We start from the raw sequence: 512,791 nt of genomic DNA, 5'->3' as shown, positions 1-512,791 counted from the left end.
TGGAAGTGTTACAACCTAAGTGATTCATCTTAATCACCCCCACTGTTTTTGGTTCCTGGAGCTTCCTCCTGGAGTTGCATACAGTGCCTGGCCCATAGTGATACATAAACCATTCATTCATTTAATACATTATGGTCCCCAAAGATATTGCACGTGGACGCAATATCCATCACTTGACAGGAGGGCCCAGATTTTGAAGAGAGTTCTGTACATACGATCAGAGCCAAATTAGCAAGAGTGCTCAGCTTCTATTTAGGCACCAACGTAAGAGGACAGATTTTCAAAAGAACCAGTGTATTGGGTGCTGAGCTTTTGAGCCAGTCTGGTGATAAGTGTAACAATGGAAGCTTCTGGAGGCTGAACAGTTTTTCAAGTCTCGACCTCCGTTTATAGAGGACATCCAGGAAAAGCTAGGTGCTGCAGGAAATAGCATTAGTGATTCAGTAGGTGCTATTCTTCTGAGTCAGCACTGAGCCAGTTTCCATCATGTTGTCTGAAGATCACTGTGGTCCATGAGATGCCATCTGTCTGATGACATAACGCAAAAATCCTGAGTAGAGCTTGTTGGAAACTTTCTGACAGAACAGTTATCTGTTGGAAAATTCCGATTCAACTATATCAAAATGTTCCGTGGGAATGTGCCAATGTCAAACTCTTCCAATGGAAGCCAGGCAGGTTTCTTGCCAGTTCTCTGGCAGCCTGCCTGGTGGTCTGCTGCAGAGCCAGGCAGCTCTAGGCTCCCTGCTCTGTGGCAGGGAGCTTGGAAGCATGGGTGTTGGACTTTTGTGCAGCTCGGAGAACCTTATCGATTTTTTTTCAAAAAGTCAAAGTAAAATGGCATTTTGATTTTTCAAAGCAAAATTTTGGAATTCTGTTCTGCAAGAAATATTGAGGTTTTGTTCTGATGTAGAACTATTTTTTTTGTAAATGTCAGTATTTCCCAGGGAATCGTAATTCCAGATGTCAACCAGTCCTGACCACATATGACCCTTAAGGGAGCCTGTGATACTTCATGCAAAAGTGAGTGTATTAGCCCAGCATCCTGGCCAAATTCCAGTTTGAGCAGTTATATGCTGTCTATCTTTTGGTTTGTTTGCTTTTCAGTTTAATAAATTTTTTTCCTGACCACTGTATAAGCAAGGATACACAATACATCATTCTGTCAAATACAGATATAGTACAGTTCAGCTTTGTGGTCAGAGATAACAGTGGTATGTAGATTTTATGATACAAATCCTCTCTTATAAAAATGCTATGATTTCTGTTCTCTAACTGCATTCAAACTCACTAGAGCTAAAGAACAAGGATAGTCAATAGGCAGCCCAGGGGCCAAATCTAGACCACCAGACGCTTTCGAACAGATCCCAAAAATTCTTTTTATTTACTTATTATCATTGGGGTTTTCTTTTTATTATTATTTTGTCTGGAGTCTGGACCTTAACTATACCTAGAACAAGAAATTTGGACCTTGACAAAAATTTATTGACTACCCCTGTTATAGAATGTGATACTAGATAGACATGATGGACACATACAGAGCCAGAGTCGCACCCTCCCCACCCACCCCCTGTGCTACAGATTGCATCCCTCTGTGTCTGGCAGTGCCAGAGAGAGATTTGCCCTAGGAGAGGTCACATGGTGGTACTGCTGCCTCCCTTTCTCAGAGGTTGTCAGAGGGTGTCCACTTTAAAATCCAGCTGGTGCTCTAGAGCAGGGGTTCTCACAACAAAGTTTTTGGTGGCCTCACACTACAGCCACCAAATCTTGCAGGTGGCCATTCTGACAACTTTTCCTCAATACTTAATTAACTTTAGGAAAAACAAATAAATATGCATATGTACATGTCCAAATCATTGTAATTTATTTATGTAGGTTTTTTATTGCGGACTCAATTATAAAAATAACGTACAGTTGTCTCAATTCTTTACTGGACCTAAACAGACTAGAAACACAAATAATGTGCTTTGCATGTTTTGCTTTTTTGACTGATTTTTTTTCCAGACTTGCTAGCTAGTAAGTCTGCTACTGTGAATATTGATAGTTGTATATTTGTTCATGTCACTTTTCACTGCAGACTTACTCTGCGCCGGCAAGCTGGGAAATAAATTAAGCCCTGGATGGGGAGATGGATGGGCAGGGGGTGATGGAGGGCTGGAGGAGGCAGAGAGTTCAAGGCAATGGTGGGCAGAGTGAGCCTGGGGCTGGAGCTTGGGATCCCGCTGCACAGCTGAGGACTGGAGGAGGCAGTGGGGACAGGGCAACGTGGAGGGGTGGGAGCTCAGGGCCAGATCCTGAAGCTCAGCAGCTGGGGGATGCAGCCCACTGCTGCACGGCTAGAGCTTGCCACCCACCACCCCAGGGCTGAAGCCCAAGCCCCACTGTCTGAGGGATAGTGGAGAACTCACACTGGCTGCCTGCTTCTACAGTGTTTGGGGCTTCAGAAAGGGGGAGGGACCAGGCCCTGCTGGTGGCCCCAAGGGAGGGTCCACTGCTTCCTCCCATCCCCATCATCTCCCAGGAGGCTGTGGCCACAAGAAAAGCCCCCGGTGGCCACATTTGAGAAAGCTGCTCCAGAGGAGTCCTGGTGGTGGAGGCTACCCAGGAGATGAGCAGATGGGTGTAGGTCAGTTGACTCTGGGACCCATGCTGGAGTTGATGTTGCCAGACACTTTTGCACTGCCATACTCACATCCTGGAGAACCTTCCAGTACCAGCCTGGATTTTGCCATCAGAACCCAATGAGTGAATCAGGCCCACCTTCTTGGTCAGGGGTCTCAAACAGTTATTTCCTGCGGCCCGCCATAGGCGCTGACTCCATGGGTGCTCCACACCCACCGGGAGCCAAGCTCCCATACTCCGCATGCTCCGGGCTGGCAGGGGAGAGGAGCGGGGACACAACATGTTCAGGGGGTTAGGCACCTAAGAACCTTTGTGGAACTGGGCCAAAGACCATTTGAAGCACCTGCAGCTAAGGGGTGAAAGGAACTGCTTTATTTGTTTGGATTCTTGTTCTGCCCTGAGAGGGGAGTACTTTTGGTATAGCTGGAGAGCTAAACCATGCCATCATCAGAGAGAGACCATGGACCAGCAGAAAGAAACGGAAGCGTAGAAGATGGAAACTGAGGCAGCAACACAGCTAGTGGTGGAAAGGTAAGCTGGACCCTCACACCCACTAGCTTATATGCATTCTCCTGTTGAACTCTTATCAGATGTACAAAAGTCAATACATATTAACTTTGAGGGTACATCTACACTGCAATTAAGCACCTGTGGCTGGCCTGTGTCAGCTGATTTGGGTTGTGGAGTTGTAAAATTGCGGTGCAGATGTTTGGGCTCAGGCTGGAGCCCGAGCTCTGGTACACTCTCCATTGTGGGGGTCTCAGAGGTCGGGCTCCAGCCCCAGCATCTACACCACAATTCTATAGCCCAAGCCCTACAAGCCCAAGTCAGCTGACCTGGGCCAGCCATGGGTGTTTAATTGCTGTGTACTCATACCCTGCCTGTCCAACTGTCTCAGGAGACATCCAAATTCTTTGTATAATCAAAGTTTTAGATAAAAAAATATTGGAGTTAGAGGACAGAAAACAAAATTCAGATAAACAGGGTTTATATGTATACCAGTAGATATAATAAACATAATTGGGGTTGAAAGTATCACAGAAAATTGCAGAGAAAAAAATACTTTTCTTATGCATGAAGATTCACAGAGGGATGTGGCGAGAGGTCCCAATTCAATAATGTTGTTTGAAGTTAAAAATCATCTGGGATGGAGAACAGAGCAAAGATCTTCCAAAAGGTTCATGATGCATCCCGTGTAGATACACAGGCATTAAATTAATCTACATAAAATTCTGCAAAGGGCTGCCACGTATTCTCATTATTGCTCTACTAATTTAATCTAACAATATACATTTCAATGGTAGTGAATCAGTTCTTATACATTATATATAAGGCGTTGTGGGACATTCTGTATCAAAGGTGCTATACAAAATTAAGTCATAATCAGTGTCAACTCTAATGATAAAGTAGCATGCTATCATCCTATTGGTTAAAAGGCCTTTTTTCCCCAATTAAAATTTTTTTTTGTTCTGAAGTTTTCTGACAGCATTCACACCTACAGTAAATTGTGCCTGGAATGACACCTTGCTCATCTGAATCAGACTTGAACTCTAGGAGTAGTTTGCCCATACAGACAAAAAAAATCAAACAAATTCACATGCATGTACAGACAAAAATTATATATAGAAAAATGCTAAGAATTATTGTGTCCACAGTGCAAATGGACAATACATACTGTATATAAAGTTTGTGGTGGTTCCCCCAACAAATAAATGAAGTAATATGATATGCTTCAGTCATTCTAACGTCTTTCAGATCTTATACATATTCAAGGATGTCTCTGGGGCTTTTTTAAAAAAAGCAATAGGAGTAATTATCTAAAGTGGTTCTCATTTCCAATGAAAATATTCCTAGTTTTCAGCACAAGCAACTAACTACACTGGTAAATAAAGACTGTTCCTTATTTAAAATAGGCTTTATTCTGTAGGCTCCCAAACATGTATTTTAAAGAAATATATGTACTCTATACATGGTTGAATTTATGTACATATGATCTGGGAGTCTTAAGTTGGCAGAATATGATAATAGTGCAATATAAAAGCCTCTACATTTCCTGAAAATAAGACTCCCTGTGAAATAGCAGCTCAGGGAAAAGATGTGTGTGTGCGCGTTTGATAGAGATGCCTGTGTATTTCAGAGAATGAAAATCAGAATCAAAATTATTTCAGAATGTTTCTTTGAGTAGCTTGTCATTTCACCAGAACACAAGTACTGTAATAACATAAGCACAACATGGAGTTATAATGATAGCTAAATGACTTGATTATATTTCATAAAATCCTGTGTGATGGCGACATTCATTGTAAAACTAACAGTTTTTCAATTTTTTGTTTTTGTTTTTTGCAACACTTTCCAGCACCAGTAAATCCTGGTGATAGGTATTTTTACACTTCTTCCACTAAGCACCCCCCCACACCAAAAAAAAGAAGAAAAAAAAAAACAATCTACACACTGTGCAAAGTTTAAAACTCACTCCCTTGCTGGGGTTTGGCTTTATTAGCAAATACATTAACACTAGGATAACAAGATTGATCTCATGCCTTTTCCTCAGTTTGAGTGCTCCTAGGGTTTCAGCTGAAGGACTGCCCAGCCCACACTCTGTATCCTCACTCAGTCTAGGTACCCGTGTGTCCCCTATATTCAAGTGAGGTGATGAGTCACCTGCCTGAGTGAGTCAACAGGACCTATTTAACCCTTTCCCAAGAGGACCATCCCTCAAAGAGCAGAGTTTCAGGCAAACAGTGCCAGACTGTCTTTTTTCCCTGAGCATTTAGAGATAATGCAAATACTAATATTTTAGCTGGGGCTAGTTGCACCACCTATTATTAAGATTGCCCAACACATCTCATTGAAAAAGCCTGTTTTCAGTTGATTATAACTTTGCCAAACTTTACTAGTTTGGGCTAAAATTGTCCATGCTAGGTGTCTACCTCAGGCTGAAGTTTTATGGAAAATTTCAGCAAAACTACTTCAGTGGTTTCCAAGAATGAGGGTAGAGGAAAATATACATATTTTTTGCCCATGTTAAAAAATTTTGTTGACCTTTTCTCAGATGCTCCAGCACCCCCATGTTTTGGAACAGAGACTTGAAATTTGGCAAGAGGAGTGGCCTTTGTGTCAGGGATGTGACTTTTACCATCCTATGAAAATCTTCCAAAATTTAGCCCAGTTATAAGCCTTTGAAAAATCAGTTTGCATGTGTTCACTAGACACTTGTTAGAGATTCAGAGCTAAATTCATTGAAGATTCTTTCTGCACTGGGCATGTTTGAGCTCAGGGGTAAGCTGGATTTTCCATGCCACTGCAGCTCTGGGCGCACTGTGTTTGGGTCTGGGGACTGGAACTAAAAACAGGAACTTGTCTCTGCTGTGCTGTCAGTACTGCTGACACCAAGGCAATGCAGAGGGGGAAACTGCTTAATTCAAATGCACAGGGGATAAGAGTCAGACCTTTGAAGGGGTTTGTATTGTGGGAGTAGATTAGGACAAGGAGCATAAAACAGGGCAAACTAAGACTGGGAGTTGGGGGGGACTGAAAGCCAGGGAGACTGGGAAAGGCAGGGCAGGGAGCCAGGGTAGGAAACTGATGTGGGATATTGAGATTGGACATAGATCTGCAGGGAGACTGAGAACCAGTGGGTGAGGGAAACGGGGAGAGAGTTGACAATAAGTCAGGGTGCAAGAGGATCACTGGAACTGGCTGGTCAAGGAACTGAGGCTAAGAGGAGAACCTAAGGATTAAAGACTGGGCCTGATTAGGTCAGGAGAATGGGACTGGGATGGAGACTGGAACTGGGCAGAAGTAGGCAAGTTTGAGAGAACAGGCAGATGGTGCTGTGTCCATTAGAGCACCTCACCCCCCTTTAGAGACTGGAATGAAATCCAAGATTCCTGAGTCTTACTATTTCTCTGCTGTCAGCAAATATCTGTGAAACCCATTGGCAAAGTGTGTGTCTCTTCCCTGTCTAGTGGTGGTCCACAGAGGAGATGACAACCTACTATTGCTACCAGTTACTCTGTTAGCTCAAGTGGCAGAAGTCTGTGCAGTGGATCTAAAATTTCAAACTCTGCTGATGACCCACATGGGTGTCAATAAATTGTCTTATAATGGAATGTCTGGGCTTTTTTCAGTTTGCTTTTCTAAAGCCTAGGAAAATATGCACAAAAAACTATATTCAAAGAACATTTTTAAGGTTGCAAAGTCAAGCAGAGAAAAATTAGGAGATGACAGAATTACCGTTGCCAGTGCAACCTTAATTCTGCCCTCTCGTGTGTATGAATTATGATGGTCTTTAATTACATGACGCCTGCTTCATTCAGAGCACAGGATGGACCTGCTTTGGGGGTGCATCAAGGTTGTGTAGTGAAGGAGACTGTTGTTTTTGGACCCCTTGCTTCATTTGTTGCAGAAGTTGGAAGATGTGTAAAAGTGAGTGAGGCAGGAATTAAGGCAGTTGAATGCTGCCCCGGAGAACTGGTTTCTATCCCTGCCTCTGCTACAAAGTTCCTATGTAATGCTTGGCAAGTCACTTAAACCAAACTATTCCCGGGTGGTCACTAATTGTGCATGCCTCATTTTCTTGGTGCTTGATTCCAGATCTTAGGATCTCATTTGCAGAAATGCTGAACACTCACAATTAAAAATGAAGTCAGTGGAAGCTGGCTTTGAACATATAAAGTGGTATACAATGCTAAATACTCTGAAAAATCAGGTCCTAGGTGTCTCAAATTGCTGGTCTCAACAAAGCTGCATTTTCTGACCAAAAACTGTTCAGTCCAAAAAAATTGACCAGCTCTACACTTTAAGCTTCTGTTTAAGTAGTATCCTGAATCAAGATATAGTACTAGAAGCAAGGCATAGAGAAGAGCACATAGCTAAGAGGTTCTTTTCCATGCTTCGGATCATGTCTAAGTTTGTGTCTTCTCAGACATTATCATTCTCCAGCTACTCTTTGCCCTACTCTTTTCCCAATGAATCGACCTGCAAGGGACTTGTGACGGACTTCCATTCAGTGCCCCGGAATATATCAAAGGCTTAACCTTATTTGTGCGCATGTGTAACCTTCATTCACACTTCTGAGGGAGCTCAGCAAACTTGTACTCTGTACTATGCACTGCAGAGATTTTCAGGATCAAGGCCTTAAGATCATTTAAATTAGGAGACTTTAAAAAAAATAATTTACTAAAATTAATTTTTGCCATTAAAGTAAGCACCAAGCAGATACTTTCAGAATATACAAAGGAAGCAGATCTTGTTTGTTAGATCTTCTAGATTCTTACATAGTAACTCTTCAGAATAGAAACACGCTCTTGAGTTACACATTTTTAGGGCTCAGGCCTACAGTTAGTATCTTGGTAGCAATGAAAAAGTATGCCAAGAGGAAATCATTCTTCTGCCTGGAGTAATGCTGGAAGGCAACAAACACTGAGTCACCCATCTAGAAAGAGCAATGTAATTGTCTCCCACACTCAAATCCTTCTGCACTGGAAGCAGCATACTTTGTGCTGTTTGTGAGATCTTACAGTTCCTTTTGCTCTGCATTGCGAGATTGTCATGATATTGCCTGTCTGGATCAATATCTGTATCATGAAAACTGAAAGGTACTTTTAATTCTGACTCCAATGAAAAATAGAAGCTTATATTTGGTGTCAGATGAGAACTCGAGTTCATCATTTAGAGCTGTTTGGAAATTTTTCGTTGAAATGGTTTCTTGATTCAAAATGTTTTTTACAAAATTAAATATTTTGAAGAGTGTCCATTTCAACATTTGGTTTAGAAAACGAATGAAGCAAAGTGTCTTGACATTTTAAGAACAGAATGTTTTGCTTTTTCATTTCAAATTGACCTTTTGAAAATTAACTGTTTTTAGACTTTTTTAAGTTTTAAAGGTCAAAATCAGAATGTTGTGTTTTGATTTTATCAAAATAAAATGTTTTGATAGACCCAAAATGAATTTTATTGGAATTTCACTTCACAGGAAATTTAAAGAATTTTTGTTTCTGTTCGAATTGGGAACAGAAGGTTGTTTTTTAAAATGGTTTTGAAATTGAGGAATTTCCCACAAAATGGAAAATATGGGTCCCACTTAGCTCTATCCTCATCTTTAAACCCTCACTATGGGTTAATGTCAAGTTTTTTGCGACCTCCAAAACTAACAGTGTGTCTATTCAATTTTTATTCAGTTCATGTGAGGAAACTTGTGTCTACAGAGACACAATTTAGCAACTACTTTTGAAATAAGATTTGCAAGAAGATACAGCTGCAATATCATGTTTTCAAGTCATCAATCTGTAAAATGGAGAGAGAGGAGGTGGGAAAGATCTCAGACTTAGAATCAGTCTTATACTTGAAATCACATCAGACTTGAGAGGAATGGGACTCAAAATAAGGAAGGGAAGAGGGTAAAAATGCTCCTACAGAGCCTTTGCTTAGATCTCCATCTGTTCCAAGAGACAAGTGCTTAAACAGGAAGTATGTAACATAATCCCAAATGTCCCAGTGTAGACATTTTCCAAATTCAAGAGACGGTAATTAGCTATTTCCCTAACAGGATATCTCTTGGCTGGGAAAAAGAGGCAGGACAAAGGTCACTAGAAATATAAACAGTGTATTGTTTTAACCTTTTTAAAGAGGTTTCCTAGATAAACGACTGCGATGCTGAGCAGGAAATAGTTAAGAAGAATACAGGAGGATGGAAAGACAAGCCCTTAGAAGTTTTCTGTTCTGACTTTAATGTAATTTTTACTCAATGTCTACAAGATAATTTATTTATTATATGCAAGTAGCAACTAAAACAACCATCAATGACATTTCAGCTGGAGAGAAGTATGTATTTTTTTCAGGTATGGTTCATTTTAGATACAATTCTAAAGGCTTTCTGTAACTACTCTTGGAGTTCCTGTATAAGGTTTAGTAATATGTAAGATGTCACTTCAAATGAGAAAGTGGAGTGTTGCATAAATATCTAGATGTGTGCTGATAGTGGTAAGTAGCTCATTAGTTCAGTTTACCAGCATACACCAAGAGTTTCATTGGAATCTGGCATATCCTTTTCATTTCAAACTCGTGTGTACAGTTAGGGCCTGATCCAATGCCCGCTAAAGTCAATGGAAAGACTCCCAGTGACTTCAGTGGTCTTTGGATCAGGCCATTAAACAGCTGCTTTGGTGTACTCCAGATGTTTTGCACAGAGAGGAGAGGTGATTGACTGGAGATTTGTTGTCTTCCCATTTGAACAAAACTGATTTCTCACTCATGACGAGAGCTGGTTATAAAATAGTGAATTGGTCAAAATTATTCAGAGTTTCTTTTGGGTCAAAATTTGATTTTGACAGAGATATTTGCAACCAGTTCTTCCCATAATCAAAGACTGAAAGCAACATCAGCTGTCACACGTACGCTAATTTGCTAGAAATATTTATGTATCCTTCATTAGGCTGAGGTAGAAGGAAAAGGGCAGAACAATATTAACTAATAGGCTCCTGAGGCCTAGAACTGAATGGCCAGGGCTGTGCTATTTAAGAAAAGCAGCTGCCTGAGGGAACAGCAGTAGTCTGGTGAGCATGGGGAATTTGAGGATTAATTGGGTAGTCAACACACATTTACCAGCTGCTGCTGTGCCAGTTGGCCTGGGGGTGGAGTTGCAGTTGCCTGCCAGCTGTAGACAAAGGCAGAGGAGTCAGCCAGCTGGCAATGGTAGTGGAGGGGAAGAAAAGGTGTGTCTTGGGCAAAGAAACAGCAGGTGGTTTGTAAAGAAAGTGTTGTAGCAGTTGGGTGATACACCTAGGTGCTTTCTGACTATGCCACTTTAGTGGGACTAAAGGGTTAAGGAATGTGTTAAGGCCACAGTGTGAAGTTCTGTGGGCTATTTTTAATTGATCAGGCCTTGGCTAAAGGAATATATCCAATACTAGTTACAAACAAGAAATAATTCTTGCTTTGATTTAATTGTTGCAGAATTTACTGCACAGAAAAGGCAAAATAATGAATATCCAATACCCATTCAGTATTTGGAGAAAATGCCTTGAACAGCTGATTTAGCTGAGACATCTGGAAGTCCCTGTTCAGGTACTTGACAACAGCATTCATGAAGCTGGCATCCCAAACTGCTTGCATATTTGTAATCTGGCAAAATCTTTACCTGAAAGGGACATAATACTGGATCCTACTCTCATTCAACTTAATGGAAACTTTGCAGTTGATTTCACTGGGAACAGGATTGGGCCAATAAGGGGCCTATGAATGCAATGAGAAACTTCAGAGTAGATTGAAGAATCCTGCTAGGCTATAAAGGGCCTCTTTTATTTGCAATTGCTATTCGGTATAAACTGAATATTTGTGGAAACCTGAAGTCCTCAGACATGAAATTATGTGAATTTTCTTGATCTGCTTATCTGCCCATTGCTAAGAAAATTAATGCATTAGTTACTTTCTTAGGGGACAACTCAAAAACAGTTAAAATAGCAAACCAGGAGTGCTGTTAGGTACCACTCCTACTGCTCCATACTAGAAAAATTCCTTGTTGCTGGCAATGCATGTTATTAATGAACCAGTGTTGAACATGGTCTAACTGCAAGTGTAAACCAAAAACCATGTTCAGCACCATTTTGGTAATCATCTTCTGCAAGTCACTTAGGCCCCAGTTCAGCAAAGCATTTAGTTGCATGCTTAAATTTTTGCACAGCAGGGATGGATTTGGTCACATGAGTAAAATTAAGGCTGGGCTTTTCAAAGAACCCTAAGGGTGTTAGATATCCAGGCCCCCTGGGAATAACAACTCTTCAGGCTCCTTTGCAAATTCCTGCCTAAGTAGTGCTGAGTAAGTTAGCCTCTAATTTTGAGTGGTTCTGGTTTTGATACCAAGGTCTGATTGTCAAAGATGATGAGCACTTGCAGCTACAACTAAACTCAGTGTGTTCAGCACTTCTGAAAATCATGCCATAATTGTTTCAAGTTGGGAATGCAATGCTTGAAGTTGCCAAAATTAGAGGCTACTTTCAAAAATGAGGACCTGCTCTTTCTTGTGCCTCCTTTTCCATCATCTATAAAATATGGCTAACATTTCACAGGAGTATGATTCATTTATATTTCTAAAGACCTTAAAACCTTGGTGCTATAAATGTTAAGGGCACAGTGCTGTGATAACCTAGAAGTGATACCTAATATAAGAAATCCATTAGTAAAAATGAGATTCTGACTCTCATAAGTGTTTGTGTCTGTGTTTTCTCTCTTCCTGTACACCTTTTGTTATTCTTCCAGTCCTTGGGAAGTTCACACAAGTGGAAGTGTGAGTGTATCTTTATGCAGGGTGACTAAAAAGTGAAAAAGTTTCTGTATGTACTATTTTTCCTTGTCTGACACAAACACATTTCAAATTTTAATTTAAGATTAAACCCAATGGTATCTGTTTTCAAGAAAAAAGATAGCAAAGGGGGGAAGAAAACATTACCAGTAAATTGTGTGACTAAATTAATTAGTCACATTAGATTAATTGAACTACTATTTTAAAAATAGTTTTGTTACATTGTTTTTGAGAACTGTGCCAAATGTTATTACTCTTAGGACTGGTTTCATCATAGCTCCAGAATTTGTCTTTAAAGGATAAGCACACAGAAAATTCTAGTGTGTGTATTTCTCCTAAAAGTTTTCATTTTCTAGGGAAATGATAAAATAGAGCGGAAATATTTGTATTTAAACAGGTATATCAGATTCTACACATGTTCAGATCATGAGTGTACATGACAAAGAACAGAGCCAGAATTTTGGGTTGTATTCCTGGTTCTGCCACTGACCTACTCTTTGACGTTGGGCAAAAAACTTCATCCTTGTGTTTCAGTTTCCTCAAATGCATCCGATGAAGTGAGCTGTAGCTCACGAAAGCTTATGCTCTAATAAATTTGTTAGTCTCTAAGGTGCCACAAGTACTCCTTTTCTTTTTGCGAATACAGACTAACACGGCTGCTACTCTGAAACCTCACCTATAAATGGTTATCAGAGTAGCAGCCGTGTTAGTCTGTATTCTCAAAAAGAAAAGGAGTACTTGTGGCACCTTAGAGACTAACAAATTTATTAGAGCATAAGCTTTCGTGAGCTACAGCTCACTTCATCGGATGCATTAGCTGTAGCTCACGAAAGCTTATGCTCTAATAAATTTGTTAGTCTCTAAGGTGCCACAAGTACTCCTTTTCTTTTTGATAAATGGTTATGATATGTTCCTACTGGTACCTCAGAGGGATGTTGCAAATTTCATTCATGTTTGTAAAGCACTTCGAGATCTTTGGGTGGAACGTGCTCTAAAAGTACAAAGTAGCATATTATCAATTTACTTAACCTCTCTCTCTCTTTCCCCCTTAACGTTGCTGGATGCACTTTGAGGAGTGGGGGAATATTTGTGCATACTGGCATACTTCTGTTCCATTGTAAATGAAGCATAACTCCAAAAGTTAAGTTCTCTGTCCTTGCCTAGTGTAGATGAAGGCAGAAATTATCCCCAAGGCTACTTATGTTTTCTTGTGCTTTGTCAAAAATAATTAGGATAGGCTGGCATTTCACTGGATCATCTGTCTTTAGGGATATGCTTCTTCACATACATTAGACTGCACTGTAGCCACATTAAGAGCTTAAGTTCACTGGAATGTAATTTCAGACCTTTTGATGTTAAAATACAGACTTTAGTTAGGTCATCCTGTCCCAAAGAGAAACCCACTGGACCTGTGGCAAAGATGCCATGAACTCCCCAGTTAAACACAAGGCATTAACAAGTAATCGCCCTTCTTGTGGGGGAGAGCATAGAGGAAGCAAAGGCTACAGCCTTTCAAACCTATGCATTCTGGGGGTCAGATGCTGTCCTCTATTACAATCTCTGTTTGCCACCAGGGCAGCATAATGGGGCAGAATGTTGCCCTGGGGAAATCGCCCCCCCCCCCGGAAGAGGGGTAATGTAGGGTTGGCACACGTGCACATACATGTCCCCCTACCTGTGCACCACCTAGCACAGGGATATGCCAGGGAATGGGGGAGGAGACAAGGGTAGTGAGGATATGGCAGGAGTATGAGGGAGAATGGCTGAGTGCTCTGCAAAACAGGCAGCTGGAGGTGTGCTGGTGTGCTAACTAACTCCTGGAGCGGCTCAGAATCCCAGAGGGGCAAAAGTGGCTTAAAGCCACCTTTCTAGCCTCCTCCTGGCCTGTATCTTCTGTGCTGTGCCTCACAGACGAGACCTTCTGAATCCCCAGTTCAAGGAAATTCTAGACCCAAGTTTAGATGGGTCCTCGCCTCCTGGCAGCATGGAATAGTGTTACCACTAGCTGAATCCCCCCACTCCTGAACTTACCTTTTTATGGTTCGCAATTGATGTTTATTCTATAACCAGACTTCACACAGGATCCAAGATGATCACTTTATTGCAGCTTCTTAACATTTCCCATTCTATATCTCATCTGCAGGTTGTTGATTTTATTACACAGAAGCTTCAACTGAGATCAGGCCCCTATTGTGCTAAGCTCTGTATAAACTTTTACTAAGAGATGGTCCCTGCCATAAAAAGCTTGTCATCTATATAGATAAAGGCTGGGAAAGGAAACAAGCACAAGAAGGTAAGGTATGTGATGTTGCACCCCATAATGCTTTATAGAAATGTGCTTTTGAGTGTAAATATGACATAACTGGAATATGTTTTATGCTAGATATGCCATGTAACATATCTCTGCGAAGGTTATGATCTACTGACTATATTCATGCTATTTGTGTGCATGTATCATTCTTATATTTTAAGTTATGAATATTGGCTATGTACTTGTTTGATTTTAAGTAGCCTCAGTGAAGCATTTGGTCAGCTTCTTGAGAAAAGACTATTCTCAGTAAGTGCCCAGTCAAGAAACACTTAAGTTGGCAATGAGCTTTGAGAGATGCCAATCCACATCTGAGCTTTAGTGGGAATGTGGCATCAACCTGTAAAGTTCTGAGTCATGCATGGACATGTAACTTGCCCATGTGGCTCCAAAACTCCACCTTGCAGCTGGATTCTGCATAGGGGCGGAGAAGGGGTTTCACCCACAAGAGAGAGTCTATTTAAGCCCTTGGAAACCTCTCCATTTTGTCTTCAGCTGGCTCAAGAGGTAGCCTCTCCAACCCCCAAGGATATCTGAAAGAAACTGGAACAAAGGACAGTAGCTATAGGGGTGTCAATGATTGCTGGACCCAGACTAGAAGGAGCCTAGTCTGTAAAAGAAGTTTACTGGAACATCTCTGAGGGTGAGATTTCATCTGTAATCACTTTCTTACTGTATTAGGCTTAGCCTTGTGTGTTTTATTTTGCTGGGTAATTCACTTTGTTCTGTCTGTTATTACTTGGAACCACTTAAATCCTACTTCTTGTATTTAATCAAATCACTTTTTACTTATTAATTAACCCACAGTATGTATTAATACGGCGGGGAGGGGAAACAGCCGTGTATACCTCTCTATCAGTGTTATCGAGGGCAAACAAACAATTTATGAGTTTACCCTGTATAAGTTTTATACAGGGTAAAATGGATTTATTTAGGGGTTTGGACCCCATTGGGAGTTGGGTATCTGAGTGCTGGAGGCAGGAAAACTTCTTAAGCAGTTTTCAGTTAAGCCTGCAGCTTGTGGGGGACGTGGTTCAGACCTGGGTGTGTGTTTGTAGCAGGCTAGCGTGTCTGGCACAACCAGGCAGGGCACTGAAGTCCCAAGCTGGCAGGGAAAACAGGCTCAGAGGTAGTCTCAGCACATCAGGTTGAAGTCCCAAAGGGGGTTTCTGTGATCCAATCCGTCACAAGGTGACTGGCCTAGCATCACCCAGGAGGTCAGTGGTAGAACAGAAGAGAATCCAAGTCTCTCGGGGTATGTCTACATAAAGTTTTAGAGCCCCTGGAAGCAAGCTTCTCAGCTCGGGTTGACAGACTCAGGTTAGTAGTGCTCATACTACTGCTCTTAAAATAGCTGTATAGACCATGCTTTGAAGTTGTGTCTCTGGCTGAAGCTTGGTGTCTGAAGCCTAGGGAGGTGGCAGGATTCAGAGCTTGAGCTCCAGCCCTAGTTGCAACTTCAAAGCACTGTCTACACAGCTATTTTTAGTGTGAGCCTTGCTAGCACAAGTGTCTCAAACCAGGCTGGGAGGCTCATTCCTGGGGGCTGCAAAGTGCTGGGTAGATGTAGCCTTAGATTCCAGTCTAGTGCTCTATCCAATGGCCCATGGTGCCAGATTAGAACAGCTTTCGTATTCCTGAAAAAGAACATTCACTAGATTTGATAACCCCAGCAGCCCTCGAGTTGAACTCAGGCTTGCAGTTGTATAATGTCTTAATATCTGTCTGCAACTACATTTCAATAAAATGATTTATCACAGCACATTTGTCTTTGGAAAGTACCCCGGTGTACTATGTGTGATGATTTTTCCAAATAGTTTCACAGGATAAAATACCACTTCTCTCACTGTCCAAGGTCCATACACACACATTCAAATTCCACAAGCTGAACACTGCTATTCTCTGAATGTGGTTGGTATATTTTGAGTGCAAACAATAAACAAACACTTTCAATGAACTTATAAGGTTGTTTGCCAATTGATGCCACCTCCCTCCTGGCTGGAGGTTATGAGAAAATATTTGTTTAAGCTGTAAAACAAATGGCTAGTTTAACCAGTCCTTGGGTACATAGCGTGATAAACGGGAAAAAACTTCGTAGGAGTCCCTTGTTAAAATATTGTCATGACATCACTGATTATGATTCAAAACCTTGGACCCTTATTTTCACTGATGTTACTCTGGAGCAACCTTACTGAGTTCAGTCAGAAGTCACTGAGGGCACAATTTGACCCAGTATATGAGGCACTCTGTATTATGGCAGCTATGCAAAATCCTATCATCATCATTCAGTCTGGTAAAAGGAAGGCAGGAATATATTGTGCATTTTTATGGAAATTTTGTAAGGCTGTGCTATGCTGATAAGTGTGGTATAAATGCTTAGATAGGCAAGTGCCAATTTATTCTGTTTGAGATGTTGCAGTGGGAAGCTATCTTCTTGTAGCTGTGTACATTATGAAATGGTCATTTATGAAACCATACAGGGCTCAGAGGATGTTTCACTGTAAGAGTTAGGCAGTTGCTCCCGGTTGTCAAGTGTCCTCAATGACTGTATTTTACTCCTACCCACACTTCAAATAGATAAATAGTGCAAGCCCAAACATTTCACACTCCTGTCAGCCCTCCTTACACTCTCTTCCCCACTGTATGTATTTAACACCTGTGGTTTTTGGAAACAGTGGGTGGGGGGCAGAATTCAAGTGGTCATTCCAGACTCTTAAACAATATTTCACTCTTTTGCTGTCTCACAGTCTCCCCCTGTGTTAGATGTGTAAATCACAGCATATGCTTTCTAAATTCTGTCGTCTTTGCCATCGAAAGCGCATATCTGCCCTTTCAGTCCTATTACTCATCTCTCTCTCTCTCGCCGTTGAGCCCATCATAAAGTGCTCTATAATCAGTGAGTGATGTGTGCCTGGCAAACCAGACTCTACACTATTTTTTTCACTCCTTGAAGCACTGAGTTTTTGCAATACTTGAAACAAGTATTTACCCGTTTGATAATCTCACCTCTTTTTTAAACAGTTTCACATTGTATTGGGACATGCAACACTTGATTCAGTAACTTCATTAAATCATCAAAAGTTGTATTTTCTATCTATGGCACTTGCACAATCCCAATCACAGTTACAGCCAAGCTTCCCACAATCTTTATTTTTTTTAATTTCACAGCACCCCCATGAGGCAGGGAAGTACTAGGGTTCCATTTTACAGAGGAACAGGCTCAGACAGAGTAAGTGACACACCCAACATCAGACAGGAAGTCTGTGGAAGAACAGGGAACTGAACCAAGGTCTCTCAAGTCTGAGGCTAGTACCATCATGGACCATCCTTCCTCTCTGCTCTTATTTAAAGTACTGCCTGCTAATTCTGTACTTGCATGTAACATGCACACTGCTTAAGTCTGCTCCTGCCCTACTTGGTAGCCAGCATCACCTTCATGCTTTATGTTTAAAGCATGCAAGCTGGACCTTTCTTTAATGGCCAATCACACTGATTGTGCAATACAGCAGATCTTCATTTTCTTTTCTTGTTTTGACAAACAGTGATAGCTACATCACTGCTCTAGCGACCAGAATAAAAACAATGCTGTAGCCAAGAGGGGGGCAAACTGCAGCCCGTGGAACTATCCTGACCAACCACTGAGCTTCTAGCCCGGGAGGCTCGCCCCCGTCCCCTCCCATGCAGTTATGCCGCCCCGTGGGCAGCAGGCTGCGAGCTCCTGCCACTCTGAGTGACATGGTAAGGGGGTGGTGGCAGCATGCACACACATGCAGGGCAGTGGCAGGGGGGTTGGGTAGAAGGGGGGCAGCCAGGAGACGGGGGTTTGGATAGAGCGTGGGAGTCCCGGGGAGGGGGGAGGTCTGTCAGGAGGCAGGGGTGTGGATAGGTCGGGGCAGTCAGGGGACAGGAAGCACAGGGGTTGGATAGGGGGTGGGATCCTGGGGGTCAGTTTGGGGCAGGGGGTCCCAGGAGGGGACAGTCAGGGGACAAGGAGCAGGGGAGGTTGGATGGGTCAGGGGTTCTGAGGGGGACAGTCAGGGGTTGGGAAGTGGGAGGGGGCAAATAGGGGGCAGGGAGCACAACCTTCCCTACCCAGCCCTCCATACAGTTTTGCACCCCGATGTGGCCCGCCGGCCAAAAAGTTTGCCCACCCCTGCTGTAGCCCATCCTGTAAAGGAGTCTTAAAACTGAAGGAGAGAAAAAAGTGACACCCTATCTATAGTATGGGGCTGGAGTGAACAGTATTGCCAACCCCCCAAAATCACCAAGCATTAAAAGACATTCATTTTGGGTTCTTTTTATTTGCCTTTTGGTTTTTGAGTCTTTGGCATACATGCAGGTCATATTTTAAAAATTTTCTTAATCATGAGGGCTAGAAACATGTTGTTTTTAAAATGAAACAGATTCTCACAAAACAACATGACTCTGCAGTTGGAGCTTTAAGGAAAATTCAAAATTGCAAGACTGACGATAAAATCATGAGAGTTGGCAACACTGCATCTGGGTTGTGAGGGCCCTGGATACTCGGGCTTCACCCATATCTGGCTGGCTGCAAGACAATCCTGTTTCCCTGTCTACTCTGCAGCATGCAAAAGCTGGCAGGGAAAGGGTTAAGGGGTGTGGAGTAAGTGCAGTTGGGTTTGATGACCTATCAGGCCAGCTGCTGGGTATAAAAGGAGAAAGCCACAGACAAGCACTCAGGTGCAAAGTGGTGCTCTTGTATGAATAGCATCAGCTCTTCCCTGTTAGATACTTTTAATTCAAGTCTCTGAGCTCTTTTTATGCCCTGAGAAAAGGGAAGGATATTTGGTCTATTGAGGCTTTGGTTATACCTCAGTCAAAGCAGTTATATTGATTTGGTTTGGGTGAAGGCTGTGCAGGTACCTGGGGAGGGAATACCAGGCTACAACAAGTCTGTCTATTTTCTCACGTTACTTCCTAATCAGTCTGCTAGGTGGAAGGGGAATGTAGGTGGAAGGTGCTAGCTTGGCAGAGAGGTACAAGAAAGCTTTATGTTTGCTAGCACCAGTGGAGCTGCCCTGGTTTTAAAAGTGAGAGAATAATTTCATTAAAATTTATCAACATATATAAGGCAACTATGGACAAACTACAGGCTGTGTCTGGCCCATCAGACCTTTTAATCTGGCCCTTCAGCTTCCGCTGCAGCAGGGTCAGGGGCTTGCCCCACTCCAGCTGGGGAGCAGGGTCAGCAGCTTGCCATAGCTCCGTGTGGCTCCCTGAAGCAGCGGCATGTCCCTGCTCCAGCGCCTACATGTAGGGGCAGCTTGGGAGCTCTGCATGCTGCCCCGACCCAAGCGCCAATTCCATAGCTCCCATTGGCCAAGATCCATGGCCAATGGGAGCTGCAGGAGCAACACCCGCAGACAGGGCAGAGCTGAGACCCTGGCCATGCCTCCACATAGGAGCCAGAGCGGGGACATGCAGCTGCTTCCGGGTGCTGCTTGAGGTAAGTGCCAACTGGAGCCTGCTCCCCCGGCAGAGGCCTGTGCCCCTGCCACAGCTGTGATCCCCCTCCCACCCTCCAAACCCCTCAGTCCCAGCCAGAGCACCCTCCTGCACCCTAAACCCCTCATCCAGAGCCTGCGTTCTAGCTGGAGCCCTCACCCCCCCCTTGCACCTCAACCCTCTGCCGCAGCCCAGACCCCCCTCCTGTACCCCAACCCCCAATTTCATGAGCATTCATGGCACGCTATACAATTTCTATACCCAGATGTGGCCCTCGAGCCAAAAAGTTTGCCTATGCCCGATATAAGGCCTCATGATGCTTGAGGAAATGCACTAATTCAGCTTCTAAGAGCAGAACTTGCTGCAATTTGAGCTGCAGTCCCTGGGTGGTACAACACCCACCACCTCCTCCCCACATTCTACAAACGTTGCCTGGCTCCCTCTGTGACAGGTTCAGTCACAGACACCCCTTTGTGACTGCTGCCTGATGTGCCGAGACTACCTCTGAGCCCATTTTCCTTGCCAGCTTGGCACTTCAGAACCCTGCCTTGTTGAGCCAGACATGCTAGCCTGCTGCAAACACAGATCCAGGTCTGAACCACATCCCCCAAAGCTGCAGACTTAACTGAAAAGAGCTTAAGAAGTACTCCTCTCTTCAGCACTCAGTTCCCAATGGGTTCAAACCCTAAATAAATCCTTTTTACTCTGTATAAAGCTTATACAGGGTAAACTCATAAATTGTCCACCCTCTATAACACTGAGAGATATGCACAGCTGTTTGCTCCCCCAGGTATTAATTACTTACTCTGGGTTAATTAATAAGCAAAAGAGATTTTATTAAATATAAAAAGTAGGATTTAAGTGGTTCTAAGTAATAACAGACAGAACAAAGTAAGTTACCAAGCAAAATAAAACAAAACACACTAGTCTAAGCCTAATACATTAAGAAATTGATTACAGATAAAATCTCACCCCCAGAGATGTTCCAATAAGCTTCTTTCACAGACTGGACTCCTTCCTAATTTGGGTCCAGCAATCACTTACATCCCCATAGTTACTGTCCTTTGTTCCAGTTTCTTTCAGGCATCTCTTTGGGTGAAGAGGCCATCTCTTGAGCCAGCTGAAGACCAAATGGTGGGGTTTCCAGGGCCTTTTATATTCTTTCCCCCTTGCAAAATCACAGCAACAAGATGGAGTTTGGTGTTTGGGCAAGTCACATCTCTATCAATAAGAAAAGGAGTACTTGTGGCACCTTAGAGACTAACAAATTTATTAGAGCATAAGCTTTCGTGAGCATCCGATGCATCGGATGCATCCGATGAAGTGAGCTGTAGCTCACGAAAGCTTATGCTCTAATAAATTTGTTAGTCTCTAAGGTGCCACAAGTACTCCTTTTCTTTTTGCGAATACAGACTAACACGGCTGCTACTCTGAAACATCTCTATCAATGATTCAGCTTTTTGCAGGCTGATGCCATTGTTTACATGTTAGTTTGAACATTCCCAGGAAAGCTCAGATGTGGATTGGCTTCTTCCAAAGTCCATTGTCAGTTAAGTTTCAGAGTAGCAGCCGTGTTAGTCTGTATTCGCAAAAAGAAAAGGAGTACCCGTGGCACCTTAGAGACTAACAAATTTATTAGAGCATAAGCTTTCGTGAGCTACAGCTGTGAGCTGTAGCTCACGAAAGCTTATGCTCTAATAAATTTGTTAGTCTCTAAGGTGCCACGGGTACTCCTTTTCTTTTTGTCAGTTAAGTGTTTCTTTATTGGGTACTTACTGAGAATAGTCCTTTCTCAAGAAGCTGACCAAATGCTTCACTGAGGCTACTTAGAATCAAACACATTGAGATACAAGTACATGGCCAATATTCATAACTTCAAATACAAACATGATACACACATACAGACATCACAATCATAACCAGCAACCTACAACCTTTCCATAGACACCCTACTTGACCTCCTTTGTACAAGATCTGGTGCAACCATAGGACCCTGGTTGCAACAATGATCTACACAGTCACAGTTTATGTCAATAATGTCACACCCTCCCCCTGAGGATTCCTTCCCAATTGGTATATATAAATCCTGTCCCATTGGGGCTGAGTGAAGCCTGAGCAGAGGACATTGTGTTGGGTGTATTCCGCCAACGTTCCAATATGTAAACTAACTGGTTTCAGGGGGTTTCATGCCTATCTGGTGTCCCTATTTCTCTGTGTGTTCTGGCAAATAGAGCTTTACTAGTGCAAATACTAGTGAAATGTGGATTGCAAACTCAAATTAAGAATATTTAATTTTACACTGGGAGGCAATATGGTCTGGTATATGATATGAGGCTCTGGGCTGGGACTCAGTAGACGTGGGTTCTGTTCCTGGCTCCACCACTGAATTGCTGTGACCTTGGACAAATTGCTTTACCTCTGTTTCCCCTCCCACCATTTGTCTTTCTTGTCTATTTAAATTGCAACTTCTTCACAACAGGGTCTGTCTCTTACTATGCGTGTATATAGCACTTAGCACAATGGGGACCTGGTCTTGTTTTTGGCCAAAAGGTGATACTGAGATATAAATAATATAAAATATTTATATAAAATATACAGTGCAAAACTTGACCCATTGGTCAGTTACATAAGTCATCAATTCATAAATTCCAAGGCCAGTAGGGACCATTGTGATCATCTGGTCTGCCCTGTCATGTAACACAAGCCACAGAACTTCCTCAGTAGAACTTCAGGATACACAAACACCACCTCCAGGTTAGATAACAAATACAATGGCAATTTTGAGAACCAGTTATTTGCAATTAGCTGCTTGTGACTATCTGCAGACCAAATACTGTTTGCTAACAAACTGTGAATAATTTCAAACTGGAGAATCATGTTTTTAGACAATTTGCAAAGAGAAACAGGCAAAATTTGTCAAATAAATTAGTATTTACAACTGGCTCAGCCAGGTCTTATCTCCTTCACCCACCCCATCTCTTCCTCAGCCTTCTTTTGTCTGGATATTTACAATATGCCAGGTTCCTAATGAGTTAATGTTGTTGCTCTTTATTTATTATGTCTCCTTGCCCTTAATTGGGAACTGTAAGCAATTCACAAACATTGTGTAGTTTTGATGTCACTGCTGCAAGTACTGATACCAGCAGGCGCTGTACTTTAATGCAGAGCTAAAAAAAGCCTAGCTTATTTTGTGCCTCCCTGTAAATAAACGAGTGTATGTGCCCTTTGATAAGAGATAGTGTGAGTGCACTGCACCCTTTGCTCAATTTCTCTGGGAAAAGTGACAGGTTTTCATTCACACGGTCACTCAAAGATGCCTTTTATCTCTGAATTCCCTTTCCCCCCACCCAGAATAATAGAATCCTCCCTCTAGCTGGAACAGCCATAAATCAAGGTGTCACAAATGTTCAAAGACTCATTCAAGCTTCTCTCAATTCATCCATAAGGGGCATAATCTCATCTGGGACATATGTCCTCTATTATGGATCCCGGTGACACTGAATCGCTGAGTGTGTAGAATTGTAAGAAACAGTCACTATGAACCTTGACTCTAGCCTGTGTTGTAGGTTCACTAAGTTCATCAACCTCAGCTTATGTTCCTTAAAGCTCTGCTAAATTTTGGATTGATAAAGCCACCCACTTCCCCTCGCTTACATGTGGTGTGTCAACAAGATCCCATTTATCCTCCTCGCTCTACCCTGAGAGTCCTTAGTATTGAGGGGTTTCTAGTTAGCTCTTCTCTGTTTTCACACTGGACTGGAGGACTGACTGGCACCTGCTCCCCAATCTTTAAAGATCTTTTGGGGGTAAGATGTGTCCTGCATATAGTACAGCAGGGAACAGCCATCCACTAAACTTACCGCCAGCCACTGGTTTTGCTGAGCTGAGATTGAGCGATGCTTCTTATTCATTAGCATGATCGTTACACTAGCAGTAGCTAGAGTGAGGTAGAGTGTGGAGTTTTGGAACTATAAGGAAAACAGAATACATATTTGTGACAGTACCGTTGCTAGGAATGTAAGAACTGCTACTCTAGGATAGATCAATGCTCCTTCTTTCTAACCCAGAATCTAGCCTCTGCAAGAGGCATTTTGTACTTCAGTGGAAGATTTTGGAGGAAAGAAAACAGTGCAAAGATAGCCTTTCTTTCTTGCATGAACAAACAATTCTAAATTAGGTTGCTGCAGTCCTTAAAATATATGATCATGTAGTCTGAGTGCCACTAGGAAGAAAAAGACTATCTGACCCAACATTGTGATGCAGTGTCAATGTTCTCTGTGTCATATAGAAGGGTTATTACAGGGTCCTGGCTACAGGGATACTGAATGCTAAATTGAGGCTTAATTCTCATCTGAGTTATTTGTTTGAATGGCTTGTGGTGAACTGTGGAGCAGCATGCACTGTAGGCTGTACAAATCAGCTATAGACGATCCAGTTTCACAAGACATGGGGTACACATCTGCATATCCAAGGTCAGACTGGAGCCTTAGATGTGTTCTAAGTGTGCTGAGATTGTTGTTTGGTGATAGAGTACTTTAAAACTTGTGTTACACAGATTGCCTGACCCGCTCTTCTCCTATGTAACTAGAGCACCCTCATGGCCAAGGTGGAGCCTCCTTTGTAGGCGACAAGAGCTAAAAAAAGGTGCAGGCAGGAACACAGCAGGGAAACTCCCTTCCACCCCAGGGGCATCTGTTCCAACCTCCTGGAATAAACACACACACATGCCAGAATAGCACAACAAATATAGGAAAGGGAAAAATTTATTTACAGAGGGATCAACAGAGAAAAACAACAGAGGGAGAAGATGTTGGGAGCATTTGAGTGGGAGTTTATAAGGGGAGTTTGTATTGTGGTGCTTGTTTGGGGTTTGTTTTTGCAGTGGGTGGTGGTGTTTTGGTGTGGTTTGTGTTTCCCAGATTAACAGGATTTAGGTGGGAAGGCTATGACAAATACAGAGGCAGCAGTGGGAGTGACTCATGTAGTGGAAGACAAAATGAAGATGCCTGGATGTGGAAGCTGCGGTATGTACATGATCCTGGAAGGGGTACCTGGTAAGAGTTTTTTCTGCATGAAATGCCATCTGATAGAGCTGCTGGAGGAAAAGATCCGAGGTTTGGAGATGCAGGTGGACAGTCTGGTTGAGTTTAGGAAGGGGTTCGACCTGATTATGGAGCAAAGACAGGAGGTATCTGAAGGGAAAAGCTCAGACTTGCAGATGGATGCAGGACTGAGGAATTCTGAGGGGAGACTGGGTGAGGAAAGTGGTCAGTGGAAGCATGGTGACTAAAAGAACCAGGCAGAGGAAAAGATGGGCTAGTGAAGGAGACATAGAGCTCAAGAACAGGCTTGCAGAGTTGGAAAATGAAGAAGAGGCTCAGCAGGTAGTCACTGAAATGGAAGGGCAAGGAAGAAGAGAAGAGCGGCTAGTCCTATAGGAAAAGGGGAAGAGTCAATGGAGGCTACACCAAATATGAGCCTCAGGAGGATACAGGATGGGTGGAAGAGAATTACAATTGAGAATAGGAATGGAAAGAACTTGCAGCCAGAGGGAACAGGGGATAGACTGGAGAATAGCCCCGTCACCAGGAAAAGGCAGGTCTATGTGATCAGGGACTCTTTACTGAGAAGAATAGACAGGCCTGTAACCAGAGCTGATCCAGAGAATAGAAGGGTGTGCCATCTTCCAGGTGCTAAGATACGGGATGTAGACCTGAGGTTGAAAAGTTTCCTGCTCCCTTTAGGATCGAATCCCCTAATTATCCTTATGTGAGAACAAATGATACAGCTAGATTCTCGCTGGAAAGTATTAAGGGAGACTATGCTAGGCTGGGGAAGATGCTTAAGGAAATCGAAACTCAGGTGGGATTCTGCCTGTTCCTAGAGAAGGGCAACAAAAGTGTGACAAGATTATGACTATCAACAGATGGCTTAGGCAGTGGTGCTATAAGGAGGGCTTTGGGATGTATGGCCACTGGGAGGCATTCATGGACAGAGGACAGTTCTCTCGGGATGGACTTCCTCTGAGTAGGGAAGGAAATAGACTTCTAGGATGGAGGCTGGCACAACTGATTAAGAGAGCTTTAAACTAGGAATTTGGGGGAGATGATTGGGAGATGTCCAGGTAATCTCCACGCTAGATTTTTGCATTGAGAGGGAAGAAAATGAAGTAAGAAAGGATACAGCCGTGGGTTGGAGAATGGATATAAGGAGGAAGGGCAGTGTGGATACCAGTCTAATAGGTTATACTGGCTGTAGAATGACCATGCCTAATATGGTACAGAATGTGAGCGAGGCCAAACAGCAAAAATTAAGATGTTTGTAGACCAATGCAAGGAGCCTAGGTAGTGGAGGAACTAGAGCTACTGGTGCAGAAAGTGAAATGAGATATTATAGGGATAACAGAAACATGGTGGAATAGTAGTCATGACTGGACTACGGGTATTGAAGGGTATGTGCTGTTTAGGAAAGACAGAAATAAAGGTAGAGGTGGTGGAGTAGCATTGTATATCAATGATGAGGTAGACTGTAAAGAAATAAGTGCTGGAATGGATAAGAGTCAAAATTTTGGGCAAAAATTACATTGGGGAAGAAAACTAGTAGAGCCTCCTCTAGGATAGTGCTTGGGGTGTGCTATAGACCGCCGGGATCTCATTTGGATTTGGATAGAGCCGTTTTTAATGAAGTAAATACTAATGGAAACTGCGTGATCATGGGAGACTTTAACTTCCCAGAAATAGACCTGAGGACGAGTGCTAGTAATAATAATAGGGCTCAGATTTTTCTAGATGCGATAACTGATGGATTCCTTCATCAAGTAGTTGCTGAACCGACTAGAGGGGATGCCATTTTAGATTTGGTTTTGGTGAGTAGTGACGACCTCATAAAAAGAAATGGTTGTAGGGAATAATCTTGGTTCAAGTGATCATAAACTAATTCAGTTTAAACTGAATGCAAAGATTAACAAAAATAAATCTGCAACTAGGGTTTATGATTTCAAAAGGACTGACTCAAAAATTAAGGAAATTAGTTAGGGAAGAGGAGAGGACTGAAGAAATTATGGATCTAAACGCAGAGGAGGCCTGGGATAACTTTAAATCAAAGCTGCAGAAACTATCGGAAGCCTGCATCCCAAGAAAGGGGAAAAAATTCATAGGCAGGAGTTGTAGACTAAGCTGGATGAGCAAGCCTCTCAGAGAGATGATTAAGAAAAAGCAGAAAGCATACAGGGAGTGGAAGATGGGAGGGATCAGCAAGGAAAGCTACCTTATTGAGATTAGAACATGTAGGGATAAAGTGAGACAGGCTAAAAGTCAAGTAGAGTTGGACCTTGCAAAGGAAATTAAAACCAATAGTAAAAGGTTCTATGCCATATAAATAAGAAGAAAACAAAGAAAGAAGAAGTGGGACCGCTAAACACTGAGGATGGAGTGGAGGTTAAGGATAATCTAGGCATGACCCAATATCTAAACAAATACTTTGCCTCGGCCTTTAATAAGGCTAAGGAGGATCTTAGGGATAATGGTAGCATGACAAATGGGAATGAGGATATGGAGGTAGATATTACCATATCTGAGGTAGAAGCGAAACTCAAAGGGACTAAATCGGGGGGAAATTATTAGTTAAATTGGAAAAGATGGGGATCAATATGAAAATTGAAACGTGGATAAGGAATTGGTTAAAAGGGAGACTACAGCGGGTCCTCCTGAAAGGTGAACTGTCAGGCTGGAGGGAGGTTACAGGTGGAGTTCCTCAGGGATTAGTTTTGCAACCAATCTTATTTAATCTTTTTATTAATGACCTCGGCACAAAAAGTGGGAGTGTGCTAATAAATTTTGTAGATAATACAAAGCTGGGAGGTATTGCCAATTTAGAGAAGGACCGGGATATTATACAGGAGGATCTGGATGACCTTGAAAACTGGAGTAATAGTAATAGGATGAAATTTAATAGTCAGAAGTGTAAGGTTATGCATTTAGGGATTAATAACAAGAAAGTTAATTATAAGCTGGGGACGCATCAATTAGAAGTAACGGAGGAGGAGAAGGACTTTGGAGTATTGGCTGATCATACGATGACTATGAGCCGCCAATGTGATATTGCCGTGAAAAAAGCTATTGCGATCTTGGGGTGCATCAGGCAAGGTATTTCCAGTAGAGATAAGGAGGTTTTAGTACCGTTATACAAGGCACTGGTGAGACCTCACCTGGAACATTGTGTGCAGTTCTGGTCTCCCATGTTTAAGAAGGATGAATTCAAACTGGAACAGGTACAGAGAAGGGCTACTAGAATGATCCGAGGAATGGAAAACCTGTCTTATGAAAGGAGACTCAAGGAGCTTGGCTTGTTTAGCCTAACTAAAAGAAGGCTGAGGGGAGATATGATTGCTCTCTATAAATATATCAGAGGGATAAATACCGGAGAGGGAGAGGAATTATTTAAGCTCAGTACCAGTGTGGACACAAGAACAAATGAACATAAACTGGTCATTGGAAAGTTTAGACTTCAAATTAGATGAAAGTTGCTAACCATCGGAGGAGTGAAGTTTTGGAATAGCCTTCCAAGAGAAGCAGTGGGGGCAAAAGACCTATCTGGCTTTAAGATTAAACTTGATAAGTTTATGGAGGAGGTGGTATGATGGGATAACATGATTTTGGCAATTAATTGATCTTTAAATATTCATGATAAATAAGCCCAATGGCCTGTGATGGGATGTTAGATGCGGTGGGATCTGAGTTACCCAGGAAAGAATTTTCTGTAGTATCTGGCTGGTGAATCTTGCCCATATGCTCAGGTTTCTGCTGATGGCCATATCTGGGGTTGGGAAGGAATTTTCTTCCAGGGCAGATTGGAAGAGGCCCTGGAGGTTTTTCGCCTTCCTCTGTAGCATGGGGCATGGGTCACTTGCTGGAGGATTCTCTGCTCCTTGAAGTCTTTAAACTACGATTTGAGGACTTCAATAGCTCAGACAGGTGAGGTTTTTCGCAGGAGTGGGTGGGTGAGATTCTGTGGCCTGCGTTGTGCAGGAGGTTGGACTAGATCATAATGGTCCCTTCTGACCTTAGTATCTATGAATCTATGAAAAAAAGGTTGCATCCAACACGAGGACCCTGGGCCCAGTGGTACCAGAATATAACAGGATAGACACCGAGCACTGCGTCTAGACTCAGAGTTCAGGAATCCAGACTGAGTTCCAGTCTGGCACTGAGTCTTGGGTGCTCCTGGTTGTCTTTGGTGCCAGTAAACTTTCCCCAACAAACCCCTCTGGTGCTATCTTTTGCTGCTTTGTAAACCCACACCAAGAGACAACCTCCCCACTTAACTAGCTACAACCTCCCACCTTATTCCCAATGCAAGGTCACGAGCCCCAGTACTCATGGCCCCATACAGCTCTGGGCAGCAGTGACACTGGGTCTAGCTCCAGTTTGTCCTTCTCACAGTGTGCCTTCTGGCTGCCATCCTGCAACGCCCCTATTTGGCCACTCTGTCCTTCCCAGGGTTCGGGCTGGCTCTCAGTTGCTATACTGCGTGAGGGCCTGTTTGCTGTAGGCCCTCTTGTCTGGAGCTACAAGTCCATGCACTTTATCACTTTCCCTCTCTCCAGTTCCCCCCCCCCCCAAGACATCAGCCCTTCCTCTACCTGAGAATGAGGTTTTAAATGGGCCGTGCTCTCTAAACCCAAGGGGGTTACACCTGTTTGGATATAAAAAATTTATTAAAGCTAATGTTAAAAAAGGATATATAACACAGGTTAAGAAAGTGTCGCTACATCTGAGTATATAGTGCTTAGATTATCCACAAATACAAAGTTTGTTTTAAAAGTCATAAGATACATAAAGTACATAATCAGCAATAACTCCAAATTTAACAATGCAGTTTAGATATTAGCATCCAATTATTCAGGTACATTACTCATGGAAAGTTATACAGAGAGTTGGTTGTGGAAAGCAAATAGATCAATGAGTGAACATTGTCCCTCAGTAATTGAGAATTTAGGATACGTTGTCCATTAAAATACAATCCCTCAGGGAAGTATTTTAGTTACTTTCTCGACTGATGAGAAGTGCAGCACTCCAGCTCATCCCTCCTGGTACTGCCAATGCGGGTGATGTGTTTATAGATTCATAGATTCATAGATACTAAGGTCAGGAGGGACCATTCTGATCATCTAGTCCGACCTCCTGCACAGCGCAGGCCACAGAATGTCACCCACCCACTCCTATGAAAAATCTCACCCATGTCTGAGCTATTGAAGTCCTTAAATCATGGTTCAAAGACTTCAAGGAGCAGAGAAGCCTCCCTCAAGTCAACCATGCCCCATGCTACAGAGGAAGGCGAAAAACCTCCAGGGCCTCTCCAATCTGCCCTGGAGGAAAATTCCTTCCCGACCCCAAATATGGCAATCAGCTAAACCCTGAGCATATGGGCAAGATTCACCAGCCAGATACCCAGGAAAGAATTTTTTATAGTAACTCAGATCCCATCCATCTAATATCCCATCTCAGGGGATTTGGCCTATTTACCCTGAATATTTAAAGATCAATTACTTACCAAAATCCCATTATCCCATCATACCATCTCCTCCATAAACTTATCAAGTAGAATCTTAAAGCCAGATAGATCTTTTGCCCCCACTGCTTCCCTTGGAAGGCTATGCCAAAACTTCACTCCTCTGATGGTTAAAAACCTTCGTCTGATTTCAAGTCTAAACTTCCTGGTGGCCAGTTTATACCCATTTGTTCTTGTGTCCACATTGGTGCTGAGCTGAAATAATTCCTCTCCCTCTCCTGTATTTATCCCTCTGATATATTTATAGAGAGCAATCATATCTCCCCTCAACCTTCTTTTAGTTAGGCTAAACAAGCCAAGCTCCTTGAGTCTCCTTTCATAAGACAAGTTTTCCATTCCTCGGATCATCCTAATAGCCCTTCTCTGTACCTGCTCCAGTTTGAATTCATCCTTTTTAAACATGGGAGACCAGAACTGCACACAGTATTCCAGGTGAGGTCTCAGCAGTGCCTTGTATAACGGTACTAAAACCTCCTTATCCCTACTGGAAATGCCTCTCCTGATGCATCCCAAAACCGCATTAGCTTTTTTCACAGCCATATCACATTGGCAGCTCATAGTCATCCTATGATCAACCAATACTCCAAGGTCCTTCTCCTCTTCCGTTACTTCTAATTGATGCGTCCCCAACTTATAACTAAAATTCTTGTTATTAATCCCTAAATGCATAACCTTACACTTCTGACTATTAAATTTCATCCTATTACTATTACTCCAGTTTACAAGGTCATCCAGATCCTCCTGTATGATATCCCGAACCTTCTCCGAATTGGCAATACCTCCCAGCTTTGTATCATCTGCAAACTTTATTAGCACACTCCCACTTTTTGTGCCAAGGTCAGTAATAAAAAGATTAAATAAGATTGGTCCCAAAACCGATCCCTGAGGAACTCCACTGGTAACCTCCCTCCAACCTGACAGTTCGCCTTTCAGTAGGACCTGTTGCCGTCTCCCCTTTAACCAATTCCTTATCCACCTTTTGATGTTCATATTGATCCCCATCTTCTCCAATTTAACTAATAATTCCCCATGTGGCACGGTATCAAATGCCTTACTGAAATCTAGGTAAATTAGATCCACTGCATTTCCTTTATCCAAAAAATCTGTTACTTTTTCAAAAAAGGAGATTAGGTTGGTTTGGCACGATCTACCTTTTGTAAAACCATGTTGTATTTTGTCCCATTTACCATTGACTTCAATGTCCTTAACTACTTTCTCCTTCAAAATTTTTTCCAAGATCTTGCATACTACAGATGTCAAACTAACAGGCCTGTAGTTACCCGGATCACTTTTTTTTCCTTTCTTAAAAATAGGAACTATATTAGCAATTCTCCAATCATTCGGTACTACTCCTGAGTTTACAGATTCATTAAAAATTCTTTCTAATGGGCTTGCAATTTCAGGTGCCAATTCCTTTAATATTCTTGGATGAAGATTATCTGGGCCCCCCGATTTAGTCCCATTAAGCTGTTTCAGTTTTGCTTCTACCTCAGATATGGTAATATCTACCTCTATATCCTCCTTCCCATTTGTCATGCTACCATTATCCCCAAGATCCTCTTTAGCCTTATTAAAGACTGAGGCAAAGTATTTGTTTAGATATTGGGCCATGCCTAGATTATCTTTAACCTCCACTCCATCCTCAGTGTTAAGCGGCCCCACTTCTTCTTTCTTAGTTTTCTTCTTATTTATATGGCTATAGAACCTTTTACTATTGGTTTTAATTCCCTTTGCAAGGTCCAACTCTACTCGACTCTTAGCCTGTCTCACTTTATCCCTACATGTTCTGACCTCAAGGTCAAGGTGTTCTAGGTAGATGTATTACAAGGCAATTGTAGCCAAGTAATTCTTCCAATAGGAGAAGACCTAGTACAAGGTTGCTGTACAACTACTAAATCATGCAGGTTTACTGCATAATGTCTTTGGACTAAATCCTGACCCTGGGGCTCTGTGGAGTCTGTCTAGACGGTTTACAACCAGGTGGGACCCTGCACCCAGGGAGTGCTATTTATATCTTAAGCAGGGATGACACTCACAGCAGTGGTCACAGAGCAGTTTCACAGCTGCCTAACCTTTCACTGAAGTCCAAGTCTCTGTCTACCCACAGCCATACACTGAGTGAGGCCCCAGGGAGTAACAGTTGGCAGTTCTGAATGTGGGTAGTAGCTCCCTCAATCGCTTGGTGTGTGGGTGGCAGGTATTGGTCTGGCTGACTGACAACCAATGACACAGTAAGGGAGCAGAGCCTCCCCCACACCATCCACTGAGGCACAGGAGATGGATTATTGCTCTGAAAAATAGCTCTTCGCTAGTAATGATAGAGGCCCATCAGGCAGAGAACAAACCCTCAGAGATCAGTTGAGATAGTGGAGATAACAGGGCCTGCTTCATTTCCCCAAATCTTTCACCAAAATGCTGGTTTTGGGGGGCCTCTGACTTCCCTATGAAAGGGCCCTTTTCTTTCTCCTTTCCTCCTCTCACCCACAGGTCACTCCACAGGTATTACTGCAATGGTCCCTGTGGTACCTAAATGGGGGGCAGAGTTTGTGGATGAAGGGAGCTCCGCTTCCTCTTCAAGACCTTCCTGCGACCTCTTTGTGGTGCCTGAGCAGCTGTTTCACAACACGTGCTGCACCACCCTCAGGATTGGCCAGGGATAGACAAGGGGGTTCAAGGGAGTTCTGTGGACCTCGGTGTTTGATTGTTTAAGTTTACTGAAAAATTACATCAGAAATTATTGTCCAGAAACTTGCAGATAATGAGTGAGGAACATAATCTGGCCAGCTGGAAAGCACATTTTATTTGAAAACTAAAAGAAATAGCACACAGACATATTCTCTCTCTTGAGCATAGAACTGTGCCATTTTTATGTGGTTGGTTAATTAGTCTAACTTTCTAAATCTATAAAATCTAAGTCTATGTTGCTTCACTAAAAAGATAGCAAACTCAGCTTGGCAACCCGGGCCATATATTCACATTCATTATTAGACCCACTATATTTCTTACAATGACTCATACACTTAAATGTTTGTAAAGTAGGATTTCAACAATATCCTGGTTGCTAGGGTACATATCACTGTGTCACCTAAAGTTCCTGTTAAAAAGGATTTTCATTTTAAGTATTTAGGGAACAAAGCTTTAGGTTTGTTTATTTAATAAATGGTCCCACAGTACTTAATTGTGCACCACAGCTTGACATTTTAAATCTTCAAATAAAAATCATTCTGTACAATTCATAATCCGCAATTGATAACTGTGTGACACAAACTTTCCATTTTGGCGAATGGCCCTTCAGTTCTTCAAGGTACGTGTGATACAGGAGTTTCCTGGCTGATTTTCCTCTACTTGTTTTTTTCCCCACTGGCCCACTCATTCAATAGCTGTTGCTGGTCTAAAAATAGCTTTTACATGTATTTCAAGCAGCAGAGTTGCTCGTAGTCTTTCCTAAGGTTTAGACGTAATCTTCAGTTATAACATGCAGACAGTTTAGCATGTGCTCTTCTGTTTTCCTTTGAGAATGGCAACCGTGCTTACTAATGCACTAGATAAGTACACCCTTTTGTGCTGGGCACTGCATTAAGTATTTCTACCCTACTGTATTTATAAATTACATCCAAAAATATGATGATAAAAGAACGTTAAAGTTGCAAAGTCAAGCACACAGATATTAGGGAATGCCAGAATTAAGATTGCCCATGCTATCGTAATTCATCTCCTTTTGCATGTGCATTATGATATGTTTTCAGCAACATGATCGTGTACTATTTTTCTCCACGGGACCCCACCTCAGTCAGTGCACAGGATGGCAGGTGCTCACTGAATGGGTAGCTATTGAATATTTATTTTTTATCCTTATTATTCAGTGTGTGGATCCGCACATTTACCGTATACCCTCTAAATCGTGTACTGAATTCAGAATTATTAATTTCTTCATGGGCTTTTCTAAGGTGTTCTTGTGTATCTTCGTTCTGTGCAAAATAATGAATATATGTTCACAACCTGCCGGGAGGCAAAGAGCTATTATTATCCCAATTTTACATGTGGGAAATGGAGACATGTAGATTATAACCAAAATTGTTAAATGTCAGTAAATTTTGGGTGTCTATCAACAGATGGCTTAGGCAGTGGTGCTATAAGGAGGGCTTTGGGATGTATGGCCACTGGGAGGCATTCATGGACGGAGGACAGTTCTCTCAGGATGGACTTCATCTGAGTAGGGAAGGAAATAGACTTCTAGGATGGAGGCTGGCACAACTGATTAAGAGAGCTTTAAACTAGGAATTTGGGGGAGATAGTTGGGAGATATCTAGATAATCTCCACGCCGGATTTTAGCATTGAGAGGGAAGAAAACGAAGTAAGAAAGGATACAGCCATGGGTAGGAGAATGGATATAAGGAGGAAGGGCAGTGTGGATACCAGTCTAATAGGTTGTACTGGCTGTAGAATGACTGTGCCTAATAGGGTACAAAATGTGAGCGAGGCCAAACAGCAAAAATTAAGATGTTTGTACATCAATGCGAGGAGCCTAGGTAACAAAATGGAGGAACTAGAGCTACTGGTGCAGGAAGTGAAACCAGATATTATAGGGATAACAGAAACATGGTGGAATAGTAGTCATGACTGGACTACAGGTATTGAAGGGTATGTGCTCTTTAGGAAAGACAGAAACAAAGGTAGAGGTGGTGGAGTAGCATTGTATATCATGATGAGGTAGAATGTAAAGAAATATAAGCGATGCAATGGATAAGACAGAGTCCGTCTGGGCAAAAATTACATTGGGGAAGAAAACTAGTAGAGCCTCCCCTAGGATAGTGCTTGGGGTGTGCTATAGACCACTGGGATCTAATTTGGATATGGATAGAGCCCTTTTTAATGTTTTTAATAAATACTAATGGAAACTGCGTGATCATGGGAGACTTTAACTTCCCAGATATAGACCTGAGGACCAGTGCTAGTAATAATAATGGGGCTCAGATTTTCCTAGATGAGATAGCTGATGGATTCCTTCTTCAAGTAGTTGCTGAACCGACTAGAGGGGATGCCATTTTAGATTTGGTTTTGGTGAGTAGTGAGGACCTAATAGAAGAAATGGTTGTAGGGGATAATCTTGGTTCTAGTGATCATGAGCTAATTCAGTTCAAACTGAATGGAAGGATTAACAAAAATAAATCTGAGACTAGGGTTTTTGATTTCAAAAGGGCTGACTTTCAAAAATTAAGGAAATTAGTTAGGGAAGTGGATTGGACTGAAGAATTTATGGATCTAAAGGTAGAGGAGGCCTGGAATTACTTTAAATCAAAGCTGCAGAAGCTATCGGAAGCTTGCATCCCAAGAAAGGGGAAAAAATTCATAGGTAGGAGTTATAGACCAAGGTGGATGAGCAAGCCTCTCAGAGAGGTGATTAAGAAAAAGCAGAAAGCATACAGGGAGTGGAAGATGGGAGGGATCAGCAAGGAAAGCTACCTTATTGAGTTTAGAACATGTAGGGATAAAGTGAGACAGGCTAAAAGTCGAGTAGAGTTGGACCTTGAAAAGGGAATTAAAACCAATAGTAAAAGGTTCTATGCCATATAAATAAGAAGAAAACAAAGAAAGAAGAAGTGGGACCGCTAAACACTGAGGATGGAGTGGAGGTTAAGGATAATCTAGGCATGACCCAATATCTAAACAAATACTTTGCCTCGGCCTTTAATAAGGCTAAGGAGGATCTTAGGGATAATGGTAGCATGACAAATGGGAATGAGGATATGGAGGTAGATATTACCATATCTGAGGTAGAAGCGAAACTCAAAGGGGCTAAATCGGGGGGGCCCAGATAATCTTCATCCAAGAATATTAAAGGAATTGGCACCTGAAATTGCAAGCCCATTAGCAAGAATTTTTAATGAATCTGTAAACTCAGGAGTTGTACCATATGATTGGAGAATTGCTAACATAGTTCTTATTTTTAAGAAAGGGAAAAAAAGTGATCCAGGTAACTACAGGACTGTTGGTTTGACATGTGTAGTATGCAAGATCTTGGAAAAAATTTTGAAGGAGAAAGTAGTTAAGGACATTGAAGTCAATGGTAAATGGGACATAATACATCATGGTTTTACAATAGGTAGATCATGTCAAACAAACCTGATCTCCTTTGAGAAAGTAACAGATTTTTTGGATAAAGGAAATGCAGTGAATCTAATTTACCTAGATTTCAGTAAGGCATTTGATACCGTGCCACATGGGGAATTATTAGTTAAATTGGAAAAGATGGGGATCAATATGAACATTGAAAGGTGGATAAGGAATTGGTTAAAGGGGGGACTACAACGGGTTCTACTGAAAGGTGAATTGTTAGGCTGGAGGGAGGTTACCAGTGGAGTTCCTCAGGGATTAGTTTTGCAACCAATCTTATTTAATCTTTTTATTAATGACCTCGGCACAAAAAGTGGGAGTGTGCTAATAAAGTTTGTAGATAATACAAAGCTGGGAGGTATTGCCAATTTAGAGAAGGACCGGGATATTATACAGGAGGATCTGGATGACCTTGTAAACTGGAGTAATAGTAATAGGGTGAAATTTAATAGTCAGAAGTGTAAGGTTATGCATTTAGGGATTAATAACAAGAAAGTTAATTATAAGCTGGGGACGCATCAATTAGAAGTAACGGAGGAGGAGAAGGACCTTGGAGTATTGGTTGATCATAGGATGACTATGAGCCGCCAATGTGATAGGGCTATGAAAAAAGCTAATGCGGTCTTGGGATGCATCAGGCGAGGTATTTCCAGTAGGGATAAGGAGGTTTTAGTACCGTTATACAAGGCACTGGTGAGACCTCACCTAGAATACTGTGTGCAGTTCTGGTCTCCCATGTTTAAAAAGGATGAATTCAAACTGGAACAGGTACAGAGAAGGGCTAATAGGATGATCCAAGGAATGGAAAACTTGTCTTATGAAAGGAGACTCAAGGAGCTTGGCTTGTTTAGCCTAACTAAAAGAAGGTTGAGGGGAGATATGATTGCTCTCTATAAATATATCAGAGGGATAAATACCGGAGAGGGAGAGGAATTATTTAAGCTCAGTACCGATGTGGACACAAGAACAAGTGGATATAAACTGGCCACCAGGAAGTTTAGACTTGAAATTAGACGAAGGTTTCTAACCATCAGAGGAGTGAAGTTTTGGAATAGCCTTTCAAGAGAAGCAGTGGGGGCAAAAGACCTATCTGGCTTTAAGATTAAATTCGGTAAGTTTATGGAGGAGATGGTATGATGGGATAATGTGATTTTGTTAATTAATTGATCTTTAAATATTCATGGTAAATAGGCCTAATCCCCTATGATGGGATATTAGATGGGTGGGATCTGAGTTACCCAGGAAAGAATTTTCTGTAGTATCTGGCTGGTGAATCTTGCTCATATGCTCAGGGTTTAGCTGATCGCCATATTTGGGGTTGGGAAGGAATTTTCCTCCAGGGCAGATTGGAAGAGGCCCTGGAGATTTTTCTCCTTCCTCTATAGCATGGGGCACGGGTCACTTGCTGGAGGATTCTCTGCTCCTTGAAGTCTTTAAACTACGATTTGAGGACTTCAATAGCTCAGACATAGGTGAGGTTTTTCACAGGAGTGGGTGGGTGAGATTCTGTGGCCTGCGTTGTGCAGGAGGTCAGACTAGATGATCAGAATGGTCCCTTCTGACCTTAGTATCTATGAATCTATGTGTCCAATTTGAGACCACAGGTGAATTATGGTTTTTGGAGTCCTGGGTCAAAGCAAGTGGGGCCCCCTCCCCACCACTTCCGCCTGTAGTCTCCCCCACTCCAGCGCTCCTGACCAGGAAATGAGGTCAGGGCATGGGGGCTTTCTCTGCTCCGCTTGCCCAGCATTCCTGCCGGGAACTGGGGTCGAGGCACGGGGGAGCACTGTCAGGTGTGGGGACTTTCCCTGCTCCATGGCAGGGGCACTGGGTGGGTGGAGTGGGTCAAGATGTGGGGGCATCCATTTTTCTGGGGGCCCCCAATTGGCCATGGCCTCTGGGCATGGGCCCCATTGGCCAAATGGCTAATCTGCCACTGTTTGAGATATCTATGGCCTGATTTTTTAGACTACTGAACATATGTTCAGCAGAGCTTGCATTGAGCTCAGTAGCAGTTGTGAGAGCTCAGCACTTCTGCTAATCAGACCAATTGTGTCAAGTGAAATACACAGAAAACAATAAATTCAGTTGCCACTTGTGAAAATTTTGATTAATGTGATTTGCGTTGCATCACATAAAAACTGTGGCAGAGGCAGGGTTAGAAGCCAGTTGTCCAGAGTGGTAGTCAACTGCTTTAACGATGGGTTTGTCTTCAATGTGGTTAGCTCGAGGTATAACTCAAGTGTTGCCCTTAACCCAAGGCTTGGTCTACACTTAAAACTTATATCAGTATATCTATGTCTGCCAGGGGTGTGAAAAAACACCCCCCCGACATAGCTCTGCCGACAAAACCCCAGTGCAGGCGCAGCTATAGCAACATAAGAGTGCCCTGTTGATCTAGCTAATGTCATGTGGAGAAGTGACGTTCCTACACTGGCAGAAAAGCTACTTCTGTCAGCATATGCTTCAGCTACACTCTGAGACTATGCCAGCATAGCTACACCAACATAGCTATGCCGACATATACTCTGTAATGTAGACATAACTCAACTCCCATCCACACACAAAAATCTCTAGCTCCAGTTAAATGGTGTTGTAAATTCTAGCTAGCTGGATACTGGCCTGTCAGAGGTTATGGCAAGGGAACACCAACTAGTCATGCACTGGAGATGCAGCCACAGCAGGGACACTGGGTGGGTGGAGTGGGTCAAGATGGGGAATCTATGGCCCACGGGCCGGATCTGGCCCACTGCTTCATTTAATCTGGACCGCAACAAGTCTCCACGCCGTGGGCTGGAAGCCCCAAGCCTCGGCAGCTCCAGCTCCCGGAAGCGACTGGCATGTCCCTGCCGCCACTACGAGCAGGGGTGATCAAGGAAGCTCTGTGTGCTGCCCCCAGCGCCAGCTCTGCTGCTCCCATTGGCCAGGAACCACGACCAATGGGAGCCACGGGTGCAGCACTTGGGGGTGCGGATAATGCGCAGTGCCCCCTGGCTCCTCTGCCTAGGGGCTGGACGTGGTGGCTGCTTCTGGGAACAGTGTGGAGTCAGGGCAGACAGGGAGCTGCCTTTAGCCCCGCTGTGCTGCTGACTGGGAGCCACCTGAGGTAAGCACTGCATGGCTGGAGCCCAAACCCCAATCCCCTGCCCCAGCCCAGAGCCCACACCCCCAGCCAGAGCCTTCACCCCCTCCCACACCCCAATCCCCTGCCCCAGCCTGGAGCTCCCTCCTATACCGTGAACCTCTTATTTCTGGCCCTAGCCTGGAGCCTAGGGGAAGCCCTGAGCCTCCACGCTCCCTCCTCCCCCTGCAGGGCTCTTTGTGGTCCACAGCTGTCTTTTTTTATGTGGCCCTGATAGAAAAAAGGTTCCCCACCCCTGAGCTACAGGCTACAGTTTGAGTTAGCCAAACTCATCAACTGCTAAGCCAATCACTCTGCTAATTCATTCACTCCATGTTGCTAATGAAATCACTGTGTAGCTTGAGTGTTGTTTCCCAGGGTGGAGCTAAGGATGTAATTTCCACTTCAGGTAGACATACCCACACTGGCTCTGACCAAGCCAGCCTGCTAAAAATAGCAGTGTAGCCGGAGTGGTGGGAGGGGCCAGCCTCCCGGAATATGATCCCATTGGGGACACTAGGTGAGTATTATCATGGCTAGCCCCTCCCAACACTTGAGACACCATGGCTATGCTCTATTTTTAGCACATTAGTTCAATCAGAGCTATTGCAGGTATCTCTCCTCGACCTGGAACTTACATCTGCAGCTTGAAATGTACCCTATAGCTAGGCTAACTTGAATGGAGTAACTCAGGCTACCCATTGCAGTGAAGAAAGGCCCTATAAGGCTGTCCTTTCTTTTTGTGTAGTCCCCATTCTCATTCACCACACACCTTCCATAAGAACAGCCATACTGGGCCAGACCAAAGGTCCATCTAGCCCAGTATCCTGTCTTCCGACAGTGTCTAATGCCAGGAGCCCCAGAGGAAATGAACAGGTAATCATCAATCCCTGATCCATTCCCTGTAGCTCATTCCCAGTTTCTGGCAAACAGAGGCTAGGGATACTCAGAGCATGGTGTTCTATCCCTGAACATCCTGGCTAATAGCCATTGTTGGACCTATCCTCCATCAATTTATCTAGTTCTTTTTTGAATCATGTTATAACCCTTCTTTGTTGTCTCTTTTCCAAGCTGAAAAGTCCCAGTCTTTTTAATCTCTCCTCATTCTGAAGCTGCTCCATACCCCTGATCATTTCTGTTACCCTTCTCTGTACCTTTTCCAGTTCTAATATATCTTTTTTGAGATGGAGCAACCAGAACTGCACACTGTATTCAAGGTATGGGCATACCATGGATTTATATAGAGGCAATATGATATTTTCTGTCTTATCTATTCCTTTCTTAATGGTTCCTAACATTCTGTTGGTTTTTTTGACTTCCACTACACATTGAGCAGATGTTTTCAGAAAACTATCCGCAATGACTCCAAGATCTCTTTCTTGAGTGATAACAGCTAATATAGACCCCATCATTTTGTATGTATAGTTGAGATTATGTTTTCCAGTATGCATTACTTTGCATTTATAAACAACTGAAAACAGGGTCTTATAGTGTTGGAGAAACCTTAACTTTAGACAATGCTACCTGCGTCATCTATAATAGTTCTGACTATTGTTTTCAAGCTATGGTATTACTCTGTCATTAACTGCTCAGCTTCAGTTTTGACACATATTTGTACCAGCATTTTTAACAAAATGTAGTTTAATAGGTACTTTTAAAGTGCACTTCTGGGAAATCACAGCACCTGGCAGGTAGTGATATTGTAAAACTTGACAATAAAGGCAGAGTTAATTTAATCACCAGAAAAATATAGCATTCTCTTTGTATCCAGCGTTCTAATGCCATTTCATAAGCCTGCAATATTTACACTTTGGACATTCTGAATAAATGAACAGTCAGACTTGAACTCTTCTCAGAATGTAAGAAGTTGAACGTTGCACTATATCATTTGAAAGGTAATTTTCTCCTAGATTTGGAATAATGTCTTGGATTTCAGCCACAGTCTCAGTATAAATGACCTCAATGCAGACAATATGCTGGAACACTAGCAATAAATTTGGGGCTTAGTACTATGAACTCCCATTGACTTTAAATGCAATTTAGTTGGTTGAGTTACAGAATTGGACCCTAATGCTTTTTTCCATTCAATTGTGCAGGAGCTTTTTAGAAGTTTAATTAAACTTGAAATATTAGAGACTAAGTGTGAATGAAAGCTTTAACAAAAGATATAGTAAAAGTTTCTTCCAGTGTAACCTTCTGTTTTCACATGTTCACAAGTTTCTCAAAAACTTATCATTTAAGGTTGAAACTTTCCATGCATTGTCTCAACCCAGAGACGAATGATGACGGAAAGTCTGAGCTAAAACTCTGGCTATTTTTGAGTTATGAGATATGGGAGAAAATAACTTTTGAAGCTGAAACAATGAAGCGATTTTTGGTTTGTTTTATATTTACTCAACAATAACTCAATAAGAGCTGCACAAAACCCCTCCACACTTGGCATGTGGCTGATAACTCTAATATGACCTTGTCTAGACTATGAAAAAAAATTTTTTTCAACTGAGTTAGTTTAATTGAGCTAGTTTAACTCATTTGAAAATGCCATTTACCACCAATATAGACACAGTTGAACACCTTTAGTTTAATTTTAACAGGTGGAGTTCTAGTCTAGACTCCTACTTTAGGAAGAATCTTTTATCTTAATTTGAGGACGGACAAAATTTAAAAACCTCCAAAAGCTATAAGTCATTGCAAAATGAATTCCAAGCATGCTCTCTGTTCACATCTTAAATAGTGCTTGGTAGCCTCATTCTCCTCCATGCACATTCTCTCAGGGCATGTCTACGCTGCAAACATAAGTTGACTTCAGTTAAGTCGACATCCAGCTGCTGCAGTAATTAAGTTGGGAGTGCGTGTCCACTCATTGTGTTGATGGAGGGCATCGTCACTAGCAGCGCTTGCATAAATGCAGAGAGCATTTACTGACATCAGTGTGGGAAGGTACAGGACGTGCACATCTTTAAGAACACGGGTCTGTTCAGAAAGCTGCAAGCAGGGATTTGATTTCTGGAATGCAAAATAACTCTTGGTGATGTTGAAATGCCAATAGTGATCCCAGGAGACCCAGCCTACCCCTTACTCCAAAGGGTCATGAAGCTGTACACCGGTTACCTGAACAGCAGCAAGGGTCGGTTCAACCCTCAGCAAGTGCAGAATGGTGGTTGAATGTGGCCATTTAAAGGGTAATTTGGCCATTTAACGTGTCACTGGTGCAGTTTGCTTACTAGGTTACTCCTCAGTGAAAGCAATATCCCCATGGTTATAGCTGCCTGCTGTGTGCTTCATAATATCTGTGAGGGAAAGGAAGAGAAGTTCTCACAGGGGTGGGGTGTGGAGGTGGATAGGCTTCTGCCAATTTTGAGCAGCCAGATACCAGGGCTCTAAGAAGAGCTCAGCATGGAGTGCTGCGTCTCAAGGAGGCTTTGAAAACCCATTTCAGTAATGACTCACAGTAATGTGCGCTGCTTCTCTGTATTGTGTCTTTCCATAGTGTGAACCTTGCTGTGACTGCTAGGTTTTTGTCTCCAACATATCCCCTCTTTTTCCTGTTTCCCTTCCTTCCCCCCCTTGTTTTAAATTAATAAAGATTATTTCATTCTTAAAACATGGACTTTTATCGTGCAAACATACTGAAACTTAAAGATCACAAATAGAATTTAACCTTGGACACACAGTAGAATAAAATCGGGAGGGGAAAAACACATTCATCTTCTCTTTAAAAGTACAGTGGCCTTGCCTGTCTCATCATTGTATGTGTGGCTTTTATTCTTAGGACCCTTCCCCTCGCCTGCTGGAAGGGGAGTGAGAGGGGAAATACAGCGGTGCAGGAGTGCTGTTGGGCAGGGGCTGCAGAGGGAGTCTAGCCTCAAGATGTTTCTGAAGGTCAACCACATGTCTCGACATGTCTGTTCCTTCAGAATCCCCAGCATCTCCTGCTGCATGCCACGCTCACTCTCCTGGGTTGCTCTCCTGCTCGCAATGTCCATGTCCAGATTTTCAGAGAGAGAAATCCTCCACGCGCTCTGCTCCGTGTCTGCTGTTGCAGAGCCAGTCAAAATCCCATTAAACAGGTCATCACACGTTCTCTTTCACCTTCATCTTATCTGGGAGAGCCTCTCCACTGGTGTGAAGGAAGAGCTGAAGGCCACTCTTTCAGCAGTAAGCCATGGAAAGCACAAAGCAACCACTGTGTGCAGAACCAGGATCTAGTGCAGAGTTGCTGTTTAAAAATCACTCCCCTTATTTCACAGCAGAACATTTTCATTTACACAAGATATTCACTGAACTGCTTTGCTGTCCCAGCCATGGTGAATATGGTCCTGGGGCATGGGCACTGGACCGTCAGGAGCATTGGATGGGCAACTCGCAGCGGGACCAGAGATGGGCAGGGGGCCATGCCACATCCCCTTTGTAACATGGACATTGTCTGGAGACCGGAGACCAGCATTGACCCTCACAAACTGCAAGCCTTGGCAGAGGCTATGCCAAGGAGGTGGTTGCAGCAGCGAGTGGGCACCACAAATTTTCCCTCTCCAGTGCTGCTGGTGCTAGCCATCACACAAGGCTTGCAATTACTAAAGTCAGCGCCAATCCCTGCCACCCAAACTACGGCCATGTTTTGGAAACCATGAGTGAAGGAGCAGAAAAATCACAATGGGCATGGGTGAGAGAGCACAGGCACTATTGTTTGCACCGGCACTATTGTTTTTGGTCCAAGTAATTGAAATGAAAACTACCACCATCTTCCCTAGGTGACGCTAGCTGTTATCACTCTCCTGAGGGTAACAGAGGTGGCAAGGGAACAGATGCTGCAAGCATCCGGGTACAGACTGGGTCCTTATGCTGCTATGCTGTGTACAGGGGAAAGGTTGTTTCCTATGTACCTGGCTGCTGTGCAGAAGATTGAAAACGTTTACCAGTGTGGTCTCCGCGGAGCATTGTGGAACACCTCCTGGAGATCAGTTAAGTCAACATAAGTAACAGGGTGTCTACACTGCCTCTATGTCAACATAACATCCAATTAAGTGCTACGCCTCTCGCAGAGGTGGAGTAATTAAGTTGATGTAGCAGGTGTGTTACGTCGGCCGAAGGGACCTGGTAGCGTAGACACATTCATTATTAGGTCAACGTAAGGCAGCTTATGTCGACCTAACTGTGTAGTGTAGACCAGGCCGCAGCCTGGCCTGGCCAGAAGCTGCTACTGCTCAGACAATCTTTATGAAGGTGAGTGTAAGTGTTTCATTGAAAAACAGCAGCATCTTCAAAAACAGCAATAGGCTTTCTCCTCAGGGAAACTGAATTATAATTTATCTATTAAATAAGGATGGCATTGCCAGTTTCTCCATTCTGCCCTGTCTCTAAATCTAGAAGTACCTGGCCCAATTTTGTCCTTACATGCATAGGAAAATACCAATAAATTTGGGCCCATACGGTGTTATCTTTCCTTGGCTAAGACTGTTGACAAGGCTGCTAATTGTGTCAATGGTTTCTGCAGAGTAGAATTGTGCTCTAGAAAATGGTGAACTGGGAAATCGGATCATCATTTTTTCAGGGTGGAGACCCTATCTTGTTATGGTTTTGTGCTGTAAGAGTTGCTGTCCTTACACTGGTTTCAGAGTGGTAGCTGTGTTAGTCTTACACTGTCACTTTTCTAACAACTGCACCTTGAGTCAAGTGCCATAACAAGAGGAGTTTTTAAGAACACACATACTAAAGGCAAGTGTTATCATATTTAAGGTAGATTAATTAAAAAGCCCCATGATTTTGATAATGTCTCTGTGTCACACTATATTTTAGGCTGCACTGTGACTCTTTTGGCCTTTTCCAGGTACTCTTTATAACAACAATTCAAATTGTAAATTTTCATAAGGGGTAGCAATTAAACCTTCTTTTATGGTGACAACTTCCAGCAAAATAAAAATTCTTTGCTAAACAATGTTTTTGCATTAAGAATGTTGGGAAAACATTTTCTTAAAGACAGATTCAATAAATACCATTCAAAAATTATGTCCAGCTCCTGAAACAGAGAGCCTGTACAAATACAGTGTGGGAAATATTCAGTCTTCCATTGCTTCTTAAACACAGAAGCCCAAAAGTATTTCCTAGTGAAACAGTCCCTAGTATGTTTCATCTAATATTATTCTGTGTAGAAATATCAAATTGATTTCATTTTTCTTTTTTTTTAGCTCTTCACTGCCCTCTCTAGGTAATACTTTATTTGCTGTTTAAAAAAATATACACAAAAACATGTCATTCGTTACATTAACAAAGAAATTTTGTGCTTTACAAATCGTCTGCAAACACTTTCATGTTTAGTATGCATTCTCTGATTTACTAATTATTTACACCTCAGCCTTCCATGACCAGAAATGACTCTTGTACATTAAAAACTCAACTCCAAAAGAGGGTAAACCCAACACGATAAAGGTTTGAGACTTGGAGTGAAATTAATATTTATCTGTAGTAGCACCTCTAGGGTGCTATGTGCATTCCAAATAGAAAAGACAACACAGTCCTTGCCCCGAGAAGTTCACAATCTAATTACAAACTCAGAGAGGATGGGCAGAAAGGATCCAACAAATACAAATCTACATATAATAAAATAGACAGATATATTGATTTTCAAAAGGGTGCCTTAAATTTTGCATGCTCAGTCTGATACACCTTAAACGGGTCTGATTTTCAGAAAGTTTTGAGAACCCACCCTCTGAAAATCAGCTCCCCTTAAGGTATCTCAAGTTGGTCACTCAAACCACTAGACACTTTTAAAAATCTTGGCCTATAAACTATTCCCAAATTATCCCTCAAGCTTGCCATCGTCAATCAGCAAGTTTCCTATAGTCATTATGGCAGAGGGGGTCTTCAAAAACCTGAATGTGGAGAGTGTAAGAGGCTTTCAGAAAAGCTCCAGAAGAGTGAAAAAATATGTATTATTTTTTCAAAAACAAAGTCAGACGACAGCAGTAGCTTAGATACCAGCATCGTGTGGGCTTAGTCACCATCTACAGTTGTATTTAGTGTTCAAATTCAGAGAGAATTTAATCCTTCCAAAGCTTAATAAAAAAATTTTGGGACAAGTTTACAAGACTAGTTACTGTTTGTGGCCACACCTGTATGTACATACTTGTGTTAGCATGAGTAAATGGCCATAAGCATGTTCAAATGGGTGCATATGTGCATAATTAAAGGCCTGGTCAATTTAAGCCCTCAGTATGTAAACATTAGACACACGTACCAATCTATTATAAATCTTTACCGTAAAAGTTGGTTTGTCCATTTAAATGAGTGCAATTTGGGTATACTAATTATGGGAAATAGGTGGTTTATTGCCTACTTATTTATACACTTCAGAGACCAGTTAAACAATAATGTGAGTGCAGAACTGGGCTATGAGCAGCGGGCCTACAACCACCTGTCCCATTACAAATGATAATGCAAGGTCACTGCATCAGATGGTGACCACACAACAATCTGAATTAGTGTCCTCCCCCTTCTCATTTGATTTACTTTAACCCTCTCAAGAAGAATAGATTGAACATGAGAAAAAATAAGCCCTTTAATTTTAAAATAAGAAAGGGCCCTGGCCCAGATCCCCAAGAAGACCTGATTTTGAGAAAGTGCTGAGAAACCCCCTTCTGAAAATCAGCCACTTTTAAGTGGCAATGCTGAGTGTAGTAATGTCTAACTTTTAAGTGGCTAAGCAAACAGTGGAATTCACAAACCCTGGGTTAAGGCTATGCTCCCTATTTGGTGCACGGGGGGACAGATGCCTGAGAACGGGATCCATGAAAGCCAGCTTGCCAGATGGGGAGCTGCCTAAGCTAGGGTGACCAGATGTCCCGATTTTTTAGGGACAGTCCCGATATTTGAGGCTTTGTCTTGTACAGGCACCTATTGCCTCCCACCTCTTATCCTGATTTTTCACACTTGCTATCTGGTCAACCTAGCCTAAGCTAGCCAATAACTTACACCAACGAGAGGAGTAGATGTAAGTTTGGCACCTAAATTCAGGCTGGAAGGAGGCACCTGTCTCTTCTTGCAATCCACAGCTGGGAACCCCTCTCCCAGAATCAGGCACCTAAACCATTTCTTGCAAAAACAGCAGCAGTGCACACCTAACTCCATGCAAGATGGGAAGAGGAGGTGGAGGTCTCCTTTATAATTTTTAGGCCAGTAGTTAAAACACTCACCTCGTGTGTAGGAGACCCTGGTTTAATTCTCCCTTCTGCCTCATGACAGAGAATGTGAACGGAGGTCCTCCACCTCTCAAGTCTCTCTTTCGCTCTCTTTAGCCCAATGCATATTTATTTATTTAACTCTATACAAAGTGAATCAGATTCAACAGAAGAGATTGAGCCCGACATCAGAATATCCCATAGTCCAGCAGCTAGGACACTCACCTGAGCAGTAGGAGATCCCTGTTCAAATCCCTTTTCCTCATCAGGCAGAAGGGGGAGTTGAACTAGGTTGTCCCAGTCCTAGGTGAGGACCCTAACCACTGGGATAAAGGTTATAAGGGAGGCCACCTTTCTCCCAGTCCATTGCATGTGTGGTTAGGCGTGTTCTAAGTATTCCTCGAGATAGGCAACACAGGCAGGGCAATGACTATCTTCTCCACCTGGTTTCAGGATCAGGCTGGTGTTAAAGGGGAAACAGGCATCTGAATGCCTGCCTGAGGCAACTGTGCACATGCCCAGAGGCAGAAACGTAGGCACCTAGGAGACTTTTACAGGGAAAAATTAGATGCCTAATGAATTTAGGCATCTCCAAGGACAGCACCAGCTGAGCAGGGATTTTGTGCATCACAGTGATGCCAAAATCTGGGACTTTGTGGATCTGGGCTTCTCTCACTCAACAGTGACCCAAACAAAGCACAATGTCCTCAGGCACTGAAGTAATACAGAACAGATAGTAACTTGACACATTGGACATCAAGTGTGTTAGAACTGAAGTGGGAAGAATTAAAGAGGGGATTCTCATGGCTTTGTTAGAAACACCGAGGACTGCCAAAGAGAATATTACACAGTATTTACTAATTCACTAAATCTTAGGTTTGCTTTTGCTGTATTTTATAATCTTCTTCTATAAAGTTGCTGTTTGTAAGAGTTGCTGGTAAACAGTTGCCAAGGCATTAGCATTTATTTCTACTTCAGAATCTGCTACTAATTCTTAATGAAAAGATAATATTCACTATTCTTATACTGCAGCCAAGTAATGTCAGGTTGTTTTAGGCAGACAAAGAATGCATATTAAAGGTATTTTTTTAATGCACTTTGAGCAAGAACACAGTAACCTCAAACTGTGGCTTCAAAAGAATACTTTAATAGAGAACATATTAATTAAGTACAAACAATGGCTGGTATAAAAATGTCAAGAGTGAAATAAAAGATCTTTCTCTCAATCCTTAGTACAGTAATAGGCATATCAGGTCAGTTTACACAGGAATGTCAGATCACTGCATATTAAGGTAATTCTATACAGATCCTTTTCCTTGAGGTCACTGCTAAGTAGCATACTTCTCAATGGAGCCTAGTCTAGAATGTACAAACATTGTTCACTTTATGATCAAATTTACCAACTTCCCACACAACCAAGATGTCGTCATGCTTTTAATCACTGATATTTATTAAAAATGGGCCCAAGCTGCAAAGTTTGGATCTGAGACCCAAACTGAATCCAGACCTAAAATCCCCCAAAGTGCAGAGTTGTTTGGACTCTGGATTTATTTCAGGCTCATCACTAAATTATTGAATTAGAAATGCTGAATCTTGTAGAGGAGATGATGCATAATTTTATCCATGATAAAAGAAGTAAAAGACACATCATTTCAAGCTTCCTCTCCTGCTGTGTATCATTTGTGTATTATGAAGGCTAGTATCGTGTTTTGGAGCCTTAGCAAGCTGAGAGCTATGACAGCTAGTTTAGGCCCAGATTCTTATATGCATTAGAATATTTATAACCTGGTGAGAAAAGCTTACAGTAGTTAAATATAATACGACTCAGGGCTTGGCTACACTTGCAGATGTAGAGAGCTGGGAGTTAAACCAGTCTTCAGAGACCGCAGCAGGAAAAACGCTGCCGTGTGTTTACACTGTCAGGTGCAAGCGCAGTGGCATGGCCACATTAGCAGCTCTTGCAATGCCACAAAGGACAGTGCATTGTGGTAGCTATCCCACTGTGCAAGTGGCTGCAATGTGCTTTTCAAAGTGTGGGGGGGTGGAGTGTGACAGGGAGTGTGTTGTGTGTATGTGGGGGAGAGAGTGGGTTTTTGGGGTGCTGAGAGTGTGTCAGCATGCTGTCTTGTAAGTTCAGACAGCAGCAAACCCTCCCCGCCCCCCCCTCCTCTCAGACACACTCACAAGAGTAGCATTCCACAGTAATGGCTTGCTTTGTCACGGAGCAGATAAGCATGGCGGCTGTCAGAAACGGAGCTTTGAAAGGTGATATCTGCATGCCTGCAGCCGAGTTCAAAACAATGACCAGAGTGGCCACTTGACTTCAGGGCATTATGGGATGTTTTCGGAGGCCAATCACAGCGCAGTAATGCAACATGTCATCCACACTGATGCCCGGGCATTTCAGCCGGGGTGCAGCAAGCGTTATGTTTCTCGTGGAAGTAGATTACAAGAAGCGCTCTAGCTGCAGAGTCCAGGCGCTCTAAGTGCCTTGCCAGTGTGGACACTTCAGGAGTTAGGGCGCCCATGGCTGCTTTAATGCGCTCTAACTTGCAAGCCCTTTTTTTGGAGGTGTTTTGGTTAAGGAAAACTATCTTCAGTGTAATTATACAGGGTAGGATTTTAGAGATTTTAAAGAAGGGGCCCATTGGGTGCTTAACTCCCTTAAATTCTTTTGAAATCCCAGCTGAGAAAAAGCATAGCTGTATGTGGTTTTTGATGTGGAATCTGTAGCAGACTTATCTGTTGCTATTTGACTATGTTCTTAACCCACCCATACTAGGGCCTGATTTTTAAACCAGGGTAAATTTGTGCCTGTAGTTAGTTGAAACTGTAATTAAGGTCATGTTTACACTCCCACTTATGTCAGCAAAACATATGTTGCTCAGGGATATGAGTATTCCACCCTGTGAGTGACATCAGATACGCCTGCATAAGTGCTAGTGTGCATAGCACTATGTCCTGGTACAGGCTGCTGCTGCAGCACTGTACGTGTAGACATGCCTTTAGTGTAAGCACAGATGCTTTTATTTAGATGTATACCTCATTGCGCTTGTAAATCAGGTACGTAAACATCTAAATGCTAGTACTCACAGCAGCAATTAGTTATGCCAGCAAAACTGGAGTATGATTTGAGACTGCTTTAAACAATTGGCCCTATACTATGCCCTATATAATTCTCCATCATCTCCCCTCTTCAATTATGCACCTTATTACTTCTTCATGATCCATATTATTGCTTTAGAGAGATTCTGTAATTAAGAATCAATCCAAAATGGAAACAACTTCTTTGAAGACTGACTTCCTAATAAACTTTCAAAATTATTATGTTTGGTTTTGGATTTATTTTTTTTAAGTTTGCTCGATATGTTAGCCTGAGGACGAACAGCTCAGAGCTCACCCAAAGAAACATGCTAATAATGCTTGAGTCTCACCATATCAGTGAAGGACGATTAAATTTTAACTTTAAAAAAATCCATAAAAGCAGCCAGCCTTGCAAAGCACTTACAGAACAGCTCTTGCCATGTTAACTTATTGGATGTGACCTGAATTAAACAGAATCAGCCTCTGTAAGATACCTTTTGTGCTCAGAAAACAATGAGTGGCATTGTCTAACCTTGAACAGCAAAAGTGACAGGATACATATTTCCACAGTTAAAAAAAAAAGTTTTAAACGATGTGCTTGATTCTCATGTACAGTTTAGCCCCTTTACACTGTCATAACCAGCAGTGTGGGAGAGCTCCAAACCTCCCATGGTTCCAGAGAAGCATTGTGCTGGATCTGCCTGGGGGTGGGGCAGAGGGTAGAAATTCCATTCCCTTCTGCACTCTAGTCCCAGGGGCACATTTCCAATTAGGGAACAAGAAAGATAAACCTTCATGGAGACAGCCAATACCTGGATGCAAAATGACTCAACTCTGTGATCAGATCTGAATGAAGTTCCCACTGATAAAATGGGAATTTAATTTCCTTTCATTTGTTTTGTACATTTGATTTTTAGCAAAGAAACTTTGGCATGAATTCACTTCAAGCTCACATGACCAAAGGCAGAGTAAACATTTATCTTTAGTAAAGGCAGCCAATCAACTTGATATCTCGTTAATTTCCAAAAATTAATTAAAAGTAGTATCAGATACTACAACTGCCCTTGAGTCTCCCTGTATGCAGTGTAGTTGTAGCCGTATTGGTCCCAGGATATTAGAGAGATAATGTGGTGAAGTAATATCTTTTATTGGACCAACTTCTGCAATTTCTTTGTATTTTTGTACATCACTTTTTCCAATTTATTTTTTAAAATGTTAATTTCTTCTCTATGGTATGTGAAAGACCCACCTAAACAGCAGAAACTTATTGACTAAAAATGGGAAACTCTACAACCAACATACACGAAGTGCTGTTGAATACATAAAGTAAACAAACTGAAAAATATAGTGAGACACTTTACATGCTAATCTCTTTCAGTGATAGGTTAAAGATATTGAGACAGAAGTGCAGTTTTAAGTTGAATGTTTCTTTTTCATAGAGGTTGTTTAGCAGATGGGCTTATTGTAATTGAAAAAAGGAGAAAAAATATTGATAATGACAAAGCGGGCCCCTTATCCTGCAGACATTAATACATTTGAGTAGCCTTGTGTGCATCTTTCTATTTGAGCTGAGCACTTTCCCCTCTTTTGAAAACTGAGCTGGAGAGAGTGAGAAGGAAGACCATAATTTCTATTTTTCAAATAAACAGTAGGTGGGAACTGACTTGGCAAGGATGACATTTAATTGGAAAGAGGCAACTGCCCAGTCTCTACACAACCATGTGCTCTTTGCTTTCTGGAGTGTGTAAACCCTGGAGCTGCTGAAATTGAAAAATCTTTACACCAAACGCTTGAACTTGGTTTAATTTATGCTGAAGTGTGACACTCCACTGCAGCAGATATGGGGCAATTTCAGAATGACTTCTTCAGAGAACGTTCAAAAGAGGCTTGTGAAGTTCTCTGCAACAGATATGCTTGATCTCAGTAACTGCTACCAGTAGTAGAAACTGTTAGCAACTAGTGTTTGTTCTGCAATTAGCATCTGGTTTTTCAAGCAGGAAGTCAGCTTTAAGAGTGGTGGTTTTTCTGCAGCTAACATAGCTAAGGTTTGATCTTTGCAGGTTTTTAAACAGATATTTTGATGCACTCAATGGATAGTTCTGTAGCTCTGGAGCTAGCTGAAAATATCTCAAAGCAGCTGAAGAATTTAATAAAATATGGTACCTGTTTAGGAAGAACTCTTCTACAAAAGCATGTATGCATCATGCTGTATTCAAATGTCTTGAAAGCCTATAAATTTGTCAAAGGTTGAACCAAATGGATAGAATCAGTACACACCGGTTTTACTTAGCTCAGCCAGGTTCCCAATTTTTGTCTGTATGGCAGACAAAAGGGGAGTTTTTGCCTGTTTACAGATTGTGGGATTTCGGCCCTCTACAGGAAAACTTGATTAAGTTAAAATAAAACCTATCTAGCCCACAAAGAGGAAGGATTGTCGTGTGGTTAAGGCATAGGACTGGACTGATGAGACCATACTTCTGTTCCTGACTCTAGAGAGACTTCTCTTTTGGGTTTGGACAAACCACAATCACCCTCTGTTTCTACTAGAAATGGCTCCTCTTCATGTCTTTGTCTAAATTGCCATACAAATTACAATTGTAAAGAACAGCCTTTATTTATCTGGATTTATTTCTTTACCCCTTGTTTTTTTAAGGAACAAAGGACAGGAAGACATTTTCTTGGTAGACTCAAGCTTCACAGACACTGTGACAATTAAGAGTTGATTAAAATTTGATGCGGAGTGGGAAGCCTAGAATGATGTGTAGAACTTTCACTTTGACAACCTTTTGGTGAAGACGTGTCACAACAAATAAGAAGAACCAGCTTGAGCCTCTAGGAAACAATGTATCATCAGCCATCAAGTGGAAGGCAGGTAATTCTCCACAGATATATTCGTACTTGGATCTGATCATAACTGATGGACAAACATGAGAGAAAGAAATAGAAAAAAATTGGCAGGTTTCAGGAAGCATGAAGGGAAATGCCATGTGCTGTTTTGAGGAACAAATTACTAGTGTATTAAAGCCAAATGACAAATTAGACCTCATTTATAAAGAGCAATGCTGTAGGAGTGAGTTCACTACAGAAATGTCAAGAATGGTGATAGATAGAGATTTCAAATACGAAAAGCAGCATCAAAAAATAGCAGATAAAAAGGTCAAAGTTGGGAAATTCATCAGTATAACCATAGACTCGTATTTACCCCTAAAGAAGCCATCTCAAAAAAAGTATTTGATTTTTCTGTTATGAATTGCTGTCTTCTCTTGTCTGCCTTAGATGGCTTCAAAATAAATTGTTGCTTCTCAATGGGAATTTCCTTTTAAAATAATTGAAAAAGGTTTATACTACCAGATAAACAGCTTATTAAAGCCTCAGTCCAATAAACACTTAAATATGTGTTTAACCTTACTGCCTTGAGTACTCCTACTGATGTCAATAAAATAATTCACAGTAGTAAAATTAATCATGTGCACAAGAATTTGAAGACTTGGGGTCTTACTCTGTAGGATCTTCAAGACAGGGACCACCTCTTACTATATGTATATTCAGCATCTAGCCCAATGGAACCCTTCTACTATTTGTAATGATATTAAATAATTACTGTAATACAAACTATAAATGTGTCCCTATTATATTCAGCTAAAATCATGCTACCCTTCTAATGTGAAGTGAAGTACAGTAAAAGCTTTTTTATCTGGCATGTTGGGAGAATGGAGGGTGCCAGTAAGTGAAAAATTCCAGTTAACTAAGAGGGAGTGAATTTGGGTGTGGAGTGGGGGTTGGGGTACAGGAGGGGATGCGGAGCATGGGCTCTGGGAGAGAGTTTGGGTGCTGAAGGGGGCTCAGGGAAAGGCATTGGGGCATAGAAGGGAATTCAGGGTACTGGATCCAGGCGGTGTTGACCTCGGGCGGCTCCTCGCAAGCAGCGCCCTGTCCTTGCTGCCCCTAGGCGGAGGGATATGGAATCACAGTGAACTATAAAATAATCATCTATAGATCTCAAAACACTTTAATAAAGACGGTGTCTTCTAATCCTGGGGAGATTAAATTACTTTCCCAAAGTCACACAGCAGGACAACGGCAGACCTAGGAATAGAACCCAGGGCTCCCAGTCCCATTCACTGCTCACGAGAGCACCAAAAATGCAACGCTCAGCCCTTGCTGATTGTAGGGAACAGTGAGAGAGAAATGAGCTTGTATGTAAATTCAAAATGTTGAGAAACGCTCAGACACTACAAAGGGGGTGCCATATAGAACATAGGTAGATAGGGTACACTTGACTCTAGACTCGTGCATCAGTTAGCAAACCACTGATTGCATGTATGTCTTCCTGCATGGGGTGAGCCTGAGCAGCAGGAGCAGCACCATGACAATTCACCTGCTCATTTTTTTTTCCTCTAGCCCTTCTACAACTAAAAGTTTACAGTGGCTCTTGTCCTATTTCTGCTCCAGTTCAGCTGGATACGGATGGGGGAGTACCAGGAAACAATGAGACAATACTCGCCAGCATAATAGGCAGTGGTTTTAGCACAAAAAGAGCATAACTGTTGTCCGGTTATCAAGTTTCCAATATGATTACAAGTCCTAATGTTGCAATGGCCTATAAAACCATTAATCGGCCATGAAACAAAAGCCTTATATATTACACTCATATGCTTTGGGACTTTTTGATTTTTTTCTAAGAACCAAAGGATGCTCATTATGTAGTCAGTTTTAAGATTAATTTCTTGTATAAAAAAGGTTTTTAAGTCCTCATCAGGAAAATAACTTGAAATCTTAATATCTTCCATTGACAACCGCATTTGAAGAGCAATTTTGTAGCATAATGATCCCTTATTGCATAATTTGGACAGGCTTTTGTTCTCATTGTAATTTTCCATATGCAGCTCACTTTCCCATCTCCCCTTCCCACGCCGATTGAAAGGAAGAAACCCAGTCTTTGAATATTCCTATTTTGCTGCAGAAGAGCTACAATAGTGTGTTAAACTGAAAGGCACAAATAGGAGAGGTGGACGTGAGCTCACAGCAAGATTTGGATATGGATTTGGACTTTGCCAGAACTCAGGAGGGTTTATAGCTGGTGTTAGAGGTCAACCTCATCTCTTACAGATAGTGCACCTACAACAATTCTGGGGTAACCACAACAAGGCCATCAACTTTTCTTCGGTATCGTGAAGTCTTTGGAAATAGAATAGAATTTGGAAACTCAAGATGCTGAACTCGCTCTCCTGAATTTTTAGCCACTACGTTCTCAATTCTGCTTGTCCCTGCTTGTGTGCAACACTAATCACTGCACCAGCCATGCTGAGTAGGACCCGCCAGGGTGGGGGTAGGAGAAATGAGGAGGGAATGCTTCAGTTGCATGCTTCTAGTATATAGGACAAAGGCATTGAATACTGCTATCACTTTCCATAGGTGGTGGTGATTTTAGTTGATCTCTCATTTCTGTTTTCAGAGTGGAGAGAGTTAAATAGTGGTCCCCCAGGGGTCTGTACTGGGCCCAGCCCTATTCAACATATTCATAAATGATCTGGAAAAAGGGATAAACATTTTCAGATGATACAAAACTACTCAAGATAGTTAAGTCCCAGGCAGACTGCGAAGAGCTACAAAAGAATCTTTCAAAACAGGGTGATTGGGCAACAAAATGGCAGATGAAATTTAATGTTGATCAATGCAAAGTAATGCACATTGGAAAACATAATCCTAACTATACATATACAATGATGGGGTCTAAATTAGCTGTTACCACTCAAGAGAGAGATCTTGGAGTCATTGTGGATAGTTCCCTGAAAACATCCACTCAATGTGCAGTGGCAGACAAAAAAGCCAACAGAGTGTTGGGAAACATTAAGAAAGGGATAGATAATAAGACAGAAAATATCATATTGCCTCTATATAAATCCATGGTACAACCACATCTTGAATACTGCGTGCAGATGTGGTTACCCCATATAAAAATAAGATCTCTTGGAATTGGCAAAGGTTCAGAAAAGTGCAACAAAAATGATGAGGGGTATGGAACGGCTTCCATAGGAGGAGAGATTAATAAGATTGGGACTTTTCAGCTTGGAAAAGAGACTACTAAAAGGGGATATGATAGAGAGCTATAAAATCATGACTGGTGTGGAGAAAGTAAATAAAGAAGTGTTATTTACTCCTTCTCATAACACAAGAACTAGAGGTCACCAAATGAAATCAATAGGCAATAGATTTAAAACAAACAAAAGGAAGTGTTTTTTCACACAACACACAGTCAGCCTGTGGAACTCCTTGCCAGAGTATGTTGTGAAGGTCAAGACTATAACAGGGTTCAAAAAAGTACTAGATAAATTTATGGAGGATAGGTCCATCAGTGGCTATTAGCCAGGCTGGACAGGGATGGTGTCCCTAGCTTCTGTTTGCCAGAAACTGGGAATGGGCAACGGGATGGATCATTTGATGATCACCTGTTCTGTTCATTCCCTTTGGGGCACCTGGTATTGGCCACTGTTGGAAGACAGGATACTGGGCTAGATGGATTTTGGTCTGACCCAGTATGGCCATTCTTATGGTATTATGAGAGTAACAAAAGCAGAGAGAACACTGCCTTTGAGCCCAATGCTGCTGTATCCTGAAGCCACCCAGGCCCATATGCTGCTAGCCTGCGTGCTGCAATGGTGCCTACTGAAGTTATCGCTGAGTGGCGTGGGAAAGCATCTTACTGCGGTGGAAGAAATAAGGCAGCCCTCCCTAGAAACCTTTGGCAGAGTACCTCCATGGAAGTTTCACTGATCTCAGGCAGATTCAAGGGACCTTCTTGTGTACATAAGCAAACAGCTCCACATGGCACCCCCTCCCTAACTCTAGAGAGGAATGAAAAGCAGATAGCTGCTCTACCTCTCTTGGTTGTACCACTGCCTCTTCTAGCACAAGTAAATTAATTTAAAAGTCAAGATTCTGTCGTGCTACTTTGCAGGGGGACAACGTTGTGGGAGACAAATTTATCTACATGTTTACCTGAGGTTCCTTCTCTTGCATTGGGCTCAAGTGGCAGGACTGTGATGGAGTCGAAAAAAAGTCCTGGTTCACTGCGAAGCTAGATCCTGTCATTGCCTGTCCTCTATATCCTCCTCCTTCCTCGTCCACCACTTCCTCCTACTTGGTGTTCACGACAGGGGCTTGTGATTCAAGCTCCTCAGAGGTATCCATGGTGCTGTAGGGGATGGTGGGGTCTCCGCTGAGGATGGCATGAAGCTCTTAGTAAAAGTGGTAGGTCTGCAGCTGGATCAGTTGTTGGCCTTCAGATATGCCTGATGCAGCTCCTTGGCTTTCTCGAGGCACTGCTGCTGGTCCCTGTCATAGCCTTTCTCCTGCATTCCCTGAGCAATCTGCTTGCAGATGTTGATGTTTCTACAGCTGATTCAGAGCTATGCTTGCACCGCCTTTTTTCCCCACAGACCCAGGAGATCCAGTATCTTGTGTCAAACCCCGGGCAGGAGCATGTCTGGAGTGTGTAGCTGGCATGGTCAGCTGGACAGTTGTGCTCACCAAGCCGGACAATCAGAAAAAGGAATTTCAAACATTCGTGGAACATTTGGGTGGGGGGTTGGTTGGGCTTCCAAGTCTCTGTGTCCCCTGGGCGGTGGAGTTCAAAATGGTGACCAGAGCAATCAGAGTAGGTCATGGTGGGACAGCTGCTGGAGGATAGTTAGTTATGTCAATCCTAACACAGTGTCTACATTTGTGCCGCAGTGATTGAAGTACATTGACTATGACACTACACCACTTGGGGGAGGTAGTATTACTATGTCAGCACAATGGGGCACTTACAATGGTGGGAGACGAATTTAAAAAGACACATGCACAGTTAGGTCAACATAGGCTGATGCAAGACAACTTAACTTTGTGGTGTAGACAAGGCCTCAATAAACAAAACAAACAGAGGAAAGGGGTGTAACTAACACAAGTTTTTTGAACAATATGGTGGGCAGCAAATGGCACAGTAATGTCATTATTTTTCTTTTTTGGGGGGTGGGTGGAGGGATACATGATGGGAGGAAGCCTTGCTGGGAATAAAATAGATAAAAAGACAAAGAAGGACAATGGGGGTAAGTGGGATGGGGAAAAGAGAAAATGGAATGGACAGGGGAAATGAGGTTGAGATGAAGATATTGAGGGAGGGGATGGAATGGAGTGTGAGAAAACTGCCAAGCAGTGATGGGGGAAAATACTAAGAGTGAAAACTATTAAACAGAATGTTGTCAGTGTCTAAAGGTGCCTGAGGCAGCTGCTTTTCTCAGCTTCTGGGGGCTGAATTTCTGAGTGGCCTCTCCCAGCAATCTGTTTTTGAGTTCACATCCTAGCACCCACCTAGGCTCTCTTCTGCACAGTTCTGGGTAACCTGGCTGTGTTTAAGCTTCCCTCTCCATGATCTCTGCTCCTATTGGCTGAGGTCCTGCCAGGAACTGTTAATCTGAGTAGCTATTGTGGTGAGACCATTAAATCTTCAAAATCATATATTTTATCAGGCCAAGATTCTCAAAAGCACCTAATAATCTTGGGGTCCCAACTTGACACCTTAGACCTGATTTTCAGAAAGTGCTGTACACTTAGGGCTTGTCTACGCTGCAGTTAAAAACCTGTGGCTGGCCTGTGTCAGCTGACTCAGGCTCACCGGGCTGTTTAATAGCAGTATAGCCATTTGGGGCTTGGGCTGGAGATGGGGTTCTAGGACCCTGTGAGGTGGGAGGTTTCCAGAGTTCAGGCTGCAGCCAGAGCCCATCTATACTGCAATTAAACAGGTCCTTAGCCCAACCCTGGGTCAGCTGACATGAACGAGCCAGAGGTGTGTAATTGCAGTGTAAACATACCCTTAGGGTGAAATCCTGTCTCCACTGATCTCAGTATAAGTCTTCTCATTCTCTCTAGTGGAGAGTGGATTTCCTCCCTGGCCCTTTAAGGTGTCTGAAGTTGAGCTCTTAAAATCATTAATCCCTTCTGAAAATTTAGGCCAAAGTGCTTGTTTTATCTCTTGTCAACTTCTAACTTCTTCAATTTATTTTCTTGAGACAAAGTGGGTGAGGTAACATTGGACCAACTTCTACTAGTGAAAGAGACAAGCTTTTGAGCTTACAGAGAGATTTCTTTCAAGTCTGGGAAAGGTACTCAGTGTGACAGTTAAGTACAAGGTGAAACAGATTGTTTAACATATTGTAATAGACCATTGAAGGGGAAGTGGCCAGTTAACACCTCATAGGACAAAAAAGGAGGGTGAGTAGCTTACAGATTTCTTGTAGAGTTCAGAGTAGCAGCTATGTTAGTCTGTATCCACAAAAAGAAAAGGAGTACTTGTGGCACCTTAGAGACTAACAAATTTATTTAAATTCAGTGTCTTCAGTAACACCATGACTTTTAGGGTCTAGCAATGTTATGAATTTAAGCTTGCAGGCTTGTCTCTTGAAGGGGTTGTGCAGGTTTCCTTTGACAACGAGGACTGAAAGGTCAGATATGGAGTGATTGCTTTGTGAAAAGTATTGAGATGGATGGTGGGTTTTTTGTCTTTGATCACTTTGCTGTGTGAGTTCATGCTACTATATGGCTTGGATGGGCAAGACTGATTTAGAACTGCAAAAGTTTTATTACATTTTTTCAGGTCAGAGCTCCCTCTTGTGTGTATCTTGACTATTGCAGGTTTCAGAGTAGCAGCAGCGTTAGTCTGTATCGGCAAAAAGAAAAGAGTACTTGTGGCACCTTGGAGACTAACAAATTTATTTGACCATAAGCTTTCGTGAGCTAGAGCTCACTTCATTGGATGCATGCACTATTGCAGTAAACTGGAATTGATAATTGTCATTTGGGTTCATGCTATTTGTGTATCTTTAGCTTGTTTTAAAGATTATTTCTGGAACTGGAAGCTTAGTGGACATGTTAGTGAATAATCACTAACTATAGTTACATCTGCAAATGCCTATGTAATTTAGGAGGCTGATCTGAAGTTCATAATACTAAATTTCTGCTGTAAATTCTTACAGGCTGGAAATGTCTTTATTAGTCTCCTAATCCAGTGGTTCTCAAACTGTGGGTCAAGACCCCATTTTATGGGGTCACTAGAGCTGGTGTTAATCTCACTGGAACCCGGGGCTGAAGCGAAACCCCAAGCCCTGCCATCTGGAGCTGAAGCCAAAGCCCAAGGGATTCAGCCCTTTCCCTCCTTGCTTCAGCCCTATGCAGGGGGTGGGAAGAGGCATATAGTAATTTTTATTGTCAGAAGGGGGTCATGAAAACCACTGTGGAACTAATCTAGCAGGTACAATCAGAAGTAAGAGATGTAGAACATTCAGCCCATTTCCCTGTTAATGCAGAATTGTTTCCTGTAATTGGTCCAATATAATTTTAGCTTTTGCAAGCAGTGGATCTTGCAGCATTTCCATTGGTAGAATTCCACACCCTAATAGAACAGACTGTTAAGAAGCCTCCCAAATGTAGCCTGATGTTCCCTTTCTTTTTTCTTTTGTTTGATTTTATTTCTTAGTGCACCATACTAAATTCCTATTCTTCCTTGGTATTTGCAGCTTGAAATAGTTGTAGATCTGTTTCTCTACTAGCCATAATTGCTTAGTCACGCTATACATATATTTTCAGAAAAATTCAGCCTAAGGTACACCACTAGCATGTTGAAAGCTAAGCTCAAATGGTCATAAGCAAAGTTATGAGCAATTGAAAGCCAGGCCTTAAATGAAAAATGTCAGTCAACCTTAACTAGAGGTGGTGCTCCAGTGTTGCCAGTAATAACTCTCGTTCCCTCCAGTCTCTCACTTCTGAACTGCACCTTCACTTCTAAAATGTTTGCCATAATACAGCTACCCAAACAACCTACAATATCGCAGATGTGACTGCATGGGAGCCATATAGAGGAAATACTTCCTCTTTTCTCTTTGCTATCCATTATTGGCCCTAGGCCTTTGAGCATTACTGCTTCCTAGGTTTCTCCTTTCCATTATGTCTTGGGATCCCCTCCAGAATGTTGGCTTGCATTTTTTCCAAATATCTCTTCCATTCTTACCTGTTTTTCTCCTAATTCCTTCTACTCTAGATTTTTCTGTTTTGCTGGGTGTTTGCAGCTCCGCAAGTTAGTATAACTTTATTTGTGCCCAACCCTGGTGACATTTGCTCCTTCCGCGCCTCCCCCCAGCTGCTTACTAATTTCAGCAATGAAATAGCTAATATGACAATGTATTGTCGTTGGCCTTTAGAGTAAGTCCCACTATCCTCCAATGCATCCGATGAAGTGAGCTGTAGCTCATGAAAGCTTATGCTCAAATAAATTTGTTAGTCTCTAAGGTGCCACAAGTACTCCTTTTCTTTTTATCCTCCTAACAGGGCACAAAGGAGCTCACAATTCTCACAGCTATGGGTTCAGGCTGTCTTCAGCCTCAGGAAGACATCACTACATTAGTTAATTGATCTGTTCATGTTGGGCCCACATCTACAAAGGGATTTAGGTACCTAAGTCTCAGTTTAAGATAGGGTGACCAGATATCTGTTTTTTGACCGGAAGAGCTGGTCGAAAAGGGATCCTGGCGCCTCCGGTCAGCAGCGCTGCGCAGTGGGACTGGAAGGCTCCATACTAGCCTCCGTGTCACATGGCTCCCGGGAAGGAGCCAGCATGTCCGGCCCCTAGGCTTAGGGATGGCCAGGGGGGTCCGCATGCTGCCCCACCCCCTGACTGCAAGTGCAGCTCCCATTGGCCGAGTCAGGGCAAGGGACGAAGTAGCGCAACTCGTGAATGCTCAGGCAGGCGGCTGTTGAGGGGTCATAGTGTAGGCCTCTCCCACTGCTGCAGTCCCTCTTCTCCTTCTCACGCTCCTCCTGTGGCTGGGCTCAAGCTGCAGCGCGTGCCCTGTGGCAAACTGCGGTCTGTCACCCCATTGCCGGCACCCAGGAGTTCAAAGTACATATCCCCATCTCCAAGTGCTGGGAATAGGGCTGCTGGAGGGGAGTGGATGAGAATGAGACGAACACAGCGCCCAGCCTGGCCACTTCAGGGAGTCGGGGGCGGGCCCGGCCCAGCAACACTGCCCCAGCACCACTTCCGCCCCAGCAGCACCGTCCGCCTGGCCCAGGACAGTCCTCCTGAGTCCGCCACTGGTCCCAGCAGCCCCAGACTCTGGACACTCCCATCCCCCTCACTGCATCCCTCCCTCGTCCCATCCTGCCCTGCCCCCCACACCTAACCACCCCAGCCCTGTACCCCTTACAGGGCTCTCCCACCCATCCTCTCCACCTCTCGGAGCCACCACCCCCATGTCCCTCCCCCCCCAGAGCCTTGCACCCCATTCACCTCCATACACTGCTGCACACCCATTATGTCCATATGCACTAGTAGCCTTCTGCCTCCCCCTGCATCCCTATCCACCCAACATACCCCTCCTCTTTCCTTTACTGCCTCCTCTCACCCCCACCCTGCTCTCGTCCTTGGCCTCTTTCCCTCTCCATCCTCTCTCCTCCCCCACCATCCCTCCCCATCTTTTCCCCTGCAGTCCGCACTCCTCCCTTCCCAACAGGGTGATTTAGACATCCCCTGGAAGAGTGGAGTCCTCCCGGGCACCATCATAATCAGAGAGAGAAAATGAAAAAGCAATAAAACCAGTCAATAAAACTTAGCCAGTGGCCCATGGCCCAGGCAGAGCAGAGCCCCCTCATTGCCAGGCAGCCAGCCTCCAGCCCTTCACTCTGGGACCCAATCTTCATGCTGGGCGCAGCAGCATTGCAGCCCCCTGGGCGAGGGCCCATGGGCACAGGAAGTCTCCTGCAGCTAGGGTGACCAAGCGACGGGGGGGGGGGGGGGATGGAGCGGGCAGGATCTCGGGGATGAGGCAGGGCACGGGTGTTCGGTTTTCTGGAATTAGAAAGTTGGTAGCCCTAGTTTAAGATTTCACTGCAATCCACAAAACCCCCATTTGGCTACTGCCTAACCTCACTCGGTGCCTAAATTTCCACTTTACAAGTTCTCTACTTGTCTAAGTTTTAGGGTGACCAGACATCCCGATAAAATCGGGACTGTCCCGATTTTTAGTTCTTTGTCCCACGTCCAGACCGATGCAGGGTCAGGACACCATTTGTCCCAATATTGTGGCTTTTTTTTTGTTGTTTTGGCAACTCTGCTCCGGCCGCTCTTTTTTTGTTGTTGTTGTTGCATCCCCCATGTGTCCCAATATTTTGTCCGTTTCATCTGGTCACCCTACTAAGTTTCTGCCCCTGAGCATAGGCAGAGTAAGGGAGGAGTGTCTGTCTCCTTCCTAAATCTCAGCACAATTCATGAACTGGAGGATGATGGGCATTCATGTATCCATGTGGCCCATCAGTGACTGCCAGTAGCAAAAATCAACTGCTGGAGATGGGACACTAGATGGAGAGATCTCTGAGTTACTACAGAGAATTCTTTGCCTGGTATCTACCTGGTGGGTCTTGCCCAAATGCTCAGGGTCTAACTGATCGCCATATTTGGGATTGGGACGGAATTTTCCCCCAGGTCAGATTGGCAAGAGACCCTGGGGGGGGGGGGGTTGCCTTCCTCTGCAGCATGTGGCACTGGTCACTTGAAGGTTTAAACTATTGTAAATGACGAATTCTCTATAACTTGAAGTCTTTAAACCTAGGGGTGCCAATTTTGATTGGATGTACTCCTGGAGATTTCATAATCTTTAATTAAAAATAGATCCTTAATTCCTGGACACTCCAGGCCGATTCTGAAGGGCTGGCTACCCTATTTAAACCATGCTTTGAGGACTTCAGTAACTCAGCCAGAGATTAGGGGTCTATTTCAGGAGTGGGTGGGTGAGGTTCTGTGGCCGGCAATATACAGGAGGTCAGACTGGATGATCACAATGGTCCCTTCTGACCTTAAAGTCTGAGCTTGTCTTGCCCTCAGGGCCCAATCTGGTAGGTGTGCTCAGAGACCCATCTACAGGTTAGGAAGTGACAAGTCATCTTATAACTCTCTCATCCCAGTGATTAGAGCACTCGTAAGGGATTCAGGGAAGCCCAGTTCAACTCACCCCATCTGTCTGATTGGCGGAGGGAGTTTTGGAACAGGGGTTTCCAACCTCTGAGTACCTTAACCACTGAGCTATGGGATATTCTGAAAAGGGAAAGGAGAGGTGTTTCTCTCACTCTCCATTGGACCTGTTCCACTTTGGATAAATACTTAAATAGTCATTGGGCCACAGACAGTCAGAGTACATCTGCACTAGGGTGGGATGCCCCCTGGCAGTGAGTTTCAGAATCCAGGTCAACTGACTTGGGCTTGCATTATGAGGCCAAAAATAACAACATAGATATTCCTGCTCAGGCTAGAGCCCAAGCTCTGAGACCCACCCCTGTTGCTGGGTTTCAGAGCCCAGGCTCCAGCCCAAGTGGGAATGTCTATGCTGCTATATTTTTTAGCCCCACAGCATGAGCCCAAGTCAGTTAACCTAGTCTCTGACAGGTTTCAGAGTAGCAGCCGTGTTAGTCTGTATTCGCAAAAAGAAAAGGAGTACTTGTGGCACCTTAGAGACTAACAAATTTATTAGAGCATAAGCTTTCGTGAGCTACAGCTCACTTCATCGGATGCATTTGGTGGAGACTCACTGCTGTGGAGTTTTTTCAGTGTAGACATACCCAGAGTGACTCTATTGCTCAGTGGTTAGGACACCTAGTTGGGAGATGCAGGATCCACTCGTGCTGATCCAATAACTTTATTTATCCAAAGTAAAACAGCTTCAACAGGAGATACTGAGGAAGCCCAAATTGCAATATCTCCTAGCTCATTGGTTAGAGCACCCTCCTGAGAGACCCCTTGTTCAAATGCTTCTCCCCAACTGGCAAAGAGGGGGGAACTGAACGTGGCTCTAATCGATGAGCTAAAAGTTTATCATTTGGGCATCACCACCTGCTCCAGCTGCTTTGTGTTGAGTGAGGCAGGGACCTAACTCATTCTCCCAAGAAACTGCTTAGGTCCTTAGGCAGCCTGACTCCAGGAGCAGGGTTCCCAGTTGTGGATACAAGCAGATTTAGATGCCTTCCTCCAGCCCAGAGTAAGGCACCACACTGAGTGAAAGTGAGGGACCTATGACATGCTTCCCATCAGCATCTGCTATTGGATAGCTTAGGTGGCTCCCTGCCTAGCATGCTGGCTTTTGTGGATCCTATTCTTAGGTGCCTATACAATGAACGGGGAGAGAGGTGCCTAACTCAGGCTTTGTCAATCCCATTGTTTCAGGGTGGTTTGTGTGGTTCTCTCTTTCTCTTTCTCTCCCCACGCCTACATACCTAGAAGTTAGGTGCTCTAATGCTAACCCTGGAGGCACCCAAGTCCGTTTGAGTGTGTCTGCACGGCAGTTAGACACTCACAGCTGGCCTGTGCTAGCTAATTTGGGCTTGGGCTAAGGGGCTAATTGTAGTGTAGATGTTTAGACTTGGGCTGGGGCCCCACCTCTAGGACCCTGCAAGGTGGAAGGGTCCCAGAGCTCAGGCTGCAGCCCAAGATTGAATGTCTACCCTGAAATTAAACAGCACCTTAGCCCGAGCTCTGAGAGCCCAAATCAGCTGGCATAGGCCAGCCATGGGTTTTTAATTGCAGTGTAGACAGACCCTTTGTAGATCCAGATCTCTGCATGCAAAATGAATCTACACTTCTGCAGAATCTGTATGTCATGCAGACCACATAAATACATTAAATGGGCTGGATCTGTTTTTTGATACTACTATTGGGACATGCTATATCGGAAGCTAATCAGCAGGAATAGACATGTTAAAACAAATTTAAGTGTGTCCACACAATAAGTTTGCACTGACTTAACTAAATCTATTCCTGTACTGATTTAGCTAAATCAGTATAACTCTTGTATGGAAGATCTAATTCTCCTCAAGAAGGCTTTACATCAAAGAGTTGGAAAAGCCATTGAACTGTTATCCCTATTAAGAACACAAAAGAAACATCCAAAAGGAAGATAAGGTGGACCTGCACATTACCTCTTCAGGTACACCCCACCAGCACAATGTTTCTTCCACCATGGATTCTTTGTAGAGAGCTCCTGCCTTCCAACCTCATTGTCTTTCTTAGAAGCATTTTCCCTGGTCCTTCATTCTTGGCATCTTTTTTCAAACCTTCTCTAACTTTGTCACTGACACCTTCCTTCCCAATTAATTCTAACTGCTTGGATCTTGATGTTTTATTTTTGTTGATCTCCATGTTGTTATCTGTCAGTTTTGTGTTCTTGGGGAACCAGGGCGCAGTATCCAGCCTGTCTGACTCAGGAAGGACATCACCCACCCTCCGCTTGAATCAAAACTGATCAGATGAAAGACTTACAAAAAGCAATGAAAAGGCAGTGAGAGACACACCTAAACCCCTCCGGACAAGGGTGACAGGATTAAGGCAACTCCCCTAGCCTCATTTGCATTGAAGATGGGCCAGGGAGGCATCTCCATTAGCGTACAGAATGGAGAACAGCGATTCCAAGGCAAGAAGCTCATTGAACTCTGGGACCAGAAAAGCAGGGAAGCACTGCACGATGGGGGAATCTCTGCTCCAGATATTAACGAACCCACGCTTGCACACACCCAGCTCCGTAGTTATCAGACCAATTCTAGTAATAAATCCTTTATTGGTAACCAAAATTCTGAAGCTGCCTAATTGCATTGTGAGCTCCCTTGAAGGAACACCACCCATAGCCAAGAATAATGAGTTCCTATTGTCTAGCTTGAACAAAACAACTTTGGTATACTCCCTTGAGCCATCAGTTTACCCCTAAACAAATCCAATGTTCTCCCTTGAACCATTGTTGTTTCCCTACAAAAACTCCTAGCCATGCTCAAGTAAGTGTTCTGATGCCTGGATCCCCAATCTGCATCAGTTTTATTGAGACTTCATCTTCTCCTGACTGATCGTGCTTGAGGGCTCTGCCTGTCTCCAGCACTCCAGACCCTCAGCTACCACCACCACCTGGGAACCCTGACCGGTTCAAGCTTCACAAAGTGGAAAGAATCCAACTAACTCTCTCTCTTTCTCTGTTGTTGGTTTTTTTTCTACTCTAGGTATAGCTTTCTAACCCTGACTTGTGTGATCAGTTATAATTTTCTAAACCTGACTTTTGTAATCAAATTTAAGCTAGATTTAATATTGTAACTGTTTTATTTGTTCAGCTTGTCTTGTATGGTTATTACCTGAAAATAAACAACTTTTATGGTTAAGCTGGTTGCTTGTTTCCCTCCCTCCCTCTCGTGTTTTTGGCTTCCCCATTTGCTCTGCAGCAATGCTCCTTTTCCCTAAGCTAAAGATCCCTGTAGCACCCAAAAATCCTGTGCAATTTGCTCATCAAGTGGGTTAGTACCAGAACAATTGTAACATGAAAGTGGGGCTAGGGATGTGCTGAACCTGTGGCACAGGAGGGTGGCAGCTTGGAAGTGCTGCTCAATCCAGCCTGCTGAGTCCAAGGACATATAAGGTTGACAGCAGGGCCATCCCTAACCATTCGCAAAGTACGCAACTGTGTAGGGCACCAGGAAATTTAGAGCACCAAATTTCCTGGTGCCCTAGGAAGCTACGTGCTGCTCCAGCCCCTGCTCTGCCCCCACGCTGCCTCTTCCCCATGACCCCCACCCCTGCTCTGCCACAGCCCTGCCTCCATTCCGAGGACTGCTGCAGGGTTGGACCTGCACTCACCGGCGACAGGAAGTGCAGCAACCTGGCGCACCACTAGTGAGTGATGGGGGGCAGTTCCCCTTCCCCCCAAGCCAGCCCCCCCCCAGGGAGGGGAGGGCTCTGTAGAGCCCAGAATGGCTAGGAACAGCCCTTGGTGGCAGCAAGCTGGGTGGAGCAGCACTTTCAAGCTAAGTCCAGGGACATATAAGGGGTCAGTGTGGGAGTGTTAATTGACCTGGTCCGCTCAGACGGGCTCTGTTAATGAACGTTTGTGTGTGTGTGTGTGTTCATCTGATTCTGGGCCTGGAGGAACCCAGCCCTGGGGAACCTAGGTCCTGACAGATAGCCCCATTGGGAGGGAACTTGCATAAGGGAGTAGTGTTCTGTACGAAAACACAAGTGACACAAGCAGTACATTGACAGAATTACAGAACACTCCCCCCTGCCCGAAGAGTAACCCTAATAAATGACAGGTTTCAGAGTGGTAGCCGTATTAGTCTGTATCAGCAAAAATAACGAGGAGTACTTGTGGCACGTTAGAGACTAACAAATTTATTTGGGCATAAGCTTTCATGGGCTAAAACCCACTTCCCCATTTGCTCTGCAGCAATGCTCCTCTTCCCCAAGCTAAAGATCCCTGTAGCCCAAATAAATTTGTTAGTCTCTAAGGTGCCACAAGTACTCCTCGTTGTTTTTCCTAATAAATGAGCATACCCCAAAGCAATGGGCAAATCTGGTAACAATGTCTTCTACAGAGCACAGTTTGGGTGGTATTGCTATGCAAAATACAGAATTCTTCTTCCCTTCCTCCAACTGTTGGAGGATGGCTACATGATAGCTTTGTTCAAATGCTGCTCAGATCATGAGGCAGGACTACACTGTTACTGATTCAGATACATGTCATATGCCCATATGTGGAAAGTATAAGTCTAGACAAATTTAAGAATACACCATGCCAAACAGATCAGTAATGCTTGGACTGTATCTGTGACAGCTGGATGTACTAGATACCCTTATACTGTACAAGTGATACAGTACATGAAAAGGAAATTTCTTCCCAACTCTTATCTGATCCCATAATAGAAGGGCAGCTTGCTTTGTAACATTTGCCATAGAATGCATCTCTTGTTAAATTACTGATGTAAATGTCTTAAGAAAAATGGCAACTGACAAGATGGTGGTTCAATAATATTGTTTGTTTCCCACTGTGTTGCATCATTTGAATTACTGAAGGGAAATCAATCAATTATGTCAATTTACCTCCTCACAGTCTGCAAAAATGGAAAAATTCCCCACAATTTTCTAATGTTCTTCAATATCTCCTTTTAAGACATAATACATGCCCGAGTTAGTGCAGGAGAGAAAATGGGAGATTAAAGGTTTAAAACAGACACAAGGAGAAGAGAAAATAAATGAGCTCATCTCTACACTTTTCTCCCTCACTTTAAGAACACAAGAGAGTTATACCACACTTGTTTAATAGGTGAGATTATCTGGTGTTTTATATCCATGCCTCCTGTGTTTGTGGATAAAATGAAGTGTCTTGGAGCATGTGTGGTTGTTTTAAGTTGAAAGATCTCAGCAGCTGGAAATATCTTCTGATATCTTCAAAGGGGAAAAAACAGAACTAGGGCTCTGTTTTTATAAATAATTTTCCCACTGTTGATACTCACCTCTTCTTGTCAACTATTGGGAATAGGCCACATCCACCATGATTGAATTGGCCTCATTAGCACTGACCCCACCCCGGTAAGGCAACTTCCATCTTTTCATGTGCTGTATATTTTATACCTGCTTACTGTATTTTCCACTTCATGCATCTGATGAAATGGGTTATATCCACGAAAGCTTATGTCCAAATAAATTTGTTAGTCTCTCAGGGCTTGGCTATGCTTACATTTTATAGCACTGTAACTTGCTGGCTCAGTTAGAAAAATCACCCCTCTGAGCGCAGCAAGTCAGAGCATTTTAAAGCGCTAGTGTAAACAGGCTCCCAGCGCTCGGAGCTAGACCCCTCATGGGGGTGGATTACCAGGAGTGCAGGGAGAGCAACCACACTTGCACTTCAAAGCACTGCTGCGGGAGCGCTTTGAAGTTTCCAGTGTAGCCGTGCCCTAAGGTGCCACAAGGATTCCTCATTGGTTCTACTGATACAGACTAAGGGCTTGGCTACACTTGCAAGTTAGAGCGCATTAAAACAGCCCCGGGCGCCCTAGCTCACTACCCATCCACACTGGCAAGGCACATAGAGCGCTCTGACTCCAAGGCTAGAGCGCTCCTGGTACTCCACCTTGGCGAGAAGATTAAGGCTTGCTGCCTCTTGGCTGAAACACCCGGGCGTCAGTGTGAACGAGGCGTTGCATTACTGCGCTCCAGCTGGCTGCTTATCTGCTTGGAGACAAAGCAACCATTAATGTGGAATGCTGTGTGTGTCTGAGAGAGAGGTGGGGGGAGGGAGGCCTGCTGCTGTCTGAATTTACAAGACAGCATGCTGACATGCTCTCAGCCCCCCCAACCCACTCTCTCTTCCCCCAGATACACACAACACACTTCCGGTCACACTCCACCCCCGGCCCCATTTGAAAAGCACACTGCAGTCACCTGCATGCTGAGAAAACTGCCCACAACGCACCGCTCCCAATGCTGCAAATAGGGCCACGCCAGTGCGCTTGTAGCCGGCGGTGTGGACAGACGGCAGCACTTTCCCTACGGCGCTCTCCGAAGGCTGGTTTAACTCAAAGCGCTCTACATCTGCAAGTGCAGCCGTGGCCTAACAGGCTACCCTGCTGAAACCTGTTCTTAGAAACGACCTCCTGAGGCTCATTGTTGCTTCTACCCCTTTAGTTACCCAGCCAACCTTTCCAGCGTGAGCACTTCCACCGTCAGAAGGGAACTGCGCTGGAGCGGAGAGCCGCGTGTGCGGGGGGGGATGTTTAAATCCACCGCGGCCCCCCCCCCGTCGGCCTGTTCGGGAGCGGGCAGGGGGACGCGCTGCGGCAGGCCGGGCTGAGCCCAGCTCCAACTCCGCCAAGCTCCGCCTGGGCCGAGACGGGCTCCGGGCGCAGACACCCCATTTATCCTCCTTCGCCTAACACCCCGCGGCCCGGTTGCTGCGGCGGCGATTCGCAGCAGGCCGCCCCACGCACCCGGGCGCCGGCGCTGTCCCTAGCGGCTGCTCGGAAGCCGGGCTCGCTCCGCCCACTCCTGCGGGGCCCTCCGGCCTCGGCGGGCCAGGACCTGGCTGGGGAGGCGGGGCGGTTTCCGGGAGGGGGCTGCAATTTCCGGCTGTCTCAGTGCGAAGCTTGTGTCTCTACCACTTCCCCAACAGCGGCCTCTACCGGCTGCCGTAGCCCGCCGCTCCTGTGGCTAGGGCGATGGAGCTTTAGGTAGCTCCGGCGATCGCCTGAAGATAACCGCACTTCCTTCGGACCTAGCGGCCCGCGCGGGGAACGCCGCATTTCTGGGAGTTTCAGGAGGGGGCTCCGCAGTCGTTCCCTGCCGCGGCGCCGGGCCCAGCGGAGAGGCGGACTCAGGCACCTCTCAGGACGCGCATGGTCGGCCGTTGAGCGGTGAGGACCTGAGATTTGAACGGGCCAATCAGAGGCGGCGCCGGGGCTGAGCGCTGTGTTTGAGACGCGTAGGGAGGCGGGGATGGGGCTGTGAAGGGTCGGGGACGGTATGCCCAGGGGGGCGGTGTGAGCAGGTCGGGATGGCGGCGAGGGGGTGAGAGGCCGGAGCAGGAGCAGGAGCAGGAGCAGAGGGGGACGCGAGGCTCGGCGGAGCCGGGATGACGGGGCGCGACCGCGCCGTGGTGCGCCTGGCGGTGCTGCAGCAGCTGCGGGCCGCGTATGGGATCAAGGTGAAGAGTGGGAGCTGCCGAGGGGCGGCGGGGAAGCAGCCTGGAGCGGCGGCCGTAGAGGTAAGGGGGTGCTCCGCTAGGGGCTGTGGCCGGGGGGCAGCCGCCTGCGAGCCTGGGGACACCCTGGGCAGCAGCTGGGGCCCTGAGATGTTGGTGACCAGTCTTGTGCTCCAATTAGGATTATCATCTGGCGGGTATTTCACTCACCTGGCTGGGTGGTTTTTTTTTTTTTTTTAATGGATTTGCTAGTTGCCAGAAAAATAATGAAATTGGTCAGGTTTTCTTTTATGTAGGTCTAAAGATGTGCATCATTATCACAATACGCTGGGATATCTAACGTTAAAAGCTTTTGGGTCCGGCGAAACATGCTGCAGTGTTCCCACTTCTGCAGTTTAAGCAATAACAAATCAAAACTGTTGAATATACAGCAGCTGTCTGCCCACCAACAGGAAAGCACAACACTCGTGTTTGAGAGAGGGTTTGGGTCATGCGAGAGCGAAGAGAGGTGGGAGGCATATTAAATAATGGAAGATCAGGGCAATGGTGCATGTGATCCTATTACATCTCCTGGGGAGGGGAGCTCACATCAGAAACTGCACATTCAGTGACAGCTGGCTAAATGAAACGACTACAAAGACTCAAAATGTGCTGATAAAACAATTCTGTTATTGTGATGTTATCAAGCTTATCTATATATGTTATCTCACTAGCTACTATAAGTGATTGTTGAAGGTGCGCTGGCCTCGGGGTTGGGGTTATGGTAGGCTTGCTTTGTGGGGGAAGGGAAGTGCTGGGTTTTTTGGATTTCAGAAGTGATAACCCTAACCATTCTTGGTGCTGTATAAACAGGGCTGTAGTGGCGAAACAGAGTGATTATGTGCTTCAAGGTATAAACTTTTTTAATGCTTGCATCTGGAGAGGTATAATAAGTGGGTTTTCCCATTCCCTGAACTGGTTACTGCAGCAGTCGGTCAGTTTGATTTGGTAAAGTGATGGGTGTGTAAATGCTGATATTCCCTCCTAGGATCTCTGCATGTTGCAAGGCAGAAAGACCTTGAAAGAGGAACTGCACTCTTAAATTAGTGCTTGCTTCCACAGTATTTAACATTTCCTCTGTGATGCCAAGTGTGCCAAAGGTGCTGTTGTATATTGCCAATTTGGTAAGCACTTTTTGTATTTTAGGTGCTTTATCCTCTCTGATTCTAAATGAAATTTTCTGCCATTTGTCTCATCTAATCCCAGTAAATAGACGCTGTGCAATTACCCATCACTGTGTTTCTTTTACAATTATTTGTTTCTCTGTACTCCAGGATTGAGAAGCTTTTCTTTGCCTAATGACTGTTCAGTTTCTTAATATTAAATACAATAAATGTTCTTGCACTTTGAGTACACTTCAGTATAACCTGAAAGTGAACTTTAAAGTGTTTGGGCTGAATTCTAATGTAGTTTATTGTTATTGACTCTTCAGAAGTACATCCTCAGGATATTCTATTATTCGATACCAAATGCTACTCTCCAGTGTCTAAAATAGAAATAGATTTACTCTAAAAATCTAGATACTCTGAATATATTTTAAAAGAAAGCAATTCCTTTCTTTCAATATGTAGGTCAGCATAAAGATATAATGCAGGTAACACTGTAAGATGTCAGCTTGTGCGGGACTAAGGAAGTCAAAGCACAACATTCAGTGATTACTCAAATGCCTGTTAACTATATTTAAGGCCCTGCCAAATTCATGGCCATGAAAAACACATCACAGATGGTGAAATCTGGTCTCCTCCGTGAAATCTGGTCTTTTGTGTTCTTTTACCCTATACTATACAGATTTTATGGGGGGGGAGACCAGGGTTTCTCAAACTGGGGGATCCTGAGCCAAAAGGAATTTGAGGGGGGGTCTCAAAGTTATTTTAGGGTAGTCGTGGTATTGCCACCCTTACTTTGGCACTGCCTTCAGAGCTGGGAGGCCGGAGAGTGGCGACTGTTGGCCGGGCACCCAGCTCTGAAGGCAGCGCCCCGCCAGCAGTAGTGCAGAAAAGGTGGCAGTACTATACCATGCCATCCTTACTTCTGTGCTGCTGGTGGCAGTGGCTCTGCCTTCAGAGCTGGGCTCTTGGCCAGCAGCTGCTGTTCTCCCACTGCCCAGCTATGAAGACAGCGCCACTGCCAGCAGCAGCACAAAAGTAAGGGTAGTAGTACTGCGACCCCCCTCCCCCATAACTCCTTTTTGGGTCAGGACCCCTACAATTACAGCACTATAAAATTTCAGATTTAAATAGTTGAAATCATGAAATTTACTATTTTTAAAATTCTATGACCATGAAATTGACTAAAATGGACCATGCGTTTGGTAGGGCCCTAACTATATTTAATTAGAAAGCATGCAAGGGACCCAAATCCTGGGTCTTGCTGAGGTGACTTTGTGCTGCTGATGCAGCATGAAGCTGAGTATTTCCCTGACATTTGCTTTGTGCCAGCCTTGCTTGCCTTGCTCCACAAGCACCTTGATGGGAATTGGAACACAATACACACAGCTGATCCCTGGTCAGCATGAGTTGGAATAGCCTCCTTCTGGGCTGGTTTGGCTCGGCTCCCTGGGGAGTGGAGGGAAGTGGTTTCTTGGTGCCAAAAGGATTTCCTCCTCCACCCTGTAGGCTGTACATTCCCACCTATGTCTCAGGCAAAGAGTCCTGGATAAGCCTCTTTACAGCTGCCTCTCTTTTCCCAGAAAAGTGACAGTCAACATACTTGGCCTACTGCCTCCACACCAAAGGCTGGCTTCTTTTCCAAACACTGCTGTCCTTGGAGAGAAACTGACCAGGATTAGGAGTTTAATGTATATTTTTGAAAGTGCAATATATAAAATATATTTATAATCCATAAGACTGGTGCACAAATTGTTTTAGAATTGTTTTCACTTGCCCCATAGATTATGCCAAAACTGCTTTTATTTTAAAGCTACTTTAAATATTTCATGAGTTCTTATAATTAATTTCATTATGGGAACCTAGAGCCTTGCCACTGAGCCACAAGCAGTAGAGACCTATCATTGTTTTGTGAATGCAAATGATAAATGTGTTAGGGTGTTCCATTACAGGATTGAGGTTGATCATCCCTCAATGGCAATGACTATCTTGGGTAAAAATGGCTGCTTTTTAACAGCAATTAAAATATGCGTTGTAAAAAGAACCCAGTCTGTTTGGAAAATGACTTTAGATGCTACATCAGCCCCTTAGTATACCTGCTAACTTTCATGGTTTCATGCGGGACATGGGGAAGCTGACTGTAGATAAAGTGGTATAAAATGGGCAAAATAAGCAAACTTGGAAAATAGGGAGTATTCTAATCTTTGTTATGGTAATTTTCATGTTATCTGAAATGTATTTACTGTTTACTTTTTTTTTTTTTTTTTTTTTTTTTTTTTTTTTTTTTTTTTTTTACAAGTAAGTATCTTTTTAAAGGTGGCAGGGTCCCTTTTACAATTAGTATGACATCAATTCTTATCCAAAAGTTTTGGCTTTCTCTTCAATTCTTGTGTTGTGCTCTATGTATTTGTCTATATTTCTGCAGTATTACCCTGGTAAAATTTTCATAGCTGTTTGAGCAACATTAATTGAGTTTTGCATTTTAGGGCAAAGTCTTTGGAATATTGCTTCATTCATTACCTCAGTCTGTTGTACCAGAGTATGGAAGTATTCCAAGGTAAGTAAAGATTGTGTGTTTTTAAACTGGAACCATACTTACTTTGGGGCTGTCTACATTATTGGATGCTTTAATTTTGAGTGACACATTTTTCTCTTCCTCCAACAAAAAATATTTTTCAAAATAGAGAGGCATTCCACAATTGCTTTTCTGGGACTGGTCAGGCTTCTCAGGGGAAGGGAATTCTTTCTTGGAAAGAGAGGTTGGAAAACAGACAGGAACCCCATAAGGTTGTCACTCACTTGCATTTGCTTTCAGTTTCTTATTGTGATTGGAGAAAGCAAACGTTTTCTAAAATAATATTTTCTGTGACATTATTTGTCACAGGAAAATTGAACAGTGCAAAGATATAAAACATACTGTGACTTTCTTTCCTCAGCTTTCTTGTTGATGCTTGCGAATATTTAGAAGAGCACGTTCACACTGAAGGACTCTTCAGGAAATCTGGATCTTTTGTTCGTTTAAAAACGTTAAAGGTATGTATGTATTTATTAAGAGTGATTGTATTGGACTTGAGCTACATTTCACTTAAGTGTCTATATGTCTAACTTTCTGATTCTCTTTAGAAGCAGGTTTCAGAGTAGCAGCCGTGTTAGTCTGTATTCGCAAAAAGAAAAGGAGTACTTGTGGCACCTTAGAGACTAACAAATTTATTAGAGCATAAGCTTTCGTGAGCTACAGCTCACTTCATCAGATGCATTTGGTGGAAAATACAGAGGAGAGATTTCCAATAATTCTAATAAACAATTCTAATAAATTCTAGTCTCTAAGGTGCCACAAGTACTCCTTTTCTCTTTAGAAGCAATCATGTTTTGTGCTGGGAGTAGTTTTGATAAGCTTTCTGATCACTAGTCACTGGACCATCTTCACCTCCCTCCAGAAGACAAATTTCAGTCCTTTGTGTATAGTTATTGAAACAACCAAAAAACTATTTTTTCAGCTTTCTGGAGTGTGTGAGAAAGGACACGAGAATAACAAAAAAAGTTTGTTTTTAGATATCATGGGAACTTAAACTTGGTAGCTTTCTCCCACAGCAAGGTAGGCTGGGGAGAAACTATAAATCCAGAAATAATAAATAAAAAGTATCTCTGACTATGATTCATCACCAGGTATTATGCTTATATGAAAAAAAATGGAGAATTAAAACTGGGACAATCTGAGATAAAACACAGTATCTTGTCTGCTGTGTGGCTAGGGGATTAGGGCATGTAACTCCTTGTGTATGATAAGTAGGGCCCTACCAAATTCAGGGTCCATTTTGGTCGATTTCATGGCCATAGAAATTTAAAAATCATAAATTTCATGATTTTAGCTATTGAAATCTGAAATTTCAGTGTTGTAATTATAGGAGTCCTGACCCAGAAAGGGTGTGTGTGTGTGTGTGTGGGGAGTGTCTTCTGAATTTATTGTTGGGGGTGTTGCTTTACTGCTACCCTTACTTCTTCACTGTTGCTGACAGTGGCGCTGCCTTCAGAGTTGAGCAGCTGGAGAGTGGCAGCTGCTGGCTGGGAGCCCAGCTCTGAAGGCAGCGCTGCCACCAGTAGCAGTGCAGAAGGATGGCATGGTAGGTATTGCCACCCTTACTTCTGCACTGCACTTGTCGGGATTCTGCCTTTCGAGCTAGGGACCTGTCCAGCAGCCTCCGCTCTCCAGCCACCCAGCTCTAAAGTCAGTGCAGAAGTAAGGGTGGCAATACTGCGACCCCTCTAAAATAACCTTGCCACTCCCCACCCCTGCAACTCCCTTTTGAGTCAGGACCCCCAATTTGAGAAATGCCGGTCTTTCCATGGATGTGAATTTTGGTAGGGCTCTAATGTTAAGACTACAAACTGGTAAAGATAAGACATCTAATAAATCACTTTTGAAGGCCTCAACTTATGCTAGTTATGAACCATTTCAGAATCAACTCGATCAAGGTGAAAACTGCCTACCTGCAGCACTGCCATGTGACGTTGCAGGGCTTCTTAAACAGTTCTTTAGAGAGTTACCAGAGCCGATCCTTCCAATTGATCTGCAGGAAGCTCTTTTCAAGGCTCAGCACCTAGAAAATGAGGAGAAGAACACTGCCACAATACTGCTTTCCTGTCTTGTGACTGACAGAGCAATAGATACTTTGCGATACTTTTTCAACTTTCTCAGAAATGTGTCCCTAAGGTAAGTAGAGAAATATAGGTGTGGTACTTGTAACCAACTCTGAGAATTCCTATAATATGTCTTAAAAACAGAGAAGTGCTGTAATTTTCTCTGCTCAGTATTAGGACTATAAATATTCTTAATGACATTCATTTACCAGTAATAATGTAAGCATTACGTAATCTCCTGACTTTTTGGAGTGTATGTCATAGAGTCTTCATGTACCAGGAACTTGACTCCTATTTCAGTTTTCTGGCTGCCATATTTCCATCTCTTCTTTTCCAAAAGAGCAACTAATATGGGATTACCCCCATCTGGATGATCCTCTTACTCTTGTGAAAACTGATCAGCTGTGGAAACTCTTAAGCTAAATAGCATGTATAAGCCATGTGGTGTAAGTGTCTTGAATATGCCCTTAAATCTTAGTGTGTGTCTTCCACTTCAACTAAACATTTGCATTAGCCTGTCTTCTCTATCCCCACTGCTTATGTTCTGATCAAGAGAGAATGTAAAGACAAAACTGATATTTGCAAGCTCTTATCTTTTCTTTCTTTTTAATAAGATCCAATGAGAACAAAATGGATAGCAGTAATCTGGCAGTGATTTTTGCCCCAAACCTCTTGCACTCAAGTGATAATGAAAAGATGTCAGTTAACACAGAAAAAAAGCTTCGTTTGCAGGCTGCTGTTGTGCAAACACTTATTGATCATGCAGCAGATATTGGTAAGATGACAACTGAATAGCATTTGTTGAAATGACTATGCATTTATTTATATTAAATACAAATATGTTTATATTACCATAGTTTCCATTTTTTTAAAAATTCTATAAACATCTAATTCAGGACGTGTACCGGAATTTATCCTGGAAAAAATACCTGCTATGTTAGGTATTGATGCTCTTGATTCTACTCCTTCACTGAAAGGCTATGAAGAAAGTGAATCTCCTAGTCAGTGTAAGAGAAGGAGAAGACGAAGTGTTGGGGGTGAGTACATGTACTGAAAATTTGACTGACTACAGTTCAATGAGTAAATATGAAAATAGACTCGACTGTGTCTTTAGGACTATGTAGAAAACTAAATCCATGCATCTCAAGAGGACCCCCTTCTACCTAAGCATCACAGACTGCTGTATGAACTGGCTGTGAAGTTTGCTACGCTCAGGTTGAAAATGGTGAAGTTTTCCAACTTTGTGAAACCTGTTATAAATGTCTTAACATTTCATAATTATTGATGTAAAAACTACTAGGTTGTGCAGTCATGCCATAACATTTCTTTTGCATGTCCTCTTCATTCTGACCAAAAAGGTTATTTTCTTTCAGGCTGTGTGTGGCAGGATAATGTTTTAGCCTCTGGAGACCTGGTTTCAAATCCTATTTTGAGTTGCAAATGAAAATGGTTTTGAGGTGTCTTCCCACTCTTTAGTGAGTGAGTTTTTCACATAAAATGACCACACAACCTCTGACACAGTTGGCATTTTTGTTCGAGAGGGCCAGGACTGGAATAACTCTGGTATTGTAAATTGGAACACAAATGATCTGGCAGAGCACTGTTCTGAGAAAAAGCTTATTCATGTTAAACCTGGCTTTATAGCTAGCCTGTGATTTTTAGTTGCTTGCTTTCATGAGCACTAAAGTCACAAAATTACACACACAGGATCTTTCTCTCCAGACTATATATTTTATGAAGCTATCAAACTTGACAGAATATGTTGGCTATGAGATACTTATTGTCTCGTGTTGCTCACGTGAGGCGTTCAGGTAGCTTGCAAAATGAATACATGGTATGGGATCTACAAACCTAAACAATCACATTCATTGTCTAGGTTAGATTTGATTGCTTAGAGAAATTGATAATTTAGTTCATGAAAGCCTATCGAATATTAAAATAGGAATAGGTATGTTTATGTACTCTTGGCAATAAAAAAACTCCTTAAACAGTATCATATGACTTCCCTACTCTAAAAATGCCTACTGAATTCTAAATTGACACATTGCATTTACTGCAGACTGTCTGTATTTTGTTTCCCATTTTAACCAGCACATGTGTAAAGAATTTAACTCTTTCCCAAACTTCGCTGATCACTTTTTAAAAATTAATCTTCTAATCAGCATATTGGCCTCAATCTATTACATTACTTGGAAGATCTGAAACAACGATGAGAATGGACTAGTAGTCCCTTCTATTCAACAAATTAACCTAAATTGATTTAAGCACTCATAAATATTGGACCAATTTTAATCACATTGATTTCTAAGTCAGTTTAGTTAAATCAGTCTGCAAACTATTTGAAGATGCACTGATACCTCTGAAATGCTCCCCAATTAAACCTGTTGATAAAGTCATTTGAATGGAAGGGTCTACTAGTCCTTTTCCATGCATAGTAGGTAGAATTTTATTATTTCCAAAAAATCCTTGATAGATGGCTGTTAATTTATTAGGGTAGGTGAGTGTTAATAATAATCATGGTTACGTGTGTGTTTGTGTATGTATATATATGTTTTTTTATATACACACACACACACACACACTTTATATATTAGTGCTGTCCATTAATCACAGTTAGCTCACACAATTAACGCAAAAAAAAAATCGTGATTAATTGCAGTTTTAATCGCATTGTTAAACAATAGAAAACCAATTTAATACATTTCAATATTTTTGGATTTTTTCTACATTTTCAAATATATTGATTTCAGTTACAGCACAGAATACGAAGTATACACTGCTCACTTTATATTTTTGATTACAAATATTTGCAATGTAAAAATGGTAAAGAAACTATTTTTCAGTTTACCTCAGTCAAGAACTGTTGTGCAATCTTTTTTTGCAAAAGTACAACTTACAAATGTAGATTTTTGTTGTTGTTGTTACGTAATTGCACTCAAAAATAAAACAATGCAAAACTGTAGAGCCTACAAGTCCACTCAATCCTATTTCTTGTTCAGCCAGTTGTTAAGACAACCGAATTTGTTTGCATTTACAGGAGATAATGCTGCCCATATTTTCCTTTTAAAAATGTTTTAAAACATCAAGGAGACTACTGATTTCTTTGTCGTCGATGGTGCCCCTTTCACATAAAATAATACCTCTTTTAAAAAATAGAGCAAGACAAGTCAATATTAAAGCTTGATTGCTTGGTATGTCTTGCATTTCAGATATTGTTAGTGGAGCATTGAATAAACTTAAATCTAACAGAACACCCTCCACTACACCTCAGCGAGACAGAAATGGTAGGTATTTAGTGTTTGTTTGCACTAAATAGAGCCTCATGCAGTATCTTTAGATTTGTGGACTATATTCTAGTAAGGCTGAAACTAAAGTGAATTTAGTTTTATTTCAAAGGGATATGAGTTTCTAAACAAAGTTTCTGGTCAAAATTGAATATAGTTACATTTTCAGTGAGGATACTGCATTTAGTCTTAGAGCTGCTAGCACTGATCAGTTCTAGGATTAGAAATTAATCTGCTTTTATCTAATGAAAACCAAGGCTTGAATACAGTAGGGAGCACGCAGCCATGTTGAGTATTAGAGAATGAATTTATGCTTCAATTCAAATATATTTATCTTGCTTTGCTTTGTCAGCTTATAAACTTGCAAAAGGTAACTGTTTGTTTTCTTGCAATGAAGAATGCAGCTAAAACTCTTCCCACCTATATTTTCTTGTCATATTAATTTTTTTTACTTTCCTATGCAAAATTTATTAAAGCTATTTGAGTGCCATGCCTGTTTTAAAATGCATGCGTTTTGGTTCAGTTTAGAATAACTGCTTCTGGAGAAACTGACTTAAATACTATATTGTTTATACTATATTAAAGCTGACTTAAATACTATATTGTTTGTATCTTCGTAAGCTCTCAACTTTAAGCACTTATTGCAGATACAGCTTTATTAATTGTAGTCTTTCCATCAGTGACTCCATTGATTCTTACTCCAAGCACCAAGCGTAAACTTCCAACTGATTCTTCTCAAGGCTTCTCTAGCAAGAAAAGGCGGTCCCTGAAGCATAATTTTGCTTTCGAATTGCTCTCAAGTAGCTTTTTTACCAGCGCCTCAACACCAGCATCAGGTACAGTGACTTACATTGTAGCTTGAAGGCTTTCAGGTTGTGCTGTTGTTAATGCCTTGAAATCTATATTGCTCTTAGTGGGTAGTTCATAGAAGAGCAATTGTACTCAAATAACAATTTAATTACCTTCGTTCCTTGCGCTTTGCACCCTGTCTGTGGGAGATCTTATCAGGTCACATTGTTTCAGCTACGATCTGTGCTGATAACTCTCTGAAATCTATGTATCCATAACTGACTTGTCTCTATCCATCCAATTCTGCATTTAGGCTTCTCCGTAGCAGCTCCTCTCGAACATCTTGTTAAAGCTTGAAAGGTAAATTTTCAAAAGCAACCAATGAAAGTCGAGGACCTCAAGACTTAGACACTCTGAAAATTTACCTGAAATGGCCAAAATAGAATTCCTTTTCTTTTCTCCCCAGCCTTCTGTGTTTCACTAGTCACAAAATGACCATCTTTCCCATTAGTCACTCCTGCAGTCTGAAGGGTGTTTTTTTTTTTGTTTGTTTTGTTTTCGTTTTTTTTTAATTTTTCTCTCCTTATACCATATATCTAGGTGAGGGATCAGCAACCTTTGGCACGCAGTGTCAGGGAAATCCATTGGCGGGCTGGGATGGTTTGTTTACCTTTTAGCATCCACAGGTTCAGCCGATTGCAGCTCCCACTAGCCGTAGTTTGCCGTTCCAGGTCAATGGGGGCTTCAGGAAGCAGTGGCTAGCACATCCCTTGGCCCGCACCGCTTCCCCCAGCCCCCATTGGCTTGGAACGGCAAACCGCAGCTAGTGGGAGCTCTGATCAGCCAAACCTGCGGATGCTGAAGGTAAACAAACCGTCCTGCCCCGCCAGCAGATTTCCCTGATGAGCCGTGTGCCAAAGGTTGCCAATCCCTGATCTAGGTCATAGTCAAATCTCTCCATATTTTGCCTAGTATATTGCCGTGGTCTCCTAAACACAGTGTTGTCCTTTTACATCATACAAAATTCAGCTGCTAAAGTAATCTTCCTTCTGAATCCTTCCACTGGCTCCCTATTCTCTATTGCTTCAAATTTAACCTTGTCCTCATCTTCAAAGCTCTGCCTAAATTTGCCCCACCCTACTTTCTTTCCTTGTCACGCTTGTATTGACCTCATCTCCTCCATACTGCCTGTGTTGCCGGGCTTGTTGTTCCAGGTTTGTCAGTTTTCTCTCTCAATCACCTCTGCCTTATTCTGTGTCATTGCATGTTACAATTTCTGAGTTTATCTGCAAGACCACTATCCTGGCTATATTTAAGTCTTTAATAAAGATCCATTCTTATTAGCCTGCTTATTGCAAACTGAGTTGAATTACATATATAAACTACCTATTCCTGTTCTTCTTCTAACCTCTTTGTCATTGTGTTGTGATCTTACAGAGCAGGAACAGTCCTCCTTTAATGTTTGGAAAGCACTTGTTGCCCACTAAGTGTTTAAAGAATCTTCACTCAGTGGGCACTAAGTGTTAACATAAATAGTGAAGATTCTTTACTTAATCTATACTTCACAGCAGGTATGATAAGTACTAATGTTTTAGAAAATGCTAGCCTCACAGCTCAGCTTTCTGTGCAGGCTGATGGATAAAACATCATATCCTTTATTGTTATACTTCTACAACACTTAGCCAGAAGAGAGTTTTAAGAACTTATACTTGATCTAGTGTTGTCAAAGATTAAAAATGAAAAGAGACACTGTTGATCTTAAAACAAAAACTTAAATTTAATTTTGATATTGACAACTTTTGATCAATGATCTTCTAACTAATCTGTATGGAAATAACTTAAGATGTGAAACCAGCAGCATATATGTTCTCCCACCTCTTGGTGTCAAAACAAAGGTTGTTTTGGGGTATGGTGAATTCCCCCTCTTCTTTTATGTAAGACTACAAACAAACAGAATTAATTGTTTTTGTCAGTTCTCTCAAGAACACTGCTGAACAAATGAGTTTTTTATGTGTGTGGGTGTTTTTGTTTTTTTTTTTTAAACTTAGTTGCTAATGGTTAAGGTGAAAATAAGACACTTGCTTTAAAAGAAAATAGAAGTGGCATTAGAGGTTTCTATTTTAACAAACTCGTTCTTGTTTAGGTGGTGTATTCTTATCATGTACATGTGACTTTTTTTTGTTCCTGTAGCTCAATTTGAAGCAAGCCCTTGTGTCTCTCTCGAGACATCTCGGAGTTCACTGTCTCCTTCAGTCACCAGTGAAAAGCATCTGTCAAGTACAGGAAATCGAAGAAGTAAAAGAATTGCAAGTAAAAAAATGTACAGGTAGCTTGTCTTTAATTCACAGAAGCTATGAGTGCACACTGTTAAAAGTGAATTGAAAAGCAAAATGAAAAAGGATTGCCCTTTACTGTCTTATGGATAAAGACAATCTCAACATTATTTTATTGATTTATTTAGAAGCTTTTATATTGAAAGGATCGTGTCTTGCCACATATAAAGTGAATTGATGATCTGTCCAGATCTTAGTGGCGAAGTGTCCATACCAAACTGCCATTACATTTGGGTTTTGTTTTGAAATGAACATGGACTAAAGCATGCATGTACGGACACACACATAATTAAATCAAGCAAGTTCCTTTCTCTTGTCATAATTCAAGTTAAACTGGACTAAATATTAGCTTTTTACTTTTTAGCATTTTAAAGAAACTGATTCTTTGGGGATACTGGAAGCGTTTAAAAAAAATTTTTTTTAGTTTAGTTTTGTTTTTTTTAAACTGTCCATTTTCAAGGAATTGTTTATGCCTTAATAGCTTATTTCAGTTCTTGGTGGATCCTGACCCCTTTATAATATCCATCCCTCTGTTTCTGTATTTTCAGTACATCATACTTCAGTCTCATCCATTTCTAAATCATGGATTTCTAAAGCATACAAATGTTAATTCCTTTCTTGGGAATCAAGATTAGGGCTGTCAGTTAACCAGGATTAAAAAAATTAATCATGATTAATTGCACTTATAACAATAGAATACCAACTGAAATTTAATAAATATTTTTGGATGTTTTTCTACATTTTCAATATTGATTTCAACACGGAATACAAAGTGCATAGTACTCACTTAATATTATTTTTGATTACAAACATTTGCACTGTAAAAATTATAAACAAAAGAAATAGTATTTTTCAGTTCACCTCATACAAGTACTGAAGTGCAATCTCTTTATCGTGAAAGTGTAACTTACAAATGCAGTTTTTGTTTTTGTGTTTTTTTTGGTTACATAACTGCACTCAAAAACAAAACAGAGTAAAACAAGTTCCTTCAGTCCTACTTCTTATTCTGTCAATTGCTAAGACAAGCAAGTTTGTTTACGTTGACAGGGAGATACTGCTGCCTGCTTCTTATTTACAATGTCACCTGAAAGTGAGACTAGCCATTCGCATGGCACTTTTGTAGCCAGTGTTGCAAGGGACATGAATCTTTAGCGAATCTGGCACTTACAACAGTGCCATGTGAACGCCTCACTTTCAGGTGACGTTGTAAACAAGAAGTGGGCAGTGTTATCTCCTGCAAATGTAAACAAACTTGTTTGTCTGAGCAATTGGCTGACCAAAAAGTAGGACTGAGTAGACTTGTAGACTTTAAAGTTTTACATTTTTTATTTTTGAATGCATAATTTGTACATAATTCTACATTTTGTAAGTTCAACTTTCATGATAGAGATTGCATTACAATACTTTTGAGGTGAATTAAAAATCCATTTTTTTCCAGTACAAATATTTGTAATAAAAAATATAAAGTGAGCACTGTACACTTTGTATTCTGTGTTGTAATTAGAATTAATATGTTAGAAAATGTCGTAAACATCCAAAAATATTTAAAATAAATGGTATTCTATTGTTTAACAATGCGATTAATTTAATTTTTTTAATTGCTTGACCCTAATCTTTGAGTTTTTTGGTATTATTATTTGCTCTTTGTACCTGTTCAATTTCTTGAACATCGCCTTATTAGTGTCAGAACTTTTTACATAATATTTTAAATAGAACCTCATTGGTCCTTTTTCTAGTATTTGAAATTTATTTTATTTATGCTTATCAAAGTTCTTTCTGTGAAGCACTAGTGCAGAGCACCTTTTGCACTAAAAGTTCAAAATAAAGAGTAGAAGAATATATATTGAATTTATCTTTCCATGCACTTTTTAAAAACAATTATTCAACTTACCAGGGTTGAATCAGGAAAAACTGGTTGCTTCTCTCCAAAGATTAGCCGAAAAGAAATGGTTCGCAGGTCATTACGTCTGAAATTTAGTCTGGGAAAAAGCAGCAAAGATGTGGTAAGTACACTTCTACTATCCTATTCATCTTTCTTGTAGCTTATTCTATGGCAGTGGTTTTCAGCCTATGGTCTGTGAACTAAGCCTAAGATTTCCAAAGGGGTCTGCACCTCCATTTGAAATTTTTTCAAGTTTCAGACCAATTAATGTTTAAGGACAAGTGTAGAGTGTTCTGGATACTGTACAGTATCCAGAACTCTAAAACCAGGTCTGACTTACTAAACATTTTTTAATTTCGTATTTAAGAAGTTCACTTTTAGAGGTTGCTGCAAATTGGAAAAGTATTTTCTGAATTGCAGACATCCAAAATCGAAAAGGCCTAGAAAGTAAATGAAGATCTAAATGACTTCCTCATGTTCAGCTTTTTAAAAAGATTAAGATTAGTTTTTTCTCCCCCCCACCCCCTTCTGCTTAAGAATATTTTAACTGGATGTCCAGTTGGTAAAGGATCTGAAAATATTGGCCGGCGACTTGCAAGTCAACAAGACTTGGAAAACAGAGTTGAACCTGTAAAGACAGATACGCTTTTCAGCACATGTGTCGGTGAACAATTCTCAAAGAAAGGTAAATGTCTTGCAATACTTACAAGCTCTCTTTTTATTAGTTATATTCAGTATTTTTGTGGAGTAAAGATAGATTAAAAACCTAATGATTGCTTTGATATCTTGAGTTATTGAAAGCACTGAAAGTGAAAAGCAGTTAGACAATATTAAAGCTTCTTAGGAAGCAACAGATAATTTATATTGGCCAATTAGAGGCCAGTTTTTGTATGTATAAAAATAATAAATATTTGCATTATATCATGCCTTGCTTCTTTGACGCTTGAACCTAATTGCTCTCTTTTAATATTGTAACCTGTTTATGAAGGACTTTCCTTTCTTTGAAAGAAAATAGTGTAAGTCTCTCAATTTCAGTGAATGGCATGGCTTTAAACTCGTAATGGTTTTTTTTAATAACTTGAGTTATCAGCAAAAGTTTTGTCTGGTTTAGTTAATGTTCTATGAGGACTAAGGCTAAACAAATAATTCTATCAAACTTCTTTCAAGGTTCACAAATAATGAGCAAGTCGGAGGAGAACTTGCTAACTCCAAAACATGATAAAGCAAATTACCGAATGTCTTGGAATGGACCCAATATTACACATTCTCATGGCACCAGCAACAATGAAGCAAGTCTCGTGGAATATCTTGAAGCAGGAGGTTGTTTTTCAGAACCTGTTCTTGTTGTTGGAAAGCCACCTGCCATTCCAGATGACTTAAGAGCCACTACTGGAAATCATAAGCAAGATAATAGTCTACGGGAGTACTCGGTTTGTGTGGATGAGAATAACTTGACAACAGAAACATTATTGAAAATTAAAAAAGCATTTTCTGAATCTGGAAGCAATCTTCAAAATTTAATAGGTGATGCAAAGTCTCCTGTATCAGATTTAACAGAAGAAAAGTTAAGTGAAAATCCCTGTCTCACAGGTGTTAATCAAGAGAAGGACCTTGTTGAAACTTCAGCTGAGAGTCTGGCAGCTGAAAAATCCAAGGATCAGTTTAACCAGTTTGCTAATAAATCTTCTACCACTGACAAATATCAATCAAGTAAAGATGAAATCAAGGTTGTGGAGGAAAACTGCTTCCAAAATCCTATTGAGATTGAACTTCAGACGCAGAAATTGGGCATGGAAGATGCACCAGAACTTAGTATGCCTCAGGTAATGTCCAGGGAGGACAGGTTAACTTTTCAGAACAGTTATTCAAAAGATAATTTAAAGAAAATAGATTCCCTCAGAAGAAAAGAAGGTGAGGAACTGGAACAGTTGGAAAGAGTTGTTGAAGAGTGCGAGCTAAAGTCCCGTAATTCAGAAAAAGATAATGGTGAGTCTACTGCGGCTGGGGAGCTCCTTGTCTCACAGTTGTTGGAGTCTAAAAACAGTCCTGGCAAACAGTACTTGCAGACTGGAGGTTATGATAATACTGTCCCTAAAACTTTACCAGTTTCTGACCATGGAAAGGTTTCTGACCACATACACTGGTTCAACAAACTTTCATTAAACGATCCATGTTCCGCAAGCAAAACTAAACCACCTCTTAAGTTTCAACGTACTCCTGTCCGCCAGTCTGTAAGAAGGATAAACTCCCTCTTAGACTCTAACAGACAATCTGTAAGCTATAAATTGGCAAAACCTGGTGAAGTTTGTTCTCCTCTTGTTAAATCCGTAAGCTATGATACTGCACTATCCTCCTGTACAGAAAAGTTCTCAAAGAATTCCACAGTTTCATTGCTCTATTGTGAAACTACACGCACACAAGTTTCTACATCATCTGAACTAGACTTAGAATCCAAATCTTCAAAATTGATAAATTCGCTAGAGCAGGCTGATGCTTCTGTGAAAACAGTTAGAATCTGCAAACAGAAAGTGACTATTTGTAACCCATCAAAGTCTGTTCTAGAAGATCTAACCAATCATGAAGCACCAAAAGCTGCTGTAAAAATGAACTCAAGTATAAACATTCTGATTGCCACACCAGATAAAAGTACCCTCAGGAAAAGTGCTACAGGAAAAGAAAAGGCTCGATACAGGGGATCTCCAAAGAATCCAATATCAAAAGCAAAACTCCTGCCAACTGCTAAACCTGTAGACTTATAAGTACTAATTTGATGATTTTCTCAAAGAACATTAAGGTAGTTTTAGAACAATTGAGTCAATAAAGTCGATATGTGATTCTTAGTTCTGCTTTTTTTGTAAAATAGGATTTTATTTTATTTTGAACATGTACAAGTAAACTATTCTTTGTATGATATTCGGTATTTTTCTGTTTACTGTGGCTTCTTATGATTACTAGTCAGCTGCTTATTTTAATTTTGACTAGATTTTTAAAAATTAGAAAAATCTAGTTTAAAAACTTATAGAAACCAGTTACAATAGGTTATGAATCGCTATCTCAGACACTGAGTCAGATCTAGTTAGAAATAACAGGTGAGCCTGAGGTATTTCAAAATCTTGCAGCTTCCAGTCGAGAGTAGTAATATTTCTTTAAGAGAAAATTGCTAGATATTTAAAAGCAAAACCAACACATCCAAAAGCAAAATGACTTTGATGCTGATCATCAAAACATGTGAAACATTTTTCCATTTACTGTACTTGTCTTAATTCTTTAACTGTATTAAAACACTACAGTCAAAAAAGAGACTTGTCAGTGTTCGAACTTCAGTATCAATGTAGACTTCGCAGTTGCTCCAATTCCTGTGTGGCCAGGGTATATATTGCTTTTGGTGTAAGTCAGGGTACATATGGCTTTTTTACCACTTGATAGTTGCATTTTTTGTCTATGCAGATCTATTACTATCTAAGCATGCGTGCACACAAATTGGAGAAATGGTTGAGCATATGGAAAACAAATATGCAATTAGATACTGAAGTATTAAACATCTTTGTACAGTACACTTGGCAGGATGGGTGTGTTCTGTTATGTTTACCTGATATTTTCATTTGCAATCAAGCTGTAAAATAAGTTTAATAGCGCAAATGAGGCTATTAATAATAATTTTCTGGAGCAATTTTATGTAGCTAATCATAGGTTGCAAAAGTAGATTAAAGTACACTGTTGCTGAAATAATGGAAGACAAAAGTAAAAAGCCATATTGTTAAAAGTTCATTTGCACAAACAGATGTTTACATCTATCTTAGCATTAAAACTGTTTACATCTATGTCATATTCATTATAAAATTATTTAAGAGTAAAAACTTGAAACTTTTCCATTACTGATTTCTATATGTATAGCTTGTTTGCTGGCAGAACATAAGAGCGTTTTGGTATGTACTTTGTTTTTAGTCTAAGCTTTTTTTGTCCCTTATTTGTGAAGGTTCTTTCTACAACACTGATTCTATATCCTATATTGGAAAAAATGACTAAGGACATTTGAGATGTCAGAGTGTCTGTATCCTTTAAGTCCTATCCAGGGCTCTATGTCCTCTTGACTATATTTAAAAACCCAATTTTTACAACTCCATAATTTTCACCAAACCTCTGACTGCCAAAAGCTGGGCAGATAATAGGCAAGGAAAAGTCCTCCATCCTCCTGATGCTGTGCCCTCTCTAAAAGCCAGGGGGAATAGATATGCTTCTCACTGTTCTAAGCTTCAACAGATTTGGGCTCTTTTAGCCTATGGAGAGGAGTGAGTTCCAAAGCTAAATGGCCTTTACATTGACTCCTGTAGCAGCACCCTCTTCTTCGTGGAAAGATGACTGGAGCACAAGAATGTCTACTCACAGTGCAAGAGAAAGCTGTGGGCCAAGAAGTATATGGTCAAGTACATATGGTTCAGGTCCTTGTTTCTATCCTACAGAGTCTTCAACTTCTTAGGGTATGTCTGCACTCCAACTTGACACGTGCGGTTGGCTGGTGCTAACTGACTCAGGCTTAAGTGGTTGTTTTACTGCAGTGTAGATGTTCAGGTCTACAGCCTGAGCTATAGGCCCCTCCCACCTTACAGGGTCCAACGTGAGCCCAAATGTCTACGCTGCAGTTAAACCACCCCTGAGCCTGAGTCAGCCGGCACTAGCCTGCTTAGTGTTTTTAATGGCAGTGTAGATATACCCTTAGATTTCATTCAAACAGACAGCCATTGAGGGACATCCAGCTTTTTCATCTGCTTCATTTCTGGGTAGATTTTTGAATAGAGATAGTTGCAACATCCTGGTGACATGTAACAAATCTGGTACCTGCACATTCAAAGGGACAGATATTCATATTTGCCACAAATATGGTTGCTTCTCCCAGCCACTTTTGCTTTAGCTGCAGGCCTGGTCTGTATCCTATTCAGCCAGATGCTGCTTACAAGCAATTTATTGCTTTGCTGGGCACCATTAAATTGTGTCTTTGGCACACTGAAGATGATAAAACCCAGTGGTGAAGTGGGAACTTTTTAGGATATTTTTACAAAGTCTATGTGCTTCAGTTTTCTCCTACAGCAGGGGTGGGCAAACTTTTTGGGCCAAGGGCCACATCTGCCTGGAGAAATTGTATGCAGGGCAAGGGGTTGGGGTGCAGGAGGGAGTGCGGTGTGCAGGAATGGGCTCAGGGCAAGGGATTGGGACAGAGGAGGGGTGTGGGGTGCATGAGGGGACTCAGGGAAGGAGGTTGGGGTGTGGAGTGCAGTGGGGCTCAGGGCAGGGAGTTGGGGTGCAGACAGGGGGCTTAGGGAGTTAGGGGATGGCTCTGGGGTGGCAGAGGCATGCACTGGGGCTGCCTGCCCTGGCCCCACACCGTGCTGTTCCAGAAAGTGGTCAGAACCACATCCCTGCACGGCCCCTGAGGGGGGCGGCGCACAGGGCTCCATGGGCTGCCCTTGCCACACCTCCGGGTACCTCCCACGAAGCTCCCATTGGTTGCAGTTCCCTATTCCTGGCCAATGGCAGCTGCGGGGAGCAGGGCCTGGAAGCAAGGGCAAAGCAGGGAGCCCTCTTCTTCCCCCCCATCCCACTCTGGGGCCCCAGGGACATGGTGCTGGCCGCTTCTGAGTGGCGCGGAGCCTGCGGCACCACAGGGGGGCAGTCCCGCGGGACTGATCCGAAGCCCTGAGGGGCTGTAGTTTGCCCACCCCTCTCCTACATGTTACATTGCCACCTAGTGGGGAAAAAGGATTGTTTTCTTTCCGGATGCCATTTCAGATTTTGGTACGGGGGTAACTTTAACTGTGATTCGAGGGGCTACCCAGGCACTGGAAAACTCTACATTTTTGCAGCTAATAACTTAGAAGTTAGCTGACAGGAGCACAGTATCTAATTCCTATATAAAGAAAAATAAATGTATGTATGTATATACATAAACACCAATTAAAGCTCTATTTTAATTTCAGTTAAGAACAATCGGAAATAATACAGAAAGATATTCCTAATCCCAAACCTTGAGGTATCCATTTTAGAGCCTTAACATAGATATCAGAAACACAACTTTGATACTTTGTATGCTATCTTTAGCAGAGAAATAAAATCTGCTTAAAATCTTTTTACTCCTGCAATTGTATTTTTAAATGGCTTATGTTCCAAATTGTGAAAAGAATTAGATAATTTTGTTCCATAAATGTTTAAAGGTAAATAAATTATTGAAAACATAATACTTCAGACATGAGCTAAAACAATGGATAATACTGTGGTCTCATCTTGACAAAATTGTTAATGGCTTCGTTGATTATCTAAATGTTTTTGAAGCTTCACATTCACAGGCTAAAATTTAGAAACACATAAGTGACTTACTAATATCTCCCATTGTGGAGCTTAAGTAGTCCTTTACTCTCTTGAGCACAGAGAAGTACCTCTCATTTGATGCTGTAGAAACTGGATGGCTCACCCCACTATCTACAATAGACAACAAAGACTAGTAACCCCTTGGTAAGTCGTTGAGAATGTTCCAGAATTCAGAAATTGAAGTATGTGCTTACAATGTGCTTCTTGGCAACTTTGACTTCTCCATCCAGATCACTGAAATTGGTGCCTGCTGAATCTGCAATTATTTTCCGTTTCTCATAATCAAGAAAATTTTCACCATTGTTTTAGCTCATACTGGAAGTGTTATGTTTTCAATAATTTATTTACCTTGAAACATTTCTGGAACAAATGAACCATCTAATTCTTCTCTGCACAAGCAGTGCAGAAAGCAAACTCCAGTTGAGGGTGAATCATCCTATCAATCTCAGTAAGAATTCTGTCCAGAACAGTATAGTAGAAATCAGATTATAGATTCTTGAGTGCTCTTGGGACCATCTGTAGATGACAGGCCCAGTGTACTAGAAACAAAAAAACAAGGCCAGTTTGAAGGATATTTTGTTAGGTGGTCTTTTGGTACTGCTGTGCTCAGCAGTTGTGACTTTCTGACCTGGAATAGCAATTTCAAGTTCCTTGGCAATGATTTTAGCTTCACATAACTCCTTCCACTGGCTCTTAGATGTTCTCATTGGTTGAAGAGCAGCAATATTGCTTCCTACTAATTCCATTGCACTTGATAAATTTAGGTTTTCATGTTGCAATTCTTCTGAAGCACTATGCAAAATCTTGAATATTCTTTCCAAAACCAAGAGCCTCAACAGAAAGGAATAGCTCTTTAACCTTGCCATCAAGCCCTTTGCTCTGCTAGCTGATGGTGCTGAAATAGCTTCCAGTGTTTCCACTACAGTGCCCTATTTTGCATGCTGTTTTCGGAGGGAGTCATAACTGTATGACTAGTAAGTTTCATATAATCTCCCTAGCTCAAGTACCCTCCGGTGTAGCTCCTGCTGTGCTTTAACAAACAGTTCATGGTGCTTGTAACTACTGGTAAGCAAGTAGCTAGGAGAATGTGCGGTCTTGAGGGTAGAGTAGCAGAATAGGGATCAGGGATGAGATATATTTCCTGCTCTAATATTAACATGTTCTGACATCTTGTGGCAAGTCACTTTTAAGGGACGCTGGGTAGATTGTAATAGGTGTATTTTTACTTTGTTACTAACTCTTGATTTCAACATTTCTATCATTTAGGCTACTTACTTTTTGCAGTTCACCAAGATTGGAGTAGATCATTTAACTTTTGGATGCATCCTAATAGGGCAAGGCCTCCTGAGTTTATACTGCACCTAGCTGGGGCTCCAGGTGTGTTACCTACTACGAATAATAATAGATTAGAAATACTTTAAACAGGAGTGAAACGGACACTTTCAAGTCCCTTTCACTTCTATTTAAAGGCTACAGACTAGCAGCCGTGTTAGTCTGTATTCGCAAAAAGAAAAGGAGTGATTGACAGATTGACAGAGCCAGAAGAGTACCCAGAAGTCACCTACTACAGGACAGGCCCAACAAAGAAAACAACAGAACGCCACTAGCCATCACCTTCAGCCCCCAACTAAAACCTCTCCAACGCATCATCAAGGATCTACAACCTATCCTGAAGGACGAGCCATCGCTCTCTCAGATCTTGGGAGACAGGCCAGTCCTTGCTTACAGACAGCCCCCCAATCTGAAGCAAATACTCACCAGCAACCACACACCACACAACAGAATCACTAACCCAGGAACCTATCCTTGCAACAAAGCCCGTTGCCAACTCTGTCCACATATCTATTCAGGGGATACCATCATAGGGCCTAATCACATCAGCCACACTATCAGAGGCTCGTTCACCTGCGCATCTACCAATGTGATATATGCCATCATGTGCCAGCAATGCCCCTCTGCCATGTACATTGGCCAAACTGGACAGTCTCTATGTAAAAGAATGAATGGACACAAATCAGACGTCAAGAATTATAACATTCAAAAACCAGTTGGAGAACACTTCAATCTCTCTGGTCACTCGATCACAGACCTAAGAGTGGCTATACTTCAACAAAAAAGTTTCAAAAACAGACTCCAACGAGAGACTGCTGAATTGGAATTAATTTGCAAACTGGATACAATTAACTTAGGCTTGAATAGAGACTGGGAATGGATGAGTCATTACACAAAGTAAAACTATTTCCCCATGGTATTTCTCCCTCCCACCCCACCCCCCACTGTTCCTCTGATATTCTTGTTAACTGCTGGAATTAGCCTACCTGCTTGTCACCATGAAAGGTTTTCCTCCTTCCCCCCCATGCTGTTGGTGATGGCTTATCTTAAGTGATCACTCTCCTTACAGTGTGTATGATAAACCCATTGTTTCATGTTCTCTGTGTGTGTGTATATAAATCTCTCCTCTGTTTTTTCCACCAAATGCATCCGATGAAGTGAGCTGTAGCTCACAAAAGCTTATGCTCTAATAAATTTGTTAGTCTCTAAGGTGCCACAAGTACTCCTTTTCTATTTAAAGGCTAGTTACTTTCCAGAAGGCTCTTAAGCACAATACTACGATTGAATTGTCATTCTCACAAGGGAATATTTAAAACCAAACGCCAAAAAAGCCACTTATTTTAAAGTTAAGAGTTTTTTTTTTCTCATTTGTTATTCAGGGTTTGTATATATGTGATTTTTGTTTTTTAAAAGTACCATTTTCTGTTTGGATGCTGTGCCTCAGTTCCTATTGCTCAAAAATGAGAATAATTATACTTGCCTGCCTGCCATAGGGAATTATAAGGATTAGATTGAGATCTGTGGGGCAGGAACTGGGCCATCTTAATGGTCTGTATGGCATTTAGCACAATGGGGGACTCCTGATTAAGGGTTTTGGGGGCTACTGTAACATTCGTCAGCTGTTAGATGCCCATTGATGGTAGCTGAAGGGGATTTACCTGGGTGTGGGATGCTGGTGGATTACAGGTCAATCTTTGTGTTGGCCAGCAGCACAGCCTTCATCCCCCTGCAAGCTCAGCACCTGGTGGCAGAAGTTGAAGCACAGCACGGACACATACCTGTCCTTGAAGTTGCAACCACTGCTGGCCATGATGGCTCTGGACCAGAAAGGTCTGCCCCAATCTTTTCTCCGGGAGAGGTGGGGGGCTGGCTTCTTTGAGGGCAAATTGACTCCAAGATCCACTTAGCTGCTCCTAGCTCCCTACTCCAAGGATTCTTGCCTCAGGAACTGTTCCCCCCATCTGCTCCTCCCACACTCATAGGTCCTCCCTCAGGGCACAGCTGTATGCCTTCACCTCTCCCTTTCCCTGGAGAATGACTCCCTTTCCCATTCTCCGAGCCTGGGAACCCTGTGTTCTTCCCACTACCACCATTGGAGCCCCTGTGCTCCTGCTCTCATGCTGACTGGACCCCATCCTTGCCTTCCCCACCCGCAGAGGCCCTGATAACTGCCCCTCCCAGGGACCAACCCCCTTCTCTTTGCCCCAGGTGAGTTAAGTCACTCCATATCATCTCAGCAGCTGATTGGTGGAGGCAGGCAGCGTGGGTGAGCTAGCGCAGCAGAGGAAACTGACCGCAGTGGCAGTAGCTGGAGAACCCTAGCTTCAGGAGGAAGGGATCTGCTGCACTGTGCTTCAGGTAAGAGCTCTGCTTGGGGTTGGAGCTTGGGCTACAAGCAGACCTCTGGTACAAAACTCTGCACCCCGTCCTCCCTAAATGGGGCCCTGTCAGGGCAGACATGAGTGGGAGTGAATGAGTTAAGGAACTGGCTGAAACCAATCCAGATCGACAAGGGATTCAAAGAGACAATGCTAGCTCCAATGATTTATTAATTGACACTCAATAGCAGGATCTACATTAGGACATCAAGATCCAGGTGTATAAAACAATTGTTATTCCTACACTCCTTTATGGATGCGAAACCTGGGTGACCCATCAACAGGTCCTCAAGAGTCTAGAGAGGTATCACCAACGATGCCTCTGGAAGATCCTCTGCATCAAATGGAAAGATTGCTGCACTAATGCCAGCATCCTCAGTGAAGCCAAGGTCACCAGCATTGAAGCAATGATCCTCATGCACCAACTCTGTTGGGCTGGATATTGTGTGCAGATGCCAGAATCTTGCCTCCCAAAGCAAATCCTCTACTCTCAGCTCATGCATGGTCAGAGATCCCGTGGTGGTCAAAGGAAATGCTTCAAAGACACCCTGAAAGCGTATCTCAAGAAAACTGATGTGGCTGTCACAAGCGGGAGGAGCAAGCCACCAACCGATCCCAGTGGTGTCACATCCTCCATCTGGCAGTGGCCCATTTTGAAAAGTGCCTTGCCTCAAAACTAAAAAGAGAGAGAAGGAAGGAAAAAGAACTTTCTCCCAGCAGGCAGCTGGCCCGTCAGGAAATCTGTAGTTCCAGGATCAGATTCGTGAGTCATCGCAGGACCCATATGTAAATCTGTGGTAGAGATCATCCTTGGATTGAGGGATGGCCAAATGATGATGATAATAGCAGGGAGCTTGGGGACGGGAGAGAATGTGAACTCAGTATGGTCCAGCCTAGGGAAGAAAGGACTGAACTGTGACCAGGGGATGATAAAAAATAGGCTTCTGGAAGAGGCTGGAAGCTCTGACCTGGGCACAGGGGGAAAGGAGACAAAGCCAGGGATGGAGTCCATTGCAGCTTGGGTAGGATGGGCTATGGCATAACTGCTACCTCTCTTTGCTAACCTAAGGACTTTCAGTTCAGTGTGCTGGTTGACTAATAAATAGTTACCTTGTTTTGGAATGGCTGCTTGTGCCGCTGTAAATATTGGGAGCATTGAAGAGGTACAGTATAAGTCTCTCCTTATAGAATCGTAGAATATCAGGGTTGGAAGGGACCTCGGGAGGTCATCTAGTCCAATCCCCTGCTCAAAGCAGGAGCAATCCCCAACTAAATCATCCCAGCCAGGGCTTTGTCAAGCCTGACCTTAAAAACCTCGAAGGATGGAGATTCCACCATCTCCCTAGGTAACGCATTCCAGTGCTTCATCACCCTCCTAATGAAAAAGTTTTTCCTAATATCCCACTTAAACCTCCCCCAATGCAACTAGAGACCATTACTCCTTGTTCTGTCATCTGCTACCACTGAGAACAGTCTAGATCCATCCTCTTTGGAACCCCCTTTCAGGTAGTTGAAAGCAGCTATCAAATCCTCCCTCATTCTTTTCTTCTGCAGACTATACAATCCCAGTTCCCTCAGCCTCTCCTCATGAGTCATGTGTTCCAGTCCCCTAATCGTTTTTGTTGCCCTCTGCTGAACTCTCTCTAATTTGTCCACATCCTTTCTGTAGTGGGGGGGCCCAAAACTGGACACAATACTCCAGGTGTGGCCTCACCAGTGCCGAATAGAGGGGAATAATCACTTCCCTCAATCTGCTGGCAATTCTCCTACTAATCAGCCCAATATGCCATTGGCCTTCTTGGCAACAAGGGCACACTGTTGACTCGTATCCAGCTTCTCGTCCACTGTAATCCCCAGTTCCTTTTCTGTAGAACTGCTGCTTAGCCAGTTGGTCTCCAGCCTGTAGCGGTGCATGGGATTCTTCCATCCTAAGTGAAGGACTCTGCACTTGTCCTTGTTGAACCTCATCAGATTTCTTTTGGCCCAATCCTCCAATTTGTCTAGGTCACTCTGGACCCTATCCCTATCCTCCAGCATATCTACCTCTCCCCGCAGCTTAGTGTCATCCACGCACTTGCTGAGGATGCAATCCATCCCGTCCTCCAGATCATTAATGAAGATGCTGAACAAAACCGGCCCCAGGACTGACCCTTGGGGCACTCCACTTGATACCGGCTGCCAACTAGACATTGAGCCATTGATCACTACCCGTTGAGCCCGACGATATAGCCAGCTTTCTATCTACCTTATAGTCCATTCATCCAGCCCATACTTCTTTAACTTGCTGGCAAGAGTATTGTGGGAGACCGTATCAAAAGCTTTGCTAAAGTCAAGGAATAACGCATCCACTGCTTTTCCCTTCATCCACAGAGCTAGTTATCTCGTCATAGAAGGCAATTAGATTAGTCAGGCATAACTTGCCCTGGGTGAATCCACGCTGACTGTTCCTGATCACCTTCCTCTCCTCCAAATGCTTCATAATGGATTCCTTGAGGACCTGCTCCATGATTTTTCCAGGGATTAAGGTGAGACTATAACCGGTCTGTAGTTCTTCGGATCCTCCTCCTTCCCCTGTTTTAAAGATGGGCACTACATTAGCCTTTTTCCAGTCTTCCGGGACCTCCCCCGATCGCCATGAGTTTTCAAAGATAATGGCCAATAGCTCTGTAATCACATCTGCCAACTGCTTTAACACTCTCAGATGCAGCACATCCGGCCCCATGGACTTGTGCTCATCCAGCTTTTCTAAATAGTCCCAAACCACTTTTCTTCACAGAAGGCTGGTCACCTCCTCTTTATGCTGTGCTGCCCAGTGCAGGAGTCTGGATTAGCTGCAGGGAGCCACAGAGAGAAATAAGGATCTCTGGCACCAAAGATCCAGTCTGAGTCTTAGAGGCCACAGTCCTGCCCCTATGGAACAGTGTAGGTTCTTGGGGACTGAAACATAAAAGGGGTCACTCCCAAAAGATTGGTGATAAACTGAGGTAAAGACTAGACCCTGTGGATATGTGACTGGAAGCAAAGGCTAGTTACTTAATGCACCAAGAGTATTTTGCAGTAAGTGACTCGCAGTAGTAAAAACAGTGGATACAGCAAGAAAATGGCCTATACCCACCTCCCTAAGAAGGACATTGCTGAGAGTATTGGGAGGTTAAGGCACAGATGATTGCATGGCTGAAGCAGAATAATTGGGCCCAGAGCTGAGGTCCACACCCAGGGAAGAGTCTAAGAGAACCCAAGAACAGCAACTAGTAGCCACAGCAGCCAGGTGTCTGCATGGGCCAGTTCCCCATCTCTGGTGTTGGAGTGGCAAAGGCTAAAGCTAGATGCAGAGAGGCTCTATGTAGAGAAGCAGAGTCTAGAAATTGAGGCCTTGGTTACTAGCAGAGAGTGGGAAAATGAACAAGGATCATGAAAAGCAGCAACGGCTTGAACTGCAAATGGAGAAGCAGAGGAATGAGAGACAACAGAGTACGGTAAGCGGGGAGAAACCATGGGGGTGCCCACCTTGCAGGGGCAATAGATGTTAAATTGTTGGCCCCATTCCAGGAAGGGGGGAGATATAGAAGCCTACCTCACCACCTGTGAGAAGGTTTGTGAGATGAACAAAATTCCCCCATGCTTCCTTAGGGGAAAGGTAGGACCTTCCATACAACACAACCTACCCCCAAAAGAAAATTAAAATAAGTCAATAGAAATATGGCAAAACATCTTGGTACACTATTCAGGCCGTGCTTCCAACTATGGAGGCTGAGTGACCTAAACCTTCACAACCACGCTGCCAGAGTCTTTTGCCTGTGGCAACGTTGTTTCATGCTCTTAGCTAATCTAAGGTAGCCATCAAGGGGTTGTAGCTGGACAGGCAAATAAGGACCTTCAGGGCATGCTCTAGGGGCCATGATAATACCCATCCCTCACCCCAAAGGCCTTTCTTATTTCAATATCCAGAATACTCCACAATATAAGGACACTTCCACATTCACTCTACCAAATAACCACTCTTCCTCAAATTTCCCATTTCACATGGAGTTTTGTAGGATTCTATTAGAATTAATGCACTAATTTCACATTTAATGCCATTACATGCAAAATACTATAGAGCCACATAAATTGGCTGTGAAAAACTCTCAATCACATCATGTACTCCCCTCTCCACTGCAGGACTGAGATCTACTCTTTGTCCAGTTAAGATTTAAGTAATCTTGGGCTTCTGCCATTTCCTTTGGTACTGATCAAGAAATAGATGCATTATACAAGGTAATGTTCTTTTTATTTGCTTTGCATCATGGGTATGTTACCTCTCGCCACAAGTCTTCCTACTCAACTCCCTCTATTGTGATTGTGCTTTGCCATGTAAATCCTGGAATCACTGACCAGCTGGGCCTGTTGAGGTGCAGAATTGTACTTAATGCAATTACGTAATGGTACAAAGTCTCAACTACTCCAACCTTCCACCAGTTGTTGACCTAAATTATGCACTTATGTTACCTTATTGTCTGTGCTAATTAGTGTACACGAGTGTCAACCCCCTTCTTCCCCCATTACCAGTAGTGGAAGTTGTCTGCACCTGCCTGGGAGCAGGGTTGTGGCCAGGAGTGGGGCTGGGAGTCGAGGTCAGGGCTGGGGCTGGGGCTGGAGAGGAACTGAGGGCAGAGCAGGGTGGGAGGGTGCTCCCTCCCCCCATGTGGTGGCTGTCCTGGGCCCTGCCATGCCCCCCCCCCCATGTTCCTCCATGCTCTCCGTAGGGGTTTGTGCCTCACAATTTTGGGAGCAGTGGTATACAGAGTAACTGAGCTATGATTAGCTTTTTACAGCTACCTATTATTTTTGAAGAACCATTTGAAAGTTCATGGAGTAAAACTCCTTCATGTATATGGTGCAATGTAGCCAACAAGCAGACTTATTAAAAAGTTGCCGCTTACATGAAGAGGGCTAATTGTGGCCATTTTACTCTACAACTAAGCATAAAACCTGGTTTTACACTTTCCTTAAACATTAGGGGTTAGATCCACAAAGGGACTTGGGAGTTGCAATGCTGAGTATCACAGTGCCTAACTTTTAGGCACCTAGAAAAAATCACAGGGACAACACTCCGATCCACCAAGCCTGAATTAGGTGCCTAAGTTCCCCATGCAATGAATAGGGAGAGAGAGAGGTGCCTCAGAATGCAATCCACAAAAGCCAGCATGTCAGGAGACTGCCTAACCTGGCCAATGGAAGATGCTGATAGCAAAGCCCCACACCTCTCTCAAAGACAGGTGTGTAAATTCAGGCTGTAGGGATGTGACTGTGTCTGCTCCGCATCTGGGAATGGGAACGGGAACCAGCTGCCTGTAGGCAGGCAGCTTAGGGATCTGAGCTGCTTCGTGAGGGAATGAGTAGGTGCCTGCCTTGATTTGCACAAAGTGGCCAGAGGAGGAGGAAGTGGTGCTAATGCCTCATAACTTTCAGCCCAGTGGTTAAAGCACTTCCCTGAGTGAGGGGGATACCCAATTTCAATACCCCCCTCTCTGCCAGAGCTAGGGAGAAGGTTTGAACAGGGGTCTCTCACCTCTTAGGCAAGGGCATTAACCACCTAGCTGTGGGATATTCTGATGTGGGAAGTTCCCTCAGTCTCCGGTTTAATGGAAGAGTGACTGGTGCTGGGGGACTGGACTTGGGCTCTCCTACTTCCCCAGTAGGTGCCCTAACCACTGGACTGCAGAGTCTCTCTCTCTCTCTCTCTCTCTCTCTCTCTGCCTGAACGACTGTTGCACTGTGGATATTATACTTAAACAGTCATTGAGGCAGAAGGAGTGAGCATGATACTGACTCTGTGTGTAGTCCAGGTGTTAGGACATCTAGCTAGAAGGTAGAAGAACCCTCTTCAAATTCTTTCTCCCCTGCTGGCAGAAAGAAGAATTGCACCTGGGTCTCACATCCCAGGTGAGTGCTTTAATGGCTGGGGTAAAGGTTATAAAGTGTGTGGTTCCCCCTTGATTTTGAATGGGACTTGAGCCAGTAAGTAGCCTATGAGCATGCCTACTGGACTGGACCACACACATGACTTAGTCCATTGAATGCCTATCTTCCCCTTGTTTGTTTGTGAATTACTCTGGGGCTTAAGCAAGACATTCTCCTGTTTTAATGTCTAGTTTATCTCTACTAAATGTATGTTCAGTTTGACTATTGGAAAATATCCCTTGTGCCAAAGCCATAAGTTCACATTCACTGTGGCATATATTGTTACTGTTTCAGAGTAGCAGCCGTGTTAGTCTGTATTCGCAAAAAGAGAGTACTTGTGGCATGTTAGAGACTAACAAATTTATTTGAGCATAAGCTTTTGTGAGCTACAGCTCACTTCATCAGTTTTTCTACTGAATGCTTCCGATGAAGTGAGCTGTAGCTCACGCAAGCTTATGCTCAAATAAATTTGTTAGTCTCTAAGGTGCCCCAAGTACTTCTGTTCTTTATTGTTACTGTGTTAGCGAGACCCATTTCCCACCAGTTACTTTGTCATCATCTGTAATTTCTTTTAACATTCATCCTGGAGTTACTCTGACCCTGACAGTTGTGAGTTTACTTCTTTAATCAAGCAGAATGTGTTAATAACTTGGAAAAGTTCTTCATCATACCCTAGCATAAGTACACTAAGTAGGCAATGACTGATGTTGAAAGTGGTAGAGCAGGATTTTGAAAACATCCTGTTGAAAGTCTCATGGCCCTAATGTAAAGCATAAGAAACTACCCAGCTGAAGCAAATCCCTGGAAGGGATAAGTGCATTGATCAAAGTATATCTTAAAAAACAAAACACCAGAAGTGTGGAGCACAGCTGCTGAAGCTTGTTCTCTTTGGAGATGTTCTTTGCTCTGGGTGAACAATTAGGTGGTCTTATTTACATCAGGTAACATTGGTGTTGTACGTTGTAAAATTGCTTTTTCAATAGTTACTATTCTTCAAACACACAAATAAATGATGAATGTCTTCATTTAACCAAGCCCTTCCTTTGAGTTTTAGCACTCAATCTTGCTATTTTAATGAGACCTGAAGGGCGCTGAGTCGCTTGAAAATTTGTCTATTTCACAAACACAAGTTGATTCAATTAAAAAAATATTACCTCACTTACTTTCTCTTTCTAATATCTTGGGACCAACATGGCTACAACAACACTGCAACCATACTTTAATCAGATGCAATTGTGTCCTCCATGATCGGTGACTCTACAAATTTGCTCAGCCAAGGCTTCTACAGCACTCACATCAACAGTCACTTTGTAGTGTTGTCCTGTACCCAGTTACACCCAGGAAATCAATTCTGAACAACTGAGTCAAAAAACCTAATTGGGAATGTGGGAAAAGTCCAATTTAAATAATTGTTCACGCTTTCTGTAGATAAGTTATCCCATAAACACCTTCCAGGCTACTTTTGCCATCTGCTTTACCATTACAGTTAGATCTGTTTAGAAGGAGTTTTTTAGGGTGTCTCTGACCCCGGCTTCTTCCACCTACATGTCCTGGCTGTTTTCCCTTGAGGCACTCGCTGTTGCTGATTGCCTAACCGATTTGTCAGCAGCATGGTCTTTCCATTTAAAACAACTTGAATAGCGGTTGAACATGGCCTGCCCAATCGTCCAGGAGCTTTATGGGTGTCCCTTTCAGTCTTAGAGAGAGCAAAAAGCTGCCCTTTAACCCCCCCCACCCCGTCTGGTTTGTTCAGATTTTCGCCTACGGGGTTGTGTTATGTTTGCACTATGCAGCCCCTGCGTGCGAAAGCGCAGCCTGGGTGGGGGTGTATGTAGGAACCATATGCACACTTCACCGTGTTGGGTAAAAAAAGAACAGGCGGACTTGGGGCACCTTGGAGGCTAACAAATTTATCCGAGCACAAGCTTTCGTGAGCTGCAGCTCACGAAAGCTTGTGCTCGGATAAATTTGTTAGCCTCCAAGGTGCCCCAAGTCCGCCTGTTCTTTTTTGCGACTACAGCCGAACACGGCTGCTCCTCTGAAACCTGAAGTTGAAGAGTTTCAATAACCGTGAAGGTCTTAAAAGCCCGGAATTGTAGTAATCAGGCTGCTGCCAGTATCTTGCATTGTGACTGGTCATGCTACTCTGAAACGTGGTGGGTCGGTAACTGCGGGAGGTCGAGGGGGCTGGGCGCCCAGGCGGCGCGGCAGCTTCTCGCTGAAAGGGACGCGGCTGACCTGACAACCTTCCCCCCAGCACCTGCCGCAGGGGCGGGGCGGGGCGGGGCAGGGCAAGGCAAGGCGGGGGGCGGGGACTGCGCAGGAATGGCCACAGCACAGGCCGGCGCCTCCTTCTGCTCGGCGCTTCAGTCCGCCGCGGCCACCCCACGTCTGCCCAGCGAGAGCCGCGCCCGCGTGGTGAGTGCCGCGCGCCTCGGCCGGGGCGGCCTCCCCGGGGGCTTGCGGGGGGGAGGGGCAGGTGTTTTCTACCCCGCTGCCGCTCAGCCCTGCGGAGGGGGTTCGCGCCGCATACAGGGAGTCCTTCGCGAGGATGCCGGGGGGCATTTCGGGGCCGGAGAGGAGGGGCACGGGGCTGCGTGACACGGTCACGCACACACACAGGAGGAAGGCAGATTTATCTGTCTAGTAGCCTGAAAGGATCCATTTTTCTTTCAGATGCCCCAGGTTGTTGCTAGTGAGTGCGGGGGGGGGGCTGGGGGTGAAGCTCTCCTGGAGATCAAGTGACAGAGCAGCGATGTGGGGCATTCTGCAGCCACACACAGGGAGCAAGATCTCTCCCTCTCCCTCCCTCCCCAGCTTTTTTAGATGGGATTTTTTTTTTTTTTTTTTTTTTTTTGCCATTACCTCAGGGCTCAAGGTCACTTTACTGTACCATTATTATATTAAGGAAAAATGCCATAAAGGGAGAAACAGATCTTTAAGTCTCTGGCTTGGAAAAGCCGGGCAAGTGAATAATGTAGACTTTCATGAGCATAACCAAAATATGCGAATAAATCCATTTTCCTGCGACAGCAGCTGACCAAAAAGGACAAACGGGTTGTTTAAAACGTAGCCTCATAAAGAGAATGACAAGTGGTCATGACTGGATTCTGTGCCTGTCTCATGCCGGCAGGGCGGCCATTTGGTGAAACGTAGTCTAGTGGAATAAATGAAACCTGTTTGTTCTAGATGGGGAGAAATGAGAGAGAGGGACCGTGTGTGATGGGTTGTCAATCTGCGATGGAGATCAAAATGATTAAAAAAACCCCCAAAAACTAATTTCATTTCTTAGAGCAAGTGGAAGAGTAAAGTTTGAAGAGCACAGCACAAAACAAAGCAATTCCTAGTATTCCCACTGTAGCTTTATGACATACTTTAAAACACTAAATTAAAACAGGGGAGAAGGAAGAACCATGCATTATAACTGTATCTAGCTAATTTTTAACCCTTCAGTTTTCCAAAGTGAATCAGTGGGTCCATTTTGTTTTATCCTGGCAAAAAGGTAATTAATAAATGCTATGAATCAATGCTGTGCAAAAATTAACAGGTTTCAGAGTAGCAGCCGTGTTAGTCTGTATTCACAAAAAGAAAAGGAGTACTTGTGGCACAAGTCTCTAAGGTGCCACAAGTACTCCTTTTCTTTTTGCAAAAATTAACAGTTTACTGACTCCCACAATTTTCTCCCCCAAAATTTCACCTCCCTGTTTGAAAAATTCTTTTAGCTGATAATGGAAGCTTACCCGACAAGTTCTTTGAGATATGCATCCAATATTTTACTTACTTTATCATTTATCATCTATTTAATGTATTTTATTTTCACAGTTAAAAATGGCCACCAGAATGACAACTACGTTGCTTTATAACATCGTATTTTTGCTAGCATTTGGATTGGCGTTGGCTTCCAGTCACAATCCTAGGACCCCAGATAGAGTTTCCGAAGCAGATATTCAAAGACTCCTTCATGGGGTTATGGAACAACTGGGCATTGCCAGACCCCGAGTAGAATATCCAGCACACCAGGCTATGAATCTAGTGGGTCCACAGAGCATTGAAGGTAGTTATTTCCTACGTTGCATTATATTATGTTTCTTTTCATTCTCTTGTAGCCCTTAGGCTGTGGACAATTGTTTTATGTGTATGCAAATGTAGGACTTGCAAAAGTCGTATACTATGCAGTTCTCCAGACTGGGCCTTTATTGTTCCTTCATTTAAATCCCTAAATCTAGCCTCCCTTTTGTAATTACCCTCTCTTTTGAGGCTAACTGTGGTGCTAATCTATAGATTGCATTGACGAGGAGAATGTGGAGGTTTGTGTGCACCTGCTTTGGACACCAAGTAATGTTGTCTTGGTGATACCTCCCCTACAATGGCTGAAAAAGGGAGTTTCTCGCAAGATCCTGTCCCAATGTGATGTGCCTGTCATGCTACATGTAACCACTAAACATGCATAGTTCCCCACAATTTACTGATTCTATTTAACCGGTTGGCTGTATATTTGTTACAGTGTTTTTGTGTGAAGCAAATTCATTCTGTAGGACCGAATTGTGGTGTTCTCTACACGGGCACATATGGCCCAAAACAGCTTAAAACTTTCTGCAGTGACATGGAAGATAAAAACAAGAGACTCCATGCAGGTGGACTTTTCCTGTGTCCCGTGGAGTTCTGTGCAGCTCATCCTAGAAAGGTGGGCTGTGGGCATGGAGGGTGGGTTTCCATACAGTGTGAAGCCAGTGAACCAAAACCCTGTGTAGTGGGGAGCAGCAGCCACACCCACCGTTCTCCTCCATATCCTGAGGTAGTGGCCAAAACCTATTGCATGGGCACCCGGGCTGCTTGGGGCTGAGGATCCTGACCTGCAGCTCCACAGTGTTTGTCGTAAAGAGCAGAACTTGGCCTTTGTTCGTTTTCAAAGGGTTTGGCCTACATTTCTGAGCTGATTCAGGTAAGAAGTTTCATTTGAATCATAATTTTCTTTAATTGTGCAAACTGTTTGGAACAGCCGGCTCAAAGATTTGTTTTATAATAAGCAAGATATTTTAAGGAATTTAAAATACAATAGTATTGTAAAATTTATGAAGATTTGTGCTGTTAACATATTGGTTTTTATATCAGGGTTCATAATTAATGGTCAAATATATATAACATAGAATAGCCCAAATTAATAAAGACACATTAGTATGTGGTTTGATGAGCCAGTGGAAAAATAAAGCTTTTGTTGTGGCAACAAAATGTGCTCTCACTCAAGTTAGGCCAAAAGTAAGTTGCTATATAGCTTGATGCTATTTTTGCCAAAAATGCAGAACATAACTATTTTTTCCATGATGACTCTCCTTGTCACCCCTATTTAAAGGAATCCCCTAGCCAAACAGATGATGTATGGCTGGATGGATAGGGGCTGAGTAGAAGAAATTTAATTGTGCACTTGTAACAGTCCCTTGTAGACCTCTCATTTGTATCTCTGCTAATGAAATTGTGATGGCAACTTGTAGTTTTCCAAACCACTTAAAGAATTTGTAACGGGGAATTGGTACTGTCATTTTTTTTTTACTTCTTTATGATGTCTTCAGAGCGCCTGAAAGGTGTGGAGATGAGCTGTTTGCTGTTTTATTTTGTTGTTTTTGGTTATATGTTTGTGTGTTTTGTTGTTGTTTTTCCCCCTACTTGTATTTTGCTAAAATTTGAGGAAAAACAAATCTCTCCTCTACTTGGATAACCAGAGGACTGGAATATCTTAGCCCTTAATTACAGGGATGATAAAATTTGTATTTTTAACTAGGACATTTTTTTTCCCAGATGTTTGCCACCACCTTTGAATTAAACAGGTATTAACAAAAACAACTAGTTTAAAACTACCTGACTGACTAAAAACCCCTTCTCCCAGTTCTTCAGATTTCACTTCGTTTACTGGTGATGTTAAACTAGTTCTCTAGTCATCCATGGAGACTTCAGGTGGAAATATGGTAGACAAATCTTGAATTTCTAATGTGCGTATGAATTCTTTCAAGATTTTGTTTCTTCTTTATAAATCAGAAAGAGTAAAATAAAAAAAGTTACAAACCCACTGTTTTTCTTTTCCACATCCCATTTAAAATTCCTTATAGGTCAGCGAGGCAGCTTGGTCTTGCAGCACAGTTAGTGAAACTTACTATTTCATATTGACTTTAAAATTCCAAGCTCACAGAATCATAGAAGATTAGGGTTGGAAGAGACCTCAAGAGGTCATCTAGGCCAACCCCCTGCTCAAAGCGGGACCAACCCCAACTAAATCATCCCAGCCAGGGCTTTGCAAGCCGGGTCTTAAAAACCTCTAAGGATGGAGATTCAACCACGTCCCTAGGTTACTCACTCCAGTGCTTCACCACGCTCCTAGTGAAATAGTTTTTCCTAATATCTAACCTAGACCTCCCTCACTGCAACTTGAGACCATTGCTCCTTGCTCTGTCATCTGCCACCACTGAGAACACCCAAGCTCCATCCTCTTTGGAACCCCCCTTCAGGTAGTTGAAGGCTGCTATCAAATCCCCCCCTCACTCTTCTGGAGACTAAGTTCAGTTCCCTCAGCCTCGTAATAAGCTCAGTTCCCTCAGCCTCGCCTCGTAAGTCACGTGCCCCAGCCCCCAATAGTTTTTGTTGCCCTCTGCTGGACTCTCTCCAATTTGTCCACATCCTTTCTGTAGTGGAGGGCCGAAAACTGGACACAATACTCCAGGTGTGGCCTCACCAGTGCCGAATAGAGGGGAATAATCACTTCCCTCAATCTGCTGGCAATTCTCCTACTAATCAGCCCAATATGCCATTGGCCTTCTTGGCAACAAGGGCACACTGTTGACTCGTATCCAGCTTCTCGTCCACTGTAATCCCCAGTTCCTTTTCTGTAGAACTGCCGCTTAGCCAGTGGATCTCCAGCCTGTAGCAGTGCATGGGATTCTTCCATCCTAAGTGCAGGACTCTCCGCTTATCTTTGTTGAACCTCATCGGATTTCTTTTGGCCCAATCCTCCAATTTGTCTAGGTCACTCTGGACCCTATCCCTATCCTCCAGCATATCTACCTCTCCCCGCAGCTTAGTGTCATCCACGCACTTGCTGAGGATGCAATCCATCCCATCATCCAGATCATTAATGAAGATGTTGAACAAAACTGGCCCCAGGACCAACCCCTGGGGCACTCCGCTTGATACTGGCTGCCAACTAGACTTTGAGCCGTTGATCACTAGCCATTAAGCCCGACGATCTGGCCAGCTTTCTATCCACCTTATAGTCCATTCATGCAATCCATACTCTTTTAACTTGCTGGCAAGAATACTGTCGGAGACCGTATCAAAAGCTTTGCTAAAATCAAGGTATATCACATCCACTACTTTCCCCATATCCACAGTGCCAGTTATCTCATCATAGAAAGCAATCAGATTGGTCAGGCATGACTTGCCCTTGGTGAATCCATGTTGACTGTTCCTGATCACCTTCCTCTCCTCCAAATGCTTCAAAATGGATTCCTTGAGGACCTGTTCCATAATTTTTCCAGGGACTGAGGTGAGGCTGACAGGTCTGTAGTTCCCCGGATTATCCTTCTTCCCTTTTTAAAAGATGGGCACTATATTTGCCTTTTTCCAGTTGTCTGGGACTTCCCCCAATCGCCAGGAGTTTTCATAGATAATGGCCAATGGCTCTGCAATCACATCAGCCAACTCCCTCAGCACCCTTGGATGCATTAGATTCGGCTCCATGGACTTGTGCATGTCCAGCTTTTCTAAATAGTCCTTAACCTGTTCTTTCACCACTGAGGGCTGCTCACCTCCTCCCCATACTGTTCTGCCCAGTGCAGCAGTCAGGGAGCTGACCTTGTCTGTGAAGAGTGAGGCAAAAAAAGCATTGTGTACTTCAGCTTTATCCACATCATCTGTCACTTCCCCCATTCAGTAATGGTCCCACACTTTCCCTGTCCTCCTCCTTGTTCCTAACATACCTGTAGAAACCATTCTTGTTACCTTTCACATTCCTTGCTAGCTGCAACTCCAGTTGTGCTTTGGCTTTCCTGATTACATCCCTGCATGCTCAAGCAATACCTTTATACTCCTCTCTGGTCATCTGTCCAAGTTTCCACTTCTTGTAAGCTTCTTTTTTGTGTTTAAGCTCACCGAAGATTTCTCTGTTAAGCCAAGCTGGTCGCCTGCCATATTTGGTATTCTTTCTGCACATTGGGATGGTTTGGTCTGCACCCTCAATAAGGCTTCTTTAAAATACAGCCAGCTCTCCTGACTCCTTTCCCCCTCATATTAGCCTCCCAGGGGATCCTGCCCATCAGTTCCCGGAGGGAATCAAAGTCTGCCTTTCTGAAGTCCAGGGTCCATGTTCTGCTGTTCTCCTTTCTTCCCTGTGTCAGGATCCTGAACTCAACCATCTCATGCCCAGGTTGCCATTTCATTTTTAATTTTTGTTAAAATGGGTAAAATAGACATTACTGCTTTGTTTGTTGTTTTTGCAAAAACAACAAATCCTTTTAAGATGAACAATATCATTCAAATTTAAAATATATGTTTAAAACCAGATATTCCTGTCAAATATTTCTTCTGGTAAAATGTGTTAGATAATTATCAAGCCTGTACTTTTGTTGTTTTGTTTTGTTCAGATATGTGGCTAATACCAGGTAAAAAAGCCTGCATCAGAGAAATTTGTGGCAAATCAAAGTTCCATCCACAAAATTAACGTGGCTATATTGCACATACATAGGATTTTCTGGTTTTGCTTTTAAAAAATGCAAAACTTCAAAAACATGGCATGAGGCTTATTTTCGTAAATGCAAATAATAAAGTACAGGATGTGCAATCTAACCAAGTTAACATTGCCATGGATTGTGTTCCTGGTAGTGATTATAATTGTGCAGTTTTTATGTTGCATTAATGTAGTTTTCAGCAGTTTGAACATCAATTATGGATTCAGTAACTACAAATATTATAAATTGATATATTCTTATACCTATGCTTTCTATTTGGGGAATAACAGCATTATGGGTTTTTTTTATTGGTGTCATTAGTTTTTAGGAAACAGTTTTTAGTTTTAGTATAGTGATTAGGTATGTTCAAAATATTGTGCTTTGTAGGAGATCCCAATGTATAATTGTAATGTGATGGTGAAAACATACTATATTGCTGATGCGATATACTTAGTTCTTTCTAGTGGTGAAATGGTCACATTAATCCTAGAATGCTACCTGCCAGCCATACTGGGGGTAGCATCAGCTTTCGAAAAATATATATGCTATCCATGTGAAAAGTTGCACCTTTGACCATTTCTCTTGCAGTCTGCCAGCTAATCCATCAGTGTCAATTTATTTCTGACATTCCAAACTTCTGAGTAACTTCAGATAGTCAGCCAGTTGACATTTTGCAGACAAAGCAAAATAGTATTCCAAGCAGGAAGCCTGTCTCATAGTGTGAAATGAGGCCATAAAGCACTCAAACTACAACTCCCATGACCACCATGGCACCTTAGGCAGATGTGGTTTAATGTCAAATCGACTCAAAACAAAACATTTTGACATATCTGAATTGAAATTTTCCAGATCTTTTAATTCCACAATTTTTTTTGATATTTTGACTGTTTGTCCCATTTTGGGATGAAAACAAATGTTGAAATACCAGAACTTCCTTCAGGACAGAAATTCCAATCTTCTCTCAATTCTATATAGGATCTTAGTTGGTTTTCAAACTGTTAAGGCATCCTTAATTTAAAAAAAAAATTGCTATGACTTGCCTGGTCAATCAATGGCTTTTGACTGAGCTGTGTGGGAAATTACGGTACGTAGGTGAATTTTTAGAATACATAGTGCAATAGCCGAAAGAGCTCACCTATGAGTTGCCAGTTACCATTGCTGCACAGTCATAACCAACAGCAATCTAAATAATAAAAAAAAACCCACCTGTAGATAAATGGGGGAGAGGCACCTGACTAGAAAGAGGAAAAGTTTAATATTAAAGGGACAAGACTTGTAACAAAACAAAACAAATGAACAAAAAAGCCAACTGTCCAACTAAAAAAAGTAAGTAGAAATGTTTTTTTTATATTGTTTAAGTGTGGTGAAGGAGGAGCTGAGACGCGTCCTGGGAAAGGAAATTCCTACTCTTGGGGATCATCACAGCAAAGTAGCAATCTGTTACTTGCTAACCTTTTGCACCAATGTAGCTACACTGGTTTAATAAAGCAATTTAATTGGCCACTTTAGAGGCAGGATTGTAGTGGCTGTTTTATAGTAAACTAGTGTCAGCAAACTGCTGAGTGTTTATTTTGATAATCTTTTAAATCCATATAAGGGCTTTGATAACCCTTTTAACATAACAAAAATGTTACTGTTAAGAAAGGCTGTGAAGCTCATAAAGCAAGATGATAAAAGGAAAAAATACTGGAAGATTATGCAGTCCCCTGCAACAGAGCCCTCCTTTTAGTCCCTGCTTTTTCTACTATTTCTTAGCCAGCAGCTTGATGGTTGTGCTTAAGGAACTGAGGAAGTCAGCATAGACTTAGGCTATGGCTACACTACAGAGCCTACAGCAGGACAGGTTTCAGAGTAGCAGCCGTGTTAGTCTGTATTCGCAAAAAGAAAAGGAGTACTTGTGGCACCTTAGAGACTAACAAATTTATTAGAGCATAAGCTTTCGTGAGTTACAGCTCACTTCATCGGATGCATTTGGTGGAAAAAACAGAGGAGAGATTTATATATACACACACACAGAGAACATGAAACAATGGGTTTATCATACACACAGTAAGGAGAGTGATCACTTAAGATAAGCCATCACCAGCAGCAGGGGGGGGAAAAAGGAGGAAAACCTTTCATGGTGACAAGCAAGGTAGGCTAATTCCAGCAGTTAACAAGAATATCAGAGGAACAGTGGGGGGTGGGGTGGGAGGGAGAAATACCATGGGGAAATAGTTTTACTTTGTGTAATGACTCATCCATTCCCAGTCTCTATTCAAGCCTAAGTTAATTGTATCCAGTTTGCAAATTAATTCCAATTCAGCAGTCTCTCGTTGGAGTCTGTTTTTGAAGCTTTTTTGTTGAAGTATAGCCACTCTTAGGTCTGTGATCGAGTGACCAGAGAGATTGAAGTGTTCTCCAACTGGTTTTTGAATGTTATAATTCTTGACGTCTGATTTGTGTCCATTCATTCTTTTACGTAGAGACTGTCCAGTTTGGCCAATGTACATGGCAGAGGGGCATTGCTGGCACATGATGGCATATATCACATTGGTAGATGCGCAGGTGAACGAGCCTCTGATAGTGTGGCTGATGTGATTAGGCCCTATGATGGTATCCCCTGAATAGATATGTGGACAGAGTTGGCAACGGGCTTTGTTGCAAGGATAGGTTCCTGGGTTAGTGGTTCTCTTGTGTGGTGTGTGGTTGCTGGTGAGTATTTGCTTCAGATTGGGGGGCTGTCTGTAAGCAAGGACTGGTCTGTCTCCCAAGATCTGTGCGAGTGATGGGTCGTCCTTCAGGATAGGTTGTAGATCCTTGATGATGACTGGACTTTACAAAAACTAGACAAGCCATTTACAAAACACACTTTGCTTCTCTACAAAAGAAAAAGGACACTAAGCTATCTAAACTACTATATATGCCACAAGGGGCTACAACAATGGTTCCCGTAACCCACCCAGCAATATTGTTAATCTATCCAACTATACTCTTAGCCCAGCAGAAGAATCTGTCCTATCTCGGGGCCTCTCCTTTTGCCCCTCCACCCCCACGAACATGATACAGTTCTGTGGTGACCTAGAATCCTATTTTCGACGTCTCAGACTCAAGGAATATTTCCAACACACCTCTGACCAACATATTAACCCACAGAGACCTTCCTGCCAACACTACAAAAAGAAGGATTCTGGGTGGACTCCTCCTGAAGGTCGAAACAGCAGCCTGGATTTCTACATAGGTGCTTCCGCCGACGTGCACGAGCTGAAATTGTGGAAAAACAGCATCGCTTACCCCATAACCTCAGCCATGCAGAACACAGTGCCATCCACAGCCTCAGAAACAACTCTGACATCATAATCAAAAAGGCTGACAAAGGAGGTGCTGTCGTCATCATGAATAGGTCGGAGTATGAACAAGAGGCTACTAGGCAGCTCTCCAACACCACTTTCTACAAGCCATTACCCTCTGATCCCACTGAGAGTTACCAAAAGAAACTACAGCATTTGCTCAAGAAACTCCCTGAAAAAGCACAAGAACAAATCCGCACAGACACGCCCCTGGAGCCCCGACCTGGGGTATTCTATCTGCTACCCAAGATCCATAAACCTGGAAATCCTGGACGCCCCATCATCTCAGGCATTGGCACCCTGACAGCAGGATTGTCTGGCTATGTAGACTCCCTCCTCAGGCCCTTCGTTACCAGCACTCCCAGCTATCTTCGAGACACCACTGACTTCCTGAGGAAACTACAGTCCATTGGTGATCTTCCTAAAAACACCATCCTAGCCACTATGGATGTAGAAGCCCTCTACACCAACATTCCACACAAAGATGGACTACAAGCCGTCAGGAACAGTATCCCCGATACTGTCACGGCTAACCTGGTGGCTGAACTTTGTGACTTTGTCCTGACCCATAACTATTTCACATTTGGTGACAATGTATACCTTCAAATCAGCGGCACTGCGATGGGTACCCGCATGGCCCCACAGTATGCCAACATTTTTATGGCTGACTTAGAACAGCGCTTCCTCAGCTCTCGTCCCCTAATGCCCCTACTCTACTTGCGCTACATTGATGACATCTTCATCATCTGGACCCATGGAAAAGAAGCTCTTGAGGAATTCCACCATGATTTCAACCATTTCCATCCCACCATCAACCACAGCCTGGACCAGTCCACACAAGAGATCCACTTCCTGGACACTACGGTGCTAATATGCGATGGTCACATAAACACCACCCTATATCGGAAACCTACTGACCGCTATTCCTACCTACATGCCTCTAGCTTTCATCCAGATCATACCACTCGATCCATTGTCTACAGCCAAGCGCTACGATATAACCGCATTTGCTCCAACCCCTCAGACAGAGACAAACACCTACAAGATCTCTATCATGCATTCCTGCAACTACAATACCCACCTGCTGAAGTGAAGAAACAGATTGACAGAGCCAGAAGAGTACCCAGAAGTCACCTACTACAGGACAGGCCCAACAAAGAAAACAACAGAATGCCACTAGCCATCACCTTCAGCCCCCAACTAAAACCTCTCCAACGCATCATCAAGGATCTACAACCTATCCTGAAGGACGACCCATCACTCTCACAGATCTTGGGAGACAGACCAGTCCTTGCTTACAGACAGCCCCCCAATCTGAAGCAAATACTCACCAGCAACCACACACCACACAACAGAACCACTAACCCAGGAACCTATCCTTGCAACAAAGCCCGTTGCCAACTCTGTCCACATATCTATTCAGGGGACACCATCATAGGGCCTAATCACATCAGCCACACTATCAGAGGCTCGTTCACCTGCGCATCTACCAATGTGATATATGCCATCATGTGCCAGCAATGCCCCTCTGCCATGTACATTGGCCAAACTGGACAGTCTCTACGTAAAAGAATGAATGAACACAAATCAGACGCCAAGAATTATAACATTCAAAAACCAGTTGGAGAACACTTCAATCTCTCTGGTCAAGAGTGGCTATCCTTCAACAAAAAAGCTTCAAAAACAGACTCCAACGAGAGACTGCTGAATTGGAATTAATTTGCAAACTGGATACAATTAACTTAGGCTTGAATAGAGACTGGGAATGGATGAGTCATTACACAAAGTAAAACTATTTCCCCATGGTATTTCTCCCTCCCACCCCACCCCCACTGTTCCTCTGATATTCTTGTTAACTGCTGGAATTAGCCTACCTTGCTTGTCACCATGAAAGGTTTTCCTCCTTTTCCCCCCCCTGCTGTGGGTGATGGCTTGTCTTAAGTGATCACTCTCCTTACTGTGTGTATGATAAACCCATTGTTTCATGTTCTCTGTGTGTGTGTATATAAATCTCTCCTCTGTTTTTTCCACCAAATGCATCTGATGAAGTGAGCTGTAGCTCACGAAAGCTTATGCTCTAATAAATTTGTTAGTCTCTAAGGTGCCACCAGTACTCCTTTTCTTTTTACAGCAGGACAGCTAGTGCAGATGCTCTAAGCTGACAGGAGAGAGCTCTCCCATTGACATTACTCCAGCCTGCCTGCCGACACCACCGGCTCTTAGGTCCATTCCGGTTCTTAGGTCAGTGTAACTTACGTCGCTTGGAGGTGGGGATGGGGGCTTATTCACATCCCTGAGCAGTGTAAGTTATACCAACTTCAGCAGTAGATGTACGTAGCCTCGATGTGGAAGAAAAGGGGGACAAGTGCATTAGAATCTCCCTGAAAAAACTTGTCACTTTGGTGGAGGGAATAATTTTTTTAAGTATTTTTTAAGTTAAAAGATTCAGAGCTAGTTTGACAATAGACAACTGCAGTTACTGTAAAAGCTCATGTAAAAGCCCACATATACCAAAAGCAACTCTTTTAAAATAGACATATGAGAACATATGTATCAGCATGTCAAGTCTTTCCTTACTATCTAGAAAATGTGGTTTGGTACATATTAGCATAATAGAATATATATTCCCAGAATTGCAAAGTAAATCCCTTTCTTGATTTAAATCATTCCATATATTTTTATATTTTAATCTTATTTGTTTTGCTCTGTGAATCTCTAAAGGCCTTATGTTATCTCCACTAAAAAAAAAAAAAAACCTAATTAATCAGTTAAAATAAGTTCAGCTAAGAGTGCAGAAAATGTTGGGCAGGGAGTTCAGTAGAGCAGGAAAATTATCATGGACTAGTAGCTGAAACCCTGTGCTGTTACACAAGGGTGACAAGTGGTCCAAGTAATCCACCATCTGTGCAGTCTCTCTCATACAACCAATGAAATTGGTGCATGCAAATTAGGCATAGATAAAGGGTGGTGCTTGGTTGCGTTATCTCTGGTTTCACAGTAGTTTAGGACTCTTGGCATGGCATAGTTATATGCCTTACTATAGCTGTACACTGCACTGGTGAAATATTCATAAAATCAAAATGGCTGAGCACTTATAAATTGGATGGCAATGTAGTACATTTATGATGAGCAGACTCTTTTAGATGAACTCTTTATTATGATAGGAACTATTTACAGAATAGGATAACAAACTGTCTACTCCTCTCTGTGTTTGCAGCCTATGACTGCCCTGACCTGGGCTTCTTTGTTTCTGGTTCCAACAGGGAGCGTGTCACAGGAAACCCTAAAGACTGCATGAAAAGTGTGCAAGAAGTGTGGCATCTCAACACTTCCCAGAGAACTTATTTAATAGCACATCCTCTCTTTTTTAGATTGAACTAAAACAGTTTTAATTTAAATTAACAAACTATAACAAATACAATAACTAATTTAACAAACCTTCAGGTTGCTTTAACACAACCATAACATATATTGATCAGACTCTTAGGTTGCTGAAATGCCCTTTCTGATCTGCTGTAGTACAAACCCTCTTTAGGGAAGTCCTTGTCTGTAGCAAACAGTTCAGACTCATTGTCAATAACAGGGTCAGTTTGTGAATTGTTTTCAACTTGTACGTCTTTTCTTACTTCATTATCTTGGCCAAGTTGTCAGGTGTCTTGAGCAGATGTTTACAATTCCTTTATAAGATTTTGCTTTCATCTGTGATCATAGAGTTTGAGCAGGTGACTCCTCTTTGATCACTGTAGCTTTGGGTGGCCAGTGCCCATCTTGACAAATTTCAGAGTAGCAGCCGTGTTTAGTCTGTATTCGCAAAAAGAAAAGGAGTACCCGTGGCACCTTAGAGACTAACAAATTTATTAGAGAATAAGCTTTCGTGAGCTACAGCTCACTTCATCGGATGCATCCGATGAAGTGAGCTGTAGCTCACGAAAGCTTATGCTCTAATAAATTTGTTAGTCTCTAAGGTGCCACGGGTACTCTTTTCATCTTGACAAAGTCTCACTCAGTCTTTGTTTTTTAACTGTGAAAGAGGTCTTTCTCCTTTATTGTAATATTTGTCTGTTTTTACTGTCCCAGTCTTTTCGTCACTATCACAGACTCCTTAGTTATCCTTTGTTTTTGTCCCATATCGGGTATTTGAGTATTTATACATATGTTGCAGATTAGTGCAGCAGGTGACTTTTCACAGTTCAGCAGGTGTAGCTATATAGTTGAGTAGTGCTAAATATGGATCTTCACTTGCATTCATAGCTTTTTTTTTTTTTTAAGCAAGTTCTTTTCTATATATACTCCACATTCAGCTAATCCATTGGTTTGAGGAATCTGGGACTAGATGTCTCATAATGAAAGTTGTTCATTTTAGCTAAGTCCAGGAAATCCCTATTCTTGGACTGTGGAACATTGTCACTTATTACTGTTCTTGGAATTCCATGACATGCAAATACAGATTTAATGTGCCTGACCACTGTTGCTGCTGTGGCATCTTCAAGTATGACTACTTCTGGGAAATTGATAAACTAGTCCATTATAAGCAGGTGATTATATCTTCCCAGGTGGAACGTCATTTCTGACTTTGTCCCATGGAGTTGCAAGTTGTTAATGTGGTATCATTGGTTCTTTCTGCTGGGAATCTCTGTACTTCTGATATGTTCTCCCCCAGCTCAACATTTCTTTAATGTCATTATTCATCTATGGCTAGAATATAACTTTTCTAGTTCTCCTTTTTTGCTTTGGCCATTCCCATGTTCTCTTCGTGCATTCATTCCAATATTTTCCTGCTCATCACTGTGGGAACCATGATCTGTCCCCACAAAAGCACTCCTGAGATCTCTGAAAGCTCATTTTTATAGTGGGAATGGGCAGATGGGAAGTGTTGATTCCCTCCCCCCACCCCCCATTTAGGTATAGCTTGTATCACTGCTTGCAGCATTTCATCTTTAGCTGTTTCTGTCTCCAGTTCGTCCCTTATGTTTGGAGACACAGCACATAACCCTTTTATCATGTTCATTTGTAAGTTTACTGCTTGTTCAAGTTCATCAAGCTGTGCATTATGAGATGGAACGTATGGTTTTGAGACTGTATATGCCATTATTAAGTGACTTCCAGGTTGGAACTCCAAGGTCACATTATACATTTGTTTTGTGTACCCTGGATTGTATTTCTCCAAGTCTTTCGTGTGTGTGTGTGAGAGAGAGAGAGAGAGAGAGAGAGAGAGAGAGAGAGATAGTAGATGGTGATCAGTTTCTGCTTTGAAGCTACAATAGAGAGAGTCTTGAAATCTTGTATATTCACATATGAGACCTAATATATATATATTTTTTTCCAATTTGTGTGTACTTCATCTTTACAGCTTTTCATATCCTAAATGCATACAAAACTGGCAACCAGTCAGTTCCATGACACGGAAATAGGACTGCTCCCAGCCCTCCCTTTGAGGCATCTGTAGAAAGTTTGATGTCTTTCAATGGGTTAACATATTGCATCACTGGAGCTGATGTCATAATGTGCTTTGAATTAATGAACTCTCTTTCATGATCTAGCATTCATGCCCATTCAGCGATGATGTGGAGGAGATGTCTTAGGTGAATTGTGCAAGCTGCATACTTAGGTATGAACTTGCTGACATAATTCAACATGCCATGCCTTTTTATCTTCAGGTCTCAATATGTTCAGTATTCCCTGAATCTTTGATTTATCAGGCAAGATTCCTTTTAGGTCAGTCCCTCTCCCAAGTATTTTTTCTCCTTATTTAAAATTGATATTTGGCCTTATTCAGTTTAAGATTATTAGCCCTCCCAATTTCCATTACTTCCTCAGTCATTTCTGGTGCTCAATGGCAGTGTTGCCCCCAAATTATTATGTCATCAGTGTACACTTTCACTCCTGATAGACCCTCTAGCATCTGGCTTATTGTACAGTGAAATACTTCTGGAGCCAAAAGTATTACTGCTTCCTAAGAATGTCTTTCATAGTTGCCAAATGGTGTATTTAAAGTGCAGCTCTTGGAACTCCTGTGTTTAAGGGGATCTGCCAGAATCCTGCAGATGCATCTAATTTGCTGAACATTTTGGCTCGGGCTATCTCAGACAATAGTTAATTTCTTGTGGGCGACTGAAAGTGTTATCTTTTTATGGTTTTTTTGGCTCCTTAGGGTCCATTCTCAGCTGTAGACCCCCCTCCTTTTCATTCTATGATTACTTAGAAGTGAACCCCAATCTGTTGGTTCTTCTATTCACCGAATGATACCTTTTGCTCTCTTGTTTTGCAGCTCGTCTTCTAGACTCTTTCTTAAGACTTGTGGAACTTTTCATGTAGCACATCCCACAGGTTCTAAATTGTCTCTTATCTGTATTTTATTTGTTATGGGGAGGCACCATTTCCTGAGAATCCATTTTCATATAATCCTATTAATACTTTCATACCTAGTTCTGTGTGGTCATTCTGTCTATCTGTAACATATGTTCTCTGAGACCAAGGAACTCATACCCGTGTAGGCCAAAGACTGGTTGCTTGCCTCTGTGTACCACCACAAACTCTCTTGTTTTATCATTTCCCCTTCGTATCAATGGGCACTGCCCCAACTCTGGAATTGTTCATCCTTTATAGTCTTTCACATACTCTTTCAATGTACCCACTTTTATGTACTTTTTACGTATCCCCTTTTCAGTTTCTCTTATTACATTTACTTGTGCCCCAGTGTCTATTTTGTATGTTATGTAAGTGCCATTTGTGCACATTTTAATTAGCCGATCCTTTGAGTTTTCAGCCTCCTCCATTCCTGAGCTTAGGAACAGTTCTTCCTTTTCACTTCAGGAATTCTTTTCTGTACTTAATACAGACACCCTTCTGCTTTTTCTGTACACGGTAGCATAATAGTTGGTTTTATTAAAGTTTCTATATATTTGCCTGAATGTTGGTTGCCACATTGCTGGCATTTTTTCCTGCTTTTCTACATTTCTATCTCTGGCCAATTTAATTTCTGTGTATTTCTCCCCTGCTGGTTTAGCCATAGTACTCTGTCGTATGCAGGGCCAGCTTTAGGGGCGGGTGGGCTGGGCAGCAGCCCATGGCGGCCTACTCAAGAGGGTGCTTGGCGCAGAGTTTGGTGCTGAGAGCCCGCTGGGCTTACGGAGGCAGCCAGGCGAGCACGAGCATCTGGAGAGGGCAGAGGGGCCCAAACTGCAGGGGGGCAGTTGGACAACCAGCCAAGTGACTCCACTGGAGCAGGGTTTCCCCTCCTCCACCTTGCTCCAATGCTGTGTGCAGCCGCGGCTGCTTCTGTCCCCATCTTCTCCGGAGTCACTCCTGGCTAAGCCGCTTGGGACTTAGAGCATCTGTCTGCTGTCCAGAGTGGGCGGAGGGGGGGAAGGATGGGCAGATGTTAGGGTGTGTCCCTCCCCCACCCATATACCTGGTCTCCACTGCCCTAGGGTGGTGGGGAAATGGGGAACCTGTCTGTGCTGCTGCCTTTCTGGGTCCAGAGTGGGAGCTGCTGTGGCTGCTGAAGTCTCCTGATCCTGAGTGATTTCTGAAAGAGACAGCATACTGACGCGCGCGCACACACACACACACACACTTCCCCAACAAGCACTGTCTCTCATACGCTCCCCAACACACACTCTATCTCTCACATACACACGCTCTTTCCAGAGGTGGATTAAGGTTTCCTGGGGCCCTGGGCCAGAGCAAGTGAGGGGCCCCTCCACATACCATCCACCTGTGATCCTGCCTCCATTCCGCTCCCCTCTGCCTGTGGTCCTCCCCATTCTGTGCCCCCTGCGGCCCCACAACCCATTTTCTACTTTCTCCTCCCACACTGTGGCCCAAAGACCAGAGAAGCTCTATTTCCCCCCCACCATCGCCCCAGGCTGTAGTGGGGAGTGAGAGCTCCCCCAGCCTTGAGGCCATGGCAGGTAGCGAGAGCTCCTCCAGTCCAGGGCCCCAGATGCTGGGGCTTCCTCCACAGCCCCCGGAACTTCTGTGGGAGACCAGGGTCAGGGCGCTGGGCCTTCTCCTGACCCACCTGGTGCTGCTGCCGGGGATCAGGGTCAGGGCGCCACTGACTCATACATGCACGCTCTCTCACACTCTCTTCCCCAACACACCTTTTCTCACATGCACACAGTGTCATACACTCCTCCTAAGAGAGGCACACTCACACTCCCCAACACACACTCTCTCACATACATGCACTTTCACTCACTCACTCACCCAACACACACACACGCACAGTCTCTCCAACATACACAATCTTTCTCTCACACACACAGTTGTATTATTATTGTTGATGTTACTTCCTGGTACTTCCTTTCAAAATGTGCAATGTACATATATTCTCTGTAATTTTATTCTTTCAAAGTTTGTTAAGGATTACAGTACTGTTATTTTAATTTTTTGACTGACCTGTGCACTTCATAATTTTATTTCTCTTATGCTTAAATTTAATTATTTGAGTAGGGAATTCTAAAATGCCTAACCTGTCCTGGCTGGAGTAATTATCATTATTACTTTTATTACCATATTGTGCTTTGTCATTCATTATTTAAAATGGTACAATAAACAAATAGTAGCTTTCTAGAATGTAAATTTAGCTTGTACAAAACCTTAACAGTGCCAGTTTAAAAACAATTAGCTAAACACATAACTTTAGGCACTGGGCAGATGAAAGTTGCCTATTTTCAAATTGTATTTTTAGTTGTGTGTAAAATAACATAAAATTCGTACAAAAATCAATGTGGTTTCAAGTCTGATACAAATGGTAATGATAGAGTCAAATGTTAGTGAGTCATGTACATGATTGTGATTGGTAAACATAAATGCTAAAATAATTAGAAAAATAAATTCCCCCTTCTTAGTAAAAGAGAAAAAAAAACCCTTAATCACATATGTTAAAAATAAGTATATACTTTTTAGTGGAGTGAAAAACAAGTGACTAAAATAGAGTAGATAATGGCAGTAACATTGAGTGTGTCCGAGAAAGTAAGCAGATTTTATTTATTTTTATTTATCTCTACTAAAGATAGTGTACAAAGTATCAGACTTGTGTTTCTGATAGGGCTGTCAAGCGATTACAAAAATTAATCATGATTAAAAAAATGAATTGCGATTAATTGCACTGTTAAACAACAATAGAATGCCATTTATTTAAATATTTTGGATGTTTTCTACATTTTCAAATATATTGCTTTCAATTACAACACAGAATACAAAGTGTACAATGCTCACTTTATATTTATTTTTGATTACAAGGATTTGCACTGTAAAAAACCAAAAGAAATATTATTTTTCAATTCACCTAACACAAGTACTATAGTGCAATCTCTTTTTCAAGAAAGATGAACTTAAAAATGTAGAATTATTTACCAAAAATTGCATTCAAAAATAAAATAATGTAAAATCTTAGAGTCTGTAAGTCCACTCAGTCCTGCTCCTTGTTCAGCCAATCGCTCAGACAAACAAGTTTCCGGGAGATAATGCTGTCCAATTCTTGTATACAATGTCATCTGAAAATGAGAAGAGGCATGTTCATTTTCATTATCTGAGTCAGATGCCACCAGCAGAAGGTTGATTTTCTTTTTTGGTGTTTTGGGTTCTGTAGTTTCCGCATCAGTGTGTTGCTCTTTTAAGACTTCTGAAAACATGCTCCACATTTCATCCCCCTCAGTTTTGGAAGGCACTTCAGATTCTTAAACCTTGGGTCAAGAGCTGTATCTATCTTTAGAAATCTCACATTGGTACCTTCTTTGTGTTTTGTGAAATCTGCAGTGAAAGTGTCTTAAAATGAACAACATGTGCTGGGTCATCATCCGAGACTGCTATAACATGAAATATATGGCAGAATGTGGGTAAAACAGAGCAGTAGGCATACAATTCTTCCCCAAGGAGTTCAGTCACAAATTTAATTAACACATTATTTTTTTAATGAGCATCACCAGCATGGATGCATGTTCTCTGGAATGATGGCTGAAGTATGAAGGGGCATATGAATGTTTAGCATATCTGGGATGTAAATACCTTGCAGTGCCAGCTACGAAAGTGCTATGCAAATGCCTGTTCTCACTTTCTGGTGACATTGTAAATAAGAAGCAGGCAGCATTATCTCCTGGAAACGTAAACAAACTTGTTTGTCTTAGCGATTGGCTGAACAAGAAGTAGGACTGAGTGGACTTGTAGGCTCTGAAGTTTTACATTGTTTTATTTTTGAATGCAGTTAAGTAACAAAAAAAAATCTACATTTGTAAGTTGCACTTTCATGACTAAGAGATTGCACTACAGTACTTGTATGTGGTGAACAGAAAAATACTATTTCTTTTATCATTTTTACAGTGCAGATATTTGTAATAAAAATAATATACATTTAGATTTCAATTACAACACAGAATACAATATATTTGAAAATGTAGAAAAACATCCAAAATATTATAAATTTCAATTGGTATTCTATTGTTTAACAGTGTGATTAAAACTGCGATTAATCGCCATTAATTTTTTTGAGTTAATTGTGTGAGCTAACTGCGATTAGTTGACAGCCCTAGTTTCTGATATCTGTGTTAAAGCTCCAGAACAGATACTTCAAGGCTTGCGATTGGGAATATGTTGCTGTATTATTTCCTGACTGTTCTAAACTTACATATAAACTTAAAATATGGCTTTAATTGGTGTTTGCATATATTTTTTCCTTTCTTTCTATAGGAATTCGATAGTGTTTTTGTCAGCTAATTTCTAAGTTGTTGTTATCTGCAAAAAAAACTAGTTTTTGGGTGCCGAAGTGATTCCAGGGGCTACGGTTAAAGTTGCGTGCGCACACACCCCCAAATCTGAAATGGCACCTCTAGTGAGCCGGGAGTGGCCAAAGAGCTGCGGGAGGGCTTTGGGCTCTGGCAAGATGCAGCCCCATGACAGCGCAAAGCCTGCCTTGATTTGCAGGCCGAGCACCAGGCACTACAAGCCGCAGCAGCACAGAGTAAGGGTGGTAATACACTATATACCATGCCACTCTTACTTCTGCGCTGTTGCTGGTAGTGGCGTTGCCTTTAGAGCTGGGTGCCCACCCAGCAGCCACTGCTCTGTGGTCGCTCAGCTTAATTTATGTTGGGTCTGAGCCCTGGCGCCTCTTTCAATACAAATTTGAGCACTGGGGGAGGCAGCAGGGCCTAGAGGTGATGGGGTGGAGGTGGGGTGGAGAGCTGTAGGGGCCGGGGCAATGGTGTGGGGTTGCTTACAGGATCCAGGGCCGCCAAAATAGAAGTTTGCCCAGAGTGTCATTTTCCCTAAGGCCAGCCCTGGTCATATGCTCTGTTTCTTTTTCTCCAAGTTTTTTTAGATGATTGGTTGTTCTGCTGCATGCCCTTCTAGTGTCAGATCCATCTCCCTTAGTAACTGTTAACATTTTTTTTTAATTGTTACATCTCAGGACAATCTGGTCATGAATGAGAGAGTCTTTTAATATTCAGAAATCACAGGACAAACTTTCTAGTATTAAGTCTGTGACAAACTCCCGTATTGTTTCCCCTTTATTCTGTGTTCCCTTTCTCACCATACATCTTTCTGAAGTAACGTTTTTTTCTAGGGATACAATGAGCCTCAATATTTTCATTATTTGTGTGATGCTTTCCTCTCTCTCCCCTACCATCTTCACAGATCATACCTAGAGCTTCTGTGCCTGCCACTGTTAAAAGCAGCAGATTTGCCTCTGTGGCCTTCATATACAGTTCAAATTGTTGTTTGAACCATTTCTAGGCATATTCAGCATTCCCTCTGATTCTCAGGGCTGATGGGGGAGTTAGGTGCAATTGCATGGGCTCTGTAGCAGCCATTTCACTGTTACCTCCCACTGGGTCTTCCAGCACACTGTGCCCTCTCGTGCCTGGTGCCATGTAGTATCGTACTGATGAGCAGAGTGGTGGTAAGATAAGCCCTTTGTTATGAACAAGGAACTATGTTCGACGATGAGTCGAAAGAATAGTAAATATGGCAGGCGACCAGCTTGGCTTAATGGCGAAATCCTAGCGAATCTTAAACATAAAAAAGAAGCTTACAAGAAGTGGAAGGTTGGACATATGACCAGGGAAGAGTATAAAAATATTGCTCGGGCATGTAGGAAAGATATCAGGAGGGCCAAATCGCACCTGGAGCTGCAGCTAGCAAGAGATGTCAAGAGTAACAAGAAGGGTTTCTTCAGGTATGTTGGCAACAAGAAGAAAGCCAAGGAAAGTGTGGGCCCCTTACTGAATGAGGGAGGCAAGCTAGTGACAGAGGATGGGGAAAAAGCTAATGTACTCAATGCTTTTTTTGCCTCTGTTTTCACTAACAAGGTCAGCTCCCAGACTGCTGTGCTGGGCATCACAAAATGGGGAAGAGATGGCCAGCCCTCTGTAGAAATAGAGGTGGTTAGGGACTATTTAGAAAAGCTGGACGTGCACAAGTCCATGGGGCCGGACGAATTGCATCCGAGAGTGCTGAAGGAATTGGCGGCTGTGATTGCAGAGCCCTTGGCCATTATCTTTGAAAACTCGTGGCGAACGGGGGAAGTCCCGGATGACTGGAAAAAGGCTAATGTAGTGCCCATCTTTAAAAAAGGGAAGAAGGAGGATCCTGGGAACTACAGGCCAGTCAGCCTCACCTCAGTCCCTGGAAAAATCATGGAGCAGGTCCTCAAAGAATCAATCCTGAAGCACTTAGAGGAGAGGAAAGTGATCAGGAACAGTCAGCATGGATTCACCAAGGGAAGGTCATGCCTGACTAATCTAATCGCCTTTTATGATGAGATTACTGGTTCTGTGGATGAAGGGAAAGCAGTGGATGTATTGTTTCTTGACTTTAGCAAAGCTTTTGACACGGTCTCCCACAGCATTCTTGTCAGCAAGTTAAGGAAGTATGGGCTGGATGAATGCACTATAAGGTGGGTAGAAAGCTGGCTAGATTGTCGGGCTCAACGGGTAGTGATCAATGGCTCCATGTCTAGTTGGCAGCCGGTGTCAAGTGGAGTGCCCCAGGGGTCGGTCCTGGGGCCCGTTTTGTTCAACATCTTCATAAATGATCTGGAGGATGGTGTGGATTGCACTCTCAGCAAATTTGCGGATGATACTAAACTGGGAGGAGTGGTAGATACGCTGGAGGGGAGGGATAGGATACAGAAGGACCTAGACAAATTGGAGGATTGGGCCAAAAGAAATCTAATGAGGTTCAATAAGGATAAGTGCAGGGTCCTGCACTTAGGATGGAAGAATCCAATGCACCGCTACAGACTAGGGACCGAATGGCTCGGCAGCAGTTCTGCGGAAAAGGACCTAGGGGTGACAGTGGACGAGAAGCTGGATATGAGTCAGCAGTGTGCCCTTGTTGCCAAGAAGGCCAATGGCATTTTGGGATGTATAAGTAGGGGCATAGCGAGCAGATCGAGGGACGTGATCGTTCCCCTCTATTCGACACTGGTGAGGCCTCATCTGGAGTACTGTGTCCAGTTTTGGGCCCCACACTACAAGAAGCATGTGGATAAATTGGAAAGAGTACAGCGAAGGGCAACAAAAATGATTAGGGGTCTAGAGCACATGACTTATGAGGAGAGGCTGAGGGAGCTGGGATTGTTTAGTCTGCAGAAGAGAAGAATGAGGGGGGATTTGATAGCTGCTTTCAACTACCTGAAAGGGGGTTTCAAAGAGGATGGCTCTAGACTGTTCTCAATGGTAGCAGATGACAGAACGAGGAGTAATGGTCTCAAGTTGCAATGGGGGAGGTTTAGATTGGATATTAGGAAAAACTTTTTCACTAAGAGGGTGGTGAAACACTGGAATGCGTTACCTAGGGAGGTGGTAGAATCTCCTTCCTTAGAGGTTTTTAAGGTCAGGCTTGACAAAGCCCTGGCTAGGATGATTTAACTGGGACTTGGTCCTGCTTTGAGCAGGGGGTTGGACTAGATGACCTTCTGGGGTCCCTTCCAACCCTGATATTCTATGATTCTATGATTCTATGTACAGCAATGAGGTAACAGACTCCCTACTGCTCTGTGTAGCTGCAGCCTGCTACTGCCCTGTCCTGCTCTTCTTTGTCTCTGCCCCAGCAGGAAGGGTGTCATGGGAAACCAATGACAGCATCAGAATGTAGCGGAAGTCTGGCATCTCAGAAGAACTTGCTGTATAGCACAGGTAATACGCTGTGAATCCCGGTGATGATTGAACCTGGTGATATTCTAAACAAAAGCTCTCAGCCTTGCTTCTACCTGTTTTCATTGCTTCACACTGACCGAACTGACATTAAAGGCTTCTGAGTGACGCACAGAAAGAGTAACAATCTTGGAATCTTATTATATAGACTAAGGTGTCACTGTAGCAGACTTTTGAAAGCTGCATTAGCATGGTGGAAACAGCAAATTCCACTGGGGTAAATTTGAACAAAATGCAAAATTTAGAAATCTAACTCAGAGAGCATACATGTATCAGTGAGCAGATGGTGCACTGCATGTTGACTGCTGGTAGAAGCCATATGGATCCTGTATGATAGTGATGGGATAAGTGCAGCTGTAGTATAATAAATCAAAGTTCTATGTTACCTTTTAAACTTTCTAGGAAGCCACACGTTCTTTGCAATCCACCAAACAGATTTTCTTTGCAGATGTGCTCTGAATCCATAATAGCATAATAATCCCACATTAAATAAACACTCAGGCATTTTCAGACTTACCATTAACTCTCCTTGTTACCTTATCTTCTTACGCAGTAGCAGGGTTGTATGCTAAGGAAAAAACTTGAAAGCAAGTGGGGAAAAAAATAAAGGAAAGTCTTACTGAGGTTTTTTAAATAACCATTTTAATTGATTACCGAAGTATTATACAATGAATGCTCTCTGAACTTGAGGAAATACAGCACCAGGATAATAATGGTATCCTGTCTGAATTAATGCCTAATAATTTAAATGAATTAATCAGGTTTGAACAAAACAACATTCCTATGACATATAGACATAGGAAACCTCCCCAACATTTTAAAAAACATTATCGTATGCTTAGTGCTATCCAGAACAAAGAGGAAGACACTTTCCCTGTCTACAATCTCGGAGACAATGCAGTCTCCTCTGAAATACCAATCTGTGTTTTGGTGGTACAGCTTAAAATTCATGCAAACTCTTAGGATAAAAGATTTTTTAAAATATTGGAGTTCTGGCATTATGTACAAATTAATCAACATTTAAGACTAGTGATATTCTCCCACATAGGAGAGCAGTAAAACCACATTTATGCACATGGGGGCACCAGCAGCTTAGCTGGAGCGGTTTATAGCTTCCCATTCACAGTAATAAGAACAATCGAAGTCTTATTTTAATTTTGAAACAATTGTCTCCTCCTGATTTCTTTTTCATTAGGGAAGCACTCTGCCAAATCACATTTACAACAAAATATTAAGCAATAGATATTTTCTTTTCGGTCCTCAAAGAATGTTTTGAGTGAATGTAGTACAGAAGAAAGGTGCTTGCATGACAGCCCTATAAGACTGAAGACTTGGATCCACAAAACAGGTACAGCACAAGCTGCAGAAGTGAAAGCTTCTCCACTGTCTGACCTGACCACTTTGCAGGGATAAGAACATAGTTAAGTTTCCATTGATGACTAAGTCTTTTGCTCTTCCTGCGGAGACTACTGATCTAGGGGTTTTTTGTTTGTTTGGGGGGGGTGTTGGGTCAAGGGAGGGGGATGTAGATATCTGTCCACTGATCTCAAGCTTAAGACGACCAAAGTCATGTCACATAACCCACTGAACAACCCTTTAAGGGTAGAAGCTTTTGTTTGTGTGATGGCTCAATATCTAACGTAAAAACCCATTCTTTAAATTTGTCACATAGTACCTTGCAGGAAATCTTCTGAAACAAGTATACAAATAGGCTATGCAGATTAATATTATACGTTAATAATTAGAAGAAGAAGAAGAAGAATCCTTTACCCTTCAGTAATGCCAGATCTGAAGCACTTTACCAATATTAATGAATTAATCTTTCCCCACACTGGGAAGTACTCTTTGTTGTACATTTTACAGATGGGAAGACTGAGACAGACAATGCCAGATTGCCTGACCTGTGCCTTAACCATAAGACTTATTTTTCTGATACGTGGACAATATTCCTTTCTTAGTAGAAAATGACCAAAAATATTGTTCGTGGACAGGTTTGTTCATGGACTAATGCAAAAGTGATCTTTGCGTTCCTCTGATTCTGGGCTGTCTGTGTGGTGGTCCCCTGCTAAAACTCAGAGTAGCCTTTAGGCTACTCTAAGTTACATCTGCTGAATATGGCCCCAAAGGTTATGGGAACATGACAGCTGGAGATCAGCAGACATATGGATATTATGGCTATGTCCTATTTGCTCTAGTGACATTCCCTATGCTAGCATCTGTGGGAGGTGATGTAGGATTCGGCAACATGTCATTGTATTGGGGTGGACCTCCCAAAGCCAATTATACCACTTTAGGGCCACTTTGAACTGTCAACATGGTGCAAAGAGACCACATCACAGCTTGGGATTTGGGTTATTGTATCTGCTCTTTGAGAGATTTCTGCTGCAAATATGACAAAATTGCATTCAGAGTGGGACTGATTTTTTTAAAGTATACATGATGTTTGTCAGTGTGCTAGGGCTTTGTTCAGTTTTTTTAAAAAGCCCAACTTTCTCTGAGACATTGTTCTCTCCTTTCCATTTTATAAAAATTTCTGAGGCTATACAGTAAGTGAAGTTATCATATCAATCTGGGTGTAGGATTTAGGATACCAAAACTTTGGCACAAAAATGGAAAAGGGGCATTGTGTGCTTTTTATCTATAAAAATAGGTACTGGAGTTAACATCTGGATACTATATAGGTCTCACTAAAGATACCTACAATATTTTTTCACTTTATCTCTTTCCAACTGGGTTGACCCAGATAGCCAAGGAGTTTGATTGTCTAGTGATGTTACATGTTGTACATGTTTTAAAATGACAGGTTTCAGAGTAGCAGCCGTGTTAGTCTGTATTCGCAAAAAGAAAAGGAGTACTTGTGGCACCTTAGAGACTAACAAATTTATTAGAGCATAAGCTTTCGTGAGCTACAGCTCACTTCATCGGATGCATCCGATGAAGTGAGCTGTAGCTCACGAAAGCTTATGCTCTAATAAATTTGTTAGTCTCTAAGGTGCCACAAGTACATGTTTTAAAATGGCAACTATTAAGAGTTAGGAGCCAGATGACACTAAGAAATTCACTGTGGATTATGGGTAGAATGTACATCCCCTTCTTCTTGATGTGTGATGAGGCTCATGACACTTGGAAGAATTTGCATTAAAATAAATTATATCTGCATTCATGCATATTGGGGAATAATGAGGTCATAGGAATATAAGGAACTGAGTCCTAGGTATTTAGGTGCCTAACTCCCAGTGGGATGTAACATGTAATATCACTAGACACTCAAATTCCTCGGCTATCTTGGACAACCCAAGTGGAAAGAGAGACAGAGAAAAATTATAGTAAGACTTTTCAGTGAGACCTATGCAATATCCAAATGTGAACTACAGGGAAAGTTGGATACCTAAATACCTTCGAGAATCTGGGCCTAATGCATTTATTACAGGGAAGACCTATTCCTGTGGTTTGAGACCTGGACAGGAGCAGAGTCAAGAACTACTGAATTCTAATCCCATTTCTGCTGATCCTCTTTGGCCTTGGGCAAGTCGCGTAAGTAAAAATTTTCAAAAGTGACTCCTAATTTTGTTGGCTTCTCTTTTCAGATGCTCAATTGAAGACAGCCAGGGCCTGATATTCAGAGAACTGCCAGTGCTCATACTTCTGAGACTCAGGCCTGTATGTCTGAATTAGGCACACAAAATTAGAAATCATTTAAGAAAACGTGGCCCTCTTTGCATCAATTTTGCCATTTATAAAACTGAGTCAACCCTGCTACTTCCTGATGTGGCAAGAACCAATTAATGAGAATTCATTAGTTAATTCAGTCTTCTTAGTGTATGAGCAATGTGCCTCAGGTGGCATGTGACCAGGATTCATCACTGAATTTGGTCCGCTGGGTGAATCATTAGCTTCCCTGGCCTGGGCCGGGTACTGACTGGGAGCGCGACATGAGCGCTGATCCATGCCCTCCAGTTATTCAGTTAAATCATATTTTGCCTCTAGATAGCACCTTCCATCCAAGGATCTCAAAGTGCTCTACAACCATCAGTGAGTCAATCCTCCCAAAACTCTCTGTGAAGTTGGAAAGTATCATTATTCCTATTTTCAAATGAGGAAACTGCTATAAAGAGGCTAAGTGACTTGCCCAAGATCATGGGAACCTAGAAGACAAAGTGGCAGGTGCTGTTTAACAGCAGGTCATAAACAGAGTGGGTTTTTTATGTGATAGGGTTACGTGAACATACCTCAACAGGTTCAATACTATCCACAAAATCATTTAAAAAATCTGTCTGGAGTGCTTTAAGGGTTAGAAGTAAGTATCTATGTAGTAGATGAGGACTTATTTGAATGGGATTTGGAAACCACTACATAAGTAAAGTATTCGTTCTTGAAGAGACAGGCAAAAGTAAATGAAATGTAACAAAGGGAGCTGTTGAGGGATCAATGTTCTTTATAGGGTGGCTTATCCCTGCTGACAGTTGTAATATCTGACTCTCACATGAGCAAATTAAGCCCTTCGGCGTGCATTGCAGGATTTTATACCTTTTATGTCTGGTTTTCATTCATGTTCATTCTCTCCCCTACACGTGAGGATAATTCACTATACAGAAAGTCATTTTTATTTATTTTGTAGAATAAATGTTTGAGAAAGGCTAACAGTGAAATTCTTGCTTTTCTTGGCTGTGCTATGATGAGGAGTGGAGTTGTGGGGGTCGATTGGATGTGTTCTGAGCCATTCTGCTTGTGCTTCTTATGGGAAGTTCACTCTGTAGTGCCCTTTTTGTTGCTTCAAAAATGAGCAACATGTGCTCAGCCACTGAATGAAGGGGAGGGAAGGCATAGCCTTGTCCCTCTGAGGCTGTGAAGTACCACCATGTGCAATGGCCAACATTCCCATTCCAGAACTAAAGAGTGTCCGTGTTCCGTCTTTCTCCTCATACCCTCTTCTCCAAGTCTCTTCATTCTGCCCAATCCACAATGGTAACCACTGTCTTTCTGTTCACTAAATTGCTAAAGCTGTGAGCACTTTTCTCCATGTGCATGGAGGACCCATGTCTTGACTCAGTCCACTTTGACTCCACTGTCTCATCCTTCAATTCCCTTCATTAAAACACTACTTTGGGGAGACTTGCAGGCCCTAGTTCTTCCTTCAAAGAAGTGTTAGCTAAATAAATGACCTAGAAAACCCAAACAAACAAAAATCATTGCACCATCCTGGCATGTTAAATGTCAGCTCCAGTCTGTATGATGCCCATTTAGGCCCCAGCCTTGCAAACACATAAGCATGTGCATAACATTACTTCTGTGAGTTGTTACACTGAATTTAATGGGCTACTCACAGGAGTAAAGTTTCATGCTTGATTTAATGTTTTTAGGATCAGGGATTTTAAGGAATGTTGGCCAGGGACCTTGTCCTCATGTTTACCTGCAACAAATTGTCTTTAAAATGTCTAGCACATTTTTAGCATTGCTATATTTATAAGAAATAATAATGATGATTCTGTCATATATAAAATCCATTAGTTGGCTGATGTTCCAAGTGTATTGCTGATCTGTTTCAAAAGGGTGGAAATTCACTGAACTGCTCAGTTGGTTGGTTATATATAGCCCATAGGTGTGAGGAGTGTTTTAGAGGTGAAAATAAAATATGGAGTAAAGTGAAACGTAGTTCAAGCCAGAAATATTCCCAACCTACTGGGACTTTTACCTGTTTGAACTATGCCTGAATTTAAGATAGGATGAATTTGAGCCTAGGTCCCTGAAGATCTTACAAGATGATCAATTTTTCACTCAGTTCCAGAGATGAGTTTGTGTGAAATAGTCACAGTTCTCATTGAATTATATTAGGAAGTTACTGATTTAGAACAGTAGCATTCCATCTTATTTGTGTGTTAAAAGAAGCTTATATCCTCCAGAGGGAAAGAATCTGGTGGGTGTACTATGTAAATTAAGGGGCACAGATGATGCAGATTAGGCACTACTGTATATTCCAAAATACTAGAGATTAAGGTTGACATTTCTAACCACATACATCCAGTACCCAGCTTTTGGCATTCAGAGATTTAGGGACAACCAGAGCATGAGGTTGCTTCCCTGACCATCTTGGCTAATAGCCATTGATGGACCTATCCTCCATTAACTTATCTAATTCTTCTTTGAACCAATTTATACTTTTAGCCTTCACAACATCCCCTGGCCATGAGTTCCACAGGTTGACTGTGCACTGAGTGAAGAAAAACTTACTTACATTTATTTTAAACCTTGTACCTATTAATTTCACTGGGTGACCCCCGGTTCTTGTGTTATGTGAAGAGGTAAATAACACTTACTCATTTTCTCCTCACCTTTTATGATTTTATAGACCTCTATCATACCCTCCTTTAGTTGTCTCTTTTCTAAACTGAACAGTCTTTTAATCTCTCCTCATATGAAAGCTGTTCGATACCCCTCATTGGTTTCGTTGCCCATCTCTGTATTTTTTCCAATTCAAATGTATCTTTTTGAGAAGGGATGACCAGAACTATACAAAGCATTCAAGGTGTGGGCATACCATGGCTTTACATAGTGGCATGATATTTTCTGTTTTATCTATCCCTTTCTTAATGTTCCTATCATTCTGTTAGCTTTTTTGACTGCCGCTGCACATTGAGCAGATGTTTTCAGAGAGGTATCCACAATGACTCCACGCTCTCTTTCTTGAATGCTAGCAGCTAATTTAGACCCCATTATTTTTTATGTATAGTTGGGATTATATTTTCCAATGTGCATTACTTTGCATTTATCAGTATTGAATTTCATCTGCCATTTTGTTGCCCAGTCACTCAGTTTTGTGAGATCCCTTTGTCATTCTTCACAGTCAGCTTTGGACCTAGCTTTCTTGAATAATTTTGTATTGTCTGCAAACTTTACTACCGTGCTATTTACCCCTTTTTCCAGATCATTTATGAATATATTGAACAGCACTGGGCCCTGTATGGATCCTTAAGGGCTCTTTCCACTGTGAAAACTGACAATTCATTCCTACCCTTTGTTTCCTATCTTTTAACTAGCTACTGATTTATAAGAGGACCTTTCCTCTTATCCCTTGAGTGGTTAGTTTGCTTAAGAGCCTTCAATGTTGGACCTTGTTAAAGGCCTTCTGAAAGCACAAGTACATTATATCCACTGGATCACTCTTGTCCACATTTGTTGTTCCTTCTAAAAGCATGCCTGCCAGCACACCAGAGAAGGAAAATCCAGTCAGGCCAGATAAATTCCTCAAAGAGGAAAAGAGTCTAAGAGAGCCACTCCTGATCCATAAAACTGCTTGCAAGGGGTATACTGAAACCAGTAGGACAGTGACCAAGCCATTTGTCTCAGATATTGTTATTTATTTATTATGATACACGCAGGATCAGATTCTCTAATGTAGGAAGTACTCTTTGCACATCTACATGAACCTAAAACAGCCAGAAATGGCCAGTAAAGAATTTCCCCTGTACAGGGAACTTTTCTCCAGCATAGTTGCCTCCTTCCCTGTCACCTCCCATCCTGATGAGGTGTGGGAGATGATGGGGAGGAAGTATGACAGAGCGGACTTCTGACGCACGTGATCTTTGACTAACATAAAGTTCCCCAGGGACCTTACACCAGTGTGTAAGTTAGAGCTGCTCCCTGGTAGCTCTAATTTGCACTGGGGCTAAGTAGCTCAGGACCAGGGAGCTGCAGCTCCCTGACAATCCCCCTTCTCAGTGCATCTGTGCAGAGCTTGGACACATTCAAGAATCTGCCCTGCCATGTTTAAAAACACACACACAAATTGGAGTGGCTAACATGAGTTTGTTTTAAACAGCTTTCATGTGGGATCTGGGATATTTACTCACCACTGGTATTCATGATCTGTTTTATTGTTTATTCTTTCTTTTTTTCTACCACTGGCCAAATCACCTCTTTTTTTTTTTAACAATCCCCTCTATTTGTCTTCAAAAATTCTACATTAATTTTAAGTTTCAGTGAAGATGATGAAAGTCTTCTGCTCACTTGTTTTGTTAAATTGACTCAGCTGAGGGCAGTGTTCCCTGTTTGTAATTGACGGGGGTCATTGCTCCTAAGGATGCAGATTCAGTTGGGCTGTGCTACTGGTAGATAGGCAGCACAGTGGGGAAATTGCTGCACTTTGTGGTTGTTTTTAGAGCAGGCGGTTATTCTGTCCTCCCAGCAAGTGTGTTACAATTAGTTCTTTGGAAAAATGGGGCAAAATTATGTAATTTTCTTTCTATTTTTAATCAATTTAGTTTTCATTGAAATTTTCTGACCAGTGTTAGCTGCAATGGCGGCAGTAGCAGGGAAATAGATTTACTCCCAAAATTGCATTTCTTTTGTGCCAATCCAGGCCGCATCCAAACAAATACCAGTGTCAGCATCTAGCTGCATGTATGCAGCATTTGAAATTGAATTTATATAAAAATATATATAGACCTCTACCCCAGGCACCTGAAGCAATGTTCTGCTTGCTCAGCCTGTAAAAGAAAAGAAAATGCAAGCAAGCAGATCTGACTTATTCTGACTGTTAAAGGGCTGTGGTAGAAATCAGTCCACAGAAATTAGAGCTGGAAAAGACCTAAACATTCATCTGGTGCATTCCTCTCTCAGTACCAGATTATTCCCTATGGTTTATAGCATATTTTTCTAGCGCTTTGTCCAGTCCAATGACTCAAACAATGGTGTTTCTACTGCTTCCCTTGAAAGTGTAATAGGTCTCACCAATAAGCAGTGATTTTCTGATATTTAGTCTATTTTCTTTTGTTTTAACTCCTGGTGAGTACCAGGTTCAAGAGAGCAGTCTTATACTGTCTTTCCTGGATGATAGTGTATATGTTTATATGACATTATTATGACTCTGTAGCTCCATTGTATGTAACTGTAAAGTGTTTATCAAAATCAACAACATTACAGTGCTCAAATTAATGCAGTTTGTGAATTACTGTACATAAAATATCTGTCTGGTACACTCACAGCACTTCATTTTGACCACTTCAGTCTTTGCTGGTTATGCTATTTATCATGGTTTAAAAGAAATTAACTTTGCAAATATGAGTAAATCACTCAAGTGTGCAAAAATATGGTACTAGAACGGGCAATTATCTGAAAATCTTCTGGAAAGAAGAAAAAAACCCTGACTACTGATACTGAAAGACCACAATCCTTTATATTAATATTAAAGATTGCATTGTACTCAGACAAGGGAATGTTTGGCAGTCAGAATAAACGTTAAATAAATAAATAAATATATATAGCACACTGGAGCCTGCTAAATACCTCTGTTTCCTTTATGGACAGAGCTTTGGTGCCAAGAGGTCTGCACCATGTACAAGTATAGATATGCTTGTATCTGCAAGATTGTTCCATTGTGAACCAAACAGCATACATGAACGTACAAACACGTATTGATTATGTGGTTCTGTAGTTGTCTGACTATACCGAAAGAAGGACAGGAGACATTTGACATAGATTTAATCAGGCCGCAACTTCATTATTAGATGTCTGAGACTGTCCGGCAGATAAGTGTACAGTGCAGATTACCTGGGGGTCTTTTATCAGCTCCCCCTCTTTTTCCATCCAGGTCGCACTAGCAAATCCATGGCTGGGACCTTGCCATTCATCCCTACTCCCTCGTAGGAGGGTTAAGGTGGGCTATAATAATGTGGAGTTGGCTCCCTGCTGTATCAATCATAGGAGTCCCCAACCGCCCCCGTTCGCTCCTTTACCGAACATCTGTTTTTAAGTCCTTTTCCAAGCCTTTTATCCGGTCACTGTATGCCTTTCCTGTGGAGTACCTGCACTGGTCATCCACCACAAGGAGGCTCCAGCCTCAGCCTGCTCCTTGCAAAAGCAGGGTGTTAAGGCTCAGGGCTGCCCCTTTAAACTCCTCATTTTCAGGGGGTGAGACATATTTTCTATTAACAATTTGGGCTATTAGTCACTTTTATTTCTGTTACTTTAGGAAAGCACTTAAATTCAGCTTTAAGAATTATTTAGAGGTACAAATATATTTTTAGTTGTAGTGTGTGTATAACCAGCTTTACTATAACATCCGAGTTCCTTTCATACAGCTGAATTTATGAATTTATCTTCAAACTGTATACACAATGCTATTTCTTCTTTAACGTTGTCTTCTTGGCACAATTCTGTCCTGCCACATGATTACTGTTCTCTGTCATGAATGATATTGTTTGTAGCTGAAGATTACAGAATGGTAAAGGTGTTTTGTTTAAGTTCCACTGTTCTAACATTAAATATTTGTTTCAGTATTAAATATTGTTCTAACATTAAATATTTATTTCAGTATTTTTCTACCTATCTCTTATGTATTTACAAAAAACGTGGACCAAGATTTTCAAATATTAATGCCTGAAGTTAGGCTTCCTAATCCATTTTTAGGATCTAAGTGGCCCAATTTTCAAAAGTGCTGAAGAAGTGCTAAAAGTGGGGTTTGGAGCCTGAATGAGGCTCTCTTTTTGAAAATCTTGGCCTGAATTTATTGGAAAAACTAAAGCAAAATCTTTCTTTTAACTTTGTAATATTATGTGCATAAATCTGTCTTCTTTAGGTGGTGCTCATGAAGGTCTTCAGCACTTGGGTCCTTATGGCAATATCCCAAATATTGTGGCTGAGTTGACAGGAGATAATATACCAAAGGATTTCAGTGAAGATCAAGGCTATCCTGACCCTCCAAATCCCTGCCCTATTGGAAAAACAGGTTATTCTTTTCTATATAGATTCTTTATACCACGCTCATCATCACAGTATCTGAGCACTTTCCAATAGTGCATTAAGTCAGAGGTTCTCAACCTTTTTTGAATCATACTCCACTTGAACATTTTTTTTTTTTTTTTTTTTACTTGTGGCCCTCTCACTCCCTTACAATAGTGAGAAGCATGGTGCATGGGGTCACAATGCCATTCAAATTTGGCCCAGCCAACCCTCCATCATGACAGGCAGATGTAGGTGTGTTTACAGGTGCCCTCAAGGCTGAGGTGTAGTGGGACTGCAAGTCAAGGGGGCCTTCAGGACAGAAGTGCAGGGGGCCTTGGGGCAGAGGTATGTGGGGTTCAGCTGAGTGGTCAACTGGATATTGTGCTGGACCTAAACTCTTGTTTTGTAATTGATTTGATGTTAAGTTGGAAGCAGAGTCCGTCACCCTCCAATAAGAGCTGGATTACCCCACCCCCATTCTTTCAATCCTCAGGGCAGGGTTGGGGTGATGAGCCCCTGCACCCTACAGCTGGCCCCATCTCTGAGACCCTTAGAGGCCCTGTGGGGGAGTTGTAATGTTGGGGCTCCCCTGTCCCAGAGATGCACCCTGCGTGAGGTAAAAACCCTAGTTTCCACCTGCCGCCACTCGCTGGGACCTCCCCGAGCCCATCCCTGGCACATCCAGGCAACCATGGAAGGCAAAGTCATCCAGGTTGCACAGGCGCCACTGCTGCTCTGAGGGCTTGGCCCGCACCACCTGGCAGAGGTGGAACTGCACCTGGGTGAAGTGTGAGACCAGAGCTCGGAGGGCCAACCCCAGGTGGTGGTACTCGATGTGGAGCTGGGGCAGCAAGCAGGGCGAACCCCCTGGGGAGCTGGGTCCCTATATGCAAGGATCTCCATCCCCGTCTTTGTCCATCTCTGCCACCACTTCCAACAGGTCAAAGCACGTTTGTTCTCTCATCCTCTCCCCTGGGGGGGAAGTATAAGTAAGGCTAAGATCTTGTCACAGATATTTTTAGTAAAAGTCATGAACAGGTCATGGGCAATAATAAAAAATTCACGGAAGTCTGTGACCTGTCTCTGACTTTTTTACTAAAATATCCATGATATAATGAAGAGCCTGGGCAGCTGCGGGTGAGCTGGAAGCTCCAGGATCCCCCTTTGCTGGTGGCTACAAACTCCAGGGGTTCTCCCTGCCACCCGCAGTGGCTGGGAACTGCAGGAGTCCCCATTGCTGCCTGTGGCGGCTAGGAGCTGTGGGGATCCTCCCCACCTCCTGCCCACAGCAGGAAACCCTGCAGCTCCCAGCCTGGGCTGGCTGAAGTCATGGAGGTCTTTTGAAGTCACAGAATCTGTGATTTCCATGACCTCTGTGACTAAATTGTAGCCTTAAGTATAAGCAGAGGAGTGTTTTTTGTTTTGGAATTTATTTACACGCACACAGACTCATACACACAGGCACATACAAACACACACACTGCTTGATGTTAGAGAAAGCATGGTCTGCACTTACCATAGGTGGTAATGAGGTTTGTGATAGTTCTTAGTTTCTGGGGATGTTCATTCCACAGTCTTGGGCTGGCCTCCAAGAAAGCTCCGTTTCCTGCATGAGCTTTACCCTCAAGGTAGAAAATTCCATTGTGCCAGAAAAGTAAAGTGGTGTTCATCTTGGAGCTTTAGCTGATCCTTTCAGATACCGTGGGCACAATTCATGTGAGTTCATAGTTCACTAAGGGACAGATCCAGCTGTGGTGTGCCCAAAGGGTTCCAGCACTAAAATCACAGGTTTCAGAGTAGCAGCCGTGTTAGTCTGTATTCGCAAAAAGAAAAGGAGTACTTGTGGCACCTTAGAGACTAACAAATTTATTAGAGCATAAGCTTTCGTGAGCTACAGTGAGCTGTAGCTCACGAAAGCTTATGCTCTAATAAATTTGTTAGTCTCTAAGGTGCCACAAGTACTCCTTTTCTTTTAGCACTAAAATCAGTGGCTAAAATCTGGTTGTTTGCAATGGGAGCTGAATGGGCTCCGATGGGAGTGAGCACTATATTATTTAAACCATATTTTAAATTTCTGAACTTAGATGTACTTTCATAATTGAGAAGAGTTTTCTGTGTGGTATTTAGTAATGGTATTTGGATGAGATACACTAACACAATTATCCTTAATCTTTTCACTAAATGTTCAGACTAGCTGTAGAGCTGTTCAGAAAAGAAAAAATATTTTTCATAAACATTTTTGCAATTTTTTCCCCATTTTTTGTCAAAATTCTGAACATTTCCAAACAGCCCTAATGATAATTTTATATGAAACGTATGAAGAGCTCACGATTGCTGCTATGTAGAGATAGACAAAAAGTATGGTGACTGCTTCTCTTTGAAGTAGTATCTTACATTCATATTCAGTTCAATGAACATTTTGTCTGACAGGTTTAGATTATATTTTTCCCCACTGCAGGGAAATTTTGTCTCCTGTGTGTATATATATCCCTCAGATCTTCTGCTAGTGGTTAGAGAGCAAGATTAAAATTGGTACTTCAATGGAATAATGTTTGAGACTCCCTTCTATTCTTTTTCTTAGCTAAATAACCATGATTTTGCCTAAGATGATGCATCCAGATATGAGAATTGAGAACATTCCTGGAAAAGTGCTGCTAACTGTGAAACCTTCTTTCATGGATACATTCTGAGTGGAGATTATATCTACTAGTATCTCAGTAGGATGGTTTTCAGAGCCTTAAGTGGAAACTCAAGTTTGTGTCCAAGTGGTGACTGTTAAAATTATATTAAGCAAAGAAATTACTAGAGAACTTCCTCATTGAGGTTTGTGGATTTGTTTAATGGAAAACAAATCTTTCCAAGTTATTGTTTATACAGTAACGCTGGTATCCATCAATGCTGGATAAAGGCAATCTGGGGCCCCGAGACAGGGCCACCATAGCCCTGCTACAGCCCCATCCCTGGCTTGAGGTGATAGTGATGGGTCACCCACGCACAGCCCTCTACTCAGGAATGGTTGAGGTGCAGTACCTTACACAGCTCAGGTGTGGGGTGGTGGGGAGTGGTGGCAGGGAGCAAGTTACAAATGATTTCTGTGCTTGGTTGGTAGTTAAGATGAGGGGCACAGTGGTAGTTCAGGAGGGTTTCTCCCAAGCAGGTGAGGAATAGCAGCGGTGGCCGGGGCCCCCTTTCTCTCTGGGCTTATCGCTAACACTGAACACATCTACATTGCATTATAAAACCCATGGCAGCATGTCTCTGAACCTGGCTCTACAGACTCAGCCTCACGCTGTAGTGCTAAAAGCAGCAGTGTCAATGTTCGGGCTCAGGCTGGAGCTTCGGCTCTGAAACCCAGGGAAACGGGTTGGGGTGGGGCGGGGGGGTTCAGAGCCTTAGCTCCAGTGCAAATCCACAGTGTCTGCACTGCTGTTTTTAGCACCATAGTATGAACCCTGCAATCCCAGTCCATAGATCTGGGACTTGCTCCCTGCATAGACCTGCTCACTGATGCCTGCAACAACAGTGGGCTCAGGAGGAGGGAAGTAGGCTATAGGCTTCAGCAATAGGCTGGAGGTCCCTTCCCCTCCAGGCAGTGGTAATAGTCTCCATTCCTCTTACCCCATCTAAACAGCTGCAGCGATGGCAAGAACAGTAGTCAGGAGGGAGGCAGAAAGCAAGTCCCATCTTCACAAAAAATTCAAAGCAGTTGTCTAGGGCCTTGTCCCTCCCCAGACCCCCCGAAGAACCGGAAGTGGCAGTGTTGGGCTGCCCTTTCTTCAAAGGTACTTACCAAAGCTGGAGACCTCTACTATGAGTAGTAGGAGTTAGGACCCTTGTCCCTGCTAGGTCAGGGCTTCTTCATTCCTCCAGTGGAGCACACAGTCTTGTGCTCCTTACAGACTCTGGCCTCTGCATGATAGCATCACTGTGATATCATCAAGCAAAGACATTATTCCTGAACCAGGAGCCCTAGCACTATAGCTATGGTGCCTAAAGAATAATCTTACCCTTGTCCATAATTATGTTGTTGCTCCTTTTCCCGATAGCAGCCAAGTGGAGTAGATGTCCAGGGCATGGCAGGTTGGCTATCCAGTGGAGGAGGAATCAGTGATTATATACTAAGTGGAACTTCTTTTATTTATATACATATACCAGTCCTAGAACAGAAGAGGTCAAACAGCATGCAGGGAAATCCCTTCTTGCAGGAATATCAGTCCAACATCAGTGCCTGGTTCTCAGGGAGCTACTGTCTTTATGAATTGATGCTAATGAGAGACTGAAGCAGACAGTATATTCCTCTAGCTGCTTGCACAGCTTCTTCCATGCAGAAATAGTCTCTAAACAGAACTTTGCATAGCCCAGAACCTAACAACACTGCTTGTCTTCCCAAGACTGAATACAAGAAAAAGAATTTGGAAAATTTTGTGCAACAGCACCACCTGGTGGCATCCGATGAAGTGAGCTGTAGCTCACGAAAGCTTATGCTCAAATAAATTTTAGTCTCTCTAAGGTGCCACAAGTACTCCTTTTCTTTTTGCGAATACAGACTAACACGGCTGCTACTCTGAAACCTGCCATAACAATGTTTTACAGTATGTGCCATTTTGGATTTTCCCTGAAGAGCCCAAGTGTGGAGTGGTTGCATTAATGGGTACTGCTGCATGGCCGAGTCTAGTTTACTTTTAATAGGCCAGAATGGGGATTGAGTCGCTGAGCATTTCATTAGTAAGATATAGACTGAACATATGTGTCTTTAGACTCTTGAGAGTAAGGGAGCAGAAGCACGATCTGCTTGAGACTTATTTTCACCACAGTAAGCAGGATGGTGCCTTGTTCTTAAACTTAATTGCACCACATGTAGCCCCTGTTCACACCTCTATTGAAGCACACTAATCTTACGCTGCCTGTTGCACCCCACACCAGGATTTGGAAATTCATAGTTATAATGTCATGATGAACTTTTGCAGCAGTTCTTTACAAAAAATTAGTGAGTTTTTCAAAAAATGGACAATACACACACAGAGACATAAAAGTAAAAGAATAGTTCAGGGCCTGTTTCTGATCTCTTAACTGAGGTAACTCAGAAACTCCCTGGAAATCAGTGAGCCAGTTAAGATCAGTATTAGAACCTTGGTGTTTTACAAGGATTTTGAAACAATTGCTTTTTCCTTAATTAAAAAAAAATGAAATTATGAATAATCTTATTTTATGTTCAGTGAGAGTGTACCACTTTAAGAGAATTACTTTCTCTAATTTCTTGTCTACAGAATCATCTTTATCTTTACCTCCTGGATTCTAGGCTAAAGATTTATTCATTAGGAGTTTCAGAGTAGCAGCCATGTTAGTCTGTATTCGCAAAAAGAAAAGGAGCACTTGTGGCACCTTAGAGACTAACAAATTTATTAGAGCATAAGCTTTCGTGAGCTACAGCTCACTTCATCGGATGCATCCGATGAAGTGAGCTGTAGCTCACGAAAGCTTATGCTCTAATAAATTTGTTAGTCTCTAAGGTGCCACAAGTACTCCTATTCATTAGGAGTGATATTCTGGCCCCAGTGAAGTCAACAGGAGTTTTGCCATTAATATCAATAGAGCCAGGATATCACCTGAGAGAGGCAGCATAGATGTCTGTTCCAGTCATGCTTCCTATTGGCTCTTTGTGTCTTGACAAAGACCTGTAGACCTGTAATGTATGTAAGCAGCTTCGATGTCTTTGTACTTGGCAGGGCAGCTATTTTGAAATGACCCTTCTTGAGGCATGGAAGACAAGTTAACAAAAATCTTCATTCATTTTGTCCTCTCATCTCAAAAGTTATTGGTTCTGCAACAAGGTTATTAGCTTTTTTTATTTGTCAGTTCAACTACTGCTAATTTACCTTCTTTATCTAGTTCCATAAACAGGTCATAAGCACCTAGGTAAACAGATAACAGAAGTGACTTTTCAAAGCTCTGAACAAGTGGCAGAAGAAACTCCATGCACTGTCCTTCATCTGGATCAATATATTTCAACACAGTTGTATTCAAGAAGGATTGCGTTGGATCATAAAAGGTTTCAAGGCCTTCCTCAAGTCTGCTTCTGTCTCTACTGTTAGTTTTTGTCTTAGAAGTTGTTTGAAAATGGCACTTATGGTTCTGTAATACTGAGGACCGCCCTTCTCTCTTGGGGAGGATCTGTCATCAAGGAGCTAGTCTAGGATTCTAGGTTCAGTTCCCTGCTCTGCCACAGACTTGCTGTATGAACTTGGGCAAGTCATTTAGTGTATCTGTGTCTCAGTTCCCCGTATTATTAGGGGATAACAGCTCTTCCCTTCCTCCTCAAAGGGGTGTTTTGAGGATACATAAATTACAGATTGTGAAGCGCTAAGCCACTTTGATGATTGGTGTCATTTAAGTATCTAAGATAGATGCATCCGATGAAGTGAGCTGTAGCTCACGAAAGCTTATGCTCTAATAAATTTGTTAGTCTTTAAGGTGCCACAAGTACTGCTTTTCTTTTATCATAACAGCTGTAGGTGGAAAATGGCCTCTACAAAGTCCAGTTGTTCTCTTGTGATGACACCAAGTTCAAACAGCAATACAACCTGCTGACAAACTTATCAGACAGGTTTTATGAATATTAATCCTGCTGATGCTCTGAGATGCAACTTGAGGAATTGTCCATTGTATTTCAAATGTGGTTGCTGGACACATCAAACTGTTAACTGAACTGCAGAATTGCCTTTGCTGTGCAGACTTCAGCCTCAAACTGCATTGAAATAGGGGGCAAGTGCCATGTTAAAGATCTGCAGTTCCCCTGAATAGAGTGGCTAACCAGAAATGTAGCTCCATTCAGGTAGTTGCTTATTAAAGTAGATTCTACCTGGGCTAACATAGGCATTCTGCCATGGGCTTCCCATACAGAATCGCTGAAATCTCTTCACCAGAACCAGTTTGACTCTAGGGAAAGTTCCTGTGGTAGTTGATAAACTGCAGATATCTCTTTAACACTGGGGATTTTTTTTAAAATTGGGAGAACACAGTGTTCAGTCTAAAAAAAAAAAAAAAAATTAGTTTGTGCCCTTGATTGGGTGTGGTGGTGGGTGGGGGGAAGAGTGGAATTGGAAAAGAAATAGATTTAACTTTCAAGCTGCAAATGGGTTGACTTTAAAAAGATTTTTCAGAGAAAAGCTGTGTAGCATTTCCAGTATCCCAGTTTTTATTTAAAGTTTGTATTGCATAACTGAATTTAAGAAATGTTGCAACTAAATATGAGTTGCTCATAGTGCACTTTGCAAGTTGGTAAGCTTTCTAATTGATTTTTGCAGCTGACGATGGGTGTCTAGAAAACACACCAGACACAGCAGAGTTCAGTAGAGAATACCAGCTGCACCAACACCTTTTTGATCCAGAACACGACTACCCCAGCCTCGGCAAGTGGGTGAGTAAACTATTCTTATTTATTTTTGTTGATTGATGGAATGACTGCTGGGTCTGCTAAATGGTACCATGCAGCTGTAAGGAGAAAGCTATGGGTTCATTTCTCCTGGGAAAAAAAAAAAGAATCATTTGAAAGGAAACTTCTTAAAGAGATGTACCTTCACCTATTTAAAAGAAACCAACGTCAAATTAATGGCAAAGAAAAAGTGAAAAATATATTACTGATCAAAAGGCAATGAAAGTTATAGAAAATAGAAGCCTCTAGCTTATCACCTGTTCTAAAGTATGGTTTCAGAGTAACAGCCGTGTTAGTCTGTGTTCGCAAAAAGAAAAGGAGTACTTGTGGCACCTTAGAGACTAACAAATTTATTTGAGCATAAGCTTTCGTGAGCTACAGCTCACTTCATCGGATGCATGCAGTGGAAAATACAGTAGGGGGATTTTATATACACAGAGAACATGAAACAATGGGTGTTACCATACACACTGTAAGGAGAGAGATCAGGTAAGGTGAGCTATTACCAGCAGGAGAAAAAAAACAACAAAAAACAATAAAAAAAAGGTGGTTTTTTTTTGTTTTTGTTTTTTTCCTGCTGGTAATAGCTCACCTTACCTGATCTCTCTCCTTACAGTGTGTATGGTAACACACGTTGTTTCATGTTCTCTGTGTATATAAAATCCCCCTCTATTTTCTACTGCATGCGTCCGATGAAGTGAGCTGTAGCTCACGAAAGCTTATGCTCAAATAAAATATGGGCAAAATCTTGCTCTGTTCATACAAGCAGTACAATAACTTCAGCAAGACTACTTACATGAGAATGCAGGCCAGATTTGGTCAGAGGAGAGTTCCGCTTCTTAATCTTAAAAGACACACTACATCAATTAGATGTCTAATACCAAATCTAATACCAGTGTAAGGCACCATAAAGACAACAATTACAGGTCACCACTAGTACTTGTAGAACAAATCAAGAAATCTTATACATAGTTGTAACTCTTTAGTTTAGATAAACTTATGCTAAACCAGCTTTCCATATGCAGATATTGATAAACGGACATGCTTGGCAGTGCCTCCTCTTGCTGTAATCACGAGACAATGATGCATCATTTAGGACCAGCCCAGTTTAAGATTTATAGCCTTAATTACTTCACTTATATGATCCCTAAAATTCTAGGCAGAGTCAAGCCAAAAATCCAAATATTGGAAACTCTTATTGCAGTCTAAATAATTAGCATCAAAGGTTGTAATATTAAAAACACCAGATGGTGAACTAAGTTTACTATTTATGCCAGATAACATTGTTAGTTTTCTTATTATTCATAAGTAATTTATTTTCATAATGCCACTTTGAAGACTATAAAAACATGTCTGCAAGTTTTTGGACTATAACAATATGTCAGAACCAGGGTACATCGTACTATGTTGTCATTAATGATATATACTTAACAAATTGTGGGCAATCCATTAGTTAATATTGTAAGATACCTTATCTTGAGCTTTGTTGGGTTATTTTTTTAGTTTTCCATCAGTCACTACTAATTCAGGAAGAAACTTCCCACATATGGATTAAAGCAAATTGTTTGCTCCCCAACCAAAATTATATGAGGCAGCAGCAAAGCCAAGTCCAGATCTTTTTAATTAGAGATGAAACAGCTGCTAATATCCATGGTGAAATGCTCTGCTGAGATCCAGGATAGTTGCCCCAATTGCTTCCTCATCATACATTGCTATATATTAAAAAGATAAAGAAATACAGCAAATGCTGCTGTTGTAAGTAGATTTTACTCTGGGAGAAATATAGCAGAAGGGCAGTCTAAAAATTACCTAACTGAGATTTTAAAAATAAGAGCCATGGTCACTGTTTGGAATCTGGCTTAGATATGAAGTGAGTGACCAAAACTAATTGTTCATAGCCTGTGAGTTGTCCAGTACACAACTGTATATACCCACATCCTCTGACTCCTCACAACCCTCCCCCCCTCACAAATTACCATAGCTGTCTTTAGTTGACGCATGCATTAGCAGTTTCAGTAGAGAGACCAAGGACTGAATAGACATAAGGGGTGAAATATTGTATTATCCTAAACCAGATTTCCCCAAATGGTCTATGTTACATGAGGTTGTAGAGTCTTGTAACTAAGAATCACTGCACTCCAATACCCATAGAGTCAGGATATCCTCTGTATCAGCACAAAACCTGGTCCACTGTCAAGGGCACATGTTAGGGCAGGGACCACTGCCTAACCCAAGCCCCTTTTTTGATCTTGGCACTACTGGGTCAGTGAACTAACTGTTTGTTTTCCCTTGTCAGCTCCCAGAGCAGACAGACAGCATGTGTTCCTCTAATATTAATAATCAAAGCCAAATGATAGTTGCAGGTTAAATGTTGATTTGTTTATGAAAGAGAGGGAAGAAATAGATTTTTAAACAAGAAAATAATGTACTTGAGTGCTTGTGTAGTTGTGGAACTTGTATATCACTGTGTGTGTGTGTGTGTGTGTGTGAGTGAGGGAGACTTCAAGTCTGAAAACATAATTTATAAAAGTTAGATGATAGAAATAACCTCATATGGCAGAGTCCATAGGTCTGTGTTTGTGCCAAATCTATATAGTTCAGTTATTTAATGGGGATACTAATATGCAAACAATGATAAACATATCGGTTCATGTATAAGCATCTGTGTCAATTCGTATTTTTTTTTGTCTGAAACGGAAACATCCATAGATTGGCTTGTTCACTTCCAACTCTTCTAAGTAGTGATCTTTATGCTTCAGAGGGGAAGGGATCCTCAAAGTATGATGAATTAATTTTTCTTGCCATGGAGAAAATGCTTTCTTTTTCCTTTCCAGCCATAGACCTGAGGCTGCTGAGACAACTGAGATCACATGATTCTGGTGGTTCCTGCATGTAACTACTGGTTCTCCGATCTCCTAGCTTCTGGCCAGAGAATCTTTTATTTTTTTTTCCTTTTTCTTCCTTTCTGGTCAGACTTTCTTTTGCAATAGGGAAATATTTTCCATCTGGATTCAGATTCTCTCTACCCTGTAGCTTATCTCTTAAACTGGTGACATCGATCTAGAGAGGTGCATGAGCTGTTGCTGACTTCCAGAAAAACTTCCACTGAGACAATTTAGTTTTTCACATGGGAATATTTCTTAGACTGGCTGACACCAGAAGTTTTAAACATGCTCATGCTATGGAAGGCAAGGAAAAAGAAGCGGCAATAGAGTTCTTCTGTCAGGCTATCTGACTCATAATTATACATGTGGAGAATTAAAAGACAATGACATTTTTGAATAACATTTCTTTGTACTAAATAACATGAATTTCCATCTCATCTTGAGGCTAGAAACAGTGCTGGTTTAGTTTATCAGTTAGAGTGGGTGGACCAGAGCCAGTGTTAAAAAAAAAAAAAAAAAAAAAAAAAAAAAAAAAAAAGATAAATGGAGAGCAGGAATTTAAGTGCACCAGAAGACAGAGACTTCAGTATGAAAGAAATTGCCATCCCTGATCCTTAGATCTTGTTGAAAGCCTGTAGATAGCACTTTATAGATTTCTGTTTGTACTGACTTTTATGATGTTTACTTAATATTGAAATATGGTAGGAAGCAGAACAGTATAATATGATAGCTTAACCTCACTCATCCTGTGGGAGCTGGAGTCTCCAAGTGTTGAAATAAGCAAAGGTGTAATTTTTGGACATCTCAGAAAGATCAGCATTCTTCTTTTAAAACTTGACCTTGGGTGGTGACTTTGTAACCTGCACACTTCCTGGGTGTGGTGTTCTGTCCCATCTAGTGGCACTGATACTGCTTCGAGAGAGAGATAAATGAGTCTGCTCTACAGCCTTAGCCAACAGGCAGTTGGCTTTTAGCTCAGGCAGTAGAGGCTCATGCACTAAGCTCCAGAGGTCCCCAGTTTGATCTTGCCCTATGGACAGACCCCACGTTACAACTTCACATCTTTGTCTCTCAGAAAGATGTCTCTCCCACTCATCAGGGATGGTTCTATGTAAGTAAGTGAGGACCTTTTAATGAATGGGGGGGATGATATCTGTTCATATTTTTATGGCAGCCCTATCAGGCTAGTATAGCTGAAAGCAATTGCTATTCAACAAGGGCAGGTGGCATGAAATGTTACAAAAGAGGTGTAATTCGCAGCTGAATTAGAGGGAGGGATTCTTATCAATTTTGACACTGCTTGCTCACAAGAATGGAACTGTTAAGCAAATATAGGAATGGTGTGATTGCAGTACACCCTGCCATTTGGCTTTTCATCAGTGGATAGTCCATCTAAAGAACAAGGAGTTTGATAACTTTTCAGCCAGATTCTGAAGGCATTTGGATGTTTTATAATAGATTTTTAGAAATGTATGTACACAGTTATATGTGCATTTCTATGGTAATTGTGCATGCTAACTGCCTTACAGCAAATTGTCAGCAAATAACTGACTTACAGCAATTGTAATAATCAGGAGCACCAATTATGAGGACAAATTTTTGCTCAAGCACATTTCTAAACATTGGGGCAGCAATAATGATTATTAGGGAGAGTTACATCAAGGTTTGTTGACCCTTTTTAATGTTGGACAACAGATTATTCAGTTCAATGTGCTATATTTCTGTTTGGTACTGTACATAAAACTTCAGACATGAAGATTATATGACCTGGAGATTCTGAATTGAATGATAAAAAGTATTCCTCAAGGTAGTAAGTGTACAACATTGCTATAGCATTATTCCTTTTAAGTAAGTTCTGCTAAATGATCATATAAATCCAAAGCATGGTGCTGGGCAACCTCATTTGCTTGAAATTATCACCAATGAGATTTAAGAAGCGATTCCACCTCCCATGCACCCATCTATGGCATTAGCCAGGTTGGTTACAAACATCATAATTTGAGTACTTAGGCCCCAATTCAGACCCTAGTGCCCAGACTGAATAACTGGGTTGGATGCTAGGGAAATGCACAGGGAGAAGGGGAAAGAAATCATCTATTCACCAGGTTGTATGAGCTGTATGCTGCTCTGAGGCCCAAACACATATGCCCCTTCACAAGCGCACATTTTCAGATTTGCTGTTACTACATTAACCCAATCTTAGATCATGCTCCATAACCCTATCTGCTCTATGCTACACATTATACTTAAATGGAAGTTATGGTCTTAAATCACTTCCAAACAGACTAAACAAAATATGATCTTGTTGAGGAGGAACAGTTCAATTGTGAGGAATTTTCCTGCCTGATAAAAGTCTTCGCTTTAGTAGCCGTGCCCCTTTTTCTGTGACAGAGACTATTTCCCCCCCTTAATGAAAAGTATAAGGTCAAATAGTGTATGAAGATAAACTGCAAAGGATGTGCTGGTTCCTACAGGGAATAATTTACACATCTGCCTTTTTAAAAATGTTAAATTGACGTTTTCCCCAAGTGAGTTTGCATAAATGATTGTAGCCAAGAACATCTCTCTTTGGCCAATTTACTCTCTGTTCCTTTGCCTTTCTGGCACATCCCAGATGAAATAGTTGAGGTTGGGCAAGAGATATGCCTTGTGAATTTGGGTTTAATGAACATGAAATGTACAAAACAGACAGTTTTGGCAGATGTCATTGTAGCTCTCTAAAATGTTTGTTTTTCTCATATCAAGGCTGCACAGAGGGTAGAAATGTTTTGTGAATTTGTGTCTCATTCTCTATTTACATGATCAATGTTAGGTTAGTTGTTTATAGCAGAATTAATGGCATTGTTTATATAGTGTTTGCCTTTAAAAATGTAATTCTTCTCTCATTGCATTTTCAGGTTGCTTCTTTTATTTTTCTTTTTTTTTACCTAAAGTATAATCAGAATTGAAACAAAATCTGTTGAGCATGTGTCTGATATTCCAGACCTTATTTGAGTTCACTACTTGTATGAAATATAGCAATATGTGGAAACACTTATACAAACTGTGGTCACAAAGTCATATTTTTTTTTCTCATCATAACTTTCCTTTCTGCCAAGACATTTTTTGGCAGATTTTAAAAGGTTCACTCTATTAAAAATGTTATAGACCAAATGGTTTTTAGAAGCTTTATTGGGGGCACTATTTAAACAAAGGAAGGATTGGGCACTGAAAGAAGTTCAGCAGAACTTTTTTGCATAGAGAATAGTAAATATATGGAATAAAATACTCAGAAATACTACGAGTGACTAAGATAATGATTTTTTAAAAGGAATTTGGAAAGCATATATAAAGAAAAATATTGAACAGGTACAATTATCATTTCAAAAGAAAGGAAGAGAGCTATAACAGACTGGTATCCCAGCTTCCTTGTATTTTTTAATTAATAATAATTTCCCTGTTCACTAAGGCCCTGTACACACAAAACATTATAGTACAGTATAACATCTCAGACTATCTAATATGCCTGTTTTTATAATTGTTGATGACACTGACTATCCCTGAAGAATAGCAAAATATTGTATTAATAGCTGCAGTAATCAAAATGTTTCCTTGTGGTTTATCTTTCCAATAACATGACATTCTGATCTAAACTAGTTTCCAAAATGTTCATATGCTAATATTTAAATACCATTGTCTTGCTTTAAAAGAAGAGTTAACCAAATTTGATCCATATTTGTATTTTTTTGTAGAATAAGAATTTACTCTTTGAGAAGATAAAGGGTGGACCAAAAAGAAGAAAAAGGGTAATTGTCAGAACACAACTTGTTTTAATTTTAATATCTTGTTTCTGTGTAGCGCTGATGAAGATTAAAAAGGTAAAATCCTGTTGCTGAAATGAAGAATTGGACTAATACATCTGTAATATAACTTAGAATACTACTTGAAGTCAAGACATTATTGTGATAAACTACAGTGCCTGGTTCCATAAAAGTCCACTAAGCCTAAATTTTATTATTCTATCACAGCCAGCTGCATTGCATTCAGAAGATGTATTCAAGTGAAAAGCTTTCCCATAAAATCTAAGAATTGTATTAACTTGCTTTTTAAATAGGTTTTATTTTGCATAGGAAATGATTTTGAATAACATGGATAATTTCTCCTTCAAAATTAATTTTAAAAAATAAATTCCCCATAACAGGTATGTGTAAAATCCACTACCAGTGCTAGATCCCTATAGAAAAGAATTCTGCTCTCAGCTGCCTGTGTCAACATGCCATAAGGGTGTAAATCACAGCAGATTTTGTCCCTGTAATTGGTATAGTTCTGTTAGTTTCAGTGAAGTTACTACTGATTTACCCCAGGTGTGAGAGGAGAATTAGGACCATTATTCTGCATCCAGCTGTGTCACAAACACAACTGAATGGGTTCTTCTCCTGATGACTTAACAGAGTCCAGTGATCACACAGAATTTTTGGACCCTCCATCTCACTAACCCCTGACTTCTCTCTCTGCTCCTTTCCCTTCCTCTGTCTCAGAAAAGGTATGTATCATTCAACTTTGTTGCTTCTGCATTTCTCCATAAGAAGAAAATAGGACTTTGAAATGTAAAGTGCATTTCCACACTGGCAGCAGGGGTTCCATATTTATTAGAAAATGAGTAGTCTGTATTTGGAATAATTGAAGCAGAAAGTAAAAAATTGTTTTTCTAACTTCCTACCCTGCAATCTCAATCCGGAAGCCAGAAGTCAAGTTGAGTTCTTTCTGATTCACACATCACCAGCCATAAACATTCCGCAATTAGAACTTAGTAGTCAATTGTGATGATTACTACATGACCCAGAAGGATATCCACCTCCCTCTCCTAGGCTTTTGTTGGTTTTGCAGTACTAACAGGGAAAAAAAGTAAGTCAGTTAAGTAAGCAGATGTGCCTCTGGGAGCAGATATGTAGCGTAGTTTTACATAGTAGAACTGCACTTTAAGATAAGATTAGTGAAATGTGCACATCAAAAAGAAAGATGTTCTCTGTTTGCATGCTGCCTGACTTAACAGGGAATGTAATGCTTATCATCCTCATATGAGAGAAAGGGTGGCCCAGTGGCTAGGGCACTAGCATGGAATTTGGGAGACAAGGATTCAAATTTCTACTCTGCTACAGCCTTCCTATGTGACCTTGGGCAAGTCACTTAGCCTTTCTGTGCCTCAGTTTCCCATGTATAAAATGGGGATAATAGTTCCAGCTCCCTGTCAGTCCCCCTTTTCTACTGAAGAGAAGAGAATCAAGACATTAGCATTTTATTTAGATTATATTAAAGTTTCTAGTTAATCCTCTCATTTATTTCTCCACCTTGAAGGGTTGCAGAGTAGGTACAAGGCCTTTTTTCTTTTTAGTGGAATGTATTATTTTTTGCATTAGAGCTTATTTATGGAAAAAATTGATTTATAAATATTAAAATCTTTCCCTGGGAGCTATTTGTTCTTCATGCACTGAGAAGAAAAATTAGCAACCAGAGAATGAGTTTTAATATTTGCAAGTCAATCAGTTTTTCTAAATAAGCTTTGTGTCAACATTCCCCCCCAAAGATTTGTAAAGCTGCGTGATGGAACTATATTATATCCTACTTTTGCTAAACATTACAACTTAAGACCCTAATCACATAAACACTGTGTGCATGTGAATAATCCATAGAGTTCATTTGATTTATTTTCCTGTTCGGATAAAACACATATAGTATATTATTGATCTGGTCTGGTCTGGTAAAGGCTTAGGGTTCTTATTTTCCATATAGTGGAACTAGACTACACTGGACTGGAATCATTAGAGCAGTGAAAAATACACTAGAGTAATCACATGGAGGGCACAAACATTCCAAGAGTAATGATATGGGCATGTCTGCTTGACTGACAGGTCATTGGGAAGACAGCCTATCAGTTTACATTTGACACTCAGATCAGTAAAAAATTGTTTTATATATACATTATTGCTAGTTACCCTAGGATATATTTTCTCATTCCTAATCAGTATCTTTTTAATTAATTTTTTTTTTTTCAGAGTATGAACCCATATTTGCAAGGCCAGAGACTGGACAACGTTGTAGCAAAGAAGTCTGTTCCTCATTTTTCAGATGAAGACAAGGGCACCGAATAAGTACAATGAAAATGAATGATGAAAACTCATGCCACCCTTCCGTAGATCACAATATTGCTTACATATAATCAGCTATTAAAATCCGTGCAAATGGCAGCATGTTTATTATTTATATAACTGTGGATGAAAAACAGATGTATTTATAACATTGTTCTCTTGGATAATCAAAATATGATTCTGCTTTCTGTTAAATTATGGTAATAGGACCTTTTAGTTGTTTTTGTTTTTGTCATGGAGCAAGTTTTAAAAATATTAGTCATTTTAGTAACTAACGTGAGTTAATAGCATTAAATAGCAGCTTGTAAAGCGGAAGATGATATAAAAAATTGCCCAGTTTAATTCCAGTGTTTATTCTTATATTTTTTTCATGTTTGACACATGAAAATTATAGTTTTGGGTTTTTTTTGGTTCACAGATACTGTGATTTAACAAACTAAAGTAATGATAAATGTTGTTTTACCCAGATACTTTCAGCTTTTGGTCTATTTTAATAAATATTCAAGCAATCTACAGTGTTTACAGAGTGACATTTTACACAGTATTTGGAGGATAATCTGCCTTAGTTATTGTCATGCTAACTAGAAAACTGTGGTTTGAATCTACAGACTGAAGTATTTTTCCTGATCAGTTTTTATCATTTCACTATCTCATCCTTCCCAGTCACTCACACTCACCTTGGCTACCTGCTGGTACGTCTCTAGTTTGCAGACTATGAAATCCAATGGCCCCCCCCCCCCCCGAGTGGCTACTGGATTTGTACATTTAAAAACTGGCTCAATTCATACTCCTATGGAATGCCATGACTGAGGAATGACATTTGTGTATGATAACAAAGATCTCAGGTAAGATGTAGCTTATTTGTAAGTGGGAGGTTCTCAATTGTTTTTGGACATAAAGTGTCCTGTCAGCCTAAATTCCAGGACAAGGGCTCCTTCCATTAAAACAGGGATAATCTAATAAAAATCAGGACAGGTACCAACGCTACCTGGCCCCAACACAGCACTTTATATATTCAGTATGACCCTTGGCCTTGCCACAATACAGTCACTACAAATCTGCCAATCAGCTGACTGATGATGAGTCAACACATACACTTCTAAATATCCAAACTGGGCTATAGTGCAGATGAGATTCCCAGCTGTAGGCTAATCAATAGGCCTCACCCTGGGCCTTCGATTTTACCAGATGTCTGGCAATGGTAAACCCTTTATCAGGCTACGTAAATTACTTGCTTTGCTGCAAGAGAAAAAAGAAAAGTGAAAAAGGACCACCATTTATTCCATGGGCATTTAATACTCCTGTGCAAGAAGCAAGGTGAAAACCTGTAGACCCTGTGTAGCAGCCTAACCCTTGGTGCTCCACCACTGGTCTTAAAGTTGCAACTGGTTAGCTCATCTCAAAAGCCCTTGTTGCATTGGTGGACTGGAGGAGGATGCTGTTTCCCTCCTAAACCAACAAATTGATACCCACCTTCCAGTCAGATGAGCTGTGATGGGGCCACCAGATAAAATTTTGTTACTTTTAGAAAATATTTGGCATTGCTTTCCAACCCGATAGGCCACATTACACACTTGATATGTATTTTTCCTACGTATCAAATGGCCCAAAGATTATAGCAAATGGGTTCACCTTATATTTATAAAACCTCAACCTGTGAGACAAGATACACCCCCCTACCCCCCCCCCCCAAAAAAGCTCAACTTCGATTAGACTGAATGAACTAGGCACAAGATTGACAGGAGCTGAAATTCTACTTGAGGTTAGGTGCAGGTTCACCAGATTTCCAAAAACTGGATTGAAGTGAATTTGAGTTTCCTATTGTAGCAATTAGAGCTAATGTATTATTAGAATTAATAATACATTATTTATTCACTGATTCTTGCCTCTCTCAAACTGTTTGCAAGCAGATTGCAAAACTCTAGAATTTGCTCTACCATCTGAATTCATCATGAGTTGCTTCACATTCTTTTCTTTCTTACAAAGAATATATGAACAGAAGCTTTGAGTTCAAGGGAGTATGTTGTAGGGTGAGATTTGTAATTGGATATGGCAAGATGTTGAACCCTTGCAACAAGATGCTGAGCAACCTCAACTCCCAAAAACTTCATCAGACATTGACTGTACTCAGGATTAAACAGAGCCAGATCCATACTTCCTACTTATCAAGCTTACTCAACATTTTAGCCTGTTTTCCTGCTTATTCTCCATTCAGACCAGGAGTACAAAGAAATATTTCTTTACCAGATATTGGCTCTAAAATAGAAACCAAGGGCTATATGTCATGCCATCAGTTTTAGAGCAGAACTTTCCATTGATTTCACTGGCCCAAAATATATCCCTAAACTTCTAGCTTTTTCCTGCCTGCTGCTACTGCGGCCAGACAGAATTCTAGTGAGACAAGCTGAGTGAGGTAATATCTTTTATTGGACCAACATGTGTTGGTGAAAGAGGCAAGCTTTCAAGCTCCACAAACCTGGAGAAAAGCTCTGTGTGGCTCAAAAGTTTGTCTCTCTCACCAACAGACAGTCCAAAAGATATTACCTCACCTGTGTTGTCTTTCAAATATCTGGGAACCAACAGGGCTACAACACTGACAGACAGAATTTGAGTTGGCTGAAGCCTTTCCACACCCTTAGGTCCCATAGAGCTGGAGAGTGTTTCTTCAGATTACCAACTCGCCTCCCCCACCCGCCTTCTCCTCTGTTAGGAAAAATGGTTCTACAGGCTCTCCAGGTTTACCATATAAAGGAAGCCCATTTAATTACTTCTCAAATTAAAGACTCAACCGCTAAAGTGACTCATTTTTCAGTCTTTTAACCCCTTTCATATGCTGTTCCATGTTGTTAGTACTTTGTAAATGCATAGCTTATAAAGGGAAAGGTGGGATGTGTGGTTTGCTTAATAACATCAAAAAAACTCATGTCTGGTTCCTTTAAGAGCAGCAGGCCTCAGTCACTTTACCCAAACTACATGGTGATGTGATAATTAGGCACCACAAACCAACTAGATTACTGCTGATGTACAGCCTGATAACTGTTTACAACTTCAACAAGGCCTGAGAAGCTGAACGTCTCTCAGTCATAGATCTGTGTGGAGATGGGAAAACAAGTTCTAGAGTTTGGAGATTTTTATCTTTTTTTAAACTTCATGTTACCACAAAGTAGTAAACCTTCCTTAAAGGAATTACCTGTTAAATGAACTCAAATTCATGGCAATTTGCTGAGTCCAATAAGCCCTCTTGAGTGTACTTGAAATTAGGACACCCCCCAAAAAACTATTGAGAAACTTTAACCTGTGGCTTTTGTATTCTTGATAACAGGATTAACAATTCTATCTTCAGCTCTGTGTATGGCCTGCCTTTCTGAAATGGGATAGCCAGGTCCTTTCACAATCAAAAAAGACCAAAGATCCAAAAAGAACTGTAGTTGTAAATAAAGACCCCTCAATATCTTTTCCTCAGCCATGCCATATTGACTCCATCAGAGCAGAAATCAGGAAAAATGTCAAATACCTTTTTTTTCAGTTAATTGTGCACATTGCTCAAATTCAATAATATAGTTATATGGAACATCATTCAACAGTAGTTGAATTTTGGTTTTGTTTTGAAAAGTGGAGTTTGAAAAAATTGAATTAGAACATTTATGATACTTTAGAATTCAAGAATCACTTTGGTGCTACAGTTTAGTATTTCAACTCTTTAGAATTCAAAACTTTACATTGTTAGATATTTTACAAAGTTCAGGGGGTCTTAATTAACTCAAGTGTTTTAAGATACAGTTTGTATGAAAGAAGCTGTACAAAATAAAGTGTATTGCATTGCAATGAAAGCTTTGTCTGGTAAAAAATATCTAAGAACTTCCTATAACATTTAAAGTGTTATTAAGTAGATGAAAGGATTGATTTATGACACAGTGTCCTGTGTTTATATGTAAAATATGGTATTTTTGTCATTTTAAGATTATGATAATTGTTTAATCAAATCAATAGTAAAACATATAAAGAGGCTAATCTGCAAAGCAAACTAAATAATATAAGAATGGGTAATGAGTAAACTGATATTTATTTTTATTGACCACATTTATGTTTATCTAAACAAAGTCCCTTTTGACAAGCTTATTCGGTGCCTGATAAGGGACCTTTAAACAAACTGTGTAGTAGCTCTAGCTGTTGTGAGATGAGATCTAGTAGGGTTTTAAGTAGAGCTAGTCAGAACATTTTTCTGAAACGAATGTTTTGTTGCAGCATTTTGTAGAGCCCTATATCACTTCGTACAACCCTACTTTTGCCAAGAAGCTTTTCAGCTATGTGAATCATGGTGGGAATGGCAAGGAAAAGGGCAGGAAAGACCAATGACAGCTGAGTAGTTAGGGCACTGATGTTTGAAGACCCAGGTTCAAATCCCTGCTCAGCATGATTTGAAGTGATCTGGGATGAAAAACTCTGCTCTGAATCAAGTACAATAGGACAATGAAGCTGGGCCTCCCAAATACCAGTTCGATACTCTGGCCACTCCTCCATTTTCACAAAACACATTTGAAAAGTTTTGTTCAATGTGGACCAAAACCAAATTTGAAATCTCGTAAGTTGCTGTGGGATGGAATTGTTGTTCTCTGGTCAGCTCTAGTTGTAAGATGGCAGGTACAATTCCAATCTCATTTACAATGGTGTAAAAGTGGTGTAATTCATTGACTTCAATGGCATTACTTCTGATTTACACTGTTGTAAGAGACCAAAGATCAGGTCTCTGGGTTTTTTTTTGGATGAATGGGACAAAGAGTTTAAACTGCTGTAAAGTTCTCAGGTGCAGATATATTTACAATGTGCTGTGTGGAAAGAGACTGGGAAGGTGGGTAGATACAGAGGACACAACCACTAAAATCAAACATCGATCCGTGTCAAATATCCATGTCAAATATCGATCTATGTCTACTACTGTTCTATTAGCTGATGCAGCACAGCCAGGCTTTAAATCCCCTCTGGATCTATTCCCTCTTCTGTGCAGGATGACACTGGATGCCAGTGAAGCAAAGGATAGCATTTGCAGTCATGCAAGACCTCACCCCCATGTCTCAGGTCAGTAGGGTCTGGTACTGCCTCTCTCTGAAATTAGACACACACCCTGATCTATACAAATTTGAAAGGGAAGGAAAACCCTTTTAGGAAAACGGAAATGCTTTGAAATTAAAAAACATAAAACAAAAACAATCCTGCACTAGTGCCCAAGTCCCACTGTGTGTATGTGTTGTATGTGTACATTTAAAATTGCCAAATACAGTTTTAAACAAATTAACTGGAAATTTGTTCCTCCTTTACTTACCTAGCAAGAACAGCGTTCAGGTTGTCATGCTTGCTGTAGGTGGCCAGCCACATCTCAAACCCCTACTACAAATTAAGGGAAGCAGCCTTACAGTTTTCTGTTAGTAAGTATTTATTTATCATTTTAAAATCTACACTGGTGTTGCATTAATGATTTAGTATTTCAGGTTTTTTGTTTTGTTTTTTTTTAATTAAAGCACTGCTGTTCCCCTTTAAATGTAAACATAAGGGCATTTAAGCACTGGAACAAGCTGTCATCCCTGTCACTGGAGAACAAGTTAGATAAACAACTGTCAGGGATGGTCAAGTATAATTTGTCCTGTCTCAGTGCAAGGGGCTGGACTAGATGACCTCTTGCAGTCCTGTCCAGCCCTATGATTCTTGATAGGGAAAACCCCTTGAATACAAAAGGGAAAATCTTTAGCTGGTATAAATTTGGTTGTAGCTCCATTGAAATCAATGACAATAGCTGCAACTTGATTCAGCTGAGGATCTGCTCCAGGTAGGGAGAAAAACCCTTAGGAAAAGTTTCCATTTCACTCAGTAGGAATCAGTGGCTACTCCCTCCCCCTTCCCAGTTCTTCTTTCTTTCCTACCTTCCATTTAGGCATGCACAAGCCTCTAGTCCTCTAAATCCTGGTTGAACAAATAAACCCCCATGATCAAAGATGGAATCCAGCCCATGCTGCTGCTGACAAGCTTCTCTGACATACTAACCCATTGGCAGTGAACTATTTAAAGGCAAACTTTAAAAGGAAAATATTTTGCAATAGAAGATGTGGTGTGGAGTTGTTACAGTCAAGACCCCCATCCGCTATACACCCAGGGATATGGCTGGCTAACATGGGGTTACAACCCAAACACATGCATTCCAAACAGACTTGTTTCTCTGTGGGACAATGAAAGAGTTAAATAAATCATTCCCCAGATATGTACAGTACCAGATCTCCCACATTCATGATTTCTGCCATTAGTTGAAGAATGGGGTTGAATTCCAGTGCTTCATCCTAATTCACCATGAGGAGGAAGTATGTAGTATCTGATCATGTTTGCTTTATTTATGATGCTAACTGCTTTCCAATGACTATGTGATTCTTGACAATAGGAATATCTGCTGGCCATGTGTTGAACACATGGCAGCATTACAAATCTTAAATGATTGTGAATGCCATGTCAGCAGCATTAGCAATTGGAGCTGAAAGAGCTTAGAAAACTTGCCTGGCTATTTTCTTGGATGGAGACCAGGGTGTGGGGGGAGGGCGGGAGAGGGGTTGGAAATATAGGGATTTGGGCTGAAAGACTAGGGAGATCTAAATAGTCTTTTGCCTATTACAGAGGTCATAATTATTATCACTTAACTCATCGAATCAAACTCTTATTTCAATACATGGACATGACATGGGTGTCTTCTATATTTAATTGCAAAATTTCCTCATCTGACTATCTTCTCCAAAAAAAACAAGGGTGGGAGTCAGTGGCTCAATTTCATTGTAAAATGACTAAGGCAAAGGAGAACGCACAAAAAAGAACAAATCATGAGCTGTTTGCTAATAGCCTCAAAGAGCCTCTCTCCTTCCCTGACTCTTGTCACTCATTTACAAACCACTGAATCTTGAGTTTAAATGTATAAATCTTGTCTACTTTTAAGCTCAATTTTTGTCCTGAACTGAATGGACAAATGGCAATTGTTGTGGCCATGTTTGTCCCAGATATGAGGCAGCCAAGGTATGTGAGGTAATATCTTTTATTGGCCCAACTTCTGTTGGTGAAAGAGACAGGATTTTGAGCTTACTGCGGGAAGAGTCCCAGTACTCTGAGTGGGACTACACCTGTTTGTAGGATCAAGCCTGTCTAAGAAATGCCCCAGAATCCACTTCCCATTTCAGATGGAGCTATCTCTTTGCAGGAGAGGGCCAAGATATTACCCTGATTAGATACATTGAGGTAAAAACTGCAGTGCCTTGTCTCCATTAGGCTTTAATGTCAAGATAGCTCTCTGGATATTAAAACATACCTTTTTTGCAGTGAAGGCATAGCCAAAGAAGGCACAGCTCTCATGCCAAAAGAGCTTACCATATGAAAGGGATGAATTCCCCCTAAATGCAGGAAAATATACCACCCCACCTCCTGTGTCCCCTTCAGTTAGATGGTGGGGGCAGAAAGTAGCTATGATTTTTTTAGATTTCACCTTGGCTGACTCCAAAGGATTCTTTCTTCTAACTTTGCCGTAATATTTTTTTAAACAGGGAAAGCTTTTTGGTTTGGTTTTTTTTTTTCTAGACATTCATATGTTCATTTTGAAGCCATATAAAGAAATAATACCTTCTGCACAAGAGTTCCTAGTTCTATCTGGTTCCAAACCAAAAAGCCCCTCTGTAGTTTGAACTGAAGTGTGATTGATTTGGTCACTAGCAGGCTGACTTCTTCACTTACGTCTTTTGGGCACTAAGGCTTCCCTAGGGGAAAATATTTACACTCCTCGACTTTTAAAAAGTGCATCCAGAAGCCCAAAATGTTTGATAACTGATTAATTGCAAACACCTACATAAAGGTTCCTAAACTATGTACAGAAGCTCTCTTAGCATCAAGTGGATTTACACTTTTGCAGGTATTTTTAATGTCACATAATTTCATTTCACTAGACTGGGGATGAAAGCAGCTGAAAGAGAATGAATGTGTGGTTGTTTGTGGGGAATGAAATGACAGCTCTTTCATTACTTTAAGCAGCTCCGTAAAAGGGCCTGCATTTGGGGAATAAAGCCTGAGTACTGGAAACGCTAATTACAATTCAAAACACTGGAATAAGGGAAAAGATCAAGTAGTAAACTTCCCATCACCCTTAGCTAAACTGGGACTAAAAGAGCGATTTTTGACAGGGAAACAGAAGAAGTAAACCAGAACAGTTGGAAATACAAAGACAAAAGAGTTGGCCCCAGACTCGTCTGTGCAGTTTCCCAGAAATGAAAAAGTTGTTGGCAATTTTTAAAGGGGAGATTTTTGGTAACAATACAGATAAAAGATAGAGATTTTGAAATTTTTTTAATTATTTTTTTCTTTTAACTCTGTAAGCACTTAGAATCCTTGTTCTAAATCATAACATGCACAGTGAAGCTAATGTGTCTTTTCACAGGGGAAAAGAAGACTATAGCAAATAAATGTAGGGTTTTCCAGTAAAGGTCTCCAAACTGAGGCCTAGATCCCACAATAACTTATGCATATGCTTAATTTTCTCTATTCTGAGTAGTCCCACTGAATGTAAAATTAAGCGCCCGCATAACTCTTTGCAGGATTGGGGATTTAGACTCCCTGCCCCAGTTCAAGCATCTAAGCACATGCTTAAATCCACCCCTATTCAGCAAAGCAGTTAAGCAAATGATTAACTTTAAGCACATTCTTAAGTCTCATTAAAGTCAAGGAAGGCTGCTGAATGAGAGCCCTGTCTGGAAGGGTGCTCAGAGAAGAAAACAGTTTGGTTACAGCATTTCTTTGCCTGTTACAGGCTTTGCTGATAACAATTCTAATGGCAGAGACTTTGCTTTTGCTTTGGAATGATGAACTTTGATGAAGGAGAATTACAAAATTTTAAAAGTCTTGTTTCACACTACAGTTCCCCATTCCTGTCTTCCATGGTGAGGATTTCAAAGTCTTTATAAAACATCCATGTATTAAGGCTCATAAGTAAGTAAACATTAGAGGATAACATTTTCAAAAGTGGGTACATAACTTAGGGGCCTCATTCCCAAGTAACTTAAGGACTTCTGAAAATTGTATGCATTATCACTATTTTATAGAGAGGGAAACCGAGGCACAGGAAAGTTAAAAATGACCAGTAAGTGAAAAAGAAAAGATTTGTCTTTTTGTTTTGCTTCTTGATTATGTATAAAGTGAGCCTATAGAAAATGGGAGGATAGATGTTCTGCTCATTTTTAACTTAACAGGAATGTCATTTTATTTTGCTGCTGGTCTCCCTGAAGCACCCAGAAAAGTGGACTGAGAGCTTTCATAGCCATTAATGTATTTTCTTCCTATAGTTTATTAGCCATTTGAATTAAATAGGCATTTAAAATTTTTCAATTTTGTTTTGTTTTTCAAGGCTACATTAAAATAATTTACCCGCTCAGATAAGTGTTTCAGTTTCTTGGTACATGTAACATTATAATTTAACTAGTTCTCCATTCTTGCAGAGACTTTCAGGTTTTGGGTTTTGTTTTGTTTTTTAATATGTGGAGAGACTTAAAAATGTTCAGACTTCAGGCCTTTTCACATAATAAAGAAACAAAAAAGGCAGAAACCCAATTTTTTTTTATTTTGCAGGTCACTTTTTAAGTAAATTATGCTAGGTCAAAAGTATTTACGCACCTATCTCCCATTGTTTTCAGTGGGAGTTAGGCACCTAAATATTTTTGAGGATCTGACCAAAGTGGCAAAGCCAGGACTAGAATGCAGCATTTCTTGACTTTCAATTACTTGCTTTAACCACTAAACCAACTGCACTGTGAGTATTTAAAAAACAAACCACCTTGTTTATTTTTTGGTTGGCTGAGAAGATGCAGTATCCTGAATTATATATGTTTAAGAAACAGCAAAGAGCTTTTTATAGCAATGCAGAGAGGGAAAACAAATGCAAATAGATCATTGCTAGAAATGTATATGTGATATTTACAAATATATTAGTAATGTACATGATTGTATTATGTCGGACAGAATGTTGCTGCCAAGTTGTGAGATGCAACAGGGAGTGGGAAGGGAATCTTTCACTTCTGTAACAACTGGAAGCAGTATTTCACCGCTGTCATGTCACAATGTGAACTATGTAAGCAAAGAACACATGACAAGCTACTCAGATGCCTCATTTCATAACTTTACAATCTAAAGGCTTCTTGTATGTATGTGAACCCAGATGCACTGTACCCCTCATTACTGGAATCATCCCTTCTGTCACAGTTCCATAACTATCTCAAAAGCAAAGCATATCAACAAATATATCATCATGGCAGCAAGTCTTCACTAAGCAGGAACTTAGCAAAGTAAAAAGAAAAACACATGCAAAGGGCAGAGGATTTTTTATGCGGATTTTATAGCTCTCAGTTTCTTGTTAATGTCTTCTGGAGCCACCAGTTATGCAAGACGCATCACAAGAATTGTGAACAGAATAATAAAAATGTTCGGCTGACAAACTGTATTTCCCCATTTGGCATGCAAGAATACAGTTGTCTGGCATTTAAAGTTTAGCCTATTGGCACATATGGATAGTCTGTATCTACACATCTTATACAACACACAAGATAATCTAAATCTTTCCAGACATTATACCACAAGACCACATTTTTCAAAATGGGTGCCTAAAGGCAAGCTCTTAAATCCAGCTATATGCACTCAATTATGACCCTCATCTTACTCCTGTTCACCTCAATGGTGCAGGATCAAGTCCTAACTGGTCTGAGTTTCGAAAGGGCTGAGAACCCAACAGCTACCATTGACTTCCGGGGAAAGTTAGGATGCTTGACTCTGCTGAAAGTCAGACCACTTCTTCAAGTTCCTAAAAATGGAGTTAGGAGCCTAACTAGTGGCATCAAGTTTTGAAAATCTTGGCCAAAATGCTTTTGTTACCTCTGCAGACCAGAATGAAAAGTTTTGAGAAAAGCAAATATGCCTTTAATTTATTTTTCTCTCCTGAACGTTGGGGAAGATGCCATGCCTCTGCCCCCCCACAATTGTACTTTATGTGATATTGGTGCACTTGGTAAAAATAGACAAACAAATGCATGTACATTATTGTTGAAATGCCAAAGCAACATATATTTACTGTGTATTATGTATAATCACAGCACTGTTTAATCACATTAAAATGCATAATGAAACAATAACTAATGAGCAAAGAGCTGTTAAATTCTTACATTTACTATACAAGGGAAGGCAGTGAAAAAAATTAGGTCATAGTGAGAGACTTAAGCCCAATGGGTAGGCAAAGGCCCGAGAACCAAGAAACCTGAGTTGTGCTCATAGCTCTGACACCAACTAGCTCTATGACTTTGTGCAAGTCACTTAACACCTCTGTGCCTCACATTCATCATCTGTAAAATAAGGATAATGAGACTTGCCTTCTTTTCTAAGGCACATTGAGATTTATGCATCTATAGCATGATGTAAGTATTACTAGGATGATACCCCCAGATATTGTACCACAATTGGTAGAGTGGTTAAAAAAAAAAAAAAAGGGTTTTCTCTGTGTGCACATGTGTACAAGGCTACAGATTTAATTTTAGTCTTTTTAGTGCCTGACATATCCTCTTTCTCCCTGAAAGGCATCATAGGTGCAAGAAAAGCACGTGAGACCAAGAAGTAGATGCTTCCAAGTTTTAAGCATGGTTCTGCCATAATCTCCCTCAGTACTATTGGCCGTGTCAGGTGAAATCTTGGCCTCACTGAAGTCAATGGCAAAACTCCCATAGGGAGCCAATATGGTCAGGATTTCACCCTCTCTCTTTGTTCACAATAAATATGCTTATTGTACAGATGAGGAACCTATGGAAAAAAGCTTTATCAAAAAATTTAAGACTTCCCCCCACCCTGCATGTTTTGCTAAAAATGTTGAAATGTTATGGGCAGTGATAACTGTTTGCATAGCACTTTACTAACCTATAATTTATAGGGAAGTTGAGAGGATGAATTAAAGTTTGTACAGTTTTTTTCCAACATAACATGGGATATAATTACTCAAACAATTTCCATTTATTTGCTTAAAAGTAAAAATAATCGTACTAGATAAACTTCATCCCCGGTGTCAATCCAGCCTGGTCGATGGGGTTACAATGGGGAAGAATTTGGCCTCTCTTCCCCCACTACAGCATTATATTTACATCACCCTAAAGTTTATTTTGTTTTAATCTGATGACTTTAAACAATAAATGAAGTGTTTAGTATTGTGGTGTATTTGGACTTGTTTTGTTAAAGGATCACATATATTGAGCTCTATCCTCCAGTCTTTATTCAGACAAAACTCCCTGGATGAAATCCTGGCCCCCTGGCAGTCAATGGTAAAAATTCCACAAGGACAATATTTTACTCCCTGAGTTCAGTGGGAATTTTGCCTGAGTTAGGAATAAAGAGTCGGGCCTTTGGTTTGAAACGGATTTTGTACTTGGCTATGAGAAGGAATTTGGTTCAAACAGCTCAGTCTTTGCTGTTCAGAGGCTTTGTATGAAGAACATGTCTAGGGCATGATCCTGATGCCTTTCTTCATGGGGATAATCTTTATTCACACAAGACTTGAAATTGAAGCAAAGAAGACAACATGGTGTGGATGGATTACTCACACGAACAGGAATTGCAGGCTTGAGGCTTTTAGGTATGTCTACACAGCCATTAAACTCAAGCTTGCGGGGCTAGGGCTGCAGGGCTAAAAATTGCTGTTTCGACATTCAGACTCCAGCCCAAATGTCTACATTGCAAACCAGCCCTCAAGCCCAAGTCAGCTGACCTTGGCCAGCTACAGGTGTTTAATTGGAGTGTAGACATACCCTTATTCCACTGTAGACGTACTGTTAGTCAGCAGAATATCCAAAATCAAAGACCCCAAACCCTTCTCCCCCCTCCTATCCAGAACATTTATTACTGTCACAGCTACTGATGATAGGAAGGAGACGTGAAAATGCTTCTTCTTCTTCTTTCTTTACTCCCTCCCTCCCTATGTTTTACCCTTCCATCTGGAGCCCTTCAGGACTTTTCTAATTCTTCTCCCTTCCTGTAGGCATCACAGCTTGTTAGCTTTGTTGATTCTTTCCCACCCACCCTCCCTTCCCTTTCCCCACCTCCACGGCTTTGTATCTCACACATTCTAATGTAATCCAAAATAGACTGTGCCCATCGGATATATGTTAAACTAATCAAGTGTTGGACTAGAATGTTACTTCAGTGCTTCATGTCTCATTAACAGCATACAGTATTTCAAGATTATGTATCTGAAGTGTTAATGGACTGTAAAGGTGTTTTTCATCCATCTTTTTAGTGTGTGTGCCTTTCTCAATGAACTCTATTGCTAAGGATATCACCTTCTTTTTACAGCAACCTCCTTCTGATACAGAGTCTTCACTTACCCAAGTCTTGGAGATCACAGTCTTATATGTCACCAGACATCTAACTTTTCCAATGGAATGAAGATATCCTCATGAACCTCTGAGGACACATTCGACAAAAAACAGCACTGAAATGAGGCATACTTGATCCTTCAAAGTACTGATGGCATAACACCATAACTGCTCTGCCAAATTGCTCCAGCTACTCCCTCCACCATAGATACACCTACCATAGGGAAGACAATTAAATGCTGGAATTTAATTTTGTGGCCCATGACACAAATAAGGACACATTCTTTTAGAACTTCTGCATGTCTATTGATTATGGCACCTTGCTCTCTTCCCCCACCTTACTGACTCATTGTGTGTGACTATTGCCAGCTGTGGGCGGAAGAGTTAAGGTTGCATTGCAGGAGTGGCGTATGTCTTAACTCTTCATTTCCTTGTCTTTAGAGTTTAAGTGCCGTCACTCCATATGTTCTGGAAGAACATGATGTACCAAAAGACAAGCTTAACTCTGTGGTAACAAAGTTTTTGGGCTGTTACATATTCACCTTAAAAACAAACGAATATGGTGATTTATAAATTATATTTTCATATATGTCATCAAAAGACAGAAAACATCCCTAGTTGCTGCCATACACAAACCATTAGTTATTTTGTCAGCAATTGTTGAATTTTATTTTATTGCTTTAGTTTTTCCTCTTAAATTAGTGCCAGATTCACAGCCCTGTGAAGTGAAGTCCTCGCTCTGGTGAACAAACAGGCACAGCACAGAGTACAGCAGCTCAAACTGACCCCACCACCCTTGTTCTGTTTACCTCACTCCTGACCGAGAGGAACTGTGTCTAGAAGCGAGAAGAGTCATTTGGTTTCTATGCATATTAGGCCAGAAGCTCAGCTGGTATAAATCAGTGTAGTTCCATTGAAGTAACTACAGCTACGCCAATTTATTGCAGCAGAGGATTTGGCCCTCATCCGCCTTAGGTTTTTCTGCATAGGATTTTAATAAAGGCACCAATTGTCTTGACAACGATGATAAACTGAGTAGTGCTCAAAGTTAACTGCAGCGGAGAGGGGCTGAGACCAAGCATATTTTTCCCTGCAGGGACAATTTTTTACTCTTTTACTAAAACAAAGGGGCAAAGTACACCAGGACAAAAAGAATGGAATAGGAATGTAAAGAAATGCAATTTTAAAGAGGCAAAGAGAGTAGTTAATTTGAGAGCTCAGTCTGCTCTGCATTGCAGTGCCCATTTTTACTGCCCCATACGTTCACCCGCTTCTGTACTCCTCAGCAAGGATCTGTACTACAGAAAAGTGTGAGTGCCCCACTAGAGCTCTGCCTATACTACAGATTTTTACACTGGGCTTCCACTATTTCAGCTGCACTGGTGGTAGCAACATAGGGAACTCCAGTGTGGCAAAGGTACTGGTGATGTCTGGAAATTTTACCACCATGCCAGTTAAACCTGCAGACAGTAGTAAATACATCAGAACCTGCCAGAGCCATGTCTTCACTAAGGCTCCCATCAGTGGAGCTGAAGTGATCGCAGCAGTTAGGAGAATTTTTTTGCTAAGATGTCCTACTATAGAGAGGGAGGAAAGACTTCCAGGGTAGGTAAGATCTTAATTTCTCATGTTAAAAGGATAACCAGAACAAGCCCTGCCAAGTCTTCTTTGTTCAACGTAAAGAAACAAAAAAGTGGGCCTAAGCCATTTTTTTGGCGGGGCGGGTGGGGAGCAGGGGGAATGAGTTAGCTTTAATTCTATCTCTTGGGCCATGTTCAATAATCAGGCAACTACATCAAGACATAGTCACCATTTTTTTCCCAACAGAACTTGACAATTTGCTTGTCTTTCAATGGTATTTTAATGAACAACATCCAGGTGAGCTAGGTTTGACTTGCAGGCTGTTTCTCTAGCACCAGTATGTCACAAATACTAGCCTAACAGATAGTGCAAAAAAAGTTTTACATTGAAAGTGCTCTAGTAAGCATCTGAACACACTTTGGGGGTTGGATTGAGGAGAGGGGTCAGAGGTGAGTCAGAAAGAGCAGGGAATATTAATAGATTCATACTTTCTAAGACCAGAAGGTACCATTGCGATCATCTAGTCTGACCTCCTGTATAACCATGGGCCAGCTAATTTCCCCAAAATAATTCCTACAGATTATTTTACACCCAATCTTGATTTTAAAAAGGTCGGTGTTAGAGAATTCACCACGATCTTTGTAAGTTGTTCCAATTAATTTCTCTCATGGTTAAAAATTTATGCCTTATTTCCAGTTTGAATTTGTCTAGCTTCCACTTCCAGCCATTGGCTTGTGTTATACCTTTCTCTGCTAGATTGAAGAGCCCATTACTACATATCTGATCCCCATATAGATTCTTCTAGACTGTAATAAAGTCACCCCTTAACTGTCTCTTTGTTAAGCTACATAGATTGAGCTTGTTGAGTATATCACTATGAAGTATGTTTTCTAATCCTTTAATCATTTTTGTGGCTCCTCTCTGAACTCTCTCCACTTTATCAAAATCCTTCTTGAACTGTGGGGACCAGAACTGGACACAGCATTCCAGCTGCAGTTGTACCAATGCCAAATGCAGAGGTGAAATAACTATTCTAGTCCTAATCAAGATTACCCTGTTTATGCATCCCAGGATCGCACTAGCTGTTTTGGCATGGGAGCTCATGTTCAGCTGATTAGCCACCATGACCCGCAAAGTGTTTTTCAGAGTCACAGCTTCCCAGGATGCAGTCCCCATCCTGTATGTATGGCCTATAGTCTTTGTTCCTAGATGCACGCATTTATATTAGGCCATATTAAAATGCATATTGTTTGTTTATGCCCAGTTATTTAGATCGCTCTGAATCAGTGATCTGTCTTCTTCACCACTCTCCCCATTGTTATGTCATCTGGAAGCTTTAACGCTGATGATTTTATTACTAAGCAAGAAATTGAGGTGGTGTGGGGGAGCGCGAAGGGCAGAGTACAGCACCAGCTGGTCTACAGTTCAGGCCCACGCTTACTCCAATCTGATCATCTAACTGGGTGCTTGAGTGTAGTGGGACATTGCAAAGGGGAGATGATTGCCCTGTAAAAGATGCCCTCAAGCATCACTTGGGAAGGTGGCATCCAGAAGTATGTGCTATGGTGTTGCCATATAGGCTCCATCCCAGGGAATCAAAGAAGGCCATCAATGGCCTCAATTGACAGCAAAGCAAGGACAGTAGTCAGAAAGGGGAGTGGGGACCTCAGCAATCTGCAGAAGACTTGCAAGCAGCCGCAGTGCCAGCGTCAGCCATGGAAGGCGGCAATAGCTGCAAGCAATAGTGGAGGAGGAGGATCTGAACACTTCCTTTGGCATTGTTGTCAGCTGATGGATGGCACTTAATCTGTGCACTTGGAAGACACATCAACTATTGTAGCATAGGGGAGGTGGGATCCTTAGCAAGCTTCTTCCCAAAGCCCTTGGCTAGAGCCCTGGCACTGAAACAGTTAATTAATTGAGAGAGCGACAATGTTAGGAATGCAAACACAATTACTTCATGTCACTGTGACAGGAAAAAAGTGAATGTAAAATTTGGTCAACTGCTAATAGATATGGTTTGAATCCTTCTGTCTCTCTCTCTCTCTCTTCTTTAAGGGAAGGACCCTGGTTATTTTTAAATCTTGGATCCACACACAAACACTATGTTTTTTCTGTGCAAAAGTGAAAAGGAAAACCTGTAAAATTCTCTAAAAATTGCCCAGGTCTGTTTATCAGAGCAAGCTCTCCCCTACAAGGCTCAACCTTCCCTCTAGTAATTTAGCTATGAACTTAGGTGGCCTATGTGTGCCCTCTGGCATGTATAGTTAATATGTGGTATGCTATCTAATTACAGTTAGCTGTAGTTGTATTTTTCATCTGCACTTTCATGGCCTTTGTCTGGCATACTGAATAGTTACCTCCTCTGAAACTGCAGAACCCCCCCATCCCCAAAAGTCTATTTATTGATAAATGCATATGCTCCAGCCTCACGCTGTACGGGCAGAGCTGGATTTTCCCTGTAATGGTTGCTATGAGCTGGTCCAGTCTGCCAAGGGGCTGGTCACTAGAACTGAGAGCAGGGAGCATGTCTTCCCTGTGCTCTCAGTAACCCACCTACTGTCACTTGGAGGAAGAAACCACCTGATTCAAATGTAGAGGGGATTAAAGCTGGACCAAGAGGGAGAGAAAGGAGCAGATTGGGACAAGCAGTCTGGCAAGTCTGGTTCTAGAGAAATTGGGACTGGCAGGAAGATTGGAGGGAAGGAGAAGGGAGGTGAGGCTGGGACTGGGAGCTGGTAGGAGGGAAGGTAGGTTGGAACTCTTTGGGCAGGGAACCTGGGAGCTGGGTGTGAGAGGAGGCTAGAACTAGTTGGTCAAGGAGACTGGGACTGGGAGCCAGTGAAGGAAATGGGGCTGAAATGGAGAACACTGAAATCAGAGAAGTAGTTGGGGGAGGGCAGGAGACAGGGACTGGACGGACAAGGAGACTGGAACTAGGAATCAGTGTGGTAAGAGCAGAGGTGTTGGGGAAGGGAGCAGGAACTGTGGTGCAGCGGGAGACTGGCTGGGTAAAGAGACTGGGACACAGAGTCATGGAGAAGGGAGGCTTGGGCCAGGAGCGAGGGAAAGAGTAGAGGGAGACTAAGATTTGATGAAAATGCTGATGGGGCGATTAGAACTCAGGGTCACTGGTTGGGAGGATAGAGACAGATTGGAAAAGGACCTGGGAGAGGGCATTGGAACTGGCTGGTCAAGGAGACTGGGAGTGGAGACAGGAAAAGACTAGGAGTGTGTGTGTGTGGGGGGGTAGATATTAGGTTTTGGACAATGAGTCTGTAAAAAGAAACTAGGACTGGCTGGGCAAGGAAACTGGGAGTGCGATCAGAAGCCTGAGAAGTGGAGATAGGACTAGATAGACAAAGAGAATAGGTCTGGGACAAGGAACAGTGGGGAAGGGAAGATGCAGGAATGGAACAGGGGGAAGGGGGTCAAGCTTGGGATGAACAGGCAGAAGAGTCTGTAGAGCACAGGTCTCTCCAGAGCCTGGAATGGAACCCAAGATTCCCGAGTCTCACCATTCCTCTGCTGTCAGCAAATAGCTGCGAAACCCAAACTGTCCCACACCCTCTACCACGGGCATCCATAGAAGATGACAACCTCCTATTGCTATCAGTTACTTGATTAGCTCAAGGGACAGAACTCTGTGCAGTAGATCTAAGGGTACCAACACTGCTGGTGAACCACGTGGGTGTCAATCACTGTTCTTTTTTCAGCTTGTTTTTGAAAGCATAGGAGATTACACACACAAAAAACCTATATTTAAAGGTTTCAGAGTAGCAGCCCTGTTAGTCTATCCGCAAAAAGAAAAGGAGTACTTGTGGCACCTTAGACACTAACAAATTTATTTGAGCATAAGCATCCGATGAAGTGAGCTGTAGCTCACGAAAACTTATGCTCAAATAAATTTGTTAGTCTCTAAGGTGCCACAAGTACTCCTTTTCTTTTTGCCTATATTTAAAGACCCTTATTAAGGTTGCAGAGTCAAGCACTCTGAAGTTAGGAAATGGCAGAATTGAGGTTGCCTGTGAAACCTTACTTCAGCCCTGTTGTGTGTGTGCATTGAGCTACAATTTTTAATTACGTGATCACATATTGGTTTTTTTCCCTCACCGGACGCTTGCCTTATTCAGGGCAAAGGATGGTTCTGCATGGGGATAAATCAAGTTGTGTATGGGACCCTTAGCTCATTTTGTTAGGGAAGGTGAAAGGCAGGCACGCAGGAGTGAATGAGGCAGGGGATTGCCTCATGGTGAAGGCGAGTGACTGCTGCCCTGGAAAATTGAGTTTGTATCCCTCTGCTGCCACCCTTCCCTCCCCCGCCAATTCTGACATTTCCTAAAGTAATACAATTATTTTAAGAGAGGGAGAGTGTAAAATGTATATATATAGAGAGAGAGAGAGCGCAAGACAACTTTGCATTAGTGTGGGACTGTTCCAAACCCCATCGATGTCACTAGGAGTCTGTCCATGGACTTCGGAGCATGCCACTTGTGATAGTGCCAGTGAATTTCTAGTTATTTTCACATACACTGGCGTTCCAGTGGAAAAAGTTCGTGAGCAAAGAGTAGGAGGTTATGGTTTTGGCCGGACTAACCCCATTCTCTGGGAGCAGCAACTGTGCCAGATACTTATCCCTTTAATTAGTGGACCAGAAGGTCAACTGGTATTTAAGAGATTGCGCCTGTTCTTAATGATCGTTCTTTCATAGTACTGTAGTTGTATAACCCCTGGTATTAGCATGGCCAGGGAAGGGAAGAGAGAGTAGTTAAGAGCTGCGCTTAACTATCCTGATTACTTTTGTACCCTAGGGAGGCTACAGATATTTGCTGATTTTTGACTTAATAAATAGTCCCCAACCTCTCTGTCTCGCTCTCTGACTCACTGTTTTAACCATATAAACATTTCGATTATTTGGATTGAAAAGGTGAGCCTCTTTCTCTGGTTTATGTATCTATCTATCTATCCCCATCTCTCTTTTCAATGAAAACAAACATAAACTCGATAGACTATATGAGGGTAAACTTCGGTCAAGTTACCCTAAAAGGGAGTGGGCATCTTTTACATTTATTTGTGTATTAAAAAAAAAAAGTACAAAGGGCTTGATCCTGAACTCACGAGACAAACAAAACTCCCGTCGGTTTTTGCCTGTAATAATTATGAGCTAAACGTCAGCTTTTACCATGGCGTTTACATTGAACCTTGTGTATCTACTATCATATAGGCGCGATATGGACATTTCGTCAATCTTCTGAGGGTTTAAAATAAAATACTCCTTCCCTTGGGACTTCGGCTTGACCAGAGAATACACAGTTTTGGATTTTACATGCCACGACAGACGTTCCCCCGTTGAAATGATGTTTTAAAAGGGAAGGCTTGATCACTAGTTTTATTAACATTTAGTTTTATTATAATCTGGAGACGTTGGACTCTTTCTCTTTCCCGTGCAAAACGGCAGCACAGAATAATTGTAGACGCAACCCTTGGCTGCTGACAGCTACCTCAATGTATATAGATATATATATATAGATATATACACACACACATATACACACACACACACACACACACACACACTCTGGCTGTGGAAAGACAAGGAGGTGTCACGGCTCTTGCGGGGATGAAACCTTTCATTGATAAAGCTCTACTCGTGTGGGTATCGGATCGTGATTCACATGTTTTAATCGCCCCCCCATTACCAATATTATTACCAAAGCTACATAACTCCGGGCATATTTGCTCAGGACAAACGTCAGAAACGTCACCGTATTGCAACTCTGAGACCCAGAAATCTTGCTGGATCCATCCCCTCCTCACTAGACCAGGTTAGAAACTAACAGCAAATGTTCTAATCTAGCTGATAGATCGTGTGTGCAAACCGCTTTCCATGCAGTTCCTGGCCCAATACACTATGAACGGAAGGGAGGATTTAATATTTAACTCTTCTTAAGTATCGGACTTTAATGGAAGTGGAAAATCTGATTTTCTGTGCATTCCAAGAACAATTGCTTGGGGGTGACCTTTAGCACCGAGTCTGTTGAAAGAGGAAAGTAGCCGAGTGTTTATCTGGAGATGACTGAAAGCTTTCCCTGGTGGAAGTTTATGGAAGCGTTAAAGGGGGCGGATAACACGATCTTTGGAGGCGCTTGGCCAATGATCTGGAGGGGCTTGGAGAGCAGATCTCAGCTGGCAGACATTTAAATGGGAGACAGCTCGGCGCTGCTGCAATTTGTAATCAAGATCCGCGACTCCCTCTATATGGACTCACTGGCAGCTCCAGGCTCCTACCCCACTGCAGCCTCTAGCCGGCCAGCGAAGTAACCCACCCCAGGCAGGAGACCTGTGTAGAGCAAGAGAACTCACCGCTCCGACCACAGACCGCACAAGAGGGGGAGCAGCAACCAGAGCAGGTGAGTGGGGCGATTATTTCTAACCGATCTCTCTTTATACAGGCTCCTCCGGGGCAAGAACACGGCCAGCTCTTTAGGAGACAAGAGCTTCGGTGCTAGCCCATCCCTGGTGTAAGGGGAGTTACGCCAGGGATACCTTTGGCCCAGGTGCTCTATTTAGCCACTATTCTGATTTTTGGTTTGATCAAGTCTCTTTCTCCCTCTCGCCCCTTCCCCCCCAATCGCTTTCCCTCTCTAACAGAAATAGTCCTTAATTAATTGCTGGCTTGCAAAACTCTTGAGCCCTTTGATTTCCCAAACAGCCCCTCCGAGGAATGACACAGCCTCCCCCTTCTCCCAACGCCCCCCCCCCCCAGCTCAGATGCAGTGGAGCAGACAGAAAGGTATTTCCACTCGCAATACTTGAGATTAAGGCGCTATTATATTTATCTCCCTAGACAAACAGAGGGATTGCAAAAGCCCAATTAGCTCTGCCTGTCATCTCCGCCTACAGCATCATTCCCAGCAAATTGGATTCGGCGCCCACCAGACACGCAGCAAAATCCCGGCCCGGCATCTGCGAGGAGTGACTGAACACGAGGGAGGGGGGTTGGGGGGGAAAGCATGGATCCTGGCTGGAGGCTCCCAGGTACCAGGGCTCCCCCCGCCCCGTGCTGCAGCCCCAGCCGCGATCCCAAGTGTCTAGGGTTCTGGAGGGATGGTCTCCATTGAACACTCCTCGATAAAAGATAAGTGTGTCTATTTCGAGGCTGGCCTGCCCTTCTCAGCCGGACTGGAAGCGATCCCAGGAGAGCCCTGCGGGGCAGATGCAGCCTGCAGAGGGGGTGTTTGCCTGAGCCCATCTAGTGCAGCAGGAAGCTCCGGGTGCTGTAGGATTGAATAGCCCGCACCCAGAACCCTCCCGTAGCCCCAAAGGTGCCGATCTCGCTGGCGCGACCTGTGGAGCTAGCGCGGAGCCGGAGCGTGGGCTGCCCGCGGCGGGCTGGGGAAGACACGCGGAATCCCTGTCCCGGCTCATTGCGTCTCCTCCCCCGCCAGCGGCTCTCGCCTGGGGCGGGCTCGGGGAGGGTGTTCGCCGCTCTGAAGCACCGCACGGTTCAAAGCTGGGCTGCTGGGACCTGGAAATGCACCGACCCACTCGCTTGTCTTCTTTCCCTCCTAACCCCCTTTCGGATCCCTCGGGCATTTTGCTGTTGTTGTCGTAGCCCTGGCGACTTTCCCGTCTCTTTCGGGGAATGTGCCAGCTCGGGCACGTTAACACACAAGCACCCGGACCAGTCCCACGCGGGAGCTCCCAGATCTGTCCGTGGCCCTGCCTCAGTTTGCCAGTTCTCTGCGCGCTGGGTCTAGCCCAGCGGCCCCTGTTAGCTCCCCTCTGCGGACCGCCGCGCTGATCCAAAGCGGGCCCCGCGGAGGTTCCCGCGTGCCGAAGAGCCAGCGACCCCTCGGGCCCAGGTCCTGCTCCGCCGCCCCCCCCCCCCGATCTGCTAGGGAAGCGCGGCTGCGTGCGGGGCGCAGGATCGGCTCCCCGGCCTGCCATCCCTGGCTTACGGCTGCCCGAGGGCGCCACGAGCCGCTGGTCCCAGCTGAGCGCTCTTCCCGCTTCCCCCGCCCGCTTGCGGAGCCCACTGCTGCCCCTGCGCCTTTCCCGGCCCCCGCGCCCCGGCCAGAGCCCGGCCGCCTCTGCAAGCCCCACTAAGAGCGAGTCTCCTGGCGCGTAAAAAGCCGCAGCGCGCAACCCAGCCACCTGCCCCGCGCAGCCCCCGGCTACAAGGGCTGAGGCGCTTTCACAGCCTCTCCAAAGCGCTGCCTCTGCGGGACTGGCTGGGCTCCCCGGCTCCAGCCTCCGCTCCTCGGCCCCGCTAGGGAAGGGAAGGGAAGGGAAGGGCTTTGAAGGGGAAACCCCGCGTTGGTCCCCACGCCTCTGGGCTCAGCACGGCGCAGGGGTGAGGCCCCTGACTTCTGTTTCCCCCGGGAGCTCTGCTTTGCGCCCAAGCGCTGCCCCTGCCCTGCCAGCAGCTCTGCGGGACGGGGCTCGCTTCACCGCGCCCCGGGGGGCGATGTGTTTCATTGGCGACGTTTGTGCCTTCATCGCAATGCTTTTAATGGTTTCTCCGTCGGCGCTATGCGCACAGACGCGACGTACCCTGCCTGGTTCGTAAGGATCAGGCTTGATTTTAAAAAGACGATAGAGTAGAGGAGCAAATCTCCCTTCGCAAGAGCACGGCGAACGTTTGTACGAGTATCCTGCTTAGCCACTGGGCCTGCTGTTAAAGTGGATCATTTAATTTGCAACAACCTGAGAGAACACGGCGAAAACTGATGCCTTCAGGGCCGGATGTATCACAAACATTTCTCCCACGGATCCCCCACCCCCCAATGATGTTGTGAGGAGGGAAGCTGACTGCGATCAGGGTTTTAGTAAATGACGATCAAGGCTCGGCTAGGACTCCAGGGACTGTGGTGGTGGGGGCTTCCACGTGTGGAAGACAGATTGATGGGACAGTGCGGCTTCTGGGGAAGCCGGAAAGCAAAGGGTGCCCTGCTGAAGGAAGCCTATCGCATCACTTCGTGTTTTGCATCTGAAAACGCTTATCTTTACGTAAGACCCAGTTCTGGAAACAGGAGGACTTGTGGCACCTTAGAGACTAACACATTTATTTGAGCATAAGCTTTCCTGAGCTACAGCTCACCTCAGCGGATGTTCTGGAAATGTAACTAACACAGCGAGCCTCTCCCTGATAAACTCCCCCCTCACCCAGCTACCATGGTGCACAGCCAGTCTTATTTTGTTAATCAACAATGTTCTCAATTTGGATAAGATGCATATATATTGTTCTTAGATCTCCACTCCAATGGCAAGGAGATTTATAAATCAACAGGGAGCTCAACAATGTATGTGGCCATGCGGCCTGTTAGAATTTTTGGGGGTTAGTTATATACTTTGTGAGGCACTCAGAGCTCTGGGTGGCAGCTAATTCTTAGCCCCTGCTTCCTTTGGATTTTACATACTGATATTGGTAACTATAAGAGCAATCTCTGGCATTCCCTTCCACCTGGACTGTAGGCTACTGAGAAGTATCCAAGACACACACAGCTGATGCTGTGTATAAATAAGAAGTAGCACTCATGCTCAAATGTTTCTGGTTCTTCCTAGAGATTAGACACTAACTGTGCTAGGATATTTGGTTTTGTCTCTGCTATGCAAGCCAGAATTGTGCAAGGCTTTCCTTAGCACCACGCCTTTGAATGTGTATTACCGTCTACTACCGCAAAACCACATCAGTACTTTCGATGGATGTGCAGCAAAATTTCACTAGCCTCACTGACAGGCATAATCTTATTGAAAACAATGGGACTACTCCCATGGGGAAGGCAAGTCTGGATGTGGCCCATGCGCATACTCATGATACACAGCAGAGTTTTAATCCTGATTTTCTATGGGACTGTAGTTTAATAGATCGGGGAGGGGGGGATTTTCAAAGGAACTCAGTTTTATCATTAATTTCTGTATTATTCTCCATTTCCATTACAATCATTGACTGAAAAATAGATTGGCATTGTGTAGAGTGGTTTCCCTAGAATCTTACTCACCAGGAGTTACTTGCCATTTTAGTGCATCTGAAATCCTACCAAACAGAGAAGTTGGTTTTGTTAGTCTAACCTTGGTAAATATCATCTCTCTTTGTGGATTGCCCCTTCCACTGCTTTTTCTGTACTTCAAACAGGTGCATTACTGAAACATTAAGCAAGGACATTACTATACTTCATATAATAAACTGTGAATACACATATTTTGCACCTTGGAGACACAGGAGGTGGTACAAACCTCTTTAATTTGCATAATACCCAAGAAGTTGGGATCTGATTGTTTCCTTGGATACTGTATGAGGATCAGTCAGTAAATATATGTAATCACATTTTATCATAGGTGCTGGCACTAGAGGTGCAGGGGGTACTGCCGCACCCCCTGGCTTGAAGTGTTTTCCATTATATACAGGGTTTGCAGTTTGGTTCAATAACTCTCAGTACCCCAACTATAAAAATTATTCCAGCAGCCCTGCATCTTATGGAAATACAGTTTGGGAATTTCCCATAATATTCTCCCATTAGATTCAGTTAATGAAAGTTTACCATTGACTTCATTGGAGCCAGGATTTTATCCAACATTTTAAAGCAAGCTGCATTGTCATAATACTTCAGTACTATTCTAGTGTAGGAATTCACAATGGAACTAAAGTGCCTTTAAATTTGACTGTTTGAGATCCTTAATCAATAGCAGAAAGCATACGTAAACTAAAAACTCACAAATACTTTTTAATAATGAAATGGAAGGGTTTTTATGTTTCTTCTAACTGATGCCATCGATAATTCATTAAACTCCTTGATCTTCTTGGGTGATTAGAGACTAGCCTCTAGAAAATTTAAAGGACTATATAAGTGTAAAATATAATTACTGTTGGACTGCAATCCTGCTCCCATTGAAGACAATACAAAGCTCTGCTGGCTTTAGGATTGGACCTGTACAGATGAAAAGCAGAACTCTAAACTTGAGTCTTGGCAGTTAAGTAAAGGAGGAATTGATTTTGAGGAATTTTGTTAGTCATTTTAATGCTATTGGATCTTGATCCAGCTCCCATGGAAGTCAATGAGAGTTGGATTGGGCCTTCATATTTGTAGTTTTGTATTTCCTGAATTGTTAAGGAGATTTTTCAGTTCACGTTTCTGATTCTGCCAGGGTTTCTGTAATACCCAGAATGTCATATAACTCGTTCTTGAACATTTTTCAGAAACTTGGCATTCAAGATGTTTGGGCCTGAGCCCATGTGCACATAAGCTCCATTGTAGACAAGAAGGTAAAGTTATGATATGCAAGGAAGCAGACCCTTTATTTAATGAGAGATTTTGTTTGATTGATCAAATTTCAATTATGAAACAATCTGGCTACCTTATTGCACAATGTCACTTGTAATTTATTGCCGTATAGAATTTTAAAGTTTTACAAAATTTAAGTTTGATAAGGCTCTAGTTCATAAAGGACTACATTGTTCCTATATCATGGGGCCATCAGAGGAATAATCGCCTGCATGTGGGCATTATCTTGGGTCCAGGTCTTGTGTAGAATGTAGGAGCTACACTTTAGATGTAACCCAGGTGGAGGAAGTGGGCGAGGCAAAGAGTGGGTGGAGTCATAGATCCACACACACCAAGCAGAGATGGGTGGGTGCCTGGAGGGAAATAAATTGCACCCTTTCAAGGGCTGTAAGTGAAGTCCTTACTAAGTAAGCAAGTCACAATCTCCCCCCGCACCCAGGCTACTCCTGTGATGGTGCAGTTTAAGGCTCAATCTAGCCCCGAATGATCACATTCATTTTTATTCTTCTGAATTGTTTTTTGAAGTGGCCAATACATTGAATTTTGAAAAATGTTTTCTCTGTGTCACTAATTTTCATGATGACCAAATCTACCTTTTAAATATGTACAAAGTGTTTTCCATCTTTTGGGGATGGAGGGGCGCAATCCTGCAAACAATTACTGCCTTACATTTCCTTAAGTTAAGTACAGCCTTTAATGCTTTTTGAATAAGGATGCTTTCTTGAACCTGGGCTGTAGTGCTTGGTAGTAATTGTTTTCAGGACTGGGCCCTATATGACAGATTGGAATAGCCATTCAGAGGGCCTTTTAAAAACGGGGGAGGAAGGGGAATGACACACAGATGACAAGTTTAGAAAACAAAAACGGTGCTTCGGCTTTTTAGGAATACGCACATTGGCAATGACCAATTGAACAATGGATCTCTAAACAAATATCTGAAGTTCCTTGTGCTGCCTTTTTTGCTGTTTTGTGCAATCATGACTATTACTCCAGACCCTCTCTAGAACGCGGGATTTGGGATCCATGCGTGGCACCGCGTTAAAATGAATTGCAATTAAAGTAATTAAATTTGGGAGCCATGGCTGCGACTGTGTTATATGCGAATTAGTGCTGTATAGATGCATGTTCTAGTGAGGGTCCGGTGTATTTTTTTTTTAAGGTTCTTGCACCATATTGAGTAAATAACACACACACACTTTAAAAATACTGTCTAATTATAGTGTGGCCACAAATAGATGGGAACAGCCCTGGATGGAGTCATTCTGATCTCCTGAGAAAATAAACAGTGCCTTATAACCAGTCTTCTTTTAAATTAAAGACAAAATATGGAAACTAAATTCAAAAAGAAACCTGTTTGAATAACATTTTGGTTGTAATACAAACTGAAAAAAGGCAGGATGTGTTCAGCCCAAGCTGACATTTGAAATTATGTAGTATTACCTTCAGTTCGAATGTCCCCAGGTTTTTTTGGTCATTGTTGTTGGTTTGTGTCAGAGCCTCAAGGTTATTAAAAGTGCATGTCTTGTTCAGTATTTCATTTAGATATTAAAAGCAACCCTCCTACATTCTCCTTAGCATCAAGCAAGAATGCTAAGCTTGGTGTAAATTTGTTGTATTTCAATCTATTTATGTATGAAGTTCCTTTCAAACACAAGCACACCCTGATACGTTAATCTAAATGAATAAAGTGAATGCACTTACCTATTTTGCCTATCCCAATCTCTGGGCACACTAACAATTTATTAAAAAACACTTCAAATAATATCTTGGGACCATAAGCAAGTCTAGATGTCGTATAACATCTTCCCAAACCCAGTGACTCCTAACTCTATCTCTTTCATTCTTTCAATCAGGGACATCTGTGAACATCATAATGTAAATGTTTTGTGCAATTTTGGAAAATGCCAGGAACTAAGAAATTAACATGCATGTTTTATGGCAGTGGTTCTCAATCTGTGGCTCTCTAGATAGCTCTCATAATGTCTGACTGGTTCTCTATATGATCTGTCTCGGTCTCGGGCAGAACATGTGAAACAATCATCACAGGAGCGCTCCTGATCCAATATGGGGAGTGCTGAGCTCATGGATTGGAGGAAGGGAGGTGTGGCAGTTGCTTCACCTGGGACAGGTGGCAAAAAGGATCTGTTACAAGTAAGGGTGATATCCACACCTGATCCAGCCACTAGGAGAGGTTAGATAGAAAGGAGACCTTCAGAAGCTGGTAGAAGGGAGGGAAGATATCTGTGCCATCAGACACAGGGAGGGGAAATGGGGCGTGATACATCATGACACTGAGTCATATCAGTGCAATGTCCAGAGCTTAAAGTGGTCTGAAAAAAGTGTGTGGGAAGGGTCATATCACCCCTACATCTTCCCATTCCCCATCCAAAATTAATTCTGCCCTCAGCCCCCAAATCAGCTTCTACCAATTTTGCACATTCCAGCCTCACATCAGTTCTGTTCCCTTGACCTCCATTAATTCTGCCCCCATATTTTTTCTGCTTCCCTTCCCCCCATCATGTATGCCACTCCCCCCCTCCCATCTCACATCTGTTCCTCCTGCAACTCCAGAGGTTTTTAACCCCTCTTCCCATTCCCAGCTCAAGTGTTGCAGGGAGGGCTAGGGGAGGTGGCGGAGCAGAGAGGAGCTATCCTGTTTCTTCCAAGAGGTAGGGGAAGGAGGTGCCTGAACTTCTGGGCTCTTTCTGCTCACCCCTTATCAGTCCTGTGAGAACAACTTTGGCTCCTGGGGAAGAGGAATGAAGCAGCCCTGATTGGCTGCTCTTCCTCAGGAGGTGGGCAAGTGGGGAAAGCACCTAATCAGATGGGGTTTACCCCCAGCAGGAATGAAACATGCACCCCCTCAGCGACCTGGCTTGAGTTTTAGAAATTTTATTTCCCAGGCCTGCAACCTGGTGCAACCGGTGCACCTCCTCAAGTGTTGCAAACTGACCCAAATTCACTGGTATGAAGCCTCTCATTGTTTGTGCAAAGAGCCAGAAGAACCTTAGTTGCTTTTCATGTTACACTGGTCTCTCTTCTGAGTTACATCAACCTAGACTCCATTACACGCACCCTCAGTGGGCCAAAGTCTGAGGCTTGTGTAATGGGTAAATATGGTGTAGGTTTTACTCTGCTAAGCAAAGGGAGTTTAAGCAAGTGTAGCATTTCTGAACCTGGTTCTCCCCTCTTACGCCAATGTAAACCAGGAATAATGCCATCAAAGGAAATGGAGTTACACCAGAGTGAAAAATGGTGTGAGGAGAGAAGAGAATCAAGCCACTTAAAGTGGTGTAATGTATGTGGGGAGAGGAAGTGAAAGAAGATATACACTACACACAATTGTCAACTCCAGCTGTGTTTTTCACGTAGCTGGAGTTGGTAACTTAGGTTGACTTAGCCCCATAGTGTAGATCTGCCCTTTGATCCCATTTCAAAAGTCTCTAGGTCAGTCTGGAGGGAGTCTATTTTGTAGCTCTCTGCAACTCCATTTAACAGTCAAGTGTCTCTCCCGCTATTAAAGGCTGGGTACCTCTCCTCTCTGATACACTTTTCTCTTTGACCAGAGGAAATATTGTACACTTGTCTTTTGCAGATTTCATATGAAATCCACAATTGTGTTTTGTTTTCTCACTGTCTCCTACCTAGGATGGTCCGCACAGTATATGCTGTTGGTGGTCTGCTTCTTCTAGCTGGACTCCTGTTACCCACAGCAGAGGGGAAAAAGAAGAATCGTGGGTCTCAGGGAGCGATCCCTCCTCCTGACAAGGATCAGCCCAATGATTCAGAGCAGACGCAGACAAAGCAGCAGCCAGGTTCAAGGCACCGAGATCGGGGAACTGGTACACCAATGCCTGCCGAAGAGGTGCTGGAGTCTAGCCAGGAAGCATTACACGTCACTGAACGCAAGTATCTTAAGCGGGATTGGTGTAAAACTCAGCCCCTCAAACAAACCATCCACGAAGAAGGCTGCAACAGTCATACTATTATCAACAGATTCTGCTATGGCCAGTGCAATTCTTTCTACATCCCAAGGCACGTCCGCAAAGAGGAAGGCTCTTTTCAGTCCTGTTCCTTCTGCAAACCTAAGAAGTTCACCACTATGACAGTTACACTCAATTGCCCTGAACTTCAGCCCCCTAGAAAGAAGAAGAGGATCACGCGAGTCAAGGAATGTCGGTGTATATCCATAGATTTGGACTAGACTCTGCAATATATTATTACACCAATGCTCCAGGCATAGGCAATCAGCATTGCCAGGTTAAATAAGAGTGAGTGACATAACTACCATACCTGCGTGGCTGGACATAACTGACAGGAACCAGAGTGACATCCAAAACATGGGGTGTGTGTGTGTGTGTGTGTGAGTGACTGTGTATCTATACAGAAATATATGAATGTTCACTATACAGTAAAAACATTTAAAATCATGTGTGAAATATCACCAAAGGCCTATAAACACACAGGTTCAATATCACATCTGTGAATTAGGACCCTTAGCGTACACTCACATTCTCCCTGCTTGCTGGGTTCAGTGCAGCTGTGCCTTTTGCTAATGTTTCACTGGAGACCATACTATTCACCTTCACAATATGAAAAGAAATATCAAATCAGAAGCTTCCAAGCATGAATTTGATCCTAAATTTAAAATAACCAGTGTTAAAAGAGGTGCAGCCATAGGTGAAACCTCACTAAAAGCCACACTTGCATCAATAGTTTCTATTATGCCTTTCTTTTAAAAAAAAAAAAAATCAGGTTTGCTGGGAGGACGGGGCGGGATGGGGGGCGGATCAACAGGACACAGACAGAGAGAAAACATAACGGCAGAGAGCTAGAAGGAAAAAGAAGGCCAAGAAGGAGGGGAAAGGGACAGGAGGGAGTAGGAGAAGGAAGGAGAGAAAAGATGAGAAAGACAAAGGAATAAGAGGAGACATTTTCTTCTGCTACTTTTTTGCTTTAATTTATAGACAAATCCATTTGTTATGTAAAATGAAAAGAAATTACGAACAAGGAATTCATTTCTGAATTCTAACAACAGTCTAAATCAATTATGATCCATTCTTATGTCACTAGATCCTCTTGATTTATTTATGGTCTTGTAATTCAGATATCAGCTGCTTTATATATTTATGTATGTGTCTGTACTGTACATGTAATATGTATATATACAGTCACTATCTACATATGTGGGTATATATGTGCACCCAATGAGGTTATATATTTTGTGTATCTGTACTTTCTCTCTCACACAATGTACCAATCACTAAAAAATCTCAGTATACAACATTGAGCACAAAATGACAGTAATTTAGCATATAAAGAGCAAAGCAAAAATTACAAGCATCATGTGACTGCAAATGCAATAACCACACAAGAGACAAAAGACAGGACATGCATGACTAGTAAACATTGCATTGTTATTGTTATTTTAGCTCTGCCACAGGCATGCAATTCGTTGAAAAAGAGATGCAGAGCCTTGTCAGCAATAATCTGCTTTTTATGTCCTTTGCCACAGTGTTACATTTAAACAGGATTTGGACTAAGTAAAGAGAATTTCCTGAAAATTAAGGGCTAAATGCTCCCCTTCTGGAGAAAAAGCCATGGGAGGGGAACAGTAACTCTTACAACTCCATATTCTTCTCCTGTGGGGTTATCCTGGCATTAGGGGATAGGAGGGGAAGGAGGATCTTTAGGGGAAGGAGATCTGGACTGGCCCAGGGCCATGGAAATCCTTAGGAAAGTCTTTCAGAAAGTCTTGCAGGAGACTCTATAGAGACCAGCACAGCTGTACAGAAGGCTGCCACTCCCCACTTCACCCTAATCTTCGCTTCCCCACTCACTCAGCAGCCATGCTGCTGCTTTCGCCTTCCCCAGCCCTATCTTCCACAAGCAGTAATTTCACAGTGTTTACCAGTCAGGTGAAGAAGGAAACAAGCCACACAGAATGGCTGCTTTTGAGCACATCCCCAGCACTAAGTTTCAGTCTGATCGCATATCAGTGGAAAGGCCTATTTCTCCTACTACTCATGTCACTGGGATCAGGATTGGGCCATAAATCAGAAGTAACCCCAGTGAAGGTAGAAATTCCATTCTAAAGTTATCCTCATATAAAATCAGTGTGTGTGAGAGAATTAGGCCCACTGGGTTGGTATGGAGGGGCTTCTAGTCTAGGAGACAGCCTGCCATTGAGGTGCCTTTTCTCTTCTTCTGTATGCACAGGCCACAACTAGCAATACTTGGACAACTTGCTTCCTCATATTCTATGCATCACAACAGAGGGGAGTATAGGGCCCTAATTTAGGAGCAAGCTACAAAGTATTTTTGTCCATCTGGACTCCGAGAAAGACAATTATTCTATTATTATTATTACGTCAAAAGGGAAAATACAGCATTGGCATATCACAGATACAGGATCTGTGCAATTTATTTAAAAGCCACAGCTATTGCACAACATATCACAGTTATTGGTCAAATCCTACATTTCTGCGTTTAATATATTTTTACTGTAAGATCCACAACATTGCCATCTGTAACACTAAGATTGCAAATCAGTGATTCATATTATTAAACTTTACACATTGGATCTGGCATCTACTGACTTTGCGGTTCTGACACGTTTCTTCATGGATTTTAAAAACTAAAATCTGGAGTTAAAGGAGGTAAATTTCCACTGTGTGGAATGTGAATAGTTAGAAAGATATGGATATTTAATGTTGTTATTAATACAAAGATTTTTTCATTGATATGAGAGGAGGGTTTGTTTTCCTTTAAATGACGTCTTCCGAGTTTGTGAAAACGAAAAATCATTCTGAAATCTGGCTGAAAGCTTTAAACTACTTATTGTTTCTGTTCAGTGAACAGATACAGAGCTAGGGGTGAATCCTGACCCCTCCCCCTTGAAGTTAATGGCAAAACTCCTACTGACTTTAATAGGGCCATGATTTCACCCTAGGTTGCTAAGGACCATATCCTCAAAGATAACTCCTCATCGGAAGTTAGGAGCCTAAGTACCTTTGAGGAGCTGGGCCTACGTCCCTACACTCCGTAGCCAGCAGGCAAAGCTTTAGATGTTTCTGGCTCCTTTATTTAACATTCCTTAGAGGTTAACACTTTTTGAAGCAAAATTTGTGAAGCTTTTAAGATGTACATAAAGGAACAGTCAGTTATCTACGCAAAGATCACAAAGGAACCCCTTTAGGCAAAATCAAATGTAAATTTTATACAACAGACTTTTGTGAATTGCTAGTTACTACTTGGGAGTAAAAAGGTTCTGCTGACTTACAATTATACAAGCTATGTAATATCTACCACAATATGTATTTAAACGTCTGCTTTAGTCTAACCTCCCCTCCCACAACTGACTATATAACCTAAGACTGCAGTGTTTTCATTTTCCGTCTCATAAAACAAATTTTGGTTTTAAAATTAAATTCTAATAATTTTGCAACTGACTAGAATTGGACTCTTTCTCCCCCCACACCCAGCATTTTGTATGTCATTTTAACTATTATTAACAAATAAATAAAACATCTTCTTCAGTCCATGCCTATTGGTTTCCTTCGTTCCACTTCCCTAAGTTTCCAGCTTGCTCTGGGTCTGTTGTACTGATCTCTGACTTCTGTGGTTTCTTCTAATTAAAAAAGGCCTTAAATTCTGACAGTGAGACAAGCAATGGCACCATCATTCACCATGGCAACTTCAATAAGGTCTTTAAATGAGATCTGTCACTTCCCCACGCCCCTCAGCAATTTATAGAAGGAAAATCTCAATCCTTATTCACACTTTTCTCCTTGTAAACTCTACAATGACAGCTCAAAACTGTAAATCAAACTGGAAATGCTGAGGCTTTAGAGATAGACATGGGCCAGCCTCAGCACACCATGACTCCACTTTCAGGCGGGTGCTAACACCATTTATTTATTTCACCCCCCCCCATTTTTTTTACAAAGTATATGCCGTACTTTGTCAACATACCTAGTTGCCAACACTTTAAAACCTGTGAATAGGAACGTGTAGGCTGAACCCTAGGGACAGATCTGGAAGCCTTTAAAAGGAAATTTAGCTCTTGGGAAAGGTACCAGACTTACAGCCATAGAGGCTGGACTCCTTTATGGTCCCCATGGAGTGGGTAGAACGTGGCCATTAGCAACGTAAGCTTTACCACTCTAACCTGTCAATCTGTTTCACACTTGCCCATAGTGAAGTGTGGGGTAGTAGTTTTATCCCAATGCCTGTGTAATCCTACTGGATTCAGGGATGGTGAGTGACATGTGGGATGCTGGCTTCTGTGATATGTATTGCTATCCCACTTAGAATTGGGCTAAGACTACTACATCTTTTAACATGGATCACTGAACAGCCAGGTGGTGATAATAAATTTCAGAGTCATGTACCTTGTGGCTCAATTGAGTTACATTGGCATGTTCAAAAATATACCATTATGACTGCAATGTAGACTAGGGCTTTAGAAAGAACCAGCACTCAGGGAAAAGTGTTGTTTCATGATTAGAACAGAAGACGGAGCTGGGTCTGAATTCCAGTTCCAAAGGTGGAAGAACCTGGTCATCGGTGGGGAGTTGATGGAGCCCCATGTGTGCCTCTGCACATTAGACCTGTGCAAAACCTAAGGCTGACCCAGACTGTGTCATGATGGTTGTTTTGTATAAACTTTGAATTCTCCTGTGTGCTGTAGTTCTCCCATAATTCTTTTGTGCTTTTAAAGTTTGTAAACAGGGTTATAATAAAGTAACAATAAATATTTTTTTTGTTTAAAATTCAGTTGGACTCTTTTGGGATCTGGGTCATGGGTGCGGCTGGATAGCAATAGCGCTATAGGAATAGATTTGCAGAGTTGAATTCTTTTTTAGAAAAGGATGCAAAATGGAGAGGAAACCTCTTCCACTCATTCTGACTTTAGCCAATGGATGTCTTTAAGGTACGATGGTGCATTATTTATGTTACAATAAACCATTACATTTAATAATACACTTTGCACTTATATAGTACCTTTCAAATAAAGTTCATACAGTGCTTAGCAGTGGCGAGCATTGTATAGATACGGAAGCTGAGGCACACAGTGAGAGACAACAGTAAACCTAAGAAGACCTGCCATGGTAGAAGGTTAGAGTAAGAAATACTTTCCTGCCTCCCCAAACTATATGGCCACATTAAGGATGTCTGATTGCAACTCTGGACAATGGGGGAAGAGCGGGAGATGCATGTCTGACACTCCTCCAAATGAATAAGTGTAGAGGGGTGGTGAATAGGCAACACTGTGGCTCAATCCCCACCCGATGGCCAGCAGAGCTGCCCCTGTATGAAGGGGAGGGTAAACTGCACCCCCAAAAGGGAAGAAGTGACTTACTTTCCTCCTCAACAAGAAGGGACAATGGGAGAAATTGTGCTTCTCCTGGGATGGCACAACTATGCACCATCCCCTACATGTGGCTGAGCCTAAAGTTTCAATCTAGCCCTAAATGATTTGCTCACAGAGAAAAAGCAAAGAAATGGGACTAGAATTACCCCAGGAATAACTTTGCATCAGCAGCACTGGGGGCCAAAGTGGCTATTGCATTTCAGTAATGAATGATGTGGTCTCTAAAGCTTTTTGGAATCCTTGAGGGTGAATAGTATTATATTTTATATATTTAGGAAGAATTCATCATAGTTTTGTGGTAAGAGGGACTAGGATTCTGATGATATGAATTCAATTGTCACCAATAGTTGCACTTGACTGAATTTATCTAAAGTTTTTAAAGGGAAATACAGAATAACTAGAAACTGCAGGGGAATTTAAGAATTTATTTATGTTGGGAATTGGTCAGGGCACCAGGGCTAAAATCACTGCCCAGAGACCTTTAATGACCACATGTTGTCAGGGCCTGGCTTTTAGGTCTCAACTGAAAGAGATTAACTCTAGTAAAATTCAGTACCACATTTCTTTACATGTAGGAGTTCTGATTTTCAGTCTTAACCAATTAAAAACAGATAAAAACACCGGATTAAAAACAAGACCCCAAAGAAATTGGTGTTTGTTCAACAAACAGCTGAAAACAATGGAAACAGTTACTACTTATTTCTAAGGGCTTGTATACACAGAGCAGTAATGTGGAGTATGGGGGTGTGATTTCTACAGGGCACGAAGAGTTATACATTAATTGTCAGTGTAGACCCTGCTGGTATGCACTAAAGGTTCCCTAGTGCATGTTAACGAATGCTGTTTGAAACAGTACTATGTTAAAGAGCATTAGGGAACATTACAAAGAAATTACTTATTACAGAATATACTCCATAATGAGTAAAGGACATAATATACATTAGTAATTACAGTAAATACAAAGAGCGCCTTGAAAACCCCTGATTTTTGGACAGCTACTTAAAATTCAAAAATTGCTAAAAATAACCCTCCAAAAAATGAAATTAATAGACCTCAAATATGTAAGCTGTATTTATGTGTTGCTCATCAAATTCTGAGAGTAAAGCCATAATCGTACAGCAATGTATATGCAATGTATATGCAAGTCCGGTGCGCAGCTTCATATTAGAACTTCATCAGGCATCTTCATGTAAACATCTGAAGTAGAATGCATTGCATTTACTGTCTGGGAATATGTCTGGTGACTTTGATAAGGTCCCCCATAGACAGCGTGTGGCTTGTGGCTGCCTGGATTCCTCTCCCAGCTTTTACTGAGGTTATAGGGAGCAGTTCTGGATTTTTAATTGTCATTCGATCATGCTTCAATTATTTTCCTAAAATATTGGAAACAAAATTCATAACCTGGCCCTTTTAAGTGAGTGCAAGAACAAGATGTGAAGAACAAACTACACATTGACATAAAAGGAGAATTCTTGGGTTCACATTTTAAAAAAAAACATTCTAAGTTGCAATAAAATGTAACTCCTCCTTGCTGTGATACAGAAGTAACTTGCATAGTTGGGGAAGGAATTGGGCAGGTAATTGACACAGGCTCCCATTAAACAGTCTACAGAGACAATTCTACATGATCATGTTTGCATTTCCTTTCTGCATGTCTTATGGGAACAGTTATATTCCAATGCATATTAAGACAGACCAAAAGTACAAAGGTTAAAATAAGATCTATTTCTCTGTTATAATTTTTATCTATATCTAATCTGACTCTCTCTCTAGTAATATCAGTAGTGACACCAGGAGGAAAACAATTTGAAACAACAGGGTTTTTTTTTACACAGATTATAGCCCAGGACAGTGCAGGCTGGTCAATTTATGAGGTGCGTGTATTAGATGGAGGGGGTTAACTGTGGAGGCTGTTAACTGTGAAGCCCGAAGCTACCCGTATAACAATCAGTAAACATTTAATGATAAGTGCTTGTTTAAGTTCCTCATTTCATGGTATCCATTTTGAATCCCCTGTGGCTTCGGGGGAGGAAGGGATGGAGGACGCTAGAGGAATCTGTGGGTTCTGCCATGAATGGAAGCACACCAAGCCCCCAGCTCGTATTAGTAACTTAGTAGGCCATAAGCTGGAAATCCCTCCCATCCATATATTAATAACAACAAACATGGCGTCAGAAATTTACCAAGCTCTGGCTCCAATGCTTATTCTGACATTGTTCTGAGGTGGACAGCTTCCCAAGGTCATCCCCAAACAGCTCCTCTGAGTACGGCCTTAGAATGTGCTGTAGGTGCTGTGTTGGCATAGCCTCTTCAATTACCAGCCTTGGCATCAGGTCACTTCTTTTCCTTTATTCAGCAACTGGCTGGGGTGACTGCCTTTGTTGGATGGAAATAGGGAAAGTTACATGAAAAATAAGGGGCAAAACATCATTTCCCTTAACATTTTTCTCTCAAGTGTACATTTCTGCTGCCTGCAAGTATTTAATGCAATTATTATAAACTTCAATGTAATGTTTAAAATAGTACTTCCTAATTTTAATACATTTCAATACATATTAAAATAAGGGATAGATGGTCCCCCTAAGGGACAAATCAAGGCAAGGTTGTTTAAAATAAGGGACAGGTGGTCATCCGACAACTGGCTTTCCTCTAGCAATGCTTGTGATGTGGGGAAGGGAGGATTATAAGGGTGTCATCTCCACTCCACAGATTGTCCTGAACCACTATGGACTCAATGATTTCTAGAATTTCCAGAACCCAGGTGAATTCCTTGTACAAGTGGCAGGGAGACAGAGGTGCTGTTAGAAGCTTTGACTTTGCAGTAGACTGTCTTCAGCTGCTTGATTTGCTCTCTGCATTGTGCTACTGTCTGGTCAATCCCCAGCATGGTCAGCCACTTGAATATAGTTTTGTAGACATGATCATTTCTTGTGCTCTTGCTGAAGTTGAATGTCTTGCACACCCCACACCAGAGGTTAACCAGAATGCAGCTGTGTTCCTCTGGCCAGCTAGCAGCGTGCTTGATGCAGGCCATGCTGGTCATGCTAATAAATGGGAGGATAGGAAGCAGGTAGGAAGTTTTGGAATGGAAGATCTGGGAAGCTCAGCTAAAGGAGATTGTGGGATAATGTTGGTGGACTCTCCAGACCCGATTCTGGAGACCCAGACTTGAGTTGAATCCAAACTGCAACATGCCTGGACTTTGACCCATGGTCACAACGGGACTCAGACTCTGATCTCTTCCCCCCCCAGCCCCAGCAGTGTCCATGGGCCTGAGTCCAGAGGAGTTCCTGGTCCAAGTCAAACTGATTTCTCTGTGTCTAGAAGGGAGGCTAGCACTTAAACTTGTCAGAGTCCAGGTTTGTGTGCTGTGTAGACATATCTTGTGATTTATACTTTTCAGGAATCCATCTCATTTCAGTCTCAAGGAAAGAACTTTACCCTATCATGGTCTCCCATATGCATTCACTGATAATGGACTTAAAGCTATATAAAATGTTTGTCTAGAACCACAAGGGCACTCAAAAATCAGCCTGGGTTTCAGTTTAACCTATGTTTGCAGATCAGCAGCTTCATTAGACTTGGAGAGAATCCAATTTCAGTGGGAGACCAGTCATATATTATGATTTCTCAAAGCACTCAGTGGCATCACTCCTTTTAAAATACACTAACCATTAGAACACAAAAAGAATTTTTAATACAACAGTAAGGTGAGATTAAATATCTACAGTAGATTGTACTCCACGTGCAAGAACACTGATGAAGACCGCCTGCTTAATGTTGCTTTAATAATTGTTTTAGTTTTATTAATATTTTGGCAAGATGGAAGTTCTACAAGGAGGTGTGCCACAGATGCGACACTTGGAGCTTCACATAAAAAAACACTCTGTGCAAGCCGTAGTCACTTTTCTTTGTATTATAAAGTTTGGCTTTGTTTCGATACATAGAAGCCCAAACAGGGTTCTTTTCATAAATGTCTTAAGCATTTGACACGTCTGATGCCACCCCAGTTGCCTATATATAGATCTGTCTTGTGTAAAGAATTTAAAAAGCATTAGAATGTAGAAATCAAAGAGCCAATAAATTTAAAACCAATCTTATTGTCTGCAGCCTAAAGTGTTATTAAGATCAAAGTGGAGCAAACATCTGGCATTCGCCTTTCTGCAAAAATTAGATCAGATTACCCACCATAGGATTTTAGATCCATTTAGGGAGTTGTTTCCATTGTACATGTAGTTATATTTTTCTTTTTCTTTGACAGATCTAATTTCGTAATCCAAGTCTAACCTCCTCATGCATTTGGAATTAAAACAAATGAAACAATAAAATATGGAAATATACAGTTCTCACTGCCATCTGTTTCCTGAGGGACCTTCAAATCTTAAGTAGAGGTTCAGTTATCCTTCTTCTTTGGTACTAATTGTAATTACCTAGATAGAAACCTATACCACATACGTAAAGTACACAAGGCTTTGAAAACCAGAATCCACCTTCCACACAAAAAAATGCTTTAATCAAATGTTTGACTCTCACTCCATATATATGAAATATAATATAGGCTCTTAAGAATATGTATAATATAGTTATATAATTTATAATTATAATGTACAACCATAGTCTAATTGCTCTTTCCAATATATATACTTATTCCAAGACAAAAAATAGTTTAAGATGAAGGTACAGTGGAGAGTACATAGCAGTAATTTAAGGATATGAGAATATTATAGTTATGTCATCAGTATCTCAAAACCAAGAACTAGAAACCCTGGAGATTCTGAGGTTAGATTAAATTTAAAAGAAAGCCATACGTGGTAATGTGTGGGAATGCACCAATCAAACAATCTTAACTCTGCCCTGTAGTGACACCAAGCAGTAACCATACAATTATGATAAATACATTTCAATATTCATGGTCCCAGGTGTGATGGGGGCCACATTGTTTTTTGAAACAAGCCTGAAAAGACTGAAAAACTAGGGCTAATGATTAGACCGCCCCGCCCCCTGCCCCCGGCCATAAGCCCTGCCTTGCCCAGGAAAAATGAAATAATTTCAACTGAATTTTGTATGTTTTTTTACCACAATGGCTTTCAGTGCTGTTCCAAAGGATGTCTGATGGGACCAGTGTTTTTGTGTGTGAAAAAAAATAAAGCCCATTAATCACCTTTGAATTATCCTTTGATACAGAGGAAAATGTGATTTTTTTTATCATGGTCAGACAATAATGTGCTCTTTCACTTTCTTTTCAAGGCCCTTCCATCTCTGCAAGGCAAACACATGGCACCAGGACCCTGTGGGGACAGACCTACCTTCTGAGGACAAGGAGAAAGAGAGTCCGAAATGAGCTGCTAGGTGAGATTCTAGAGAAAACGAATCAGCAAGATGGAGTTCCAGAATGATCAGACTGAGTATCAGAAGGCTGCAAGAAGGGTGGAAAGAGAGAGAGAGAGAGAGGCTGCACAGATAGGGTTGTCAGGTGTCTGGTTTTCAACTGGGAAGTCTAGTCAAAAAAGGGACCTGGTAGTGTCTGGTCAGATGTTCTGACCAGACACCAAAAGTCTGTTTATTGGGGGGTGGGGAGGTGGAGGGAGAGAGGGGAAAGGGAATGCGCTGGGTCATCAACCCATGCCAGCCCCTGCTCAGCTGGGGCTGCCTCCTACCTGCATCACATGGGCAGGCAGCAGGCTCCATTTCAGGCTGCAGCTCCAGTCCCAGCCCTGGAGCAGAGGGAGCCCAGCCTAGGGGGAGGGAGGTGGAGAGGATCAAGTGACGGGAAGAGCAGCGAGTGATGGGGGAAGAGGTGGAGCAGGGGCAGGACCTTGGGGGAAGAGGTCAGGTGGGTGGGAAGAGGGGGGTCCAGTTTTCAAATATTAGAAATTTGGCAACCCTATGCATAGGCTAAGGAGAAATTTGTGAAGAGATTCATGGAACATGACCGCAGGGGGAAGGAACAAGACAGCGAGTAACAGAAAGTCATTACTAGCACTCATGGCTACCAGATTGCAGGCCCAACTGCCACCATGAGTGCCTGCGCCAGCCCCACATCCGGAGTCCCCTCCATACTACCATGTTCTGCAGACTATGCAGCTTTTGGGCAAGTCTGGACTATGTCACAAGCAAGGAACAACAGCACACAGCACAGACTACTGTACCCTGTGGTTTCATCCACTGCAATGCAGTCATGGCCCACACACGTAAAATTTACCAGAAAGACAAAGGAGAACAGAAGGTCAGGAGACACCCAGAAATAGTTGTCCATGTCATTTGGTAACATGCAACTTTCACTGGTTCAGTGCTGACTCTGGTTACTGTGTTATATGTTTTGACGGCAGCTGGTCTGCCCTTCTGGTTCTTACGCTGGTATGTAAATACATGTGTTGACTTTGCACACAAGGCTACAATTACAAATTTGATTCTATGCAATGTTAAAAGTGGGAAAAACTTTATTAAAGATCGTCACATGCCTGGTTTTAATTAATTTCATAAACATATTAAAACAGTCATCAGAGTAAGCCACAAACTGAACTGCAATACTTGGCCAGTATTTATAAAATGCATAACACACCTCCATATACTTCAGGAAAGCATTTTACAAAATTCATCATACTAACCTAGCCACAGCTGCCCCACACCCAGTCACAGCACAGCTTCAAACACTGGTGCATTCCCCCTCATGCCTGAGCTGTGCAGACACAGTCTGTGGGCGCACAAAGCATCCCTAAGTTCTCTTGCATGTGTGGATCCAGTGCCAGCCAAGAAAGGCATTGTCTGGCTGTTCGTATTGGTTCATAAATCCAGCTCTTCTCCGTGCAGACAGTGCAGAATACAGCAGGCCACAATAAAGCAGACTGTATGACAACATTGGCATCCAAACGGTTTTGAAGGCAACACCAATGGGATGCCAATCTGACAAATGCACATGCCACCGCCATTCGACAGCTATTCAGTGTGTAGTTGACTCTTCTTTTTCCGGGTTGTCATAAATATAAAGGGAAGGGTAAACACTTTTAAATCCCTCCTGGCCAGAGGAAAAACCCTTTCACCTGTAAAGGGTTAAGAAGCTAAGATAACCTCGCTGGCACCTGACCAAAATGACCAATGAGGAGACAAGATACTTTCAAAGCTGGAGGTGGGGGGAAACAAAGGGTCCTCTCTGTCTGTGTGATGCTTTTGCCGGGACCAGAGCAGGAATGCAGGTCAGAACTTCTGTAAAGAGTTAGTAAGCAATTTAGTTAGATATGCATTAGATTCTGTTTTGTTTAAATGGCTCATAAAATAAGTTGTGCTGAATGGAATGTATATTCCTGTTTTTGTGTCTTTTTGTAACTTAAGGTTTTGCCTACAGGGATTCTCTATGTTTTGAATCTGATTACCCTGTAAGGTATTTACCATCCTGATCTTACAGAAGTGATTCTTTTACTTTTTCTTTAATTAAAATTCTTCTTTTAAGAACCTGATTGTTTTTTTCATTGGTCTTAAGATCCAAGGGTTTGGGTCTGTGTTCACCTATGCAAATTGGTGAGGATTTTTATCAAGCCTTCCCCAGGAAAGGGGGTGTAGTGCTTAGGGGGATATTTTTTGGGGGGGATGTTTCCAAGTGGGCACTTCCCCTGTTATTTTTGTTAAAAACTTTGTGGTGGCAGCATAAAGGTTCAAGGACAAAAGGTAAAACAGTTTGTACCTTGGGGAAGTTTTTAACCTAAGCTGGTAAGAATAAGCTTAGGGAGTCTTTCATGCAGGTCCCCCTCATTTGTACCCTAGAGTTCAGAGTGGGGAAGGAACCTTGACACAGGTCTTCTGAAATTAGGGTACTGTTTCATAAGCCGTGGCATCAGGGGGTGAGCGGGAGCCCATCGAATAACAGTGGGGACAATGACTCCATTTATAACAATGTCATTCAGTGGGAATAGTGTTCCAGCTTCTTTATGAAGATAAAGTCCCAATCTCCAGAACACCCTGGCATGCACCCTTCCATGTTGATGTCAATAAATCTGTCCCTGTGGTTGACTAGGCCTTCATAATGCTGGAGGAGTAGTACCCTTTGCAGTTTGTATATTCATGTGCTCCTGCCAGAGGGCAAATTATAGGCACAAGTCCCATCAATGACCCAGGTACAGTCCAGTCTCGGAAAGCCAGCAATTGTTTCAGGAACATTTTTAATGCCAACCAACTTTGGGTACATCTCTGTCCGGATCGCCTCACAAACTTCCACCATAACAACCCTCAAAGTTTATTTGCCAACTCCAAACTGGTTATTCATAGACCTGTAGGAGTCTGGGGTGCCAGCTTCCAGATGTCTATAGCAACCTACTTCTGGACCAGCATGGCCACCTTTATGTAGGTGTTGTAGCACCCAATGGTTGGGGCAAGCTGATCACAAACCTCCACAAACATCTGCTTTTTCATGAAAAATTTCTGGACCCACTGCTGGTCATCCCAGGTCTGCATGACAATGGGATCCCACCAGCCTGTGCTTGTTGCCCTGCTCCATAGGTGCCGGTCTGCATAGGGGTAATCTCTGGCAAAGGCAACAGGCATGAACAGCATCTGCTGGGTCATGGCTGGCATGTCAGTATCCTTCTCTGAGAGGTGCCTTCAGCAAGTCAAAAATACTGCCAAAATGTCCACCAGCATCTGGCAGATGCTCTGCCAAATTCCCAAAATAGGACTGACAGCATGAGGTGTAGAAGTTCTTCCACTTGGTCCAGGTCCATGTTGATAGGGCCAGCTGCTGGGAGCATGAGGACACAAACTGGCTTGGCTGGAGGTGTTACTGGGCTAAAAACCATCCAAACTACTTCTGGTTAGCGCCCATGGGATGGACAGGAAAGGTCTCCCACACCACACTATGAACAAAGCTCTAGAGTGGCTACAGCTGACTAGGGCATTAGGAACCTTGGCCTATAATGGTGCATGACCACAGAAGTTGAAGTTCTGACTAAGGCCTGCGTCGTGCAGTATGGCCATGCCAGCACAATTGTGAGGCCCAGGTTTCCAGTGCTGTGTGAATGGTCAAGCATGGGCTTGGAAACAGTCTGCAGGCATGGGTCACACATCTCCTGGCTTACTACGCTGTGTAGACATGCCCGCGCTGACTCAGTAGGAAAACTCAGACAGCCTTCCTGACAGGCAGCCTGAGCTTCCAACCATAATTCCCTCTGGCACACTCCAGAAGGGTCTCTCCCTTATATACACACACCTGATGTCTAAAAGACAACTGTGTTTTTTTGCTCAGCCCAGTAGTCTGAGGGCATGTCTACAGTGCAATTAAACACCTGTGGCTGGCCCGTGTCAGTTGACTCAGGCTCAGGAGGCTGAGGCTATGGGGCTGTTTAATTGCAGTGTAGCCATTCTGGCTTGGGCTCCCAGAGCCTGGGTTCCAGTCTGAGCCCAAACATCTACATCACAATGAAACAGTCCTGGAGCCCAAGCCCGAGTCAGCTGATACAGGCCTGTCATGGGTGTTTAATTGAATTGTAGCTAATTCTCACCAGGCCTAAGTTATGAAATGTAGCTGCCAATAGAACTGGCATTGCTGAGCCGACTGGTGGCAGCAGCTATCTTGCTAAAATGTCATGTGTGACACTGACAGTATGGAAGGCCAATGTAAGAAACAAAATCTCGTTTACATCCTGCAAGGATACCAGTGTAACAAGCAGAGGAAGACTTTTAATGTTTATGAAGTAATGATTTTATTTCTACATGAAGCATTAATACATTGCACAGTGGATGTATGGCAACAGATGTTTCTTATCATTCTATCATATCGCTAAGCAGAATAAGAAAGGTTCCAAGTCATCTTCTCTGAAGAATGATCAGGGTCAAGTCAAGGAACCTCTCTCATATGAAGGTCCTTGCAGATGCAAAATTAGCCTTCTTGCTTCATCTTCTGTATCCTCTTCAGAACTCTTGGCACAGAATTCCCTAAACGTGGTCTAACATATTACTGCTACAGTTAAGTTTACACATCATACAGATCATTTCAAGGTATCCTCTATCTTCTGTCTTTGACATTAATAAATTGCATATGTTTTCATAGGAGAGGATGTCTGAACAGGCTGGAAAGCTAAGTCACAAGGCATGGTAAAGTTCCAACTATATTCAGTTAACTGATTTGGAAAACTTTTTGTAAGGCCAGCCTTTGTACATGCTTGAAAGGTGTGCTAACATATCTAGTGTAATATAAGAGGCCCACATCAGGGAATGGTTTAGTCTAAAATTTTATTCTGTGCAAACATATGGTGCCACCTTGGCTTGTGTGGTTGTCAGTGGATATACACTGATTTCTCCATTTCACAGAGCAGGATGGGAAGCAGAAGACAACGACAGACAGTGGCAAGAGAGATGTAGAGCAGGAGGGCAGGAATCTGAAAGTCAGATACTATTTTCAAGTAAACGCTGGGTATCTATATGGGGTCTACTCTATTTTCATAGAATCATAGAATCATAGAATATCAGGGTTGGAAGGGACCCCAGAAGGTCATCTAGTCCAACCCCCTGCTCAAAGCAGGACCAAGTCCCAGTTAAATCATCCCAGCTAGGGCTTTGTCAAGCCTGACCTTAAAAACCTCTAAGGAAGGAGATTCTACCACCTCCCTAGGTAACGCATTCCAGTGTTTCACCACCCTCTTAGTGAAAAAGTTTTTCCTAATATCCAATCTAAACCTCCCCCATTGCAACTTGAGACCATTACTCCTCGTTCTGTCATCTGCTACCATTGAGAACAGTCTAGAGCCATCCTCTTTGAAACCCCCTTTCAGGTAGTTGAAAGCAGCTATCAAATCCCCCCTCATTCTTCTCTTCTGCAGACTAAACAATCCCAGCTCCCTCAGCCTCTCCTCATAAGTCATGTGCTCTAGACCCCTAATCATTTTCGTTGCCCTTCGTTGTACTCTTTCCAATTTATCCACATCCTTCCTGTAGTGTGGGGCCCAAAACTGGACACAGTACTCCAGATGAGGCCTCACCAGTGTCGAATAGAGGGGAACGATCACGTCCCTCGATCTGCTCGCTATGCCCCTACTTATACAACCCAAAATGCCATTGGCCTTCTTGGCAACAAGGGCACACTGCTGACTCATATCCAGCTTCTCGTCCACTGTCACCCCTAGGTCCTTTTCCGCAGAACTGCTGCCGAGCCATTCGGTCCCTAGTCTGTAGCGGTGCATTGGATTCTTCCATCCTAAGTGCAGGACCCTGCATTTATCCTTATTGAACCTCATTAGATTTCTTTTGGCCCAATCCTCCAATTTGTCTAGGTCCTTCTGTATCCTATCCCTCCCCTCCAGCGTATCTACCACTCCTCCCAGTTTAGTATCATCCGCAAATTTGCTGAGAGTGCAATCCACACCATCCTCCAGATCATTTATGAAGATATTGAACAAAACGGGCCCCAGGACCGACCCCTGGGGCACTCCACTTGACACCGGCTGCCAACTAGACATGGAGCCATTGATCACTACCCGTTGAGCCCGACAATCTAGCCAGCTTTCTACCCACCTTATAGTGCATTCATCCAGCCCATACTTCCTTAACTTGCTGACAAGAATGCTGTGGGAGACCATGTCAAAAGCTTTGCTAAAGTCAAGAAACAATACATCCACTGCTTTCCCTTCATCCACAGAACCAGTAATCTCATCATAAAAGGCGATTAGATTAGTCAGGCATGACCTTCCCTTGGTGAATCCATGCTGACTGTTCCTGATCACTTTCCTCTCCTCTAAGTGCTTCAGGATTGATTCTTTGAGGACCTGCTCCATGATTTTTCCAGGGACTGAGGTGAGGCTGACCGGCCTGTAGTTCCCAGGATCCTCCTTCTTCCCTTTTTTAAAGATGGGCACTACATTAGCCTTTTTCCAGTCATCCGGGACTTCCCCCGTTCGCCACGAGTTTTCAAAGATAATGGCCAAGGGCTCTGCAATCACAGCCGCCAATTCCTTCAGCACTCTCGGATGCAATTCGTCCGGCCCCATGGACTTGTGCACGTCCAGCTTTTCTAAATAGTCCCTAACCACCTCTATCTCTACAGAGGGCTGGCCATCTCTTCCCCATTTTGTGTTGCCCAGCACAGCAGTCTGGGAGCTGAGCTTGTTAGTGAAAACAGAGGCAAAAAAAGCATTGAGTACATTAGCTTTTTCCACATCCTCTGTCACTAGCTTGCCTCCCTCATTCAGTAAGGGGCCCACACTTTCCTTGGCTTTCTTCTTGTTGCCAACATACCTGAAGAAACCCTTCTTGTTACTCTTGACATCTCTTGCTAGCTGCAGCTCCAGGTGCGATTTGGCCCTCCTGATATCTTTCCTACATGCCCGAGCAATATTTTTATACTCTTCCCTGGTCATATGTCCAAGCTTCCACTTCTTGTAAGCTTCTTTTTTATGTTTAAGATCCGCTAGGATTTCACCATTAAGCCAAGCTGGTCGCCTGCCATATTTACTATTCTTTCGACTCATCGGGATGGTTTGTCCCTGTAACCTCAACAGGGATTCCTTGAAATACAGCCAGCTCTCCTGGACTCCCTTCCCTTTCATGTTAGTCCCCCAGGGGATCCTGGCCATCTGTTCCCTGAGGGAGTCAAAGTCTGCTTTCCTGAAGTCCAGGGTCCGTATCCTGCTGCTTACCTTTCTTCCCTGCGTCAGGATCCTGAACTCAACCAACTCATGGTCACTGCCTCCCAGATTCCCATCCACTTTTGCTTCCCCCACTAATTCTACCCGGTTTGTGAGCAGCAGGTCAAGAAAAGCGCTCCCCCTAGTTGGCTCCCCTAGCACTTGCACCAGGAAATTGTCCCCTACGCTTTCCAAAAACTTCCTGGATTGTCTATGCACCGCTGTATTGCTCTCCCAGCAGATATCAGGAAAATTAAAGTCACCCATGAGAATCAGGGCATGCGATCTAGTAGCTTCCGTGAGTTGCCGGAAGAAAGCCTCATCCACCTCATCCCCCTGGTCCGGTGGTCTATAGCAGACTCCCACCATGACATCACTCTTGTTGCACACACTTCTAAACTTAATCCAGAGACACTCAGGTTTTTCCACAGTTTCGTACCGGAGCTCTGAGCAGTCATACTGCTCCCTTACATACAGTGCTACTCCCCCACCTTTTCTGCCCTGCCTGTCCTTCCTGAACAGTTTATAACCATCCATGACTGTACTCCAGTCATGTGAGTTATCCCACCAAGTCTCTGTTATTCCAATCACGTCATAATTCCTTGACATCACCAGGACCTCCAGTTCTCCCTGCTTGTTTCCAAGGCTTTGTGCATTTGTATATAAGCACTTGAGATAACCTGTTGATCGCCCCTCATTCCCAGTATGAGGCAGGAGCCCTCCCCTCACAGACCTTCCTGCCTGTGCTTCCTCCCGGTATCCCGCTTTCCCACTTACCTCAGGGCTTTGGTCTCCTTCCCCCGGTGAACCTAGTTTAAAGCCCTCCTCACTAGGTTAGCCAGCCTGCTGGCAAAGATGTTCTTCCCTCTCTTCGTAAGATGGAGCCCGTCTCTGCCCAGCACTCCTCCTTCATGGAACACCATCCCATGGTCAAAGAATCCAAAGCCTTCTCTCCGACACCACCTGCGTAGCCATTCGTTGACCTCCACGATTCGACGGTCCCTACCCAGGCCTTTTCCTTCCACGGGGAGGATGGACGAGAACACCACTTGCGCCTCCAACTCCTTTATCCTTCTTCCCAGAGCCACATAGTCCGCAGTGATCCGCTCAAGGTCATTCTTGGCAGTATCATTGGTGCCCACGTGGAGAAGCAGGAAGGGGTAGCGATCCGAGGGCTTGATGAGTCTCGGCAGTCTCTCCGTCACATCACGAATCTTAGCCCCTGGCAAGCAGCAGACTTCTCGGTTTTCCCGGTCAGGGCGGCAGATAGATGACTCAGTCCCCCGGAGGAGAGAGTCCCCGACCACCACCACCCGCCTTCTCCTCTTGGGAGTGGTGGTCGTGGAACCCCCAACCTCAGGACATCGCATCTCATGCCTCCCAACCAGCGGAGTCTCCTTCCGCTTTCTCCCCCCAGACATATCATCTGGTCCACTCTCCGCATTGGTACCTGTGGAGAGAACATGAAAGCGGTTAGTTACCTGTGTCTGTGTTACTGGAACCCGGACATTCCGCTTACCTCTTCTGGAGGTCACATGTTGCCAAGCTTCTTCACTGGCCTCTTGGCTCCTCTGTGCAACCTGCTCTACATCTTTAGAGCTTTGTGCCCCTAGAAGGCTATCCTGAGTTTGGTCCAGAAAATCCTCAGTCTCTCGTATACAACGCAGGGTCGTTACCTGTTGCTCCAGACCTTCAATCTTCTCTTCCAATATGGAGACCAGCTTGCACTTTGTACAGACAAAGTCGCTTCTGTCCTGTGGAAGAAAGACAAACATGGCACATCCAGTGCAGGTCACAACAGCTGAATTCCCCCCTTCCATATCACCTACCTACTACGGAGCTTTCTCAGAGACGTTGGCAAGATGTAAGCCTCACTGGGCTCACTCCAGGCGAACTCCCAGGCAAACTCCTGCTGTGAGCTGCTCTGCTGTCCCCGCTGCTCCGCTGCCGCTCAGCTGGTTCGCGAGGCTCCGGCTATTTTTAAACAGCCAGGCTTCCCTGACGCAAACACACAGACACCCTAATGCCCGCCCCCTGCAGGCTAGCAGCCAATCGGACACTCACTCAGGCTCCCTCCCAGCAAACACACGCTCGGATACTTCCTCAGCAAGCAAACACACACACTCGGATACTTACCAGTCCCAGGCAAACTCCTGGGATAAATTTTGATAAAGTGTCCGTTCCTTGTGTCAGTAATAGGAGTGATGTGTTGTTATCATCATTGGAATAGGCTCCTATCCATATTGTGAAAAATGTTGTATTGTACTTGTCAGTAAAAAGCAGCTGGTGGGTCAGATCTGAATCTGGGGTTATCTATATAGGGTGAAATCCTGGCCCCATTGAAGTCAATGGCAAAACTCCCATTGATTTCAATGGAAACAGGATTTCATCTATAAACTTTACTACTGTCTTTATAACACCACCATCAGAAACTAATTTGAAAATAGAGGAGAGGTCAAGGGAAACTACAAAGTTTTTTTTTGCTAAAAGACACTATCCTGCACTGTTCTCATTCAAATCCCTCCTGTGAACCCACAACAAATGAATCAATTTTTAACTCACTTAATTTTTATACATAAAGCAAACTCCACCTGACCATGCACATACCTCAAAATGAGTGACGAGATGATGGTATTGCAGTAACCTTTGCCCTCCCTGCCTCCCAGCTCTTTCTCACCCTCACTCGTGTCACGTCTAATTAAGGGCTAGAGCAAATTAAGGGCAAAAGGATTCATGAGGCTGCAGGGGTGCTGAGCAACTTGCAGGAGCTTTTATTTATTATTTGTATTGAGGCCAGGCCCCATTGTGCTAAGCGCTGTGCAAACATAATGAAGAGACAGAAGATCTGAACCTTAGCCCGTAAGTTCTTTGGGGCAAGCAGTTAAGTTTCTGTGTTATCTCTGAAGTGGCTAACATGCTCATGGGTGCTATAAAATAAAAAATGCCACTGCCACACAATAATTTTAATTAGGGCTGTCGATTAATCGCAATTAACTCATGTGATTAACTCAAAAAATTAATGACAATTAATTGCAGTTTTAATCGCACTGTTAAACAATAGAATCGCAACAGAAATTTATTAAATATTTGTGGATGTTTTCTTATATTTTCAAATATATTGACTTCAATTACAACACAGAATACAAAGTGCATAGTGCTCACTTTATATTATTGTTTTTGATTACAAATATTTGCACTGTAAAAAGGATAACAAAAGAAATAGTATTTCTCAATTCACTTCACACAAGTACTGTAGTGCAATCTCTTTATTATGAAAGAGCAACTTGCAAATGTGGAATTTTTTTGTTATATAACTGCACTCAAAACAAAACAATGTAAAACTTTAGAGCCTACAACTCCACTCAGTCCTACCTGTTGTTCAGTCAATTGCTACGACAGACAAGTTTGTTTACATTTACGGGAGATGATGCTGCCTGCTTCTTATTTACAATGTTTGACAGGATCTATTTTCTGTGAACCCATGCTGAACACCATTAAGAAAAAGCTCTGAGGAAACAGTCTGTATTAAGTTCATGGTTTGGATGGTATGTGGTAAAATAAGGCACAGAACCACACACTGAATGATGAGAAAAAAATACTGAAAAGCTACGCATTCAGTGAACATCATTTATCTGGTGCACTTACTGAGGCTCCAGCATTTATTATGCTTAACATTCATATGCCTCTTCATGCTTTGGCCTCCATTCCAGAGGACGTGCTTCCATGCTGATGACGCTCATTAAAAAAAATAATGCGTTAATTAAATTTGTTATTGAACTGCTTGGGGGAGAATTGTATGTCTCCTGCTCTGTTTACCCACATTCTGCCATATATTTCATGTTATAGCAGTCTTGGATGATGACCCAGCACATGTTATTTGTTTTAAGAACACTTTCATTGCAGATTTGACAAAACGCAAAGACTATACCAATGTGAGATTTCTAAAGATAGCTACAGCACTTGACTTTAAGAATTCAATTCTGAAATGCCTTCCAAAATCTGAGAGGGATGTGGTGTGCAGCATGCTTTCAGAAGTCTTAAAAAAGCAACACTCCAAAGTGGAAACTACCGAACCTGAACCACCAAAAAATAAAATCAATCTTCTGCTGATGGCATCTGACTCAGATGTTGAAAATGAACATGCATTGGTCTGCACTGTTTTGAATCATTAGTGATCAGAACTTTTCATCACCATGGACGCATGTCCTCTGGAATGGTGGTTGAAAGGACATATGAATCTTTAGTGCATCTGGCATGTAAATATCTTGCGACACCGGCTACAACAGTGCCATGCAAACGCCTGTTCTCACTTCCAGGTGACATAAACACGAAGCGGGCAGCATTATTTCCTGCAAATGTATACAAACTTGTTTGTCTGAGCGATTGGCTGAACAAGAAGAAGGACTGAGTGGACTTGAAGGCTCTAAAGTTTTACACTGTTTTATTTTTGAATGCAGGGTTTTTTTGTACATAGTTCTACATTTGTATGTTCAACTTTCATGATAAAGAGATTGCACTACAGTACCTGTAATGGGGGAATTGAAAAATACTATTTCTTTTGTTTTTTTACAGTGCAAATATTTTAATTAAAAATAAATATACAGGTGAGCACTGTACATTTTGTATTCTGTGTTGTAACTGAAATCAATATACAGTAAAAGCTTTGTTATCCAGCATGATGAGGGAATGTGGGGTGCTAGTTAGTCAAAAATTCCAGTTAACTAAGAGTTATACTTACCAATGGAATACTAGTTCTCAAAGAATTAGAATACATTAAAATGAATAAAGTTTAAAATAGTAAACACATACTCACCAATCCTGTAGTAGTACTGCACTGCAGGGTGGTTGGTTTCTTTAAGCACTTAGGTATATACAGGTAAAGTTTTCTATACAGTAGGTTATCTTATGACACTACATATCACTATGGGCAGTGCATGTAGCATAAACCCAGATCATTAATGTCGAAGGATAATTCCCTCTATTTGGCATTGGTGAGGCCTTATCTGGAGTACTGTGTCCAGTTTTGGGCCCCACACTACAAGAAGGATGTAGAAAAATTGGAAAAAGTCCAGCGGAGGGCAACAAAAATGATTAGGGGGCTGGAGCACATGACTTATGAGGAGAGGCTGAGGGAACTGGGATTATTTAGTCTGCAGAAGAGAAGAATGAGGGGGGATTTGATAGCTGCTTTCAACTATCTAAAAGGGGGTTCCAAAGAGGATGGATCGAGACTGTTCTCAGTGGTAGCAGATGAAAGAACGAGGAGTAATGGTCTCAAGTTGCAGTGGGGGAAGTTTAGGTTGGATATTAGGAAAACTTTTTCACTAGGAGGGTGGTGAAGCATTGGAATAAGTTACCTGGGGAGGTGATGGAATTATTTAAAGTGCAATCACTGTACACTATGTTTTTGTTTTAATAATAAAATATTTTACACCTTCCATCTCAAAGAACATCACCATCTATACAATATATATATACTGCAACTCAAATGCAGCTTCATATGGGGCGGATGGACAGTAGACATCTGGTGCGCAATAGCGGAAAGAAAGTTTGGCCCAAGACACTAGGGAAAACACCTGCCCTTACGAAAACTGCTATGGTATCTTTGAAGTCAAAACAAAAACAGACAGCACATTGGCTTTTATGGTTTCAGCCAAACAACCTATACATTGTAAACTACCTGGTAGTCACTCTATCTGTCTTGAAAGTATAAAGAGCTGAGGCAACTGGCTGGGATTTTAAATATTTTTTACTTGGCAGCTTGGACTGAGTTTGCCTTTTGATAGGACTATTCTTTCCCTCTTGCAAGTAACAATGTCATTTATTACACAGCCTTTCATTCTAAGGACTTGATCCTGACTGAGGGCACATGTGTCCAATGAAATCAGCAAATTCACAAGCACTGGCATGTGCCAAAATTTCCGGAAAACAAGATCAAGGGAGATCCATTTAATTTAGACTGATTGCTCAGCATGAAGCTCCTTCTTTAATTAACACGATTCTCACTGAATCTGAGACAGCAAGTTTTCTTCCTGATAGTCAAATCCAGCTTGCTGACTCAAACTTAGTCAATTAGTCACCACCTCAACAGGGAACTCATTTGCTAACAATCCTCAGAACAGCCGTTCCTTACCTCCTCTGCCTACCCAGTATCACTGTCAGACCTCCCCTAATCACCTCAGCTTCCACTCAGGACAATTCACAGATTCCAAGCCCAGAAGGGAACATTCTGATCATTTCGTCTGACCTGTTGTATAACACCGGTCAGAGAACTTCTCGAAAATAACTCCCATGGGATAGCTTTTAGAAAAAAAATACACAATCTTGATTTAAAAATTGCCAGTGATGGAGAATCCACCAAGATCCTTGGCAAATTGTTCCAATGGTCAATCACCCTCAAAAATGCATGCCTTATTTCCAGTCTGAATTTGACTAGCTTCAACTTCCAGCCATTGGATAATGTTATACCTTTGCTCTGCTAGATTGAAGAGCCATTATTAAATATTTGTTCCCCATGTAGCTACTGATAGACTATAATAAAGTCACCCCTTAACACTCTCTAAACTAACTAGATTGAACTGTTTGAGTCTATCACTATAAAGCGTGTTTTCTAACCCTTTAATCATTCTTGTGGTTCTTCTCTAAACCCTCTCCAATTTCACAACATCTTCTTGAATTGTCGGCACCAGAACTGGACACAGTAGTCCAGCAGCGGTCGCATCAATGCCAAATATTGAGGTAAAATATCCTCTCTATTCATACTTGAGATTCCCCTGTGTATGAATCCCAGAATCGCATTAGCTGTTTTGACTACAGGGTCACATTGGGAGCTCATGTTCAGAGGATTATACACCATGACTCTCAAATCTTTTTCAGAGTCATGGCTTCCCAGGATAGATCCCCCCATCCTGTACGTATGGCCTATATTCTTTGCTCCTAGAGACACACATTTACATTTAACCATATTAAAACATATATTGTTTGTGCCCAGTTTACCAAACAATTCAGATTGCTCTGAATCAGTGATCTGCCCTAATCAATATTCACCACCCCCAATTTTTGTTTTTTATACAAATTTTATCCGTGATGATCTTATGTTTTCTTCTAGGTCATTGATAACATCACAGATAGCGTAGGCCAAGAACTGATTCCTGTGGGACCCCCCTGGAAACATATCTGTTTGATGATGATGATTCTCCATTTACAATTACACTTTGAGGTTGATCATTTAGCCAGATTTTAATACATTTAATGTGTGGCATGTGAATTTTATATTGTTCTAGTTTTTTAGTCAAAATGTCATGTGGTACCAAGTCAAACACCTTATAGAAGTACAAGTATATTACAGCAACACGATTACCTTTATCAACCAGCCTTGTACTCTCATCAAAACAGCTATGAAGTTAGTTTGACAGGCTTTAATGCCAACTAACATGGATTTACGAAAAATAATTACATGATCTTCCTTTACATCTTTATTAATCGAGTCCTATATCAGCTGCTCCATTATCTTGCCCATGATTGATATCAGGCTGACAGTCCTATAATTACTTGGATCAACCTGTTTATCCTTTTTAAAAATTGGGCACAACATTAACTTTCTTCCAGTCTTCTGGAATTTCCCTAGTGCTCCAAAACTTATCAAATAAGAACATTAATGATCAGTGAGCTCATCAGCCAGCTCTTTTAAAACTCTTGGATACAAATTATCAGGCCCTGTTGATTTAAAAATGTTCTGACTTTAGTAGCTTCTGCTTAACATTCTCCAGAGATACTCATGGAATATTAAGAGTGATGAGACTATATCATCTGCCCCCCCAATACAGAACAGAAATATTTACTGAACGCTTCTGACTTTTCTGCATTAATTTTGAAATGCTACCATTTCCACCTCCTAATGGATCAACACCATTACCATAATTCTTTTTGTTCCTAAAATAGTTTTAAAAGCCTTCTTATTATCCTTAATGCTGATGGCCACAGATTTCATCTTGCTTCCCTTTGCTTCCCTTATCAGTGTTCTATAATTCCTAACTTCTGATTTATGTTTATTGCTATCAACTTCCCCTTTCTTCAATTTGTTATATTATCTTTTATAGCTGCCTTCATTTTCCCTCTAAATCAGATCAGTTTTTTAATCAGCACAGCCTTCTTCTGCAATTGTGATATTGTGGCTTTTGGGCATCTAGTAAGGTCTTAAATGATTATCAATGATCATTCACAGTTTTCTGACTGAATTTCTCCTCCACAACTGCTCATACTAGTAACTGTCTGCATAACGTTGTTTTGTATGGGGATGTTCATAATGGGCATCTGTGAATGTTTCCAGCTAAGGGGAGGAGGGGCTTGTCAAGCCCTGGTGTTACTTCTATCTTATCCCTCCTGCCTAATGACATAAGCAGGTGAATCCAGGTGAGAGTTGGATAGCTGTGCTATCTGTAAATATATTTAGTGCTCCAAGGTTTAATCCTGTGGATTAGTATAAACAATCCTTGTGTTCTGTGCTGAAACCTGTCATTGTTAGTAACACAAGCACAACCAACATGTAATGAAATACAAATCCAGTTTGTTGTTCCACCACAGACTTCCTGTGTGACCTTGGGCAAGTCACTCTCTCTATGCCTCAGTTTTTCATCTGTAAAATGGGGTAATGATATTTCCCTTCCTCATGAGGATGTTGTGAGGAGAACACCACCAAAAAATGTGAGCTACTATCTCACCTCAAAAAGAAAAGGAGTACTTGTGGCACCTTAGAGACTAACAAATTTATTAGAGCATAAGCTTTCGTGAGCTACAGCTCACTTCATTGGATGCATTTGGTGGAAAACTTCATGATCCGATGAAGTGAGCTGTAGCTCACGAAAGCTTATGCTCTAATAAATTTGTTAGTCTCTAAGGTGCCACAAGTACTCCTTTTCTTTTTGCGAATACAGACTAACACGGCTGCTACTCTGAAACCTATCTCACCTCAGTTAGCTATCATGGTACTGGTGGTGGGGGTTTCCATATAAGTACCATAGATAGATAGAAATTATTTAGATGTGGAGATTAGGATCACTATCTGTCTATTCTACCAGCTATTTTTGAACTATGGAGGAGACATCTTCCCATACTTACTAGTTAGTCACTTTCAATTTTAAATTCATTCTCTTCTTCATTCTCATACCGTCTGTCTTCCAATAAGAGTTCTTGGAAGAGGAAGGCAGCCTCTCTTCCAGTCTCATTTTTCTCCATGCAGAGCTGAGCTCAGACACTGCTGTTTGTTCCTGTCAAATACATACTATTTCCAGATTGTTTCTTGCTAGTTGTAATTTAGTATTAATTTGATTTGCTGCTGGGTAGCACAGTGCATGGTAGCTATTTACGTATAGGGTAGATATTATGTTTCTGCTTTTTTTGGACTATTCCTTTAAGAGTAAGGAGTCTCCCTAGCTGTCTGCTGAGGCGGCAAGGGTGAGAGTTGATTCTAATTGCATGCCATGGAGAGAGTAACACACTGTGCTCTCTCCAAAGGAGACATTATTTGTACACTGCTGTGTGTGCTAGAGAAAACACACAAGGTTTTCATCCAGGGTGAGTGGCAGTTCTAATTTTTCTTGCTCCATCCTTAGCCAGACTCTCACTGCAGAGGGGATCTTGTCTTGGGGCTCTAGAGAGGGGAAGCCTCTTTATGCATAAGGTGGAGGCAGCCCATGCTTACATATAAGTCTGTGTTTGGGGCAGAACTTCTGTCCCTTAAGAGCTGGAGTGCCTGTTACTCCTTGAGTTGGAATCGGATGTTACTCTCTGAGTCAGAGGTCAGCATGTCCGTCACGCATAGGCGAGACCGTCTGCTCCTCTCAGTTGGAGAGGGATGTTATTTTCTTAAGGAGCAGGATGTTATTCCTAGAGGTCTGCCCCTTAGTAGGGTCAACAGTAATATTTTATGGTTAATGTTTATGATTAATTTTGGCTGCGGCCTTTCCTTTCACCATTTGTATGGTGTCAATTCAAGCTGGCAAGAGGGGAGCTTGACAAGGTTAAGGCGTGAACCATACATTCACTTTTCCTCCCAAAATAAATACTAAAGCAATAATGCGCATGGGAACTGGGCATCACACTCCTAAATCAAACCAGAAGATTCATACAGTGAAATGAATGTAGAGGGATCCAGTTTTTTTTTTAAATCCAAAGAATACATTTTCAGAATAATGCCTGGGGCATTATCTAAACACTATCTCAGTAGCAATCATGATAATTTTGCATCAGCTTTCTTGTGCACATATCACTGAGAATGTATCATCCCCCCACCCCCTGAAAAAATACTTGCCAAAGTATGGCTAGTAATTCTCAATTATTTGCTGCTGCTTGAAAGAGAAAATATGTTAGAATAATAACCTGATGCAGGTTGATTTTGAAAATAAAAGAACCAACTTAAATTTTGCCTTAGGAACACCCACCCCTGACCCATCATCCTTCACAATCCTTTGAATATGAACTTTAGTTTTATACGCAATTCAAAAACAAATTTAACTTTTGCTCTCAGCTTTTGGAAACTCTAATAGCTCTATCTTCAATTTTTCCTTACTATGCAGAATGGACTTGGTTGGAGGTTCTAGGAGATACTTAGACCAAAGGAGGAGAGGAACACTTAAAAAAGATAAAGTACAAGTACTCAAAACTCTGCCTTTCGAGGAGATGCCTCATGATTCTATACCTTGCTTTCTATGGTGCTAACATCAAATGGAGCCCAAGGAGTTAAAGGAAGCAGAAGGTATTTTCTTGTGATCTGCTAGTAGAACTTTACATCACTTCTTAAAACAACATAATAAAAATGAAAAAAGTAATGACAACTTGCGAGTGCATGAGTCATATATCCATAACAATTCATTCAGGACTTCAGGAAACCCCTCTTACTCTTCATCAGCTCCCACCAGTTTGGGCCTCATCATCAAAGAGACTAGGACAAATGCTTATTATGATAAAGAATTCTGATGAAAATTTTAAACAGAGGGGCAAAAAGGATGCCAGATCCACCTGGCAAAACCCATCCCCAAAACAGCTTCTCTTTTTTATCTCCTATTTTCTCTTATTCTTCCACCAAAGACCTGCTTTACATAGTGGAAGAATACGCTGCATTTTTCCCTCTCCACAATTTGGATTTTAAGATCTGGAATCTTTAATTAAATTTTAAATTACTGAGCCTCAGACTCTCAGAGCAACAACCCACAATGTTGTGGGAGCTCATTGGTAGCACTACTTGGACATTGAAAGGCATTTGATCTTTGGCTCTGTGATCTACAACACATGCAAGACAGCAGAAATGAACACCCTGGTCTGGTTTGCTGTGCTACTTAAGTCATACCACTGTCGTGCTACCACTTAGGATACCGTGATGGTGCCAGATCACATAATTTAGGTGTTGCCAGGCCTCATCAGTACTTGAATGGGAGACATTCAATAGCAACTCAGATGCTGAAAGAAAATGAAAGGGAGGTGGTGGTGGAGACTCAGTAGGAGGTGCTCTTTCCTCTGACTCAAACTGAACCAATGGCCCGGCATGCTGCTGGGGGTGCTGTCATTTGGAGCGGGGAAATACCCCAGAACATTGGAGCTGATCAAGCATGGTCATGGAATTTTTTTGAAGTTACTAATACAGATGAACAAATAGTGGAAAAAATGTGTTACATATATACATCCAAAATGGAAAGAAAATTTCAACTCAGACATATTCACAGCTCTTTTGGGCTCACTTTCTATGATCATTGGAGGGCTCAAGCTTTTCAAGGGCAAATTCAAAAAGCTCAGCTGCTTGATTATTTGGTGAACTGTAAAATTCTCAACTTGCAACTGATGCGGTTTTGATTAGTTTTATGAGTCACATCATAATGGCACTATGTAAATTCATACTATGCTCACCTTGATGACTGCGTGCAATTCTGGTAGCCCCATCTCAAAAAAAGATATATTAGAATTGAAAAAAGTACCAAGAAGGGCAACAAAAATGATTGGGGATATGGAACAGCTTCCGTATGAGGAGAGATTCAAAAGACTAAGACTGTTCAGCTGAGAAAAGAGACGACAAAGGTGGGGGGTTATGACAGGGCTATAAAATCATGACTGGTGTGGAGAAAGTGAATAAGGAAGTTATCTACCCCTTCACATAAGACAAGAACAAGAGGTCACCCAATTAAATTAATAGGCAGTGGGTTTAAAACAAGCATAAGGAAGTACTTTTTCACGACACACAATCAAGCTGTGGAATGCATTACCAGAGGATGTTGTGAAGGCCAAAAGTATAACTGGGTTTAAAGGAAAATGTTCATTGAGGATAAGTGCATCAATGGCCATTAGCCAAGATGGTCAGGGACCCAACCCTATGCCCTGGTTGTCCCTTGCCGCTGACTGCCAGAAGTAAGGCCTGGACGACCGGGCATGGATCACTCAATAATTTTCAGTTCAGTTAATTCCTTCTGAAGCATCTGGCATTGGCCACTGTTGGAAGACAGGATATTGGAGTAGATGGCCCATTGGTCTGACCCAGTATGTCCATTCTTATGTTCCTGTGTGGTATTGTTTGTATTCCCCACATGGGTGACTAATGTAACCAGCTATGCGTGAGCTGCAAATATTTGCAATATGCTGTTTGAGAGCAAACTGCAGCCCAAGAATAACTCACAGAGGAAATTGCAAATAATTTCAAAGTATGAAAATGTGAGTATTTTGCTTTCTGTCCATTTACAATTAGTGAACAGAAAAAAAGTAACATTCATTCAATAACTTAATTGTAAATTATTTGGTCAGTTCTAATCACTATTGATTGGTGAACATCAGAAGTTGGATAAATGCAAATTATATATCAGCATGTTGTTATGAAATTGGGCTGTGGCTGTGGTGGACTTCTACCCCTACTTGCGCTTAAGCTCCGTCTCCACACCCTGCCAGGATGTTCTCATCTTCTTGCAATCTCCATTCTTTCCTTGCCTCATTCTTTGTCTTCAGTTAATCTCCCACATGCTCCCCTCAGTTTTTTCCCTTTCCCACTTTGGTCTGGTGTGTACGCCACCCTCCAATCTGGGTTAGGAGGTGGCTGATCAGTTCAGCATCTGCCTCCTCTCCTATCAGCTCATAAGAAATCAATTTGAGAACTGCTGATGGGTGGGTGGGCCTGAATAAGTAGGGATACATCCTGCTTGCTTCCAACCTTTTTCTATTTTCCTGGAAGTGAGAGAAGAAAGGGTTGGGTGAAACAATTCACCAACTGAAGACACAATGAGGAATTTCAATGAATGCAAGAAAAATAGTATAAATATATGTAGGGAAGGCAGAAGCTGCTCTCCAGTTAGTATTAGCATGATGTTTAAGTAGTGTGGAGGGCCTCATGCTGGCCCTGTGCACCCAGATGAGCTCCAGTCAAAGGGAATAAGCAGCAGAAATTAAGCCACTACCCAGTGCGTGTGGATCTGTTCTCAACTGTGATTTTAGGGCTAGGGGGTTTACTCCTGACATCAGACTCCATCTAGTCTCGTTTGCCTTGCAGGCCACTGTGTCTTGCCATCATAAAGATATGGTATTGTTATACTGAATTGCCAATGCTGCTTCTAATCTTCCTTTTAAGATTACGGGATTGCATATACCAGAACAACCAATAATATTCAATCTCCAATAGTGGATGATACAGAGGAAGGTATAAAACCTAAAGGGGAAACTAGTGAATAATCCAGCCCAACCACTTGCCCATTATCTTACAGGGGAAAAAAACCCCACTTTACTAATTTGTGAATGCATAGTAGATTTTTTGCAAAATAGCATCAAACTTGAGAAAACAGACAAAACTGAATCAAACTTTCCTGGAGAAAACAAATCCAATAAATAAAAAAAATGGTTCAGAACAAGTTTTATCTTCACCATAAACACTGCATAAAATGAAAGTCAGACATTCACTTTAGCTCTTTTTTGGGGTTTGCAGATGTGACTGCACCCTTTGCATCTGGAATCTCTTGGCTTTGTTGAGTTATGATACTGGCACTTTCAAACCCACGTCTTTGCTTTGTTTGACCTGGTATATTCATAAATATTTGCATTGTTAAGTTCATTATTTTGCAAAGTACCTTAGGATGCGTGACATGAGAGGTTACACATAAAAGAATATAACAGTTTGATTTGATTAACGCTTTTCCAGAAAAAACCTCAAATATCACTAACATCAGTCCATTTGCTTTTAATATTTATTGGGTGTTCGGAATGGATATATTTTGTTTCCTAAAATAGCCAAAGTATAAAATATTTCACCTTGTATTTTAGACCCATCCCCAGGTCAATTTCTTTTACTACATAAATAGCACCATTTGTGTTACTGAAGTGTCTATTTTTCTAAAAATTCATTAATGATATCAAATAAACATGCAGCATTCAGAGAGTTTTTCTCCTCTGCACATAGAATCATAGAATATCAGGGTTGGAAGGGACCTCAGGAGATCATCTAGTCCAACCCACCTGCTCAAAGCAGGGCCAATCCCCAATTTTTGCCCCACATCCCAAATGGCCCCCTCAAGGATTGAACTCACAACCCTGGGTTGCATATGTTAACCCTTTGGCAAAACAGCTATAATGCCTACAAATCTTTAAACTATGCACATTCAACACTATTTTAAATAATTAAAATGTCTGTATCATATGTGTACACTAGGCAAAAAGAAATCTGATTAGGTTCAATAAGGACAAGTGCAGAGTCCTGCACTTAGGACAGAAGAATCCCATGCACTACTACAGACTAGGGACTGAATGGCTAGGCAGCAGTTCTGCAGAAAAGGACCTAGGGGTTACAGTGGATGAGAAGCTTGATATGAGTCAACAGTGTGCCCTTGTTGCCAAGAAGGCTAGCGACATTTTGGGCTGTATAAGTAGGGGCATTGCCAGCAGATTGAGGGGTGTGATCATTCCCTTCTATTCGACATTGGTGAGGCCTCATCTGGAGTACTGTGTCCAGTTTTGGGCCCCACGCTACAAGAAGGATGTGAAAAAATTGGAAAGTGTCCAGCGGAGGGCAACAAAAATGATTAGGGGACTGGAACACATGACTTATGAGGAGAGGCTGAGGGAACTGGGATTGTTTAGTCTGCGGAAGAGAAGAATGAGGGGGGATTTGATAGCTGCTTTCAACTACCTGAAAGGGGGTTCCAAAAAGGATGGATCTAGACTGTTCTCAGTGGTAGCAGATGACAGAACGAGGAGTAATGGTTTCAAGTTGCAGTGGGGGAGGTTTATGCTTGATGTTAGGAAAAATGTTTTCACTAGGAGAGTGGTGAAGCACTGGAATGGATTTGCTAGAGAGGTGGTGAAATCTCCTTCCTTGGAGGTTTTTAAGGTCAGGCTTGACAAAGCTCTGGCTGGGATGATTTAGTTGGGGATTGGTCCTGCTTTGAGCAGAGGGTTGGACTTGATGACCTCCTGAGGTCCCTTCCAACCCTGATATTCTATGATTAGTGAGATGCAGACAATTCATAATTACAGTGGTAACATGCACATATCCACCACAAACTCATAAATCCCTGTAGGGAGATGATCATTTTCTGTGGACGCCACAGTTAAAATTAACATAAAGATTAAATAATTTGATATAGTAAAAAACAGGACTTCCCCAGGATGAAATCTTTGTATGGGTATAACTATTGATCCAGGTTGCATTATTTTAGAACTACAGGTTCAGCCTCAACAGCCTGGGCTTGTCCTCATCTGTGGTCCTTGGGTTGTTGACTTACTGCTGGAAATGGACTCAGTTTAATACTGTTTGTCTCCCTGGATATTCTATTTCACACTTCTGATGACATGACATGGAAATGTGACAAACTCTGTTTCTAGGCTGGATTTCATGAGGTGTGGAATAAGTTTCAGGACAGAGTCCCAAATTTCTCTTCTGGATGAACAGTTTTTTATCTGAATAAACAAAGACACAGCCTGACCTTGCTGGCATTACAAGTGCAGAACTCCCATTAAAGTCAATGAGGGTTCCAGGCATGAGGGCTTGCAGGATCAGTCCCCTTAGTAATAAACCACTACATAGTCTGGGAAGAGGAAAAAAACTAGAGGGTAGGAGAGACAGAAGTGTGTAGAGAATGAAAAAGGGAGCAAGAAAGCGTGTCTCTCAGTCAGAGTTCTTTGACCCAGGTAGTTTCAATTAGGATCAACAAATTCACTGCATATACATTTATCAGTTCAGCACCAATCTAGATTATTTTAGCATGTTCATCACCATGGCATCTGAACACCTAATATCTCTTCATAATTCTTACACATGCTTCCTTGCCCCCCAGCTCAGCACCTGGTCCTAATCAATATATAATATTAGGGCTGCTCAGAAATTTTCTGAGAGAAGATTGTTCCCTCAGAAAATGCCAATTTGTCAGAATCTAAATATTCCACAGGAATGTGCCAATTCCAACAAAATTCCAATGGAAACCTGCCTGGTTTTCTGCCAGCTTGCCCATTTGCCTCCAAAGCAGCCTGCCTGGTGGGCTGACAGAGAGCCTGGAAGTGCTGGATCCCAAGTTAGTGGCTCCTCAGAAGCCCAGGCAACCAGGGCTTCCAAAGTCCCCCATTCTAGGGCAACATGCCCAGTTTCCGAGTCAGGACAGGAGCCAGGCCTTTCAAGCTCCCAGCTCCCAGGCTCCCTGTCTGGTGAGTTGTCAGGGCTTTGGGCAGCTCAGGAAGCCTCAGACAAGCTTTAGAAAAGATTGAAAGGAATTATTATTTTGACTTTATCAAAACAAAATTTTGGAATTTCTGTTCCACAGGAAATTTCAATTTTTGTTCTCTTTCAAAACAATTTTTAATTTTGTTTTGAATTTCCCATAGAACAGGAATTCCAGTTTCCAGCCCGCTCTAACAAACATATCACCATATTGCAGTCATAGAACATTGTCTCTGATATAGATTAGTTACTGAAATATAATAATGGGTCATTATAAAACTTGTTCCGTGAATGCAGAAGATCAGTTCTGTTCCAGCCTAACTGAGCAGCTGCTCAGATACTATGATGACTGGGGACATGTAAGTACCTAGCTAGATAAGTAGAGAAACTACAATCCTTGACTTTTGATCAATAAGGACCATTTGCATTTTCTAGACTGCCAGCTAAATAAATGTTTGGGATGATATTACACAGACACTCCCCATCCCAGCCCCCCCGACCCAATTCTTGCTCATTGAATAATCTGTTTACAATTACTGTCCAGTGTTCCTCTCCTACAATTGCATCCTAGACCCTCTCAAATCCAACTTCTGTCTCTTGCATTCCACTGCAACCACTCTTGCCAAAGATAACAGGATGGGATAGGCCATGAAGGGCCTTGAAAGTGGAGACAAGTAGCTTATGAGAGATGTGATAGAGAAGGGGGAGCCAGTGGAGGCATGCAAAGAAAGGGGTGACATGATCAAAGCAATGGGTTATGAAAATGATCTTTGCCCCTCTCATATCCATTCAGAATAATGCTGCAAAGTTGTATTTGTGAAGGCCAGATAAAAGGATGTTGCAGTAACAGACACAAGATGACGAAAGACTGGATGAAAGTTTTAGCTATGTGGATGGATTGGAGAGGCCATCTCTTAGAGAAATTATGTAGAAAGAATCTGCAAGATTTACACATAGCTTGGAAGTGAGGACCTAGAGAGAGGTCCAAGTCAAAGATGATGTCCGGGATATGGGCCTGAGTGACAAGCATGATGGTCTCCAAGGACACAGTGGAGAAGGGTGGGGGAGGGGAAATGAGGAGAGATTAGGAACTCTGTTTTAGCCATGTTAAATTTGAGCAGACAGTTTAGCATCCACAAGGAGGTGTCAGAAAGACAGGCCAAGATTTTAACTTGGACAGGAGACAGGTCTGGAGTAGAGAGGTAGATCTGTGAGAGAGCTCCATAGAGATGCCAGTTAAAGTTGTGTTTGCAGTTGAGATTATCCAGAGATAAGGTGTAGAGGTAGAAAAGAAGGGGACCAAGGACAGAGCTCTGTGGAACCCCCACAGAATGTTGGAGGGGATGAGGAGGATCCTCCAAAGGACATGCTGAAGGAGTGATCGGAGACCAGAATTAATGGTTGACAGTATTGAAGGTCTGAGATGTCTGAAATTGCCAAAGGATTCACGTTTTTATCATGTTGTTGCTAAAAGAGCATGGAGGGTACAAATTCCATAATTGTTCCATGGCCCAGCACAGTTAACCACTACTACTGATGATAGCTCAGTCATAGTCCAAAGCCAAATCTGGGCGTGTGAATCTTTTTTTTACAAAGAATGGGGAGCCTGAGGGTTAGTTGTCTGAAGATAGCAGAGATACATTTCCAGAAATATGGATTTACATTTCAGTTGTTTTTATTTCATGTACAACATGGGTGGGTTTATTTAAATTAATTTAAAAGCTCAAAGTATTATATGCTTTGAAAGGTGTCTTGTCAGAAATAATATCAACAATAAAGAAAATTGACACCCACAAAATGACCTGCAAACTGTGTCAGACACAAATAAAACCAATGTTTATTAAAATACCTTCAGCAAATAGACATCTGTAAGCTACATATTTTAGTCTTTTGCAGACTCAAAAAATAGATTCTATCTTTTTAAATAAATTCACTGGGATCTAGATTATTAACTGTATAAGGATTAGTAAAACATACTATCTCAACAGAATTCTTTGAATAGAGAAATCTATAATATCTAAACAATATATTTTACATACAAAAATACAATTGATATGGTGAAGAGTAATAGTGAGGAGGAAAATATATTCTTTTATTATTTACAAACAATGGTTGTTTAACACTTTCTTTAAAAATAAATACTTCATTTTGTTGCAACTTTTTTTTTCTCTTTTTACAAATTCAACTCATTTGTATATGTTGGTATTTTGACAAAATTAAAAGTTCCGATATATGATAAAGATACATGTGGTCACATTGTAAAGAAAAAGAGTACCTGAATTCCATTAGCTTATTTTTCTTGAATATATATAATGTTTTAGTGTTTGTGTCTTAAAAGAAAAAGTACTCCACAATGTAAGTGTTCCAGGATTTTTGCTGCAAATGTTATGGGACTAAGGGTGGAAACAGCAAACACATCTAATGCTGTCATATGCGATAGCATCTAGGCAAAGCGGTTGTTTTATTAAAACAAATCTGATATTGACATAGGTAAAGAAAATAACCTCTGTGTCTGTGGAACTTATTAGATGCACTCCCATAATACAATGATACTGCTATAGTATGTGCCATTCTGCTACATTCTAAAAGGAAAATTAACACAAGTGCACCACAGAATATCTGCCTAAGAGTGAATTTCTAACAGCAAATTCCTAACAGCCCAAGAGGTCTGTATTTAGATATTTTTTTGAGCGTGTAGCAGGGGATATGGAGTGGGAGATGGGAAGGGAAACAATAGCAATCATGCTCAGCAGGTGCAAATTTTAAGTGAAGTCTCTTTGAACTAGTACTGGTTTGAAAGATTTTTGAAAGCTGCTTTTCAAAAGAAGTAAATAAAATGTTGAGAATCACACCATATGCCTGCTAAATCCTGATGTCTGTCAGTCAACCTCCACGTCTCCCAAAATTAATCCTTCTCTATTTTTGCTTCTTATAACATATGACTATGGCTAGCTATTAGGTTTATAGTTTGGAAAGAAATATCTGAGAATAGTTCTATACCAAACACATCCCCCAAACAAAAACACAACTTAAAAATATCAGAAGTGCCCTAAGAGATTTAGGTCATTTCTATACTACGAGGACACTACTAGCTATGGTGCTGTAGCTATGCAGGCATAATCATGTAGCATAGACACAATCTATAGCAACAGAAGGGATTTTTCCATTTCCTGCTGGAACACCATTCTTCAAACAACATTAGCTAGGTTGACAGAAGCCCTCTTCCATTGACCTAGCTGCATCTACACTAGGGGTTAGGTCAGCATAGCTATGGCACTCAGGGGATATGAAATATCCTGGCATTAAACAGATATACAAATGGTAGCCCCCAAATACTTGGCAAACACTTTCAATCAAGCTAAATTTACTCTTCTGGAATGTTTGCTATTTGCATTTGAAAGAGGCATCCCACTGGCACCAGGGTGGATGGATAGTCACAGATACAAGTTTCCTGGAGGCTCATCTGTCATCTACAGAAAAACGAATTACTTATCATTTAGCATGTCTCTGTAAAACATCCACTACTCACTCCATCTCTGAGCATGAGCTCAGAGTCTCCTCATTCCACACAGATCAGTGTAATTGAAAACCAGTGCATTAAGGCAAGAATGTACTTCAGTTGGCATCACTTCTCTGAATCTACAATACTACAGCCTTTTAAATCCCCTGCCTCCAGCTTCCCCCACTTCTCACCCTGTTTGAGGATGATACTGTCTCGTTGGGGCACCAGTGTCTGCCCCTGGTTGTGTGTCCCCTTAAGTGTGTACCCAATCTGCTTCTTATGAGCAAAATGTCTGGGTCTGATAATTAGGCCTCTTTAGAGGACAGTCTAGTAGTCACCAGGCTATAGTTTGCATATCTGTTTAACACAAGAAAATCTCATAATTAAAAAAACCCCCAAAACTAGCAGTACTGTAGTAGACAGTCTCTTCTGGACTTTCTGCAGTGATGATGCTCAGGAAAAGCAGTGAGCTTTATATTGTTTTGACAGCAATGATATTATTCCAGCTTTTTGTTTTTCAGGTATGCTACAGTCTCTCTCCACTTGAACCCTGGATAGATATGGAAAATATATATGAAACGTAAGTCAGAACACTCAAATACTACTCCCATGAGTGGATTGGCACAGAGATATCCTCCCCCACAACTCCTTCCTGTGATTTTCCTGAAGGAGGCAATGATCTGGGGTCACAGGTTTACTTACACTAATAAAGCTACTCACATGCATAAGTGCTTACAGGATCAAGTCCTCTAAAATGGCTTCATTCTACCATATATTAGATTTTTGATGATACATTTGAGGTGATAGAGGCACAAAAAGGATGTAATCAGAAATATCTCAGAATCCACTTTACTGGAGGCTTTTAAGAACGGGTTAGACAAACACCTCTCAGGGATGGTCTAGGTATACTTAATCCTGCCTCTGTATGGTGGGATGGACTAGATGACCTCTTGAGGTCACTTTCCGCCCTATATTTCTATGAAATTTTAAATTCTTATTGCGAAAATAGGGTTTGATTTTTTGACCAGCTCGATTAATTTTGTCTTATTGTTTTGATCTGCTATCAAATTAGATCCTTTAAATGATTAAATAAGTTTACAATTCAAATTTTATTATACAATGAAAAAATTTGATGGAGGCATTTGTAAAGCTGAAGTCAAAACTGTGCATCTATATTGTAGGTAAATAAAACAATCTATTGAGACATTTAAAATAATACAAATGCCATTATAGTTAATGTTTTAGACTAATTTATTGCATTATGTTGTTCTATGAAACACTATCACTATTATTAATGATTTTTAAAATTAAAGTTATGTCTACACTACAAGCTATGGGGTGTGATTTGCAACTCACGCAGATATCCTCGTACTAGCTCTCATCTGAGCTAACAGGCTAAAAATAGTAGTGTGACCACAGTAACACGGGCAGCAGTGGCACTGGCTAGCTGTCTTGGGTACAAACCCACCTGAACCCCTTAGGTATGTATTTGAGGCAACTAGCTTGGGCTGTGGCTGTCACTACCCATGCTACCGTAGTTACACTACTATTTTTATCTACTACCTCAGATGACAAATTATGTCTATGCGAGCGGGGAATCACAATCCTAGCTCATAGTGTGGAAATAGCTTAAAAATAGAGTTCAGAGTAGCAGTGAGCTGTAGCTCATGAAAGCTTATGCTCAAATAAATTTGTTAGTCTCTAAGGTGCCACAAGTACTCCTTTTCTTTTTGCAAAAAAACAGAGTGTTCAGGACAAATATTCATTTAGTTTGAACACTAATCTTTCACTATAGATGTGCTGAAGAGGGAAAAATAATTGACTTACTGAGTTTTATGTAAGAGACTAAAATTACTGATTAAGAATATCATTAATGGTTTCAAAGATTTTAAAGTCAGAAGGGACCAATAGATCATCTAGTTTAACCTCCTGTATAACACAGGGCATAGCATTTCATCCATTTACTCCTGTATTGAGCCCAAAAACTAGCGTTTGATTAAAGCACTCCTTCCAGAAAAGCATCCAGTGTTTATCTGAAGTCATCAAGAGATGGAGAAACCATCACTTCTCTTGGTAGGTTGTTCCAGTGAATAACTTCTCTCATTGTTAGTAACTTGAGGCTTGTTTCTAATTTGAATTTAACTTCCAGCCATTGGTTCTTGTTCTGTCTTTCTTTGCTAGACCAAAGAGCCCTTGAATTTCTGGTATTTTCTCTTTTTAAAACTAATGCACTGTAATCAAGTCACCTCATTCTTTTTATTTGCTTCCTAATTATAGGCAAACAGAATTTTCTCCAAAACAAAGATAACTAAGAGAAGCCAGAAGACTACCAACCCAAAGCCCATTAATAGGCACTTACAAATTCCTCAGAAAATAAAGTGAGGTCCACAACAAAACTGGACTATACCCATCCAGAGCCTTGAATTTAAAAAAACATATTCTTTGTCAGGTTCCTAACTAAATGGCATGCTTTTCTACAATGTTCAGCTTTGATAGGTGCCTACATACAGATGCAAAGATGGGATTTTCAAAAGCACCTAAGTGACTTACTTTGGGCACTATTGAAAATCCCCTAACTTTAGGCACCCATTTTTGAAAATATTGGCCTAACTGATGAAGCAAAACGCAGGTCTAATCAAAATGGAATGGCATTACTTACTGAGCCAACAGGCAACTGCAATCTTCCACTGTGCTTGGCATTCATCAGGTATGGAAAACATTTAGACAGAAAAAGAAGTTGCCATGAGTTTACTGGAAAACCAGGACAAGAAGTGCTATATGAATCACATGGGCAACAGAATGGTGCCCCTCATGTTTCAATTGGAAATCAATTAGATGGACAGTAGCTATTCACAACCTGCTTAGAGGCAATTTTTAAATGCTTGACTATAAGACGACAAACATCAATTATGGAGAAAGATTGTAGTAAATAAGCGTACTGTCGGTGTTAGCATTCTTGATAAAAGCAGTTGTCTATCTAATCACATATTCTTCCTCCAGCAGTGGCCAATATTAATGTTTTAATAGAAGAAAAACAAAAAAATACCCAAACCAATCAATTGACTTGGCTAGCTGAAATGTTATGGCATAAGGAAAAAAAATCATTTCTTTCAATCTTTACAGATAGCACCAAAAATCATGAGATTTGATTACTTTGGTACCACTATCCTAGCCTGCACAGCTACAAATTACATTAGATAAAGAAAATCTCCTGATTTTTGAAAGCAAGAGAGCTCAAGAATTGATAATCTGCTGCTACAATAAGCACTGGTTTGATGGAACAGCATTCCACTGAGGTACTGCTGAATTTAGGTTAATAGATTCCAAGGCCAGAAGGGACCATTGTGATCACAGTCTAACCTCCGGTATAACACAGGTTACAGAATGTCCCCAAAATAATAACTACAGCAAATCTTTTAGAGAAACAGCTGATATTGATTTAAAAATGGTCAGTGATGAAGAATCCATCACAACCCTTGATAAATTGCTCCAATAATTACCCCCCACTGTTAAAAATTTACACCTTATTGCCAGTCTGAATTTGTCTAGCTTCAACTTTCAGCCATTGAATCATGTTAAAGCTTTCTCTGCTGGACTGACAAGCCCATTATTAAACATTAATTCCTTAAGTAGATACTTCTAGACTGTAATCAAGGCACCCCTTAACCTTCTCTTTGTTGAGCTAACAGACTGAGCTCTTTGATTCTCTCACTATAAGGTATATTATCCAATCCTTTAATCATTCTCATGGCTCTTCTCCAAACCCTCTCCAATTTATCAACATCCTTCTTGGATGACAGCAGCTCCAGGAAAATCTATAGATTTCTATTCTATAAAAGCATCTTTTATTTGGAGGCTAATGGCTTTACATTCAGCTTGGAGCTGACATTGTTCTGAGATACTCTTTGGCTGCTGTGACATGCGGTGTGGAGGGGGAGTTGATAGCCATGCTAAAAGTATGTCTATCTTTAGTATTTTGGAGGAAAGCTCCCACTTGCACTGCATCAGTTACAGCTTCAAGAGAAAAAAGAAAAGGAGTACTTGTGGCACCTTAGCGACTAACGAATTTATTAGAGCATAAGCTTTCGTGAGCTACAGCTCACTTCATCGGATGCTACTCTGAAAGCTTCAAGAGAGGTGGCAATGGTCAGAGCATTTGTGTGGAGAAGGCTCAGGCATTTTCACCACCATGCCATCCAATCCTCTTCAGAGAAGGTCTAGATGACATTGTTATAAAAAGATGCTCAAGGCGTGGTGCTAATGCAATGTTAGCTGGATTCACCAAAAATGCTAGTGTAGATAAGGCTGAAGAGGTTACCTGGTCCTCTGATCCAGTGGGTATTAGTACTGAAAAGGCTGAGACATCCTCAATAGTTTAGAAAGATTAGATTCCTAAGCTAAACTTCGTCCCTCCCAGGACTACTTGAAAGGTTAAAGAGAGAGCACTGAAAAAAATTCTCAGAGTGTCTGAAGATTCCAAGAGGATGTCTCCAGGGTTATCTAAGCCCCTGTAACTACTGATAAGACTTACAAAATAGGTTTAATATTTATTAATATTTTGGTTCATAAGTTATGTTGAAGTTTTTTCCTGTATATACAAAGTATTTTTCCTTCTGTTACAATGCTTATATATTTCAGCACTTGTCTTTATTAAGTTTGGATTGGGGGATATTTAGCTTTCAGTGTTTCATGTTGTTTAAAATCATGCGGAACAATAATAAAGCAAAAGGGAAATTTCCATTTATAACAATGGTTGCATGTGTAAATCCCATGCACTTGGATGAAAGAATAGACTCCAAATGTCTGATTTACAGTACAATCTTACACTTGGGGTTCTCTGTGGTACAAATCAGAAAGAAAACAAGCCTGTGTTTTATGAAATTCCCAAGGGGAATTTTCCTGAAATAACATTCTATGAAACACTCCATGCTTGACAAGGTGTCCATTTCAAATATGATATGTAAACAACTGCACTTTTTTATTTTACACATTTTTACTCATCACCTGGTAGATGACTCAAATGTACAGTGGTTAGTTATCTCTCCTTCTGCTATCTGAGTATTTCAGCAATTCCAGTTTGTTTAAATTTCCATATGCACTGGATCACAGGCTCATTCTATCAGTATTTTTCTCCACACAAACCTCTTCCAATTTCACTCTAAATATATTCTTAGATCATTAAACTTATAAATGTGGATTTTCACAATAAGGCACACAATATAAAAGACAGACTTCCATAAGTCACTCGTGGACAGATCAAAAGAAAAGTCATAAAGATAATATAATGTATATTGTTAAAATATTTCTAATATGCAAAATAACCTATTTCATTTTGAAAGCAGTAAGAGGTAACAGCAATATAAGTATTCCCCTCACTCTCAAAATCTAATGGATAAAATAGTGTTACACAGTTATAGTGGCATTATAATTTATTCGTAACCTTTCCTAGCAAGCTAATGTGCAGTAGGTCCCATATGTTTATCCTTGATAATGTTGAAAAATAGGACCCTTTCAGACTGGTCTTCTTTACAAACCTCCAAAGGCCAGGGAATAGCAAGGGAGTAAAAAAAAAAAAACTGTTGACTTTCTTTCCTTTCTACCTCTTCCTTTCCTCCTCCTTTCTGTCTTTTCTATTCCTCCCCAGATCAGAAAGCTCAGGTTAAAAATCTGTCCTCAAAATACATCTGAAGTGCCTTCAACTTCCCTGACATAGCACTTTATGCTGTGCCATTGTGTTATTAGACAGAAACTTCAGGGGTATTCACATTCCAGATTTTGATTCAGGCTGATCTCTAAATGTTAAATCTAGAGTACCTAAATAGTGCATAATTATATAATTTACATATAGATATAAGTGGGCTTGAAAGGATTAAATTTTTAATCAGTAAATGTGAGTAACTGTTGATTTCACCGTACACACAACAACCGTCAAAAATATTTTCATCAATAATAATAGAAATTTACACACACAGGCAAAGTAAGAAAAAATGCTGCTTGAGAACTTATTAGAGTTTAAGGATGTTTACTTTGTATACTTCAACATCGGATGTTGACAATTTGTATTTTAACAGTTATAAAGCTTTACCTGTTTGAAATATGTTTACTCTCATTTAAATAATTGTCTGATTCCTCTGTGCCCCCACCAATTTCCTGCAATGATAAAAATTTAAATAATACTTAAAATTAACAGCAATATTATTCTTCAAAATAATAAAAATTGAATTCTGCCAAGCCTCAATATAATATCTATTAATCACCAATGCCACTTTTTTGCTAGAATAACTTCATAATACTGGCACCAGTATTAAAGGTCTCTGGCCACTTGTGGATATTGGCCAGCGGTGTACCATCATGCAGTTTAGCTGGTCATGTCCATTCATTTAGACTAAGGCTTACAAAAGTCATTAAATTTTGAGCAGGGGAATGGATCAAATGAACTAGATGTTCTTTTCTATTTAATCTAGTAGTAATCCCGCTAGTAATAAAAGGGTGGAAGTTTGAAACATAATCGCCCTCTTCAGGGGAAAAAAAATAATTACAATTAGAGCTGGGTGGAAAACTGAACTGGTTTTCCATCGTGAGAAATTCTGAGATTTTGGAAAAAAAAATTCTCCCCGAATTGGGACAAAATGTCAAAAATCTCAAAAAATTTAAGGAACTAAGAATTAGAAAAAAAAATTCAGATGGCACCAATTCAAAGGTTTCATTTATATAAGTTTAAAACATTTAATTTCAATTTTGACAATGTTTTTAAAGTATAAATTAACCACTATTTCTAAACAAAAAGTCATTTTGAACCCCAAATTTAAACATTTCATTTAATTTTGACAATTACAAAACTTTTTTTTCACAAAATTTTTTCAAACCAAGAGATACGTTGAAAGCAATCTTTTCCCAAGAAGATTTTCTGTTTTGATTAATTTGCATTTTTTAATGAAAATTCAGAAAATGTCAGAAAATTCCCATCTAGCTCTAATTACAATATTCCAGAATTTTTTGACAGGTACAGAACAATATTCAGTACAGTAGTTTGCTTAGAGACTCATCAAAATTGTCTTGCCTACTGCTGTTCTCTAATCTTTGGCTTGTATGAGCACTATTGCTTAAGTTGTATATCGCTTATATTGTATATCATTAATGCTGATTGCCAAAGTAGATGTATTTCGCTTATGTTTGTGCTTGGTTTGATGGAAGACAGAAAATTTTGATCTTTGGAATTTGCTTTCCTTCAGTTGGAAAAATAGTACCACCATATCGCTAGCGCTCGAATGTTCTTGCAAATTTCCATGCTAACTGGGGGAACACCCCCTCCCCATGAATCTATTTACCTTTATTGATCCATATTCAATTTGTTTTCACTGGTAGCATATTTACACATATTAAGTCTATCAACAGCAGCTACAAATTCCAAAATATATAAGGCTATCTTACCTCCCTTAACTTTATTTGTTCAGAACTCTCCAAATGAGAAACATAAATAGGGGTGCTACAACTATTGTTTTCTTTAATAAATATATAACCACCTTATCAATCTTGCTTCATACCTATTCTTATTGCATCTCATTTGCTATGTAGATAACCCAATATATTTCTTTCATGTATATTCTTTTCAACTACCATGCCAAGGGATTAATACTTTCTTTACTGTATGTCCTATACTTTTTTTGCTTTATCATTATTTCATTTTTATTCATCATATATTGTAGTGACCCTAGTAGTCACAAGGTTTTTACGATTTAGTAATTGTGGAAAGTTTTCTTTATAAGATCCCTACCCAGTTGCTTGGTTAGTTGCAGTCTATTGTTGGTCTAAAACAAAAGTTCTATTTATTTTTAATATTCACTATTTTTATTCTACTTTGAAACTTTGTCTGCTGCAAGGATCTCTCTTTCTAAGAACCTGATCCTGTGATGTAATGAGTGCCTGAAAATACCAGTGGAGCTCAGGGCCCTCAGCAGTTCATGGGTTCAGGCCCTAAATGATACTTCACAAAGAGTGGTTATATTATGACAAGATGATAGCAAGATTCTCTTACTTCCTCCTCAAATGCTAACATAGTAGAGTATATGTTTGTGTTATACATACAGATATAAATATATGGGGAGACAAGAGAAGGTTGTGTAATATGTTTTATAGTGAGGTGCTTATTTTTAAAGAATATGAGCTTCAATAGAATTGAAAGCCAGAAATTTAGCAGTAAATATATGACTTTATGGAGATGTGTTATGCACTATAGTTAGATGAATGATGACAAATAAATTATCTTATGGCATCGATAATTTGAAATAAAAATGCTTCTGTCCTTTGTCTTTTTGAATCAGGCAACACGAAGAACATGTAAGAAACATCAAGTCAAAACCATAAAAATAATTTGCCAGTGATATCATCTATATATTATAAGACAACAGAATCTGAAGCTATTTCTCTCTCCACATGTGCAAAATATTATTCCTATTTCAATGCATATGGCATAGACTGAGTTTTCTATAAAAATAATTGTAATAAAATACAGAATACATTAATTATAATAAACTTGCATTAGTTTTAACAAAATGAATTTAATACTTATTTAGACTATCAAACATGATTTAGAATCAATGTTTCCCTCAGTTAATAGTGAGGTCTAAACTCTTATGATAGAATAGCCTCTCATGAGTTGAACTGTACCTCTGTGGTAATCTATATGAACCTAAAGTAAGCAATATACAGGTTGTTAACTGTTACTTAATTTAACATCCAAAATCCTGATTTTATCTTTTCCGCATTAGTGCACTATGCATAGAGTGCTTCAAATAACCATTTAGAAAAGAATTGCATTTTAAGCCAGGTAAGGAAGAGTTATATAAAACCCTTCATAATTCCCCTGTAAACAGCTTCTTAATGCTTCCTCTACTGAATGAGCTAACTCTTTATAAGGGATTGGAAAGTCTTTAGTGGATTGTCTCAGAAAGAGATGAGAAAAGCAGAACTCCATAACATTAACGTAAGGTGCTCCCTGGGGAATGGGCATAGTAAAGCATCATGCAAGGTATTAAGTCACACTGTCATTATTTTCATGTATCTTCTTTCAGTTAGTGGTCACACTGGCTTCCTTCTGACGTAGTTTTTCTTTCTGTTCAGGAAAAAAGAGCTTTATTATCATTCTTGTCTTTAATTTTCCATCTGTTCTCAAATTGCAACAAGCATGTGGTCTAGAACACTGAACTAAGGAGTAGCAAACCAGTCATTGTAGACTGGGGCCTTTTTTTTCCTCCAGAAAATTAACTCCTGGAGTGCCATACCATAAATCTCTAAACTATGCTGTAGTTTGTCATTTCCTGCAATGATTTCTTTCAACACACAATGCTCAACTATCAGACCCCAGACATGCCTTTCTATGAATTTAACTAGTTCTATATGTCTTTAAGGAGTCAGTCACTTTAAATACAAACAAGACATTTTGCAAAGATCAGTGCTGCTGCAGAAAGCTGGAAACATTTCAAAATAGTGCATACAAAATGTATGATTTTAATAGCTTCTTCCATTCTGCTTTCAAAGCTGACCCTCATAGAAGCCGATTGTGGGGAGTAGGAAAAAAAAACTTAATTTGCTCAGCTACATGGGCATTGCTACATTGATTGACAGGAGGGTTTTTGTGAGTTGGAAGTAAGGAAGCGTCTCCTGAGAAATGAAGTGAAGATTCTTGAGAACAAGTTAAAGGCAACTGTTGCTGCTGTTGCTCTGATCTTGAAAAGGTAGAAGCACACAGTTAACAGGTCAACTTAAACATTTGAATGTTCTCTCTTTAAAAAAACAAAACAAAAATCTCAGTGCAATTCATGACAGTATTCCACTTACTTCCATGTGTCCAAAATTATTAGAGTGGAAACGTACGAAAAATGCTAATCAGGTTTTGGAGAAGAGAATTATTATATATTGCCCACCCCCTGCCATGCCCCTCTCCACCCCAGCCTGGAGCCCCCTCCCACACCCTGAACTCCTCATTTCTGGCCCCACCCTGGAGCCCGCACCCTAGCCAGAGCCCTCACCCCCTCCTGCACCCCAACCCCAATTTTGTGAGCGTTCATGGCCTGCCATACAATTTCTATACCCAGATATGGTCCTCGGGCCAAAAAGTTTGCCCACTCCTGATCTAGACCATTCCTGACAGCTGTTTGTCTAACCTGCTCTTAAAATCTCCAATCTCCCTAGGCAATTTATTCCAGTGATTAATCACCCTGACAGTTAGGAAGTTTTTCCTAATGTCAACTTAAATTGCCTTTGCTGCAATTTAAAGCCATTGTTTCTTGTCTTATCCTCAAAGGTTAAGGAGAATAATTTTTCTCCTTCCTCCTTATAACAACCTTTAATGTACTTGAAAACTGTTATCATGTCCCCCCTCAGTTTTCTCTTCACCAAACTAAACAAACCCAAATTTTTCAATCTTCCCTCATTGGTCATGTTTTCTAGACCTTTCATCATTTTTGTTCCTCTTCTCTGGACTTTCTCCAATTTGTCCACATCCTTCATGAAGTGTGGTGCCCAGAACTGGACACAATTAAGGCCTAATCAGCACGGAGTAGAGTGGAAGAATTCCTTCTCATGTCTTGCTTATAACACTCCTGCTAATACATTCCAGAATGATGTTTGCTTTTTTTTTTTTTTTTGCAACTGTGTTATACTGTTGACTCATATTTAGCTTGCGATCCACTATCACTGCCAGATCCCTTTCTGCAGTACTCCTTCCTAGGCAGTCATTTCCCATTTTGTATGTGTGCAACTGATTGTTCCTTCCTAAGTGGAGTACTTTGCATTTGTCCTTATTGAATTTCATCCTATTTACTACATCCCATATTGTTGATCAGTTTTAGACTATGTAACCACTCAGTTTAAAAACTATTCTTAAGCATGTTTATTGTGGCCAAACATGATTCTTAGCCATGGTTTCGCTGGCCAGTATGCTTTAGGCCTATGCATATTAAGATAATTTTGCTCAAGCCTAAGTGCCTCACAAAAAACAGATAATGCTCAGTTCCTGCCCAAAGACAACTCAGTGTAAATTTGACAAGGTACAACAAAAAATAAGGCTCATAAACAAAGGAGTGGCCAGGAAGGACAAGGGTAAATGATATGATGTTGGGCTGTTAATTTTTTAAAAATATTCCCCCCTCACTTAACAAGGGGAGATGTCAGAAGACAGTCTTTAGGAGAGGTCTGAATCAAGACAAGAAGGGGGCTTTTTGAACAGGTCTGGATAGAGCATTCTAAAGGATGGCAGGGAAAAAGGCATAGAGACTTGTGAGAAAGAGACGAGAATAGTGGTTTCTTCCATACTTTGCTGTTCAACCCATGTTAGAGCCAGAGTTGGCCACAAGAGGCTTTAAATAAGGTTTAAACCCCATTTTTAAACTCAGTTGTTATACCACCATAGGCAAGACCTTAAAGATTTCCCCCCTGGACAAATATCAGTTTGTTGCTTTTCAACTGATTAAACATGCATGCTACTAGCGACACTTCGATGAGAAATGCAAAGCACAGTTTCTCAGTGAGTTATGGCTAAGGAATATATCATACCAGACTAGCCATGGGATTGATTTTCTTTGTTTCAACCTTTTTCTCTTCAGTTAACTTGCTTACGAATTGCTGAGCCTCTTTCAGTCTGAAACAAAATACACCACAAAATATAGTATTAGACACAAGAAAACAAAACTGTTTTACATCTGACTGGTATACTTACACATGCATCAACCACTATCTCTGATTTCTTTAAGAGCATTGCTCAATGAATGATGGACTAAAGGAACACAAGGCAAAGATGAACAGCAACATCTAGTCTAAATAATGAACCAGTGTTATTAACTAAAATTTGTTCAGTTGCACCTACTAAAATATTATAGTGGCAGATGTGAATGAATTCTCAACTAGAGAGGAAAATAAAAAATGGAAGGACTTAGGCCCTGATCCTGCTATGCAATGTACACGGGCAAGCTCCCACGCTCATGTGCAGCCCCACGGAAATCAGTGGCGCATTTGTAGGGATTCATCCATGTGGTTCTCTTAGAAGGAGCCAGGTTTTAGAGAACTCCTCCCCACACCACAGAGCAGTTATAACACACAGGCAAGAGGATACCCCTATTTAAAAAAAAACACACACACACTAGCTGGCTGATCATTTGTGTACATTTTGGTACCTCTTAAGTGGATTTTAAATTAATCTGTCTTCACATAACTATTATTTTCAGAGCAGTCACAGAAAATATTAAACTTACTTTTTGCTGTGATAAACATGAAACCTCTGTAGAAAAAAACTGAAATTAAAATGGTCTGCCAGGTTTTTCCTTACTGAACATACACAGAGAAAAGTCTTAAATGCTATCAAGTGATCAATCTCACTGAAGTAGAGAAGGGAGTGCAGAAGGCAAGTGAGTAGAGGGTCTTGGCTAGAGCCTGCTGGCCTGATATCAGACAAAGATTGCAAGCCAGTCTGCTGAGAGCAGCAGAGGGAGAAGGGAAAAGAACACACAGGGACTTTAGGAGAAAGAAATCATGAAGGATTTTTTTCCCCCTCAAGCACCATTTGTCTGATACTGGCCATTAAAACATGTGCTTATGAAATCTGAAATTTAATGTTATCCTGTGAAATCAGACAGTTTTCTCTACACAAAACTGCACTTTTTTCTATTAACCTCCCCTACACCCCATCCCAAAGATTGCACCCTTCCAACTTTCCATATCACTAACGCTCTGAGGGTGTAGACACTTGGTTTATACTTTAGTCTGGAATGTCCAAGAGGAAAGGAAATTGCAAGTAAATTTTGATTACAAAAAGACAACCCAATTTCCACTACCATACACCGAAACAGTTTTTTTTTATAAACTTTATAGTTCTTGGCACTGTCATACTGACCAATTTTACCTTCTCCTTTTACTTAATTTTTTCTGTTTCTGTGCCCAGCCAATAAAGTATTTAAAATACCAAAACCAGTTCAAACTGCCTTTGACACACTACATTTTGGAAGAATTTTCCATGTAAAGCAACAAATAATGTGGATTAGTTCTGCAATTACTGCTTTCTTCCCTCTTGTACCACTGTGTACCACATTCCTCCAGCAGCAATTGGGATTCCTAACATTTTTATTAAAATATATTAATAAATATGTTGCAGTGTTTATCAGTGTCTAATTCATTTTTAAAACTTAACATTCCTTGTTTGAACTATGTATTTTGGAAGCTTCTGTTGGACAATTGTTAGCATTTGGAACCTCATTTTTTCCTTGCGAATGCCTAAGAGCATGAGGGAACAGTGAAGTTACTTTTAAGAAGCCTTACTTCCAATACCACTTACATTCTATGTTGATAGATGCTATAGAAACACCTTAAGTTAGACTGATATGAGATTTGGTTTACACAATATCAAATCTGTTTACAGTTTTAGTGATACCTTTTGTTCTTATAAATTATAATACTTATTTTATTAGCATGTCCAGATGTCTACAAGTTATTGAACTTTTAACATGCTCCCTAGGTCACCTCTTCACAACTCTCAGGTAGCAAATGAGGTTTGCTTTTTAATGACAAGATGACTGCTAGTCATTGGAGAGTACACATCTCATAACTGCAAAGATTATAATGACAAAGAAGTGCCCCTCAGTTTTTAAAGGCAGTTACTGTGTTTAGATTCAGTAGGATCAAACTGGGATGTTCAGAATTCTACAAATGCCTTCATTTTGGACCACCTATTTGGTAAGTCCTAAATTTCTCTCCCTCCCTGCGGTTATGGTTGTTGTACTGGCACTATGGGCTTTTTCCAAACAACTACAAAATAAACTGAGCGAACATCTTAACCACAGAGAATCTTGGAGATGATAAAATCAAGATAAAAAATCATGAATAGGTAAGGTCATCTTAAATGATGTACTTATGGTGCTGAGACTACAGTAGAATCTCAGAGTTATGAACACTAGGGTTACTAACTGACTGGTCAACCACACACCTCATCTGGAACCGGAAGTACACAATCAGACAGCAACAAGGACGCACACACACACACACAGAGCAAATACAGTGCAGAACTGTGCTAAATGTAATGTACTAAAAAAGTGAACATAAAAAAAAAGGCTTGACAATGGAAGGAAACTTTGTCTGTGCTTGTTTCAATTAAATTAAGATGGTTAAAAGCAGCATTTTTCTTCTGCGTAGTAAAGTTTCAAAGCTGTATTATGTCAACATTCAGTTGTAAACTTTTGAAAGAACAACTATAATGTTTTGTTCTGAGTTATGAACATTTCAGAGTTACAAACAGCCTCTATTCCCGAAGGTTTTTGTAAAGGAGGTTCTACTATACCTGCTAATGCTTACCTGTCTGATATTAGTGCAGAACTGAAAAGCTTTTCTAGTTGAAACAGAATAATATGTTGCTTACCATATCACTTTTATGAAACAAAGGGCTTGTCCACATGGTGTGGTAATGTGCACTATGGGGCCATGATTTCTAAAGCACACTAATGTGTTGTGCATTCATTGGTCTGTGTAGATCCTGCTGGTGTGCATTATAGGTTCTTGAATGTGTGACTGGTAAGGATTAGCATGGAGTCTCAGCACCACAAGAAAAAATTTAACACAGACTTAACTATTCATTATTTTTTAAACTGAGTTGCCCTAGTTATAAGAAAGTGGTTAGTTCAGTAATTAGGTCAGTAAAGTAACCACACTGTGAAGAGGCTTTATAAATAATAACAGCCCCCACCTACTCTTGGAAATGATACTGCTACTAGTGTGTTGAAATGCTAGCCTAGAATTGGCTAAAATAAAATGAAGTGAAAACTAACTTAATGCAAAAGAGAGTTAGCTGAAGGCAGCTATTGTCTAATCCCTCATCCCACTTTTTAAAAAATAAAATTAACCTGAAAATGGGAAAATACCTTTGCCTATTTAAAGTTATGGTAGCTTTCCAGAAAAAAATTACAAATATTTATAATACACTTTGGAGCAGTATGAACCTCTAAAGTAGCATGTGTGTACCACTGGAACCACCTTTTTTTTTTTTTTTTTTTTTTTAAATAGAATACCCAAATAAACACACACATAATACACGGCTATAAGCACAAGTCAGACTGATTACTAGGCAAGCTTAATTAGCCAGTTATGCTTACAGCTGCAAGGATGTTATAAATAAAATATGCAGCACCACCCTTTCTCTGCTTATTGTGTCCATTTTCTGCCCTCTTCCCTTGGTGTGAACAAAAATGTTGTTGTCACTTGTATAATGAACGTAATGATCATGAAATAGTATCTGAAATTCTTTCCAGCTAAAATGCTACAAATAAATAGTAAGTGAAGTACAAGTACTTGTGTGATTTGGCTCAGAGATTAGTAGGATACACAAAAAGTAAAACTAGAGATAAAGTTCATTTGCATAGACACGAATAAACAATTATTGTCTAACATTGTCTTAAGTAGAGATACTATGTAAATAACCGATTTGCAGGGATATCACACCACATACTATTATTTTTAATCACCTTAAAATAAACTATTTAATGTGTCAAAAAGCAAGTCCTTTAAGAAGTTAAATGCAGTTTATGAGAATTTATATAGACTTAAATTGCTGTACTCCTTCCTATAAAAGTATAAACTTCCTTGCTTATTTTAACTGTTTGTCAATTACTTGTTCTCAATTTACAATAAAACAAAAGTCAGGCAACAGACTGTCAAACTGGAAGTTAAACAAATAAATCCCACTAAATATCCCTTTTTACTTGTCGGACAGTAACTGCAGTGATATTAAGTACTAATGAAGATGGTTAGTTTAATATTGTACACTTTACAGAGATCAGGTGAAAGGAAAAGGTATTCCTGAGAGTAGGGGAGCAGTCTATAACCCTTTTGTTCAATAGGATGGCCAGAAAAACAACTGAAGAGGACTTCTAGAAAACATTACTAATGTGGTTTGACAAGACTAATAATATAAGGGTCTCAGCCTGCTTGAGAGTCACTGGAGAATGAACAGGTTGTGCGGCTTACCAAATAAATAAATAAAATGAATAGGTGCCCACTTTGTCTTGTTATTTGAGCTCATTTGTTAGTCAAGTGTTAAACGAGTCATTAACCTGGAGATGGGAGGCGGGGCAGGATTTGACAGCCAAAGAACTCCCTAAGCAGTAGGAAAATCATGAATGAAGTAAAATAACCAGGAAGATGTGATAATGGGGTGTGATGGGGAAACTGCCCCTCACTAGCTGGCAAGAGTTAATAGCAGCACTTAGAGCGGCGGCGCAGAACCGAGCCAATCAGAGGAAGGCTTAGAAGCAGCCAATCAGGGCCAGGCTGGGCTGTATAAGAAAGGCTGCAGGGCAGAGATGAGCTGCATCTCTCCCTGGAGCTTGAGGGAGAAGGACTGGCTGCCTGTAGAGAGACGTACCTGAGACAGAGCAGTGCTGGGCAGGGTCAGGGGAGCAAGTGGAGCTCCAGCCTGGCTGGCTTCCAGACTGTGGTCTTGATACAGGGACCGAGTAGGTGCTGGGGCTATGGGGAAGTGACCCAAGAACAGCAGGTAGCGGCAGAGGAGGAGAGGCAGCGAGCAGCTGCCAGCTATAGGGTCCCTGGGTTGGGCCTCAAAGTAGTGGGCAGGCCTAGGCCCCCACCTTTGCCCCACTGGCCTCCGAAGGAAGTGGCCAGGCAAAGGACTGCAGTTTGCCCCTGAACGAGGAGCTGGACTAGGGGCTGCAATTCACCACTGTGGCGAGAGGCCAGGCGAAGGACTGCTGGTTCTCCCAGAAGGCAGGAGACAATGGAGTTGGGGCACAGCCAGAGGGCCGTGCCTGGAAGAGGATGCCGTGGTCCGGGAGCGACGCGGGTCCCCACAAACAGCAGAGATGGTGGCGAAGCCATGACGGAGAGTGAGACACCACAAGAGGTGCCCTGTTAATGGACACAGTGGCACCTCTCTCTTAACATCATGTGAGGCAATGTGGGGGTATTGATCTGCCAAGCCATCCCAAGCAGGAAGTCCCCAACAAAAGAGAGAGAGAGGTTTGGTTACCTTGCAAGGGCAGCACTGTACATTTTTGTTAAATGGGATGTGGCATTTCTTGTTTAGTATTTCTGATTTGCGGGTGGGTTCTTGCTGTTATGACATATCAAAAAAAGTGATAATTTACCTTTCATAAACAGTTTGGGGACTGTGTGACTCAAGGGATATGTCTACACTGCAATGCAAGCCAAAGGTTCGAACACAGGCTCAAGCCTAACCTCCCCCTCCTTCATCTACAAATTGTGCTAACCCAGGGCTTGGCCACAAGGTCCCAGGACCCCCAGAGATAGAAGGTCTGATCCTGAGTCAAACTGGACCCAGAGTTCAAGCCCTATTGATTTGCAGTGTAGACACAGTCCTACTGGACTTGTGCTCTGTGAGTCCACCAACGGAATCCCACAATGAAATGGGCCTACCTTCGTTGTCCTCTGGACAGTCAAGTTTGGTGGGCAGTCAAGTCTTCCCAACCCACCATGAACAGAGGACTAGACTGGTCCATGTTTTGGGAAGGCACTAGCAGTTTGGGATATGGGTGTTTGGACTTGGGCCTATATGATGCAGTGCCCACAGTTAAGCCCCAGTTTGGGACCCAAGATTCAGTAATTCCTAACCTGGGGTTATAAATGAGTATAGATGCTCAAGCCCCACATTAACCATCTCAGACACTGCTAACTTGAGTTCTACTACCCCTGGTCTTACATTGCAGTGTGGACATACCCAAGGGGGACAGAAGACTAAGCATTAATAATTGTAAAATAGTCTGAAAGTTAAGCTTCTTCACAGAGGACTGAGTTATGAGAGTTTTTTTACTGTTTTTCTCTTTCAGTATTTTCCCTTCCTCTCCAACTCTCACTGCAGTCCATAGCAGTCCTTTCAGTGCTTTCACAGGAAGTAGAACTGCCCCCTCTTCTACAACATACCAGACCATTCTACGACAATTGCCCCTGTAATTTAAGAGCACACCATCAGGCCAAGCGGATTTGTCTGTTTAAATCAGCAACCATAGTGAAACCAATTTTAATGTGCTTCTTCCACTAACTGGCAGTTTATTTTTTATCCCCTCCTATTTTTGCCATTCTAACAGGAAGCCCATATAGTCTATTATTCACCCAATCACAAGCATATATCTGCAAGTCAAAAATCAGTACTATGTGGAATACACAGCAAAAGATTTGTTTTTGTTGGGGCTTCATATTGGAACACTGAATTGTGAAAACCACATTTCATGATGAAAGGTTTAATATCTTTTCTTACATATTATATGTTTGGGCAGAATTAATCAATGAATGACACAGCTCATGTCTAGACATTAAGCATACTTCCGTGTGTTTTAAGAAAAGAGGAAACTTTAAGGAATGCAAGTTGGTTAAAATCACAAATTCTGACCAGCTGTAATGTGAATCTGTTCAAAGGAAGAACTATTATCAGTCATCTCTGAGCAAGAGAAATCAAATTATCTTAATGAATACAGGTGGAATAATATATTTATAAATGTATATTATATTTAATAACATACATAAATATAATATAAATATAAAACTATTATTAAACGATCCTTTAAACTCTGGCACATTACTTTGAAAAAACAAAACTGATGAAAGTGACAAAAATGGAGCTACGTATTTTTAAACCGATAAATCATGATTCCATTATTTTACCTGAAACTCTTTTGAGTTACCCCAAGTAATGTGAAATAAAGTGACACCTGCGCTCCTAGTTGGGAGTGTTCAGCATCTCTGAAAATCAGACCAAGGTGCCCAAATAATCGAGGCACCAAAATCAGAGGCCACTGCTGTAAAATTTGGCCATTATTTTTCGTTGAAAACATAATTTGTTATTAAGTAATTGTAGGGAATACAAACATAAAACTAAACATAGTATTTTACATATTTAAAATGTTTTCTCCATAAGCTCACAAAAACAACTTCCATCTCCATAGGAGCAAACAAGGGCTGGTAGGATAAAGGTTGCTATTATCACCACTCACCCCTATGCTCCCTTCTGTAACTCTAAAACCCAAAGATACAATAGAAGCAAACACAGCATGTTTTCCTCTTTCTTGAGCCCATGCAATTCTCTCTACACCTGCTCCATGTTGTCAGGGCTCTGCTGGCATTCAAGGGTTGAGCGGGCGGGGTGGGGGTGGAAGCAGGGCATAGCCACAATCTCTCAGGACTTCATGAATTTCTGAGCAGAATCCACTGCTCCCCCTCCACAACTCTTACTGTGAATCAACAAAACTGTGCATTCCCTTCTTTCCACCGCTGCTACTAGTCAATAGATGACACTATTCCTGTTCAAAAGTTCATAAAATTTAGCGCACACATATTTAAAGTAATGTACAGGTTAGAATTCTTAACTTTTACTGCAGCCTGCACCCCTTTGGTTCTCAAAATATGTTCTCACACCCCTTATCAAAAATCGTCGAAGTAGGTCCGTTCTTTAAACCTAGATATATTTTTTTGTTTGTATATTACAGTAATTGTTAAAAATGTATAATGTTAATAAATACATAGGTTTGATGAAACAAAATAATTGTACTTACGTGCCTGTGCTTAATTTGTGTTTTCAACGATTTACTTTCTAAAAAAATCTGGCATGTCTCGCACCCCCAGAAAGGGCATCTCGCACCCGCAGGGGGTGCATGCACCCCAGATTAAGAACCACTGGGTTAGACAGTATATTACACCTGGTTAAATTTTACAAAACTGACCATTTCACAGTATATCATGGGTTTTTATATAATGAAAATTGACATATTTGCAACATTTATCTAGATTTTATAAAATTCATCTGTAAGCTGAATTTTAAATATGTATATACTATATTTTATGAAACCAATAAAAGAATATAGTCAAAAAGTATTTGTCTGTCTAGGCCAATGAAGTTTGTCTCCAATCCTAAAATTGCTGATGCAGATAGCCTATTTTTAATTTCTTTAAGGATCTACTGCTGGAAGGCATGCTGTTACTTCCACATCCTCTATTGCTGGTTCATCTGAATATGGGTTAAATATGACAACACCACAGACTTCACTCTGTAGCCAAGAGGAGAAAATATAATTTTATGTACTGGGAAACAGCAGGTGCAGAAGAGCAACAGAGAATACATATCTTTTTCTTTCAGGAACAGGAATTCTGACAGAGTATCTTGCAAGAAAGGCACACACCATTTTCTCATATTCTGTGGACACCAACACTATCCTCCCTGCCACTCAGGCCTGTAATCTGTGCATGCTCTTTCTCTTGTCCCTCAATCTAAACCATATCCACTCTGACAGCTCTTCCTGCAAAACATCTCTAAAATCCATCCTCTGTTCATCCTGCTAAAATTCTGGTACAAGCCCTCATTAGCTTATATCTTGACTATGGCAATCGCCTCCTTTCTGGTCTTAACAAATGCCATCTTGACACCCTTAAATCCATTCAAAATGTTGCTGCAAAAATGCAAAACTCATCACTCTGACCACATCACAACATTCTTTGCATCCCTCTATTTGGCTCCCTTTTTCCCTTTCACTCATGCACAAACTACCATATAGAGGTTTGAGAGTGAAGGGAAGTATGTAGAGCAGTCAAACTCTGACTTCACTCTGCAAATGATGCCAGCCTTTAATGTCCTTTGGTCAAATTTTCCCACAAGCATCTTCACCTGTTTTCTAGGCTGCTCCTTATGTCTGGGGGAATGCCCTGAAAAAAATAATCGGCAAAGCAATCTAATTATCATCTTTCAAATCTCTCCTTAAAACTCACTTAAACTCACTCACTTAGGTTGTGATGCCTATAAAACACTTGACAATGGTTAAACTACTGGTGTACCTCAGCTGCCACTTATTACACTAAGCATAATCCCATTTTTTGTCTCTACCTGTTGCCTCCTATCATATATTTAGATAAGATATTTGGGGCAGAGACCATCATGTGTGTGTCAGTGTTGTGCCTAGCATAATGGGTTATACCATAATACAAACAACAGTCACCACAGTCACAAAGACAGCAACAAGTAGAACCTCACCCTGATTGCCATCCATTGTTTTGGATAATGTATGAACAACATGGAAGAGATCAGAAGTAAAAAGTGGCATCTCTGAAGCTTATATGGGGTCGGGGAGGAAGGTGAAGAAAAGCTGGGAAGGGAGAAAGTTACCCCAGTAATGAGAAGAAGGTCACTAACACTTTCCCTTTTTTGCAGTAGAACATATGGCAGTGACACTGGTTATTCGTACTGTTCAAACCCTAAGGATTCATGAGGAAATAGTAATATTTAGTTTAAATGTGATTTGCAACGTACAATCTTCTAAAAACTGTAAGGAGGACAGGTTCCAGTAATATTGTAAAACTGTATGTGGCATCCATGAGACAATGTGTTATGCTGTCATTAACACACTGACAATGTGGAAGGTCTAATAAAATGCCAATCAGATTATTAACAACAGCAGTATTTCAGTAACGTTTAGCTGCTCTAATCAGGATCAAAGCCTGATTGCACTATCGGTGGGATCAACACATGGTGAGTGACATTGAAATGACTTGCCTACAAACTGCACATAATATTGAAAATATTAATTTTAACTATTTTCCCCATCAGAAGCTGATAAATAAGATATCCATAATTTACTATGAGCACCATGATAGTATAAAAGTAACATAAGATATAATTCATTTTTTACAAACCTGTAATAACTATTAATACCATACAGTTTAAAGCCATATCACCTTCCACTGTGATTCCCATAGTTCTCACAAGCTAAGCGGAGTCTAGCTTTGTGATTCTTTGGATGAGATGTAAACCTGAAGTCCTGATCACTTGGCCTTTAACACAAGAATCCTAGTGCTTTTTTATTTTTTTTTTGGTCTGGTGTTACACTTTGTATGCTTCCCGGGCAAATTATTAAGATATTAGGAAAAACTTTTTCACTAAGAGGGTGGTGAAACACTGGAATGCGTTACCTAGGGAGGTGGTAGAATCTCCTTCCTTAGAGGTTTTTAAGGTCAGGCTTGACAAAGCCCTGGCTGGGATGATTTAACTGGGACTTGGTCCTGCTTTGAGCAGGGGGTTGGACTAGATGACCTTCTGGGGTCCCTTCCAACCCTGATATTCTATGATTCTATGATTCTATGAAATTACAACATGAATAATTAACTTCAGCCTACTTAAATTCTCACTGAAGTCTCATCTGGCTCTTGTTCTAAATGAATATGTACAGCTCAGTGCTAATTAGCAACTTCCCCATTCCATTCCACTGGTGCTGGGTGGGTGTCACGATAATTATGACAGATTAGATAGGATGTCCAGGAGAAATAGTTTGTACTGTCAGTTAAAATGTTAAATGCTTTTGGCTCTATATAGGAGTAAGATCACCATCATATTAAATTTCATTTCTTTTTTTTAAAAAAATGGCTTTTGAGAAACATGTAAAGGATTTTAATTGCAATCTTTTTGTAGTTAAGATGATTTTTTTTTAAATAAAACACGTACACTACCATTGTGCTTGCTTTCATGGGTGAAACTCCAAGAAGATAACTTGCTAATGCTCAGCTAGGACAAGGACTAGTGTTTTGAGTGAAACTGAAAACCAAAACTAGTCATAGAATTGGACAGTTTAAGGCCAGAAGGGACTCCCAAATCATCCAATCTGACATCCTGTGTATCTCAAGTGGCCAACATCCCCCAAACTAACTCAACAACCAAAATTAGTATTACAGCCCAAAATATTACAGCCCACAGAAAACTAAATTATTATATGCCACAGGTAGAGAATAAAAGGGACTGAGGTGCACCAGGGATCAAGGCCTCCTGCAATGGTAGGGCAACAATTAAATGAGCTATATCGAGATAATCCCAGCAAGTCACCCAGACTATCATGGTGCAGAAGGTGGCAAAAAACCCTGATAATTCCTTCCTAATCTCACATATGGCACTCAGTTAGACCCTGAGCATGTGAGCAAGAACCAGCCAGCCAAGGATGGGAGAAAGAGAATGCTTGGTGCCACCTCAGAGCACCGGCCCACCCTGACCAATGTCCTATCTCCAGCTGAGACCATCTCTGATGCTTCAGAGGAAGGAGACAAAAAAAGAAATCAGATTTTTGGGGGGGGTCAGGGGGAAAGGGGGAGGAAATCCCTTTCTGACTGTTACAGGTGACTGACGCATGAGCTTTAAGAATGCAAGCCATAAACCAGAAAGGACAACCAGGGCTGCCCTGCCCCACACCATCATAAATAACCCTGACATACAATCCCACACATATACTTTTTCAGCTCTCTTGAAACAAATTAAGTGTTTTTTTCCCATAGTGATTGGGAGGCTGTTCCAGAACCTCACTCTTCTGATGGTTAGAAACCTTCTAATTTTCAGCCTGAGTATACCCATTTGTTCTTGTGCATGCCAACATTGTTCTTTAGTTTGAATAACTCTTTACCTTTCCTGGTGTTTACCCATGATGTATTTATTGAGAGCAATCATATCACCTCAGAGTCTTCTTTTTGCTAGGCTGAGCTTGTGATAGGACTGGGCTGACTGGTGGTACCACTTAGTAGTTAGGTCCCCGGATTACAACTCTCCCGTCTCTAGCGTCCCCTACCAGTGGTCACCCTCTTTTGGTAGCTAGTAACTTGGCCCTCTGTCCAGGTCATTGTAGAAGTCCACCCCTTTCCTGCGTAATAGAGTTCAAGAAAATATAGAAGTCCAACGTCCTGCAAAAAAGGAGTGTCCAGCCCAATTCCGGACCCACAAAGCCCCCTTACTTTAGGGCTTACAATGTCTTCACTCTCCTTAACTCAAGGTCAGGGATTATGCCACCCTTGTGGCTGGCTTATAGGGGAAGCCTGGACTCTCCCTGTCTACCAGGCTTTGGCCCAGGGGTCCTACAAGTGGCAGCAACGGAGAACACTGGGGTGCTTGATAAGTTTGCCTCCCGGGGCCACATCCTACCACTTATTTTCCCAGTCCAGGGCATGGTCACAGTCTCACAAACAATCCAAGAAAAGACAGTGCAAAGGGTTTCTTAATAGAATTAAATATAAAATAAATCTGGAGAGATATTGGCTTGTTATCATAAAATATTGTTTGCTTTGTAACTCAAAATGTATTCTTCAATTTAATGAGCATGAGAAATTTTTGAAAAAAGAAGAAAAAGATCTGTATGAAGAAACTTCGTAGTTTGGACATACAGATGTACATATTAAAAAACTGCCAATAAAATAACTGGACTTGTGGAAAATACAGTCTTCAATGTCCCCAACATGTGGTTGGCATTATGGTGCATTTACATGAAAATATATGTAGCGGATGAAGGGGAAGTGGTCATTCTAGACAGATTCTCTTTACAAATAGGTGATCTTCAAAGCAGATTTTACGATATTATAGTTAACACTAACACTGGAGGAAATAGTATGTCTGAAAGAGAAAGTATCTCTAAACAGGGAATTTATTTTGAAAAAATTCTACATATATCTCTACAGTCATTTATTTATTATACACATGTAGTTTTAATATCTACATCTATAACTCTGTTTCGGATTCCTAAATGATGTGCAGATTTTGTCCAGGAAAGAGACAATAATTCAACTATATTTTGCAAGCAGCTAACTTATTTTCATGGTCAGTTAAGTGTAGGGCAGCATGGTTAAAGTGTTTCTGCTACTAAAAAACACTGGATAGAAATCTAATTAGATTTCTACAGTTTTGTTACATTTAGAGGTCAAATGTTGTTTTAGACAAAACAAGATCTTGCAGCTGAGTCTATCAGTTAGTTAAGGGTACTATTAACCTCTTTTTCTGTACTTTTAGAAATCTTTAGCTGCCCTTTTAATAACCCAAAAATATTTGGTTTAGTTGTGTAAGATTTCTCATATTGGAATTCTAGACTGCACTTTTTTTATTTTTATACTAATTATAATCGATCAAATTTTTAGAGGGTGACAGAAAAAAACTCCGGGCAAAGTCTTCACATTTGGGTTCCTAAAGCTAGACAACGAAATCCACATTTATGCACCTACATAACGGGAATAATTCTGAGAAAAGATAAGCCAAACATCTGCAGCTCACATTGAATTTACCTCCAAAGGTTATTAAGGTGTCAGTTGTTAAGGTGCCTAAATAAAGATTTAAGTGTCTAATTGTTGACACCCAAGTTTTAAAATATTGACTAAAGCTAGTTATTCTGCTTCTACAATATTTCCTCCCTAGATCCAAGAAGAATTTGTTACTGATAAATACGTCTTTTTTTTACATTTTAATTATAAACATGTAGAAATGCAAAACAAATCATGCATCAAATTAATGAGCTTTACCCAGCTACAGAAGACAGCTGTCCATTCCTATCATACTAAGGTTATTAAAGTTTACCATTGCAGTAAAAACAAAACTAAAAAAGTCTCCTTCACAATGTACAGTGATCAGTACTTAAATTTCTTTCAACCTTTTATTCCTGGACAGCGGTTAGTGAAGTGTCAGTCTCACACTTTGTAAAACAGAAACTTTAAAGGGTCATGACTTTACAAGATGATGAAAACAGTTTTTCCATCATTCTAATTTAGTTATTTCATGAGGCTCTTCATTTCAGCAGCACATTGTCTTGATGAATCACCCAGGTTTTAAATTTAAAGAAAAAAAATCCAAACAAACCTTTTCAAGGTTAATGATATTGTAATAAAATAATTTGACGCAAACTAAAAAATATTATCTATGTGAACTGGAATTGATTACGAATTCAAAACATGGTGCTTTGTGTTCTACTGGCTACTGCTTTATATTCATGAACAGGAATAAACATCACATCAGACCCATTAGCAGAATGGATCAGACATCTATACTACCTTTTTATTTGTAAATAGAATGACAATGCACTAACATTTTGACAGTATCTTAGCAATGAAACAGGCAAAATGATGGTGGACAGTTTTACTTACAAACAAAAATGGCATAAATAATATATTAAAGTTAGTTGAGAAGTTCTGTTAAGATGTCTAATGCTATGTTTATGCCTTTACATGGGTATTTAAATCAGTTTCTTTGAAGGGGCTATTGGTATGCAATCAGAATCCTGGTACTATATAAATTAAAAAGGAAAGGATGTGTGGCCTCAATCTTTTTTTTGTACATTAATTTATATTCCTCATGACTAACAATGGAATGATACTAAAAGGACATGATTCAACAGAAAATACACCCAGCTATTGTATTGTGGAAGTCTATGGAAGTCTGCTAAATGCCAATTGATTTTATATAGTTTCAGATGTCAAATCAGGCGCAAGCAAATATAAAAGATACCCTTGTAAACGTTACATGATGTAAACATTGTAATTGATTTTTTAAGCTGTTAAATGAATGATCCAGAATGCTATGCTATTTAAGTTTTTAAAAACTGTATTATCGGCAATTAACACCAGATTTGAAATATATTCATAGGGCTTAAATATATTTGGGAATTTACGATTTTTCTGGCATGTCTTTAAAAGTTGGCTTTTACCTGTTCAATACCAACTAGTCAATCCAACAATTCACTCTGATTTAGAGCAAGATGAACAACCTAAGCGCTAGTGCATTTACTGCTCTCACCAATATGTTCTCCAGAAGTATGTTTTCTTATTTTACTGAGTTGAATTTGGAATATGCACCCAGATTTATATTTTGCACTGAAAGTGAGTTATCCATTTTTTCTGAAGTCTGAATTGTACTACAACCCATTGTATAAATTTGTTAGTCTCTAAGGTGCCACAAGTACTCCTTTTCTTTTTACAACCCATTCAGTACTTTTTCAATGCAAAAATATGTGATCACCATGGAGTATTTGCATACAACAGATTTTTTCCTCTCTTTTTTAAAAAAGGATTCAAGCTCTCTCATTTTTTTTAAATCAGGCTCAGAGCTGTGGGGTTTCTATTTTATTTTATTTTTTTACTCAAAATAATAAAATCAGGAGACTGTGGTGAGATCTAGCGGCATGCAGTTTGATGTCCTCAGCAGGATACCAACAGTCAGAAGTGGTGCTGTAAATTCAATGTGGGGCTTCAACACTGTGCTAAGTGTGGCCTGAATCTCAGGGGCTTCCCTTTGATGCAAGTGCAGTATATTAACTGGAAAAGCATTCACTTTTATTTGTCTGTACTGTCTGCGACAGCAATATCGCCTCATTTAGACTAGTTCAACATGAAAATACACAGAGAAGCAATCTGTTACAAATTAGCATAGCTCCCCTTTCATTTTACTAGCTAGTAATTGGAAGGGGTTAAGAAAGTGTAATTTATCAGATTATATGTGTTTATCTTTGTGTGGGGACAGCATGCCTTTGGTGAATTTTCCTGCATACCCTGAGGGAATAATCTTTCCTTGATGTCCATTTGATCTGAAAGAAAACAATGACGCCTGTGAAATATGGGAGTATAATTTGTTCGGTTGAGAAGGAACAGTTTCCCAGACATCTGAAATAGTATTAATGACTTTATTAGAACCTTACCTTTCTTTGGAAATGTTTTTATTCTCTCGTTTCCAAATGGTCTTGAAGTCACTGCAGAACTCGTACCACACAGTGAAAACGTAGTTTGGTGTGATGTGCTTCTCACCAGACTTTGGCTTTATCCCAAAGTATCCCACTGTTTCTTCAAAGCTACAGGGGAAAAAAAACTGTCAACACGTAAAACCCATTGGGGAAGCTTAGTTTCCCTGAGGGCTGGTTCCTGACTCAGTAGCCAAGGCTGATAATTACCATAACTTCCCCTTAATTTTGGAAACCACAGCAGCAATTCATGCCAAGTGTAACTAACCTTCCAACACCTACTTTTTTCCCCTAGGAGGAGAATTTTTGTGTGTGTGCATAAGACATCATTGATATATGTCATGTATGCAAAGCAAAGGCACTCATTTTTAATAATCATTATTTATTTACCTGAATTTCAATTTAAACTTATGAACTAAGATTTTTATTCTGCAAAGCTGAAAGGGGAGCTATTTTGGTGTTATTTATCTGATTAAAGGCTGACAGGAGAGTTGTATGCCAAACCAGAAATAATTAGCTGCAAAAAGAAAATCAAGTGTCACCTGATCTCTAGTTTAGAGACTTTCAGGTAGTTATGGAGCTCAGTGCAGCAGCACAAATGCCACAGTCAGTGCCAATAGCTAGTTTGCAAAGAGATAACACAATGAAAGTGATTCATACCTTCCCAGGGGGCTAGTAAGCTGATAAAAGCAGTAATAATAGGCTTGTTTTATTGCCAGTGTTGTAATACGTTACTATTCTATAATACAGCTAAAGCATTTTTGCAGTGTATCTGAGTATTTCTAAAAGACTCTTTTCCTGTTGAACACAGGAAACATTTCCTGTTGAACAGTTTTGTGGTATTTTAAGTTATTGTGCAATATGCATTTGAGCCATTATTGTATCACATTTCACAGATAAACAGGTAACTGATTCCATGATCATGGTTATGAGATGTGCAACCTGAAACAATAGAATCTACAAATTCTTTTTGCTTTTGTTAAGGTTGAATCAGTTTTCTTTCCAAATTAGAAATATCTGTCAGGGTAGTTTTGCTGATAATTATTAAAAACAATGTCATGGCTTAACAGTAAAGGCAACATAAGAAAATCTTTCAAGAGAATTCACTTTTCTTGAAACTCCAACTACATTTGGGGAAGGGGAAGTAATGTGCTTATTAACATCTACTGACGGTTCTTAATTCTTGAATTTAGGAAGCTAAACGGTTGAAAACAATATATTTTTTAAAAATTGTACATGGGCTACAAACAATAAAATTTAAGTTCAACAAATGGCCTTCAACTCATCTTTGGGCAGATATCTCATCCCTTATTAGCGGATTCATTTACACAGATCCATATTACGGGATAGATTCATAAAAGGTGCCTAACTGATACTCTAGACACCTAAATACCAGAATCAGGTCCCATTGGAATTCACAAATCCCTCATTCAGCTGCCACCAAATCCTGAAGGTGCCTAAACTCACAAAGCGCCTATATGTTTGTAATAAAATTTCCCTGGGCACATATGTTTCTGTCCATGAGCATAACACAGCAACTCCACACCAGGTGTCCAGACACACATGTCCCAGAGTGATTTACAAATGGGGAAAGACAGGCGTTTCTCTGTCTAACTCACTTCCAGGGTCCGATCTGGTAGGCAAACTCTGAGCACATTTACTAGTTTGAGCCCCTATAGGTGAGCATACACTAAACAGCCTTTCCTAACCCCAGGATTTATTGCAGTAACAGCACAGGCACCTAACTCCAATAGAGGGTTTGCAACTGAGAATCCCAAATGCCTCCCAGATTTAGAGGTTTATCTCCAAAAGAAGGATGGGGTTTAGCACTCACTCCTTGTCTTGGCATCTCCCATTGGCTAGTTTAGGTGAAGAGCTGCCTAGCTGCTGGCTTTTGTCAATTTCATTCTGATGCACGTTTCTCCCTCTATTCATTGTATAGGGAGTTTAGAGGCCTAATCCAGGCTTTAAGAATTAGGCATGGGGATGCATGGTGATGCTGAGTGTTGCCACACCTAAATTTTTTGTGTATCTAGCCCCATGTGTTTATATGGAAATTCCATGGTTAAAGTTGAATTTTGCACTTAAAGCAGGGCTTTAACCACTTTGCTATGTATGAAGAATACAGAGTATATGCCTCAAAATTACAGCAGTTACTCTGGGGAAGCCAGAGCATATACTGTAGCTGCTTTGCAAAATAAAGCACCTGGAAATTCAGTTGAACCGGTCAACTGGCTATTTGGCTATTTGTGCTTCTCCAGAGTGGCACTGAGTAGCAAGAGCTACTCAATGAATATGAATAAGAGTTAAAAATTAGAAAATGATTTAAGGTTAATAATGCATATCTAGCTGATGCATCTTTAAAAATCAGTTTAACATAATCTAGGATCACAGATTCTAAAATGCCTTCATTAGAATTAAAAGTTGATAACATGGTATCACTACAGGGCAGAGTTAAGGAAATCCGATTGCCCTAACTGTGCAACTCCTGCTAGGGGAGCGGAGTCAGGAGAAAAAGAGGAACCATTATAGGAGGGAGACAATTCCTTCTAAGGTTCCACCTTTATATAGCACCAGTTGCACTAACACAGTCCCCTACCTCAGGCCCCAAAGTAAATTCCTGGCCTACCCATCCACCACCCTCAACATTTCCACTGAATCCCCCACCTTTCTCTCTTCCCAATTTCATCCTCTATCAACCCTCCCTCCTACATAGCCCTGCTCTCACCTACCTTGTGCCTTCTGGTGCCCAGTCTGCCTCCCAGACTTTTATAAATAACTATTGCCCACTAAAAGTGAATAATAGATCCTTTCAACTACATCCTTTCATATCCTGGAGGATTACTTGGCCAATTTTCCTATATATTTTTAAAATAATTTAAAAAAAACCCCCAAACCTGTTTCCCAGATAACTAAAACCAACCAGCCAATTGCAAAGTAAGGGCCAATTTATCAGTACCTCTAGCTGCTTTGCTCTGCACCAGAACAGAGTTTCTTGTTTCAGAATAGTGCAAATGGTGCAAAGCAGCTAGAATGTAACTGAGAATCTCACGCTAATAGTTTAAATGATTTTTTAAATGATTTAAGGCTGATATTGTATAGATTCAAATCATTATAAATATCATGTGGTCAGATTTTCTTTGTTTTTTTTTTGTTTGTTTGTTTACTGTTCATGTATGACATTTTGAATAGGTTAAAAAAATGCAAAGAAACTCTGAAACAAGAAACTGTTAAAATGGAATTAAGGATGAGAGTCCATAACAGTAATTTGGGGTAAAATATATCACAGGTAAACAACTTAAACATCCAGGACTCTGCTCTGTCATATAACTAGCAAGAGATCAGTACAAATAAAATTAGACTGTATAAAATTTATTATCTTAATTTTATACTTTTAAATTCTAAAGACCCTGAGCCAGACCTTTAGCTGAGGTATACTGACATATCTCCATTGTCTTCAACAGCGCTGTGCTCATTCACACAAGCTGAGTATCCAGACCTATGTTTTCTTTTTCAAGCACTATTGGTAATGGGGAATTACTATCTCTTTGCTAATTTAAATCACCTTCAGTCTCCACACTTAATATTAGGAGATTGAAAAGAATAATTAACAGCTACAGATGGGAATACTTTAGTAAATACCCATCCATCATTTTAAACTCTGAGTAGCAAGGCTTTTATTTTAGAGCTACACAGATACAACACAGTTTAACAGCGAATGATTTGATAGTGAATATAATACCAGTAGTAGATTTGACTGCATTCTAAGAAGGAAAACAGAAAATTCTTGTATGTAAAATGTTAGTTAGTCATGAGAGAAAAAAAAAGAGACACAGTAACTCTAAAAAGTTTTAGATGAAAGCATTTTCAAACGCTACATTTTCCAATATTGCATATCAGATATACATCTCAAGCCTGCAAGATGAGCATATAAAGCAATGCACACATACAGAGGCCACAATAAAGATGAATATGCTATTTCTCATCAGGACTAAATTTGTGCTGACAAATCTACATCTGTCTTTCAGATAATATGTTAAGACAAACTCCTAACCTCATTTGGACATTGAAGATCTGGCTTCACTTTCCCAAAGAGATAACTCTAGGCTTGGGAGTGAGACAAGAAGCATTGTAATATACCTGTGCTTTGCTGTTGTTAGTAATAATGACCGTTGATAAGCCGATCCCTGCTCTTTGGTGCTTCACTTTTTTACCCAAAAAATTTGGCTTATGAATGAGTATATACAGTACTTTTTCCAGATTAGCAATGTCATATCTGATGTTGTCTATTACTTGGGTTTTTTATGTTGCCCTTCAAAACCTCTGAAGAAAAGTAAATATTTTATCCTGTGTAAACTCTATTCTCCTAAACAAGTTAGAGCTTGCTGAATCTTATTTGAATATTGCAAAAACCCCTCAAAGAAAATGACAAGCCAAAACTGTAGTTTTTACAGATAAGAATAAATGTAACATTTTTCATTTACAAGAGCCAGACAATATCTTCAGCACAAAGCTACTAAAAATGCTAACAACTAAAATTTGTCTCATTCAGCTCACTTACAAGTAGCTGTATAGCTAGCATACAGCAACATGGAAGGTAGAAGCTCCACATGAACAAAACTTAACAAGTAATACAATCTGTAATCTATTTTGAAACTATCGGCTTCACTGACTTTTCCTCCCTATGCCTGCCTCCCCTTACCAAAATATGACATGGATAAATGCTCTTACATTAATTTTTTTAAAATTTCACAAGCTTCTAGTATGGTCTATTTTGCAATCTAGGTGATGAATGAATAAAATGGCACCTCAGTACATTTTCACTGAACAAAACTGAATTATTAAATTATTCTGAGAGACCAAGATTCAATTCGCTGATGAAAAAAAAATTAAAACTGCATACTCAGATTATTTGGTTCAAACCACTTGTTTCACAACCTATGCCGCAACACGACATAAGAAAGTATGACACTGAGTACTGTTTTGAACTACAGTAGCCTTTCTATTTCATTCCTGTTGAATTCCTAGGATCAATAACATATTTCATTTTGGTCAAATATCTGTTTGAAAGGACTGGAGAACTTACCTTTTTTGTGCATTTTCCAAACAGCTTTCTTCTGTCTTATGTTCTTCTTTAGCTGCAAATGGAAAAATATTGGTATTTTAAATAAGGATCTGACTATTGTACTTAGGTTTAAATTATTCTTTGTAGTACACGTTTTTTAATGTTCAGGTTTGATGGCTTGCATAATACAGATAACAATAAACATTTCATTATTTTTCAGCCATTGGCCCATATTTTTAATAAGTGAATTTTTCAGTAGGGAATACTCAGATTTTGAAAGTAATGTTTAAAATAGTTAGCGGGGCTAAGATTATGTCACAGAGGTTGCAAAAGTCACAAAATCCGTGATTTCCAGCGACCTCCATGATACTAGGGACCCCGCAGCAGCCCAGCTTCCACGGGCAGCAGAGGGACCCCAGAACTGCTCAGTGGCTGGGGGTAGGGAGGGCCCCCCTGCAGCTCCCAGACGCTGGCAGCGACAGAGGGACTCCGGAGCTGCTCAGCAGCCGGGGGCCCACAGAGCTCCCCAGACTCCACTGCTGGCAGAGCCCCCCCAGCAGCTCTCAGCCCTGCAAGGTGGTGGGGGACCCCTCCCAGCCACTGGGCAATGGGGTCCCTGCAGCTCCCAGCCACTATGCGGGGGGAGGAGGGAGACGGGGAGGAAGGTGCAGCAGGGTGCTGGATCCTCCCTCCCCATTTTGTCCAGGATGATTTTAGTAAAAATCAGGGACAGGTCACGGGCTTCTGTGACTTTTTGTTTATTGCCCGTGACCTGTTCATGACTAAAAATATCCATGACAAAATCATAGCCTTAATCATATTATATCACAACTTCTTCCTATGTAATGCAAATTATTTTTATTTCCATTTTAAAAATAACTCATTTATCTAAGTTTCCTCTATTATTAGAGACAAAAACCTGTAAGATTAACATTATGTCTACACTGCACACCTTAGAACACCACAGCTGTGCCACTGCAGCTGTGTCATTGTAAGGTGCATGATGTAGCGGCTCTTTGTCACCAGGAGAGAGCTCTCCTAGTGAGAAAATAAAACCACCCCCAATGAGGGGCAGCAGCTTCATCACTGGGACAGCATTTCCTGCTGATGAAGTGCTGTCCACACCGGCGCTTTTTGTCGGTAAAACTTCTGTCATTCGGGGTGTGTGTTTTTTTCACACCCCTGAATGACAAAAGTTTTAACGATGAAAGTGCTGTGTAGATATGGCCTTAATCTGTTCTTACAGGATGTACCATTGGATTTGCTGGATAGACACTAAAGAGTAGTTAATAATTTCATCCATTTCACACTAATATTACACTTTGTTCAGGAAGCTGGCAAAGTGGAAATATATGTCCCAAAATTATGATGTACACTCTATACTTGCTTTTTAAAAACCATCACCAAGATTTTTAAAAGTGACAAGTGATTTTGGGTGCTTCAGTTGCTGAATACCCATTTGAGACACTAGAAGTAGCCTGATGTTCAGAAGTGGAGGCTTTGCACTTTCTGAAAAGGTTTCTCAAATTCTAAAATGGAGGCACCCCAGATCATTAACCACTTTTCAAAATCTTGGCTGCTTCTTCTACATTCAATGTTTGGTGGAACCCACTTACCTTTAATTTGGATAGAGCAAAATTGCACCTACAGGAGACATCTGCACTAGAAAAGTGTGTACTCCTATACCAGCAATAGTGCAGCTACACTGGGGTTAGTCCTAGTGTTAACAGAACTCAGAAGTTTTAATGACACAGAGATAAAGAACTCTGTCTTGATTCTGTCCAAAGAGTCCTCACTACAGTAGAGCCTACATTAGTGCTATTGCTACATTAGTACTCACTGACAACTGTTGACAACTGTCTATGGTTATAATTTTTTTCTTTTAGTGTAGACAAAGCCATAGTGAAGTGGACTAAAAGTCCTGAATTCCTTCTTTGCATTACAATGAACTTTGACTTTTCTTAGGCCACGTCCACACATAAACTTGCAACTATTTAACTAAAGGTTTGATTTTAAACCAATGTAATTAAACAGGTAAAATGCCTTGTGTGTACACACTGATTTAGGGCTGAGATAACGGGTATATATCAATTTAGCTTAAACTGATTCTTTACCAGTTCAGATAATCTGAAATAAGCCACTTTTAAATGAAAATAAGAGTGTCTACCAAGGATTTTGCACCAATTTTAAATTTTAAACCAATTTAAGTTAAACCAGTGCAACACTCTTATGTAGACAAGCGGTCTACACACAAACTGGAACTGAAGTAACTAAAAAGGCTATTGTCTACAGAATAAAGTTGCACTGGTTTAACTTAAAGCTATGCCTATACTACTAGCACTGTTGAAGCATAGCTATGGTGCTGTAACTATGGGCAGGTCTACATTTAAAAGGCTGCATTGGCGCAGTTGTGCTACTGTAGTGCTTACACTGATGGGAGAGCTTTTCCCATTGGCATAGTGAGGCCGAAGCTATATCAACGGGAGAAGCTCCCCTGTTGATATGGTGCTGTCTACATGGGGTGGTTAGGTTGGTCTAACTATATTGCTCAGGAGTGTAGATGTTTCACACCCCCGAGTGATGCAGTTACACTGCTCTAGGTCTGTAGTGTAAACCTGGCCTATTTCGCTGTAAATCCATAAAGTAGACACAGAATACGTCAATGGAAGGAGTTGCTCTGTCACTGTAGGAACTCCATCTCCCCATCCAAGTGATGGTAGCTAGGTTGATGAAAGCATTCTTTTGTAGACCTAGCTGTTTCTATATCAGGCATTAGGTCACCATAGTTACAGCACTCAGGGGTTTGGATAAATTTTAAGTGTAGACCCGCCCTACAATATGATTTTAAGCCAATTTAGTTTAACAGGTGCAAAAAAACATTGTGAATGCTTATATTTTGGTTTCAACTAGGATTACGTAGATTTAATATACTTGCTTATATTCAGTTTGATTTAAGATGAACCAAACTAAACCATTCTTAAACTAAAATAAAGATATCTAAACAGGGGTTTGCACACATAACTAAACCATTTAAAAACTGACAAGGTAAACTAGTGTATTGCTGCAAACAGAGAAGGCGAAAACTGGTTTTAATTCACAGCTTTTGTTATTCTTCTGCAAGTCTGTGTGTAGACACTCTTATTTCAGCTTAAATGTGTCCTATTTGGATTTACGTTGATTTTAACTATTTAAACTAAATCAAAATAAAACTCTCTTAATCCAAAATATCTGCCCACATAAATGTACATCCAAAGAGCTAAAAGTCTGAATTAAAACTGATTAATGTCTTGTCTACAAAAGAAAATTAGATTGGTTTAATTTAAATTGTTTTTTAAACCAATGTAGTTAATAGTGTGCCACAGGATGGCTGGCCCCAGTACAAGCAATAGAACCAGTGCCTCTGTGCCAGAGCAGGTGCTCCCATTTGGCCAAATAAGAGGGTGGGGCAGCACCTGGGGGACATAAAAGGTCAGAGAGTCCTGGTAAGAATCAGCCAGGAAACTGACACAGGTCTTTGAGGGAAAGTTGTGGAGACGAAAGCTTGCTGCAGGCAATCCCTGGGAAGAGGGAGGAATTGTATAGGAGACTGTATGTTTGGGACCTGGGAGAAGGCTGAAGTTCAGGAGAGCAGCAGGAGGGGTTTGTTGGCTGGCACCCCAAAGCCAGAGCAGGGCAGGAGGGGCAGCAGAGGAGAATTGCCTGCTGGTTCTAAGCTGGAGAATCAGAGCCAAGGGCCAGAGAGGGCTGAAGGCAGGAGAACAGTGGAGGGGCTTACCCCCGACATCCACAGAGCAAGAAGCTGGACCCAAAGGAACCATGAGAGGCCAAGGAGAGTGAGGGATGCTCCACTTGTTAGGATGAGCCCAGCAGAGAAGCTGGGGGGTTGCCACTGGGAAAAACAGGGTTGCACTCCAGGGAGGTCGACATTCAAAGTACCCGGCTTACTGGCTGGGGAAAACCTCTCTTACTGCTGGGACAGAGTTGCTGAGACTGTATGTTGCATGTACTGTTGGACTATGCTGGAGGAAATCTAGACTATGGTTGTGGGACTCTTCTTATGATTTATGTGTATGGAACTTTTGTAATAAATTCAGAGGTGCTCACTTTCCAGAGTACCGAGGATTGCTCGCCCCCTGGCCCCGCCCCAGGCCCCGCCTCCTTTCCCCTAGGCCCCACTCATGCTCCTCCTCTTCCTGCCCCCACTCCACCCCCACCCAGCGTCTTCCTGCCCAGTTCCGCCCCTGAGCACGCCGTGTCCTCACTCCTCCCCAGCCTCCAGCATGCTGCGAAATAGCTGTTCATGGTGGACGGGAGGTGCGGGGAGGGAGGAGGAGGCACTGATCCATGGGGTCCACTGGTGGGTGGGAGGTGCTGGGGGCAGGGCTGCTGGTGGGTGCTCAGCACCCACCATTTTTTCCTGTGGGTGCTCCAGCCCCGAAGTACTCATAGAGTCAGCACCTATGAATAAATTAACCCCACAAGGGCCATATTTATACTTGGAAAGACTGTGGATTATTTCATGGGATTCTAAAGGAGAGAAACTGAGGGAGGCGAGCCTGTTGTGCCGTAGGAGAGCGCTCCAGACAGGGCTGCCTTATAACAGTGCAAAAGGCTGTGTGGACACACATTCTGGTTTAGACTAAACTTATTTTACGTTGGTTTTAGTCAATTAGGAACTGGTTTCCATGCAATTGACATAAGCCATGCAATCTGTGAGTGGTCACAGAGCCTTCTGCACCAAGTTAACTAAACTAGATGAAAAACCCCTGAAAGTACATGCAGACAAGCCCTTAGTTCCCTCAGTCTAGCCTTGTCTCATGGTACTCCTCTTGAAATGCAGCTATTGTCACTTTGGACATAGGTGTCAAGTGCTACATTTCAAGTGAAACATCATTTCCTTGTTTGTTCAGGGTGAACAAAAAAAGAGTAAAAAAAAATTGCCATTATCTCATAAAATGAGGAATGCAATAGTTCCTGGCTCCTCACCATCCACTAATAAAGTGGATGGCGGCTAATAAAGAATAAGAAAGATTTAAAACTGGACTTCAGCTATGTCTACGCTACAGACCTTACAGTGCACAGCTGTACTGATACAGCTGAGCCACTGTAAGGTCTCTCATGTAGCTGCTCTGTGCCGATGGGAGAGGGCTCTTCCATTGGCATAATTAAACTACTCCCAATGAACAGGGGTAGCTCTGTCTGGGGGAGAATGTTTCCTGCCGACGTATCATTGTCTACACCTGCGCTTCTGTTGGTGTAACTTATGTTGGGTAGGGATGTGTTTTTTCACATCCCTGAGCGACAAAAGTTGTATCGACAAAAGTGCTAGTGTAGACCAGATGAAACCGCTACAGACTAGGGACCGAATGGCTCGGCAGCAGTTCTGCGGAAAAGGACCTAGGGGTGACAGTGGACGAGAAGCTGGATATGAGTCAGCAGTGTGCCCTTGTTGCCAAGAAGGCCAATGGCATTTTGGGATGTATAAGTAGGGGCATAGCGAGCAGATCGAGGGACGTGATCGTTCCCCTCTATTCGACACTGGTGAGGCCTCATCTGGAGTACTGTGTCCAGTTTTGGGCCCCACACTACAAGAAGGATGTGGATAAATTGGAAAGAGTACAGCGAAGGGCAACAAAAATGATTAGGGGTCTAGAGCACATGACTTATGAGGAGAGGCTGAGGGAGCTGGGATTGTTTAGTCTGCAGAAGAGAAGAATGAGGGGGGATTTGATAGCTGCTTTCAACTACCTGAAAGGGGGTTTCAAAGAGGATGGCTCTAGACTGTTCTCAATGGTAGCAGATGACAGAACGAGGAGTAATGGTCTCAAGTTGCAATGGGGGAGGTTTAGATTGGATATTAGGAAAAACTTTTTCACTAAGAGGGTGGTGAAACACTGGAATGCGTTACCTAGGGAGGTGGTAGAATCTCCTTCCTTAGAGGTTTTTAAGGTCAGGCTTGACAAAGCCCTGGCTAGGATGATTTAACTGGGACTTGGTCCTGCTTTGAGCAGGGGGTTGGACTAGATGACCTTCTGGGGTCCCTTCCAACCCTGATATTCTATGATTCTATGAAAGACTGGTCCTTCCTGCAGCTGCTTGCAACAAGGAGTGAAATGGAAACAGGCCCACATTAATGTATCTGCTACCAGTGGGAGCTACTGCTTTTGCTCCACAATAGAAGTGGAGATACAGCCTCTCCAAGAAGCATCTCTTTCCCCATAGAGCTACCAGTTCCTCCTACAACTCCAGGGAGTGAAGAAAGGTCCAGCTATAATTCGTAGGTGAAAAAGGAGGGGATTTTTGCCAGTAAGCCCCCCACTGCTGTTAAAGTGAAAATGTCCTTAGATTAAAAAAAAACAAACAAAAACAAAGCAAAACAGTTTTATTATTCTACTTATACTGTACTTCACTGTGTTTATCTGATAAGGAAAACTCAGAAGATATTAAATTTCAATTCTAAAATGATTTCACAAAACTAAACTAATCTTTTAAGTCACATGCAGAGTCCCATATAGTCTGCAGCATAGTGAGACCAATTCTGTGACAAACACCCATACATTTTATACCTCTCTTACAATCTTTAGCTGAGTGGTTAGGGAACTCACCTGAGATGAGGGAGGCCTTAGTTCAATTCCCCCCTCTGCTTGATGAGAAGGGATTAAAACAGGGGGTCTCCATCTCTTAGGCAGGGGAGTATCCTAGCCATTGGAATGCTGAGATATTCTGATGTGGGTCTCTCCATATATCTCTTGTTGAAGCATTCCACTTTAATTAAATAACTGCATGTTAATTGGGCCAGAGAGAGTGAGAATCATTCTGTAGTTCATTGGCTAAGGCACTCACCCAAGAGATCGGAAATCCCTTCCCCTCATCAGGCAGAGGGAGGAATTGAACAGAGGATTGCCACATCCTGGGTAGGTACCCTAAACACTGGGCTAAAGGTTACAAAGGAGGCTGCCTCTTCCTCCTCCTCCGTCTCTTCCCCAGGCCATTTTGCATGGAGTTAGGCTCAGAGCAGGCCTACTGGACCAGGCCCCAAAAGGAAGACAGGTGCTCCTCCAGCTATCTTTCCCCAATTTGTAGATCACACTGGGGCTTAGATGTGAGACGGGCACCTGAACACCTAGAGCTTGTCTACACTGAAAACTTACATCGGCATCGCTATGTCTCTAGGGGTGTGAAAAATCCAGAGAAACAGTTAGGCTGACCTAACCGTTGGTGTAGACAGCACTAGGTCGATGGAAGAATTCTTCCATCAACCTAGCTACCATGGTTTGCGTAGGTGGATTAACTACAGCAATGGGAGAACCCCTCTCATCGCTGTAGTGAGTGTCTACACTGAAGTGCGACAGTGCCACCGCTGAAGCATTATAAGTGTGGACATACACCTAGAGTGAGGCAGCAGTGTGCGTGCCCAGAGGCAGAAACTTAGGCACAGCAAAAATTTAGGCCCTTTGTGAGTTCAAGGACCACAGGGTTAGATGGCAGCTGAGAGGGCGTTTTGTGGATTGCAGTGGTGCTTAAAACTGGGACTGAAGTGCCTACAACTGAGGTTAGGCACCTAAGTCCCTTTGTGGATCTGCCTGAAATCTTTTCTCTTTCCCCCAGGCCTGGCGGGATCAACCCTCACTCCCATCCCTAAGAAAAAAATGCTAGAAGTCAGTACTGGGTGGAGCTGAAGGAAGGAGAAATCATAATAGAGTGGGATTGCCTGCTCAGGGCACAGTCCCATAATCAGAAATGAACCACTTTGATTACAGAATACTCTAATTATATTGTGCTTCCTTCTTGCATTTTAAACAAGTGCATCAATAGATGAATTGTATGGTATGAATCCTAATAATTTAGATCAGATTTTTTTTATTTTGGCAGGTTTACCATTTTTACTCCATGTAAGTCAGCATTCAGTGACATGGTTACTTTTTTACTTCAGCTAAAGTTACTCAGCCACTTTGATTTATCATCACCTCCATGGACCATCACTAGTTTTCAACCAACCTATGAAATACTGTGTGTATTAACTAACTGATGCTAGTTAACTGTGTGAGACTTGGCAAGCTTTGCAGTGTATTCTTAAATGAAATTTTATGTAGGTTCCTTTTTTAATCCTTTTTTACTAATAATCTACTTCACTGTTGATAAGTGCAATATGAAAGACAGTGAATATAGTGAATAACAACTGCTAGATGTTGACAATTCCGATACTACAACAAATTAAAATGTCTGATGTTTATGAAAATATAAATTTCTTGAAATCCGGTTTAAATGTGCATTCAAACTAATGAATGGGAAACAATTATTTAAAAAAAATTTACAAGTATTTCACATGCAAATGAGCCATTTTTTAGGAGTACACCTATGAAGGCAGTAGGATGTAAAAACATAAAGTAGGAAGGGGAATTAGAATATCTTCTTTGCATTTTTATACCATTACATTTAAATATACCAGGTTTTAAAAACTCAGCATAATAGACATAAACCAATAGGATGCCCACTAAAGAAGTGGATGTTATTGTATTGTTACAAACGGAGAAACCCAGTTTTGCTAATGAGACAAAGGGAAATTTTGTACTTCACATGAGATTCATCCAACTTCAGAAAGCATTTACTTTTCTTTTACAGATCACAGTACTTAATATACCATACTTAGAAGATGTACAGTAACAATAGGATACAAAGGTGCTCAGAAATAACAATGTGATCAGTTACAGAAAAGGAGGATTATTGTTACTTCACACCAGAAAAGTAAAACAAAAATATCAAATGAAATCAACACACTGTAAACTCATTCTGAATTACCTAAAGGATATTAATTAAATTATCAAGTGCCAGAAAATTCAGAGTTTTTTGTGAGGAGATACTGGAAGAAAAAGAACATGCAGGATTTCAACAATTTCCACACCACCATCAATCTCAGCCTGGACCAGTTCACACAAGAGATCCACTTCCTGGACACTACAGTGCTACAGTCATATAAACACCACCCTATACCGGAAACCTATTGACCTCTATACTTACCTACATGCCTCCAGCTTTCATCCAGACCACATCACACAATCCCATTGTCTACAGCCAAGCTCTAAGATACAACTGCATTTGGTCCAATCCCTCAGACAGAGACAAACACCTACCAGATCTGTATCAAGCATTCTTAAAACTACAAGAGCCACATGGGGAAGTGAGGAAACAGATTGACAGAGCCAGAAGGGTACACAGAAGTCACGTACTACAAGACAGGCCCAACAAAGAAAGTAACAGAACGCCACTAGCCATCACCTACAGCCCCCAACTAAAACCTCTCCAGTGCATCATCAAGGATCTACATCCTATCCTGAAGGATGATCCCTCACTCTCACAGACTTTGGGAGACAGGCCAGTCCTCGCTTACAGACAGCCCCCCAACCTGAAGCAAATACTCACCAGCAACTACACACCACACAACAGAAACACTAACCCAGGAACCAATCCCTGCAACAAACCCTGTTGCCAACTCTGTCCGCATATCTATTCAAGAGACACTATCAAAGGTCCTAGCCACATGAGCCACACCATCAGGGGCTCGTTCACCTGCACATCTACCAATGTGATATATGCCATCATGTGCCAGCAATGCCCCTCTGCCATGTACATTGGCTAAACCGGACAGTATCTGTGCAAAAGAATGAATGGACACGAATCAGACATCAAGAATTGTAACATTCAAAAACCAGTAGGAGAGCACTTCAGTATCCCTGTACACTCAATAACAGACTTAAAAGTGGCCATTCTTCAACAAAAAAACTTCAAAAACAGACTTCAACAAGAAACTGCAGAACTTGAATTAATTTGCAATCTTGATACCATCAAATTAGGTCTAAATAAAGACTGGGAGTGGCTGGGTCACTACAAAAAGTAATTTTCCCTCTCTTGATATTCACCCCTTCTTGTCAACTGTTGGGAAAGGGCCACATCCACCCTGACTGAATAGTCCTCGTTAGCACCGATCCACCGCTTGGTAAAGCAACTCCCATCATTTCATGTGCTGTATATTTATACCTGCCTACTGTATTTTTCACTCCATGCATCTGATGAAGTAGTTATAGCCCATGAAAGCTTATGCCCAAATACATTTGTTAGTCTCTAAGGTGCCACAAGGACTCCTTGTTGTTTTTGCTGATACAGACTAACATGGCTACCCCTCTGAAACAAGATAACCCATATTTCTAGTGCTGCCTGTGTCAAGACTTGATTTTCTTCAGTACCCTCATTATTATTATTTATTATGTGTACCATTGAGTTAGGTACTAAACAAACAGGAAGATACAGTCCCTGCCCTAGAAAGCTTACTAGCTAATACTAGACTCTACTAGTGAATATAACAAACATGAGAGAAAACTTACAATACCTGATTTTGTTAAACTCTTTTTTTTTGTTGAGAGGTTCCCATTCAGATACTGACCAGATCGAACTATGTCTAATGTTTCAGATTTGACAAGTTCACACCTAAACTTGAGATAGCTACAGATTATTTCATGTAGTAACCCCTCACCATCCCTATGCAAACAGTTCCTATCCTATGGCTTCAAATGTAATACTTCAAAAATAATGAGAAATTATCTTACTTACAGGTTCTTAATACTTGTTTTTCTGCTGCTCACTATTTGATTAATTCTCTTTGGATAATTTACTGAATCTGAACTAACTTTTTAAACTCAAACTAGAACAGGTAGCAATGAAATTGCATATCAGTTCATCAAATCTATATTGTATGTCTTGAATCTATTCTAGAGTATCAGACTAATATATACAGATCATTCTTCAGTGATGTAAGCTAAAAATAAAAGTTATCCAGTCATGAATCATCTTATTTAGAAAATAAAAACTGACTTTTAAACACTACTTGAGGGTAGGACATAAATGTTAATAAATGTTACTGTGTTTATGAGCAAGAAAGCATTGATCAATTTGCAACTGAGAATAACAATTTCTCCCTGATGTTTTGGAAAATATGATATGCCGCACACAACTGGGAGAACTATTTTGGATCTGCAAAACTGTTTGAACAAAGAAACAATTATTTTTACATAGGTATAAGAAGATTTAGTGGCTAGAAGCTGAAGCTAGACAAACTCAGACTAGAAATAAGGCACACATTTTTAACTGTGAGGGTAATTAATCCTTGAAATAATTTATTAAAGGTTGTGGTGGATTTTCCATCACTGGCAACTTGTTAATCAAGATTGGTTATTTTTAAAAAGAGACATGTTGGTAGTTCAAAGAAGAATTATTTTGAGGAAATTCTATGGCCTGTGTTATACAGGACATCAGACTAGATGGTCACAGGGGTTCTTCTGGTTTTGAACTGTTGGATTTTCAGTTACTCTTGGTGCTTCAGTTGAAGATAATTCTACTTCTTTGGCTGTAGTTGTATTTTTAAAATGGCTTTTTAAAATAATCTAAATCTCTCTCAAATAATTACAATCTCTACCGATTAAAAACACATTTGAAGTATAAAATAACAGTTACAATTGATATGTCCCATTTGTGAGAGAAAGCACCCTCTAATGAATTAGGCAAACAACTGGTAGGCAGAAGGACATGGGTTCTCATTCTGACTGCCCTCTGCCTGATTATTTGGCTTTGTCTACATAAAAAACGTTGCACACATTTTTAACAACAGTCTTCAAAATAGTTTTATTGCAGTATAGACACACTGAAATCATTCAAAACTATTTTTAGACTTGCCTCCATGAGGTCTAAACTATGCTTTTCTAAATCGGTTTTGAAAACAGTTTAATTTGGTGTACACTAATACATAAACTGTTTTAAAAACAAGTGCAACTGCACCTGATGTAAAAATGATGTACAAAATTTTCTCTTGTTAACAGTCTCTGCACAACCGTGGACAAGTTGCTTTAATTTCTCTAACATAGTTTCACTATCCGTACGATGGAATTAATATCACTTACCTTGCTACAAGAAAAAGGTGTTGTGAGAACTAATGAATGCTTGTTGAACATGCAGAACACTATAAAACTGTTCAGTATTCTTAATATTACCAAAGAATAGCGGTTACATGTATACATTACACCAATATACCCACTGTATACATTGCAGAACACATTCAAGCAATACACATTAGAGAAAGTGTTTATTATCAGAGGTAATAAAAAAGAAACTAAGAAATTATGCTTTGTTTTAAATGTGATAATGCTGTCTATAAATTTGCCAGAAGAAGTGTTGAAGGTCAGTTTACTAGAACTTTAGAGCATGAACTACTGAGCTAGTCATTCTATGATGTTCATTCATTATTCTGATATCTCTTAACATAAATAGCTCCCTTCTTGAAAAAGATTAGCTCAAGAAAGAAAGAAATTTATATAACATATTTATTCAACTTCCTGTCTAAAACACTTTTCTTTAAATTAGAGGGGTTTTTAAATTGGTGCTTGTATTGATATTCTAAAAAATATCTTTTTAAATATAGTTAAGGCTATTTATTCAGTTAACTTGAACACAGAATGATTATCACTTCTGTAAAATCAGGACTAATGTTAGAATCCTGTATTTCTCTATTCCCATATTCTGCAGCTATTAAAATTAATTGTATTGTAAGAGTCAGAATCAAATTCTGCAAACTCTTCTTTCACTTAAAACTGCACTCTGTTGAAATGCAAGTAAGCCTACATTAACCAACTACTCCTTCCTCTTGTGATTCCAGAAAGTAAATAGTTTTTAAAGCCTGTTAGTACTTAAGCATGATAGAAACATATTCAACCTTTAATTTAATTTTTTTTAAATATCAGCTACATAATTCTGTGGTCTAATTCCAATGTGATTATGTAGATTTATCTCTTTGAGATGACTAAGTCTATCCAAACAGTTTACAGAACTGGAAAATTAGTTCTAATCCCTTTAAAACAAAATAAGGTTAAAATCAATCTGATCTCTGTTTGGGAAAATAAACCAGGCAGATTTAATATAACTACAATCTTCTGTTGTAAGCATAAGTGAAAACTTTAAGGATCAGCACATTCTTACAGCAAGGGTGATACATTCAAATGCATGATGAATGATTGTTAATATCAATAGGAAACAGATCTTCTCTAAAACATAAGGTAGATGTAATTACCCAAATAATAAGTTAATTGGAAGACAGAGGCAAAAGTCAATCTGGTGGGTAAAGAATGGGTAATTGTACAAATGGAATGAAACTAATTTCAGAAAAGCTTGTGAAACCAGTGGCTTGAAATGTTTTAGAAGAGAAAAACCATACCGTTACCTCCTCCTGTGGGATGATAACAATGATTTATGAAGCTGAAGTCATTTCTGCTGATTGAGCTTAGTAAAGATTGGTTTCACATGATCAGCTAAAGTACAGCGATGCTAGATGTGTAATGGCCCCACATGTTTGAACACACTAGGACATGCTCTTCTAGGTGATCCAAGGGATAGGGGTTTAAAAGCCTACTGCTTTCCTTTTCATGCATTTTCCCCTCATTAGGACACACTCCTTTCGCAAAGTAAGTCACTTCTGGTGGTCGGGAGCAGAGGCTCATTGTAAACGCACAGCAGGATAGTGGCAAAGCTGAGATTAATTCTCCATAGATTTATATAGACCTTTCTCACTATTGATTGCTTGTACTGTTTCAAAGGTGCTTATGTTGCCTTTTTTTATTGCTGGTTACTGACTTTATTCCGGCATATGGTGGTTGGCGCCATGACATAAAGTGAACATTTTATACCAGAATTAAAGTGGATATTTGACAGTTTCTGTCAGAAAGTTCAGAGCAAAGAATTTGTGAGACAAGATTTATTGCATATTTTATATGGGACACATCTGTTTCTTTGCTAGGTTTTTGTATAAATAAAAAAAAGCTATGCAGGTTCTTTAAGAAACAAAGACTGTCGATAAAAAGCATGAATGGAAAAACTACATTATTGAAAAGAAGCATTTGACCTTCTGAAAATGTGCTGCTTGGCAGCTTTATGGATATCCACCTCCACAAATTTTTGTTCTGCCAAGTGACACCATAAAATATTTGTAACATTGGATTTGGTAAGCAATTTGGCCATGAGATAAGTTAAATAACCAATTTAAAAATAAAATTGAATCTAAGAGTTTATATTGCATTGTTATATTTAAAACTAGGCAACAATTAAGTGAAATCTTATTTTTATAAATGTTAATCTAGTGCTGGTGAAATGTGCCAAATGGGCAGTCTTTGAGGTAGACGTCTTCTATATATCCACAGAACAGGAATGCTGCAAATGTCTCTATATGGTCCTGCTTACAAGTCTCAGAGCTGACATGGAGGGATCATCTCTAAAGGTGAGAAGACAGAACTGATCAAGACTAAAGTGAATTCAGAAAAATTTTAGAAAAATTCTGATTTGGAGAAGATTTAGCTAATTCAGATTTAGATAAGCAATTGTGAATTCACAAAAGACTGAGCATGTCTAGCAGTACAAGTTGTGTTACTGTGTCGGTTGCAGATATTGGTACTGTTCAGATATTCCTCAAAATTAAGCATGTGAAAATCAGATAATGAAAAAATATATAAAACAAAAAGTTGTAATATTATATCCAAAATCCACCCCCCCGCAACTATTGTCTCCATGCTCCTTGACTTGTTAGCCTTTCTGCTGAGACTGTCAAATGTTTTGATAAATATTGTACTCACACTAAAATCCTTATTAAGAAAAGCTTTTCATATTCTTTACAGGGAAGAAACAGAAATTATTTCAGAAAAAGTCTGCACTGTAAATTAAGTTTTAATTCTGTGGGTTTCCTATTTATAAAGGCCAAATCTACTATGAAGTGTTAGGAATGAGTCTGAGAAATATGCATAAAAAAGATAAATTAAAAAAACACCTAAATATTCTTTTGTCCAAATAACTTATTTATATTTAACGAAATAAATAATATTTTCTTTAAATAGGAAAAAAGCAATATTGTTTAAACTTGCTTTTTTCAGATACTATGATAATAACATAATACTTAGCACTTACACAATACCTTTCATCTGTAGGTATCAATGTACTTTGCAAATGTGGAACAATATTATCGTCATCCTCATTTTACTGATCAAGAAAGGGAGGAAGAGACAGGCCGAGTTACTTGCCCAAGATCACACAGCAAGTGAATGGCAAAGTTTTAACCAGAATCCAGGTCTGTCTCTTGACTCGGAGTCTAGTGCCCTATTCATTGAACCTCACTTTCACCATAGAAATGCCTGTACATTAAATAGGAACATTTTTGTATATATACAAAAGTTTTTATGCATCTTATATAGTTTCTACTTAAAGGTTTACCAACAAAGAATGGTATGGTGTAAAATCACCTCTGTCAAGCAAAATATCATCAGAAATACTCAAGATATTATAATGATTCTTTCATTAGACTGATATATTTACAATATTGTTTCCAGACTTAAAATAAACCCCTTTTCTATTAAAAAACTGTGACTATTTATAGTTTCATTCAATACTGAGTATCACTGTTTATAATCCTTGTTTATAACATCTATTTTTCAAATCTTTTATACAAAATATTTTTAAACAGAGGAAGAAAGTGGCTAATTGCAAGGAAAAAATGCTGTGGTTTGAAAGAATGTTCTAAAAGAAAATGCACCTAAGTCACACATATGTCAAAGCAAGATGGCAGTTATGAATAAAAATGTTTGAAAAGATGACAAATTGAAAAAAAGTATCCTTTGTCTGAGGGTTTTTTTTTTACCTGCTATGTTTATAAGTAACATCTAGTCGCATTCCAAATTCAAAGCACACTTTTCCAACGTTTTCTTCTCTAATACAACACACACAGCACATTATACATAAAAAACCCCCCAAACAAAACAATACCGTAAACTGCATACATAATTCTCCATCTGGGGAGAGGATGAGAGAAAGAACAAACCACACATGACAGATGTTAGTCATGTTGCTTGATGCATTGCTGAAAGGTGCTCAGATACTACTATGATGAAGGCAATAAGCAAACTTGTATAGAAGAGAATTGGCCTAGGACTAGTATAATTGTAAGATTAGTGAAAAAAGTTATCTATTTTTCCTGCTTGCTTACTTTGTGCAATGGATACCATCTTGAGAATAGTCAGATTCACTGTTTCCCCATTGTATATAACGAAGAGTCCTTGTGGCACCTTAGAGACTAACACATATTTGGGCATAAGCTTTCGTGGGCTAAAACCCACTTTATCAGATGCATTGAGTGAAAAATGTAGTAAGCAGTATATATATACTATACATGAAAAGATGGGAGTTGCCTTACCAAGTGGGGCATCAGTGCTCACAAGGCCAATTCCACAATTGAACTGGCCTTGTTAGCATTGACCCCCCACTTGGTAAGGCAAGTCCCATCTTTTCATGTGCCGTATATATATACCGTTTACTGCATTTTTCACTTCATGCATCTGATAAAGTGGGTTTTAGCACACAAAAGCTTATGCCCAAATACATTTGTTAGTCTCTAAGGTGCCACAAGAACTCAAGAAGATACAGACTAACACGGCTACCACTCTGAAACCTGTCACCATTATATATAGTTAGTTTTTTCATTGTCTGTGTTTGTCTTTACATAGCAACAAAGGTGACAATACTTCTATTTATAAAAAATGTGAGTTTAAAACCTCAAAAACAGGCAGAAGGCCTCAAGGCAGGTGTATAAATAGAACTAACTTTACCTTACTTTTGAATCTGACTATATTTCAAATTGACAGAGTGCTTTAATTCAAATACATTACTTAAAATGTTTACTGTGATCTACAGACTGTGATGAACGAGGAGAATTTATTCTGAAATCTCCTACATTCTATGGATATCCTAAAACAGGGGCAGGAGGAGAATCTTCAAACAAACATACAAAATATCTATAAAGGGTACTTATTCCTCTAATCACAGTAATGGGAGTTATATATACACCTGATTTTGAATATATTTCATAATAAAAAATTGAACAACTGAATTAGAAGCTCTTCATCAGTACTGCTTACGTTGCTTATATGGCAGCAAAAGCACCCAAAAACAAAACAAAACAACCCAACAGCAACAACAACCTCCTCCCTGTTTCCTCAAAAAAGCTCTCTCTTGCAGAATACTCACAGATTCAATCTGCCTCCACCTTCATTTTATTCCACATATATAAATCCATTATGGGAATGATGGTTTGGACTTTAATGCTAGCACTATGCAGATGACACAGCTCTGCAACTCCTTTGTTCCAAACACAGATAGTATATCACCCAACTGTCTGGTGCCTGAACAAGATAAGCATAAGAGTAAATAGATGAAACTCAATTCTGGCAAGAAAGAAGTGGTGATAGTAGGAAAAGGAAAATCTTCTCAAGAAATAACCAAAACTGTCACACCACACTAAATTGAGGACCCATGTCCACCACCCAAATTGGTATGCCAGCCTGGGTTTCTTTACTACTCCTCAACTCCCAAATTTGTTGCTTTTCCACCCATTCAGCTCAAAGTGCTTTACCAAGGACAGTGTTATCTCCATTTCATTGAAAGGAAACTAAGTTACTTGCCCAAGGTAACTAAATGAGTCAATGACACAGTCAGGAACAGAACCCAAGTCTCTTAGCTCCCAGTCCATGCCCTGGATTATCTTACCAAGACTGGGAGACTGTGCCCCTTCCTGCTGAACAAAGAGTCGACCACCACAATCCATTCATCGCTTCAGAGTTTAGTCACTTAAACACCATACCTGGGGCTGACCTTAAATATTGTGAAGATGCTCCAGATGGTCTAATACTCAGCAGGCTATTCCTGCACAACACAGAGTGGTGAAAAACATCATCCCAGGGCTCCAAAGGTTCTCTGTCCATTACTAACTGACTGGGCCCTCTTCAAGGCCCTCAGTAGCTATCAAAGAGGTCTCCCCCGCTCTCCATGACCATGATCTGCAATAACAGCTACGGTAAACAGGAACAAGTATGTTAACAGTGACAAAGATGAGACAAGACTGGGCTGGGCCCCCTCAGCAGCTAAGCCCATGACTGTGGAACTCTCTTCCACCAGACCTCAAGATGGCCATAAATCTTACCATGTTCAGAGCAAGATGTACATTCCATGAGATAGCTTTCACCAACAGCAAGCTAAGAACAGCTCAGTCCAGAAAGGAAAAATAGAAGAATAGAAATAGAAGGTAGATTAAAATAATTTCAAAGTACACCCCAAAGGTATTTCTAAGGAAGGGATGGCAAATGCAATCCATGAGAATGCTTGTTTGCTTATGTAATAGTTGTCTGCACTTTGACAGATAGGCCCATTATAAATGAGATAAGATATAGGGAAGACCCTTCTTATTAAAGCAGCAGTCTCTAATGAGTTAAGTATAGCACATAGATACTACTGTGATTGGCACCATGTAAATACCTAAGATAGATAGAGGGAAGTAATTCAGCCTCTAAACCATCCCCCATAACCACAGGCAAGACTGTTAACTGTTCACAGTTGTGTTTAGTGGTAGACTGTTGTCTGTTCAGGGACCAGATAAACACAAATGAATCAGTTTAAGACATCTGGTCTGATTGAAACCATTGTTTCTCACCAACTAAGCCACCTAAACATTATTTGTAAGAATGAAAGCCAACACAAATCACATCAGCATTATTCATATCCAAATTCAGTGTAGTGTCACAATCTAGTCAAAATGAATTCATTTTCTTTTCATGTGACTCTCTTGTGTATCATCACAATTGCTTCATTAAAATAAAAGTGCCTTCAAGAGACTTACAAAAGTAGTTTACAGCTTAAAAATAATTAGGCTTGGAAGAATTAGTTTTTTATCAGTAAATATCAATAAATGTTGATTTCACTGCACACATACACAAACTGATGAAAAAATATTTCCATTAATAATAACTGAAATTTACAGATAGACAAAATAAGAAAAATGCATTTGAAAACTTATTAGAGTTTGATTTAAGGCTATTTATTTTGTATATTTTGACAATTTGTGTTTTAATGGTTATAAACCTTTAACTTTTTGAATGTCAAAGTCACTGTCATTAAATACTTATTGTCTGACCCGTAAAAATTTTCCTGCAACTGTGAACATTTAAAATGATAAAAATAAAAAAAAATGCTTAAAAATAAACATTGGTTATCCATCAAAAATTATAAAAAAAATTGAATTCTGCCACACTTAAAAATAATGACACATGTAACAAATGGATGTACTTGTGTCTAGAATGTTGGAAATGATCTTTTCTTACGAAAGTGAAATATAAGAAGGATTTATTCTGTCTGGATATCATGTTTTTCAGTGGAGGAATTTAATTTTTAAATGTCTTTGGAAAATAAAAGTTTTTAAGTTAAATAAGAAATTTTAACTCAAAGGCAAAGCCTATGTGCTTAATTCGCAGCCAAAATAAAAAAAGATAATTATAAACACATGAATAATTCTTTGACATTTTGAAGATGGGGAAACCAAGGCTTTGCCCAGTATGCTTTCTTCTAAAAATATATCCAGATATAAAAAACATCTAGCTGGAAATTAAGATATTTGATTTTAAACATTTCAAGTGACAAAATGCTACTGTAATGATATTTATGAACTCTAAGTAGGATAAACATGAAAATTTTTTATTATTCATTATTTGTATTACAATAGAGCCTAAAGATACTAATCAGGGTGGAGTTTCATTGTCCTAGAAACTGTTCTTAAGAAAATCCCTGAAGCAAAAAGGTGACATTCTAAATAAGTTTATTAGCATTTAGGGCCTGATCCAGCTCCCACTAAATCCAATAGAAGTCTACCCATTGGCTTCAGTGGGAGCTGGGAACTCAAAATTAAGAATAAAAATCACATTTAAAAACATTTACTGAACTGCATTGGTATCTCCATAGATAACCAAAACAAATAATTTTATAAAGCATTTTCTCCTTACCATTTGTACTGCTTACCTTTTGCATATTTCTAAGCGTGGACAGTGAAACTAAACTGCTGCTTCTCATCAGAATTATTTCCAGTTCTCAAATACCAGAACTCTGTTTACTTATCTAATTGATGCCTCCATCCCTCCTGGAGATGGGAGCACGTTAGTAGTACATGAAATGACTTCTGTATTGTAAAGCATTTATTGACCATCAAGAAGAAAGTTTCCATACAAGTTATGAACGTTATGCCCTAGCTACTGTGAGGAAATTATTTATTGATTTACATGGCATGATTGACAAGTATTAATGACATGAGAGAATATATAAGCACAAACAATAAGGTACACACGTTCAGGGGAAAACTACTGAGTTTCCTTCCTTTGCTTACTAATTCACAGAGTAGCACTGGCTTTTCCCAAAGAAGAGCACTCCCCTCAGAACTGTATCTCCTACAACAGAGACTTGTTCCAGCACCCGACAGTGGGAATAAGTGATTTGTTTGCTTAGGCATTATTAGCAAGCCAAAATTACTGAAATCAGGGGAAATCTATCACAAGGATAGTAAGAAATCGCTCACACCTTCTTTCTAGGGTGAGGACAAATAGCTTAGTATTTCAAAGTATATTTCAATTTCTGGCAGGTGACTGTGCCGCAAGAAAGATTAGACTATTCCCATATTCTGTCTCATTGTATTAACAGAAAAGTTGAGAAAAAGGATTCAAGATTCTCAAAGCTAATCTTCAAAATATGCTCTAATTTCTTTAGTTTCATACTTTTTATAGCAAAATGTTGATTGCTTTTCCACAATTTATCTTAATGAAAATTTTGTTTTGAAAATTATAGTCCGGTCAAAATATTTAATAATCACTTCTACTCAAATCAGTCAATAGCACTGTAGCATAGTGTATGTGCCAATGAGTTCTTTGAAGGCCGCTGAGTCCGATGCATGAGTGACAGTCCCATCCACAGGTAGGGCATACCCACGTACTAGTAGTGCTCTGAATCTGAGCAGCAGATTCTTTCCTTCTCTTGTCAGTCATCATAAAGCTTGATCCAGTTCGCCTTGTAATGCCTCACTCCATCTACAAGTTGACTCCATCTACAAGCCAACTACAGTGGCATTCTGTGCTCCTTTCCCAATCACTTCTACTAACTATAAGCAAAGGTGCATGATTTCTGCTGGTCATTTCTCTCTATCCTCCAACCATTATTATGGTACTTGTGTGCCTAAACATTTTAGGTGTCTTGGCAAGACCTGATGAGGCTTTCATTGCAGTCCAATGACTATAACTACAATATCAATATTCTTCAGGATCCCAGGCTTGCTGATTGGTGACTTGCTGATAGTCACGTCTGTTCCCTGGATTTCCATGCTTCTCTGCACTCTTGTCTGCACAGACCATCAGAATTCCACACAGTCACATATGGAATATGTCTTGAAATGACATTTCTGCACTTTTGCATTTGCACTTCTCCAGTGGCAAAGTTGATCAGCTCCATCATCCTTTGTCTCATAGCTGGTTTCAGAATGGAGTTTTGAGATTTACTTCTTCCACTAGCTACCTTGGCAGTGGTTTGTTTGTTTAGTTTTAAATAAATTAGTATGGTAACTCTTGGTTAAGGGGTGTCAGTCTTAAATTTAGTTGACTCTTTGACTATAGAAAATAAACATCTCTTTCTGGTAGTTAGTCCATAAGAGACATACAGATTCTACTTGCTATTACTGCCTTGCAAAGGAAATTGTAGCTTCCACTGTAATAGATCAAGATTCAGAGAGCTGCAATTCCTTGGCTGAAATTTTCAGCTAATGCACTTACACAGATAGCTTAGAAAAGCATTGAAACAGGATATCCAGCTACTTCTACTGGTGCCAAAAGGAGCTGAGAAAATGACTTGAATATCAAAAGCTAGAAACTGCACAGACAGTGGAAGTTTATATAGATGCATACCAGATGAAACACTTACTCCTCCTCTTTATTATATATTATTTGTTTAACCTGCACTTGAAGTGTGCCAGCTCATGGAGTTCCAGTCTGAGCTAACAGGGAGGCCAACCAAAAGGACTAAAACCAAGACGGCTGCCCAAGGCCGCTGACCCCATTCTCAGCATGCTTGGAGTCAAGGGTGGGGACACAAGGAACTAGAAACCCCTTCTGAAGCCCAGAGATAAGCTTCTGTATAGAGTGATCAGGACAAGCACTCCACCAAACTAAAGACAAGCATGGGCTGCAGGGCCCTCAACAAGTTAATTGGGGACAGCCTAACAAACACCTGTGACAGAAAAGGGAAAAGGCTTAAGCTGCACCTCAGTATTATAAACTACCTTTATATCATGATAGCACTAAAAATATGCTAGGGTCTTTCCAAATTCATGGTTCCCTGGACCAAAGAGCACACAGAGAAAGAAGTGACCACAGTGATAAAACATATGAAGTCTACTAAGAAAAGTATGTTTGGACTTTTTTAGTATTTAAATGAAGCAGACCAAGTTCTTCTACTACATCATCCATTCCACCACTCTACTCTGTTATCTTTCCTTGCAGCAATTTGCATTCAACCTCTTTCTTTCACATAGATGGGCAGCTTACTCGTAAGATACATACATTAAGATAATAAGTAGATTACTGAATCAACTATTTTCTTATCAAAGAAGAAGTGTACCATTGGGAGGGATTTAAATGAGGTCAGCACAGAGGATTTGAATATCAGCACAAAAATGATCCTGTAGGTTCAGGGAGTGGCATGGAAGGAACAGCACAGATAGTTGTGCAAAAGGCAAATGGTATTGTTGTAGAGTGACAAGGATAAGGTGACACAAGACACAAGAGTAGGGAATTGTGTGGGGCCTTGAATGTGATGGAGTGGATGAAGGGCAGCCAGTTGGACTGAAGGAAGTGGATGATGCAGTCACTATGAAAGTCAAAGAAGATGAGTTAAGTACTGCATGTTGTACAGACCAGAGGGCTGAGATATGTGTGTTGGGGAGGACGACACTACTATAAACAAATAGGAAAACTTTGATGAGAATTTAAGAAAAAGATGGATTCCAACTTGACTAAAGCGAGCAGAATTAAAACAATCAAAATGATAGTCATCGTGTCAAAAAGACATTGGTAATTTTAAGACTATATTTTATAAATGTAACATAGTTGACAGACTTCTGGCACCAAATCAAGGATTATACTAGAGTGTCTAGATCTTGACAGTTTATTATCTTAATTAACAAGATGTCTAAATGTCTTCTTGCTTATCAGTACAAACATGTTTTAAAATGTTAGATGTCTTTATAACAGTTGCCCAGTGAAATGTTTGCAAATATCTACTTTACAAATAATTAAAATTACCACAATATTCCTCATATAAAGAATGAGAAACATTATGAATACTCCAGAAAATGTGCACACCTGAAAAGATAAAGTGGGAAAGATTTATTTTATAGCAGGCACCATATTTTGGCATAATACAGAAAATCTAATATTTGAAAAAAGAGGTGTAAGTGACAAACTGTCATCTCAGATACCAACTGAAAGTAACCAATAACAGCTTTAATTTCAAGTGTTTCCAAATCTACAACAATAGCTACATTTTCACAGACTGCCTCTTCAATTTTTAATAGCTACAATTGAGTATATTGCAGCTGATTGATAGCAATGGTATCTCTCTCGCTCACACACACTCCTCCCCCACACTGGGTAAGATTTCCTGAAAGGTCATAATTTTAATTAAGACCAAATCTCAAGACTTTGATGGTGACGATTTTTCTGGTAGTGTAGTAGGAAACAAGCTGGCAATTTGTTTGTCCTGGAACAAATATTGACATACTACTTGTTCTTTGGATCTGCTCACAGTGTCAATATTGCATTAGTTAAAAGCATATGGACACAATCACATTCCAAGACACCTTATTTGGTGTCTTCACGCACTGAGGCTATTGTCTAACTATAAAACCGCAGCTTACCAAGGCAATAAGGATCTACTTTGAAGGCTCATGCCAATTCATGTAAATCATGCTTTCATCTGTTTAAATACAAGGATCCTTGAGTGATGAAAACAGTTATGACTGTCACAAACAGTTTGAAAGATTAAAGTAATTCTGCTGCTGGCATATAAAACTTTGTTCCACATCTAAACACAAACTTTGTAAAGTCTGAAATATCATTGCTGGAAAGGATATAAAGTTTTAAGCAAACATTATCATCATTGCAAGGAAGCATGACATATTTTTCATGTTTGACAATGGACATAAATATCCTGCTACACTGTTTAATGTGAGAACTTCACATGTGCAGCAGAGCTAATAAAACATCTCAGTGAAAACAAATGAAAGGGGTGGATGGAGAAAAGAGTTATGATGAGTTAGAATGGCAAATGTAAAGCTTTGAAGTTGAAAAGTCATCGTACTTGTATGATCTATTCACAAAATGAAGAATCAGTATTTGATATGCAGACTCAATAGTCCAGATCCACAGAAGTTGGTGTCTTGGATAACTGGCTGTCTTTACAGAGAAATGTCTTCCAGTTGAAGAAGAAGCTTCAAGATCACAGGGGGTACTTAGAAAATCAAGGAGAATTCTAAACAATTAATTCTTTTATCTTTATATTATTACTATGCTGTACTTTACATATGACATTTTAACTATAATCATATGATCACAGTTAGACTTTTTTGGAATTCTTTTTCTAGCCCAGTTTATATAGCACCCAAAGGTGCTGAAGCTTTACAAACTAAAAAGGAGACAAGCTCCCTATCTGGAGGAGATTATATCCTCAAGGACAATATACAGTTGAAGGATAGGGAATGGGAATCTAGGAAAAATAAAGGGTGCTTGTTAGTCTCATTATATTGATTTAGAATCAATTTGTTTAAAATATTAATTTTCTTAACTCTTCTTTAACATTAATTTTGTAAATTCTTCATTGTTGGGGAGGCTGTATTTTTGATTGTGATGTCATTGCAGAGAAGGAAAAGAGATTTAAACAAATATTATCAGACAGCTCCAACATATTTTTAGAAGTCAATATAGGCCAAGTTTTATAGAGCTCCTGTAAACAGTAATCTAAAATACAGTTTCAATATTCGCATGTTTTTAAAAAGCAACAATATAGCTATAAGGCTTTTAAAAAGAGTAGCATCAAATTTAGTTTCTTTCTAGTGTTTGACAGAGTTACATTTTGTGAAAATTTGTTCAGTTAACATTAGTAGCAGAAGAGACGTATAAAATAATATTAAGCACTGTCAAAGGGGTTAATGCTTTTGAGTATGCCTGACTTCTAATCAAACACAGAACACTGTTGGTAGCCTACTTAATGGTTTATGTACTACTTCAACTTGTGACATTATTAGAATGTTTTGAGTGAAGAGAGGTTAGACATACCCAAGTGTATCATCATCCTTCTGTGTCTAAAACTAGCAGGCTTTTAGGTGGGCTTTAAACTAAATAAGAAAAGGTGCTTTTCAGCAAATACTTCCAGACATCAGGGTAAGGCAGAATACTGCAGCATAAGAAATCTATTAAGAAAAGGAGCATTAGTTTACAGAGAAGTGTATATAATATAGTAAATAAGCTATAAGAAGCAAAAATGATACTAATTGAAATAGATTATGGTGTAGTAAACAATGGAAACTTGGTGGGATGAATTTCATATCTGGAATACCGTAATAGGTAGGTAGGTACATTCTGTACAGACAGAAAGGAAAAGGAAAGGAGTGTAACTAGGCAAAAGTATCTACAATTTGATAATGAATAATATGGTGGTGAAATTCTTTGGGTAAAGATTTTAGGAAAGAAAAACAAAGGAGAAATATCAAAAAGCATCTGTTACAGGCTCCTAGGAATGGAGTAAAGCAAGAATTTTTAAAATTTCTGGAAAAACTCTAGGTACATGAAATCATGGTAGACCCTAACTACTCAAATATTTTTTTTGGTAAAAATATAGCTAAATATGCACCAACAAGGTTTTAAATTACTTAGAAAACAACTTTATGATTCAGAAAATACAGATTAGAAACAGAAGTGAAAGGATGGTTACTTACATGTAACAGGAAGTTCTCTAAGATATGTGATCCTTATCTGTATTCCACTGAGGGTTATGCACATATGCCATGCACTCAGAGATGAAGCATTTTCAAAGTAGTAAAGTCTGTCGGTTCATGCATGTGTCCTTCCACTGCCTCCTAGTTTCATCGGAGGCGATAAAGGGCGGGGCGGACCAACCACATCCTTGGTTCCTTCTCCACTGCAGATCTTCCAGATCCGTAGCAGAGGAGGAGGAAGGTGAGATTGGAATACAGATAGGGACCACACATCTTGAAGAATTTCCACAATTGAGTCAAGAGTGTGCCGTTGTTGCCAAGAAGGCCAATGGCATTTATAGGGGCATTGCCAGCAGATCGAGGGACGTGATCGTTCCCCTCTATTCGACATTGGTGAGGCTTCATCTGGAGTACTGTGTCCAGTTTTGGGCCCCACACTACAAGAAGGATGTGGAAAAATTGGAAAACGTTCAGTGGAGGGCAACAAAAATGATTAGGAGACTGGAACACATGATTTATGAGGAGAGGCTGAGGGAACTGGGATTGTTTAGACTGCGGAAGAGAAGAATGGGGGGTGGGATTTGATGGCTGCTTTCAACTACCTGAAAGGGGGTTCCAAAGAGGATGGTTCTAGACTGTTCTCAGTGGTAGCAGATGACAGAACGAGGAGTAATGGTCTCAAGTTGCAGTGGGGGAGATTTAGGTTGGATATTAGGAAAAACTTTTTCACTAGGAGGGTGGTGAAACACTGGAATGCATTACCTAGGGAGGTGGTGGAATCTCCTTCCTTAGAAGTTTTTAAGGTCAGGCTTAACAAAGCTCTGGCTGGGATGATTTAGTTGGGGATTGGTCCTGCTTTGAGCAGGGGGTTGGACCAGATGACCTCCTGAGGACCCTTCCAACCCTGATATTCTATGATTCTATGATTTGACAGGTAAGTAACCTCCCCTTCTTCTTCAAGTGATGGTCCCTATTGTATTCCACTGAGAGTGATTAACAAGCAGTATCTAGATAGGAAGAGGGTATGAAGAACATGACTGAACCATAGAATGGAAGACCACTGTGGTGAATAAGGCATCCATTGCAGAATCATGCACTAGAGCATAATTAGAAGAAAAGATATGTATTGAACTTCATGTGGCCACCTTGCATATGTCCACAAGGGGAATGTCATGGAGCATGGCAGTAGTTGATGCTTGCGCTCTCTTGGAATGGGCCCATATCCCACCTGATGGGGACTGTCCTGAAAATTGGTAGCAGAGCATAAGGCACCCTTAGACCCACTTAGGAGATTCTCTGGGTGGAGATGGCCTGCCCTTTTATTCTCTCCGCTATGGTGACAAACAGTCTGGGAGACTTTCACAATGGCTTCATACTTTGCAGGTAAAAGGCCAGGTCCTTCTGTACATTGAGGGAGTGGAGCCTCCATTTCATTTGAGGTGCATGATTTAGGAAAGAAAGAGGGTAGATGTATGGGTTGGTTGAAGTTGAAGAGGGAAACCACTTTTGGAAGAAATTTAGAATGCAGACACAGTGAAACTTCATCCTTATGGAGCATGGCGAAAGGAGAGGCTGCCATCATGGCCCCCAGTTCGCCAACCATCCTTGCAAAGGTAATAGCAACCAGGAAGGCGACTTTCATGGAAAGAGGGGAAAGAGAGCAGGAGGCTAGAGGTTCAAAGTGAGAGTTCATTAATGATGTAAGGACTAGGTTGAGGTCTCACTGGGGAGCAATAGGTGAATGGGCAGGTATTTATGTACAAAGCCCTTCCGGAATCAGATTGTCAAAGGATGAGTAAAAACCAGATGTCCATCCACCAGAGGGTGGAAAGTGGTAATAGCCACTCCATACACCTTGATGGATCTAAGAGTGAACCCCAAGGCTTTCAGGTGGAGGAAATAATCTAAGAGCATTGGGATGCCCACAACCTCAGGGACAAGACCTTTCTGTTGGGCCCAGGAAGTGAACTGCACCCATTTGGCTTGGTAGGATTGTCTCATGGAGTCCTTCCTGCTATTGGACAGGACATCTCGTACTGCTGACAAACACTCCCATGATAATGGAGGCGTCCATACAAAAACCAAACTGTCAGGTGAGGCATCCACAGATTGGGGTACTGGAGTCTGCCATTGTGTTGTCTGAGCAGTTCTGGAAAAATCAGGAGCAGGAGAGGAGGATGCTTCGACATGTAGAGAAGAAGGGGAAAACAGAACTGGCGAGGTCAGAATGGAGCGATCAAGATGACCGTTGCCCTCTCCTGTCAGAGTTTGCAAAGGATGTGTGGCAAGAGTGATAGTGTAGGGAAGGCATAGTTGATTTGGTCCAACCAGTCGATGACCAGGGTGTTGCCTTGTGAATGGGCATCAAGTCATCCTTTTGAACAGTACTGAATGAACTTGGTGTGAGATGCAAAGAGGTCCTTGATTGGAGTTCCCCAGCAACCAAAAATGTCCATGATTACTGTGTTGTGCAACTCTCATTCGTGGTCGGTTGCAAAATTCCCTCTGAGAGCATGGGCAATCACGTTCTGCGTTCCTGGCAAGTAGGCTGGCAATGTACCACTTCCACACACAGAGTTGGGGACCTTGTGTCCATTGTGTACATATGTAGTAATCTGTCGTGGTGTTGGTCTGACATGACAAGGACATGATGAGAAAGGACAACTGATAAAAATGTACTGCATGCCTTGTGTGTTGCCCGAAGTCCCAGGGTGTTGATGTGTATCCTGGCTTCCTGAGTCATCCAAGTGCCTTGTGTCACGCAATCTCCCACGTGGATGCCACAGATGTCAAGCGATGTGCCTGTTATGATCATCATGCTCAGGGAGGATGGAAGGAAGAGCATTCTGGAGCAAACTTGGAGCAGATCTGTCCACCATTGAAGGGAAGAGATGACTTCTGGTGGAACGATAAGAATGGTGTCCATGGGTTGGTGCATGGGGAAGTATACTCTCTGCAGCCAGAACTGTAGTGTGTGGAAGCACAGGCAAGCAAAGGCTGTGACATACGTGCACAGTGCCATGTGCCTGAGGAGAGAAAGGCATGTTCTGGCTGGGACTGAGGGACTGGAAGTCACCAAAGTGATTAGGCCCAGTAAACTCTGGAACCTGTCTTTTGGTAGATAAGCACATGATGCTCCTATGAATTCCAGTGACTGTGTAGGGTGAAAAGTTAATTTTTTGATATTGACGGTCACTCCTAGGGAGGAGAGGAGTAGAAAGAACTGGGACGTTGACTCTTGAGCTTCCTTTCTGGATCGTGCCACCAGCAGCTAGTTGTCTAGGTAAGGGAACACAAGGACTCTTTGTCATTGGAGATGAGCCACTACCACAGAGAAAACCTTTTTGAAGACCCGTAGGGCAGTGGTAAGTCCAAATGGGAGAACCCTGTATTGGAAGTGCTGAGGACCAATTCATTCTCAGGAATCATCTGTGGGTCATGTGGATGTCTATATGGAAGTATGAGTTTTGCATATCAAGAGCCATGAATCACATGCCTTCTTCTAGTGAGGGATTGATAGTATGACCATCAGTAACTTCAGCTTGCAATCGGAATGGCTGCGATGTCAAAGATCCAAAATTGGTCTCCATGCCCCCTTCTTCTTGGATACCAGAAATATTTGGAATAGAACTGTGTCCTGATAAGCTGCAGGGACTGACTCCACTGCTCCTCTCTGCAGGAGGGAGTTCACCTCTAGAGTAGGCATATTGTCATGAGAGTGATAGGGTGGGGGATGTGGAGGAGGTAGCATCACAAACTAGATGGTATAGCCATGTCGAATGACATCCCGAATCCACTCCTCTGTTGTTATCACTCTCCATGCTTGTAGAAAGAGTTTGTGATGGTCTCCAAAAAGTGTGGCTGGGAAGAGCATTGGGGTGCCAAATAGCTGATAGCTCTCTAGATGCACTAAGAAATGTTGCTTATGAGCCGATTGAGTGTGATGCATGGAGGACTGCACCACTGGAACAGGCGTATGTGATCTGTGGACCTTTGGGCATTTCTGTGGAGGTTCCTAGGTGATAGAACTGGGGAGTCCTATAGCATTGCATTGGTGGTGGAAGGTAAAATTTTCACTTTGGCCCTGGCATATATATGCCTAAGGAACGCAAGGTGGCTCGGGAGGTTCTCAACTGTGTTCTGTACCTCCCTAGGGAAACCTGAGGAATGTAACCAGGATTCCCTCCTCATGACAATTCCAGTCCCCAACATGGCCGAAGACATGTCTGCTGAATCAACCACAGCCTGAAGTGTGGACTTAGCAATCAACTTGCCTTCCTCTAAAATAGTTTGGAATCAGACACAATCATGTTGATGTAGCTTATCCACAAAATCCGCCATCTGTCCATAGTTTACAAAATCATATTTGGCAATCAGTGACAGATAGTTTGAGATCCAGAACTGGAGACCAGCTGAGGAGAAGACTTTTCAACCCATAAGATCTAACCTCTTGCCCTACTTACCAGCACTGGTGGAGCATGGATGCTGTTGTTTAGCCCGCTCCATAGCAGTCTGAATCACGAAGGAATTGAGCAGAAGATGTGAGAACAGAAACTCAGACCCTTTGTGGGGGATATAATGTTTCTTTTCTGCCCCTTTCAGGGTGGGGGCACACGTGGCCAGGATATTCCACATGGTGCATGCTGGTTGGAGAATGGCATCATTGATAAGTAGGGCCAGCCTGGCTGGTACCGATGCATGGAAAATGTCTAGTAGTTCGTGCTGACTGTCCTGCATCTCTTCCAATGGGACCTAAAGAACATTAGCTTATCCTCCATAGCAGCTCTTGCAATTGATGATTTGCAAGGGAGAGAGAATGGCATTGATGACACAGATGTGTCTGGAGATGATGAGGGAAACATCTTTTGATAGGTTGAGGCTGGGCTGATTGGCGGATAGTCTAGCCCTGGTTCTGAATGTCTACTCGACAAAGGATGGGGCAGAAAAGCAGGGGAGTCATCCTGTGCTGAATGAGAGAGTTCTGAAGGTGAATACTGGGGCCATGAGTTCCAATATGACTAACCTGCTTGATCCTGCTGTTGCACCAGTAGTGTCAAAGGAGTTGAGTACCAGTGACTCCTGGGCTGAGGTATGGGAGGGTATTGCCATGGTGCTATTGAAACCCTCTGATAGTCATGTCTTCGGAACTGAAGTGGTGGGCCATGCATAATATCCAGATCCTCATATTCAGAGGAACTGGAGTCCTGTACAAATGGCAGTGCCAGTGTTGTAAGAAGATGGCCAAAAGATGGCAGATCCGAGATGCTGGATGGGGCTCGCTTAGTAGGTGAGAGTACCAGAACACATGGAGACCTCATCTGTTCCAGGGTGAACAGTTCATGAGGCCCAGGAGTACTTCCAAGTCTCGCCGGAGTTAACAGCACCCAATCTATGGATGGAACTGGGGCATAGCACTGGTACTGGTGGAACCAGACTGAGGCTCCACAGTAGGAGATGCATTCTTGGACTGCTCAGGCCAATGGGTCCCCTGGCCAGGATCTGACTGCAAGCCCAAGGTGATCTTCATGAAGTGCTTCTTAAGTCAGAAGGCTCTGCCTTCCCGTGTACGAGGATGTAGTGTGGGTTTCCCCTAAACAGTATAGACAATGTTAGTGCTCATCACTGAGGGAAAACAGGTGAGGGCAGGAACCGAGGACTTTGAATTCTGGTCTCTTCGGCATAATCCAGTACCCAGACCCAGGTGCTAGGGTGGGGGTGGGAGTTGGGGATTGTTTGGTGGGAAACCACGAAAACTGTGTCCCAAGTCCTTAATTCTACATGAACTTTCAGAAACAAGAAAATTACTATAAAATCAGCAAAAATCTTGACAGTCTTGGGTGCTGTGAGGAACGGGGGGGGGGGGGGGGAGAAGAGGGGGAGGCGGGGGAGGTGGGAAACACCAAAGAAGCATCCCCAGCCCTTAAACCTACAAAACTTCTAGAAACTATTACAAAATCACAAGAATCCTGATTATATACAAAAACAAAAAGTTTTTGAAAAATTTTGGAAAATGTGTCACCGAGGACAAGAAGACAGCAGAAGCTCCAACTTGGACCATGAGGTAGTGAGAGGGAATTGAAGACATGGTAAGCCTGCCCCACCCTTTATTGCCAACAGTGAAACCACAAGGCAGTGCAAGGGCACATGTATAGACTAATGGACATTACTGTGCATAATCCTTAGTGGAATACAATAGAGACTATCACTCAAAGAAGCAGCCACCATAATTATCATCTTATTACCAACACAAATAGGCAACTGATTAAAATGAAAGAATAATACAGAAGCATAGTACCCAGTGACCATGAATTACTCAAGTTCAAAATAGAAGAAATGGGTTCGCTGGAAGCAGCAGTACCAGGGTGTCACAAGTTTTTTTAATCAAAAAGTTGTGTGATACCAAGTCAATGCCTTACAGAAGTCTAAGTATATTCCATCAACACTATTACCTTTATCAAGCAAATTTGTAGTCTCATCAACAAAAGTTAGTTTGACGGGATCATTTTTCATAAACCCATGTTGATTGGTATTAATTATCTGCCCCTCCTTTAATCATTTATTAACTGAGTTCCATATCAGCTACTCTATTATCTTGCCCAGGGTTAATATCAGGCTGACAGGCCTATAATTACTTGGGTCATCCATTTACCCTTTCTTAATATTGGCAAAACATTAACATTTTCCCAGTCTTCTGGAACTTGCCTTCAGAAACCATGTCTAGGGTGAATTTGTGGATTTAAAGGACTTGAGCAATAGCGGTTTATTCATTTCACTCATATATGTTCACGTGTGGTAAATTTACATTTGTAGTACACAGGGTAGCTAATCTATTTTTGATGTCTATGTTAAGGAGAATTGTGCTGGATCTAGATGAGCTGGGAAGCACTTGAAAATTAAAAAAGCACAAAAACTATACACAAGCAACATTAAGGGCCTGAAACTTGAAATCACAGAAAGCAACGAAGTTTGGAATCAAGATTAAATCTCCAGTGTTCAGCACAAGTTGTGCTGAAGTATTGAAGCCTAGATTTCCAGTAATACATGTACCATTCCCACATGTGACTCCAATCTCTCATATCTTTATTGCCTGGCCATAAACTCATACATAAATGGTGTAAACGTCCTTGGTAATAATTTCAAGGATGCACACTAAAATTCATACCATCCCGGCTAGAACTGTGTTAAATGTTTCCAATGTAATTTGAGGCCATACAAAACTCACCTCTTTCAGATTTTGTTACAAACAGGTTCAGACCAGGTTTAGCCCTTCAGGACCACCTGTGCCAATTAATGGTAAGACCAGGGGTGCCAAGTGTCACTCATGTCTCATCAATATCACACATTTGGTAGCTCTGCCATGCATGCCCTACTGCATACAAGCAGGGAAGCATCCAGCAGTAGTGAGAGGAGAGGATGTGATGGGGAATAAGCAGAGGAAGCAATGAGAGCAGCAGATGGTGGTGAGATACAGTATTAGCTCAAAGCTCCTCCAGCAAGATTCAGTCGTCTAGCCAGTACTGTTTTTTCATCAAGTCACATTTGAAGAAGGGAGTCCCAATTCTTCCATATATGGAGAAGCTGGTCATCTGGGGAATGGGATGACTCAGGGGGTCAGTAATGGGACATGAAATCTTTTATTTCTTGGTCACTGGTTCAAATTAGACCCAGATTCATAGTACCTATAATTTGTTACTGTCTGACAGATGTTCACAGGCATGTGTGAAATGAATGGTTTAAATCTCAGTATCCTTACAAATGGACAAGCATCCAGATCACTTGTCAAGCCTCAGCAAAGAGACCTGGACTAAATGAGCATATTGGTTTTGAGTTTCTGGCAGCAACTTGGAATGAAACCTCTAAAATGAGAAAACAGAATTAGCAATTTCGTTAGAACTTTTCATGGGATCAAATATGGTGTATGCAGAGGTGAAATGAATTTGTTGATTTTAACCTAATCCCAGACACTTGTTCAGACTACTGAATCATCATACCACTAGGCAATCTCCACCGATGCATGCAATGATGGCAGTGCTAGTGTACATCAGCTGCTGTTATTTTTACTACTGTCACAAATTTAGATCAGGCCTGAATGACAGTGATAAAAATGCTTTTTTGCCAGTCTGCTCCACTGTCCCACTGTGGGCACCAACAGTGGAGCTACACTGCTGGTAACAATGATAAGAAATTTTAAAGGAAAAGAAACCTACACAGTCTCAGAGATGTCCAGAAAGAAATAAAGTGATGAAACCATTAAAATAATTAATCAGCAGTATATCACCAGGATCATTCAAGACTTCAAGATGGCTAGCTCAGCTAACCTTGAAAATAAAAAGCCACAGTAGAAGAGGACGTTGAGTAGTAAACTTTTTAAAAAGTGTTATTTTATCCCAAGGATTATAAAACAATGAGCTTTTCTTCAGTTCCACTTATTGCTGGATGGGAACTAAGTTACCACCGGATAAAAGATGAAGCCTTGTCTTGGATTAAAAACTATTTAAGAGATAGTAAATAAACAATAGGAAAAAATGACCAGTAACTACTAGGGAAAGGGATTAATATTAGGGTGACATAGAGTTCAGTATTAGGGTTTGTGCATTTTGTTATGTATGTATATGATACAGTAATCCATTTTACATTTAGTTCAAAACTGAAGCAAAAGAGTCAAGTAAATATATCAGCATCATGGGAGCCAGGAGACCAGGGTACCATCTTTGACTGTGCCACCAGCTTACTATGTTACCTTCAGCAATTCACTTATCCTCTGTGCCTGTGGTGTGTCCCAACCATAAAGCAAGACAGACAAGATACAAGGAATGTGGTTTAATTAGGCCACATCTTTATTAACTCAACTGGGAAATACCCAGCATACAAAGATACAGGTCATTGTCTTTTCCTTAATTGTTCCCATCTATCTGGGAGGGCTGCTGTCAGCCCTGCCCCTTCCCTGGTTCCTGCCCATCACTGCAACTGTGCCACCCTCCCCTTGTATATAAGTAAAAGGGGGCTGTATCCCACTGTACCAGATATTAGGAGCAGCAACCCTCCTGCCCCAGCTTCCTTAGAGGATACCTTCCTCCTAAGTCCACTTCCAACTTTGGTTTATCAAGGAACCATATGCCCTATGGAATGAATATCTGAACAGGACACTTGCCACCTGCTAAGTTGCAACCACTTGACCATACCTCCTTACCTATCCAATTGGGCCCCGATCCCTTTTGGGAAGATGATGAAACATACTCTCCCCACCAATCTGGCAATGAGGGAAAAATTCCTTCCTAGCTCTGAAAGAAGAAAGCGAAACTAGAGTAATGCCCATAGCAGATCATAAAACCCAGTCCCAGTCTGATTCCATGGGAGGGTGCATGCTGCTGGTCTGTGGTGACATGAGGTATAAATATTCTCCCTCTCCCTCCTGCTAACACACACATAGCAACATGTGCATACATTATCAAAAAATTCCAAAACAAAACCCACTCTATTGCACCCACTTCTCCCCCTGGGGCAAGAAGAAGAGAACAAATATGATAGATGTTTAGTTGGGTTGCTTAACACATCACTGAAGGTGCTCAGCTAGGATAGTGATGAGTATGCTACCAAAACCTACTCCTGAGGGAATTCTGCACCACTGTGCAATGCAGAATTTTGCAGAAATTTATATTTTGTGTGCAGAATTTCCTTTCCCCCTAAGAAATTGGGTGCAGTGATGCTGGCTGCCAGTAGGGGCCACTGGACCCAGTAGAGACCAGCTCACACATAGAAGACACTGCCAGGGGAAGCGAGAGAGAGTGAAGAGTTCCTGGAAGCTGCAGTTTCCTGCATGCCCTGAGGGAAGGAGATGGCAGCATGCAGGAAATTCCACACACACCAGGAATCCAGCAACAGGCTGTTTCTCCCTCTGGATCCCTGGGCTCTAAGGAGGAGGGGGTGTCTAGGCTGGGGGGACATGGCTGGGCTCTGTGGGGAGGGGACATGGGTATCTGAGCTAGGGAGGATCCCATGACTGGGCTCTCAGGGGGAGAGACTGTGAGTGTCTGGCCCCTCCAGCTGGGTTCTGGGATGGGGGAGGGGGCAGAGAAACAGAAACTGGGTTGTCATAGGGGTTTCTTTACTGTCATAGGGGTCTCTACTCCTGGGGGAAAATTTGTGTGTGCCTGTATTGTTACAGACATACTTGCTGACAGGTATTTTGGAATAAATTACCAAAGTAATGAATCTCATGTGATTACGTAGTGTTAGTTTGATAAATTAAATTTGCAGAATTTTGCAGAATTTTAAAATATTGTATCTATCATTTTTATTTTTTTGGAGCAGATTTTTTAATTTTTTGGCGCAGAATTCCCCTCATGATTAAGAATCCACATAGACTAGACTAGAGATAATGGTTACACAGTTTGTAAAACACTTTGATACCATATGAGGGGTACAAGTCCAAGAACTTTGTTATTATTATAGTTATCAACATATCAACTACAAGAGGTAAGTAGAAAGGTGTCAAAGTTTTCAGAAAACATTAATATTAGGATTAGTTAACAATAGGACTCTAGAAAGACACCATGATAGCAGCTCAAATTCAGTAAAGACAAGTGGAAGAAACAGAGGTACACTCTAACAGGTTCTGAGTTAGGAACTACCCTAATTAGGAAAAGTTCTAGCCATCAAAGCTCAACAAGACAACAAGAATGTTTACTCAATGCACAGGTGTAAGAAGGGGAAAGAGAAAGATATGGAAAATATTGTGATGCCATTTTGTAAACTGATGGCATATCCTTATTCATCCCCTTAAATACTATGTACAATTACAGACAGAACATTTAAAAAAAAAGCTGAAACAAGAACTGTACAAAGATAAGCAGGAATGGGGGCTTCCATACGAGGTGAGATTAAATTGACTATAACTATTTAGGCAAAAAAAGAAGACATCGAGAGACAAATATACATAAATATGTATGCCAGCCAAGTGCTCTTATTTACTCTTTCCTAGAGTATTAAAAAACAAAAAAATACAACCACGCCACAGACCAAGAAGGCATGCAACAAAATTAAAAGCCAATATGTTCTATTAATAAAAGGAAATATTGTTTACTCAGCATGTAATTAGCTCACAGAACTCACTGTCACAGGACACTATTAAAGCAAATATCTTATTTAAAGTATTTAAATTAATATTTAAAGACATCTATAGGAATAAGAATATACTCTTCATTTACATTGGCTGGGATAAAATTAAGAAAATACAAATTCCATGTACACTGATCAGCTGATGTCAGGAATAAAATGTTCCACATAATATAATATTGTACAATTAAATGAAATTGATGCCTTTCCTGTAAAATATATGGCCTTGGCCACTGCTGAGGACAGGATAAAGGACAATATGGACCTTTGAGCAGCTTCAATATGGCAGTTCCTGTGGCACTAAGGATCAAGTAATCTATAAAAAACACCAACACAATGATCTTTAAAAAGAAGTGTTTGATTTTTAAATTCTGATGGGGAAATGCTAGCAATTAAGGTTTATTTACTTATGTATATCTGGATTGTGTAAATAAAGCTGGTTAGTCCCAACAGTAGCGGCATAAGCTTAAAGGAAGGCAAGATAAAACAGCATGTGGGAGAATGCTAGTGTTAATGTGCACACAAACGGCACACTATCTCACCCCAAGCACTTACTGCTAAAGCTGTAAATATGAACTGCCAGTTAAATGAGATGAAAAGATAACCTACAACAGCCATACCTGTGGATTCCTTCTTTTACAGGGTCCCTGCTAACTTTATGAGAAACTTAAATACATGTATTACATTTTCTGGAAACATATCATTAAGAACTTGTTAGAATCATTAAGAACTGTGATAAGAAACTTGTAGCCTTCGTAACAGCCACACAAATTTATGATTTAAAAACCCAAGCAAATTAGATTAAATACAATAACCTTTAGATGGAGAAGTGTTATATTTAGAAATGTCAGATGTATTTAACAGTACAGTTTAATAAGTGTTGTTGTTCAAAAAACAGTTTTAACTTAGGCAATTCTATTATTTTAGTTCTGTAGCTTCATAAAGTAAAGTTATTTAAAGATTCCCTGATGTTAGGAGGACCTTTATAAAAAAAGAAGATGAAGCTAAATTCAGAGACCACTTTCTTTCAAGCGTGACAAGAAGTTATAGCTTATCAAAGAAAAATTAAATGGTTATGGTTAAATGGTTTCAGTGATCACAGTTTTTGTAAATATGAGTCCTTTCAGGAACGAATTGAGTCATAGTTCTTGTGACTTCTCAGACATTAAATGCTAAATTGCTTCAGACTTTGCGAGTGATATTGCTCATTTGGGAATACTAACTTCCTTGTTTAGTCACCATAATGGTTACAACTGGTTCTGATAACCTTTAGGAGTGCCTCATATAACTGCTGTGACAATACCAGATTCTGGGTTTCTAACTGTGATGCATGATACCCAAATATGCAGAAAAAAGTAGAGTACAACTTCAGCAGAATAATCATGGAAACTCCCCTCGAATGAAGCTTCTTGTAACTAATGTGATTTTTTTTTATGCTGCAGAACTATTACAATCACAATTACTGGCATTCTAGAATCTCCACTCCAAAAATATTTTGTGTTTTAATCAATTACATTGCACAGGAATACTTTTCAAATACCCACTTCCATGAGGATTACCTATTACTGTCCACTGAGCAAACATTTTTTTTTATTTCCTACACAGTGCCACATTTGTAGAAATATATCACATGTAACATTGTCATGAGGATTTGGTGTAGTGGCTGCCTCCGTTTCCCCCCACCTCTCTTTGGTAGATTACCTTGCTCTTTGACTAGATGGTCTCCTGAGCTGGACCCACACCTCCTCTTAAAGGACAGCACATCCTGTTACACATTATCCCAAGCCCCCCTTTTCTATCTCCAGGGGAAGGCTCTCCATAAATTGTTAGAGCTTTACCTACATCGCCCAGCCAAGATGACATTTCCTTTTTAACCTCAACAAGGAAGACTAACAAGAAATTTGTGCTGCTTGAAGAATGAAGTGGTATGGCCATAGTTTTCAACTCAGCCTGTACAAACAATGTAATGCACATATTCTTTAGTGTTTATTAGCAAATGAAGGTTTATGATGAGTGCCACTTTTGAAATGTCCAATCCTCCTGTGGCTATGGTGGGACAGCTAAAACTGGCCTTTACTTGGGTGGAACTGGCAAAGGGGCTGACTCATAGTCTGTCTAGAGCACTCTTCATGGATATGGATACAATTATATCATTTACCATTGAGAAAATTCTATAAAGAGTCAGCTCCTTTTGAGATTCTTACAACCATCAAGGTCCATGAATCTTTGCCTGCAACACCCAGATGATCAAGTGTTTGTTTTCCTCTTCCACCCCCATTATTTTCTGGATTGTGTTTTGAGATGTACAGCCAACTTTGCCTTTCTCCTCTGGTGATTACAACTCCTCCTCTGTGATGCAGTTCAAGCCTTCATCAGTCTTGGCGTTACTCTGCCAGAAGGGTCTCCACCTCAGTGGGAAGCTCATACAGCTTCTTCTCCAGCAGCAGCTACTGCTCTCCATCTGTGCCATTAACCAGATTAAATCCTTTTTCTTCAAGGTCTATGTCACAACTTTTTCTTTTGAGCAGCGCATCTCATCCAGCTCCTGCATACACTCTTTTGCCTGGGTCTGCAGATGGTGGAGCTCTTTGATGACTTCACCTTACCTTTTATTAGTAGAATGAATCTGGTCTTCCAGACTTGGTTCTCCAGACCTTTAGGCCATCTCCAAATTTTTCCTACCAGCTATAAACATGGGGAGCTGTTACTGCTTCCGTTCCGACTGCTCCAAACCATGCTTCAATTTCTCCAGCTCCACTCTTTGCTCTCTATCTTCCTCTGAAGCTCTGGTCAAGAATAGAGACTTTGTCTCATCCTCTCAGGCCTCCACATCAATGCGGCTGGTCTTCTCCACATATCTATCAGAAAGATTCTTCTTTGTGAACAGTTCTATCTCCTTTTGTTTCTTCACCACATTGGCGACTCTTTGCATCTAGGGATCCAAGTGTCCTTTCAAATAATTTAGCTCTTGCTACCAGAGCTGTCCCTTGGGGATGGCAAATCGGGGTGACCACTCTGGGCTCTGCCCTTTGGGGGCCCCTGCGCTTCAGTGTGCATGTGTCATGTGGTGGGGGGTGTGCTAGGCCGGCCTGGGGGGTGGGCTTAGGAGTTCAGGGGGCCATTCTGGCCCAGGGGTTTGGGTTAGAGGTTCAGGGGGCCAGACCGGCCTGGGGGATTAGCGGGGGGGCTTGGCGCCGGCAGTGGAGGTCACGCCTGCACTCATCGGTGGGAAGCACACGTTGTATTTCTTTTTCTTATCCGGCATTGTGGGGCTCAGGCTCAGTCTCTGGCGACCCCAGCCTGCCCTGCTCTGCTGGTTCCCGGCATTGTGCACCACTGCATCGAGTGCCAGTGTCCTAGCGCTGCTGGAAAACGCCAGGGCTAGGCTGACCCCATTCACTGCACTTCCGCCCCAGACCTCTCCCCTTTTCTGGGACCCTCCAGCACAGGGGCCACTCTATGACTCTCCATCATCCCTTGCCACCAAGCACTGGTGTCCCGTCCCCAAACCAGATTTCACCTGTATAAAATGTTAAGAAGGGCCCATACAGACTGATTTGTCCCAGGCCCCACACCCCTCTAGGGACGGCCCTGCTTGCTGAACATGACTCTTTCCTTTCCCAATATTGCAGTTTCACTGGACTCAGCAAGGTTCTACCAAAGAATGAAGGAACCTAAGAACATAAGAATGGCCATAGTGGGTCAGACCAAAGGTCCATCCAGCCAAGTATTCTGTCTACTGACAGTGGCCAATGCCAGGTGCCCCAGAGGGAGTGAACCTAAGAGGTAACGATCAAGTGATCTCTCTCCTGCCATCCATCTCCACTCTCTGACAAACAGAGGCTAGGGACACCATTCCCTACCCATCCTGGCTAATAGCCATTAATGGACTTAACCTCCATTAATTTATCCAGTTCTCTTTTAAACCCTGTTATAGTCCTAGCCTTCACAACCTCTTCAGACAAGGAGTTCCACAGGTTGACTGTGCGCTGAGTGAAGAACTTCCTTTTATTTGTTTTAAACCTGCTGCCCATTAATTTCATTTGGTGGCCCCTAGTTCTTATATTATGGGAACAAGTAAATAACTTTTCCTTATTCACTTTCTCCACACCACTCGTGATTTTATATACCTCTATCATATCCCCCCTTACTCTCCTCTTTTCCAAGCTGAAAAGTCTTAGCCTCTTTAATCTCTCCTCATATGGGACCTGCTCCAAACCCCTAATCATTTTAGTTGCCCTTTTCTGAACCTTTTCTAATGCCAGTCTATCTTTTTTGAGATGAGGGGACCACATTTATACGCAATATTCAAGATGTGGGCGTACCATGGGTTTATATAAGGGCAGTAAGATATTCTCCGTCTTATTCTCTATCCCTTTTAAAATGATTTCTAACATCCCGTCTGCTTTTTTGACTGCTGCTGCACACTACGTGGATGTCTACTGAGAACTATCCATGATGACTCCAAGATCTTTCTCCTGATTAGTTGTAGCTAAATTAGCCCCCATCATATTGTATGTATAATTGGGATTATTTTTTCCAATGTGTATTACTTTACACTTATCCACATGACTTATCTAAAATGTCAGATTTCTGTGCCAGAAACTCAGGCCTTGTCTACACTAGGAACTTACACTGGTATTGCATCATCTAAGTGGCGTGAAAAATCCACACCTCTGAGAGGCATAGCTATACTGACCTAACACGCAGTGTAGACAGTGTTAGGTCGACTGAAGAATTCTTCCATCCACCTAACTACTACTTCGTGGAGAGATGGATTACCTCACGCTGATGAGAGAACCCCTTATGTTGGCATAGATAATGTCTACGCAGAAGCGCTACAGTGGGGCTGCAAGAACTTGCATCGCTGGAACCTGGGACTAAGGGGCTTCTGTGCTACTGATGCCATTACATCACCATGGGATGCTTAGGCTGGGCTCTCACATGAGGACCTTGTGAGGGTGGGCTTGGCAGGAAGCACCACCCAACAGGGCCTGAGTGGCAGCCCGTGGTAGCCCAATGATGGAAAACTGACTGAGCAACAATGCAGACTGCCTGCCTCTCTCTGCTCCAGACCCTGCTTGTGATAGACCCTAGGCTCTGGCTTCCGACTCTTGTTTGTCCTTGGCTTTGCTCTTCAATTGCTGCCTGTAACCTGGTGCCTGACCCTGATCTCCTGATAATCTGACCCTGCCTCCTGATGCCTGACTCTCGGTTTGCCCTCTTGGACTTTGAGCTCCAGGTATCTGACTTGGCCTAACTCCTGCTCCAACCACTAGTCTAACAGCCCTTGTTCCAGTTGTGACAGGCACAGCTATATGTTGCTGTAGCATTTTAAGTGTAGACAAACTCCCAGACTTACAGTGTCTCAGCTGCACAACTATTTAGGGTCTACCAAGATCCTCCCACTACTGACACCATGCCACAGGGTCATTTTCCTGAGGACCCTCAGCTATCTTACTTTCATGGACTTAGTTTTTAGACTTGAATCTTTGACTTAATATGAATACAAGATTAGGACATTTTTCATGTCACTTTTCCATAGACTGGAAGATTTAGACTCAATTTATTAAGTAACAGTCTATCCTAAAGCCCAGTTTTATTGCACCTAGTGATTTAATGACGCAAAAAACCTCAAGGAAATGGAGACCTAGTGAGACTATGGTAACATTACTGGTCACTGGCAAGTGATGCCTGAGGTTTAAAGATCTGTGCAATTATTGGTACTTAAGACCCATAACTGATATTATTTGCTTCCAGTTTTGCAGCATTGGTTATTTAAGACAATGTATTAATATATATACAGCAAACTCTCGGAACACTAAAATATGAACAAAAAGGTTTTAAAAAAATGTGCTCGCCTGTCTGAATAAACTCTTCCAATTTATCCTTGAAGGGATGGAGATGCTGTTCTGAAGATTCTTTGCAAACGACTCTCATCTGCTTTTCACAGGCTAGAAATAAAAGCGCAGAGATAGATACTTTAAAACTGAATATTTAACTGACAACTCTTAAATAACACTATTATTTCCATAATTATATACCTACTCATTTACCATTCAAACTTTATCAAGCAATGTATATTTCATACTGCCTCTGTCTTGCTGAATCTAATAACTGCATTAAAGTCAAGTCGCCTCAGCCAGAATTGCTGAAGAACTAGACAATCTTTTTTTAAACATAGGTTATATGCAGTAAAATTCAGCTTTTGTAATGACTGCTTGTAATGGGAGTGGGTTGGAAACTAAACTGAAACCAGTATAGATCATGAATAATTTATTAATGCTTGGAAGGAACACCACTCCCTCACAAATGGGCCACCACAATCTGCCCCAACTGATGTCTGAGTTGTATTAAGGAATAGTCCCATGAAGTATGCAATACAGCAATCTAACATGAAGTTAACAAAGGTATGGATCACTGTGATGAGGTCCACTTCCAGAAGAAGAGAACCTTCAGGTCAAATCTCAGTGATAAAAGCATCTCTTGGCTACTATTGCTTCCTCGACATCCCAATATAGCTGCAGATCCAACAGAACTATCCGGGTTGCCAAATTAGTAACAAATGGTAGGCAAACTCCACCAATCAAGGGAAGACGTGATCTCTGCCATTTTCTTAGTTTATTTCCCCCAAAAGCATGAGCATGACTTTAGTCTTATCGGAACTGTGTCAACTGGCTTGCCCTCATCAATCTACCAACCCCAGCAAGACATTGGGTGAACTGGTAAACTGCTCTCACTGCATCTGATGATATAAAGAACTAAAACTGGTTGTCATCAACATATTTCAGGCATCAAATCCCATGCCAGTTCACTGCCTCTCTGAGGACCTTGTTATGACTAGAAAAAAAGGTTGAGTTTAGATTAGATTTTGCTAATACAAGTTAGCCAACCTTCATCGAAACTCAACCACTTTTCTTAGCGTAGGTTCATGGTCACCCATTTAACTTGAATTTAGCAGGTCGAGTTACAGCCTGGTAGAAGCAAAGTGAACTTCCACCTAATTATGATGCATCCATTGCCTAATTTATCAACTAATTGAGGTCCTGATGCCATGTCATTTCCTATAGAAGCCAAGTTAACTGTCACAGAATTTAGGCATTGCCCTAGGAAGTCCTACTATATTTCTCAGAATTCTGAGATTCTAGATTATCCTAAAGGGGAAATGAGACTGTCAGAAACCAATACTTGAAAATTTTGCAATTATGCATTGAACCAGTGCAAGCAGGAAATTGTTTTCTTCTTCTCACCTCTAAAAAATATAGTTTTTATGTGTTTAATTGGAATGGAAATTTATTTCACAACTAAACCAAAGGGTTACAGTTTGGTTGCATGAAACATATACACATTTAAATGGCAAGCCAGCCACCTTCACTCCAGTTAATAATTAACTTTATTCCAGTAAAGTTAGTATGCCCCCAAAAATGTGGAGGAGGAAGGGAAGAGTGTATAATTAACAATACAATTATCCTGTTAATAGATTTGAGGTTTGCAGTGCAGGGAAAGAAGTCAGCAGAAGGTTGAGAATACATGTATGCATTTTATTATACAACCAGTAGTACAGCATATAATACATTTGGACCACCAAGACTGCCTTAACAAAGAACCACACAAACCATCTGTTTGAGTTTTTGTTGAAACCTGCCCCCCAATATAGTATATGTTAAAAAGAAAAATCTAAGATGGCCAGAAATCTCTTTTCTTGACATTTGTTGCTGCAGAAATATATTGAAAAGATATCTGCTTCCTTTTAAAACTGTTGTACGATAATTAAACATTCTTCCATAGCTCAGCTATATAGAACTAGAATATGAAGTTATCAAAAATTCATCTATAGCTGAGGAGGTCCTACCTATATAAACCACAGTCTTTATTTTTATGAACTATATTATACATTTATCTTTAACCCAGGGCCAGCCCACAACACTTTGGCACCTGAGGCAGGGAGCTCAAATGATGCCCCCATGCCTCTTTGCTTGGGCCAAAACTTTGAAAGGTCTCAATTCTGCCTTCTTCCTGTTCTATTCCTCTCATGGTACTGCTCTGCTACCTACCCCAATAAAGGAGAACTAACAACTTAAAATGCCTTGTTCAAAAATTTTAAGTAACACTTAACTTTCAAACGCCTGAACAACAAATGTAACTTTTCTTTTCTGCATAGTAAACATTGGCATTTTTATCTGTTTGAATAATAAAAGTGGTGCTTTCCGTGCCTTCTTGGTTGCAAAGATTTGAACTGCTTCCTGAAGGTCCATAGCCTGGGCCAGCTAATGCTCTATTGAGCTGGTTGCAAGGCTGACCAGCCTCTCCTGTGTCATTGGGGAACGTAGATGTGTTTTTATTAACTTCAGGTTGGAGAAGCTGTGTTCTCCACTGGCAACTGTTACAGGAAGTGTTATAAGTATGCGCAGAGCAACAAAAGCATTTGGAAAGAGGGTGGTCATCCTATTTCTGCACATATATTCCAAAACAGCCTTTGGAGTTGATCATGCTGAAATGTATCTTGAAAGGGCTTTCAGTTCATCACCTAAATCACTCACATTAATATTGCGCATGTCATCATGGGTCAACACTGTCTCTAGTGCCCTGCATTGCTGGTGTAGGTACAGTGAGGAGTTTTGGAATATCATACAATATCCCAAATATACTGCTGTATTCCTTGAGCTGCATGAAATGTTCTTCAACTGACTGTATTGCATAATCTAGCACCTGGTTAAAGAATTCAACTTTGAATTGTTGTTTGGGGTCTCTTATGGGATTATCCCACGCCTCGTAATGAAAATGTCATCTTCTCCGGTGACTCTTGTATTCTTGAATGGGTGAGAAAATAGCTTCAGCGTGAAGTTCCTCTGCCAACTTCTGTGCACTCTTCAGAACGTTTTGAAATCCCTTATCTGATCGATAAGACTGTAGGTATGACTTTGCTTTGTCCAGTTGTTCCATTGCTCCAGACATATCAAGGTCAACACCTTAGAATCTCTTGCTTACAACATTTATTTCAAACAGTATGTCATGCCACAGCACTAAGCCACACAGAAATTTGAAGTTTTGTATGTTTCTGGTGATTCCATTTCTCTCTGCCACTGTTCTCCCATGAACAGTTCCTGTCATAGCATTATTCTCCATAATGGCAACTATGGCATCATCTATCTTCCCAATTTGGTGTTTGATAGGCTTAATAGCCTCCACTTGACTTTCCCATCATGTGGCACTCAGTGGTTTCAGTGTCAGAGAGCATGTTCCCAGATGTTGCTTCAAAATTTGCCATCGATGAGTTGATGCAGAGAAAAATACACAGATGCTTTGAATTATATTAAAAAATTCAGCAGACTCACTAGAAGCTGATGCTGCATCACTGACCACAAAGTTCAATGAATGAGAACTGAATGGGACAAGAAAAGCTTGAGGGTTTAACTCTCGGATCCGTGTCTGCACTCCTCTGTTCTTTCCTCTCATGTTGTCACCATTATTGTAGCCCTGACCTCTCATGTCAGCTATCGCAATTCCCGAATCTTCCAGCTTTTTAAGAAGCACATTTGTCATGCCAGCTCTGTAGTATTATCAATGTCAATAAATTCTAGAAAATGCTCTCTGACAGTCACCATTGCAGGGACATTTTTCACTAGGTCCTGTAGTTGTTACAAAACGCACCATTAAAGTGATTTGTTCATATGGCTGATGTCAGGTGTGCAGTCCAGAATAACAGAGTAATATCTTGCTGACTTCAGATCTGCTACAATCTTCTGTTTGACTTTTGTTGCCAGTAATTGTATCATCTCATTTTGAATTATTTTTCCAAGGTAGTTCTGTGTGTACATTTCTTGGGTGGTGACTCTTCTTAGATGCTCCTGAATTTTCCATTGTTTGGCACATACAGCTGATCTGAAGTGCCACGCAGTGCTAGGTTTTGGGTAGCAAGCATTCTCACACGAGCCTTTTCAGAACATTTTGCCAGTAAAGAGACTCTGACGCAATCTTCTCTTGATGCTGATCATCTATGGTGGCCTTTAACCTTAGTCTCATCTCAAGCTCTTTCCACCTATGGAATGCTCTCTGGTGATTTGCTGCCTTCTCATGACATGCCAGATTTCTAGACAGATTTTTCCAGTCCTTTGTTCCTGTAGAATCCAATGTGGCTGGAACATTAGACTGGAAGAGTTTGTAACAAAAACAGTTCTGCTGTTTGAGTACATAAGCCATGGCCTCTCCACTTTGTCACCATTGGGGATTTCACACCAGTAATGTGTTGGATGGAAACTTCTATGTTCATTGTCTTTGGGGAACATGACGTTTTTCACTTGCTGTGGCCTATGCAGTACAAGGAAGTCCCTCAGGCTACCGCTCAAGTGGGTCCACAGTCCTGGATCATCTAGACTTAAGAAACTAAACTCAGCAGCAGCTGTTTCTTGCACCTCTACCACGCTCTTCTCTGAGCTACACTTTTCTTCAGGAATGTGCATGGTTACATCCATTTGAGATGGAGATATGGATGCTGCAGTAGCTGCCAGGTCACCTGCACTCTGACTAACTGGAAGATCAGGCATCTCCTCACCACTCGCATCCTCACTGGGGCTGGAAGGCTCACCATGGACATTTGTGTCTATGTATCTCAGGACAGCTCCTTCCCGCTTAGATAGAAAAGCTTCCTCTGCTTTCTTTCTTTTTCTGAATGATGCCCCGAGGGGTGTTTTCTTCTTTCACTCATGACTGCTGTACTGTGCCAGTTATAGTGGCTCTCAACATTAATTGAAGGGAACAAATAAGCAGGCAGGTAGCAGGGCCTGAGTGAGGGAAGATATCAGCATTTTAAGGGCCTAACTGGCTCTTACTACTTCAGTTGACTGCCTGTTCTCCTCAAGTGGGTTCAGGGAAGCAGCAGGAAACAGGAAGCTCCCTGAGAAGCTGGTGTTAATCAGTCCAGGCTCCTGGGGATATTAGAGAGGCACATAAGATGCTCCTCCTCCTCCTCTCTCTCCCTGCAGCTCCTGCTGCTTTCTGTTATTCCCTCTCACCTTTTCTCCTGACTGCCTGTTATGTCTCTTGTGCCCTCCTTCCTCAAGCACAGCACTCCACCAGCTCTGTGCATCTAGAGCAGAGAGAATATATATACACCAGCAGCAGGCACAATTTTCAACACTCTGGGTACCTACGAGCACGCGCCCCCCCCCACCAGTCTGGCACCTGAGGCGGCTGCCTCAGTTCACATCATGGTAAGGCCAGCCCCGCTTTAACCCCAAATCTTGCAACTTGTGTCATGCAGAAACAATCCTGCACATATAAACAGTCCCACTGAAGTCAATGGGAATTTGCTTGTGCACATCTACTTGTTAAGACTGGGGTTTTAATTTGTTCATAACATATCTTGTTAAATAAAGATTCTTCTTGTCTGCCCATCTATATACATGCCTTCAGAACAAGAAAAAACAAAAACAAAACAAATCAGAAAAAGAGATATAGATACAGTATGATTATTTTCTTCACAACATAAGCTTCTTGCCATTAAAAACTTGAACTATACGATTGTAGAAATATATTGAATGAAACATATTAACACACAATGTTTTCAACTTATATAAGCAGAATGAGGGTCCCAAAGTAACTCACAAATTGTGATATTTTATTTGTAGAATAGAGAGGAAAACTGGAAGAAAAATACTCTATAAACAAAATGATTCTAAAAACTTTTTAAAAGTTCTCTTATTAAAGGTTGGCAGAAATTAGAAGCCACAATTTTGTGGCTACTTTTCCTGTGTGTTTAAAAAAAAGTCTAAAGAGAAATATGCCACATAAAATAAGTCTTAGAAATTGTTCCAGGCAAATATGAAATGACAAAAATGTGACATGGGAAATACATATTTCAAGTTCTTGAGCTGAGATGTGGTATAATTTTTAAGGCTTGGACAAAGAGCATTTGCATTAAAGGAAATTATTTTGAGGCAAACAAGAAAAACATTATTATTACAAGTATTTCGTATTAGGTGGCATCAGGGCCCATTCTGAATGGACTCAAACACCACCTCCCCCAAAACAGGTAGCATACATTATTATTTATCATTTTTGAACACCCAAAAATATGCAAGGTGCCTCACTAATAAGAGATTTCCTGCAAAAATGGAACCCCCCATAAGGTTTTCAAATATAATGTTAGGTATGTCATATGTGATTTTTAAATGACCAAGATTGGGGTACATTACTTTAATTTTTTTTCAATTTACATTATTTTTATAAAAGTGACTTTATAGGGAAGACTAAAAAATGTAAATAAATCAGGTGACAGGAGTGAAGGAGGATGTGGCTAAGTGAAAGCAGTAGTGTTTGGGGAATAGATAGGGTATGTAGATGAACGGGAAGAATGGGGAAAATGCACTAAGAAGATGAGGGAAAGATTGGATGGAGAGATTAAGGAAGAGAAGAGGAAGATTAGGGCAGAGCAGACCAGACAGGTGGGGTTAGACAAAACCATTGTTAATGAAGACGAGAATGTTGAGATGACCAGTTTTCTACTGAAGTCAAAGCGTGCATATACTCAATCACCCTGTAACAACTAGATTGAGAGGAGCATAAAGAACAAGCAACAGTTAGAACAAATGCCAGCAGATTCCAAGGCCTGGAGTTAGTGGAAAGCCTGAAAAATATTCTCTCTAAAAGTGACAAATATTGTGCTCGCATATAATTAGGCTTGAAAGGATTAGATTTTTGTCAGTAAATATTGATTTCACTGTACATACAAAGACTATTTCCATTGGTAATAATTGAAATGTACAGATAGGCAAAAAAAAATGCTGCTTGAGATATTATTAGAGCTTGATTTAAGGATATTTACTTCGTATATTTTGACATGTGATATTGTCAATTTGAGTTTTAGCAATTATAAGGCTTTAACTTTTTGAATTTCAATGTATACTGTCAAAAATTGTTTGACCTCCTTCGATTCTTACTCCCCTGCATAATTTCCTGCAATTGTGATTACTTAAACTGAGAAATATGAGAAAAAGTGCTTAAAAATAAACATCAATATTATCAGTCAAAATTATAAAAAATATACAAAAAATTGAATTCTGCCAAGCCTATATATAATGGAATAAGAGTCCAGCAGAAAGTCTTGCCATTTCTAATACACTGTCTGTATTTTGAGCTCTCATGAGCTTCACCCTTAAGACAGAAAACTGAAACTCTCCTTCAGACAGCAGCTATTAGGCCGGGTCATAGAGGGAGAGGTTGTCTGGCAGATAACCGTAGACTAAACTATTTAAGACTTCACAGATAAATATTTAAATGCACATGGATTTGCATGTAGAAATTAACTGGCAGCCAATGTGGATTATTGGACACAGACGTTTACACTTAGTGAAGCTTCTGAGAAGAGCAGCAAGAGTAGCCCCAAATACGGCCTGTTGCAGAATTCTAGTTTTGAGTTAGCAAGGGCATGGTGAAGTCAGCATCTGTCAACAAGGGATGCAATCCTAAATTGCTTTGGTCAACAAAAGATGAAGGAAGGTGATTATCAGCTGCTATACTGACTCCATATGCTATTTTATTTTTAAATTTAAGCAAAAGTAATGGGAGCTTTTAATGACATGCCAGTTTGCTTTAAAGTATGAGAAATATTTGCAAGGTGAGGCCATTGATTGTCCCAAAAACATGCACAATGTTGCCTACATCTTCATTAAGCCCCTGCATTCAATTATTCAACTGATTTAGAATTTAGATTACATGCTACTCAGCATTCTGTAGCTTTAGTCTATGAAGAAAAAAAATTACTTGTTCTAGCCAAAAATAGGTGCATCTGAGCTTGGATTCTAGTTCATTATATTGAAAGAGGGGACAAGGGTTTTTGTTTACTTCTTCAAGCTGGATATAAGACATGCTCTAACAAGTGGATCCTTCTGACTCTCAAGGCAGATGTGAAATGCTTGCCTCATTAATTGCTAAGGAGATAAAGCCTCATGTTTCACATTTTAGCTCAATGTTTATCAGGGATTAGGAGCCTCAATGAGGCTAATTACTCCACATTTACCAACTGTGAGGCACCTTGCACCTTTTTCTGAAGCTCATGGTGTTGACTAAAGGATACAAAACTAGATGGACCACGGGTCTGACCTAGTATGACAATTCCTATGTTCCTACATCTTTCTTTTGTAAGTTTAAATTGTTGAACACACACTTTTCTCTCTCCTTTCTGTATTTCCCTCCTTAATGCTTCTTTTTCCCCCCTCTTTGCTCTCTTCACTTGGTTCATGGATTTTAATGTAGTGCATTTTTTTAGTCTTTTCCCATATAATACTCAAATCCTGACAGTTATATTCCCTTACCCCTGAATATAATCTTTTATATAAATTAAAAGTTAACTTTCCGGATTCCGTATCTGACATTAGAGAAGTCACCACCTCTCTATGCCTCACATTATGCTCTATATTTGGTATGATTTTTATCCATAGAGAACATAAAGAAAAATAGTAACTTAAAAACCCTAATTTTTAAGAATGGACTTTGATCTATGGTAGGCAGTTTTCATTCAATGTCCTTTTAGAAACACCATTTGTAGTTCCAAAAGTACTTACATGTTTATGTAATGTTTCTTTTATTTCAAAGGATGTTAACACTTTTTTAAAAAAATCTCTGCCCAGTTAAGTCAAACACATTATAAAGAAATTACAAATGAAATGTGATGTCTTATTTATCTTAATTGTCTACACTACAAAAAAAAAAGAGCTACAGTGCTTGCAATGCAAATCCATTCCTGATTTTTAAATAATGCCTCTCTTATACAGAGGATGTTTCAATAGAAAGCACATCGTCTCTAAAGTAAAAATTATTTCAGCAAGCTTTAATCATAAATGACCATAATGAGATAAGCAGATCAGATTGATTATGAGGGAGACGTATACAAATCTTAAAATGCAACAGACAACCTTTACGATTCCAAGGAGGCTAATGGAAGAGTTACCAAAGCATACCAAATGTACATTTCTTCCCTCACTAACCAATTCCAAAGTGATGATCCAAGCAAATACACAAGTGTGTTAAGATAAACAACCTGTTTAGCATTACTCAGTGCAAACAGATGTAAGCTGTCGACTGTGCTAATAAACTTTTGGGACGTTTTCTTGATACACATTGTGTGTTAGTCACATTAACTGTAATAGGCTACTTTGAAAACTGTTTATTTCTAGATGAACTATTGCAAAAAAGAAAGTATGTGTGTAATGTAAGAATAAATGTTATTTGAAAACCCTAAAAATACAAACTGTTGGATGTACATTGTGCTTCACACTCCAAATCTTGGCCATGGAAATGGAAACCATTAGCAAAACATTAGAACAAAGCTGGAAACTGCTGATTATTAGTTTGCCACTGTCTTCAGTTTTAATGCAGTATTTGGCTCAGAAAGTTCTTAAAAAATCCCCAATATAAGCTAAAATATTTATAAAGCTGAATGCCTCTCACTTAATGCCTATTGGGCAATAGTCTTTTAAACCTCCACAGACACTGTAAATCTGTCAGAAGAATCATTGTCTATAAACAAACTTTCACATAAAGAGCACTGCAATGTCAATCGGGCAGGAGTTGGTATTTTTTAAGCATCGTTGTTAAAGTAAATGCAAAACCAGAAATAGTTCAGTGTTGATAACACTGAATAGCAGAACATTTACTTACCAGGACCCACCAGTAGCACTTATGGGAATCATCCTGACAGTGAACCCAAGTATTTAACGCCATGGATTCCTGTAAACCTGTCACTGATACTATCCCTCTTGAGTTATGTCACAGTGAAAGCTGCTAACAGCCACCACTGTTTATAAATCCCAATGTCTGCTCAGAGCCTGGTAGGTTATATTATTGTAGGATTGTTAAAGACGTGCTGCTTTCTTTTTCGCATTATAAGGCATGCTTATTTTTGGCCGGAGAATTATTGTTCTATTTGGCCATCTTCCCTGGACTCACTTTTAGAATCACCCTTTTTTTTATACCAAGGAGCCTTTAAATTATATCCTAAAAACCAAGTTTAGCAGAACAAAACTAAAAGGATCCACTTCTGTACCATAAGGTCCATGTCTCTGTGAGGATCAGAATGGTGATTGACAGACTTTAGCTGCATTTTCCTTTAATCTGATATCAGAATATTAATAATGATGTTGAATTATTTTGATTTTGTATAAATGTTTTATAACTTCCTCAAGGTGAAGTTTGTTACCTGTGTCTTGCATGTAAATAACTTGCCAAATAATCTCAATATTAAATCAGGGGTGGGAGGTCTGAATGAAGATGCATTTAGTTGCAGCTTCGGGTTACACTATTTATTTCCCACTATTTAGTTCTACAATATCTATCTATATATATTTATAATGCACCATTCTCTACTAGTATCTAGGTACCAAGTGGAGGAACAGCTTTGCTGCAGTCCTGGTAGATCTGTACTCTCTGCTCCACTGGTAGGATTGTAAGTAGTGTTTTTTCTAAGGAGGAGGTATAAGTGAGATGCAGGGATATTGTGAAGAGAAGAAAGTGTTTACCTGCCAGTCTATTGCTATATCAATTGAAGAATGAGTCTTGCACTGTACTTTAAAGGACTTTGGCAGACTCTGAATGCGTGTAGTGAATTACTGGTAGATTATGTTCCAGCATAATCTCAGAAGTGGATTTTCTTTGCATTGGCATCAGTAATCAATACACACGTTAACTAATGCAACATACATAGGGACAGCCCATAGCTCAAGTCTTAATATCTAGGCTAAGTGAGATCTGAACATTTCATGGAGCCCACATGCTCAGCCACTGGATGAAGAAAGTGACAGAGCCAGTAACCTTATCTGACTGACTGCGAAGCCCTTTAACTAAATAGAAGGAAAGGCAGCTAGCCCTTCTCATCTGGAAAGTACAGTAGAGTCACTTGAGACACAGAGACTTTGGAAATGTATAGGGGAGGGTCCATAGCTGAAGGCAACAGATGTTGAGGGTATTAACAGAACCTCTCAGAAGCGTTCCCATAAACATCTGTGTCTTACATGAAGGGCAGTTTAAAGGGAAAAAAGAATCGACACACCTCAAGTTAAATTTGCCATTCACATTTGGGATGTCTTATCTATAAATGATTTACAAGGCTCTGCTGAGAACAATGAGACTGTACAAAGTTCTCAATTAGTAGAAGATCTATGCTCTTATGCATAATTATTTTCCTTGCTATTATACTGTTAATTTGCTTTCATAGACTGTTCAACGGGGAAACGACTTGACCGTTAGCCACCAAACAAAATCCTAAATAGACAGCGTCTTGTCTGCTACAGAGCATTTTCCCCATGTGATTCTTCAACCACCACCATTTGAGGTGCTCAAGATATTAGTTCCCAGAGAGAGCACTATTGTCAAGGCGGTTCTTGATGAGAGGTCCTGTCCCTGGATTTGGTGACTTCCAGAACACCCTATAACAGTGTTTCTCAAACTGGTGTCTGCAGACCTCCAGGGTATTTGCAGGCACCGCTGAACAACTCCTCCCCCTCCCTCCCAGTGCCTCCTGCACACTGGGGAGGAGCGGGGATGGGATGCGCTTGGGAAAAAGATGCAGTGGCGGTGGGGCCTTGGGGAAAGGGGTGGAGTGCAGGTGAGGCCTGGGGATGAGCAGGGGGCTTAGAGGTCTGCAAAAATTTTAAAATCAAAATGGGGCTCCTCGGATTGCTAAAGTTGTGACATTGTGAAGAAGGAGAATCCAGGGAACTACAGTCCGGTCAGTCTCACCTAGGTCCCTGGAAAAATCATGGAGCAAGTCCTCAAGGAATCTATTTTGAAGCACTTGGAGGAGAGGATAGTGATCAGGAACAGTCAACATGGATTCACCAAGGGCAAGCTATGCCTGACCAACCTGATTGCCTTCTATGATGAGATATCTGGCTCTGTGAATATGGGGAAAGCGGTGAACATGATATACCTTGACTTTAGCAAAGCTTTTGATACGGTCTCCCACAGCATTCTTGCCAGCAACTTAAAGAAGTATGGATTGGACTATAAAGATAGAACACTGGCTAGATCATTGGGCTCAACGGGTAGTGATCAATGGCTCGATGTCTAGTTGGCAGCCGGTATCAAGCGGAGTGTCCCAGGGATCAGTCCTGCGGCCGGTTTTGTTCAACATCTTCATTAATGACCTGAATGATCGGATGGATTGCACCCTCAGCAAGTTCACGGATGACACTAAGCTGGGGGTAGAGGTAGGTATGCTGGAGGATAGGGATAGGGTCCAGAGTGACCTAGACAAAATGGAGGATTGGGCCAAAAGAAATCTGATGAGATTCAATAAGGACGAGTGCAGAGTCCTGCACTTAGGACAGAAGAATCCCATGCTTTGCTACAGGTTGGGGACCAACTGGCTAAGCGGTAATTCTTCAGAAAAGGACCTGGGGATTACAGTGGATGAGAAGCTGGATATGAGTCAACAGTATACCCTTGTTGCCAAGAAGGCTTACCAGCATATTGGGCTGCATTAGTAGGAGCATTGCCAGCAGATCAAGCGAAGTGATTATTCCCCTCTATTCGGTATTTGTGAGGCCCATCTGGAGCATTGCAGTACTGAAAGGTTATGGACAAATTGGAGAGAGTCCAGCGGAGGGCAATGAAAATGATTAGGGGGCTGGGGCACATGATTTATGAGGAGAGGCTGAGGAAACTGGGCTTATTTAGTCTGCAGAAAAGAAGAGTGAGGGGGGATTTGATAGCAGCCTTTAACTACCTGAAGTGGGGTTCCAAAGAGGATGGAGCTTGGCTGTTCTCAGTGGCGGTAGATGACGGAACAAGGAGCAATGGTCTCAAGTTGCAGTGTGGGAGGTCTAGGTTGGATATTAGGAAAAACTATTTCACTAGGAGGATGGTGAAGCACTGGAATGGGTTACCTAGGGAGGTGGTGGAATCTCCATCCTTAGAGGTTTTCAAGGCCTGGCTTGACAAAGCCCTGGCTGGGACGATTTAGTTGGTGTTCGTCCTGCTTTGAGCAGGGGTTGGACTAGATGACCTCCTGAGGTCTCTTCCAACCCTAATCTTCTATGATTCTAAAGTTTGAGAACCGCTGCCCTATAAGATACACCTGTTCTGTCAGGCACTTCAGTGAAACAATGATGCCTTGAATGGGGAATTATGTAATGGAAATCTTCACAAAGTGATTTTGATGGCTGTCAGAAGGTTTATTAGACATTCTAATTTGGTTTATTTTTTAGATTTACAACTGATGGGAAGTACTTTAGATTGTATAATGACTTGTGATTCACTTGTATGTAAAGATGTGCTCAGAGATTAGATCATACATTTATTAAATCAAAATAAACTAAAAATAAAAGAATACCCTGTTTTGCTTTAAGAGACAGACAAAGCAAACCAACATCTTACATCTATTATTGTTGTATTTACTATCTTAAATCCCTTGTGTTGAGATTGTTTCCCAAGCAAAAATCAAACAAAAAAAAAGGTTGCTAGTAAAATTAAATATTTTTCATACCATAGCAACACATCTAAGACTCTGGTTACTGTATTCACTCTAAAACTGTAGTTTAGATTTAGTAAACACCATGACAAACATACTGCAAGGGAAAGAATAGTTCATATAAATTAATATCACAACTAGGCAAAGCAAAACCCCATCATTTTTCCAGTCAGGTCCCATAAGTATAGACTATTAACTTCATTAGGACTTCACTCAAGTGCAGGGATCTGTGCTAGCAGAACCCAATAAATGATCACACCCTCAGTCTTGTCTGATGTGTCTGAGCAGTACAGGAAATTAGTATTATGGAACTGAACTGTACTGTCTGCCTAATTTAGACCACATAAAACAACCATTTACAATGAATCAGTTACAGGGGGTCTCAGAAAAACCTTAATAAGGTGTGTTTGTGGACTGTGATAGTGTATGTGGAAAAAGTTGATCTCTAATTTATTTCTGTAGTGTGGGATCTCTGACCTCTTGCATAATACCAGTAATTTTCCCATCAAACCCATAACTTCTGGTTGAGCTAAAACATACATCTTTTAGAAAGACATATATTCCTAATTTTAAAAGACTTCAAGTGATAAAACATCAACTACATCCATTGATAAGTGTCATAAATATAAAGGGAAGGGTAAACACTTCAAAATCCCTCCTTGGCAGAAGAAAAACCCTTGCACCTGTAAAGGGTTAAGAAGCTCGGATAACCTCGCTGGCACCTGACCAAAATGACCAATGAGGAGACAAGATACTTTCAAAGCTGGAGGGGCGGGGGGGGGGGGGGAGAAAAAAAGGCTCCCTCTGTGTGTTTGATGCTTTTGCCGGGAACAGAAAAGGAATGGAGTCTTAGAACTTAGTAAGTAATCTAACTAGATATGCGTTAGATTCTGTTTTGTTTAAATGGCTGATAAAATAAGCTGTGCTTAATGGAATGCATGTTCCTGTTTTTGTGTCTTTGTAATTTAAGATTTTGCCTTCAGGGATTCTCTATGTTTTGAATCTGATTACCCTGTAAGGTACTTACCATCCTGATTTTACAGAGGTGATTCTTTTACTTTTTTTCTTCAATTAAAATTCTTCTTTTAAGAACCTGATTGCTTTTTCATTGTTCTTAAGATCCAAGGGTTTGGGTCTGTGTTCACCTATGCAAATTGGTGAAGATTTTTATCAAGCCTTCCCCAGGAAAGATGGTGTAGGGTTTGGGGAGGATTTTGGGGGGAAAGACGTTTCCAAGCGGGCTCTTTCCCGTTTATATATTTGTTAGACGCTTGGTGGTGGCAATAAAGTCCAAGGGCAAAAGGTAAAATAGTTTGTACCTTGGGGAAGTTTTAACCTAAGTTTAGGGGGTTTTCATGCAGGACCCCATATCTGTACCCTAGAGTTCAGAGTGGGGAAGGAACCTTGACAATTTTAAAAGACTTCAAGTGATAAAGCATCAACTACATCCATTGGTAAGTTATTCTAATGATTAATTACCATCACTATTAAAAGTTTGAATTTTATTTCTAGTCTATATTTGTCTAACTTCAGCTTCTAGCAATGCTTAGCCCACAATACAATACACAGCCTCACTTACTGCTTACCCATGCCTCATTCACTTCACACTATCCAAACTCTACAGATGTTGAGTCTCCTACGTATTAAAGTGAAAATTCATTCAACAATCTTATGCAGACATGCAGAAATCTAATGGAATACTGAGAGATCATCCATTAATGAAAATTTCCAGTCATTGTATGTTTACACACACGCATAGTACCACTGGAACGCTAGCAGACTTTTAGTTTTATTGTACAAGAAAACACAGTGCACACGCACAAAGTTTATTTTTAAACCCCTATCTTGTACCTGCCAAATCAAAACTGTTGTTTGCAGTGTTGTTGTAGCAAGGCTGGTCCCAGGATATTAGAGAGAAGAGGTGGGTGAAGTAATATCTTTTATTGGACCACGTTTTATGGGTGAAAGAAACAAGCTTTCAAGTTAAAACTGTTTTTAACTGGACTGCTGAAAGGCACATCTATGACCTAGTTTCCGTCACCTCCCACTGAGGCTTGAAAGCTATTCCCATAAAGATCACAAGCTTTTATTTTTTTTTTAAAATCAGAAAATACTGACATTTTTTACTTTTGAAAACAAAATCTTCCCTGTTCTAACTTTCCTCCAACATTGGCTTGCAGATCAAAAATGTAAATGTTTGGCAAAATAATAAGCATCTGAAAATGACCCTTTACAGTGAAAATAGTAGGAAAATCTTACCTATAGGTATCACAATCTGTTTCACTTACAACAACTTCTAATTAAACACCACATACATACAAGAGTTTTTGTTCCTCAACATCTATCCTGTACCTGCTTCTCAAAAATTTAATTTTAAACTATTTTAATTAATAATAAGAAATTATTTGATCTGACCCTGCCCTGAAAAGAACAATATAGCATATCTACTGATTCTGGATAAAATGTTCAAAACTGTCTAAGTGACTTAGGATCCTAAGTCTCACTTCCAAAAGTGACTTAGACACTTGAATTTCAATGAGACTTAAGTCCATCTACACCTGGAGGTGTGATTTCCAGCTCAGGTAGCTATACATGTTAGAGCTAGCGCACTAAAAACAGCAGTATAGACACAGGGGCATGGGTGGCAGGATGGATTAGCCAATCAAGTATGTACATAGCGGCCTGGATGAGACTTAAGGCAGGGTGACTAGCCCATTCTACCACCTACACAGCTGCAGCTATGCTGCTATTTTTAGTATGCTAATTCCATCAAAGCTAGCATGCATACATCTACTAGAGCTGGAAATTACACCACTAGCTCTGATGTAGATGTACCCACTGGCTTCTAAGTGCTTAAATCACTTTTGAAAATGGGATTTAGACTCCTAAATCACTTATGTTCTTTTGAAAATTTTATCCATTGTTATCAGGTAACAGTCATCTTCCACTCATAACCATTTATTGGCACATATTAAGTAAATTATGCAGAGAATTGGTAAGGAGTATTTAGAAAGAAAGTCAGCATTCAAAATTGTTAGAAGTTAGAACCAAAAAATGCAGATTCATGAGTCTTAGCCAATATTCCTTTTGTCAAATTAACCAATTCCCAATAAAAAGTCACTGGCTCCTTACTGTTTCTAGGTATAACTCCAGGTGTGGATAGTAATTTCAGGGTCTTGACTTTAGCTACTCAAAAAAGTCATATCATCCCTTCTTTAAATTAGAATTTCTAGTGGCAGGGCATTGTCATTGCAGGGACTTCAACTGTGAAATTCACATCCCCATTTGATCAAGAAAAGCTCAAGGCTGATGAGCTTCATACCATGAGTTAACACCAATATATGTACTCAAACATTAGTCCAAGGGTTAATGGTGGAGTAATCATTTTAGAGATTACCATGAGGCTGAGTCTCTTCAGATTTTGTTTAATATCAGCTAACTAATTTTCTATTGCTTTAAATAATTTATTGACACCCACCCACGCACAGTGGGCTGAGTTAATTTCTTTAAAAACAAAACAAACAAAAAAACAGTCCATGGTTGAATATGAGATTTTGATGAGAACATACTCTATTTCATTTGCCTATTCAGTCACTGAAGTACCAAAATAGAGCTAGTTACTCTGTAAAATGTTCTGTGATATCTTGAGTAAGAAAAGCACTACATAAAGAATTCTATTTCTATATACAATTGATAATAGAGGACAAAGGCCAATCTTCTGGACAAATATTTCCTTTTGTTTTGGCTCATGCCACAGGGAGGGACCGGCAGACATGTGGAGCAAGCAGGCAGTTGCCGCTCAGCTCTGCTGCACTGCTTGTGGTGGGCAGGGCCCTGAGCCATTGTAAATCACCCGGGGGAAGCATGGGATGGGGAGCACCTGGGGATGCAGGCGAGGCTAAGGGAGAGACCCGGCCCTAAAATTGCTGGAGCCCTATGGGCTACATTGGGGAGGTTCTTGGGATGCAGATGGCCCATGGGCCAGGAGTTTGAGACCCCTGAACTAGCCTATTTCAGCGCTTAACTATCCTTAACTTTCTATAGTTTTGACTGCATATTTGCATTCTTACCCCTGTGCTGACTGGCTGTTACCGCCAACCCCCTTGCACTCCATCTCTAACAGTCTCTTCCCCTCAGCCTCATTCCACCTACCCTCTGTGCTACCCTCCTCCCTGATTACCCGTAGCCACCCATTTCAAAGTCCACTCACTCTTCCATTGCTTTTCCATTTAACTAACCACTCCCCACTAACATAACCCAACTCCAAAAGCATTTTTTTAAAATTGTGGCACTAACATTGTGTTTGTCTGCCATAACATTGTTCACTCTGCTTGTATGTGTGACCTTAAAAGCATCCCAATGCCAGAGGGCAAGGGACTCACTGGTATCAGGCAGCAAGTTTCAGCTGGCCTGACCAGTTAAGTGTACCTCAAGTCACTTATGTCATAATTTGTATCTAACTGGTGTCATGTGAGATATCATTAAAAAACAAAAACACACTGATCATTAATATTCTTTCATGGTATATGTTTGTAAACACCCAATGGACTATAAAAATGTGAAGGAAATATGGGACTGAAATGTGAATGAATCAGACAAATCTGGGGAGTGGGTAAACAGTTGTTTTTCCAGATAAAGGAAAGGCCAATGCCTCTATCCAGGTGCAGTCACAGTCATTTGGCGATCACAATCAAGGAGCCTTCATGGCACATCAGAGGCCGCAGGGACAGATCAGTTTGCATTGTAGGAGCACCAGCGTAGAAGAAACTAGCATGGAACCTTCTCCATCAGACTCCATGGCACCTTTCCTCACAGCAATGGCACTGAACTTTAAGGATACATTTCAAAAGTTCTCTTGACTATAAAAGAGAAGGGCAGAGAATCCCAAGTTTACATTTACCTAAGAAGACAAAGGACTTTGGGGGAGAACTTGACAAAAGGTGTGGTCAGCCATCTTGCTGGAAGGTGGTAAGACTCTTACCTTGAACCAAGATTGTAGTTTTGTTAAGTCTTAGTCACTAGAAAGTGTTTCCCCCACATTTTTATTTGTTTGCAACCATTTCTAACTTTATCCCTTACACTTGAATTTACTTGATCTCTCTCTTTTTGATTAACTAAACTTGTTTTACTTTTATTCTAAATCAACCCAGTGCTGTTTGACTTGAAGTGATTATTAACTCCATTTAAAACAACAAACTGCTGTTCTTTTGTCTCTTTACAAGGGCAACAGACCGTATAACTTCCCTCAATGGTCCAGGAGAGGGCTGGACATTTTAAGGCAGACAGTTTTGGGGAATTTGGGACTGGAGGTGTATTGGGGTCACTTGGTTAGTAGTAATCATGGCTGGTGGAGACCAGAGTGTGGTTGAGATGTTACAAGCAGGCTACTGGATTCAGAGTTTCTGAACTACGGCAGCTCAACAGACAGACAGACAGACACACATACACAGTGCATGCTTGTATTCTGGCTTGGAGCGTCCAGACAGGGAGCTACAGCAGCAGAACATTTTAAGGCACTCAGAGTTACAGGACAAGTGGTGACACAACCTCTCACTGGTCTGAGTTGGATCCCAAAACATTACAGCGTGTCATACCTCTTTCCCCACCCTTTGTCTGTCTTGCCTATTTGAGTTTGTAGTTGAGCCTCTCATCTCACGAGTGCATCCAAGTATCAGAATGCACTGTCAGAGCAGTTCTTTCACTGTAGCAGTCACATTATCTGTCCGGTTCTACAATGGCCTGCTGTTTCCATGGCCCAGCCCTTTGACCAGCACATCTCTCAATTTGTTCCATATCTTGGATGAATAGAAAAGCCCCAAAATAAAAAAAAACTCAACATCTAATGGCCTGTAAACCTGTCCCTCAGCTTCTGTCTGGAACTCACAGTTCTTGGTCTTTTTTACTCTTGATGTCTGTATTTCCCCACTTGTTCTGAGGGAGAGCTGGGGGAACCCACAGGTCCACCTTCTCCTCTGGGTCCCAGTCCAGGACCCTGTTTAAGGACCCTTCCTTCAATACTTCCACTATTTCCCTGGGATGCTCCTAACTTCTCCCTGCTTGTTAATGCCTCCTCCTCATCTGTGGCTCTGCTAGTCCCACCTTGGATTTGTGGCTTTTGACAGATTCTTCTTATCTACCTATGAAGTGGTTTCCTTGAAGCCACTTCCAGCCCTTCTCTGAAGCAGCTGGGCTGTATTGTGAGCAATCCCTCTGTCTCTTACCTTAAGCCCACTCACAGTATTTCCCTCCCCCAGATAGGAATCCCCCTCAGCCCTCTTTCTGGGGCTGGGGTTGTATTTCAGGCAGTTTCTCCGCCTCTAGCATTAGAACAGACAGTAACTCCCGCTTCAGACAGGAGTTTCCTGCTCAGCCCTCCTAAATGGAGCTGGGGTAGTGGTTTAGGCCAGCTGCAGGGCTTTAGACAGCTTTACTTTCAGCTGAGCTGAGCACTCTTTCCCAATTAGTCCTCCAGTTTGGAGGCAGCCTCTCCTGATGATGTCTGCCTTGCTATGAGGGAGAAGGCAGTATATATGCTAGTCTGCTTTTCCCAGCTCATTCCCAACTGCCTGGGTGAGAGGGGAGATTTGCCCCACCCACCTTGCAAGGCCCTTAAAGAAACAACAATTGCCTTTCTCCCAAGCACTACTTATTCCCAGGACTGCTTTCTCTTCACCAATACCTCTTATTTCCTAGGTCATTGAATAAATAAACAAACAAAAACTTTCCATAATTTTGAAGGCCTATGCCATATCACTGGGGGTGGGCTGACCAGTAAGCACTGCTACCCTTAAGCGTATACTACCCTGTCACAGCTTTTTTCTACTTGCAGTGTCTAATATAACGGAGTCCTGTTCTCAATCAGTCCCTGAAGATTACCATAGTGAATATAATAAATATTAAACAACATATTTATGAGGAGAAGGTGCTCATGGGGATGACATGCAGAATAAGTCATGGTGGAGATGGATTAGTAGGTAGGGGACAGGTGAGACTACCAAAGGTGAATCATACACATATCACATGATTGAGTGATTTATCATATGGATACTACTACTTACCCAGAGCACACTTTTGTACATAATAAACAAACAGATACATAAATAAATTTTGAGCCCAAGCTTCATCAATCCTCTAACTTTGCATCTGCATTATTTGAGGGGAAACGTATTACCACTTAGTCATATATGTACTTGACTGAGCTTGTAATGTAAACATTCTAATTATTTCAGTTGCACCCATAATTTGCTAGCATAGAAATGGTGGCCAGCATCCTCATATCTAACTACATAGGCACATGATAAAAGGAATTTACAAAAGCAATTAACTGTCCTATGAGCACAAATCCTGTGGCCTTTCAATGGGACATATGCTTCTGACTCACGCAGGCACTTTTGTAAATCCTACCCATGTACAATAAGAGTGGGATGTCAAAAGTGCTCAGTGTTAGCCTAACCCTTCTACCACTGTAGGCCACTCAACAAAGACACCTTGCCACCCCCCATATACACACATCAGTATGTATCTGCAGTCAAAAAAAAAAAGCAAGTGCTAGGATTTATAAGGAATGGGATGGTGAATAATACAAAATTTTTTATAATGCCTTTATGTAAATCAATGGTACTGCCTCATCGGGAATACTGTGTGCAGTACTGATCACCTCGTTTCAAAAATAATATTGGAGAACAAGAAGGGCCAACAAGAGAGACCAAGGGCACAGAAAACTTCTCATATAAATAGAAATTGAAAATATTGAGATTGTTTATTCTAAACAGGAGATGAATGAGAGGGAACATGATAAGGGTATGTAAAATAATGCCTGATATAGAAAAATGGATCAGGTACATCAGCTTTCAACTCAAAAGAATTAAGTGATTAAGTGTTTTATACATTCATACATAACCACTGAAATGAAACTACCTTTTTGGGAGCAGCAACCAAGCAACATACTGCACAATGATAAGAAAGGAATATTTTCGGGGGTGAAGGGAAGGGAGATGGAAATTTTTACCACAGACCAAGCAAAAGGGGTAATATGAAACCCATGCAAAGCAAAGGGAAACTTTGTTTTTAAAAGAACAGTGTTAACTTAAAAATCCCATCTTATAAAATTAATATCTTTGCTTATGTTACTAGAAATATTTCAAATTATTGAAAATGAAAGAACTATAAAAACCTTAGTTGAAATCCTGACAATACAGAAGTCAATGGGAGCCAGGATTTCACCTCTTATTTCTATTTCACTAGTTATACTGTCAACTTTCTGTATTTTTCTCAGCCTGAAAAATGATATTCAGTTAAATCTAACTTATGTGTATAGTCTTTTAACCTTAAAGTTCTCAGGGCTGCAAAGCCTGGGCAGAATGTGCGTTAGAAATTGTTTTGACTCAAAGTTTTTAAAAAAAGTAATTGAAACATTTCTATTTGTTTTGCAAAAGCTTGTTTTTTTTAAAAAAAATATTTTTGAGCCAATTTTTAGTTGAAACTGTCCCTTTAAGGATGCCTGTCCATTAAATTGCAAGGAACTCAATCTGTTTGCCCCAGAAGGATGAAAGGCTGAATGGCCCCTGTCTGGATTTGAACTCTTGGTTCCATGGAGTCTAGGTATTTCAAACCCAAGGCTTAGACCACTAAGACATCTCTCTCTAGCATGACAACTCAATCCTTCCTATTTTAATATCTATGATATACCGATAAATGAATGCCTTGATAAAGTGGTCAGCAAATAATTAGTGTAATAGTAACAATCTACTTTCATTAAAGAAACAAGTATTTACCTTGAAAGTGTTATTTCAGATACACTGCGTGGTATTTAAATTTACTGTGGCTTTTTGTCATCATTTTTGTGCTATTGTATTGTCTGAGAAAATAGGTTTGTGAAAAATAACACTAACACTGCACAGAGCAGTAGTTTTTTTCCCTAGTAGCACATGAGAAAACCCCCTGTTTATTGCCCTTGTCTCATCACACTTCCATGGAGGTTTGCTTTGACTGGACACGCAAGCTACCTTTGCCAACCAAACCATAAAATAAATCTAATGTACCCTATAATACAGGCAACTGCAGTTAATATTGTTCAAATTATTTACATCTGAAGGGCCGCGCCTGTCTGGATGGCTGGGCCTGACGCTTCTCTGGACTTGGTTTCTGCTAATCACATCTGTTTCAGCTTTAAACTTTCACTGGTATTCTGGCAGCAGCCACAACTTTTTAACAGCTACAATAAACTACAGAGACTCATCAAATGTTTGTTGAATGTGTTAAAATTATATCCTCTTCAATTAAAACATTTGATGCAAATTAAACTACAGTGTTATCTAATGAGAGAAATTCGAAAGGGAATGTTTAAAAAAAGGCATATTTACCCACACTGCTCCTATTACTACTATCATGCACAATGTTCCTAGTACGACTATTTTTTTGTTTGAATGGAAGAGAAATTCATTAGAGAAATGTATTAGCATTCCTCCAAAAATTTCTGGGTGCTTTTCAAGTGTTAAATACACTGGCACATCAAAAGATTACAAGAATGTTTTTTGTTTGGAAACGTTTGCTGTATGTCAAAGTCATTACTTTCATCCATTGTTTGACTTTGTCAAGTTTTAAATATGTTTTTATTCAGTAATATAATAAAGGCAAACTCAGCACTATATTTATATTATTTTCCTATAAAGCATCATCATCATCTTCTTCTTCTTTCCTTTCTCCCATCATCTGGGGTTATATAAAAGCTTCTACCTTTCTTTATAATAGTCTGACAAAATATACATCTTGAAGCACAAAAACAAAAGATCACAACAAAAATATAAATCTAATAAAAATAGGGAAGCCTGAACTATCGTGTTTTTCACTACCCCTCCTTTTTCTCTCTCTCTTTATTTTCTTTGCAATTTAGCACTAAAATCATGAGAATGTCAAAGGCTTACAGCGCAGCCTGTAACAGTGAAATGCATGGCAGCAGAACTACATGCTGAAGTAGAAGAACATCAAACACAGATCATGTTTCTGCACAAACTAGCACGAGAGAGGGCAGGCCAAGGGTTTTACAGGGCCAAGAGATGAGAGGAGATAGAGCACTTGCCTATGCCCGGGTTGAATAAACAACAACTGATACCTTCCTACCACTGTTGACCTTTGAAACCCTCCTTAAGATGGCTATAACCTAATTCAGCCATTTCTAACTGGAAGAATAAATTATTTTGTAATGGTTTTTATTGCCTTACACTGAACAATAGAATACAGTCATCTTGCTCAATTCTGATGCTAAAATTAATGTTTTGTTTGGAAACCCCCCCAAAGAAGTTAATATATTATTTAAATTTAAGCAGAATATTTTGTATATTCTTTTATGTGGAATTCTTTTCTTGAAATCTAATTTTTATACAAAACAGCCTTAGTATTACTTTTCCCTAACAAAAGTGAGAAGCTAAAAATATTCAATCATCATTTGCTGTGTTTATTTAAGAAAGTCTTACAAAGCATGAAACTGTCTAGAATACTTAGAGAGCAACCCATTCCTATTTTATTTCTAACTCAGTGCTTTGATTGATAGAAGACTTGCTTTTCTGAGCCCCTTTTTATAATAAACATTTTTAAATGTTTATTTTATGTCCAAGGGTAAAAATATTTTGAGATGAAGCTCTCCATTTCCCTTTGCTGTGTCTTGGCAAGTAGTATTTTATTTTTACATTAATAGTATTCAAATTCTATCTTGTAGCTGTTAAATTGTTATACAAGGACTGTGGCGAGTATTTATGTTATTGGACTAAGAGGTATCTACAGTTAAACACAGATTCCTGGAGAAGCCAGAGGAAAATTCTTACATAATTAAAGCAAATTTCCAAGAGATTTCTTTTGAGTCCCTTTGAATTTAAAAGGGATTATAGAAAATTACTTTTAGCTGGTTTTGCTTTCATTTTTAAAAACTCATGGTGTACATTTATTTTTATTTTATGTTTGTAATTTGTGCCAGGGTGTAAATATGTAGAGTGAACAACACTATAAACCTAATTAGTAATAAACAAAACTCAAAGTTCACTTTTTAAATGGCACTCAGTTGTTAGCATAATAATGTAAAAGTTCCCAGTTACCTTCTAGATCTCTCTTCAGTTTTCTTAAGTCTTTTACTAGGTCTTCAAACTTAACTTGGGAGGCCTGGAAGAAATCTTGTGGTTCTGGCAGAGGAAAAATACTCTTTTCTGTTCCTGCGTCCTAAAATAAACAAACAAACAAACAAATAAATAATAGGCAACTATGAAAATGAAAAATTCATATTGAAACAAAATATTTTTCTTGAAATTTTAACTATGAATTAGTGTTACAAAACTGCAGAAATATTACATTGAAAATAGTTATTCACTGGGACACATGTTTTGGGTGAAATCCTGACCTTACTGAAGTCAGTGGGAGTTTTGCCATTAACCTCAATGGGACCAGGATGTCACCCTTCATTTCCATCTTTATGCCAAAAGGATAATAATAATATAATCTTTTTCTACAGTATTATAGTACAATCAAATTCTAATGGAGAATACCAACCTAAACTAGCAGACAAAACTAAGACTTCACAATTTCAGTTCATTTTATACCAATAAAGGTTTTGATATGGGATTAAATATTTCTTAAAATTAGATAACATGAACGTGTGTTTCACTGGAACAAACAAGCTTATGCCAACTGTTTGCAGGTATAATCTTACCCAATTCATACTGTATGACCCTAATTTGCCATCAGTATTTATGCACTAGCTAGAATATAGTAGTCTGTACAAATAAAAATACATAGTTGAGAGTTTATGTGCAGAAATAAATCACATGGGTTATCGTTTACATATGCAACCCTAAGCATGTACCTTGTCTCCAGAATGACAATGAAAAAAATCAGAAACAAAAAACCCTACAAGATTCAAAGCTACTTCTCAAAGGAAATACTAACGATGCAAAGGTGTTGTGTATGAGGTATTTTAATGACAAACCATTTTACAAGCATACACTATTGAGTTTAAAATGTTTTCTGCTTCTCATATCTCCGTCTTTAATGAAGGACAACTCCAAGTTTGTGAACATTTCGGAAAAATTGTGAACATTTTGGAAAAGTTCAAAGTTATATGATCATAAAGATACAAAAAGTTTTAGAATCAAATCCAGGAAAGATGGACAAAATTTACACATTTATATCTCTTTCTGTTTTTGTCTCTTATCAGTATACTTGTCATCTCTCTTCCCAAACACACACACACGCCGACCCAAAAGAATATTCAGCCAAAAGCTCCTGCCCTAGGTGGGGGTTATGCTTCTAGCTATGCTAATTGAATGGAGAGTTCATATCTATCCATCTAAATGCAGTTTTAACTCAACCCATCTCAAGGTTTCATCCAGCTCATAACAGTACATTAAAATAATATTACCATAGGAGTTATAAAAATGTAAGCTATCCAAAGCAGCAGAACTTCTTCCCCCAAGTACAAACCCTAGCTTAATCACCTATCAGCAGAACCAATGCAGCTTCAAACAACATCCTTCCACTGTATTCTCTCATCAACAGAAATTCTGCCCAGGCATGCTTCAGCCTTACATCAATGCCCTTACTGAAGCAGCTATTTGCTTCCCACTTCCACAGTGTGAATAACGAACAATTTTTGTTTTTATTTTAACTGAATATTTTTAAATTTAAATTTAAAACTGATGGAAATCATAGCTGTGTTCAGCTCGCCAGCAGAGACAGCCAAGTTCCAACAAACAGCCAGGCTATGGTGCTATGTGATAGAAAGAGTCCTAACATGTAGTATAGCCATTTCCAATAACAAACACTGGTAGCGAACATGCAGAAACAAGGCTGCCATTAAAATTGTGTAGCTTTCTGAAAAACAACATGCTGCGAATTGTCTGTATAACTGCATATCAAGTAGGGCTTGATTGTTCATGCCTTCCAGGTTCTAGGAAATTATACAATTACAAGTATTGTTTGGTGAAAATGCTAACAAAGTATAACATTGAAAGTAGACAATATTTAGTGTTGGTCTTAGTATTCAATTTTATAAATTTTATTTTCCCTGTCCGAACTATTTTATTCAGACAAGAAAAATTAGTAATAAATTCAAGTCTTTCTCTAATCTCTTTGTCAACACAATCTGTCTAAGTAATATACTGATACAGTAGTTAATGCAGCAAATGAATCATTTACCTTGTCCAAGTGTCGTAGGTAATATATGACAACATAATCCACAAGATTAATACCGTTATCCTAGGAATAAATTAAATATAGTAATTAAAAGGTTAAATTGGGAGTGAAAACAATGTCAAAAGACCTATGATGAAAGTAGTTTTAAATGAGTGAAGAAAATCACCAAATCAATTAAAAAGGAATATAATCCCATTTTATTAATTTATGTGGCCTTGTGGAGTAGGATCCACAATGTATTAGTTGTAGAGTCATTGATCATAAAAATCCAACTAGTATAGTAATCAGGGACCTGATTTTCCCACCACAGGACACCGATAACTTCTACCAATTGGTGTTACTGGGATCCTGCAGTGGGAAAACCTGTGAGGTGTTACAATTCTCTAATAATTCAAGTAATTATATTAACAAACATTGTAATTGCCTGAAAATTTAATAAATTCACACATTTTAAAGCTAGACAGATAAATTCACAGGTTTTAAAGCTAGACAGGACCTTTAGTTTATTTAGTCTCACTCCTGTATAACAGGCCATGAAGTGTATAGGCATTCCTTATCTTTTATACCAAATATAAAACCATGGAATATACACATGCTCAGTGCATTTCGTACATAGTGTATATTGCTTCATGAATATATACTTCTACCATGTTAAAAGATTTTCACTCTACAAAGCCACTACTTTTTCGGTCCTGCGTTGCCTGTATTATTGTGGATGACAATGATATATTTTCATATGTTACTGAATCAATTTACCTAATTTCAGCTGTGGAAATGGATAAACAGTGCTTCAGGTATGGAATCATAAATTACAGGAAATTATTAAACAGCACAAAAGAAAGACAATGTAGTGTATTATACGTGGAAGGTCTTTGATGTCTTTTTTTTTCATTTGTATATAGTGTATTGACAGTTATCAGGATAAAGGTTCAGATATGCACAATGTACGACTTCCTGCACGGAGCTGTCTGGTGTATATTTGAGTGTGCAGCACATTACATTTTATTAATAACCCAGAGTAGCAAAATTAGTAATTAAGCAAGTCACTACTCTTCATACAGGCAAAACAATATATATATATTGCCCTTGTGAAGTAAAACATTAGTTCTACTTTATTCTATATACACTCTTACACCACACTGCAACAGAATGTAACCAGGTCCACACCCTACACATTATTGTAATAGTCTTTGTACAAAGTATGCTTTGTGAGATATCATTTGAAAACTCATAATTTGCTGGTTATTATTGTCCTGATAAAATTGGTATGGCAACATTGTATGTGAAGTGGTAAGATTCTACTGTATGGTATTATTACCACATGTTCCAATCTGAGGTTGGCAAACTGGTCTGTCTCAAACAAAGCAATGTGCTCTCTGCTTAATTTGCACTTAACCAGTAAACAGAGTCACCAAGCAACAAGAGAAACAAACAAAGCTCCAACATGTGAGGAAAAGCATCAGGGAGCATCGCGAACCAGCGGAGCGGCAGCGAACCAGCGGAGCAGCGGGGACAGCAGAGCAGCTCACAGCAGGAGTTTGCCTGGGAGTTCGCCTGGAGTGAGCCCAGTGAGGCTTACATCTTGCCAACGTCTCTGAGGAAGCTCCGTAGTAGGTAGGTGATATGGAAGGGGGGAATTCAGCTGTTGTGACCTGCACTGGATGTGCCATGTTTGTCTTTCTTCCACAGGACAGAAGCGACTTTGTCTGTACAAAGTGCAAGCTGGTCTCCATATTGGAAGAGAAGATTGAAGGTCTGGAGCAACAGGTAACGACCCTGCGTTGTATACGAGAGACTGAGGATTTTCTGGACCAAACTCAGGATAGCCTTCTAGGGGCACAAAGCTCTAAAGATGTAGAGCAGGTTGCACAGAGGAGCCAAGAGGCCAGTGAAGAAGCTTGGCAACATGTGACCTCCAGAAGAGGTAAGCGGAATGTCCGGGTTCCAGTAACACAGACACAGGTAACTAACCGCTTTCATGTTCTCTCCACAGGTACCAATGCGGAGAGTGGACCAGATGATATGTCTGGGGGGAGAAAGCAGAAGGAGACTCCGCTGGTTGGGAGGCATGAGATGCGATGTCCTGAGGTTGGAGGTTCCACGACCACCACTCCCAAGAGGAGAAGGCGGGTGGTGGTGGTCGGGGACTCTCTCCTCCGGGGGACTGAGTCATCTATCTGCCGCCCTGACCGGGAAAACCGAGAAGTCTGCTGCTTGCCAGGGGCTAAGATTCGTGATGTGACGGAGAGACTGCCGAGACTCATCAAGCCCTCGGATCGCTACCCCTTCCTGCTTCTCCACGTGGGCACCAATGATACTGCCAAGAATGACCTTGAGCGGATCACTGCGGACTATGTGGCTCTGGGAAGAAGGATAAAGGAGTTGGAGGCGCAAGTGGTGTTCTCGTCCATCCTCCCCGTGGAAGGAAAAGGCCTGGGTAGGGACCGTCGAATCGTGGAGGTCAACGAATGGCTACGCAGGTGGTGTCGGAGAGAAGGCTTTGGATTCTTTGACCATGGGATGGTGTTCCATGAAGGAGGAGTGCTGGGCAGAGACGGGCTCCATCTTACGAAGAGAGGGAAGAACATCTTTGCCAGCAGGCTGGCTAACCTAGTGAGGAGGGCTTTAAACTAGGTTCACCGGGGGAAGGAGACCAAAGCCCTGAGGTAAGTGGGAAAGCGGGATACCGGGAGGAAGCACAGGCAGGAATGTCTGTGAGGGGAGGGCTCCTGCCTCATACTGGGAATGAGGGGCGATCAACAGGTTATCTCAAGTGCTTATATACAAATGCACAAAGCCTTGGAAACAAGCAGGGAGAACTGGAGGTCCTGGTGATGTCAAGGAATTATGACGTGATTGGAATAACAGAGACTTGGTGGGATAACTCACATGACTGGAGTACAGTCATGGATGGTTATAAACTGTTCAGGAAGGACAGGCAGGGCAGAAAAGGTGGGGGAGTAGCACTGTTTGTAAGGGAGCAGTATGACTGCTCAGAGCTCCGGTACGAAACTGTGGAAAAACCTGAGTGTCTCTGGATTAAGTTTAGAAGTGTGTGCAACAAGAGTGATGTCATGGTGGGAGTCTGCTATAGACCACCGGACCAGGGGGATGAGGTGGATGAGGCTTTCTTCCGGCAACTCACGGAAGCTACTAGATCGCATGCCCTGATTCTCATGGGTGACTTTAATTTTCCTGATATCTGCTGGGAGAGCAATACAGCGGTGCATAGACAATCCAGGAAATTTTTGGAAAGCGTAGGGGACAATTTCCTGGTGCAAGTGCTAGGGGAGCCAACTAGGGGGAGCGCTTTTCTTGACCTGCTGCTCACAAACCGGGTAGAATTAGTGGGGGAAGCAAAAGTGGATGGGAATCTGGGAGGCAGTGACCATGAGTTGGTTGAGTTCAGGATCCTGACGCAGGGAAGAAAGGTAAGCAGCAGGATACGGACCCTGGACTTCAGGAAAGCAGACTTTGACTCCCTCAGGGAACAGATGGCCAGGATCCCCTGGGGGACTAACATGAAAGGGAAGGGAGTCCAGGAGAGCTGGCTGTATTTCAAGGAATCCCTGTTGAGGTTACAGGGACAAACCATCCCGATGACTCGAAAGAATAGTAAATATGGCAGGCGACCAGCTTGGCTTAATGGTGAAATCCTAGCGGATCTTAAACATAAAAAAGAAGCTTACAAGAAGTGGAAGCTTGGACATATGACCAGGGAAGAGTATAAAAATATTGCTCGGGCATGTAGGAAAGATATCAGGAGGGCCAAATCGCACCTGGAGCTGCAGCTAGCAAGAGATGTCAAGAGTAACAAGAAGGGTTTCTTCAGGTATGTTGGCAACAAGAAGAAAGCCAAGGAAAGTGTGGGCCCCTTACTGAATGAGGGAGGCAAGCTAGTGACAGAGGATGTGGAAAAAGCTAATGTACTCAATGCTTTTTTTGCCTCTGTTTTCACTAACAAGGTCAGCTCCCAGACTGCTGTGCTGGGCAACACAAAATGGGGAAGAGATGGCCAGCCCTCTGTAGAGATAGAGGTGGTTAGGGACTATTTAGAAAAGCTGGACGTGCACAAGTCCATGGGGCCGGACGAATTGCATCCGAGAGTGCTGAAGGAATTGGCGGCTGTGATTGCAGAGCCCTTGGCCATTATCTTTGAAAACTCGTGGCGAACGGGTGAAGTCCCGGATGACTGGAAAAAGGCTAATGTAGTGCCCATCTTTAAAAAAGGGAAGAAGGAGGATCCTGGGAACTACAGGCCGGTCAGCCTAACCTCAGTCCCTGGAAAAATCATGGAGCAGGTCCTCAAAGAATCAATCCTGAAGCACTTAGAGGAGAGGAAAGTGATCAGGAACAGTCAGCATGGATTCACCAAGGGAAGGTCATGCCTGACTAATCTAATCGCCTTTTATGATGAGATTACTGGTTCTGTGGATGAAGGGAAAGCAGTGGATGTATTGTTTCTTGACTTTAGCAAAGCTTTTGACACGGTCTCCCACAGCATTCTTGTCAGCAAGTTAAGGAAGTATGGGCTGGATGAATGCACTATAAGGTGGGTAGAAAGCTGGCTAGATTGTCGGGCTCAACGGGTAGTGATCAATGGCTCCATGTCTAGTTGGCAGCCGGTGTCAAGTGGAGTGCCCCAGGGGTCGGTCCTGGGGCCCGTTTTGTTCAATATCTTCATAAATGATCTGGAGGATGGTGTGGATTGCACTCTCAGCAAATTTGCGGATGATACCAAACTGGGAGGAGTGGTAGATACGCTGGAGGGGAGGGATAGGATACAGAAGGACCTAGACAAATTGGAGGATTGGGCCAAAAGAAATCTAATGAGGTTCAATAAGGATAAATGCAGGGTCCTGCACTTAGGATGGAAGAATCCAATGCACCGCTACAGACTAGGGACCGAATGGCTCGGCAGCAGTTCTGCGGAAAAGGACCTAGGGGTGACAGTGGACGAGAAGCTGGATATGAGTCAGCAGTGTGCCCTTGTTGCCAAGAAGGCCAATGGCATTTTGGGTTGTATAAGTAGGGGCATAGCGAGCAGATCGAGGGACGTGATCGTTCCCCTCTATTCGACACTGGTGAGGCCTCATCTGGAGTACTGTGTCCAGTTTTGGGCCCCACACTACAGGAAGGATGTGGATAAATTGGAAAGAGTACAACGAAGGGCAACGAAAATGATTAGGGGTCTAGAGCACATGACTTATGAGGAGAGGCTGAGGGAGCTGGGATTGTTTAGTCTGCAGAAGAGAAGAATGAGGGGGGATTTGATAGCTGCTTTCAACTACCTGAAAGGGGGTTTCAAAGAGGATGGCTCTAGACTGTTCTCAATGGTAGCAGATGACAGAACGAGGAGTAATGGTCTCAAGTTGCAATGGGGGAGGTTTAGATTGGATATTAGGAAAAACTTTTTCACTAAGAGGGTGGTGAAACACTGGAATGCGTTACCTAGGGAGGTGGTAGAATCTCCTTCCTTAGAGGTTTTTAAGGTCAGGCTTGACAAAGCCCTAGCTGGGATGATTTAACTGGGACTTGGTCCTGCTTTGAGCAGGGGGTTGGACTAGATGACCTTCTGGGGTCCCTTCCAACCCTGATATTCTATGATTCTATGATTCTATGATTCCTATGGACTCTTTGTCTCCTGAATCTCAGCTGGAAATGTTTTTCAAGAGGAGGACTGACACTAAAAAAAGGAGAGACAAACTCCGCACAGCATCCCTCTCTTTCTCCCTACCCATCACATCCATGGCACTAGAAGCAACAAAGGAAACATTCACTGGACTGGAGAAGGGGTTCTGACCTAAGAAGTTTGGTCAATAAGACTGCTGAGAGCATCTGGTGAGAAAACTTTGCTTTGAATTTAACATAGTTTGTTAAGTTAGGCACTAGTTGCATTTTATCTTTATTTTTCTTGTAACCATTTCTGACTTTTATGCCTCATTACTTGTACTTACTTAAAATCTCTCTTTGTAGTTAATAAACTTGTTTTATTGTTTTATCTAATCCAGTGTGTTTAAACTGAACTGTTTGGGAAACTCCATTTGGGGTGGCAAGTTATGTGCATATTATTTCTTCTGAAGCAATAACAGACTTAATATAAACTTGTATTGTCCAGAAGAGAGTTGGGCATACAATGGACATACATTTCTTGGGGAAGGTCTAAGACTGGGAGTGTGTTGGGGTCACAGTATAACCAAGGCTGCAGTATAACCAAGGCTGGTAAGAGCCAAGGTGTGGCTGGCTGGTTGGCTGCAGCACACACACAGACATAGCTGGGAGTGACTTGCATGCTGGATGCTGTTTGTGAGCAGTCCAGACTGGAGGTTACAACAATAAAGCATTGTAAAGGGCACCCCAGGTTAGTGTAGGGGTGACACAGCCACTCATTAGTCTGGATTGTACCCTAGTATGTCACATACACCTATCACCTTTGTTTGATTAGGACAGGCAGAAGACTGGGTCACAGGCAGAGAGAGATTTTAAAGTGTGGGATCACATCTTTATTATCTTTCCAAGCCTCCATGCCACATAATCAATATTAAGGGTTGGCTCTTTTCAACCTATCCCTAGGATGAATCCTGATCCTCTCCCACCCAGTGGCGGATTGCTTTATGGTCCAACGGGGCCTGTGCCCAAAGACCCCGACCAATTGGGGGGCCCTACAGGAGCACCAGAATACTAGCCACAACCCCTGCTCCTCCTCTCTCCCCCTCGCCACTACTCCTCTTCCGCCTGAAGCCCCACCTCCATCTCAGAGAAGCCTGTGTGGAGGTGGTGAGAAATTCCTCCTGCCCCCAGGAAGAGCTGGCTGAGTACTGCTTGTCCAAGCCCCAAGCTGAACTGACCACATGAAGGGTCCCCCTGCCCAGTGCAGCAATGGACCAAGGACCCCTCCCACCCAGCACAGCGCTGGAGTGAGGGGCCCCCCCGTGCGGGGCTGAAGCGAGTCACTCTCCCTCCCTCCCCCTACTCTGAGCCCCTTTCCCCCTCCCCTCCCCAGCGTGGAGTTGCTCTCAGTTCCTTTCCCCTGCCCGCATGGCATGGAAATCTCCTGAGCCCCTCCCCTGTGTGGCACTGAACTCCCTCGAGCCCCTCTCCCTCCTCCCCCACTGGCCCTCTCCCCTCCCCCAGGTGAGGCTGGCCTAAGCCACTCACCGAAGACCCTCTCCTGCCCCACACAGGGCTGATCCGAGCCCCACCACTCTCCCCTCCCACCTGAGCCCTGCCACTCACCCCCACAAGCTTCTTTTTGGCAAAACTGAGCACTGGTCCCATTTGCTCTTGCCAACTGATCACCAGTTGCCAACTGATCATCGTCCCAAAAAAACTGGGACGTATGGGCCCAAAATGGGACATATAGTCATCCTAGCCAGGGGTTCCGAAACATTTTTTTTTTTTTTAGCCAATTGCAGCAGGGAGATTTATAAAATTCCCACCTTCTCCCCTGGCCAGACATGATCACCATGTGCATTCAGGATGAGGGGCACAGAGCTTCCAAGCCTGCACTCCCACCATTCAGGACCACAAGGTTTGTCTTTCCACTGCTGATCTGATCAAACATCATCCCTGCTGAGATGGAGGTAGGGCAACATGAGACCCAAAAGTGGCTAATTTTTAAGTGTCCTCACTAAAGCCTTAAGTAACTATCCAGAGATCCTTTGGGGTTCCAGTTTTTCAGAAAAGAATTGGCCATCTAGGCTGATTTTTCTTGTTTACTCAGTGTAGCAGTTCAGAATTCTTGTGTTACAACTGTTATTTGAAGACGATGTGATACTTGTCAACTTAAAAATGAAGACAGGCAACACTTTTCAGGCCATGGGCAGACTCTTCCACCAAGAATCCAAACCCATAAACTCGAATCTGATCCTTCAGGTTTCCAGTTTCTAGCCACTGTTCCTAAACTTGGCCCTCAAAGTAATTCCTCACATGCTAGTGGCTTTTGTAAAGATATGCAACTAATATCAGGAGTGAGGGTTAAGACAGTCACTGGAGAAACCTTCATCCCTCTGTGCTCTCTTACATGTCTTTAACTCTGCATTGACTGAATCTTGACTGAAAAATACACAAAAAGGCTTTGACACCAGGATAATCTTTTCAGTGGCAGAATCTAGGTGAGACAGGAGATGTCTATGTGTACATATGTGAGGCAGGGGGCAAAGTGGGGAGAAAGAGACAGAGGCCAGTAGTCAGTGAGGAGGAAAATTCTTTCTGATGCAAATGATCTGTGCAGAACAACAAAGAAGGGAGAAACATTCCGAAAACAACATCTACAAAGTGTGCTGCTATTTATAACAGATAACGGTAAGAGGCAAGAGAGATCAACCTTTTGCAGATTATGGAACATGAAAAAGATCACGTGACAAACGCCCTTTAAAGTAAAAATACTACTTACTCTGCTCTTGACATCCTTTAGTTTCGGAAGAATTTCCAAACCAAATCCATCTGCTTGACCTCGTGTCCTGTTTCCTCCATTCATATAATTTCCAAAAGCCAAAATCAAGCCTAAAATTTCCTTCACACTTTTCATGTCCAGCAAATCCTGAAAGAGGAATACTAATTTGTAACATCGGGTGGTACAGACGTTTACAATACTTTTACTGTTCCCATGAATGTTACAATGATGAGACAGACAAAAAATATGGATTTCCCTACAGCACTTATACCAATATTTACCATAATACTAGTGAAAGAGTCCCAACCATTTTCTACAATTTGTACTTAAAGTACAGTAGTCATGAAAATGGCATTATGAGGTTCCATGTTTGTCACTCACTGATTCCACATCAAAGTAAAGTAAAGGGATGTTTTGTGATTTTGGGCTCTGGACACTACAGGAGTCGAGCTGGATTTTTTTCCCCTCCCTAAGTATTCTCAGTAGTAAAGATTCTGCAGTCCAAATGATTCCCTCAATCATCCCTCTACAAAACCAGGCAGCTTTCAATGGGGATTGAACAGGTGCTACTAGGGGAACAACCAGAAGACCAGGACTTGCACAGCTGTAACTGTATGCATTAATTTGGCCTGCAGCAGCTTTCTTTCATTCTCTCACAAAATCACAGACATAAATTAGTTTTACTCTCAGAGCCCAGGATGCAGCGTTCGCAATTTAAAAACAATTCATTCATTTGCAAATTGAGAAAAAGTATTATTTATTATTATTTGTATTACAAAAGTGCATAAGAGCTCTAGTTATGGAACAGGACCCCAGTGAGGTAGGTGCCATACAAACAGAACAAAAAGACAGACCCTACCCAAAGAGTTTACAATCTAAGTAAAATCTAACATGGAATCAATGAGGTATAAACATAGAAGGGCACAATGCCAATTTTAGAGTAACATAAGACAGCAGAACCAAGTACTGCCATTCACAACACTACCAATTAGGCCACTGTGTCAGTTCTGGACAAACTGGAGAGAGGCCAGATGTGGACAAATTGGAGAGAGTCAGCGGAGGGCAACGAAAACAATTAGGGGGCTGGGGCACATAACTTATGAGGAGAGGCTGAGGGAACTGGGCTTATTTAGTCTGTAGAAGAGAAGAGTAAGGGGGGATTTGATAGCAGCCTTCAACTACCTGAAGGGGGGTTCCAAAGAGAATGGAGCTAGGCTGTTCTCAGTGGAGGCAGATGACAGAACAAGGAGCATGGTTCAAAGTGTAGTGTGGGAGGTGTAGGTTGGATATTAGGAAACACTATTTTACTAGGAGGGTGGTGAAGCACTGGAATGGATTATGTAGGGAGATGGTGGATTCTCCATCCTTAGAGGTTTTTAGGGTCCAGCTTGACAAAGCCCTGGCTGGGATGATTTAGTTGGGGTTGGTCGTACTTTGAGCAGGGGGTTGGACTAGATAACCTCCTATGGTCTCTTCCAACTCTAATCTTCTATGATACTCATATTTTAAACCTAATTTTCAAGGCTACATAAGAATTTTCTCTGTGCTAGAACTCAGCATACAAGTAGAGCTGTGCAAAAACCAGATTTTTTGGTTTGTTGGCAATTCCAAAAAAATAAAATAAAAATTCATTTGGGGGTCAAACTGAAAATTAAAATGTTTGAAAATTTCACCAAATAGAAAAGTTGAAAAAAAACTTTGTTCTGGGTCACACATTTCATTTGATCCAAAATAAAAACACTGGCCTGACATTTTTTTCATGTTTATTAATTTTAAAAAAATAAAGCTGAACAAAATTTCAAAACAAACAGTTTTGAATTTAAAAATCAAAATGTTTCATTTAAGAAATGTCAAAGTGAAACATTTTGATTTTTTTAAAGTTTTTTTTATAACCAAAACAATTTAGTAAAATCAACATTAATCCACAAAATGTTTCAGTGCCACCAAAACTGCATTTTTTGTCAAAAATAGTTTAAGCTGAAAAATATCACCTAGTTCTACATGTAGGTTCTGAGTCACACAATGAATTTCTTTCAGAAATATTGGAAAGAGATACTATACCAATGTAAGAACACAATTGTTTGCCTGTCTAATACAGAGATGGACCAAGAGGTTGGTGTTTGGATTCAAGATTACAATTTTGGCCCATCGCTAGATTAAAGTGATGTGTTTTGTGCATGAAATGGACATGGAAAATGAAATATATAACAGGCTATAACCTGGTGTAATATATAAATTATTATTTATCAAAATGCTAAACAGTATTTACATGGCAGACTGTAATCACCCTCTAGACTCTAGTAATACAGGCAAATATTTTTTTAAAGAGATTTTATTTTATAGCACAAAGACAGGAACCTAAAAACAAACTGTAAAGGGAAGAAATTGAATAGATTGTGTCTTTTCCTTCTGAGATGTTATCTTTAATTAATTAATTAATTTCCATATGAAGCACAATGTGTAGTATCTTGTACTATGAAGGTGACACAAAATGATGCTGATGTTCCTACTCAAAGAAATTATAAGAGGAAATTACTGCACAACAGAGTAGCCATTTCCAAAATGTTAATAAGAAAGGGCTTTATTGTTAGTTTGCTATCTGCCCAGACTAAGGGGCAGTGGATTATTGTTCTGCACCTGGGGCAGACTCAGGGAGTCACAATCAAGCTCCCACCCCAGTTTCCCTGCTGCTTTAGGGAGAGAATAAGCTGCGTTGGTGTAACATCGACAGACCCTGGTCGATGGCGGGCAGGATCAAACCCAGGACCTCTGGAGCTTAGTGCATGAGCCTCTACATTATGAGCTAAAATCCAACTGCCTGTTAGCTAAGGCTGTAAAGCAGACTCATTTTATCTCTCTCTTTAAGTGGTCTTGGTGCCTCTAGATGGGACAAAAAAGAAAAGGAGTACTTGTGGCACCTTAGAGACTAACAAATTTATTTGAGCATAAGCTTTCGTGAGCTACAGCTCACTTCATCGGATGCATTCAGTGGAAAATACAGTGGGGAGATTTATATACACACACAGGGAACATGAAACAGTGGGTTTTATCATACACACTGTAGGAGAGTGATCACTTAAGATGAGCTATTATCAGAAGGAAGGAGGGGGGGAAAGGAGGAAAACCTTTTGTGGTGATAATCAAGGTGGGCCATTTCCAGCAGTTAACAAGAACGTCTGAGGTGGGGAGAACGTGGGGTGGGGTGAGAAATAACATGGGGAAATAGTTTTACTTTATGTAATGACCCATCCACTCCCAGTCTCTATTCAAGCCTAAGTTAATTGTATCCAGTTTGCAAATTAATGCCAATTCAGCAGTCTCTCCTTGGAGTCTGTTTTGGAAGTTTTTTTGTTGAAGGATAGCCACTCTCAGGTCTGTAATCGTGTGACCGGAGAGATTGAAGTGTTCTCAGACTGGTTTTTGAATGTTATAATTCTTGACGTCTGATTTGTGTCCATTTATTCTTTTACGTACAGACTGTCCAGTTTGACCAATGTACATGGCAGAGGGGCATTGATGGCACATGATGGCATATATCACATTGGTAGATGCGCAGGAGAACGAGCCTCTGATAGTGTGGCTGATGTGATTAGGCCCTATGATGGTATCCCCTGAATAGATATGTGGACAGAGTTGGCAACGGGTTTTGTTGCAAGGATAGGTTCCTGGGTCAGTGGTTCTGTTGTGTGGTGTGTGGTTGCTGGTGAGTATTTGCTTCAGGTTGGGGGGCTGTCTGTAAGCAAGGACTGGCCTGTCTCCCAAGATCTGTGAGAGTGATGGGTCGTCCTTCAGGATAGGTTGCAGATCCTTGATGATGCATTGGAGAAGTTTTAGTTGGGGGCTGAAGATGATGGCTAATGGCGTTCTGTTATTTTCTTTGTTGGGCCTGTCCTGTGACTAATGGGTAATCTTCTGGCTCTGTCAATCTGTTTCTTCACTTCAGCAGGTGGGTATTGTAGTTGTAAGAATGCATGATAGAGATCTTGTAGGTGTTTGTCTCTGTCTGAAAGGTTGGAGCAAATGCGGTTATAACATAGAGCTTGGCTGTAGACAATGGATCATGTGGTGTGATCTGGATGAAAGCTATAGGCATGTAGGTAGGAATAGCGGTCAGTAGGTTTCCGGTATAGGGTAGTGTTTATGTGCCCATCGCTTATTAGCACCGTAGTGTCCAGGAAGTGGATCTCTTGTGTGGACTGGTCCAGGCTGAGGTTGATGGTGGGATGGAAATTGTTGAAATCATGGTGGAATTCCTCAAGAGCTTCTTTTCCATGGATCCAGATGATGAAGATGTCATCAATGTAGCGCAAATAGAGTAGGGGCATTAGGGGACGAGAGCTGAGGAAGCGTTGTTCTAAGTCAGCCATAAAAATGTTGGCATACTGTGGGGCCATACGGGTACCCATCGCAGTGCCGCTGATTTGAAGGTATACATTGTCACCAAATGTGAAATAGTTATGGGTCAGGACAAAGTCACAAAGTTCAGCCACCAGGTTAGCCGTGATATTATCGGGGATAATGATGGCTTGTAGTCCATCTTCGTGTGGAATGTTGGTGTAGAGGGCTTCTACATCCATAATGGCTAGGATGGTGTTTTTAGGAAGATCACCGATGGATTGTAGTTTCCTCAGGAAGTCAGTGGTGTCTCGAAGATAGTTGGGAGTGCTGGTAGATGGGACAGAACACCACACCCAGAAGGTGTGTGGGTTACGGTGGGTCTATACCCAGTGCACCATATGGGAGGTAGGCAGGGCAAGCCACAGTCTGGCAGTAAACCATTTTAAATTGCTTTAAAAAAGAGGAAAGGGCCTAAGGTAGTATGGATAATGAATGGCCTCCATGTAAACACACACTATCCCTCCTAGTCATTAAAAACTGAAATTTGGGTCCAGAAGGAAGAAAAATAAATTCAGTGGTGAGGTAAATGGTGAGAAAATTTGATAACCTGCCCTAATTTTGCATTCAGTAGACCACACCTTCACCCGCTTGGGGAAAAATCAGAAGAAAGGGGAGGAGGTGGGAGAGGTGGGAGTCAAGAAACCTGGATGATATTCCCAAGTCTGCTTTAGAATTGCTCTGTAACTTTGGGGAAGCCTTTCAAACTCCATGGCCCTGATTCTTATTTACACAAGGCCACTTTTTAGCACCCTGGTACTCTAAAAGGACGTTAAAGTGAGTGAAAAGTAATTTAAGCCCCTTAACATTGACAGAGTGGTGTCCTTAGTATAAATGAGAATCAGGTGCTTTGTGCCTCAGAAATTCTGAGTGTCTTAATTCATTGTTTATAATGCACATTCTATAGGAAGTACCATATAAACACACAATATCATTGTTTATATTACTATTTGGAAATACTGTGTGAAATTTTGTTTGTTTTTAACATTCCTAGGGTTTTAAGAAAGTAAGCTCATTTTTAGGACTAAGTGTTTGTTTTAAAGCCATGGCAGAATACGGTTTGGCAACATTTCTGATCTGAGTGCTGCAAATAAATACAAAACATTTGTTGAGACATTTGAGTGCTGAGGGAGCTTTGTTTTCAGTCCACAACATTTCAGTGACATCACAGGTACAACCATATTTACTCTAGTTTCTTCTACACTGTTCATCTCCTCTTTTTTGGCTTGTCTCCTTGCTTGAATTGGTTTTTGGGGCTCATTTTCCTCTTGAATTCTCGCTTTATCCCCATCTTCGGACTCTTCACTTTCCCCACACATTATATTCTCTCCCCTTTAAAGCACCTCCAAATCCACTTTGCAAACATGTGAGCAGAGCAACAAATCAAAAAACAGATCCTGTCAATTTCACCTTGCTCCTTCACTCACAGGTGGAGTGGGGCAGCAGGTAGTTCAGAAGAGGCTCTTCTTATGGTAGGCCAGATAATTTAGTATGCTGGCCTTTTGCATGAATGCTTGTGGTTGCCATTCACTGTTTACGTTTTCTTCTAATCATATAATCAATTATTTCTATTACCGTAACATCTAGGAACCCATTCTTTTTCTTCCAAAATGTATGTATTTATTTATTTCTAGGGTTTTACTGATCTAGTTTAATTCATTTATTAAAGTTGGCTCTGATGCTGGTCTCTGTGTTACTGTAAGACTCTGTTCGGTTTTGCAACATTTGAAATTTCTTTACTGAAAATATCTATCATTTTACATGAAATGACTAGCACTATGCAAGTTAATTAAAATCTGCTATTCCGCTGGACTGAAATGTTGTTATGTAAAAGCCATATAGTGCTTTTAAATTCCTGCAAAGTTAATGAAACAGCTGAAGTATTTATATTACACCTGAATTAGCTTTAGGAAGCAAAGAAATACATAGTATTTTAAATAAACTTAATTTGTGACTGGCTTTCATTAGACTGGCAGAACTTACCTTAGAAGCACGAGTAATAACATCCACTTTACGATGCACTGAGGTTATCCCCTCAGAGAAAACAGATTGGAAGATTATACATTGGGCACGTTCTGCAAAATTGGGGATCTGGGATAACTCGTACAAAAATCTGTGAAAATAAGAACTATACTGTAATACCGAATCATTACTTTTCACATCTTTTCTTATAATATAAACATGTCAGAGTAATAGTGTCAAAGAAAGCACATACATAAAGCAATCTTTATTTGAATTGTAAATGAAATATGATAGAACAAAATAATTGTTTCATAATCTTTTGCACAACATTAGAGAACAGATGAGATCTACTATCAAAGCTTGTTGGTGACAAACAGAAGGACCAGCAAACTGGAGATTTCTGTTCCACTACTCTATGGACAGGAGTGTGTGTGAGAGAAACACTGCCCTCTACTGGATGAAAACAGCTCTGTACATCGATTTATCAGTTTGATTGTTTGTTGTATTGCTAAATAAAGAGTATAACAGAATAATAACAATTAAAAACAGAAAAATACCCTTTTGATCACCTAGCCAAGTGCTTCCCAAAATGTTGGTGTACATTTGCTAAAGGACCACAAAGGACAAGTTAAGAGCAAAGGAGATGCCTAAATTAAGATGGGCAGGACTTTAACACCACATGGCAGGAATTAGGTGCATGACTGGTTTCATTTTCCTGACTACTCTTCATTTGAAATCCCTTGATATTGTGCTCTATTCTGGTCACCTCACCATAGGATAGCCATTGCTGAGATTTAAAAGATCCAGCAAATGAACCAAGTGATTCAGGGTTTTAAAGTGCAAATTATAAATATGATTAGCCTGACATAACTCAGGAAAAAAAGGAGACAGTGAAGCGTCTCACAGAACATTTTGTTATTTTGAAATAAAGGAATGGATTAGTGCCAATACCTGGTTACTTGAAACAAAAATCTATAGTCTGAATCTGTGGAATGATCGACCCTATATTGTAATTAAGGGTCATCATTACCAACAGTTGCCACTTAGGGTTATATTGGATATCACAGTTTTCCCATTATGTTGAGTATAAAATAAATATGATAACTGTACTGTTATCATATGGTAAATAGAGGTTTTTTTTAATGATGACATCACAACAATTCAGGCAGACATCTTTTGCATAATATGCAGGTTGGATTACCTATCAAAGTCAAAAACCAAACAAAGAAGTGTAAATTAATGCAAGAGGGTACTGGATAAAATTTTGAAGAGGACAGAATACGCTGGGTTCACTCATTAGTTGTAGCTTGGGGTTAAGAAAGGGAAGCATTTGCCTAACTTCAAGATATGATGGAGTGCCCCATTGACCTAATGTAACTTTTTGATAGCCCTTAATACAACATTCTACTGATGATATACAGTAAGCACAGAGGGTTTCAATATCAGGTACTCTACCCTGGCAGTGTAAAGACACCTTAAAGAAAGCTTATATAAAATGTATAACCACTTGATGGCTCCTTTACCCTGACAGACTGCTGTAAAAAGGGTCTTGGTGTAACTTTGAATCAGGCCCAAAGGCCATCATAGTGTAACTATATATGAATCATAGCATCCACTGAATTGAAAGACAATGAAATAATCATTTTTACCAAGAAATAATGTACCCGTTTATATTTATTCACATTCTAAAAACATCAAGTTTAGTGAATAATTTGAAACAAAACTGATTCTCTTCTCATGCCAGTGAAATTCAAAAGGACCACCACTGATGTCAATGGAGATACCTCCGTGTAAGACAAGGGAGAATGAGGACTCAGTGTCATAATTTGGGGAGAAGCAAATATTTTACCTTCAAACAAATGATAGTTCTCTACTTACTGTGGTCAATAACATGGTCAGCAATAAAGCCCCAAATTGCATTTTGATCCCATTTTCCTGTCTAGCAATGATTTAGTACTAGCTAGAACTACAGGAAGATTGCATTTCAGCCAAAATGAAATACTTGGAAAGAAGCTAGAGCATCTGTGTCCCTCAGACAAGACCCCATGTTGTGGTCAATTACACATATAAATCTTTTCCACTCTAATGAATATTAGTATTTTAACGACTTTATTAACAAGAAACATAATTTAGGGGCACACTGCAATACTGTGAAGATACATTTACAGTGTAAGTCAACAATAGCAAATATAACATGCCAGCAAAACGAATCAAAATCACATGTGCAGGAGATCATTATTGATAACAGGAAAGCTTTCTGTTTCTCTGGGATTTCAAAACATTTAAAATTAGCAAAAGCTTCTTTTAGACTGTACTGAATTCAGCTCAACACTTACAGTATTTTAATCCATAATGTTACCATTTGTAACCATTTTAAAAATATGGCATTTCATATTTAACTGTGCTTTGAGCCTTACCAATGAAAATGCAGTCAGGTTTATGTCCCATAGTAACTAATTTTAATCTGTGCATACAAGGTTGGAACTCTTGTGTGCTTAATCTTTTGTGGGACAAATGTGCTTAATGTAGTTCCAACAAAAGCCCCTGGTCCACCTTTATTGAGACTGAGTGGATAGTCGGAACAACACAATTGATTTATTGAGTTTCCAGAAAGTACAGTATTTTGAATGGCTTATAAAACTGATGTAAGAGCATCTCTGGTGTTATGGTCAGAGCAGAGGGTGGTCAGGACTGGTGGTTGGAGCGACAATCAGAGGCCAGGAACAGCATCAAAGACCAGAGTCAGTGTCGGAATCAGGAACCAAGTACAGCTGGGAACAAGACTGGGACAGGATGATCACAGCTGCGGCGGGAAGCATAGAACCATAGAACTATAGGGTTGCAAGGGGCCACAAGGGTCATTTAGCTAAACCCCTGCCAAGAAGCAGGATTTGTTGTGTCTAAACCATACAAAACATATGGCTATCCAGCCTCTTTTTGAAAACCTCCAGTGAAGCTTCCACCACTTCCCTAGGCAGTTTGTTCCATTGTTCTTACAGTTAGGAAGATTATTTTGAGATTTAATCTAAAACTGGTATAGAATCATAGAATATCAGGGTTGGAAGAGACCTCAGGAGGTCATCTAGTCCAACCCGCTGCTCAAGCCTTGACCTGATCTCTATGGCAAGAGAACAATTTTTCTCCATCTTTTTAATGGCAGCTTTTCAAGTATTTGAAGACTGCTATCATGTCTCCCCTTAATCTCTTCTTTTTGAAACTAAACATACCCAGTTCCTTCAGCCTCTGCTCATATGGCTTGCCTTCCATTCCTTTGATCATCTTTGTTGCTCATCTATGGATCCTTTCCAATTTCTCTACATCCTTTCTATACAGCGATGACCAAAGTTGGATGCAGAACTCCAGCTGAACCCTAACCAGAGTCCAGTAGACCGGTACTATCACATCCTGTGACTTACCAGCTATGCCTCTGTTAATGCAACCCAAAACTGCATATGCTTTTTTTGCAACAGCATCACATTGCTGACTCATGTTGAGATTGTGATCAACCGTGAGTGCCAGATCCTTCTCAACAGTGCTGCATCCGAGCTAGTTATCCCCCATTCTGTATTTGTGAATTTGGTTTTTCTCTCCTAAATGTAGCACTTACATTTGTCTTTCATTTTGTGCCTGTAGCCCATTTCTCCTATTTTCAAGATATCTTTGAATTTTAGGGAGCAGGTGCTGGGCTGGTCCAGCTGCTGGGCTAAAGAGAAGGCCTGATGACACTTCTCAGCCAATCAGGGCGTCTGGTCAATCAAGGTGTTCAGCTTAGGTTAACTAGCTGGTCCCAGGCTCAGCACAGACGTTCTCCACCATTTCCCTGGACTATATATCTGGACTGTAGCCCACCCAGTCCACCAGGTACTGGCGTTTCCCCCTAACTTACTAGGAAGAAAGAATTCATCAGATCAAATATTACTCCTGCCCTTCAACAGTTATGGATGGTGGAAGTGGGTTGGAGCGGTTCAAGAAGGGGTTCTCAGAAAAGGCTTTAGAAGGAAGTTATAAAATACAGAATGGATCTTTAGGGCCTCAGGTAGCTGTAGATTGCATGTTATTGGATTGACCTGTTCCAAGATCTTGAAATGGCCCAGGTACTGGTAATCCAGTTTGGCTGATGGGCTTTAAGATTCTGGGTGGATAACCAAACTCTGTCCCTACAACAAGGTTGGGGAAGTTTGGTGACCCTGGTTAGCCTGCTGCTATAAGCTTCTTTAGCAGATCTTACATTTTTCTTGAGTTCTTGGTGCACTTTGAGCAAGTGAGTAGCCAAGTCCATGGTGGTAGGTACCTGGGAACTCGTGGGTATGTCTGGATGAAAACAAGGTTGAAAGCCACAGTTAGCAAAGAATGAAGTTTGCGTGGGTTGCATTATTGTAGGCAAATTCCACAAGGAAAATTAGTAATTAAAAAACCAGTGAAGATCCCATTCTAGAATCTGGCTGATATATTCTGTTTGCCCATTGATTTGAAGGTGATAGGCAGAAAAGGTGAGGGACTCTATGCCAAGAAATCTTAGATATACCCACCAAAATGGGGAGATGAACAGGAGCTCTGATCCGACATGAGACCAGTTGGTGATCCATGGTAACGGAAGATATTCTCTAGGAAGAGACATGTTGTTTCTGATACAGTAGGGAAGGCATGGCACAGAACATAGTGCACTATCTTAGGAAATCAACCATGACATGGATGCCACCTTGCGCGAGTCCATAGTTTGTCCCTTGGGGAAGACAATATGCCCCAGGAATTCAGTCATGTCCTGGTCAAATTCACACTTCTCGAACATCACATACAAGTGGTTTTAGGAGAATTTTTCTAAGATTCAGCATACATGTTGATCACGATAACCAGATCCTCAGTAAAAATGAGGATCTCATTGAGGTAGATAACCACAAATTGGTCCAGCATGTCCCTAAAGAGATCATGAATGAAGCACTGGAAAGTCACCGAGTGTTGCACAAGCTGAAGAGTATAACCAAGTACTAAAGTGTCCATACCAAGTGCGAAGGCTGTCTTCCATTCATCTCTATCTCTAATCCGAACTGGGTTACAAGCTCCACGAAGGTCCAACTTGGTGAAGACCTTGGTGAAGTAGAGTCTCTCAAAGAGTTCATTGGTAAGGGCTACTGGTTCTGGACTGTAACATTGTTTAAAGGCTGTTAATCCACACAAGGCCACAGGGAGCCATCCTTCTTACCCACAAAGAAAATCAAAGCCCTGGTTGAGGACTTGGAGAGATGGATGAACCCCCTTTGCAGGTTTTCTTGGAGATAGCTTCAGACAGCCTATAACTCATTTTCTGAGAGGGAACAGATACACCCAAAAGGGATCACTGCTCCTGGCTGGAGGTCAACAGGGCAGTCGTAGTGAGGTAGCAAGATGTCAGCTGTCTTTTTGTCAAATATGTCTTTTTGTCAAAGAGAAGTCTTGATATTTGACATGTACCACTGGGATCGTTGAAGACACCATAGGGGTTGCGAAGGATCCTTTTAATCTAAGCCCCCTGTCTTGGAATCTCCTGGGAGATAGGCAAAGAAGCAGAGCATTCATCTCTGTGGTTGGATTTTGGGAGGCAAGATCCCAGCAGTATGGTGAACTAAAATGCACCATGTCAGCCTGCGAGCAGATACATGGATCATGGGAAATGAACCAAGGAATACAGAGGAGAACAGGAGAATGTGGCATATGGATCAATCCAAACTGAAGGATTTCTTGATAACCTTGAATGGTAGTGACCTCTAAGGGGCAGGTAGATGAGTGAAAGCCTGAAGAGAGGAGCGGTCTGTCAATGGACACTATTAAGTCAGGGAAACTTTGCATTTGGTGATGACATTATACTCTCAAGTAAATTCAAGTCCACTAAATTACCTGAGGCGCCAGAGTACCAGCAAACAAATGTTGGTGCAGGCTACCTGAGCCAGGGGGAGAATGCCAACCCTTCTATTGGAGCTGGGTGCTTCCTGACTGGGATGCAGACTGGGCCTCTGAAGGGCAAGTCAATGCTAAGTGTTCCAGTTCTCCACAGTATAGCCACAGGCCTGGGGCATGTTTTCCTCTGTGTTAGAGAAGCGGGGCCTGGCATGGTCAACCTGCATGGACACAGGATGTGGGGAAGGCACAGAGGTTGCTTGGCTGGAGTCAGAGTGATTGGTAGGGTCAGGAAGCTAATCTTACTTGGTGGCGTTCCATCAGGCAGTTGTCAGTCTTTATGCACAGTTCAGTTAGGGCATCTGGACCTGTCAGAGGCTCCATCTGCACCAACTCGTCTTTGACATCAACATCTGAGCTGAGCTTCCTGCTCAGCGCTAGTGCTGCATAGCCTCATTCCATTTGGTGGCTGCTACCAGGTGTCGAAACTCCACGGCAAAAATGAGCAACTGGACAATGCCTCTGCAGCAATGCCTGGACAGCAGCCTCTTCCATACACATGCGACTCAGGTCATTGAAAATCATCGCCATGGCTTGAACAAAAATTCTCAACTGACTCAAATTCTCCAGCAGTCGAGAGGCCCAACCCAACGCCTCTCCAGTCAGCAGGCTGATAAGTCCTACTCAGGAGCGGATGGGGGAAATGACTGAGGGTGCAACAGAAATAGGGCCAGCACTAATTCAGAAACTTGAGGAACTTACTGCAGTCGCCAGCTAACTCGTCCAGCAGGGAAATTTTTGGTTCTCAAGTGGCTGGAGTTGGAGCTGCAGGTGGCATGGCCTGTGCCTAGGTGCCACACTCTGGGCCTGCAGGGCAGCAACCTGAGTCTGCAGGTTCTGCAAGAGACTCACTATCTCTGACAGGGAGACACTGGCCCTAGCAGCATCCATTCTGCTAGCAGAACCTGTCCCTTCTTTCAGGAGGAGGATGCTCAAACTGTCATGGACTGGAATGTGGGTGGTCAGGTCTAGTGGTTGCAGCAGTGGATGATCAAGCTTAGAGGTCAGAGCTGGAGTCAGAGGCCAGTAGTCAGAGCCAGAGTCAAGAACCAAGCAGGAGAGCAGCTCTTGAACTGACTGGACCAGGGCAGGAGCAAGGCTTGGAATAAGGCAGGCACAAGAGCAATTGCAGCTGCGAGCAAAGCACTGAGCAGCAGCCAGGGCTGCTGTTCCTTGGCTTCAGAGCAGGCCTTGTAGGTTTGGTCTATTGAGGTGTTCAGCTGAGGTCAACTAACTGGTCCCAGGCTCAGCTGCAGGCCCTAATTCCTGACCACTGGTTGATTATTTCATTTTAAAGCAACATTTAAAACAAAAGTCTCCTTAATCAACATCTCTCAATAACAGGGGAAATCATGGGATAATTAGGTAAGGATTATAAGAACTGTTTTCATAAAGACGAGATGGTGAAAAAGGAGACTCATTTTATTTGGAATTACCATATATAATTGGTTTCTTTAAAATGCCTTATTTTTAACTACAGAACAATGATAGCATGAAACTGACAGGGTAACTAATGTAGACCAACCTCTCCCCACCATGATTTACAAAACTAGGCATGGCCTCTTATAATTCCAGAACACTAAGCATGATTCATATTTTCCAGGACATAAAATGTGCTTATTTTTATTTCACTCAGAAATATAGCAAATAGGTTGCCAAAGATTTAGACTCTGGGAAATATCAAATAGTCGCAAAAAGAAAAGGAGTACTTGTGGCACCTTAGAGACTAACAAATTTATTAGAGCATAAGCTTTCGTGAACTACAGCTCACTTCATCGGATGCATTTGGTGGAAAAAACAGAGGAGAGATTTATATACACACACAGAGAACATGAAACAATGGGTTTATCATACACACTGTAAGGAGAGTGATCACTTAAGATAAGCCATCACCAGCAGCAGGGGGGGGGGAAAGGAGGAAAACCTTTCATGGTGACAAGCAAGGTAGGCTAATTCCAGCAGTTAACAAGAATATCAGAGGAACAGTGGGGGGTGGGGTGGGAGGGAGAAATACCATGGGGAAATAGTTTTACTTTGTGTAATGACTCATCCATTCCCAGTCTCTATTCAAGCCTAAGTTAATTGTATCCAGTTTGCAAATTAATTCCAATTCAGCAGTCTCTCGTTGGAGTCTGTTTTTGAAGCTTTTTTGTTGAAGGATAGCCACTCTTGACCAGAGAGATTGAAGTGTTCTCCAACTGGTTTCTGAATGTTATAATTCTTGACGTCTGATTTGTGTCCATTCATTCTTTTACATAGAGACTGTCCAGTTTGGCCAATGTACATGGCAGAGGGGCATTGCTGGCACATGATGGCATATATCACATTGGTAGATGCGCAGGTGAACGAGCCTCTGATAGTGTGGCTGATGTGATTAGGCTCTATGATGGTATCCCCTGAATAGATATGTGGACAGAGTTGGCAACGGGCTTTGTTGCAAGGATAGGTTCCTGGGTTAGTGGTTCTGTTGTGTGGTGTGTGGTTGCTGGTGAGTATTTGCTTCAGATTGGGGGGCTGTCTGTAAGCAAGGACTGGTCTGTCTCCCAAGATCTGTGAGAGTGATGGGTCGTCCTTCAGGATAGGTTGTAGATCCTTGATGATGCGTTGGAGAGGTTTTAGTTGGGGGCTGAAGGTGATGGCTAGTGGCGTTCTGTTATTTTCTTTGTTGGGCCTGTCCTGTAGTAGGTGACTTCTGGGTACTCTTCTGGCTCTGTCAACCTGTTTCTTCACTTCAGCAGGTGGGTATTGTAGTTGTAGGAATGCATGATAGAGATCTTGTAGGTGTTTGTCTCTGTCTGAGGGGTTGGAGCAAATGCGGTTATATCGTAGCGCTTGGCTGTAGACAATGGATCGAGTGGTATGATCTGGATGAAAGCTAGAGTAATGTAGGTAGGAATAGCGGTCAGTAGGTTTCCAATATAGGGTGGTGTTTATGTGACCATCGCTTATTAGCACCGTAGTGTCCAGGAAGGGGATCTCTTGTGTGGACTGGTCCAGGCTGAGGTTGATGGTGGGATGGAAATTGTTGAAATCATGGTGGAATTCCTCAAGAGCTTCTTTTCCATGGGTCCAGATGATGAAGATGTCATCAATGTAGCGCAAGTAGAGTAGGGGCATTAGGGGACGAGAGCTGAGGAAGCGTTGTTCTAAGTCAGCCATAAAAATGTTGGCATACTGTGGGGCCATGAGGGTACCCATCGCAGTGCCGCTGATTTGAATTCACATTGTCACCAAATGTGAAATAGTTATGGGTCAGGACAAAGTCACAAAGTTCAGCCACCAGGTTAGCCGTGACAGTATCGGGGATACTGTTCCTGACGGCTTGTAGTCCATCTTTGTGTGGAATGTTGGTGTAGAGGGCTTCTACATCCATAGTGGCTAGGATGGTGTTTTTAGGAAGATCACCAATGGACTGTAGTTTCCTCACGAAGTCAGTGGTGTCTCGAAGATAGCTGGGAGTGCTGGTAATGAAGGGCCTGAGGAGGGAGTCTACATAGCCAGACAATCCTGCTGTCAGGGTGCCAATGCCTGAGATGATGGGGCGTCCAGGATTTCCAGGTTTATGGATCTTGGGTAGCAGATAGAATACCCCAGGTCGGGGCTCCAGGGGTGTGTCTGTGCGGATTTGTTCTTGTGCTTTTTCAGGGAGTTTCTTGAGCAAATGCTGTAGTTTCTTTTGGTAACTCTCAGTGGGATCAGAGGGTAATGGCTTGTAGAAAGTGGTGTTGGAGAGCTGCCTAGTAGCCTCTTGTTCATACTCCGACCTATTCATGATGACGACAGCACCTCCTTTGTCAGCCTTTTTGATTATGATGTTAGAGTTGTTTCTGAGGCTGTGGATGGCACTGTGTTCTGCATGGCTGAGGTTATGGGGTAAGCGATGCTGCTTTTCCACAATTTCAGCTCGTGCACGTCGGCGGAAGCAGTCTATGTAGAAATCCAGGCTGCTGTTTCGACCTTCAGGAGGAGTCCACCCAGAATCCTTCTTTTTGTAGTGTTGGCAGGAAGGTCTCTGTGGGTTAATATGTTGGTCAGAGGTGTGTTGGAAATATTCCTTGAGTCTGAGACGTCGAAAATAGGATTCTAGGTCACCACAGAACTGTATCATGTTCGTGGGGGTGGAGGGGCAAAAGGAGAGGCCCCGAGATAGGACAGATTCTTCTGCTGGGCTAAGAGTATAGTTGGATAGATTAACAATATTGCTGGGTGGGTTACGGGAACCATTGTTGTGGCCCCTTGTGGCATATAGTAGTTTAGATAGCTTAGTGTCCTTTTTCTTTTGTAGAGAAGCAAAGTGTGTTTTGTAAATGGCTTGTCTAGTTTTTGTAAAGTCCAGCCATGAGGAAGTTTGTGTGGAAGGTTGGTTCTTTATGAGAGTATCCAGTTTTGAGAGCTCATTCTTAATCTTTCCCTGTTTGCTGTAGAGGATGTTGATCAGGTGGTTCCGCAGTTTCTTTGAGAGTGTGTGGCACAAATAGTCGCAATGTATCATGCTGTAGGACAAGGCTCACCTGAGTGTGGTCAATGAAAGCACAAAGACAAGGGATAGATGAACAAGATTGTATATAAATTTGAAGGACATTCGTATTCTGAGGTTTTAATATTTGGGAGATATTCAGACCCTCAGACATTAACCTATTCCCCAATACGCAGATGTCAGCAACAGCTGCTTGGCTTGCTCTGATGGTAGGAAAGGAGAAAAATCTTTCTGCCCTCCAACACCAACCTCCAGCCTTAAAGAAACTATGTAAAAAGATATCCCCTCTGTGTCCCAGCTCTCACACTCAGATGCCGTCTCTGCTGCCTCTGTTCCTCCTTCATCATCCACATATTTCCTTCCACTCTCTCTGATACCAAAGATGACTGAGCAGCAGCATAGTGAAGAGTAGAAAAGTGGGGCCTCAGTATGGGAACACAGGTGGTAAGGAGAGTGATGGGGGCCAGTGGAGGAGGAGGAGAGCAGTAAGGAGGAAGGAGCAGCAGGGAGGGAGCAGAAACTAGTGCTAGGCATAAATTTGGGATCAAGTACATTGTTTTAATTAAAGACAGGTTCATTCTGAATAATAGGATTATAATTCCATTTGGGAATTCATGCAATTTGAGTTTTGCTTTTGGGGTTTATTATAACAGCAACTTCTATGGCTCCTTTCCATCCAAGCACGTCACTGCTTTACAAATATTAATTCAGCCTCAATACCTACGAGAGGAAGATAAAGCATTTTAAAAATGAGAGCATGCAGGCACAGAAATTGTGACTGGCTCAAGGTCACACAGCAAAATTAGTATATTTCATCTGTCGTAGTGGTCCCAGTCAATACAAAGTTATACAAAGTACATCAAAAAAGGGACAATATAATCAGTTTTCACACCATCTCTTGAAATAAGGATTTTTTAAAACTTAACCAGCCAGATTTCTGTCCCTACACTCCCTCAGCCTCCTAGCCAACGGTGATTTTGCATAATGGAAAAATATATTTTTTTAAAATCTTACTGTTCTGGTTTGTCCAAGAGCTTCAGTTCCTCTTCTTTTGAAGTTTCATAATACTGCTTTATTTTCTCCAGTTCATCCTTTTGCGCTCTCTGTGTGATGGTAATTAGAAACTAGCAATAAGAAGCTTTCCTTTGAAATACAATCAACCCATCTTATTTACTGATCTCTAAAAACGCCACCCATTCTCTTTTTACATACTTTCCCCAATATCACACATGTCACTGAAAATGCACAGAGCCTCACTTTATGTATTCTATATATATTAGTGTGACCAAAAGTGGATCTATATGCTAAACTCATGCCATTGTCTTTTGCTCAAGGTCAAAAGATACAAAAATATGACTGGTAAAATGTATTCTCATCCTGATATCAATAATAATTTTACAATTATGCAGGGTTTTTTATCTCATAAAGTTTCTTGATAAAGTTGAGAACGTGCCTTATTCAACAAATCCTTCATCTGCTTTACTTAAGTTGGTTTTACTTACTTAAGTTGGCTTACTGCTTTACTTAAGTTGTTCCCTATTCTACCAGTAATGCTAATTTTTTTTCAAATTTGGTAAGGACTTGATTCAATATAATTAAATTTGTTCAGGCTTCCTTACCAAAAGTCACTGCTTTTCCACATTCCTACATGTACACAAGTTTCTGTAGTGCAGAAGTGGGGTAATATTAAAGATGAACAGTGTACTCTACTATTTCTATAGGCATTCCCCTCCTTTCTCAAAGTGATGTTGATAAACATTTTTTCTTTCTGCTTACAATCAGTAGAGTACAATTCAACACAGTATAATTTGTATTTCATTTTCTTTGTAACTCTATATTGAGTTGCCTATGTGTCACTTGTAAGACACCATACAGGAACATGAAAAATTATTCAAAAAATAAGAGGTAGGCCCAAACCACTACTCTAGACCCAAACAGTCCCAAGGTTTGGGGAGATTGAGGTCTGGAGCTGAACTTTGTGGCTCTGCTAAAATAACAATATTCTTAAATGGTCACCATTTTTACATTTTGTACAATTTCTTCTTCCAGCATCCCCAAGGAATGATACTTAGTATACAGATCAGGAGACAGGGTTGAATTACGAAGAACACTTGATATCTTTCAATGTTTCTCACCTATGTGATTCAAGACTTATTTTCTCTGCTTTGTCATTATATTTATCTTGGCTGGATCCTACTGAAGAGCTTTTCTGAGGATTTTCCCCTTTAACTACAGCCTAGACAGCGTTTGCACCTATAATGCTGTTTCCCTCACCGTAAGGGCAAGTGCTTTCATGACAGAGACCCCCTTTTTGTAGCCAGCAGGATATAAATAAAGAAAGTTGCCATAAACCCATCACCACATTCACATAACTATTTCTCTATTTTCATTTTGTAGCTGAATTTTGCACCTGTATTATTTAATTCCATGAAGCATTCTATGAAAATGTATTATGAAGGTCACAATACAAAATCAAATTTATCCTATTGCATAGCAGATTAATACCTCTGTGCACCAAGTTCTAAATCTTACATTACAGAAGGCCTTCAAATTGTCCTACACTCCATTTTTCACAATCAGCCCCTAAACATGTTTCCAAAATTTCCCTTCCCATTTTATAGATTAGAGAGAGGGAATAGAGAAAACCCCTTCCCCACAGTGAGTTTGGGAATATTCCTTCCCAGAGCTTAAACACTTCAAGGTCAAAGATATCTCCTGGCAGGATCCTGTAGATGCTTTGCTTCCCCTTCCTCTGCCAGTTACTCTGCCTCATAACTCAACTCCCTCTAGAGCTTCCTGGTTACCAAATAGAAAGCTATTGCACACTGCACTGTGTTGTAGAATACTTGGCTCGGTCAGGCAAGACAAAGCAAATCACATATTATGGCTTAAAAGTAGTTTTAAAGTTTGGGGAGGGGGGGAAGATCTGGAAAAGGGACACCCTCCCAGGCTATGACCTAGAGAAGAGTGAAATGGGGGGAGGGGAGAAGGAAAAGTCTGCCCAAGGTATGATAGGAGTGGGAGAAGATATAGACAGTGAGAAGGAGCCTCTCTGTGGTGAGAGGCCAATATTTTGTGGGGGAGAAGATGACAGGTCATGCTATGTCTTTTGTTGCAATTTATTTAATCTTAATCCAGCTCCAATTGGATTGGATTGGTTTATATTCCCACTGGGAGACTTGATCTGGCAAAATACATGCTTTGTGTTGGCTAACTACATTTTGATGATATCCGCTAATACTCTTACATTCCCTAAGAAAAATCAATGTTTATATACTCTCTCTTGTGTAATACGGTCACAAAATAAAATTGTATTTATTTTTTGAGTGTGTTTGCACTTGGTAAAAATCGGAAATTATGAACAGTGTGCTCTTTCACATGTTTTCCTGTCATACTTACATTCTCATACAGTGCTTCCAGTGTTTCCAGGTCGACTATGGAGTCATCCACATTTAGTGTAGCTGTAAAGGATAAAATAAAAAATTACACACTAAAAAAACATATTGGGTTAACCTGTTTTCTAGGTAACATATCTTGCAGATCACAACTGGACAAAAAACAGATTTGAACTCTAGCAAAATTTTTTGAAGTTTTTGAAATTTTTTTGTCCCAAATTGGGAGAAAATCAAAAATTCTAAATATGTCACAGGAGTTAAATTTTCAAAACATTAAGTTTCAGAGAACTGTAATGAATTTTTTCAGCTTGCTCCTGGGGCTGCCTGACTCCCAATGCAGGTGGCTCTATAGGTTGGCCATGGAGTTGGGGCAGCTAGGCAGTCGGGGAACTGGCTGCCCAGGGAGTCAGGCAGCCTGGGAACCTAGCCAGGGATGGGAGCTTCTCCAGGAGAAAGCTGAAAAAATTCATTACTGTTCTCCAGAAATGGACTTTTTAAAAATGTAGCTCACTTGAAAAATTAATGTTTTGACTTTTTCCCAATTTGAGACAGGCTGCTTGGGAGCCTAAGAACCCAGGGAGCTGACCAGCTGGCCATCCAGCATCCTGGGTCGCTTGAGGAGCTAGACAACAAGGAGCCAAGGAAGTGGCCAGTTGGGGAAACTGGATTCTCTGGCTTCTTAACAGTCACGATGTCAAGGAGTCAAGAGGCTAGAAGCCCTTGTAGTCTAGGCTGGCATGGAGCCTGGAATTGCTGGATCCCCAGCAGCCTGATAGGTGGGCTGCTGAAGAGCTGGGAAGCTTGGGGAGGTGTGCAGGTGAGTTGGCAGGAAGCCAGGCAGGTTTCTCTCAAACATTGACAGAACTGACATGTTCCTGCAGAATGTTTTGATTTTGTTAAAGTAGCATTTTTCACTGGAAACCTGTTCTGTGGGGAAATTTCCAACCAGCTCTAATAGAGATATATGAACTTCTCTATTCAGCAGATTACTGTTCACTTCATTTGCCCAATGGAATTTAAAAAAAAAAAGGAAAAAGGCTAAACTAGTTCCTACTGAAGATCTGAACTTCATGGTATTTAATTCTATCATCTGCGTGTCTCACTGCAATTTAATTTAGGCACTACATTATTTATGTTTTTCAAAACTAAATCAGACTACAGGTGTCAGGTGCACTGTGAAGTGAATATTCCCTGCCAATAAGATTTTTTATGTAATGTCACAGAACTGACTAAAGATCTCATTTCTTCTGAAAACAAAATGTGTTTTTATCAAGATTCAGAACATTAACTTAATTTAGGCATATAATTTCAAGTCACTTTGTATCTTGAATCTAAATTATTTGCTTACATTAAATAGTAATAGGAATATTAATAGCATCACCATCAAAACTAAGGTTTCAGTAGTTTTCTATGTGACCAGTGAATTATCATTAGTTGGCACCCGATCGATACCTTTAAAGTTCAGCTGTATTTGATTTCCTCACTTACATATTGAGATGTGACCACTTGCAATTTTAAAAGATATAAAAAGCTGTTGTTGCATTCACCATCGATGATGTTTGAATTAGGCAAGGTGCACATCTTTAAATAATTATTCAAAAGTAATAAGGTTTCTCCCCCACTCCCTCCTACCCCATGATTTTACATTGTGAAATTAACCAGCAGGCTAGTAAATTTTCTCTGTGGCAGGCTAATTAATTTTATTAAAACGATCAGTGACATTTAGAGGGCTTTAAAATTTTGACTGTCAATTATGATTCCATCTGTTGTTGACATTACATCTTGGCTAGAGGGGCAGGAAAGTGGCAGGGAGAAAGGTATTACCAATGGGAAAAAAGGAAGAATACTTCTATATTTGTCCCATTTTTAGAACTAAAATGTTTAGACAAATACAAAAAAACTAAACAGCTAAGCTAATTACTTTATATTCAAATAAACATAGTTAGAGATGGAATCTATTAGATCATCTATCTGCCAATTGAAGCTTGTTCTATATAAAAGACGTTTTCTAATGTACTATCCAGTCCAATTTCAAAAGGTCCCAAAAGACTTGGACTTCTCTTGAAAGACCATTTCTACAGCCTAATATATCTCATTATCAAGACATTTTTCTGATTTTTAGCTTAAATTTTCCTCTCTCAGTTTCATTCCTCTCCCATCCAATCTCGGGCTATTGAAAAATGTATTTAAAAAGGGAAGATTTTTATTATTTTTATAGTAGATTTCACCGGTATGTCTTTCCATCAGCTTCTACAGTACGTATAGTTGTTTAGTTCAAACTGGTAAATGGATTTACAATGAACCAATGTACAATAATTTTTACTACTTCTATGGATGAGAAAAGTAGTAACTAATGACAAAGATCTTAAATGTACAGAAATATAATTATAACTGGCAGTTTAAATTACAGAAAGTACAAGAATGAGAACTCAAAAATCAGGATTGTTGTTATATTATTGCTTATATCTCCAAATGGAGAATGGTTTACTGGACAGAAAAGGCTCCAACATTATGGACATTTTTCATTTTTATGCTAAATACCCAAATATAACTATTGCTAAATACAGAAGAGTATAATAACCAGTCACATTCAAATAAACTGAGAGGATTAAACCAATCATTGAGCTTTCAAATGATAAGGGGAAAAAAAGAAAATATTCAAATATATTCTGATATGTAAACAGACCTAAAAGTGAATCAATAATAATCAATATTAAGCTTAAATACAAAGGAAGACGAGCATAAGTTATTTTATCTTTTGAACAACTGATTACTTGTATTAAACAGCACAGAGATACTGCTTTCTGACTTAGTAGGGCTCCAATCCTGCAGTTATTGCTAAGGCACAGGCAGACAACTGAGCTCACCTGCTATCAACTGAACTAGGGCCTATGGGCCAGATTTTTAAATGTATTCAGGCACCTAAAGAATCATTTAGATCTCTTGTGGGATTTTCAAAAGTGGCAGTTGGGCATCCATGTGCTTTTGAAAATACTTCTAGTCATCTTTATGCATCTGTAGGTGCCTAAATACCTTTAATAATCTAGCCCTATGTCTTTTCTTCACCCACTCTCAACAACGTTAGCATCCTTCATGTTGGAAGCACTGTACAAAAATGGAAAAACGGACAATCATAACAATTTGCTTGGTTTCTTACCCCCCGCCTCTCAAATTCTGGAGTGATGGCAATGATCCCCAAGTTCCCAGTTGCACAGAATCTGAACCCTGAGCTGTTATATACCATACTTTAAGTGTGTGCAATAAACTCAAAACATGTTGCATAACCTCATTTGAATCGGTGTCATTTTAATAACATTCATTGAACTATATGGAAGAAGCATTCTGTGATGATTTTTACTTTTTTCTTCAAAGCTAGATGAAGCTAAAGTTCCTTAATCCTCTTAAAAACATTTTGTGACTCATGTTTCTCAAGAAACGACAGTATTAAAATAACTCCCTGATACAGTAAATTTGACTGTGGTACTTTACTACATTAAATCTCATTACACCAAGACTTGCATAGGAGTAAGTTATAAAGGTGAAGTGTCAGAAATCTACAAAAGAGGTTCCAAAACAATTAATAGCTACTGCAATATCAATCATCATTGGTGGTTTTTACTTTTATCTTGCTTTCTAGTTAGCTGTCCTCCTTACACTGTCAGTTCAGTTAGAATATTTCACCTACACCTCACAATATGTCAAAAGGAAGTAGACTCATGCTGTGAAAAGCTGGTAATTTTATAGGGTTCCTCTACCTTTAAAAATCTGTTACTTGGCCAAGTCTGGTTTCTGAGCTCTTTTTTTGCAGGGAAATTGAGGCAAACATTTTTATGTGGCCCTATGGTGTCTGCACACAACAAGAAGAATTTATATATACAAGGATCATTAGTGCAGTGTTGCACCCATTAGGATATAATAACCGTCAGGGAGGACAAAAAGCAGATCAGCATCGTGCATTCAAACTAACAGGCACACATAAAAATACTTGCCAACTACATTTCACATGCAGAGGCTGCTGCAAGAAATATAAACTTTTACCCAAGGTTTTAACAGAGTTACCTTTTTTTAAAATCAATCTAGCTGTAAAAAACAGATTCTCCACAGCACATTTTAGGGATTTGATCTATTCTTTTAATCTCTATACTTTGTTACTGCAAAAATGTACACAGAGGAAAACCTGAACGTTTAAAGCATGCCATTTGCTGTATATAGAAACTCAGACAACTGTAGATCTTAAAGATTTAGTACTAAAGAGATATTTCTTTCCTGTTACCACCATTGCTGAAAGGCATATTATGTATTTCCAACAGTCTTAAGGTGGGAGGTAACTGGTACTATTACATTCATTTTAAGTGGTATTTGGTTATAAAAGGATCTGCTGCCAGAATTTACACACATTCAGCATCATCAGCAAAGCAGTTAGTACAACAACTAAACTATGTTTAACAGAAATGTGAAAAAATCATTTTAAAAACTGCATTTTAATAATCAAACAGAAATAGGTTAAACAACTCTTTCAAAGTTAAATTTGTTTGGACCACAGTTTGGACCGCAGTGGACTCAACTATTTTACACATTGCATTACTAGTAACTAAGGTTTGGTTCCTGGGGGAAAATGAAGTCCATCTTTGGAAAATTTAAATGAAAATGTCACAGATCCAGTCAACCAAAAAGTTGTTACGATTATTAAGGACAAATCTCCTCTTGGCAACACTGCTTAACACATCCAAACTCCTCCTGTTTATCTCGACAAATTGAGGAATATCCTAAATTCCTCTGAAGGCTTCCTCCAACATCTTACTTTCTGTCATGTAAAAATGTTAAAAGGAGTTATAATGCAAAGAACCACCACAGACATAATGTGGATTTAGAACTTTAGGAAAGCTCAACTGCTGCATGAAGTCATGAGCGAAAGACTCTGGCACTAATGTTAACCTAACCACATCAGGCTTGATGCCCTAGGCAGATTCACAAAAACATATGTTGTAAATTATCCTGAACAAAAGAAATAACTTTTAAAGGAAATTGTTTCTCAACTTCTGAGATGTGTATGTATCTATCTCTATTTTACACAGATAGTAATGCAAACACATTCATGCTGTACACAATGAAGGAATGAAGTACTCTCACAGTACTTCCAAATCACAATAAGAAAAACCCCCATCTAACATGATAGGGAATGAAAGTTAGGAATTTTAGGTTCTATGGTATTGGGCAAATCGCTTTATCCTTTTGTGTCTCAATTTTGCCACCTGTAAAATGGAGTAATAGTTAACTACTGTGCAGAGATGTTACGAAGTTTACTATATTAGTGTTTGTAAAGTGTTTTCTGGACCACAAATGAAAGCTGCTATGGAAGTATTTATTAAAAAAAAACATACACAATACAGTCTTTCAACTCCCAAGCAAACTTGCTTAGATATTTAGCAGTGGTGCTGTTTGCTAAGATTTAGGAAGGACCTCAGTAACTCTGACTGATCTCAGATTTCAAGGGGCTTGCTCCAAAAGTAGTGCACAATGTCTACAGGCTATGTCGACAGGCTTTATCTACAGGCAAGGGTACAATTTTCTGGATTATTTACTTTGGCTAATCTTGGCCATTTGCCCACCACCATTTGGAAGAAAAGTGAGTATACAGAGAATTCATACACAAATAGTTGAGGGGAATAACAAATACTATCAACCTCTCACACACACTCCCAAACCCATCATCACCAGTGAATCCTATTAATAGATTTTGTTTTCCTACATGCTTTATAATTTGAAACAGCTTTAACATAATGCTTTCATGCCATAATCTGCCGGCATCCAGGACTGTGCATATCCCTTTCTCCCCTGGCTCTTCATCAAAGGAGGAAGACATAGCATAAATCTAAGGAACCTAGGGATGTGATTAGGTAGGACATACAAAAATATAAGATTACATGTGATCATTAGAGAGATTACACTATCAATTAGTTAATTTTACTCTATTGCTTAAATACTTCTAGTTATTTAATCCAGTATAATTTCAGCACTGTAAATTGCAATGTTTCTGGTGGTGTTTTTTCTTGGCACTATGTTTCCTTACAATATGGGCTACATTGTGGCCTGGTGGAAAGAATGGTATTCTTGATGTCCAGGTGGGTAGAAGCCAGGCATACATCACATGCTGCAGAGGAGGGAGATACCTTTGACTATGCTGATCGTCTGCCTTCTTCGCTGGACATTTTACAGAATATAAAGCCATATCCAAGATTAACCAATGATACAACAGATAGGATGTTTTTGTTGTACAACTAGTATAAGACTGCGTTTATTGTTAGTGAAAATTTAATTGCTGAAAATCAAACTAATAAAAAGGGCATTTTCCTTTATATAATAATTTCTAGGTCCAATGTGAATAGATTTCCCTTCAATTCAGCATCATACAATGGACCAACTACAACACCATCTATTTTTATTTCTTTTAAAACACTGACATTTCTTTTATGAAGCAGAAGTATATGTCCCATCAATAAGTTATACCTAGGCATATATTTCCTTACAATTCATTGTAAAATTTTCTTATACCATCTCAGTTAAACTAAAGAAAGCTGAACTAACATATAGACACAGGTATATTATCACATATTTTTCTTTAGTATCTCTGGGCATTTTCCAAACAGAAAAGAAGGTACAATCCCAGCTCTGGTGAGTCGCATCCAATGAAGTGAGCTGTAGCTCACAAAAGCTTATGCTCAAATAAATTTGTTAGTCTCTAAGGTGCCACAAGCACTCCTTTTCTTTTGCGAATACAGACTAACACGGCTGCTACTCTGAAAACAGTCTAAATATTTTCCATCCAGTCTCTCTGGGTGTGCATGCTTCACACTCCAGAGCTGTTTTATACATCCATGACACTATCCTAGGTCCCCATTCTACATGTATGAATTCCTAGTATAACAAATACAAAATTGCAGGACAGAAAAGTTATTCATACATATCTCTAGTTGATCCCACCATTAAACATTGTACAGAAGAATTTGAGTTGGAGTGACATTCCAGCCACATGTATTGCTGCTTTGCCCATTATCACTATTTGTACTAGCCCTCAAAAGAACAAACCTTACTCATGAGGAACAGCAAAGGCCATGTTAGCTGCCATTCTGAGAAAATATGGTCTACTGGTAAGAGAAGAGATCAGGGAGAAATGACCTAGATTTTGTAGAGAAAATACTCAATCACATCTAATTCTAGCCATTGATAATGAAATTTCTCCCCCAGCTGTATGCACATCTAATCTAGCTAGTTAGTAAATATGAGTATCTTTTCAAGAGCAGGGGCATTACTAGCTTGGGCAGTACCACTTTATTAATTGTGACCCATCCATCCCATTTATTTAAAAAAATTAAAACTTCACTTCCAAAAGAAAAAGTCAAAGATGTTTGAAAAAAAGGCAAGGGGGAAAAAAAGGAGTGGGGAGAGAATAAACAAGCACACCTTAATCTTACATTGCCTATACAATAAACAAATATTATTCTGATCAAGTATTAAGACTTATACACAGAATGCCAAAGTGGTCTGAATATCTGTGCCAATTAGTTATAAGCAAGGATCTCAACAATTCGTTAAAGGCTAGCAAAGGTGAGGAATGACCAAATCACAGCAGAGAAGTATTGCTATTTGCTTCATATTACACTGCTATTGCTGAGTACTTGTATTGGGAGTTCCCTAAGTGGGGAAGTGGGGTTATAAAACGCTGAGGGGCAAGGGTGCCTCACATACATATACACAATTAGTAACCAAACTGAATCCATCTGGTTATGAAGAAAGCTGTAATATTTAACAACTGAACCACACAGGTAGCCCTAAGCAATGGGTTTCCTACCCCTGCTCTATTGCTTTAGTTGAGCTGTCACTGGAAAAAAACAAATACAGAAGTGTACTTATCTGGGCAGAAGATTATTTTCACAACTGTGCAGCAGGTTCAGGAAATAAGAGCTAAGCTGTATGTTGGCACATCCCTTGAACTGAACCCAAATCTACTTTAAGGTTTAGAAAGAACTATTCCTCTCTCCCTTTCACAAGGCTATGAAAGGACCAGAAAAGGGGGGCCTCAAAGTTTTATACTAAGCCTCTAAGCCACTTGATGATCACCTTTTACTACTAGAAATATTTGGGTTTTTTTTAAATGTAATGCTGACACCCCTGGATGGGCTGTCTGTGGTGGGGATTGACCTAGGAGCTCTGGATCTTAATGCATGAGCCTCTACTGCCTCAATTAGAAGATCCAGGTCTCTTAGCTAGGGCTGTAGCAGGCTTATCAACCTCTATATGGCCTAGCCACCACTGAAGGGGGACAGAGTGCCACACCACATGGGCACGACTTACGTAAATGTAAGTTTAGATTCTGCATGGCACAATGCAAATGATAGATTTTCCATGCTATGTGTTCATGATGCTCAAGAGATGGAAATTTTGTGGGTGACCATTATTAATGATCTAAATAGCAGCAGGACTGTTATCATCAGTACCAGATTCAGCAGCAAAATCTGTTAAGGCACAAATTCTGTGTTCTCTAGAACATAACAGGTAGGCTTCCCCCACCACCCAAATTAGTTTAAAATAGGACAGAGCTAGCAATGCAAACTCAGTGTTCCTTTACATCACAGAAAGATTATTTTTGTGCTAACTAGTTTACATATACATTAGCTCTTGTCAAACTTACTGTTCTGTATTTGGGTTGCCCACTGTCTAGCATGTACTCTGAGAAGGAGTGAGAATAGCTATTTATCTACAGAGAGTGAACTTCACTCTCTCTGAGAAACATCTGCGGAAGATTCCCTTCTACAATGTGGCATCTGCTTGTTTGCTGGCTAGTTATCAAATGCAAGCCGAAACATCTGTGTGCCAGATATGGTCAATCACGTGTTCCCACTGCTAAGATATCTGAACTGCATGCCAGTTAGTTGACTTAAATCAGATTTGAAGGGGATCCCTTGGAGGTAAAAAGCCCACAGCATTTTAAGCAGCATTTAAGTTTTCTTGTAACTACTCTTATCTTCTCATTAATTTTGCAAGTGTCTGTATCCATGTGGCAGTTCTTCATTCTGTATTAATACTAGAAGAGCCACAGAATTTATTTGGGGATAATTTGTTCAGGTTTCAATAGGCCCATTATGATAGCTAATGGGGAAGCAGTATTTGCCTTGCTATTTCTGGGTGTGGTCAACTCTGCCAACATGAGTCTCAGTTCTGGCTGACTCCAGCCTGTAGCATCCAATCAGGGCCCTGGCTCAGAGTTCCGAGTGAAGGCCAATGGCAGACCCAGAAAAGAAGGGAAAATGTTTCCCAAACAGCGTTAAAGGTGGCTGATCTATGACCTCAGAACCACCTGCTCATGTGGGTGAGATTCTGGGAAGAGGGCTGGTGTCCCTAAACAAAATCACCATGCTACATCTCCCCTGTCCCCAGGCAACAGATGGAATCAAGGAGCATCCAATAAAACATGGTCCACACTTTAGGCTGAACTCCATAATGACTATGGCTTCCACAAATGATTTGAGAAAAATCCACCAGATTTGCCACCAGGAATTTACAAACCCTAAATGACATCAGGTACAAGGTTTTGTTAGTCCAAGAGTTGAAAAGTTACAACATTGTAATTGTATAACCAAGGCAATGATTTGTGAAACATAGTCATCATTCTGTGAGAATGCAGGTCTACTGTATTCTGGAGGAACTAGCTATATAAATTGAATGGCACTCATCCTCTTTCCACCATTTAATAAACCATTCAGTGTGGCACCCTATTTCTGATCGACTGCTATATGCCAGGTTGATAAGGTGCCATGCACAGCTCTCCATTGTTGTAGCTATGGATGCTAATAAAGATAAATTATATTAGCAGCAAGAAGCAATGGCTTGATCTGCTTCACTGCACAATAACCTTATTATACTTGGAGATATGAACCCTAAACCAAGTTGTTCCAGAAATGGTTTTGAGACTATTCTTGGCCCATTTTGCTCTGGAACAATAAATAACTCTGAGATTTCTCTCTTTTTATGTGTCTCATAATATTACCATCACTGGAGGTTGGTTCAGGTGCTTAGATATTCATCATGAAACCTGGATCCAGCAATGGCTGGATGAGTAAGGAGCTGAACCATATATTGGATCATAAAGCAGTAAGGTCATATCGGGTGTAAACAGAGGTGAAGAAGTCCCAGCAAATAGTGACCATCATCTCTTTATGCTAAAATGGCAATTATCCTCTGATTTCAACAGGAGTGCACCTGTTATGAAACATAAGCACAATGCATCTGTGAATATTCAATGCTAATAAGTCCTCTGTCACAGTGTGCAACAAATTTGATGCACTTGGCACTCTTCCAGATGATGCAGAATCAGCTTGGACAATCATAAGCACGGTCATCTAAGAAGCCATAGATGCCATTCCAAAACTGGAATTCTACGTGCAACACCCTTGACTAAACTGATCAGACATTTCAAATTTTGCAAAAGAAATCTGAGACCAGACAGTACCATGACAATGGGGTATTTTTTGGGCACGAGTAAAAGTGGATCATGAAGCTTATTTTGAGAACTTGGCAAAAGAGGTAGAAGAAGGAATAAGATCTAATAAATTATGATCTGCAAAGTTATTCAATCACTTTGATCCAAAACTGGACTTTGTGCAGGGTTTATGTCAATAAATAAGGCTGACAATAAAACATGCTCAACCCAAGAAGTCCTACAAAGATGGAAAGAATATTATAAGACCACACTTAACTATCTTGAACTCCATGCTCAGATGTGGACAAGTTAGTAGATGAAATCCCTGACTCTGAAACCTCTACATTGGAAGAGGTCCGCTCTGCCATAAAAAAACTGAGAAGAGAGAGTACTGCTGGACACAACAGCATAACACCCCAACTTCTCAGGTGCACCAGAGTGCCCATAAGTGTAGCATTATTCCAAATTTTTGTCGAGGCTTGAACCACAGGGCAGGTACCAATGGAGTGGAGGAAAGGGATCATCATTCCACTTTATAAAGGTAAAGGCCAATGCACTTAGTGCAGCAGCTACAGGCCAATAATTCTGCTTTCTGTTCCTGGAAAAAAACTGGCTCATCGGTCACTCCCAGTTGGCACTTTTTGGTCATACAACTCACCTCAAAGATGAAGCCCATTCACTCTCAGCCTTGAAGATCAGAGTTGAAGTCAGGAGGGGACATTGCTTGGCCACACACTAGTGGTGACCACACAGCCATCCACGATTAACCTGGTGGCACCAGGTCAGTAGTAATCCAGTGAAACTTAAACACCTGCAATAAAGCTGTGAGATGTGGCCACGGACATTCAGTGCTATGGACTCATGGGGTCTAAGTGTATTGTTGTTGTTGAGACAGGGTAACCCAGGAAGGCTGGGATATCGTGGATGAGGCTTAGCTCAGTTTTGTATGTTTGATTGTTTAAACCAGTGATTTTCAACATGGGGTCCGCAGCCTATGTCTAAGATTTCCTAAGGGATCTGCATCTCCATTCAAAATTTACTGCAGAAGATGTGGTGGTGGTAAATACAAACTGTATCAACCTTTTAAAATAATTATTTTTTCCTTCATTAAAAAATCAGTTACACAATATGATACATGTGTCATGGGTGATAATTTACTATGGCCTCCATTCTGAAGTCTCTGGACTCATAAAGAGGAGGTTACTCTGTATTCCACTGAGGATTATGCACATGGACCATGCACCCAGAGCCAGTACTTTTAATGTAGTGGTGTCCATTGGTCCGCACATGCACCCTTGTTCTGCCTCATGCTTTTGACTGAGGTGATAAAGGGTGGGGCGGACTGGCTGTGCCCTCCACCAGAAATCAATCAGGTCCACAGCAGAGGGGAAGGAGGGAGGGATTGGAATACAGATAGGGACCATGCATCTCAAAGAACCTCCACTTACAGGTTAAGTAAACTCCTCCTCTTCTTTGAGCAATGTATTCATTGAAAAGCCGTATCTAATTATGAGGAGGGTGAGGAAGATTGTGAAACCATGAAACAGAGGACCACCGCATCAAACGAGGCATCTGTCACACAGTCTTGCACCAGCGCATAATGGGAAGAGAAAGTATGTACCAAACTCCACATGACCGCCTTACCTATGTCCATGAGTGGTATGTCGTGAAGTGCGGCCATAGTTGATGCTTGACTCTTGTGAAATGGGCTAGTACCCCAAGGGGTGGAGACAGTCCCGATAATTGATAACAGAGTGCAATGCACCTGAAACCCACTTAGAAATTCCTTGAGTGGAGATGGCCTGCCCCATAATCCTTTCTGCTATAGCAACAAATAATTTAGGAGACTTCCTGAATGGCTTCATCCTCTGCAGGTAAAAGGCCAGGGCCCTATGGACATTGTGGGAGTAACATTCAAAAACCAGTTGGAGAACACTTCAATCTCTCTGGTCACTCGATCACAGACCTAAGAGTGGCTATACTTCAACAAAAAAGCTTCAAAAACAGACTCCAACGAGAGACTGCTGAATTGGAATTAATTTGCAAACTGGATACAATTAACTTAGGCTTGAATAGAGACTGGGAATGGATGAGTCATTACACAAAGTAAAACTATTTCCCCATGGTATTTCTCCCTCCCACCCCACCCCCCACTGTTCCTCTGATATTCTTGTTAACTGCTGGAATTAGCCTACCTGCTTGTCACCATGAAAGGTTTTCCTCCTTCCCCCCCCTGCTGTTGGTGATGGCTTATTTTAAGTGATCACTCTCCTTACAGTGTGTATGATAAACCCATTGTTTCATGTTCTCTGTGTGTGTGTATATAAATCTCTCCTCTGTTTTTTCCACCAAATGCATCCGATGAAGTGAGCTGTAGCTCACGAAAGCTTATGCTCTAATAAATTTGTTAGTCTCTAAGGTGCCACAAGTACTCCTTTTCTTTTTGCGAATACAGACTAACACGGCTGCTACTCTGAAACCTGTGGGAGTGAAGGTGATGTTCCTTCTCTGAAGCATGAGGCTTTGGAAAGAAGGCAGGTAAATGTATGTATTGGTGAGGTTAAAGCAGGAAACCACTTTCGGCAGAAACTTGGGATGCAAACGTAAGGAAACTTTGTCTTTATGGAATGTGGTAAAAGGGGAGTCTACCATAATCGTCCCCAATTTGCTCACCCTTCTCGCAGGGGTAATAGCTATCAGAAAAACCACCTTCATGGAAAGAAGGGAAAGGGAGCACAAGGCCAGTGGTTCATCAATGCCATGAGAACAAGGTTGAGGTCCCAATGGAGAGCAATGGCTTGAATGGGAGAATACGTCCACATGAGGCCCTTCCAGAATTGTACAGTCAATGGGTGAGTGAAAACTGAGTGCCCCTGCACATAATGGTGGAAAGCACTAATGGCTGCTACAGGCATCTTGATGGAGCTGAGAACTGGATAGGAAACATTACAAGAGGAGAGGAATGTCTGTGGCCCCAGGAGCAAGACCTTACTGTTGAGCCCAGGAGGCAAAGTGTTTCCATTTGGCTTGGTGGGAGCACCTCGAGGAGTCCCTCCTACTACTCAAGGGGACGTCTCACACTGCTGATGAGCATTCCCGTGCTATCAAAGATACCCCTCCAAAAACTAGGATCTCAGGTGAAGCATCTGTGGATCAGGATGTCTGTTATCTGGCCATTGTTTAGCATGAGCAGTTCAAAGAATGTCTGTAGTGGGAGAGAAGGATGCTTCAGCATGCGGAGAAAAGGAGGAAACCAGAACTGGCAAGGCCAAAATGGGACGATCAAAATGATCATCACTCTGTCTCACTGAATCTTGTGAAGGATGCAAGGCAGTAAAGTTAGGGGGGGGAGGCACAATTGATCTGGTCCAACTTAGAAATTCTATAGCCAGTGACTAGTTGTCACCTTGGGAGTGGGCTTTGAGCCTGCCCTTGGAACCATACTGGATGCATTTGATGTTAGTGTGGGAGGCAAAGAGATCCCTGACCAGAGACACCCCCACAACAGTGAAAAATATCCTTGAACACAGAGTTGTGTAGTTCCCATTTGTGGTCGGCCACAAAATTCCTGCTCAGAGCATCTGCTGAGTTCCCAGGAGATAAGCCTCTGACAACAGGATACTGTGTGCAACACACCATTTCCAAAGGCAAACTGCTTCCACACAAAGCAATGGCGACCTTATTCCCTCTTGTTCATTTATGTAGTAAATTATAGTGATGTTGTCCAACATGATGAGAATACGGTGGGAATGGATGAACAGGAGAAATGCGTGACATGCTCTCCATACTGCCCTAAATTCTAGGATGTTGATATGCATCCTGGATTCCCAAATGGTCCAAATCCCTTCCATCATGTGTTCGCATATGTGGGCACGCCATCTGTTAAGTGATTCGTCCATAATGATCATCACGCTTGGGGAGGATGGAAGGAAAGGCAATCAGGTGCAAACCTGATCTGGGTCCATCCATTACCAAAGTGAGGAAAGAACCTTGGGGTGGGTCAGTTATTTGGGTGTCCATGGAGTGAAGCATTGGAGAATGGGCTTTCTGTAACCACAGTTGTAGCAGCAGAAGCAAAGATAAGTGAAGGCAGTGACATATGTGCATGTCACCACATGGCCAAGAGGGGAAAGGCAAGTTCAGTCTGGAACAGAAGGACTGGAAATCACCGAATCAATCAGTTCTAGCAGGGCCAGGAACCAGTCCTGTGGTAGATAGGCATATGCAGCGACCGCATTGATGTACGCCCCAATGAACTCCAGAGACTGTGTGGGATCCAACATTGATTTTTCGATGTTTACACTCACCCTCAGGGAGGAGAGGAGTAGAAGCAGCAGGGAAGTCAATGCTTGAGCTTTGTGTCTGGATTGCACTGCCAGCAGCTAGTCATTGAGATAAGGGAAGATGAGAACATCTTGATGCCAGAGGTAAGCTGCCACTATAGAAAAGACCTTGGTGAAGACCCAGGGAGCAGCGGTGAATCTGAACAGTAGAACCCTGTATTGGAAGTGCCAAGGGCCCACAGAAAACCTCAGAAATCATCTGTGGGTCAAATAGATATGTATGTGACAGTAAGAATCTTGCATATCAAAAGCCATAAACCACATGCCTTTTTCTAGCAAGGACAGTATACTAGCCATGACTGTGACCATATGGAACTTTGGTTTGTATATGAAGCGGTTGAGATGACAAAGATCTAGGATTAGTCTCCATCCTCTCTTTTTCTTGGGTTGCAGGAAGTAGGTGGAATAGAACTCTGCGTCTTGAAAGGCTGTGGGCACTGGCTCTATCGCCCATCTATGTAGGAGGTATCCTTGCCCACCTTGCCCACCTCCTGGGCAAGGATACTGTTCAGAAAGTAGTCCTGGAGGCAGGATCAGGATGGGGGATGTGGATGAGGTAGTGCTGTGAACTCAATCACATAGCCATGTTAAATGACACCCAGGACCCACTCATCCATTGTTATCATGCTCCAGGCTGGTAGAAAGAGCACTAGATGACCCCTGAATGGAGTGCGGTGCAAGAACAATGGGTTGAAATTTGGTTGATGGCTCTCTAGATGCACTCAGAAACATAGCTTACGTGAAGATTGAGTGTGTGGTGTCAAGGACTATGCTGATGGGCCAGGCAGATGGGGCCATTGAGTGCTTTGATGCTTGTGAGGAGGCTCATGAGACCACTGGTGAAAAAACTGAGGAGCTCTGTGTCAATGTGCAGTAGGTGACCGACAGAATTTGCACTTGGGTGCTGGTGTATAAATGCCCAGAGATCACAGGTTAGCTCTAGAGTCTTTGAGTGAGGATAGAGAATGTCAATCTTCTGGTTGAAGAAGTGACATTCAATGAAGGGGAGTTCCTCAGTTGTGTTCTGTACCTCCCTTGGGAAACCAGAGGAATGTAACCAGGATTCTCTCCTCATGACAATCCCTGTGGCCATAGTGCACAAAGATGCGTCTGCCAAATCTACCATGGCCTGAAGCATTGTCCTGGCAACCAATTTGCCAGCTTCTAAATTAGCCTGGAAATAGGAACGGTCCTGCTGGGGAAACTTGTCCGCAAATTCCGTTAACTGGCCATAATTCAAAAAAGTTTATACCTTGCCAGTATCGCCAAGTAATTAGAGATGCAGAACTGAAGGCTGGATGATGAAAAGAGCTTACAACCCAGAAGGTCCAGTCTCTTACCCTTGTCAATCAGAGTGTAATGTGGGTGCTGCTGTCTGGCCCACTCAGTGCCAGCTTGAATAACCAGGGAATTGGGTGAGGGGTGAGAAAATAGAAACTCAGACTCCTTCGCCGGTACAGAGTACATATTTTCTGCCCCCTTTGGGGTGGGTGCATAGGTTGCCAGGTATGCCAGATGATGCAGGCCAGTTGGAGAATGGCATAATTGATTGGTAGCACCACTTTGTTCCGATACTGATGCATGCAGAATGTCCAGTAACCGATGCTGGCTGTCCTGCACCTCCTCCAGTGGAATGTGGAGAGTCTCAACCACTCTCTTTAACAACTCCTGGAACTGGTGGTAGTCATCCATGCAGGGAGGAAGGAGTTGAGGACACTGTCACATCCGGAGACTAGGAGGGGAGCTGCTCCAGATCTGGCAGTACCACTGGAGTCAGGCTGATTGGTGCATCCTCCAACCCCAGTTCCAAATGTCTGCCCAATGAAGGCCAGAGTGGTGAGGTGGGGGACTCCTTTTGAGCAGATCCAAAAGGTGCTGAAGGCAGATACTGGGGCCAAGGCCCCCAGTATGGCCAAACTGGTGGATCTTGCAGTTGCTGTGGTGGTCCCCATGGAGCTGAGTACCAATGGCTCCTGGTTTGAGGGAAGGGAGAATATTGCCACTGGGCCAGCAGAGCCTTTGGATATTTTTGCTGTAGGTATGGGAACGGTCGACCATGTGCACCATCTGGATCTTCCAACACTGAGAAGTCAGATCTTTGTTCAAACGGCAGAGCCACCGGAACCAGCAAAACTGAGAATGTCACAGGGGAGCACTCAGGCACATGACCTGAATGTGGCAAGTCCAAAGCAGAGGAGCAGAGTCTCTTTGGAACCAAATGTACCAGAAGATGCAGGGATTTCATCATCTAGGGCAAACAGTACATGAGGTCCAGGAACCGACTTGAGTCTCCCGGTGTCATTCCACAGACAGAATCGGAGCTGGAACGTTGGCAGAAGGCTGCCTTAGAACTGATGATTCCTGTGGTTCCACAATACTGATGAAGAGGGGATATGAAACTCAGTGACCGGAATCAACGGGTCTGGCATTCTGTGTGACTTCTTGTAATGCTTGTGGGCCTTGAAACATGCTGTTTCTCCATGGCCAGAATTCGTTGAGGATGCAGTGTCTTTCTTGGGCTTTGAGAAGACTTATTGTCATGCTTCATTTATTGTCATGCGTATGCTTCCTTGCCTCATGGTTAGGCCCTGGCACAGGGTCCTTAGCACTGGTACTGATGGAACTGGATTGGAGCTCCATGGTAGGGGGTGCATTCCTCAACAGCAACAGAGAGGTTGCTTAGCCTTAATCTAACTGCAGGTACTGGCAAGGAAGGAGAGGCAAATACTGCCCATGAATGTGACATGGGCTTCCCCCAAGAAATAAAGGCAGGGCTGGTGCCATCGCTGATTGAAAATAAGTGAGGGCAGGAAGCGCAGATCTTGAATCTCAGCATCTTTGGCATAATTCAGTAACCAGATGTGGGTACTGGGGGTGCGGGGTAGGGAAATCACCAAAGCAGTGTCCCAAAGTCCTTAAATCCTCAGAAAACTACTACTAACACCAAAAACTACTACTACTCCTACCAAAAATAACACCTCACAATAAAATGCTAACTATATACAAGAAATTCTGAAAGTGCATCACAAGAGATGAGAGAATAGCAGAAGCTCCTACTTGGACCATGCAACATTGAGAAGGAATTGAGGGCGCAGTCAGTCTGCCCCACGCTTTATCACCTCAGTTGAAACCATGAGGCAGAACAAGGGCACATGCGTGGACCAATGGATACTACTGTGGACGTATGGCGCATGCAAACAACCCTCAGTGGAATACAGATAGGGACCTTCATCACTCAGAGAAGAATATAGTATTCCAAAGAAACTCATGAGTTATGCTTGTCATTATAATGATCCTTTCCTAGACACGAGATTGAATGGCGATAGTTAGCAGCCCTACAAGCAAGTAATCCTCTTAGCCATAGTCAAGGTTCCATAGTGGTGAGAAGTCTATGTAAATTGGGTAAAGTCTGGTGATAAAGGAAAACGTCTTAGAGAGGAATAGGCTGAATGTGGCAGCATGAAGCAGAAGATGAACTAGTACAACTATTACTATTATCATTATAATAATATGGGGTTCTAAGGAACATCCGCATAGCATTTGGGTGCCATTCTTAGTCCTGGTGAGTTATGGTTCTTTTGTCCAGTAGTCTCTTCAGACAGATCATGATTAATAGCACTCATATTGTTGTGAAATATAAAAATGCCACATTAATACTCTGCAGCATAAGTGTCTTATCTACAAGACATTTCACAGCATGAAATAAGAGGCCTTGAAAATTTATCTGAAGAAACTTGAAGTAAGAACATCACAGGGTTTTTATGTTACAGCTGCTGCCTCTTATTAGTCTTGCCAGCAAACTATTCACAAAATTCATTACTGCAGCTAGTTTCTAGCATTATGATACCTCTGACACATTATGGGCAGGCTCAAAGTTTTGCCTCATTTCTTTCTTCTTCTTGTAACCATCTGTAAGCCCTTGTTTTTTTAAAAAAGCTAGAATGCTCTAAGGCTGTTCTAAAATTAATAATAATCAATGCCAGCATCTCAAAACCCCACAATTCCAAGCCAGTCTTTGCCATTGTTTTCCCTCCATCACACGCAAGAAAGCAGACTTCAATTTGGAGCTTTTCAGCAGTTGTTTTAAACAACAGTGAAAAGCTTTTTAAAATATGAAAATCGCCTAAACAGTGTCCTTTTTAATATATAGCACAAGCACCAAAATACCTGAGCTACGTCCCCTGAAAACTCTAGTCAGAGACAAATATATTTTTTCCAAGCTCCTTTGGCCTATTTCTACCAATAATACGACTTATGCACAGAATAGCCCCCAACGCTCGAAAATGTACTGCTCAGTGTTCATCCCTCTTCTTGTCATATGGTTTTGGTATTTTCATTTTTGGATATGTTTTTTACACTGCCACCGAAGCAAAAAATTAAACACCTAACAAACCCCAAATATTATTTGTAAGTTCTCACTTGAGCTTCCCTGAGCTGAGGGCCTCTGGGGATAGGGATGAGGAAGAGCGGGAGAGAGAAGAGGAAACAAAGAAAGGAGCCAACATAAACAGTTTTGAGAGCACACATATAGAAGGCAATCTGATAGAACCACTCTTAAAATCCAAAACAGTTATACATGAAAAACACTAAAATCATAACACTGGATGTGATATATAAAATCAAAATCTAAAGTCAATTAATTACTAGGGGAAAGGGCTGGGTTTAAATTTCAGATTAAGTTAGCAACTGTTCACTTACGTGTACTTAGTTGGAAAACTAATACTACTTTTTCTCATTATTATACTGACACCAAAAAAGGAACACACATAAGAGCACCCACTTTTGCCTAACATTCACTTTAAGTCAAGATATGAGAAAATTTCCATGTAAATAAGTTATATCAAGAGTTTTGTAACTCTCACCTTGTTGAATATCCCTCATTTCCAGGTGCAAACTGGATATCAAAATTCCTACAGTTTGAGATCGCTTTCCATCCAGCAGTTTGATAATCTGGAATTATAAAACAAAATGCTATTGTAGTCAAAATTATCAATCTACAAAACCCTTCATGATTAAAGAAAAGCTAAAAATGCTAATTTGTGAGTTAAATTGAATACTGCTCAACGCTTTTCAATTATTTAAATGTGGTATAAGGCTATGGCTATCTCAATCTTCTCCTGGCCTTCTGTAGCCATGTATATAGGTAACAAGACATCAGCTTTTTCAAATTATTTAAACTTTTCAGTTCAAAAGGGACCACAAAGCTTGGACTTCAAATAACGGTAGTAAATACAAGTCAGCTCCAAAATGTAATTCATACCAGTACCAGTAAGGAAAGATCATCCTTTATTTGTAGGATACTGTCTACCAGGAAGACAAACCCACATCAAATCTTTATTCAAGAAATGCACATTCTTTCCCCTTACCCCCATCAGGAGAATGTGGTGCAGGAGTGTGAGATATTCTGAGTAGGGCTGTTGATTAATTGCAGTTCACTCATGCAATTTACTCAAAAAAATTAATAGCCATTAAAAAAATTAATGGTGATTAATTGCAGTTTTAATTGCACTGTTAAACAATAGAATACCAATTGAAGTTTATTAAATATTTTGGAGGTTTTTCTACATTTTCATATACATTGTATTCTGTGTTGTAATTTAAATCAAAGTGTATATTATTTTTATTACAAATATTTGCACTATAAAATGATAAACAAAAGAAATAGTATTTTTCAATTCACCTCATAAAAGTACTGTAGTACAATCTCTTTGTCATGAAAGTACAACTTACAAAAGTCGATTTGTTTTTGTTACATAACTGCACTCAAAAACAAAACAATGTAAAACTTCAGAGCCTACAAGTCCACTCAGTCCTACTTCTTGTTCAAGCAATCGCTAAGACAAACAAGCTTGTTTACATTTACAAGAGACAATGTTGCCCGCTTCTTATTTACAATGTCACCTGAAACAGGCATTTGCATGGCATTTTTGTAGCTGGCATTGCAAAGTACTTATGTCCCAGATATGCTAAACATTCGTATGCCCCTTCATGCTTCAGACACCATTCCAGAGGACATGCTTCCATGCTGATGATGCTCATGAAAAAAATGTGTTAATTAAATTTGTGAACTCCTTGGGTAGAATTGTATGTCCCCTCCTCTGTTTTACCCACATTCTACCATGTATTTCATGTTATAGCAGTCTCAGATGATGACTCAGCACATGTTATTCATTTTAAGAACACTTTTGCTGCAGATTTCACAAAACGCAAAGAAGGTACCTATGTGAGATTTCTAAACGTAGCTACAGCACTTGACCCAAGGTTTAAGAATCTGAAGTGCATTCCAAAATCTGCGAGGGACAAGGTGTGGCGCATGCTTTCAGAAGTCTTAAAAAAGGAACACTCTGATGCAGAAACTACAGAACCTGAACCACCAAAAAAGAAAATCAACCTTCTGCTGGTGGCATCTTACTCAGATGATAAAAATGAACAGGCATTGGTCTGCACTGCTTTGGATTGTTATTGAGCAGAACCTGTCATTAACATGAACGCATGTCCACTGGAATGGTGGTTGAAGCATGAAGGGACATATGAATCTTTAGCGCATCTGGCATGTAAATATCTTGCAACGCCAGCTACAACAGTGCCATGAGAACGCCTGTTCTCACTTTCAGGTGACACTGTAAACAAGAAGCGGGCAGCATTATCTCCTGCAAATGTAAACAAACTTGTTTGTCTGAGCGATTGGCTGAGCAAGAAGTAGGACTGAGTGGACTTGCAGGCTCTAAAATTTTACAAAAATTATTAGGGGTATGGAATGGCTTCGGTATGAGGAGAGATTAATAAGACTGGGACTTTTCAGCTTGTAAAAGAGACAACTAAGGGGTGGCGGGGATATGATAGAGGTCTATAACATCATGACTGGTATGGAGAAAGTAAATAAGGAAGTGGTATTTACTCCTTCTCATAATACAAGAACTAGGAGTCACCAAATGAAATTAATAGGCAGCAGGTTTAAAACAAACAAAAGGAAGTATTTCTTCATACAACGCACAGTCAACCTGTGGAACTCTTTGCAAGAGGATGTTGTGAAGGCCAAGACTAGAAGAGGATTAAAAAAAGAACTAGATAAGTTCGTGGAGGATAGGTCCATCAATGGCTATTAGCCAGGATGGGCAGGGATGGTGTCCCTAGCCTGTTTGCCAGAAGCTGAGAATGAGTGACATGGAATGGCTCACTTGACGATTAGCTGTTCATTCCCTCTGGGGCACCTGGCATTGGCTCTTGTCGGAAGACAGGATACTGGGCTAGATGGATCTTTGGTCTGACCCAGTATGACTGTTCTTATGTTATGTACATAATTCTACATTTGTAAGTTCAACTTTCATGATAAAGAGATTGCACTACAGTACTTGTATTAGGTGAATTGAAAAATAATATTTATTTTGTTTTTTTCAGTGCAAATACTTGAAATCAAAAATAAATATAAAATGAGCACTGTACCCTTTGTATTCTGTGTTGTAATAGAAATCAATATATTTGAAAATGTAGAAAACATCCAAACACATTTAAATAAAAGGTATTCTATTATTATTTACCAGTGCGATTAATCACGATTAATTTTTTTAATCGCTTGACAGCCCTAATTCTGAGTATGTTTCAAAGCCTTCAGGTGACCTGATAATTTTAATTTCACTACAGCCCATCCTCAAGTCCTCACTTCCCAACACGTTCTTCTTGATCAAAGAAAGCTGATGGCTTTTCCTATGGCTCCCTTTCAACACAGCTCCTAAAACACTCAGAGATTGCTGAAAAGTTCTTCTTTCCAAATGATGACTGAGCATCTGCCACCAAAGCCCGGAGGAGTGAAGGACTTTGACCATGTTTTGAATATTAGATCATACATGTTAGAGATCTGTGTTGAGCCCAAACTATTTTTGTGTGTATGTGTGGGGGGGGGAGCGACTTTAGCATATTAAAATGAACAAAAGATCCATATTCAGGTATGTATTACCTCAGAGCGGGGATAGGTACATAAATAAAATACTGAAAGGTGAACCTTCAAAGTTTTGCAGGTTTAGTCCAGCTGATGGCACAGATAGACCTGAGATGCAAAATTAGGATTTGAAGCAATGTTTTGCAATGTTTGTACCTGTGGTTTGTACCATTAGAGAGATATGATAGGAACAAGTCACAAAATTCAGATCCAGAGATGAACTTCCTCAAAATTCAGGAGACATTTCATATCCAGGGTCTTGGCTCAGGACCATCTCTTGTTAATTAGTTTGAAAATTCAAACACTTCACCAAAATCTGCCTCTCTCTAATCTAGATTTCAACAAGGCTGGAAACTTGCACAAATAAATGCTTAACAGAGACATCCAGCACAGTATGTCTGGGGAAATATTGTGAGAAACTGAATTTTAATCCTACCAACAGAAGCTTTCAAATATAAATTAAAAAAAACCGTTAAACTTTTCCAACCCCCAAAGTCGTGATATAAGTTTTGTTATCCCAATAATATATTTTAGTGGCTCTCACAATAATGAAAACTGCAGAGTATAGTATGGTTTAAAAAATCTCATACTAATTCATACAATTGTTTACTGCAATACTCCTATCTTATGGGCCCATTCTAGGACATTTAGCGGAGCAGCCACTCAGCCAATCACAAATACAAAAGTGAAATGGGAGTTGGGAAACATGGTAGAGAGAGGATAGTAACATTTTTGTCTGAATAAATGCAGGGTTAATTATTATTTATCAAGTGCTAAAAGTGTGCCAGACACTTCACAAACAAACAAACAATATATGGTACCTCCAACAAGGATCTTAGAAGATACTTATGACCGTGCAGTAGAGGCTCACCACACAATTTAATGAATGCTAGTTATGCTACATATAGCATATTTTATGCCACCACTGCAAATAAAACATATTCTGAAAGTCTTTACACACTATATTTATGATACTGTATGTTAGCTATTAAAATTAATTAACTTTGTATTCTTATTCTATGTATTTTGTTTGAACAAGACAGAATCCATGTTCTGAATTTCCCAAATATACAAATATACAAAATGCCTTGGCTACAAGTCACTGTATATGAATACTTTGCATACTTTACTCTCCTTCTATAAAATGTGATTCTTTGTAAATGTTAGGAAGTACCCGGTATATGATGGTCATTTTTGAAGCTGTATATGAGTCTCTAAACTAGGGAGCACATTAACTTCTAACAGGGATAATTATAGACTCGACTAGTATGCAATTTGTATAGCATTCACTGACCTCCAGGTTGACCCTGTTCAGGGTCAAATTTATATGTTGTCATAAACGCCATTAGACATGCCTAGTTTGAGGTAAAAGCTTTCCAGACTATACCTCATACAGATAATATGACATTTGAAACTAGTACATTAGGCTACTTCAGAAAATTGTTGATATGTTCTCCAGATATGATCAAATTAGTCCACTTGGCTAATTTTTCTTTTAACTTTTGTAAAAAAAAAATTGCACATAATTGTAATGGTACATTTAAAAAAAATAGAGAGATTCATATTGTATCTAAAAATCTGTATGGAAATAAGTACACATAGTCATAATTACCAGAGATCAGACTAGACCCAGACTACTTGAAATAACTTCAGCCAAACCAAATTTGTGACTAAAGGCTAATATTTTATTCATTAGATAACAAAAATGGTAACAATAAGACAGTAGAATAGCTCAAGTAGGACATACAAAACATATTAAAAATACAGTTGTAATGCTATGTAATTGAATAAGGAATTTTGTTGTCAGAATTTGGAACCAATGAAGAATTAGAGACCTTTTGCAACAACCAGATGCAATCAATATTAGAAATAGGGAATATATTTTCTGTGGCATCTCCTTTACCTCAAATTATGGTCAGTTTCGGGAGGGTGCTGGCAGCGGAGTATAAACTCTATTTGAGAATTTTATATAGAAAACAGATGTAAGGAGGACACATCACTTATCCAACTTATTAAAAAGCAAAAGGTAATGAAAGAGAACTTTGCAAAGGCACCATTGTTGTATTTAGTCTATATTTGTTAAAGATGACCTGGCATTAATCACCTCTCAGCAGTCTGCATCTCCTGACTGTGGCTGGCAATGACAGATAAGCAGCTGACTTCCTCGCTGTTAGCGGATGCTGTTCTGCCAGCTGGCAGAGTCTGTCTAAGACTGGACATGGCAGCCAGTAATCTGTCTCTCCTCTAGAGAATAAACACGTCACTGAAATGGATGTAGCGTCTTCTTCAATGAAAAGAACGTGAATGCTGCTGCTTTCTTATTCAGTCTATCCCCTGGTCCATAACATAAGTTGTCCTAAGTGGCTTCTACTGACTGGCCATTTAAAAAATATTAGGCTACTTGATTTGATGCAAAGTGTTCTTTGTATGTCTCTCTAATATCTACCATCTAATTTAAAAGTGGATATGTACTCATATTTGAATACATTTAGCTAAATTATTCTTATATCCAGAGATGAAAGTAAACTGGTACACTCCGGTACGGCGTACCTGTAAGAGCCGGTGCGCCGAACCAGGACCGGCTTTCCCAGATGGCAATTTAAAGCCCTAGAGTAGTGGTGGTAGGGCTCTGGAGGGGATTTAAAGGGCTGGGGCAGTAGTGGCGGCTGGAGCCTCGGGGCCCTTTAAATCCCTGACTGAGACCAGCCGCCGCTACCGCAGGGCTTGGGCAGCAGGGCTCAGGCGGGGATTTAAAGGGCTCAGGGCTCCGGCAGCCACTACCACAGCAGAGCCCCAGGCCCTTTAAAGCTCTGCAAGAGCCTAGAGCCCTGGGATAGCGGTGGCAGCCGGGAACTCCCAGGGCTCCTCAGTGATTTAAAGGGGCTGTGGCTCCATTGCGGTAGTGGCAGCTGGAGGCCTGAGCCCTTTAAATCGCCCCCAAGCCCCGGGGCTCCCAGCTGCCTCTGCAGCTGGTAGCTCAGGGGTGATTTAAAGGGCTTTGGGCTCACAGCCGCCACTACCGCAGCTGGAGCCCCAGGCCCTTTAAATCAAGATTTAAAGGGCCTGGGGATTTAAGGTCCTGCCTCTTCTGGTTAAGGCCATGCCCCTTCCAATTGAGGCCACGCCCCCTGCTCAGGACTCCAGTGTACCGGTAAGTCCTCTAATTTACTTTCACCTCTGCTTACATCCCCACTAATGGGTGTTTCTTTAATGCAGCCAGAAATACATCCCATTAATGTTGCATGAAAAACTTCATTGTTCTGTGTAAATTTTGTCCCGGACACTTTGTGGTACATAAAACTGCAAAGATTAAGTTTATTTAAGCAATTAAAGGCGAAGTCCTTCCCTATACTGGTGCACAGGTTCTTTCCATGACACTCAAATGTGTTGGGAGAAACTATCGCTAACATGATGGCCTACAGATCACAATATCCAACACCCATACCCAGCCATTTAGCTTGTATACTGCAATTATCTCCAAGCATTTGTTAGGAGCCTACTGAAACCCTGCTCAGAGTTACAGCTAAGCGTACTCCACAATGCCATCACCACCTCCCATATGTGCTTGTGGGATTTCCGAAGGATATAAAGCATCAGCCACGATCTCTTCTCCCTCTGCTCAAAGTAAGGCAGGTTTTATACCTATTTGAATAATACATTTAAAGCAAAATTATGAGAAGCCATGTTGTTTTTATATTTTGATCTATATTTTTAAGTGCTTCAGGAGGCATTTAACTTTAAATTAAATATAATAGGGAAAAATTTTATGTTATTATTTTAAAAACACACTTTAAATAGACAAGCAATAGCCATGGCACTTGCTTGATATAATATAGAGAGGTGGGTGGAGTAATATCTTCTGTTGGTGAAAGAGAAAAGCTTTTGAGCGACACAGAGCTTTTCTTCATAGATGAGGAATGAGATGGATACACATTTATCTCAGTTGCTCCATTATTATCAAATTTGTAAAAGTACCAAAAATTAATGGCTCCCATCTATGCTAAAGGGTATATCCTACACCCTACATGAGTGCGTAACTTGGTGGTAAGCAAAGGAATGCACTCTTCTCCCCACTGTACAATGGATGGAGAGAAAGGAGGAGTGGCTGGGAGGAACATTCACCAGAATTCTTCTGCTCAAGCACTGTTTATTACCTCTCTGTAGAAAGTTGAAGATGACTTTTGTGTTTCAAACCTGTGAAGCAGACAACTATTTCTGCAATATCTGCCTTTCTTGCAGAACCACAAAATGAAGTAATCATAATTTCTCATTTACTAGATAGAAAATCGGCTGACAGATATATCCCTTTAACTTAAATAATGCTCTTCATTCAAAATATTGACACATGTTAAATGAGAACATGTTAATAATTACTTGAGGCCAGTTAGAGATAATAGACAACAGAAAAGTTGTTACCCTCATTGTCATTCTGTGTCTTTGATATGATAATCATTGCACTGACGGACCAAAAATGATTGATGGACCTTCATTTAGATCATACACGTGACACAAATTACCTGACGTTTACCCATTTCCTTTGTAAAATGAAGAAACAGTGGCATCAGGTACTTCCTGCCATACTGTTCCTTGAACCAGTATAGAAAATATTAGCTTCTACAAGGATGACTATCTTCCTAGTAAATCCTCAGAAATATAGGGAAGACAAACACATACTTTAAAATATATCTAGCCTTAGTAACGTTAAGATATAAAGAATGCATGCACTGTACATTACACTGAAGCACTTGTCTTCTAAAACACATCTCTTTCAGGCAACATGGCATTGTAGTTTGATGCTTGCTGCGCCCATTTTTTACTGCATCTCAAAGTCAGTTTCCTAGTTCTATCTTCCTTCCAGCTACCTCTGACTTTACTGCTGAAATCAAGTACAGAGCAAGAAGTCTGGGCTGTGCAACTCCCACAGAGTGAGGGGTGGGGTGGCTTCAAAGCAATGTATCTGTGCCTGTCAGTTTGCAGACTGCATGGATTAGGTCTGTTAAGAGGCAGACAAAGGCCAATGACAGTTTGGTGTGAGAGGAGAACTAGGATCTTGCTGTATATAAAGTTTTAGGTGCTTAAATCCAACATATAAAAGAGTCTATGCACGGCTTGCTAGTCCTATAAGAGCATTTTGGGAGATTGCAGGTGTGGCAAATATCTCTGAGGAGTTGTAAGCCTGGCATATATCTATGAATTCTAGGATTTCCAAAGCAATCTAAAGAAGATAGATGTTCAAATACCATTACAATTCATTGGAAATGGGTGTTTTTTAAAAATTACAGCTGAAGTCTTTTCAGTATTATAGACATTAACTTTTATATACTCAATTCTTTTCAGTGCATAAACACTTAAACACTTATGCACTTAAAAGTTCATGCGCAGAATCTGTTCATAGTGCAAAAACTTGTATACCATACATTAAGGCTGAAGTCTTTTTATAATTTCAGTATAACATAATATTTCTTTTAAAAATAATAAGAAATTTCCAGACAAATAACTGTGTCAACATAATATTAATAGAGATATGTAACAGTGGCTACAAAAACTACATGCATAGAATGTTATAATTAAAAGTTAAGCCTTACGAAATATAGAAGTAATCAGAGAAAGCAATGTTGATAAACAGTAAAATTCTGAATATTTTACCTTAAGACTGTAGTACCCTTACAGTGAATACATTCACTTGACCTCCCTGCAACAACCTTATCTTTGACCCACAAGACATGCTTCTCAAAAACACCACATCCTTTTGACAGGTTTCAGAGTGGTAGCCGTGTTAGTCTGTATCAGCAAAAACAATGAGGAGTCCTTAGAGACTAACAAATTTATTTGGGCATAAGCTTTTGTGGGCTAAAATCCACTTCATCAGATGCATGGACTGGAAAACACAGAGGCAGATATAAATACACAGCACAGGAAAAGATGGGAGTTGCTTTACCAAGTGTGGGGGGGTCAGTGCTAATGAGCCAATTCAATTAAGGTGGAAGTGGGCTATTCTCAGCAGTTGACAAGAAGGGGTGAATACCAAGGGAAGAAAAAATCACTTTTGTAGTGCTAATGAAACCAATGTAATCAAGGTGGCCCATTTCAAACAGTTGATAAGAAAGTGCGAGTATCAGCAGGGGAAAATTAGTTTTTGTAGTGACCCATCCACTCCCAGTCTTTATTCAGGCCTAATTTGATGGTGTCCAGTTTGCAAATTAATTCCAGTTCTGCAGTTGCTCGTTGGAGTCTGTTTTTGAAGTTTTTTTGTTGAAGAATTGCCACTTTTTAGTCTGTTATTGAGTGTCCAGGGAGATTGAAGAGTTCTCCTACTGGTTTTTGAATGTTATAATTCTTTATGTCTGATTTGTGTCCATTTATTCTTTTGCATAGAGACTGTCCGGTTTGGCCAATGTACATGGCAGAGGGGCATTCCTGGCACGTGAAGGCATATATTACATTGGTAGATGTGCAGGTGAACTAGCTCCTGATGGTGTGGTTGATTGTGGTTAGGTCATATGATGGTGTCCCTTGAATAGATATGCGGACAGAGCTGGCAATGGGGTCTGTTGCAGGGATTGGTTCCTGGGTTAGTGTTTTTGTTGTGTGGTGTGTAGTTGCTGGTGAGTATTTGCTTCAGTCTTTAATTACAACAGCACATGCTATTTTTCTACAGGAACCTGGACTCATTCAGTGCACAGAATAGACAGTGCTCACATAATGGGTAACTATTCAATATATTGGTTTCTCCTTGTTGTTCAGTCTGTGGCCTCACACCTTATTTACTGTACACTGTACACTATTCAGATCCTGCTTGGAAGACAGAACTGTTAATTTCCTCATAGGCTTTTCTATGGTGCTCATCACTATGGTATCTGAGTGCATCCCAAACATTAATTAATTTATATTCACAAAATCCCTGTGAGTGTGGCACTCTGTAGCTCAAAGCAACACCCCTGAATCCCCGTATTCACCACTGTCATATAATTATGATATGTTTTGTACAAAGTATGCCTTGTGAGGCATCATTCTGAAAGTCTTGATCTGTTGAACATTAATATCCTGTTGGATTGTATGTGCTATCATTGTATCTGAAGTTTTGAAGATTTGCTACTGTGTATTACTGAAATATGCTGTGAAGTTGGGAACAGCCACAACCAGCCTATCAGATATAACAATGGAGTAGCCCATTAAAGCGTATCCACACTCCCAATGATCATCCCAGAAAAAAACTTCTCAGAGAAAGCAAGAAGACAAAGTAGACCTCCACTTCAGAAGCATACATCTTTCCAGCAAGCTCAAAGAAACTATAAAGAGGAAAGTGACATCATGACTTGGCCTCACTCCCTCAACACCTGGAAACACATCTGGAGGACAAAGATTTTGATATGGGGAGAGTGGTCCTGGGCTGGCGGAAAGTTCCAGCCTGTGTATTAAAGTTCTGTGACCTGTTTGTATCATCTATTAGTGTGAGACAAGGCTTGATTCAAATCCTGGTTAGTTTATAGAACTCAGACTGCTAATTTATTTTATTTCTTAGATACCCAACTTTGATCTCTATGCTTACTACTTATAATCACCCTATTCTGAAAATAGTCCTGACAGACAGTAAAACATAGGAATCTTTTGTTGGATGTGTGAATTGCTATATGGAAATATGAGTTCTGAAGGTTAAGGACTGAGAACCAATCCCCTTGGGCTAGTATCAGAATTATTGCTGCAGGTGTCATAAAGGTGTTGAGTAGCCTTAAATTTAGGATGAGTCTCCAACCACTGTTCTTTTTTTTTTTTAGAACCAGGAAATACCTGGAATAAAACACTTTCCCTCTGTGATGCATGGGAACCGGTTGTGTAGTACTCAAGAGTGGAAGACAGTCTATTTCCTGCCACAGCAGGTTCTTGTGAGAGCAGGCCCTGAAGAGGGCAGAGTAGGGGGGTTGGCAGGTGGAAGAGAAGTGAAGTGGATGGATTATCCTATGGAGATTATCTCCAAAATCCATTTGTCCATAGGGATAGACTCCCAAGCCTGCTGGAAATGATAAAGGTAGTCTCTGAAGGGAGGAAGGCAGGTGAAATGTTGCAGTTGGTATGAAAGATGATGGGAGCTCAGGATTGTCACCATCCCATCAAAACTGGTGCTTTTGGGGTAGAAGGTTGTGAGGACAAAGGTTAGGAAGTGGGTGGCTTTCTTCTCTAGAACCTCTGTTACTTGTTTTGAGGTTCATATGATCTCTGGGAATCCAAGAATTGGGTTGGTTGGGATCTCTGTGCTGTCTTGAACCTACTAAACTTTCTCTTTGGGGGTAGATATATAGATCCCCAGAGAATGTAAAGTGGGCCTGGAAACAGTTCGGTGCCATCAAAAGGAACATTTTTGACCATATTCTGGACCTCCTTAAGAAATCCTGACAGCTGAAGTCAGGAAGCCTCTCCTCATAACTACTACCATAGAAATTGAATGAGCAGAGTCAGCAGCATCAAGAGAGGCCAGTAGAGATGCTCTGCTTCTGCAATAATTGCCTGGAATTGTCCTCTCTGTTCTGCTGGTAGATGCTCAATAAAGGAGTTCATATTGGTATAATTTGTACTTCGCCATTAATGCCTCATAGCCCTGACTGTGTTCCACATTTTCTGGGTGCCCAACTTGAGACCCTGATTTGCAGAAATGCTCAGCACTCAGAGCTGCAAATGAAGTCAGTGGGAGCTGTGCTTTGAACATATTAAATCCTATATAATGCTAAGTACTCTGAAAAATCAGGTCCTCGGCATGTCAAATTGGGCACCCAAAATTAATAGATAACTAATTTAATTTTTTAATTAGTGTCCCTATGGATGCTACCCTTTAGATGCACTTGTGCCCCCTGTGCCTTTGATCAGAGGTATCTCATAGCAGTGTCTGTTCAGCCCGTGCATGCATGTTACTCAGTCTACTGCTCCATGCTGTTGTTATATAGCACTGTGTTGGTGAACCACCCTCAGTTCCTTCTCAACCCCCTTGGTCTGAGACAGACCCTTTCTACAAGTGACCATAAGTACTGGCTTGTGTTTGTGTGATGAATAGGCCTCCTCATGTTCTATCCATGGGACTGGGGGGTACCCTGGGAGCTGATTACATCAGATAGAAAGTAGGAGCAGGTGGCCTGGAAAGAGACTGAAGCTGAGCCTCCAGTTCCCAGCTATGCTCCCATACCAGCAACTGTTGGGTCGACAGAGTGGGACCTCCCACAACAGTATCAGCTCTGCAAAAATCAGGGATTCCAGGTCCACATAGATAGCCAAGTTCCCCAGGACAGCGTATGGGGACCAGCCTTAGGTGAACTGTCTGGTCTCCTGGGCTTTGTTAGGACTGTTTGTCCTGTTTTAGAGGTGGAAGGTCTGTGTGTAGGCAGTACTATCAGAGGAGGGGGAGAATGATCCCTCCTGTCCTTATGAGACTCAGGCATTGATGGTGGTCTATCCAGGCACAGATTCAGGATACTATGAGCTCCTCGTACCATCAATGTCTTCTTTGTACAGGCTCTGGCTGCATCGATTATGGACACAGAGTTTCTGGCAGTGGCAGAGGAAGGGGAGAAGCGGATGTTTTGGAAAAGGAAATGGGGTTGGGGTGGTCAGTTCATGACATGTTTTATGCCATCAGATGGAAGCATAAGGAGGCATGGAACAATGTACATTGCTATAGAATAATTTCCAGTCCCAAGCGCATAGAGGGCACATATGCACCCATAGTGAATAACCACAGAGACCAGCACACAAAGAAGAAGTTTTGTTTACCTGACTTGCCCAGCATTACACAGGAACTCTGTGGCAGAGGAAGAGATAGAATCCAGTTATTTAGGATGACATTCAACTGTCTTAACAATGAGACTGTCTCCTCTCTCCCATCTCATTCATTACACATCTTTAACTTTTGCAACAAAAGAGGCAGAAGTCCTACAGACAACTGCTTTCTTCACTACACAACTCTGATTCATTCCCAGAACAAGGAGGGAAGAATAACATGGAATCATATCATTAAAGACTGTTTCATAAAACATATGTGGAAGGGGACTAAATGAATGGCTTTGGCTTTTGAGAAACAAACAAAATAAATGTTCAAAATTTTTTAAAAAATTCAATATTTTAAATTTTAAAAAGTAACTTTAGACCAACTATTTTTGCTAAATGTTTTCAGTTTCAGTCAAAATGGTAGCTTAAATTGAAAAATGTTTCAAGAGGTTTTTTTTTTAACCAATTCTACTAATTTGCTATTGTTTTTGCAAAAAATCAAGGTCAATTTAATCTGTAAATTTATCAATAACTATCCATATCTACTTGTACCTGAATGAATTAAATAACACCACTGAAAAACCTACAAATTCCCCCCTTTTCTTATTCTGGATCTTCTTTCTCTTCATAGAGGTCTCCAATCAATCGTACAATTCTGAACATTTTAATTTTTTTCTTAAATTACATGTTAATTATTCATCTAAAATAGTCTTCTAAATACTCCAAACACAAAACACCACCACCTTGTAATCCACAGCCATAACAACAATACATCTTGTTATAGATGATTTTATTGTTCATGAGCGCTTGAAAAAGGAATTAGGGAAGTAACACAAGGAATCAGTTAAAAAGATGAAAACATCTTTTTAGATGAACTCGTCAGCTTCTGTAGTGAAGACTCAAAATCTGTCTTTCTGAAGTCTGTACAAAAGTTTATTTTTTAATCAGAATATTAGGTGCTGTACTCTATGATACTGTGGGATTCTCAAGCCCAGACTAGTAAAGCATGCATTGAGACAAGCAGGAGGTAAATGTTTGACTAGATACATATGAATGGTGGGTTATTTTATAAGGGGCCTGGGGTCTTGGGAGGGTGGGAAGGGGAATGAAAAAAGAACTAATAGTTCTACACAAATCCACAATAAGCCTTCCATTACCATCAAGTAACACACCACACTGTCGTTAAGTAAAATAACTCCCTGTTGGATTGCAAGGAGCCACCATGATTGATCCATTGGAGCTAGCCAGCAGACATTTGGGATTTCAGAGAGACAATGAAAAACACAAGACTATACAAGGGGATCAAACTGTCTGTAAGATTTTCAAGTGGTACTGCGGCCTGGAAACTAACCATTTATCAGAGACTCATGGAACCTTATGTAAGAAAAGCTTTAATTCTAGGATTTCAGTTAACTTGTAAAATCTGATTTTTTTTTTGTATTTTAAAAGTGATTAATTAACAACAAGATTAGTTTTACTGATAAAGTGTTTTGAAAATTGCATGTACATATACAAGGATTTTTTTTTTTTTCCAAAAGATACACTGTAATTCCACCACAAGTTACTGGGCTCAATGCAGGAATTACTGTGTAAAATTATATGGCCTGTGTTACTCAAGAAATCAGACTAGATGATCATAATGGTCTCTTCTGCACTGTGTGTGGTAGTATTTGGACAACATGAATATGACTGGCAATATTGGGCATAACAATAATGAAGATAAATTACAGTATATCATAGTTTTAGGCCCAAATCACTGAAAACAGCTAGCATGAAGAAATCAAACTAAATATTTTCATTTTAACTCACACATCTACAACTAAGTGTAGGTCATTTATGGTTAGACTAGTCTAAGGCCTGTTTTTCTAGCCAATTAAGCAGTACAGAGTAGTGCCAAATAACTACATTTGCACTGTATTATAAACACTGCATTACTCTGAAGCAATTTAACAATCCAAAATCTCAGAGAGATGAGGTGTGGAGCATGCTTTCAGAAATCTTAAAAGAGCAACACTCCGATGTGGAAACTACAGAACCCGAACGACCAAAAAGGAAAATCAACCTTCTGCTGGTGGCATCTGACTCAGATGATGAAAATGAACATGCGTTGGTTCACACTGCTTTCGATAGTTATCGAGCACAACTCGTCATCAGCATGGATGCATGTCCTTTAGAATGGTGGTTGAAGCATGAAGGGACATATGAATCTTTAGAGCATCTGGCATGTAAATATCTTGTGACACCTGTTACAAAGTGCCATGAAAACACCTATTCTCACTTTCAGGTGACACTGTAAACAAGAAGCGGGCAGCATTATCTCCTGCAAATGTAAACAAACTTGTTTTTCTGAGCGATTGGCTGAAAAAGACGTAGGACTGGGTGGATTTGCAGGCTCTGAAGTTTTACATTGTTTTATTTTTGAATGCAGTTTTTTTTGTACATAATTCTATATTTGTAAGTTCAACTTTCATGATAAAGAGATTGCACTATAGTACTTGTATTAGGTGAACTGAAAAATACTATTTCTTTTGGGGGTTTTTACAGTGCAAATACTTGTAATACAAAATAAATATAAAGTGAGCACTGTGCACTTTGTTATAATTGAAATTGATACATTTGAAAATGTAGTAAACATCCACAAATATTTAAATAAATGATATTCTATTATTGTTTAACGGTGCGATTAATCACGTTTACATTTTTTAATTACCTGACAGCCCTAGTTTTTACTTTTTTATTCTGGTTGGTGACTTCCAAAGTTCATCTCTTATCTGCTTCTTCAAGTGAGGTTTTTTTTCATATTTTCACCCTAGTTTTTCATGTCATTTATATTTTTACACTCTATTTGTTTCAGTAATCTCAGTAAACCCTATTCTATATTTTTAAAAATAAAAGTCTACATTGAAATGCAAATGAAGAATCATTCATACATCCAGATAAACAAGGGACCATATAGTGTGTGAAAAAATAGATAAGGTTTCCCACAAAAAGTGGGCACCATTTCATTTGCCACCTATACTGTATGTATGTAAACCTACTAGAAATTAAGTTCTGGACAAAGAGTAAAGAAAAAATACAGCAAAGGACTACCATATTAGCCATAACAAATTAGGATTCAGTTTTTGTTTTACCAAAAGGGGTAGGTGAGAAAGTGAACAGGAATATGCATTTGCTCTTCAGAACAGATGACTAATGCTCTCTGTATTGTAGTCTAGCATACCCGAAATTCAGGGATGTTGCATGTATAAGTTGGAGTAGGAAATAAAAATACATGTAAAAAATTTGTCTAATTTCTTCATAAAGCCTGTGTTTATAGCAAGAGACTTTTAAAGTCTATATTTTCCAACTAGATAGTAAAATGTTTTCTTATGGATCAAATTCAGTGAAATGTAGAATAAACCTCCCCTTTCAATCTTTGACTATGCAAAAGCAAATTTAGAAAGTGGGTATCAGGAATTTACACTATTGTACTAATTGGATTTACTTCTAAATCTGAGTACTGAATACCACTATTCATACTCTAAAGATTTATGAAGTAAAATATGATAGGAATAATTTTTCTCATATGAACAGCTATGTTCAGGTTAAATAATAAAAGTAAACATGTAAAAACCGAAATAGTTCAATATCCTTAAAATGCATTTATATAGACAACAAAACCAACACATTAACACATTATCTAGAGTTTTATAAATGTTAGGTGCTATTTATAACTAGATTAATTATTGTGTTAAGACAAATAATTTCTGAAAAAAATGTTTTAAATATCTGGAGGTTGTGAAACTTCTTTGTTTTTCTAATTATGTATGATAAAGGCAAAGATTATATCCAAGGTGCCCTCTTGTGGCTCAAGCCAGGGAAACTCAACAGAGCTTATGTCATATAATATATAATAATGTATTGTTATGAGACTTCTGCAGTTACAAGACAATGTCAATCACTTCATGGATTAACACTTTCTTCTTTGTCAGCTCCTAATTTTACTTTAAGATCATATTTCTGTGTCCATTTTTTAAAGTGTGAGTAACAAATAAGATAATATGGCAACTGTGAATGTATCTGAAAGCATCTAGTGGCACTGTCACTTTAACCGTACTGGGCCTTTTAGGATAAATACAAGCAGCATGGATTTATCATCATTCTTTTGTAAGATCCCTTGATCAGCTCACATGGCTGCAGACCTTATGCTTGCAGTGACATTAAATCTTCCAAGATTAAATATAAACCTGAATTTGGATAGCTAGCTAAGGATGAAAAAGCAAATACCTATTCAGCTATTTTGCTTTAAAATACAATTACTTATAATTTGTATGTCTATGTATACTCTAATCAAGAGCAAAATAGACTGTATAGAGCCTGGCTCCTAATGTGAGAGTTAAACCTATATCTTTATGGCCCAGAATCAAGAAGGCTTGTCTCTGCACACACCGTTTGCTAATTGTAGCCCATAGGCCACTGGTTGTCTGCAGAGATGTTGCTGGTTGACCATAAAGAGATAACAGATCACTTATTGCGGGTTCCTACTTGCAAAGAAAAGGCTGGACAACCATAGAAGTAACCAAAAATGAGGCAGAACCATCCTAGATGCCCTCACTAACAGCTACCACTACGTAACAGTAGGAGAGGAAACACGAACTGCATTCAGGAACTGCAGCAATCAGTAGGATTGGAGCCGCCAGCCAAAAGCAAGCACTACCATCAGGAAAGGAGCCAGGTGCTTCCAAAATGACTCGTGTAAGAGGAACGTTCAGGGGATCAGGCACGAAGAGAACCAGGCAGTATGTGCAAGTGTGTGGAGGGTAATGGGTGGGGCCAGCCCTAGGCATTTTCCCTGCGAGGCTGGAAAACATTTTTGGTGTGTTGGAGCAAAACAAAACAAAACAAACAGAAAAACAGAATAAAGAAACAAACAACCTTCACAGGCAGTCAATCAGTGGAGAGGGAAAAAACTCAAACAAAAAATGGCCAAGTCCGACACTGGTACTGCTTCCTTGCTTGCCCCTAAAACTGGTCCTGATAATGCAACCAAATGGCAGAGGAGCATACATACAAGCAAAGAGAATGGAAGAAGGGGATGAAACAAAGAGGAAAATTAAGTAGCGTTATTAACTTTTCTCAAACGGAACATCAAGCCCTGCATAGCAAATAAATAGAGGAAATGATTTAAAATATTTTGCTTTAAATTATAAATATATTTGAAGTGTACACCTACACATACACAGTACTCAAAGCCATTCATTTTCAGTTTTTATTTTGTTTAAAATTTCCTGGGAACATGTCAGTGTTTGTTATACATTTCTTAAAATAGCTGAAAAATCAGTGGAAAATTAACTTTATAGTTTTCTGGGTAAATATTGGGGTAAATATTGGTATATGGAAGGACAGAAAAAAGCAACAAATACAGAAAAGTAAGAGTATTACAAGTAAAAGCAGTTTAATGCTGTGGTTTATTTAGTGAACTGTACATTAACAATATGTACATATTGTGACAAAGCTCTGTCCTTGCCTCTGTGGCTCCCACATTTCCTGGAGGATTTTGCTAGCCTCAGAGGCTCACTGTGACCCTCCACGTAAACCTTCTTTCTCTAGAGAAAAGGGTCAAAGGGTCATTAGGGACCCTAATAGTATCAGCTATGGTAGCTAACCTTTTAGAAACATGACATGTACAATTCCCCGGGCTACTTCCCCCACAGCAGCCCTCACTTCCTCAAGCTCCACTTTACCCTTACCTCAGGGCCTCCTTCCTTGTGCCTGATATGGTGTGTACTACTCAGCCTCTCCAACCGCGCAACTTCTTGCCACAGCTCATGACATGCAAACCCACCTGACTAAGTGGGAGGCTTTTAACTAGTTTCAGCCAGCCCCTGATTGGCTTCAGGTGTCCCAATCAACATAGCCTTCTCTCTGCCTTCTGGAAAATTCTTAATTGGCCCCAGGTGTTTTAATTGACCTGGACAAGCTGCCATTTCAATTATCCTGGTACCACAGATTTGTTTAACCTGGAGCTAATATATCTATCTCCCACTACTTTTCTATAGCCATCTGGCCTTGCCCCGTCACATATTCCCCGCCCCCCCCGCTCAACACCATAGAGTTGGGAAACTTGGGACGCCAGACAGTATGCTTGTGACAGACCATCAGTGTTGCCACGGTGGCATCCAGCCCTGTGCCGTATGCGGAACTGGAACGGTTGGAAGGATAAGAACCACCTGATGACCCTTGCATTTTTTTCCTTATTCCGCTGCATCCACTGGAGGGGTGCATGGTCCGTCACAAGAGTAAATCGCCGGCCTAAGAGGTAATAACGCAGTGTCTCCATAGCCTATTTGACAGCAAGGCATTCTCTCTTGATTACTGTGTATTTCTGTTCTCTTGGGAGAAGCTTTCTGCTTAGGTAGAGGATCAGGTGTTGTTCTTCTCCCACCATTTGTGACAGAACTGCTCCCAACCCCACCTGGGAAGCGTCTGTTTCTAAAATAAATTCCCTGTTAAGCCCCCTGTTCTGGGGCTATGAGTATGGGGTCATTACAGAGGGCCGTCCCAAGGTCTGTAAATGCCCCCTCTGCTGCATCGGTCCACTTTACTATGTCTGGACCTCGGGCCTTCACCAGGTCTGTTAGGGGACTTGCCCTAGTGGCTAAGTGGGGAATAAACCGTTGGTAGTAGCCTACCACGCCTGGAACACACGGACCTGCTTCTTTCGGGTCGGCCGGGACCAGTTTTGAATTGCCTCTAGCTTATTCGTTTGGGGCTTCACTATGCCCCTTCCCACAATATATCCCAGGTACCTAGCCTCTGCTAGCCCTATGGCACATTTAGTGGGATTAGCAGTGAGGCCAGCCCGCCTTAAGGTGCGCAGTACTGCCTCAACTTTCTCCAAGTGGGTTCCCCAGTCTGGCGTATGGATGATGACATCTAGGTATGCAGCTGCATAACTAGTATGGGGGCGCAGCAGCTTATCCATGAGGCGCTGGAATGTGGCTGGGACCCCATGTTGCCCAAAAGGGAGGACGGTGTACTGGAATAACCCATCCAGGGTGGAGAATGCTGTCTTTTCTTTAGCTTCTTTGGTCAGAGGAATCTGCCAGTACCCTTTTGTCAGATCCAGTGTAGTCAAGAATCGGACACTACCCAGTTGGTCAACCAGTTCGTCAATGTGTGGTATGGGGTTGGCATCGAACTGGGATATTTCATTCAGTCGGTGAAAGTCATTAAAAAATCTCATGGTACTGTCAGGTTTAGGCACTAGAACAACTGGACTGGACCACTGACTGTAAGATTCCTCAAAAACCCCTAATTATAACATTTTCTTTACTTCGGCCTTGATTTCCTCTCTTTTGGCTGCTGGGATTCGGTAGGGTCTCAATGTTACCTTGGCTCCGGGGATCGTGAGGATATGGTGAAAGGTCTCAGTCATCCGCCCTGGTTTTGTAGAGAACACATCTCTGTTGCAATTAATCATGTCGGCTGCCTCGATCTTTTGGATCGGCGTCAAGTCGGATGATAGCCTCACTTGCTCATGTAAGTTATCCTCCTGGGGAAGGGTCTCCTGCATGACTAAGCATGCCTCTCAATCGTGCCAAGGTTTTAGAAGATTGATGTGGTAAATTTGCTCCGATTTGCCTGGCTGCCGCACCTTATAGTTTACCTCTCCCATGGCTTCGATTATTTCGTAGGGTCCCTGCCACTGGGCAACAGTTTACTTTCTGCTGTGGGCACCAGTACCATCACCCGATCCCCTGGTTGGAACCGTCGAAGCTTCGCTTGGTGGTTATAATGGGTTCGTTGGGTCTCCTGTGCTTTCTCCAAGTGTTCCCGTACAATGAGCGTAACTCGGGCTATCCGATCTCTCATCTGCAGTACATGCTCAAGTATGTTCCTTCCGGGATTTGGCTCCTCTTCCCAGGCTTCTCTGGCTATATCCAATATGCCCCGAGAGTGGTGCCCATATAATAGCTGGAATGGAGAGAAACCCGTGGAGGCTTGTGGAACCTCCCGGATGGTGAACATGAGGTAAGGCAATAGGGTATCCCAATCTTTCCCATCCTGGCTCACCACTTTCCTGATCATGGCCCTGAGGGTCCTTTTGAACCTTTCCACAAGGCCATCTGTTTGCGGGTGGTATACAGAGGTCCCTAGGGCTTGTACATGGAGCAATGAACAGAGATCTTTCATCAACTTGGACATGAAAGGTGTCCCTTGATAAGTCAATATCTCCTTGGGTAGCCCAACCTGGGCAAAGATCTGTACTAGCTCCTTAGCTATTGTCTTAGAAGCTGTGTTGCGCGGGGGAACAGCTTCCGGGTACCGGGTTGCATAGTCCAGTACAACAAGCACATGTTGGTGGCCCTGAGCTGTCTTCTCTAGGGGCCCTATCAAATCCATGGCTACCTGCTCGAAAGGAACCTCTATTATTGGAAGAGGTATCAAAGAGCCTGCAAGTGCAGGCGAGGGCTATGTAACTGACACTCCGGACAAGAGGTGCAGTGTCGCCAGACATCTTCATGTACTCCTGGCCAGAAGAACCTCCGCAGGATCCGTGTCTGGGTTTTCTCTACCCCTAGGTGTCCTCCGAACAGGTGACTCTGGGCGAGACTCAATATGGCTTTTTGATGTTTTTGTGGCACCAGAAGTTGTATCTCTTGCTCCTGCATTTGCACCACATGGTACAGGAGATCTTTCTTCACTGTAAAGTAAGGTCCGGGACCCCGGACCTTCCCATCCACGGGTATCCCATCGATCTCGGCCACCTCTTTCCTGGCGTTATCATATCTGGGGTCCTCCGCCTGGTCCCGCCCAAAAATCTCTCTCCCGGGACTAACCTGCCCAAGCTCCCAGGGGCTGGCTTCTGCTTCTTCCAATGGCTCGCCGCCGTCATGGCTGGGGGCAGCTTCTGGCTCACCTTCTGTGGTGGAAGTTTCTCTGTTGGCTGCTCGTGTCCATCTGCTTACTAGGGAAGACTTCTGGCCCTGGGTCAGGATCCTGGTTCCCAAGGCCTTCGAGGACTTCCTCTCTTTTTTTGTCTTCTGGGTCTTTTGGGGGGCTGAGAACAGATCCTGAGAAATCTCAGCGAACATCGGGGGTTGACATTCCCCTGGTGATGAGTCACTGTCCTCAGGGTCCCCACCTCCCTCCAGCCTCTCCACGGGGAGTAAATTATCAAATCCTGGATAGTCCCTCCCAATGACTACAGGATATGGGAGTTTAGGAACTATGCCCACGGTCACCTCAATGGGGTTTCCCTGAACCTCCATCTCCACTGGGATGGTGGGGTAATGGCTCATAGCCCCATGCACGCACGTCACTGCTACGCATTTGGCTTGTAGCAGCTGACTATTTTTTACCAGCTTACCCGATATGAGGGTGATAGCACTCCTAGAGTCCACAAGCGCTATAGTCTCTGCTCCATTTATCCTCACTGGCCTGGTGTAATTATGTGGGGCTAATGCGACCCTCACGAGGTGGATAAGGGAGCATGGGACCTCCCAATCCCCCAAGTTACATTGCATAGGCTCCTTGGTGCTGGGACACTGTGCTGCTATGTGTGCCCATTCCCCACATGCATAACATCTATAACTACTTTTAATCACTCCCCTATCCCGGGGGTTAGGGGGTTTAGTCCCGGGGTTCCCTCCACTCAGGCCAATCCCTTCCTTCTGGGGTCCCCGCTGGTTTTCGCCCCCCCCTTCTTCCACCTAGGACTCCCCGGGGGTTTGGCTACCCAACCTTTCAGGGTTGGGGTCAGGTGCTTGCTTCGAAAGGGGCCTTCCTTGGGTAGTCGGGTCAGTTCCCTGGCTGTCATCCGTCTTTCTACCAGTGTGATCATCTCGTCATACGTGGACGGATCATTATGGCCTACCCATTTGCGGAGATCTGGCGGCAGTCCCCTCATGTAATGGTCTATGACCAGGATCTCCAAAATCTCCTCCGGCCTGCACACCTCGGGCTGTAACCACTTCCGTGTGAGGTGTATGAGGTCAAATAGCTGGGACCTCGGGGGTTTGTTCTCCTGGTATTTCCACTTGTAGAACGTCTGGGCCCTTACCGCTGCCGTTAGCCCTGCTTGTGCTAGGATCTCTGCCTTCAGACGGGTATAGTCAGTGGCATCCGTGGCAGGCAAGTCAAAGTAGGCCTTCTGGGCCTCTCCACACAAAAAAGGGGTGAGAATGCTGGCCCATTGCTCCTGGGGCCATGCCTCACGCTGAGCAGTCCTTTTGAATGATAGGAGATATGCCTCTACGTCATCTCCTGACGTCATCTTTGGAAGACAACCAGTGGCCCACAGGGTTCACGTCCCGTCGGACCCCTGGACCTGGGTGGGGAGGATCTTCAGCTGGTCCACCACCTTTCTCAAGAGGGCATGATCTTGGGTTGCCTGGCTCATCAATAATTGATTGGTTTCTTGCTGTAGCTGCATAGACTCCTGTTGTGCCATTGTCTGAACACGGATGGCCTCCTGCTGGGCTGCCGTGGCTTGTACCAGAGCTCTTACCACCTCTTCCACTGTGGAATAAAGCAAACAAACAAAAACCAAAACAAAAAAAAAAGTAAAACACCAGTGCACTTTTTTTTTTAAACCTCTTTCTTCCGCCACGCTGTGAACGAAGTCCCACTCCTCTCACCAGTTGTGACAAAGCTCTGTCCTTGCCTCCGTGGGTCCTGCGTTTCCTGGCAGATTTCACTAGCCTCAGAGGCTCACTGTGACCCTCCACGTAACCCTTCTTTCTCTAGAGACAAGGGTCACAGTCTACTCAGCCATTTTCATCATAAGCCAGCGAGGGAGGTCAGGAGAAGTTATCCTTCTTTGCACAGTCTCTGTTGTCTCCCAGTCTCAGTGATTAAACAGGGGGCAAAGGTGGGGTGGCGGGGAGCCCAGGCCCACCCTCTACTCCGGGCTCCAGCCCAGGGACCCTAATAGTATCAACTATGGTAGCTGACCTTTTAGAAACATGACATGTACAATTCCCTGGGCTACTTCCCCCACAGCAGCCCTCACTTCCTCAAGCTCCACTTCACCCTTACCTCAGGGCCTCCTTCTTTCAGCATGATATGGTGTGTACTACTCAGCCTCTCCAACCACCCAACTTCTTCCCACAGCTCCTGACATGCGCACTCACCTGACTGACTGGGAGGCTTTTCACTAGTTTCAGCCAGCCCGATTGGCTTCAGGTGTCCCAATCAACATAGCCTTCTCCCTGCCTTCTGGAAAGTTCTTAATTAGCCCCAGGTGTCTTAAATGACATGGAGCAGCTGCCATTTCACTTATCCTGGTACCAGGGATTTGTTTAGCCTGGAACGAATCTCTCTCTCTCCCTCCCACTGCTCTCCCATAGCCTTCTAGCTTGGAGGGAGGTGGGAAGCTGCTACTCCTGCTGCTGCTAGGCCCTAAGCTCTCCCTGCTGCTCCAGCTGCTCCCCTGGCTGGGCCAGACACCCCCCATTCTCTGCTACTTGGCTGCTGGACCCCCCACTCTTGGGTGCTGCTACTGCTCCAACTGCAGCCCCGGGGGGGGGGGGCTGCTAGCCCACTCCCCAGAGAGGAGGTGTGAGGGACCCCAGCCACTGCTGTTGTGGACACCACCACCACCACCACCACCTGAGAGGGGTCCTTTCTGCCTGCCTGGACCACCACCTGGAGATCCTGGAGCTGCTGCTGCTGCAGAGGCCGCTGCCTGGAGCTGCTGAAGCCCGAGGAGGAGAAGAAGAGGATCATCTGCCAGTGGGGCAGCACCTAGAGACTTTGCAGACCACCGTGGAGGGGGCCCTAAGACTGAGTAATTTTCAAACTGTGCTCTTGTGGTGGGGGTTTTGACTGTGTTTACAGGGACACGGGGTGTGGCGTGGAGCTGCCCCCCATCCATCGGTGTGTCCCCCCAACCCCCACCACTACTACCACCACCACTGCCCCCTCCACCACCCCCACTGGCTGTATACCATCTGCCTCAGCTCCTGCCTCTGGACTCAGCTGCTTGCTTGGCTTGCCACGCCCTATTTCCAACCTTTGGGCCAGAAGCAGCAGCAAGCTAAAGAAGACTTGTGCAAGTGCACATGGGCACATGTGCCCCCCCGGAGTGCCTACCCCCCAGCTTTGCCCTTTACTACCTGCCCCATTTGCCACTTGCTTTGCCTCCTCTTTTGCTCCAGCCCCCCTTACTAGCTTCAGTTTGTTTGCCTGCCCTGCCCATTTCCTTCTGCAGCCTTTGTTTGTTTGCCCCGCCCCAGCCTCTGAAGCTAGCCCCTTGGTTTCCCTGTTCTACCCCCAGACCGCTTAGCCGCTCGCTCCGTGTGCCCATGCCCCCTCCCAGGCGCTTGTGCAATTCCCCATTTTAGTTGCAACCCTCTTCACTGCACCCTCAATGTTGTTGAATCCCCCCCCCCGTAGTGCACCAAGAGGAGCCGGAATTTCCACCTTGTGTCGGTGACTGACCCCTAACCCCTGATTGCCCCCCGTCCAGCCCACCCCTTTTGGCGCCCTCCTCCCCTGCCTGCAGCCTAGCGGGGAGGAGTGGTCGACCTGCTTCCCCTCTCCCCTCCTCCTTTTGGTGTCCCCCTTTCCTCCTTGCTCATGATGGCGGGGGATGAGACGGGTGAGACCTCTCCAGTAGCCCGAGCTCCCCCTCCCCCGCCTGCCCCTCCGTCACCCCCCCAAGCTTCTACCTCCGCTGCCAAACCATCTGCCATCGCCCCCGCTGGGGCACCAGCAGCGACGGGCACCGGGGTGACCTCCACTGCTGCCATGTCTATCACCCCCTCAGATTTGGGGAGTCCCCCCAGCCGGCGGAAAGGGCCAGGGGAAGAAGAAGGGGAAGGGCCCCGCTAAAAAGACCAGGCCCTCCATGGCAGGGGCTGCCCCCAATGCCCCGGCCCCATCTCCAGCTGGGGTGCCCCTCCCCGCTGTTCCCTCCACCCCTCCCCCGGCCCCAAGAGCATACGCCCAGGTGGCGGCAGCCCCCCCGCCTGCCGCTACGTCATTTCTCCAGCCCACCGCCTCCACTACCATCTATAGCGGCCGGGGCCCCTTTCCCACCATGACCAGGAAGCACGGCGTCCGTTGCCTCCTGGTGCCCGCCTCGCCCCACGTGGAGACCTATGTGCGGGCGTTGGCGAGGGTGGTGGGGCCCACGGCCATTGTGGCGGCCTCCAAAATGTATGGCAAGGTCGTCTTCTTCTTAGCATCGGAGGCCGCCTCCCAGGAGGCGGTGGAGAAGGGCCTGGCGGTGGGGGGCGTGTTCGTCCCCTTAGAGCCGCTAGAGGACCTGGGCGTCCGCCTGGTCCTGACCTCCGTCCCTCCGTTTCTCCCCAATGCCGCCCTGTTACCCGCCCTTTCTACCTTGGGAAAGCCCATCTCTCTCATCAGTCCTCTCCCGTTGGGCTGCAAAGACCCCGCCCTCCGTCACGTCCTCTCCTTCCGCCGGCAAGTGCAGCTTCAACTGCCGCCGGCGGCGCGCGACGGAGAGGCACTCGAGGGGTCATTCCTAGTCCCCTACCAGGGGACCCCTTACAGGGTGCATTATTCCACGGGGGAGGCCCGGTGCTACCTCTGCCGGGCGATGGGGCACGTCCGGAGGGACTGCCCCCTTGCCCGGGAAGAAGGGGCACCCAGGACCCCCGAGCCCCGGCAGGGCACCGGCCCCGTCATCGCCGACGCCCCTGGCTGCCCAGCACCTGAAACCGCCCCTCCTCCTTCACAATCCACCATTGCTCCCGCTCAGGCCCAAGGGGCACCTCCCCCACTATGCCCAGACGAGCGGGAGAACCCCGCCACCGCTGCTTGCAATCTGGCGGGGCCTGTGGAGGAGGGTGCGGCAGGGACACCGCCAAGCATGGGAGAGGACCCGCCCCAAGGGGAATCTTCCCTCCCTTGTGCTGCCCCACCGTTACCCCCTCGAGTCCCTGAGCCATCGCCTCTGCCCCCTGACACAACCCCTGCTAGCCAGCCCCCGGATGATGCCATGGAGGGCTGGGCCTTAGTCAAGGGGAAGCGGGGCAAGCGGAAGGCTCGAGCTCCGCTCTTCCCATGTGACGCGGAGGCCCCCCGGAAGACCAAGAAGGGGGGCACCGATGCCGAGCCTTCCGCTCTACCCACGGGTGTGTTCCACCCACCAGAGCCGGCTGGGGAAGACGTGGCAGCACTGGAAGACGGTATCTCCCCTCCACGGGAGTCCCTCCCCTCCAAGACCCCCGAGGCACCATTTGAAACCCCAGTGTGCCCCGAAGTAACCATCGCGTCAGGTGCCGGCGGGGAGAATCCCGGGGTAGCGGAAAACAATTTTCCCTCTATATATGAGGAGATCGAGGCCCTGGGTCTAACCCCGGTCACCCAATGGGAGGACGATCCTATGCCAGCGGGCCTCGATCTGGGCGACTTCTTTCCGGCCCCCTTTTCCCCATACTCCCTCCCCGAAACAGTTGCTTCTGCTCCCACCTCCGAGGAGCCCCTGGACTCCTCCATCAACCCGGCTGCAGAAGGCACCCTGCTGAGAGCCACCGAGCCAGTTGAGGCGACGGCCAGTGCCACGCGGCTGGAACCTGAGCCACCAGGGGCATCCCTCGCTGGTGAGGAGCATTCGACCTCCTTTCCGGGAGAGGACCCTACAGAAGAAAGTCCACCTCCTGATGCCGTGGCTGCCAAATCCACCAGACAGCTTGCGCCCGGCATCGGTGAGAGCCCTCTCCTGACCCAGACTCTCACCTCTACCCCTGCCCCTGCCCTTATCCCGCCCACCTCCCGAGATATTATTGCCACCCCTGGGACAGTCTCCTTCCCCTTTCCAACAGATGACTCCCAGGGAATGGCCTTTGTGTTTGCCCGTCCCGACCCACCAGGGGCTGCTATCCTCCCTCCGCCGCCCCCTATCGCCACAGCATTCAGGTCAACCCATCAAGAGCCCCGTCGGGGGTCCGCACCCTGTCTGCCCGTCCCGCTGGGCCAGGGGGCTGTACCAAGGGCCCCATCGGGAAGCAACCAGACCATAACCCCAGCCCCCCATGCGCTGCGAGAGGAGTTGCGGGAGTTCCTAGAAGACGTCCGTGGCTCCCGCAACAAAGTCCAGCTTGCCCTCCAGCGATGGGGGGACTTTAATCAAATCCTCCAGGCCGCAAGGGCCCTCATGGGGGAGGGGAAAAGGACCGGGAGACAGGGCGCCGCGGCCTACCAGCGGGTCCGCCACTTCCGTGACTCCTTACTCACCTACGGGGTGGGTCACGGACTGCTACGCGGCCCGCCGGGAGCCACGAGCATCCCTGCCGGCGAGGATCCCCCCCAGCCCTCCTCATGGCACCCTTTACCATCGCAACATTGAACACCCGTGGCTGTAAGATGGGTCTCCGCAGGTCCCAGGTGCTCTCCTTCCTTCGAGAGGGGAGGTACTCTGTGGTTTTCCTGCAGGAGACCCATACGGATCCGACCGCCGAAGACAGCTGGCGGCTGGATTGGGGAGACAGGGTCTACTTTAGCCACCTCACAGTTCATACGGGTGGAGTGGCGACCCTGTTCTCCCCCGACCTACGGCCCGAGGTGCTGGGGGTCGCCGAGGCTGTGCCGGGTCGCCTGCTGCACCTCCGGGTCCAAATGGAGGGGCTCGTAGTCAACCTCGTCAACATCTATGCCCCAGCAGCGAGCCCAGAGCGGCTGCAATTCTATCAGCAGGCATCCGCCTTCCTCGGCACCTTGGATCCTCAGGAGTGCCTGGTCCTGGGAGGGGACTTTAACATCACCCTTGAGGAACGGGACCGCTCGGGAACCGAGCAGAGCCCGGCCGCCGTGGCCGTCCTCCAGGAGATAGTCGAACACCACTCCCTGGTGGACGTCTGGCGCGACCACCACCCGGATGACACTTCCACGTTCACCTTTGTCCGGGTGGAGGCCCATCGGTCGCGCCACTCCCGGTTGGACCGCATTTATTTATCACGCTTTCATCTTACACGAGCCCACTCCTCCAGCATCCGGCCGGCCCCTTTTTCTGACCATCACATAGCCACCGTGACAGCCTCCCTCTGCGCGGAGAGGCCGGGGCCGGCCTATTGGCATTTTAACAACAGCTTGCTGGAGGATGCGGGCTTCGTGGCGTCCTTCCGGGAGTTCTGGCTGGCCTGGCGAGGGCAGCGACGTGCCTTTCCCTCGGCACGGCGGTGGTGGGACGTAGGGAAGGTGCGCGCCCGGCTCTTCTGCCGTGACTACACCCGGGGCACCAGCCGACGGAGGGATGCAGCGATAGAGCAGTTGGAACGGGAGGTCTTAGAGCTGGAGAGGCGTCTGGCCGCCAGCCCCGAGGATCCACCCCTCTGCGGAGCGTGCCGGGAGAAGCGGGAGGAGCTCCGGAGCCTCGAGGACCATCGGGCCCGGGGTGCCTTTGTTCGATCCCGCATCCGTCTCCTTCGGGAGATGGATTGCGGCTCCCGCTTCTTCTACGCCCTGGAAAAAAAGAGGGGGGCTAAGAAACATATCATCTGCCTACTGACAGAGGATGGCACCCCCCTCACGGATCCGGTGGAGATGTGCGAGAGGGCGAGAGCCTTCTACGCAAGCCTTTTCTCCCCGGAGCCGACCGATCCTAACGCTTGCAGAGTGCTGTGGGAGGAGCTCCCGACGGTCAGCGTGGGCGACCGAGACCGGCTAGAGCTGCCTCTCACTCTGGCCGAGTTCTCGGAAGCCCTCCGTCGCATGCCCACCAATAAATCTCCGGGCATGGACGGGCTGACCGTGGAGTTCTACCGCGTGTTCTGGGACGTCCTGGGCCCAGACCTAGTCACCGTCTGGGCCGAGTCTTTGCAGAGCGGGGTCCTCCCTCTTTCGTGCAGGCGAGCCGTGCTCGCCTTATTGCCGAAGAAGGGGGACCTCCGCGATTTACGAAATTGGCGTCCCGTCTCGCTCCTCAGCACGGACTACAAAATCGTGGCAAAAGCCATCTCCCTGAGGCTAGGGTCCGTGCTGGCGGACGTGGTCCACCCAGACCAGACCTACACCGTCCCGGGCCGCAGTATCTTCGACAACCTCTATCTGGTCCGGGACCTATTGGAACTTGGGTGTAGGGATGGTCTGTCGTTCGCCCTCCTGTCCTTAGATCAAGAGAAGGCGTTCGACAGGATGGATCACGGGTATCTCCTGAGCACTCTGCAGGCGTTTGGCTTCGGACCCAGGTTTGTGAACTTTCTCCGGGTGCTGTACGCTTCCGCAGAGTGTCTGGTAAGACTCAACTGGACCCTGACCGAACCGGTCAACTTCGGGCGAGGATTACGGCAGGGGTGCCCCCTCTCAGGCCAGCTCTACGCTCTGGCGATCGAGCCCTTCCTCTGTCTCCTCCGAAGGAGGTTGACAGGGTTGGTGCTGAGGGAGCCGGAGCTGCGGCTGGTCCTGTCGGCGTACGCTGATGACGTGCTCCTCATGGTCCAGGACCCGGGCGACTTGGTGCGAGTGGAGGCTTGCCAGGCCATCTATTCAGCAGCCTCCTCTGCGCGGGTCAACTGGGTCAAGAGCTCTGGCTTGGTGGTAGGGGACTGGCGGCAGGCGAGCCCCCGCCCACCCGCGCTTCAAGCCATCCGGTGGAGCACGGGTCCGCTGCTCTATCTGGGCGTTTACCTTTCTGCCACGCATCCCTCTCCGCCGGAGAACTGGCAGAATTTAGAGGGCGGGGTGATAGAGCGGCTCCGGAAATGGACAGGACTGCTCCGGTGCCTCTCCCTTCGAGGGAGAGCGTTAGTGCTTAATCAACTAGTCCTGTCCATGCTTTGGTACCGGCTCAACACCCTGGTCCCAGCCCCGGCTTTCCTGACCAACCTGCGGACATCGATTCTGGAGTTCTTTTGGTCAGGACTGCACTGGGTCCCTGCAGGGGTTCTCCATCTACCTGTGGAGGAGGGAGGGCAGGGCCTCAAATGTCTGCTTACTCAGGTCCATGTCTTCCGCCTCCAGACCCTGCAGAGGCTCCTTTATGGTGCAGGTAGTCCGGCGTGGAGCATACTGGCGCACGCCTTCCTGCGCCGCTTCCGAGGGCTCCGATACGACCGACAGCTCCTTTATCTCCATCCGAGAGGTCTTCCGCGAGACCTCTCCGGGCTGCCGGTCTTCTACCAGGACCTCCTCCGGACCTGGAAACTCTTTACAACGAGCAGGTCCGTGGCGGCCACCGAGGGGGCAGATCTCCTCGCGGAGCCCCTGCTATACAACCCCCAGCTCCGTTTGCAGGTGGCAGAGTCCCGCTCGGTGCGCCAGAGGTTGGTCCTGGCGGAGGTCACAAGAGTCGGAGACCTCCTGGACTATGACCGGGGAGATTGGCTGGATCCCCTAACCTTCGCTCAGCGCATGGGGCTTTCCAGACCTTGTACACCCCGAGGCATACTTCAGGAGGTGAAGGCCGCTTTGCCGCCCGCTGCTCGGGTTTATCTCGACCGGGTCCTGCATGAGGGCACGCCCCGCCCACCCACTACCCCAGGCCCGCCGGACCTTTTAATTGGACCCCTGCCCCGTGGACCTAACCGATCCCTTCACCCCTTCACTAGAAGCCGGCTGCACGAGATGCAGCCGGTCTGTTTTCAAACCGCGCCAAGAAAACATCTCTACACGCTCGTGCTCCACACCCTTCACGCCCGTACCCTCGTGTCCCGCCCCGATACAAAATGGCGGGACCTCCTGCCACCTTTGGAGGGTGAGGAGCCCCGGTGGGCCAGCCTATATTCCATCTTAGTCCCAAAGCCCGCCGGGGATATCAGTTGGCGGCTCCTCCACGGAGCCGTGAGCACGGGCGTGTACTTGGCGCGGTTCACCACAATCCCAGACACTTGCCCCTTTTCCGGCGTGAGGGATACCCTGGCACATGTCTACCTGGAGTGTGCCAGGCTGCAGCCCCTATTCCGGCTCCTCACCAATATCTTACTACGTTTTTGGTTGCACTTCTCCCCTCACCTTCTCATTTATGCACTCCCTATCCGTGGCCCCACAAAGTCCCGGGATCTCCTGGTCAACCTCCTCCTGGCCCTAGCTAAAATGGCCATCTCCAAAACCAGAGTGAGGAGGTTGGCCGATGGAGTCTCCTGTGACTGTGGGGCCTATTTCCGATCCTCGGTCCGTTCACGTATCCGGGCAGAGTTCCTCTGGGCGGCATCCTCTGACTCTCTTGACGCCTTTGAGGAGCAGTGGGCGCTGTCAGGGGTTCTCTGCTCGGTGTCCCCGTCCGGTTCCCTTCTTTTGACCCTTTGACCGCACTCCTGTCCCTGTTATTTTATTAGTTGTCCCCCGGAATTTTTTGGGTATCTAGGTCCTGTGGATCCCCCTTTTAGGCTGGGGGGGACCCTTTAGCAGTGGACGGGCTTCGCCCGCCCACTTCCCGGATCCCAATAAGACTGCTCTCCCATAGCCTTCTAGCTTGGAGGGAGGTGGGAAGCTGCTACTCCTGCTGCTGCTAGGCCCTAAGCTCTCCCTGCTGCTCCAGCTGCTCCCCTGGCTGGGCCAGACTCCTCCCATTCTCTGCTACTTGGCTGCTGGACCCCCCACTCTTGGGTGCTACTACCGCTGCAACTGCAGCCCTGGGGGGGGGGCTGCTAGCCCACTCCAAAGAGAGGAGGAGTGAGCGACCCCAGCCACAGCTGTTGTGGACACCACCGCCAGCACCACCACCTGAGAGGGGTCCTCTCTGCCTGCCTGGACTACCACCTGGAGTTCCTGGAGCTGCTGCTGCTGTGGAGTCTGCTGCCTGGAGCTGCTGAAGCCTGAGGAGGAGAAGAAGAGGATCATCTGCCAGTGAGGCAGCACCTAGAGACTTTGCAGACCACCGTGGAGGGGGCCCTAAGACTGAGTAATTTTCAAACTGTGCTCTTGTGGTGGGGGTTTTGACTGTGTTTACAGGGACACGGGGTGTGGCGTGGAGCTGCCCCCCATCCATCGGTGTGTGTCCCCAACCCCCACCACTACTACCACCACCACTGCCCCCTCCACCACCCCCACTGGCTGTATACCATCTGCCTCAGCTCCTGCCTCTGGACTCAGCTGCTTGCTTGGCTTGCCACGCCCTATTTCCAACCTTTGGGCCAGAAGCAGCAGCAAGCTAAAGAAGACTTGTGCAAGTGCACATGGGCACATGTGCCCCCCCGGAGTGCCTACCCCCCAGCTTTGCCCTTTACTACCTGCCCCATTTGCCACTTGCTTTGCCTCCTCTTTTGCTCCAGCCCCCCTTACTAGCTTCAGTTTGTTTGCCTGCCCTGCCCATTTCCTTCTGCAGCCTTTGTTTGTTTGCCCCGCCCCAGCCTCTGAAGCTAGCCCCTTGGTTTCCCTGTTCTACCCCCAGACCGCTTAGCCGCTCGCTCCGTGTGCCCATGCCCCCTCCCAGGCGCTTGTGCAATTCCCCATTTTAGTTGCAACCCTCTTCACTGCACCCTCAATGTTGTTGAATCCCCCCCCCCGTAGTGCACCAAGAGGAGCCGGAATTTCCACCTTGTGTCGGTGACTGACCCCTAACCCCTGATTGCCCCCCGTCCAGCCCACCCCTTTTGGCGCCCTCCTCCCCTGCCTGCAGCCTAGCGGGGAGGAGTGGTCGACCTGCTTCCCCTCTCCCCTCCTCCTTTTGGTGTCCCCCTTTCCTCCTTGCTCATGATGGCGGGGGATGAGACGGGTGAGACCTCTCCAGTAGCCCGAGCTCCCCCTCCCCCGCCTGCCCCTCTGTCACCCCCCCAAGCTTCTACCTCCGCTGCCAAACCATCTGCCATCGCCCCCGCTGGGGCACCAGCAGCGACGGGCACCGGGGTGACCTCCACTGCTGCCATGTCTATCACCCCCTCAGATTTGGGGAGTCCCCCCAGCCGGCGGAAAGGGCCAGGGGAAGAAGAAGGGGAAGGGCCCCGCTAAAAAGACCAGGCCCTCCATGGCAGGGGCTGCCCCCAATGCCCCGGCCCCATCTCCAGCTGGGGTGCCCCTCCCCGCTGTTCCCTCCACCCCTCCCCCGGCCCCAAGAGCATACGCCCAGGTGGCGGCAGCCCCCCCGCCTGCCGCTACGTCATTTCTCCAGCCCACCGCCTCCACTACCATCTATAGCGGCCGGGGCCCCTTTCCCACCATGACCAGGAAGCATGGCGTCCGTTGCCTCCTGGTGACCGCCTCGCCCCACGTGGAGACCTATGTGCAGGCGTTGGCGAGGGTGGTGGGGCCCACGGCCATTGTGGCGGCCTCCAAAATGTATGGCTAGTCGTCTTCTTCTTAACATCGGAGGCTGCCACCCAGGAGGCGGTGGAGAAGGGCCTGGCAGTTGGGGGCATGTTCATCCCCTTAGAGCCGCAAGAGGACCTGGGCGTCGGCCTGGTCCTGACCTCCGTCCCTCCCTTTCTCCCCAATGCCGCCCTGTTACCCGCCCTTTCTACCCTGGGGAAGCCCATCTCTGTCATCAGCCCTCTCCCGTTGGGCTGCAAAGACCCCGCCCTCCGTCACGTCCTCTCGTTCCGCCGGCAAGTGCAGCTTCAACTGCCGCCGACAGGGCGTGACGGAGAGGCGCTGGAGGGGTCCTTCCTAGTCCCCTACCAGGGGGCCAATTACCGGGTGCATTATTCCACGGGGGAGGCCCGGTGCTACCTCTACCAGGCGATGGGGCACGTCCGGAGGGACTGCCCCTCGGCCCGGCAAGGAGGGGCATATGGGATCCCCGAGCCCTGGCAGGGAACCGGCCCCGTCATCGCCGACACCTCAGGTTGCCCGGTGCCCGAAACCACCCCACCTCCTTCCCAGTCCACCATTGCTCCCGCTCGGGCCCAAGGGGCACCTCCCCAACTATGCCCAGACAAGCAGGAGAGCCCCGCCCCTGCTGCTTGCAATCTTGCGAGGCCTGTGGAGTAGGGTGCGGCAGGGACATGGCCGGGCATGGGAGAGGGCCCGCCCCAAGGGGAATCTTCCCTCCCTTGTGCTGCTCCACCGTTACCCCCTCGAGTCCCTGAGCCATCGTTTCTGCCCCCTGACACAACCCCTGCTAGCCAGCCCCTGGATGATGCCATGGAGGGCTGGGCCCTAGTCCAGGGGAAGCGGGGCAAGCGGAAGGCTCGAGCTCCGCTCCTCCCATCTGATGCGGAGGCCCCCCGGAAGACCAGGAAAGGGGGCACCGATGCCGAGCCTTCCGCTCTACCCACGGGTGTGTTCCATCCACCAGAGCCGGCTGGGCAAGACGTGGCAGCACTGGAAGGCAGTATCTCCCCTCCACGGGAGTCCCTCCCCTCCAAGACCCCAGAGGCACCATCTGAAACCCCAGTGTGCACCGAAGCAATCGTCGCGTCAGGTGTCGGCGGGGAGAATCCCGGGGTAGCGGAAAACAATTTTCCCTCTATATATGAGGAGATCGAGGCCCTGGGTCTGACCCCGGTCACCCAATGGGAGGACGATCCTATGCCAGCGGGCCTCGATCTGGGCGACTTCACTCCAGCCCCCCTTTCCCCATGTTCCCTCCCCCTAACCGTTGCTTCTGCTCCCACCTCCGAGGAGCCCCTGGACTCCTCCTCCAACCCGGCTGCAGAGGGCACCACGCTGAGAGCCGCCGAGCCTGTTGAGGCGACGGCCAGTGCCACGCGGCTGGAACCTGAGCCACCAGGGGCACCCCTCGCTGGTGAGGAGCATTCGACCTCCTTCCCGGGAGAGGGCCCTACAGAAGAGAGTCCACCTCTTGATGCCGTGGCTGCCAAATCCACCAGAGAGCTTGTGCCCGGCATCACTGACAGCCCTCTCCCGGTCCAGACTCTCACCTCTACCCCTGCCCCTGCCCTTATCCCGTCCACCTCCCGAGATGTTATTGCCGCCCCTGGGACTGTCTCCTTCCCCTTTCCAACAGATGACTCCCAGGGAGCGGCCTTTGTGTTTACCCGTCCCGACCCACCAGGGGCTGCTATCCTCCCTCCGCCGCCCCCTATCGCCCCAGCATACAGGTCAACCCATCAGGAGCCCCGTCAGGGGTCCGCACCCTGTCTGCCCGTCTCGGTGGGCCACGGGGCTGTACCAAGGGCCCCGTCGGGGAGTAACCAGACTGTAACCCCAGCCCCCCCGTGCGCTGCGAGAGGAGTGGCGGGAGTTTCTAGAAGACGTCCATGGCTGCTGCAACAAAGTCCAGCTTGCCCTCCAGCGATGGGGGGACTTTAATTAAATCCTCCGGGCCACAAGGGCCCTCATGGGGGAGGGTAAAAGGACTGGGAGGCAGGGCGCCGCGGCCTTCCAGCGGGTCTGCCTCTTCCATGACTCCTTACTCACCTACGGGGTGGGTCACGGACTGCTGCGCAGCCCGCCGGGAGCCACGAGCATCCCTGCCGGCAAGGATCCCCCCCAGCCCTCCTCACGGCACACTTTACCATCGCAACATTGAACACCCACGGCTGTAGGATGGGTCTCCGGAGGTCCCAGGTGCTCTCCTTCCTTCGGGAGGGGAGGTACTCTGTGGTTTTCCTGCAGGAGATCCATAGGGATCCGACTGCCGAAGACAGCTGGCGGCTGGATTGGGGGGACAGGGTCTACTTTAGCCACCTCACAGTTCGTACGGCTGGAGTGGCGACCCTGTTCTCCCCCGACCTACGGTCCGAGGTGCTGGGGGTCACCGAGGCTGTGCCGGGCCGCCTGCTGCACCTCCGGGTCCGCATGGAGGGGCTTGTAGTCAATCTCATCAACATCTATGCCCCAGCAGCGAGCCCGGAGCGGCTGCAATTCTATCAGCAGGCTTCCGCCTTCCTTGGCACCTTGGATCCTCAGGAGTGCCTGGTCCTGGGAGGGGACTTTAACATCACCCTTGTGGAGCGGGACCGCTCGGGGACCGAGCAGAGCCCGACCTCCATCGCCGTCCTCCAGGAGATAGTCGAAGACCACTCCCTGGTGGACGTCTGGCGCGACCACCACCCGGATGACACTTCGACGTTCACCTTTGTCGAGGGAGAGCGCTAGTGCTTAATCAACTAGTCCTGTCCATGCTCTGATACCGGCTCAACACCCTGGTCCCGGCCCCGGCTTTCCTGGCCAACCTCTGGACATCGATTCTGGAGTTCTTTTGGTCAGGACTGCACTGGGTCCCTGCAGGGGTTCTCCATCTACCTTTGGAGGAGGGAGGGCAGGGCCTGAAATGTCTGCTTACTCAGGTCCATGTCTTCCGCCTCCAGGACCTGCAGAGGTTCCTTTATGGTGCACGCCTTCCTGCACCGCTTCCAAGGGCTCGAATACGACCGGCAGCTCCTTTATTTCCATCCGAGAGGCCTTCCGCGAGACCTCTCCGGGCTGCCGGTCTTCTACCAGGACCTCCTCCAGACCTGGAAACTCTTTTCAATGACCAGGTCCGTGGCGGCCACCGAGGGGGCAGATCTCTTCGCAGAGCCCCTGCTACACAACCCCCAGCTTCGTGTGTAGGTGGTGGAGTCCTGCTCGGTGCGCCAGAGGTTGGTCCTGGCAGAAGTCACAAGAGTCGGAGATCTCCTGGACTATACTGGGGAGACTGGCTGGATCCCTTGATGCTCACTCAGCGCATGGGGCTCTCCAGAGCTTGTACTCCCCAGCGCATACTTCAGGAGCTGAAGGCCGCTTTGCTGCCCACTGCTCGGGTTTATCTTGACCGGATTCTACACGAGGGTACGCCCCGCCGACCCCCTACCCCCGGCCCGCTGGACCTTTTAATTGGACCCCTGCCCCATGGACCCAACCAACCCCCTCACCCCTTCACTGTAAGCTGGCTGCACGAGATGCAGCCAGTCTGCTTTCAAACCGTGCCAAGAAAACATCTATACACGCTCGTGCTCCATACTCTTCACGCCCTCACCCCCGTGTCCTGCCCCGATACAAAATGGCGGGACCTCCTGCCACCTTTGGAGGGTGAGGAGCCCCGGTGGGCCAGTTTATACTCCACCTTAGTCCCGAGACCCGCCGGAGATGTCAGGTGGCGGCTCCTTCACGGAGCCGTGAGCACGGGCGTATACTTGGCGCGGTTCACTTCAATCCCAGACACCTGCCCCTTTTGCAGCATGAGGGAAACCCTGGCACACATATACCTGGAGTGTGCCAGGCTGCAGCCCCTATTCCGGCTCCTCACCAATATTTTATTACGCTTTTGGTTGCACTTTTCCCCTCACCTTCTTATTTATGCACTCCCTATCCGTGGCTCCACAAAGTCACGGGATCTCCTGATCAACGTCCTCCTGGCCCTAGCTAAAATGGCCATCTATAAAACCAGAGTGAGGAGGTTGGCCGATGGAGTCCCCTGTGACTGTGGGGCCTATTTCCGATCCTCGGTCCGTTCATGTATCCGGGCAGATTTTCTCTGGGCGGCATCCTCTGACTCCCTTGACGCCTTTGAGGAGCAGTGGGCGCTGTCCGGGGTTCTCTGCTCGGTGTCACCATCCGGTTCCCTTCGTTTGACCCTTTGACCACACTCCTGTCCCTGTAATTTCATTAGTTGTCCCCCAAAATTAATTGGAATCTAGGTCCTGTGGATCCCCCTTCTAGGCTGGGGGGATCCTTTAGCAGTGGACGGGCTTCGTCCGTCCACTTCCCGGATCCCAAAAGTACTACTCTTCCATAGCCATCTGGCCTTGCCCCGTCACAATATATGCACACACAGGAGTGTGTGTGTATGTATATCTTCCACTACATTGCCTTATTTTAATGGACAGCCTCAAATTTACACTTAGACTAAATTATGATTAACATAAAACACATCTATCTAATCTAATGTGTTGGATTTTTTGTAACAATCAATATTTCTATGTATCTGGGTGGACCAAAATTTGCGTGAAAATCAGTAAGAACCAAACAATAGCATTTCTAAAACCTGGGAATTCTTCAGTAAAAACAAAAAGGGCCTTAATATTACTGTTGGTATGGACTCTTAAACATTTGTGTGATGCGAAGCACGCTCATTCTTTTATGCCTCACATTTTCACCAAAGTTACATCTTCTTTCAATACTTTGTTTTTGAACTTTTATTTTAAATATGAACAAAGATGTTAGGATGAAGGAATGCAAGTTGTCCTTTGTAAAAACAGCAATGTGTAGATTGAGTTTAGGTGCACAGTGGTTTGACAATTCACTTATAAACAAAACAGAAAATCCATCTATTATACACTAACATAATAACAATTCTTTTTTTCATATATTCAAGTTTTGTTGGCAGTTTCTATTTAACAGAATGTAAATCACTGTTTTTTTAAAACACAGAAACATGAACACACTCAATAAAGAGAATGTTATTATGAAAAAAATGTGTACCTTTTTGGCCTTTGTTTTCTTTTCATAAGACTCAGATAAGCGTTTTCTTTTTTCCTGAACTGCATCTTTGGAAAATAAATATTCAAATTCACTAGTATCAACTATGTCAGGTTCTTCTAATGAATCCCATAAAGTTGGTATAGATGTTTTGCTGAAAACAAATAAATAAAATTAAAATTTCACAACAAATATTTTAAAAATATATTTTCCATGTTAGATTTTAAAACCAGAACAGCAGCTGATTACCAGCCAACAGACAAATAACTTTTCCTCTTTTTTCTACTAGACTGGGTAAAGTGTCAAAAGAAATTGCAGAAGGCAGCACTAAAAAGTACTACAACACTTAAGTACTTATCTAAATTATTCAAGCCTACTGGTGATCAAAAATTACTATTTATTATTTGTACTGCACTAGAATGTTGGGTCACCAATCAAAGATCAGAAAAATACCTCGTGAAAACAGGCTTTCAAGAAAATTCTCATTTCAGTTAGGGTATGTCTACACTGCAGCTGGGAGGGTGCTTAACAGCTTGGATAGACAGATGTGTGCTAACTCTAATTAACTTACCATGGTAAAAATAAAAGTGTAGCTGGGGGTAGCATAGGCAGTAGCTCAGGCTAGACACCTGAGTACAAACCTTCCTGGTCCCCCTCGTTACGTACTTGGGCAATTAGTCCAAGTCACTCCCTATGGTACCCCCAGCTACACTGCTATTTTTAGCACACTAGGTCAAGCAGAGTGAGCATGTGTCTGTCTACCTATGCTGGGAAGCATGTTCCCAGATGCTGTGTAGACATACCCTTATATGGATGGAAATATTGCAACAGCAGCCTTGTGTTATTCTGGTTTATCGGCTTAGAACAAGGGAATGCACTATGCAAATGAAAAGTAATAAAAATAGTTGGCCAAACTTTTCTGAACCTCAAGGAAAAAAGTCTGGATTGAGTTTTGTGTTATTTATCTTATCAGTGATCAGTGGGATTCAGTTCACTTCAGATGAACTGAAAATGGCTATGTGCTTTCTATTCACTATTACTACTAGTTTGAGGAACTGGAATAGGTGCCTATTAGCATTCTGAACCCCTTAATACACAGTAAATTTTAAAGAGGGAAAATAGTTTTGCTCTCCTGCATCCTCCAAGAATGATCTGGTGCATGCAGAACTCACCCTCATATTAGTGTTTAAACATAGGGGTGTGTGAGTATAACTCTCCTGGCTTTATCCAAAGTTTGGGAAATCAAATACATAGTGCAACAAATGGAGCACTTCAGTACTGAATTGCTTTAGTTCTGAAACTGCAATACTTAGGGAAGTAAGTAAGTGGGATAAAATTATCCTCAGACTATTCTTAACTTCTATTGATAAGCTTGAAATTCTGAGTCCATTTCTTCCAGCAGGTGTCACTAACAGGCAATGGTATTATTAACAGTCATGAAATGGGTGGAATTGCAGTGGGGAAAAAAACTGTGTAAATATGCACATGGCTGCTGTCACCAAATGATTACTCTGATTAGATGCAATATGCAACAGAATTTAATATATATCCGTGCATGAGGGAAGGGGGAGGAATAAGCTAAAAGAATGCAAATTATTATTTTCTATCCATTTGGGATTCATTTACCCTGCCATTGAGTTTCCAGTGGGATTGCCAGTACTTTTGTGATTGGATATCTTTCTAAAAGATACAGTGTAGCTCAAACAGAAGTTATGGGCTTGATGCAGAAATCACTGGATGAGGTTCTATGGCCTGTGCATGGAGAAGATCAGACTAGATGATCACAAAGGCACTAACATCTATTTCTCAATTAACATCTATAGTCTGGTGGCACCTTAAAGATTAAAGATCATTCATGTGATTTTAAAATTAATAAAACCAAAATATTTTTAAAAGTAAATATATTTTGTCTGTGTACTTCAGAAATAAACCTTTTATTTTAATGTCTAAATCAAAGATTAGAGAGTATCCTGTCTGTGTTACTACACTGATATGCCTACGTGCCTGCTCCAAAATCATGCCTGCACTGATATGCATACATGCCTCCATAGATTTTTAAGGCCAGAAGGAACTACAGTGATCATCTAATTTCACCTCCTGCATATCACAGCCATATATTTTCACCTTAATTCCTGCAACTTTGGGTTGTGCTAGAAATACTTTGCTCCGAATCAGAAGGGAATCCTCCTTTTAGCTAAGTCACTTAGAGTTCTTTGCTACTGTAATTAACCACAAGAAATGTAAGAGAACATAGCAGAACTCGAGAGAAATCTTCAGAAAATGAACTCTGAAAAGCAGAAGTGTCTATGTATCTGTCTTTTCACCAAGCGGTGCTGTAAGCAGAGATGGTCAGGAAAATGCCAATTCATCAAACCTACATTTTTTCATGGAAACATGTCAGGTTTGATGAACTTTTGACAAACAACCACCTGGCAGGCTGCTGGCAACCCCAGGCTTCCAGGATCTGAGAGGCCAGTCTCACCAGGCAGATTGCCTTGGAGTTGCAGCCCTCTGTGGACTACCCCAGGGCTTCCAGACTCCCAGGCCAGTTGGCAGCCCAGAGAGCCTTCAAACAATTATGCATATACTTAACTGTACTCCCTTGGACTCCCACAGATCTATTCATAGAAGTTAAACATAAATAACAAGTTGCAGGATTGGGACCATAGAGGATAACACACTCCCTGCCCTAAAGATCCTGCAATCTAAAATGACAAGACAGACAAGCAATAATAGACAAATTCTTTGAAGCAATACTGGATACACATCCTCTGCTTTTTATTTTACCCTGTGCCTATTTGCTATATTTGTCAATGTCACCTATGAACTACTACTTTTAAACTTTTACAAATTTTAGTTATATTTTTCCATTTTAAAACCCATTGCTTATTATATATTGTTGTGCTTTTTAAAGCTTGGTCTATCTTCTGATTTTTTTAAAAACCTTTTTTTCCTTTCATGTTCCTTTTTTTTTTGGCTCTCTCTTTAACTCTTCTTTGTTGTCTTTTTTTTAAAAAAAAAAACCCAAAACCTTAAATACTGTACATGCTCATCCTCATGATACATAAATTATACCTATAAATCCAAATAAAATAACTTTTTACCTGCTGTCTTTGATTTGTATCCTAGTCCAGTACAAAGGCTTCATGGGACAGTTAGGTTCAATGGCAGGTTTTCGAGGACCTTGGTTTGAAGACAGAGTGCTATTGAAAAAGATCCCAGGAGGTGGCGGTGGAAGAGGAGGCCCATTTCCTGGTAGAGGTGGCCCACAGCCAGGCAGGGTAGGTGGACCAGGAGGCCCAAAACCTGGGAGTGGTGGTGGTGGCGGCGGCGGCAGCGGCGGTGGAAGATTTCTACAACCTGAAGGAAATGACTGTGGCCCAGATCCAAACTGGGATGTCAATGGAGTGGATGCCAAACCTGTTAACAAGGGAGGTGGTGGAGGAACTAAAGCTGGTAGTGAAGGTTCAGGAAGAGGAGGTGGTGGGGGTGGTGTTAGAGATACTAACACTGGTTTCTGTTCACAAGATAAGAGACTTTCTGAAGTCTGTATACAGTGACATGATTCCTTATTCTCATTTGGGGCAGAAATACTGTGATTTAAAGAAGAAATATTAAGCTTTTTAGGTACCATTTGGTTATTCTTCACAGGTATATTTTCCTCTTTACTAGGCTTTATGAAGGTTTCTCTGTCAGTTTGTATATATACATTTCTGTACGTCTTTGGTGGATTATCATCTTCAGTGGATACACAGATGTCCTTTGTTTTCTCATTTCTTCTATTTAATTTGTTTTCCAGTTCATTCTTGAGATTTGCAATGGTTTCCTCAAGCTTTGTGTTTGATACAGCATGCTCTCCACGAATCTGAAAGATCTGGAGTTCAAACTGAGACTGGAAAAACAACAAAAAACACCATGTAAAAACTGTGTATAATTAGGTATTAGATAAGGATGTGACACACTTTATGCAGATATACTGCCTACTAAAAGGGAGAAGAATTTTACAGGTCTTTGAGTTCCAAAATTCTTTCGTTCATCTATGAAAATTCCTAGATTTAATTAAATTTAGGAAATATAAAGGATTTTTCTTCTGTGAAGCACATTTCATGAATAATTACTCAGAATACGTCAAAAATACAGTTTGATAACTAAGGTATAGATTGTAACTTGCCTTAATGCAAACATGTAAGACCGCCTCTCTCAGCCCTAAGCAGCATCAGTGCTTTCAGACTCTTGTATCCAGAACCAGGTTCAGGAAGGAGCACAGTATTTGAACACCAGATGCTCCTTCCTGGGAACAAATAGGTGGGGAAAGGAAAGCACCAGTGCTCCACCTTCCCTGTGTGCTATCTCACAGAGCTGGCGGGGTATATAGAGAGAAGAAACCTGCAACCTTTCAAGGGCTGAAGTAAATTACCTCCTTTCACCTTCCCTCCACCAGAGCATGGGAGGATATATGGATCCAAGTAATTCAGTCTAACTGTAAATGAGTTACCTGCTGCATTAAGAAAAATATCCTTTGCCCATCCAAAACTTTAGATTCCTTTCTGCATGTCATTCTTTTTAATTGGTGCTTTTGAATTGGCCTTTTTTTTATTTTTCACTTTCATCCATTTGTATTGACTATATATTGTCATTAACATCTATTTCAGCTGGTTTTCTTTTTATGTTCACTAGTATTAATTTTTTGTTTATTGTTTGCTTGTTTGTTGATTTTATTCTTTGCTGGTTTTATGATAAAATCAGTACTGTACTTTTGGACATTATTCAACAATTTTTTAATATTAAAGAATTAAACTTATTCAATTTATACTATTTACAATATTTCATTAGACATATCTGATTAAAATGGTTTCAGATTTCACATCACATGCATTGTATTTAGTGCTAATTCTCACAGATACACAATATATGCTTAATATACTGAGAAATTAGAGAACAATTTGAACATTATACAAGCAGAGTAAATTGTCAAAACTACTTGATGGATTTAATTAGGTACTAAAGCAATTGTGATAGCAGTGTGTGTGTGTGTGTGTGTGTATAAGAGAGAGAGACTCAAAGAAAACTCTCTCTTAGGGAGGGAAGGTGAAAGGAGGTAATTTACTTCAGCCCTTGAAACATTATACAACCTCTCAAAAAACTCCCCTTTCCTAAACTCTTTACAGGAAAATTAAAATGCCTTCTTTCTTAAAAAGCAATACTAGAGTATTAAAAGTACTCCCCACTAACAATTGCTCTCTCACAAACATAAAACCCCCACCTTCATGTGTACAATTTTTATTTAAAGATTTAAAATGCCATATTTTTTCAAAAGGCAATTTAACCTACAGCTAGTAAAATCAACCTTTGGACCAAAGAGGGTATTAAAGAGACTTTGTTGTGATAAGTACTAATGACAGGCATTTTTTAAAAATCTAAACAATGAATAGAAACTAGAATTTCATATTACAAAACTTTGTTTTTTATGCTATGAAATTAAATGGATGTAGAGCGTTACAAACACCCTAAGGCAATCACCAGTATTATAGTAATGAATGTGATAAAAAATACAAAATGTGTGACCATTCAAACATCTCTGCAAAGTAATCCGATAGTAATGAGCTTAACAAAAAACAACACCATCAAAACCACTTCAGCTCCCTGTCACTAGTGAAAGGCTCACACAAATAAAAAAAGGAACATTCTTGATTGACAGGGGAGACACTTAAATTGGTTATATATCAAGTGCTGTCAAAAGTGAACAAAAGGACAGGTTTTGAGTAAATGCTCCTTTTCTCTATAAAAATGTATAAAGCCAGGGAAAGTGAACTACGAACTGAACACTGCAAACACTATCAAACTTTGCTTTTTACTGTAAGTAATCCAATTTTGTCAGTTTTTAGAACTACAATAAGTAGTATAAATATTTGCAAGATCAGGCCCTTGGATACAAATGTCTCTAAAGTTTCACATCCTATGATACTGTACGCTTTTTGGTCCTCTCAAATATAGTCATCAGCACACTGAAAGACATTTAAAAACAACATAACACTTCAAGCTCCGTTTTTCCCCTAATGTACAGCTTCTCTACCAAAGTTTATTGTGATTTATTTTAGTTACTAGTTCAAATGAACACTCCCCTCCCCCTCAAACTCAAGGACACTTCAAAACTTCATTTTTTCTAAATATTTTACTATAGAGATACCTTACACTGAGATTAAACATTTATTATCAGGCTAAATCACACAGGACAAAAGAAAATTACCTCCAACAATATTACATACTGGAAATCTGACCTGCAGAGGATCTAGTCAATAGGGAACTAAGAAAAAGAGTGTCCTTTTATAATGATGAGGAGTCCAGTGCATCTGAAGAAGTGGGTTTTTTACCCACGAAAGCTTATGCCCAAATAAATCTGTTAGTCTTTAAGGTGCCACCAGACTCTTTGTTGTTTTTGTGAATACAGACTAACACGGCTACTCCCTGATACTTTATAATGATGAACTGCATTTCAAGAGAGTAATAAACAACATTATCCAAAAAAGAAGTTTCCCTTGGTATTTACCTATGTCCATACTACCAACATCCCAGAAAAATATTGTTAACTGTTAACTGGAAAACTGTTAAAAACATCATTACAAACAATTTTATTTTAGATAACTTCATATACAATACTATGTTACCATTTTCAGCAAAGCAAATTTAAAAAGTGGTTTTCAAATCCATTTGACAGAGGAAGCATATGACTGTCTAGGTGACTTCTACACATGCTTCAGATGCCAGCTAAACATGAAATAAAAGATGAAAATCATAATTTGAAATATTCTGCAAACCAAATAGATGTGAAAATTTAATGACATCAAATACTGGATATTTAAGTCCATATTATTGTTAATAACATTATATTTACAGTCAATTTTAATTTGAAGAAAATAGTATTCTTTCTTTTACCTATAACAAGTGATAAAATATTATACTTTGACACATCCCTAATTCTATAGCTTGATAAACAAAATACAAAATTAAATGATGAAAATGATTTTCAAATTGCCATAATTTGTTAGGGGCTGCAAATATTTGCTTTACAAGGATTTACTTAGCCAGATATCTGTATAACATATAGAGTATTTCCCAACAAGAGTCCTAAATATATTGTTGTGGAGAAAGAAGGAAATAGCTATTTTTAAAATAAATATCAGGTGAACCTCGGTTTGCCTGTGTGATGTTATCCTGCATACTTCACAGAGTTAAATTAAAAAAAAATAAAAGCTGAAAGAGGAAATTAACAGGAAACAAATTAATGACAGAAATAAGGATACGAAAGGCCCTTGAAGGAACAACATTGAGAATAAGCTTTCTTTTCCCAGGTCAAACCTTGGATCATATACTAAAAACTTAAAGATGCTGGGGCTAAGCAGGAGGGAAGCAACATGCTGACAGACACACACACTGGGAGAATCACAGAGAGCACACTGCAGAAGGTAGTCTGTCTCTCCCAGCCAAAAAGGGCGTGTACTGGGCTGAGGGAAGGTTACAAAAGCTGCAGAGGAAAGATTAAGGTGCAGATAAGACTCATGCATTTAATCCTTCTGTTTTCCCCCTTTGCTCTGTATGCTATGTTCCTGTGGGTGAAGGAATAAATAATACTTTGCTTTGAAAAAGTGTTTTTCGTGTCACTAATCAGCCTCCCAGAGTAAAAGGGCTTAAAGGTGTCAAAATCTGTTGGGCCTATTGCGTTAATACAGTTGGGAAACAGTGGGGGCTGTTGTGCAGAGATCCAGTCCCAAAGTAGTTGGACCATGGAGTCCCTCCCAAAGTGACAGGTGCAAGAAGATAGGCTTGTCACCAGTAGGGTGCACTTGAGAGGGACAAAAAACAGGTGCACAGCTCGCCCTGTAAGCATGACAAGTGTACATTAACATATACGTAAAGTCTAATTGGCCACACATTTGATCTACATGGCTGGATTTAGTTCATATAAAGTTAACAGTGAAAAGCCTAAACTTGATACTTAAAGTGGTATTTAAAGCAACAACACAGGAAAAGCATTTGTGAGAAGAAGCCAAGAACAGTAGAATCATAGAATCATAGAATATCAGGGTTGGAAGGGACCCCAGAAGGTCATCTAGTCCAACCCCCTGCTCAAAGCAGGACCAAGTCCCAGTTAAATCATCCCAGCCAGGGCTTTGTCAAGCCTGACCTTAAAAACCTCTAAGGAAGGAGATTCTACCACCTCCCTAGGTAACGCATTCCAGTGTTTCACCACCCTCTTAGTGAAAAAGTTTTTCCTAATATCCAATCTAAACCTCCCCCATTGCAACTTGAGACCATTACTCCTCGTTCTGTCATCTGCTACCATTGAGAACAGTCTAGAGCCATCCTCTTTGAAACCCCCTTTCAGGTAGTTGAAAGCAGCTATCAAATCCCCCCTCATTCTTCTCTTCTGCAGACTAAACAATCCCAGCTCCCTCAGCCTCTCCTCATAAGTCATGTGCTCTAGACCCCTAATCATTTTTGTTGCCCTTCGCTGTACTCTTTCCAATTTATCCACATCCTTCCTGTAGTGTGGGGCCCAAAACTGGACACAGTACTCCAGATGAGGCCTCACCAGTGTCGAATAGAGGGGAACGATCACGTCCCTCGATCTGCTCGCTATGCCCCTACTTATACATCCCAAAATGCCATTGGCCTTCTTGGCAACAAGGGCACACTGCTGACTCATATCCAGCTTCTCGTCCACTGTCACCCCTAGGTCCTTTTCCGCAGAACTGCTGCCGAGCCATTCGGTCCCTAGTCTGTAGCGGTGCATTGGATTCTTCCATCCTAAGTGCAGGACCCTGCATTTATCCTTATTGAACCTCATTAGATTTCTTTTGGCCCAATCCTCCAATTTGTCTAGGTCCTTCTGTATCCTATCCCTCCCCTCCAGCGTATCTACCACTCCTCCCAGTTTAGTATCATCCGCAAATTTGCTGAGAGTGCAATCCACACCATCCTCCAGATCATTTATGAAGATATTGAACAAAACGGGCCCCAGGACCGACCCCTGGGGCACTCCACTTGACACCGGCTGCCAACTAGACATGGAGCCATTGATCACTACCCGTTGAGCCCGACAATCTAGCCAGCTTTCTACCCACCTTATAGTGCATTCATCCAGCCCATACTTCCTTAACTTGCTGACAAGAATGCTGTGGGAGACCGTGTCAAAAGCTTTGCTAAAGTCAAGAAACAATACATCCACTGCTTTCCCTTCATCCACAGAACCAGTAATCTCATCATAAAAGGCGATTAGATTAGTCAGGCATGACCTTCCCTTGGTGAATCCATGCTGACTGTTCCTGATCACTTCCCTCTCCTCTAAGTGCTTCAGGATTGATTCTTTGAGGACCTGCTCCATGATTTTTCCAGGGACTGAGGTGAGGCTGACCGGCCTGTAGTTCCCAGGATCCTCCTTCTTCCCTTTTTTAAAGATGGGCACTACATTAGCCTTTTTCCAGTCATCCGGGACTTCCCCCGTTCGCCACGAGTTTTCAAAGATAATGGCCAAGGGCTCTGCAATCACAGCCGCCAATTCCTTCAGCACTCTCGGATGCAATTCGTCCGGCCCCATGGACTTGTGCACGTCCAGCTTTTCTAAATAGTCCCTAACCACCTCTATCTCTACAGAGGGCTGGCCATCTCTTCCCCGTTTTGTGTTGCCCAGCACAGCAGTCTGGGAGCTGACCTTGTTAGTGAAAACAGAGGCAAAAAAAGCATTGAGTACATTAGCTTTTTCCACATCCTCTGTCACTAGCTTGCCTCCCTCATTCAGTAAGGGGCCCACACTTTCCTTGGCTTTCTTCTTGTTGCCAACATACCTGAAGAAACCCTTCTTGTTACTCTTGACATCTCTTGCTAGCTGCAGCTCCAGGTGCGATTTGGCCCTCCTGATATCTTTCCTACATGCCCGAGCAATATTTTTATACTCTTCCCTGGTCATATGTCCAACCTTCCACTTCTTGTAAGCTTCTTTTTTATGTTTAAGATCCGCTAGGATTTCACCATTAAGCCAAGCTGGTCGCCTGCCATATTTACTATTCTTTCGACTCATCGGGATGGTTTGTCCCTGTAACCTCAACAGGGATTCCTTGAAATACAGCCAGCTCTCCTGGACTCCCTTCCCTTTCATGTTAGTCCCCCAGGGGATCCTGGCCATCTGTTCCCTGAGGGAGTCAAAGTCTGCTTTCCTGAAGTCCAGGGTCCGTATCCTGCTGCTTACCTTTCTTCCCTGCGTCAGGATCCTGAACTCAACCAACTCATGGTCACTGCCTCCCAGATTCCCATCCACTTTTGCTTCCCCCACTAATTCTACCCGGTTTGTGAGCAGCAGGTCAAGAAAAGCGCTCCCCCTAGTTGGCTCCCCTAGCACTTGCACCAGGAAATTGTCCCCTACGCTTTCCAAAAACTTCCTGGATTGTCTATGCACCGCTGTATTGCTCTCCCAGCAGATATCAGGAAAATTAAAGTCACCCATGAGAATCAGGGCATGCGATCTAGTAGCTTCCGTGAGTTGCCGGAAGAAAGCCTCATCCACCTCATCCCCCTGGTCCGGTGGTCTATAGCAGACTCCCACCATGACATCACTCTTGTTGCACACACTTCTAAACTTAATCCAGAGATCTCATGTCAAACAAGTAAAAAAACCTCTGGAACTATCTTCTCATTTTGACCTCTCTGGTATCTCTAATGATGGCCTGAAAAGTGTGGGCTGTTGGCATCACTGCCCATTATGTATAAAACTTTCTGACAAAATCTATATGACTGCCTTCAGGAGTGACTCTACACAATGGAACCAGAGCAGAGTGAAGTATTTTTTCTTGCTTTGTCCACAGTAAATATGTGCTTAAAAAAAAGTGGAAAAACTGATGCTGATACGAACCTTGTTTGTGCCAAACACTGTGGAAAAACTGTTTATTAGTAATTCGGTTTTATGAAAATTCTCTTGCAGAGCTGGGGACAGTGAGATTATCTAGATTATTTGCCACAGAGTTTGGACCAGACTGGAGACTAATCAGATGTCTGTGCCTGATTTCTCCCCCTTCCCCAACCTCCATTTTTCTAAGTCTTACATTCCTATGTCAATGCTTGAAGTCCTACATTACATTTTTTTAATCTGCTTGTCCTTGTGTGTTCCCTCTCCTCCATCTTTGGATCTCTCCTTATGCAATGAGTAATCCACGTAGATGAATTTAGGGGCTATTGCTTGCTCTGAACAGGCCAGATAAACAATCTTTCAGATGAAATTACAAGGGCTACGTACAGTAGATGCCACATACCATACTGCAAGTCATTCTAACTTTTCTAAATTCAAATTGCAAATGCATTTCTTGTTACCAAAATTCTAACTGGCTCATTAATGTGCTATAAAAACCACTAAGATATTTAAACATACAATTACGTAAAACTCATAAAAAGGAAGACGCTAGTAAAATATTTAAATATGAACAAAAATCCAAATAAATTCTGAAGATATTTATTGTGACAAGAAGGCAAAGAACAGAGAAGTGAGACAGGATTTGAAGTCTTTGGGAAGTTTTGTTTGTAGGCACCCATCCCCCGCCGAGCGCCTCCCATCCACTGGCAGCCCTGCTGATCAAGTTCTTCCCCTCCCTCCCAGTGCCTCCTACCCACCATGGATCAGCCTTTTGGGCGGAAGGGGTAGATTGGGGGCAGGGCCTGGGCGGAGCAGGGATAGGAAGAGGCAAGGTGGGGTGGAGGCTTTGGGTAAGGGGTGGACTGGGGGGCGGGGCATGGAGTAGAGCGGGCATTGAGCACCCTGGGGGCAAGGAGGTTTTGTTTTGCACTGTTGTGGCTGTAGGAGTTAAACATGGTCTCACAAACATGGGGCCAAACTATGCCTCCTTGATCTGTGTGTAGAGAACCCTCTCTATGCAGATCTCCTCAGGTAGTTTACCTGTAGCGCTTTACTGTGGATTAGGGCATTGGTGTTGTATGGTGCTGTCAGCTTTCCTGTATGACTACAGTACACCAGCATCCCAACATACAATGGCTCCAATTTAGTGACTATGAATGTAAATTTATTCTGTCCTAAACGCTGTAACAAGAAGTCACTTTTTTCAGGCCTCTCAGATTTGAGAAGGTGAATTGGAGCAAGTAGCTGTACATCATATTTTAAACAACTGATCAACTGATGATTTTGTTTTGTCCTAAACTAAAAACAAAAACACCAACTAATACCATTATTAGGGTGTTAGGGTATTGTTAAGGTGAAAGTAACACCCTTACATTTAAAAGCCTATCATCAGGCAGAAACCTGGCTCTGTTTGGACAGCTACAGTTCTCTTCTCTTTCTGAAAAATCTTTCCACAGATGACATTCAATGATATTTAGTGGAACTGAGCCTGCAGAGCAAGAGGAATTTTACAGAGCCAAGACTATAGTAGAAACATGTCCATATAACTCACTTCAGAAGCATAGTTTATATAAACCTTACAACATTTCTGCTTAAGAACATTGAGCTTGGAGTGTATGAACTACAGCTTTAGGAAAGTGCTTCAAAAAGTTATAGTCCAAGGCATTCCCCTATTTTTAAATTACATATTTTGTCTTGCTCACAGATGTAGAAATGGATTTCAAACAATGTATTGGGTGTTGCATTAAAAGGACTGGATAAATGCCACCAACACAGACGATAGCTTCACCAGATAAAAAAAATATTCAGAATTCAAGATAGCACTGTTAGTTCAGTTAGGGCTAATAAATCACAGAAGTACTTCAAATGCTAGATATAAGCCATTTCATTTTACTTCCAGATACACATATACATTTGAGGCGTAGTTTTTGGCCCAGATAGGGGCCTGGATGAAAAATGAAGACCTCCAACAACTGCTCCCACGTGTAAGTAAGGAAATATAAACATGCATTATATAGGTACTTTGAGCTAATCTATAATTAAAATTATATTGAAATTTACTCTTACTGCAGGACTTAAACCCCTCTTTCGAAAAATTTTAATGACGGAATTTCTTCACCAAATTTGATACATTAATTCTGCAAAGGATCGTTCATTTTTCTCTCTCTCTTTTCCAAGAGATAACTTTTCAAAGATTTAAAGAAGAATGATTTGCACTAACATCAAATTTCATATACAAACGTCCCTGACATCTCAAGCACAGGCCAATTTAAAATTTCAAAATTAAATAAAAAGTAAAGTCAACTGCTTTATTCATCTCCATAAGAGAAGAAGACAAAAGTGTCAATTTCCATTGCCTCCTTCCATTTCTCCAATGTTATCATTCTGCCTCCATGCATCTTCTTAGCACAGAGAGCCTGAATATCAGTATCCTCTGAGAAACCTGTAGTGACCTTGACGTATATGAAGGATCATACATAGGGATGTGCAGGCTAGTTCAGATAAGATAATAACTTATCTGAACCTTCACCCAAAAGTCAGAATGGATCTTTGAGGTTAAAAAACTCTCCATATACTTGGTTTACATATATACTAGTTTGGCTCTGCCATTCCTGGCTTCAACTAGACTGGAAACGTTGAGTGAAAGGATATGATCACAATATTTCTGACTCTGCCAAAAACAAGATGTTCTGGATTTCTTACAAGAAAGTCTATTCTGACAAGATTTCAAATTGAATTTGTAGAGTAAAGGGGTGGGTTCTTCAGAAAAGTATGCATATGTAAATTCACAAAAGCATTTGAAACAAACAAGGCCTCCTCAGTTTGGAAGTTTTCCCATCCTTAGCGATTGCTATTAAGAGCCAGTAAAATGAATCCTCTCTGCAACTTCCAAATAATTTAAGAGCTAAATTGTTTTAAATCACTGGGGTTACTGCATGAATAAGGATGTGGCCCCAAATGTTAATCACTAATCACACAATGAAAAATGCAAGGAAATAAAGGAACTATCAATGTACCACAAATTCATCTAAATGCCAGTTTCATTTGACTATTCTAGCCACACAATAAGCCAGCACTGACATAATAGCAGTGAATATATTTGTCTTTGTAGACATGAAACCAGTTTGGCCAGGTAATTTTTTACTGTTTGAACAAATGTGCACAGTCCATAGCCATAGGTTCTGGAACTGGGGTGCTGGGGGTAATGCTGCACCCCTACCTTGAAGTGGTTTCCATTATACACAGGGTTTACAGATTGGTTCATTGGCTCTCAACACCCTCAGAGTACAAATTGTTCTAGCACCCTTGCCAATACCAACCTTTAAAACAACATGAGTCAAAGCAGCTCGATATATCTGGTGTTGAATTCGAGACTGAATTTTAACAGAAAGAAAATAAATCAGTTGGTATACGTTTCTCATTTGAAACATAGTTCTGGCATATAGTATCTTCTCGTCCTCTCAAGCTTAGCGATAGACAAACTATAAGGTAAAAATTGTTAGCTTTCCACACAGACAGACCACATACGACACAGTGGTTTCTTTTGAGTGCCAGAATTGCTGGCAACTTTACAAACTTATTCATTCAAAACTGTCACATACCGTATGCAGAAAAGGTTGTAAAAAAAAGTGAGTTTGGCTGTACAGTAAAGAGCCTGTCTATTTAATTCTGAACTACAATGAAAATATGATGTACTTGTGACTCCAGGCAAAATGGATATGGTAAGTTTAAGAAAAATAGAATTGTGCTGAGAGGAAACTGTAAATAAGCACAGAGAACACTTTTTAATGAAATTTAAAAAATTGTTCACAAGTCCTCAAAAGCTATCGGGTCCTTTGGCAGAGCCCAAAAGAGTAGTTTTTTTTTTTTTAAACATATGTAAGGCACTTTGCAGATGAAAAAGTGCCATGAAGATATTAAGTAATATGATTACTAATAGGATCTAAAAAGTAAGACAGGAAAACTGATGAATTCTGTAGACTTTTGGTGTTTAAATATGAAAGGCACAAAATTATTATAGCTATGTCATATTTAAAGAGAGTAATAACTTCATATTAATAAAATGGACTTTAAAATGTTTTTGGAAATTGTAATCATAAGCACATATACATAATTTGTATTTTATAGGAAAAATGCAATTTTACTTCACGGGAAGAGATAACGGCATTATGCGTATCTTACAGATAATTGTTCTATCTTCAGTTTTTACATGTTTTTTTCTTTTTCTCTTGCCAGTTTTGACCCTATTTCCTTATATTTATTACGTGCTCACATGTTTGACAGATTTCTGACAGCACATATGTTAGGCTCTAATTTCAATTTGTGAATTCTGTATTAAAAAGGAAGTCATGAGAATATTAAAGTCCTTTTTATGACTAACAGACAACAATAAAAAAGTTTCACGATTTCACAGAGTTTAAGCCCAAGGCCCAAACAGACCATTTGATCAGCTAGTCTGACCTCAGGAATAACACTGACCACTACTTTTCACCCATATACCCCAATATGAAATCCAATGACTTCAGTTAAACTAAAGCATTTCATTCCTCAGGAGACTAAAACATTGTGTGCCACAGGCAGAGAAAATAAGAGTTCAAGATACCAACAGTGCTCTTGGAATGGCAGGTATTGAGTAGGTAAGATATGCACAGATGATCCTAGCAAGCAATTCACCTTCAGGCTATAGAGGAAGGCCAACCCCTCACATCACCCCCCCCCCCCAAAAGATCTCTGCCATTCTGACCTGGGGAGGGAAATTCTTGCCTGACCTAAAGTTTGGCTATCAGTGTGACCCTGAGCATGTGAGCATGGTGCACAAGCCAGAGATCTAAAAAAGAGGATTCTCTAAATACTACCTTGGAGCACTCGTCCACCATGTGCAATGTCCCATCTCTACCAATGGCCAATCTCTGATACTTCAGAGAAAGACAGAAAAAAATTCACAATACAGCAGGCCAATTATGTGTTGGGGGAAACAAATTTCCTTCTAACCCCTGCAGGCTGAAGTCCTAAAGCATGACATTTGATTGTAGTCATCTAATGCAGAGCTGAAAGTGTTATGGCCAGCTGAGGGCAATACAGCCAACCCTATTCTCTCCATGGCCCATAATGAAAACAGATGAACAGGGGATTGCTTCATAGAGTCACAGATTCCAAGGCCAAAAGGGACCACTGTAACCAGTCAACCCATAGCTGGATTAAAGCATATATTTTATAAAGATACCTAATCTTGTCCTAAAGACTCCAAGAGATGGTAAGTCCACCATCTCCCCTAGTAAGCTGTTTCAACGTAATAACCCTCAACTGCATCTTAGTTCAAGGTTGAATTCATCCAACTTCAACTTACTGCCACTGGACCTTGTTTTCCTTTTGTCAGCAAGATTGAATCCACCCCACCCCACCCTCCATTAGATATCTTTTTTCACATGTAAGCACCTATACACAGTGATCAAATCACCTCTCAACTTTCTCTTCAAAAAGCTAAATAGGTTGAGCTCCTTAAGCTTCATATCATAAGAAGAATATATTCTGTGTTTGCACAGTAGCCAGCACAATGGATGACTTGCACCTTTGAGTGCTGCTGTAATTTAAATGATTAATAATAGCATAACTGTATAATTTTCTTGGGCTTGGTCTACCCTACAGAGTTAGGTGGATGTAAGTTGCCTTACATCGACTTAACTCTAAGTGTCTACACTACAATATTGCTCCCGCCACAGTAAGTCGCCCGCTACACCAACCTAATAACTCTACCTCTGCAAGAGGCATCGTGCTTAGGTTGATGTAGTTAGGACAACGCAGTGTCTGTGTAGATACTGCATTACTTACATTGCCTGTTGGCTGTCAGCCTCACATGGGGCTCACAGCTGGAGCCCCATCACCGTGGGGACTGACAGCTCGGGCTGTCGTCCCCACAGCAGAGAAGGGCGCTCCAGCTGTCAGTGCTCCACAATGGAGCTCCTGATGAGGAGACACACCACCAACAAAGGGGGAGTAGTGTGGACATGAATCACCACAATAACTACTGCAGTGGCTGTATGTCAACCTAAATTAGGTTGACTTAATTTTATACTGTAGACAAGGCCTTGGACACAGTTATTTTAAGCAGAGTGAGAAGGACAAGTCTTGTTGGCAGGAAAAGAAGGACAAGGAAAACAAAGCATGAAAAAAAAGGCAGGAAGCTGGGGACTAGATAACTGCTCTGTGCACTGGAGTGCTAATGCTTGTTGAATAAAATGAGACGAGTTATTAAGGAGATGTGTTTAAGGATTTTGGAAACATCAGAGGATATCAATGTAACACTATAAAATGAGAAGAGAATTTTCTGGGGAACTGGAATAGAGACCTGAACTAAATCTTCATCCAGATTTCTCATAGGTAATGGGAGAGGTGAGAGTGTGGTTTAGGCACAAAATGTCGTCATTTTTACTGACAAAATCCATTTTTTTCACTGGCAAACTTTTCATGAAGCTTTAAATCATTTGGCTTTCAAAATATAGTTTATCAAGACAAAACTGGGAATGACACAGGGTTCTAACAGCCAACACCTAATATAATGTTAAAAACATATTCTTGTACTCTGCATTGTTTCATGTGTTTGGAACATCAACTTACTGTTTCAGACACTAAAAGTCAGTACCCAAGACTTGAAAAGCAAAGGAGGAAATAATTTTATATTTGTTTAGTTTAAACATATATTCATTTGGAATTATTCAATAAATACATAGAGAGCCAAAAGCTGTTTGGGCCCTTCTGCATTCGCAGATAAATCTGGGTTTCATATATTTGAGATTACTAGGAAGTCTCACTTTGTCCATGTCATAAAAATAAAGGGAAGGGTAAACTTTAAAATCCCTCCTGGCCAGAGGAAAAACCCTTTCACCTATAAAGGGTTAAGAAGCTAGGATAACCTCGCTGGCACCTGACCACAATGACCAATGAGGAGACGAGATACTTTCAAAGCTGGGGGGAGAGGAACAAAGGGTCTGTGTCTGTCTGGGTGATGCTTTTGCTGGGGACAGAACAGGAATGGAGTCCTAGAACTTAGTAAGTAATCTAGCTAGATATGCGTTAGATTAGGATTTCTTTAAATGGCTGAGAAAATTAAGCTGTGCTGAATAGAATGGATATTCCTGTCTTTGTGTCTTTTTGTAACTTAAGGTTTAGCCTAGAGGGATTCTCTATGTTTTGAATCTAGTTACCCTGTAAGGTATTTACCATCCTGATTTTACAGAGGTGATTCTTTTTACTGTTTCTTTTATTAAAATTCTTCTTGTAAGAAATTGAATGATTTTGTTTCATTGTTCTTAAGATCCAAGGGTTTGGGTCTGTGGTCACCTATGCAAATTGGTGAGGATTTTTATCAAGCTTTCCCCAGGCAGGGGGGTGCAAGGTTTTGGTGAGGATTTGGGGGGAAAGACGTTTCCAAACAACGTTTTCCCAGTAACCAGTCAAACGTTTGGTGGTGGCAGTGGAAGTCCAAGGGCAAAAGGTAAAATAGTTTGTACCTTGGGGAAGTTTTAACCTAAGCTGGTAAAGGAGGTTTTCATGCAGGTCCCCACATCTGTACCCTAGAGTTTAGAGTGGGGAAGGAACCTTGACAGTCCACAATGTCTCTTTCCAACCAGACATTATCTGGTGGTATAATGAAAAGGAGTACTTGTGGCACCTTAGAGACTAACAAATTTATTAGAGCATAAGCTTTCGTGAGCTACAGCTCACTTCATCGGATGCATTTGGTGGAAAAAACAGAGGAGAGATTTATATACACACACACAGAGAACATGAAACAATGGGTTTATCATACACACTGTAAGGAGAGTGATCACTTAAGATAAGCCATCACCAACAGCAGGGGGGGGAAAGGAGGAAAACCTTTCATGGTGACAAGCAGGTAGGCTAATTCCAGCAGTTAACAAGAATATCAGAGGAACAGTGGGGGGTGGGGTGGGAGGGAGAAATACCATGGGGAAATAGTTTTACTTTGTGTAATGACTCATCCATTCCCAGTCTCTATTCAAGCCTAAGTTAATTGTATCCAGTTTGCAAATTAATTCCAATTCAGCAGTCTCTCGTTGGAGTCTGTTTTTGAAGCTTTTTTATTGAAGTATAGCCACTCTTAGGTCTGTGATGGAGTGACCAGAGAGATTGAAGTGTTCTCCAATAACCCCTCAGACAGAGACAAACACCTACAAGATCTCTATCATGCATTCCTACAACTACAATACCCACCTGCTGAAGTGAAGAAACAGATTGACAGAGCCAGAAGAGTACCCAGAAGTCACCTACTACAGGACAGGCCCAACAAAGAAAACAACAGAACGCCACTAGCCATCACCTTCAGCCCCCAACTAAAACCTCTCCAACGCATCATCAAGGATCTACAACCTATTCTGAAGGACGAGCCATCGCTCTCTCAGATCTTGGGAGACAGACCAGTCCTTGCTTACAGACAGCCCCCCAATCTGAAGCAAATACTCACCAGCAACCACACACCACACAACAGAACCACTAACCCAGGAACCTATGCTTGCAACAAAGCCCGTTGCCAACTCTGTCCACATATCTATTCAGGGGATACCATCATAGGGCCTAATCACATCAGCCACACTATCAGAGGCTGGTTCACCTGCGCATCTACCAATGTGATATATGCCATCATGTGCCAGCAATGCCCCTCTGCCATGTACATTGGCCAAACTGGACAGTCTCTACGTAAAAGAATGAATGCACACAAATCAGACGTCAAGAATTATAACATTCAAAAACCAGTTGGAGAACACTTCAATCTCTCTGGTCACTCGATCACAGACCTAAGAGTGGCTATACTTCAACAAAAAAGCTTCAAAAACAGACTCCAACGAGAGACTGCTGAATTGGAATTAATTTGCAAACTGGATACAATTAACTTAGGCTTGAATAGAGACTGGGAATGGATGAGTCATTACACAAAGTAAAACTATTTCCCCATGGTATTTCTCCCTCCCACCCCACCCCCCACTGTTCCTCTGATATTCTTGTTAACTGCTGGAATTAGCCTACCTGCTTGTCACCATGAAAGGTTTTCCTCCTTCCCCCCCCTGCTGTTGGTGATGGCTTATCTTAAGTGATCACTCTCCTTACAGTGTGTATGATAAACCCATTGTTTCATGTTCTCTGTGTGTGTGTATATAAATCTCTCCTCTGTTTTTTCCACCAGATGCATCCGATGAAGTGAGCTGTAGCTCACGAAAGCTTATGCTCTAATAAATTTGTTAGTCTCTAAGGTGCCACAAGTACTCCTTTTCTTTTTGCGAATACAGACTAAACACGGCTGCTACTCTGAAAACTGGTGGTATAACGTATCCTCCTTCTTCCACAGCACATACCCTCAAGCTGTTAACTGCAGTTGGCTGTGCCTCTCAAGAAAAGCTCAGTGTCTCTGCAAAGTGCCATCAGAAGCTATCCAAACTACCAGCTTTAATTAGGTATCCTTAAACAAAAGTATATTTTTAATTCGCTATTTTAAGAGAAAAAGTGATAACTCAAAATAAACTATGGGTATAAAATTAAACAGCTCTAATCAAATTCTACAGAACACAATACTTGGCTGGCACAGAATTACAGTTACAAAGCTGAATAAGGCACTTAAATATCTTAGGCTTGGTTTACGCTACCAAGTTTTACCACAAAAACTTGTCTTTTTGTCAGCGTAGCCTTATATGAATCTTTACTCAGTTTTGAGTCATGATGACAAAGCCCTCAACTTTTGCTGGCAAAGTTAAACAAGTACCCCCAAGCGATATGAGCCCTCTACCAATATATTTCTAAGACACAGTGCCTATGTAGATGATGAAATATCTGTACCAGTGCAAGCATCCTCCAGCAACAAGTCCATAATGCAACTGTCCCCGCAGCAGTTACTGTTCTGGTTGAATTTTTGAACCATGCTGCCCACGTATCACAGTGACTGAAATCCCACCCCCCATTTGAAATCCTTAGTGTGTTTTGTAAATGCCTCTTTTCCTGCTAGCCCACCTCCACAACCCCACTTGCACAGGTATGGCTTCAGCACCAGCTCACCGTCATGCTTCTGCATAGTCTAGGAAAGAAGTCCTAGATTTCCTCAACCTGTAGAGGAACATGTGCCATCACAGCTGCGGAATTCCTGCAGGAATAAAGATGTGTACCAGGAAATTGCAAAAAGCATGGAGGTCTGGGTATACCGCAGAGATGACAGCAATTTCTTCAGCAAGTAGTACTTAATCTTTGTCTCTACATTTCTAAGCAGAGCTGCTCCGTTTCTCCCACCTTCCCATGCTAGTCTGCATTGATCTCTTGTGGGAGTATGGGGGTCATTGCTTTGTTTAGCGCAGAAGTATGCAGCCTTAGCTGACTACCAGCCTTCTCAAGCAGCTCGCTTCTCTTGTCCTTGGACATCTTCATCATCAATATGTCATTAAGGATTATGAGTGCCTGTAATCAGTTTAGCAGTTTTTATTACCCTAACCCAAAAGTCACCACCTCCTCCCACCCCCCAGTAGCTACACAGGTTAAAAAGGCCCCTCCATGTACTCACCAAGGGTCATGAAGCAATTGTGATAATGAGACTGCTCATGTTGTTATACACTCTTAGCTTGGAAAATGTAAAGAGCCCTAACCGTTATCTTCTGCTGTCTGGTATCCACCCCTCCACATGAAAAAGTAGCTCTCCATCTATTAGTGACCTCATGCAGAATATCCTTCAGGCTCATCCCTTCTATACCTGCTGAATGACTTCTCACAATAAGAAGGTTTCAGAGTAGCAGCCGTGTTAGTCTGTATTCGCAAAAAGAAAAGGAGTACTTGTGGCACCTTAGAGACTAACAAATTTATTAGAGCATAAGCTTTCGTGAGCTACAGCTCACTTCACCGGATGGAAAAAGAAAAAGACAATGGAAAACATGTTGTATGAACTGATCCAGACTGCCTAGTCTGGAGCCACTGAAACTCAGGAAAGGCAGGAGAATAAGCCTGAGCGGAGAGAGAGAGAGAGAGAAAGACAGAGAGGCACACAAAGACACCTTGTTGCTCTTAAAACAACAGACCCAGGTGCTTACTTGATCAAAGCCAGGACCCCTGCATCCATTACACAGCCTGCCGGTTTTCGTAACGTACTTGAACTTATACATGAGAGTGACACCAGCAAAATCCATAATGATAACAGGAATTAAACACAAATCTCTTATGCTATGTGTTGATGTCAGACTACATGTTCTGGGCCACAGTGCTCGAAGCACCACAGGTCCGGCAGGAGTACTCCGAGAAAAATGAGGTTTACACACAGCTGTGAGTTATTGGCTTTATTGAAGGTTAGTGACCCACCCGCAACAGCGACTCCAAGCATTGCAGTCACGGAGGCGGAGAACCCAGCACACCGGAGCTTTGCCTGGGACAGAGTCTGACGGAGGGGCAGACAGTTAGCATTAATAAGCATTAACAAAAACAGCTCATGAATATAAAGTTAGGTGCTTCTTAAAGGGGGGCTTTCTATTACCTGGCGAAGGGCCATGCAAAGCAGCTGTGTCCTTCAAGAACTATCTCCTACAATAACAAAGCAGCTGTGTCCTTCAAAAACTCTCTCTATCCCACAGTAACAAAGCAGCTATCTATGTCCCACAGTAGCCTCTCGGCTCGAGAAAGCGGAAGTTCCCTGGCTAGGCCATAACAAAGTCTTCCGCAGTCCCTTACAACATGATTAGGACTGAATTGATCACTAATGTCAGAACAGATCTGCACCTGCAGTAGTGTGCAGAGAACAGACACTGCATGCCCAGCCAGAACAGGTATAAACACAAAGGTAGAGAGTGAGGCATGGTGAGTAGAGTATAGTACTCTATATGTGTGAACTCTAGCGTACATACCTACATAGCTTTCTACATGCCCAAGCAGTACCCCGAGATGTCTACACTGCTGTTTTTAGCAGTGTAGTGTCTTGCTGCCTCTCTGCTAATGGAGCCTTTCCCCACTGCACTCACCCCACTGGAGCCTTTCACTGCACAGGTAGCTACACACTACAGGGTGTGTGGATGCAGCTTACTTTTCACTATGATGTATAGCTACAACTACCCTACACACTGTCACAAGTATAAACAAGGTCTAAGATGGCACAATTCACACAGACTTAAATGGTTTAAACCTCAGATTACATTCTATGCACTCAACTGAATGCAGTTTACTCAAAGATGACAAAGTTGCTTGAAGCAATCTGGTGAAAGTAGATGGAGACCTTTTGAAACAGGTACTGGGACTGCCCAGTGTTGGAGTTTTAGAACATTTGGTATAAATCAAAATCAGGAAAGCACAAACCTAGACATCCTGCTGCATTCAAAGAATTAATTGCTGGGTGTTAATAGCAAAAGACCACATTTCTGCACTACCACAGATATCTGCAGTATTCTCAGAGAAGCCTGGAAAAAATGATTGCTCGAGACTGGAAGAGTACCTCTCCAAACTTCTGTAGATAAAACAAGATGCATAACTTCTTTTCATGAGGAAGCATTTATTCTATGAAGCATTTTGTTGTTTCAAAACAACTGTTTCTTTCTAAGAGCTTTTCTATTGTGGAAAGTGGTTGTGTAAAGATTCATAGATTCCAAGGCCAGAATAGGACCTTTGTGATCATCTGGTCTGTCCTCCTGTACAACACAGGCCATAGAACGTCCTCAAAATCATTCCTAGAGCAGATCTTTTAATTTAGACATATATACAATCTTGATTTAAAAATTGCCAGCAATGGAGAATCCACCACCACCCTTGGTAAATTGTTCCAGTGGTTAATTGCCCTCACTGTAACAAATTTACATCTTATTTTCAGTCTGAATTTGTCTAGCTTCAACTTCCAGCCACTGGGTTGTGTTATATTGCTAGACTGGAGAGCCCATTATCAAATATCTGTTCCTCATGTAGGTAGTTGCAGACTGCAATCAAGTCATCCTTAACTTTCTGGGAGCTCCTTGAATCTCTGACTGGAAGGCATGTGATACCGTCTTAATGAATAAAGCTGCTCTTTGTTGATCAGAGTCATATCCATTCCTTTAGTGACAAACATAAGCTTTTAGTACTTTTTACTCCCATTAGCCCTTAGAATCAACACAGATAAGAGAAAGTAACCTTACCACTGGTGATCAAGGTACAAGAATGAAAGAACCCATTTGACCAACCCTCAGAGCTCAGGATGAATTTACAAGATTGGCATTGAGAAAAATACTTTTATAGTTAAAGCATATCTGATGTTGAAATCATTGTGATACAATAAACGTGGCACTAACGATGCCATTTTTATCAACTCACATTTTAGAGTACAAGACAACTTTGAAGTTTAAAATCAGAAATGGGCCAAAAGCCAGAAAAGATAGAGCCAGACCTTATCGTCCTCAAAATTTGAGATGTTCAAATCCAGAGAAGAGGTTGTGCCTCACCTATTTTATTGATTTGCATTGGAAATTAATAGAACTAATAAAGTTTCAGTGGAAAAAAATTTCAGACGGTGGGCCACTATTGATAGCCTGGTTAGACATTATGATTTTTTAAACTCTACTAACAATAGGGTGCATACCATAGGATGGCAGCAGCTATTTAAGGCTGATAAAAACAAAAATTATGCTACTGATTTGCTGCTGGAATATCTTATTTTAAAGTCTAACTTCAAAACAAAAAATATTTTGGACCTCAGAGGGATGTTGGGAGATAAAGCATTTTTCTTTCATGGGCTCTTTTTTTAATTTTAGTTCTTGAATATAGGGTATTTCATCTTTATATCATCTTTGAAAGAACTCATTTTTTCTTCTTAGCTCTATTGTGTTGACACACAAGATAAAAGTGTTTTTTTTTAAAAATAGTCAACCTAAAAGAACAATATACATTTGTTTTAAATTTTAGCAACAGCAATCAGAGGTTTAGAAATCAAAGGATATCTGAATGAAAACAAATTAACCTCATGCCAATCTGCTTAAGAATTAAAATTCCATTCTTACGAACACCTCAGCCAACATAACGAGTTACATAAGCTGTATTAATACTGTGTTCAAAGATATGCAGTTAGAATTATTCCCATTGCTCTGGGTGACAGTAAAATAACTCAAATGATGTCCCACTGTTAAAAATATTTACTTTATTTAAGCAATGTATGCACAAGCCGATTTGTGCATGTGTAGGTTACTGAAAAATATTGTGTGTTCTTTTTATTCAGGAAAAGTAATATCATAAAAATGATTTGGAGGAGCTTTGGCTATGGCATACATATGAAGCACAGTGACATACTATTAATATACCCCAGTATTGCACCATTATTAGCATTTGAGTAGCTGGTAAAGAAATGAAGTTTATAATTCTCTATATAAAATATTCTGAATATGGCATATCGATAAGGTATCTTTTTATTTCAGTGTGAGTGAACATAATTTATTGAGAGTAGGAAATACTATATATCCATATACAACATTATAGACATTCTAAAATTCACAACATTTAAACATTTACTTTATTCATGTTTGCTATTTTAAACATTAATTTTGAAGGTAATTCACGAAGTATATACCATGTTTGATCTGTTATGAAATATGAACTTTTATTTAAATGAACTTCTTGCAATTACTCATAAGAACTGATCTGCAATTCTCAGAACAATTGCTATCTCAATAAGCACACATTAGGGGAAAAGATATTGATCACAGGTTACTGTATATATATAAAACCAACAAAAATACACCAAGAATGTAGTTATTCTATCAAAAAAATCAATCTGAAATGAGATATTATCCTTTTCAAAATTAGATTGTATGCTTATACTATACTGTAATTAAAACTGTATTTTGATATTCCAAATATCATTATACATCCAGAAACCAAAACAAACATTTGGCCAACTTTCATTTATTATCTTAACTGTTTGAGGTGCAACATTGAGCATTCCAGATTTAAAATATATATTAAAATACCTCCATACAAAAAATAAATCAAGATGACCAAATTGCATTTTTCTTCCATAATGTTTACTGAAAAATAATTGGGGGGCAGGGTTCTACATATGGTTTACATAGGACTTCATTACAGCCTATAAGTATCTACATGGGGAACAAATACTTAATAATGGGCTCTGCAGAGAAAGGTATAACAAAATCGAATGGCTGGAAGTTGAAGCTAGGCAAATTCAGACTGGAAATAAGGCATGAATTGTTAATAGCGAGAGTTATTAACCCCTGGACCAACTGACCAAGAGTTGTGGTGCAGTCTCCATCATTGACCACTTTTAAATCAAGATTGAATGTCTTTCTAAAAGATATGCTCTAGTTGCTATTTGGGGAAGTTCGCTGACCTGTGTTATACAGACGGTCAGACTAGATGATCACTCTGGTCTCTTCTGGCCTTAGAATCTATGAATCGAAGTGGAGGGAGGCACTTTTCCACAGTGATCTCCTTAAACTGGTAGGCAACAGACATTTTAGAAGGACACAGAGTTCTAACAGCTCCACTGTATACTTAAAATATACATTGCTTAAGTACAGTGAACCACCCTTTTATCATACCCTGATCTAACATATTAATCAATGACGTAACAGAGGATAAAGAGCACCATTTAATAAAATATGTGCACTTTAAATAAAAAGCAATCTGAAGTCAAGGAAAGTTATGTTCACAGCATCTCACATGATTGGCCATTTGTCTTTATAATAAATGACTTACAATAGATTGCTAAATATACCTAGCAAATAGAATAGGGTCATCACAACAAACTGGAATTTACTCATGAAATCCTCCCTCCTATTCACCAGATGCACCTGAAGGCACAAATACACTATAGCCCTGGGTTTCTAAATTCTTAATTGACAGATGGAAAAAAAGCTTTATTTTTTCTTTCCTTTCCTGCTCTTTTGCATATTCCTATGCTAGCTGATCTAGTATTCTATATCTTTATTCCATCTTCTTGTTTATGGGTTTTTTTGTTTGTTGGTTTTGGCTTGATGTAAGAAATTTCATTGTTTGACTAATGATTTCTTTTCAGGTTAAATTTTTATGTTCCAAAATAATCGCTTGAGAAAAACAATAGTAGAAATGGAGGGATGGAGTGAGGGAGGGGAATGAATGATTGCGTTAATTAATGAGAAAATAATTTTAAAAGAGCTCAAGAGGAAGCAAAAAAAACCAAACAAAAATCAAAACTAGTACCGGTATCTTTTAGTGCTAAAGATTAATTTAGAAAAGTCATGCTTCATATTCCCCCATCCCGACGCCACCCCTTTTTTTAATCACCACTTTTAGATTCAAGAAAGGGCATTGGGAAGTAGTATGTATTTAGGGAGAAGGTCATTTTTTATACTTCTTAATGGTTGATGTTAAAAGCATCACTGTCACAGAATGGGCACACTCTTCTATTTATAACGTGAAATTATTCAAGAAATTATAACAAAAATAAAATAGCCCTTAAAAAGAAGTTTCTTGAACTAAATAGGGGATTATCCTGGTAATGAACGTAAAAGCATATTACATAAGGTTACTTATGTAAAACCAGCCTAAATGATCAGACTTACAAAAGGAATTTCAAAATTCAAGAACAATTGCAATAACAAAAGGAAAAGTTAATAATGACATGGAATCCCTAAAGTACAGTCTTCCTTGTTTCCATGCATCTCCATGGCACTTAGCATCATTTTCACACAGTTGTAATTTTTTTCAAGTGATAACTTAATATATCATTAAAAATGCACCATGTTCAATATTTTGAGCCCTATCATTTTCAGTAAAGCTGTCCCTGTTCTTTGGCATCAGAACAGCTATTTCAGATCCATGAACTCAGCTTCCCAGGATATAGAAACCAGAGGCAAAGCTGAAATTACTAAAATGCTAATGCCTGGCCCACTCACCCCAAAATATTCAAACCAAGAATGGTACTCTCACCCAACAAAATTTTGTGATTGTAGGAATATACTTTTCATCCTTTTCATTTCACCAGCAGCAGTGAAAACTGTGGGTCTGGTATAGTCCGTTATGTACCCTTTCCAATTTAAGCATTAGTATGTGCACTGATTATTCCCCTTCTGTGTCACTCACACCTTCCACAACCTCCTGTTTATTAACATCTTTATGTTTTCATCTACTCTCAATCACCTCTGTCCCACTGTCCAATCTGTCAGCTCCATTTTCTCAGTGTCACTGCTTCCTAGTCTCGAGTCCTTTACACCTGTCTCCCAACTCTGTCCCACCAAATCCCAGGCTCGGGTCTCTGTCTTCTTCACCTTTTCACCTCCTACTCTCACTCCACTGTTTCTGACAGGGAGACATCCTCTTACTAGAATAATTAAACCCACTATCGGTTTGTCATCATCCTTCAGCTCTGCTCTGTTATTGGGAAAACAATTCTATTTCTTTTCAATTAACTCCCATTCCCTGGCAATTTCTCTTCTGTTGATACTCAACTCAGACCTTCTTTCCTGCCCTCCTTCTCTCCTGTATATTCCCAATAGTGATAATATCCAACCAGGACATAGCATCCTTTAAACTCCTCCTTCATGACAAAGTCTGCACACATCCCAACAACCAAAGCTTTCCAGAGTATTCCAGGATTTATGCCAGTTCATAGGAGGATTGCAAGACTGGGGGCACTGTAGCAACAACATCAAGAGAAGAGAGAGCCTTTTTTTTAAGCTTGTGCAACACCACTAATAAAAATTCTACACTAGAACTTATTTAACAATTATGGTGGTGATGGATGGGCTGGAATAAAATCCAGTTTTCTCTCCCACAGCTGTGCAGACCCATCAGTGCTAACACAAATGAAAAGGTAGTAAATCTTATTTTTGTCAGTAAAGTAAGCCAATATGATTGCACACAGGGAGAGTGCATATCTGTGGAGCAAGGTGGTGATATTTTTGTACAGATGTTTTCTGACCATGACTGTTGTCAGATTCACCAGGTAGCCAGCTGAGGCAGGAGCAGATGGAGGGTGGATCAGGGACTGGCTTATGTGAAAACAGGCATGTGGTAGAGCAGGAGCAGGCATAGGTGTAAGGGCCACCTGGAGCAGGAGCAAGGGCAGTCTGTCAGAACTACTAGGCAATGGGCTGGGTAATGAAGTTGAGGTTGAGCAGACTGGAGAGACTGGTTCCCTCAGGAACCTATATACTTCCCAGGGATCACTTGGGTTGGCCCTCACCTGTGAATTGGTTGAACCCTAGTTGAATGGCATGGGATCCGTCTCAAGACCTGCAGGTAATTGCCTGTAATGACTCACTACACTGTGGCTCAGGGATGACCCATCAGGCTTAAGAAAGCTCAGAGGTAATTCAGGCATGACTCATCACAGTCGTGCACTATAAGGAGTTGTCTTTTAAGATGCAAAGCTGTGTTAGACTAGTACCAATGCTACTGTTTCCCCCTACTGCCCATTTTGGACCTGACACTGCCTGATTCTCTGTCACTTTTTCCCACTCTTCACTCAGTGCCTTTTTTCAGGCTGTCCCCAGTGATTGTCTTCCTCATCCTGCATGCCAAGCATCCTGGCTCCAGCAAACATTTCAGTAAAACTCCTATTTGCCTACCTTTTATTCCTGAGTGAATACAGCTCTGTCTCCTTCCCCTCATCCTTTCATTGTTAGTACTAACATCTGTGCAATTTAGACTGTAAGGTCTGTGGTCAGAGACCTATGTGAATGAAGTGTTTTGAAAAGCACTGTGCACATGAATTGCATTTAATATATTGCTAATAACATTAAAACCACTTTTTAAAATGATAGGATAATTTGTTTGTCCCTTTCACGTTGTTTCTATCTGAAGCTAGACATTGTTTCTATGGAATTGGAAGGATCACAGAACTGAATCTAGTCTGATGTTAAAATTTGTAATGAAACCAGACAAAATTTCACCCATTTTGTGAATTTTGTTACTAAAATTTTACACAGCTCTATGCAAGTTGCCATTGGATCTTGCATCTCTTTAAGTGCCCCCAAAAGATAATAATTAATATTAAACATTTATATGCAACTTCACCCAAATGAACCTATTTCCTAAGAGGAAATCCCTCCCTTGCCCTATCTTCCACGCAAACTCATATATAGTACTCCTGAAATGACTTCTTGCTGAACTCTCAATAGTGTGAAATATTAAAAATTCCAGCACAGGAAATAATATACCTAAACATGCTCATTATGCTAGAATCCATGTGTAAGCATACAATAACATTAATTTTGCACCTGGACAATGTTTTGTTTCATTGTCTAATCTTTGTATGCACAGGGAAATCTGAGTGGAATCTAAGTCTTTCTTGAATCTGCTCTATCTAGTCTCAGGGAAATATACAAAACCTTTCTCACCACCATCTATCTAATGCCTGTTTGGTGGCCTATGTGAGATGACAGTCTGTCTAGTTTTTAGTGAACAGATGCCCACATGAGAAAAACTACAGTAACAGTTAGCACTAATTTGCATGTAGTTATCTTATCAGAGAAGGCAAAAGTTGAATGAGTAGGGAGACTTAGCTCTCCTCTCAGTCCCAAGACTGATTTCAGATCAAGGTTAAGGTACATTAGCAGGACTATAGGGGAACATTGCTTATATATTAGCTGTTCTAGGGATAACTGATGACCTTTGGTTTTCACGATTGCCAATCTTATACCTTTCAGAAGCAGAAATCTACCTTAAAAATTAAGAGATTGAATGCAATTGAAACATACCTAAAGGATTCATGTACAGTAAATTTAAAGGAGTACTTGTGGCACCTTAGAGACTAACAAATTTATTTGAGCATAAGCTTTCGTGAGCTACAGCTCACTTCATCGGATGCATTTTGAAGTGAGCTGTAGCTCACGAAAGCTTATGCTCTAATAAATTTGTTAGTCTCTAAGGTGCCACAAGTACTCCTTTTCTTTTTGCGAATACAGACTAACATGGCTGCTACTCTGAAACCAGTAAATTTAAGAGTTCCTTGGATTCTCTAACTGGATCTCTGCTTACAGGTTACATGGTATGCTAATGAATTTGATTCTTTGAGCTGAACTGTAGCTCTTCCAGAGCCCTAGATTAAACATTCATTGAAAGTCCATTAGTCAACAAAATGCATTTACCCACAAATTTAAAGGGACTAATTCATTATAAGAGTAGATAATCTACATCTTCACTGTGGTTTGAGATGTCTGGACAGGTAACATGAAAAAATGTCAGTTCTAAAGTGAAAATTTTTGTAACTTTGACTGAGGGAACCCATGTCTATATGAATTATATGGAGAAACCTGACAACCATTCAAAGTAAAAAAATGATACAAACCTATACATCTCCTGGATCATACCAAGTAGTACACAACATATGCATGGGGTTTATGGATACCCAGTATTCTGCAATTACATGGAGTCCCAAGACATCAAATGCAGTGCAAGTACCATGGTGGCTAAATTATCTGATTGATGCATCTGGCTACAAATATTCCAAGTCATCCAGAGGTATAGAGAGATTTGTTTTGAAAGTGACAAAATTTTGATTTTGCCCATATGTCAGCTACTTTACTCCAGAGAAAAAACAGAGCTATGCTTACCTTGAAAAGAAAGAGTACTTAAGCAGTCTTTTTCTATCCTGCTAAACTGAGTTACCATTCAATTTAAAGGAAAAAATCTACATATTTTTGAGGACAAATTGATTGATAGACCATCTCTTGAAGCTTTCTGATGGCAAAGTTATCAGATTCTAACTGTGCAGAAAGAGATGGGGCAATTCATCATAGAGGAATCAATACATGAAAGTGGCAAGAATTACTATGATATATGGTTTAGTTGTTGATTTTTAATAGTTAAAAATTCACCCATTAGGCCCCACCTCAGCAAAGCATGCAAGTACACACTTAATGTTGAGCATGAACATTCAATGCTTTGCTGCACCAGGGCCTTAAACAGTTAAACAGAGTTTAAGGACTGCCAATTGTGACATGAGCCTATTCTATTAGAGAAATTCCTATTATTCTTTCAATATATTAAGGTAGCACTAAATATTTTCCACCTCCTCTCCTTTGACAAACCAAACACAACTTGGATTACTTTTCCTTACGTTTTTGACATTGCTTTAATGATTATATCCAGGGAGAAAAGGTTAAACACAATACTCAATTTTTTTTTTAAATTGACCAGTATTTTCACCTCTGTTTTAACTGATCCTCTGAGTGCTGTTTCAACCAAGGTTACTTGACAAAGTCATACTAGCTAATAATTTTCAGGGAGATACCATGCGTCATTAATGCTACTAATTTCTGATATACTTGGTGCATAACATTTAAAAAGATAAAAAAGAAATGACTGAAACAAGTTGAGACAGAAGGTTCAGTGGCATGGTCAAACTAGAGACGCTGTATGGATCCAATAAATAAACTGATTGTACTAGAGAGTAAGTTGTCTCTGATCTTGGAGAATGTTTTTGGACACCTAACAGCTCTTTTATTGCTGTGGCTGATTAAAATGAAATGCCTTACTACTAAAATGTTCTTTTTGATGAGTTTTTTTGCTGTGAACTATAGACCTTGTAGTCCAGTGGGATACAAATCCTTTGATCCTGTGCAGTCACATAAATTCAGGCTCATAAAACAACATTGGATTTGATTTTATTAGTGTGGTTGATGCTGCCAAAATTGTATTGCAACCTTGTTTTTCCTCTCTTTTCTTTCTCTGGTGCACTATCTCCATGGTTTCACAGTACAAAAAAGTAATTTTTGAACTAGTTGATGGCAATCAGACTTCAAGATTAGGCCATTATAACGAAACGTTGGCATTGCACAGGAAAGTAATGCTAGTGTACTATGTTCTGTTCGGTTTAAACCAATGTTCTCTTGAGTAAGTAGAACATACAGAAAACATTATGAACAAAAGAAAATTATATATTTTACCATTTGTCACTTTCATAAGACAACACATAATAATGAATAATGATCTGCAAAGTGAAATATATGGACAAATCAGTCTGTTAAAAACACAGAAGTTCTACATGTCAAGTTAAATTTTGAGTCAAAATGCTCTAGCTTAGTAAGAAGTAGGCCACATCCCAAAGCCTTCACATTTCATTCAGTTAATTCAATCGTAGGCCTGCACTAAATAATCATTAGTATGTATTCAAGATAAAAAGCAGTTTTAAAATAAAATATCTCTACATTTTTAGAAACACAATCTTTTGTAAACTAGATCTAGTGTGAAATGTCTCTTATTTGGCATTTTGTGCCTTTTTATAGCATGGCTTTCTTTTGCCGCAAATATCAATGAATATCCTATATACTATATCTCTCTATCAGCGTACGGAAATTAATGCAACTGGAATAGCTAAAAAAAATCTTAACTACATATTCAGCTTTGGGGTGTAGCAAGTCTTTAATAAGTTCTTTGCAGTGAGATGAAAGTGAGATGAAACGGAAGCAAATACTAATACAGGATGTGGATTTGTCAAACCAGCGAAATAATGAAACAAATCAGAAACTCCCCCAACATCAACTACACAGATAGCTTATGACTATCATAGCTCTATGGGAAAGATCTGTGTGTTCAGAAAGAATGTTTTCTATTTTCTAGGGGCAACATTTTCAGATTTTGATAGCTGAACTTAGCCCCCACCCCAAGTACCTAAATAAAGTACTTGATTTTGAGCAGAGCTAGGGTAGTGTATATTTTTCTTCTCTTGTTTGTTTGTTTTGGTGGCACCCAGGTCTGCAAAAAGTACACAGAGGTTTCAACTTTACTTCAAACACCCAGGTTTGAAAAACTTGGCCTAGAGGTCTAAGTCTCTTCTTGATACGTGCAGGTACGATATCTCCAACAAGTGTTTTGGGGAGGAACATGAACATGTACAAGAGAATAGATCTCTTGGATGAAAAGATGCTTCCTTTCAACCTAAAGTGTGCATATTATCTTGTTTCACCAAATTTTTTTGTAAACTTTTTTCAAATTTTATGACACTTGTAGCTACAGTGAAAAGAACAAGCACTACGACATTCACCATGTTACACACAATGAATAAAACAAAATCTTGATCCTTCTCCGCTCTGTTCCATTTATTGTAAAGCTGTTGCCATTCCTAAGAAAAGAACACACTCCAAACTTTCTCTTATCAACATGTCAAAGTATGTTAGAGGATCCTGTAAACCCTCTGCAGGTCACCTTCTGGAATCTTGTGCCTTACCTTACCAGCGAGTCCTCAGGAACCTCCTATTATCTTAAATTTTAGGGTTAAAGAATACCACCATCTTTCCAGACTAACCAAATCAGCCTAAGATGCTTGGTTTACAGAAGAAATGCCAACACTATATTTAATAACTACTCTGCTTTCTAATAGCATCAAGATGTTTACTATATGAGTTCCATGACAAGGAGCGATACTAGAACACTAATCATGCAAGCAGCTCATGAACTTTGCACTGTCCACTTTGATAAGCAGAAAGTAAGTTAATACTGAAACACTATTACAATGGTGAAATTACCTCTGTAAAACACATCTATTTTAAACAAATGTTCATTATACATTAGCTATGCTATATCTGCTTATACATGTTTTTTGCAATAAAACTAACTTTAAAAAAATACATTAAAAGGATATTAAGGACTCAACACCAGGCACTCAAAAGAGAGAAAATGCCAGAATTAAGGTTGCCTGTGCAACCTTAATTTGCCCCCCCTCTTGTGTGTATTATAACACTATTTTAAATTAAATAGTATGTGATCATTAATTAAAGACTAAAGTAATGCCCAGTCAGTCCCCACCCCACAGCTCCCAGTCTTCCCCCTCAATTCCCTCAAGTCCATTTCCTCAGTCCCAGTTTCCTGCCCCAGTCTCTCCATCCTAATCTATGCCCCCGTCCTCACCTCTAAACTCCAGGTCCATCTCCTGTCCCCAATTCATTTGAATCAGGTGGCTCCTCCACCACATTTCCTGGGCACCAGAAGAGAAGTCCCCGAGAGTACAGGAGAAACAGGGTCCTGCTCTCAGTTCTGTTGCCTGGCCCTCATCCCCAGCCCAGAGTAGTCAATAGAAGGCCAGTAAAATAATAAAATAATAGGACAATAAAAGGAAAGTCCAGTTTCACCACTATAAACCAAAGCTGAAGGAAGGACCTTTATTTGCTCTGTAGGGATGGTACATGCTCTATCTGGTCATGTACAGGAGCTGTGAGGAGAGGGCGCATGCTCAGTTGCTCTGGGGGGAACCTCATATTTACAGTCTGGTCAGCACCCATGAGTTAAAAGGAATTGAATATGTGACATGTTCCTACAGCAAACCAGCAGAGACTAAAATATTAGGGAAATATTGTAGGGGGATGGGAAACAGCTGTTTATATTAGACATTAGCAGTAAAACAAGAAACACATTTATTTTAATAAAGGAAAAATTAAACTTGGATATTAGGAAAATCTTTCTGACGGTAAGAAAAATCTTGTTAAAACTTTGCAGAAGAATCCATGTAAAGAGTCCTATTTAATGTATGCATTAGATCAGATAGAGTTTGAGGTGACCTCTTGAACTATCTTCTAAGATTTGATTACAGAGCACAATTTGAATAGGTGCAATGTGAATTTGCCTTTTTTAAATGCAAATGACCCCAGCTTCACCCATGGGGTGATTTCAGGCATCTGTTGTGCTGCCACCATCAGGGATAATGCAAATAGGTTCTATGGAAGTGTAGTATAAACAGCACGTTGCAAAAACTCCTTTAAAAGGAAGGTGTAGATAGTAAGAAAATTCATAAGCATATGCAAAGTGTGTATGTTGATGAAACCATGAACTTGAGAACTGAATACAGATGATTGAAACATTTAAAGACAGGTGGGAGTAGCATTTATGATTAACCACAAGCTGGGAGACCTTCATCAGTAACAACACATGGTAATTCTGAGAAGGCTGAACAGCTCATTAGGAAAGATTGACTAATAAACCCTTGCTGACCTTGGCTGCTGCTTTTGGATGCAATTCTGCTTCAGCAGACAGACGCATACATGATATAGGTTTTCTTAAATTTCTGCATGCTGGGTCCCATGAAAACTCAACGAGGAACACACCAAGCAGCTAGTGACATTACTTTTGAATTTCCCCTTGTAAAGATTAGAAAGCAAAGCTCTCAGCATGGGGAAGCGCTGTAAAACCATGCTACCAACAGACAACATATAGTTCATTTCTAAAAGGGCATTCTTTTGAGTATTTTGGCAGGCAGCAACTTTCAATTGTTCTCATCATCAGCCACCCACAATCTTCATTATAGTTTTAAAACAAAGTAAAAGACATAAATAGCAGCTTCCAACTGTATATGAAGAGTAACAAAAACATGCAACGGGTAGGCAAATGGATTTTCTTCAGGCTTTTTAAAAAATATATATGTATACAAATATCAGTGTGAAGATCATGAAAGAGATTTGTAAAAAGACTCAATTGATGAATTGAGGGAGATCATCATAGAGCAGCATAATTATTTCACAGCATAATAAACTGTAATACTACATATGCAAACATTTCTCAGCACACATTTTGCTTTATTATTCCACTCATAAATTAATAATTTTTTTTTACAACACTGAGCTATCAGTTAAATACCTATTTAGATGTCCATAGCATAAAAACAACCACCAACACACTGCAGAGTAGGCTGCAGTCTCAATGGTCAAGGACTGAATGGATGTGTGAGTTGAACCCCAGAATATGGCTAGGTCACATTCATAGAGAATAGAAGAGAGATGGAGACTTTACATTACTACTGTCTGTGCTAAACCAGCTTTGGGGATAGAGAGAGACTCTGGTGTAGAAGGCTATGAATCTGGAATCTTTCGTGAATAATTAAGTACTAAATTCACTTTATAAAAAAAATTACAAAGTCTGATATTTGCTATGACGTTTTCCATAATTACATATTTTTGAGTAACATGGTTTTGCCATAATTTACTTTAGGTATCCTGAACATATCACCGAATAGTCAGATAAAGGGAAACATTTTCAAGCACATCTAAGTGACTTAGGAGCCTCAGGTAGGAGACTCAAATTCAAATCCATACTTCAATGAATATTTAAATATTAACCACTTCAACAGGAGAGACTGAGGAATACCCATCCTGGAACAGCCTGCAACCTGGTGGCTAGTGAACTCACCTGAGAGAGGGGCCCTACATTCAAATCCCTGCTTCAGAGCAAGGATTCAAACCTAGGTCTCTCACATCCCAGATAAGTTCCCTAAAAGTTATATGGTGGGAGGTACCATCACCTCCTGTCAAGGTTCCTTCCCCACTCTGAACTCTAGGGTACAGATGTGGGGACCTGCATGAAAAACCCCCTAAGCTTATTCTTACCAGCTTAGATTAAAAACTTCCTCAAGATACAAAGTTTGCCTTGTCCTTGAACCCTATGCTGCCACCACCAAGCGTGTTAAAGAAAAGGGAAAGAACCCACTTGGAGACGTCTTCCCCCCAAAATATCCCCCCAAGCCCTACACCCCCTTTTCTGGGGAAGGCTTGATAAAAATCCTCACCAATTTGTACAGGTGAACACAGACCCAAACCCTTGGATCTTAAGAACAATGAAAAAGCAATCAGGGTCTTAAAAGAAGAATTTTAATTAAAGAAAAAGTAAAAGAATCACCTCTGTAAAATCAGGATGATAACTACCTTACAGGGTAATCAGATTCAAAACATATCCCTCTAGGCAAAACCTTAAGTTACAAAAAGACATGAAAACAGGAATATACATTCCATTCAGCACAGCTATTTTACCAGCCATTAAACAAAAGAAAAATCTAACACATTTCTAGCTAGATTACTTACTAACTTAACAGAAGTTCTGAAGAGCATTCCTGACCTGGTCCCGGCAAAAATATCACACAGACAGACAGACCCTTTGTGTCCCGCCCCCCCCCCCGCCCTGAAAGTAACTTGTCTCCTCATTGGTCATTTTGGTCAGGTGCCAGCGAGGTTATCCTAGCTTCTTAACCCTTTACAGGTGAAAGGGTTTTGTCTCTGGCCAGGAGGGATTTTATAGTTCTGTATACAGAAAGGTGGGTACCCTTCCCTTTATATTTATGACACCTCCTCCTCTTGTTTTGTGAATCTGGCCAGAAAAACGTTTTCATGCTGAAATTGGTCAGTTAATTTTTGTGAATTCTGAGTAGACTGAAACTGTGTCTTTGGCAAATAAACAATTTGCCAAAAATATTTCACCCAGATCTACTTTGGAGTCCATTGACTTTCCAGCCACATACTCTAATACATTTTAATATATCCCGGCACCATATTTAATAAAACATTCTATGTACAAGAGCATGGATAAATCCTAGACATTAGGAGGACAGCCACATTTTCTGTCATCCAATAAACAACAAAAATGTATAAAGCTTTGCCTATTTCCGTGCCCTTTCTAGTGAAATTATAAAGGACTGTCTTGGCCTTTGCACTGAGGTTAGAACAAATCTCCCTAATTTTGTCAATAAAGACCAGGTTAGTTTTATCCATAACAAGCAAGGTGCCAATAACCTTTGGAGACAGCTACACATAACCCATTCACTCTTGTATATGATAATTCCATTACTTCCCCATTCTCTGGAGATGAAGGAGAATTTTGACTGGTTGTAATGGCCTTTCCTAGTCATAAGTCTTATAAATAAAATAGGCTGGTGGAACCAGTTTGCCAAGTATATATATAAACTATATATCCACATGGTTCATTAATGGCTTCGAATGAAATGGAATTGCAAAGTATAGGGCTATATGGATTTGATTTCTTAGCAGACATGATGGTGATCCTTATTCTATTACTCCAACTGGAGATAGTCCTATTACTGGATATTCCCTGGTGGATTTAAACAAAATTACATGATATTTGGGTAATGCTGATCTTCATCAGCATGCCAACAGTTTCTTTGCCCAACATGTTTAAAGACTGCAGAAAATACAACAACATAAAATACTAAACTAAATCAAATGAACTAAACTGAACTAAAGTCATGTTGAAAGTGCTGTACTGAACCTGTCCAGATCTGAACTTTGGATGTTAAGGGATCTTTTTCCCTTTCAAAGATCAAGACTCAGCTTCCTGGTAGTAGTTAGAAACTCTATAATGGTCAAATGAATACAGAATAATATCTAGCCATGGAAACCATGAATGTTTAGTGGGATAGATTAGGTCAATAACTTGAAAATAAATAACCTTTCCAGATTACCAAGTTATTTTTTTCAAGCTTTTCCAGTCTATGTACCAATATCAATTTGATCTCCTAAAAAGGCAAATCCTGCATTTTATTTGGCTCAAACAAAGGCTAAAACTGAATAAAGCCACCTACCATGCTCTTAAATAGTACGTTTCATTCGTAGACCTCAAATCACTTTCAAAGGAAGGTAATCATCAGGGCCGGCTCTAGGCACCAGCAAAACAAGCAGGTGCTTGGGGCAGCACATTTCTAGGGGCAGCATTCCAGCGCCGGTCATGTCACCCTTAGAAATGTGCCCCTGCCACCCCCCAGCTCGCCTCCACTCTGCCTGCTCCCCTGAGTGCACTGCCGTCGCTCCACTTCTTCCCCCTCCCTCCCAGGCTTGCCACGCGCAAAACAGCTCACATGGCAAGCCTGGGAGGGAGGGAGGGAGGGAGAAGCCGAGCGGCAGTGCGCTCGGGGGAGGTGGCGGTGGTGGAGCGGAGGTGAGCTGGGGCGGGGAGCGGTTCTTTTACCCCCCCTCCTGTTACTTCTTGCGCTCCCCCCCTCGCTCACCTCTGCTCTGCCTGCTCCCCTGAATGCGCTGCCTCTCCCTCGCCTGAGAGGGAGTGGGGAGAAGCGGAGCGGCGGCATGTTCAGGGGAACAGGTGAAGCGGAAATGAACTAGGGTGGGGAGTTGCGGGGGAGGAGCCACAGGAAGCTATGGGGTGGGCAGGAAATGCGGCACACCCGGGGGAGGAGGCAGGGCCGGGGATTTGGGGAAGAGGTCAAAAAGGGGCAGAGTTGGGGGGGGGTGAAAAAAAGCAGGGGTGGCCAAAATTTTTTTTGTTTGGGGCGGCAAAAATCCTAGAGCTGGCCCTGGTAATTATCATTATTCCTATTTTAAGATTGTGAAACTGAGATGAAATGTCTTATCCATTACCACACAGAGGTTAAACAACAAAGTTGCAAATAGACCCCATTACTTTATCCACTTGTCCATGCTGCTTTCTAACTTAGGCAAAAAACAGAAAGGGGCTAGTGTTACCTAACCTGCCCTCATACTACCTAGCTGCTAGAGTTTAAAGTGTACTAGACTGGTATGTGCAGGAGTGATCAAAAATACCACTGGCTAATATTAAAATAGTGAAAAATCCTTAATCAAAACTAACACTGGTTTGCAAAAAAATGTTGAGATTTCAACTTTTCACCCAATTTGGAATGTGAAAATTTTCTGAAATCTGCACTATTGCATGTTCTCTTGCTTGCTGCAAGGATCACAAAAGGAAGACAATGGGAAACTCAACATATTTGGAGCATCTTTAAGTGATTCCAGAAAACCTGTGAAATACTAGCAATGGAGAAGATAACTCCTCAGGCAAACTACTCACTTCAATATTATGATGACAGTTCACTTAAAACATAAAAAATATTAGAGCAGGCCAATTTTTTCAGTCCAATAGTAAATTTGCTGAAAAATGTAGTATTGGGACAACCAAAACTATTCATGAATATTAAAAAAAAAATTAAAAGTCAGTTATTTTCAGAATTATTGATTTGAAACTTTGGACTTTTCATTTAAAAAAATAGCTAGATTTGTTTTTAAAAGATTTTTAAAAGGTTAACTCCCACCCCCTCAAAAACAAGAAATTATTTTGGGTCTTACAAAGTATTTTGTTCAACCTGAAACAAATTTTGGAGGTCCAGTGTTCATTTCAGCATGAAAAAACTGAAAAAAAATCTGTTATTTGTTCAACTGTATGAAATGTGCCAGGAAGTTCAATATCCTACCCAAAAGCAGCAATTCAACTAATAAATGAAATTCAATTATATATAAATAGAAGATTTATAAGCAATCTAAACAAGAGCTACTGCTGAAAGGGAACAGAAGAGAAAAGAAGAAGAAAAAAAGTTACTACCAAGGATACCAGATATGATAATTTAATCATAATGGTAATAACATCTTTTTTTATATTACACTTTTCATCCATAGATCTCAAAGCACTTCACAGATGATGTCAGAATTCTTATCCCCATTTTACAGTTGTGTAACCTGAGACACACAGAGGGAAGTCACCCAGCAAACTAGTGGCAGAGCCGAGAATTGAACCCAGGTCTCCTGAGTCCGACTCCAATGCCCTACCCTCATTTAGAGTGATTTTTTTTTATTGTTGAACTGAAAGTTACTTAATTTAAGCTAATTAAATTTAAATCTTCCAAAACCCGAGTTACCTCTCTGTGTAACTGATTTAGGAGAGAAATTTCTTTCTACATTTGAGCAAATAGCTGGGATAAGAGAGAGAGATGAAGTTCAGATTCAGATTTTGTTGCCCATCTTCACAAATACACTGTAATTACAAAATTGTACTGTACCAAAACTTGTATTATTACACTAGACAATAGTGTTAAAAAGCACTATGCAGAAATGCAATAATTATATTACATTTACATAATCTCTTACTTTTTAATTTACATTTAATGTATTGCTAGTCAGGGTTTTTCATATGTTGGATGGAAGGAGTTATTTTCCTGCCTCAGAATTTAGCCTTTATAATATAATTTTTATTTTATGGTTGCTTTGGAGGGGCAGGAGTGGATTTTTTTGTGTTTTTGTTTTGTTTTTATGCTAAAATCTCTAGGCTTAGTCACCCTAAAATAAAAATCAGTACTATTACTAAAACATTAGCACCAAATCTCAATAACTGTGTTATTTTTAATTTAAATTGTGGTAGAACTGAACATCGGCTAGATGCTTTCCAAACAGTCCCTGCCCCAAAAAACATTTTGCACATACTGTAATAAACCTTCACATTTTAGAATGAAATGTCAGTACTATACATTAAAAAGGATGTTCTATGCTATGCTACGATTTTTTCTGAAAGAAGGTTTAGCTGACCTCTAGTGGAGGCAATAGAAAATACATTTCAATAATATAGAGTGGGAATAGTATACTAATAGCTGCTGTGGTGAAAAAAAATTCTATATCTTTTTAAATAAAAGATGAAATGTTGAAAATGTGCTAATCGTTACAACTAGGATCTTATTTGACATTTACATAAGTAAGGACTGTAAAGTCACTAAATGAATAGTAAAATTTCATGTGCACATTTCAGTTGAACTTAATAACCCTAGAAAACTAATTTAGAGGTACAGATTCAATAATAATCCATTAAACTATGATGAGTGCCTATGTTCACTTACTCTGAGAATTAATTTCAAAAAGTTATCACTAAAAGTACTGCGCTTCCAGGTTTGGACTTACCAAAGTAAATTAGGTATAGGAAACTTCACCCATCAACGCATCATGAGGGTTCTACTATTTTCTATGACTCAAACTCCTAAAGCTTGATATATTCACTGTAGTGATGATCATCTTTGAAACCACCTATCCTGTTGAATGGATGGTGTGAAGAATGCTCTCATTAAAACCTGGTTCTTCCTTCCCATAGACTACAGAAAATGAAGCAGACAACAATAATTCTTAAACAATGGGAATAGAACAGGATTTTCCTTTACACAGGCCAGGAAATTCCAAAGAATATAAAAGATAACATAAAATAATTGATTGTCATACATGTCTGATCAGAAAAGTTTTCTTCTTTTCTCTTCCCCTCTTCTCCTGTGAATGCACTGGCCTTGCCTAGTGTAAACTAAACACCCATATAATCACTGTCTATGAATTCCTACAGTAAGATACTAAAAAAGCAGAAAGCTTATGCTCTAATAAATTTGTTAGTCTCTAAGGTGCCACAAGTACTCCTTTTCTTTTTACAGTAAGATAATGTGCTGTGGGCTCTATGGGTATGTCTTCACAGCAGAGTTAGCCCAGGGGATCAGCACCCAGATCTGAGCACCCAGGTCAGCCTAACCTCTGCAAATCCAAACTTCAGCTTCCCCTCTGCAAATCCAAACCCACATTACTGTGCTCTCACTGTTTCTGCACTAGCCCATACGTGTCTGGGCTGGGGGCATAATCCACACTTTTTTGTGTTGAGATGTTCTAAGATTCTTTCCCAATCGAGTCAATTGCTAAAGAACGTGTCTGTCTTTCAGTGGATTGTGGGAAAAGCACTGGAGTACTGTAAGTACTTGAATGATTTAGCCTGCACCCTTAATCCAAATTGGGCAGGTTCCAGCCATGTAAAAGCAGGGCCTGACCTTTAATCTCTAGCCCTGTGTCAGCTAGCCCCAGTCTTAAAGCATCTCCAAACCCAGGCAAAAGATTTTTGCATGGACAGTAGAGGGGTTTGGGCTAGAACTTGTGTAAGACCCGGGGCTAGCTTTTCAGTGAAGACATACACTATTACACAGATAGCAAAGAACTCACAGCCTAAGGGGAAAAAGGCCTATGATGATTTAAGCCTCCTTTGCACCTTTCCTGATCCTTGGCCACTCCATGGGCTGGAGAGGCCCCTGGCATAATTCAGACAACCCTAGAGGTCTGTCTAAACGATGGCAGCCTCCCTGGGACACCCCACAGGCTGCAGCACTGCCTAGAATCTCTACAGCAGTATGTGACCATACCTCTTCCCTTCCCTCAGCATGCCCTCTCTGCAATGGCTTTGTTGGGATCCTTGAAGGGTAACCTTATAGCTGTCTTCCTTGGTTCCTGCATTGTTGAGATCCACCCCTGCCCACAGCTGGCTTTTTTGTTGGCCCCTTTACAATGCTCCAAGCCTTTTTACCTGAAGTACAGGGGCAGGAATGGGAGTAGGGATCTCACCCCTACTCTATGGTAGGGGTGGCATGATGAGCAACTTTCTTCACAGCCCCTATAAAGTTCTGGTCTCTGGATCAGTTTGCAAAGAGTAGCTGCAGAGAGAGAAATATGACATGTCTGTTTGTGGGGCGTCTCAATGCTCTGGTTGTCAAAAACACATCTAAGTCTTGTGTTTACCTTAGTTGACAGAGATGATACCAACACACTGTCCCATGCCAAAGTAAAATGCAACAAACTGTTAAATTAGCCGTAGCCTAAATTTCTTCAACATAATACTTGATAGGTTTTTTTAATAAACCTGTAGTAATCCTTCTTTAATCTTATAAAATATTCCATCCTACAAATTATAAAAAGCCAAGATAAAGCTAATTCTACACCATGAGCTAGGGATGTGATCCCCTTGTTTGCATACACATACTTGTGCCAGCTAGCTCCCATCAGCTAGTGCAAGTATAAATAGCAGAGTAGCTGTGGTAGCACAGGTAGCAGCAGTGGAGGCATGTGCCGAGTACATACCCATCAGTTTCAGGTGGGTTTGTACTTGACATAGGTAAGCTGTGCCTGCACTGCCCATGCTACCATGGCTACACTACTCTTTATACACATGCTAGTTCAATGAGCGCTAGCACCTGTGTGTGTACATAAGCAGGGCAATTCACCCCCCTACCTCAGAGCATATCCATAGTCTAACAGCATACAGGCATTTGTGACAAATTGCGGATGCTGTCTGTAACACTTCCGAATTGTGGATAATTTGACTAAATTGTATCATGCAACTTCTGTGTCAGAGAAAGCTCATATGTATGTGAATCCCCCCCATGAGTTAGCAGGGTTGTGTCATGTCTCTGCCAGGCCAGAGACAATGGTGAGTGATCAGCACTCAACAATCCATTCAAAGTAAAACACCTTGGGACAATGGGTTTACACTCTGACTGGGAGAAGACACTTCCTCCTTTTATCTGAAGGGGGGGTCGGAGGGTGGTTGTGGTGAAAGTCACAGAAAGTTTTTAGGAAAAGAAAAGAAGCAAGTGACCTCAGCAGAAGTCTGTAAAGGGACTCGAGATTGGAGAGGTGGGGGGAAAACTGGGGAGACAGAGCCATTTTGTATCAGACTAAGATGAGGAAGGCAGCTGCAGGGGTAGCATAGGCAAGGAGTGTGGGAGGGATGGAGGATTCCCAAGGGAAGAATGAGCTAGTGAGGGACACTGTTTAGGATGTTTTATTGTTGTGTATGATCTGTACTCTCCTGTGCTTTACATGATTACTATAAAGAGCATAAAGAGGTTAGACTGTACAAAGTGTGAATGAGTGTTGACTGCTTCACAAGTGCTGCATGCCCTGAGACAGTTAAACTCACACCTTTTGGGTCAGTGGAGTTCTGGTAAAGGGGTCTGTTTAAGTATCAGGGAATCTAACGGATCAGTGTTGCATCCAGAGGGCTTAGGCAGTTGTACGGTGACTTTTGACAATCAAGGGGATGCCAGACAGAAAATCTGTGCCCTGAGAGTATGCCGAGAGACCCCAAGGCTGGGGCAATGGCTGGACTCTGTTCAGACTCCAGGAGGAGCCTGAAACATCCTGGGGATCCAGAGCACAGGAGCCTGGATTCCCCTCACAGCAATCCTAGTGAGTGGCCAGGAAAAGGTGCTGGCCAGGATCTGGCCTAAATTAGTGCATTAGTCCAGGGCACAACATGTTCCTTTGCTGTTAATACTTTAAATTTTGCAGTCCCAAGCATAATTAAAGGTAATGCAATGTTTGTGAAGTGACTTAGGGCTGGTCTACACTGAAAACTTACACCAGCCTATCTAAGTCTCTCAGGGGTGTGAAACATCCACACCCCTGAGCAACATAGCTATGTCATCTTAACGTCTGGTGCAAACACTACTAGGTCAATGGAAGAATTCTTCCATAGACCTACCTATCACATCCTGGGGAGATGAATTAAACACAGCAATGGGAGAACCCCTCCATTGCTGGAGTGAGTGTTTACATTGAAGCACTCCAGTGGTGCAGCTGCAGTGCTGATGCTGTAGCTTAGGGCATGACTACACTTGCAGATGTAGAGCACTTTGAGTTAAAGCAGCCTTTGTAGAGTGCAGTAGGGAAAGCGCTGCAATCTATCTACACTGACAGCTATCAGAGCATTGGTGTGGCCACATTAGCAGTTCTTGCAATGGCCACAGAGAGCAGTGCATTGTGGTAGCTATCCCAGCATGCAAGTGGCTGCAACGTGCTTTTCAAATGGGGGGGGGAGTGTGACAGGGAGTGTGATGTGTGTATGTGGGGGAGAGAATGGGTTTGGGGGGGGCTGAGAGCATGTCAGCATGCTGTCTTGTAAGTTCAGATAGCAGCAGACCCCCCCCCCCGCCCCGTTCTCTCTCTCACACACACACAGCATTCCACAGTAATGGTTGCTTTGTCTCAGAGCAGATTAGCACCCGGCTGTCAGAAATGGAGCTTTCAAAGGGCACATCCGAATTCCTGCAGCAATTCCAAAACAATGAGAAGAGTGGGCACTTGACTTTAGGGGATTATGGAACGTTTCCGGAGACTACTCAGAGCGCAGTAATGCAACACCTCGTTCACGCTAACGCCCGGGCGTTTCAGCCCAGGCGCAACAAGCGTTAATCTTCTTGCCGACGTGGAGTACCAGGAGCGCTCTAGCCACCAAGTGAGAGTGTGCCTTGCCAGTGTGGATGGGTATTGAGCTAGGACGCCCGGGGCTGCTTTAATGTGCTCTAACTTGCAAGTGTAGCCAAGCCCTCAGACAACAGAATGAGTTCCTTTAATATGAAAGATAAAAATAGTGAAGGCACATAACAAAATATGTATTTTAAAAGGTTCTGAACATTAGAAAGGCAGTATGGAAGCCATCTCCCAGCGGCCAAATGGCAAAGGAAATACGATTTAATCAACTTCTCAAATGAGAAATGGTAAGAAATGGAACTCAGGACTGATAATTGTGATTTTCCAAATATGTTAGCATAGTGATGTTCTGAATATCTCAAAAAATTTAGCCCACTGTAAAATAAGATATGCAGCAATCATATTTAATATACACTACCTCTGTTCACAGCATATATTCCCTAAAATTGGCCTATGAAGATGGTACACTGCCAAATGAGATTGCAGTAACTGCAAACTTTACAACCAGCAGGTAAAAAATGTTTTTAGCCTAAATGTTCCTGCGTCATTTAAGAATTCTTCATATGGCATTCCACATGAATTATATGCTATATCATGTCCCAGAAATGTAAAGAGCTCTGACAAAATGTAGATAAAGCATGGATGGCATTTATAAGGTGTAACATTTTAATGCAACAAGGAACTCACTACTGAAAGCAAAAACGCAAGACTATTCAGCCTACAACCTTCAGGTGCAGTAAATATATCTAATACTCTTAATTATCAATCAAGGCAGTAACATTAAATGAAGAATTATAGTATTTTTCAATCTTATGACTAGACAGACTAGCACTTTGTACAACAGCCTCACAAACATATTGTAAAGCCAACTTCCAAAAGCCTGCTTTAAATTATTTTTTGCACATTTTAAACACGCCTATTATTTTTGTGAGTTTGAAGTATCACGCTAAAGAAATTGCACTTCATTTTCATTACCTCACAGCCCAGTGAAACATTCCTACAGACCTTTTTATATCTAAAATATTATGAACTAAAGCTGTCAAGCATCAAAATAAAGACATCACCAAACAAATGTATACCATATGAGAAAATGTATGAATATAATACATCTTGTGGGAAACCACCACATTGGCAGTATCAGTTCCTACCAATTTCCACAGAACATGTGCAGAAAACTTTTGTATTTAAACTAACTTTAAGTTGTATTTATGCATTTAAAATGGATAATGGTCGTTTTTTCTGGCATCATCATAACTGATAGTTGAGTCACAACTAGGCACTACTTGCAAATAACGCATGCACATTTTCCTTCCTCTAAACTGAAGATCATATGCAATCCTTTATGTTATCTATTATACTTTGACAAAACATTCATATTCCAATCTCAGCAGTTAATGAATTAACATTAGTTGATCAGACATGGGAAAAAATACAAACTACCTTAATTACTTCTTTTAACAAGAGATTTAAGTTTTTATCACACAAAGTTTGAGAATAGCAAATTAATGAAAAAAATGTTTGTGAACTTTACAGTTCAGGAATCTACTAGCCCCTCAATTTCTTTCAAATTTATTTTCATGGAAAACAAAAAAGTCCAAAATTAATGTTTTTAATAGAACCCACTTAACAGCTCCTTTTGTGGCATGGTACTCTGAGCATCACAGCAATAGGAAAGGTGGAACAGATGGTTTAGCATAAGTAGATAGCACATATTGCAAGGAACCATTCAAGGTAGACTGGCCCGTTAACACCTCTGCAGTCATAGAACAAAAAGAGGGGGTTCTTGGGTTACAAATTGTTGTAATAAACCATAAGTCCAGTGTCTCTGTTCAAGCCATGATTTTTAGTGTCTAGCAGAGTTATGAATTTAATCTCCCAGGTTTCTCTTTTGAAAGTGCTGTGCAGATTTCCTTTGAGGATGAGGACTGATAGGTCAGATATAGAGTGATCACTTTGTGAAAAGTGTTCAGACATGGGTGATAGGGTGTTTTTGTCTTTGATCATTTTCCTGTGTGAGATTCCCAGGTGTGTTCAAACAATCTGTTCCACCTTGCATTTAGCATCATGTGATGTTTGGAATACCTTTCCCAGACCTGAAAAAGAGCTCCGTGTGGCTTCAAACTTGTCTCTCTCAACAGTAGAAGTTCGTCCAATAAAAGATATTACCTCACACACTTTGTCTCTGTAATTAACATATCGGCATTTCTTTCCATTTATGTTTTCATATTCTAAAATACTTTATTCAATAATATGGAGCCTTTTAAATATTGAACGTGTAAGGTTACCAGACATTGTCTATCAATAAAGTAGTATTATCTAGCCATTGTAATGTATTTTTTACATGACGAATTAAGTATAGCTGTCACACACACACAGGGTAGAGCTCGCCCTGGCTGGACATTCATCAGACTGTGGTTTCGATCTCACAGACTGGGACATGTGATCTTAAAGCTTTCCTTGAGGTACCGTCTCTCCCATTGGTATCTTTCGGACATTTCCTGGGTACTAGCTGACTGTTACCTCCTCATGGAAATGGAGCCCTGTGTTAGTGCTGCGCTCAGCCCCCAAGACCAGTGATGATCTCTAAGTCTCCCCAGTGGTTTAAGCATACCCTTTCCCACAGCTTCAACCTCATCTTCAGGGATACATGACCGTGAGGTAGACACACATACAGATTTGGTGAGGGTTCCCAAAAACCAAACACTCTTTAGTTAGTATAATGAATATGCATTCTAAACAAGATGCTTAACACACCTACATGCCTTTCCCTGCCTCACTATCCCGAGCTTTCTTTGAGCACTGGCCAGAGTCCTATAAGGAGCCTAGGATTTTCCCTCCTGCACATAGCTTCTACTTCAGATCATGGAATCTGTCTCTCTCCTATGCACTGAAACCAGTTTCTGTCTTCCTCAGCTCAAACTGCAGTTAAGAAGGATCCCCCTGGTATGAAAGCAGGCCCCTCTCTTCCCCTGTCATGCCCCAGCTTTCCTGTTTGTGAGTCCCTACCCCAATCTCTCAGCTTTTCTTTGTTCTGTCTCTGGGGAAATTCCACTGCTCTAGAACCTCCCACAGAAAAGTTGGACAAACTGGTTTTCCCTAGACTTCAATTATTCCACATTCTAAGGTGCTCCCATTTGAAGGGGAACTATTTAGATTAATGGCTCACCATTGTCAGCCCTGTATCATCACCTCTTAGAATTTCAATCCAATATGGAGGCAAAAAGACAATAGAAAAGGCAAGAAGCCCCACATTCAAATAGAGTCTGATACAGACATACATGGAGTCCCAGTATCAAACAGAATTCATGAAGTGTGCTCGGATTTCCCAAATCATAGTATTGAAAGATCATCATAAGAGTGACCATTGCTACTACTGAGTACAAATTTGCTTTAAAGGAATCCTGATCTACATTCTCCGGGGTAACCTAGTATTGGTGCTGCTGTAGCTCTCTAGACTCCTGTAAAAAATTTTATGTAGTTCACTTCCTAGAAATAAACTGATTATGTCTCAGGGAGAAAATAGGAATATGGACCCTCATCTTCCTCCCCACCACATTTTGACTATTTCTATTTTGAGAAATACAAAATAACTATGGGTCCTTCCATGCACTTCTAGTGGGAGTTTGCCTTCACAATCATTGCTACTGATGATTACCCCAAGAGTCACTTGATTCACACTATAGTTTTAGTCTGTATCCCTGGCTCCTCCACTACTACTGTCTTCATGGTTGCAGAGGTGAGAATTTAACACTATCCCTTTGGTCCCTGGAATATGTTTCCCCTTCCTCATACCAAAGCCAACCATTCTTGCCCCCATGCCACACGGTCTGTGTGTTCCTCATTCAACTCTAGCTAAGTAGCCTCCCAACACACACTTGGGGGCAATAATAAGAAAATGACTGATCCTTTTGAAATGAAAATGATACCTCCAGCTTCCAGCTCAAACTTACCCAGCTGTTTTGCCAAGGTTGGTAGCCTAGGAATCAAAGGGACACTAAACATCTAAAAAGACTCTTTGAAGAGAGAGGGAAGGGTGAATCACGAGAGAGCTAGAACTGGGGAAACAGACTGACATGGAACACAGATACACATCCCTCAAAAGCATCTGAAACAGTAAGGACCTTTCCAGGTTTATGGGGAAGATAAGTCTTAGGAAGGAAAGCCAAATTTATAGACTGTTTTAAAGTAAATTTTCTCTTAAATTATTTGGTTCTAAATCAACAGTAAGTGGTTTTAAGAAGGCTGTCTGGTCAGTGGATACCATTGTCCATAGCTCCCAGAGGGAACAGAACTGCAGCTACCGAACATACATCAGGCTTGCTGAGATAATGACTAGGGTGGCCAGATGCCCGGTTTTCGACTGGAAAGTCCAGTCAAATCTATTGACAGGACACCCAAAGTCCGGTTACTGTGGGCAAGGGAGGTGCTGAATCATCACCTGTGCCAGTCCCTACTTAGCCAGGGCCACCTCCTACCTGCATGGGGCATCTGCAGCTCCCAGCCCCGGCTTCCCAGGCAAGTGCCTCCCGACCCAGGCAGAGGTGGGGGAGAGAGAGGGGAAGAGTAGCGAGCAACGGGGGCAGGAGGAAAGAGAATTGAACAGAGCAGGGCCTCAGGAGGAAGAGGCTGGGGCAGGAATGGGGCCTCGGAGGAAGAGTCAGGGCTGGGGTGAAACCTGTAGGAAGGGGTGGGTAAAGAGAGGTTCCGGCCTTCTGGTTGTAGTGTCCAGTTTTTAAATATTACAAAGTTGGCAACCCTAGTAATGATGGTTAATACAGGGAGACGGCAGCCCAAGGCCTGGTCTGAGAGTGGGAGAATCATGTGGGATTCCACCCCAACAAAGGTGATGGCTCGAGGCCCGGGACCTGGAAGGGATGCATTCAAAGAGACCAGGAGAGGTCAGCAGGGCCAGGTCTTAAGGCAAATGGCACCCTGGGCAAACTTGTATTTTGACACTCCTGGCCCCCGTGGCACTCCCCCAATGCCCCTGGTCCCCACAGGTGCCCCCCATTGCCTCTGGTCCCTGTGACCTCCCAAAGCTCCTCACCCCGCTTTGCCCCAACCCCTACCCTCCCTGCACCCCTAATCCCTGCGCTCTCCACCTCCTGTGCTCCTAATGCCTGCCCCCTCCTGTGTCCCCAATGCCTGCATTGTGCCCACTTCACCCTTAACCCCTGCACCTCCCCCCTGCATCCATGTGGGGAAAATGATCTGGATGCATGGAGTGGGCTGGCATTGCTGCTCACTCCCCCCCTTGAACACTGCTCCTCCGGCCCCCTTGGGGAGCGTGGGGGTGGGAGCAAGGTGCAACTTCAGGGCTCCCTGCTTCCAAGTCACTTTCCCCACCTGGGCTGCGTAAGGAGTGGGCAGGAGAGCAGCAGCTCCTGATGCTTGCCTCACAGCACAGCACAGGTGGGGAAAGTGACCTGGATGCTGAGAGGCTGGCGTTGCTCCTCACCCCCCCTTATAGTCTCCCCTAGGGAGATGCAGAATAATGGGGGAATGAGCAGTATCTGTGCATAACTGCTTCCCCCCAAAAAAAATTCCTCTGCCAGGAAGAAGCAGGGAGAAATCTGGGTGCCCCCCTGACGCACCACCTCTGCAACTTTGCAGTGCTCCCCAGCCAGCTAGGAGCACTTTCTGATACTACACTAGCAACACACACCTCTGCACTGCTGCCCCCCTGACCCTGGCACCCTGGATGGAAGCCCAGGTGGCCCATCCTTAAGGCAGGCCCTGCAGGTGGTGCTGTTAGCCTGGTAACTGTGACAATCTTCTTCTTTTCCAATAGTCATGGTCAATAATTGTGAGGCTTTTCCTTATCTTTAAGCACAGCGTCACCTAAAGGATGTAAAGAATGCAATGTGACTAAAATATTGGGAATCACATCCCTGTGTTGTGATTGTCTAGGGAGGATGGGGAATCTCCATCATCGGAGACTTTTAAGAGCAGGTTAGACAAACACCTGTCAGGAATGCAGGAGACTGGACTAGATGACCTTTCAAGATCCCTTACAGTCCTACAGTTCTATAAGTTGGCATTAAAACACACAATTAAGATTTGGCCTACCATTTTTTGTTTCTCTAGACTACAAATTTTTAGTAATTTGGGAGATAAAATTCCTTGGAACTCAACACTCAACAGGAGTTCAGCTGGATGGCCAGATTTTGTTATGAAATTAGGCTAATTGGCCTTGTTTTTATATTGCTATATTGTAAATTTTTATATGACAGGATAATCTGATTGATTAATCTAAAGCTATTGAGTACATACTTTTTAAAAACAGAAATCAATAAATTCTAAGTCTTCAGCATTAAAAACCAAGACTGATATATTTCAAGGAATTTTGAAGAAAATTCAAAAACCAAACAATATGAATGAAATCCTGGTCCCATTGGAGTCAATGGCAAATCTCCATCTGGGGCAAGATTTCACACTAGAGACTCAAGAAAAATGATGAAAACTGAAAAAATTATACCAGCACAAGAGTCGTCAATGTGTGTGGGGTAACAGAGGGAAAAAATACAACATTTAGCACTTGAGGAGACCCAACAAGTGGAATCTATTAGTAAAGCTTCTGCGAACATGTTGCATTTCATGTCACCAAGCTCAGACTTTTTCTACCTGCTGTTTTCAATTCCATTTGTCTTAATGTTGACAATGGAAATGCTGCATGTGTTTAGAACTCATGACTTACACACTGAAAACACAGCACAAACGTACTGTGGTACCATGGTGCAGGTATTGCTCCTAATTCGCTGTGAAGTGCTAGAAAAGTGCTACATAGTTTGACCAGAAGATAATTCAAAGTGTTTAAAATTGGCACCAGCTTCTTGTTCAACAAATCTGCTCCTGTGCTATACATTCAACCACATCTGCTTGCTCTTGGGACAAAAATATGCTTTTGCTACTTCGTACTTCAGTTAGCACTGCAGAGCCAACATTATTTTGGAAGAGTGGGCTCGATTCTGATGAGTTCATATACCATCCACAGGATAGTTAATTAAATTCAGATCATAGAACTTTTTCTTTTTATGTTGAACTGTGATTTTTCTAGCTCTAACAGTCAGAAACCAGACCGGGTTTTCAGAGGTGGCATTTAGGAAAACAAACATTCTTTTACTCATAAAGGTAGTAAAATATGGAATCACAGACACACAGTCCCACAAATGCAATTCCTATGGTCACTTTTTGAAGAATAACTGCACTTTATAAGAAATCCATGCTACTACTTAAACTTAAAAGCAATGAGTTAAGTCATGGAGCTTTAATATACTAAATGAGTTTACAAATTACAGTGCTGATGAGTCAGAGGGCTGAATTTGTCCTGTGCCCTTCAGGAGTGATACAATCAGCAAGATTACAAAAGAAACATTTGAAAAAATGCTAAATCCCTTTAAAAGTGATTTATGACTGCACATATGGATTTTAAGTAAACTAACTTTAATTGAGCTGCCCGTCAGCTGAAAACTTACTTTTAGAGAGAAAAACAAAAGTATGTTTAATATCAGAACATAAACCACATACTGGATTACTTAAATCTGCAACTTGCACAAGATTTAAAGAACAAAAAATCACTTCTATAACAAATCAGCATCATTAAAAAGATGTACCTTCAAGTTTTCAACTTCTTCCTTGTTTTCCCTCTTTAATTGCAAAATTGCAGCATGGTACTCTGTAAAAACAAATAAAAAAGTGATTCAGATTAATGACATAAAAGTAAAAAAAAAAGCCTCTGTCTATGAAAACATGACACTCTAGACACAGTGCCATTTCATACCGTGCTTCCATGCCAAAAACACAGGTAGAGGCTTCTGAAGAGTAGGCCTGCTACAAAGGTGACAAAGAAAATGTTTCCAGGATCAGGAGATACACATGGCGATACTGACAATGGTGTTAATGGTGACAGAGGATAATACAAATAGCTCTCACATGGGGAGAGGAGTAAAGTGTATGGGTGGACTGGGAATGTATTTCAAATTGAGGTAACAGGAAGAAACTTGGGTTTTGTTTTTTGAGGTAGAAAGTGGAGTTGATAGCATGCTTCTACCACACACAAAAAGTTTTGAAGAAATATTTACATTTAGTATTCAAATCTTGCACTGAACGGTATTCAATTTTAAAGCTGATAACATCTACACATCAACTAATTGGACAGGGTGCAGAAAAAAGCCTAGTGATTTGAGGCCTGGAAAAATGCCTTACAGCGAGAGACTTAAAAGCCTTATCAAAAAGAAGATTGAGAGGTGACTTGATTATGATGTATAAGTACCTTGATGGAAAAGAAATACTAGGCACCAAAGTGCTTTTTCATATATCAGAGACAGGCAGCATAACAAGAACCAATGGCTGGAAGTTAAAGCCAGACAATTCAAATTAAAAATCAAGCAAAAATTTTTTTAACAGTGAGAGTAATTAACACTGGAACAGCCTACCCAGGGAAGAGAGAGATTTTCCATCTCTTAATGTCTTTAATGCCTCCTAGTGAAATAGTGTTTCCTGATATCCAAACTAGACCTCCCACACTGCAACTTGAGACCATTGCTTCGTGTTCTGTCATCTGCCACCACTGAGAACCTAGCTCCATCCTCTTTGGAACCCCCCTTCAGATGTTGAAGGCTGCTATCAAAGCTACCTTCACTCTTCTTCTCTTCTGTAGACTCAATAATCCCAATTCCCTCAGCCTCTCCTCATAAATCATGTGCCCCAGCCCCCAATCATTTCCGTTGCCCTCTGCTGGACTCTCTCCAATTTGTCCACATCCCTTCTGTAGTGGGGGGACCAAAACTGGATGCAATACTCCAGGTCTGGCCTCACCAGTGCTGAATAGAGGGGAATAATCACCTTCCCTTGATCTGCTGGCAATGCTCCTACTAATACAGCCCAATATACCGTTGGCCTTCTTGGCAACAAGGGCACACTGCTGACTCATATCCAGTTTCTCATCCACTGTAATCCCCAGGTCTTTTTCTGCAGAACTGCTGTTTAGCCAGTCGGTCCACAGCCTATAGCGGTGCATGGGATTCTTCCTTCCTATGTGCAGGACTCTGCACCTGTCCTTGTTGAACATCATCAGATTTCTTTTGGTGCAATCTTCCAATTTGTCTAGGTCACTCTGGACCCTATCCCTACCCTCCAGCATATCTACTTCACCCCCACCCCCACAGCTTAGTGTCATCTGCAAACTTGCTGAGGGTGCAATTAATATTTTGTAAGACTGTTTTTAATATTTTGTTAGACTAAGATTTTATTCTATCTTTTAAAAAATTGTAATTGCAAATCACAGACCACACATAAAAAGATTTCATACAATAATATGTATTTGATTGTTATTTGAGTATGGTGCAATAGGTAAAAATAAATTTGTATATTCTTAAACTCATCATGATTCCAACAAATAGGACTCTAATTAATACAATTCACAGTTTGACTAATTAAATGGAAAGAAAACCATATGGGTCTGCATAAAATTAAGCTTGAATTTCAGGGGAAGATGGGATTGTCAACACATAACTGCTTAGTCATGAAAATATACTTTTATTTTAGTTTTGAAAACATAATTAAAGAACTGAAACAGTCTTCTGTCTACGGACATGAAAGCATTCTAGGATAATATTAGCTACACTGATTACATGGTTGGTAGAGCTCTTTCTTTTAATAAGCAAACCAGACTACAAAAGCTGACTATTTGTTGTGTTTAGTAAGTGGAGTACCTGTTAGTGCTTGCATTCATAAATCACAGTTGGCGCTTGCTCACATTCTTTAAAGAAAGCTTGTTGCAAGTGAGACCAAGTGCCCAGAGGTAGTCAGTCCCTCATATGGCACTAAGGAAGCAGCAGCACATTTGGCAACTAAAGCTACTCTCCTCCTCTCTGCCCACAGTTAAACATATTCAGCCAGTGGAACATGGCTCTGCTCCTGCTCTCTGGTACAATTCCTGTTGACTCAGTAGGGGAGAATCAGAGACCCAACTGCAATGAGTGATGAGCAAAGACCAGACTGAACAGGTTTAAGAGAAGCATTTCCCTTTGAGATACTTCATTTGCCCTAGAAAGAGAGACTTAAATTAGAAGATGGCTATAGAATATGTACTGTATCTTTCTCTTGGGAATAGCTGTGATCAAACTACAGAAGTCATTCAACAAAATTCAACATTTTTCACTGGACAACAAAAAAACTACAGCCAAAATTTAACTGACAAGTTTCGCTACCTTAGGGGTTTATATGGTACCTAGTACAGAGAACTAGAGCAACAACAAAAAAACAAATTCTTTCTTTCTTTGGGGCAGAGGAGTCTGACTGTGTGTGCCTTTCTTTTAATTGTTTCTTTAGGGAGAGGGAAAGGATACTTGGTTTTCTACCAGCTGGAGACAGAAACAGTTGAAGTCTGTGAACCAGGAAGCATCTTATGCGTAGATCTTGTTTAAATTGTTGTAACTATTTTTGCCAGCTAGAAAGAGCTAAACCATAGCATCTGGACTGATATAAAAGATCAAAGGGAGAAATGACTAGTAATTTTACATTTATTTGGTTGGTAAAACGAGAAAAATGTGAGACAAAATAACAAGGAAGGTAAAAACAACCTATAATGCCATCTCCTCAATATCTCTCTTCCCTTAAACCCATCATAAACATGAAATTCACCAGATTTAATGTCTAAGTACATAACTCATGCAGTAAACAATGTAAATCACACCAAAAATAAGGAATACAAAACCAAATAGGAACCCTAACCAGTTTGTACATAATATACAAATCCTCAGCTCCTTAGTTGCTGCCTGTTTCCAGATTGGTAGCTGTAGAAGAGTTAGCCAAACAGGAATTCTCCAAACACTTTCTGACGCAGAAGTAAATTAACATTTCTGTAGGGGTAGTGTGTAGATTAATATTCTAAAGTTGCAGTATCTCAAGGATCTTGAACATGCCAAAATAAAGTAAAGAAAAAAAGTCCAGTCTGAGAAAATGGCTTGCGTTGGTTTTTAAACCATGTATTTTATTTAAGAGGCAGAATATTATTTATCGTTTGGGAGTCTTGTTAATTTCTTGCCTCTTACATCAACTCTTTGGATCAGCAAACTCCAGAATAATATCAATAGCTTGGAATGCTAAAACTCTTAGTTATAAGATTTTTTTTTGAAGTTACCTTATTCCAAAAAATCTTGAAGCTTGGGGCAATAGCAGATGATCTAGTGGCTCCTTCTGCCCTTAAACTCTACAACTCTAAGAAATAGTGTACCCAATCTTCTGCTTAAACATATCACCTCTGGGTAGAAGCAAGTGTCCAAGTCTTTGAATTGCTTACATACAGTGTGTTGTACATCAATATACTGTAATGTATATCTAATATACTTTCTAGCATGCTATAAACAGATATACTGTAGCATATCAACTTACTGACCAATGTAATGTTTATTCCAGCCAAACTAGAAAGGAAGTATCTAAAATACAAATATTCCTGATGGGTAATAATGGAGAGTGCTGTTTAAAGTAGATGCTTAATTCTGTAATAAGAATAGCTATAAAATGAAATATTCTTCATCGGTTAATTTAAATATTGTAAAAATAATCTATTTAATAGGAGTTGGCACCTAGCAAAGTGTGTTTTACCTCCTCCTTAAGCAAACATTAATATCTGTAGATCTAAGTGAAAACGAAACCCAACAGATAAGAACCAGGACTGAATATAATAATTTGTACTGTGCTGTGTGACACAGATAGTAAACAAGTGATTCAGTCTTCTCCTTAGCTATTTATTGCAAGGGCAGTCTAATTTGGGACTATTCACTGTGAGCCATTTTAGCCCATTGATGAAAGAGTGCCAGTGGTCTGAGTTGTCAAAATTATCACTAAGGAAGGTGAGAAGGGAGGAGACTTGTAGGATTCCAATAGCAAGGAGTTAACTGCACTCATACAGCTGCAAAGCTTAAATTTTCTGTCCATACTGGCTCAGAGGGATACAGAGCAAAATGCAACAGTACTTAGATGTTGCTTGGAAAAAAGTGCAACCACAATAGTGATGTAAACACCAGTGCACTGTTGATACAAGCTGTAAGTGAATGCAAGGAGTTTTACATATGTACTAGGAGGCTGCAACACCAAAGCAGTATAGGATAGTGATAGCAAGAAAAAAAAGTTAGGTGGCAGGCTCTCTCAGCATCTGCGGACGCAAACAGGATAAGAGCTGGCAATTTAGGATTTATATGTTATAAGGGAAGACAATAGGAAAGAGTATGACCTCATTGTGACGGGAGCCTGCCCCACACTGGCCCTGAGAGGGTTAAAATCATCTTAGGTAGGCTGAGCAGCAGGCAGCTGAAGGAGTGGCTGCAGAGAAACATCCAATTAGGGTGGCTGCAGACAATTAGGGCAGCTGCAGACAATTAGGGCTGCAGCTGGACCAACCAATCAGGGCCCAGTTTGCCTATATAAAAGGAAGTTGCAGACCAGAGTGGAGGAGTCAGCTGTAGGAAGCACTAGGGAGAAGACTAGCTTCCTAGTGGGCTTCTGATGGGCTGCCAGGATTTACAGACTCAAGGCACTGGGAAGAACTTGGCAAAGGAGCTGAAGCCAGAGGCAGGAGCAGAAGGAAGTGAGGCTGTGGGGAAGTGGCCCAGGGAATAGAGATAATGAGCTGGAAGGAGGAGGCAGCAGGAAGCTGCTGTTTGCAGGGTCACTGGGCCGGGGCCTGGAGTAGTGGACAGGCCTGTCCTTCTTTCCTTCCCTCCCCCCCCACTAGCCGCTGAAGGACCGGGTAGCTGTGGACTGCCAAGCCGCTGCAAGGAGTGCCTGGACTCTTGTTGGAGGAGTCCCCCAGAAGATGGGGAACCGGATGGTGACATGGCCAGAAGGCTGTGCCAGAAAGGAGCCGTAATGGGTTTGCAGGTGGAGGTGAGGATGGGAGAGCAACCACCACTTGAGGGTGCACCTGCTGGCACTGAGCTAATTCCCAAAACACCCAGCAGGAGGCGCCAATGTGGTGAGTGACCCCGTGACACTCACACACAGCACACATTCAGCTCCAACAACAGATTCTGATCATGGGTTCTATTCATTTGACTGTCTCCAGCACAGTTTTTCTTCGCTCTGAAAAGCCCCATATTTCAACCCAGGGGAACTGCAGAGATTCAACCTATCTATTGCTCATTTGGAAAACCGTAATATTCTTAGTCGTCTTTTTATTGTGCAACTTGACATTTCATGAAGTCAATGGTAATAAACTGTTGTTGCTATAGCAAGTATCATATCAGGGGTTTCTTTATAGGAATTGCCATAGTGAAAGTCTATTTAGTCCACTATTCTGCCACATATAGTAGCCAAAGACATATGTATTTAGACCAGTCATGCAAATCATGAAAACTTACCATTTAGGGGGGAAAAAAATCTAGTTTCTCATCATTACCATAATGACAATGATGCTTAGGATGGGGAAAAAAAACAAGGAATAGGTTCATCAGTCCCTGTATCTTTGCAAGCAGGACTGCCAAGCACAAGTGATGAAATCACATTTAAATTTCGCAGCCAATGAATAAGCCTCACTGTAACCTATTTTTTCCAGGTACAGAGCTTCTGAAAAACTGGTTAAATAAATGTGAACCAAAAATAAAATTAGCTATCTGCTCACTTTTGTTTGCAGTGTTGATGTAGCCATGTTGGTCCCAGGATATTAAAAACAAGGTGGACGAAGCAATATCTGTTGTTGGACCAACTTCTGTTTGGTGAAAGAGACAAGCTTATGAGTACACAAAGCTTGCTACTACTGATATGTTACCGAATACTATACCGCATGGCTATTACTGACATTTTATGAAATAATGTAAAATAATACAAATGTAATAAATGGGGGGGAAAAACAAAAAATGTGAAAAGAAATTGTAACCTGATTTAATAGTTAGATTTTAATGACAGGCTAGCTATTAGCATGCAGTGGTCAGAGGGTCTGACTTCTGGATCAGCTACAATATTGAGATTGTTATCAGAATGGGAAAACCCAATGAGCACATGAGAAACAACTTACTCTGATTACCTTTACCTTTATTAACAATCTTATGAATAAAGCAAACCAACTAACCAACACTGCAATAAAGCAAAGGAGAGGAGGAGAATACTGAATGTCCAGCACTTGCATTCCTTCCTTTTTCTCTTGCAGGGAACCCCAAAGTAGATGAGACTATCAACAGGTGGACATCAGTCTGGCATGTTCCAGTGTATCCCATGGCACACAGGCCACGTAACAGGTTTTATAATATGTTATGGTGCATGTCATTGTATCTTACACATATTCATGATCAGTCCATTCCCTTTTCCTTATCTGAACTTCCACATCCCACTTACATTGGGGTCCCTAGGTTCCATAGGTTGGTTAATCATTTACATCAATGGGTTGCTGTAACTTTTCTGTGGTCCAGCACCTGCAATTTTCTATACATATTTCTCAGGAATCTCTTAAAGTATCAACAATTCAAGTTTTGTGGTTTCTTTCTTCAACTCCACCAGTTCTTAACACAATTGCTTACCACGACACCACATCTTGTGAATAAAGGTCACTTACCAGTTACTTACTCATGTGAACCTACAATTTAGGACTTAATTAGTTTGGCTAAGCTAACTTCTTTTGCAGGCCTCAGGCGTTCTGGTTCTTCTACTTGTGTTCCAGCCTTAATCAATACTTACATCTTATCTATATTACTTACATAAATATCTAAAAGTGCAGGGCTGACTACAAAATTTTGGAATTTCAAATGCCTCAAATATTCCAAAACCAATTTTTTTTTCAGACATTCCAACTCACAGGAAATTTCAAAAATATTTGTTTTCATTCCAATTTGGACCAAAACCAGATTTTGAAATGTCAAATTTTCTCATGAACCAGAAATTCCGAGTTTCAACCAGCTGTAATTAAAATTCTCTTCTACATATAATAAATTGAATTTTCATAGAATCATAGAAATGTAGGGCCAAAAGTGACCTTGAGAGGTCAGTTAGTCCAGTGGTTTCCAAACTTTTTATTAAGGCAACCCACCCACTGCATTTTGACTTTTTTTTTTTTAATTATTATTAAACACCATTCCCTCCTGCTTCCCAGCTCCTTGCTGTCCCCTCAGCCCTCTAGCCTCCTGCTATTCCCTCTCCTCCCCTCCTTAGCTGTCTAAGCCCCCAAGCTCCCGGCTCCTGCTCCCATTTCTCCTCCCCTACTCAGCCCTCCAGCCCCCTGCTCCCTCCTCTTCCCAGCCTCCTGCACGAGTAATATGCTATATTTCAATTATTATTTTTTTAAAAAGCATTCATGACACTAAAAAAAGAAGTATGAAACCACTTTTGTTGGGTAATAAGAGAGAATAAAGTATATTAAATTAATTCATATAAAAATGAATTCAACTTGTCTTCACTCTAATACCTGAAGTGTAAAGACCTAAGTCATCAAGGGACTCCAGTCAAACATACGTGTCATGAGCATAAAAGACAACCATGGTTTTAAGAAGAAATTAGACCAGTATGAGGGAGAAAATACAAGAAGATCATTAAGAATATAATTCTGAAGAACAACATCTGACCACTACTCAGTCGTGGGGTCTTGTGAGGATTTAAACCCCAAGTCTCTATTCAGATAGAGAAAGAAACAGTGGCAGAAGTAAGTTTTAATGCAGGGGAGTGATGGGTCATTCATGGTGGGCTGGAGAGTGAGTCCACCCACACTCACTCTATGGTGACAGTTCCTGTCCCATTGGACTGGGCCTGGTTCCCTATTTCCAGGATTACAACCTGGTGCACAGAGCCGCAGCAACACCCAGGTTTGGCCCAGCTGCGCCTCCATCGTGACAGAGACCAAATTTGAGTGAGTAGCATTGTGACATGGTACACAGGGTCACAGCACCATGTGACCTCATGTGAAATGTTACATCACCTAGAGTAGGGAGTTGGGCCCAGTCCCACTGAACAGCAGCTGCTGCTACTGCTGCCAGATGAATGAGAGTCAGACTCACTTTCCGCTCCCATGTGAAAATGTGTGTTGTACACCTCCTTTTAGCACTTGCATAATATGCTTAGGTGTATGTGTGGTGCCTTTTTAAAGGGGCTTGACCCCCATTATCTCTGCCACTGCAAAGAAAAATCTTTTTCAGTGTAAAAGTATTTTTAACAGCTATTTTTGTTTCTATTGGGCCTGCAGAAAATAAAGGAGAAATTAAGTACTACGGTATTTGCCAGCTTGCTTGTCCTGAGATTAGAAGTGATATAATTGTTTTTTTAATGTAAGACTGGGTGTTTGAACATATGTGTTTTAGGTAAACCTTGGAATTCAGTTCCTTTTTTATACTAGTTGTAATATTTGTTAGATGTTTCAATGGATTTTTAAATTAGAAGTTTTATACAATGTCTAACAATTTTGTTCAAAATTTTTGTTCAAAAATTTTGTTCAGGTCATGATCAGAAGATCTTGTAATCAGTTTCCTCCTGGTGGCATCAGTTTCTAGACAAACTGATATTGTGAGACTCCCAAAGTTTACTGGATTGTTCCATATTTCTTCATGACCTGCTAAATTGGGGGAAATCCCTGAATTCTTAAGAGATAACTGAATCCAATCAAATTGCGTGGAAGGCCTGGAGGAGTGCCCTAGTCTGATTTATCAAAATGCTCAAAGTACTACAGAGGAGGAGTTTCAAAGAGGAAGCATAGCCATGAATCTTAAAAGTGGAAGCAAAGTGAATTAAGTATTCCAGGCACATGGGATTTCATATCATATCAATGTCTCTTGAGCCAGGATTTCAGGAACAAACCAAGAACTTATGGAGTGATTAACTGAGCCAGCCTCCTTTCCTTAATGGAAATCCTGATGTATTATTCTTACATGTGTAACAAGCAGTGTTCACAACTCTCATGATTTTTTTCGTGAGTCTCGTGATATTCAGTATTGTTTTTAAAGCCCCACATGCTGGAGTCATGATTATATTTAAAAAAAAAAAAAAAAAAAAAGAGTGAGATTTTCCTGTAAAGTATTTCGAATCCACGAGAATGCAAAGAAAAAGCTTATAAACATGAACTAAAAGGGCTGAAAATCCAGAAGGCAAATAAAAAGAATCGCAAATGTAGTATTTAAAAAAATATCATGATTTTAAGTCAATTTCAGGATTTTGGGGCTTGACTCATGATTTTTGAATGCTTGGAGTGGGCAGTACTGAATATACAGAGATAATGATAAATAAAGACAAAAAAAATCAGGAAGCAGACAAATGAATCCAAAAGCAAGGAAATCAGATGCTTATATATATATATATATATATTTTACAGACACACACACTTTACAAAAACAGGAAAACATTCAAGTCGTGCCAGTCAAAACATGGTATTGACATCTAAAAGAAACAGGTGGCAAAAAAGAAATAGGATTTACAAAAAAAATTGTTTCAGAGTAGCAGCCGTGTTAGTCTGTATTCGCAAAAAGAAAAGGAGTACCCGTGGCACCTTAGAGACTAACAAATTTATTAGAACATAAGCTTTCGTGAGCTACAGCTCACTTCATCGGATGCATTTGGTGGAAAAAGCAGAGGAGAGATTTATACACACACACACACACACACACACACACACACACACACACACACACACAGAGAGAACATGAAACAATGGGTTTATCATACACACTGTAAGGAGAGTGATCACTTAAGATAAGCCATGGGGGGGGGAGGAGGAAAACCTTTCATGGTGACAAGCAAGGTAGGCTAATTCCAGCAGTTAACAAGAATATCAGAGGAACGGGGGGGGGGGGGGGGAGGGAGAAATACCATGGGGAAATAGTTTTACTTTGTGTAATGACTCATCCATTCCCAGTCTCTATTCAAGCCTAAGTTAATTGTATCCAGTTTGCAAATTAATTCCAATTCAGCAGTCTCTCCTTGGAGTCTGTTTTTGAAGCATAGCCACTCTTAGGTCTGTGATCGAGTGACCAGAGAGATTGAAGTGTTCTCCAACTGGTTTTTGAATGTTATAATTCTTGACGTCTGATTTGTGTCCATTCATTCTTTTACGTAGAGACTGTCCAGTTTGGCCAATGTACATGGCAGAGGGGCATTGCTGGCACATGATGGCATATATCACATTGGTAGATGCGCAGGAGAACGAGCCTCTGATAGTGTGGCTGATGTGATTAGGCCCTATGATGGTATCCCCTGAATAGATATGTGGACAGAGTTGGCAACGGGCTTTGTTGAAAGGATAGGTTCCTGGGTTAGTGGTTCTGTTGTGTGGTGTGTGGTTGCTGGTGAGTATTTGCTTCAGATTGGGGGGCTGTCTGTAAGCAAGGACTGGCCTGTCTCCCAAGATCTGTGAGAGTGATGGGTCGTCCTTCAGGATAGGTTGTAGATCCTTGATGATGCGTTGGAGAGGTTTTATTTGGGGGCTGAAGGTGATGGCTAGTGGCGTTCTGTTATTTTCTTTGTTGGGCCTGTCCTGTAGTAGGTGACTTCTGGGTACTCTTCTGGCTCTGTCAATCTGTTTCTTCACTTCAGCAGGTGGGTATTGTAGTTGTAGGAATGCATGATAGAGATCTTGTAGGTGTTTGTCTCTGTCTGAGGGGTTGGAGCAAATGCGGTTATATCGTAGCGCTTGGCTGTAGACAATGGATCGAATGGTATGATCTGGATGAAAGCTAGAGGCATGTAGGTAGGAATAGCAGTCAGTAGGTTTCCGATATAGGGTGGTGTTTATGTGACCATCGCTTATTAGCACCGTAGTGTCCAGGAAGTGGATCTCTTGTGTGGACTGGTCCAGGCTGAGGTTCATGGTGGGATGGAAATTGTTAAAATCATGGTGGAATTCCTCAAGAGCTTCTTTTCCATGGGTCCAGATGATGAAGATGTCATCAATGTAGCGCAAATAGAGTAGGGGCATTAGGGGACGAGAGCTGAGGAAGCGTTGTTCTAAGTCAGCCATAAAAATGTTGGCATACTGTGGGGCCATGCGGGTACCCATCGCAGTGCCGCTGATTTGAAGGTATACATTGTCACCAAATGTGAAATAGTTATGGGTCAGGACAAAGTCACAAAGTTCAGCCACCAGGTTAGCCGTGACAGTATCGGGGATACTGTTCCTGACGGCTTGTAGTCCATCTTTGTGTGGAATGTTGGTGTAGAGGGCTTCTACATCCATAGTGGCTAGGATGGTGTTTTTAGGAAGATCACCAATGGACTGTAGTTTCCTCACGAAGTCAGTGGTGTCTCGAAGATAGCTGGGAGTGCTGGTAATGAAGGGCCTGAGGAGGGAGTCTACATAGCCAGACAATCCTGCTGTCAGGGTGCCAATGCCTGAGATGATGGGGCATCCAGGATTTCCAGGTTTATGGATCTTGGGTAGCAGATAGAATACCCCAGGTCGGGGCTCCAGGGGCGTGTCTGTGCGGATTTGTTCTTGTGCTTTTTCAGGGAGTTTCTTGAGCAAATGCTGTAGTTTCTTTTGGTAACTCTCAGTGGGATCAGAGGGTAATGGCTTGTAGAAAGTGGTGTTGGAGAGCTGCCTAGTAGCCTCTTGTTCATACTCCGACCTATTCATGATGACGACAGCACCTCCTTTGTCAGCCTTTTTGATTATGATGTCAGAGTTGTTTCTGAGGCTGTGGATGGCACTGTGTTCTGCATGGCTGAGGTTATGGGGTAAGCGATGCTGCTTTTCCACAATTTCAGCTCGTGCACGTCGGCAGAAGCACCTATGTAGAAATCCAGGCTGCTGTTTCGACCTTCAGGAGGAGTCCACCCAGAATCCTTCTTTTTGTAGTGTTGGCAGGAAGGTCTCTGTGGCTTAATATGTTGGTCAGAGGTGTGTTGGAAATATTCCTTGAGTCTGAGACGTCGAAAATAGGATTCTAGGTCACCACAGAACTGTATCATGTTCGTGGGGGTGGAGGGGCAAAAGGAGAGGCCCCGAGATAGGACAGATTCTTCTGCTGGGCTAAGAGTATAGTTGGATAGATTAACAATATTGCTGGGTGGGTTACGGGAACCATTGTTGTGGCATATAGTAGTTTAGATAGCTTAGTGTCCTTTTTCTTTTGTAGAGAAGCAAAGTGTGTTTTGTAAATGGCTTGTCTAGTTTTTGTAAAGTCCAGCCACGAGGAAGTTTGTGTGGAAGGTTGGTTCTTTATGACAGAGCCAGAAGAGTACCCAGAAGTCACCTACTACAGGACAGGCCCAACAAAGAAAAAAACAGAACGCCACTAGCCATCACCTTCAGCCCCCAACTAAAACCTCTCCAACGCATCATCAAGGATCTACAACCTATCCTGAAGGACGACCCATCACTCTCACAGATCTTGGGAGACAGACCAGTCCTTGCTTACAGACAGCCCCCCAATCTGAAGCAAATACTCACCAGCAACCACACACCACACAACAGAACCACTAACCCAGGAACCTATCCTTGCAACAAAGCCCGTTGCCAACTCTGTCCACATATCTATTCAGGGGATACCATCATAGGGCCTAATCACATCAGCCACACTATCAGAGGCTCGTTCACCTGCGCATCTACCAATGTGATATATGCCATCATGTGCCAGCAATGCCCCTCTGCCATGTACATTGGCCAAACTGGACAGTCTCTATGTAAAAGAATGAATGGACACAAATCAAACGTCAAGAATTATAATATTCAAAAACCGGTTGGAGAACACTTCAATCTCTCTGGTCACTCGATCACAGACCTAAGAGTGGCTATACTTCAACAAAAAAGCTTCAAAAACAGACTCCAAGAAGAGACTGCTGAATTGGAATTAATTTGCAAACTGCATACAATTAACTTAGGCTTGAATAGAGACTGGGAATGGATGAGTCATTACACAAAGTAAAACTATTTCCCCATGGTATTTCTCCTCCCACCCCCCCACACTGTTCCTCTGATATTCTTGTTAACTGCTGGAATTAGCCTACCTTGCTTGTCACCATGAAAGGTTTTCCTCCTTTCCCCCCCCTGCTGCTGGTGATGGCTTATCTTAAGTGATCACTCTCCTTACAGTGTGTATGATAAACCCATTGTTTCATGTTCTGTGTGTGTGTGTGTGTGTGTGTGTGTATATAAATCTCTCCTCTGCTTTTTCCACCAAATGCATCCGATGAAGTGAGCTGTAGCTCACGAAAGCTTATGCTCTAATAAATTTGTTAGTCTCTAAGGTGCCACGGGTACTCCTTTTCTTTTTGCAAAAAAGATTGTAAAGAGCATGAATTACATAGAGAAAGTTGGCTCTGTGCTCTGACAAACTGAAAAACAAGCTGGAGAGTTACTGTTAAAGTGTAATTAAAAAAACAGAAATGGGCAATCAGAAATGGGTGGTTGATTAGCAAAAGAATTAAAGTCAACAAAAGGCTTACACACTTTTAAATAAATAAAGAAAATATCAGGTATACATGTCATAGACATCTAGTGTTTGAAGAAGACAAAGCATTATCTGTGATGAAAATGGGTTGAGAGAAGAAATGCTCATGTTGTGGATAGCACCTTCAACAGCCATGTGCAGAATTACTTTATAAAAGATGCATAATGAATTATTTGTACAGTATATTAGGTATACATGGCACTTCAAAGACAAAGAGAAGCCCATTTCCCAGGGGCTTACCAATAAAGGGATTGTGATGCTGGCAGAGCAGGTGATAGCCCATGCCAAGACCCCCAGGCCTCACTAAAGACTGAAAAATGCATAGCTGGAAAGCAACCTGGCTCTCCTGTGAGTTAGTATTGTTAAAATAGATATTAGAATTATGAGAATATGTTTAATGTTCAAACTTTATGAAATTCTTGTGGGATGCTGCATGTATTAGTTTTACTTGTAATCTCTGTATGTCATGTTTAAGGTAATATTTAAGTGTTTGCTAAAACTGCAAAATGCCAGAGTCAGGGGAGAATCAATACCCAGTGTGAAATACTAATTTACCACAAGAGGTGTCATCTCTTCCCCAACAAAGGTGGCCTATAGACATCAGACAAGCCACTGTGGAATGGACAAAAGACTTTGTTGATTGCTCCCTGCCCCTCCTATGAACTGGAGACATGCACAAACCCTCATCCCATCAGCTGAGCTCTGGGGGAAGGGGATAAAAATCCTTGTCAAGAAAAAACATCACTATGCTGCTTGGAACTTGGAGAGAGAAAATTTCTAAGCATAGCCAGGGGATCCCTAACCTGCTTATCTTAGGTTAGCCCAAATGGACATATAGCACTTGCATATTACAGCAGTTTCTATTACCTTTTCAAACATAAGACTGTAACTTATTTGTGTATGTATGTTTACCCGCTTTAACTTTGTAAATAACTCTCATATCTTTTTTCTAACTAATCTTGAGTGAGTTTAGCACAGGATTGGCTACCAGCGTTGTCTTTGGTAAGAGATCTTCGGTATAATTGACTTTTGGGACTGGGAGTAACCTGAATATTGTTGTGATTTTTAGGGCAAGGGACCATCCATCAAAAGGCAGGTGGGCATAGGTGGCAAGATAAACTGGAGTGACCAAAGGGACTGTCTGTGACTCCATGTTAAGTCGATTTTAGTGCGTTAGGAGTTTACACATTTACTTGGTTGATGAAATCTAATGATATGACATAAACCCCAAATTGGCTATATGTCCTGTTTCTTGACACTCTGTCCTGAGGCTGGCACTCAAGGTCATGAGCCACTCGAGAGCAGCATGACAAGGATGACAAAGGGAGATAAGGGAAAGATGCAGATTTTTAATAAATTTGTAATTGCTCATATTTTTAGACATCACAGGTTTTCTTCTTCTATTATATTATTTTTAAAATTAGACGATCAGAACCAGGCCAGATGAAAGAAGAGGAGAGCAACACTTGCAAGCAAACTAAAAGAAGCACGTTCTAAAGGGGTTGCAGGGTGTTCAGAATCTATTGTACTGATTTGATTATAATTCTGGGTTTTTTTAATTTGTTAGACTATTAGTATATGCAGGATTGGTGTAGTCTGTTGAATACCAGGATCCCAGGCAGCACGAGTCTTCTGTTTGGGGAGGCTTACACGCGAGCACTGGAAGTTCCCTGGGGGGGGAAGCCACCAATGCCTGAACCGAGGCTCCACCCGAGGCCCCGCCCCCACTATGCCTCTTCCCTTGAGGCTCCGCCCCGCTCTGCCTCTTCCCACCCCTAACCACTGCGCTCTCCCTCTTCCCTGAGGCCACCGTCCCGCTCCTCTCCGTGTCTTCCTCTGAGACCTGTCCCTACCTGCCGCTTTCTTCTCTCCATGGGAAAGAAGAGGAGCGAGCAGTGGGCGGGTCATACCTCAGGAGAAGAGGCCAAACAGGGTGGGGCCTTGGGGCAGAGCCACAGTCTAGGCACGGATGGCCCCTCCGCTTCCAGGGAGCTTCTCTTCTGGTGCTCCAAAGGCAACGCAACTTCAAAGGGAGGTGACCCACACTGAATCTGCGGTATTTGCCCCCCCCCACATGGGCAGCCTTTTGAGAGGATGCTTAACCTCCCCCAACCTCTTATATGTACTGCTCATGCCCAGGATATTAGAGAGACAAGGTGGGGGAGGTAATGTCTTTTATTGGATCAACTTCTGTTGGTGAAAGAGACAAGCTTTCAAGCTTGCACAGAGCAAGTCCCTTATTAGTATTTAAATACATAACAACTAGTGCTTTAATGTTTTTAGTGTTTTCTGATAGTATTTTAATTTTTTAGTATTTTAAAGTATTTTAAAATTTACTTTTACAAATTCCAGAAAATGAGAATAGGACAACACAAAACAGATTTCAAGCAGCTTGAGTTCAATCCATATTACAGGGGTCCAAGAAGGATTAGAAATGCATCAACAGTATGTCAAGGGTCATTGCACCTCAAAGGTATTAAATGTATCTTTGACACAAAGTTTCACTTAATATCTCCATCTTACAATTGCAATAACTTCAAAAAGGACAGAGTGTGGGTGGTTCTTTTAAATAAATTATTAATAAAATTACCATGTAAGCAAAAAAAGCAATTTTTAAAATAACAGTTTTAGGTTGGTTAGTTTTAAAAAGACAAAGGATCATATTTATATTCTGGACTAAACATTTTGAAGTTAGATGTTAGAGGCAAAAGGGGTTTTGTTTTTAAGAATTCCTGCAGCAATGTTAAAAAAAAAAATGTTGCTAGAAAAAAGTCAATCTTAATCAACACAAATTAAGCTATAGAGCAATAGTTTTCTGCAATTATAATCAGAAACCTTCAGCAATTCTTCCAATGCCAAATTTGCGGAGAGAATTTATTCTTTGCCACAGATAATTTTGCCTTTGTTTAAAATATTTTTATTTCTTGCCATTTTTTATCACTCAGTACTGTAGAATATTACAAAATATCAGAGGTGCTCATATTTGATGTATGAGTCACTAGACTACCATTGTTACTTGGATTTGTACTGCAATTTCCTCAATGTACAAGAGGCTTCTCTAAAATTAATTGACAGAAGCTTTGCTCAAATGATAAGTGTAGTAGAAATAATTATGTATTAATAGATTAAGTGGTTCCTTTCATTTCCTTACAGCACAGTTAAAATCTGCTTTTGCTTCCAGACACTTCTCCACTAATTCATTAATAACTCTGCTAGGAATTTATATACCGGTATCTAACTGCCTTCACACAGCTTTGAAATGGGAGAGGTATTGCCAGTATTTCCTTCTCAGAACTAAATAAATTCTTGTTCTGAATTACGAGCAATGTGTTCCACGGGATACAAAAAATGTGACAGTTCTCTGTTGTCATGCTGTTCCTGGGAGCCCCAACATTTTAGTATTGCAAGATTTGTCACTCAGACACAGAACCTTTTGAGATAGGTATTCAAATGAGAGAGATTAATCCAAGTGCTACTTATTTTAATGACAGATTTCAGAGTAGCAGCCGTGTTAGTCTGTATTCGCAAAAAGAAAAGGAGTACTTGTGGCACCTTAGAGACTAACAAATTTATTTGAGCATAAGCTTTCGTGAGCTACAGCATCCGATGAAGTGAGCTGTCGCTCACGAAAGCTTATGCTCAAATAAATGTGTTAGTCTCTAAGGTGCCACAAGTACTCCTTTTCTTTTTACTTATTTTAATGATACACTTGTAACTGGGACATGCTAGATGAAACTGAATTGGTTTAGTGATCACCATAAAACTCAGGTTAGAATTCTGGAAATATTTTCCCATTATGCTGCAGCCCAATAAGGGGCCTGGTTAATTGTGAGCTCAAAACTTTGATAGGCCCTGAATACATGTTGTTTATAAATCTTTCCATTATGAAAAAAGATCATAAACTAGGTACTCACTGCCTTTAAGGAAACGAGAGAAACCAAAGACTAGACACACATAGACAACAACATACACTCTCTACCCACCTGGTGGTCCCTCCTTGTAAAGTTTTAGGTGAGCTAGAGACAAAAGCATAAGCAAGAGTGCATTTTAGCCTCAAACAAACATATTTATATTTTCATATTCATTACATATATCAGATATAGTCCTCGGTGATTCTCATGTCAAACAGCTTTCAGAGTAGCAGCCGTGTTAGTCTGTATTCGCAAAAAAGAAAAGGAGTACTTGTGGCACCTTAGAGACTAACAAATTTATTTGAGCATAAGCTTTCGTGAGCTACAGCTCACTTCATCGGATGCATTCGGTGGAAACTACAATGGGGAGATTTAGATACACGCACAGAGAGAACATGAAACAATGGGTTTTATCATAGACACTGTAAGGAGAGCGATCGCTTAAGATGAGCTATTACCAGCAGGAAGTGTGGCTTCCTGCTGGTAATAGCTCATCTTAAGCGATCGCTCTCCTTACAGTGTCTATGATAAAACCCATTGTTTCATGTTCTCTGTGTGTGTGTGTGTGTGTGTGTATATAAATCTCCCCACTGTATTTTCCACTGACTGCATCCGATGAAGTGAGCTGTAGCTCACGAAAGCTTATGCTCAAATAAATGTGTTAGTCTCTAAGGTGCCACAAGTACTCCTTTTCTTTTATGTCAAACAGCAGTAGTTCTAAAGGCTTCATTACTCATCATTGTCACTATTCATTACTGCAAACCCATCTACACTATTATCAGGAAAAATTGTGTCTCGATTGTGAACTACTTCATCTCTGTTAACTGCTATTAAAGATTACCATCTCTGCTAAAAGTCAAGTCATAAGTACATTTTTAGAACCCTTGAATTCCACACTGATACCAGAGAAACTCCATTTTGAAGTCCCCAGACTCCATTTTGTAATTCTGGCTTCCAATATAAATAAGGAAGAGTCACTCCACCATTAGATGGAAGCTACCAGTCACATAGCACTGAATATAAAATTGGCGGGAAAAAACAAATTAGCAGGGATCCAGCAGATTACAACCCCCTGAGATAAACAACAGCGGTGACCATGTGAATGAATGTGTAGTAGCAAAAGAAAAAAAAAGATGGAATGTGTAGGAAAAGAAAAAACACTATAAAAAGTGTCTAGAAAGCTCTGACAGGACTGTCTAAAAGGCAGTGTGTCAGTGGGTAGCCAAGACAGTCAGAGCTGAGGTGCTGACAGAGCAGATGGAGCTGAGGAGAATGGACCAGAGAAGAGCAAATGAGAGGAGACCTGAAGAAGCAAGTGAGAAAGCAGCAGCAAGCAGCAGTAGCACCAGAAGGAGTCCTGCGTCAGCAGACAGCATAAGCTTGTCAGTTATAATTACACTATAGTCTTAGAATGTGTATGTGTTGATAATGAAAGAAATGTATAAGATTTAAAGCATTTAGGGACTGTGTCAGCAGCCTGGGACAGACTAGTCATCTGTAACAGGATGCAACCACTTAGAATCATCTCAGCTGTATGTTATTGCAGTTGCGGTGCTCTTTAAATTGCTGAAGAGCTGTGTGTTTTTAGATTACAACTGTATTATGAATTATTGTTTATACAATTAAAAAGGTGCCTTGTTTTGGAAAAGAATACTGCTTGTGTCAATCAATAGCATTTATCAGAAGGCTGTATCTGTGTCCTCCGTGAACTTCTTTAGCTACCCTGGAGATCCATACCATAGGAGAACAGATAGGTGAACAGGTGGGCTGTTTTAAGAGAAAACCTTTTAGGAGATATGGAAACAACCACTTATAAACCTGTAAGCATTCCTACAAAAGTCACAACACAAGATATTATATATGTATATACATGCACGCTGTAGAATGATTAAAATATCTGTCTTACCCACCCACCCCTTCAAGGTTTGCATGTGGACATGACAAATGCCAAGGTAATTAAATTAACCACTTACCATGAAACTCAGTCAACTTGCTTAACAGAACAAGGAATCTAACTCATCCCAGAAATTATGCTCAGAATTTTTCCTCACAGATTTCTACCCCACATAACTTGATCTGAAGCCACAGATGGGGATGAAGATTTCGTTTTTATAAACAAGCAAATAAAGAAAAGAGATGTTTTCACTGATGAATTGGCTATGCTCCTATATCTTGTCTACAAGCCAGGGTGAAAATTTAGTGTGGAACTCACAGGAAAAAAATCCCCCTAAGCAGTATATTAGGTGTGTTAGTGTCTGGTAAAATTAAAGCATATGCAACATTACAAGTGATAAATACGCACAGACTTCAGTTTTCCAGACAGTACATACTACAGCAAGAATCTCTCTCTAATGTGTAACATACCCAGTAACGTGAAAGATGACTAATTTTCATTGGACACTACACATACTTTACACAACGACTTAGCACATTAAATTTACTGTCATACCAACAGGAAAAAACATTTGTATAATAAACAATGCATACAATTGTTTTGCTAAATACAATACACACTCTTCTATCTTTGGTATGTGATACATAGCAAAATTCCTTGTACAGTAAAGAGTTCACATTAGTATGAGTAAAAAGCATAAGCATTAAACAGGTATTAGTCATCATACAATGCACATTCCAGGATGTTGCCTTAAACAAAATATGTGCATAATATGGTGCTACTAATACCAACCTAGACAAAGACAAAGAACGTTTAATTTTACCCATAAAAATTAACTTTGACAAGCTCTAAGTGCATTTACAAAAGTTAAAAGAAACACATCAAACCAAACCAACAGCTTCCTCCACCTCTATAGCCCTCCTTTCTTCGCCTTACCCATTCCTGGGTAAACAGATGAGCTTCACACGCTGCCCTAAAAGACAAGTTTGCAACTTAACTGAAAATTCAGCATTCTTCAAAATGGTGAAAAGAGGGATTGTGCATGTGCAGGATGATGGTGCTATTTGTTTTGGGCTCTACAGTGAATCAGGTGGTTTTGTTTGAGATTTCCTTTGGGAATGGGGCAGCAGAAAGAGCAGAGAGTTAGACCCCCAATTCAGGACAGCACCAAGCCCGGGCTATTTTCCTGAATCAGCATAATCTGAGCAATGCTGAGCTCAGTCAGCTGCAGCATAGCCCCGAAATACAGCTAAAAGTAAGGCCCCGCCTACTTCTTCCCAGTGAACCTGATTGATATAAAAGTTTAGTTAATAAGTTTCCTGCATAGATCTTCAGACCACCTTCCAAACATAAGAGTTGCTTCTCCAAACATCAAATAAGAAATTAGGAGTTCTCTGAAATTAACTGAAAGCTAAAATCATAAGTAGTAAAATTCATAATGAAGAACTGTAAAGTGTAGCAGCTTCATTATTGTAAAAAAAAAAAAAAACACCTCAACTATTAAACAGGGTATAGAGGAGTATTTGAAAAATAAGGCTAAAATAAAAAGTTAACTGCTGGAGAACAAATGTACCAGAAAAAGTTTAATAACTAATGAGCAACCTACCATTCCTCTGATGTAGCACATCCTACAGCACTGATTCTCCACTAATTCCTAATGATATTGATTCATTGCAGTTCTGAACAGGGCACTTTCTTGATTTGCTTGCCCATATTCATCACCAGCCCCACTATTCTCAACTTTCTTATCTTTTTTCTGAAGAACTCTCTACATTTCCTCCTCCATTATTTTCCCATGCAATTTTCTGTTTCAGTCACTAGGTGCCACCAGTACATCCTCCCACATTGCTGAATAACTATATGTGGGTATAACTCAGATCCACAGGCATGATCCTGTATCCTTTTTCAGTCAAAACTCCCACTGTTCGAATAAGGAACGCTCTTACATTCTGCCCAGCAAACTTAGGCTAAAGTAACTGTTGGAAAATGTTATATTCAGCAATTAATAGTGACATTTAAATTCTAGCTTGTACTGACATTTAAATTAAACATATAATTAAAAGGAATTTAAATATACCTAGAATTAAGGTAAGAATTTAGGAAAATATGGCATTTTAACAAAAAAAAAGCCTTATATGCATTTTTTAAAACATCCATTCAATTTAAGCTCAACATTTAAGGCTCATAAAAACTGTGATCAGTAGAATCATAGAATATCAGGGTTGGAAGGGACCTCAGGAGGTCATCTAGTCCAACCCCCTGCTCAAAGCAGGACCAATCCCCAACTAAATCATCCCAGCCAGGGCTTTGTCAAGCCTGACCTTGAAAACTTCTAAGGAAGGAGATTCTACCACTTCCCTAGGTAACGCATTCCAGTGTTTAACACCCTCCTAGTGAAAAAGTTTTTTCCTAATATCCAACCTAAACCTCCCCAACTGCAACTTGAGACCATTACTCCTTGTTCTGTCATCTGCTACCACTGAGAACAGTCTAGATCCATCTTCTTTGGAACCCCCTTTCAGGTAGTTGAAAGCAGCTATGAAATCCCCCTCATTCTTCTCTTCTACAGACTAAACAATCCCAGTTCCCTTAGCCTCTCCTCATAAGTCATGTGTTCCAGTCCCCTAATCATTTTTGTTGCCCTCCGCTGGACGTTTTCCAATTTTTCCACATCCTTCTTGTAGTGTGGGGCCCAAAACTAGACACAGTACTCCAAATGAGGCCTCACCAATGTCGAATCGAGGGGAATGATCACATCCCTCGATCTGCTGGCAATGCCCCTACTTATACATCCCAAAATGCCATTGGCCTTCTTAGCAACAAGGGCACACTGTTGACTCATATCAAGCTTCTCGTCCACTGTAACCCCTAGGTCCTTTTCTGCAGAACTGCTTCCTAGCTATTCGGACCCTAGTCTTTAGTGGTGCATGGGATTCTTCCATCCTAAGTGAAGGACTCTGCACTTGTCCTTGTTGAACCTCATCAGATTTCTTTTGGCCCAATCCTCTAATTTGTCTAGGTCCCACTATATCCTATCCCTACCCTCCAGCATATCTACCTCTCCTCCCAGTTTAGTGTCTTCTGCAAACTTGCTGAGAGTGCAATCCATACCATCCTCCAGATCATTAATGAAGATATTGAACAAAACTGGCCCGAGGACCAACCCTTGGGGCCCTCCACTTGATACCGGCTGCCAGCTAGACATGGAGCCATTGATCACTAGCCCTTGAGCCCGACAATCTAGCCAACTTTCTATCCACCTTATAGTCCATTCATCCAGCCCATACTTCTTTAACTTGCTGGCAAGAATACTGTGTCAAAAGCTTTGCTAAAGTCAAGGAACAACACGTCCACTGCTTTCCCCTCATCCACAGAGCCAATTATCTCATCATAGAAGGCAATTAGATTAGTCAGGCATGACTTGCCCTTGGTGAATCCATGCTGACTGTTCCTGATCACTTTCCTCTCCTCTAAGGGCTTCAGAATTGATTCTTTGAGGACCTGCTCCATGATTTCCAGGGACTGAGGTGAGGCTGACTGGGCTGTAGTTCCCAGGATCCTCCTTCTTCCCTTTTTTAAAGATGGGCACTACTTTAGCCTTTTTCCAGTCGTCCGGGACTTCCCCCGATTGCCATGAGTTTTCAAAGATAATGGCCAATGGCTCTGCAATCACATCCACCAACTCATTTAGCACTCTTGGATGCAGGGCATCCGGCCCCATGGACTTGTGCTCGTCCAGCTTTTCTAAATAGTCCCAAACCACTTCTTTCTCCACAGAGGGAAGGTCACCTCCTCCCCATGCTGTGCTGCCCAGTGCAGTAGTCTGGGAGCTGACCTTGTTCGTGAAGACAGAGGCAAAAAAAGCATTGAGTACATTAGCTTTTTTCCACATCCTCTGTCACTAGGTTGCCTCCCTCATTCAGTAAGGGGCCCACACTTTCCTTGACTTTCTTCTTGTTGCTAACATACCTAAAGAAACCCTTATTGTTACTCTTAACATCTCTTTCTAGCTGCAACTCCAGGTGTGATTTGGCCTTCCTGATTTCACTCCTGCATTCCCGAGCAATATTTTATACTCTTATAATGTTTCCATATTTTTTAAAGCACCACTTAAAAAAGTTTTGTATTTAAACATTTTACTATAGTGATTGCAATGCAAATCTTGAATTGTTGTGCTGGTACATTAGAACCAGCAAGTTAAAATTAACAACAACAAAGGTGAATCCAGTTACTCTACTTTCATGAGGAAGCTGAATGAAACAGAAAATAGATGCATACAATTTTTATAGGCTTTTAACTGCATCATTTAAATTATTAGATGTTTTATAAAATTAGAAATGTTCTTAAACAAGCTGCAGTAATTCCATGTAATTAGAATTTTTTTTCCCAAAACATCCCTAGTTTGAACTTTGGGGACAAAATAAAGAAAGTGAGAACTGATTTTTGATAATATTTATCTATATTTATCTATGAATATTTGAAACTCTCTTGGTACAAATGGCATAGTCAATTCAGGACTGGAGTAATAATTCCCTGGAATAAGGAATTCCTACATTGCAGAGAAACTTGTGCATTCATACAACAAACACAAATAAGCACCCATATAATTATCACAGCTTGAGAGTCACCCATTGAATGAAAATCGGAATTAACATGAAATGTACTTAACCTTAACCTTGACAGAACACGGAGCAATGGTTTCAAGTTTCAGTGGGGGAGGTCTAGGTTGGTATTAGGAAAAACATTTTCACTAGGAGGGTGGTGAAGTGGAATGGGTTACTTAGGGAGGTGGTAGAATCTCCTTCCTTAGAGGTTTTTAAGGCCCAGCTTGAGAGAACCCTGGCAGGGATGATTTAGTTGGGGATTGGTCCTGCTTTGAGCATGGGGTTGAACTAGATTAATTCTTGAGGTCCCTTCCAACCCTGATATTCTATGATTCTATGATGAAAACTGCACATATCTGGTTTTGCCTTCTCTTTTTTTTCCATTTCTTACTTCTGCTCACTCTGTTTATTAGTTTTTTTTCCATCTTTCCCTGCATTTCTCCATTTTCCCCAATTGATTTCCCTCTTCATCCTGTGTGGTCTTTCACCTATCTTCAGTCTCTTCCCCAAAGATTCCCCTCCCCTTCCCCACATACTTGGTTTCCAACTCCTCCATTGTTACCCTTTAGTCTTCATTGCTCTTTAGTCCCCAAACTATCCAAGGCCCCACAACCCACTAGCAGCTTAACACAATTTCTTGCTCTCCCTTGTTTCAGAGCAGAGAATGGGAAGCCTTACCCTCCCTTCCACCACTACCAGATCTTTCTCAGATTAGTAGGGAGGAAGGGAGACCTACAAAGTCACCCTAGGCCTAAGCTTTCAAAACAGAAGATTCTGGGATAATGAAAGTGTGGGTGGTGGAGGGAGGTAGTTTGCAAGTCACTGGGGAGAGTCGCTCCCAGAAAATAAGGTTAGGGGATAATCTGAAGGACAGGGGGTACAGATCAGGGGATTGAACAGGCAAATACTGAGATCTGGATAGTCAGGGGTCTAAATAAAGGTTAATTTTGGGATCACCCTCTAATCAAAATTTGACCATCGCTAAATTGTTACAGCAAGTATATATAAAGAGAAAATGAATGCCCTAAATAATGGAGGCCATACATTTCAATAAAATAAAATGATTCCTACAAGTGTTTGGGCTTCACCAAGGAAAACATGGAAAGTCTTGGTGTCTCTTCTGCATAAAGAAAGAACACAGCTTCCATTCCCTCTGACTGCAAAGCAACATACAGCACTTTTCAGTGGTAATCACCTGAGTAACTATCTGATTGATCTTTCATCTCTTGTCACAGGTAAGGCTAAAGCTACAGCTCATTTACTGGATGACAGACATTAATAACATCATCTGTCACTTTTGTCCTGCCAGGAAGGCAGCAATAGAAATATTGCTGTTGGGCACCTGCAGCCTGATTTATGTGCCAGTAAATATCCTCCCTAATCCATATTTATGGAAAAATCATTATGTGACTGGATCACATGATACAATGTGCAATTATCCTATTACAGTGGCAAGGTTCCAATACTACGATACAGCAAATAAATGCCACCCAACCAACAAACAGGAGGAGCAAAGTTAATAAGGAATTTCTTCTAAGCATTACAAATTCTTCCCACCCATTCCACCCAGCAAAAGATTAAATAAAAGGAAGATACTTGTTTGTCTGCATAAATTATTTTTTCAATACACTTAATCGCAGACTACACATATACACAATAAGTACACATTCTATACATTCTCAGGTTCCTGAGAGCCTGGAACAGCTGGAAGATTTAACACCATATGTATGAAATACCTTCTTATGTAAAATAAAATGGATCCCATACTGGTAAGAGACTGTGTTTTTATCATATGGGAGGAGATGAAACCAGATAAGGCCCAAAACTCTGATCTAAATCCAGATCCAAAATTCTACAATGTTTGAGGTTGTTCTGATCCAGGATTTTAATTTAGGCTCATTTTTAAGTCACACTTGTTCACAGGCTGGTTCTGACAAAAGTTGAACACACATGGTATGTAAGACCACAGAACAAAATCTGATACAAGAGAGTAAATTTCATTAAACCCATGGATTTTACTATTAAGTCAAATGGTCTCATCTGTTTTGGCACCAGAATCCTGGGGCCAAAACCTAAAGTGATTATTCTATTTCTGCTATGTAGAACTGCTTTTAGATACTGGCTTCCCTTCCACTGGTGAATTGCTGAGCACACCAAAGTATTGCAATCTGACTGCCCTGTGTGAAGAACGTTGCTGGCATAAACTAAAAGATACCTTTTTCGTGTTATCGTCTTTTAAACAGGACTATGTTAATGCAAACTAGGTACCTTTGATTCATGCCAGCAGCGTTCATACAGAGCAGTTAGATTTCAACACTTTGGTATGTACTGCAATTCACACTTCCGTAGTTCGCACTGCAGTACTGTCTAAACTTTGACTTGAAAGACATAGATCTATAATCAGTATTGCTTAATGTACTACTGGAAGGCGCTCAGGGCACATCTACATGGTGACACAGAAAAGTTAAGGCAAATCAACTAAAGATATGAAGTCAATGCACACAAGTTAATACACATTAAACCCTCAGGTGGACATTTTCATTCAGGAGTAAAGTGGTCTTAGTTCACATGACAAGTCCTCTGATACTACAGTCATGAGAGATGAGCATTGTTTAAGAACCCATATAGAAGAGAATATTGAACAGAACTTACTTACTTGCTTACTCACAAGCCCCAGGAGTAGCCTCTTGTAGTCAGGAGGAAAAAATAAAGGGGAAACTCTGCTCACTGCCCACCATCCTTATTATTAGTTGCATTTCAGTTGACATGAATGAGATTCTGACATTATGAGCAAAGATGTGACAGTCATTCCAGATGAGTGATACTTGGAAGGTATAAATTTAAAATGGCTGCACTAGTCACAAGTGGCAAGCTGGTTCGTAATAAAAACATCAGTTTCCCAACAGAAATCTAATGCAACTTGTCAAAATATGTTAAATCATACCAAGTTGGAACACATCTGTTATATTATAAAGTTAGTGACAAATAATATAGTAAAACAATTTAAAACTCCTATTTCGATCACCAAATGAACAGGAGTCAAATTGACAGTTATCATCAACCACAAAAACTCCAACTTCAGTCCATATGCACATAATAGGGGAGTTAATTTATCATTTTTTCCTAACATATTCCTACTTAATGCTTTCTATTCATTAATAAACTGTTAACTCTATTACAGATTTTAATACTATGTCTAAATAACAACTCTTAAGATCAAATGAATTCAAGTAAATCTGAGGGAATGTCTACACTACCACTTAAGTTGATCTAACTTACATCTCTCAGGGGTGTGAAAAAGACATCCCTCGAGCAACGCAAGTTACAGTGGCCTAAGCGCTGTCTATATCACTGCTATGTCAGCAGAAGATGCTCTCCCACTGAGATAGCATAACTACTCCACCTCCACAAGAGATGGAAGCTAATGGGAAAGCGCTCTCCCGTCGGCATAGTGTCTTCACCAGACGTGCTTCAGCAGCACAGGTGCACTGATGTCGCGCTTCTAGTGTAGACCTGCTCTAAGTAAATCGGATCCTGCCACAAATAATGGAATAATAACTGTTTTACTAAGATACACTAAAATATTCCCTTTTCTGCATCATGTTTCTCAAATGAATAACCCATCACATGGCAAAATCTCTTTATATGATAGTTTCCAATAGCCTTTTGTAGGCAATAATACTTAAACATATCCTGAATTTCTATAAACATTACAAAGTCAAGACCCAGAAAAATCTGCCATCCAGAATCTCCTTGAACTATTATCTGCCAAAACAATGTGCATCACAGGTCATAACTGAAATCCCAGAACAGGCATTCTAAATTCTATTTTTGCATCTCAGCAGTAAAATATGGTTTCTTCCATGAAATCCTTTCATTGCCAAGATATGGCTATGCAAACCTATAGTAAGTACTCTATTATCAAACCAGTAATAAAGCGTACACAATATTTATACCAAAAAATGTCATCACAAAGGTTTTAAAATAAAAAAGTTGATACAAGTCAGATACTCTGCTAGGGGTGCCGGTCCATGAATGAGGTTCCTAGGCACTAATACAATACAAATAATACTTAAATACTATTAGTATTATTATTAACGATTATGTAAAAGCTTGACAAAGGAAAATAAATACAATTATGTAGAGCTTTGAAGAGGGGCGGGAAATCACATCAAGCTTTCATTAAAATACAGAATGCTTTGTGGGTTTGCCTGAAGTTAATTAAGCCAGATCTTTGCAGTGACAACTCTAACTCCCCATCCAGGCACAGAAAGTAGGAAGCTCATACGTAAAATATGATCACTTTCATCATGGTGACATTTCCCCTTGAGGGTCAGATTCCACCATTTCCACTCTAAACAGCTAGCAATAATGAGAGTAAAAATGGTGAGATTTTGCTGCTTGAAAAAATACATCCTCATGAAACCCGTGAGAATATCAAGTGTTGGCAAGTAAGAACACAAAGTGAAATAGATTCATTTATACTCCAGCATCCAGCTGGTTGTTAAAAAGGACAGGCTCCAAATGGAGTATTCACCTCCTCTCTTTTTGCCTGAAGAGATCCCTAAAGAATCTGGCTGCTGTTGGCTAGCTGGCAAATATAATTTCGGAGAGATATAGGCCACCTACATAGTGTTATTCCTTACTCATTTAGAAAAAATTACGAATAATAATTCTTTCACTTACAAATATTTTCCTCTTCAGACTACTTTAACTCTATCCTTATAAAAGGCATTTAAGTATTATCTCCATTTTACAGAGGAAGAATGAGGCAGATAGGGTAAATAATTTTCCCATGAAGGAAGCCTGTGTAAAAGTCACGATTAGAGCTCTTGAGTTTGTGGTTCTCACCTATGCTCAGACTATTACATACATTGCTCTAGTATACAAGCTTCTCATTTGGTTTAAAATATGCTGAAGGAGGATCCTTTAGTGGCAATCCACAACACAGCTGAAAGAGGTTTTCATACTTCAGAAACTGTAGAAAAAGCATCTGGCATTATTTGGTATTTCCTTTGCTATCATTTAAAACACCTATGTTTCAATAAGAGAGCTGTCCTGCAGAGCCTGGTTTCTCTTTCCTACAAAGAAATCAAAATTCTGTTTATAGCATCAAAGTCTGTTGCCATAGAAATTGTGGTGCCATAGAGACAGCATGACTTCACTGAAGAATCAAGTACAATGGAAAGACAGGCTGAGGGAGCAGAACCTTGTTTAAAAATATAAACAAAAGAATTAATTAAAAAGGTTGTTAAGAATAGCTATGAAAGCTAACTGGATTTATATTTCAGTCTGATTCATTACAAAGTTGTCTCCAATATGAATGCCAATTAAGTCCTTTTTTTCCTTATTACTCTTTTTTCCACTTTTTTTAAGCAATAGGACAAGTTGTTCCAGCTTCAAGTGACTACTAGACCTACATTTACTAAACAAGCATTTTTAATAGGGATCATCAGATTTGCAGTTTTTTCCCTTGTGTGTCTTGGTGATGACAAATTCTTCAAACACAGGGGTATTATGTACTGAAAACTCTTTTACTTCATAGGTAAATTATGCATATGCAAAGAATAATCATATAACTAAGCTCTGCATGCTTCCTAGCTTCTATTGCTGTGGCAGCTGGGTGCTTTATTCGCAGAGATTACAATGCAGAACAAGTGCAAAACAAACTACTGATCAAATGCTGAACAAAATAAGTGATTTTAAAATTGTGCTAGACTCGAGTTGTGACTGACTGTGACTAAAAGGACCATGTTCCAAAAAAATCAGGGGAGGAGAAGCAATATCTGAGAGATCCCTGCCAATTAGGGTGACCAGACAGCAAATGTGAAAAATCAGGACAGGAATAGGGGGTAATAGGAGAAATATTTCTTTCTATATAAGAAAAAGACCCCAAAATCTGGACTGTTCCTATAAAATCGGGACATCTGGTCACCCTACTGCCAATAGACAGTGTTTAAACATAGGTTCTGAAAACAAGAGCTTTCCATCTGGTTTTAACTGTTGGAATTAGTTATCTTCTGAGAAACGCTCTATCAAATAATAGAGTCCCACACTACTCTGGGCTTAAAAATAAACACTACCTCCTTACATTGCACTTGAAAGCAAACAAGAAATGAGTGAAGACTTGGGTATAGGCTGTGTATATTCAAAGCAGGTCTGCACTACGCAGATTGATACTTGTACAGAAGACACCACACTTGGGACAAGTAGCATTCTGCTCTTCCAGGAGCTTGCAGATGAGCTTCAGGGGTAGTCATAAGCAAAGTGCATTGGGGTTTTCAATCCTAAAGCTAACACAGGCAACATGGCTGATTTGAGGTTTTCACTTACAGACACTTGCAGTGTCCTAGCCAGTCATACAGTTTCACTTCAAGCTGCCACTGCTCTCTGGGCATCCAGGAATAATTATGGAGCCAAAAGAATCAAGAGGCTGCTAACCATTTAGGCACAAATCTACTATACATCCTCAACAGATGTTACAGACACAGCCTTCACCCAACTCCTGTAAAAGCATCACTTGTGTTTCATCACAATTGACTCACCAGCAGTTGTTTTTTCCATCAACACCCCTATCTCTGCCAGACACTGGGTGAATAATGGAACTGAAGAATTTGGGCTCTATAAAAATAAGGCTTAGAATACCATCAGCATGTTGATGACACTGCCATCCACAACATCTCAGTAACAAACAACAATATATGTGGGATCTAAATGAATGCCCCCCTTCCTATTCACATCCCAGTAAAGCATGACCTAGTTCATCTCATTACTAGTACAATATGAAGCTTTTGTTTATTGAAAGCTTGTTCCCCTTTTACTATGAAAGATTATATCTCACTTTAGACATCTAGGAAGTAGGAAAAAAGATAGGAAAGCCCTTTTTCACTTTTCATGTTAGGAAAATTAAATACTCCATATGTAGTACTTTTAAAAAACAAATATAAGTTTCAGAAAAAGAGACAGTGGAAGTCCTGTCAAAAGCTGAAATACTGTACTTCGCACATATATTGTACTGTTCATTTAGGGATCTGTCTGAGGTTTCCGACTGATTAACTACAATGTAAGTGACCCAATTCAGTGTGTAGAAGTATGGTGAGTCAAATGAGTTAAGAGCTGTGTTCCTGTCAGTGCTGGAAAAACAAATATAGTTAACTTTCTGAACACCCCTGTACGGCAGATACTCCTCGTGTTACATCCATTTTATAAAGCAGTAAGCTAAAGTAGAGAGAGAGGTTAAATTACTAGCCCAAATTCATAGCAAGTCAATTGCAGAGACAGAAAAAAACCTAGGGTGCTAGTTCTCAGTTCTCCCCTCTAATAACCCTCCCTCTTTTCCTACTACAAAATACTTAAACAATTTATTTACTTTATATGTTAACAGTACTATTTTGACACTGAACATCATTTAACTAGTATTATTCTCTTACCTATGAGTAATTGTTCAGAAATAGTAGGGGTTCAAGAGGGAGTGAAAAAGTTATGAGTCAAGGAGACAGTGAAAAGAATGAGAATATGTAGTTTAGAATCCAGACAAATAAGAAGGGACATAATAGAAATAAACAAGATAATGAATCATATATGAAAAGTAAACATTACCATTGTCCCATTTACCTCTCTAGAGAATACAGAGAGCAGGTAGAGCTTAACACTAACCTAACACGACAACACATTTAACCCACTCATTACAAGACACAGGCAATTAAACAGTGCATTATTGCCAGGAATATAGCATAAAGGCCAAGAATTTAATCCTTTTTTAATCCTACTAAATCATTTATGGATACATTTTTCAAAAGGTGAATTAGGAACACAAATCCCATTGTCTTTCATTTAGGTGCTTTAGAAAAATCCCACAATGTATGAATAATGAGAACAGCCAGAGTTACATTGGATACAATAAATACATTTTTAAGGTCTATGAACTCTCATGCTCAGGGCACAAGCCAACAACTAGCTGATACGGGCTAGGATGAACCAGGTAGACTATTCCAGAAACGTCCAGTACTGGGTTTCTCATGCCTTCTGCTGAACCATCTAGTACTGGGATCTGTTACACGCAGAATACCAAACTAGATGGACCAGTGATCTGATTGGATACAGCTACTCCTATGTGCCTATGCAAAGAAGGTAACAAAACTAAACATGTTAATACTCCTACTTCTACTCTGAATGTAAAAACCTAAGTGTAATGGTACCTAAAGAGAATCAGCAAATCAGACTAGAATCTGGCAGATTCAATATCCAAAATCTGTTCTAACCCAAAAAGAAGGAATCTCTAGTAATTCTGACATTTTAGATTATCTTGATCCCTCCACAAATTTAAACAGAGTTGCACCAGATATATGTTTGACCTAGTGTATCAGAAAACAATGCAATTTTTTTTTCATAAGAAGTTTCAAAAGGTTATAATGTCTTCAGATGGCATCCAAATCCACAGAGAGTTTCAAATTACCTACCTACCAGGTCATGGTAACTAGTGCCATGCTGAGAAAAAAATAAAATGCTGTCAGCTTTTTAGAATAAGAAAATAATCATTATATTTTTATATTTCACAAACCCAACACTTGAAACATTAGAATGATCCATTTCTGCAAGTCTTTCACCTTTTTTGTTTTACCTGCTTCAGTGTACTTCAACCCCACTTTTTCTTTTCCCTCATTGATTTCAGGTGGAGGCCAGACAGCCTGGAGTTTCCCTGGAGTTTTGTCATCTTGCTCTGAGGGATTTAGGTCAGGCTATTAAAAATATGAAAAAGAGAAGATTAAAATGTTGCAATATTAATCCATTCCAAAAATGGTAAATACTGCATTTAACTAAACTTGTGTATTTAAAGCAATGGCCATCCATAACTGGAGCTCATTTGCATTATAAAATTAGAGCCAGGATGATTATCAGTTTGATTCCAATCCATTATAATGAAATTCAGTCGGTGAGGATGAAGAAAGGAGGAAAAGAATGTAAGAACAACTGCTTTGGGGGTGGGAGGGGAACATCACAAAGCTTACTAGCATGTTACATGCAGCATTTAAATTTAATAAAGTGACTCTGAGAAGCTGTCAACCTGTTGTGAACTGAGGAGTCTAATACTGTTTCAGGAATTTTCATATTTATTCTGTATCTATAGCTAAAGTTGGAAGAGCCAAACATGGCTTTGTTACAGGTGAATTATAGTAGTGCTCTCTACTGTCACTGCTACACATGAGAAACAAATGCCCTGCCAGCATCTACATTTTCTACGTAAAAGAATAAATGGACACAAATCAGATGTCAAGAAGTATAACATTCAAAAACCAGTTGGAGAACACTTCAATCTCTCCGGTCACTCGATTACAGACCTGAGGGTGGCTATCCTTCAACAAAAAAATTTCAAAAACAGACTCCAGTGAGAGACTGCTGACTTGGAATTAATTTGCAAACTGGATACAATTAACTTAGGCTTGAATAGAGACACGGCGAGTGGATGAGTCATTACACAAAGTAAACTATTTCCCCATGTTATCCCCCCCCCAACTGTTCCTCTTGTTCTTGTTAACTGCTTGAAATGGCCCACCTTGATTATCACCATGAAAGGTCTTCTTCCTCCTCCCCCCCACTTCCTGCTGGTAATAGCTCATCTTAAGTGATCACACTCCTTACAGTGTGTATGATAAAACCCATTGTTTCATATTCTCTGTGTGTGTATATAAATCTCCCCACTGTATTTTCCACCGAATGCATCCGATGAAGTGAGCTGTAGCTCACAAAAGCTTATGCTCAAATAAATGTGTTAGTCTCTAAGATGCCACAAGTACTCCTTTTCTTTTTGCAAATACAGACTAACACGGCTGCTACTCTGAAAACAGGAAATTTACTGTAAGCTGATATTGTGTCTACAAGGTCTCAGTCTACCCAGGAGAAGTTCTTAGAGGTTTTTTTTAAAACATACACACACGCACGCACGCACACGCGTGCACGAATGGAAACTCAAAACTTTGAGTACAGGCAAACAAACTCTAGGTTATCCAGTTTCAGATTTAGGACTCAACCCCACAACCCTTACTCAAAGACGCAATCCTACTGTAGTCAATGAAAATAGTTTTATGAATTAATTACATCTGCGCACATCTGTAATTGTTAAAGGATGTGTCCTTTTTCTGCTCATTTAATTCAAAGGGGCTTTTAATTTATTTATTTGCATTTAAGTTCAGGTCCTTACTATGAATTTATATTGGTTTATTCAGACTCTCAATGTGGGAGAGTTTTGTGGGGGTTGTATTGCCTTTTTTCACTTAAAAATACACATATCCAAAACACCATATTGACAGAGGCTCCACTCCCATAAACATACAGGAACATACTTAATTTTAAACAGATAAATAGTTCCATTGATTTCACTGGGACAACTGTCCTGTGTACAGCTGAACATGTGGAAGTATTTGTAAGATCTGGGTTTAGGTGTATAGACTATTGACAGAGAGGATACCTTTTAAGGCCCCTCTTTTGGGCAAGTCACCCAGAAAATTGTATACAATTTATTGTCTGTTGCATCACCTGTCATAATACAATTCTTTCTAAGAGGATTTTAAAAAACAAAACAAAACAAAAATTACTTTTAGAAAGAAAAGCCATTAAAAATAAAGGTTTCAGAGTAGCAGCCATGTTAGTCTGTATTCGCAAAAAGAAAAGGAGTACTTGTGGCATCTTAGAGACTAACAAATTTATTAGAGCATAAGCTTTCGTGAGCTACAGCTCACTTCATTGGATGCATCCGATGTAGCTCACAAAAGCTTAGGCTCAAATAAATTTGTTAGTCTCTAAGGTGCCACAAGTACTCCTTTTCTTTTTATTAAAAATAAAGACAGTGTAAAGTTGAGGCTGATACTGATCTCTGATAACTCTCTTTAGGTTTTTTTGAAGTCTAGGTATATGATATGAAGTGTAATATTTATAATAAGAATAAAGAGTGAATTTCAGTATTAACTCTCTATTAGGATAATTAAAGATATTTACAATAAATACTTGTAATTTAATTTTGATTCAGAGAGCACCCACATCCAATGAAAGGAAAGCAATTGATTTGCAGCCACATTTTTTAAATTAGACACACAAGTTGGGGGCCTCAAATTTTTTGGATTCCCAACTTGAGACATCTTTGGCCTTGTTTTCAAAAGGTGCTCATCATCTGTAGTTCTCACTGACTTCATTCAGAACTCAGGTTGTCCAGCACTTGTGAAAAGATTAAAGGTGTCTCAAGTTGGGAAGCCAAAACTTAAGGCTCCCAAAATCAGAAGCCATGCTTGAAATTTTGACTTTAGGTTATTTTAGTTCACACCAATCATTTTATCAGCAGAAATTATTTTATATCCATTTACCTCGAGCCCTTAGAATGTAAAAATAACTCAAACCTACAGATTTCAGGTCAGCTGCTCCATTCCCAGACTTTGATTTTGATCTCTCAAATACTGCTTTCAGCAACTCCTTTTCATTTCTCATTTTGCGTTTTATGGCTTCCAGCTCTGAAGTATCAACAGTCATCTCCTTTTTTGGAGGCCGCGTAAAAAAAGCTTTAAACGCATCTAATGCTGATTCAGCTGGGCTTGGTTTTGTTTCTTCAGCAGAGGACAGGGGCTCTGTTCTATTGGTGGCTTTGCTCTCCTGGCCTTCATCACTGGTCTCAGTGTCACTAGTATCCTCACCTGAATCTTTGGCTTTATCTTCATTTTTAGGGACCTCAATGTTTAACAGCTGAGACACCTGTTCCAGGAAAGTAGGACTTGTTTTAGGCTCAGCTGGTTTCTTTTTAGTGAGCACGTCTGATGTAATATTAGATTTCTTAACAGGCTGTTTTAATTTAAGCAGAGCCAATTCACTGTCCTTCGGTTTAATTTCTGTGATAGTCTCTCCATCCTCTGCAGCTAGACCTTTTTTTCGCACACGCAATCCACTAAAGAAAGCAGGTAGCTGAAAGGTCTTTTCACCTACAGCTGATTTTGGGGAGGATGTGTTATTAGAGCCGTTTGCTGAAGATCCTTGTTCTTCTCCACTCATAGGCTCTTGAGGATTCTCCTCTAGAGAAGGTAGGCCAATGCAGTGCTCGTCTGTTAACATTTTGTCTTCTCTAGCTGAGCTATATTCCAGATCACCATTCAGCTCTGTTGGAAGCTGCTGAGAAATTACTGAGGTTGACTCAGCTTTATCTCTTTCCACAGTGGCATTACTTTCACTGGACCCTTCCGATTCCAATTCTTCCTTATCCTGGTTATTATTCTCTAAAGACTCATCAGACAAAGCCACAATAGTTAACAAAGATTTGTTTGTTTTGTCTCCATCACTGTCTAGGTCTGTACTCTCATTGTCCGATACTGTATCACTTGTTGTATAAGCCAAAGTACTTTGTACAAAAATGGCATCCTTGTCATCTCTGTCACATTCAGCCAAAGGAGGCTGAACGGACTCTAAATGAGGAAGAGGTAGTTCATTCTGTTCAGCTAGCTCCATATTCAGGTCAGCCTGGCTGCCGGCCTCTGGGTCAGCCTCCTGTATTTTGGGAAGCACATGATGTACTTCTGGATCATCATGACCACCACCACCCTTGTCATGGTAGGCAGCTTGGGTATTTGTATCAGCATCAAAAGTTTGAAATGCCTTAAGTACTGCTTGTTTTTTCAGAGTTCCTGGTTCCAATTTAGTAGTAAATCCAAAAAGTGCTTTCATAGAAAATGTAGTGAAGAAAGGCTGGCTGTGTTCAGTCTCTGTTGCATGCCCTAGATGTAAAAGCTCACTGCTGCCAGGTGAAGTGTTATTTGCTTCCATGTTGGGCAAACCACAATATAGGTTTTACTTTTGTTATTACTATTAGTTACCTTCTACACAATTGCTTATTACACCCATTCAGTCTATTAACTTACAACAGGAAATGCAATGGGAGCTCTTCTTTTTTTATCATCAGGAAAGCCGGTCCCCCCAAGGTCACACTATCCCTCCTTTCCTGTTTCTAGTGCTATAGTATGGACTGAAAGCGTCTGTCAAATTTTACAACTCCAGTCCAAGAGAAACAAGAACGCTCTGCATCTTGACATACAGTATTCAAAGTTCTTGGCAGCTTCGTTACTTGTTCCTTTACACAAAAGGCTTTTTGTCAGCGAAAATCTGCCAGCACTGTACTCTCAGTTGAAGAGCGGACCAATGATCACTGCCCCAATTCCTGCAATCCTACTGGCTACACAATCCTGCTAGTTAAAAGTGAAGAGCAACTGTATAAATGAAAAAGCCTGTTGAACAGAACGAATCGCATTAGTTTCTTACTTCCTTATGGGTTGTGAACGTCTGTCTGCCGAAAACTCCTGAAAGCTTCTTTCATGTAACCTTTTCCACTTTGTCTAAGACCGCCTTTAGCAAATCGAACAACGCAAAAAAAAAACCTCTGTAAAATTACAAATCCAGACAAAGCAATACTTCAAAAATCTCTACCAAACAAACAAAAACAACCTTCGTTGATCTTCTGGACTGTTCTGAATTCTCAACCGGCTACAGTATCTAAACGTAGTACCCTTGAAACTGAATAAAAAATATCAAGCTCTCTTCTTCCGCTTTGCTGCAGGTTTCATCTGGAATGCAGATTTCAGGCTCCAGGGCCAGTTAAAAAAAAAAAACCTCACACACACACACCCACACCAAGAAGACTGGTTTCATATTACTACTGGTTTAACTCTCCAGGGCTATTTCTGTGAACTATAAACAGGTACTTATCGACCATTCACCACACCCATTGACAAAAAGCTGTATGGGTAGGCAGGGTAAACAGTCAAAACTCAGAAGTGAGCAATTAACTGTGTAGAGAACAGGAGTTCTGTTACTTTTTTATTATTTCAAAGTACAATACCTTCTGCAGAGACATTTCAGTTCAATAATTTCCTCTATATTGCCTACAAAACACTATATATGTAAGGGGCTCTCTAAGGTAATTTCACTGTTTGGGAATGAAAGCTACCAGTTTGTAAACTTCAGCATTTCCAAGGGAAACTTTTTTATTTGTAACATATAAATAAAGCTCATGCATGCAATCTGCAAAAGTTATCTCACATTAAGAGTAAGATTCATTTGTATTCCTTTTTTCAATTTAAGAAACTGCAAAAAATGCAAATACACGAGAAATTCCCAATTTCCTTGTCTACTTCTTCCTGCACCATTAAGAGACTTGTTAAATGTGAGACCACCGATTTACCTATTATGGATGACACAGTGGTTAATGTGCTAATGTTCCTGATACAGTGATCCATAACTCACATAGTCATGAAGATTAACCTCATAATTAGCTACATGCTGTAATTTCCACCATTCATTTCTGTGATATTAGCTCCCTCTGAAAAAAAGCCATTTGCAGATAACATACCACTAGTATGCCAAAGTTCAGAAAAAATGTAACTACAAAGCTGGTTATTGAAATAAACAATGCCCACTTCTGTGTCCTGTGCACTGAGAAAGTGCACTATCAATTTATATTTAACTTCATGCCTAAATATTTCAAAAAATTAAGAAAGCATGAAAATAATTAGGGAAACGTTATTTTTGAAAATGTAAAATGACAAAGTAAGAAAGTTCACAAGATCTAAAAAAAAAAAAAGTTGATTACACTTCTGACTTCTACTCAGGTCGAAACAAAGCCTCCCTAACATCAAGTTGTGATGTTAAGGACTTATCTCAGGCATACACACCTTTCTGAATTATATATTTGCATGCATATGCACACACGCAATGGGTGGGAACCATTCCAAATGCCTTACCTTCCTTGCATCCGATGAAGTGAGCTGTAGCTCACGAAAGCTTATGCTCTAATAAATTTGTTAGTCTCTAAGGTGCCACAAGTACTCCTTTTCTTTTTGCGAATACAGACTAACATGGCTGCTACTCTGAAACCTTACCTTCCTTTGTGACTTAAAGGGAAACAACATAGTTTGTCTCTCCTATTGTCCATCACCTCATATGTTCTTTAAAACTTCAAAGGATTCTTTAAAAGTTTGGTCTTGTTTCTTCACCGTGCCCCCTCATGTACCAAACCCCTCATCCCTGGCTCCACACCCAGCTGGAGCCCGCACCCCAACCCCCTGCCCCAACATGGAGCCCGCACCCCCAGACCAGAGCCCTCACCCTCTCTCTCAACTCGAAGCTCCCTCCTGCACCCTGAACCCCTCATTTCTGGAGCCCATACCCCCAGCCCAGAGCCGGTATTCCTTCCCACACCCCAACCCCTTGCCCCAGACTGGAGCCCCCTCCTACAACCTGAACCCCTCATTTCTGGCCCCATCCCAGAGCCTGCACCCCTCAGCTGGAGCCCAAACCCCAAATCCAACCCCTGCTCCAACCCGGTGAAAATGAGCAAGAAAGTAATGGTGGGGGAGAGTGAGCGACAGAGGGAGAGGGGATGGAGTGAGTGGGGGTGAGGCCTTGGAAAGGGGTGGGACAGAGCCTCTGTGAAGCGGGCGGGGTCAGGGTGTTTGGTTTTGTGTGATTAGAAAATTGGCACCCCTACACCCAGCCCTGGTGTAAATTAATTCTGCAAGGGTAGTTTCAACTTAAGCCACTGGCATAAAGTCCCACACCAGCAGAGAACTGGGCTGCCAGAGGCTCTGCCACAACCTCCCTGTGGGCCCCTTGTGCTGGGGAGAGTGTGCTGGTGCTGGTGCTGGTGCTGGTGCTGGTGGCAAAGGCGCAACCTCTGCCAGTTTAGCGCTGGTGGAGATTCCCCTTACATAGGAATTCTTTAGTGCAAATCTCTGAGCATTTTAAATTCACTTTGTGCTACATAAGCAGCGTGAAGTGAATTTAATGGACCAGAGACTCCAGCCCACAGCATTTAAAATTTACACCTATTTGTATGTCAAGACACAGGACAGAGTCTTGTTTTTTTATGTTTTCCTAATGCTTCATTTTGCCTAGACTCCCATTTTTTCTGCTGTTCCTATTGCCATGGTTGTGCTTTTCCTCTTGCAATTTATTTTATTCATATGAGATAAGGTCAGCTTACAATGAAGGCACAAAGAAAAAGAGGACTTGTGGCACCTTAGAGACTAAAAAATTCATTTGAGCATAAGCTTTCATGAGCTACAGCTCACTTCATCGGATGCATTCAGTGGAAGGCACAGTAACTCATACCAATTACCGTGGGTTTCTTTGGCCTTGTCTACACTACAGAGTTTTGTTGACAAAAGACAGCTTTTGTTAACAAAACAGTCGATGCGTACAAACTGCAATGCGACTTTTGGCGGCAAAAATGCCCTGTTTTGGCAACAGAACAAAACCATCCCAAAAAGAGTGATAAGGTTGTTTGTCGACAAAGTGCCAGTGCAGTCACCATGCTTGATTTTATGGCTTTAATTGGCCTCCAGGATGTGTCCCACAATGCCCATCCTAACTGCTCTGGTCAGCAGTTTAAACACCACTGCCCTGCAGCCAGGTAAACAACCATCTGCACCCTCCCTGCTTAGAAGCCCCTGAAATTTTTGAAATTCTATTTCCTATTGGCTCAGTGTGGAGAGGTCTCATTGCATCTTCCCAGGTGACCACAGCAGGTTACTGAAGCAAACGTTCTCCCGCTTGGACCACTGCAGAGCTGCTGGATCTGGGTATATGGGGAGAGGAGGCTGTGCAGTCCCAGCTGCATATGAGCCGTAGGAATTGGGATACCTATGGGCAGATTTCTCGCGGCTTGTGTGAAAAGGGCTATGATCGGGACACGCCGCAGTGCAGAGTGAAGATAAAGGAGCTGAGGCAGGTGTACCATAAGACGAGGGAGGCAAACTGTCACTCGGTGCTATGCCTAAAACCTGCTAGTTCTATAAGGAGCTGGACACTATCCTTGGTGGTTACCCCACCTCCACCACCAAGAGCCCCATGGATACTTTGGGGCAGTGGAAAGGGAACCTAACCCGGAGGACGAAGTCATTAATGAAGAGGTGGAGTTAGATGACAAAGTGGAGCTCCTGGCGGGGTCACCCGGTGGGGTAGGCAGCCAGGAACTGTTCACCACTCCGGAGGTGTCTAGTCAGTCTCAGCAGTTCCTTTCCAGCAAGCAAGAAGCAGGAGAGAAGATGCCTGATAAGTGGCTGTGACTTGTGTAGTGCGGAGGTAGATTCGGGGTTTAGAAATGTACAAGGCTGGCTGTGTTTCTGTAAGCTGGACATTTCCCTGTGCAGCTAATCAATACGGCAGAACATGGTGTTGATGCACGGCGAGATTTTCCAGAAAGATCACTAGGAAACTCTAGGAATGGTCTCTAGGATAAAACAAACAAAGAAAATAACAAAACGCCACTAGCTATCACCTTCAGCCCCCAACTAAAACCTCTCCAACACATCATCAAGGATCTACAACCTATCCTGAAGGACAACCCATCACTCTCACAGATCTTGGGAGACAGGCCAGTCCTTGCTTACAGACAGCCCCCCAACCTGAAGCAAATACTCACCAGCAACCACACACCACACAACAGAACCACTAACCCAGGAACCTATCCTTGCTACAAAGCCCGTTGCCAACTGTGTCCACATATCTATTCAGAGGACACCATCATAGGGCCTATTTACATACCTAAATAAGTGGCCTGTCCTGTAGTAGGTGACTTCTGGGTATTCTTCTGGCTCTGTCCATCTGTTTCTTCACTTCAGCAGGTGGGCATTGTAGTTGTAAGAATGCTTGATAGAGATCTTGTAGGTGTTTGTCTCTGTCTGAGGGGTTAGAGCAAATGCGGTTGTATCGTAGAGCTTGGCTATAGACAATGGATCATGTGGTGTGATTTGGGTGAAAGCTGGAGGCATGTAGGTAGGAATAGCGGTCAGTAGGTTTCTGGTATAGGGTGGTGTTTATGTGACCATCGCTTATTAGCACCATAGTGTCCAGGAAGTGGATCTCTTGTGTGGACTGGTCCAGGCTGAGGTTGATGGTGGGATGGAAATTGTTGAAATCATGGTGGAATTCCTCAAGGGTTTCTTTTCCATGCGTCCAGATGATGAAGATGTCATCAATGTAGCGCAAGTAGAGTAGGGGCATTAGGGGACGAGAGCTGAGGAAGCGTTGTTCTAAGTCAGCCATGAAAATGTTGGCATACTGTGGGGCCATGCAGGTACCCATCGCAGTGCCGCCGATTTGAAGGTATACATTGTCTCAAAATGTGAAATAGTTATGGCTGAGGACAAAGTCACAAAGTTCAGCCAGCAGGTTAGCCATGACATTATAGGAGATACTGTTCCTGACGGCTCAAATAAATTTGTTAGTCTCCAAGGTGCTACAAGTACTCCTTTTCTTTTTGCATACACAGACCAATTCATTTTCTGCCTTACTCACCAACTGGAAAAAAAATTCTTTGGGTACTCATATGTGAGTAGTGAACTCATGTGATAACCATATGATTATGATGCGGGATTTTAGTGTTCATAATCCCAGAATAGATTAAACTAATTTTTAAAGACTTTGCCTCCCTTTCTCGCTGCTCCTTAGATATCACTGCAGCGCAGAACTAAGTTGTCTTTTCTGAGCATTTCCATACCTTAGATTTGTTTTAATTTTAATCTTAACTCTAATTTTTTCTGGTTTTATAAATGCTTGTTTTTGAGAAATTTACAGTTACCCTGTAATGGATTTTACCCTAGATTACTTTCAACTTCTAACACATCAGGCCTCTTCCACAGCTTTCAGAAGGAGCTAATGTGGTGCGTATACAGCCTCCACCACAGCTTTAGATACATTTATGCAGGAAATTGAGGTCCCTAAAACAAAACTGCCCTTAAAGCAGATTGGTGAGAATGTGATGTAATCTGTATCCCCGTGCTACTACACAGGTAAACACAATAATTCTTACTTTCTGTTTACCAATTAGGTCATTAAACTGAAAACTACATAAGTCATTAAACATTTACAGATCAATGATTTCAGCAGTGTATCTCAAAATAGAAGTTACGTATTTGGCTCAACTGTGAGATTTAACAAAAGGTGTGAAGGAGTCACACACACACACACACACACACACACACACACTTTGCTAGATAAACCACATAATGGGATCTGGATAAAGTGCACCATTCCTATGCAGATGATTAAGAACTACAAAAGTAACCTCACTCTGAAAGAGCTACCAGCCAAACTGCTTGCACTTCTGTGTCATATCCTTAAAGAGCAGGAATTAAAGGCAAATATATTACACAACACAGGGTAACTGGGCGTTCTTTAGTTGGGAGGAGCAAAATAGCCTCTTGCTGAGTCATGTACTCAGCCATTAACCCAGAACAGAGTTATGTCCATCCGCATACTTTAACAGATATATATGATTGTTTGCTGGGTCAAGAGTCAAAAAAAAGAGGCAGAGAGAGAGAGAGACTGAGCTCACAACCCTGGATCCACACAGTATATGATTCCAAGTATATCCCAGATGATGAGAGACATTTCAAGGTTGCAGCAGTGAGGCGAACATAGGAACAAAGGAGCATGGGAAATGGGATGATGAAACTGAAGATCCAATTGTTAACAGATGTCCTTGTGCGAGCTATAAAAGTTAATATTTATTTTTGCTGCTTTTCTAGAGCAATAGTAGACAATTAGAATAGCACTGGAATAATGTAGTTTACGTCCTTGTTTGGACTGCTGTTGGACTTAATGCTTTTAAGGTTTTATCCTCTGTTCAATGACAGCCTGCAGCCCTTCAATTTTTGGAAGTTTGTAAATGTCAGAGTAATCTCAGTTTTTATGTTTGATTAAAAAAAATTGATATTGTAAATAAATGGTTAGAGTTGAAAAGCTTATCAAGAATTTTTCCTATAAATAAATTAGAAGTTATTCTCTTTCCATTCCCTTAGCCATTCCTTTAGCAGCCACTCAGAGCTAGCCAATCAACAGCTGTAGGTCTCAACTATATAGGACCCAGGGATTAATTTATAACTGTGTAGGTACTGATGTTGTTAGGACCACCAGATGGCTGCCTGTACCTATTGAAGTCCTGGGGGTGGGCAGGCACACGCCCATCCAGATCTGAAGGTCCCTCCCCCAGCCTAAAGGGGAGGAGCTCCGGAACCCAAGGCTCAAGCGAGTTTGGGGGACAACTAATGATGAACAGGGACAGGAGTGCAGGTCACAGGGTAATAAGCAGGAAGCCTGAGTGGGACACTAAGCAGAGAACCCCAGACAGTGCCCACTGCTCCTCAAAGGTGTCTAGGAAGCCAGGGAATGCACGATGGCTGCCTATAGCTGAGTCAACACTGTAGCTCTACTGAGAGATTGATCTGGCCACAAGGGGAAATCAACAGCATGAGAGGCTACTGAGTTAAGTCTAGATTACTCCTGCGTTCTAATCTGGGCACCGACACAGATTATCTGTGGTTCAGTCAAATCATTTCATCCTCCTACTTTAATTTCTCCATTTGTAAAATTAGGATAATATGACCATGCCACACAATGATGTCGACAAGATTAGTTAATGTCTGGGACGTGCTAAAAATTATTATGAAAGGTACACAAACACAAAATGGAATACAGGTTAGAGCAGGGGTCAGCAACCTTCAGCATGCGGTCCATCCGGGTAATCCGCTGGCAGGCCGTGAGATATTTTGTTTACGTTGACCGTCCGCAGGCATGGCCCCCTGCAGCTCCCATTGGCCGAGAACGGTGAACCATGGCCACTGCCTGCGGATGGTCAACACAAACAAAATGTGTTGCATCCGCCAGCGGATTAGCCTGATGGGTCGCGTGCCGAAGGTTGCCGACCCCTGGGTTAGAGCAATGGTGAGAGGCAGAATGGACACCAGACTGGAACCAAGCAGACTTGGATTCTAGTTACTGCTCTACTATGTTGTGTGAACTTCATTTCCTCTCTATGTGCCTTTCTTCCCTATCCCACCTTTTGTTGGTCTTTTCTTTTTAGACTGTAAACTCCCCAGGGCAGGGAATTTTTCTTATTCTACCTAGCACGCTAGAGCCCTAATCTTAGTTGGAACCTCTAGATGCTCCC

The 512,791-nt window shown here is 41.5% G+C and overlaps 3 protein-coding genes across 7 annotated transcripts; 2 read left to right on the top strand and 1 right to left on the bottom strand.

The window, feature by feature from the left end:
• Positions 1-71,768: 71,768 nt before the first annotated feature.
• On the top strand, positions 71,769-156,243 carry LOC119857438 (neuroendocrine protein 7B2). 5 transcript variants are annotated; one of them, XM_043516424.1, is made up of 12 exons: positions 71,769-71,994; positions 75,913-75,983; positions 76,363-76,459; positions 77,884-78,137; positions 78,679-78,839; positions 78,961-79,101; positions 81,274-81,348; positions 82,029-82,184; positions 84,328-84,463; positions 86,365-86,473; positions 86,890-87,037; positions 87,520-90,202. In XM_043516424.1, the coding sequence occupies exons 5-12, from the start codon at positions 78,695-78,697 to the stop codon at positions 89,109-89,111; spliced, it is 2,502 nt and encodes an 833-aa protein (XP_043372359.1). In that variant the 5' UTR covers positions 71,769-71,994; positions 75,913-75,983; positions 76,363-76,459; positions 77,884-78,137; positions 78,679-78,694; the 3' UTR covers positions 89,112-90,202. The 5 variants fall into 5 exon arrangements, with proteins under 5 accessions (XP_043372359.1, XP_038262303.1, XP_038262302.1 ...); XM_038406374.2 differs by lacking the exon at positions 71,769-71,994 and adding an exon at positions 72,110-72,344; XM_043516423.1 differs by lacking the exon at positions 71,769-71,994 and adding an exon at positions 73,268-73,444.
• A 20,655-nt stretch (positions 156,244-176,898) lies between these two features.
• GREM1 (gremlin 1, DAN family BMP antagonist) lies at positions 176,899-189,538 on the top strand. Its single transcript, XM_038406563.2, has 2 exons — positions 176,899-177,125; positions 185,649-189,538. The coding sequence occupies exon 2, from the start codon at positions 185,650-185,652 to the stop codon at positions 186,202-186,204; it is 555 nt and encodes a 184-aa protein (XP_038262491.1). The 5' UTR covers positions 176,899-177,125; position 185,649; the 3' UTR covers positions 186,205-189,538.
• Positions 189,539-222,467: 32,929 nt separating this feature from the next.
• LOC119858032 (formin) lies at positions 222,468-506,933 on the bottom strand. Its single transcript, XM_043516527.1, has 18 exons — positions 506,721-506,933; positions 503,209-506,582; positions 500,438-500,555; positions 467,666-467,727; positions 416,762-417,549; positions 413,661-413,811; positions 374,644-374,731; positions 354,966-355,027; positions 352,581-352,669; positions 341,180-341,309; positions 334,802-334,948; positions 326,410-326,469; positions 324,318-324,438; positions 299,627-299,719; positions 256,748-256,799; positions 251,623-251,772; positions 235,706-235,790; positions 222,468-233,264 (listed from the first exon to the last, which is right to left on the bottom strand). The coding sequence occupies exons 2-18, from the start codon at positions 504,610-504,612 to the stop codon at positions 233,220-233,222; spliced, it is 3,645 nt and encodes a 1,214-aa protein (XP_043372462.1). The 5' UTR covers positions 504,613-506,582; positions 506,721-506,933; the 3' UTR covers positions 222,468-233,219.
• Between the last annotated feature and the right edge of the window lie 5,858 nt (positions 506,934-512,791).

Source organism: Dermochelys coriacea, chromosome 6 (assembly GCF_009764565.3).
Source record: "Dermochelys coriacea isolate rDerCor1 chromosome 6, rDerCor1.pri.v4, whole genome shotgun sequence".
NCBI classification, from domain to species: Eukaryota; Metazoa; Chordata; order Testudines; family Dermochelyidae; genus Dermochelys; species Dermochelys coriacea.
Note: the sequence above shows the minus strand (reverse complement) of the source record. Positions and strands in the feature narration are given on the sequence as shown.

Bases quoted from the DNA above. Each gene is read 5' to 3' on its own strand.
- GREM1 (XM_038406563.2), top strand. From the start codon at position 185,650: ATGGTCCGCACAGTATATGCTGTTGGTGGTCTGCTTCTTCTAGCTGGA.
- LOC119858032 (XM_043516527.1), bottom strand. From the start codon at position 504,612: ATGGAAGCAAATAACACTTCACCTGGCAGCAGTGAGCTTTTACATCTA. The intron at 413,812-416,761 runs GTAAAAAGTTAT...ATTTGTTTTCAG, and splicing joins ATACAAATCAAAGACAGCAG to CAAAACATCTATACCAACTT. The intron at 235,791-251,622 runs GTAAGGTTCTAA...ATTTTGTTTCAG, and splicing joins AAAAACATTTCCAAAGAAAG to ACTGAAAGAGGCTCAGCAAT.
- LOC119857438 (XM_038406374.2), top strand. From the start codon at position 72,213: ATGACGGGGCGCGACCGCGCCGTGGTGCGCCTGGCGGTGCTGCAGCAG. The intron at 72,345-75,912 runs GTAAGGGGGTGC...TTTGCATTTTAG, and splicing joins CTGGAGCGGCGGCCGTAGAG to GGCAAAGTCTTTGGAATATT. The intron at 84,464-86,364 runs GTAGCTTGTCTT...TCAACTTACCAG, and splicing joins GCAAGTAAAAAAATGTACAG to GGTTGAATCAGGAAAAACTG.